A 539,448-nucleotide genomic window follows, 5' to 3' on the forward strand; every position below is an offset into this window, starting at 1 on the left:
AGCTCTTTGAGGGTAGGAATCAGTTGTTATGAACAAGTGCTCAGTAGATGTTAAGTGAGTGAGTGGACATTGGCAGTGAGATTGTAAAACTGATTCTCAAAGGGCAGATGATTCTCTTTGTGGAACTAGCCTGGGAAGAGCTGTTAGAAGCCAAGATCTCTTTCTCGATTCAGCCACGCTCTGACAGTTTGTCAGTGATAGTTGTATTGCCATGTTTGGACACCAGGGAGCTCCACTGACAACAGCCCAGATTCAAGGACTCCTAACATTTTCTGAGCCAGAGATTTCAGACTCTTATTACACATCTGCTGAAGATTCTCTCACTTTCTAAATGAAAGCTATTGGTATCTGAAACCCTGTGGTGTAAGGAAGGACAGCCAGGCTGCTGTACACACTATTCATTCATTCACTTTTATTAAGTTCCAGGTATATATCAGATAAAGTCATAGCCTGGGAGAATATAAAGATAAATAAAATGCAGTCCTTGACAAGCTCAGGGTCTAATGGGGAGACTGGATACTTATTAGATAATCATAATCCAGTTATATAAGTAGTCTAAGATATAGCAGAGACCGGGAAGGTCAGGGAAAGTGCCAAAGGAAGGAGGAGTGACTTTTGGGCTGGGTCTTTTTTAAACTAACCACAGCTTTGGGATCATGCTAGGCTGTCACCATTGGTCAAGGCATGAATACTTTTATTTCACTTGAGCTGAAACTTGAAGGATGAAGAGGAAATCCCCTAAGAGAAAGAGAGCTTGCCCTGGCTGGTGTAGCTCAGTGGATTGAGTGCAGGCCTGCGAACCACACGATAGTGGTTCGATTCCCAGTCAGGGCACATGCCTGGGCTGCAGGCCAGTTCCCAGCAGGGCACTCACGAGAGTGAGTGCCATACATTGTTATTTCTCTCCTTCCCTTTCCCTCTAAAGATAAATAAACAAAATCTTAAAAAAAAAAGAAAGAAAGAGAGCTTGATGTGGTTGCTACTTCATCTCATCAGCCTCAGTTTCCTCATCTGTAAAATGAGTATAGCCTTTGTCTTATCTCGCAGAGTTCCTGTAGGGGAGGAGATGAAATAATAGATATAAAGTTCTTGAAAATTATGAAATAGTGGCATGAGAACCACTTATCCAATTTGATTTAACCAACACCAGCAGAATATCTACTAGGAGCAAGTCTCAAAGAGTGATTTAAGGGAGACACACCTGGCACATGATAAAGGCTTGGTGTATAGGTTTTAGAGAGACAGAGAGATGAAAAATAAAAAGCTCTTCTTGCAGGGGCTATACTTTCATGAGGATCCATCATAGAGACTATTGAGATGAGTCACAGCTTCTGATGCAGGAAGAACCCGGAAGGCTCAGGATGGTCCTTTCTAATAGAATATTAAGCTGAATTAGAGCAATAATTGGGTACCTACTCATCCTGTAGTTGGGAAGACTGAGATCCAGAGGGGAAATGGCTTTTCTGTTGTCACATCATGATTTTGGAGGCAGAGAGAAGAACAGAGTGTTCCTTTTGTTGGCCATACCATGGCTTTGGCCATAAGACACTATTTATTTTAATTTTATTAATAAAATAAAACAAATATTTTGCATTAATAAAATAAATATTATTTTAACAAAATATTATTTGTATTTAATTGTGGTAAAATACATATAGCTTTAAATTTACCATCTTAACCATTTTAAGCATAGAACTCAATCATGTTAGGTACATTTACATTGTTTTGCAACCTACATCCAGAACTCTTTTCATCTTGCAGAATTGAAACTGTATCTATTAAACAATTCCCTATGCTCCCCTCCCCCCAGCTCCTGACAACCACTCTCCTATTTTCTGTCTCTGTGAATTTTACTACTCTCGGTACTTCATATAAGTGGAATCCTATAGTATTTGTCTTTTGGACTGGCTTATTTCATTTAGCATTGTGTCCTCAAGATTCATCCATATAGCAGCATGTAGAATTTCCTTCCTCTTTAAAAAAACCCTCATCCAAGAACATGCTCATTGATTTTAGAGAGAGGGGAAGGGAGGGGGAGAAAGAGGGAGACAATCGAGGTGGGAGAGAAACATTGATGGGTCGTTTGCCTTTTATCCCAACTGGGGACAGAACCCACAACCTAGGCATGTGCTCTGATGGGGAATCAAACACTCTACCTTTTGGCTTATAGGATGACATTCCAATGAGCTGAGCCACATAAGCCAAGGCCTCCTTTTTTAAAAACAATTTTATTTATTTTTGGAGAGGGGGAAAGGAGGGAGAAAGAGACTGAGAGAAACATAGATCTGTTGCTTCTCCCGGGCCCCCAACTGAGGACCTAGCCCACAGCCCAGGCATGTGCCCTGACCAGGAATCAAACCAGTGACCTTTCAGTTCACAGGCCAGTGCTTAGTCCACTGAGCCACACCAGCCAGGGTGGGCCTCCTTTTTTAATGTCTGAAAAATATGCCATTGTATGTATATACCATATTTTAAAAATCCATTCATCTGTCCATGGACACTTGGGTTGCTTCCACCTCTTGGCTATTGTGCATAGTTCATAGCTACTCTGAACATGAGTGTACAAATATTTCTATGAGACCCTGCTTTCAATTATGGGGGGTTATATGTCCAGAAGTAGAATAACTAAATCATATGGTAATTCTATTTTTAGTTTACAGATGCCATTTTAGCCTCACAGGAAATGCAACAGTCTGGCCCATAAAAGATTCATGGTCTCTGCATGAAATGGTAACAGAGCTTTACTTTCTGCCTCTCTTTGCCCATACCCCCAAAGAAATCATGTGGTAGCTAAGAGAAATAATGCAGTTGAGTTTAAAGGAAGTTGCATTAAACACGCTTTACTGTCCTTCATCCTTGTGTGTTTTTTTAAAAGATTTTATTTATTTATCCTTAGAGGGGAAGGGAAGGAGAGAGGGAGAGAAATATCAATGTATGGTTGCCTCTCATGCGTCCCCTGCTGGGAACAACCCAGGCATGTGCCCTGACTGGGCATCGAACCACGATCCTTTGGTTCACAGGCCCGCGCTCAATCCACTGAGCTACACCAGCCAGGGCTTGTGTGTTCTTTTAAACTAAGGAGGAAACAGGCAGATGAGCTGGCTTATACAGATATGACAAATTAGCCATCTGAGTGCTTAAGCTGCAGATGTGTGTTGTTGGCCTATAGGTTTTATACTTTTAAAAATTAGTTGCTAATACTAACAAAAGGTATATGTTATACAAAATTCTAGTTTTTTATATTCTCTTAAAGGTGATCCAGCAATACTGAGTCTACTTTCTTGCCTGCTCTCTTCCATGTGCCATGCTCCCCACCACTCCCTATTATTCTCACCTACTTCTCTCAATTGTATTACTGACTGCTTTTCCATTTGAATTTAAGACCCTGGCTTAGAGCATAGGTCTGCTAGAACCTAGGTCAGGCGCTCACCTTCTGCTCTGGCCAGTTTCCCAATATAGACATGTTATCTAATAAATATTTGAGTGGTCCTATGAATTAACTCATGTTTACTTACTATGTGCAGAGCCTATGAATGGATCCTTTTCTCAGAAATGAATAGGGCATAGTCCTTGACTTAGAAAACTCACAATCCCATGGGGTTGTGGGGAGCAGACATGTGTATGGTCCAGTTCTGGACTGGGGGGGGGGTTGGTAAGAGTTTGGAGTTTCTGAAAAGGGGATCTTGAATTCTGCCTAAAAGAATGAGGACCTAGCCAGGTTGCTCAGTTGGGGGGAGCAGGGGTGTCAAACTCATTTTCACTGGGGGCCATATTGGCCTCACAGTTGCCTTCAAAGGGCCAAAATAATTTTAGGACTGTATAAGTATAACTACTCCTTAACTGTTACTGAGTTGAAATGACATTTGGCTCTTTAAAGGCAACTTTGAGGCTGATGTGGCCTGGTGAAAACGAGTTTGACACCCCTGGTTAGAGCACCCTCCCGATACACCAAGGTTGTGGGTTAAATCCCAGGTCCGGGCACACACGTACAAGAATCAATCAATGAATGCATAAATAAGTGGAACAACAATTCAATGTTTCTTTCTCAAATCAGTTGTTCAAAAAAAGTATGAAAGGCCAGCTATAAGAGGAGCTGGGAGTTGGGGGTAGTGTTTCAGGCAGAAGCAACAGCAGATACAAATGACTAAGGTTCTATGTGTTTGAGGAACTTAAAGAAGGTCAGTGTGACTGGAGCTTAACAAGAATCGGGAGAGTGGTAGTAGATGACGTTAGATGTGTATTTTTATATTAACAGCCTAACCCTTAAGCCAGGCAGCTGTTGGGCAAATCCGTGTTCCCGGTCTGGAGGGTTTACTCAGAACAGGTAACTAGTTTAGCACACTGACAGTCAGAGGTGGGACTGGGCCTAATCCCTCCCCCGCCTCCGGTGCCAAGGACAGGGTAGGGCACAGAGCAGGTTTCAGTAAAGATTTGCTGACAGCATAATTGAGAACAGGAAGTGCAGGCCCTAGTAAAAAAGGCCCAGGCGCGACTCCCTCTTCATTGGGGCACTCATTCTCAGGTCGCTAACAACTCTTGCAAGTGACACAGAGCGCTGAGAGTGTGAGATGCGGGGAAGAACCAGCCACGGGCCCTACCTGCAAAAACCTCAACAGGGAAGGGAATTTGAGAGGCAGGTAGGAAAATAGGCTGTGAAAGTGAAGGGAGGGCATCCTACTTAGCTTGGATGAGTCGGGGAGCAGGAGTCTGGAAGGCAGATTGGGCCCTTTAGTCGAGACTTAAGGGATGTGTAGGGCAATTTTACCTTCAGCGATTTGGACTTTTTGTTTTCTGGCATCATTTCCTTTGAAACACTAGCAGTCCCTAATCGGCCTCCCTTGGGGCGGGTCCTCACTTCATTCCCTAACCCTCTGCAAAGGGGCAGGGCCTTCCAGGAGCTCCTCGCTGTCAGCAGCACCCCTATCTGTCCGCCAGGGGCCGCTACACACGGGTGACGATGCGCGCGGATTCCCAAACCGCAGAGAGGCGAAAGCAGACTGGTTGCGAGGCGCGGTGGGGGGCGGAGCCTAGAAAGCCGGCTCCGAGTGGGGGCTGGGAGCGCATCCCCGGCCGAACTGGCAAGGCCGTTGTCACCTGAAGGATCCCGGGGCGGCAGTCTTTGTGCCGCGGGCCTCTGTCTAGCCCGGGCCTAGAGCTGAGGAGAGTGGAGTAGCACTGAGGCCCGGAGGTCCCGGCAGGGCAGCTACTGCCGTTTTTACCGCTGCTGCCGCAGGCCTGGGATACCTGAGCAACTGCGTGTCAGGGGCCCATCCGCCTGTTTGCTGGCGGTTAGCGCTGGAGAGACTCCCGTAGGGGAAAGAGAGGCCGGGACCTGACCCTTGGCACGGGAGTAGGGCCTTGACGGAGATTAACGGGAGCCGGGGGCCTGGAGAGCCCGCCGGGGGCAGGGGGCGCCCGGCTACTGCCTCCAACAGGTTATTCCCGGACGAACCCGGCGCTGGGGCGGGCCCGGACTTCGCAGGGGGCCGGGCGGCGTGGGGCGGGCCTGTGGGAGAGCACGCCCCCGCCTGCCCCGGGCCCGCCCCAGCACCGCCCGCCCGCCGGGGAGCCGCTGTCCCGGGCCTGGCCCATGCGCGTCCGCCTGCTGAACCTGGGCACAGCCGGCTGCCTGAGCACGGGACTGGGCGGGGGCGCTGACCTCGGCCTAGGAGGCCTGGGATCCTGGAACCGTCCGCGCTCGCGGGGGCCTGCGAGTCGCACGCCCCTCCTGGGGTCTGTGCTGCTCCCCCTTCCACGGCGGGGCGAGGCCGGGTGCCCCCTTCTTCCCCTCTCTTCTCTCCCTGCTCCACTCCCCTGCTAGAGGGAGATCACGCCCGCCCGCCCCCTTTCTCAGGGGTGTAGCCGGCTGCGGAACTGACAGCGGCCCCGTAACCACCCTGTCCAAACTCTCCGGAAGCGGCCCTAGCTAACTGGCCGCTGAGGCCGCCCCAACTCCAGCCGACCCACTGTTGGACCAGAGGCGACGGCCCTCCTCCCGAGCCCAAACTTGGAGCGTTTGACCTTTGGCTGTCTGAGGAGGCAGGCCTTCGAGTGCCTGGACAGCTGCGGCGCCTCGAGGGCATCTCACCTGGGGTTCTAGGACCGACGGCTGCACTCCCGGGTTCCGGGCTTTGCCTCTGGGATTCCGAGGTGTCCACATCAGGCGCATGCTGACTGAGACCTGGAGTCATGGACGTGTGTGCCCGTCTTGCCCTGTGGCTCCTCTGGGGGCTTCTCCTGCATCATGGCAAGAGCTTCAGCCATAGCCACAGCGAGAAGGCGACCGGAGCCGGCTCGGGGGCCAATAATGAGGAGTCTACTGAAGCAGGTAAGACCTTGCTACCGGCTGGACTGGGCCGGGGATTTTGACTCAGAACCGAGGTGTCCAAATGGGCAAGTTGAATCCTAGTTTTATATATGTGCCGTTGGTGGAGGACCCACATATTGCGCTGCTTCTTCCCAGTAGTCCAAGGAGTTCTTTCCGTTCAGGAGCTACGGCTCATGTCTCTTGTCTCTCTTCAACAACTTTCCTCATTCCTCCTCAGGATCTCTTTGTTGGCAGTGAGGAGAGGTCTGCTTTTGGGGCACTTTGGCCTTTTAGATCGGCAAACCAAGACCCCTTCTCAGGACTACTTTTTGGAAAGAGTGGCCTGGGCAGATGATAAGTCTATCGCTGTTGGCCAGTTTCCGCGCTTGGCAACATAGGGAGGTTGAGGCTACTCGGGTTGGGCAGGGAAAGTAAGGGCTGGACCAGTTCTGTTGGTGTGTTAAGGTGTGCCTTTATATTTCAACAAGTGTGGGAACCCTAGTGCCTCTCTTCCGTAGGTAATCTGTGGTCTCTTGGCTGTGCCCATTTCACATACAAAGCAATTCCTTACATGGAATCTTATTTACCACAAGGGAATTAATGGTCTTTTCTCAACATGGGCATGATAAAACTTCTGGGACCACTTGTTGACTTCTTCTGTTTCTTGAGACTGATGAGGATAGGGGTTCTTTGATATTTTTGTTCTGTCCTGATTTTTCCAATGGACTCATGGAACTTGTCAGATAGCAAGAGCCCTGGTGTTCTGTTGCAGAAGAAAAGCGTTCTTTTAAAATTAAGTTGTTTTACATGAGGCTTAGAAGGAATTCTGTTTTCTTTTCCTATTTCTCTCACTATGTCACTGTGCTCTGCCCACAGCAATGGGCTGCAGAGTGGGGAGAGTTTATAGCTCAGTTCTTTCTGAGGTGGGCAAGCTCAAGTGAGGGGATGGCTCAGTGGGTACTGGTTGATACAGGAGGAAAAAGAAGCAGGTCACTATGGCTGGGAAGTTTCATGGATGCATTCAGAAACTGGCTCTGGTGGGACCAGGGGCGTTCAACCTGTGGCCCAGGATGGCTATGGGTGTGACCCAACACAAAAATCATAAATTTACTTAAAACATTATGAGATATTTTTGTGATTACATGCCACAGTGTATTTAATGTGGCCTAAGACACTTCTTCCAGTGTGGCCCAGAGACGCCAAAAGGTTGGACACCCTGTTAATTTAGACCCTTTCTTAGGAAATCCTCTTTTAACTTTCTTGACTGGTTTGTGTGTGATTCCAGGTACCCCAAAGGCTGGGTCCCAGGTGAAGTCAGGGTTGCTCTATGTACAAGCATGGCACCTAGTAAGTTGCTTTGAAGATAGGCCTTTCTTTCGTATTAATCCTGTTTCTCAGTGTTGTGCCTCTTTTGCCCCTGGAACATAACTCAAAGTTTGGTTCTCACTGGGCTGGCAAGAGAAAGGCTGGGGGGCAGATGTAGGTCAAACTATGAAATAGCTCTAAGGAACAGCTCTGCTGTTCCAGTGGCATCCCTGTTTATAACTGATATGTCCTTTTTTATCCCTAAAATATGAGTGCCTGACATAAAGTGAATATTCTTTTTTTTGGTGGGAGAGGAACTGTTTAGTTTAGACACAAGCTAAAGGGATAAAGTTTTTAATTTTAGGCATTAGCTGGCTATCAGAAATAATGGGTTTATGTGTGTGTGGGGGGGGTGGTGAAAGGTAAGAGGCATTCCAGCATCCCTCAGGACCACCCCCAGACTTGAGCTTATGGAGACAACCCTTCACACAACTTATTTCAGAGGCCTGGATGTGTTGATTATACCATTTAGGCTTCTCTTTTGGTCTTTTCTTCCTTTCAGTTCAGAAATTAGTTTCTCTTGTCACAATAATACTGAGTCCCAGGGAGGGAAGTCTCAGTGACCCTAGTTGCTGTGGTGGCTTGGCTATGGTTTATGGGAACCTGGAGGTCCCAGCACTATTGTTCCGGTAGGTTGTCCTCTTGAGCCTTTCTGGAAGTTTGTTTCTGACTCAGACAGGAACTCATTTTTGCAAAGAGGTGGCTCGTGGAATGGGCTCTGCTACAGGATTTGGGGAGAAGCTTTCTGTGCAGCCAGGAACCTAGTAATCTTTCTAGTTCCTCTGTATCTTTGAAACACACTAGTTTTACTTGCCCTTAAAAGCTGCCACTTTTCTGAGTCAGATTCAACATACGCAGTCAATTTGTATGTTCTCTAAAGTTTATATTTTATAATCACCTGGACTTTTTTTTCCCCCTGCAAAAGTCTCACAATAGCCCTATTAGAATGTGGGGCATATGGTATTATCCCCATTTTTATGGGTTAAGAAACTGAGTCCTATGCTGAGTCTTATAGGCAGGTCTTCTGATGCTTAAGTCCTAGATCACTTCCATCTTCTCATACCCTGCCACGTTAAAGGAGCACTGGGCAAGACCAAGAGAATGTTACTTTCTTCCTGGTGAATTAGTGATTCAGGTCCTGGTGGCTCTGTAGCAGAGAGCCGGGAAAAGGCCTGTCTTTTTTCTTCTGTAGGGAGTGAGAGAACTGTTTTTTTTTTCTCTTGTTGGATTTATATGGCCATCATAAAGGCCTGACTCTGCAGTGAGTGTAGGTGCTTTGGTAGAAGACCCTCTTGTTGGGCAGTGGAGAGGTCATTCCTGTCACCTCCTGGCTCTCCGATGCCTGTACACCTAGCTATGCTAAGTCACTTTCTCAGTAAAGATCTGTGCCTGGTGGTGCTACTCTGGGGCCTGCATTTCCGAAGCTGGCTTGGAACTCATGGTTGGGACCTCCCTTAGACCCTGGGCTCATTGCCTCTAGAAACTGAAAATGTTTTCTGCAAATGTGTGTGAGGGGGTCCCAGTTGAGTCTGGAGTTGTGATTGCTAGTGTTGGAGGTAGTGAGGGCCTCTAATCAGGAACCATGGTTTGACTCAGTGTGGTTAGAACAGAGCCTTGGAGGATAGACATCTAGGCTGTTGGTGCAGTGCTGGCTGGCTTCTCAATAAACCCCTGATGGAGTAGGAGGCCAGAGCCTTGCCTGCCCATCCAGCTAGTTGCTGTTGCCTCCGAGGCTATAAATGGCTTGGCCATCTTGGTGGCTATGCTAATTTTAGCTGAGGATGGCTCCCGGAACTGGACTGGGGCCAAGGGCAAGTGGGTGGGGCTTGACTGAGGCTAATACTGGGGTCTGGGGAGAGGGCCACAGTAATCCTGGGGCAGCTAGGACATCATCTGTGCCCAAGCCTCAGCTTTGACAATTACCCTTAGCTAGGTTAATTTATTTAGTAAACATTGAGCAGTGCCAGTTTGTGTGCTATTTATTCAGCAAATATTTGAGTGCCCGCTCTGCGTCAGGCAATGTGTTTGGTGTTGAGAATTTAAGGATGAACAAAAAGACAAGATCTCTGCCCTCATGAAGTTTACAGTCTAGTGGGGAGATAGGAAATAAACACATAAATAAATATATTATCTTGTGATAAGTGCTGGGGAAGGAAACATAAACAGAGTGCTGTGGTGGAAAATAGGGAGAGGACAGAGACTCAGCTAGGGTAGAACCCAGTGCCTTGTAAGACATTAATAACATCAGTGATAGCAACTAACATTTTTTAGTGCTTGCTGTTTCATGGGCACTATTCCAAACTCCATTTTATTCTCCCAGTCATCCTGTATGCTAGGTATTAGCCCCATTTTGTAGGTGAGAAAATGGAATTGTAGAGAGGTTGAGTAACTTGCCTAAGGTTATACAATATTAGGAAGGAGAGTCAGAATTTGAATCCAGGCAGTCTGACTGTGCTCCTTACTTCCCAGCCACTGCGTTATACATTCTCTCAAAACTGTGTGGTAAACGTGAAAAGGGTTATTGTATATACATATAGAAGGCTGCAGGAAGCTCAGAGGAGCAAGTGACTAACCCTGCCTGTGAGAGCTGGGGGAGGCTTTTCAGTTTCCCTCATAATTTTTCTCAGATCTTGGGGAGATAAAAATTGGTTACCTAATTCAAAAGTTAAGAGGTGGAAACACCAGTTAGTTCAACCCACTTTACATATATATATATATATATATATATATATAGATGTCCAAAGAGGCATCAAATGAAGTTCTAGGTAGAACTAGAATAAGACATTTAAGGTAGGGACCCTGACTCAATTGGTTATTCAATCCACAAGCTTATAATGAGGGCTTACTGCTTGCTTTGCACTGTGGAAAGAATTTATGGCTACCAAGGGAATCTAAGTCTGGGATTGGGATGCAGATATAGGATATATATTTAGAGACTATTAATTAGAACATAATGCATAGGCTTAATGAAGCACAAAACTAGGTACTGTAGGCAGTGTAGGCCAAGGATTAAGGGAGCTCTCTGTGGGCTGGGCTGGGTTGAGGTGACTGGAGGAGGCTTCCTGGAAGGAGGGGTAGGGTGTAGGCTGAAGAGCACCAGAAGGGAGTGGTTTGACTTGGGGAAGGTTGGAGAAAAGGGGGCATTGTAGATATCTGGGTCACCAGGGTAAGCACATGAGGTGTCACTGTTTGGTGGCTGAAAAATAACTGGGAAGAGTTTTTTCATAGTTGGCCAGCTACCTCTCATGAGGGCTCATAGACAAGAAGATTGCAGTCGAGTGTGACCTAGCATCAGGTCTCATACCTATCCTAATTTTGAAGTAATGATGAATGTAAATAATATTTTAAGATATCTCCAACAATGTAATGTGACATGAAAATCACAAATTTTTATTGGGGATGAAACCATAGATATTGCTTGTAATATTGTAGTCAGTTGCTTACAATATATAATTAAAGGGAATGCTAACTTTCAATAAGAGAATATTGACAAATAAAGATGTAATTTCTTTCCCATCCAAATTCACAGGTCCCCCAAAATTCTACCCATGGGCCCCTTAGGAATGTGGAACCTTCACAGTAAGAGCTCTGCTGTCTGGCAAGGAAGGGATGAGGTCTTGTAGAGGGGCGTGGTTTTTTAGATCTACACAGGACTTGGGTTTGAGCCCCAAGGGCTCCCTCATTTCCTGCTGAGTAGCTGACACATGTTGCTGAATGCCTTCATGGGCATGCTGTGGTACATTTTACTTCACGAGAAATGATTCTCCAGGAAACGCAGAAGCTCTGGCTGTCGGAATTTTAGGGAAAAAGGTGCCAAACTGGGCCTTCAATAGAGCTTTCTGTTTTTGTTACTATTGTTAAAAAAATGTTAAGAAATATTTAAGATATACAACAAAGTATAAAGGATAATACACTGAATACTCATGTGACTATAACAGTTTAAGAAATAAAATAATAACAATACAGAGCTTTCTTCTATTACTCTCAGGATACTTTGTATAAATTTCTAATGTAACACCCAGCACTGTATATGTTTGTTCTCTCACAAGTATAAGCTCTTTGTAAAAGAAGGGAGGAGGGTTGTACTTTATTTATCTCTTTTTACTGTCCCCAGCCTAAAAGTTTTGTTAAAATCTGTTGGAAAAGCTTGAATCCAGGGCCTGTCTGAATGGATCATATTTTCTCTCTCCATTTAAAAAAGAATTTTTTAAATCCTCACTTGAGGACATGTTTATGGAGGGGAAGGGAGAGAGCAAGGGAGAGAAACAGTGATGTGAGAAACATCAATTAGTTGCCTCTTGCACTCAGCCCTACTGGGTACCTTTCCTATGTGCACCAGTGAGGGATGAACCCACAACCTAGGCATGTGCCCTGACCAGGAATTGAATCTGTGACCTTTTGGTTTGTGGGGTGTTGCTTCAGCCAAGTGAGCCACACTGTCCAGGGCCATATTTTCTTTCTTGATTTCAAACTGTCTCATTTGTGTTGGTACACATTCTGGGCTTTTCCTTCAACCTTTGGATATGTTGCTTGCCTAGGACACTTTGTATTTTCATTCAAACTCAGATCCGTTTATCTCTTTTCAATCTATTATTTTATCCTCGACTTTGGAAGTAGGTAAGGCTGGTTTTGTTATTATACCCATTTTAAAGATGAAGTTATAGTTGAGAAATTTGTGTTCTTGGTCGTATAGCTAAAAAGTGGCAGGATCAGAACTATAACTCTGAGGATCTGTATACCAGGCCCTTGCTGTTTTTATCAGATACATTACCTGTCAATGTGTCGCTCACTGATCTGGCACTGAGAGCCTATAGCCTGGAAATATCTGTGTTTAACAAAGGTGTTTGAATAGTCAGTCCGGTTATCTATCAGAAGATTTGCTCTGGAGGGTGGTAGAGTCTATGATCTTACCCACCATACTATGTTGTTGGAGTTACCTGTATACGTGCCTGCTTTCCTTGACGTGCGGTAGCTCCTCAAAGATTAGGACAGCAAGCCCCTAGCGCAAGGCTTGGCACATAGTATACTTTATATCCTATAAAGTTTGTGGAACTAAATAGAAGGGTATTTAGTTCTGATTCTGATTCTACTATAGTTTCCCAGGTACTTGGTTAGAAGTTAAAACATTTTTCCTTGGAAGGGGTTCGGTAAAGTTGAAGAAATAAGTTTCATTTGTTTAGAGAGTTCACTATTTTAGAATTTCTCATTCTTTGTCTTTGTTAAGAAGAAACCATCCAGACCACTTTGGGTCCAACAGCCTCACTTTACTTGGAAGAAGTTTGCCCAGGATATCAAAGAAATCAGACTCATTGTCGTCACCCTTGACCAAGAGACCGCAGTGATGAGTAGCTGGGAGGTTGTCTTGATTCCACAAAGGACCTAGGTGTAGTGGGGAGGAGAGATTTGGGAAATGAGTGGGTGGGGTTGGATAAGAAGCCTATGTGTAAAGTGAGAATGGTTGGCTTTGGTTTGCAGAAGGGTCTGAGTTGGCCACAGCCATCAGACATGAATATTTGGATTTAGGGGTGCTTCAGAGGTCCAGTTCCTTTCCTCATTGGCTATGCATCTAGTGGAGGGTAAGTCATCTCATCTCTCAGCCTTAGTTTTTTCATTTGTAGAAAGGGAATAACCTTAATGAATAAATGTAATAAGGATTAAATGAGATAACTTATGTGGTGAAAGGGCTTTATGAACTCCAAAGTTCTGCACAATTAGGGTTCTTTCAACCTTTCCTTTTGTGTGCTGAACACTCAGTCAGAATCTGAGTATCTACTTATAATAGAACCTCTCTAACAGTAGTTGCTTCTCTGAACCTGCTATAGTTCCATTGTTTTACTTCAGGTATACCCACCAAATATTTAAAACTCTGGGTGTGGCCAAACTAGGCTTTTAATCAAGGCTTAACTCTACCAGGGGTGTCCAACCTGCGGCCTACTGGCAGCATGCAGCCTGTCATAGGCCATATGCAGCCCAGAACGTCTGTGAATGTGGCCCAACATAAAATTGTAAATTTACTAAAAATGTTATGAAATATTTTTGTGATTACATATTGCAGTGTATTTAATGTGTGGCCTGAGACAACTCTTCTTCCAGTGTGGCCCAGATGATGCAAAGGTTGGAAACCCCTACTAGGCTATAGGGAAACTATCGGTAAAGTCTGGGTGCTAGCATTTGGTCTTATTTCTGGCCCATACCCTCTAACTGCAAGCTTGGAATGTCTGACTAGATGAACATAGTCCCCATCTATGTTGGTGCATAATAATTATCCTGAAAGTTAAGAGGCTTGAAATAGTAAATATTTGTCAGCTCACAGTTTTCTTGGGTTAGAAATCTAGGTGCCACCTAGCTGGGTGCTTCTGGCTCAACATCTCTCATGAGATTTCAGGAAAGCTGTTGGCCTGGGGTTGAAGGCTCAAATGGGGGGAGAGTTATTTGCTTTCAAGCTAATTCATGTGGTTGTATGGGGGGCCTTGGTCTCTTGCCACATTGGCCTCTCCAGTGAGCTGCCTCATGACATGACAGTTGGCTTCCTCCAGGACAAGTGATCCAAGAGAGAGTGAGAGGGAGTGCCCAAGATGGAAGTTACAGTCTTTTTATTACCTAATTTTACAATTGATATGCCACAATTTCTGCCATATTTGCCTCTATTTGTTAGAAGCAAATCGTTAAGTCTGGTCCACACTCAAGGTGAAGGGAATACACAACGGCATGAATACCAGGAGAGAGGAGATCACTGGGGACCATCTTAGAAGATGCCTATGATATCACTGTAAAGCCATGATCTTAGGAACAATGGCTTCTAGGTGATGTGTCTTCTTAGCTTTGCTTGTCTCCTAGAGTCTTGTAGAGTCTTTCTTTATTTCCTTTGGCATTATGTCCTCTTGGTTCATGCATGACTTCATTGCTTGGACATATAGACTTGACATGGCCCCTCCCTCTATACTCTTCTCTTGTCTTAGGCACAATCCTAAATAAAACTAGCTTTTTATTTGAGGTTCTAGTCCTGCTTCCAAACTCCTTGTTTCTTGTTTCGTACCTTCAGTTTTGGAGCCCATTGTACAGTCTTGGAGCTTTTACTGCTCCAACTTGCCTTCTCAGAGCTAGACTTATATGTGGCATTGAAACACTGACAGATGAAGAACCTACTCTGACCTTTTAGGCTATTGATGTTAGGTGCTAGGACTTAACATCCTGGTATGTTAAAGCTGACAGGATTTTTAAGGACTATCTCTCCCAAAGTCATTTTACATATGAGAGGAACAAGCTAGCCCAAGTCTTAGCTAGGGCTAGAATCTAATTTTGTCTGATTTTCATTCACATGCTGTTCCCATTCTTTTGTGGATCCTCTCTACCCTGTTGCAGCCAGTTTGGGTTGTGAGGGGGTCTGAGACACATACAGAGGAGAAAGTAATTCATAATATTATTATATTTTGTTTACAGAAATTGGGCTGGGCAGAATTGGGGGTATACAAAGCCATTGTCAAGTGAGGCTTCTGAGGAGTTTCACCCAGCTAGAGAGTTTTCATAATAAGATGCAGAAAAAGAAGCTTAGTAATATTTGTGGCATATGGTGATTATTATCTGCATTCTGTACCATTCTCTTGGCAGTCTCAGCTCAGAGCAAGGAGAGATCTCTGTTCCTTTGGATGTACAGAGTAGGCTTCCTGAAGGAGGTGCGGTCAGAGTGTTTCACTGTATGTTTCACCATTGCTTGGCTCAGCTGGTTGCATTCTGTGTGGATTTGGGGCCTCCACAGGCAGAGTAAATGTATCTAAACCCCTGTGGGGTTACTTGTGGCTACCTGGAAAGTGCCAAGGGGAAGCTTTTGGGCACTAAGATTTTGACAGTGTTACCTGTGTTGGCATAACTTGCCAGGGCAGATGAAACATGAATAGGGATGGCTGTGACCTTGTCATGTTTGAGTAGAGCAGATTTTTGTGTGGGAGGCCATACAAAGAAAAACCTGAAATGAGCCAACAAAAATGCACTTTTATTTTTTTCTGGGGACTTGGAATGGAGATGGCACAGGCTCTAAAATCCCTCTATGGGTGCGAATTTTCTTCCTGACCCAGGGTTCTGGCCCCAGGCCACTTTGCTCACTTCATCTTCCTCTGTTCCCTTCTCAACGTCTTGGGTTAGCCAGGCTTTTTTATTTGTTCTGGTCTGCAGAACACATCTTATGTTGCTTTTTTTTGTCTTTACTTAAGCTGTTTTATTCTCCTCCCAGGATGTCCTCCCCTCTCCTCCTTTTTTCCTACCTAACCTTTCACTCCTCTGTTCCCTGATATTAACACTATCCATGAGTTCCTTCTCATCTCTGGTAAGACTCTGGTTCATGCGCTGTCTGCAGTACTCTGGGTATTTCACACCCTGCTTGTGCCTCTTAAAGCAAGAGACATCCCGTTGTAGAATCAAGATTACTGGGCACTGGCTTGAGTCCTTACTGACAATATGACTCAAACTATAGATTCCTCACTTGGAAAATGGGTCACAAGAGAGTTAGTTTATATGAAAGGGTTGTATATACTCTAAGTCTTTTGTGTGTGTGTGTGTGTGTGCATTTCTCTCTTTCTTGAGGGCAAGAGCCATGTTCGTTTTGTTGACTATAGTACCTGTCCTTAATATCTATCACAATGTTGATCAAAGATAAAAAAATATTTATTGAATAAGGAGAGGAGTGACAAGTTGATTTTTGGATCGAGTAAGCACAGAGGGAGAGGTATATTGACATCAGTTCCTTTGAAAAGCTTAGACAAGAGGGCCCAGAGATTAGGGATAGAATCCATGCGGAAGGTTTTCTGAGGAGTTCTGTGGGTGCTGTTTTTCTGCTGGGCAGTACTTCATCCAGTTTATCTTCTCAATGCCAGTTATCAGTCAAACTGGGGGATGGTTTGCCTTGACTCTGGCTGGCTGTTTTTGTTTGTCACAGCAGTGGCTACCCTGAGTAGGTGGCTGCAAAAGTGGAACAGGGCTATGCTCAGAGAGCTGATGTGAGTGAGACCCCCGGGTAAAGCTTCCTTGAGTCCTGCTGCTCCCTGTTTTTGGTCCCAGGGCCCACATGGGTTTACCTCAGGTCAAAGTTGAGGCAGCCAAATGAATGGAATGAGCTTTAACTGTGTTTCTTAGCCTGGCTTGTGGGATGGAGGAGGGAGCTTTCTTTCATGCGAGGCTTGTTTTGCTGCAGGAAGGTAGGCTAGTGCAGTGAAGATCACTGCCTTTTTAAATGTTATCTCTGATAACATTTGAAGAACTCCCTGAGCCTTAGAGGACTCTAGCTTGAGCAGATATCACACTAACTTTCTTTCAAGGCATTGGGGAGGGGCCTCTAAAGAGACTTTGTGGAGGGGGCAAAGATGTAAGAGAGTCAGCTGTGCTGTCACTATGATCCAGCCAGGACAAACCTGTCCTTTTCCTCTGTTATCTACATTTATGGAGCTCCTGGCTGCCTTGTGTTGAGCTCTGTCTGGCCTAGGTGATGACCAGAAATCTCACTGGCAGGCAGGCAGGCAGGCGGGCAGGCTTTCAAATCTCATGTGCCTCTAATTTCTCCAGTGTGATTCAGTAGCTCTGTTCCTGTTTGGCCTCTCTGGGTTATCTCAGGCCTCTCAGGAAGCTCTCAGAACTCTCATCACTACAGCTTATGTTAAAACAAATGTGTCCATGTTTGCCAAGTTCCCAGAGCCGGCATCTAAAATGTAGTGGCCTGAGGAGATGGGTGCTCTTCAGGTATCAGCAGTATGTTCTGTGTGTTTGTGCATGTGTATTGCTGGGTAGTCATACTTGTTTCAAGGTCTTGTTTCAAGAAACTTTCTCTGACAAGGGCAAAGTTCACCGGAACTCACACTTCATGTCTCTAAAGAGATAAATATGTGATTAAGACGACTCAACTAACTTCAGTGATGAAAATGATGATGATAGCTACTGTTTACTGAGTGCCTGTTATGTTCCAGGCACTGGGCTAGATGCTTTACATCTGCACAACACCCTTAAAGGTGGATATGTTTCTCATTTTATAGATGAGAAAACTGTAACTGTGAGAGTTTAAGTAATTTTCTCACGGTGACTAAGTCAGGATTTAAATTTAAGTTTACCTAACCCAAAGGTTAATGCTGTTTTTAGTTTAATAACTTATGGGGAGGGAAAGAAATTGCTGTACGAATTTAGATAGAGATGTGCATTTGTATTAAAAAGTGTACAGTTTGTCAGACTGTTACTGGCATATGTTCTGTTACCTACGTAGGCTGGAAGAAGGTGGGATTAGTATTTTGGGGTTGGGGGAAAGAATGAGAGGGCATTTTTCACGTATAAATCCTGAATGGGAGTATCACATTGGTGATTGTATAGTTACAGAGTGATGTGTATTCAATTTGTATCTTCCAAAAATAGCATTATGGTTGAGCTGTTCTGGTTATAAGCTTTGGGACAGAGTTTGTATCTGAGTAGTGTTCTTTACTTCTTCAGTCAACACTTACCATGTATGTTATATGTTATGTGACAACCCCTGCCCAGTAGAAGGACTGAGGAATTAAAATGTAAAACCCCATTTTTATTCATCATACATAGTAAGAACTCCTATTTATTACCTACTCAATAACAAGACTTCTACATATTTTTCCATTCATGATCTTGTTTATTACTTATTTATTTAAAAGATTTTTATTTATTTTTACAGGGGGAAGAAGGGAGGGAGAAAGAGAGGGAAAGAAACATTGATGTGTGAGAAAAAAATTGATCAGTTGCCTCTTGCAAGTGCCCCGACTGGGACCAAACCTGCAACCCAGGCATGAGCCCTGACCAGGAAATGAACTGGTGACCTTTCAGTTCATGGGACAGTGCTCAGCCCACTGAGTCACACCAATCAGGGCCATGATCTTTTTTAATCCTCACAATAAGTCTCCCATTTTGTAGCTTATTTTGCAAGACAATCTGGGTTCAATGCCCTCTGAAGAATACTGATGGTTCTGTTGGAAAATGATATCCCCTCTGCCTGGAGAGATCAGAGAAACTTTATGGAGGAGGAGGTAGCTTAGTGGAAGAAGGCAAGACCTTACTGGTCTTCAGATACTTCATGCAGAAATATAAGGCAGGTCAGAGAAAATACCATCAGTAAAGGCATGGAGTGAGAAAAAGGGGAGAGTCTGTAGCGGGTATTATTAGTCCAGAGTAACTGGAGAATGGCATTTATGAAGAAGAGTATTATAGCCCTGGCCAGTGTGCTTCAGTTGGTTGGAGCATCATCCTGTGAACCGAAATGTTGCTGGTTTGATTTCCGGCCAGGGCACATGGCTAGGTTGTGGATTCAGTCCCAGTCAGGTGCATGGTTAGAGGCAACCAATCGATGTTTCTCTTTGTCTGTCTCTCTTTCTCTTCCCCTCTCTCTAAAATCGATAAGCATGTCCTCGGGCGAGGAATAAATAAATTAATAAATAAATAAGAAGAGTAAAAACAAGGCAAAAGAGATTAATTGAGGAAAGTTCGGAAAGTTCATGGAGGAGGGCCTCAATGCCAGGCTAAAGAGTTTAGACTTTGTGAAAAAGTAAGTAGTCCTTGCCGGTTTTGAGCAGCGAAGAGACATGATCTGATTTTTAGGGAGCTTAATCTCACAGAGTGTGCATAGTGCAGTGGCGTGGGTGGGGCTGGCAACAGGGAGCCTAGACAGGAGACTGCAATTGTTCATGACCAGAGATCAGGATCTGCATTGTGGAGGAGAATTAATAGGAGTTTAAGTGCATGCAGGGAAGGAAAGAGGAATTAGAGATATGCACATGTTTTGAGTGTGGGCAATGAGGATTCTGATGGTGCCATTAATGGAAAATAAATGGCATTCTGAAGGAGAGTCAGTGCTGGAGTTGATGAGTGGAGGGGTAGTGGTTTCCTTTGAAGTGCTCTGCAAGAGAGGGCACTTCATAGTACTCCAGGAACCACAGACTTCTCTTATCTCTCCACTTGCTGCACATCATTTTACCGATGAGTTTTCTGGTGCCTAAAAAAGTGAAAAATTTGCCTAAGGTTGTATAGTAGCTCTGTAGTGGATGCCAAGTCTGAGAACCCAAGTCTTGTGTTTTAGCTGTTAAGCTTCCTAACAGAGCTGGGCCTTCACTGTAGGAAAACCAGAGAGTCTTAGAGATAGGAAAACCTGGGCTCAACTGCAGGCTTTGCCATTTTCTAGGTGAGATCTTGTTTTCTCTCTGAACCTTAGTTACCAAATTGGCAAAAAAAAAAAATCTCTACCTTATGAAGGCAATGGAAGGTAGGTACTTTGTATAATTCTAAAGTGCAATGTGAGGGTGTTATTCCAGGATTATGGTTTGGGTTGGAGCCTGTGTATATAGTGAATATTTTGGCAGATGTAAACTCATCATTTTTCATGGAAGGTCTTCCATTGTAGGCTGACTACGCATCCGCAGTTGGGGCTTTCTGTTGCGTGAACACGACAAGTTTTCCATAGTAACACATCTCCAATTTTCTAGTGGGAAATGGAGTTGCCCGAGGAATACTGTGATTGTACCCCATCATTTGATCTTGGCCTGAGAGAAGGTGATTACCATTTCTTTTCTCCAGGGTCTTCTGCCAGTCTTCAGCTGGCTCAAGGTGTAGGGGCAGAGTGATAGCTAAATTTAGGCTATCTTTTGAGGGGGGAAAGTAGAGTAGGCCCAGGCTTGGGACAGATACATAGGGTGCAGCTGCTGGTCAAAGCTAGTGCCTGGAGTCTTCTTGTGGTCATCCCTTTGATTTAGTGCACATGTTCCCGAGTCCTCTTGAGAGGGGGAGTAGACTGCTTGTGTTGCAGGTGTGTAGTTGTCAGCTGTCTCTCAAGGAAGCAGGCCTGAAACTGACCATCTTGCCTGATGTCTTGTCACACACCCTCTGAGAGAGAGGAGGGGGAAAGCAAGAAGATTTTCTGATTAATTAAATAGTTGCTTACTATTTTGTAGCTTCACTCTTAAAGAATTCCCCCTCTCCCCCCACTTATTTCCTTTGAAACCTTTTTCTTTTTCTTCTCCCTCCCTAGCTTGGTTCGTTCTTTGGCGTCTTTACAGTGTTCTTTATGAGATATCTTGTTTAATAAAAAAGACTAAGAATTAGGTAGACATAGTTTAGTTTGTGTTGTGATACTCTTGACATTTCTAGCCTCGGTTTCCCCACACTAAGTATTTTGGGGATAACAGAACCTAACCGACCTCGCAAGGTTGATGCATGCAGATCTTATGAGATAATGTGACAAGTATTTAGTCTTATACAGATGTAACTTCTTATTAGTTTTCCTCCTATGAATTGTCTGATCTATATAATTTCCTGGTTCATCCCCTCTCTTTACCTTATTTCTCCTTTGTTCTTACTTTTTCTCATAACATTGTTTTTTCACTCTCGATGACAACAGGAAAAATGTGACTCTACTGGCATTATGCCTGGCAGTTGCAACAGAGAGAAGCTGTCTTTGGGAGATCTAAAGTTGATTGGCTTTGGAGTGCAGTATCTTGTCATTAACTTGAACAAGTTGCTTTACCCCTTGGTCCCTCAAATTTTACATTTGTCTTTTGGTTTACCATATAGTTCTAATCTTTCTAGCCTTGAAGTCATTTCATTTTGGAAGATCCCTCTTTAAAACGCAAGTATTACTGGGCTTAGTTAGTAACTGAGAGTCAAAACTAGCTTTTGCTAGCTTTTCAGAGTGGATTATGTTAGCAATTTTTAACTGGTGTGCCACAAAAAATTTTTTTAAACATGCAGTACCTGATTATTTAGTCAGGGGCACTGACCTCTTTTCCCTTAGATTGTCAAATTAAAAAAATGATAACGGCTAACACAAGCTGTTAGGTGTGAACAGTAGCTGTCTGGTGTGAACAAATCAAAATTATACCTATATTCTCTTGTCAAATCAGCAAAAATATATTTTTTGATGTGCCACCGAATTTTAGGAATTAATTTATGTGTGCCATGAGAAAAAAATGTTGAAAATCTCTGGGTTAGGGCATAGTCACTGGGAGCATGGGTCACAGGAGGACATTGGGGTGGGGGACAGAGCTTGACAAAAAGTAGGGTCTTAGTTGACTGATGTAGGGAGGGTGTCAGGACCTCAGAACACTTGATGCTGCCTCTCTTGTGGTCCACACCCAACTGCTCTTCCTGAGCTGAGTGTGTGCCTGTATGCTCTGTCAGAAGTCAGAGCTTGGTGAGGTGTGATTCCCCCAAGAATTCAGTGATGAAAATTAGGGCACTTGAGCAGATCTAATTGGCTGAGCTGTGTGAAGGGCGGAAGCTTTCCCTGGGGGCTCCTTTTACTCTCTTGTGGTTATAGGCTTTTTAAGGCTGAGCTAATTAAAATGTTGACAGCTGGACTCAATATATTCCTTGCACTGGGTCCTAGTCTGGCCTCCTGGAGTATGAGTAGTTGACACAGGGCTGTCTTTCTTGGGAAGCTAAGGAGTGGGTTTCCATGACCTTATTTAAATAAATGCACAGTGATATGGTATTTGTCCAGAATGGGCTGCCACACTGGATCTCAGAGTGGAGAGATCTGGATCCAGATTTGCCTGGATTTACTATTCTCCAGAATCCTTAGGTTCTCTGTTAGGTCAGTTCTCTGACTATTAGCCCCAAAAGGCTTCACTCTGTTAGCCAGCAAGTAAATTCCATTGCCCTGGGGAATCCTTCTCTGTTGTGTGTTCCTGCTTTAACTGGAAAAAGGGAGAAAGAAAAGATAGTGACTAAGTCCCATTATGTGCCATGTTGGGGCTCATTTTTACATAGCTGCCTTTTGAGATATGCTCATACTGTTTCATGATGCCCATTTTATGGATGAGGAAATATTCATAAGGTGGTAATAATTTGCCTAATTGTCATTACAGCCTGTAAGCAACTGAACCAGAATCAAATCTGGGTCTCTCTTAAAGCCTCCGGTTACCTCTTTAGGTAGCACAAATGATTTTATATTCTCCTATTCTTCTAAGCCCAGCTAATTTCCTCCACAAAGTCTCCAATTCAGAATTATTTCCTTGACCTGCCTTTCCTGAGCACTTTGGCCCTCTCTCTAATCTGGCTGACATTTATTTATTTTATTTTTATTTTTACTTTTTCTATCCTCGCCTGAGGACAGCTTGTCATTGCTTTTAGAAAGAGGGAAAGGGAGAGAGGAAGGGGGAGAGAGAGAGAGAAACATGAATGTGAACGAGAAAACATCTATTGGTTGCCTCTAAATGTGCCTGAACTGGGATTGAACCTGCAACCCAGGTATATGCCCTGACTGGGGATTGAACCCGCAACCTCTTGGTTATGGGATAACACTCCAACCAACTATTTTATTATTTAATTTTTAATTTTAGAGAGAGGGGAAGGAAGGGAAAAGGAGAGGGAGAGAAACACTGAAACATCAATTGGATGCCTTTGTTGTGCACCCTGACTGGCCTTCAGTGTGTGCCCCTACTGTCGACCAAACCTGCAGCCCAGTCATGTGGAATCAAACTGGTTTGGGAATGAAGAAAACTCCATAAGCACAAGGAATTTTGTTTGTTGTATACACCCAAGAGAAGTACTTGGCATGTAGCAGGATCTCAATAAATATTTGTTGAAAGAAAGCTTGTTTTGGAATTAGACAGACTGGGTTTGTATTTGGGTCCTGCCATTTACCATCCCCTCTCCTAAGTTGCTTAATTTTTCTGGTGCTCAGTTTCCTCATTTATAAAATGGGACTATGATTAGCTATCATACAGGATTATTTGGAGGATTTTAAAAAGTTAAAAACCTTTTGTACAAGCCCTAGTGAGTGTTCAGTGAAAGATAGTTCCTCTCATTCTCCCTTCCTAGTTTGGGTGCAAAGGGCGATGGAAACACAGAGGAAGAAGCAGATGTGCTTAGGGGACCCTAGTCAACGGCTTCACAGGTTTGATCTGATGATGTCTTCCTAATGTAGAATTATTGGCATTATTTTCTCCTGAAAGCAATTTCCTGGGATTAATATGCTTTCCTTTTCTGCATTTCCCATGGTCTTGGTGAGAGGGCTGCCTCTTGTCTTTCAAGGCAAGGTAATATTCGCACTAGAAGTTTGTGCAGAGTCATTCCCAGAAAAAAGCTGCTTTCTCTGGAGAGTCTAGACTCATCTGATTTGGATTAGGCTTTAACAGCCAGCCATTACCCTCCTTCCCCCTCCCATTCTCCTACCTCAGTAATTGTAAGTTATAGCTTTGACAACATGTACTCAGCTTGACTTCTGTTCTGGGTCAGTTGTAAATTCTCACAGGACACGGAGCAGAGCGTGTTCCCTTGGGTTAATCAGGTATTTATGAGTTGACCTTTACTAGTGAAAACCTAATTTTTCCCTCATGCCTGAGTGAGTCCAGCAGGCTAAGGGCCTTACTGTGAGGCATTCCCAGAAGGGTTAGAAGTTGTGGCACATTTGCCTGCCCTTGTCATGTGTGCAGTGGTCAGTGGGATCTATCTGCCCCTCAAGTAAGGCTGCCCAGCACTTCTTCCTTTTACCCTACAGTTTTGAGGCACTGGAAATATGATTCTTCTTTCTTTTATCAACATTTTAGATTTCGGAGCTTTCTCTTCTGGTTTAGTGTCTTGAGAGGATGAGTAAGCAGGGAGGAATTGTCTGGTTATCAAGTTGAAAGGGCTTCTTGCTTGCAAATTGAAGCCACTTGGCAAGAAATGGATAAAGAACGTTTGTGGATGGCGGTGGTCAAGCACTGGGTAAGTTAAGAGTTAGTTTGGGGGTTAAATGGGCCTGGGCCTTCCAGAAATAGTCAGTGAGTACCTGAGCTGGGCATTACCACAAGGGAGATCTCAAAGAAGAGGGTTAAGGAAAGGAGACAGAGAGAAGAAGAGGAAACTTTGTTGAACTGTTGCTTTATGTGAGGGGCTTTGGACCAATTGTTTTCTTTAATCTTTACAACAACCTTACGAAGTTTATAGATGATAAAACTGAAGCCCAGAGGTGTTAAGCAACTTTCCCAAGGTCACAAAGCTAGTGAATGATAATAATAACAGTTATCATTTATGTTATGTTTTATTTAATGTATTTTATATAATTTGTACTTACCACAATTTTATGAACAATTACTATTACTTCTGCATTGCAAAAGAGGAACCTGGGAATCAGCTTTGGTTGCTTGATGAAGTAGGTCACCCATCTAGCAATGGCAGCACAAGGATTTGAATCCAGAATCCTGTGATTGTAAAGCTTGTTCCTTGATGTCTGTGTCACTGCAGATAGAAGAGCTAAGATTCAAAGGCAGAGTCGTGAGAGCAAGGTTCATGTCTTTATTGATCTCTGTACCCCCATAACCTATTGTAATGCGTAACACATTGTTAGTGCTCATTAAATGTTTGCTGAGAAATCTAGCTTTGCCGTCCCCCCGTGGTCACCCTTGCCAATTGCATCCTACCCTAGCTCCTTGGCTTGACTGTTTTCTCTTCATAGTCTGTACCCTGCTAGCCACTGTGGTCTCCCTGACATCCCCCCATACAGCATCTGGCCTATCACTGTTACTCTCCTGCTTCTTCACCTCTCTTTTCTGTGGCTACATACTGTTGCTGCTACTATTGCTCTCTATCTCCCTTCAATCTTGTCCATTATTTATGATGCAGTTTCTCTGACTAATTCCAGAAACTTCCCTTTCCAGACTATAATCTTCCTAGTTTGTCCCGTATAATTTGGCATCTAATTATCTACTGTTTCACCTCTTAATTGTTTCATAGACATTACTCGTCTCTCCAGCCAGCTGGTGATAGTCATATCATAATGACTCCTCAGATTAGTTTGTGCTTTGTAATCTATGAAGCACTCTCCTGTTCAAGACCTGTGTTTTTGCTCATCATACCCATAGCCAACCTGTGAGATAGGATGGGAAGGGGGTGTTATTTCCATGTTATAGCAGAGAAAACAAATACAAAAAAGGCAGGCAACTCTCCAAGGTCATAAAACTAAATAGTGGCAGAACTAAGACTAGGTCTACTGATTTAAGGCTTAGTGTTTTGTCTCCCAGGATTTCACATTTGTGTTTCTCCCCGGCATTTCCTCTCCTATCTTTAAAGGCCAACCAAGACAGAACATCTATCCTGTGGGCTTTCAGGAGGCTTGGTTGGTGGCCTGGGGAATGTGCAGTAGCTCAGATAACAATTTCAGGTACTTCTTCTCAGTGGCATCAGTGCCCTGGGTTGCTACTGCCTGAGCAAGGGGTTCTGTCCCTGTGGCTACTAGAATTAATTTGAAATTGAGAAGCATTGAGCACTCCCTCTTGGAGATCCAGGAAGCAGGGCAGCATGTGTGGTGCTGGATAGTTTTGTGTTGTGCCAAAAGCATAAGCGTTGGAAGCAGGCAGACCAGAATGCAAGATCTGGCTTTGCTGTTATTTTTTAATCTCATGCGCTGCATTGTAGCTTTTTGGCTGATAGGGCTGAGCATGAATGCTGTGCCCCAGATCTCTAGTCTCTAGGTCTCCAGTGCAATGCCCTCTCCTGAGTGCACTCTCCTGAGTGCAATGAAAACCGTTTGTGGACAGCTGGGATATGGCTTCAGTGTCAAACTTTGGGGAGTAAAGTCCTTGTTTTTCTGAAAGACTTTGGCATTACAATTTTTACCTCTGAAAAGTTAAGAACCCATTTGTTGAGAGATTTCAGTTATTTCTGAAACTCGATATTTCTCCAGTGCTGTTTGTTAAATACTTCTCTTCTTGAACCTCTGCCCTTCCCCAAAAGAAAATAAATCCGATTTAGACCATTGTGTGATTATATCTTTGATCACCCTGACATCCCAGCCTCTAGCTCCCTTCTCAGATATAGCACCACTTCAAACTGCTGCTTCAAGCAAGGTCATTCTGTGAATAAAGATGTGACACACACACACACACAATGGGGTACTACTCAGCCATAAAACAAATGAAATCTAGCCATTCACAACAACATGGATGGACCTTGAGGGTAATATGCTAAGTGAAATAAGTCAGACAGAGAAAGACAAATACCCTATTTCACTTGTACATGGATTCTAGAAAACAAAATAAATGAACAAACAAAGCAAAACCAATCTCAGAGATACAGAGAACAAACAGATTGGTGTTACCAGAGGGGACATGGGTAGGTGGGGTGGTCAGCAAAATGGGTGAAGGGGATTAAAAGGTGCAAAGTTCCAGTTATAAAATAGGTCATGGGAGCCCTAGCCAGGTAGCTCAGTTGGTGAGAACATTGTCACGATGCACCAAGGCTGCAGGTCTGATCCCCAGTCAGGGCACATTCAAGAATCAATTAATGAATGCCTAAATAAATGGAATAACAAATTGATGTCTCTCTCTCTCTCTCTCTGAGATCAATGAATTAACAAAAATTAAAATCAAATATAGTAAAAGAAGTCGTGGGGATGTAATGTACAGCATAGTGACTATGGTCAACAATATCATATTGTAAATTTGAAAGTTGCTGATACAGTAAATCTTCCTTTGGAAAAAATATTCTATTTATTTATTTTCTAGAGAGAGAGGAAGGAAAGGAGAAAGAGATGGAGAGAAACATTGATGTGCAAGAGAAACATTGATTGGTTGCCTCTCACAGGCCCCCAGTGGGGGGCCTGGCCCACAACCCAGGCATGTGCCTTGGCCAAGAATTGAACTGGTAACCTTTCAGTTCCCAGGCTGGCACTCAATCCATTGAAGCACACCAGTGAGGGCAAGAAAGTGAATCTTAAGAGTTCTCATCACAGAAAAAAATGTTTTGTTACTTTGTATGACATGGTAAATGGGCATAGTGTAGTTATCACTTCTCAATGGGTACAAATATCAAATCATTATATTGTACTCCTGAAACTAATGTTGTATGTCACTTATACATCAAGGAAAAGGAAATGTTGAGAATATTTTTTAAAAAGATATTCAAACTGAAAAAGAGGTTATTCAGCCCCTTTCCCCCTGCTCTCCATTTATGACCTGCTGTGTGCTGTATGAGAAACAGAACACATACACATGAGCCCTATTTGAAAGGTAGCTTGCTTTCCCATTGGGAACTTTAGATAGCCTGACACAGGAAATGACGAGAAATGAGGGCGAAGGAGCATGACATTGCTAAAGTGGCAGGTTCGGATGGCTGGGGGATATGAGGGCAGGCTTCCTGCAAGGGCAGGAAGGAGCAGCTGGATAGGGAAACATCAGTGGCTTTTGTGTTTTTCCTTTAGAATGTGGTGCGATGGGCCATTTCTCTCTCTTTTTTTTCCAATTTGCAGAATGCTACCCAACCAATTGAACCACACCAGACAGGTCCATTTATCTATTTTTTTTTAGTTGGAGTGAAATTCACATAACATAAAATTAACCATTCACATACACAATTCAGTGGCATTTAGTCTATTCACAAAGTTGTACATCCACCATTTCTATGTAGTTCCAAACCATTTTCATCACCACAAAGGACACTTGCCATCCATTAAGCCATTGCTTTCATTTTCCTCTCTCCCCTTCTCCTTGCAGCTGCCAGTCTGTCTTCTGTCTGTATGAATTTACCTATTCTGGGTATTTCATAGGAATGGAATCTCCAAATATGTGACCTTTTGTGTTTGGCTTCTTTCACTTAGCATAATATTTTGAAGGTTCATTCATATTATAGCATGTAGCTTGTAGAATGAAGCAGTAGTTTATTCCTTTTTATGGGTAGCTAATATTCCATACACATATCACAGTTTGTTTATCCATTCATCTGTTGATGGATAGTTGGGCTGTTTCAGCCTTTTGGCTACTGTCAATGATGCTGCTATGAACATGTGTATACATGTACTTGTTTGAGTACCTGTTTTCAAATCTTTTTTTAAAAAAATTGATTGATTTTAGAGAGAGGGAGGGAGGGAGGGAGGGAGTGGAGAGAGAGAGAAACATTGATTTGTTATTCTACTTATTTATGCATTCATTGGTTGCTTCTTGTATGTGCCCTGACGGGGGGTTGAATCTGCAACATTGGTGTATTGGGATGATGCTTTAACCACTGAGCTACATGTCTGGGGCCTTCAATTCTTTGGGGCATATACAAGGAGTAGAATTGCTGGGTCATATGGTCATTCTATGTTTAAGTTTTTGAGGAACTGCCAAACTTTTCCAGTGTGGTTGAACCATTTTTTGCTCCCACCAGTGGTATATGAAGGATCCGATTTTTTTATATTCTCAGTAACATTTTTTATTTATTTAAAAATTTTTTTGTCATAGTCATCCTAGGGGGTATGAAATGGTATCTCATTGTGGTTTCGATTTGCATTTCCCTGATGACTAATGATGTTGAGCATCTTTTTCTGTGCTTGTTGGCTATTTTTATGTCATCTATGGAGAAGTGTCTGTTCAAGTCCTTTATTTTTAAATTGGGGTTTGTCTCTCTGTTGTTGAGTTGTGTGACATTTAATTTTATGTCAACTTGACTGGGCTACAGGATGCCTAAATAGCTGGTAAAATGTTATTTCTGGGTCTGTGAGGTTGTCTTTGGAAGAGATGAGCATTTGAATTAGTAAACTAAATAAAGATTACCCTCACCAATTCTGATGGGCATCATCCAATCCACAGAGGGGCAAAAAGGTGAGGAAGGGTGAGTTTATTCTAACTTCTTGAGTTGAAACATCCATTTTTTCCCTGCTGTTCTACATGGAAGCTCCTGGTTCTCTGGCTTTTGGACTCAGACTGGGACTTAACATCATTGTAAACCCTCCCTTCTCTCACCAATACCTTTTCAGACTTTTGGACTTGATCTGAATTCACCAACAGCTTTCCTGGTTCTTGAGCTTACAAATGGCAGACTGTGGGACTCCTTGGTCTCCATAACCATGTGAACCATTCCTGTAACAAATCCACTCATATATATAATATGATATATTATATACTATATATTGTTTTTTGTATAACATATATTTTTCTATTGGTTCTGGTTCTCTGGAGAACCCTAATACAAATCGTAAGAGTTCTTTAATATTTTGGATGCTAGACATTCGTCTTTTTTAAAAATATATTTTATTGATTATGCTATTACAATTGTCCCATATTCCCTCCTTCAGTTCAATTCATTTCCACTGTAAATTCCATACAGTTCAATTTTCTGTCAGTACTCGTTTTTTTATTTCTAAATTTTTGTTGTCCTTATTTCGGTTGTGTGAGGAGGCACAGTATGTCTACCTATGCCTCCATCTTGGCTGGAAGTCTACATTCATCTTTTTTTAAAAAAATAATTTGGGGGGCAAACCTTCCTTGATTTACAAAATACTCACTAGTTTTTAAATACACCTGGATTTTTCATGTTTCTTAGCCTATGTTCATACTTTCCTTTTGTCTGGAATATCCTTCTATTCTTCTCTGGTGACTGAAATTACAATTGTTCTTCCAGGCCCAGGCCAGCCTGGATGTCACCTCTCCTGTGAAGCTCTATTAACCCTTTCCCCTATTTCACTCATTAGTGCTCCCTGCTATGACTATGTCTATAATGGCACACTGTTCTATTGTCTGCTTCAAACCACTAGGTTGTGTTTCTAGAGCTAGGCATTGCATTTGATTCATTTCTATCCTTATCATCTAGCACATGGCCTGACATATAATGAATATTAATAAATGCTGAATGAAATATGCATAGACTTCAATTTTGAGTGTAAACTGGTTTACTTGGCAGGAATAGTATAGAGGTGATCAGTTCGGGGATGCACTAGATTTAGTCATTCATGTAATAAATATTAAGGCCTTTTGTGTCCCAGGACCTCTTCTAGGCACTTGATAATGAAGTAGATAGTAAGTCTTTGTTGCATTATATTCTATTAGGAAGATAAGCAATATGCAAGTAGACATCTAATATAATTTCAGGTAATAGTAAGTTCTAGAAAACAAAATAAAGCAGGGCAGAAGGTTAGAGAGTGATGGGAGTATTATTTTAGGAAGGGGGTCAGGGAAAGCCTCTCATTGGATGGTTGTTAAAGGCAACTCCCATGGGTCTGGATCAAGAATCAGAAGACTTAGGTTCTTCTGTCTCTCTACCTTTATGAATTAGCAAGATTACTTAATATGTCAAAGTTGGCATTTTTTTGTGTGTAAGATTGCAGGAGGAATCCCTGCCCTGTGATTGTGGGGAGTGTGTAAGGATTCAGTTAGTTAATGGAGATTGAAAGTGATTTCTTAAATGATGAGTAGCATAATGCTTGGCTCTCCCTTCCTTAAGTCAAGAGGATGAATGAGCAGTGTGGTAGCCAGCTATATGTTTTCAACATCTTGAAGGCTGAAGGAATTGGTTTATAGTTGTACTAGAAACTATCATGCTACCTGGCCCAAAACACTGACTGATGCACCACTGATTCGAAGACTGAGAGTGAATTCCATGCTCCAATTGGGGCTCATAAACTGGCAAAGGGGCATAGCCTGGGGAACTTGGAGCCTGTTTTGGTCAGCCCCCAGGAAGGAAGAATGTGGAGATTATTCTTCAGAAAACTCGAGTGTTCTTATTCTCTTTCTTTCAGTTTGGCTTTATTTTTTGCTATGTCTGAATCTAATATAAGGGAGCAATAATAATCAGCAGTCCTTCAGAAACATTCAGATTGAACCACCTTGCTTTGAGTTTTGCTCTTTGCTGCATTGTGGGCTGTAGAAGAGACTGAAACAGGGTCTCTATCCCTGCCTTTGGGGAATTTAGTAATCAGATAATTTCTTAACTAGTTAGAAAGCAGCTAGATATGATATATATAAGGAGAGGATAGTGTGGACTGGAGTAATCCAAGAAGATTTCCTAAAGGAAATGGTGCTTGAGTGGACCCTGAGTACAGAATGAATAGATTTTTTATTAGGGCTTGTTTTTCATGCTTATTTAATGAAGGCTCTTCTTCCCCCCCCCCCTTGCCCCAGACATCCTCTTGTGACCTCTACTCTTTTGAAGTCCCTTAAATCTCTATCTGGACCTCATTTATGGCCTTAGCATATTTTGATTTTATTACAATTATTTGTGTGTACTATAAGTGGTTAGAAGACAGACTTTTGCAGGTCAGATCCCCAATAGGGGCACATATAGGAGACAACCAATTGATGTTTCTCTCGCCCTCCCCTTCTCTTCCTCCCTCCATCTCTCTCTAAAATCAGTAAATATATCCTTGGGTGAGGATTAAAAAAAAGAAGATAGACTTTGGAGTCAGACTTTGTGAGTTGATTTTTAAGAAAATAAAAATTTTTTTTTAAAGATTTAAAAAAGTCCTTACCTGAGTATGTTTTTACTGATATTAGAGAGAGAGGGAGAGAGAGAGAGAAACAATGAAGTCAGAGAGAAACATGGAACAGTTGCCTCCCATACACGCCCTGACCGGGGATGTAACCATTAGTCCAAGTATGTGTTCTGAACCCTCAACCTTTTGGTGTATGGGGCATCACTCCAACCAACTGGGCCACCTGGCCACGGCTAGACTTTGTGGGTTTAAATCATGACTCTTTACCAGTTGAGTGATCTGAGGCAAGTTATTTATCTTCTAAAAGCCTTGATTTTTCCATCAATAAAATGGGAGTGATACACAGAGTTGTTACAATGATTAAAAGAAATAATCCATACAAGGGTCTTGATGAGTGTCTAGCCCATTGTAATCTTTGCACTATTAGCTATAATCATTCTAATCATCTTATTCTTTTAGACCAGCACTGCTCAATAGAACTTTATGTGATGATAGGGATGTTTTATATTTGTACTGTCCAATGTAGTAGCCTCTAGCTAAAATGGTAGTCAGTGGGGTTCTGTAGGTGTGTTGGGGAGCTAATCATGGAAGGCCTTGATGGTGAGAAAGGCAGAGGAGTGACTTAAAGTGTTTTAAAAGGTAAATTGACATCAAAAGTTAAATGTGGATTTACCATTTTTAGGCATATACTCATGAGAATGGAAAATATGTTCACACAAAAACTTGTACATAAATGTTCATTATAATATTTATAATAGCCAAAAAGTAAAAAAAAATGCAAATGTTCATTAGCTGATGAATGAATAAATAAAATGTGACATATCATCCTGGGTTCGAATCCCACCGGTGCCTCAACCAAGCATCCTGGCTCAGGGCGGCGCTGTAGCTTAGTTGGTTAAAATGTGACATATCCACATAATAGAATGAAATACTGATACATACCACAACATGGATGAATCTCAAAAACATTATGCTAAGTGAAAAGGCCACATATTATATGATTTCATTTATGTGAAATGTCCAGAGACAAATTAGTAGAGGCAGACAGTAGATTAATGGTTGCCAGGGGCTGGGGGCTAGGGGTTATGATGAATGACTGCTAATGGGTGTGGAGCTTCTTTTAGGTGTAATGAAAATGTTTGGAAATTAGATTCTGGTGAATATACTGAAAACCACTGAACTGTACACTTTAGAAGGGTGAATTGTATGGTACGTGAACTGTATCCCAATGAAAACAAAGATAACTTGGGTTTGCTGAAAACTATTGGTTATAACACAGTTGTAGAAAGTTATAATTTATTTCCTTTTCTGATTGGAGGCCTTCTCCCAGGACTTCAATCTACAAAGGTGAGGATTTAGGGGCCAATCCCAGTTTTAGATGTGAACTTGAACATGATCTTAGGCATGGGCCCTACATGGGTAGGTGGAGAGTGTAGCATCGTCCTGCTTTGATTCAAGGGGACTTTTCCTCTCTTCGGCAGGGATTAGCATGGATGAGTCACTCCTTATAGTCTGAGAGATGTGGGATGTGAAGAATGAGCTGTCATCTCTGTTCTGATGACATCTTGAGTATCACACAGTTGTAGGCCAAATATAGGTGCTGAACCTTTTGGCATGAATTCTTTATGAAGAATTCCCTGGGAACCAGCTAAGGACATGAAGAAAGAGAAATAAGCTAAGTCCATAGGAGCAACTAGGTGAAACCAAGTGAGACATGACAATAACAGATACTCTTTTTATCTTTTCATAGGTGAGCAATTGAAAGCTCAAGGAAAGTTTTTTTTTCCATTTTATATATTGTTATTGATGGACTACCTTGTGGCTAGTCATGGACCATGTTCTCAAGGAGTTCCCAAACATATCCAGGAAGTGAAACAGACGCCTAGGATGCCAAACGTCCAGGGAATGTTTCAGATAGAATTGTGCATGCTTACAGGAGGGAGTAGTGTCTGTCACCTTGGTGATAAGAGAGGAAACCTGGGAAACCAGCCTGACTCTAGGGGCCAGGGTGAGGGGCGGTGTGGGAGGTACAACTCCAGGGAAAGTAAGGCAGGATACATTCTTGACCTTGCACTTCCTGCCCTGTTTCTGTGCTTGCTCACTTTTGTTCTACAATAAATAGGTCTTTGAGCATCTGCTTGAGCATGCCCCTGTGCTGGGCAAAACTGGAGTCACAGGCATTGTGAGACCTGGGCCCTACCTCTAGAAGTGCATGATGTATCTGGGGAAGACAGACCTAGACACGATGGACTCTAATGGCATGGACCAGGGTGTGTGATAGACAGGGTGGACTTGGTGTGGAAGACTACAGACTGACTGACTCTGATTTGGGATTAGGTAAGGGTAGCCTTGAATAGGCATTGAGACGGCTTTAGTAGAGGGACCTCTTAAGGTCATTCATTGTCAGAAGTGAAGCAGAGGCACAGAATACTTCTCTTTGGGGTATGGGCTGCTTTGGGGCCTTTCATTTTGCCCTCACCTTTGATGAGGGAATAAGGGTTTCTTCTTGTCACCCCTTCAAGCAGTGCTGGGCTGACTGCAGAAGGTCCTTCCCTGTTCTGCACTTGTTCCATTGCTGTTTTGGAACGATGAAGCCTGATAGGTGCCAGAGCTATGGCAGTTGCTATGGGCCCGGAAACAGGTGAGATTTCTATCCCTGCTTGAGTGAAGGAGTGAGGGGTTTGTCCTATTCAGCCAGCTTAAAGCCTGCCATTGCTATGAAACTGGATAAGTAGTCCACACAGCTCGTTTTTCATTTGGGGCTATTTTCAGCTCTGAAGCCCAGCAAGGTGGAATGATTGAGATGCTTTTGTGGGGTTCAGGCTTTTGCCAGATCCTATTTGTCAGGATATGAGCCCGGTCTTTTCCTGGGAGATCAGCTTTTCCAAATGAGCGATGCTAAAAGGAAGGAACACTTTCCTTCCCTCTCAGTCGGGAGTGTAGAAAATGTGAGAGTGGGTTTCAGTATAACATTCCAACCCAAATTTTAAGTGGAAATGCAGTATAGTTTGGAACATTGCCATATGGTCTTTAAAGCAGTTTTGAGGAACTCATGTGGATCTTTCCTGTATTTTTCTGTTCATCTTGATGGCTAGGCTCTACTATAGGAGAGATTCTATAAATGTGTAGACCGGATGCTGTTCAGGGTCTTGATCTCTTCTGGGCCTGCTTGTTTCTATGGCTAGCTGAGCTGTATTGGTAAGCAACTTATCAGTGGTCCATGCCCAGCAGTCTTCTTGGGAGATCCCTATTTACTGAACGATTACTGTGTGCCAAGCAGCTATGACGGGCATCATGTGAAATGCGGAGATTATATCAGAGATTCCCAAGACAAGATCCTAATCTTACCCCTGTAGTGAGTGTAATGTTGTGCCCATCACATACATAAATATAGATAAGGATAATAAAAAAGTACATAGTCTTGAGGAATTACCACCTAATGGAGAAGATAGGTAAACAGATATTACAGGGTTGTAGGTATTAAAGGAGTCATAAAATTATGCAAGAAGGTGCCCTTTTACTTTGTGACGGGTGCAGTGGGCAGAGACTTTTACTCTGATGCCTTCTGTACCTCAGCTCTTGTTCTTCCTTTCCATACCTGCGGCTCTTTGTAGGACTCTCTCTTATCACCTGACTGTGAGGGTTTTTTTTTTACTTTTTGTTTAAGTATAGTTGACATACAGTATTGTATTAGTTTTAGGTGTGCAATAAATGATTTAACATTTATATACCTTATGGTGTGATTGCCAACTAAGTCTTAGTGACCATCTGTCACTGTGCAAAGTTACTATAGTATTAGTGACAATATTCCCCTTCATGTTTTCCCCATCCCCTCCTGCCCTCTCCTCTGGAAACTGTAAGTTTGATCTCTTTCTATAAGTCTGTTTTTGTTTTGTTTTGTTCATTTTATTTTCTTAGATACCACATATAAGTGAAATTATGTGACATTTGTCTTTCTCTAACTGACTTATTTCACTTAGCATAATATCCATGTAGGTCCATCAGTGTTACAGATGGCAAGATTTCATTTTTTTATGGTTAGTATTCTATTGTACATATATACCACATCTTTATCCATTCATCAATCAGTGGATATCTAGGTGGCTTCCATATCTTGTCTATTGTAAAAAATGGTGCATGGAACATAGGAGTTTATGTATCTTTTCAAATTAGTGTTTTCATTTCCTTTAGATAAATACCAAGAAGTGGAATTGCTGAGTCCTATGGTAGTTTTAGTTTTTAGTTTTTTGAGGAACTCCATACTGTTTTCCATAGTTGCTACTCCAATTTACAATCCTACCAACAGCTCAGGAGGGTTCCCTTTCCTCTACATTCTGGCTGGCATTTGTTATTTGTTGATTTTTTGATAACAGCCATTTTGACAGGTGTGAGGTGGTATGTCATTGTGGTTTTGATTTGCATTTCCCTGATGATTAGTGATGTTGAGCATATTTTCATATGTCTGTTGGCCATCTGTATGTATATTCTTTATAGAAATGTCTATTCATGTCCTCTGCCCAGCTTTTGATCAGATTGTTTTTATTATTGAGTTATATGAGTTCCTTATACATTTTGGATATTTACCCCCTATCAGATATATCATTTGCAAATATATTCTCTCATTCAATAGAATATCTTTTCATCTTTTTGTTGTGTTGTTTTGACAGTTTTGTGAGTCTTACCTTGTTACTGTTTGAGACTGGAGGCTCTTTTTTTTTCTTGTCACCTCTTAGATATCTGACCTGGACCCTATCACTTACCCTTCCTGGACCTCAGTTGCATTACTTGTAAAATGAGGGTAATGATAGGTATATTACAGTCTGAAAGTAGGGGCCAATCCAGATGATGATTTATGGATATCCACCTAGTTCTCTCAATTCTGTGATTTCTGTGATTGTTCCCTTCTGGTCCTAATATAGGATGGGCATCCAGTAGGCTTTAAGTTTGTTACAGACATTGCTAAGAGCATTTTTTGGCACCTAAGATTTCTAAAATTTTTCTCCATCACCCCTGTTAAGTCTGGCAGAAGCCAGACTGACAGAAGCTCTTGACTTCTCTTGGCCAGTCTCTTGAACTGCAAGTAGCCTTTTTACTTTGGCAGTAAGGATTTGACTGAGGTTTGAGCTCAAGGGGATATTGTATTTATTTTATTATTATTTTCTAAATTATATTTTATTGATTGTACTATCATAGCTCTCCTGTTTTTTTCCCTTTGCTCCCTTCCACCCAGCATCCCCCACTGCCTCAGGCAATCTCCCCACCATTGTTCATGTCCATGGGTCATGCATGTAAGTTCTTTGGCTGCTCCACTTCCTATACTGTACTTTACATCCCCATGGCTACTCTGTAACTACCTGTTTATACTTCTTAATTCCCTCACCTCTTCACCCATTTCCCCACAGCCCTTTTCCATCTGTCAGCTATCAAAATGCTCTCTTTATTCATGTTCTTATTTGCTTAGTTTGTTTTTTAGACTCAATTACTGATATGTACTTTTTTGACATTTTATTGTTCATAGTTTTGATTTTCTTCTTCTTGAATAAGTCCCTTTAATATTTCCTATAATAATGGTTTGGTGATGATGAGCTCTTTTAGTTTTTTCTTGTCTGGGAAGATCTTTATTTGCCCTTCGATTCTAAATGATTCAAGGGTAAAGCAGTCTTGGCTGTAGGTCTGCTTTTCATGACTTTGAACATTTTTCTTGCCAATCTCTTCTGGCCTGCAGAGTTTCTTTTGAGAAATCAGCTGATAGTCTTATGGGAACTTCCCTGTAGGTAATTAACTTCTTTTTTCTTGCTGCTTTTAAGATTCTCTCTTTATCTTTAACCTTTGTCATTTTCATTATGATGTGTCTTGGGGAGTGGTTCTCTTTGCATCCATCTTGTTTGGGATTCTCAGTGCTTCCTGGATTTGCATGTCTATTTCCTTCACCAAATCAGGGAAGTTTTCTTTCCTTATTTTTTTCAATAGATTTCCAATTTCTTATTCTTTTTCTTCTCCTTCTGGTACCCCTATGAGGCAAATTTTGGACCTCTTGAAGTTATACCAGAGGCTGCTTATACTATCCTCATCTTTTTGGGATTCTTTATTTCTTTTGTTGTTTGGATTGGTTGATTTTTCTTCCTTATGTTCCCAATTATTGATTTGATTCTTGGTTTTATCCACAGTACTGTTGTTTCCCTGTAAATTGTTCTTTATTTTAATTAGTGTATCTTTTGTTTCTGACTGGATTTTTGTATGCTGCCGAGGTCCTCACTAAGTTCCTTGAGCATACTTATAACCAGTGTTTTGAACTATGCATCTGGCAGATTGCTTATCTCCATTTTGTTTAGTTTTTTTTTTCTTGAGTTTTAATCTAGTCTTTCATTTGGGCCATATTTCTTTGTCTCTTCATTTTATGGCCTCTCTGTGTTTTCTTTATATTTATTAGATAGAACTGCTTTGACTCCGTGTCTTGGTAGTGTAGCTTAATGTAGTAGGTATCCTTTAGGGTTCAGTATACAGCTTCAGAGGAATATTGTGTTTAAATGTGTTATCTAGTATAGTTTCTTTCATTATTAGCTCAGTCACCTAGAGGTAGTGGTTTCCTGATTTTGTTTCTAGAGGGCAAGGCTTAAGCAGTGGGATCAGGGCTCCACCTTTAGTAATTTCACCTTTCCAGGCATTTGGCCAGAAATCTAAAGCTTCATGAAACACCCTGTTTATGTACACTTCCTACCTGAGCTCTAAACTTGTAAAAAAAAATCTTTAGTAAGACTTGGGGTAGGAGGGTGTCCCAAGGGACCTAGCAGGAAGAAACAGGAACTCTGAGCTACAGATAAGTCTGAGTAATGAGACAGTTAATAATAGTAATAGTTATGATAAAAACAAATGCATATTAAATACTTATATGTTAGGTACAACTATGGGTTTACCTTATTTAATTCTCACAACAGCCAATGAGATAGATATTGTTTCACTCTATAAATGAGTATTATAAAGTCACAATTGGTGGAAGTGGGACTCAACCTAATTAGAAATTTTATGTTCTAATTCCAAAGCCTATGTTTTTAGCCATTGCATTGTGCTGCATCCCTAGTGACATGGATATATGCTTATATTCTGTGGGCCAGGCTCTTTGGGAGGAAGGAGATGTACTTACAGGCTGTCTCTTCCTCATCATGTGTGAGAGTTATTTATTTTTGCAATGCCTGCTGAGTGCTAGGCACTGTTCAGACTAGGGCTACAAAATTTTATTAATTAATAATTTTATTTTATTCTGTGAAAAAGGTAGAATAACATAGAGTTAAGAGCATTGGGCAAGATCCAGAATCATGACTTCATTTCTTACTCGCTTTGTGACCTTGGACAAACAGTTATTCACCTGTTCTTAAATCAATTTAGGAACAGTTCAAGAACAAAGGGAAGTTCTTACAACAGTGCCTGGTTTGGAGTGAGTGCTCAGTAATGTCAGCTATTATATTATTTCTAAATTAAGGGCTGATAAATTTATCAGGCTGTGGAAATACAGTAGTAAACAGGATCATCTCAATCCTGTTCTTTTTTTTGTCTTTTACATTTCACATATAAGTGAAATCATATGGTATTTATCTTTCCTCTGAAATATTTCACTTAGCATAATATCTTCTAGGTCCATCCATGTTGTCTCAAATGGCAAGATTTTATTCTTATCACCCAGTCATATTCCATTGTATAGGTGTCCCACATCTTCTTTCTCCACTCATCTGTTGATGAGCACTTAGGTTGCTTCTGTATCTTGGCTATTGTACATAATGCTGCAATGAACATAGGGGTGCTTGTATATTTTTGAATTAGTGCTTTGGATTTCTTCTTATTCTAGGAACTTTTTTCCTTTTTAATATATTTTATTGATTATGCCATTACATTTGTCCTATTTCCCCCCTTCATTCTCCTCCATCCTGCACACCCCTCCCCAACCATTCCCCTCCTTGATAGTTTATGTCCATGTGTCACAAGTTCTTTAGATTCTATATTTCCCCTATTATTCTTGTCCTCCCCCCTGTCTATTTTCTACCTACCATCTGTGCTACTTATTCTCTGTACCTTCTCTTCCCTTCTTCTCCTCCCACTCCCCTGTTGCTAACCCTCCATGTGATCTCCATTTCCATGGTTCTGCTCCTGATCTAGCTGTCCTCTTAGTTTGCTTTTGTTTTAGGTGTGGTTGTTAATAACTATGAGTTTGCTGTCCTTTTATGTTCATATTTTTTATCTTCTTTTTCTTAGATAAGTCCCTTTAACATTTCATATAATAAGGGCTTGGTGATGATGAACTCCTTGAATTTGATCTTATCTGAGAAGCACTTTATCTGCCCTTCCATTCTAAATGAAAGCTTTGCTGGATAGAGCAATCTTGGATGTAGGTCTTTGGATTTCATAACTTGGAATATTTCTTTCCAGCCCCTTCTTGCCTGTAAGGTCTCTTTTGAGAAATCCACTGACAGTCTGATAGGAACTCCTTTGTAGGTGACTGTCCCCTTATCTCCTGCTGCTTCTAGGATTCTCTCCTTCATTTGAATCTTGGCTAACATAATTATGATGTGCCTTGGTGTGTTCCTCCTTGGATCCACCTTCTTTGGGACTCTCTGAGCTTCCTGGATTTCCTGGAAGTCTATTTCCTTTGCCAGATTGGGGAAGTTCTCCTTTATTATTTGTTCAAATAAGTGTTCCACTTGTTGCTCTTCCTCTTCCCCTTCTGGTACCCCTATAATTCGGATGTTGGAGCATTTAAAGATGTCCTGGAGGTTCCTAAGCCTCTCCTCATTTTTTTGAATTCTTGTTTTTTCATTCTGTTCTGTTTGGTCATTTTTTTCTTTATTCTGGTTTATTCCCTTGATTTGAATCCCAGTTTCCTTTCCATCACTATTGGTTTCCTGTGCATTTCCCTTCATTTCAATTAGTTTAGCCTTCATTTGTTCCTCTAATTTATCGACCAGTTCTGTGAGCATCCTGATCACCAGTATTTTGAACTGTGCATCTGATAGGTTGGCTATCTCTTGGTCGCTTAGAAGTATTGGCTCTGGGGCTTTGAATAGTTCTTCTGCTTGAGCCATAATGTTTTGGTCTGTTTGTGCCTGTTACGTATGAGGGGCAGAGCCTTACATGTTCACCAGGGTAGGGCAATTCCGTGGCTGGGTTGTGATGCTGTATGTGGGGGCGGGGTGAGAGAGGGGCAATGGTGTTTGTTCCTCTCAAATTTCGGTCCCCTCTGCTGCTTCCTGCAAGCAAACCAGGGCCCCCTGGTGCCAGCTCCCAGGTGTGTGGGCCTGTGCACCCTCTAGGACCCTGTAGGTCTCTCCAACAAACTCTCTGTGAGCCTTGGAGCTTCTCCTGGCACCTCGACCCCGAAAGTTTTTCCAGTTGGTGCTTTTAGGCTTTAATTCCCACTGCTGGGGCCCTAGCCTACGTGGTCTGTCTCACTGTTTGCTCCTTTACCTGGTTTATCTGCGCACGAATGTGTGACTGCCCTCACTGGGTCTGCCCATTGCCACCCCATGCCTGGGATGTTCCAACCGCTGCCTGCGCTCCTGGGTCTGTCGGGCCGATTTTTCCTGCCCGACCCTGCTCTGCCAGCCGCTGACCCTGCCCCTCTTACTGGTCTGGCTGAATGGTTCATTGTTGTTGGATTACCGTACAGTTCAATTTTCTGTGTTTTGGTTGTGTTTTTCTTATTAAAACTTTGTTGTCTTTAAACTTGGTTGTGCAAGGAGGCACAGTGTTTTTACCTATGCCTCCATTTTGGGTGGAAGTCCTCTTCAATCCTGTTCTTACAGAGTTTAAAATGTTGTGAGGAAGACAGATTTTTAAACAAATGGTTAGAAATATGATGAGTACAATGAAGAAGTACAGAGTGCTGTGGGTGCCTGCAGCAGAGCTACGTAACACTGTCTGAGGGCTCAGGATTTCCTGAGTAAATGTCAAAGGGGAGGGACCTAACGTAGAAAATGAACAAGCAAACTCTGGGGCCTGACTGGATGGGTTCAAATATTGGCTTTACCACTTATTAGCTGTGCCACTTTAGGTAAGTTACTTAATTGTCCTGTGCCTTTAACTGAATAATGAGGGTAATAATAGTATGTATTTCACAAGGTAGTTATGATGATTAATAAGCTATGTTTGTAAAGTGCTTAGGGTGAGACCTGGTACATAATAAGTATTCTATATATATGTTAAGTATATAAATATATATTAAACAGATGAAGCACATTCTTTTAAAAACATAAATCTTGGCATTCCTCTTTTTAAAACCTTTTATTAACTGGTACTGTCTTGTACGCTAAAGTCCAGTTTCTTTAAAATGGCATGCAAATAGGGTGATCATATTTTCCTGGTATAGTCCTTGTTTACAATATTTTTCTCATTCTCTTTTACTCAAAGAAGTTACCCAGCTTAGACCATAAATTACATGGTGACCCTTCATATGAAGCTTTCCATGATCTGAACCCCTTTGTAGTTCTCTAGTCTCATCTTTTGACTTCTTCTATTAGTACCTTACCTAGGTGTCTCTGTGGACTAGTCGTTTCATAAAGGCACATTTTTCATTTCTGAGCCTTTGCCTATGCTATTCCCTGTGCCTGGAATAACCTCTCAGTTTCTTCTGCATCTTTCTTTACCACTGTCCTCTTGGCATATACTTATTCATTCATTTTTTTTTTTTTTAGATTTCATTTGTTTATTTTTAGAGAGAGGGGAAAGGAGGGAGAAGGAGCGGGGGAGAAACATTGATGTGTAAGAGATACATTTATCAGTTGTCTCTCACATGCCACCAGCTGGGGACCTGGCCCACAACCCAGGTGTATGATCTGACTGGGAATCGAACCACTGGCCAGCACTCAATCCACTGAGCCACATCAGCCAGCCTCACCAGCCAGGTGAGGGTCATTCTTCAAGATATATACCTCAATTATCTTTTCTATGAAGACTTGGCCTTGTATGCCTAGCCGCGTTGTTCAAATCAAAGTTCTTAGAACAGTGCCTGGTTTTCTTTTTTCGTGCCATTGCTGTAATTGGTATAGCTCTTCATTATGATTCTTATCATTATTGTACTGCAGTTGTTCATACTTTTATGTCCTCCCAATAGATTGTGACTTGCTAGAGGGAAAGGACCAAGTGCTCCTTACTTCATTTAAAAAAGTTTTCAGTTATGACATACAATAAAATGAGTGACATGCTTGATGAATTTTTGCATATGTCTGTACTCATGTAACTACCACCCAAATCAAGTTAGAGGCACATTTTTGTGTTTTTTTTAAATATATTTTATTGATTATACCATTACAGTTGTTCTATTCCCCCCTTCATTCCCCTCCACCCGCACACTCCCTCCCCCACCATTCTCCCCCCCCCTTAGTTTATAACCACGTGTCTCAAGTTCTTTAGATTCTATATTTCCCCCACTATTCTCACCCTCCCCCCTATCTATTTTCTACCTACCATCTATGCTATTTTCTGTGCCTTCTCCCCCCTTCTCCTCCTCCCACCCCCCTGTTGCTAACCCTCCATGTGTTCTTCATTTCTATGGTTCCATTCCTGATCTAGCTGTCCTCTTGGTTTGCTTTTGTTTTAGGTGTGGTTGTTAATAACTGTGTGTTTGCTGTCCTTTCACTGTTAATATTTTTCATCATCTCTTTCTTATGTAAGTCCCTTTAGCATTTCATATAATAAGGGCTTGGTGATGATGAACTCCTTGAACTTGACCTTATCTGAGAAGCACTTTATCTGTCCTTCCATTCTAAATGAAAGTTTTGCTGGATAAAGCAATCTTGGCTGTAGGTCTTTGGATTTCATGACTTGGAATACTTCTTTCCAGCCCCTTCTTGCCTGTAAGGTCTCTTTTGAGAAATCCGCTGACAGTCTGATGGGTACTCCTTTGTAGGTGACTGTCCCCTTATCCCTTGCTGCTTCTAGGATTCTCTCCTTCATTTTAGTCTTGGCTAATGTAATTATGATGTGCCTTGGTGTGTTCCTTCTTGGGTCCAACTTCTTTGGGACTCTCTGAGCTTCCTGGATTTCCTGGAAGTCTATTTCCTTTGCCAGACTGGGGAAGTTCTCCTTTATTATTTGTTCAAATACGTTTTCCACTCGTGGCTGTTTCTTTCCCCCTTCTGGTACCCCTATAATCCAGATGTTGGAACATTTAAAGATGTCCTGGAGGTTCCTAAGCCTCTCCTCATTTTTTTGAATTCTCATTTCTTCATTCCTTTCTGGTCGGATGTTTCGTTCTTCCTTCTGGTCCATTCCATTGATTTGAGTCCCAGTTTCCTTTCCATCGCTATTGGTTTCCTGGACATCTCCCTTTATTTCAATTAGTTTAGCCTTCATATGTTCCTCTAATTTGTGACTGTAATCTACCAATTCTGTGAGCATCCTGATAAATAGTGTCTTAAATTGGGCTTCTGAGAGGCTGGCAATCTGTTGGTCGCTTAGAGTTATTGGCTCTGGGACTTTGAGTTCTTCTTGCACCATCCTTTGGACTGTTCGTGCCTGTTAAGTAGCAGGATCAGAGCCCTAAAGTGTTCACCAGAGCAGGGCAACTCAGTTGCTGGGTTGTGACCTTGTATGTGGGGGCGGGGTCAAAGAGGGACAATGGCTTCCCGTCTGCCGCCTGCTGCCTTGACCCCCACTGGCACTGCAGCCACCACTGTCACCAGGCCCACGTGTTTCATTTCACTGCACGCAAGTGTGCCACCGCCGTCAGTCCTCCACCACTGGGTTCGCCCCCTGGGGCCTGCGTGGTCCATCTCACTGTGCGCGAATGTGCGACCGTGGTCAGTCTGCCCCTCACCCCTACTGGCTTTGGGCTGCCCGCGCGCCTAGCGCCTAGGTCGGGGGATCTGTCCTGCCCGACCCAGCTTCGCTGCTGGCTCCACCTCTCTTACCGTCCTCGTTGAACAGTTCGTAGCTGTCGGACTTCCGTATAATTCCGTTTTCTGGTCTCTGGGTGTGTCTTAGTTCTCCAAAACTTTTGTTGTATCCAAACTTGGTTGTGGGAGAAGGCACAGTGTTTCCACCTATGCCTCCATCTTGGCGGAAGTCCTAGAGGCACATTTTCGAATCTCCAGAATCTAGCATAGAGGTTGGTAAACATTTGCTGTAAAGATCTAGATAGTATTGGATTGGCCAGAAAGTTTGCTTTTTTCCTGTAAGATGGCTCTAGTAGCACTTTAACTTCATTCAAAACAATTTTGTTAGCTGTCATATCAGTGTGTATTAGAAAAAAACATCAAAATTGGTGAGTTTTTGTGTAGCCATTTTAATATTGAAGATGGAAGAAAATATGTAACATTTTTGGTATGTTATGCTTTATTATTTTAAGAAAGGTAAAACTGCAACTGAAATGCAGAAAACAATCTGTGCAGTGTACAAAGAAGATGCTGTGACTGATCAAATGTGTCAAAAGTGTGAAGTTTCATGCTGGAGATTTGTTGCTGGATGATGTTCAATGGTCGGGTAGATCAGTTGAAGTCGATAGTGATCAAATCAAGACGTTTTGAGAACAATCAGTGTTTACCTCATGGGAGATAGCCAACACATTCAGAATACCCAAATCAATAAAGTTATTGGTGAAAATGAAAAATGTGTCCTTTATTATACAGGAAAAACTATACGGACTTTTTGGCCAACCCGATAAACCTTTTAGGCTTGATGGGCCATATGTTTTTTGTTGAAGTGGCAGGTTGTTGTAGGAGAGGAGTCATAGACAGCATATAAGTCAACATGCATGGCTGTGTTCCAATAAAACTTTATTTGCAAAAACAGATATTGGGAGATATCGTTTGAGAGCCAGTTTGCTGATCCCTTATCTATCACAGTGCCTAAGGACAAAATAGAAATTCAGTAAATGTCTGTTGAATTGTGGACAGAGACCTTGAATCCAGAGACCCCTTTTTTGATTTGCTAGCAGTGGAGCAGCTTGTATTTCCATAACAGGGTCATGCAACTTCTACAAGCAGGTAGTCTTTTCACAAGTTGTTTGTGTTCATAAGAGAATAAAAATATCATCCCTTCCAGCACAATTTTGGTGTCCTTCCCTGTGGATCCTTAGGGATCCATGAAAGCAATAAAGTTGTGTTATTTATACGAATTTTTTGAGGCTTTGGACTGTCATTTGTTTTATCCTGAGTACCTAGATGCCATGAATTCTTAAACAGGGATGCTTAGAAAACATTTGTTTTTGAATGGTTAAATGAATTTAAGTTGCTTTTAGTATTTCAACATGCCTAGTGGAAATTGTACATTTACCACAACAAAAGTGTCTCTTTTTTTTGGTTTCAGTTATGCCAGTTCTGTGTGGTAACATGAATTTGTTCATGCTGATTGGTGCTTTGACTGGCAGTTGATGGAATCATAGGGTGTAAACCTATCTAGTTAGTGAGTGACCTTGGATATAAGTATGCCAAAATAAGCAACTGGTAGCAGGGCCCTGTGCTTGAATATCTACATGTTTACTTTCACTTTCTTGCTCCTTGGCATCAAATCTAAAATGGTTAAGTATGTGACTTCACAATATTATTACTAAGCTTTGATTATTATAGATAGTTGGTTAAAACCTGGATCAGCATTTTGCAAAGAAAAAGTAGTGATAATAAACATAGCTGAAAATGATGAATTATTCTAAGTACACTTTGTTTATAGACAGAATCATTCAAAAGATGAAGGTCTGTGAAAAGAAAATAAAGTGTTGATAAAAAGGATAGACCCCATTATTTCTGAGTCAGGAGTAGGTAGTTAAACTCTTTCATTAACCCTAAACTTCTTTTTCCTAATGGTTTGCCCAGGTCACAGGGCTTCTAATTATTTTTTTTGTTATTTGGGACTGGTAGTTTAGAGACCTAGATCCTAGGCTAAGGGTAATTTTCAGTAATCTCTAGGGTACTTTCCTATTACCTTCCCCCACTCCCACACACCTCCACATGTGCACGTGTGCACACACACACACACACACACACACACACACACTATAGCTGGCTAGGCACTTGGGGGTTGCCCACTGAGTGAATCTTAGTTCCTACTGCCTCTCTTGTCTTCATGAATATTTATATGTGTTTGTTGATGGTTGGAAGGAGTTGGCATGAAGTTTGGGGTGGAGTAGGGGTTGAGTAACTTTACTGTCAGAATAAAAGACAAATTGTCTCCTCAGTGGTTCTGATAATGATCATGTAAGATGTCTGTCTGGAAAAAGTCCAGCCATTGTTAATATAAAGAGAATGGTTTGTGCAACATAGGTGTAACCTGGCAGCCAAGAAGAGTGAAGTGGAATGAGCATGTATGAACAGTGTGACTTCACTGTACTATTAGTGGGGGCCATAGATGCATTGAGTTAGCATATGTACTGTACCTTGCATTCAAAATGACTGAGGGAGTAGAGCAATGAATGTGCATCAAATTTTGCATTAAGCTTGAATATTCCTCCACTGACACTATTAGGATGATTCAGAAGGCAGCAGCTATGGGCAACTGGTGATTGGCAGCTTCATCACAACAATGCATGCACTCATGCATCATGTCTCGTGCAGTTTTGGTGAAACATCAAATCACCCAGGTGACTTGGCCCCCCTACAGCCCAGATTTGGTGACCTGGGACTTCTGGCTTTTCCCAAAATTAAAGTCACCTTTGAAAGGGAAGAGATTTCAGACTGAAATTGATGAGATTTTGGAAAATATGATGGGATATATGATGGTGACTGGGAGAACTCTGCGAGGTCCCAAGGTGTCTACTTTGAGGGGGACTGAGGTATCATTGTCCTATGTATAATATTTCTTGTGTCTTCTTCAATAAATGTCTTTATTTTTCATAGTACATGACTGTATACTTTCTGGGAAGACTTTTAGAATATAAAAGATTTCAATCCCTTATTTTATTTGATTCATTGCTATCCTGGGTGATACCTCTATTTGGATAAGAGTAACCCTCAGAGCTGAGATTTAAAGCCAAGTTCTCTTACTCTGGTTTCTGTATTCCTTCCAGTGCAGCAGTGGTTTTCAAACTGTTTCCAGGTGTCCTAAAGTTTTCTGGAGGTGCCTCAGGAGTTGAGTCATTGGGAAGAGCTCTAGGCTTTTCTCACAGGTCTCAACTATAACTCCTCCACACTTAAGCTAATTTTTAACTAAAAAAAAAAAAGAAAAGGAAACAAGGACTCTTGTTTATTATGGAAATTTTAAAACATATTTGTAAATAGAGAGGAGGGCAATATAATGAACCCCCATGTTGATGTAAGAATGTCCAAACCTGTACAAAACTTTCATAAGATTTTATTAGAGTTTATTTGAGCCAAATAGAGGTCACTTCTGGAAGCAAGATCTCAACAGATTGAGAAAATGCTCTGGAGAATGACAGCTTTGCAGTTTCTTTTAAAGTAAGGCTGGGATTGGTTTACAAAACAGTTAAGATTATGTGTCCTCTTAATGGGTGTATGCCTTTGAGGGGTATTACTTCTGGTATTTCTGAAGACGCAGAAGAAGAACAATGCAAAGGGCTTGCTTACAGACTTGTCACTAAAGAAGTATAGATCTGGGGCATGATGACCCACCATGGCTGCCCAGTTCAGAATTTGTGACCAGATCACCCTGTGAGGTTACTTTTGGTTAGATTTATTGCAGGGCCCCTTTTTCATGCACACATATGTGCCTGTTATGCCCCATCTACAAGTATACACTCATGGACAATCTTATCAGTCTTGTTTCATCTTTACCCTTTTACCCACTTGGGTTATTTTAAAGCAAATTCCAAACATATTTCACTTATAAATATTATAGCATATAATTCTAAAGGAACTGTATTTGAAAGCATAGTGAAAATATCATTATCATGCCTAAACTAATAATCCCTTAATATTATCAGCTAACCAGTATTTAAATTTCACGTAATGACTCAGAAAAAAAAATTTTTTACCCTGAAGATTTTATTTTTTTACTTTTAGAGAGAGGGGAAGGGAGGGAGAAAGTGAGGGAGAGAAACATCAATGTGTGAGGAATATAGGTTGCCTTTCACAAGACTGCCAACCGGATACCTGGTCCGCAACCCAGGCACATGCCCTGACTAGTAAGTGAATCGGCATCCTTTCAGTTCATGGGCTGGCACTCAGCCCACTGAGCCTCACCAGCCAGGACAGAAAAGATTTTTTAAGTTGATTTTTCCATATCAATATCCAAAGAAAGTCCACACATTGATCTAAATCTTGAGTCTCTTCTAATTCATAGTGTATACTTCTTTTTTTTTTCTTGCAGTTTTATGTTGAAGAAACTGGATCATTTGTCCTGAAGAGTTTCCCAGTTTTTGGATTTGGCTAATTATCTCTGTGGTGGCACTTAACATGTTTCTATGTCATCCATATTTTTTATAAATTGGATCTAGAAGATTGATCAGATTCAAGTTCAATTTCTTTTTTGTTTCTGAGAGGATGTTGAACCATCTGATTCATATTCTCTTTCTCTCTCTCCCTGACTGGGCTGAGTGGCTTTATTAGAGAAAACCAGGATTACAAAGGATTTAAGAGTTGGCATTGGGGCCCTTCTTCTGGTGAAAGGTGGGCACAATATTAACAAAATGCAATGTACTGTACCCACTGCTTGGCCCGACCAGTTGTCTTCTTTTTCTTCTGTTTGGTCACCTTGGGGGTCTGACCTCTTACTTCCCCAGTGTGGCCATGTACTTTACCTCTAAGCATGCGACTGGCTACTTCCAGAGTGGCAGAGTGGTCAGAGTCTCCATCCCACACTGGACCTTGGTAGCCTCATCCTCTTAGGGGCATGCCTGCCTGGAATACAACTCAGTTTTCTGAAGTGATGCCCTCCAGTGAGGCTACATGAGCCTTGATCTGGGCTACTGCCTCCTGGTTGGTCACCTCATGGGTGTGTAGCTCTGGGATATGGACAAAAAGCTGTGTGTTGGTGACTGAACCTCAGCCTCTGCCCTTATTTTTTCTTTTTGTATTATTTTTTTTTCTTTATTGATTCTAGAGAGAAAGGAAGGGAGGGAGAAAGAGAGGGAGAGAAACATAGATGTAACAGAGAGACATTATTTGGTTGCCTCCTGCACGTGGCTGAACAGAGGACTGAACCTGCAACCCAGGCATGTGTCTGGACTGGGAATTGAACCCACGACCTTTAAGTTTGCAGGATGATGCCCAATCAACTGAGCCACACTGACCACACTCTTTTTGTATTTTTCAGGTTGGTGAGTGGTTCAGATATCTATCTGATCTACTCATTAAAATATTTCCCATCAGCTTTTTGCCTAATGGTTTCTAGAAGCCATTGATTTTTATTATTTCATTGGAGACCTAATTAGATATTAGAATACTAATTAGATTTGATTTGAACTACATTTGAAAAAGAGGATTACACTATTTAAAAATAAAGTTTGAAAACTGCTGGACTGTAGCTTTTCTCTAAGAGCACCAATTAGGATAGGAACCAGAAACTGTTAAGTGGAGACAGTGACTTTAATGAACATGTAAGACTTTTTAAGCCTTTACTTCCTCATGGGTGTTGCTTTTGGCCTACATTCTTTCCCAACCCAACAGTTTAAGCCCTTACAACACAAAAGGCCTATATTTTTTAACTTTTGAAAGTTGGAGATAGATAGACTTTCTTACCCAAAAGCCCAGCCACGCTTGGGGGAAGGGGCCCCAAAGGGTGCAGTGAGAGTTCTGCTTCAATCAACAGAGGAAGTGGTTAAGTTCCCTGGGGCCTATGCAGCCTGAAGAAGATTCTGCAGTGTGGCCTTTAGGAGCATCTTACACTAGATATTCTCAACTGAGAATGAGAGGACCAGTCTCTTATCCTTACCCCTTAGGGGACTCCCAGGTCTGTCCAAAGGGTCTGGCTGGTTGGGCTTCAGTTGTGTCACATCTGATATCTTCCAGGCTGAGTCTTGGGTACTGCGTTTATTGGAATGCTCCTAACCCCAGGACAGTTTGAAGGCTCCTTGTTTTGGCTCTGTTCTAACCAAGGCCCAGGGTAGTAGGAACCTCTCAGCAGTAGTTTTGGCTGATCCATGGATGGCAATACCTTATGTTACTCACTCTGGCCAAGAAAAGAGCTGCTGTGGAGCACTTGGTGTTCTCTAGCCTTTGTGGAGGTCACAGGCTGACAGGGCAGGGGAGCAAGGCCTTAATTAGCTAGGGACTGTGGAGCGAAGCCACTTGTCAGTGTCTTACCGCAGCTCCTCAGTTGTACTGGTTCCTTCTCCTAGTGACAATGCAAACACTCTGTCCTTTTATAGCTTTTAGGTCTCTGAGAGATCACTGTTTCATGAGTTTAAAGACATTTATATACAGTGTGGTTCAAGTCTGATTTTAAAAGCCAGATAAGGGAATGATAAAAATTCTTTCTGTCTGTGCAATGCTTTTTAACCACCCAAGCACATTTTATTTCGTTTGTTCTGAACCAATAGTTCTGTGAGGTGCAGATGATACTGAAGCCCAGAAAGGAGAAGTATTTAAATAGTCTGGATGACCAGACTAGTGCTTTCCCCACCAATATATGTAGCACAAGAGGAAAGGAGGAGGATGGTGAATAAAATTGAATAACTTTTATGTACCAGGCAATGCTAGGTACAAGGGTTATAAGAAAGTGTAAGATTTAGTGATTTCTGCCCTCATGACACTCATAATTCGGTGATGCTCACTGCCGTGATAGACAGAATGGGGACATAAAATAGAGAGAGAGATAGGGAGCAGTGAAAGCTCAGAGGGGCTTCCCAGAGAAGTTGATATTTTGACTAGTCTAATGATGAAGAACAAGCTCTGGGGTCAGTCATTCTGGGTCCCATCAGTGGCTAATAATACTTTGGGGAAGTTACTTAACCTCTCTGAGCCTACTTTCTTGTCTATAACCTGTAGGCTGTTGTGAAAACTAAGGTGAAATAATCCATGTTGAACCTTTAGCAGGTTGCCTGGCACATAATAAGCTCTCATTAGTTATTAACCATTATGATTATTGTTTAACCTGTGTTTCTCCCATATTCAGCTCAAGTGGGGACAAATGAAGTCACACTTTTTTTGGACCTCTAATCAATAAAGTGAGAGTTTAAGTCATTTCAAAAATATTCCTTTCAGGCCTAAGATTCTGTCAAAGTCAAAACTGCCAAATTACTTGTTTCCAGGAGGGCAGCTGTCAGGTAACTTTTTCTTTGGTAGCGACCCAACCTGGCCTGTGCTCTCTAAAGCCATCTGGAAATGCTACATCTGATAAAGACCTTTCTTTCCTCTATTTCATTGGACTGGCTGGAAGCTGCCGTGAGGGCAGAGATTACTAAACCTTTCACTTTCCTTGTATCCCTTATACCTAGCATTGCATCTGCAGCTCTGTGAATATTTTTTAGAATAACAACTGTTAAGGAATATAGTATGATGATAGAGACACAGGCTTTTAAGTCAAATAGATTTAGATCTGAATCTAGGCTAACCTTCCCCCAAACTTATTATGATGGAGAAAGAAATGTAATTTTAGTAGTCCAAGTACTTTAGGCATTCTCTCCTACTTTAGGGTTCTGTCCATTGTGGGGTAACTGGAATAAAACAGTACCTTTATACATTTGTACAGTGCAGTCTTTTAAAATAGGTGTTTGTCAGAATACCACTATCATATGAAAAGACAATAGCTATTATTCTATAAAATATCATTGAAATCAACTTTGGAAAAGCTGGGGGAGGTGGGAGGGGATAATGGGGGGAAGGGTTTTCAGGAACAACTATAAAGGACACATGGACAAAACCAAGGGTGTGGTGGAAGCAAGGGAGGGAGGTGGGTTTGGCTGGGGTAGGGGAGGAGTGGTGGGAGGTAAATGCAGACAACTGTAATTGAACAACAAGAAAATAATTTAAAAAAAAGAAAAGCTGGGAATCTCTAGTATGATAAGGATATATATGCAGGGCTTCCTATGTTTTTTTGACCGTGCAACCCCTGCTGCCCCGTTGCCGGAGAACACGTATTTACATTTTATAAGACATCACTGTTCCATGGGACATGATTAGGTAAATGAGTACAACATGGCTCTCTACTTTTCCGTTAGTAGGTCTTGGAAAAGTAATATGGCAAGCTGTCCTCTGGCTGGAAGGTACCTCCAGGCTCCCCTTTTCACAGAGTGGGTTGTTGCAGAAGGCTGCTGATCTTGATGAATCCACCAGTCCCTGGGTATGTCCCAGGCTTAGTGGTAGGAGATTTAGCTAATCATGTCTCTATAGTTGTCCTAGTCTTCTGCTTCTGGAGTGGGAGGTAAATGCCCTGCTTTGAGTGAATAACGCTCAGTTCAATTGGAGGACTCTGTCTGCACTCTTGTTAGTTGCAGCTGGTCCAGAAATGGGTGTGGGCATTTTTAGTCTCATTCAGTATTTTAGTCTTATGGAGTTCTGGGTTCTAGTCCTCATTCTGCTTTGAGTGAAGTACTTTTGCTGTCTCAACTGTGGTTTTCTCATTTAAAGATGAAGTTGGGCCCTGGCTGGTGTAGCTCGGTGGATTGAGTGTTAGTTTGTGAATCGAAAGGTTGCTGGTTCCATTCTTGGTCAGGGCACATGCCTGAGTTGCAGGCCAGGTCCCCAGTTGGGGGTGAGTGAGAGGCAACCATTTGATGTTTATTTCCCTTTCTTTCTTCCTCCCTTCCCCTCTCTAAAAAAAAAATAAATCAATAAAATCTTTAAAAAAAAAAGAACATCCTGACTGTGGTCAGACACTCTCTTTGTATTAAATGTCTCAGGGAAAAAAAAAGAAAAAAGAAAAAAAAAGATAAGTTGGGTTAGGTCGATTGCATTCAGTAAATATTTATTAAACATTTGCTGTGATCCAGTCACTGTTCTATGGTAATGGGGATGTAGTGATGGAAAAACAGACATTGCTTCATGAAACTTAATCTAGTAGAGATGATTAGATGATATGAGTGTAGAAGCGTATATTACAGATTAAGACTTTAGTAATTAAGGAAAAGCAGATACTCGTATGAGTCACTGTAGTTTGGCAGGCTTCCTGGAGATATGATTTAATTAGTCTCTAGAACTCTTTTTAAGGTTTCTGTAGTGCAAAATCTCAGGGAGGCATTTGGATAGTGAAAATGACCCGAGTGCAGGTAGGAGTGAGTATAGAGAAGAGAATGCTCAAGATAAGCACCTACGGGCACTCTGCTGAGGGGGCTGTTTCTGGGACTGCTGAAGGTAGCATTGCCAGGGAGAATTTGCAACTAAGGACAGAGGGAGGCACTGGGCAGAAGGGTATTTGGTATTGTGGGTAGAGTGAGAGAATCATAACTGATGAAGTCAGAAGTGAAAGGACTGAGCTGGTGAATTGTATAATGTGAAATGGCTCAACACAATAGTTGATATCTCAGGCTATGAATGACAGACGGACTTGAAACCTTAATATGTTTATATATAATTTACTAAGTTCTTACATGTGCCAGGCACTGTTCTTAGCATTTTTAATGCTAAACTTATTAATTCTTCTAAAAATTATTTAATTCTTCTTTTGAGCATATTTAATCTTTATACCAGTCCTAAGACAGTAGTTAAAATTATTTTCCTATTTTGCAGGGGAGAAAACCGAGGCCCAGGGAACTTAACTTGCTCATACTCACATGGTTAATAATGGTGGGATTAAGGCCTGGCTGATATGTTTCTGGAGTCCTTGCTCTTAATCCCCATGTTACTCAGTTTTAGAAGCCATCATAGATTTCTGGCTAGGGAAGCAACTTTTTGCAAGTAGTGTGGTACAGGGCAGTTTCCAAAGGCGGGGGATTGAAGGCAATGAGATGAGCCACAGGTTGTTGTAGTAATATTATCTGTTACTTTTGAAGGTATATAAAGATCTTGAAGTTATCTCACAAATTACTTCCTAAGATGAACCTAGCAGTTCCCAGCCCCTACCTATAATCACAGTCCATTTTAGAAATTACTTTGCAAAGAATTTTAATCTACAGAATGCTCTCCTGTTCCTATTGAACAGGCTGTTCCAGGCACAGGAGCCCCAGGAGTCAGGTCAGAACACCTCTTCTGGGGTCAGAGTCCATGCAGCATCTGGAAGCATTTGTAAGAGGGGAAGTTGAATTTATTAAGACTTCCTGTTGCCATTAAGAGTTTGTACTCCTGATTTGGGGTGGGGTGGGGAGGCGTAACCCCTGCCACAATTGATAGTCTGTCTGGTTGCTCATCTTGAGAGCCTGGGCGAGTGGGCAGGGGTACAGAGATGTGACAGACATGGTCCCTGGCCTGACCTTGAGCCACCCACAGATTACTGAGTAGATAAGCACACAGTCAAGTACTGCGCTAGAGGGACGCAGCAAATGTTCTGAGAGAAAAAGGAAGGAGGGTCTAAATGCTTATTACCAAGGGAGAGAGAGTCAAGGAAGGCGTCAAAGATGTTTAAGCTAGATCGTTAACAATGACCAGAAGTGTGCTAGGCAGAGAGGATCCTGGAATGCATTCTAGGTAGCCTGAGTGTGGAAGTGAGTGACGTATTCAGGGAGTGGTGAGTTGTTCCTTGTGCTGGACTGTTGGGCTGCGCAGGAGGGGTCCTGAATGGTAAAGAGCTTAAATTCTATTGGAGTTGAGCTTTACATATGTAGATAATGTGTTTAGGAGTCTTATAATGGATGGATTAAAACTAGAGGCAGGGAAGCCAGCTGAAAAACTTATGTTAGCAAATGATTAAGCTGGAACAAGGGCAGTGGTCGCGTGGGTTGATTTAAATTGTGTGACTGAAGGGTGAGTGAGGAAGTATTAGGTGGCTGGGTGTTACTGTGACTATTAACACCTGGAATACAGGCTGGAGAGCTGGTTTGAGGAGGTTGATGTTGGTTTTGAGATGCCTATGGATGACATAGTAGAAAATATTTGGTACTTGTGAGAGAAGATAAAAGTTTTGGAGCTCCTGAGAGAGGTAGGAACATGGATGTGGGGATGATGACTTCTAAGTGAGAGTGGAAACCATAGAAATAGTTGAAGTTACTTGAGTAAAATCCATAAAATGGGGAAAGAAAGGCAACTGAGAATAGAACCCAGAGGAACTCTGGTATGTGTAGACAGTAAAGTTAGGGAAGGAATCTGAGAAGGAGAAATCAGAGAGGTAGAAGAAAGTATTGTCAGGAACGATGCCAGCAATGAGAATGACAGTGTCTACTGCTTCGCAGAACAATCAGGGTAAATTCGGAAATGAAGACTACTGAGTCATTGGTGACCTGGTGATGTCAGTATTAGTGGAGGGGTGGGGACAGAAGGTAGTCTGCTGTGGCTTAGGGAGTGAATATGAGGTGAGGACAAAGATTCAGTAAATACAGACTTCTCTTCTGAGAAATACCGTGGTAAGAAAGGAAAGAGAGTGATAGTTTGAAGAGAAACCAGGGGAGGTGGGTTCAAAGATTTTGTTTTTTCAAAGTTGGGAGACAGGAGTGGTATAGGTAAAGGGAGAGAGAGAGAAATATAATTAGCTAAGGTGTTGTGCCTTTCTGAATACTTCATGTTATTGTGAAAGCCCTAAACTGTGGTGCTGTGCTGAAGCCTGCAATCACTAGGAAGAGTGTGGGGTAGATGGGAGAGACTGACAATAATAATAATTAGTGACAGCACCATAAACTGAGTAATCTGTGTATGTGAGGAGTTTTCTACGTACATCTAAACTCATTAGGCACAATTCTAATGCTCATCACAACTCCCAGAAGTCAGTATTGTCACCATTTTCCAGATGCAGAAACTGACACGTTAAGACACATACAGCTAGTTAGGGGTGGAACCAAAGTTTCAGCTCAGGTCTCTGTGAAACTACAAGGTTTTCCTTTTCTACTCTATAGTTTTGTCTTTTCCATTAGGAGCTCAATGTTGAGACTCTAAAAAAGGCTGTGGCAGCGGGTAGGAATGGATGCCCCAGAGGAATAGAAGTAGAGGTCTGGAACTGGTCCTAGTCTGGAAAGAACATGACAATCTCTGGGATGAAGGAAAAAGGTCTTGGTCTGGCTTTGCTCTTCCTTCTCTCTGCTTAGCCAGTTGCTTTGGTGACTGCAGGCTTTCACTTTATTTTTCTCCATCTTTCTGTGACTTCCTACCAGGCTTCTGGGGTCCCAGCCCCTGCCTATTACTGACTGTTTACCAAGTAAAATTAATCAACCTCTAATCCCCTTTAGGGACTTACTGTTTTTGACAAGCTACCTGTGAGGAATTGCTGGCACTCTCTTTGGCACAGGGCACATGGTAGGCTTCTCTCTGAGAAATGTTTTTATTTGAATTGAATAATTTTGGATCAGTGGCAAGAGCAAGACATTAAAATTAAAAGACATGATTTCCAAAGTAAGTGATTAACTAGGTTACCTTGGGCAAGATACTTCACTCTTGCATATTTACTTGGTATAAGGTAGGGACAGGAAATACTCATCCCTGTATTTCACGTACCTGGCAGGCATCTGGCCTGACTGAGTAGGTGTCCTGAGTAAATTTATTAATGGAGTAGGTTAACCTACTCATCAATTAAGTGAAGGAATTGGATCGTTTGATTTCTAAAAGTCAATCCAATTCTGAAAGTGTATTGTTCCGTGAGGATTTATATGCTTTAATGATGAAATAATAAGTACCGTCATTTATTTAGCACTTACTGTTTGCCAGGCACTGTGCAAGTCTCTTTGCATATTTACCTAGATGATTGTTTTTTGCAAAATTAATCCTTGTATTATGGGCTAGCAATGTTTCAAACTGTGGAGCTTCTACTGGTCTTTCAATTCCTTCAGTCTTCTGATGGCCGACTTCACTGTAATGGCAGAAGTGTGTTGTAGGTCCACGTACCACCAGCTACTGTTATCATGCAGGAACCACAGTGCCAGATCCCCACAGCTTGTTTCTTCAGCTTGGTTTTGCCACAGAAGGAGCAAGTGTACTTGGCGCACTTGGCTGATTTCAATTTTCTTCATTATTTCCTGAGGGAGGTGCCATAATAGCTCCCATGTTTATGGTGATTCTGACCTTGGTTCATTTAGCCATGTGGCTGAAAACTAGGTTGGAACTCAGAGAGGTGATGTTTTTTTAATTTTAAAATTACATATGTGTCCTTTTAAAATATTATGGTCCCTTGGGCAATAGAAGATAGTACCTGTGCCTGTTTACTGTTGTGGCAATAATGCTAAACACAGTCTTGGGTGTGTAACAGATGCTTAATAAGTATTTATTGAACAAATGCATGAATGTGTATCTTATCATTACAACTATCCAAATATAGCTAATGTTAGCCCCATTTTACAGATAAGAAAGTTGAGTTCAAAGGTCATAGAACTAGCGAGTGGCAAAGATGGAGGATTCAAACCCTATTTAACTCTAAAATTGGTACCTTTACCACTTAACACCACAATGCCTTAACTTATCTGATGTTTTAATTGAGAATTTGGGTAGAAAGAAGAGAGTTGAAAGATTGGGGATAGGGTTCAAGGCTGCACACTGAAATTTAAGTATACATGGCAAGTATACATAGTTGGCAAATATCTCTAGCACCTTAAGAAAACAAAGCAATTATTATAGCAATTACTATTCATTGGGTACTTCATTTATTCAGTATTAAATAAATTACATTTAATAGCCACTTTTATAGTTTTAATTATTATCTGTTCATTGACAACTCTGAAATTTGTGTTTCTAGCTCAAAATTCTCCGAACTTTGGAGTTGTATATCCAACCTCTTAATTTATATTTTGGGTGTCTAATTGGCATTTTAAATTTAACAAGTTCACACTTACATTCAACCTGTCAGCAAATCCTATTGGTTGTACCTTTGAAACACATCCAAAATTCAGACACTTTTCATAGCCTCTGCTCCTTACTGCTTTGATCTGAGCTATCATTTTCTCATTTTCTTAATCAGGTTTCCTGCTTTTGCCCTTGCCTACTTACAGTTTGTGCTGAACAGAGGAGCCAGAGTGAGCTTTTCAAAACATAAATCCAGTTTTATAGCTCTTCTGATCAGAATTGTTTAGTGGCTTCCCATTTCTCTCGGAGAAGAAGCTTAAGTCGTTAGAGTGACTCTGCTCCCAGTTACCTGGCTTATCCTCAGTTTCTCTCCATCTGCTCACCCTGCCCCATTGCTTCCTCACTCTTCTTTGAATAGGATGTGCTCTTGCCTCAAGGCCTTTGCATTTTTTCCCTCTTTCTCCTAACTTTCAATTATGGATCATTTTCTTACTTCAGATCTTTGGGTCAAATGTCATCCTCTCAGTGGCCCCCTTTAATCATTCTGTTTAAAAATAGTAACCCCTTTCCCTTAGCACACCTCAAGTTGTATTTTCTACTTTTTTTTCCTTCAGAGCATTTGTCACGCTCTGACATATTTACTTGTCAGGTCCTCCACCTTGCCCCCCACTCCCTGTTAGTTCTGTAAGAGCAGTGATTTTTCTTCTTTGTCGAATCCTCATTGCCTAAAATACTGACTGACACATAGCATGTGCGTAGTAAGTATTTGTTGAATGAAATATTTTGGGCCAGATCACTGCTAGAATATATATATATATAATCTCCATATATTATATAATCTAATATATATCTTTATTTATTTTTTACTTTTCTTTACAACATTATAAGATATCACTGTTATTTCATTTTACCAGTGAGGAAAATGATTTGCCCAAGATTGAATGGCTAGAAGATAATAAAGCCTAGATCTGTTTGACTTATACATTGCCAAGCAAGTCCAAATAAAATGTTATAGAATGACAGAGTCTGAACATTATTACTTTGCTGCACAATGGAGTGTGAAAACACAGGTGTAGCTATCAGAAGAAAGGCAAAACCTGAATGTCCTGAGCTGGGTATTGTTCGTTCACTCACATGGGAACACACTGTGATGCTGCTGCAGCTGGAAACCTAAAACACCTGGACAAAGGCCTTCTTTGTGTGAGATCTTCCGATGTACCACTTGACACATCCTTGGCTTGTATACACACCAAGTCAGAAGAATTTTGTGATGATTTGGAAATTTTTCTCTTCCATTCTCCAGGAAAGACTTTCTTTTCCTAGTTTGGAATATCACCGGGGTTACTTTGGGCCAATTGCTTCACATCACTTTTCTTTCCTTAGGTTTAATGCCAGGCAAGATCAGTGTACAAGCCATCTCCAGGTTATACTTAGTGTTACTTCCTCAATGGTATGGTTATCCTCAATGGGAAGGCCTAGGTCAGAAATGTTCCCAAAATAAGATGAGGTTGGAGTCAGAGATATCTTCAGGATCAAATGAGGCTGGGTTCAAATGCCATCTGAACAAGTATGCTATTCTGTTAGAAGAGAAGGTAAGGAAGAATAAGATCAGGATCCAACCTAAGTCCTAAGTCCCAGTTACCAGTATTTTTTTTCATTTTTTTATTGTGGTAAAATACATATAACATAAAATTTGCCATTGTAACCAGTTTTTAGCATACAGTTCAATAATATTAAATACATTCATAATGTTGTCCAACCATTCCACCACCATCCATTTTCATAACTCTTTTTCTTTTATAAAACTGAAACTCTATATCCATTTAAACAATAACGCCCCATTCCTGTTCCCCCGCCATCAGCCCTGGCAACCACCATGCTTTTCTGTCTCAATGATTTTGACTACTTTAAAACCAGGTATGGGCACTTTAGAAGCCCTGGGCTTATAAGAGACTCAGACAGAGGTATTCAAAGCAGATTTAATCAGGTTAAGTAATATGACAGAAGTAGAAGAGAGGAGTTGGGAAAGGTCATCCTATGTGTGATATGGTCAATGACGTATCCATGGTCCAGTCCCCAGGGTACAATGAGATGAGGATGAGAGCTGTTCCCAGGGAATAATGAAAATAGGACAAGAACTTTCCCCAGGGTAAGATAAGTCTGGGGAAAAAGTATATGGGAGTGACAACACCATTCCCAGGGTGAGAGGAAGAAAATAGCATGTTTGAGCTGTCACATGTAGCAAGGGAAACATAATGAGAGGAAAGAATTTGAGGGCAACATGTTTAGGAGGTGAGCTAGGGAAACAAGTAAATGACTGATTTTAGAGAGCCTCATATGTAATGTTAAGGATTAGAGACTTTATTCTTTGGCCAATGCAGGGCCACTGGAAAGTTTTGTGTAAGGAATAGACGTAGTGAAATTTGCTTCTGACTACCATGTCCTATGTTCCCAGGGGAGCTGATGTCAGGAAAGGCTAGAAAAAAGAGTATGGCAGTCTAGGGACTCAAGGCAAATATCTGCCAAAGCCACAAGTATCTGGCATATTAGCCTGAGCAGATGCCTGGGGATTGGGTGGAGCTTGACCTCAGTGAAATCACAGTTTTCCTGGACCTTGTCAAAAACCAAGAACCTCGGTGGTTGCCCAGCATTGTGAATGTAATAAATGCCACAGAACTTTAAAATGTTTTTTTGTTGTGTGAATTTTACCTCAATAAAACAAGCTTAAAAACAAAACCAAATAAAACTAAGACCCTCATCCTGCCTTAGTCTTTGTAGGAGTTGGCCTGAGGTTCTCTTACTGCCTTCCTTTTCTGCAAGGGCTTGGCTTATGGGTGGTAGCAATGGAGAGTCAAGGATGTCACTGGGTGTAGCAGCAGGGATGTGAGCCCAAAGCTCTCCTTTTGTCCGTCCTTTCTGTTGGCCACCAGAGTCGTCTTTCCAACAGGTCAATCTAACCATGGCCCTTACCTGCTCAGAAGTCTCTGTTGCTTTTCAAGTCCTTGATTATAAAACTGAGGCTTTTGATTGAATCTGGTGTTCGTAGCATTCCATGATCTGGCTCCCACACATTGTCTTTTCAGCAAATCTTTCTCTCTCTGATTTATTTTTTATTTTTTATTTTATTGAATATATTGGGGTGACATTGGTTCATAAAATTATATAGGTTTCAGGTGTACAGTTCTATAATCTGTGTGTGTATTGTGTGTTCACCATCCCAAGTCAGTTCTCCTTCCATCACCATTTATATCCCCTTATCCTCTCCTATTCCCCTCCACTCTCTCAGTATTTTTTAAAATTATTTTACTGTTGTTCAATTATAGTTGTCTGCATTTACCCCACCACTCCCTCCCCACCCCAGCCAAACCTCCTTCCCTCCCTCCCTTGCACCTCCTCACTTGGTTTTGTCCATGTGTCCTTTATAGTTGCTCCTGAGAACCCTTCCCCCCATTATCCCCTCTGGTTACTGTCAGATTGTTCTTATTTTCAATGTCTCTGATTATATTTTGCTTGCTTGTTTGTTTTGTTGATTAGGTTCCAGTTAAAGACGAGATAATATGGCATTTGACCCTTACCACCTGGCTTATTTCACTTAGCATAATGCTCTCTAGTTCCATCCATGCTGTTGCAAAGGGTAGGGGCTCCTTTTTTCTCTCTGTTGCAGAGTATTCCACTTTGTAAATGTACCATTGTTTTTTATCCACTCATTCACTGATGGACACTTTGGTTGCTTCTAGCACTTGGCTATTGTAAATTGTGCTGCTATGAACATTGGGGTATGTAGGTTCTTTGAATTGGTGTTTCAGGGTTCTTAGGATATAATCCTAGCAGTGGAATGCTGGGTCAAAAGGCAGTTCCATTTTTAGTTTTCTGAGGAAATTTCATACTATTTTACACAGTGGCTGCACCAGTCTGCATTCCCACCAACAGTGCACTAGGGTTCCCTTTTCTCCACACCCTCTCCAACTCTTGTTTGTTGATTTGTTTATGATGGACATTCTCACCAGTGTGAAGTGGTATCTTCATTGTGGTTTTAATTTGCATGGCTAGTGATGCTGAGCATCTTTTTATATGCCTCTTTATGTCCTCCTTGGAGAACTGTCTGTTCAAGTCTTTTGCCCATTTTTTAATTGAGTTGTCTTCCTGGAGTGGAGTTGTGTGAGTTCTTTATATATTTTGGAGATCAAACCTTTGTCCGAGTTATCATTGGCAAATATCACTCCTATTCAACATAGTATTGGAAATTCTGGCTACAGCAATCAGACAAGAAAAAGAAATAAAAGGCATCCAAATTGGAAAGGAGGAAGCAAAACTGTCATTGTTTGCAGATGACATGATAGTGTACATAGAAAATCCTATAGACTCGACCCAAAACTACTCGGCCTAATAAGTGAATTTGGCAAAACAGAGGGATACAAAGTCAATATTCAGAAATCAAGGCATTTTGTATACCAACAATGAAATATCAGAAACAAATCAGGAAAAAAATTCCATTTGATATAGTAATAAGAAAAATGAAGTGCCTAGGAATAAACCTAACCAAGGATGTAAAAGACCTGTACTCAGAAAACTACTCCCTCTTTGTATTTTTACTCATGTTTTCCATTTTACTTTCTGCCTTTTTTATCTGGCAGACCCCTCATCCTTTAATATTGAGTTCCAGTATCACCACTGTTGTTCTTCTATTGTACATTATGTTTCTTTGTTCATTATTTCACTGTTTTGTGATGGCTTTGGGTGTAATTACCACACAGATTGAATGTGTTTTTTAAAAAGTGGACCTGCTTTTTTGTTTTTTCTGTACTCCTGACCCACTATTGCAGAGACAGCTTTTTTTTTTTGAGAAACTCTCATATCTACATTATAAATACTCACCACAAAAGGCAAATAATAGGGTATTTTGGTATCAGTCAATGTAGTGAGGCTAACAGGGGCATCAATTCATAACAGTCTTGCTCTTTTCATCTTTTCTTTTCACCCTAGCTAGAAGTTCCACTGAACAATGTCTGCAAACCTCAGGATAGCTGGGCTTGGGAATAGGTTCTTTGTAAAATAAGACAAATAATTTTAAAAATAGGAAATATTTAAAGTGAGTGTAGCACAGACTGTTAGTTGTCTTTGCTGATTTGACTCTCTCATTCTTTCATTAATGATAGAACACTTCAGTTTTTGTGGGGCCCATGGCTGCCCAGCCTCCTTTGCAACCAACTATGGCCACAAATCTAAGTTCTAAACAATGGCATCTAAATGAAAGTGGTGTGTCTACCACTTTTGGGTCATAGGTTAGAAAGAGTGGATGAGTGCTTCTCTTGCCCTTTTCTCCTTCCTACTCTCTGGGAGATTGTACCAGGCACAGCATTGTTTTTGGTCTCAGAGATGGAGGCATCCTGTTGAGTGAGGATAGCAAAGCTCCACTCTCAGTCTTTGACTGCTAACTACTCAAATGTTGTTTGAGAGAGAAATACACTCTCTTTGGTTTAATCTTTTCTGGGTGGGGTTCTCATAGGTATAGCAGCTTGGCCTGTACCCTCAGCAATGCAGGGAGCTGTTGGGTTGCTGCAGCATCAAGTTGCTTTTTGCTGCTGTTCCTGGAGGTCTCTCTTAGAATGCTCACTGAGTTTCTGACCATTTCTTGCCTCGCTTCGCCTTGCCTTGCCTTGCCTTGCTGTGCTTCTCTTCTTAGCCCTAAGTCTAGCTACTCAGGCGATATCCTGAATTCTCTTGTGTACTTTGAAAAATATTTATTGAGGTAAAAATCATATAACATAAAATTAACCATTTTAAATGGAACAATTTGGTGGCATTTAGTACATTCACAATGTTGTGCAGCCTCTATCTAGTTCCAAAACATTTCCATCACTCCAAAGTAAAGCACCTTACCTATTAAGCATTTTCTTCCCATTCCCTCCACCCTGGCAGCAATGAGTCTGCATTCTGTCTCCGTAGATTTATCTGTTCTCAATATTTCATATGAATAGATTCATATAATATGTGACCTTTGGGGTATAGCTTCTTTAATTTAGCATAATATTTTATAGGTTTATCCACATTATAGAATGTCAGTACACCATTTTATTTATTTCTTTATTATTTTAAAATTTTATTGTTGGTACTATTACCGATATCCTCCATTTTCTCCCCCTTTGCCCTGCTCCACCCAGCCCCTCTGCCCCCAACCCTTTCCCACGTTGTTGTCTGTGTCCATGGGCTATGCACATGAGCATATGTGTTCTTTGGCTGGTCTCTTTCAGTTCCCCTTCCAGCTTCCCAACCCCCACACCCGAGATCTATCAGTCTGTTCCATGTATCCATCCATGTCTCTGGTCATAATTTGTCAGTTTATTTTGTTCATTAGATTCCACATATGAGTAAGATCATATGATATTTGTCTTTCTCTAACTGGCTTATCTTGCTTAGCATAATAATCTCTAGGTCTATCCGTGTCATAGCAAAGAGTAAGAATTCCTTCTTTTTTATACAGCTGTGTAGTGTTCCATTGTGTACATGTACCACATCTTTTTTTTTTAAAGATTTTATTTATTTATCTTAGAGGGGAAGGGAAGGAAAGAGAGAGAGAGAGAAAGAGAGAGAGAGAAAGAGAAATATCAATGTATGGTTGCCTCTCATGCATCCCCTGCCGGTAACTGGGAACCAGTCTGCAACCCAGGCATGTGCCCTGACTGGGAATCGAACGGCGATCGTGTGGCTCACAGGCCCGTGCTCAGTCCACTGAGCTACACCAGCCACACCACATCTTTTTTATCCACTCACCTACCAATGGGTACTTGGGCTATTTCCAGATCTTGGCTATTGTAAATAACACTGCTATTAACATAGGCCTGCATATATTCTTTCTGGTTGGTGTTTCAGGATTCTTAGGATATATTTCCAGAAGTGGGATTTCTTGGTCAAACAGCAGTTCTATTTTTAATTTTTCTTTTCCTTTTTTAAAAAGATTTTATTTATCTATTTTTAGAGAGAGGGGGAGGGAAGAAGAAAGAGGCAGAGAAATATCAATGTGTGGTCGTCTCTTGGGGACCTGGCCTGCAACCCAGGCATATGCCTCGATTGAGAATCAAACTGGCAATAGTTTGGTTCACAGCCTGCGCTCAATCCACTGAGCTGCCCTAGCCAAGGCCCATTTTTAATTTTTCCACAGTGGCCGCACAAGTTCAAATTTTCACCTTTTCTGAACGTCCTCACCAGCACTTATTCTTCATTTATTAATTGATGGTAGCCATTCTGGCAGATGTGAGGTGATACCTCATTTGCATTTCTTTGATGATTAGTGACATTTAGCATTTTTTCATATGTCTATTGGCTAGCTGTATGTCCTCTTTAGAGAAGTGTCTATTTCAGGTCCTTTGCCCACTTTTTATTGGATTGTTTGTCTTCCTGGTGTTGAGCTTTATAAGTGCTTTATATTTTTGGAAATTAAGCCCTTATCATATGTATCATTGGCGAATATGTTCCTCCATACAGTGGGTTTCCTTTTCATTTTGCTGAGTACATCACTCTTTTAAAACAGTTTTTAAAAATTGTGGTAAAATGTACAAGATAAAATTTGCCACTTTATTTTCAATTACATTTTACATTCAATATTAATTTGTGTTAGTCTCAGGTATACAGCATAGTGGTTAGACAATCATATACTTTACAAAGTGTTTCTCCAACATTTCCACTACCTACCTGATACCATACATAGTTATTACAATATTACTGACTATATTTCTTATGCTCTACTTTACATCCCATGACTATTGTTGAAATGACTATTTTGTAGCCATTTTACCCATTTTAAGAGTAGAACTCAGTGGCATTTACTACATTCACAGTGTTAGGCAACCATCACCACTATCTTATTTCCAAAACCTTTTTCAACAACCCAAATAGAAACCTGGTATCCATTAAGCAATACCTCCCATTTTCCCCTACCCCCAGTTCCTGTTAAAATCTAATCTACTTTCTGCCTCCATAAATTGCTTGTTCTAGATATTTCATATGAGTGGAATCATGCAGTATTTTTTCTTTCTCTATTTATTGATTTTATGTGACAGAGAGAGGAAGGGAGAGAGAGAGAAACATCTATTTGTTGTTCCACTTATTTATGCATTCATTTGTTGCTTCTTGTCATGTGCCTTGACTGGGGATCAAACCCGCAACTTGGCATGTCCAGATGACACTCTCACCAACTGAGCTACCCTACTAGGGCCAATATTTTTTCTTTTGTGTCTTGCTTATTTCACTTAGCATAATGTTCATAGGTTTTATCCATCTTGTAGTATGTATCAGAAAACTTCATTTCTTTTCATAGCCAGAAAATATGTACATATACAGATGTGTACTTTTGTTACACAGTAATTTTAAATTTTTTGGCAACCCAAGTATCTATTTTTTTCTTTTGTTGCTCATGCCTTTGGTGTTATGTAAGAGTCTTTCCAATCCAAGATAATGAAGATTGCCCCTATGTCTTCTTCTATGGTTTTAGCTCTTATATTTGGGTCATTGGTGCGTATATAATTTTTATATATGTTGTGAGTCTAATGTACTATTTAACCCTTGAATGTATGCTGTTGCAGTTTTCCCAATCTGTAATGATTTTTAGGTCTTCAGATCCCAGTAGATATAGAAGTTGTATTAGCTGCTGTTGGCTTGAGTGTAGTTTGTCACCACAGATACCATCACCACTATCTTAGAAGACATTTTTTCCTCCTCAAATCCTATCCACCAATGTGCATTTGATAGATCTAGGGCTACTTTGAGAGTAAGGCTACTGACTCTCAGGGCTTCCAGTCAGTTGAGTGACACACCCTTATGTATGTGTATTAGGATGCTCTGCCATGGACTTGTTTATATCTCCATGTCTGAGGAAAGGCAACAAACATTTGGGTGAGGCTTGAATGAAACAAGGCAAAGCTGCCAGGGGCAGGGAAACAATGCTGTTAGGTGACAAGTCTGTACTGAGCCCAGTCAGGTTCTCAGGCCTGTGTATGGCTTGCTGAGAACTGAAAAGCAGTAACAATTAGTGAAAAGCTATAATTTGGATGCAGAAGCCTTGATTTCAAATTGGATGACTTCAGGTTAGTTGATTCTCTCTGAGTCTCAGTGTCTTCCGATATATAATGTGAATGCTGACTTCACAGGGTATTTTGTTTTTGAAGATCTGATGATATTACCAGTGGGAAAGTGACTCGGAAATTGTAAAATGCTGTGCACATTTAGGAATATAATGAGGAGTCAAGAATACAGACCTCTAGGAGCTTTTTAAAAGATTCTTTTCCTGACTGTGATTCAAATTTATTTATTTATTTTTAATCCTCACCTGAGGATATACTTTTAAAAAAAATTGATTCTAGAGAGAAAGGAAGGGAGAGAAATAATGTGAGAAAGGAACATCAACTGGCTGCCTCCTGTACACACCCTAATCGAGGATCGAACCTACGACCTAGGTATATGCCCTGACTGAGACTGAACCTGCAGACTTTTGGGCATGGGGTGGTGCTCCAATATAAGCCACCCCGCCAGGGCTCCCTGACTGATTTATTGTAAAAGTTTGGGTTTATGGACTTGTGACTTTTTTTTTAAAAAGCTCTTTCAGTTGCAGTTTACATTCAGTATTATTTTGTATAAGTTTCAGTTGTACAGCATAGTGGTTAGACAGTGATATACTTCCCAAAATGTTCCTCTTAATATTTCCAATACCCACCTGGCACCATACGTAGTTATTACAGTATGATTGACTATATTTCCTATGCTTTGCTTTACATTCCTGTGACTGTTTTGTAACTACCAATCTGTACTTTTCAATTTTTTCACCTTTACCCAGTACCCTAGTACCTCAGGTCCCCTCCCCTCTGTTATCCATCAGTCCACTCTTTATGTCTAAGAGTCTTTTTTCACTTTTGTTTGTTTATTTTGTTCTTTAGGTTCTACATAGAAGTAAAATCATATGGTATTTGTCTTTCTCTGATTGACATATTTTACTTAGCATATCTTCTAGGTCTACCCATGCTGTTGCAAATGGTAAGATTTTGTTCTTTTTTGTGGCTGATGTGACTTTTGCAGGTGACAGAAATACAACTGAGACTACCTTAAACAAGAGAGAGGGACTTACTGACTGAAGTAACTAAAAAGCCTAGAAGTAGATACACTTTTAGACACAGCAAGATCCAGGGACTTGAATGTCATTTGGATCTAATTTCTTTCCTCTTGGCATTGCTTTTCTTTGTTTTGATTTATTCTTAGGCAGTGGCAAAGATGGATATCAGCTTTGGGTATGCATTCCACCAGGTAAGCAGCCATTATTGAAAGGTAATACCCTTTTCCTGATGGTGCTTGGGGTCCTGGTATGATTTTGGTTTGGGTCTTGTGTCTACCCTAAGTTAAATCACTGTGGCCAGAAGAACGCTGGACTTTTGTTTTGGCCAACAGAGTTCATTCTACTCACAGAGTCAGTTAGCCTCCTTGGAACCACGTGCAGAAGATCAAGGTGCATTTACTCAAAGAAGAGTTTGGAAGGTTCAGAGACAATTGAAATTAGCAAAAGTGATGAATGTCTGCTACATATGTGAGGCATTTTTTCATTAAAAAAGAGAGAAGTGTATTTCTAATGTTTTAAACCTAACAAAGATAGAGCTGCTCTATTGCCAAGGATATTGCTTAAAGAAGTAGGTATTACCAAGGAGCCTGGGCAGGAGGTTGGGGGTGACAGGAGGGGTCTACAGAGCATAATTTGAAAACTACTTAGCCAGTGTAGCCAATAAGTATTTGTGGGAGGTGTGATGACTGTTGAATTCCTTTTTTCCTATCTTCCTGGCCTTTTGTAGAAGAGATTATATTCTTCCCTCCAATCAGGGAGAGAGAAGTAAGTAGCAGAGCCAGTTATAGCCTGAGGTTGAGGATGCCAAGGACCTTGTTTAGTCCTGACTCTGAAGTGTGCTTAAAAAAAATTTGTGAGTCTTTCAGATTTAAATAGGGACTCTGAGAACAGGAAGAAGTCACTTTCAATGTATTGGTTAATGTGAGTGATAAAATGTACTTGTATCCTGCGTATTTTGCAAGGACTCAGTATGCTACAGTGTATAGAGCCCTAGCTGGATTCTGTATTGTAAGGTGAGTGAGGGTGAAAGCTGCTCTCACACACCAGGCAGCCAGCAGCCATTCAATTTTTGTTTTTGTTTTGAGATACAATTCACTTAACATACACTTTGTCATTTTAAAGTGTACAATTCAGTGGTTTTTAAACAGTTTTATGCAGCTATCAGCACTATCAAATTCCTGAACATTTTCATCATCCCCAAAAGAAACCCATTAAGTAGTCACTCCCCATTCTCTAGCTCCTGGTAACCATTAATCTACTTTCTGTCTCTGTGGATTTGCAAATTTGCATCTGCTTTATCAGTGGTTATACTTAGGTAGTTTATTTATAATACATAATACTAAAAACATTTATTATTATTTATTTATCTTTAGAAGGGAAGGGGAGAGGGAGAGAAATGTCAATGTGCCTCTCTTGCATCCCCTGCTGGGAACTGGGAACTGGCCTGCAACCCAGGCATGTGCCCTGACTGGGAATCGAACTGTGATCATCTGGTTCACAGGCCCACGCTCAATCCACTGAGCTACACCAGCCAGGGCAAAACTTTATTTTAATAAAATAAATCTTATACTGTATAGGTTATTTTTTCTTAAGTGGCTGATCCTTATAAAGGCAGTTCCTTTTGTATTTCAGCATTTAACAGAATGTAGTAAATACTTTTAACTGGCACATGAAAGAAAATGTATGACTTAGTGCATAGAAAATCTGTCATGCTCCATAATTTATAATATTTATTTTAAAAATTTTAAGAAATATTTTGTATATATTGTTCAAATAGCATTTCTTGACAAGTGAGTGCAGTTTAAAAAGTATTAATTTTCATGTACTATTTAATCCCATTTTTTACTGCAGCAAGAAGGAATTTCACCATAGCATTTCACCAATGATATGTGCCTTTTGTTTTTCACTATTAAGCAGGAAACCTATAAAAAGGCTTCTTAACTGGGTTAAATATCTCCAGACTTTAAACATCAAATAAAATTTGTAAAGGTTTAATTTTAGATTTACTCTGTAGATGTGTTTTTCATCATGATAGCTTTATTTCATCATTAGTTAATACAAGCGTCAGCAAACTACGCCTACTTCTACAAATAAAGTTTTATCACAGCTGCATTTATTTGTTTACATATTATCTGTACTATAATGTCAGAATTAGTTACAATAGGGAATGTATGTGAGCCTAAGATACTTAATATCTAGCCATTTACAAAAAATGTTTACTTAACCTTGATTTAATATATCAAGGCACAATGTAAACTAAGGACACAGTTCATTGTTAATAATAACTGTAAATCTGTATTTTAAGTAGTTTTTTTGATGATTTTGAAAAATTTTTGACAACTTATTTTTTGAACCAGTTAGATTGTCTTACTGATAGAGAGTTGATACTAGGAATAGAAGAATCAGCCTTGTCACTCTTATTACTGTTTATTTTTGTGTGTAATTTTAATACTATCTCCAATTCATGAGAATTATTTTTTGTTTTTTGCTTACTTATTTGCAAGAATCTTTAAAATCATTTATCTGTATGGTGAAGATTGGTTTAGTTGGGAAAAAATAGAAATCATAATTCATTCAGTTCATTTAATCAGGCACATATATATTACCTGCAGTATGTCATAGTTTCATGAACAGAAATGAATGACTTCAGACACCGATGTCCTTCCTCCAACACTATGGAGCTTCCACTCTACTTTCAGGACACCTTGTATGTGGTAAATGCTATGTAAATGTCCGACATAGTGACTCAGAGAGGGAACATGGTTAATCTGTACAGTTAATACAGATAAAGCACAACTTTTATAATGGGCTGGCCAAAAAGTCCATTATGTTTTTTCCTTACAACGGCTCTAATAGCACTTAGTAGTCTTTAACTTCATTTGAAACAATTTTGTTAGACTGTATTGTGACAGCTGTCATATCAGCATGCATTTTAAAAAACATCAAAATTGGTAAATTTTTGTGCAGCTATTTAATATTAAAAGTGGAAGAAAGTATGCAACATTTTTGACATATGCTTTAGTACTTCAAGAAAGGTAAAAACGCATTTGAAACTTTTTTTTTTAAAGATTTTATTTATTTATCTTTAGAGGGGAAGGGAAGGAGAGAGGGAGAGAAATTCAATGTACGGTTGCCTCTTGTGAGTCCCCCGCCGGGAACTGGCCTGCAACCCAGGCATGTGCCCTGACTGGGAATCGAACCGCGATCAGGTGGTTCGCAGGCCCGCGCTCAATCCACTGAGCTACACCAGCCAGGGCCGCATTTGAAACTTAAAAACACTTTGTGCAGTATATGGAGAAGGCGCTGTGAGTGATTGAAGGTATCAAAAGTGGTTTGCAAAATTTCTTGGTACTATTGACATTTGGATGAATAATTCTTTGCTGTGGGGCTGTTTTATGCACTAGAAGATGGCTTATGCACTGGAAGTGGGTAGCACCTCTGGCTGCTACCCACTGGAAGCCAATAGTGGGAGATAGCCAACATACTCATCCAAATCAATAAGTTAAAATGAAAAATGAAATTTTTTTTGAAAATGAAAAAGATGAAAAATGTGTCTCTTATTTTATGGAAAGAATTAAAATGGCTTTTTGGTCAACCCAATATTTTACAGGTGAAAACTAATATAAGAGTTTTAAGTTTTCTTTCTGTACTTCCATGGAAAGTCTCAAGCATTCCATTTTGGAGATGGCTGTCTTAATGTGTATTATTTTGTGTAATTTTTTTCTGAATGTAGGCATATTCTCTGAATATAAATAAAAGGTTATAACATAATAAGAATTGAGCTCCAAGTCCAGCAAAGACTACCTTGTGTGGATAGTACTGTCAGCAGCTGCAGTTAGAGGATCTGGAAGCCAAGCAAAGCCTCACTTAGATGTTTAATCTGCTCTTGTTCTGTGTGGACAGCCTTCTCTCGTCCAATAAGGTTTTAGATCTGCAGCTAATTAAATCAAAAATTTTAACCTTAGAATGGAGGACATAGGACTGTGTCTTCCTGCCATTCTGTCACTCACCAGAAACAGTGCAGTAAGACCACCACTTAACAGGCCTCATTAATGGGGATTTAATCTGGGGAGCTGACAAAAGTTTAAGTATGGTATTGCACTACCTGGGTTCAGATTCTGGACTTTTTGTTTTATTAGCTGCGTATTCTTAGGCAAGTTTACTTTAACCTTTCTGTGTCTCAGTTCCCTCTTATGTGAAGTGGGGAGAATGGTACGCAATTTGTAAGGTAGTTATGAAAAACTAAGTAATCCATAAGGAGTGCTTAGTATAGTATTTTGCACATATGAAGTGCTCAGTGAGTGAGTATTTGTATTTCATTTTGTGAATGCTTGAATTTTGTCAGCACCCTGAGAATAATTATCTCTTTAAGCAGACTTTCATAATTGAGTTTATAAGGCTGATATATAAAACTAGAATGCCAATTTTTAATTTTACCTTGAGAAATAAAACTGTCACATATACTGAAATACCTGTATTGGTATGACCAGTACATTTTCTAGCTTTGGGTACCATGGAATACCAAATCCTAGTTATAAAGGTTATGGTGTACATAAAATCTGAATTAAGGGCATGTTAGTTGAATCCTGTGTTTTGTATATAATGTCAAAGTGGCTAAAATGAATATTTATTACCCTTTCCTGAGTTTAAGGATTTCTTCACTTAAAATGCCAGACATTCACTTTCAAACTCTTTTGCAGCTTGCCATAGTTTCTTTCAGTCTCATCCACTCACTGTGGACTTTAAACCTGAAGAACTGGCGATGCAAAAAAGCAGAGACAGGAGTGCTGGTAGTGTATGTAGGAAGATCGAGTTCCTGGGGCAGCCATGGTTGTGGTGGTATAGTGGCTAGAGATTGTAGAGGTTGGCAGTGGAAGCAGAGGTGCTGACCAGACTAGTTCTGCTACCTGATTTTAGGCGTTGTTCTTGGCATACATCTCTGGTTTTCCACTTCTCCAGGTGAGTCTGAACTTCTCTTTTAGTAAGTTCACTTTCTGCTTAGATTAGCCAGAATCAGTTTTGGTTATTGAAATTGCAAGCTAAGTTATTCTTGAAGCTAAGAACCCTGGCTGATGCAGCGGCTATAAGAAGTAGCCTGATACATTTGTATGGATGGAAAGGTCATGGGAAAACAGCTGGAATGCTTGGACATTGTTGGTTCCCTCTCAGTTGGAGAATGTTAGGATCACTGTATTTCCAGGGCCTAGAATTTTGCCTGGCAGTTAGTAGGTGCTTGATAAACCTCTGAGGAATGAATGAATGATGGGTTCATTGGTAATAGTGTGTCTGTCACTATGCTTTTTTCACCTTCCATGGCTTAACTAACCTTCCTGATAAAAGACACATTTTTTTCTTTAGATATGTTAATACAGTTGTAATCTTGTATAACAAGTTAAATTTTACTGGCTTGGGAGCTATTCTGTCACTTGACTTATCTCTGTTCTGTGGAATTTTTAGTTTAGCCCTGGTATGTGTCATGTAATTCTCTGTATTTGTATGCACATATGTGTAGAAGGACACCTCACAGAGCCCCAAAGTGCTGACAAGAACTTGAATTTCTTCCTGGTGTCTCAGCTTTCTTGGCGTTCTGGAAGCCATTATTTCTTGAGTCTTTCTCATGAGGCTGTTGGTGGAATAAAGGAAAGCTTATACACCCAGAGACAGTTCCATACACACATACACACAAATACATAGAACTGTATTTAAGTCTCAGATCTGCCACCTAATAACTTTATGGCTCTTGGTAAGTTTCCTGCAGATGTCCTGCTTTGCTTTTCCTCTGATGGTGGCACTGAGATTGGGAAAGACAGGAAATACAGGCCATCTATATCTTCTTTTCTTTTTTATTTTAAAGTAGGTGGACCTCTGCTGGTCTGTCCTTTAAGGTGCTATATGGGAACTGGCAACTAGCATCCACGTTCTGATGCCATGAGGTCATTTGCTTATATTTACTGAACCCCTTCCTGGGTGCTATGAGATGATACCCTCTGAGACTGCTGGAGGTGCTAGGATTTTGAGAGGTTGGGATGGCTTGTTCCTATTTCATCTGTTCTTTACCTCTATTTCTGGTGGAGTGGCTATGGCTGGTGGCAGGGCAGTACACCTGGGACCCTTCTCTCTCCATCTCTTGAACATACTGTTTTAGACTTTGGGTTCTCATAAATCAGGGCTGGTACCTTGAGATGAAAATTTGTGAGCAAACTCATGAAGATGTAGGGATCATCTGGCCTAGCCTTCTTGAGTTTCAGATGTAGACTCAAGCCCAGAGAGTTGCGACTTGTCCGAGGTGACACAATCAGTCAGGGTAGAGTGAGTGAAGATATTTCCAGGGGCAAATTGAAGTTCCTACAGAGGCCAAGACCCATCTGAGGTCTGCTGTAACATAAAGCTAGCAGGGTTGGGGAGGGTGAGGGATTTATTCTGCAGTTTCCATCCCTGCACCTTGTGAAGAGTCAACACCTTATCTCTGGCTGCTTTAGTTTTCTCCACGTTTCGTTATTTGGAGTGGACCCCAGATTGCAATACTTGGTCTGGAACACACTCCAGCCCTAAATTGTCTGTCTTTAGCTTAGGTTATCAAGTTTACAGACAACAATCCTGTGCCTCTGTGGCCACGTGACTGGGTTATTAATAGACCTGAAGCTCTGGGTGAGCCTCAACACTTCCCCCACCTCCCTACCAGCAGGCTGCCTGCTGGTAATTTCTTCAGTGCTCAGAGAGCTAGATGGAGAATGGAAACAGGGCAATCTGCCCATCCCCTTTTAGGAGGCAATGTGGGCCCAAGTCTGTATGAGTAGCCTTTGCCTCTGGCCTCTTGTGTCTATGTGCTGTATCAGGTCAAGTGAAAGTACTTAGCATGTAGGAGGAAATAATACTCCTATGCCTTGGTTGGGATTTTAAGAAAATTTTGTGTTGGAAGCTCTTGTGTTTTTTAATGATCATGTATAGCTCAGGGGTGAACTTAAAGGGAGGGGAAGAAGGCCTACCAGTCTGGGGGCAACAAAGGGAGCTCAGTGGATGGCTATAGCAGGATGGTGTCTACCATAGGCTTCTGTGACCTTAGAGAACCCAGGTCAAATAGTGACTATCCTGCAGTCTAATAAAACATACTCCTTAGCATGGCATTCAAGGCACTCATAGGTGGGGTTTTTGTTTCATAACCCCCACTGTATCTCTCCTTCCCTCCACCATACAAACAGTTCTTTATTCTATTGTTCATCAAATCTGCTGTCATATTCCATGCATGGGCATTTGTAGGCTCTATTAAGATTCTAGTCCAAAAGTAACTATTGACAATTTAGGGCTCTACAGACCAGTTTTGAATTCCCAATTACCCCAGAGTCATTTTGGACTGGACCTCTCTCATTCATTCATTCACTTCTTCACTCACGTTTTCAGTCATTCTAACATATCGGACACTCCTATACCAGGTCCTATACTAGGCCCTGGGTATCAGTACAGTGAACAAAACAGGTATGGTTTCTGCTCGTGTAGAGCTTACAGTGTAGTAGGGAAGGCAAAAATGAACCAAATAATCCCAATGAAGTCTGATAAATGTCCTGAAGTGGAAATAAGGGATGCGATAAGAGGGTACATATTTTAGGGGAACTTAATATTGTTTAGGGTGTCACATTATCTGTGGAAATGACATTTGAGTCCTGAGAATTGAAAAAAATTTAGGTAAGTAAATAGGGTTAAGAAAGGTGGAGTACTGTAGATGCAAAAGGCTTGCATCTATAGAGGCCAGATGATAGGGATACATCCATGCCCATATTGGTTCATTTATTAAACAACCATTTATAACTGGTAGATAATATCATGCACTGTGCGAGGGTCTGAGGGCATAAAACACAATCCCTACCTGCCCTGGAAAAACTCAATTAGGAGCAGTGCCATCACTCCTTGGTAACCAGGATGCTAAGGTCACCCTAGATCTTGGACTCAGTCTCCTGGGTCCCATGTGACAGGACTTAACACCTTTGGAGAAACTGCCTGTCCTTGGGTGTTTGGCCCACCTCCCAAGTAGAGAGGACGTGGGCCTCAGCTGGAGACTTTTAGCATTTGCTTTATTCCTGGCTTCACACTCACCAAATCCTTGGTTGATGTGGTTCATCTGCAGACTTGAGGTTGTTGAAGGTCCAGAAATTGGCTTTTACCCCAGTAGGAACATTGGAGAGACTTTCTGACTGAGATAACGTTGCCTTGGTTTTCAGAGCTTTATTTTCCTGTCCTGCTGTCTTGTATGTGTTATTTCAAATTGATTGTGTGGTCTCACACCCATCCCTTGTCTTGGATACATCTCCAGTGGCATTTTAGCTCTTTTTCAGAGTCCTGGTGCTGCTTATAGACAAAAGTCTTAGTGGCTGCCTGCCCTGGACCTTGCGTCGTGTGACTCCAGGATGTGCTGTTCACACAGACTGTGTTGTGAGTGGGACTCCGCCTCCCTAATTGTGCAACAGTACATCATTGTGGCTCTGGTTAAAGGGAAGGGAAGTAAAGTTATTTAAACTGACTGCATGCCTCAGGCTAGGTGGTTTATATTCTTTACTTCATTTAATATATCTAGTAATCCTCTGAGGTAAATACTATTATTCTCGTTTACAGATGAGAAGACTAAATGTTCAGTGAAGCTAGTAAGTGGTGGCTTGGGATTAGAGCTCAGGTCTGACTCTGAAGTCCATGCCTCTCTCCCACTCCTGTCTGTTTCCCAGTGTGGTTATAGACTTCAGTTCTTGTGTGTCATCTTGTTTCCATGGCTTCTTTGGCCTTGTTTACTTTAACTTGTTTGCCTGGCCTCCCCGTGTCAATAACCCAAGGATTCTCGGCATGGCTGCGGCTCAGAAATGTGTCCTGCTAGAGTCATTTTTTTCCCATCTGAAATTTATTTTTGTTTTTAGCATGAAGCAACACTATAACCATAGCTAAAGTAATTTTTAAAGCACCAGACAGCTCTGGATTTGTTGGGCTGCCTTTCTTACTTTTGCTCCCACAGTATTTGCAGGAGGACAGAAGCTGGAGATGGCTCTCTAGAAAGGAGTTTCAGTGAAAAAGGCATTGGTTCTGGGCTTGAGGGTTGGGATGAGATTCCCTCAGCAGTTCAAAGATGCATGGCTACCGGGGTTACCTTGGAAATTAGTACTTACTGTCCCCTTTTCAGACTTAAAGTTCTCATTTCTCTATTTTATTTTATTTTATCTGATTTTTATGTATTTATTTTAAGATTTTATTTATTTATTTTAGAAAGGGGAAGGGAGGGAGAAAGAGAGGGAGAGAAGCATCAGTTGCCTCTTGCATACCCCTTACTAGGGACCTGGTCTGCAACCCAGGCATGTGCCCTAGGCTGGAAATGGAACTGGGGACCCTTTGGTTTTGCAGGCTGGCACTCAGTCCACTGAGCCACACCAGCCAGGGCTCATTTCTCTATTTTAGTAGAAGACTTTCCCCTTCAACTGGGTATTCTGGAGCTACTGGCCTTAAAGTAGGGAGAGTTTTTTTCCTTCCCAGAGCTGTCAGGGGGTGGGTGGTGTGTGTGTGTGTGTGTGTGTGTGTGTGTGTGTGTGGGTGGGTGGTATGAGAGTGATGTGTGTAAGGCAGAGTCTGGGGAAAAGGTGGGAGAGGAGGTGAGATGTGTATTGCTGTCTCACCTGCTTTTCAGCACTCTTTCTTTTCCTTTCCGTCTTCTCTGGGAGGCTTTGCAGTCCCGTATGAGAAGTACGGTTTTAAATAACACAAGGCTGCTGTGTTCACCTACCCTTGTTCCAGCTCCACCAGACTGCTTGCAGTTCCTGTAGCATGACGGTCGTTTTCCTGTCTCGGGTCCTTGTATTTTCTGTTCCCTTTGTCGGGAGTATCCTTCCCATCTTCTCTTCCCCATGTATACCTACTCATCCTTCAAGACTCACTGTAGATGCCACTTTTTCAGGACACCCCCTCTGATACCTCCTCTCTGGAGGTAGGCACACCTACTTTTGTGTATTGACAGCGCTTTGTACAGTCCTCTGTTGTACCATGATTATTCACTTAACTGTCTGTTTCCCTCTCCACATTTTTAGCCTCTCAAGAGCATGAAATAGTCACTTTCATTTATTTTTAAGCAGGCACAAGGCCTGAAGGAAACTAGAGTATCAATAACTGTTGAATTGAGCTTTACCGATGTCTGGACTAGAGGTAGACCAGTTTTATATAACTGCCTTGTGTGCCTCTGTAAACTAAAAGAGGATTCTCGCATAATTTGCTGTATTGTATATCTTTCAGGCCCCATAGACTTTCAAACATGCATTGCAGTAGCTGACTTCCAGATGTTATCTTTGCCTGCTTTGTCTTACCTTGCCCTTCACCTCACAGTACTCTTCTAAGCCTGTAGGCCTGGTCTAGGGAATGAGTTGGGAGGAAATGCCAGAAATGAGCCACTCTTGGCGTTGTGAATCCTTAATTCGCAGGTTTGGCCCTGTGGGGCAATGCGAGGTGAGAAAATGGAAATGAACCCTGTCCCTGTACTAGCAGCTGAAAGGGCTCTCCTCCAGATTGTTACTGCCATCACCGTTGCTGTGGCAGCTGCAGCAACGAGGCACTTCTCTTATTGCACCTGTGTCTAAGACAGAGTCAGTTCTTCTAAATTAGTTCATTTGGCTCACCGAGGACTCAAACAACTCCTCTTTTACTTGTTTTTTTCCACTATCCTCAGGCCACAGGCTGTAGGATTGTTTATTCTTATCCTTTCATTTTAGGAGGAAGAAACAGGTTCACAGTGGTCATGGAACAAGCTCAAGGTTATATGACTAGTAAATGTCAATTGAGGCTGGACATTGGTCTTCCAACTCCCGGCACAGTACTCTCTTCTCTATACCTTGCTATCTCTGATACCAGCCTACTTTTCTATTCATAATTTCTTTTTAAAAATTTTTTAAATTTATTTTTAATATATTTTATTGATTATACCATTACAGTTGTTCTATTGCCCCCCTTCAATCCCTTCCACCCGCACCCTTCCTCCCCCACCATTCTCCCCCCCTTAGTTTATAACCACGTGTCTCAAGTTCTTTAGATTCTATATTTCCCCCACTATTCTCACCCTCCCCCCTATCTATTTTCTACCTACCATCTATGCTATTTTCTGTGCCTTCTCCCCCCTTCTCCTCCTCTCACCCCCCTGTTGATAACCCTCCATGTGATCTTCATTTCTATGGTTCCACTCCTGATCTAGCTGTCCTCTTGGTTTGTTTTTGTTTTAGGTGTGGTTGTTAATAACTGTGTGTTTGCTGTTCTTTCACTGTTAATATTTTACATCTTCTTTTTCTTATATAAGTCCCTTTAGCATTTCATATAATAAGGGCTTGGTGATGATGAACTCCTTGAATGTGACCTTATCTGAGAAGCACTTTATCTGTCCTTCCATTCTAAATGAAAATTTTGCTGGATAAAGCAATCTTGGATGTAGGTCTTTGGATTTCATGACTTGGAAAACTTCTTTCCAGCCCCTTCTTGCCTGTAAGGTCTCTTTTGAGAAATCAGCTGACAGTCTGATGGGTACTCCTTTGTAGGTGACTGTCCCCTTATCTCCGGCTGCTTCTAGGATTCTCTCCTTCATTTTAGTCTTGGCTAATGTAATTATGATGTGCCTTGGTGTGTTCCTTCTTGGGTCCACCTTCTTTGGGACTCTCTGAGCTTCCTGGAATCCTGGAAGTCTATTTCCTTTGTCAGACTGGGGAAGTTCTCTTTTATTATTTGTTCAAATACGTTTTTCACTCGTGGCTGTTTCTTTCCCCCTTCTGGTACCTCTATAATCCGGATGTTGGAACGTTTAAAGATGTCCTGGAGGTACCTGAGCCTCTCCTCATTTTTTTGAATTCTCATTTCTTCATTCCTTTCTGGTCGGATGTTTCATTCTTCCTTCTGGTCCATTCCATTGATTTGAGTCCCAGTTTCCTTTCCATCGCTATTGGTTTCCTGGACATCTCCCTTCATTTCAATTAGTTTAGCCTTCATATGTTCCTCTAATTTGTGACTGTAATCTACCAATTCTGTGAGCATCCTGATAAATAGTGTCTTAAATTGGGCTTCTGAGAGGCTGGCAATCTATTGGTCGCTTATAGTTATTGGCTCTGGGACTTTGAGTTCTTCTTGCACCATCCTTTGGACTGTTCGTGCCTGTTAAGTAGCAGGATCAGAGCCCTAAAGTGTTCACCAGAGCAGGGCAACTCAGTTGCTGGGTTGTGACCTTGTATGTGGGGGCTGGGTCAAAGAGGGACAATGGCTTCCCGTCTGCCGCCTGCTGCCTTGACCCCCACTGGCACTGCAGCCACCACCGTCACCAGGCCCACGTGTTTCGTTTCACTGCACGCAAGTGTGCCACTGCCGTCAGTCCTCCACCACTGGGTTCGCCCCCTGGGGCCTGCGTGGTCCATCTCACTGTGCGCGAATGTGCGACTGCGGTCAGTCTGCCCCACACCCCGACTGGTTCCGGGCTGCCTGTGCGCCTAGGTCGGGGGATCTGTCCTGCCCGACCCAGCTCCGCTGCTGGCTCCGCCTCTCTTACCGTCCCCATTGATCGGTTCGTAGTTGTGGGACTTCCGTATAATTCAGTTTTCTGGTCTTTGGGTGTGTCCTTGTTCCCAAACCTTTGTTGTATTCAAACTTGGTTGTGGGAGAAGGCACAGTGTTTCCACCTATGCCTCCATCTTGGCGGAAGTCTCTATTCATAATTTCTGTAATTGGTAAAGTTGATGAGGGTGAGACAGTTAGAAAAAACTTGGTGAAGGACTGGGCACAGGAGACATTCAGGGAAAACTTGATGAATGACTGAATAAAAATTAAAGTTGATCCAGGAAGACCTCATAGTGGAAGCCAGGAGACTAAAGAAAGCTGTTCCCTCCCAGTGTCACTGGCATCTTTGGTTTTGGTGATGATTCCTGTGGTTTGGCTTTCCCAGTGTTAAACACAACCCTGCTGGCGCAGGGAAGGAGTGTGGTTTGTGAGACTGGTGTTTCATCTGGTGAAAGCCAGGTCTGTAATGAAACTTCGGGGAAAACCCCACATCTGGCCTACTACTGCCTTGGGTCTTCTGAGCCCTTCCTTGCTCCCTAGTGGCAATTCCAGGAAATAGACCTTGTGTATCTCCATTCTGTGGAATTTGCAAATAACATTTGTTGAGTGCTTATAACACTTTGTTGCGTGCTTACTATGTTGTCTGGAACTATTTTAGATATTTTACAATTCTTTCAATGATCGTCATAATGTTCCATGAGTAGATACTTTGATTTATTTTTACTTTTCACTGGACTTTATAAAATATATTTTTATATTTTACATAAAATGCACTAAGATGTACTCATTTTAAGTGTTCAAGTTTTGACATATATATGTGTGTGTGCGTGTGTGTGTGTGTGTGTATGTGTGTATGTGTGTAACCTCCCCCCACAGTAAAGGTATACAACATTTCCATCAGTACCTCACTCTGCAGAGGGAAAACCTGAGGTACAGTGATTTGTACAAGGTCTCATGGGTAGTAAGTGATAGAACCAGGATCTGAACACAGGCTCTCTGACTCCAGAGCCTCTGTTTTTAACTACTGTGCTATATTGCCTTCCATTTCTTCACTTGAGGTCCAGCCATTGCCCCTCTTGCTCTGGTGGGTAAGTGCAAAAGGAGTAAGATGACATAAGCTTAAAATATAAGCACTAAAGGGATCTTGGGGAGGAGGCCCAGAGATAGGGAGTAGGGAGGAATGAAGCAGCTGTCTCAGTACCCCTAGAATCCCAGGACCAAAGCAGGCAGAGCTATGACGCCTCCCTGGAAAAAGTCCAGCCATTGTTAATATAACGAGAGTGGTTTGTGCAACATTGATATAACCTGGCAGCCAGGGAGAGTGGACTGGAGTGTGCATGTGTGAACAATGACAACTTCACTGTATTAGTCAGGGTGGGGACTGTAGATGCCATTGAGTTGTGCATGTTTACTGTGTGGCCCTTGCATTCAAAATGACTGAGCAAGTAGAACAATAAATCTGCATCAAATTCTGTGTTAAGCTTGAACATTCCTCCACTGAAACTATTCAGATGATTCAGAAAGCCTCAGCTTATGGGCAACTGGTGATTGGCAGCTTCATCATGACAACGTGCGTGCTCATGCATCATATCTCATGCAGAATTTTTTGGTAAAACATCAAGTTACCCAGTTGACTCAGCCCTTCAACAATCCAGATTTGGCACCCTGGGACTTCATTTTTTTTCCCAAAACTAATATTACCTTTGAAAAGGAAGAGATTTTAGACCATCAGTGAGATTCAGGAAAATAGAATGGGGTAGCTGATGAAGATAGGAAGAACTGTGTGAAGTCCCAAGGTGCCTACTTTGAAGGGGACTGAGGTGTCATTGTCCTAGGTACAGTGTTTCTTGTATCTTGTATCTTCTTCCATAAGTGTCTCTATTTTTTCATATTACTTGGCTGGATACCTTCTGGACAGATGCTGTACTTGCCTTTTGCCCAGCCTTTTCCTTTCCAAACCTGCAAAGAATAGAGCCCCTAACAAGGTATAAAATAGTGTCTGAAAAGGGGACTGGCTCTTAGGCTCCCATAACTGTGATACAGAAAAAAAGAAAAGGAGAAGACACAATAGTTTCACATGGTCTCTGAGTGGTATCAGTGGTAGGCTGCATCCAGTTCTGGGTTGGGCACTATGAGGGCAACATGGACAGACCGGTGTATGTGTAAGGGAGGCAAGGTGGAGAGGGACCTTGAAATCTAACCCTTTGAAGAGGGCTTAAATGAGCCAGTTTTTGGAAGCCTTGAAGAGCAAAAGTAATCATTGTCTTCATATTCCTGAAAGGTTATTCTTTGGAAGAGCAAATCAACTTGATTTTCTGGGTGGCTTCAGAAGGCATAAATTGAACCCTGTGGGTGGATAACAATGTAGAATATTTTGGAAAAACTAAAGTACAATGGGTGTGACGGACCTGGTAAGCTTGTCATCAACTTGGAGTGCAAATAAAGTCAGATCTTTTTTCAATATTAAAATTAATCTCTTGAGTGAGTATGAAATTAGCTGGAAATTTAGTAAGACTCTCTTTGGGCCTTGGCTCTTTGCTCTTTTTCTTTCTGAAGTATTCAAGGATTTTAAGGATTTATTTAGTTCCAAGGGGTCAGGCTTAGTTTTAAATAGAGAACTATAGGATTTTACTGGTTTGCTGGTGGGCCCCAGTTTTAAGCTCTGTTGATGATACACAGTATGGCTTTTAAAAACAAAGCTCTCACTGGATGCTGTTTCCTCATTTAGTGCAGCCATGAGGACTTGGTTCTGCACAGGTTTCAGTAGTTCTTTGAGGAAGGATGATAGTGCCCCTTCATTGTCACCTTTGCCCCAGGTTCCACTATGCTTGAGTTCTCAAAGTAAATGCTTTTAAGTTCATAGATGTGTATAAGCTCACTCACTGAAGAAGGAAACCCCTATGATCTCCAGTTGGCTGGGTTTAGAAGTATTTTTAGATTTAGCCACATTCCAGTTCCAGAATAAGTCTTAAGTCTTCTTCATGATCATTTTGGTTATAGTATTGAGCTTGGAATGCTTATTTAGATTTTCTCTATCCTCAGTATGAGTACTTAGAGTAGTCTCTTAGTATCCCTTACTACTTAGTATCCCTTACTGACTTAGAATCCTAGTCTGTGAGAGAAATTCTGATAGCATTGAACCTCAAATGAAAGTGGGGTCAAGGTTTCAGTTTCCTGTCCTGGAAGGTCTTTGGACCCTGTGCATATTTGTATTCATTTCCCCCAGCTTTGCATGCTGAATGTTATTGAGAACAGTCTTTGTCAAGTCACAAAAGATCATGTATATGCACTTCCCCAAGGGTAAAGTGTGTCCACCTGTTTTATATTTATATAGTTAAAGGGGACCCCTCAAAACAATAAACTTTAAAATAGCAATTTCTCTAACCAAATATCAGTTGTTTAACCTGGTTCCCAACTGAACAAGGAAGATTTTTCTTTTTTTTAAATTATATTTTATTGATTATGCTGTTACAGTTGTTCCAATCTTCCTCCTTTACCCTCCACCAGCCAGCACTCCCCACTCCCTCAGGCAATGCCTCCACAATTGTTCATGCCCATGGGTCATGTGTATAAGTTCTTTAGCTACTCCATTTCTTATACAGTAGTGTACATCACCAGGGCTATGCTGTAACTACCTATTTGTACTTCTTAATGCCCTCACCTTTTCACCCATTCCCGTACACCCCTCCTCCCATTTGGCAACCATCAAAATGCTCTTTATATCTGTGATTCTGTCTCTGTTCTTGTTTGCTTAGTTTGTTTTTTAGATTAAATTGTTGTTAGATTTGTACTTATTGCCATTTTATTGTTCATAGTTTTGATCTTCTTTTTTGTAAATAATTCCCTGTAACATTTCCTATAATAATGGTTTGGTGATGATGAACTCCCTCGGTTTTTTCTTGTATGATAAGCTCTTTATCTGCCTTTTGATTCTAAATGACAGCTTTTCTGGGTAAAGCAGTCTTGGCTGTAGGTCCCCACTTTTCAGGACTTTGAACATTTCTTGCCAGTTCCTTCTAGCCTGCAGAGTTTCTTTTGAGAAATCAGCTGACAGTCTTATGGGAACACGCCTGTAAATAACTAACTTCTTTTCTCTTGTTGCTTTTGAGATTCTCTTCATCTTTAACTTTTGTCATTTTCATTAGGATGTGTCTTGGAATGGGCCTCTTTGCATCCATCTTGTTTGGGACTCTTGGTGCTTCTTGGACTTGCATGTCTGTTTCCTTCATCAAATCAGGGAAGTTTTCTTTCCAATAGATTTCCAATTTCTTATTCTTTCTCTTTTCCTTCTGGCACCCCTATGAGGCAAATGTTGTCCCAGCCACTACTTATACTATTCTCTTTCTTTTGGATTCTTTTTTCTTCTTGTTCTGGTTGGTTGTTTTTTTTCCCCTTACGTTCCAAATTATTGATTTGATTTTAAGCTTCATCCACTCTACTGTTGTCTCCCTGTAAATTGTTCTTTATGTTAGTTAGTTATCCTTTGTTTCTGACTGCATCTTTTTTTAATGCTGTTGAGGTCCTCACTGAGTTCCTTGAGCATCCTTATGACTAGTGTTTTGAACTCTGCATCTGATAGATTGCTCATCTCTATTTTATTTAGTTCTTTTTCTGGAGTTTTGATATGTTCTTTCATTTTGACCATCTTTTTTTGTCTCCTTGTTTTGGCAGTCTTCCTGTGTTTGTTTCTATGTATTCAGTAGAGCTGCTACGACTCCCTGTCTTGGTAGAATGGCCTAATATAGTAGGTGTCCTGTAGGGCTCAGTGGTACAGCCTCCCCTATCACCCATGCTGGGTACTTGAGGTGCACCCTTTGTGTGGGCTGAGTATATCCATCTCTTGTAGTTGAGACTTGGTTGCTATTGGCATATCAATGGGAGGAATTTACCCAGGCTAGTCAGCTGCAAGGACTGGCTATGACCACTTACCACCAACCTCTGTCCTTTGTGAAGGGTCAGCTGTGCAGGGCAGGGTGGTGGTGCTCCACTGTAATTGTCCATTGGGTGTGCAGGCCCTGGGGTTTCCCATTTGGTGCAGGCCAAGGTCAGCCCCCACCTTTGACCTGGGCCACCTTGCCTGAGCTATATAGCAATCTGAGATGGCTGCTGCTTGTGGGGTTGGAGATTCCCAGGCAAAGCCAGGCTGTGAATTGAGACTGGCTGCTTCTAGTGCCGGGTGTGGTGCCACTTAGCAAAAGGTATGTGGCACTAGGGGCTTGCTGAGGCTGGCCAGCTGTTACTTATTTGAGAGGATTTAGGAAGTGTGAAGCATGAGTCAAGGCCAGCCATTTGTATCTTGGGTGGGCCCATAAGTTGGGTGGGACAGAGTCTCAGGGGATCTTTAGGGTGGGGCAAACAGTGGTAGCCAGGTTGATGAAGTCTCAGATGTGCCACCCCGCTGCCACATCTGTGGCTCTTGGGGGGAGGGTTCAGAAAATGGACAATGGCCTTTACCCCCCTTTCTGTCTGGGAGAAAGCTGTCCTCCAGCTTTCGCTTTGATGCCAAATACTTATCCTTGCTGATTTTTCAGCCAGAAGTTATGGGGACTTATCTTCCTGGCACTGGAACCCTGAGCTGGGGGCTTGGTGTGGGGCTGGGACTCCTTGCTCATGAGGTATCCCTTCCGAATTTTTATCCACCACATGTGGATGTGGGACCAGCCCATTCTGCATCTCTACCCCTCCTACCTGTCTGGATAGATGTGTTTTTTAAATTCTGTAGTTGTCAGACTTCCATTCAACTTGATTTCTGATGGTTCTGAGTGATGGTTGTTTTGTATTTTATTTGTAATTTTGATGTGGTTGCGGAAGGAAGTGAGCCATATTTACCTATGTCACCATCTTGATTGGAAGTCAGGAAGATTCAGAACTGCTTGTCTTTGGAGTGGGCCCACCCAGAGATCTGACATCACCACTGTTAAACAGATACTAGAGCTACCTAGGCCTGGTGTAAGGAAATGCTGAATTTCTCATTGAGACCACTATCCAGAATGAGTAAGGTTAACATTATAAAATGTGAGAAAGGGAAGCTGGACTATGTAGTCTGTCTTTTAAAACATTGCTTGATTGTAGGGCTCTCAGAGGATACGTGTACACATAGGCAGTGACATCATAATTATCTGGTGATTGACTGGAAGAAAGATGAGAGACGGGTAGGGGTTAGGATGAGTTAACTGAGTTTGTGCTGTGATTTCTGAAAATCTTATAGGCCCAATAGGAGGTCAGGAAAGTAAGTGAATGTGATGAAGTTGAAGTTTCCACTGATCTCATTTCCGCATTTCTTCTGACCACTGCTCCCCCTTTAGGCCAAATACAGCTATAAAACAGTCTTTTATGTTCTGTATGTTTTACCACAATTAAAAAAATAAAGCTTTTGTAATTGAACAACAATAAAATAATTTTTAAAAATACAGCTTTATACTTTGTCCACTATGTTAATCTGTCCTTTTCTCATTTGACCCTCTCAACACCTTGCAATATGGACAATTAAGTGCTTTTTATGCCCTTTTTAGAGGTGAAGAAATTGAGGTTCAGAGAAATTAACTAACTTGCCTCTCTGGATTATATACTAGATTGAGTGGTATCCTCAGTACTATCAATAAATATTTGTTGAAAAAAATGAATGAACCAGAACTAAAGCCCAGCCCTGACTGGTGTGGCTCAGTGGGTTTGATGTTGTTCCTCAAACTGAAAGATCCCCAGTTCGCTTCCTGATCAGGGTGCATTCCTGGGTTTAGGGTCATGTCCCCAGCTGGGGGTGTGCGAGAGGCATCTAATCGATGTTTCTCTCTCACATTGATGTTTGTCTCTCTCTGTCTCCCTCCGTTCTCCTTTCTCTAAAAATAAATAAAATATTTAAAAAAAAGAAAAGAAAACAAGAAAGAACTAGAGCCCAGATTCTGTGTTTCCTTGACTCGTATTTTGCTTCCATATTTTCCTGAGCCTCCTGGAGGCTTTGTGTGAACAACTTTAGGATTTGCTGGTTTTTGCTGGCCTTCTCTTTGGGATTCCCTCATTCTATAGCTAAAGTTGTGTTTATTCGTTAGAGAACATCATCTCAATTGTGTTGCCTACAGAGAGGGAAGAGAAAAACACACTCCACCCACTGTAATTCTTTTTTTGTTACTTGTTTTCTGGAATCTTTATATCATTGCTGACAAGAATGACTCATAGACTTCGCTATGTGTTTTTCTTGGTTAAGAGAACTCTTTCCTTAGCTGTAGAAGAAATTAATTATGTACGGTTAAGGCACAGGTATTTAGCAGCTTTACCCAGAACACAGCAGTTTCTCTTCTAGCTAAGCCCGGTTGGTAAAACTCTGCAGCCACTGTGTGCTTAGCTATTTGTTAGGTGCTATAGAGAATGCTCTTCATTGAGAGACTGAGTCCAGTCAGAGAGACAAGGTACATATGAGGTCTGTCCTGAAGTTATCCAGACATATTATATGAAAAATAGAGATATTTACTGAAGAAGCTACAAGGTACAAGAAACCTTGTATATTGGATAGTGATACCTTAATACCCCTCAAAGTAGGCATCTTGGGACCTCACACAGTTCTCCTAGTCTCCATCAACTGTCTCATCATATTTTTCTCAGTCTCATCGACAGTATGAAATCTCTTTTCTTTCAAAGGTGACTTTAATTTTGGGAAAAGCCAGAAGTTGCAGGGTGCCAAATCTGGGCTGTTGGGGGTGCTGAGTCACCTGGGTAATTTGATGTTTCACCAAAAAATGCTGCATAAGACATGATGCATGAGCAGGCGCGTTGTCGTGATGAAGCTGCCAATCACCAGTTCCCCATAGCTGCAGCCATTGGATTCATCCAAATTGTTTCAGTGGAGGAATATTTAAGCTTAACATGAAATTTGATGCAGATTCATTGCTCTACTTGCTCAGTCATTTTGAATGCAAGGGTCACACAGTACACATGATCACTCAACGGTATCTACCATCCCCACTGACTAGTACAGAGAAGTTGTCATTGTTCACGTGTGCACATTCCAGTCCACTTTCCTTGGCTGCTAGTTTTACATTGATGTTGAGGAAATTGTTCTCGTTACATTAACAATGACAGGACTTTTTACAGACAGACTTCGTACCTGAACAGAATAGTTTGAGACAGCTTTTAATAAAATGGAAATTCAAATAGTAGACATATAAATATTGCAATGTGGGGAATAGGTCATAATGGGCTTAGAGGGTGTAGTTGAATGAGAGTGGGCTTTAGAACTGTGGGCCATTGACAAGTTAACTTTATGAACTACATTTTCCTTACCTGTAAAATGGGCATTATAATAGCAGCCTCACAGGTTGTGAGGATTAAATGAAGTAATGGATAAAGCCCCAGCCTCATGACTAATACATGGTAGCCATTAAACCAGCTATAATTCCCTCCCTAGAAGAGCTAAGCCTAAAAGGCGACTAGGTTTAGGGGGAGAGATAGAGGGGAAGAACAGTGATGAGAAGAAGGGGAATGGGAAGTGGCGGATCCCGTACATATGTCAGTCTGGTGGGAGTGGAGGGTATATGGTAGAAACAGTGAGAAGTAAAGCTAAAGACACAGGAATTTGGACTTTATTTTTAAAAGGTGTTATATGAGAAGTGTTTTTAAGCCCTGTATTCAGGTATTCATATTATGTGTATAAAAAGCTCTTCTTATACTCTGCAGTGTAGTGTAATAGCTAAAAGCTTGGACTCTAGAGCCTGACTGCCTATCCTGAAACTTATTTTCCTTCTATGTGCCTTAGTTTCTTTCTTTTTTTAAATTGAAAAAAAAAGAATTAAATAAATTGAGTTTATATATATATTTAAATATATTTTGATTATGCCATTACAGTTGTCCTATTTCCCCCTTCATTCCCCTCCACCCTGCACACCCCTCCCCCACCATTCCCCCCCTTTAGTTTTTGTCCATGGGTCTCAAGTTCTTTAGATCCTATATTTCCCATACTACTCTTGCCCTCCCCCTTATCTATTTTCTACCTACCATCTATGCTACTTATTCTCTGTACCTTCTTCCCCCTTCTCCTACCACTCCCCTGTTGCTAACCCTCCATGTGATCTTCATTTCTATGTTTCTGCTCCTGATCTAGCTGTCCTCTTGGTTTGCTTTTGTTTTGAAGTGGTTGTTAATAACTGTGAGTTTGCTACCCTTTCACTGTTTACATTTTTTATCTTCTTTTTCTTAGATAAGTCCCTTTAATATTTCATATAATAAGGGTTTGGTGATGATGAACTCCTTGAATTTGATCTTATCTGAGAAGCACTTTATCTGTCCTTCCATTCTAAATGAAAGCTTTGCTGGATAGAGCAATCTTGGATGTAGGTCTTTGGATTTCACGACTTGGAATACTTCTTTCCAGCCCCTTCTTGCCTGTAAGGTCTCTTTTGAGAAATCCACTGACAGTCTGATAGGAACTCCTTTGTAGGTGACTGTCCCCTTATCTCCTGCTGCTTCTAGGATTCTCTCCTTCATTTGAATCTTGGCTAATGTAATTATGATGTGCCTTGGTGTGTTCCTCCTTGGATCCACCTTCTTTGGGACTCTCTGAGCTTCCTGGATTTCCTGGAAGTCTATTTCCTTTGCCAGATTGGGGAAGTTCTCCTTTATTATTTGTTGAAATAAGTTTTCCACTTGTTGCTCTTCCTCTTCCCCTTCTGGTACCCCTATAATTCGGATGTTGGAGCATTTAAAGATGTCCTGGAGGTTCCTAAGCCTCTCCTCATTTTTTTGAATTCTTGTTTCTCCATTCTTTTCTGTTTGGATGTTTCTCTCTTCCTTCTGGTCCATTCCATTGATTTGAGTCCCAGTTTCCTTTCCATTACTATCGGTTCCCTGTGCATTTCCCTTCATTTCACTTAGTTTAGCCTTCATTTGTTCCTCTAATTTGTGACTAAAATCAACCAGTTCTGTGAGTACCCTGATTACCAGTGTTTTGAACTGCACATCTGATAGGTTGGCTATTTCTTGGTTGCTTAGAGTTATTGGCTCTGGGGCTTTGAGCTCTTTTTGAGCCATAATATTTTGGTCAGGTCGAGCCTGTTACATATGAATGGCAGAGCCCTAGGTGTTCTCCAGGGTGGGGCAACCCAATTTCTGGGTTGTGATGCTGTATGTGGGGGCAGGGTCAAAGAGGGACAATAGCGGTCCCCTCTGCTGCTTCCCACAGCTGGAGCCTGCATGGTCTGTCTCACTGCTCGCTCCTTTTGCCTGGTTTATCTGTGCGCGAATGTGTGACTGTGGTCAGCCTGCTACCTTAGGCCCTCACTGGGTCTGCCCATTGCAACCCCATGCTTGGGATCTGCCAACTGCTGCCTGTGCACCTGGGTTGGTCTGGCGGAGTTTTCCTGCGCAACCCCACTCCACCAGCCACTGGCTCTCCCCCTCTTACTGGTCTGGCTGAACGGTTCGTTGTTCGGACTTCCGTATAGTTCAATTTTCTGTGTTTTGGCTGCATTTTTGTTACTAAAACTTTGTTGTCCTTAAACTTGGTTGTGCGAGGAGGCACAGTATTTCCACCTACACATCCATCTTGGCTGGATGTCCCTAAATTGAGTTTATATTGGTTAATAACATGTAAGTTTCACACGGGCAAAATAATACTTTAACGTCTGCATATACTACATCGTGCTTACTACCAAAAGTCTAGTATCCATCCATCAACATACGCTTGACCCCCTTTTCCTGTTTTTGCTATCCACCGATTAGATGTGTTCATCTCTAAGCATTTTTTCTTTTTTTGCTGTTTAAATGTTTTGTTTTTGTTTTAATGTTACACATGTAGGTGAAATCGTATGGTATTTATTTTTTTATCTGCCTTATTTCACTTAGCATAATACTCTCAAAGTTCATCTATCTTGCAAATGGTAGGTCTCATCTTTTTATGGCTGAGTAATATCCCATTGTATTTATGCACCACATCTTTATTCATTCATCTGTCAGTAGACATTTAGGTTGTTTCTACATGTTGGCTATTGGAAACAATGCTACAGTGAATGTAGGTTTGCATATTTATATATCTTTTTGATTTAGTGTCTTTATATTTTTTGGATAAATACCCAGACGTGCAATAGGCAGATCATGTGGTAGTTCTGCTTTTAATTTTTTGAGGAATCTCCATACTATTTTTCATAGTGGCTATACTAATTTGCATTCTCACCAACAGTGTTTTGGGGTTCCCTTTTCTCTGCATCGTCTCCAATACATGAAGTCTCGTCTATTTGATAATAGCCATTCTAATGAGTGTGAGGTAATATGTCATTGTGTTTTAAAAATTTATTTATTTTTAGAGAGAGAAAAACATCCATGTGAGAGAGAAATATTAATCAGTTATCTCCTTTATGCGCCCAACCAGGGATTGAACCTGCAACCTAGATATGTGTTCTGACTGGGAATCAAATCCACAGCCTTTTGGTGTATGGGATGATGCTCCAACTAACTGAGCCACCTGGCCAGGGTGAGCCTATGTTTGTCTTTAGAGTTGAGATGAATTTCCTACAGGCAGCACATAGTTGAGTATTGTTCCTTAATCCACCACCCACTCTGTGTTTTTTGATTGGTAGTTTATTTCATTTACATTTAGTGTAATTTTTGATATATGAGGGCTTACATTGCCATTTAATCTTTTGTTTTCTATTTGCTCCATACCTCTGTTATTTCTTTTTCCTTATGTTTCTGCCTACTATTTTAGTTCGGTAGTTTTCTGTGATGTTTTTCTCAGTTTTATTTTTTTTTTATGTTTTGTGTCATTGCTCTAGATTTTTGTTTTGTGGTTACCACGTGGTTTATAAAAAATGTCTCATAGACTTCTGGCCAAGATGGAGGCATAGGTGAAAATACTGTGCCTCCTCGAGCAACCAGAATTAAGGATAACAAAGATTTAGAAACAAAAACACAACCAGAACAGACAGAAAATTTAACTGTATGGAAGTCTGACAACCATTCAACCAGACCTGTAAGAGAGGCAGAGTTGGGGGCCCGTGGAAAGGGGTTGTGGTAGGAAAAGGTGGTGTCTGCCAGACCCAGGAGTGCAGGTGGTACAGGACTAGCAGACCCCGGGCATGGGGAAGAAATGAGCAGAGCATGCAAGGTGGTTGGCTGACTGCAGTCACACATTTGCATGCAGATAAACTAGGCAAAAATGGGCAGCGAGACAGACTGTGTAACCAAGGGCCCCAGTGATGGGAAATAAAGCCTAAAAGCACCAATTGAAAAGGTGCTGGGAGAGACTCCCAGCCTCACAGGAGAGTTCACTGGAGAGACCCACAGGATCCTGTGGGTCTCTAGAATGTACACAGGCCCACCCACCCAAGAACCAGTACCAGAAGGGCCCAATTTGCTTGTGGGAAGCGGCAGAGGGGACTGAAATCCAAGAGACAGCAGAGCAAGCACCACTGTTCCCTCTCTGACCCTGCCCACACATATAGCATCACAACTCAGCAATTGGGTTGCCCCACCCTGGTGAACACCTAAGGCTCTGCCATTCATATGTAACAGGCTCGACCTGACCAAAATATTATGGCTCAAACAGAAGAACAAATCAAAGCCCCAGAGCCAATACTTTTAAGTGACCAAGAGATAGCCAACCTGTCAGATGTACAGTTCAAAACACTGGTAATCAGGGTGCTCACAGAACTGGTTGATTTTGGTTGCAAGTTAGATGAAAAAATAAAGGCTACACTAAGTGAGATGAAGGAAAATACACAGGGAACCGATAGTAATGGAAAGGAAACTGAGACTCAAATCAATGGAATGGACCAGAAGGAAGAGAGAAACATCCAAACAGAAAAGAATGGAGAAACAAGAATTCAAAAAAATGAGGAGAGGCTTATGAACCTCCAGGACATCTTTAAATGCTCCAACATCCGAATTATAGGGGTACCAGAAGGGGAAGAGGAAGAGCAACAAGTGGAAAACTTATTTCAACAAATAATAAAGGAGAACTTCCCCAATCTGGCAAAGGAAATAGACTTCCAGGAAATCCAGGAAGCTCAGAGAGTCCCAAAGAAGGTGGATCCAAGGAGGAACACACCAAGGCACATCATAATTACATTAGCCAAGATTCAAATGAAGGAGAGAATCCTAGAAGCAGCAGGAGATAAGGGGACAGTCACCTACAAAGGAGTTCCTATCAGACTGTCAGTGGATTTCTCAAAAGAGACCTTACAGGCAAGAAGGGGCTGGAAAGAAGTATTCCAAGTCGTGAAATCCAAAGACCTACATCCAAGATTGCTCTATCCAGCAAAGCTTTCATTTAGAATGGAAGGACAGATAAAGTGCTTCTCAGATAAGATCAAATTCAAGGAGTTCATCATCACCAAACCCTTATTATATGAAATATTAAAGGGACTTATCTAAGAAAAAGAAGATAAAAAATGTAAACAGTGAAAGGGTAGCAAACTCACAGTTATTAACAATCACTTCAAAACAAAAGCAAACCAAGAGGACAGCTAGATCAGGAGCAGAAACATAGAAATGAAGATCACATGGAGGGTTAGCAACAGGGGAGTGGGAGGAGGTGACGGGAAGAGAAGGTACAAAGAATAAGTAGCATAGATGGTAGGTAGAAAATAGATAAGGGGGAGGGCAGGAATACTATGGGAAATACAGAATCTAAAGAACTTGTGACACATTGACATGAATGAAAAGGGGTAATGGTGGGGGAGGGGTATGCAGGGTGGAGGGGAAGAAGGGGATAAATGGGACAACTCTAATGGCATAAGCAATAAAAGATATTATAAAAAAACCTGAGAACAATCTCATACACACAAAAAAAGTCTCATAGATAAAATAGCACTTTTTCTGATTATAGCATTTTATTTGCCTACACGGTTTCTTTCCATCTTCTTCCTCTTCCCCTTATATGTTTTTGTTGTCACATGTTGACCCTTTTTATGTTGTGAGTTCGTTACCCAATTGAAGTAGCAATAGTTATTTTTAATGTTTTTTCCTTTAACCTTTGTGCTAAATTTTAGTGATTTGAAATCACTAAACCCTGATTTGAAATAGTTTTGAAACTTTCTGATGCTATTGGTCCATTCATCATAGTACTCAAGGTTTTGTATGGTTTTGGTTTTTCATTTGTTTTTGGTAGAAGAGCTCCTTTAAACACTTCTTGTTAGGCAGGCCTAGTGGTGAAATCCCTCAGCTCTTATTTGTCAGGGAAAGCCTTTATTTTTCCTTCATATCTGGAGGAAAACTTTGCTGGATAGAGTATTTCTGTCTGGGGTTATTTATCTTTTAATATTTTTAATATGTCCTTTCACCCTCTCCTGGCCTATAGAATTTTTGCTGACAGCATGATGGGGATAGCTTTGTAGGTTACTACAAAAAAAAAGCTAGTTTTTTTCCCCTGGCTTATTTTAATATTATTTATCATTGACCTTTTCTGAAAAGATTTTATTCATTTATTTTTAGAAAGAGGGGAAGGGAAGGAGAAAGAGGGAGAGAAACAATCAGTTGCCTTTTGCATGCCCCCACCTGGGGATCTGGCCCATAACGTAGGCATGTGCCCTGACTGGAAATCAAACCAGTGACATTTGGTTTTCAGGTTGTCACTCAGTCTACTGAGCCAGACCAGCCAGGGCATATTTATCATTGACTTTTTATTAAAAAAATATTTTATTTATTTATTTTTTAGAGAAAGGGGAAGGGAGGGAGACAAATACCAATATGTGCTCGGTTCTTACATGCCCCCTACTGGGGACCTGGCCTGCAACTCAGGCATGTGCCCTGACTGGGTATCAAACTGGTGACCCTTTGATTTGCAGGCTGGCACTCAATCCAGTGAGCCACACCAGCCAGGGCTATCACTGACTTTTGAGAAGTTTAATATAATATATCTTGGAGAAGTTCTTCTTGTGTTGAAATAATTAGGTGATCCCTTAGCTTCATGGATTTGTATAAACAGTTCTTTCCCCTGGTTTGGTAAGTTCTCTGTTATTATTTCTTTAAGCTTTCTTCTTTCTTCTTCCCCTCTTTTCCTTCTAGGATACCCAATATCCAAGTGTTGCTTTCTCTAATGGATTTGAAAAGTTCTTATAGAGTGTTTTCATTTTTTTTATAATCTGAGTTCTCTCGTCTCTTCTACCATTTCTAGATTTCTTTCTTTGAGCTTGCTAGTTCTCTCTTCCATATGGTCTGCTGTATTCCCATTGCTTTCTAATGCATTCTTTATTTCATTTATTGAGTTCTTCAGCTCCAGGACTCATGCTATTTTTTCCCTCCAATCTCTCTGGTAAAGTACTTTTTCTGTTCATTAACTTATTCCTGAGCCCATTGAACCTTTCCAAAAATTTTTGAAGCTCATTGAGTTTTTAGATGACAGCTACTTTGAAGTCTCTGTCAATCAGATTACAGTCTTCTGTGAATTTAGGTTTAGTTTCTGGAGAATTGTCATTTTGTTTTTTTGTGATACTGTGTTACTGTAATCCTCTTCCAGCACATTTGAAGTGTGAACACCTTTTTGAGTTGCCCGTAGTTATGTTTGATAGCTAGTACTTTCCATCTTCCTCTCCCTTGCCAGTGGCATTGCTGGTGCGTTTGTTGCCAGTGCTTGTGCCTTCCAGGTCACTGGTGCCTTGCTGCTGTCAGTGTCACCTGGTCACAAGCACCATCACTGTTCCTGAAACCTCTGGTCTTGGGGTGCTTCTGCGGTTCCTGCAGTCTCTGGTCTCAGTCACTGCTATGTTTCCTAGAGCCTCTGGTCTTGGGAACCATGCCTAGTTTTTGATCTGAAAAAATGGTGATGATGATGGTGACAAACATGTAGGGTTATTGTGAGGATTAATGCTATGACAAATAGAAAGTGCTTAGAATAGCGCTTGGCACATAGTGCTACATAAATGGTATCTGCTATTATTAATTAAATGAAACAAAACTTTTATAAAACTGTCCTTCTTGACAGACTTTTATAATTTAAGTAAAAGCTGATCCATTAACTGAGAGATTGACACCTGCACTTTGAAAACCTCTATTATAGGTAATGAGGAATCATCAACATGATGAACAAGGTGAGGCCTGCATCAAGTGGTGGTAAACAAGATCTGATTGGGAGGCAGGATGATTGAGAGGGAGGAGAATTGGCAATGGGCTCTTGAGATTGGGTGTGTTTATGTTAATTCATTTAGAATTATGTATTTATTGCATTTGGAGGTAATTCCTGGTAGAGTTAGGCACAAGTATAGGAACTGGCCAGCTTTGGCAAAGAACTTGAGTTCAGGTGAGGGAAGTGCAGCAATACCACAGCAAACAGTGCTGCCTTAGAAAAAGCATTGCTATCCATTTTTTGAGAGGATAAACATTGCACAAATAAAATTGGGTAATTATTGAGAGCTGTAGGAGGCTCCTCAGAGGAGGTATTGCATGGATTGGGATTGAAGGTAGGGTAGGATTTGATCATTGGAAGGACGGCATGGAGGTGAGAATGGATGTAGTGTATAATTTAGCAGCCAAACTTCAACAGTTTGCTTTTCCCAGAGTAGTACTCCTTAAATGGCTATGTAATATCTAGACTACACGTGGCAGTCTCATTATGTGGGCTGCATAAGTAGTCCTCATTTCCTGAGAAGAGTGGTCTGTGGTGCTTGGGTGTCACATTGCCAGCTTCTTTGCAGATTTCCAAATCTCATGGGGTGAGGCTCAGCTGGCAGCTACTCTCTTTTATTTGGATAGAGCTTCGGGGAAGGGCCTAAGAACCTGCTCCCCTACCTTCCTTTCCAGTGCTGCTTGTGCTATATGCCTTGACTGGGCCTAGTTGAAACATGCATGATCTTGGTGATAGGTGGGTAGGGTGCCAGGGAATACTGACTGCTGATTTTGGGCTTCCACTGAATGGACTGTGGTTTGGCAGGAACTGTTTGCTTTACTGTGTTTGTACACCCTCAGAGGACTTTTGTCTTTATATTTGGCCAGCTCAAGTTTAAAATACTAAAAGTTGCCTTATAACTGGAACGTTTCTCATTTTGGCTGGCTTTAAGTATTAAGATCATTAATGATAATATCACCAGCTGAGCTCTTTGTGAGATAAGTGGTTCTGGCTGCTGTGGGAGCCAGTTTGCAAAGCAGGAAGTAGAAGTGTGTGAGGATGAAATAGAGAAGTCTCTATGATGCTCAGAGCTTTGGTCCTGTTTGAGTGCAGGATAGAGCTAAGTCTATTACAGAGTTTGATGGACTTTACCTGGAGCACGTGCTTCGGCAGGATAATATCACTTTTGAAGCAACCAGAGCCACAGTTTATTTCTTTTATCCCAAGGCAACTCTTCTGCTAGGAACCCAGCAGTCTTTAGTTTACCCTTAGAGACTTCTCCAGCCCTTTTAGTGCAGGCTCAGCATTCTAGTATTCAGTTGTTCCATATTCCCTAAGGCCAAGACAGTAGCATCTTCTCTAGGAAGGCTTTTCATGACCCTTAAGGGAGAATTAATCATGTTGCTTTCACAGAACTTGGTATACCCCTTGTTTGTAGCTCTTTCCTTATATCCTTATTACCTATCTTCCCCACTAGTAGGTTTTATTTCCCCTGCAATGCTATTGTGCTTTAATTTTAAAAGATTGTTTACTGGTGAACATAGCTTTTTCAAAAAGAGCCACATGCCACATCAAGGTTCCCCCCAAAAAATAAAAATAAAAAATCTTCTGGAATAGATGGAAAAATATACCAAAAAACAAATACAACTTCCCTTCATTCTTCCTTTCCATGTATCACCCATAGTCATAATATTAAGAGTTGAAGAAAACAAATTATGTATATGAAGTTCACATAAGCAAAAGAAAGAAATAAATTCATCAAAAAATGGCTTCATTTTTAACAATGAAGCCCAAACTAGGTAAGGTAAGTTTTTTGAAGGCAGAGGTTTGTTTTTTTAATTATGTGGCTCTAGCATGTAAATGTATACAAAATAACCATTAATAATGAAGAATGAATGAATGAATGAGTTAATGGTGGATTTTCAGTACTTTTCCCTATTAGGAGATCAAGACCCCAACTAAGACCTGGCTGGTGTAGCTCACTGGATTGAGCACGGGCTGGGAACCAAAGGGTTGCTTGCCGGTTCAATTCCCACTCAGGGCACATGCCTGGGTTGTGGGCCAGGTCCCCAGTATGGGGCATGCGAGAGGCAACCACATATTGATATTTCTCTCCCTCTTCTTCTCTTCCCCTCTCTCTAAAAATAAATTTAAAATTCTTTTTTAAAAAAGACCCCAACTGAGTTAATTTGGTGAGTAAACCTCAGGCTGGGGCCAAATTTGATGTCTTTTTGTACAAACTTAAGATATTATGAAATATTCTTCTCTCTTGGGGTGTTTTCCCCTTGCCATTCCTTTTTTAGTGTTCCTCTTTTTCCTAATTGCCATTTAAAGATTTGTATGCTGAGAATGAGTTGGTGGATGGGAATGTTTCTCTAAGGACACTGGGTCTAATGGCAGCCAAAGCTTTGTCTTTGATCACCGCACTGACTGAATCACTGGCTTTGAGGTATCAAGGGAGGGAGCATGGGTATATGTAAGTGGGGTTTAAGAACTTTGTGTACATGTGTGATGTGGGGTGGAATGGGGAGGGGGAATGGGAGTGATGGTAAGATGAAAAGAGAAATTTAGAGTTTTTAACTCTTCCTCAGTACCATGCATGTTGTAGATTTTTCCTTTTTGTGATTTAGAGTCAGTGGTCTAGTAGAAAGAGCAGAACTCAAGAGGCTTGACTTTATTCTGCCACCAGTTTACTGGACCACCTAGTACAAACCATTGCTGCTTTATTGGTCTTATTTTCTTTATTTGTTAAGTGGGATCAGTAATATCTGCCCTGTCTGATATCTTTGACTGTCTCGAGGATTGGTAAGATGCTGGAGGAAGTTCTGTAGAACAGAGGTGATGGTTCCCTGATCACAGTAGGTGAAGAGTATAGTGACTCTTGTCACCATCCTGTCTTTTCTCACTGAAGCCTTCCTGTCTCTGGAGGAAATCAACTATTGTAGCCCAGTCCTTGGTGCTCAGCTGCCTCTGACTTTTCTATTCTTTCCAGCTTCTAGATAGTCACTCTTCACTATATATAATGTGGGTGACTCTGTAAGGCCAGTTGTCCCAGTAAGACCCTCTATTACCTCTGAGTTTCCTCCATCAGAACAGGCACCGAGCTGTCTTGCCATTGTCATTTTGTAGGTAGGTATTAAGAGTATAGGCTTTCTAGTTAAGCACCTGAGTTTGAATCTTTGCTTTTTTTAAAAAAGATTTAGAAAAATTTATTTATCTTTAGAGAGGAAGGAAAGGAGAGAGAGAGAGAAATATCAATGTATGGTTGCCTCTTGTGTATCCCCTCCTGGAAACTGGCCTGCAACCCAGGCATGTACCCTGACAGGGAATCGAACCACGATCCTCTGGTTCGCAGGCTTGTGCTCAGTCCACTGAGCTATACCAGCCAGGGCTGAATCTTTACTTTTACAACTAACTGGCTATGTGCTCTTAGGCAAGTTACTTAATTCCTCTGTGCCTTATTTTCCTATCTGTAAAATGAAGGGAATAATAATTTAACTGCCTCACTGAGTTACTGTGAGAATTAAATGAGGCAATATATGTGGAAAGCTCAAAGTAGTGCCTGGCATATAGTAAACATTCAAACATGTTATGTATTATTATAATAACTATTACTTAATGGTCTCTTTCCTGATTAAAACTCATATAGGCCAGGGACTGTGCCTGTTTCCTCATTATATCTCTAGCCCTTAGTACAGGGTTAAAACAGCAGGTACTTGCTAAGAATTCCTTTTTTAAAAATTGAATTTATTGGGGTGACATTGGTTAATAAAATTATATAGGTTTCAGGTGTTCAATTCTACAATATATTAATCTATCAAGTCCAGTCTCCTTCCATCATCATTTATCCCCCCATATGCTCTTCTTCCTCCCCCCAAAACCTTGTCTTTGGCAATCACCATACTGTCTGTGTCTTTGAGGTTATTATTTTGGGGGGCTTAATCCCTTTACCTTTTTTTGCCCTGCAATGTCCCCCACTTGGAGCTATCAGTTTGTTCTCTCTCTGTGAGTCTGTTTCTATTTTGTTTTTTAGTTTATTTTGTTCACTAGATTCCACATATGAGTGAAATCATGTAGTAATTGTCTTTCGCTGATTGGCTTATTTCACTTAGCATAGTGCTATCCAGGTCCATTCATGCTATCACAATAGGTAAGATTTCTTTATTTTTTAAGGTTAAGTACTATTTAATTGTGTAAATGTATCACAGCTTTTTATCCACTCATCTAGTGATGGATCCTTGGGCTGTTTCCAAATCTTGACTATTGTAAATAATGCTTCAGTGAATAAAAAGGTACGTATATTTTTTTGAACTAGTGTTTTGGGTTTCTTCAAATGTATTCCTAGAAGTAGAATCACTGGGTCATAGGCAGTTCTATTTTTAATTTTTGAGGTATCTCCATACTGCTTTCCATAGTGGCTGCAGCAATCTGCATTTCTACCAACAGTTCACAAGGGTTCCCTTTTCTCCACATCCTCACCAACACTTGTTTGTTGATTTATTGTGACAGGTATGTGGTGATATCTCATTAGCATTTCTTTGATGATTAGTGATGTTGAATATCTTTTCATACTTCTTTTGGTCAACTATATGTCCTCTTTGGAGAAGTGTCTATTCAGGTCCTTTGCCTGTTTTTTAACTGAATTGTTTGTTTTTTTGATACTGAGTTGTGTAAGTTCTTTATAAATTTTGTATATTAATCCCTTATGGGATATATCAGTAATGAATATGTTTACTAACTCAGTGGGTTGTCTTTTCATTTTGTTGATAGGTTTATTTATTTATTTATTTTTTGCTGTGCAAAAACTTTATAGTTTGATGTAGTCCTATTTGTTTATTTTTCCCTTGCCAAGGCAATATGTCAGAAAAAATACTGCTATGTAAAATGTCTGAGATTTTACTGCCTATGTTTTCTTTTAGGATTTTTATGGTTTTGAGTCTAACTTTTAAGTATTTAATTCATTTCTAGTTTATTCTTGTGTGTGGTATAAGAAAATGGTCTAGTTTTATTTTTTCAACATTTACTGAATAGATTATCTCTACCCTGTTGTGTATGTTTTTGCCTCCTTTGTCAAATATTAATTGACCATAAAGGTGTGTGTTTATTTCTGGACTCTATTCTGTTCCGTTGGTCTGTGTGTCTGTTTTTATACCAGTACCATGCTGCTTTGATTACTGTAGCCTTGTAGTATAGTTTGATATCAGGTACTATGATTCCTCCAACTTTGTTCTTTTCTCTAAAGATTGCTGTGGCTATTTGGCATCTTTTGTGGTTCCATATAAATTTTTGAAATATTTATTCTAGTTCTGTGAAATATGCCATTGGTATCTTGATAGGAATTGCATTGAATCTATAGACTGCTTTTGGTAATATGGATATTTTAATGATGTTAAGTCTTCCTATACATGAACATAGTATATATGTACTTTTTAAAAGATTTGATTTATTTATTTTTAGAGAGAAGGGAAGGAGAGGAGAGAGGGAGAGAAATATCAATGTGTGGTTGCCCCTTGCAAGCTCCCTACTGGGGACCTGGCCTACATGTGCCCTGATTGGGAATGGAACCAGCGATCCTTTGGTTCACAGGCCTGCACTCAATCTGCTGAGCTACACCAGCCACTGAGCTATACTGGGCAGTATATATTTATCTTCTTCAATTTTTATTTGTATCAATTATTTGTATCTTCTTCAATTTTTTTCTTCAGTGTTTTATAATTTTCTGAGCATGGGCTTTTTACATCCTTGGTTAAATTTATTTCTAGGTATTTTATTTTTGATGCAAGTATAAATGGGATTGTTTTCTTAGTTTCCCTTTCTGATAGTTCATTACTGGTGCATAAAAATGCAGCTGAATTGGATATTAATTTTGTATCCTGCTACTTGACTGAATTCATTAATCAGTTCTAGTAGTTTTTGGTGGAATCTTAAGGGTTCTCTATATTTAGTATCATGTCACCTGCAAATACCAGTTTTACTTCTTTCTTTCCAATTTGAATGCCTTTTATTTCTTCTTGTCTGATTGCTGTGGCTAAGACTTCCAGTATTATGTCGAATAGGAGTGGTGAAAGTGGACATCCCTGTTTGTTCCAAGTTTTGAGGGAAACACTTGTAGTTTTTTGCCTATTGATCATGATGTTGGCTGTGGGTTAAGAATTTTTTAAATGAAATATACTGATACTAACTTTATAACTATCTATGTCCAAGAGACTTGTCTTCTCTAAGCTCTAGTTTCCATATCTGTTAAATAGGAATCATAATATTTGTCTTGCAGAACTGATGTGAGAATTGAATATATATGAAATTCTAGGTGTTGTGTGAACGTAGTTTCCCTTCATACCTGCCAGCTGTGTGTTATGTGGGGGCCCAGCAATTTGCTAATTACTGTAGTACCCCCATAGTAACCTGCTTGCTATACTCTGAGTTGCTTCTGAGGTGATGTTTTCTGGGTTTTGGGGCTTAGGACAGAAGAAGGAATTATTACTACCTTTGGATTTCCCTTAGTGTTTTCAGCCTTTCCTGTTTGCCTGCCTGGCTTGTTCTTTTTTGGATTCTAAGTTCATAGAATAGCCAGAATATTTTTTCTCACTCTTAGTTTTTCAATGTGTTTAAATCAACCAGAGCACTTTTGTTTTGACTCCTTTAAGCTTGCTCTGTTTGGTCCTTGTCTTTCTGCATTAGCTGTTAGTATATCCTGCTTATTTTTAGTTTTCCTGACCTGTTACACTTTTTCCAAGGCCAAAACAGCACCCACACCATCTGAGGTAAATCACTTTATATGGGTGACTTTAACGTGTAGGAAGCACACTGGCCTATAAGGCAAAAGATCTAAATTCCAGTGCTGGCTATGCCACTGTCTTGCTGTGTGACCTTGGGTGAGTCTCTTTCCCTCTCTGGGTCTCAGGCTTCTCAGCATTAGAATGATGTTAACTAAGTAAGTTGTTTCTAAGCGTTCTTAAATTCTTAGTGAGTTTGGACAAGTTATTTTTTGGGGAAGTGGGGTACTTAGCTTCCTCATCTTTAAAGCTAAGAAGGTTGCACTGAATAATTTATAGTCTTTTTTAGGCCTGCGTATTTTCTCCTCATTCTTTTTTTTCTTCTTCTTCTGATTTGTATTGCTTTCTGGAGCATTTCTGTGACGGTTAACAGCTGTGGACAGGAAACCCTTGAACACTTCTAACTTGGCAAAGGTTGTTGCTCCCTCTGAACCTCATCCCAGCCCATTTCCTGTGTTTACAGCATTTGGGTTTTTCACTTAGTGACAGGCCTGACAGGTCTTACTCCAGTTCTCTCTCCATGGCCTGGTGCAGGGTAGACCAAACGAGCACAAGTTTGGGAGTTGGGAGACAGGGTTTCAGCCTCTATTCAGCTATGTGATTTCAGGGATGGTGTGTGACTTCAGGCAAGGGACCTCCCTTGTAACAGTTCAATGTCCTCATCTGTAAAACCAGTGGGTCTTTCTGGCTCTGATTATTGTAAGCTATGAACATTTGCCTCCCTTTTATTCCCCCCGAAGAACTCTCTGTTTAACCTGTTTCTTCTGCATGTTCCACGCTGGAAGAGACCTAGGGGAACTCCCTTTGCATTTCCTATATGGGAAAAAATTAGGGGAAGAAAGGAAGCCAAACAGCTATCTCAGGCCTTGATTGGCAGCTGAGAGGAGTTGAAGTGGGGAGTTGGTGTAACTGAATTGCCCAACAAATCAGATGTACAGTTGGTAGCCAGGAGGACACTAATAGGCATTTATTCTTATGAAGACTCTAGAGACAGTATTCCAGTTCCAGCCCTGCTTTCACCCTATATGTGACTTGAGCAAGTCTCTTAGTGAATCTGGGCCTCAGATTCCTCCTTTTAAAGTAGGGATAATGAAAGTGCTGACATCACAAAGTCATAGAAGAGACAACACATATAAGTCCCAGCATAGTTCTTGACATGTTCATCCTGCCTTTCTTAGACAGTTACAATGTACTTAATTCTATTCTTGGGTAGATAGCAGGTGGACACTCAAGTTTCATTCCAGAGGAGCTAATAGGCCAGCTGGGGCCAGAATTCAATTGTGGTTAGAAGAAACCTTCTGAGGTAGTGTCTGGATCAGACTGAGCTCAGTGCTCTGACATCAGGGGGGAAGACTCACAGAGTCTGGAGTGGTGAATGAGGGCTTGCTGATGGAAAAGTTCCCTGGGTCTTGAAGGTCAGCAAGTCTTAAACATGAAAAGCTAGAGGGAGAATAATTCTAGATAACCATCTACCCTTGGTCAGCTCTGGTGCTTTGTATAGGTCAGTGTCACATACATCTGTTCCCTTTCTCTTCATCTAGGCAGTTATTATCCAAAGGATTTATTCTGTTCCTCTTAAATTTTTAAGAGAAAAGAATTTTAAGACAGGGGTAAACACAACATTTATGCAGAATCAACTAGTTTTATTTTAATCACTGGGCTAGGTAGTTTGCTTGTATAATCTTGAGTACTTAGAAAATTGTATTATTATGCCACATTTTCATATGAAGAAACAGTGCCTTCAAAAGGTTAAAAGGCTTTTTCAGCTCAATATTAATAAGTAATAATGGCAAATCAAAGGAGGCCTACATAATAATTGAGTACAGATTAAATCAGTTTAAAAGATATATATAATTTAGGGCCCTGGCTGGTGTAGCTCAGTGGATTGAGCTCGGGCCTGCGAACCAGACGATTGCGGTTCGATTCCCAGTCAAGGCACATACCTGGGTTGCAGGCCAGTTCCCGGCAGGGGCCAGTTCCCAGCAGGGGATTAGTGAGAAGCAACCATACATTGATGTTTCTCTTCCTCTCTCCTTCCCTTCCCCTCTGAAGATAAATAAATAAAATATTAAAAAATAAAACGTATGTATAATTTAGCAGTTCATATATATATATATATGTATACATTAAGTTCTTGATCTTTCTTTAAGAGTATGCTATTCTTATAGATTATGCTAGCATATCAACAGATTATGCTATTAAAGTTCTGATTTTTTACCCCTTTGCCCCCACTCCACCCTGCAACCCCCCACTCCCTCAGTCAATCCCCCCATTATTCATGTCCATGGACCATGTGTCTAAGTTCTTCCGCTACTCCATTTTCTATACTGTACTTTACATCTCCATGGCTATTCTGTAACTGCCTATTTGTACTTCGTAATCCCCTTACCTCTTCACTCACTCACCCCAGCCCCTTCCCATCTGGCAACCATCAAAACTTTCTCTGTATCCATGATTCTGTCTCTGTTCTTCTTGTTTGCTTAGTTTGTTTTTTAGATTCAATTGTTGTTAGATTTGTATTTATTGCCATTTTATTGTTCATAGTTTTGATCTTCTTCTTTGTTGTAAATAAGTCCCTTTAACATTTCCTATAATAATGGTTTGGTGATGATGAATTCCTTTGTTTTTTTTCTTGTCTGGGAAGCTCTTTATCTGCCCTTTGATTCTAAATGACAGCTTTTCTGGGTAAAGCAGTCTTGGATGTAGGTCCCCACTTTTCATAACTGAACATTTTTTGCCAGTCCCTTCTGGCCTGCAGTGTTTCTTTTGAGAAATCAGTTGACAGTCTTATGGGAACTCCCCTATAGATAACCAACTTCTTTTCTCTTGTTGCTTTTAAGATTCTCTCTATCTTTAACCTTTGTCATTTTCGTTATGATGTGTCTTAGAGTGGGCCTCTTTGCATCCGTCTTATTTGGGACTCTTGGTGCTTCCTGGACTTTCATGTCTGTTTCCTTCACCAAATCAGGGAAGTTTTATTTCTTTATTTTTTCCAATAGATTTCCAATTTCTTATTCTTTCTCTTTTCCTTCTGGCACCCCTATGAGGCAAATGTTGGACCTCTTGAAGTTGTCCCGGCCACTACTTATACTATTCTCTTTCTTTTGGATTCTTTTTTCTTCTTGTTCAGGTTGGTTGATTTTTTTTCCTTTTATGTTCCGAATCATTGATTTGATTCTCAGCTTCATCCACTCTACTGTTGTCTCCCTGCAAATTGTTCTTTATGTTAATTAGCATATCCTTTGTTTTTGACTGGATTTTTTAATGTTGTTGAGGTCCTCACTGAGTTTCTTGAGCATCCTTATAACCAGTGTTTTAAACTCTGTATTGCTGCTTAACTCTGTTTTTAGTTCTTTTTCTGGAGTTTTGATCTGTTCTTTTATTTGGGCCATGTTTCTTTGTCTCCTTGTTTTGGCAGCTTCCCTGTGTTTGTTTCTATGTTTTAGGTAGAGCTGCTTTGACTCCGTGTCTTGGTAGTATGGCCTAATGTAGTAGGTGTCCTGTAGGATCCAGTGGCATAGCCTCCCCTATCACCTCCCCTATCACCCATGCTGGGTACTTGAGGTGCGTCCTTTGTGTGGGCTGAATGCACCCTCTTGTAGTTGAGCCCCGTTGGCAGGTTGCTGTTGGCAGATCAGTGGGAGGGATTTACCCAGGCTAGTCAGCTGCAAGGATTGGCTGTAACCACTTAACACCAACTTTCACCCTCTGTGAAGGACCAGCTATGCAGCGGCAGAGTGGTGGTGCTCCAACATGATCTGCAGTTGTCCACTAGGTGTGCTGGCCATGGGATTTCCTGTGTGGTGCTGGCCAAGGCCAGCCCCGACCTGTTTGTTGCCTGGGGCCGCCCTTCTTGAACTAGACAGCAATGTGAGATGGCTGCTACTTGTGCTGGGGTTGGAGATTCCCAGGCAGAGACAAGCTGTGAAACTAGGCTGGCTGCTACCAGTGCTGGGCCTGGGGCTCACTGATGCCAGCTGGTGCTTATTTGAGAGGATTTAGGAAGTTGTGTAGCATGAGCCAAGGCCAGCCATTCATAGGGAAAAGCAGCTTCGGTGGTTGGCATAGAGTCTCTGGGGATCTCCAAGGAGGGTCAAACAGTGTTAGCTAGGTTGATGGAATCTCAGGTAGTGAACCAGCTTGCTGGCTTGGTGCTGGGGGGTTAGAAAATGGACAATGGTTTCTGCTCGCCTTGATGCCAGACATTTCATTTCCTCCGTTTATGCCACTGGTGCCTTTCAAGCTGCTATCTGGGTGCTGGAGCTCAGAGTGAGTATGAGTAGGCGATTTTGTGTGTGGGTTCTTTAAGAGGAACTGCTTGGGGCTCCAGAAGTTTCTTCCACCAACTCAATTCCTGCTGGTGTTTGCAGCCAGAAGTTTGGGGACCTTCCTGGCACTGGAACCCTGGGCTGGTGGGCCTGGCATGGGGCAGGGACTCCTTGCTCCTGAGCTATACCTCCTGAATTTTTATCCACCACTCTTGGGTGAGGGACCAGCCTGTTCCTCATCTATACCCCTCCTACCAGTCTGGATGGATGTGATTTCTTGAATTCTGTAGTTGTCAGACTTCCATTCAACTTGATTTCTGATGGTTCTGAATGATGGTTGTTTTATATTTTAGTTGTAATTTAGATGTATTTGTGCCAAGAGGTGAGCTATGTCTGCCTATGCTGCCATGTTGACTGGAAACCTGTGTAATAGAGTCTTTTGTGCTGAAAGTGGTGATCTTATTCCTGGCTCTTACCTATATTTACCTCTTGTTATTAGCAGTACTTCCCAATTCACTAGATCCCCATTTCTACCATTGACTTGGATTCTAGCTTCCTACTCCAAACTTAGATCTTTTCTTTTCCCCAATATTTACTGAGCACCTACTGTATGCTGGACTAGAGATGGATGCAAATATATCAGTTTCTGCTGGATCTTGCAGTGAGGTGGTTAAACAGACAATTACAACAAAAACATCTTGGTAGTCAAATACTTACTGTGTGCTGTGCTATATTTGAAATATTTTATATGTATTAACTCACTTCATTCTTACAACTCTGTGAGATAGGTACTATTTTCTTCTTGTTTTAAAGAAAATGAAACAGGAATAAAGAGGTTAAGTAATTGGTCTAAGTTGTATTAGAGAGAAACATAAGAACTATGAGAACACAGAAGAGGTGCTCTTCATTTAATTCTAGGAGTCAATGTAGAGAAGGATTTCTGGAGGAATTAGAAAAAGGCTGAGTAGAATCTTGAAACCTGAGTAAGAATTAGTCAGATGTAGAATGGGGCAAGGATACTGCAGGCAGAGGGAGCATCATGTACAAAGTCACAAAGTGAGCCTTGCTATTTATGGAGCTGAAAGTAGTTTAGTGTGGTGGGAGTGTTGGGTGTGTGTGAATGAGTGGGGTGAAGTAAGACTACAGAACTTGGCAGGTGCCACTCTCAAAAAGCCCGTCTGAGACTTTCTGAGTCTCAGACTCAATATACTATAATATATATAGTAGAGGTCTTTCCTCAGAAATCACATCAGGCTTGTTCAGATGAGGGAGCCAAGGTTAGGGAGCCTGGGCTCAAGAGGCTCAGGCACTCTTTATTCTTGATAGTCTCCAGGCACTCTTTATTCCTATAGTCTCCATAGGAGCAGACTTCACGGGAGACACTATGCTACCATAGCTGAGAATTGCATTAGGTAAGGAAGGCTGGCAACTCAGTTCTTATAACCACCATCCTGTTAGCAAGGTTTTTCAGTAGATGTTCTTGGTTATTTTCTCAAGTAAAGAAGGGGGATCAGTTATCTTCCTTGTATTGTTTGAATGTGTGGGACGGAAAGATGATGAGAAGATCTCTCCTAGTTCTGATCTCTTTTGGAGCCCAGGAATGTGTTCTCTGGTCAGCCAGCCAGCAATGGGTCTGGGACACTTGAGGATGACCTCTTGTTGCTACAGAAACTGAAATCTACATTGTTTTTACCCCATGCAGTGATGTGCCTGGCTCCTCACTGTTTATATCATCAAGGCATTTATCACTGTGCTCTTGGGACAGCCAGCCCCTCATATGAACCCAGAAGGGTATAATTCTAGAGGCCCCATTAATGGGTGCGGCACCTTCCCTGGGCACTGTGGAAAGTCCCTATCTGGGTAAGGACTTGGGTGCTTACCCCAGTACTTTTAGGAAACTTTTCCCAGCAGAAAAATTTTGAGTTGTCTGTAATTGTTTTTTGACCATCTCAGACCCTGATAAGTGCTGGTCAGGATGAAGAATATTTGGGGTAGGTGCCAGGTCAGAGAATTTGGGGTAGCTTTTGAACAAGTATGGGTTGATTTAATTTCTCTGGGCTGTCACACTTCTTGGCACAGATAGCTTTAGAATATAAAAACCTGTAGTGTATGGGGTATGCTGAGAAAGCATATCTTCAAAGTCTGTAGGCATCCTTTAGCAGATGTGTTGCCCAGCACTGAAACACCAGAAATATCAGCCTTCTCTTGCTGTAGTTGGGAAGTTAAGATTCGCAGGTAAAACAAAGAGGAGAGAAATGACAAATGAAGTACTAATGTTTTTACAGGGCCTCGCTGTTTTTCACAGGACTTCACTGATTTTCAGATGAGACAATTAACCCATAGGAGTAGTCAGGGTATAGGAAGGTTGGAATTCAAAGACCCACATCTACCACTTCTGCAATTCAGCATGTATTTTAATAGCTGGGAATTTGGGTAGAGGGGACACTGGAGGCCAGAGAAGTATGTCTTACTTTTATTTGTTTTTCCAGTCTCTTGGCTAGTTCAGCTAGCTAGTTCAATGTTCAGCAAGTAGCTGTTAGAAAGTTATAAATGAGTGTTGACATGGCATCGTGTGAACACTGAACTGGGGGTCAGATACTTTTCAGCCAGTCAGAAAGGTTATGGTACTAAAAGGGCAGGCAAATGGGCTATTAAGCAGATGGACGAGAGTCCAAAGCACTGCAGGAGGCACAGCAGGAGGCACAGAGTGTCAGAACAGCTGGAAAGCCCCTCCACCAGAAGCCCAAGTTACTGAGCTCATGGCCTGCTTGGGAGGAACTAATGTTAGGGGTTAGCCATTTTTTTTCTGGAAGAAGCCTTTTTGTGAGATGAAAGTTTGAAGACAAGAATACTGAGAGGAGGGCCCTGGCTGGTGTGGCTCAGTGGACTGAGTGCCAGCCTGTGAGCTAAAGGATCACTGGTTCGATTCCCAGTCAGGGCACATGCCTGGGCTGCAGGCCAGGTTCCTGGTTGGGGGTGTGTGAGAGGCCACATACTGATGTTTCTTTCCCTCTCTTTCTCTATCCCTTTCCCTTTCTCTAAAAATAAATAAATCAAATATTTAAAGAAAAAAGAATACTGAGAGAAGGAATAAGGTAGAAATGAGACCCAGGAGGGGGGTGGTTGATTCCCTTTACTGCCAGGGAGGGCTGGTGATTTCTTCATCTTTTCTAGCAGATGGTTAGGTTTCATATGCTTAAACAGAAGCATATTCCTCTTCTCTTTTTCTCCTCCCAGCAGAGTGTACCAGAAACTCAATATTTCTCCCCAAGCATCTTTTAAAACTTTGTTTCTTAATGAGGAAGGGGCCTTTCCATTTCTTAATGAGGAAGTCCTAATAAGGAAGGGGCCTTTGGCTAGTGTGGGATACTAAAGAAGTTATGGCAAAACCAGAAAGTTCTATTTTGTTTTAATTAATTAATATTTTTTAGAAAGTTCTGTTTTACCCTACTTGGGGAATGGCAGAATCCCAGTTAGGATTTCTGTGTTTGTGCTTAATAGACAAAAAGTGCCTGATGGAACCTGCCCGTTTGTTGGCCTTGGAGAGTAAGAATGAGTAGTTCTGAAGAGCCCTCTTACACAGGCTCATCTGGGTCTCCAACCATAGCCTTGCACAGGACATGGCATAGGAAGTTAGTGTGGCTTTTTATCCGGTTCTGCCACTGTTTTGTCAGCCAACATAGGGCAAAACAATCCCATTTCATGGCCTCGTATCCTTCTCTAGTAGTAAAGTGAACAGTGACCCTGCAAAGCCCCTCCAACTCTGCCTTTTAGAGTCTGAGTACAATGAGGGAATCCCAATATCTGTTACTCCTACTCTGTGCCCAGAGCTTTTGCAAGATTGCTAAAAAGAACCCTATGGCTTTGGGTCCTTTGATAATCAAACTGTGTGAAATGCTGTGCTTCTTGCTCTCGGGCTTGCGCTCGCTTATGCACCTACTGTCCTCTACCTGTTCAAACTGTGATATATCCTGCTATTCTGGTTTCTTGCCTTTTAACATATTTTACTGTGTCTTTATAATTCATATACTGTGCTAATTCTAGTACTTTTTAGGAGCATGAACTGGATTGTTCATCTCTGTTTGAATTTGCTCCTTCATGCAACAAGTTCTTCCAGGAATTCATTTGTTCATTCAACAAATGTTTATTGAAGCCCAGTGGTTACGGCAGGTACTTTGCTAGGTATTGGGTATTGGCTAGAAGCCAGGGTTCAGGCAAAAAGAAGACAGCCATAGTTCCTGCTGCCATGGAGCTTACAGTTTAGTGGAGAAAACAAACATTAAGTGAATTATCACACAAATATTTACAATTGTGAAAGAGTTATAAATGAAAAATATAGGTGCTTTGGAGAATGTATCATGTGGACCTAAACCAGTTTGGGAGGGATGAATCAAAGAAAATTATTTGAAGAAAAAGTATTTAAATTGAGACCAGCAGCTTCAGTCAGAGTTTGCGGGTCAAGAAGGAATGAAGAGCATTTCACATAAAAGGAATTCTAGGTGGTTCTTTACGTAGGCTGTACATTAGCATCACCAAGTAAAAGAAAGTATATGAAGCAATAGGACTGGTGCTTCATACTGGGGGTTACTGTTGGGAGTATTAAATGATACAGCTACTTTGGAAAACAGTTCAGCATTATTTAAAATGTAAACATATCCCTATCATATAACCTAGCAGTCCACTCCAAATGGACCTGAAGATAAAAATGAGAACTTGCCCTGGCCTGGTAGCTCAGTTGGTAGAACATCATCCCAATATGCCAAGGTTTCAAGTTTAAGAACCAACCAATGAATTCATAAATAAATGGAATAACAATGGAACAACAAATTGATGTTTCTCTCTCTCTCTCTCTTCCCCCTACCCTCTCTCCCTTCGTCTCTCTAAAATCAATAAATAAAAAAATGAGAACTCATTTTAACTTAAGAAAAATGACAGCCTTTTTCCACACAAAGACTTGTACATGAATCTTCATAGCACTTGATTTGTAATAGTAAAAACTGGTGAATGGATGAACAAACTGTGGTATATCCATTCAATAGGATATTACTCGGTGATAAAATGGAGCAAACTATTGATACACATGACAACATGGTTGACTCTCAAATCATACTGAGCAAAAGAAGCCAGACACATAAGAGAACATACTGATGATTATACTTATTTGAGGTTCTAGAACAGGCAAAACTAATTCATAATGATAGAAATCAGATCACTGGTTGTCTGGGGGAGAGGATGATGGCTGACAGTGAAGAGCTGAGGGGAAATGATTTGGAGTGATGAAAATGTTCTATATTTTATTAGGGAGGTGGTTATACAAGTGTGTATGTTTGTCAAACACATTGAACTGTACACTTAAAATGGGAGCACTTTATTGCATGCAGCTCTACCTTGAAAAATATACATGCTCCATTTTCATAAATATTATTGTCTTTTTAAAAAATTATTTTAATTGTTCAAGTACAGTTTTCTGTCTTTTACTCCCATCCCAGCCCACCCCCTCAATTTTCATAAATATTAAGAACAGGCAAAACTTATCTATGGTGGTAAAAGTCAAGAGTAGTGGTTACCATTGCCAGGAAAGAGGGTGGGTCATAGTGGTATTGATGGTAAAGGGGCAAGAGGGAGGGAGTCTTCTTGGAGTGTTGGTAATGTCCTGTATCTTGATTTTGATGGTGGATATATACATATGGCCCATATGTTTATTTATGTGTTTTATGTATGTTATGTCTCAAAGAAAAAAACCCCTCCCCCCTCCCCAAACCAAACCCATACCTAAGGTCCCATTGATAGAGATACTGATTAAATTTGTCTTGGATGGGGCCTGGGCATCAGCAATTTAAGATCTTCCTATACAGCCAGAGTTGAGAACCACTGGACTGGGCTGTGTGCAAAGAGGGAAAGAAACCAGGCACATCAGAGAAGGATCACACAAAACTGAAGGAGTTGTTGGATATGACACCAGCAGGTGGCAGGTGGCCTCTTGGCCTTTCAGTCACCCTATAGTTTTCATTTATAACACTTTTCATAATTGTAATTGAACTTTATCTTAAGAAGAATGAGAAAACTTTCGAGGGCTTTAAGTAGGGAGATGACTTGGACAGAGATTCAGCTGATATGCACTAACGCTACCTATATCTAGCATTCCTGCTGGCCTTTCTCAGGGCGAGGGTGGATTCTGTGTCACTGCAGTTTGCCGGTTCTGGCTGGGGAGGTGGCGGGTGAAGCAGGAGAAATTATTTTCGCAGATGAGGCCCCTGTTGGTAAAATATAGCAATTTCCAGATTCCCCTCAGGTTCCAACCAAGCGCTGAGGAACAGTCTGACCTCTGCAGTGCCCTTTCTCTACCCTAATATGTACCACCTTTCTTGATTGCTATTTCTCTCACTTCTTTCCCTTTGGACTTGTGTCTCACATGAGACAATCCACTGTGAGGCTCAACTGCAGTGGCTCTGCTTTGCATGCCTACAGGTATGTGTTCCCTAGGGGATGAGTTTCTGTTTAGTGATAAGAAATGAAAGTGGCTGGGAGAGAAGAGGCATTATTAGGTGTATGGTGGATATTGGTGGGTTGTACTCAAGAATTCTCTTGCTTTTTGGGGAAATATGGTTTGTTATGAATCCATCCTTTTGTGCCCTCATTCAGCCAGCATTTACCAATTTTGTGCTTGACAGGGCAGATGTTGTTGGTGCCATACTGGGCCCTGGAGCATAGACTGAGTCAAACTTAGTCCTTGCCCTTTTCTGGATGTGGCATGCAAACAACTCAGAGCATGAGAATGAATGTAGCAAAGTTATGTACAAAGTACTTGGGACCATTTAACAGTAAACAGTTAACTCTGGAGGAAGAAGAAAAGATTTGGACAGGAGGAAAAAGACTTTGTGGTTTTGTCTGCCAGTGGTTAACAAAGTGTGGTCTGCAGACCCTTGGGAGTCACCAAGATATTTTTGGGGGCCCAGAAGGTCAAAGCCATTTTAATTATAATGTTCAGATGCTATTTGCTTTTTTCCCCACTGTGTGTACGTTTGTGTTAATGGTGAAAAAGCAATTAGTAGGGAAAACTGCTAACACCTTAATAGGAATCAAAGCAGTGGCAAAAAGCTGTGCTAGTAATTGTTGTATTCCTCAATTTCATGGCACTCTTCAGTTTTTTTAAAAAACTTTTCTAATAACGAAGTAAAAATATATTAATTTTATTGTATTCCATGTATACATGTCTCTTTACTTTCCTGTGTGATGAAACTGGAATAGAATAATGCACTTCTGCATGTAGAAGTTTGATGTTTATCTCAAGGAAAAGTGTTTGTGTGATTGAGTTGCAAACTGAACTTACCTTTTCTTTTTTTTCAGGGAACACTATTTTTATTTTAACATATAATACATATTAGGCAGACATTTTCTTGAAAATGAATGAAGTGAGTTGCTTTAAGAAAAAACTGGTAGTATTTGTTGCCAGTGCTAAAACTTCAGCTTTTAATTGAAAATTAGAATTTCAGGAAATGTGTATCTGCCACTGAAAATTTGATAGCTTCCCCCAATTTAAAGCTTTTCTGATGAAATCAGTGGTGTTATTAATAATTGTGATTATTTTGATATTATTATAGAAATGAAATGTGTCAAATTTAAAAGTTCTGCCTAACTCATTGAATTAGTAGTTTCTGAATGATGAGTGTGTCATGTTACAAAATCGTGCATGGATCTGTTCAAAGTGCGAGATAGGCCAATGGATTTTAATGTAATAGATACAAAAAGTTCATCCATGTAGTTTCAGATTTTGCACTGCAACTAACCTTTAATAAACCTACTACTTGTTGAGTTTTGATGTAGTATCAGAGAAGAATGTCCATGATTATCTGAAAGGTTATTAAAATACTCTTGCCTTTTTCAACTGCACATCTATGTTTTGATCTTCAAATAAAACCAGACATTGAATGAGGAAACATATAATAAGACTGCAGCTGTCTTCTATTAAGCCAGACATTAAAGAGATTTGCAAAAATATAAAACAGCTCTATCCTTCTCATGATATTTTCCCCCCAAAACAATTATTTTTATAAAAATAAATTATTTATATTAACAGAGGAAATTTATTATTTTAAAATGAATTAATTGCTAAATATTAGAATTTGTGTTTTCATGACTAATATGATACACATCAAACAACTTTGGTATTAAAAATTTTTAAGTGTGTAAGTGCGTTTTAAGGTCAAAAAAATGACAAAACCTGGTTTTATGGTATTATCTCTACTTTAAATTCTTCTCTTTTCTACCTAGAAAATTCTACATATAATTGTGGAGTTGGTATTTAGTTATTCATTTAAAAAAACCAAAAAAACATTTACCAAGAATTGAGCATCTACCAAGAATTGGCTTTTGCTTGCTGCTTGGGACATGGTCCTAAGTCCTTAAGGATCTGATGGGCAAGACAAATTAAATAGGCAACTGCAACACAGTAGGAAAAATGTTACCGATGATAGATGTAACTGCTGTGGGAGTTAGAGTCACTTGCCAACTCACCTGGAGTACGAGTGATCAGTTTAATTGGACTGTACTGCCTGTATTTGATTCTCCACGCTCTGACAGGAAAAGTGGCTGAAGAGATGGGAATTGTTCACTGGCTGCTCTGGGAGGAAAGAAGGAAACTACAAATGTACTGAAGGCCATCTTTATGCAGGCCCTCTGCTAGGTGTTTGGACAAATGTGGTCTTATTTAATTCTCACAAAATCTCTATGCAGCAGGAATAATTATTCTCATTTTGCAAACGAGGTATTGGGGGCTGAGAGAAGTTAAACAACTTGTCCAAAATCCTATGGTTGTAACCGATGAAGCTGGGATTTTGACATACGTGTTCTGACTCCAGACCAGGATTTTCATTGTGGTAAAATGTGTTGCTAAATAGGTGGACCTAAATCTAAGATATTTCCAGATGGCTCTGGGAAATCTTGCCAGATTAGAATGTAAAAAATAAAGTAGAAAAGGTCTCAGAAGAGAGAGGCAGCCTAGGAAATGCTTGGTTGAAGGACTTACTTGAGAATTTTGGACAGGATTCTACAGTCGTATGGAATATCAAGACTTTATGCTCTCTCGTCTTCAGTCCCTTTAATCCTTCTCTGTGCCAGATGATGCCAGCAGCAAAGGTCACCTGTCTGTTTGATCAGGTTACAAATCAGAGCTTGTTGTTTGAAGCCTAAACTTCCTGGACTGGCTGTAGCCTTTTGGGAAAGGGCCTGGCTGATTTCAGGTGCCTAACCTAGAGACCTGCAGTCCCCTGGACTTGGTAAACTGTTTCTATTATTTTAAAAAGCCCATTAGGAGTTGTGCTTTACTTAGGATAACTAAAGCACATGTGTGTGGATGCAGGCTAATGAAAAGATTGGGATTCTTTCCTTTGGGTCAGAAATCTGTCAGTTCATTGTGGTTCAGGGGTGCTACCAATGGTTTTCCAGAACAGGTTAGCAAACTATGGCCCAGGTGCCATAGTTTCTATTCTATTATAGCTTGATTAGCACATAGCTTGATTCTATTATAGCACTTAGCACATAGTGTTTTAATGGACTATCTGCCTCTCTTTCAGCTCTTTGAGAGCAAAGATGAGATCTGATTTATCTCTTTACACCCCACCCTGATTACAGAGCCGACGTATGAACAGCACTCAATAAATGTTTAAATGGATGCATTGTATGCTGATCAAAAAACTCTGATGGGCAATTATATGTGCCTTTGAGTAATACAGAAACAAGAATAAAGGACAGATGATGTTATGTTGGTTGTGCTAATCTCAGTGCTGTGTTCTTTATGAACTAGTCATTACCTATTGCTTTATTGCAGTTTTTTTTGATGGGTAGGATAGGGGTCCATGAATGAAACCGTCATGACAAGAGCTCTTGTTGATGAGCAAGTTGAGAAACAAAGGCTTAATCTTTGGTTGTATTCTACCCTTTCCCTTAGCATCCACCACCCCTTCACGCTTGCCCACCCCACCCCCACCCTCTAGCTTAGCAAGACAGATGTAGAGGAATATAAGCATACATGGAAAAACTTCTTTTGTTTGCATACTATTTATCTTACTATTTTTTTCTTAAAATAAAGCCATTTCTTCAGTGAGCTTTTTACCAGTATTACCATTTGTGGCTTCCAGAAGATGAAATCAACCCAAAGTTATTTGGTCACCATGGCATAAAGTCAGTCAGGTGAAGTGCTGGCCTGAGAGTCAGTGGACCTGGGCTCTCACTGTGGCTCTTCAGCTGCCTTTGAATTTGGGCACATCAGTTAACACCTGTGAACTTCAATATTCAACAGATTTTTATTGAATCACATCTGAAACACTTAAATTTTTTTTTAATTATGCCCCTTCCTCATTTTAAAAAAGATTTGAGCAACTAGCAAGTGTAGTGGGCAATCTGTCTAGTCCTGTCACTGTCTGACCAGCAAACCAGTAAATGATTGAATGGATTAGAGTGTTTCAGGTCTTTGATTAGTGCCTTCTAGAAGGCTCCAGAGTAGTGGCCTCCATACCCTGTCTTTGCTTTCTCTCCTGTTACTCTAGCATCTGCCATTATCTGGGAAATCAGGGTCTTTCTTATAACATTTTTGGAGATGATCTGAAGAGTATTTTGCCTAGAAAATAGTTATCAAGATCAGGGTCAAAGGAAAGAGGAATTTTATAATCTGGGAATTGGAAAAAATACTAAAAACTGTAATTAAAATGTGTTTTTCAAATAATGAACTTGAGGCCCAGAGAAAGGAAGTCATCTCCGTAGAGTCACATGATAGAGCTCAGACTAGATTCCAGACTCTGCTGTATGCATCAGCTGGGCTGTGTGTCTTCCAGGTTCCTATGAGAGGATTAGGTGCCATGAAAGAACTAGGGTGGCCTGCCTTTTGTGCTGGTTTTACTTCTGCATGAGTGACTGTGTGTGATGGTGGACAGAGGAGGCCACACTCCAGACTTCCCAGACTGGTTTATCAGATGAGCTTAGGACTTGAGATGTATGATAGATATTTCCTGAATGTAATTGCCTGTGGGAAGGCCTATGGTGTGAAAGGTTTCCCAAGTTAGCCTGTGGCTAGCATTATATGTCTCAGTGGTGACAAAGAGAACAGAAAGGAAAACTATATATTCTGGCATTGGAATGAAGGGGAATTTTTCCTGTTTCTAGAAATATTGTATTAGTTTACATTTGCTTATTGACTGATTAAAAGTAATATTTAATTTGAATATGTATTTCTTTGATTACTAGTGAGGTTACACTTTTTCCTGTGTTCACTGGCCATTTGTCTTTTTCCTCATTTAAATATATTTTTAAATATTTTATTTATTTATTTTTTAGAGAGGGGCGGGAAGGGAGAAAGAGATGGAGAGCAACATCAGTGTGTGGCTGCCTCTTGCTCGCCCCCTACTGGGAACCTGGCCCACAACCCAGGCATGTGCCCTGACTGGGAATGGAACTGGTGACCCTTAGGTTCTCAGGCTGGCACTCAACCAGTGAGCCACACCAGCCAGGGCTAAATGTTTTTTTCTTCTGAGTTACCTGTTCATGTTTTTTGTCTAGATCCCAGTGTATTCCCAGTTCTATGCTCAACTTCCCTGCAAGGGAACTATAAAGATCATAAAGCATTGTCTCTAAATGGGGGAGCTCAGCACATCCTTGGGGAGGCAGTTAAAGGCTAGATGAAACAGTTTTCTCACTGTGCAAATAGTCGGTTAAGTGGCTTCATGAAGAGTCATGTGTTAGAAGCTTAGGAACCTGAGACAGGTGGGTAATAGAGGTTGGGTGGCAGCTCTGGTAATGTTGTCTCTTGCTTTTCCTATACAGAGTTTTGCCGGATTGACAAGCTTCTGTGCCACAGTGAGGATGAGAAGCTCAGCTTCGATGCAGTCCGCAGCATCCACAAGCTGATGGATGATGATGCCAACGGTGATGTGGACGTGGAAGAAAGTGATGAGGTGAGCCCTCTCATCCTGCTGGGGCTCTCCTCTCTTCCTGTGTGAACAGTCAGTCCCTGAAAGTTGTCTAGATTGACTGTGCCCAGAGATGTTTTGATACTGGCTTGTTCTCTAGGAACTCGTCCCTGTCAGGGGAGGTGACTCTCAGCAGAGTAGCCTGCTAGGAGCCAGCTGGTCAGAGTGCAGGCCTTATGCCTGCATCTGTGCCTGGACTGGGTCCCTTTCTTCTACCAACTAGTAGTATCACACTGACTGAGCTGTGTGAGAGGAAGAGGGAGCCCCAAGCTTGGTCTCTAAAAGTTCTCCCAAATCCTTACTGTAATCCTGCTGTAGACAGAGGGCACCAGTCTGTTCTTACTCTGTGCTCAACCCTGTGTGGGTAAGTGGGAGAGAAGGCAAAACAGATCTTGCCCTCTGGGAGCTTATACTCTATTTGGGAGAAAGAAACAAATGATCCTAGAAAGATCTTTCTGAATACCAACCTACAGTTGCTGGGAGCCAGTGGAGTGGTCCAGTTAGTAAAAGCAAGAGGAATCTCTAAATGGAAAAAGGTCTGTTATTGTTTCAACTTTTGGCATTACTACAGCTCCAATTCCACAGAGCCCAGAGTACAAAGTCATCATGTGTGAGAAGATTTAAAGGTTTCAGTTGATTTGAAGTTCAGTGTGAGCCAGCAGTTTGGTGAAGCTGCCAAGCTGTATCAAATCTTTAATAGCAATAGGGTGTGTATCATGAGGGAGGAGGTGACCCTAGTCTCTCCTCCTGCTGCTTAGCTCACTTTTATGCCAGTATTTGTAAGCATCTTTTATGTATGTGCCAGGCACTATTCTAGACATGGGATGTGGCAGTAAATGGGACAGATAGGTCTGTCCTCATATAATTTATAGTCTAGTGAAGAAACTTTAGCCTGAAAAAGAAACAACTCAGGTAATATAATTTGTATCTTCAAAAACATTAGAAGTGGAGGAATCAGGCTTACTATACAACAATGATAACAATGAAAACCAAGCACTAGCTATCATTTATTAAATGCTTATGCTATGCCAAGTATAATGCTAAGTTCTGTGCATAATTATTCTTTTAACTTTTTGATATTATTAGCAAGGACTGGAGCCTTGGAAAGGTTAAGCATTTTGTTCAAATACACACTAGGTGTGAGCACAGACCTGATTCAAAGTTTATGCTGTTAAGTACTGCTATATCGTTTCTCTCATTCTAAGGACAGAGCCAAGACCAATGAAGGGAAAGCAAAAGATAGGCATATTCTTCTAGAATAAAGAATTGCCTAGCGACACTATCTCCTCATAGAAGAGGTTTCCTTGGTGGGTTGGTAGTGAACTCCCTGTCACTAATGTGAATAAGTAGAACATAGCACTCCATTGACTGGTCGATGGAGCAAAGGGGAGCCTTGTATTGGGTTGAACTAGACAATGAGTGAGGGATTTATAAGAGGGAAAAAATAGATTTCCTGGAGGAAAAGAATAATTTGGGTAGAGTGGAAGGGGTTGGGTAGCCTGAGCAGTAGGGAACAAGTGTGAGCAAAGATGGGCACCTGGGTATGTTTGGTTAGACAGAGTGACTCTGGTAGAAAATTGCAGTACAAAAACCTGGAAAAGAAAGTGGGGCAACCAGGCTGAGCTACAGGTACTTCTTGAAGCTGGCAATTACAAATTCTTGAGGAAAGACAACCACCATGATGAAAATATCTAAACTTTTGGCCACATCTAGAAGTGTCACCGGTCCTCACAGGACCCAGTTTTGTCTCTACTGAAAATAGAGTCATATTTCTGGTGATGAATGAGGACAGAGGTGTCCTGATCTTCCTCTAGGGGCCTGGCCACAGGACTGGGCAGTGGATGGCCTAACAGTTAAGAAAGTGATGTGATCCAAGGTCCACAATTCCTGGATATTGTTGTCATCGCCTTTCCTTCTTTTTCCCCCCCGCGTTCTGCTGAATTGCTCTGTAAATGAGAGGAGGAAGAAAATGTTCTTTTTAGAGGAATGTTACCACAACAAAAAGCTCATCAGCACAAACTGTTCTAAAATAACACAAAAGCTGTCACCCTGCTCTGCGCCAGTGGCGAGCTGTTCTTTTTCAGCATAGCTTCTGCCTGCTTTGGCTTCAGATGTTCTTGCTGCAATTTCAGGCCTGTGGTGGTGAGAGTAGCCTGCTTGTCTGGGTTTTCACGATCAGTCACAAGCTACTGTATATGAAAGTGAAAGTAATGTTAGCAAAATGTGTGCTTAAGTCAGCCTAACCATATATGAGATAGCCTCAGAGTTCAAGGTCTAACTAGAAAGTTGGTGGACAGCCCAGGGCTTAGAATATTGGATAAGGGAAACCGAGGCACTAGAGAGGAAACCCTGGTTGTGCTGGCCATCAAGGACCTGAGATTTTTAGGACCCATTTAAAAGCATTGCTGATTACCCCAGGACCTTGGTAGAGATCTGAAGGGGTACTCTATTAGGTCCTCATTCATTTAGCCTCACATCAGTAAGTTTTTTCAGATAACTTGAACTGTAACCTCAGTACTAGATCTTTAAAAATTCTGACCATTTTTGAAGTAAGCCTTTCTTCTTATAGATTATTGTGAGCAGAGTGTTAACTTTCTAAGGATAATTCAAAGCATGTCTTCAGGATCTCTTGGGCTATTTACCCCAGTGCCTACATTCCTATATGCATGGCTGTGATTTTTTCTTATGGTTTTCTTGTCTCTTCTTTGATTCATTCTCATTTCTAATTGCTGTATCTACTCTGCTGTGAGCTATGATCTTAGACTTATGGTAAACTGAGACTCAGTTTACCACAAGTCATTTTATAGAAAATATAATGGAACTTGAGCAGCTGTTTTATAGAAAATATAATATCTTTTGTATATGGGGAAGCTTGTTTGGCTGCTCAAGTGCTACCTTTGCTTGCTTTTGTCCTAGATAGCAAAGGCTGTACATTGTGGGACTCTCAGATGAGCAAGATGCCACTATTGGTAATGGTGCCCTTCTTGCCAAGCTGGCAGGGAGTTCTACCAGCCTGGCAGTGTGGGAATTTATGACCTATGTTCTATTCAGAGCTTGGTGGAGACACTGCCCATGGGTGAAGCATTAGCTGGGGTGGGATGGTATTGTCAGGTTGTCCTGACATTCTGAGGTGGGCAGAAAAGGTCCTGCCTAAAATCACTGTCTTTGATTGGACCAGGCTCTTTGTGAGCAGTGCCGTTTTCTTCCCTACATGAAAAATTAAGGGCATTTATTTACCATTAAACAAATTCTGATTGAATACCTATCATTTGGTAAACCCTATTTGTGGGCTTGTGGATTCTATAGTGAACAAAACTGACAAGATCTTTACTTTTATAAAGCTTGCATTCTAGTGGTCTGTATGTCCCAGGTGACTAAGTAATGAGTAAACTTTGAAATTAGGCAGGATTGTGACCAGGTTATAATGGTTTAATGACTCCCCCTTTAATTTTCTCAGGGTAAAATGATACCTGTTCTTGCAGGGTTGTTGTCAGAATTAGGTGAGAAAAGTGCTGTTTAAAGTTCCCAGCACAAATAAGGAACTCTCAGAACTCAACAATAGAAAACAAGCAACTCAATAGAAGAATGGGGAAAAACTTGAATAGATACTTCATCAAAGAAATCATAGGGATGGCAAATAAGCATATGAAAGGGTGCTCAATATTATTAGCCATTAAGGAAGTGCAAATTAAAACCACAATGAGATAATACTACATGCCTAATACAATGGCTAAAATTAAAAGGAAAACACCAAGTGCTAGGCAAGGAGGAAGAACCACTAGAATTCTTGCTTATAGTGTCTTATAAAGTTAAATGTAACTTACTTTGTGGCCAGCAATTCTACCTCTCAGTATGTACCCCTATAGGTAAATGAAAATTTATGTTCACACGAAAGTCTGTACACATATGTTTATAGTAGGTTTGATCATAATTGCCAAAACTAGGCACAAATCAAATGTCACTCAATATGTGAGTAGATAAAAAAACTGTGCAACACTAACTCAACAATAAAAAGGAATAACTTCTGATGCTCACAGCATAGATGAGTTTCAAAGGCATTATTCAGAGTTAAGGAAACCAGTCTCAAAAAGCTACATGCTGTTTGATTTCATCTATATGACATTTTGAGAAAAGCAGTAGGGATCAGTGGTTACCAAGACTTAGGAGTATGAGAAGGGTTTGCCTGCAAAGGGGCAGCATGAGGGAATTTTGGGGGGTAATAGAATTGTCATGTGTCTGGATTGTGAGGAGCCATCCCAGAATGTAAATATGTAGTAAGATTCATAGAACTCTATTTCCTCCCCACAAAAGTTAATCATAAATTATTTAAACAAAAAATATCCCAGCATAGTACCTGACACACAATTCAAGCTCAGTGAACACTACTGTTACTTTCCCCTTTCTCTTTCCTCTGTGTTTTTAGGAAAGCTACCTGCATCCTGACAGTTGTATTTTAATGTTTGTTCAACTGTAGTGTTTCTCTCACCAAGCTGGGAGCCTTTTCAGGGCAGCAATTGACCTTACCTGTTTTGTTGTTGTTCTTTTTGGTCTTTGTTTTCCAATGCCCAGCAGAGCCTGATGCAGAATATATGCTTAATCACTGTGTGGAATGACTGATATCACCGTAGCAACATGGATTCAGGCTGAGATGGAAGTCTTGAGCAAGAGTGTGGTCACACTTTCTGTGGGGTGGGAATGAATAGGTAGCACTCTGAGCCCAGGAAGTGGCAAAAACTATTTACGCTTCCTTTGGTGCCTGTGGTGTCTTGTGTAGAAGGGTAGCACAGGGTTAAGAGTTTGTGCTCTAGAGTCACACCGACCTGCGTTTAAACCTGGCTCTGCCTTTACCAGCTCTGAAAATTTGGAGCGGTTACTCATTTTCTTTAAGCCTCATTTTCTTTAGTAGGAGTACAAATAGTAAGTACCTCATGAAGCTGTTATAAAGATTAAATGAAATAATGCATATAAAACACTTAGTACAATGCCTAGCACATAGAAGAGGCTCAGGAGAAGTTAGTTTTTGTTATTACTGCTATTATCGTTATTGCTATCATCAGAAAGAGCACACATTTTGAGGCAGATGGGCCTGTGTTCAAAACTTGACTTTGCTACTTACTGGCTATATGACAAATAGGCAAATAACTTCATCTTTTTGAACCTCATTTTATTCAGCTATTTGAGGAGGTTAACTCTTTGCAGGGTTACCTGTTGTAAGAATTTAATGTAGGCAAAGCCCTAAGTTTAATGCCTGGCACATGTAGGTGTTAAATCCATGGTTTTTTCCACCCTCAGTGTGATGGTACAGATAGTGAGGGCTGTATAGCAAAAATTCCAAATCAGCTTTCTCATCATCCCATGGCATGCCAGCACTCAGCTATGGGAGCCACCCCCAGCAGCTTGGCTGACTTGACTAAGGCCAGCACGCTGCAGGGGTAGTTTTATTTTTGTCTGAGTGGCTGATATTAAGGAGTAGGGACAAAGCAGAACCACATATTTCTAGTGGCTGCAACTTCTCAGTGGCTTACCCAGCCTCCTGCCAAGATACCTGTGTACTTTACAAAAGATCTAGGTGACCATCTGGAAAGCTAGAGGATTTTGACCAACAAAGCCATATTAAAGGACAGTTATCATGTCTACTTGTTTTTTACCTTTTTTTTTTCATTGTCCCACCAAGAAACATGTTATTTAAGTCCTGGGAGGCCATGAGAATTGGGGAAGGATGGAAGCTGGAATCAGGGCTAGAGGAACTAAACCTGGAGGGGAGCACCCAGCAGTTCTACTTGCAATGAATGTCCAAAGGGCCAGTAGGACTTGGACTTGTTGGAACGTAGTATATGGGAAGGGAGAGAGAAGCCCTGTGCTGTGGCCAGCATGGGCTAATTTGGGTGAAATTAAGTAGCTAAGTTATACTCAAAAGTTATTATCATGATTAATAACAATTGTTATTCTCTCCTTATATCCAAATAATTGTAGATACCTCTCAGTGTTCCCTTGCCTCTGGTTCGTACATGCTGCCAGTGATCTTCTTAAGCTACATTTTAGTTTTGTGTCTTTCTGCATGATTTCCTTTCCTTATTGCATTTGACTTCCTGTGCTGAACATTCCATCCCTTCAAATCTGATCTTAGTCTTTTTCTTAAAACTCTCCAAACTGGAGATTTTTAACTGGTGTGCTGCAAGAATTTTTTTTTTTACATAAAAGTTCTTAGTTTATTAATCCTCTTGTGAAAAATCTGCATAATCACCGTAGATGAAGTCACTGAAGAATCTTGACTTCTTTTTGCCAGCACCAACACTGGCCTTTGCAATCCCCTAGATTTTCTTCATTCTGTTCTTGTGTTCTCTTTTCTGTTTTCTTGAAGTCTCCTTCTTCTCATATAGGCCATGTCTGGCAAGTCTGTGTTTGTGTTCATTTTTCTTTGTGTAATTATAATTGTAATTGTAAGTAATTGTAAGCCATGCCAAAGCCAGTTGTCTTGCCACCACCAACCAGAATGGGTTCTGCATCCAAACACAAAGATGACATCTGGTGTGGTCTGACACATTTTGTCTAGTTTTTCCCCAATTTCTGTCTTGGGTACTGTTGCCTTCCCTGAGTGAAGGATGTTAATGACCATTTGTTTTCACTAAAGTTGTCTTTCAGTCATGAACTTCCTGGTCCAGATAGTTACTGTGTCTTTCATGATGGCGGTTAGTCTTTAAGCAGCCAGGGAGGAAAAAAAGCAAGAATCTTTAAAACATGCAATACCTGACTATTTAGTCAGGGGCACAGATTTCTTTTCCCTTAGGCTGTCAAATTAAAAAAATGACAACAGCCAACACAACAATAACCACCTGGTGTGAATGAACCAAAATTATACCTATTTTTTGGTCATATCAGCAAAAAAATAATATATGTTGGTCTGCCGCAGAATTTTAGTAATTAGTTTATGCTTGCCATGAGATGAAAAAGGTTGAAAATTGCTGCTGTAGACATACCTCCTACTGCTGTCTCTGGCTCACGTCTCATAGTCAGCCCATGTTTATCCCAATCCCCTTTCTTTGCTCAGGTGTCTGGATTAACTCCTTACCAGGAATTAATTTCTCATACTCCTTTCTCCAACCCCTGGTCCTGTCTGTATTAGTCTTAGGAGTCCTCTGGAATTCCTAGGAGTTCCAGCCTCATTTTTCATGAACCTTCCTTGACTTTCCTACTCACATTGACCTTTCTCATCTCAGTACTAAGTCTTGTAGCATACAGTCTGTATCACTTCATTTAGCTCTTAATTCCAATGTCTTGCTGTGTGCCCTAATCATTTTGTCTTGCCCATAAGTTTGTCTTTTTGCACTAATACTGGAATTTTTAAAAAGCACACTCTCATCCTTATTCCTACTTCATTAAGGGAATGTGGTTGAATAGGAACATTCCTACCATGTGCCAAGCCCTGTGCCAGCTGATTACATATACAGTTTCATTTAATCCTCAACCACTCTATGAGTTGGGTGTTACTAACTTTATTTTAGACGTAATGAAACTGTAAGTGGCTTACCTTGGCTTATTAAATGAGTGCAAACTTTAACCTGACTTCAGTGCTCTCATAGTCTGACTTTAGCGCACGTGTCTAGTTCACATTATGCTGCATTCCCTTGCTCTTTGTGACAGCCATCACTTGTGCTCTTTATGCACTCTCACTGTGCCTTTGCTCCGGGTAATTCCCATCCCGGCGTCTCTCTGCCTCCTGTTGACAAAAATTCCACTTGTCCACCAAGGCCTATATTAGGGTTTCTTAACCTCCTCATTATTGACATTTTGGGCCAGATAATTCTTTGTTGTGGGGCGCTGTCCTGTGCATTATAGGATGTTTAGCAGCATCCCTGGCCTCTACACACTGGATGCCAGTAGCAAATTTCTATCTTACCCCAACCCCAAGTTGTAACAACCAGAAATGTCTCTATTGCCAATCCTCAATTGCCCTGGAGGACAGAATCGCTCCTGGTTGAGTACCATTGGCCTAGATTACATGTTGTTTCCTCCAGTAAATCTTGTTTGTTTCCCTGTAGTGGGAAATGATTCTTCCTCTCTCATGTCCCAGAGTACTTGGCACGAGTCTCTCATTTGGCATGTTGCTCTGCTGGGTATTGTAATTAGTTGGGTCCATCCTTGTGTGTCCTACTAGACTGCCAGTGCCTCCAAGGGGAAGGAACCAGGTCTTACACACCATTGTTTCTCCCACTGTGTCTTGGTACAGGGCCTTAGATGTAGAGGTAATGATTAAGCTTTTGAATTTTGAATTTTAAAGCAAAGATTCTATATTATCTCCGTGTGCCCCTTAAATTATTTCCATAGGGCAGAACAAGAGTACACAGTTGGCTGGTCAGTGATATGGAGGAACAGGGTGCTTTGGACTTGTGAGTTCCTCAGGAGGTTAGTAGCAGAGTCAGTGGTGGGTTCTTATTGGAGTTACTAGGTTCTGGGCTCCAGACATGTTAGTGTATGACATGCATCACTGGTCTCCTCTGTGACCCTCTTCCCTGCCCCTCCACCCTATCACATATAGAACCTGGGTGGAGGTAAAACCACTGTGGTTAAAATAATTAAGGAAAGACCGAGAGGAAAACACACACTAGAGGTGCATAGATGAAGAAAAAAGGAAGACACTGAGGATGCTGAAAGGCTGTCTGAGCAAAAGTATGTACAGGCTTTAGAGCAAGACAGATGAGGGTTTTAGGTGTCCTTTCACCAATTATAACTAATATGGTGAAAGGCCTTGGAAAATTTCTTAAGCTCTGTGAGCTTTTGTTTCCTCACTGTCAAATGGGGATTGTGATCCCTACCTTGAAGGATTATGGCAAAGATGCAGTGGAATCCTGTGTAGAGAGTGCCCAGCCTGTGGCTTAGCTCATGGTAGTAGTATTACTCCTCCTCCTACCACCGCTGCAATGTGCTAGGCCTGTGCTGAGTGCTTTTACATACACTCTCTCAGATAGTCTTTACCAAAAACCTGTGGGGTAGATACTAGTTTTTCCATATAACCAATAAAGAAACTGAGACTGAATTAGCTCATAGTTATCTTTTTTTTTTTTTTTTTTTTGGTTTTTGCAACTCAGAGCTGCATGAGGCCAATGAAAACATTAACATGTGGTGATGGTTGCAGTCTCTGCTAATATGCTAAAAACCCTTGAGTTGTACACTAAACTGGTATGTGAATTATATCTCAATAAAGAGGTTTAAAAAAAGTGTTACTACTTTGGTCATCTCCCACTTGCCTTTCTGTAGCCCAATCCATAAAAATCCCTATGACTCTATAGAAAACACTTTGAAAATCGTGTTGATTTCTACCTCTGTTTCTCTCCTACTCCTAACTTTGGCAGATATGTAGAAGTGCTTCCGAGTCTGAAGTGCCACTGTTTGTGGAATCAGAGATTCCTGGTTAGCATACTGACTAGAGGTAATCCAACATGTGCTGTGTAGCAGAAGACACTGTCAACCAGCACTCAGGGGAGGACACCAGTTGCTGAACAGGGGGAGTATAGGCATAGTTTGCAATCTGTCCCAGTGCCTTAGCCAGATACAGGAGGAAGCAGCAGTTTCCCCAGATGGTCCCTCTCATGTTTCTAGGAAAACCCAGACGGTGGTTTGCTTTGATAGACAAGGAAATTCTTTCTAACTACACAGACTGTTGTATTTCCTTCCTCCCCATTTTGTTGGTGAATCTGCTTTGTCTTTTCTAGGTGTCAGTCCTGTTTGTGATGGGGATTAGTGATACTTGTAACGTTTCTCTCTGTGTGTGCTGACAAATGTGTATATGTCTCTCGGTGCCGTTGTGTTTGTTTCTTTGTATGTGTGTATACATCATTTTGTGCCTTTCTGTATTTATATATGCCTTAATGTATTTAGATGTGTCTGTGTATGATAAGAAATGGAGGGAAGGAAAGAATATTGAGCCAAGGAATTAGTTGCTGAGAGAAGCTTGTAAACCAAATTGAGGATTAAGAAGTTTAGGAGCAAAAGATTAGGCTGCAGTACAGTAGGTAGGAACTGGAGGTCAGAGCAGAGCCAGATGTGTACGCAGGACCTAAAAGATGCTGTTAGTCTAGCCAGGATTTGGGCCCTACAAAGTGGTAGGCTGAACACTGTGGTCATCTAGCACAGAAACTGTCAAACCCGCAAAGAGAGAAAAGTCCTGCTTCAGGTATTAGGCTTCTGACTCTTCCTAGGAAGGAGGAATCAACGGGTGACTCTGAGGGCCCCACTTGCCTTCATACCTAACTGGTATTTGTCTTTGCTTGTATGTACATTTGTGCAAGTCCCTGTGTGAGTGTCTCTATCTGCATGTGCATCACATTTAGGATACTTCATGGCACTAGAAACAGTTGGTTTCTGATGCAAAGTCTGATTCACTCAAGGATCATTGACTCTTCTCTTATTTGTTCTTGTGTTCTTCCTCCATTTTTCTCCAAACAAACCTAATGTCTGCTCTGTGCTGGGTACTAGATATGCAAAGACTAATAAGGAAGATATATATTAATGAAACCAAAACACATTTCTGTTTAATTCCAATAGGTGTTGTGAGAATAGATTGACACTGCGTGCTCTGGAAATACAGAAGAAGGCATTTAATCTGTCCTAGGATGCCAGGAAAGACTGCCCAGAAGAGGTGATGCCTGAGATGAGTTTTAGGAGAGGAGTAGGAGTTAACCTGGAAAAGGGATCAAAAGGGCATGCCAAGCGGAGAAATGTGTGTGATATCCTTAGGAAATCTGTGAGTCAATGGATCTTTTAACTTGAGCATAGAATGTAATAGTGGAGCACAGTAGATACGACTGGAAAGGCAGGCATTAGAACTTGGATTTTATCCCAAAGGTAATGAGCTAGAAGGAATGTAAATAGAGATGGGTCTAATTCTGATGAAGGTATGTCAGGAGTAGGCTGGCAGAACAGGTGAAACTGGAACTTAAAGATGAGCAGGGGGTTTGTTTTCAAAGATGAGCAGGGGTTTGTTTATTGATGAAGAAAGAAGGAGAAACATTCCAGGAAAGAACTTTATAAGTAAAGGCAGTAGGCAAAAAATGTAAGTTTGGGAGACGTCATGTAGGGAGGTGTCTAGAGAACAATTTCTTCATCTACATGATAGGGAACTAGTAACTTATACCTTCACTGGCTGATATGAGGTTCAAATAAGAAAATGGATGTAAAGAATACTTTGTAAAACATAATGCCGTGTGCAAATTTCAATAGTAGTGTTATCCATCTTCTCCTCTTTCCCCTCTGTGCCCAGCAGCATCAGGCCTCCCAGGTGTAGATCAGGTAGACATGCCCCCCCCCCGCCCCGCCCCCGGTAGTGTGGCTCTTACTGGGTGAGAACCGTGCCCTCTTTCATCTAGCCAATTGGAATTGCGAGGAGGAGGAGCTAAGATCAGAAGCTGCTGGGACTCAGAACCTCAGTGTTGGTTCATTTGGGATATATACCATTCTTCACAGTATGAACCCTCTTGCGCACGGACCTAGGTTCAGAATAGTTGAGCAGGAAGCATCTTCTACCTGCAGGCACTGTGAGGAGCTGTGCCCTAAATGATTTCATGTTACTGTGAGGTAGTCAACATTTTACAGGCTACAGACACAGCACGTATGTGGTAGTGATGGTATTCAAGTGTGTATCTGTGAGATTCTTTTTCTTATATGTCACGTCACAAGTTTTCTATTTCTGGTTTGTGAGCAAGCTCCATGACTAGTGGAGAGTGAAACAATCTGAGGGCTCAGACAGTGTGTGGTTGGGAGGGTTAGAAAGAGAGTTTCTGGGCTTTGGTTTTGGGATTGAGCCACAGTACTTCCCTCCACACAGAACACAGAATCATTCTTGCTTTCAAGGACTGACTGTCTTCTGTATGTATATCTGTCCTACTTGGGTGCTCTCCATATGTTTAATTGATCTCTGTGTCCTTGGGTCCAAGCAGCACTTACAGAGCAGTTAATATGTGACTTGTCCTGTGAGAGTGCATCCGTGGAGCTTCTCACACTGTTAAGCCAGAAGTCCACTTGAACTCATCATTTTCTTTTAAAACATCCCTACCCAGAATGCATTCTGTCTAGTGCTTTGTAGTTATCCTGTGTGGATTCATCAGTATTGACCCCAATTAAGAAGATAATCCCCTTTCTCTCTGGAAATATAAAACTAGTGATCTATTTCTATCTCTCTTTTTTAAGGAACTAAAAAGTATGGTTATTGAGGGCAAGAGGATGCGAGCAATATAAAAATCAAAAGCTTATCTGGCTTTAGTTGGCTTTTCTTTCTCTTGTCAAATGGGGATAGAATTTTATTTGTACATTTTTCTAAGGGTCTCAGTCTGTTTGTGAAATCCTTTTACAGGGGAAGCTGTGGGGAAGAGAGATTTCTTAAGTGACCTATTCAAGAAAACTCGTATCAGGGAAGGAATACTTGCTCACAGCTGCCTAATTCTTTCCCTTCTGCTTTGTGTGTACTACAAAATAGACATTGTATGTGATGGTGAGTCCAGCATTTAATGAAAAGGAGCTCTGGAAGCCCACTCCGCCATCTCGGCACTGACCTGGGTCCTTCATTATTTTGTTCACAGCCAGAGGACTTTTTTTTATCCTTACCAGAGTATATGTTCATTGATTTTAGAGAGAGAGGAAGGGAGAGGGAGACAGAGACAGAAAGAGAGAGAGAGATATGAGAGAGAAACATCTACTGGCTACCTCCTATATGTGCCCCAGCCCCAACGAGGAATCAAACCTGCAACCTTTTGGTGCATGGGATGCCAGCTCCAACCAACTGAGCCACCGGGCCAGGGCCCGAGGATCTCTTTGATTTTCTAAAAATCTAAGGAACTTCTTTCCCATGAGTATTCTCAGGTCCTCCTTTGCTAAGTAACTTTATCCTTAGCAAATTTGTGAAATGAGAACATTATAGTTTCCATGACATTTTTCATTTGAGACAGAATTTGGTGAGGTCTTCTTGATCAGAGGCAAGACAGGATCTGTAGGCTGGCTGGGACAGGTGGCAGTGAGCCGAGTGCCCTGGCTGGGCACCTTAGTAGGAGGGAGTGTGGGGGAGGTAGAAGGAGCCTGGACCTGTGTGGCCTCAGCTCCCTTCACCCTCTATCGTTTCACCTCTTCCTGTCCCACCTAAACCCCACCCCTCACCCCAAGGACTCCATGCTCACACCCTTTGCCAGCCACCTGTTCTCCTTTTATAACACAAAGATTCCTCAGCCAGTAGTCCTTGGCTAGCTGGAGTACTTTGGTCCTGATAGTTTGCAATACTAGAGATGTCAAAGTCTCTCAGTCTTTGCCATTCTGACCTGGTACCTAGCAAGCTGCAACCTCAGAGGATGCCTCTAAGATCCTGACCTACATCATGTACCCAATGTGATAGTCTGAGGACATCAGGGATGATTCCCTGACAAGGACAGATTTTATCATCAATCTTGGAGGGATTCTCTTTACCTGCATATGTACTGGGTATGGAATATATAGGGATAACAGGAATGGTGACATTGCTGCCTAAGAAGAAGTTCCTTTAGTGGTGGAAATAGCTATAAGGATACTATAGTAGGAGGAGTGAAGACTGTGATGGAGTCACAGAAGAGGAAGACCTAAGTTAGTTTTATCCATGAACAGAGTTGCTGGCATGTAGTCTGGGTCTGAAGAGATGACTAGCAGTGATTAGGAGAAAAAGGTGAGTATTTTATAGGTGAGGGAAAAGCATGTGCAAACACATCAGACTGGTGAAAAACCTGGTAGTTTCAGCCAATTTCAAGTAATTATCATTGGGGAGGAGAGGATGTGGCAGTTGGTGGGGCAAAGAAGACAGGTAGGGGCCAGCCCATAGTGGGTCTTGCATAAGGTTGTGAAATTTCTATATTTAATGGAGTTAAAGCTTTCAAAGTAAGAATCAGAGAGCAGAACAGAAAGGAACTTACCGGTCAGTGGGTTACAGTGCCTTGTTTTCACTTTATCTTAGCTAAAAGGCTGAGAAGCAATACAGTGCCTTGTCCTGATGATCTGTATTGCTGATCTCCTGGTACATGGCCTTTATATAGCAAACACTTAGGAAATATCTATCCTCTACCTCCTCTATGCGTCAGTCTCCTTTACATATGAGAGATCAGTATCACTGTAATAGTGGGCTCTAGGATTATACATTCTTAGTATTTTTATATTCCTCTATAATGTATTAATTGTGTTAATATTTGGGAAAACTTAATTTGCACATAGGAGAGGTTATTTTCTGCCAGGCACTATTCTAAGTCCTTTGGTAAATTAACTTGTTTATAATACCCTCAACATGAAGGTATTATGAAGTTCTATGCTATATACTATTATATCCATTTTACAAATGATGTGCAATATATTATTTTCAATGATATATTGAAAATAATTGGTGGAACCAGGATTCAAACCCAGGCAGCTTGGCTCTAGGATCAAACTCTGAACCATCATGCCATACTAAATCCAAGCCAGTGTAACCCTCTGGCTCTTAGCTGAATATGTTTGTTTTAGCCTGGACAAATATTTGGGGATTTTTTTTTCTTCTGTATAGTAACAGAATATGCATTGACTAGCTGTTGTAAGCCAAGCACTTTGCTAGGTGTGGTAGGAGAAACTCAAGTGAGAGACATTCATTTAGTTATTTAATTACCACATATTCTGCTCTGTGCCAGGCCCTATGCTTGGAGGTGAGTTTATGAAGCTAAATTAATTATGCATTTGGGTGTCCCAGAGAATGTTCAAGATGCTGAGTAAAGACATAAATGACAAATAAAATAGTTTCCATATTTGAGTTCCTTAGGAAAAGTAAGAGGGGTATAATTAAATTGTAGTTGTAGTATGATGGGGTAAGTATTGTCATAGATGTGTATACCCTGAGACATGAGAGGACAAATAGGTAGCAGTGGTCACTTTGCCTGGGAGAGGTCTGGAAAACTTCACAGAGGCAGTGACTTTTTCTTAAGCAGAATAAAGAGAGCGAGGAAACATTTTAAATGGAGCACCTTGTGTAAAAGTTTAGAGGTGTAAATGAGCGTGGTTTAAGAACCTGAAGTGGCTTGGTGTGTGTAGAGTAAATGTTGGCAAACTTTTTCTGTTGAGAGCCAGATAGTTAATAGTTTAGGCTTTACTGGCCATACACCCTCGGTCATAACTCAGTTCTGCCTTTGTAGCACAAAAGCAGCTATACACAGTATATAAATGAATGAGTGTTGCTGTATTCTAATAAAACTTTATTTACAAACATAAGCAGCAAGCTGGATTTGGCTCATTGCCACAGTCTCCTGACCTCTGGTCTGGAGTGTCGGTGTCTGGTAGGGAGGGAAAGTGGCCAAGAAGCTGATTGGGAAGTTAGTTTATGGACCAGATTGTAAAAGTCCTTGAATGCAAGGCCAAGAGGCTAAGGCTTTATCCTGTAGGTAATGGGGAGCCCTGAGATTTTAAGTAGTTGCTTTGGTGTAGATTTGTGCTTTACAAAGGTCGTTCTTATTATGGACAGGCAGAAGTGAGACTAGATGTTCCAAGATGAGTGAGAAATGCCTGTTACTTCCCTGTCCTCAAGCAATAGCTTCTGATCTCACTGGAGACAGATCCATCCCTGGGACATCCATGTCTCAGCACTCTCTTATTGACGGCATTCAGAGCTGTTGTAGCTAGAGTGTGGGTCCTTGCTAGATGTGCTAGGTGTTCAAGAGGTGAATGTGAGTTGGGAAGCTTCTTAGGCCTGGGGCATATGTCTTATGCGTTCTAAATACTGTGTGTATGGGGAAGTGGGAATGGAGATGGAATGGTTTGGTTTGGGAGACGTGGAAGGCGAGTAGCAGGGAACAAGGTGAGAAAGGAGAGGGAGGAGTAATTGGTTCCAAGGAAGAACCCAAGAGACCTGCCTAGATCCCTGCACCCACAGATGTGCTTCATATCAGTGAATTCTGTACTCTGAAGAAGATGGCTGGGCTTATTTTGTGGGGAATTCTAGAGATATGTCTCCCCTCTTCACTGTTCTCACCCACATTTTACTACTGCTTAACACTTGGGATGGGGTTGCATGCTTTGTACCATCACCAGGAAGATCACTTTCCTGAGCTCATAGAGCTAAATATACCTAGTGACAGCTGGTCCCTTGGCTCTTCAAAGAGCTATTAAGCTGCAGCTCTAACCAATGCTGAATTCCCCATGGTAAGGAAAGACTTTTAGGGAGCCTTCTTAGACCTCTCTGAGAGAAGAGCTGCTTGTTCTGAGTCTGAAATAGTAAATCCATGTGGAGCCAAAAATTGCCTTTGTGGGTTTTTTTTTTTAGATTTTATTTATTTATCTTTAGAGGGGAAGGGAAGGAGAGAGGGAGATAAACATCAATGTATGGTTGCCTGTCATGCGTCCCCCGCTGGGAACTGGCCTGCAACCCAGGCATGTGCCCTGACTGGGAATCGAACCACGATCATGAGGTTCGCAGGCCTGTGCTCAATCCACTGAGCTACACCAGCCAGGCCGCCTTTGTGTTTTTTGTTGTTTTGCTTCTTGTTGCCTTTAAACTTTTCTTAATCAGACTTGAGCCATTAGCTGGATGCAGGACAGTGTTCAGAGTAATACGGTGGTAATGTCGTATTTTGAACATTAGAACTCAAGCATTTTGAACATCAGAGTTCTTGTTCAGTACAACGTTCTTGAATGCTGTGTAAATGGCTGGGTAACTGGGACCTTCTGTCAGAGAGTATATAGTTTGGTAGGGGAGGTAGAGACATGATAAGACTAATAGTATACAGCCCTGGCTGGTGTAGCTCAGTGGATTGAGCTCGGGCCTGCGAACCACACGATTGTGGTTTGGTTCCCAGTCAGGGCACATGCCTGGGTTGCAGGCCAGTTCCCAGCAGGGGACTCACAAGAAGCAACCATACATTGATATTTCTCTCCTTCTCTCTTTCCCTTCCCCTCTAAAGATAAATAAATAAAATCTTAAAGAAAAACTTGGTAAAAAGAGGGGAAAATATAATAAAAAAAGACTAATAATATACAAAGGGGCTGTGAGAAGACAGAGTCACCTTTGATCAAGAAACTTTTTCTCTTACTTTTGTATCCTTATTTCACCCTTCTTACAATAAAAATCACAACTAACATTCTAGTTCTCTGTAAGCTTTAAAACTTACAGAGTGCTTTTGTGTACATGAGGAATCACAAGCCCCATGCCTCTGCGGGGCCAGGGGTTTCATAACTGAGTAATGTGGGCTGTACCTATGCACATACATAAATCTGTGAGTGGGCGGGGGGAGCTGTGGCAGACTAGAGAGCACATGTCACTTCAGGAGGGGGCAGCTGCTGCTCAGCTCTGACAGGCTGTCACCAAGTAGAAATGTGAACCCAGGAGTGGTGCCAGGGGTAGGGTCTTGAGGCCCTCTTATCTCAATACCAACTCTCCCATCTCTAAGCTGCCCCAAATTACAACATATATAATATTCTTTGATGTGGGCATTTGATTTTTCTTAATTGTAAGTAAAATGTGAATAAAAAGCTCTTCATTAAATGTTGCATCTTGAATTGAATTTGTAATGAACAATCTACATAAAAACAATGTGTTTGCCACCCTCCCTTCTAATCAAATTGCTGCCCATAAGCCTCTCCTATTTAAAATTCTATGGAACCATAGAAATGAAGAACACATGGAGGGTTAGAAACAGGGGGGTGGGAGGGGGAGAAGGGGGGAGAAGGCACAGAAAATAGCATAGATGGTAGGCAGAAAATAGATAGGGGGGAGGGCGAGAATAGTGGGGGAAACATAGAATCCAAAGAACTTGAGACACGTGGTTATAAACTAAGGTGGGGAGAATGGTGGGGGAGGGAGGGTGCGGGTGGAGGGGATTGAAGGGGGGGAATAGAATAACTGTAATGGTATAATCAATAAAATATATTTAAAAAAAATAAACAAAAATAAAATTCTAAAGTTGTCAGCAAAGCTCAGGCCTCCTAGATTTTTTTTTTTTAAAGATAGCCTGAAAAACTGGACTTCTTTTTGTAAAGATTTTGATTTTTAAACAGGTTCAATTTATAAAGTGCTCTGTGGGTCATTAAAAGAAACACACAAAGGCAGTCTATGATTCTGCACGCAGGTCTCATTGAACCCTTCTCACACTCCAGTGAGACGGATAGTTAGCCCTCATTTTGATGGGAAAACAGGTTCGGGGAGGATAAGTAGCTTTCTCAAAAGTTACACAGGAAGTAAGGAATCTGTTTCTGTAGGCTCTGAACTCCCTAGTTTTAGTACATTTGCCTTTCCTACTTGTGAGGACCGTTTCAGCTTGATCTTTGCAGCTTCACTTCTGTGTTCTCTAATGAGGTTCCACTCAGCATCAGACCCTTCCTTCGGGGAGAGGTTCCATCAGCCCATCCTATTCCCCATTTGGCACCATCTTCTTGCTGGCCTTGTTTTCTGATCCCACATTCCCTTGCATACTTCGTGGTACCAGTAGAGCCTGCGTACAGACCCCTGTGCAGATCCTCCTTGAACTTTCTTCCCATGAGCCTCTCTGCTCTCTGTATACCTCAGTGTTCAGACTTGGTTATAAACAGCAGTATGTTTCTTATTGGTTCTCTATAAGTAGCTGGTATGTCTCAGATGTTTCCTAGAGTTTAGCTGGTAATGGCAGACAATACCATTTTTTGGAGATTTTGGCATTTCTGCTCCTAAGGCCTGCATATGATATATGTTTCTCTAGTCTTAAATTAAGAGGGTCTGGGTTAGACTCTAAGACGACCAAAATAGGGTATACGTTAAAGGAACTGGTGAAGCAAAAATAAAAAATTTGGAGAATTACAGATTTTATCTCTTTGAAATATATCATAAACCCCACAACTCTTCATTACTCCCACCCTACTCTCTTGTTTCAAGCCACTGCTAGCTCATACCCACATTATTGCAATAGCCCGCTGGACTGGTTTGCCTGTGTCTGCCCTTTCACTCCTATTGTCTGCTTTTAAAAACACCATTCAGAGAAATCCTTTTAAAATGTTAATGTGATCATTTTGCACCACTATTTAAATCTGCCCGACAACTTTCATCTCAGAGTAAAAGTCAAAGTCCTTTTAATGGCCCATAGGGACCTTTGTGATCTGGACTCCTGTTGCTTTCCTGAGTTCCTCTCCTATGGTCACCACTGACTCTCATTTCTTTTCAGCCACACTGGTCTCCTGGCTATTCATTGAACATACCAAGTATCTCCTTGCCTCAGGGCCTTTGCATTTGCCATTCCTTTTCTTGGGATACTCTTCTTCCAGTTATTCTGCCTGCTTTCCTCCAACATCTCCTTCAGATATTTGCTTAAAAGTCACCTCCTTAATGAATCCTTCTTTTATTCCTCTAATTAAAATGACAAACCATTAATAATTAATAACACTACTCTGGCATTCTCTATTCTCTTTTCCTGCTTTAAAGAAATTATTGTCTCTTTCAACCAAATAGAGTATTAGTGTTACTTGTCCGAAGTTTGTGTGCCCAGTTCTTTGAAAGGCCAAAACTCAAAATGTCAGAGTTTGGAGTAAGGAAAGTTTCTGTTGATTGAGAATGCACTATTGAGAAGATGAGAGTCCTACTCCTCAAATCCATCTTAAGAAAGTTCAGCATTCAGGCTTCTTTTATGTCAAGAGAAGGGAAAATGGGAGGGACTGTTTTGTAAAAACGCAAGCCCCAAGCAGAAATCCTCTAATGATTAGTATGTCTAAACTAGGAGCAATACCAGGCTTAGATAAGTTAGAGTCAGAGAGAGAGGCAGCATTTCACTCTGTTACGTTAGCTCAATGAAGGCAAAGATATGGGTGTGCTTTTTACTACTTACTGTATTTGTAATGCCTGGAATTATGCTTGATACATAGAAATATATATTTTTGATTAAATGAATGAATTTCTGTCACCAGACTAGCTGTCTCAGACTGCATGTGACTGTGTCTTCTCTGAGGTGTTTCAATGTCTCTGTGTGAGTGATATGTTAGTGATCTTATCACTCAGGTTTCCAGAAAAGCAATTAGACTCTCAATAAAATTAGCAAAATTGAAATAAAGTCCAGGAAGCTTAGAGCGTCCCAAATAAGTTGTACCCAAAAAGTAACACACCAAACACATCGCAATTAAATTACCCAAGATTAAAGATAAGGAGAGAATCTTAAAAGCAGCAAGAGAAAAGGATACAGTTACTTACAAAGGAGTTCCCATAGAACTATTAGCTGATTTCTCAAAAGAAACCTTACATGCAAGAAGAGGCTGGAAAGGAGTATTTGAAGTCATGAAAGGCAAAGACCTACAACCAAGATTGCTCTACCCAGCAAAACTATCATTAAGAATGGAAGGGCAGATAAAGTGCTTCCCAGATGAGGTCAAGTTAAAGGAGTTCATCATCACGAAGCCCTTATTATATGAAATGTTAAAGGGACTTATCTAAGAAAAAGAAGATCAAAACTATGTATAGTAAAATGACAAATTTACAACTAGCAACAATTAAACCTAAAAAAAAAAAAACCAGACTAAGCAAACAACTAGAACAGGAACAGAATCACAGAAATGGAGATCACATGGAGGGTTATGAGCAGGGAGGAGGTAGGGGAAACAGGGGGAAAAAGTACAGGGAATAAGAAGCATAATTCATAGGCACAAAATAGACAGGGGGAGGTTAAGAATAGTATGGGAAGTGGAGAAGTGAAGAACTTATATGTACAACCCATGGACATGAACTAGGGGACTGCTGGGTGGAATGGGAGTTACTATTCTCATTTTTTTTTTTAATAGTTTGCTTTTTATTGTATTTTTTCCATTACCATTTATCCCCTTTATGCTCTCTTCCACCTCCAACCCCCCAACAATCACCGCACTGTTGTCTGTGTCCATTAGTTCTTTTTCATTTTGCTTCATCCCATGCCCCCCCCATGTGCTCTGCCCCCCAGAGCTGTCACCCTGCTCTCTACCTATGAGTCTGTCTCTATTTTACTTGTTAGTTCAGCTGGTTCTTTAGATTCCATATATAATTGAGATCATATGGTATTTGTCTTTCTCTAACTGGCTCATTCATCTAGCATAATGTACTCCAGGTCCATCCATGCTGTCACAAAAGGTAAAATTTCCTTCCTTTTTTAATTTTTAATTTTATTTATTTATCTTTAGAGGGGAAGGGAAGGAAAGAGGGAGAGAAATATCAATGTATGGTTGCCTCTCATGCATCCCCTGCTGGGAACTGGCCTTCAACCCAGGCATGTGCCCCGACTGGGAATCCAACCACGATCGTCTGGTTTGCAGGCCCACACTCAATCCACTGAGCTACACCAGCCAGGGCTGATTATTCTTTTTTAAAAAATATATTTTATTGATTATACCATTACAGTTGTTATTCTATTCCCCCCTTCATTCCCCTCTACCCTGCACACCCCTCCCCCACCATTCCCCCCTTTAGTTTATGACCACGTGTCTCAAGTTCTTTAGATTCTATATTTCCCCTACTATTCTTGCCCTCCCCCTATCTATTTTCTACCTACTGTCTATGCTATTTTCTGTACCTTCTCCCCCCTTCTCCGCCTCCCACTCCCCTGTTGCTAACCCTCCATGTGTTCTTCATTTCTATGGTTCCACTCCTGATCTAGCTGTCCTCTTAGTTTGCTTTTGTTTTAGTTGTGGTTGTTAATAACTGTGAATTTGCTGTCCTTTCACTGTTCATATTTTTTATCTTCTTTTTCTTAGATAAGTCCCTTTAGCGTTTCATATAATAAGGGCTTGGTGATGATGAACTCCTTGAATTTGATCTTATCTGAGAAGCACTTTATCTGTCCTTCCATTCTAAATGAAAGCTTTGCTGGATAGAGCAATCTTGGATGTAGGTCTTTGGATTTCATGACTTGGAAAACTTCTTTCCAGCCTCTTCTTGCATGTAAGGTTTCTTTTGAGAAATCAGCTGACAGTCTGATGGGAACTCCTTTGTAGGTGACTGTCCCCTTATCTCCTGCTGCTTCTAGGATTCTCTCCTTCATTTTAATCTTGGCTAATGTAATTATGATGTGCCTTGGTGTGTTCCTCCTTGGGTTCACCTTCTTTGGGACTCTCTGAGCTTCCTGGATTTTCTGGAAGTCTATTTCCTTTGCCAGATTGGGGAAGTTCTCCTTTATTATTTGGTCAAATAGGTTTTTCACTTGTTGCTCTTCCTCTTCCCCCTCCCCTTCCCCTTCTCCTTCTGGTACCCCCATAATTCGGATGATGGAACGTTTAAAGATGTCCTGGAGGTTCCTAAGCTTCTCCTCATTTTTTTGAATTCTTGTTTCTTCATTCTTTTCTGGTTGGATGTTTCGTTCTTCCTTCTGGTCCACTCCATTGATTTGAGCCCCAGTTTTCTTTCCATCACTATTGGTTTCCTGTGCATTTCCCTTCATTTCACTTAGTTTAGCCCTCATATGTTCCTCTAATTTGTGACTATAATCAACCAGTTCTGTGAGCATCCTGATCACCAGTATTTTGAACTGTGCATCTGAGAGGTTCACTATTTCTTGGTTGCTTAGGGTTATCAGCTCTGGGGCTTTGAGTTCTTCTTGAGCCATATTTTGGACTGTTCGTGCCTGTTATGTATGAGGAGCGGAGCCCTAGGTATTCCCAGGGTGGGGCAACTCAGTCGCTGGGTTGTGACGCTGTATGTGGGGGCGGGGCCAAAGGAAAGCAATGGCGGCCCCCTCTGCCACCTCCCGCTGCTGTTGGGGCCGCATGGTCCGTCTCACTGCTCACTCCTCTGCTGGTTTATCTGCGCGCAAATGTGTGACTGTGGTCAGCCTGCCCTGCACCCTCACTGAGTCTGCACTGCTACCCTGGCTGCCTGTGCGCCTGGGTCAGGGGATCCTTCCGGCCTGACCCCGCCCTGCTGCTGGCTCTGCCCCTCTTACCGGTCCTGGTTGAAGGGTTCATTGTTGTTGGACTTCCGTATAGTTCAATTTTCTGTTCTTTGACTGCGTCTTTGTTTACTAAACCTTTGTTGTATTCAAACTTGGTTGTGGGAAAAGGCACAGTGTTTCCACCTATGCCTCCATCTTGGCAAAAGTCAATTTCCTTCCTTTTATGGCCAAGTAGTATTCCATTGTGTAAATGTACCAAAGCTGTTTTATCCACTCATCTACTGATAGTCACTTGGGCTGGTTCCAAATCTTGGCTATTGTAAATAATACTGCAATGAATATAGGGATTCATACATTTTTTCAAATTAGTGTTTCAGGTTTCTTTGGATAAATTCCCAGAAGTGGAACCTCTGGGTCATAAGGAAATTCCATTTTTAATTTTTGAGGTAACTCTATATTGCCTTCCACAATGGCTACACCAATCTGCATTCTCACCAACAGTGTAGGAAGGTTCCCCATTCTCTGCATCCTTGCCAGCACTTGTTTATTGACTTATAATAGGTATGATAATTCATTGGTTGTTATGATTAGATGAGAGCACACTGTAGAAGTTCTTGGAATATTGCTTGTTATATAAGTAAATGCTTAAAATTATTAATTCTTCCTCTATTCTTTCTTCTTCTGGCTTATTGAATTCCAGTTAACTCTCATTTATTATCTTCTCATAATTAAAAATGAGGAAGAAATTTCATATTAATATTTACACATTTTTTGAGTGGAATATATTACAAAGAAGTAAAGGCTGTATAGTTGACAGCTATGACGTGGCACATGGAAGGATACACGAGGGATGTGATACACTTATACGCTGGGTAGAGGGGGTGTGCTATTGATAGCTCAATGACCTGTATGGAGATCTCGGTGGACTGGCTCCCAGGTATCTCTTATGACTTGTGTGCTTTTCCCTTGCAGTTCCTGAGGGAAGACCTCAATTACCATGACCCGACAGTGAAACACAGCACCTTTCATGGTGAGGATAAGCTCATCAGCGTGGAAGACCTATGGAAGGCATGGAAGTCCTCGGAAGGTAATAGGCAGCCTGGTTGTCAATCCTAGTTGCTGGCAGATTTAGAGGAGAGAAAAGAAGATGGGCAGTAACTTGGCCTTAAAAGGACATGAATATAAAATGCTTAGTAAAGAGAAAATTATTGAAATTGTTTTACATACAGTCATTGAATAAGAATGAATATAGTCACTGTGCTGGGAATGGGGGAAGGTGCTCCAGACAGAGCTGAGGTTGTTCTTCACTAGAATTATAATTGAATTCTGTCCTATCCATACCTCCCTGCTCACTAGCCCCCACCTCCAGTTTCTACTGCATCATCTCCAGAGATAAGGAGCATGCTGGCCTTTTGGGGCAGCCCCTTTCTTCTGTAGCTCCCCTTTTGATCCCAGCTCTTCTGAGTCCTGGATGATTAAAAAATTGGAAGTAAGATGACCTTTCCCTTGAGTCTTCTGTTTTCTAGGTTAAATAGCCCTAGTTCTTTGAAGAAAACAGTGTTTTCTCATCTTGGTTTCCTGTCTGTGAACATTTTTGTTAATGTCTTTCTTAGATCATGGCTTCCAGAGTTGGATGCAGTCCCCCAGGTGTGGTTTAATCAGCACAGAGTTGAGCAGGACCATCAGCCTCTCAATTCTGGACCCTGTATATCTGTTAGTACAATTTGATTAGATACTGGGTCCTTCAGCAGTTACATCATTCTGTTGACTCAAGTTGAAATTATTAAATAAAAACCTTAGATCTTTCTCATGTGTAAATCTGTTAAACCAGACAGGTAACTTGTGGGAGCAGGGAATGCACAATGGAGAGCAGGCAGCTGAAGTTGATGGATGGCATTGGGTGGCACCGAGGCACAGGGGTCACTGGAACCAGTGGGAGCCTGTGATCTCCCTTCAATCCCAACCCTGTCCCTGGCATTGTTCCTGCAGCAGGGACATCAAGTATGGGAGAAAAAGACCATTGCTGGAGTGATCATTTTCACTTGTCAATATGTGCCCTGGTTTGGGGAGAAGGTCATAATTAATTGGATGGAGAAGGCCTGAGCCTGGACTGTTGGACTTCTGATTTCAGGAGGATGATGGGGGCATAGGTAAACATGTTTCACCTCCTTGCCCAAATAGAGAAAAAAATTCCAACTAGGCCTCAAAACAAATATCAGCCAGAACCATCAGAAAATCAAGCCTATGGGAGTCTGAAAACCAAGGATTTAAAGAAACCACACTCATCTAGATGGGTGCCTTTTCTACAGTAGGCCATGTTACTAAGACAGGGAGTCAAAGCAGCTCTGCCTAACACACAGAAACAAACACAGGGAGACTGCCAAATTGAGGAGACAAAGAAATATAGGCCAAATGAAAGAACAGAACAAAACCCCAGAAAAAGAACTAAACGAAATGGAGATAAACAACCTATCAGATGCAGAGTTTAAAATACTAGTTATCAGAATATTCAAAGAACTCATTAAGTATGGCAACAGCATAAAAAAGACCCAGGCAGAAATGAAGGTTACATTAAGTGAAAAATCTGTAGGAAATTAACGGTGGAGGGGGTGAAATTGAGATTCAGATCAACTATTTGGAACATGAGGAAGAAATATGCATTCAACCAGAACAGCAAGAAGAAAAAAGAATTAAAAAAAAAAAGGATAGTATAAGTAGCCTCTGGGACATGTACCAATGTACAAATGTACCAATATCCGAATCATAGAGATGCCAGAAGGAAAAGCAGAAGAGCAAGAAATTGAAAACTTACTTGAACAAATAATGAAAGAAAACTTCCCTAATTTGGTGAAGGAAATAGACATACAAGTCCAAGAAGCACAGAGTCTCTCAAACAAGTTGGACCCAAAGAGGCCCACACTAAGACACATCATCATTAAAATGCCGAAGGTTAAAGATAAAGAGACAATCTTAAAAGCAGCAAGAGAAAAGCAGAGAGTTACCTACAAAGGAGTTTCCATAAGACTATCAGCTGATTTCTCAAAAGAAACTTTGCAGGCTAGAAGGCACTGGCAAGAAGTATTCAAAGTGATGAAAAGCAAAGACCCACAACCTAGATTACTCTATTTAGCAAAGCTGTCATTTAGAATGGAAGGGCAGGTAAAATTCTTCCCAAAGTAAAGCTAAAGGAATTCATTATCAGCAGCCATTATTATATGAAATATTAAAGGGATTTATTTAAGAAAAAGAAGATCAAAATTATGAACAGTAAAATGACAACAAAGTCACAACTATCAACAAATGAATCTAAAAAACAAAGTAAGCAAACAACCAGAACAGGAACAGAATCAGAGATGTGGAAATCATTTGGAGGATTATCAGCTGGAATAAGCGGGAGAATAGGGGATTAGGTGCAGGGTATAAGAAACACTAATTGGTAAATTCAAAATAGACAGGGGGGTGTTAAGAATAGTATAGGAAATGGAGAAGCCAAAGAACTTATTTGCACGACTCATAGACATGAGCTAAGGAGGAGGGGATTGCTGGAGGAAAGGAGGTACTGGGCGGAGGGTAACAAAGGGGGACAGTTGGGACTACTGTAATAGCATAATCAATAAAATATATTTTAAAAATAAAATGAACCTGCTAAACCAGGACTACCTTTTTTTTTCTGGAATATTTGCTTCAGAGTTCTGAGTAGAAGAGTATGTTTAATTGTGTGAGACTTAACAGGAAAGGGAAAACAGGGCTTTTGCCTTTTTTCTGTTTCTATCTGTGGCTAGAGCTTCCTTTGATACTAACAAGATTGGAAACAGTCTCTTCCCTACTGTTAGGGTAGATCTTGATGCTAAGAAGATTTAAACCTAAGTGACTACCAGGGCCCCTGGTTTTGCAGATGAGGAACCTCAGGTCTAGATTTATAAAGTTACTGTGAGTTTTTCATGCATTTTTCTTAATAGTAGAGCCAGGACTTAGACCTGGACCTTCTGTTCTCTCGGCCATTGCTTTCCCATACCATCTGGGTTGAAAGCACTCATATGCTGATAGAGAAGACCAGTTTTGAGGCAATGAGGCATAGGAATGAGGCAATTTCTATATATTTTTTTTAGTTGTTATGTAGCATTATAGAATATTAGATCTGGAGGGGATCTTCTGAAATGTAGATGGAAAGCATTGAGTTTGAAGCAGGAAGACTTAGATTCTAGTCCTGGTGTTAGGATGGGCAGGCTGATAGTTCTTGTTAATTTAGGAGAAGTGTAAATTAGCAATACAGACAGCTTTCTGGAAATCTTTAGAAGCTCAGTTCCTTGTGGGGGCTTTTGTTTAATAGCTCCTTAGCAACTCGGGCCATCTACTGATGGGAGATTCATCAGTGAAGTGACCTTTGGAATTACACTAGCAGTGCCAGGAAAAATTTTCTATTATTATCATGTAATTTTAATTTACTTATTTTCTGCACTAACATGAGGGCATTGGCGCCTGGATTTTAAGAGCGAGTTTCAGAAGTAGGAACTCAGAATGAAAGATGGCAGGGAAAGCTTTCCTGGCTCACACAGAAGGAGCTGGGAGGGGAAAGTAAGTGGTCAAGAAAGGGCAAAACAGAGGAACTAAATCATAATACTAGAAAACAGCCCAAGACAGTTTTCTGGTAAGAACTTTATTTCTGGGCTTAGCAACTATTTGGAACACTTCCAAATGTGTCCTAAACGACAGGAAAACGGAAGAGAATAAAGTGAGTTTTCATGAGTTGGTGCCCATTACTGATGAGCAGAGAAAAACATTTCAATTGTAAACCAAAATTAATCTTAGACTATAATAAAGAATTAAAAGCATTTAATTGTGCAAAAGAAGCTGCAGCCTGGGAGACACAGATTCAAGTAGCAACCTAGATTGTGTTCCCTGGAGACAAAGGGAAGATTGTGTTTTATGGTAAAAGTTCCCTCCTCCCCCAAGGTTTCCATTAGGTCCATTTTATGTAAATGAGGTATCCAAATTATGCACTTCTGATTTTGATAGGGCAGATTACAGTCCTCTGGTGGAAAGAAGAAACTCAAATATGTAAACAAGCGAGGCATAGTGTGGGAAGCTCAAGGTTCAGTCTGAGGTTCTTCCCCAGATATAGTGCATGACAAGACCCTATCAGCAAATGGCCACTTATTATTTATAAAATTTGGGCCCTCAGTTAACTATGGGGAGCCTATCTCAGTGGATAAATTTCCTCTGAGTTTATATCAAATGAATCTTTCTTCTTAGGGTCCACATAATACACAGTGATGTGGCTTACAGCTAAGCTGAGAAGTGATATATACATATCATTTTAGGATTTGCTCACCATGTGTCATGCCTGGTGGTCTGACATATGAGAATCTTCTTGTGTACTATTCTTCACAACAATTTGCTTCATTATTCAGAGCAAGGCCCCTAATCTCTCTGGAATGATGATTTCCAGAGCTACAAAAACCATGTAATATTCTGGTGCTGGCTCAAACTGGCTGGGCTGAGTTTCACTAGATAATGTAGATATCAGCAATATTGTGTTTAGAACATTCCTGGTAGTTGGCTAATGTTAGTACCATCTATGTAAGTAGTGTTGTGAAGATTTTTGACTAATGTTAGGAGCCAGTCTTCTCTCTGTGTTATTTTTGTGTTAGCAGAAAAGCCTGGTAATCTCCACACTAGTCAGCTCTGGATTTTAATAATAAAAACAACTAAAAATATTCTAATATTTATGTAGTATTTAGTATGTGCAAGACACTTTTCTGAGTGTTTTACAAACAGTAGCTCATTTATTTCTCATAAACACCTTATGAAATACAAATACTATGATTTAGTATTTGGTATACTATTTCCTCATTTTCTTTTACAGATGAGTAAAATGAGGCAGGGAGAGGGATTAAATGAAATAATGTAGTGCAATTCTGTCACTAATTACCCAGAGTTAGTGCTGACTTCACAAGTTAAGGGCACAGGCTCCAACAAGACTGCCCTTACTTTAGACACCAAACCAGCCACAAGCTCTGGATGTTCCCAGGCCACCTGCGCTCTCACCAACGAGCTACAACATCAGGGTTTTTGCACTGTCCCCTCATGTTTGATAATTTGCTAATTCAGCAATTATCAACTGGTGTGCTGCAAGTCATGTGATACTTGCGACACTGACCTCTTTTCCCTTAGATTGTCAAATAAAAAAATGGTAACAGTCAACACAACAATATACGTTTGGTGTGAATGAATCAAAATTATACCTACCAGGATATTTTGTATCAGATTGGCAAAAAAATAAATATTTTTGATGTGTTGCAGAATTTTTATAATTAGTTTATATGTTCCATGAGATGGAAAAGGTTGAAAATCACTGTGCTAAATGATTTACAGAACTCAGGAAAATGTTATATTTATGATTAAAGTTTTACTGCAGTTGATAAAAATTAGGACCAGCCAAAAGAAGAGACCAATAGAGCGAGTTCTGCTGGGTTCTCAGTATGGAACTTCTTTGTCCTCTTTTTGTGGAACAGGATGTATTATTGTCCCAGTTCATCAGTCATTAATGTGTTTGCTAGCCAGAAAACTCAAACACTTTAGCCCCAGTGTGCAGAGTTTTTACTGGGGTCCTCTTGTGTAGGCATGTTTGGTTGATTCACTGGTCACATGATGGAACTCAGTCTCCAGGCCACTCTTTCTCTCTGAAGGTTGGGCTGATATTGCCTGGCTAAAAGCCCAAATCCTCTAGTTACTGGTTGGCCTTTCTGGTGACTAGTGCCCATCCAGTTTCATCTGATTAGCGTGAACTTTACGCGTGATCCAAGGGGCCCACCAAGAATTACAAAGATATTCCCATTGCCAGGGAAATTGGCCTAAAGATAAAGACCAGCCAGATTCTTTATGTACAGAATAAAGTGATTAAATAAGGAAGAGCCGAACAAGCATGGCTGAAGGATCCAAGAGCAAGGGCAACTCAAAGGATCCCAGCAGCAGGGATCAGAGGACTGGTCCTTTCCAATTGCTACTCTCAGATGTCTCAGCTTCATTAATTTCTCATCTCTGTAAGTGTCTTTGCTCAGGAGTGAGATTCAGCAGGAGAGTCAGATCTGCATAGCTAGGATCATACACTTACATAGAGTATTTATGGGCCTGGGAGGGTGCTGCAATTTCCAATCCCCCTAAGACCCTGTGAGGTAGGGGGGGTGGCAGTTCTTTAAAAGGAGGGATGCCGCTAGATTTTATAGAATCCTTGGTAATAGAATTGTTGTTTGTATATTGAGCCAGTGGAAATAGTGACTTTTTAGTTAGGGGTTATGGGAGGCACTGACCTAAGAGGATTCTCCTCTAAAGCATGGAAACACAGACTTCTGAGTCTACCAGATATCTTACTTCCACCTTGTATTGGTTCTTCACTATGTTAGATAATATATTTTGTTTTTATTTAGCTCAGTGGTTAGATTTGAGTCTATTATCTTGCTATTTGTTTTCTGTTTTTCTCCTTTTTTTGCTTTCTTTTGGATTAGTGAGTATGTTTTATTATTCAATTTTATCTTCTCTGTTGTCTTAACTCTTTGTTTTCTTATTTTAATCATTGCTGTAGGAGATAAAATATGCATCTTTAGCTTATCACAGTCTGCTTTTAAGAGATATTATTGTACCTTGTCACATAGTGAAAGAGCTTGACAAAAGAATATTTCCATTTTCTCCCTTTCAAGTCAATTGTATGACTTGCCTCATTTGTTTACAATCTCTTAAAGATCATTGTCCATTGTAGGCTGATTCTCAGTGTCTTAAAAACCATTGTTTTATGTATTTTGTCTTTTTTTTTTAAAGTTGTTTCAGAAGGGGGAGGGTCAGTTCCATTCTCGTTACTTTATCTTGGCCTAAAGCAGAAGTCTCAACTTAATCATCTTTTGTTTGGATGTTTTCAGACTACTCTTCTTGGCCCAGTCTAGCTCTACTAGGGTCTATCCTGCAATTGGTTCCAGAGAGATCTTTCTAAAATAAATACCTGACTAGGTCTCTGCTTACATTTTTCATTGGCTACTTTTTTTTTCTTTTTAAATAGTAAAATAAGCATGCTAGGACACCAGATTTCTGGGTGGGAGAAATATTCTTAAGTGGAACCTGTACAAATAAAGATATTGTTATAGATGTTACAAGTAAATTCCAGTGTAATCACAATATGGTAATTACACGATACTTCGAGAAGATAAAGATGGCTTTCCTATTGTTCAGGTAACACTTGAGTTTGTGTAGAACTTATAGTAAGTTTAGATCCCAACTGACATCTCGTTTGGGACTCAACAAAATAAGGTACTGAAAGCTCAATAGTTGTTGACAAGGGAAATTATTATAGAAAATGCCATCTTTTTTCATGTTTATCTCTGAGATGTTAGGTGCATTGAAATTAAATGTCCATTTGTAATCTCAAAATGAATTACCTCAGTTGGGAAAAAAATATCAGTGTGTACATGTAAATAAAAATCTGGTGATGTTCTTTTATACCTTACAAGTTTCTTTATGTTTTAATGTGGTGGTTCTCCATCATTCCTTATTCACCTCTGTAATATTGGCCCCCCCCAATTTCTGTTTCTCTCCTACAATTTGTGCAAACATACTTGTGTGGAAAAAATTAACCGAGTACCTTCTATATATCAGGCATTATGCTAGATTAGTTTAGCATACGAGGTTAGCATACTGCTTATTTCTGTGATTCACTTACTTTCTTATTTTCTATCACTCTTCATCACATCTCTTTCTCTGTAGCTGCACTGATTTATCTGCAGTTACTGGAATATGTCTTTCTCTCTCATCCCTTGATGCTTTCATATATACTGTTCCCTCTGTCCTTACTCCTTTGTTGATTTGGTTAAACTTACGTGGGTATCAGGAATCAACTTAAGTACCCCCTTCTTTAGGAAATCTTTCCTGGAAACCACAGGCTAGGTTAAATGCCTCTTTCTGTGTTCCCACAGCCTCTTACTCTTATCTCATTGTGGCACTTAGCACATTAATTACAGTGATCTGTTCCCCTGCTTGTTTTCTACCACACTGCTTGAGGGCATTACCTAATATGATTCTGTATCTCCACACTTAGCTCCTGGTCTGATCCAGAGTAGGTACGTGGAAGACAGAAGTTTGTCCTTGGCTCTACCATTGTGTGATCTTATAGAAGTTGTTTGGCTTATTCAATTCCACAGCCTAGGTTCTCTTACAACTCTGCGGCTGTGTAGAACTGGTTTTTGCCAGGTAGCTTAGTGGGCCTATCACACAAGGCCTAGGCCAAGGGCCAGATTGTTTTTTTTTGTTGTTTTTTTTTTTTTGCAATGGTGATTAAGGGCTTGATGTTGACTTGATTAGTAGATGATGTGCGTTGCCAGTGCGAGCCAGAGGAAACTGTTTTTAGGGAAGGCCACTTGGTAAGATTGTATAGTTCTCTTGGAGTGCTCTATATCCAGAGTAGCCAGATAAAAAGCTAGGCTTTTTGATGGCTTTTTATTTTTTGACTCACTCTAGCAAGTCACTTCTTTCTCCCACATCACCCCATATATTCCTCTGGCCTAGCACCTATCGTACTATATTATACTCATTTATTTTCTTGTATGTCTCCTTCTCTAGAAGAGAGCCCTTCGTGATGGAGATCATGCAGATTGATTTCTGTACCCAGTAACTCACCCAGTACCTACTGAAGTAGAAGCCAGTGAAAACTGGGTGAATGAATGCATAAATAAATGGTGAAAATAATAATAATAACCAATATTTCTTTAGCTCTTACTGTATATGGGGATCTTCCATGTCTTTACTACACCCTTATGATGTAAGAACTCTGATTTTCACCGTTTTATAGGTGATGTAAAGGAAGCACAGAAATATTAACTAAGTTGCCCATGGTCTTACATCTCGTAAGTGGCAGATCCCAAATTCAAACCAAGGCACCTGGTTCCAAAGCCCACATTCATTCTCTCTCTTTAAAAATATTTTATTTATTTATTTTTAGAGAGAGAGGAAGGGAAGGATTAAGAAAGGGAGTGAAACATTAGCTTGGGGTTGCCTATTGCACCTCCTACTGGGGACCTGGCCCAAAACCTAGGCATGTGGGCTGACTGGGAATTGAGCCAGTGACCCTTTGGTTTGCAGGCCTGTGCTCAATCCACTGAGCTATACCAGCCAGGATTAAAGCCCACATTCTTAATCACTGTGTTGTATGTGACTGGCTGACCAAAAGGCTGACCAAAGGCTGACCAAATGACCAACTAACTTATAGCTATGTGGAGGAGAGGCAAAGCAAGCACTGGCAGTCTTCCTGGCAGACATAGCTGTTTTAGGATGTGGGTTTGAAACCATAAAAGTAGGTGAGGGCTTCATTTGGGGGCACCACTGGTCCATTATGGAAAAGAAATACTGATTCTGGAGCCTGTTTCCTACTGCTTATTCTTTCCCTGACAAGAGAATAGATTAGCCAAGGCCAAGGAACTGCCCTGGAATATCCCTGGAGGTATGGCTATAGCTCAGGTGCTAGGGAGTAATACTATATTCTATCTGCTTGAAAGGCCCTTCCCCCAAGTATTCACATAGCTCACATCTTTATTTAATTTTCTGCCCAAATGTCACCTCATCAGAGGCCTTTTGTGATTACATCTGATATAGCATTGCTCTTTATCATTTTACCCTGCTTTGTATTTCTTCATTGTATTTATCGCTACCCAATATTTATTGGTTTATGGTGTTCTAGTTTGTTTCTTTCCCCCAGGAATCTATGACTCTCTTTTGTATACTGTTATATCCCTAGCTGTTGCCTTCTTCCTCACTTTGGCCCAGAGAAACTTCTCATTTTCTCTTTTGCAATGAGAAAGCAGAACAAGGCTTTTAACTTTCAGGTACTTGAACCTTAGTGACAAGGGCCTCTGGTCTCTCAACTTGACTGTTATGGAGCTCTTCATGCTGGGACATGGGATTGCTAATCTGTCAAGAGTGTAGCTCATCCTGGTTTATTTTGTTCAGACTGCAGTCACGCTGGTTGGGAAACCCCATGCTGCCACACCCGACCTAGGTAACAGAATGATCTGTTGGGCACAAAAACCAAAAACCAAAACCAAGTGCTTTGAGGTTTGGCTGGACATGCTCAAGCCATTATCCTTTTTCCTTACAGCTTGGCTGTATTGGGGCTGAGTGTGTTCAGAGTCCTTCTTCACCGAATTGCAGTGATGCCATCATAGACTCTGCCTCACCTATGGTAGTGTTGAGGACAGTGGTTTTCAGTCAGGGGCAATTTTGTCCCCTAGGGAACATTTGGCATTATTTGGAGACATTTTTTATTGTCATGACTGGCAGCATGCTATTGGCACCTAGTGTGTAGATAACAGGGATGTTATTAAACATCTTAAAATGCACAGAACAGCCCCGACAACAAAGAAGTATCCTGTCCAAAATGTCAGTGGTGCAGAGACTGAGAAACCCTGGTCTAGAGTGATTCCTACCTGTCTCCACGGCAGTGTCGGGTGCAGATAGAGGAGTTCCTGTGTGCCAAAGGTCTGTGCTCTGGCTTGCAGCAAGGTGTCCTCCCAGTAGACAAAAGGCCTTTGTAGCGCTACCGGCCTCAGGCCTTTCTAGCAATAAAAAAGTGGACTTCTTTCCACTCCACGTGCCCAGCAGAAAGGCCGCTTTGTCCTGGACGAGGCTGAGCTCCCTTGGCAGCAGTGGCAGGAGCGTGTTGTTCTCTGTATCTTACAGACTAGCACTTGGCTGTCTGCCTCACGTCTGTGTGTCCCTCTGCTGCGCCTTTATTACCTGATACTCCACACCATAGTAAATGATCACATTTGTAATGTGTGTGGCTATATATCCATTTTCAGGAATGATGGCTCAGGAATACATTCTACCTTCTGTAATGCTTCTTTAATCCCTTCTTCTTTCATCTCTGTTCCCAAACCCCAAGATTTGAGCATCTCTTAGAAATTTATTACTCTCTTCTCTCTAATGTATCTTAGTCTGGGAATTAGAAATTGAACTAAGCAGTGACTAGGCACCATTCACCTAAACCTCTCAAATCTTGTCTTCTAGGATGCAATCTTAGGGCATTGTATCTGCTTCATTTTGCCCCATGACACCTTTCTCTTCTCACCTCCTGTGTCTTTGCAAACAGCCTGATCTACCTCCAAACTCTCTCGGTTTCGGGACTTTTCTCCTGAGCTCCAGTATCTTGCTTGGGAACATGAAGAGGTTGGAGTAGTTATGCTTTCAACTTGGTTTCATTCAGGCTCTCTTTCTAAGGTTTGCTTTAGACCAGTGCTGGGCTGCACTTCTCTTTCTAGGGGAAGTAGGAGAATGAAGGGACAGGGCCCAGCCTTCCAACTTCTCTATCTTATGTGAAAATGACAGAAACAACCTAGGATCTGAGGTGTGTCTACCAGAGGAATGCCTGTTTTTTGACTAGCATTTCAGAAGTTAACCATTTACACAAGCTTTGTATTAGTCTAAGGGGACCATTGTGACTGTTTGGCTCGCCTTCACAACATTTCTGGAAGTCCTCATTTAGGGTAGTTATTCTTTGAGTAAATCCTTATTAATACCACTGTATATGAAGCTCTATTTTAGGGACAGTGGACTGTGCAGGAATGAATGGGACATGGTCCATGCCTTAATGTTTCCTAATTACTAAAGGGAAATTAGATAGCATTCTGATGAAAGAAAGTTTTTGGTAAAGATATGAATTTTAAGCAAGGAGGATGATAAATCTCACCATCTCATTCTGCTTCAAACTATGTAGGGTTCTTGCTACTCACAGCGGTAGTTTTCAAACTTGAGGCATATAAAATTCCTTTTAAGGGAAATAATTTTCCCTTAAATGCTGACTTATTTTTATTATAATGTTACTTAAATATATACAAGCATAACATGAGGCTTAAGTTGCTATATAAAATTTGTATGCAAATGTAAACAAAAACGGATTTATACATTAAATAAAAACAAACTTCAAATCCAATAAAATGATACCTTTTTGCTGAAACTCAATTGCTCCCAGGCCCTTTAAGTTTGGCAGGCCTTAATTACTGGGTGCCATCTGCTGACTCAGTCCTCCCCCGATCTTTTGTTATTCAGGCTACTACAAAACTTTGATTTATGTAATATATCATGATGTCATTTGATCTTCACTTGGCTTGAACTTAATTCTTTGTGTATTAAGTTCATTTCTATTTCGTTCTTTTTGACTCCTGACAAAGTATGGAGATAAGTTTGTTATCTATGTGTCTAAATACCACACAAACATTAAAGTTATTTTAAGAGAATTATATTTATAGTAATCCATTTAAAAATCACAACATTATAATATTGACAAATGATTAGCTACAGTGGCCATGGAGGGCAATGATGTGATTTACCAAGTTGTGAGTCATCACTCAGTAATTATTTCAGTTAGAAGTGGCTCTTGTTGTGACAGAAAATCTTTTCAATCTGATATAAACAAAAGGAGAAATGTCTTTGTTGCACAAAACTAAAGACATCTGTGAATAGGGCTATGAACTGGTATGATTTGACTCAGGGCTTAAGTGACATCATGTGGATCCATCTCTCTATATAATGTCATATATATATACACGCACATACATATACAGGGGTGGGGGAAAGTTGTGAGTATGCAAAACACAGAGTTTATTCTTATATTATTATTTGGTTATTGATGTTTTTTCCCCATACAAACAACTATAAACCTCCTTTTGCTTACCTCTGTATATATAAATAAACAAAAAAGTAGGGTGTGTATTCCTTTTATACATAGGATTTTATGGGAGAGTGAGGTGTTGAACACATAAACATGTGGTAAATGTTAAGGTCAATGTGACTGTGACAGTAAGTGCAAGTAGTGCTTGGCCTTCTGGAGTCATGGCTTTCCTGTCTCTTCCCACAGTATACAACTGGACCGTGGACGAGGTGGTGCAGTGGCTGATCACATATGTGGAGCTGCCTCAGTATGAGGAGACCTTCCGGAAGCTGCAGCTCAGTGGCCATGCCATGCCCAGGTCAGGAGGAGACAGTTTCTTCACTTAGGGGTACAGAGAATGGACTGAGGTTGGCCTGCCTTCAGATTGTTCTGGTCAGTTAAATGAGGTCACATCCTTTTTAGGGCAGAATCTATAGACCTGTTCTCACATCTCCTGTGCACTTGTGCAAAGCATGATGGCTGTGTAGCACTCATTGTCTGATTTAATATTTCTATCAGTACTGGGAATAGTACTAATAATTGCCACTTATTGAGTTCTCAGTGCATGCCAAGCACTCTACTTCAACACTTTTTATACAGTGTCTCATTTAATTCTTACATTAATCTTGTAAGGTGGTATTATTGTATGATGATGATGAAACTGGCTAGTTAGAAGTGAAATTCTAGATCTGGGTAGACTTTGAAGCCTGTGGTATTTTTCTTTTCTTTTGCTGACTGCCCACTGCACCCTCCACCCCTTCCCTCTTCAATAGCTGCCTCTTTTCTTGTCCAGGAGCCTCAGGGCTCTTTTAGCTTCCTCTAAATTATCCATACACCACATACTCTAAAGAAATCATGCAGAGGTGGGGCCTGACTACCTTTAGGACCAAGCCTGTTTTCTGGAATGACTCTCCCAATAGCTCTTGTGCCCTAACTTTGCCTCCTTTACAGGAGCAATATGCTAGGGCTTGGGGTGGGAGTGGGGAGGAGATGGAATATTACTTGGACTTCTTATGTCAAACTAGTACCATATGTCATTCAGTCATTAATCCATTTACTTATTCATTCAAAAAATATTTACTGGGTACCTCTCTGTGCCAAACACTTGTCCTGGGTACTGGGGATAAAGATGACAACAACCTGCCCTTGTCCTCAAAGGGTTTACTGTCTGGTAAGTGTTGATTGTGTATTATCTGTCATCTTGTTATGTAGGAGCATCTGGTTATGAGCTTCAGCAAGGGGGGAAGGGGCAGGTGAAGCTGTTGGGATGCCCACACAGTGCAGTCTCCAGCCACAGACCTACCAGGCACTGCTGCCCAGGCCTAGCTGAGCTGGCTGTTCCCTCTCTGCTGCCTGCAGCCTTCTCTTCACAGCTTCTCCCTTCTCTGGAGAGAGTAATAATCTTGATGTTTGTACATCTCTTTATAGAGTGCTTTCCTAACTATTATTCCAGTTGATTTTCACAATTCTGGGAAGAAAAAATAACTGTCCCAGCTTTCAGGTGAACAAACTGAATTTCAAGTATGTTCTGATTTAGTCAAGCTGGTAAGTGGCAGAGCTGGGATTTCAGCCCAGGTCTGCCTGGTTCTAAGTGCCTTGCTTTTTTCACTGCATTTTCCTCTTGTCCCATGTAGTTGGAGATGGACTTCCTGGAAATAGTTTAGTTCTATTTGATAAGACTTTACCACGCACTGCACCTACCATATGCCATGCTCTGGGCCCTGAGGACAAAGACATGCATTAGACCTCACATCTGCCTTTAGGAATTCCATGTTTAATGGAAGAGACCAGCATTGAATAGATGATTGACTTTGAAGCACCAGGATTTAGGTTCTTTTCTCATTACTCATGGCAGTGGTAGTAGTGCCTTGTGGATCACGGCACCATTTCGTTGTGAAGAATGGCGATAGCTTGGATTAAAACTGTAAAGTTTAGGATAAGAAGTCAGTTCTCGGGTCGTGGGCTCACTTAGCCCTCTGGGATTGGATCTAAGACCAGATCTAGCTAAACTGGCTCAGAATAGAGGAAGCCAAGCTGTGACACCTTAGTGATGGTGGGAAGCATTGCACCTTCAGTGCCTAGAGTAGGATGGTTCTAGGCCCATCACTAGGCAGCATTGTATAATGGAAAGAATCTGGCAGATTTGAGTTTGTTTCTTGGCTTTGCCAGTTACTCACTATGTGACTTTGAACAAGTTACTCAGCTGTAAGTCTCAGTTTTCATATCTATAAAGTGGAGCTAATAATAGAACTAGGTTCTCGAAATCATGAGAACTAAATGAGGTATTGTATGTAAAGTGTCAGAACAGTAGGAGATACACAGCAGTTGCTTAGTAAGTGTTTTTCATTTCTCTCATCACTTAGAAGTAGATAGCATTGAAATTCGTGGGTTTCTTTGACAAAAAGACCATACAAAAGATAGCACTTAATATTGATCAGTCAGATGAAGTCCAGTGCACCCAATAGAAGTTCTCTGAAGAGGAGCCTCAGGATTCCCAGGCATGTAGGAAGCATCTGATTATACAGAAATTAATGCAGGAGAGGAACCCAGCAGCTTATGATTGGACAAGTGAGTCACTCAGTGATAGGGCTGAGACCAGAAACTAGATCTCCTGACCCTCCCACTTCCCACCAGTGTCTCATGCCTTTCTTGTAGGAGGACTTGATTGCTTCCCCGGGCTAGAGAAAGAACTAGCTGCTCCTGCATGCCCAGGCAGGAGTATAGACACACACTGTGGTGTTAGAAGCTTCTTTTCTACTCAGGGAAACAGGGATACACATTTGAAAAGAACACTGACCTTGTGGAGTAGTGTAGTAGTAAACACTCACTTGTGGGACCCAGACCAGCTTTTTTCAGTCTTTCATATCTTAGTCTCTTTTCCTCTTAGTGTCCACTGTGTTCCCACAGAAGAGAAACAAAGTCTAGTTTTCTGAGGTTATTTTCTTGTGTACAGGCCCACTCTTATTAGAGTTATTATTAACAATATAGTTGAAGGTCATAAAAATTACAGTAATCTGATTGGGAGCAAACGACAGTGACTCAAGTACGAGCTAACAAGATGAGTAGTGTTTGTCATCTGTAGCTTTATATTTAATGAGTATTAAATATATTCACTATTAAACATATTTAATTGGGATAGGATTAGGATAATTCAGAGGTCCCCAGAATCACTGGATCATGTAGGGTGACATTTTGAAAGGGCTGGAGAGGAGAATGCCTTTACAAATGGTGGGAGTGTGGAGGAAGGTATGTAGTAGGTAATCCGTGTAAGGGGAAGCACAACAGAAAATTTACAGTTGGGCCTGGGAATGGGCACAATGGATAATCCTCAGAGAGTAGGATTCTCAGGAGAGGTGGACACGTGGAGAGGGTGAACAAATTCTTGGTAAATGTTTTGTGTCCCGTGTAGACTCTGTGTTCTAGAGTGCAGAGGGGAGCAGTCGGCAGGAGCTAGAAGTCACAGAAGTGTTTCTGGAGGAGTTGGGCAGTTTTACCAGGATCCTTCCTGGCTTTGGTGGCAGGGAACTGAATACCTACTCTTTGTCTCAACAGGCTCGCTGTAACCAACACCACCATGACAGGGACTGTGCTAAAGATGACAGACCGGAGTCATCGGCAGAAGCTGCAGCTGAAGGCCCTGGACACAGTGCTCTTTGGGCCTCCTCTCTGTGAGTCCTGTGGAGAGAAGGGCTGCTGGTGTGCCATGGAATCCAAGGCTGTTGGGGTCTCTGGGCTGAGGTTCTGGGTCTCCTGGGCACACCTGCAAGGCAGTGCCTCCACTTTTTCTACTGCTGTTGAGACGAAATGATTTTACACTGTAGTCCATCCAGCTATCAACATCCATTCCATTAGATATGTTAATAAAATATCTGCTTTGTGCCAGCGCTGTGTTGGAACCTATGGGGAGACCTGGATGAATCATATTCTGCCCTAAAGGGAAAAAATGTTCTAGAGAGGTACACAGTGCTTCTGAGGTCCAGAGGAGGGATGGAGAAAGTATACTGTTGAAGAAGTGGCATGTGAGCTCTGTCTGTAAGGATAGGTGCAGCCTTATTCCATAGAGGTGGCTGGGGAGGGCTTTCTGGGTGAAAGAAACAACCGGAACAGGAACACAAATGCTAAAATATGAAAGTTATGCTCAGGGATAAAAGTAACCCATAGGGGATGAATGCCATTTAGCTGTTCCCTGCTTTCACTGTGCGTCTTAAGAATGTATGAATTAATTGCTAAACATCTTGTGTCCTTCTGTATCCATACAGGACTGAGTGGGCTTTCACTGCAGCAATAGAGGCACAGTCAGGCCTAAGGAAGAGCGTTTTCTTCAGCCAGGAGTTAGTTGAGAGAATTAGGTGGTTCAGCTCCTGAAGATCCTGCAAGAGCCTGACATCTTATTTCTTATTCTAAGTAAATTCAGGGGGAATAAATATTTCTCAGAAAATTAGCCTTGACCAAACAGGCTCTTAGGGTTCACTCCCTGCACTTGGAGAGAGCTATTGGCATCAGTGGAGGATGCCAGCAGCAGAATGCTAGAGAGCCAAACACCAGTCCAGAGAAGCGGCTGGCATGTCTGGTGGGAAGTGCTTAATGGAGTAGTGATAATGTTTAGAGTTAATTGTGCTGATTGTTGTGTAACCTTGTAAATACGCTAAGACCACTGAATTGATTTTGAAGGAGCGAATTTTAGAGTGTATGAATTATCTCAGTCACCATCATCATGTACATCTAGATTTGTTTGTAACTCCAGGACTTGCATATAGAGAACTTGTAAAGTTTAGAAAAGCACCTTGGTCTCTTTTCAAAATTGTCACTCACTGTGAGATCTTATTTAGGTCACTTTTCTCCGGGTGTGTTTTCTGTTTTGTATTATAAAACAATTGAGCTAATGGATCTTTAAGATTCCTTTCAGCTGCTACCTTCTATAATTTTGGGGAGAAACCCTTTGGTTGATTAAGGGCCTGTGTGGAAAGACAGGACAAATACCATATGATCTCACCTTTAACAGGAAGCCAAACAACAAAACAAACAAGCAAGCAAAATATAACCAAAGACACTGAAATACAGAACAGGCTGACAGTGACCAGAGGGCAGAGGGGAGGGAATTTCAGGAGAAATAAGGGAGGGATTTAGAGGAACCTATATAAAGGATACATGGACAACAACTGAGAAGGGTGGAAATGGGAGGGAGGGGGGAGCATGGGGGGTGGGATGGGATGGGAGTAATAGACAGAAAACTGTACTTGAAAAATAATTAAATAAAAAAATTGGAGGGGAAAAAAAAAAAGAAAAGAAAGACAGGAGGTCTGTTCCCTACTACTACTGTCTATATCCTGTACTTTTATGAATTCTGTGACCCTTGCCTTATCAAGGGATCTTTGGCCATTCAGTTCTCCCACCTACAGTTAGGTTTCCTCACCTGTAAAATGGGCTTGGTCAGTAAGGCTCTCACTGGCTCTCATCCAAGGACTTAGATAGAGCTGGGTATACTCCTGGAAGCTATGTTGGAATCCATCAGCTGTCCTCATGGTAAAAATTGTTTTTATAGTTTCCTACTGATGTTTGTTAAAGAAAAATTTTGAATATTGCCAGGTGGAATCTGAGGAAAATATCAGGAAGCTCTTTGGCAGGAGACTCCAGCAAGGGTGGGGCCATGCCTGGTGGGACCCGCAGAGAATCCCTTAATCTGTGTCCCTCTAGGCCCTGCCTGCCCATCTGAGCATGGGCGAAAACCCCTAGTTCAGTGCTGTTCCCTGTCCGACACCCACACACCACTTCCAGTGGGGGCCTGCCCTGGCTCTGACCTGTGTTCTGCACCTGGATGAGTTCCTAAGGCTATGGCTCTCACATCTCACCATAAGGCGTGTAGTAGACAAACACCCCAGCCAACCTGGGCCAGCCAGGGCTGCCTCGCCCAGGCTTAATGAAAATCCTGCCATTGGCATGAGGAGTGAGACATCTCAAAAGCAATGGTTTGTTGTGCAGCAGCCAGGAGGGTCTGCCGAGTGAGCAGGAGCCATGGGCTGGCAGCAGCTTCAGAGCTAGGGAAGAGGGAGAAGGGATCAGACTGGCTCAGCAGAGAGTCGTCTCGGGGTCCATTTTCTGACAATAGAAGACAGTTCAGTCCTCCCCTTGTGGCCACAGAGCAGCACGTGGCCTTTTGCAGACTTTTCCACTCTGCAAAGTTGGCCGTAGTCTTGGAGGCCCTTGTGGGGGCTCCCCTAACAGTGCCAGTGGTCAGGTGTTAGTTGTGCTCTAAGAAACAAAGGCCCAAAGGCAGTGTTCATTTTGAGGCCTAAGCTGATGTCTCACTCTGGCAGCCGATCATTTGTTGAGGGCCCTTTTTCTCCTCTGCAGATACTTTCTCAGAGAAAATGAGGCTCAGAGAGATGAGGTGAGTTTTTAGAGGTCATTCAGCTTTTATGCAGCAGAGCCATGATTTGAACGTAGTGCTGTTTTCTACTGTATGACCCCACCCTCTACTTCTGTTAGAGGAAACACGTTATAATATAGAGTTCCAGCTTTGAAATCAAGAAAACTGTCTCTGTCACTCAGAAGTGTGGTGACCTTGGGCGTGTTCCCAAAGTTGTCTATGTCCCTATTTCCCCTAAACAAATGGTAACTACTATTTCCAGTGGGCAGTGTACCTGCTTCGGGTGGTCTTGGGCTAGGGGCTACTGTGCCCTTGGTGCTTTCAGGAGGAGTATTGAGAAGGGGGTAGGGAGAGGCCTGCCAAGAAATTGCTAGGGTTGGGGGTAGTTGTGGAAAGGAAAAGACAAGACTACACCCAGTCTGCCTTCTTCAGTGGCTCAGATGATAGGGAAGAGTCCTTGGTAAACAGGAGTGACTGCCTCTTTGGCAGAGCTTGCTGTGGTCTCTGCCAGCTCTGTCCTTACCTTCTTTCTCTTTTCTGTTATGTTTCAACTCACCCTTCACGCCTTCCCCAGGATGCCTTTGCAGCCTCTTCCCAGGCATTTTCAACCCTTCTGTCTTGCTCTCCTCTGGGAAGCCACAGACCTTTGTACATGCTTCCTTTGTTAACATTCTTTTTCCCTGTCTGGGGAGCTCCTTGGTCAGGGAAACTGGGGCCATTTGAACTGGGAACTCCTCAAGGGCAGGAAGAGCTTTGTTCATCTGTCATCGGCACTTAGCATAGGCCCAGCAAGAAGTAGGTGCCAGGTGATATATCCTCAAAGTTCTGCAGGAGGCTGGGACTTGCCAGAGCTATGGGACTGAAGGGTGATATTAGAAGAATCCTTTCCACCTTGGTTGTCGGGGAACTGCTACCTGTGGAGCATCTTTGGGTAGGTGAGGCAGTCAGGGCACTTTGGGGGCCATATCCAAAAGGGAGGCGGGCCCAGGAATTAGTTGTTCCAGGTTAAACAGACACCTTAGCACAGAAGGCTGTGTGAATGACAAAAGAAATTTCTAGCACGTATTTTGGCAGGAAGGGATGAATATCTGCGTCTGTCAGGGGCAGGGTACTGTGGGCAGTAAAGTAGGTGCACAGAGTAGATTGGGAGTGGGGATTCCAGAAAATGAAAATGATTAGAGGCTTGCATTCTCGGTGCTAACTGGTACCTTGGAAATTCTCACCATTACCTCTGACTCTGTTAACATGTCAGCATCTCATTAGTTTACCCTCTTCTCCCCTATCTCAGGCCTGATTGTGTTAACAGTTGACCTCATTTTGCTGAAATCTATTTGCAGCACTTGGGCTAGGAATTCTGCCACCCTCTAGATTCTCAGGTCCTAGCCAGCTTCCCTGGGTTAGCTCTGTTCACTTGGCCAGCCACATCTGCTCTCATGAAACCTCCATGGTCTTTCTTCCCTGGCTATGTTCCCGGGATGTGAGGTGGATTCTGAGAGCTGAGCTTGTGTAGGGACTGTGTAAGACAGCTGGCCATGTTCTTCATGTCCCCAGGAGCTGGTATTTGCCCTTCACTTGCACTTTATATTGTAAACCTCCCCCCACCCTTTTTGGGCTAAAACCTCTCTTCCTTCTCTTTTGCCCTGCTTCCCACCTGTGGTGAGCACTTGCTTTGGTCAGACTCTCTGCTAAGTATGGGGCTACAGAGATAAATTAGTCTTGTGCCTGGCTCTGAGAAACTCACAAACTATCAGAAAAAAGGTGACTGACTGTGAAACCTGACAAACATGCAAGGCAGTCCCTGAGATAACTAGAGATAAGCCATGTTTACCTGTCTGAAGAATGGATTAATCAGGAAATCCTAGTTCAGAGGACAAGGAATGGAAGGATTCTGTGGGCATGATGGGCTGGAACAGTAGGTAGTAGGAACCGAAGAATGGGAACAGAATTATGATGGGAAGAAGTACATCATTCATTAAGCATAGACTAGACCCTTGATTTCCCTGTTTTCCCCTATTTTTCTTGTACAATAATTTATAGATTCTGTATTTAGCATTCTCCAGAGAATCAGAACCAATAGGACCTGTATATAGTTATCTATAAGAGGAGATTTATTATAGGAATTGGCTCATGTAATTAGAGGGACCAAGAGTCCCATGATCTACCATCTGCAAGCTGGAGAACCAGGAAAACCGGAGAACCAGGGGAGATGACGGTGTGAGTCCACATCCACAGGCTGGGAAATCAGAGGGTTGATGGTGAGACTGTCCCTGTCTCAGTCCGAAGACCGGAGAACCAGTACTGATGTAAGAGGGCAGGAGAAGACGATGTCTTAATTCAGGCTGAGAGGGCAAATCCACCTTTCCTCCACCTTCGGTTCCATTCAGGCCCTCAGCCGCCTGTGGATGATTGGTTGATGCCCACTCACATTAGTGAAGATGATCTTCTTTACTCAAGTCTGCTGATTCAAATCCACACCTTTCATGAACACAACCTCATAGACACCCCTAGGAATAATGTTTTTACCAGCTCTCTGGGCATCTCTTAGCCCAGTCAAGTTGACACATAAAATTAACCATCATAAATTCATTTAGGACTGTGGAGTTCAGCCCAGGGTTCCACTGAAGGGATCTAACAATTCTCACACCAGCTTCTCTAGCTCCTGTCTGTTTCTCAAACTCCATAGCAACCCATTGGATATGTTGATCTGAAATATTTCCAAAATGCCTCTAAGTGCTTTCATTTGCAACTGTGCATTTGATCTCTTTAGTAATTCTGTAATAACACATTTTACTGCCGAGGAAGCTGAGATTCAGATGGGGGAAATGAATTTTCTAACAAATTGAGGCAGAGGGCAGCATAGAACCTAGACTTCCTAATACTCAGTGTAGGATGTTTCCTTCGATGGCAGAATTTGTCTGCATGAGGCCTGTGTTTAACTGAAAGGCCTGTCCTCATGGCAGTGCCACAGTCAGCTCCTGAGATGCTGGTAGGAGGGAAAACTAGGGCCTTGGAATTCTCAGTCATGCAGGCCTTACATGTAGGGAGAGATATTGCACGTAACAAAGCAGAGTCAATACCTGCTGTGTGAGTAGTGAGTATGAAAGTTGTAATGACAAAGTGGGGCGTAGCAGAAAGGCCATGCAGTCAGGCCCAGCTCTGTCACTTTTTCTGAATTCTAACAAGGCCATGCTCCTATGAGCATCAGGGTTTTTTTGCTCTACAGAATGGGAATGCTATAATACCCATGCGGGTTAAGGAGAGGGAGATACCATACTTGAGGTTTATCAATAACAGTTCCATCCTACAGATACTTACTGAGTGCCTCTGTGTGTTAGTCGGTGCTGTGCTAGGCACTGGTGTACAGACAAGTGATTCTCAGTAGGGACTACAGAGTAAATCAGCCATGTTAGACTCATTTTCTTCCCACCAAACTTGGTCACTCATAGGATGTGACAGTGTAGCTGAACTTCAGCAATGCATTTGACAAGGCAGAGGGATGTATATATGGAGCAGATGCTTGTACGTTTAAGTGGAGTTAAAACTGGTTGAAGAGATTCAGTGGGTACTGATAAGTGAAAGTGTTACCTTAGGTCCTGTGCTTGGCTCTGGCCATTCAGAATTTGTATTCATGACTTGGATGAGAATATGAAGCTGGGAAAAAAATAGCATCTTGTTCCAAGTCCATCTGGACAAGGTTGAATATGGGACTGAATAGAATAGATAGGTGCCCAATCTGCATGCCCATCTTAAAAATTTGAAGAGTTTGAGGTAGTAGGGGGACGTGCCAGTTGCATGGTGTCTTGTTTGAACAAGAGTACCTCTGACTTTCTGTAGGAATGTGCATGGGATGTTGGAGATGAGAAACCCTGGGAAGGGAGGCAGAGTGTACCCCAGCCTTTGGTCTGGTAGAGGCTGTGTAGGAGGCTGGTGTGTTCCAGAAAGAAAGGCAGCTCACTGTGCTGCAGAGATACCCCTTCTTAGGCCCTGAAGGGAGGAGAGTGATACCTTGAGTAAGGCAGCAAGTGTAGGCTTGCCGGGTGGGGTGGGGGGTGGGGGGGTGACAGAAGGTGGCTGCTAGAGGGCCCTTAGTTTTCTCTATGAGAATCTGGCATAAATATGTGAAGGACAGGGCTCCCGCCCTGGACCTAGTAACTCCCCTCCCCAGATGGTAATAGAAGGCACTAAGCTGTCTTTGATCCCACACCATCCCCTTGTCCTGCTGTTCAGTCTTTCAATGAGGAGCTATGAATATAACCATTTTTCTCAATCTGGGCCTCATTTTCATGTGGTTTCCAGCTACATGTGTCTTTTCCTGCTGTTTAGACTCTGCCTCAACGTAGTGACTCCACCTAGGACCCTTTGGATGCCCATTAGTCCGTTGTCCTTACCAGGCACTGGGATCCTGTCAGTCCTGCTTTTCTCTCCTCAACCTGAGGCTAACCAGCTGTGCACAGGAGGCCATTCCCTCTCTTTTTCCTTCCCTGGTTCCCACATCTGGGGTCCTCTGTGCCCATAGCTACTCCATCCCAAGTTGAGTTCAGCCCACGCAACTTAAAGGACTGCTTCAGCAGCAGTCCTCTTCTCCATAGGGGTCTCTTTCTGGTCTCCCGTGCAGTGGCCCAGGGCCCACATCTGGCATCTGGCATACTAGGAACAATTTCAGGCTCCAGGGGTGCCCTGCTTCTGGTTGGCTCAATTCTCAGAACATGATTTTTGCTCTTACCTTCTACTAGTGTTCCTTGGTTAGCATTTTAGTTTTGCTCTGGGGACTGATTATTACTCTGAGTCCCAGCTGGTGGCTGGGGCCCCAGCCATTTCACCTGCTGCCAGGCATTCTCAGCAGATAGCTCTGCCCTTCTGGCATGTGGCATATCTTATCTATATCAGTCTCTTGAGGCTATTCCTGTTTTTCCTGGTCTGTAGATTGAGCCACAGCCTAGAAGTGCTCTCCATAGATGAGACTTGCAGACCTTTACCTGATCTGGGCTTTGTACCTTGTACCTACAATAGCCCAGTAGCCCAGGAGACCCAGCTCCTGTAGTAACCTCAGTTCCATAGCCAGACCTCAAGCTCTAGTCACTTTGCTTTATACCCTCACCGGCCATCTCCTTCTACCTGCTCTAGCACCCTAGCATTGCTTACCTTGTAGGATGGAAGCCAGTACATCTGGGTACATGGGCTCATTGCAGACCCGAGATGGCCAGCATGTATTGAGAAGGCATTAGTGCTTTCCTCTTCACTGCATATTAGGGAAGTAGGATTTAATAAGCCTCCTATTGCTCTAAGGCCTCTCACTGTTTCCAAACCAGGGCTTGACTTGGCAGAGAAATAGGCATAGAGCTTACTATTATAATGTGTGGCAAGTGTGCATCTAAGAACAAAAACTAGTTTCTTGTGAGTGGGAAGGCTTCATTGAGGAGGGGATATGCAGTGGACTCTGCAAGGCTAAGTGTGCAGTCGGCAGTCTGACTCACCATGCCCTTCTTCTCTGGCAGTGACTCGTCATAATCACCTCAAGGACTTCATGCTGGTGGTGTCCATTGTTATTGGTGTGGGTGGCTGCTGGTTTGCTTATATCCAGAACCGTTACTCCAAGGAGCACATGAAGAAGATGATGAAGGACCTGGAAGGGTTACACCGAGCTGAGCAGAGTCTGCATGACCTTCAGGAAAGGTAAGGCCCTGCCCCTTCCCCACAGCCCTGGTGCTGCCAGCTTTTGGGAGCCTTCTGATTCCACTTGGGTTGTGGGCTGCCTGGTCCCTGAGACCATGCTGACATGGCTGCCCAGGCTGTGCATCCTTCCAAAGCTGCATTGGGAGTCCAGGTTCCTGCCATTCTGGTTGCATGGACAAGTATTCTTCTCAGGGCAGAAACTTATTTTCCCTCTGAGCCTCAGAGGGAGAAACATGTAGCTCTCAGAAGTCTTGAGCTTCTCTGGCTGGATGGCTTGTTGGGAGTCATTCTATTGTTTGCCCTACCTTTGCTTCCTTTCCCATAGAAATAGATACAATGAACTATTTTTCACCCTTCCCCAGAGAAACCTCACAAATCTGCCTTCCTCATACCTCCTAAATCTCATAAACACTCACTTGTTGTAAGAGTTTGGGTAAATCCCTTTCCCTTCTAGGACTTATTTTCTCATGAGTGGAACTAGGAGGACATTAACGGCCCAGCTCTAATAGTCTGTGATTCTGCCTAACTAAAACATGGCTTAAAACTGTTGTAGAAGATCTAGCTGTGAAAGAAAGATGCCAGTCAGTCTATCTAAGTACTTCCTGATATCTAGTAACCAGCTCTGTCCTGGGAATTGTAAGGAATTCACTGCTCCTGGGGCAAGAGAGCTCACATATGAGGAGCAGTGAGCGCACACTTGTGCAGTGACTCAGTGTCAGCTTATGGCATGATAACTCTAAGGACAGGAAGAGCGCAGAGGCAGGAAGTGAGTGATGTGGGTGCTGAGGAGGTGGCCTTAAAAGATGGGTAGGATGGTCCTGGTAGTTAAGGTTGAATGTGGAGTGGAGCTAGACCCCTGGCGCCTTAAGACTCACGTGGAGAACTTTAGTAGGATGCAAAAGGCATCGTAGAGATATTTCAATACAGGTATTTTGTCTTTTGCTTTGTTTAATTTTTGAAAAGAGGAAAGGCCTACTTTAGGACTGTCTTTTAGAAAATTATTCTGGCAGCCTAGGGCGTCTAGTTGGGAAGTCTTTGCATAAATCTATGTAAAAGGAAATGCAGTCTGGCTCTTCCAGTTATTTTTGAATGATAGATACTATTTTCTCTGGAGGGATGAGGGAAGGATTTCTTGTGAGCTAGGTATAGTTAAGTACTTAAATGTATTATTATTTTTAATAATCACAACACAGGTTAGAGGGTACTATTATTATCCCTATTTTAGAGTTGAAATGAAGGCTCAGAGAGGCTGAGTGCTTTGCTTAGGGTATCAGTAAGTAGTGAGCTAGGAATTTTGACACCTGCAGGGTTCTACCTCAGTAAAGGCAGCCCTGTCAGATTCATACCCAAATGACCAGTCTACTGGGGGACAAAAAAAGGAGTTTTATCTCTGAGCTGATTTTTGGCTACTTTTTTGGGTCTCTTGATCCTGGGCCCTTTGCCAACTAGGGGCTAAATGCTGCTGTCTAGGCAGTCCCCATTCTTCATTTGTCTGAAAAACATGGACTGTTTTCATTCCAAAGGCAAAGAATCTAGGCAGGAGACATTCCAAGTTTGAGGATAAAACTAAGCTCCCAGCCCTGCCTGCTCCCCAAGTCCCACAGAGCTAAATGACCACTGTGGCACTTAGAGAAGCAAATGCATGCACACACCCAGAGCTGGGCTCACACTTGTGCGCACACGCATCCTCTGACGGTGTTCAGAGCTACATGCCACCTCGTTCCCCCTTACTCCAATAGGCCCGCACTGCCAGCTAGTGTAAAGCTTTTTTTTCAGGGTTCCCAATATTTGGGGTGGATAAATGTAATGAATACTACATGTACATTCCAGTTAGGATTTCATTGGGTTTCAAGATAATTCTTTGCGGCAGGCAGGAATTTTGATTCCTGTTTAAGAGTGAAGAAACCGCTCCAGTACAGGGAACAGACTTGTCTATAGTCATGACTGTTTAGAGCCAAGGCTTGCACTCACCTCGTGATTTTCTTACTTGTAATGCTAATTGATTGCTGCCTTCAGGATGCTCAGTCTTCTGTGCAGGAGACGAAGTGGGGCAAGGCTTGGTGGTACATTTATTTGCTCAATTTCTGCTCTCAATAGTATTTGTTGATTTTCATCTCATCTAGATCCTGTTAGGACTATAAAAGTGGGTCAGTTTTGATTCTTCTTTTAAAGGAGCTCCCTATCATATGAAGAAGACAGATACAGCATAGGCTTTTCTCAGGAGGCTGCCTTCAGAGAGGATAATATTTCAGGGTGTAATTTCAGGCAGTGGTATCTTGGAGGAATACAGTAAAGAAGGGTACTCAGCCAGAAAAAGAGATGGGGACAGGAAATGGCACCTCTGGTTTGTTTTAGCTGTGCTTGTAGCGCCACCTGGTGTGAACCTCGAGGAGGTTCAACTCCCTTTCTCTCCAGCAAATTGGGCAGAAGATTACAGTTTGTCAGCAGTAAGAGCAGTCTAGACATTTCTGCCTCTCCCCTTCCCGCTTGTACCAACACATCCTTTAAGGCTTCCAATTCTAATGACCAGTGTGGACTTGGGATTTGTTAGAGACTGAGTTCTGTTTCTGCCTCTTCTGTGTCACCTACTTTCACCTACTTAACTCAGTGGCCAGTGCTCTTCTGTCTGGGCCCTGCTTGTTCTGTAGCCTGTCCTTTTTTTGCTCTAGGAGAAGTCTAAGCCACATATCCCCTGTCTTCTTCATCACTGTTTCCCCTTCTATCCTGGTCCTCTGGTAACTTGGTGGTTCCTACTAAGGTAGGAAAACCTGACAGTGGCTAAGTCCTTTCCCTCTTCCAGGGGGATTAGCAAACTCTTATTCTTTCTTTGGGATCTAGCCCATGCTTTGCCTTTCCTGACTCCTTGCAGGTGGAGTTGATCACTCCATCCACTGGGCTCATCGAACACCTTGTATATCTATCTCTTGTAGAACTTGTCACATTGTATAGAATTATCTGTCTAAATTGAATTAGATAATGAACTCCTTGATGGCAGAAACAGTTTTCTCATTCATCTTCATATATCTAGGGCTTAGTCCAGGATGTGGCATTTAGTATACATCTGAAACTACTGGGTGAATGAATGAATGAGTGAGTGAGTGAATGAAATAGATAGATGTATGGAGGAAGAAGGAAGGAAGGAGGTTTATTTGGGTGGATGGAAGATTTTGTCAGCGAACAGAGGGAATGTGTATGTCCTTCCTGTTTGTCCCCTGTAATAGGGGACAAAAATGTATTTTCATTATAACTGATACCCTTGAGATCTTAGTCCCCATGGAAGATACTAAGGAAAAGAACTCAGGCCTTGGGGAAGCACGGGGCTCTCTCAAGCTCTGCCCTTTGGCATGAATTTCATTTTTATGTGTTTCTGGCAACAGGTACTGAGGAGTCCAAGAAGTATGGCTCATGATTCCTTTCTCATCTTCCTTAAATTTCCCCACTACTACCACCTCATTAATATCTCAGCTGTCAAGCTTTCTCTGGATCTTTGGTCTAGCTTGCAGGGTATTCTCCATTTATAGCAAACCTTCCAGATACCTGTATGAGGGGAATAACTATGGGATTTGAAGTCATACAGATTGGAATTCTAGTCTCGGTTCTATCAGCAGTCACTTCCCCTCTCAAAGCCTTCATACCCATACCTGTCGTAGGCTGATCATGATACAATACTGTGTCATTACATGCAAGGAGGACAAGTGTGAAATATCTAGCAAACTAGTAGTTGTCACAGCCTTTATTAGTGGCAGCAAAATGGTGGCCAGTGCACAAAGTATGGTAATGTCTGTGGTTTGTGTTGGTGCTGAGCTAACTCGGCCAGAGTCAGCAGAATAGGGAGAATATGTGCTGAGTGCTGGAGCCCTTATTTTCCTTTCCAATGCCATGACTCATGGCATGTTGGCTGGCACCCCCTTGCCTGGCCTCCTCCAGCTCCCTGCATCGCCCCCCAGGCTGCAGAAGGCCCAGGAGGAGCACCGCACAGTGGAGGTGGAGAAGGTACATCTGGAGAAGAAGTTGCGTGATGAGATCAACCTTGCCAAGCAGGAAGCCCAGCGACTGAAGGAGCTGCGGGAGGGTACTGAGAATGAGCGAAGCCGCCAAAAATATGCTGAGGAGGAGCTGGAGCAGGTAGGAGAGTCTACAAGTTCCTGGACATTCTGAGAGAGTCGGTAAAGAGCAGGGGCCATAAATCTGGCTGAAAAGTTTCATGTGTGAAGACATTGCAATATGGTTCAAAGAGCCCTGGCCAAGTGGCCTGGTTGGTTGGAGCATCATCCCATGCACCAAAACATTGCAGATTCTATCCCTGGTCGGGTTGTGTGTGGGAGATAACCAATTGGTGTTTTTCTCACACATCAATGTTTCTCTCTCTCCCATCCTTTCTCTAAAACCAATCAACATATCCTCAGGTGACGTGTAGAAAAAGGAGAAAAAGAAATATGGCTCAAAGAATATCTTCAGGTTATTAGATTCTTACTACTAAGAATAGTGGAAAAGTTGCAAAAAAACTGTCACTGTGATTTTCAAAGAACAGTGGGTAAAAGGTGTAGTTATTTTGTTCCTTTTGTACTGAGGTATTTACATCGACTAAAGTGTAGAGATTATAAGTGTACAGCTGGCAAGCTTTTACAGATCCATACACCTGTATAACCACCATCCATATCAAAATACAGAATCTTTTAAACATCCCAGAAGGCTCAATTTTGCCTCCCCCTTCCAACTGTCAGTATTCCTTCCAGGAGGTAACTATGCTTAATCTCTAAACCATATTAGTTTTACCTGATGTAGAACTTTATGTAAATGGCATTATATTGTATATATGCTTTTGTGTTTGGTTTCTTTCACTCAACATTTTGTTTGTAAAAGTTATCTATGTTATTGCATAATTTATGTAGCTAGTTTATTTCCATTGCTATTGTAATATATTGTATTACAATTGTACAATATTGTACAATATAATACAAGTACAACTGTAATACAACATATTACTCGCTATTGTATAGCAAGTGATAAGCTATTGTATACTATAAATTATTTATCCATTCTCCTCTGATAGACATTTGAGTTGTTTGCCTTTTGTGAACAACACTGCTGTGAAACTTGCACACATCTCTTGGGGAGCTTAGCACTTATTTCTGTTGGATATATAAAATGGCATAAATATTTAACTTTACTGCCAAACAGTTTTCCAAAATAGTTATAGCAATCTATACTGCCACCGGCAGTGTGTGAGAGTTCTAGTTGGGTTACAGCCTTGGTAATTTTAGGCATTTTAATTTTACATATTCTGGTATGGATATAGTGGTATCTCATTGTGATTTTAATTTTAATTTTCCTAATGACTAATACTAATATTGAACACCTTTTCTTAAATCTACTGACCATTTTATTTGGGATTCTCTAGCTTTAGTGTTCTTCAAGATGGCCTTGGTGCTTCTAGGTTCTTTGCATTTCCATATTAGCTTGTCAGTCCTGTGCCCCTCCCCACCCCGGAGAAGAAGTCTTGCTGGAATTTTTGTTGTGTTGGAATTGAGTGTATAGATTACTGTGTGTGGTGGGGGGTTGGCGTTTTAATGATTCTTCCAGTCCATGAGTGTTGTTTATCCTGTCACTTTTCAGGTCTTGAAACATTTTTCACAGCAATATTTTGTAGTTTTCAGTGTAGAAGTCTTGCCCTTAAAAAAAAAGTTTTTAAATTTGCTCTTACTTTTCTAGCTTCTTGAGGTGGAAGATTAGCTCAGTGATTTTAAACTTTTAATCTTTTCTAATATATGCATTTAGAGCTGTAAATTTCCATCTCAGCACTGCTTTAGTTACAAGTTTTGATATTTCATACTTTATCATTCAGTTAAAAAGATTTTCTAATTTTTTTGAAAAAATTTTTAAGGTTTTATTTATTTACTTTTAGAGAGAGGAGAAGGGAGGGAGAAAGAGACGGAGAGAAACATCAATGTGTGGTTGCCTCTCACGTGGCCCCCACTGGGGACCTGGCCCACAACCCAGGCATGTGCCCTGACTGGGGATTGAACTGGTGACCCTTTGGTTTGCAGCCCGTACTCAATCCACTGAGCTATACCAGCCAAGGCAAAGATTTTCTAATTTTTATTGCAATTTCTTTTTGGGCTCATGGTTATTTAGAAGTATATTGCTTAATTTTCAAGCATGGGGATGTTTCTGGTTATCTTTCTCATTGATTTCTAGTGTAATTTCACTGAAGTTAGAGAACATATGCTATATGGTTTCAGTCCTTTCAAACATGTTGAGACTCGATTTATGTAAACAGACTAAACGATGCGATTGAAAGGCAAAGAATGTCAGATTGAATAAAAAGCAAAACCCACCTGTATGCTGTTTATAAGAGATATACTGTAAATATAAGGATACAAAAAGGTTAAAAGCAAAAGGAGGAGATAAGATATGTGACACAAACACTAAGCCAAATAAAGCAGAGGTAGTTATATTAATATCAGACAAAAATGGACTTTAGTGCAAGAAGTATTACTAGAGACAAAAATGGACATCTCTTAATGATAACCATGCGAATTCAACAGTAATATATAACAATGTTTAATTTGGATACACCTAGTTATATATAAAGCAAAAGTTGAAAAACCTAGAATAACAGACAAATTCATAATCAAAATTAGAGATTTTAATCTACTTCTGTCAATAATAAGCAGCCAAAACATCAGTAAGGATATAAAATATTTAAACATAAGTAATCCATTTGACCTCATTAACAATACCAGGAGCATTTTACGTTACGATTACGGAATGCGCATTTTCTTAAGTATGCACATACTGCTTCTGCCCCATTCTCTCCGCTCCTTCTGGGAATCCAGTATTAACCTTTTAACTATATCCCACATGTGTCTTAGTCCTAATTTTGTCCTTTTTTTCTCTCTGTGCTTTAGTAGTTTGATTATTTTCTGTTGACCTATCTTTTGAGTTCTCTAATCTTGTATTCTCTGATCCCATTCAGTGGAATGTGCCTCTCAGCTAATGTATTTTTCAGTTCTAGAGTGTCCATTTTACTCTTTATAGATTCTGGTTCTCTCTTCAAAATGTCTATGTTTTTATTTATTGTGTTTGCATGTTCCTATATTTTCTTTAACATTTCAATCATATTGATTTTAAAGCCCAAGTCTGGTAACTCTAATACCTGAATCATTTATAGGACTGCTTCATCTTGATTATTGGTTACATTTCCCTGCCTCATCTCACATTCGGTAATTTATTTTATTCAATGCTGGACAGTATATACAAAAAATTAGAAGATCCTGACAATTTTTTCTGGCATCAGATATGGGGTTTCCCCTTTATTCTGTTAGGTGTGTAGGGTGAGGGCCTAATCACCTCACGCCAATCAGAGGTTGAGCTATGTTGAAACTGGGTTGTAGTTTCAGTAAGACTTGGTCTAGTGCTCATTTGTCACAGTTTCTCAGGCAAGTCCTTTCCTGATATTTTTATTGGGAGCTGGTGGATTCTTTCTCTTAGCCCTGAAAAACTGTGAGAGATTCATTTCTGCCACTTGTAGGTTTTGAATTTAGCTCTTTAGCTTCCTGCTTTTCATAGCTTCAAAATTTTACATTTGTCTTGAGAAAAAGAGTGTGTGTTTGAGGCAAGTCCCCTCCTTCTTGCAATATTTTGTTTCCTAAGTATTATGAAAGTATCGGAGATTTTGTTCCAGTCTTTGGCCCAGCTACCTATTCTCCAGCACAGCCCCAGGATTCAGTAAATGCCCAGCAGAGAAAATTGAATGTATGTTGGGAACCCTTCAATTTGCAATTTGTTACACTAGTACCATACTGTCAACAAAAGCTAGGCTAGTCTCTCTGTGTCCCGGTGGAGTCCTTCTGCCTGGCCAGATCCAGTTATCAGCGCTCTCCTGGATCTTCAAATGCCTTCAGGGAAAAATGGACAGAGCAGTTGTCAACTCCTCCTAGGAAGGCTTTTCCCTCTCTGGATTTTTACTTCTTCTAGTGAAGTGATTCTCAAACTCTTTGGCCTTTAATTAGGACCTCAAAGAATTTAATGGGGGTGAGTAAGGGAGGGTTAAAAAAAAAGAATTTAATGGGGGCAGTACGTTGCTATTTACTATGTTAGAAATTAGACCTGGGAAAAAATTTAAAAAATATTTATTAATTTAAAAGGAGTATATTAAATCTCTTACATGTTAACACAAATGCTATATTTTTATGAAAAATGACTACATTTCCAAAGTAGAACTAATGAGAAGAGTGATTTTAAAAAATAATTTTGCAAATATTTTAAATGTCTGGCTTAACACACTGCTAGATTCTTCTTTCTTTTTTTTAATCTCACCTAAAGACATGCTTATTGATTTTGGAGAGAGGAGAAGGGAGGGAGAGAGTGAGGAAAGAGAAACATCAGTGTGAGAGAAACATCATTGGTTGCCTCTCCTATGTACCCCAACAGGGGACCAAGCTTGCAACCCAGGCATGTGCCCTGACTGGGAATTGAACCACGACCTTTTGGTTTATGGGACACTGGTTGGGGTGCTGCTGGTTCTTATATTGGTGTCTATACTTAATCTGTTTTGATATCACTTATCAAGTAGCCTCTGGAGAGGCTGTTCAGTTGTGAGAGAAGAAGAATAAAAAAGATAAATAATGTTTTAGTATTATTATAAAAATAATTTGACCTTAAAGATGCTCTGAAAGGGTCTTGGAGACACTCAAGTATTCCTGGATCTCAGTTTGATAACTGCTGACCTCATCTTTATTGCTTCTACAGCTTTATTCTTTGAGAAGTTTTCATAATTATAATAATTTCTTTCAAAGTTTTCATAACTTATACAGATTTTTCCAGATGTTATATTAGATCAGAATTATTCTTTTGCCATGACCTAGTGCATTCTCTGTGGAAGCAAAATCAGGTGATAATACTTCAAAGCACATAAACATCTGTGGTTGTTAACTTTGCTGCATATTAGAATCACTTGGAGAGCATTAAAAATTGTTTGATGCTCAAGCCAAAATCCTGGATCAGTGTAATCAGAATTGGGGTACAATCCAGGTATCAGCATTTTCAGGTTCCCCAGGGGATTCCAGTGTGTGACAAAGTTGAGAACCTCAGGCATAGAATAAAAAAAATAGGACTGGTGAACTCTGACTTGCCCAGCCTTTATCTGTTTTTTTCTAAAGGCATTTATTACTCATATGTATAAGATATGTCTGCCTCTATCTCTTTGTCCCCCACCGCCCCATTCCCTGTTCTCTATTTTGTGATCATTTCTCCCAATAAACAGTTTTTTTGAGCCTGTTAGGCCACCTTTTGTGTGCCTCCACAACCGTCACTTCCTTTTCTTTGCTCTCTTCTCTCTCCATTCTCCCCTTTAGCTTATCCTATTCTTTAAACTTTTTTTAAATGTAGGACTTGATCATGTATTTTCAGACTTGGTGTACTAGAGTCTCAAGCGTCTGTTATTCTTTTTAAACATTTAAAGGTGGTAGTGGACCATTTTGTAGTTTCTTTTTCAAGGAACAAAAGCCAAGTGAAGGTTGACCCTCTTACTGGCTCTTTAAGGTATAAAGGTGTTCTGTCCTTAGTTAAGGCCTTCCTAGTTTATCTCAGCCTGTGGGGAGGACCTCAGACCTGCTATGGGATACTCGCCCCAATGGCTGAATTTGGGCACAGTGAGATGGTTCTCAGTCTCTTTTCTCTGGAATTCTGCCCAGTGGAGAGTCCGTGTCTAGATGGGGGAGTTGTGGATCACCACACAGGTAACTTCTGAGATTGCAAGGCATCCAGTGTATGTACTACTGGTGTGTATTTTCAGACCTTTCTCACTTGAGTGCTTTGTGACTGCTTCATTGTATGATGCTGCTGAGAAGTCAGTGAGGAGATTTATGCTTACACATTGGTCTTTTCATGTCTTGGCCTCTGTTGGCAATGCCTATGTTAGGTGTAAGTATACTTCTTCTCACCATGTACAGAATACCCTTCAAAGCCTGTGTGCCCTGCTTGGTGGGAGACTCATAGATAAAGTCTCTGGGCTAGAGAAGACTTTGGAGATCATTCAGGTCAATCCCTTTCTGGAATAGCAATCATGAGCTCTTCACATTACCTCTCATGATGGAGAGCTCACTCTCTATTGAGAAAAAGAATCTTACCTCACACTGAGTTGAGGTCTGCTGTAGGAAGCACAGGGCCACACAGCCAGCCAAATGACCCACCAGGGGCAGAGCCAGATTTCTGGATTCCTAATCAAGTGCTTTGTTTTTAAGTTTGCCATCTTAATTGTTCATCTTGAGGTCCAAGAACAGACCCCAACTCTGGGAAAGAAGCTGATTCACTGAGCTGAACAGTGTGCCTCAAGAGGGCAGGGAAGATTGCTGAGATTGTGAGAAAAGAGAGATCTAGTCTGACAGCAGAAAAGTCTCAGTTTGAGTTCTGGTAGATACTACAGCAGTGCCCCCCTTACCTGAGATTTTGCTTTCTACAGTTTTAGTTATCTGCTGTCAAAAGCAATCCAAATACATTAAATGGAAAATTCCAGAGGGAAACAACTCGTAAGTTTTAAATTGCACACCATTCTGAGTAGAGTGATGAAATCTCACACTGTCCTGCCCTGTTCTGCCTGAGACATGAATCATCCCTTTGTCCAATGTTTCCACACTGTATATGTTACTTGCCAGATGTCACTTAGTAGCCATGTTGTTATCAGATTACTGTTGTGGCATCATAGTACTTGTGTTCAAGAAACCTTTACTTTACTTACTAATGGCCCCAAAATGCAAGAATAGTGATTCTGGCTACTTGATATGCCAAAGAAAAGCTGTAAATTGTATGTATATTCAAGCATGCCTCAAAGATATTGTGGGTTTGGTTCCATGCCACTGCAATAAAGTGAGTATGACAATAAAGCCATTTGTAACCTTTGTCGGTAGGGTGTCTTGCCTTCATTTTGTAAAATACACAATATCTGTGAAGCACAATAAAGTCAAGTGCAATAAAACAAAGTGTGTCCATATAGGAAAAATCGTAGTGTGTATAGGGTGTGGCACTACCCATGGTTTGAGGCATCCATTGGGGGTCTTGGAACTTACTCCCCATGGATAAGGGGGATTACTGTGCTTTCTGTGTGACCTTGAGTAGGTTATTTTCCTTCTCTGAGCTTGCTTCCTTGTATATAAAATACAGAGAATAATCTTTGCCTTTTTTCCCTCTTAGGAGAATTATAAATCTCACATAAAAGAGCAGATTAGAATTTTGAATTCTGAAGTATAATGTAGAAGCATTGGAGAGGGTCATGTAGTAAATGGACTCACATCCTCTTGGCTGCACAGGTTCGAGAGGCCTTGAGAAAAGCAGAGAAGGAGCTGGAATCACACAGCTCATGGTATGCTCCCGAGGCCCTTCAGAAGTGGCTGCAGTTGACGCATGAGGTGGAGGTGCAGTACTACAACATCAAGAAGCAAAATGCTGAGAAGCAGCTGCTGGTGGCCAAGGAGGGGGTGAGACATGCCCTCCTGCTGCCCTTTCTCTCCTTGCCTCCTTCCCTTTCACCCGTCCTTCCTCCTTTCTGCCTCTGTCTGTTCTTCCTGTTGGGCAAAGAGATATCCTGGTGCTGGGTGCTATTTCTTTTCCTAATGTACAGCTCCTGATCATGTCCTCAAGCTTCTGGAGCAGGGAATGAGGGTGGGTGGGTACTTCTACCTGCCTTCTGGGAAACGTGCAGCAAATGGGAAGACTCTGCCAGCTCTATACCATCATGGGGGCAGAGTCCTCCTGGTGCGAGGGTATCGTCAGGGGAATCCCTGTGCTTCTCTTGACTCCTTTATTTTCTTTCTTCCCCTCTTTTCCCTCTTCTTGCCTCCCTTTTCCCTTTCCCATCTCCTCTTCCTTTTCCTTGTGCAGCCTAAGCTGTGCTAGGAGGAGAACCCAGCCACAGAAAGGCATTTCTCATTTTTCCACCTCCTAATCCCTGCTCTTTCTAATCTGACGGCCTCGCCTTTACAGGCTGAGAAGATAAAAAAGAAGAGAAACACACTCTTTGGCACCTTCCACGTGGCCCACAGCTCTTCCCTGGATGATGTGGACCACAAGATCCTAACGGCTAAGTAAGTAGCACCTGTTGCCCAGCTCTGGTGATGCCATCCCATCCTCAGAGTGTGAGGGTGTTTGGGGCTTCCAACCCCAGTTCTACTTCCTCACTGGTAGCAGAACAGCTCTGGTCTCCTGTCCCATCCCTTATCCAGCTCCCACCTTGCTCTTAAGTTTATGATTTAATTGTGTTTCTTACTTACACATTGCCCCTCAAATTGTTCATCTAAGAGGCCTGGTTGCTTTTGAGCCTCACACCCAGCCCAGCATGACATTCTCTTTCATCTGTCCTCAGGCAAGCACTGAGTGAGGTGACGGCAGCACTTCGGGAGCGCCTGCACCGCTGGCAGCAGATTGAGATCCTCTGTGGCTTCCAGATTGTCAATAACCCTGGCATCCACTCATTGGTGGCTGCACTCAACATAGACCCCAGCTGGATGGGCAGTACACGCCCCAACCCTGCCCACTTCATCATGACTGACGACGTGGATGACATGGATGAGGAGATTGTGTCACCCTTGTCCATGCAGTGTAGGTGACCTCTTGGGTGGGGATGAGGGATGGAGCCTTTGATGCACAGATAGGCTAAGTCATTGACCCCTGCCATGCTTAAACAGCATGTGGAGCAGATACCCAAGAAGACAGTTCAACTCATGACCTTGGTTAATAAAGCACAATTCGCATCAGAATAGTCCTTTATAGTTGTCCTTTGAGTGGTTTTCCCCTGCTTAATGTTCTGTCTGCCTTTCTGGGTCTATTGCGCTAAGTGTGTCTCCCTTCACTCTGTGTTTTTTAAGTCCCTTTATTTACCAACCCCCTCCATCTACCTTTATAAAAATAGTCTCCTTAGTGGTTAATGAGCTAAAAATGGCATTTATTTTAACTCATTTGATTTATCTTATTGCTCTTGTTTTTATTTTATGTTCCTTATTCTTAATTGCTAAAGTAGATGAATGGAATGATGTTTCTTTCTGGCTTTTGTGTGAGACCTCAGGAAGCAGCAGTCCCTTAAGGTGATAATAGCCCTAAATCCTCCAAGCCAGAAGGACATTCTTGTCCAGGAGGGGTCTCTTGTACAAGTATGTCTGGCTTTCCACCTGAACTCTTGGACCTCCCCACCCTCTGTCCTGGGTTTTTCCTTTCTCTTTTCTCTTCTGTGAGTGATAAGAGCTGAGGAGAGCAAGGTTGAAAGAGACTGCACTCTGTGGGAATTCTTTAGTAAACGAAGGAACTTACCCCTTGCTGGGATGAAGGCTTCTCTGGATCAGAGGGCATTCTACATAAATAGAATAGAGCCTCATGGAAAAGCTGTTGTTCTGGGCCCATATCTCATGGGTGCAGAAGGGATGGCAAAAAGTTGGGGCTGGGTGAGCATCTTACCTTCAGAAATCCAGACTCTAATTACACTGGATTCCAACTCCAGACAGGATTTATTTGTAAATTTCTTCAGTGATACTTTGCCTCTGACCAAGCCTCTTTGTCTCCCTGGTCTTATATCTTCTCAGGCCTTTTACTCAAAGGCAACAAGGTTAGGATCACTGGCAGGCAGAGCCTGATCCTTGAATTAAAGGCTTCTATGTGTTTTCTGGGTTGGGCGGACCCTTCATTAGCACTGAACTACTCACCCCTTGCCCCTTGGCCCTTCCCTTAGCTCATTAGTGGGAAAGCCGAAGCCCTCTGTAAATCAGATTCTCTTCTCCTTTTGGCCTGGCTATTGGACCCTAGATGCTGCCTGGCTGATGGGGCGTAGGTTCAGTGACCGCTCTCTCTGCTCAACATCCGCCGGCTCGGATGATCAGTCCCTCTGGAAATACCCGGGTTTGAGGAGCCCCTTTGGGGCTTTTGTTTTTCCAATTTTTGGAACTAAACCAACACTCCTATCCTCATGGGCCCCTTCTCCTGCCTGTTTCACTCCCCTGCCTGCTCCCTCAATTCCTTAAGCACTATCCCTACTAACTGCAAGGAGGGGTTCAGGGGTGAGAAGAATCAGCCTGCTCAGATGAGTGGAGAGAGAACACCCATGGTGATGGAAGGCTTAGGCTTCTCTTTTTAGCCCAGCTAGACAGATGTCCTGGTGGCCCTTCCTCTAGCTGGACTGGGATGGGAAGGGAAGAGGGAAGGAATGATCCTCTCCCTCTTTTCTCCTTTTCATGTTTCTCCTTCTTCCTCTCTGTTTCTCCTTCTTTCTCCCTCCCCATTCCATGCTTCCTTTTCCTCTTCCACTCCATTTCCATTCTTTGGAAGCCACCAGGCTCAGAAGCCCTGCCTCCCCATCTCTCCATCACCATGGAATTGTGCTCTCTCCCTGGTGGCCCTTCCAAGGCTTCTGCCACCCTGTAACTTGGCCTTTTTCCTATTTTTAGGGAGAAGGCAGGGAGGCCCATCTATCAGGGTAGAGGAGAAAGAACAAAGGTGTGAATTCTGTTTTCATTTGGGGCTGGGAGTAAGTCCAAGGGGAATGCTCTAGCACATTCCTGAGTTACCTGGTGCTCACACAGCCCTTCACTGGGCACAGTGGCCATCACCTTCCAAGAGCCTGAGTTGCAGTATTGATCCATGAGCTGGTTCTTTGTTGTTTACATGCTTGTTAGAGGAAATTTGGGAAGTAAAAAGAGTAAGTATGAGCATCCATAGTCCCACTATATTTGAGCACCTTTTATTTGAATCTTCTTGTGAAATTTTAATTTTTATGTGGTCAAGATAATGAAGACTGACCATTACCACTTATTGATTGCTGTAAACTGTGTCAGATACTTTAAATACATTATCTTGAAGCCTTAAGATAACCTTGTAGGGTTTTATAAGGTAGGCATTAAAATAGGGATGTCAGCTGCTCAAGATCACAGCTAGAAGTGGAAAGGCCAGGTTTCAAACTAGTCTTTTATATTCCTATAGCTCAAGGTATATTTTCTTTTACATAATATTTTGTGTCCTTTTGATTTCCCTAAGCATTTTAATAGGCATTTTTATGTGTTTAAAATCTTTTCATAGACAGCATTTTTAATGGGTATATAGCTTTCCAGCTAATACATCCAGTTGGATGTATTATCATTTTCCCATTGTTCCACCTTTGTTTGCTTTCATGCAATTATTAATAATGATGTGATGAACCATGTTTGTGTATAGATCCTTGTCTAAACCATGAATTCCTTCCTGAGGTTGGCTTTCTAAAAAGGCTGGTTCTTAGTGCTCTCCTGAACCTTGCCCCAAACCCCTACCCTGCCTTGTCCTGCCTGTGTCCTCCCACTAACTGCCTTGTCATATCCCTTTGTATTAATGTTGGCCTCCCTCCTTTAGAATTGCCACTAAAACTGACCTGGGCACCTCATTTTCAATTTCCCCTTTTAGGACCCTGGTGGGAGATTTTGGGGAAGAGGTGCCCTATTTTTCAGATTGGTCACTAGAAGCCCGGAGTGGTCGCCAGCAAGCATTTTTCCATGGGCAAACCTGCTTGCCATCCAGCCCAAAGTAATCTGGCCCTTCCTCACACTGTCTTCACTCTTCTTGCAGCCCCAAGCCTGCAGAGCAGTGTCCGGCAGCGCCTGACGGAGCCGCAGCATGGCCTGGGATCTCAGAGGTTGGTAGAGGGTGAGGCTGGCCACTTCTTGACAAGCCGGGCATCTCTGCGGCGAATGCGCAGCCTTTCATCTGGACAGTCTTTCAGTTCTGAAGGCCACGGAACCAGCTCACCATCTGCCTCTGCTTCTTCTTCCTGTTCCTCTACCACCACCACCACTACCACCACCACCACTACTTCCTCCTCCTCCTCCTCCGTCACCACCATCCATGTCCACCCTGCTTATTACCATCAAAGCACTTCCTACTTCCTCCAGATGGAGCCCTACCCTGACCCACCCACTTCTGATAGCACCGCTGTGATGCCTGGGCATTCAGAGAGCTTGGGGTATCAGCTGTCTCTCTTCTCTTTCTTCCCTTCCTTCCCTTTCTGCTGCCTGTACCTTGGCCTCTGCCCACTGGCTGCTGCTTGGTCAGCTATGGGGGTGTGTGCAGTATGGCATCTCCTCCTTGTCCTATCCTTTCCTAGCCATGGGGCTCTTTAGGGTCAGCCTAACTCCTCACACCTTTCCTTCCTACTGTGTTTGGATTTTCTGACTCTAACCCCCTCCCTTATGGTCCCATAGCACTTTTGCCGAAACTGTGCACTTTTACATCTGTTATAGCAGTGGAGGCCTCACTTCCTTTACTTCTTCATCAAAGATTTGTTGATACCTACTCTGCCAGGCTCTGATGGGCATGAGGATTCATAGATGATAAGATATAAGCCCAGCCATCAGAATTATAGTCTGACCTGGGAGAGGTACATAAATGATTATGGAACAATTTGATAAGTGCTATGGGGGTGTTGAGGAGGGAGTGACTAACAGTGTGTTCTTGGGTGGAACACTTCACAAAAGAGATGACATTTGTGCTAACATCCTGTGTACAGTCAAAAGAGAAAATGTATTCTAGGCCGAGGTAACATTGTGTGCAGAGACATGGAGATTCAAGAGAATCTGATATTTGTGGTTAGAACATTGGGTATGTGTCGGTGGGAAGGGGTAGAGAATGAGGCTAGAATAAGGAAGGGTCTCTGAGTGATGAGGGGCTTTGACCAATCCCTTTAGGAGGTGGAGAACTGCAGAAGAATTTCTACAAGGAAGTTAATTGGTCAGATTTGCATTTTAGAAATAACATGTTAGTGGTCTATATAAAGTAAAGAAGGAGACAACAGGAGTTTGAAAATCATTATAGTAGAGCACTATGGGAAGTAACAAGGTCCTGGGGTGGAAAGGAGAGGATTAATTTGGTAACTGGCTATGAGGATTGAAGGAGAGGGAGGACTCTGTGATGACACCCAGGTTTCCAGCTTGAATGACTGAGTGGATGTATGGATGTACCCTTCAGGGAATTAGGGAACAGAAGAGGGTGAACATGTTTAGGGGTTTTGAACATGAGAAGTTTGTAGGTGGGACAGGCATTAAAATAGTCACTTTCTGAGCAGGAAGTTAAGGGTCTGAAAGTTTAAGTAGTTTTCCCCGGGTCCCATTGCTAATTAACAGCAGAACATAGACCAGACATGGACTAGAACTTGGTTTTCCATTCTAGGATACTCTGTTGGATATTTTTGTCCTTCCACAAGGTCTCAGTAAGTGAACTGGATAAGAATTGGTGGAAGGCTTTCTCCCACAGCTGGGTCTGGTAGCTGCAGGGAACAGCCCTACTGATACCTCAATATGATAGGCGAGGATCAGAGATACTAGCCTTGACATTGTCTGGAATAAGCTTAAGGGATCCTCAGAAAGTCTCTCTTCTGTGGAAGAACCTCTCATCTCTGAACTTGTGACCATGGCCCAACAGGCCTGGCTACTGGGCTGTAGCCTGCTTCCCCTGTTGCTTTGTTTTGGTTCTGCTTCATTCTGGATACCAGTCTGTCTAGCTCTGCCTCTTGGACCTCTGGATAGTTATCTGTGAAGCCTGTTCCTTTTTTTTTTTCTTTTTTACAAAGGAACTGCCTTTACTAGCATTATCTCTCAGCAGAGCTGCTCATCTTCATCTCATCTTCATTTTCATCCAAAAGCCTAGGCAGGGAGACTGCCCCTCCAAAAATAGGTGGAGAGGACTGAGTTCGTGTGGGGGCACTAGGAGATGCTATGACTCTCATGCTCCAAGGCCCAAGCTGAGGCCAGTGGGGAGGTTGGGTGGGGAAGTACCTGCATCCACCTGGCCTGTTCACTACTTAATTTTCTTTTGCACCATGCACCAGAGGATCGTCTCTAAAGGCAAACAGGCTCTCTAGTAAGGTCAGTAGCTTGGGATGGGAGCCCAAAGCAGCCCAACCTTTGGGGAGGGATACCACTGGCCTGAATTGTGTCAAAGATTCAGGGAGGGAAGGTGAGCTTGTCCCAGTGGACCTTCTCCCTCCTACATCTACCCAGGCCTCTTCCCAGGTTCTTACCATGCTTTGGGAGTCCCAGCTGATGAGGAAGGCATAGAAAGATGGGAAACACAACGAAATAGGGCTGCCTGGAGGGCCCCAACCCTTAGACCTCTCTTCCTTGGCATTAGAAAGGTAGGCTCCTGGGAACCTCACCCCCTCAGCCTAGAGGGTCCCTTCCCAGTGTAATTGCTCCTCAGAACTTCCTTGGCACCATGCTTGGTGGTAGTTCATATGTGTGTGGAAAAGGCAGGAGATGGAGAGTATCACCTTAGGGCTTAGAGAAACAAGGGCACATTTAGATAGATGCAAGGGCAGCATCAGATATTATGAAACCAAATATTGGTAAACACTAGAGTATGTGGCTGAAACAGTATTTGTAGAATGGGAATTGGAGCTGGAATTGTTTTCTGCTATCCCTTATTTCTAGGAAGATACTGACTTATGAGGTGGCTACTTAGTTAATTGTTTCCTACTAAGAATTAAATCTACAGGGTGGGGAAAAAGTAGCTTTACAATGTGAAAAATAATATAATAATAAATAATAATACAAGAATAAATTCAGTGTTTCACATACTAACAACTATAAACCTATTTTTACCCATTCCTGTATAATAGCTATGAGCCAACCTCCCACTTTTGCCTATTTTAGAGGCCTGGAGATCTACTTTAGTTTTGACCCACAGGTTTCCTCTCCAGGTCCTGTGGTGCTCTCCTCTCCCACTCCAGACACTTTCCCTTCAGCTTCCTGACTTCGATGTTTGAGTATTTCCCTGGCCCTCTCCTCTGCCTCTACTGAGGGTTCTCAGGCGTCTGGGAAAGAAGAAGGAAGGTTAAGGGATGGGCAGGGACTCCCCCACCATATGTACCCTTTGGTCTGTAGAGACAGGACAGGTGGCATCCAGAATTGGTTCATGGCCTTCCTAGGAACTGCTAGCTCCTAAAAGGGTCTTGACTTTCTGGACTAGCTCCTGTATGTGCATGTCCTGTGTACAGTGCCACGTCCCCATAACTCAGCCTTGCAAAGAAGCCTCTCATCTCTGGCCCACATATGAGTCTTTCAGCTTTTTTGGACTCACTGTCTTTATTCCAAGTGCTTTGTCAGCGTATTCGATCCTCCAAACAGTTTTGCGAGGTAACTGAATTGGTATTATCTTCATTTGGCCTGAATTGAGGACCTGAAAGGTTAGATGACTTTTCCAAACCTCAGGCAGAGATGGGAACTGAGTCACACCTTACAATTTCTAGTGTGCAGCTCTTCTGAACCACTGGTCCTTAAAGGCCAACATCCTGTCTTTCTGCACCTCCCTCCATTCTCCCTGTCAGCAGAGCTTTGAAAAAGACACCACCCTTCCTGCTGCCAACTGACTTTGGTTTGAACTTTGAAACATTTCTCTTGACCCCCTTTGAAACCTGTGAGAGGGTTGGAAGAGGCAGCATTATGGCCTTTGGGGTGGGTGAGAGATTGTTTGCAAGGCTGTTCTAACCATCTCCTCCCCAGCCTGGGTCAGGTCCACTTACTGCATGTGTCCTGTTTTTTGGGGGACTTGGCCCAGACTGGATATGTCTCAGGGTGTGACAGGAATAAGTGGGGGAGGAAGGCATAAAAATGGTGACTCAGAGCAAGATGTGGGTTCTGTATTAGCTTAGGGTTGAGTCATAAGAAATCTAGCCAGCCATGGGAAAGCAGAGATGTATTGAGGAGGATGCCTGTGGCATTAAAGCCTATGGCTGCCAGTTTCGGGCCAAGCCATTCATTGGGGGTGGGCCCAGGCATTAGAAAGCTCTGTGCCCAACAGATGATGATTTAATGACATTTCTTTTTGCTTCTTGTATGTCTCTTCTTTCCCCATCACTCTTCCCTTTTGTTTTTTTCCTCCCTGTGGTCTTGCTTCTCCTGTTGCCTTTCTTCTTCCCCAATTTTATTCTCTTCTCCCTATCTCTCCCCTAATTTACCCACATTCTCTGTTCCTGCCTCCTCCCTGATCCTGTACTGTTGATCTGCTCATCTTCCGTTTCTTATTCCTCTCTCATTCCTGCATGCCTGTTCATCCTGTTACCTCCTGCCCCTCTCTTTCCCCTTATTTTCATACCCTTTCCTGTCTTTTCATGTTTTCTGTCTCTCCTCAACTTTTTCCCTTTCCCCCTTCTCCCTTCCCCCCACCCCCATCCTGTATGTATTCCTTCCTTCCTCTTTGCCTTGTCTTTCAGGGATTTGACCCATTCCGATTCGGAGTCCTCCCTCCACATGAGTGACCGCCAACGTATGGCCCCCAAGCCTCCTCAGATGGTTCGTGCTGCAGATGAGGCTCTCAATGCCATGACTTCCAATGGCAGCCACCGGCTGATTGAGGGGGTCCACTCAGGGTCTGCAGTGGAGAAACTGCCTGACAGCCCTGTCCTGGGCAAGAAGGCACTACTGGCGCTGAACCATGGGCTGGACAAGGCCCACAGCCTGATGGAGCTGAGCCCCTCAGCCCCACCTGGTGGCTCTCCGCCTCTGGATTCTTCCCATTCTCACAGCCCCAGTTCCCCAGACCCAGACACACCATCTCCAGCTGGGGACAGCCGAGCTCTGCAGGGCAGCCGAAATACACGCATTCCCCACCTGGCTGGCAAGAAAGCCATGGCTGAGGAGGATAATAGCTCCATTGGTGAGGAGGCAGACTCCAGCCCAGGTCGGAAGAAGTTTCCCCTCAAAATCTTTAAGAAGCCTCTTAAGAAGTAGGCAGGATGAGGGTGGCAGTGGCAGGGCAGCTTGTCCTTCCTTGGTCTTCTGCCTCCCCTTCTCTGCCTTCCAAGATAACTGGCCCCTAGAGTGGGGCATGGGAGGGGTTGGCCCAGGGACCTGGGCACTGTAGATACCTGCCCCCTTCCTCCTTGGGTCCTTCAACATTATTTATTAACTGACCACCATGGCCTGCCTGCCCTGTCTCCCTCCCAACCATGGGCTGCTGCTATTGCTCCCTCTCCACTTCAGTGCATGTCTTAGTTGCTGTCCCCTCAGCTACCAGCTCCACCTCTGAGGTCCAGCTTTTGTCTCTGCTGTCCCAGTTTTGAGGTTTGGTTTCTTGTTTTTCTCTGTCTTCTGCTTTCAGGTTCCTTCCTCTCACCACTCCCCAAGTTCCCCTAGCAGCTAGGGGGGAAGATAGGAGGAGTAACTTCTGACACTTGTGCCTCAGATCTATTTCACCCCACCTATGATGGTTCTTTGCCCCAAACTGGGTCCTAAGGTCTAATATTTGAGGTTTGTTTTTTGGGAGTATGGTGGGCCAAAGGAAACCTCAGCCTGGGGCTCACTTAGGTCTCCAGGAAGTGAAACCAATTCCCAAAGAACAAGTCTCTAGAGAGTTTTGAGGAGAGGCCAAGCTAAGGGATAGATACTTCTCTTAGTTGGAGGATGAGTAGATGCCAGAGTTGGGGGCTATAAGGCAGTCACCTTCTGTCTCTTTTCACCCATACCTGCCTCTCTAATCCCTGCTCTCCCGCACTGCAGGAGGGTTTGTCTACAAGAGGTGCTGCCCATATGCCCCCTAAGCATCGGTAATCCTGGTGCTCAGGACAATCCGCTCCTCTGGCCATAGGAGCCTCAGCCATGATACAGGGCTCTAATGGGCCCTGGAGCTGTTGGGCAGGATATTGTTGCATTTGAACCAAAAGACAGTTTAAAATTGAAAAAAAGAAATCTCCTGAATTTCCGAAGTGCCTGCACCACATACTCCCCTTGTCAGACCCCATTTTCATGTTACTGCATACCCTGGGCTAGAGGCTCAGAAAGGACACAGCCGATTTAGGGAAGGTTGTGGTTAAGGAAGAAGGTGTAGGTGAAGGTGGCTATGTGACCACTTCCCCCCACCCTTCCCACCCTCCAGACAACTCTCTCCCTTACCTGTTTTTGCTATGGCTGTAAAGGTATTTTCCCCTGTCCCACTCCCTGACATGCCTTTACTCTGGGATCCTATTTTGAGCCTGGGGTAGGGGCACCTGGGGCTGGTCTTAGGAGGGGGCTAGGCTGCAGACTGCCTTGTACCCCCTGGACACCCTCACATGGGTTTTTCTGTGTTATTTCATAAGATTCTTTGAAGTCCAATAAAGCATGTAGGAGATTTTAACTTCTGCCGGCTTTGACTCTCATTGTGTTCTCTGTGCTCTTTGTGGCATAGCACAAAGGATGAAGAAGAGACTATTTCTGTTCTGCCAAGGTAAAATGAAACTCTAATACACATACCCTAAAGTGCTGTGGGTAGAGTTACCAGATGAAAGACAGGATGTCCAGTTAAATTTGAGTGTCAGATAAATAATAATGTTTTTAGTATAATTATGTCCCGTGCAATATTTGGAACATACTATTTTTTATTTGCTAAATCTGGCAATCCCCTCTATGGACTTACCTTGGCCCTACCTATCCTTTAGCTTCACCTATGACCAGTGACTCTTAGAATTATGTCACAGGTCAACAAACAACAAGTGTTGAGAAGGATGTGGAGAAAAGGGAACCCTTGTACACTGTTGGTGGGAATGCAGACTGGTGCAGCCACTGTGGAAAACAGTATGGAGGGTCCTTAAAAAGTTAAAAATGGAACTGTCGTATGACCTGGAGATTCCATTTCTTGGGTATACATCTGAAGAAACCCAAATGCTAATTCAAAAGAATACACAAATCTCTATGTTCATTGAAGTGTTATTTACAATAGCCAAGATATGAACGCAATCCAAGTGTCCATCAATACACAAATGGATAAAAAAATAGCTGTACATATATACAATGGAATATTATTCAGTCATAAAAAAGAAATCTTATAGTTTGCAACAGCATGGATGGACATAGAGGGTATCATGCTAAGTGAAATAAGTTGGTCATAGAAAAACAAATACCATATGACTTCATTTATTTGTGGAATTTAGAGAACAATGTAAACGAACAAAGAAAAAGACTCATTGATGCAGAGAACAGACGGCTACAGAAGGAAGGGGGTGGGGGGCTGGGTGAAAAAGGTGAAGGGATTAGGCAGTACAAATTGGCATTTACAAAATAGTCACTGGAATGTAAAGTACAGCATAGGAAATATAGTCAATAATATTGTAATGACTATGCTGCCAGGTGGGTACTGGAAATACAGGGGTGAACACTGAAAGTATATGATTGTCTAACCACAATGCTGTACACTTGAAACTAATACAAAAAGTATTGAATGTAAACTGTAATTGAAAGATAAAATATAATAGTATTTTCACATGAAAAAATTAGGTTGGCAACCTGGAGAATACATACTGCTAAAGAATTATCTTGCAAGTTAAGGCTTCTCCCTTTACTACAGGACTATAAATTTAAAAATTTTTTTCCTTAGAAAAAGAAATCATGAAAGCTTTTAGGGAGGGGATGCCACATGAAGTTTCATAAAATTCAGTTCGTGTAGCCCAAATCACAAGCTTCTACATCAGCTTTGTGTATTATATCTCATTTATTCTCCACATTCAGTCACCAACCCATGTCTATTCTACCTCCACAATGCGTTCTTGCTGACCCTGTCTCTGCCAATACTCACTGAAGAAATCTAAAAGCAAATGAGTCTTGATCCGGCCCTTCTCAAAACCCTTCCAGGGTTCCCACCTCCGTCAGGATAACATCCAAACGCCCTTGGTCTAGGGAGGCTTTTCTCCCAATCAGACTTCAGTGCTAGGTTTTCTCCTGTCTTAAGAGCCCTGGGACTCCGGGCAGCCTCCAGCTACAGATCTCAGGCCTCAAGCCCACATCGGACGGCAGTCTCGTTATAATGGCACAGTAGTCAAGATAAGAAAAACTGTTTTGGACGATTGGCTTTTAATAGTTATTTCAAAAATACTCGAACCGTTTTAACCCCAGCAAGGACGCGCTGCCGAAAGGGGAGTGGCCAGGGATGGCTGGCCCTGCGTACAAGGTCCCGTCCTAGGCTTGGCTTTGCAGAGATCAACGTTCCCTCTAGGCGAGTCCACCTAAAGCACTGCGTGAGGTGCGGTCAGCTGGGCCCCCGCCCCCATACTTAACATGGCGGCCGCACTGCGGCCTTCCCGCCCGGCTAGCCCACATCCTCTGTCGCGGCGGGAGAGGCGCGGCTTCCGGAGCCCCGCCTACGTTCATTTCGGAGGTTAAAGGACGATGCTGACTTTCAGCTATGCTAGTACTGCCCACTGGCCGCGGGGGCTGGCAGCGTCGAGTAACGTCAGTCGAGCTACGTCGCGTCGCGTCGCGTCTGCGTCGCGGGTGGCGGGAAGGAGATACGGCTTGTCTCGCCTTTGCTCTGCGGAGGAAAGTGCTCTGTGGTCCGACTCAACTCCCTGCAGCTGAGCAGCCTCAGAGCTCGCCCGTTCGCACTCCACCAACCTTCCAGATCCTGCCGGCGCCTCAGCGCTGCAAACCCGTTTCGAATCCGTGCCGCCTCAGCCACTAGCTGCGATGCATGTGATCAAGCGAGGTGAGAGGCCAGGAAGGGGACGGTGGGTAGTGGAGAGCGGGTAAGGGGTCGCAGCTGCAGCCGCTGGAGCGGTTAGCAGCGCCCGCCCGCCTCCGCCGTTTCCCGCCATGCCTGCCGCGGCTTCCCGCCTTGTCAGGCGTGCCTGGCCTGCGGGCTTTCCTCAGTCTTCCTCCCCGCCACCGCCCGCTCCGATCTGCAGTCTGCGCCCCCTTAGCTTTGCCATCCTGTAGCATTTCCAAAGAGGAACCCCTTCACCTTGATCGAGGGGTTCCTGTGTGCTCTCAGACAGTATTTTTTTCCCTCATCACGAGCCCCTGAGGTACGAGTTCTCGGGTCCACTTAACAGATGAAAAAACTGAGGTGCAAAGAGGGGTTCGGTGACTGACTGATGGCAGAATTGGTCTTTCGTGTGGGGTGAGGTAGGGGTGCGGGTCAAAAAACCGGGTATCACACACTGACTTTCCCTGGAGTTTGCCGTGTATAGGATGCGTGTTGCCGTTTGTCCCAGGAGTAGTCAGTCCCGGAGGAATTTGGGACGGTGACTAGCTGCCTTTCCCCGTGATGGGAAGCGATACTGAATGAAAATGGGGGCGAGGGGTGGCGGGGAGGAAGACATCTGACTAGACAGGGTCCGGGACAGCCGGGCACTGGTATTCTTCCTCAACGGTCATTTCCCATTAGACTTGTTGCGTACCTCGTTTGTGCCAGCCTTTTGCTTGGCTGTGTGAAATTAGGAGAGACAGGGAAAGGGTTTCATCAGATGAGGGGGAAACAAGAGCTAAACGTACTTTTAACAGAGAACCATATGAGACAGGTAGGAACAAGTTTTGAGTTGACTCGACTTGTCTGTGTTAAAGCAATAAAGTTATTTCACACTTGTAGGCACTTTGTAAATTCTAGTGGGCTGACTGGATATTTGTTTAATCCGCTAGGCTCAGTTTCAAAGATGGGACTTTATGGCCACATTTAGCACCGGACCTCCCATGAATAAATGCTCCAAGAATGAATAAGAATAATTATTTTTAAATATAGGATATAATGAATGCTGTAGGTAGGTAGGTAGTTGATTTGGTTGTGGCCGGTGATTTAACTATAGGCAAGAGATGAAGAGGTGGACAGTGTTTGGCCCTTCATCATGTCTTTAGTATCTTGAGAACATTTTCTGAATTTCCCTAGTCTCCTATTTTAGCTGATGAGACCAAAGACCAAAATACATAGTGCACTTTTATGGTTAAGCCCTGTGATTCAGAGATGTACATCAAGTTTTTTAGACCTGTAGAAAAAGGTATGGAAGGATGAGGATGCTCTTATAAATCTGTAACAGATGAATTGCAAACGTGGATGTAGGCTACTGGAGTAGGTAACACCTTTGTGTTGAATTTTTAACCTTTTGCGTCCACTTTCAAATATACAAGTTCTAAAAGGCAGAACTTACATTATTTCTCCAGAGAACATAATATGATTCAGATGGTTTGGTAGAATCTTTCAGCGTAGTGTTGAGAAAGACTTGTTAATATACAAAATTATACTTAGATTTGTTTATTTTATTTTTAAGTTTTTATGTGCTTAGGGTTTGTTCCCCCCTTTTATTTTCCGTATGTCAGTGTAGTAGTAGTTTTTATTAATTTTAATGTAATTATTCAGGAGGGCAATTGGTAATCAACCTTTAAGCACTTATTGAATATGCTAATATCTTGCCAACCACTATGAGGGAAACACAAGAGGGAGAGGCATTTCCATCTTCAGAGATCTTAGGGTTGTTAGGGACATAGGAAAAACTCACATGAATGGAATAGTAGATACATTTTTCTCATCTGCTATCTTGAGCTGTTTTTCTTGTGGGAGAGTATCATATTGCCTAAGGAGGTCAGGTTAAAAAATGAAAGTTGAGAACCACTGGAATAAATGCAGTGAAGTTGATTGATTTGTAAAGTGTGTTTTGGAATTTAGTAGTATAGTGTTTTAGAAACTTTGGATTGTAACTTGTGGCAAAAATAACATTTTACGTAGTGACCTAGTACACATGCATGTATATGTATGTATATACATAAAGATAAAACAAAAATTTGTAAAATAACACCTTCTAAACTAAATCTAAAGCATCCATTTGCACCCTGATAATCTGTCTTCTATTCCAGATTCTTTCTCTTTTTCCCTTCCCTTCTCTTCCCCTCCCTACCTCCCTCATCTCCTTTACAGCCCACTGTATTATTTTACAAATCTGTGTGGATACTGTGCTGGGCACTGAGGTTGCAGTGGTGAGTAGGTAGACATATTTCTGCTTTCAAAGATCTTGGATTCATGTTTTCCTTTTAAAGAAGGCTCTTATACCTAACTGTACTGCTCAACCAACAGGATTTGAAATTTAAAATTACTAGGAAATGAAGCAGACATCTGTAGTGAACTACTAATCCAAGATACTGGACCAGGCCTGTATAATCTACATTTTTATTTTCCCTTTTTTTCTTCAGTTCCTTTACTTCAGCTCTTTCCTACCTCACAAATTTTCCCTATAGTTCCTTTCCTTCACTTTCTTCTTATCTCACAAATAATATGAGAGGCCAGTGCTAACTATAATACCTACTTCCTTTTGCCTTAATTTCTGTCTAGGAAGATAACTCAAACATTGGGTATCATCTTTAAGCCTATGTCACAGGTCAAAACATGCAATTGGTTATACACATAGTCGAGGATGTTCAATACCTGGCGATCTCTACCTCAGTAAAGGTACTAGATTTAGAAAAAACACCTTTTCATTGGGCAGGCATTACAGTAAATAAATACATCATCAGATAGTTTTCGAAAATCTGAGAGGGAATTGCTGGGGCTACTGCCAAAACAGGAAAAATCTTTAAGTTTCCTTGTACAGCTATTTTAGACAATAGAATTGCTCTCGACCATATTCTAGCTACACAAGGTGGGGTTTTATTGTTGTTAACATGTTTTGTTGTACTTAGAATAAAATACCTCTGGTGAAATAAAGATAGAACTACATACAGTCTACGCACAAACCAAATAATTAAATACAGAGCCCATCGACACCTCATGATTCTTTAATATTTTCATCTGACTCACCTCAGGTATTGCCTCCTGTTTCAGATCTATTCTATAAATTACACTTAGCATTTTCTTTGTTATTACAGGGATTTTTACTGTTATAAAACTTTGTTTTGCACAGCTTGATGTTATAAAGACAGCAGGCACTGTAATAATGGTCACTCAGCATTTTGAGATGATCACCAAGGCCTATGAGACTCTATAGGAGAAACCTCAAGAACTGCAGAAGATGTTGCCCTTAAACATGAAAGTAAATTCTTCCTCTGTTTTGATGCTGTTGTTGTTCAAATGCAGCCTAAAGTTCCTAAAAAAAGAAAATCTCTTTCCCTCCTGCGTGGGACGTGACATACTGGGAACGACTCTTCCTGGCGATAAGGAACCAACAATACTTTTAACTGACCAATGTTATTTTCTATTTTTGATATCGTTTTCCCATTTTTGACATTGCTCCCTGTTTTTGATGATGCTTTCAAGGAAAGATCTTGATCAAAGGGGGGAAATGTGAAATAATATATATGGAGCCAGTTTAAAATGGAGTTGGAACTGCCATCCCAGGGGAAGTGCCTTGCTTGTCTTATTCTTCAAACCTTTGGAATGTGAAAACTGGGCAGAATAACCTTTGGACTGGACCTAAATCAACATTGTATCCCTAACAACTATTAGCAAAGATAACAAGAAAGCAGCTACTATGACTACTGGACTGAAAGTTAAAAACATTCTTTAAAATTAGCATCATTATGTTAGCTTATCTGTACCTATACCTATAGAAATTCCTTTCTTCTATTTATGTAATTGTCCTTACCCTATTTATGTAATTATTCCTATCCCCTTTGTCATAAATACCTTTTGCCTTCACCTCCTAATGGGAAGACTTATTTGGGTTTCTGCCGACACCAGTGCTTTCCAGGATAGCTGCTCTTGGATTTCAAATAAATGCTTATTACCTCGCACTTTGGCTTTTTATTTTTAGATTTACAGACTAATTATGTTATGTGGGTTGCCTAAGGTTAAAGCTATTTAATGGTTGGATGTATCCATTATTTCTGGTAAGAGTAAATAGAGGTTGGGTGAACTACTAGTTGAAGTTGAACTCAGAATAATAAGATTTTTTGTTAGAAAGGACAAAGAGGAATATGATCTAAGTTCAAAATAATTAAAAGACCAGGTAGATAAGGTCTACATGTATTTGTTTCCATATCCTCAAATATTAAAGCTAAAAGGCTGCCTCTGGAAGATTGTCTTGAATTATAAATGGAAAGAATTACTTCTTTATGTGTAATAATTTCAAAATCAATAATTACTTTAGCAGAGTATCTAAGCCAACTTTATCATGAAGGTGTTGGACTAGAGATAGATTTATAAATCATTTAGCAGTCAGTAAAAGATTGAGTACCTCCTGTGTGCTAGGTCTTAGTCCTTGGTCTGGGCACTGGAGAACATATGAAAGGAAAATAAGATAAGGTATAAATAAAACATGCAAAATTTTTTTTCTTTTTTTTTAAAGATTTTATTTATTTATTTATCTTTAGAGGGGAAGGAGAGAGGGAGAGAAACATCAATGTATGGTTGCCTTTCGTGCGTCCCCTGCTGGGAGTTGGCCTGCAGGGAACCGGCCTGCAACCCAGGCATGTGCCCTGACTAGGAATCGAACCGTGATCCTCTGGTTCGCAGGCCTGCGCTGAATCCACTGAGCTACACCAGCCATGGCAAAAATTTTTTTCTTTTGGAAGTTATATTCCAGTGGATTGGTGGAGAGAATCACAAACTAATACAGTAGTCCCCTTATTTCTGGTTTTACTTTCTGTGGTTTCAGTTACCTGCAGTCACCCATGATCCAAAAATATTAAATGGGAAGTTCCAGAAATAAAAAATAAATTACAAGTTTTAAATTGTGAGCTGTTCTGAGTAGCTGTTGAAATCTTGTGCCATCTGGCTCCATCTCATTGGAGATGTGAATCATCTCTTTATCCAGCATATCCATGCTGTGTGCTCTACTTAGCTGTCTCTTATCAGCTACCTGTCGAGGTATCAGTGTGTTCATGTGACCTTTATTTTACTTAATGGTTCCAAAGCACAAGAGAATTGATGCTGGTGAGCCAGATGTGCCAAAGGGAAGCTGCAAAGTGCTTCCTTTAAGTGTGCAAGTTCTCGACTTAGAAAAACATCTACTGAGGTTGCCAAGATCTATGGTAAGAATGAACCTTCTATCTGTGAAATTGGAGAAGAAAAAAAAAATCCATGTTTTGTTGTGGAACCTGAGATTGTAAAAGTTATATTTACAATGCATGATAAGTGCTTCATTATGATGGAAAAATATAAGGGCATTTTATTTGTGGATGGAAAACATCAACAAAGAACACGTTCTGATTGATGTCAGCATGTTGCTGATCAGAAATCATCAAGCCTATATGAATATTTCAGCGAGGAATCCTGTGAAACAAGTGGCACCAAGACATTTACTGCAGTTAATGGATGGTTACACAGATTCAAGAGTAGGTTTAGACTGAAAAATATAAAAATTACTGGAAAGGCTACATTTGCTGATAAACAGACTGCTGCCACATTTCCCAGACAGTTAAAGAAGTTGATTCAGGAGAAGGGTAAGTATGTAGAAGAAAAAACATAATACATATAGGGTTCAGTAATATATGTGGTTTCAGGCATTCACTGGGGTTCTTGGAATGTATCTCTCATGGATAAGGGGGTTTTATAGACTATTGTAAACATTTTTACTTTGATACTGAAGGCGATGATCAAGAACTATTGGCAGTTTGGACAGGGTAATGATGATTTTGATTTAAGTTTTAAAGAATAATTCTGGTTGCCATATGAGACAAGGGGAGAAACATCATTTGGGAAGTTAGTGTAAAAGTTCATCTGATTTATAATGTGAAGGAAACAAAAACTTTCAGAATAGAACCCCTATTTTTTGAAGATACAAAAATAATATCTTGATGAATCTACTGGGGGGGGTCTGAATTTTTTATGTTGAAATAGCCTTTTGTATTGGGTAGTTTAAAAAGTTCATGTGTTGATTACATTTGATTCTTTGACATTGCTGTCTTAATAAGTGCTGACATGAATTGTATGGTTTGATTGTTCAGATGGCCGCCAAGAGCGGGTCATGTTCGACAAAATAACATCTCGAATCCAGAAACTTTGTTATGGACTCAACGTGGACTTTGTTGATCCTGTAAGTAAATATGATTTCTGTCTTGTGTTCCTTGCTTCATGTGTTCTTTTTGCTTGTCTCTTATCTCTGGCCTTTCTTTCACTTGATACGTAGTTTGGTTTGATATTCTGCTTATGGCCTTGAATATAAAATGTGAATTCATTGCATAGAACTTTTTCTCTAAATTTTGGCTCTACCCTGTGAATTCTGACTTTTTAGAGAACTAAAAAATGAGCAAAAAGGGAAACTTGTCATTGACATTTTATGTCAGAGACTTCCTTGAGTAAATTGTTTTATTCATAAGAGAAAAAGGCTATAGCAAAGCTTGTTCTGGAATCATGGTCATTTGGTAGAAACTGGTTTGAAATTTGCTTTCTTGTTATCTATGTAGAAAGCATACATTTAAGTAATACAAAATAGATTTCACGACAACATTTAAATTAAAGAGAACAAACTTCATAAGCAAGTCACTCTGCCTCTGTCCTTATCTTCTGTAACTCCTCCACCCCTTATCTAGACTGCTGCCTCTTGTGGTCTCTAAAGTATTCTCCTGGTCTTTCTCTAATCTTGCCCTCTTCAAATGCGTCTTCAACATGGCTTCCAAAATCATCTTCTTAAAATGGAGTATTTAAGAACCTTTTTTCCAAACCCACCCATATTGCCCCAGCATATTTAGATATTTTATCTGTACTTCTGTAGCACTTGTACTGGCCTTGTAACATTAACTACGTAATGTGGAAATTAATGACATATCTCTGTCCTTTTCTAGAATTGAGGGTGGTCTGTATCTTATTCTTGTGATATCCACAGTACTTGGCACATTTATAATTAGACACTTGATAGTGAATTTACCAAAATGGTCAAAAGAAAATAATTGTATACAACTTTAAAGTATCCTTATTATATAAATTCTCTTTTATATTTAGGAGTTCTGGACAATAATTAGAATGATAGAGTGTTACAGTTAGAATGAACTTGAGAGATCATCTTACTTCATCTTCTTTATTTTGTAGATAAGAAAGATCGAAAGAGAGAGAGGGGAGCGATTTAGACAAGTTAGTGGGGGTATAGAGGGGAGAACCAAGATTTCTTACTTTAAGACAATCTGTTGCCTCATGCAGTGCTACATTTCACAGTACAAGGGTGCTGCTATAGCAGACTCATACTTTCTAGGGGTAGATTCAACTGGAAAAGTCTGTATGTTGTTATATCTGGCACAGCACACAGATGTTATTTTATCCTAAGTTCTGATCATTTGCCATGTAGTATCAGAGACTATTTAGAAGACTTCACTACTCTTTTACTGAATGTTATTTGTATGCCAGATCTGGGAAGAAAGTGATCAAGAGTACAACTTGGTCTTGGGTAAAATATGATTAGAATAGATTGTAAACTAGTAATTATACACACTTTTTTTGAGGGGGACATGTTTTAGTCAGCTGGGTAGTACATTCATTTCCTGTTGAACTAAGCTTTTTAAAAAAAATCAGTAAACACATGTATACAACTTAGTATTTGTTCTTCTTAAAAATGTGTGGTAATAACTTGTGCATTGTGTATTTTTAAAAGGGGAACCTTTTGCCCAGACTGGAGTGGTTTAGTTGGTTGGGTGTTGTCCTGCAAAGCGAAAGGTCACCAGTTTGATTCCAGTCAGGACACATAGCCTGGATTGTGGGTTCGGTGTGAATGGAAGGCAACCGATCGATGTTTCTCTCTCACACTGATGGCTCTCTCCTTCTTTCCCTACCTTCCCCCTCTCTAAAAAAACCAATAAATAAAATCTTTAAAAGGAGAACCTTTTATAATACGGTCTTGAAAATAGTGAAATGACATGAGGTTGAGTGGGACATGAAGCCAGGAGATTTATACAGTAACCTTGAGCAAGATTGAGTAACCTGAGCCTCAGTTTAATTAATTTGCTTTTCTGTACTTGTCCTTAGGGAAATTTGGGAGGAAATGGGTAAGTATGTAGCTGGAACCCCCGTCTCATAGGAAGAAGTTGAATAAAAGATAGGGAAATACTTACAGAATCATTGGTCTGTTTTTAGCTATTTCCCTGTGAAACTGTTCATCTTTGTTAACTATAAAATATCTATACTTAGATATTTTGAAATTCATTATTTATACCCCTTGGTTGTGTATGTAGTATGCATTTTCTGGTAGTTCTGTTGGTTTATGAATTCTTATGAGGTTTCCTACTGTCGACCATTCTGAAAGATAATTATTTAGAAAAGAAAAGGAAGTTGTTTTATTTTGATATAAATTTGATTGTTTTCCTCAGTGTCATCTTAAGGAAGCTGTTGGTTTTTTGGAAAGCTCAAGTAATTCTTGATTTTATTTTTGTAGGCTCAGATCACCATGAAAGTAATCCAAGGCTTGTACAGTGGGGTCACTACTGTGGAACTGGATACTTTGGCTGCTGAAACAGCTGCAACCTTGACTACTAAGCACCCTGACTATGCCATTCTGGCAGCAAGGATTGCTGTCTCTAACTTGCACAAAGAAACAAAGAAAGTGTTCAGTGGTGAGTCTAGAGGAAAAATTAGAAAAAATTTAAAATTCTTAGAAAATTTATAAGGGTACTAGAATGAAATCTTGAATGTCAAAAAAAAGTTACATCTTGTTTTAAAAAAGCAGAATGTGCAAGTTAGTGGCAGAGTGGGGACTAGAACTTCCTAATTCTTCATGCTGCTGACTTGCTGAATGGAAAGATCAGTGGATTTTTTTGTTCTCTCACATGTATGCTTTTTTCTTTTATGCCCATCTTTTAGGTAGTTGGTGGTGATATGATTGGAAAAGTGAGTAATATATATTGACAAGTTCTATGTAAAGCAGAATGTTACAGTTAACCCTTGTCAGCATTAGCAAATACTTCATTCCATTGCTGCCATTTTATAGCTCTGGGAATGTGAGCAAGGGAAGGTTAAATAACTTGATATATAAAAAGTCAGATGTTAGACTATGACAGAAATCTTTAGCTTTTGATTCCAGATCCATTATGTGGGGCCTCAAACATTATATTTCCCTATTTAGTAGATTTATTGTAAAGATAATACTTCTCCCAAAATTGATCTATATATATGAGTTTATTCCAATTAAAATGCTAGCTTTTTATGTATGTTTGTAAGTATTACACATAAATGCAGAGTCAGTTACTGTTATGACATCATAAAGAAGAGCAAATGAGAGATCTTACTAAATGCATTTATAGATGTGAAGTGCTTGGGAAGATAGATTCTGAATTTCAAATTGAAATTTTATTTGTTAAAAATACTTTGTTTTCCTATTCTTTTTTCTTTTTTAAAAAATATATTTTATTGATTATGCTATTACAGTTGTCCCATTTTCCCCCTTTCACTTCCCTCCACCCTGCACACCTCCTCCCACCCATATTCCCCCTCTTTAATTCACGTCCATAGGTCATATGTATAAGTTCTTTGGCTTCTACATTTTCTATACTATTCTTACCCTCCCCCTTTCTATTTTCTACCTACTATCTATGCTACTTATTCTCTGTACTTTTTCTCACTCTACCCATCCCACTTCCATGTTGATAACCTTCCATGTGATCTCCATTTCTGTGGTTCTGTTTCTGTTCTAGTTGTTTGCTTAGTTTGCTTTTGTTATTGTTTTAGGTGTGGTTGTTAATAATTGTGAGTTTACTGTCATTTTACTGTTCATATTTTTGATCTCCTTTTTCTTAGTTAAATCCCTTGAACATTTTATGTAATAAGAGCTTGGTGATAATGAACTCCTTTAACTTTTAAATCCCTTGAACATTTTATGTAATAAGAGCTGGGTGATAATGAACTCCTTTAACTTGACCTTATCTGAGAAGCATTTTATCTGCCCTTCCATTCTAAATGAAAGCTTTGCTGGATAGAGCAATCTTGGATGTAGGTCCTTGCCTTTCATTACTTGGAATACTTCTTTCTAGCCCCTTCTTGCCTGTAAGGTTTTTTTTTTTTTCTTTTGAGAAATCAGCTGATAATCTTACGGGAACTCCTTTGTAGATAACTCTCCTTTTGTCTTGCTGCTTTTAAGATTCTCTTCTTATCTTTAATCTTGGGTAATGTAATTATGATGTACCTCAGTGTGTTCTTCCTCAGGTCCAACTTCTTTGGGACTCTCTGAGCTTCCTGGACTTCCTGGAAGTCTATTTCCTTTGCCATAATGGGGAAGTTCTCCTTTATTATATGTTCAGATAACTTTTCCACTTGTTGCTCTCCCTCTTCTCCTTCTGGTAACCTATCATTCAGATGTTGGAACATTTAAAGGTGTCCCGGAGGTTCCTAAGCCTCTCCTCATTTTTTTGAATTCTTGTTTTTTCATTCTGTTCTGGTTGGATGTTTCTTTCTTCCTTCTGGACCACACCATTGATTTGAGCTCGTTTCCTTCCCATCACTATTAGTTTCCTGTACATTTTCTTTTATTTCACCTAGTGTAGCCTTCATTTCTTCATCTAATTTGTGACCAAATTCAACCAATTTTACGAGCATCCTGATTAACAGTGATTTGAACTGTGCATCTGATAGGTTGGCTTCTCTTCATCACTTAGTGGTATTTTTTCTGGAGCTTTGATCTGTTCTTTTGCTTGGGCCATTTTTTTTTTTGTCTTGATGGGCCTGTTTCATAGTGAGGGGCAGAGCCTTAGGTATTCACCAGGGTGGGGTAACCCACATCGCTGTGTTGTGATGCTGTATGTGGGGAAGGTGTCCAAGAGGGAACAATGGTGCGTGCTTTGTTCTCTGCAGTTTTTCAGTCACTTCCCCCCACTTCCCACAATTAGCACTTCTGGTGCTGATTCCTGGGTGGATGGGTTGTGAACATTCTAGGACCCTGTGGGTCTCTCCAATGAACTCTTCTGTGAAGCTGGGAGTTTCTCCTGCTGCCTCAACCTCCACAGGTGTTTTCAGTCGGTGATTTGAGGCTTTATTTCCCTGTGCTGGAACCCCAGGTTGGGAGGTGTGTTGCCCTCCCTAGTTGATTCTCCTGGTTTATCTGTGCAGGACTGTGGGATTGTCTAGTCCACAATCAGCTCCTCACTGGGTCCACCAGCCATCACCTTGCACGCCAGCTGCCACTTTGCTGAGAGCCTTCTCCGCTCCAGCTGCCTGACTTTGCCCCTCCAACTGGTCTGGATGAATGAGTCTTGTTTAACTTCTTGGTTGTTGGACTTCCATTCAGTTTGATTTTCAGTCAGTTCTGGTTGTTTTTTGTTTTTAAATTGTTGTGCTTCTTTTGGTTGTGTGAGGTAGACACATGCCTCCATCTTGGCTGGAAGTCAGGATACAAATATTGATAAGAGATAATCCTTTCTGCTTTTTTTAATTTTCAACCAATAATGCTCAATGGGGTTGGATTATCAATCTCCTGAGGATCTTTTTTAAAGAACCCACATTCACTGTAATTCTGGAAGCTTGTTTTCTTAAGTGAGGCATTATCTATTTATTCAGCATGTAATGTATATGTTTATTGAGCACATTCTATGCTAAGTACTGAGGTAAGTTGGGATGAAGAAAATGGTTTTAGAAGCACTGTTTTAAACTGTTACCCAACGAATGAATTAGCTGTAAAGTGGTTTTGACCTCTTTCTTTCTTTCTTTTTTAAGATGTGATGGAAGACCTCTTTAACTATATAAATCCACAAAATGGCAAACACTCTCCCATGGTGGCCAAGTCAACACTGGATATTGTTTTGGCCAATAAAGATGTATGTATAATGCTTTTCTGATAAACATTTTTTTCTTTTAAAAAATATTTTTTATTGATTATGCTATTACAGTTGTCCCATTTCCCTCCTTTTATTCCCCTCTGACATGCACATCCCTCCCACCTGCATTCCCCCGCTTTAGTTCATGTCTGTGGGTTGTTCATGTAACTTTTTTGGCTTCTACATTTTCTGTACTGTTCTTAACCTCCCCCTGTCTATTTTCTACCTACCATTTATGCTACTTATTCTCTGTACTTTTTACCCCTCTCTCCCCTTCCCACTCCCCTGCTGATAACCCTCCATGGGATCTCCATTTCTATGATTATGTTTGTGTTTTAGTTGTTTGCTTAGTTTGTTAGTTTGTTAGGTTTTTTTAGGTTTGGTTTTTAATAACTGAGTCGGTTGTCATTTTACTGTTCATATTTTTTATTTTATTCTTAGAGAAGTCCCTTGAACATCTCATATAATAAGGGCTTGGTGATGATGAACTTCTTTAACTTGACCTTATCTGAGAAGCACTTTATCTGCCCTTCCATTCTAAATGAAAGCTTTGCTGGATAGAGCAATCTTGGATGTAGGTCCTTGCCTTTCATTACTTGGAATACTTCTTTCTAGCCCCTTCTTGCCTGTAAAGTCTCTTTTTTTTTTTTTTTTTTAAGAAATCAGCTGATAATCTTATGGGAACTCCTTTGTAGATAACTCTCCTTTTGTCTTGCTGCTTTTAAGATTCTCTTCTTATCTTTAATCTTGGGTAATGTAATTATGATGTACCTCAGTGTGTTCTTCCTCAGGTCCAACTTCTTTGGGACTCTCTGAGCTTCCTGGACTTCCTGGAAGTCTATTTTCTTTGCCAGATTAGGGAAGTTCTCCTTCATTGTTTGTTCAAATAAGTTTTCAATTTCTTGCTCTTCCTCTTCTCTTTCTGGCACCCCTGTGGTTTGGATGTTAGAACATTTAAAGATGCCCTGAGGTTCCTAAGCCTCTCCTCATATTTTTGAATTCTTGTTTCTTTATTCTCTTCTAGTTGAATGTTTCTTTCTTCCTTCTGCTCCAAACAGTTGATTTGAGTCCTGGTTCCCTTCCTGTCACTGTTGATTTTCTGTATATTTTGCTTTATTTCACTTTCGGTGGCCATAATTTGTTCCTTCATTTTGTGACGGAGCTTAATCAGTTCTGTGAGCATCCTGATTACCAAAGTTTTGAACTGTACATCTGATAGGTTGACTGTCCCTTCACCGCTTAGTTGTATTTGTTCTGCAGCTTTGATCTGTTCTTTCATTTGGGCCTTTTTTTTTTTTGGTCTCATTGTTCCTGTTGTGTAGTCAGGAGGGGAGCTTTAGGTGTTCCCAGGATGGGGCAACCCATGTTGCTTCCTTGTGATGCTGTATGTGGGGGAGGAATCTGAGAGGGAACAATGGTGCTTGCTCTGCTCTCTTCAGTCACTTTTCAGTCACTTCCCCTGGTACCCACAATCAAATTGGGTCCTTTTAGTGCTGATTCCTAGGTGGGTGGGTTTGTGTACATCCTAGGACCCTGTGGGTCTCTCCAACAAACTCTCCTGTGAGGCTGGGAGTTTCTCCCACTGCTGTCTCAACCCCCAGAGGTATTTTCAGTCAGAGGCTTTGAGGCTTTATTTCTCCATGCTGGAACCCTGAGTTGTGAGGTCTGTCTTGCTCCCTAGTTGTTCCTCTTGGTTTATCTGCACTGAATGTGGGACTGCCTAGTCCTCAAGTGCTGCCTTGCCTGCCCGGGTACTCCAGTTGCTACTTTGCCACGAGTCCTCTCGCCCAGCTGCCTGTCTCCACCCCTACTTCCAGTCTCCTGAAAGAATATTTCTTCTTTAACTCCTTGGTTGTTGGACTTCCATATAGTTTGATTTTCTGGCAGTTCTGGTTGTTTTTTGTTTTTAAACTTTGTTGTCTTTCTTTTGGTTGTGCAAGGAGGCATAGTATGTCTACCTACACCTCCATCTTGGCCAGAAGCCCTGGTAAACATTTTTTATAGGTTCTTTTTTTTAGAGTAACAAGCACATTTTGAAAAATTCAAACACTACAAAAGATACAGGTAAAAAGTAATCCTCCATTTTTCTTTGTATATTAGCTTTTCTGTCTAGAAACAATATTATAACATTTTAAAATGTATTTTCTTAGTGCTATTCTCTAATACATGTGTATTCTCTAGTATATATATATTTTTCCTCTTAGTGGCAGTCTCCTGTGCATACTGTTCTTGTTAATACTTTATCTTAGAGATAGTTCTGTATTAGCATTTATGATTATCCTGTTCTTTCTAACAGCTGTGTAGCATGGGATTATATAGATACATTGTCATTGTATGCATGTGTGTATATATATTGCTCTAGTGGTGGATATTTGTTTTTCATTTTTTGCTGTAGTAAACATCTTTATATGGTAGTGTTTTGCTGATAGAGTATATTGCTAAGATGAATCCTTTAAGTGGAATGGCTGAGCGAAAGAGTTTGTGCATTTAAAATTTTAGTAGACATTGTCAAACTAACTCCTAAAAGTGTTGCTCAGGTAAAATTTTGGAAGATCTTGCTCAACAACTTAAAAATGACCTACTTGTGTTCCAACTTCTTTCTTAACTAGATCCCAGAGGACAGAAGGGAAAAGTATCCAGCCAGCCCTGTTGTACACAAAATTAATTTACCGTGGATATCTGCACATATGGAAACCAGTTTAACTTTAGGCAATAGAATGATAAGTTGGCTCTCTCTCTGAATATGTATCTGGTGCATTGTTCATATGTATAATTTTGAGGATCCGTTAAAAACAAAAATACTATAACAGCTAAAAATTTTACCTGAAAAATAAATATCAAGCAGTTCTCCATTATTCACTCAAGGCCTCTATCTGCCTTTGGCAATAAAGATGCCCTTAATAGTTTAAGAGAAAGGACCAGATTTTTCTAGTTGTTGGACATGGATCCTTATACAGAAGCACTGATGGTATTTTGTAAAACTGACTCCATTTTTCTTATCCAGAGTGACTGTTTGTACCTAATTGCTTTTGTTTTCATCCAAATGGCTGTGTTGACTACAAATACTCTATGACAATAGACAGTTGTTTTATAATATCTTATTTTCATAACCATAGTTTTTATAAAACCTGTTAAAGGACCATGGATTTTGAAGAGGCTTAGAATTCATGTAATCCTATATGTTATTACTTATTATATATATTGTTATGTGCAGTTTTAAATGGTCTAATTTTTATTATAAAAGCATGTATTAGCAAGTATAGTAACAATACTTTGGTCACTAAAAATTTATTGAAGGCTAGCTCTGGCTGGTGTAGCTCAGTGGATTGAGTGCGGGCCTGTGAACCACACGATTGCGGTTCAATTCCCAGTCAGGGCACATGCCTGGGTTGCAGGCCAGTTCCCAGCAGGGGACACATGAGAGGCAACCACACATTGATATTTCTCTCCTTCTGTCCTTCCCTTCCCCTTTAAAGATAAATAAATAAAATCTTTATTTAAAAAAGTTATTGAAGGCTAATACATAGTTCATTTTATGCTCATGTTCTTTGTTTCCTTAATTAGATAATATAATGCAGAGTTTGAAAAGTCACATTTATATTTTAATTTATATACAATTTATATTTATATTTCCTTTTAGTCTTTTTTTAAAGGTTTTATTTATTTTATTTTTTAAAGAGGGGAAGGGAGGGAGAAAGAGAGGGAGAGAGACATTATTCAGTTGCCTCTTGTGCACTGCCTACTGGGGACCTGGCTCGCAACCCAGGTACCGGGAATCAAACTGGTGACCCTTTGATTCCCAGGCTGGCACCCAATCCACTGAGCCACACCAGCCAGGGCTTTTCTAGTCTTTTAATGTATATGTGTTTAGCCTAATTAGGATACTTTTTTAATTAAAAAAAAAATTTATATAATGTTTTTTTCCCTTCACATTAGATATGGACTTTTGTTCTACAATAATAATACTTAGTGTACCTTTTATATATCCAGTATCACTTTTAATTCTGGAGTCAAGGCTGAAATGTTGATTTTGTGAAAATAAGTCTGTCTTAATTGTGGTATCTTTTTTTACCTTCATCAGCGCCTGAATTCTGCCATTATCTATGACCGAGATTTCTTTTATAATTACTTTGGCTTTAAGGTAAATAATGGGTTTCAAATATGGAAATACTGTTTTTGTTTATGTTTAGTAACAATTATAAAGACAGAAAATGATGGGAGTTGGAAGGGACTTGGGGTTTACTGGGGTCAGGATGGGGAGTGGTTTTTTTTTTTGTGGGAGTGGTTGTTTGAATTAAGGAAAGATATCTTATCCATTTGCAATTTTCAGAGTTTCCAAATATTACTTCTGGATTACCTGAGGAGTTATGCAGATAATTTGCTATAGTGATTCCATATAGCAACTGTTTATAAAATCCCTACTGTATGCCAAATGCTTTTCTAGGTACTTTTGTGCTTATAAAAAGTGATTAAGAACATGAATGTTGGTGTCAGATCTTCTAGGTTTGAATCTCCATTCTACGGTTTGTTTGTTTTTTTCCACTTTTTAAAATTGGATTTATTGGGGTGGCACTGGTAAAGGAAATTACACAGGTTTCAGGTGTATAATTTCACAACACATCATTTGTGCACCGTGTTGTGTATTCAACGCTCCAAGTCAAATCTCTTTCCATCACTGTTTATCCCTCCATACTCTCCTTCTCTTCTCCCCTATCCCCTGCAGTCATCACACTGTTGTTCATGGCCATGATTTGCTCAGTTCCCCTCACCCCATTTCTGCTGTACTTACTAGCAAGTGACTTAATCTTTCTATGCTTCAGTTTCCTCAGATTTAGAATGGGGACAGTAATACAATTTCAACATTAAGTTCTGTTAAGGATAAGGGAGTGAGTGTTGCTTAGGTCAGTACGTAGCCTATTCTAAGTACTTTATAAGTGTTAACTGTTGTGGTGATGATGGTGAATACCATAACTTCTGCTATTAATGTTATACATGTTAATAGAGAGCTGGCTTCTCCCCGAAAATTTCATGCAGTCTTTTCCAAAACAAATAGCTAAACTGAAGCTAGTGAGAGTAAATATGTTATTCATTTAAAATTATATAAAAACTGAGAAGATTAGATTGCCTTAGTGTGAATGCTATATCTACTATGTCTTTAAAAACTGCTCTGAAAGTTTTTTGGTTACTTTGCTTTTCTAGACGCTGGAGCGGTCTTATTTGTTGAAGATCAATGGAAAAGGTGAGACATGCATGTTTGTGTGTTTTATCTTTTGTTTCTTATATATTGAATATAGAGCTTTGAGTTGTTAGCCTTAATATTTCTATCTAAACTCTAAGTAACATTTTTAACTTTAGGTCCAGTTTATGAATAACTGCCCTACTTATTGGTGTAAAGTTTTAAAAATCGTCTTTTAGTGTTTCTTTTTGACTCAAGTACATGTCTTAGCCTAGTTTGTCCAACATGTTCTAATATATGAAAACTCCTCTTTTGATTTTAGTGGCTGAAAGACCACAGCATATGTTGATGAGGGTAGCTGTGGGGATTCACAAAGAAGATATCAGTGCTGCTATTGAAACATACAACCTTCTTTCTGAGAGGTGGTTTACCCATGCCTCTCCCACTCTCTTTAATGCTGGTACTAACCGCCCACAACTTTCTAGGTATGTGTCACCTATAGTTCCTTTTAAAGTTCCGAAGTGGTTTTGATTAAAGAATTAAACATTGGCTTGAAAAAGTAGTCAGTTGATCACAGAAAATATGAATTTGATGGACATTTAATCACTCCTGCTCTGATTAAATGAGACTTAATTCTGGAAACATCTCTTCAGTGTGGTAAGTGAATTGGAGAGGGACAAATGCTGATAATGAAATTTTAGACGTGATTGTGGTGATTATTGCACAAGTCTCTGAATATACTAAAAGCCATTAGTTGTACACATTAAATGGAGAATATTATGGTATGTGAATTACACCTCAGTGAGGTTGTTTTGAACAAACTAGATAGTGACAGGTAATTAGGGACTCTTATAGTAGTATGTATTGGAGATTATGGTAGTTAGGATTAGGGTGGTGAAAGTAGAACTTGAAAGAAATAGACATATTTAAGAGATGTTTGGGAACTTACGGCAAAGATGGAGGTGTAGGTAGACACACTGTGCCTCCTTGCACAACCAAAAGAAGGACAACAGCAATTTAAAAACAAAAAACAACCAGTACTGACAGAAAATTGAACTGTCTGAAAGTCTGACAACCAAGGAATTAAAGAAGACACATTCATCCAGACCAGTAGGAGGGGCAGAGTAGTGCAGCTGGGGCGGAGAGGGCTCTCAGCAAAGTGGCAGCTGGTGTGGAAGGTGATGGTTGGTGGACCCAGTGATGAGGAGAGGGGTGTGGCTGTAGTGCGTGAAGCGGCTGGAAGACTGGGCAGTCCCACATTCTTGTGCAGACAAACCAGGCGAAAATGGGGAGGGAGGCTGACTGCACAACCCAGGGTCCCGGTGTGGGGAAATAAAGCCTCAAATCACTGATTGAAAATACCTATCGAGGTTGAGGTGCTGGGAGAACCTCCCAGCCTCATAGGAGAGTGTTGGAGAGACCCACAGGGTCCTAGAATATACACAAGCCAATCCGCCCAGGAATCAGTACCAGAAGGGCCCAATTTGCTTGTGGGAAGTGGGGGAAGTGACTGAAATCTAACAGAGAGCAGAGCAAGCACCATTGTTCCCTCTATGACCCCTCCCTCACGTACAGCATCACAAGGCGGAAACATGGGTTGCCCTGCCCTGGTGAACACCTAAGGCTCCTCCCCTCCCTATGTAACAGGCATGTCAAGACAAAAAAATGGCCCAAACAAAAGAACAGATCAAAGCTTCAGAAAAAATACAACTAAGCAATGAAGAGATAGCCAACCTATTAGACGCACAGTTCAAAACACTGGTAATCAGAATGCTAACAGAATTGGTTGAATTTGGTTGCAAATGAGATGAAAAAATGAAAGTTGAGGAGAGGCTTAGGAACCTCCAGGACATCTCTAAATGTTCCAACATCTGAATGATAGGGGTACCGGAAGGAGAAGAGGGAGGGCAACAATTGGAAAAGTTATTTGAACAAATAATAAAAGAGAACTTCCCCAATCTGGCAAAGGAAATAGACTTTCAGGAAGTCCAGAAAACTTGGAGAGTCCCAAAGAAGTTGGACCCAAGGAGGAACACACCAAGGCACATCATAATTACATTATTCAAGATTAAAGATAAGAGAATCTTAAAAGCAGCAAGACAAAACGAGAGAGTTATCTGTAATCTGTAAAGGAGTTCCCATAAGATTATCAGTTGATTTCTCAAAAGAGACCTTACAGGCAAGAAAGGGCTAGAAAGAAGTATTCAAAGTCAGGAAATGCAGGGACCTACATCCAAGATTGCTCTATCTAGCAAAGCTTTCATTTAGAATGGAAGGGCAGATAAAGTGCTTCTCAGATAAGGTCATGTTAAAGGAGTTCATTACCACCAAGCTCTTATTATCTGAAATGTTCAAGGGATTTATCTAAGAAAAAAAGATAAAAAATATGAACAGTAAAATGACAGCAAACTCACAATTATTAACAACTACACCTAAAACAAAGACAAAAACTAAGCAAATAACAGGAACAGACCACAGAAATGGAGATCACATGGAGGGTTAGCAACAGGAGAGTTGGAGGAAGGGCGAGATGGGGGAAAGGTACAGAGAATAAGTAGCATAGATGGTAGGTAGAAAATAGACAGGGGATGATAAGAAAAGTATGGGAAATGTAGAAGCCAAAGAACTTACAAGTATGATCCATGGACATGAACTAAAGGGAGGGAATGTGGGTGGGAGGGGGTGTGCGGGATCGACGGAAGTGAAGGTGGAAAATGGAATAACTGTAATAGCATAATCAATAAAATATATTAAAAATATATTGGGGAGGTAATACTGAGAGAATTTGATGATGTTTTTGGATGTGAGTCAAGGATGGTTCCTGAGTTTATGGGTAGAGTAACAGGATGAAGGTGATGTCATTATCTGAAAAGGGGAACACTGGAACAGAATGCAGTGATATTTAAACAAAATAAACCCTTAGCAAGTTGGTTTATTCTAGGAACTCAAGAATATGTGAGGATCAAAACATGTATTACTGTACTCATTAATATTTTTGTGCCCTTTAATACTCTTTTATAATAAAAATTAGCAAAATCAATGCAGAAAATAACTTCCTTAATTTGGTAAAAGATATCCACTAGAAACCTAGCTCTATTAGAGATTCTAGCAAAATATTTGGATATGTTCAATATAAATTAATCAGTTAGGTTTCTTAACTTTAGGTGTTAGAAGATTAACTTTTTTAAGATTTTATTTATTTATCTTTAGAGGGGAAGGGAAGGAGAGAGGGAGAGAAATATCAATATGCGATTGTCTCTTGTGCATCCCCTGCAGGGAACTGGCCTGCAAGCCAGGCATGTTCCCTGACTGGGAATTGAACCACGATCCTTTGGTTCTCAGGCCCATGCTCAATGCACTGAGTTACACCCGCCAGGGCAGAAGATTAATTATTAAAAAATATTATTTATAATACTGGAAGGTTACCCAGGAACAGATCTAATAAGAGACATATAAGGCTCCTAAAGGAGCACATTCTAAAACATAGTTGAAGGACATTTAAAAATAAGTGGAGAGTGATTTTATATTAAAAAGTAGATTTTGCAAAGATGTCATTTTTTTCCAAGTGAACATACAGATTCAGTGTAATTTGAGTCAAAATTTAAACATGGTAATTCTATAATTTATATGGAGGAGCAAAAGACTAAGAATAGTCTAGTAGGATGCCCTGGCTGGTGTGGGTCAGGGGATTGAGTGCTAGCCTGTGAACCAAAAAGTTGGTTTGATTCCCAGTCAGGGCACATGCCTGGGTTGTTGGCCAGGTCCCTAGTTGGGGACATGTGAGAGGCTACTGATGGTTGTCTTTCTCACGCATCCATGTGCCTCTCCCTCCCTTCATCTCTCTGTAAAAGTAAATAAAATCTTTTAAAAAATTTAAAAAAGGAATAATCTAGTAGGCTACTCAGAGGTAGCAGGCGCTAATCTCTGGAACCTGTAAATGTTATCTTACAGTGAAAAATGGTTTTTGTATGTTACTTGATTAAGAAAGATCTTGACACAGGGAGATTATTCTGAATTAGGTAGATGAGCCCTAAATCCAGTCAAAAGTATCCATAAGAGAAGAGATATGCTGAGGGAGATAATGATACAGATAGAAGAAAGAAAGGCACCTTGAAGATGGAGGCAGAAATTAGAGTTGATGTGGCTACAAGCAAAGGATTCATCAGAGCCAGAAGAGGCAAGAAATATATTCTTTACTAAATCCTCTGCAGGAAGTATTCTTTTTTTTTTCCTGAAAGATTTTATTTATTTATCTTTAGAGGGGAAGGGAAGGAGAAAGGGAGAGAAACATCACTGTATTGTTGCCTCTCATGTGTCCCCTGCTGGGAACTGGCCTGCAACCCAGGCATGTGCCCTGACTGGGAATCAAACCGTGATCCTTTGATTTGCAGGCCCACGCTCAATCCATCAAGCTACACCAGCCAGGGTTGCAGGAAGTATTCTTGATTTTGGCCTAGAGAAACTTATGTTCCAACTTCTGGCCTCCAGAACTATGAGATAATAACGTTTCTATAAGCTGCCAAGTTAGTGATAATTTGTTAGGGCAGCCACCGGAAACTGATATAAATAGCAAGATAGTTTTGAAGAAAAAGCCCAGATTTCAAGACTACTGGAAAGACATGGTAATCAAAACAGTGTGGTATTCACTCTGGAGTAGACCAAAAAACCTCTGGAGCATAACAGAGAGCTCAGAAACAGATTCAGGCTAATATCAGAACTTGAATAACTGAGGTGTCATTACATTTTATTAGCAAAGCATTGCTAGGGAAATTGGTTATCCTATGGGGAAAAATACAGTTAGTTTCTTTTTTCATGCTATATAGAGAAATACAATACAAAATCTAAATGTGAAAGTAAAATCTTTCAGAAGAGCATATAGAGAAAACTGATACCTATTTTCCTCTTCAATTTTTACTATGACTTTCAGACATTCAAGAGATTTTTTTAAAAAGGACATTGAATACCACCCATATACCTACTTCTGCTTAGATCAAAATATTACTGATATTTTGTCATATATTTATATCTTAAAATTTGTTTTTTGGCTGAGCCCTTTGAAAGTGAGTTATAGGAGACTTCTGGTCAAGATGGAGGTATGTGTAGACATGCTTCACCTCCTTGAACAATGTAGAAGATTTACAACCAGATCTCAAAAGTAGTAACACCCAGAACTGTCAGAAAATCGAGCTGTGTGGAAGTTCAACAACTGAGGATTTAAAGAAGACATGTTCATTCAGACAGGTAAGTTGGGCCAAGTCTAAGAGAATGGTGGAGAGACAGTGTGGTGCTGAAAGGTAGCAGTGGAGGAACGGATGGGAGGGATACCTTGGAAGGGGGTGATCCTAGTCCCAGGCCAAACCTAACAGCCAAGGGGTCCAGCACCAGGAGTAGAGATCCCCATTAGCTCTCCGGCTGTAAAACCAGCAGGGGTTGGGGCAGTGGAAGAAACTGCTGGGGTTTTGCCGTTTAAAGAACTAGCTTGTCTTAGAACATTTATAAACCCACCCACTCTGGGATTCACTACCTGAGCAGCAGCTAGAAGGGGAGCAGTTGCACACGGGAACGGGGTGAAGTGATTGGAACTGTGGAGAGCGACAGGTGAACTGCCAGAACCTGGGTGGCACATTGTCCCCTGTTGGGGCTTACCCCAAACAGCCACAAAGCAGTGAAGAGCGTTGCCCCATCCTAGCAATTACCTAAGGCTCTGCCCCCTAAGGCAATTACCTGTACAGCTTTTTCTACATAGGTCATGCTACTAAGGGAGTAAAAGCAACTCTGCCGAAACACAGAAACAAACACAGGGAGGCTACTAAATGGAGGAGACAAAGAAATATGGCCCACATGAAAGGATAGAACAAAATTGTAGAAAAAGAACTACCGTAGTTTTTGGACTAAAATGCACTTTCCCTCCCAAGTTTGGGAGGAAAATGGGGGTGTGTATTGTAGTCTGGATGTAGCTTTACATTGGTGAAATATTATGTTATTTATGTTCTTAACTATTTTACCACATTTTTGCTTTAAATTTTTTTTTCTATTTTCTTCCTCTAAAACCTAGGTGTGTCTTNAGAGCGACAGGTGAACTGCCAGAACCTGGGGGGCACATTGTCCCCTGTTGGGGCTTACCCCAAACAGCCACAAAGCAGTGAAGAGCATTGCCCCACCCTAGCAATTACCTAAGGCTCTGCCCCCTAAGGCAATTACCTGTACAGCTTTTTCTACATAGGTCATGCTACTAAGGGAGTAAAAGCAACTCTGCCGAATACACAGAAACAAACACAGGGAGGCTACTAAATGGAGGAGACATAGAAATATGGCCCACATGAAAGGATAGAACAAAATTGTAGAAAAAGAACTACCGTAGTTTTTGGACTAAAATGCACTTTCCCTCCCAAGTTTGGGAGGAAAATGGGGGTGTGTATTGTAGTCTGGATGTAGCTTTACATTGGTGAAATATTATGTTATTTATGTTCTTAACTATTTTACCACATTTTTTGCTTTAAATTTTTTTTTCTATTTTCCTCCTCTAAAACCTAGGTGTGTCTTATGGTCCAAAAAATACAGATAAGCGAAATGGACATAGCCAACCTATCAGATTTCCAACCTATAAATAGCCAGCCTGTGCAGAGTTCAAAAACACTGCTTATCAGGATGCTCAGAACTCTTTTGAGTATGTCAAAAAAAAAGGAAGAAATGATGGTCACATTAAATGAAATAAAGAATAATCCACAAGAAACTAACAGAAGGGGAGGAAGCTGAGATTCAAACCGACAATTTGGAACATAAGGAAGAGATAAACATTCAACCAAAATGAAAAGAAGAAACAAGAATTTTAAAAAAAACGAGCATAGGTTGAGGAACCTCTGGGACGTCTCCAAATGTGCCAGCATTCAAATCAGGGATTCCAGAAGGTTAAAGGAGGAAGGGCAAGAAATAGAAAATTTATTTGAAAAAATAATGAAAATATCTCTAAGTTGGTGAAGGAAATAAGACATACAAGTCCAGGAAGCACAGAGAATCCTAAACAAGTTGGACCCATAGAGGGCAACACCAAGACACATCATAATTAAAATGGCAAAGGTTAAAGATAAAGAGAATCTTAAAAGCAGAGAAAAGCAAAGAGTTACCTACAAAGTAGTTCACATAACACTATCACTAGATTCCTCAAAAGAAAGTTTGCAGGCAAGAAGTGACTGGCAGAATGTATTCAAAGTGATGAAAAGCAAGGACCTATACCGTAGATTACTCTATCCAGCAAAGCTATAATTTAGAATGGAAAGGCAGATAAATGCCTTCCCAGACAAGGTCAAACTTCTCAGGAAAGATAAAATTTCCCAGACAAGGTAAAACTAAAGGAATTCATCACCATCAAGCCATCATTACATGAAATATTATAGGGACTTACTTAAGAAAAAGAAGATCAAAACCATGAACATTAAAAAGGCAATGAATTCACAACTATCAACAACCGAATCTAAAAAAACAAAGTAAGCCAACAACCAGAACAGGAATAGACTCATGGATATGGAGATCATTTGGAGTGTTATCAGCTGAGATGGGGAAATAGTGCAGGGATTAAGAAGCATAACTGGTAGGAACAAAATCAATAGGGAGAAGTTAATAGCATAGGAAATGGAGAAGCCATAGAACTTACACATACCACCCATGGACATGAACTAAGTGGGAGGGATTGCTGGAGGGAAAGGGGTACTGGGTTGGAGGGGGGCAAAGGGAAAAAATTGGGACAACTGTAATAGCATGATCAATAAAATATACTTAATTTAAAAAGTGAGTTGTAGATATCATGACTCTTAATGCCTCAACCTGTGTCTTGTTAGGAGAATATATATGACCTCAGAGCAGTGAAGGATTTCTTAAAATAGGTGTAAGCAAAACAACAAAGGAAAATTGCGTTAAAATGGAAAACTGTGAATCAGAAACAGTGAAAAAAAACAAGTTTCAGACTGCAAGAAGATAATTTGCAATGTATGTTAACTGTCCAGGATTATAAGAAAGACAGAACCAGATAGAAACATGGACAAAGGATGTAAGAAATAATTCATAGATGAAGTATCTTGATTGGCTAGTAAACATGTGAGATGATAAATGTTGATAGTAATTAGGAAAATGAAAGTATCATAATGAGATACATCTTACCCATCAGTTTGATAACAATTCTGAGTCTGATAATGTCAAGTGTTGGTGAGAATGTAGAACACAGGGAGCTCTTATACATTGCTAGATAGAGTGTACTTAACCATTCACTTTGGAGATTCTTTAATAAAGTGGAACATATGCCTACCCATTGACCCTAGGAGATCCATTCTCTCCTAGGTTTATATCTGAAAGAAATACTTAGATATTAGCACAAGGAGATATGTTCAAGAATTTTCACAGAAGCATTGTTTAGATTGTCAAACAAATTGGAAATAATCCATGTGTCCATCAACAGGCAAGTGGACAAATATAATGGTAGTTGTATTCATACCATGGAATACCTTACTGCAATGAAAATAAACTAGAGTTATATGTATCAGTAGGAAAGAATCTCTAATACAATGTTGAATTAAAAACAAGTGGCAAAGGATAAATAAATTGCCAATCAAATTTTTAAAATATAGAACATATAAATGCTGAAAGGTAGAGATGCATGAGATGGTATGGAATTTTAATAAGGCTTTATCATGTTTAATTTCAGGTAGTTGGTTATAAGTACAAAGTATATTACTATTTATAGCTTTCAGAATGTCTTTTTTAAAAAAAAGATTTATTTATTTATTTACCTTTTAGAGGGGAAGGAGAGAGGGAGAGAAACATCAATGTATGGTTGCCTTTTGTGCGTCCCCTGCTGGGAGTTAGCCTGCAAGGAACCGGCCTGCAACCCAGGCATGTGCCCTGACTGGGAATCGAACCGCGATCGTCTGGTTCACAGGCCCGCGCTCAATCCACTGAGCTACGCCAGCCAGGACTCAGAATGTGTTAATATTCAGCAGAAGAAGTCAATGGATAGAATCCATTTGATTGGTTGATTATTCAAAGTAGTGAAGGGATCATTGGTAGAGTATGGTTCCCGAGTTAGGGAACAGAATGAGATCCAAAGCACAGATACAGAGTTTGTCTTCAAAAAGACTAAGGGAGCTGAATTTTGGTGCCATATCAAAGAGTTGGTTGACCATTGCATAGGTGGGTTTTTTTAAATGTTTAATTTTTCTTGAAAACACTGTTGAAAACATTGTTACGGATGTTCAGGAATTTGCATGAGAAGATGTGAAAATGGCATGTTTGCAGTCTGGTGAACATGTAAGCTAATAGTTTAGACTTATCTCTAAGACTTCTAGGCTTAATATCTAGGTTTGGCAGCAAGGTAATTTTACAGCATTATGATGATATGTTGATATGTCTTACTGCATTAAAGCTAGTGAAAGTATGTTTTTCTTCTAAGTATTGTTTTTCACCCAGGAATTTTGTAAACTTTAAATCTTCTATTTGCCTAACTTAGTATCTTTGAATATATAGTCATTTTTGTGACTCTGCTTTGCTTCATTTGCTTGCTGAGTTGTGACTTCTTTCCCTCATAGCTGTTTCCTTCTGAGTATGAAAGATGATAGTATCGAAGGCATTTATGACACTCTAAAGCAGTGTGCATTGATTTCCAAGTCTGCTGGGGGAATTGGTGTTGCTGTGAGTTGTATTCGAGCTACTGGCAGCTACATTGCTGGGGTAAGTAAGCTTCTGTTGTATGACTAAAAATGTGTAGAATTGAGGGAATCAAGTCCATAAGCAACCAGTTTTATGGTTGAGAGAGCATATGCTAGGGCATGGGAGACCTATGTCTCTGTTAATTACTGGATGGTTGTGTAACTTGTAGTGAGTAGTGAGTCATCTCACTGCTTCTAGCTTCATTTTCATCCATCTTATTAGAGGTTTAATCATCCATCATTAGATGATGATCTCTAGGATCCTTCTAATCTCAGGTTTAGATTTATTTTATATTTTGAAATTAGATTTTAGAATTCTGGTTTTATTTATAGTAATAGCAGGTATCATCTATAGATGGTTTACTATGGACTAAATCTGTTAAAAGTCGTACATAAATTACCCATTTAATCCTTACTACAACCTTATGAGATAGATATCATTACAGACACATGGTAGGAACTTTATGCCTCACAGTAACTTTGTCAGTACAGGCACTATATGCACTATTATTTTTACTTTATAAGTGAAGAAACTGAAGCTTAGAAAGTTAAATTATATACAGAGATTCGCCAATTAATATATGATAGAGCCTGGATTCAAATTTTAAATATTGACACTTTTAATGTAAATTCAAGCTCTGCTGGTTCACAATTTCTTGGGAGTCAAGAAAATGATATTAGATGAGACACTATTTTAAATCTTGTCTTAACTACTTATTAGAAATGCCTAGCACAAGTTATTTACATCTCTGTGTTTGTTTCTTCATCTGTAATGTGAAGAAAATATCTGATCCTATAGAAAAAAACTGGAGAGTCCAGTAGAAAATCATTCCATTATGTGGTGTTTTGGAGGTGCTGTGATGTATACAGAACTTTCACTTAGTAGTAGGGCGAGCCATTGCTCACGTGTCTTTCTCAACTGTTTGAAGGCTTGCCTTGGGTTAGGAGGATTACTTTTGAAATTTCATGAGGTTTATTCTAGTCTTAGGAGTCTGTATTTTCTTATCTTCATTCTAGAATCCATTTATTGATGACAATCTGTTTACCTTATTTAATGTCTGGATTTATCTATTGCATATAAATCTTACTGTATAATGCTTTGAATCTGGGGGGAATAATCTTTAGAAGGTGTGGAATTTATCCTGATTTTTTATTCTTTTGACTTGTAATTGTTATGTCTCATTGTAAATTAGAGATGCTATGAAATAACTTTGTATATAATTATAATGTATTCAACAATTTGTTTATTTTATGTTGGGCATTGTTTTAAAAGCAGAGGTAGAAATGGAGAGCAGGTAAAACTTTACAGAGTCGGAGAGAGTAATTTGTTCACTCTTGAGCTATTGTTTTCTTTTTCTTGCTGAGCTCCCCCTCTGTCACCTCCAGATGCCTTTATTCTCAGTCTCTCTTTCAGACTAATGGCAATTCCAATGGCCTTGTACCGATGCTGAGAGTATATAACAATACAGCTCGATATGTGGATCAAGGTGGAAACAAGGTATGCTCTATTATTTGAAAGTATTGGAAATCAGAACTAAAAATTATTAGTCGTCTATGCTTATCATAAGATGATTCATTGTGTATTTCTAACAACATTGCCTTTTTTTCATTTTAAAATCCATTTAATTTGTATGATTTATTGTACTTTAAAGTGCATACACTTTGATGGGTTTTGACATATGTATATACACTGTATAATTACTCTACTGATCAAAATAACAGGACATTTTCATCACCCCAAAAATGTTTCCTCATGCACCCTTTTTTTAATGATCTCCTTTTTTTAAATTGTTGTTCAGTTACAGTTGTTTAACCTTTTACCCTGTGGCTATGCCCTGCCCCTCCCCCTGATACATTATCCATGTTCATGAGTCCTTTATACATGTTCCTTGACTGGCGCCTTCCCTTTCTTTCCCCCATTATCCCCATAACCCTCCCCTCTGGACATTTTCAGTTTGTTCTTTATGTCCATGTCTCCAGTTCTATTTTGCTTATTTGTTTGTTTTGTGGATTAGGTTTCATTTTATAGGTGAGACCATATGGTATTTGTCTTTCACTGCCTGGCTTATTCGCTTAGCATAATACTCTCCAGTTCCACCCATGCTGTCAGGAAGGATAGGAGTTCTTTCTTTCTGCTGCATGGTATTCCATTGTGTAAATGTACCACAGTTTTTAGATCGGCTCATTTCCTGAAGGGCACTTAGGCTGTTTCCAGTGCTGGGATATTGTAAATTGTGCTGCTATGTGCATTGGGTGCATAGGTTCTTTTGAATTGGTGAGTCAGAATTTTTAGTGTATAATTCCAGAAGTGGGATTGATGGATCAAAAGGCAATTCCATCTTTAGTTTTCTGAGGAAATTCCATACTGTTTTCCACAGTGTCTGCACCAGTCTGAATTCCCACCAGCAGTGTAATAAGGTTCCCTTTACTCGACAAGCTTGCCAGCACTTGTCTGTTGATAGATTGATTGATTGATTGTTCAATTACAGTTGTCTGCATTTAACACCCACCACCCCCAACCTTCCTCACCTCCCTTCCCTGCTTTCACCTCCCCTTGCTTTTGTCCATGTGTCCTTTATAGTTGTTCCTGAAAACCCTTCTCCCCATTATCTCCTCCCACATCCCCTCTGGTTGCTGTCAGATTGTTCTTAATTTCAATGCCTCTGGTTATATTTGGCTTGCTTGTTTGTTTTGTTGATTAGGTTCTGGTTAAAGGTGAGGTCATATGGTATTTGTCCCTTGTCGCCTGGCTTATTTTAGTTAGCGTAATGCTTTCCAGTTCCATCCATGCTGTTGCAAAGGATAGGAGCTCCTTCTGCTGTGTGGTATTCCATTGTGTAAATGTACCATAGTTTTTTGATCCATTCATTTACTTGTGGGCACTTAGGTTGCTTCCAGTACTTGGCTATTGTAAATTCTGATGCTGTGAACATTGGGGTGCATAGGTTCTTTTGGATTGGTGCTTCAGGGCTCTTAGGGTATAGTCTCAGCAATGGAATTGCCGGGTCAAAAGGCAGTTCCACTTTTAGTTTTCTGAGGAAATTTTGTACTGTTTTCCATAGTGGCTGAACCAGTCTGCATTCCCACCAACAGTGCACTAGGGTTCCCTTCTCTCCACAACCTCTCCAAGACTTGTTTGTTGAGTTGTTTATAATGGCCATTCTGACTGGTGTGAAGTGGTATCTCATTGTGGTTGTAATTTGCATCTCTCTGATGATTAGTGATGCTGAGCATCTTTTCATATATTTCTGGCCCTCCGTATGTCCTCCTAGGAGAAGTGTCTGTTCAAGTCTTTTGCCCATTTTTTAATTGCATTGTTTGTCTTCCTGGAGTGGAGTCTTGTGTGTTCTTTATATATTTTGGAGATCAAATCCTTGTCCAAGGTATCATTGACAGATATGTTTTCCTATATATTTAGTTCTCTTTTCATTTTAATGCTCTTTTCTTTAGCCATGCAGAAGCTTTTTAATTTGATGAAATCCCATCTGTTTATTCTTTCTTTTATGTCCCTTGCTCTAGGGGACATAGTGGTGAAAATATTGCTGTGTAGAATATCTGAGATTTTCCTGTCTATGGTTTCCTCTAGGACTTTTATGGTGTCACAACTTATATTTGCTTTTATCCACCTTGAATTTATTTTTGTGTCTGGTTTAACTTGGCAATCAAGTTTCATTTTTTTGCATGTAGCTGTCCCGATCTCCCAACACCGTTTGTTGAAGAGGCTGGTTTTACTCCATTTTATGCTTCTTCCCCCTTTGTCAAATATTAATTGACCATAGAGACTTGGGCTTATTTCTGGGCTCTCTATTCTGTTCCATTGGTCTATGTGCCTGTTCTTAGGCCAGTGCCAGGCTGTTTTGATTACAGTAGTGTTATAATACAGTTTGATATCAGGTATTGTGATCCCTCCTACTTTGTTCTTCTTTCTCAAAATTGCTGCAGCTGTTTGGAGTCATTTATGGTTCCATATAAATCTTTGAAATGTTTGTTCTATGCCTGTGAAATATGTCATTGGTACTCTAATAGGGATTGCATTGAATCTATAAATTGCTTTGGGTCATATGGACATTTTGATGTTAATTCTTCCAATCCATGAGTGTCTTCCATTTGCTTCCATTTGTGTCTTCCTTGATTTCTTTCTTCAGTGTTGTGTAGTTTTTTGAATACAGGTCTTTTACATCTTTGGTTAAGTATGTTTCCTAGGTACTTTATTTTTCTTGTTGCTATATCAAATGGGATTTTTCCCTGATTTCTGTTTCTGATATTTTATTAGAAATAATAAATATTAGGGTAGGACCGCTGCCATGGGCGGGCACCAGTATATGCCTCTGAGTTAGTGGGTGTGGGTGTGGGTGTGCACCGCTGGGATGGTGGGTGTGTGGGCGAGTGGGGGCAGGTGTGTGGTAGCAGGAGACATGGGTGTGTGGCCTCCTGTGCTTTGGTGGCAGCTGGGTTGGGCATGCACTGCTGGGGCCATGGTGCAGGCAGGCGCCCTCTGCTGCTGCAGCACGGGGGAGGGGAGGGTCATATCTAGGGGAGGCAGGGGTGGCCACTGTGGGAGAATTTCCTCAAGAACCACCGAGACCTTTTTGTTTTTGAAAAATTTCTCCTGCTCAAGCTTGCTGCTCCAAACAAGCACCCAGCTTCTCACGCAGCCCAACTTTCCAACCAGACTTCAGGCTATCCCAATCAGGGTCTGTCATGGCCCAGCTATTCTCTCTTCTCTAGGCATCACCTGACTCCGCAATTTCTCTAGTAATGACCCATCCAGCATCCACAGTCTCAGCAAGTGCACATTGCCCCTGTGTGTTTGCCACTTTGTTCCCCTTATCAACTTCAAGCATCCAGGTCCATCTTGGTGCTGCTCGAACCTCCCTGTTGATCTGGCTCTCTTCCAAGAATCTTATGGCAAGCCCAGCAGGCCCCAGGCCTGGGGCTGCAGCCACCCTGATCCCTGCACTGGTCCTAGGGACCTCATCGTCCCAAAGCAGTCTCCATACTGTTTGATTTTTCCAATGTCCTCTACAGTTTTGGTCTCCAACCTTCATATATGCTGGAATACTGTTGGCTGTTCACTCTGTACCTCAAAAGATGGGCTAGGTGTTCCCCTGAGCAGCCTTACTAACATCCTTTCACACATATGGGTACAATTGGAGATCTCAGTCTGCTACGGCCGGACATTGTGCTGGGCAAGAGAAGGAAAGGGCGGGCAAGACAGAAAGCCGGACAAGGTGCCTGGCCATGGCCCATGGCGCTTCCTCAGAGCACAGTGCCCAACGTTTCACATCTGTTGGTTTATTAATGATTGCCATTTTGACCAGTGTGAAATATCTCATTGTGGTTTTAATTTGCATCTCCCTGATGGCTCATGCGTCTTTATATGAACCGCCTCATCCTTCCCACCCATACATACTGGCTGTAGGCAGTCAGTGATCTAGTCGACAGCTTTTTTTACATATTTGCAAAGAATTTCTAAAGTAGTAACACTAATATCTGATCTCGAAAAAATTGTCATATGTCTTCTAACTTTTCTTTAAAAAAATAAAACTCTGCCTGTTTTATAGAGGGAAAAGTAAAGTTGAGAGGATTGAGTTGTTTATTTAATATTATCAGTAGGCTAGCTTACAAGTTGGGCCTGCCTCATGGACATGTAGGCATACTAATCTCTTAGTTTATGACCTTCTCTCTGGAGTACTTAAAAAAATCTATGGGGACCTTGATAAGACATTTCACCTTTTGACTTTAGTAAGCACACAACCTTTTATTGTCAAAGTTCAAGTGATTTTCTTTGGGCTTTCTACATGTCGTATAGTGTAAAGTGAGCTGCGTGACAACTGAAGAAGCTCCGTCTCTAGTTCACTGTGTCACTGAACACATTATTTAATCTTTCTTTTTTCACATTTTCTTTTTGTCAAATCCTCATTTTTACTCCTAGATTTGTAAGAAAATGGTACTACTTTATATTTTTATAGTACTTTTATTTGTATTATCCCATTTAATTAATTAATTATAGAGAAGATCCAGGGAGATATTATTAAAAGTGCTTTGGAAAATGGGAGGTTTCTTTGTTTCATTCTGATTCTGAACAGAATGATGATTCTTTACTATTAGCGACCTGGAGCGTTTGCTATTTACCTGGAGCCTTGGCATTCGGACATCTTTGAGTTTCTTGATTTAAAGAAGAACACAGGAAAGGAAGAGCAGCGTGCCAGGGACCTTTTCTTTGCCCTTTGGATTCCGGATCTCTTCATGAAACGAGTGGAGACTAATCAGGTGAGAGATAGGTACCTATTAGTAATAGCAACTCGATTCACATAAGCTTTTTCTCTTCAGTCACCTTAAGTCATGCTTAGGGAAAGTCCATCTATGTGTTTTGCTATGGAGGGCATTTTGAGTAAGTTAAGAGATGCTATTCCTGCTTTTTTGATTTTTCTTCTCCCAAATAGATATTGTCTGTCATATACAAACAGGCAGAACTTGATGTTTAGGCCTGAGCCTAAAATGATTATTCCTTCAGCAGATTTCTAAGACAGTCTATGGAGGGTCCCCTGTCCCCTGGGTTGTCCAATCCATGGGCTGCATGTGGCCCAGGATGGCTATGAATGTGGCACAACACAGAACTGTAAACTTATTTAAAACTTTTGTTTTTGTTCATCAGTTTTTGTTAGTGTTTGTGTATTTAATGTGTGGCCCAAGACAACTCTTCCTCCAGTGTGGCCCAGAGATGCCAAAAGGTCGGACACCTCTGCATGGGTTATGTATGGTTGGTTATTTAAAGTTTCTCCTGAGTGGTACTATTCTTCCCTTTGTAGGACTGGTCTTTGATGTGTCCAAATGAGTGTCCTGGTCTGGACGAGGTTTGGGGAGAGGAGTTTGAGAAGCTGTATGAAAGGTATGGTAAAAGTATCAAAATAATAATGTTCTCTTATTTGGAGGATGCACATTTCAAAACTGTATCATTCATTAGTCAGTTTCTAGGAATTTTGAAGCATGTAGGAGTCAGTGTGATTAATAATTGTATTTTGGTCTGGTTTTCTTCCTGAATCTTTAACAAAAAAATTTTTTTTGTCTTTTTTCTTAAAACTTTGAGCCCTGGTTGATGTGGCTCAGTGAATTGAATGCTGGCCTGAGAACTAGAAGGTTGCTGGTTCAATTCCCAGTCAAGGCGCATGCCTTGGCTCCGGCCAGGTCCTCAGTTGGGTCATGTGAGAGGCAACTGATGGATGTATCTCTTGCACATTGACGTTTCTCTCCCTCTTTCTCCCTCCCTTTCCCTCTCTCTAAAAAAAGTAAATGAAATCTTTAAAAAAAAACAAAAACAACTTTGGGACGTGTACATTTTTTCTTGAGTTTTTGTTTTTCTTTTTATTTTTTAAAGATTTTTATTTATTTATGTTTAGAAAAAAGGGACAGGAGGGAGAGAAACATTGAGATGTGAGAGATAAATAGTTTGGTTGCCTCTCACATGCTCCCAACTGGGGACCTAGCCCACAACCTAGGCATGTACCCTGACTGGGGATTAAACCGGTGACTTTTCAGTTCACAGGCCAGCACTCAGTTCACTGAACCACACCAGCCAGGTGTGAGTTTTTCAACTGATGCTTTTAAAAATGAAGGTAAAGAGTTATCAGGGTTATTATTTTGCTTTGTCATATACTACTTTTGGTAAAATAAGTTATGCTTTAAAGAAAGGATCAAGATAAAGTAGGACAGTACATGTCAATAGTTCATTAAGTAATAGCACAACAGCACTACTCTAGCATAATAGCACAATTTGACTACTTTGGATTTTCTTCCTTTATATTGTGGAAGGTATTTTTGATTTAGTGAAATTGGGTGTATTTGAAGGGATTTGAAGCTTCTGGGTTTTCTTCTAAGGCTGAGGTGATGGAAATCTGGCTTTAGTGAGAGTAAAATTAATAATATCATATTCCTTTTTTTTCCTTAGAAAAACTTAGTAAAAAATTTGAGTTTTTATAATATTATATTGTAAGGTTTTTCCTTCATGTATTTCATGTAGTAAATGGTCTTAGGGAATATTAAAATAATATTAGCTTTGTCTTTCAGTTATGAGAAACAGGGCCGTGTCCGCAGAGTTGTAAAGGCTCAACAGCTTTGGTATGCCATCATTGAGTCTCAGACAGAGACAGGCACCCCATACATGCTTTACAAAGATTCCTGTAATCGGAAGAGTAACCAGCAGAACCTGGGAACGATCAAATGCAGCAACCTGTGCACAGAAATAGTAGAGTATACTAGCAAAGATGAGGTAGGTAGAAGAACTTCTGCCTGAATCGAGTACTGAGACGTGAATCTTAGGAAGTGAAGTTATTGTTTGTGAATCCCTCACTTGACTTCACTTGAGATGGGGAAAGGGAATTTTACTAGCTTATTGGTAAACAGAAGGGCACTGAAATAGACAAATTACAAAGGAAAGAAGGAGTATTACATGTGTCCTTGAATATCTTTTAGTCTGAGCCATGTAGAAAATTATCAGCTGTTTCTTACATAAATATTGTTGTAATAACCTTTACTTGAGAAAAATACTAGTATGTAGTCATGGTAGTTTAGGACAAATACAAAAATGTGTTAGGATGCTCATTCAGTTAAAAGTATGTAAACTTACAGAGAATCCTTTCAATAAATGGTGAGACAAATTTGTTTTTTTCTTTTTTAAGTATGTTTTATTGATTATGCTATTATAGTTGTCCCATTTTTTTCTCCCCTTTATCCCTGTCCACCCTGCACAATCCCTCCCACCAGCACTCCCCTCCCTTACTTCATGTCCATAGGTCATACATGTAAGTTCTTTGGCTTCTCCATTTTCTATACTATTCTTAACCTCCCCCTGACTATTTTGTACATACCAGTTATGCTTCTTATTCCCTATACCTTTTCCTCCATTCTCCCCTCTCCCCCTTCCCACTGGTAACCCTCCATATGATCTCCATTTCTGTGATTCTATTCCTATTCTAGTTGTTTGCTTAGTCTGTTTTTGGTTTTAGGTTCAGTTGTTGATAGTTGTGAGTTTGTTGTCATTTTACTGTTCATAGTTTTGATCATATTTTTCTTAGATAAATCCTTTGAACATTTTATATAATAAGGGCTTGGTGATGATGAACTCCTTTAACTTGACCTTATCTGGGAAACACTTTATCTGCCATTCCATTCTTGGATAAAGTAATCTTGGATGTAGGTCCTTGCCTTTCATGATTTTGAATACTTCTTTCTAGCCCCTTCTTGCCTGTAAGGCTTTTTTTTTTTTTTTTTTTTTTTTTTTTTTTTTGAGAAATCAGCTGATAATCTTATGGGAACTCCTTTGTAGATAACTCTCCTTTTGTCTTGCTGCTTTTAAGATTCTCTTATCTTTAATCTTGAGTAATGTAATTATGATGTGCCTTGGTGTGTTCCTCCTTGGGTCCAGTTTCTTTGGGACTCTCTGAGCTTCTTCCTCTTCCTTTTCTCCTTTTGGCACCCCTATGATTCAGATTTTAGAACGTTTAAAGTTGTCCGGGAGTTTCCTAAGCCTCTCCTCATTATTTTGAATTCTTGTTTTTTCATTCTGTTCTGATTGAATGTTTATTTCTTCCTTCTGTTCCAAATTGTTGATTTGAGTCCCGGTTTCCTTCGCTTCACTCTTGGTTCTTTATTTCATGTTGCATAGCCTTCACTTCTTCCTTTATTTTGTGTCTGTACTCAGTCATTTCTGTTAGCATCCTGATTACCAGTGTTTCAAACTCTGCATCTGATAGTTGGCTCTCTGTTTGTTGCTTAATTGTTTTGGGGAGTTTTGATCTGTTCTTTCATTTGGACCATATTTCTTTGTCTCAGTGCTCCTGTTATGTTGTAAGGGGCAGAGCCTTAGGTATTCACCAAGGCAGGACCACCCACATTGCTGCGTTGTGACTCTGTATGTTGGAGAGCAGTCAGAGAGGAAACAGTGCTGCTTGCTCAGCTCTCACCTTGCTTTCAGTCACTTCCCCCACAACCTACAAGAAAATTGGGCCCTTCTGGTGCTGATTCCCAGGTGGGTGGATTTATGTACATTCTGGGACCTTGTGGGTCTCTCCAGCTAACTCTCCTTTGACGATAGGAGTTTCTCCTGATGCTGCAACCCCCACAGGTTTTTTCACCAGAGATTTTGAGGCTTTATTTCCCTCTGCTGGAACCCTGGGTTGTGTGCCCTGTCTAGCTCTCCAGTTGTTCATCCCGGCTTATCTGCACGTGAATGTGGGAACACCCCATCCTCCAGCTGCCATCTTGCCTTGCCACATCCTCTCCACCCTGGCTTCTGGTCTTCACCCCCCCTACCAGTCTGGATGAATGTTTCTTCTTCAACTCCTTGGTTATTAGACTTCCATACAGTTTGATTTTTCTGGCAGTTCTGGTTGTTTTTTGTTTTTAAATTTGTTGTTGTTGGTCTTTTGGTTCTGCGAAGAAGAAACGCATATCTACCTACGCCTCCGCCTCAGCTAGAAGTGGTGAGACAAATTTCTAATCTCAAATCTTTAAGGTGGTTCACAGAAGAGGCAAGGCCAGAAATGGGATATAGATTTAGTGTCTTTTTTTTTTTTTAACTGTTTGGAAAAGCTTTAATTCAGGAAATATAGCTTGTATGACAGATCAGGGGTAGTGTTTGGTTTTATGCAGTGTCAAGTAAGTTTGTTTTCATGGAGTAAATACATTAAGGTTTGGTATAAGGCAGGGTGTCAAACTCGTTTTCACTGGGGGCCACTTCAGCCTCACTGTTGCCTTCAAAGGGCCAAAGTAATTTTAGGACTGTATAGATGTAACCACTTCTTAACAGTTAAGGAGTTGAAATTGCATTTGGCCTTTTGAAGGTAACCGTGAGGCTGATGTGGCCCCTGGTGAAAATGAATTTGACACCCTTGGTGTAGGAGAGATAGCTCTAACCAAGGGAAAGGAATTGGGTGAAAGCTAGGATGTGTCACAGGTAGGAAGCCTGTGTAGGTTTCTGAAAGGAAAATAGCATGAAAATGATAGGATGCAAAGGATAGATCTTGCTTCTATTATAACACTGTCAGAAAGTGTTAGAGACTTACGATAGTGTTATCTACCCAGGGAAGAAATAAAAATTTAGTGATTATTGACCCTTTGTCTTTTCATTCCAGGTTGCAGTTTGTAACTTGGCCTCCCTGGCCCTGAATATGTATGTCACAGCAGAACATACATACGACTTTAAGAAGTTGGCTGAAGTCACCAAAGTCGTTGTCCGAAACTTGAATAAAATTATTGATATTAATTACTACCCTGTCCCAGAGGTATGAATGGATATCTCTGCTTATTGGAAATCATTAAAATCCATGGTGGAGGGAGTTTATGACAGTCTGCTTGCCAGTCACTATTGAAATAGTTATAGTTATGGAATTGTGTGAGAAAGCTGAGATAAAAAGAGTGTGTGTCATTTGGTATAGAATGTTGCTATTTCTGTTTAGTAATGTCTCTTTCTTCTCTAAACCTATTGGCACAAAGGCATACTTATCAAATAAACGCCATCGCCCCATTGGAATTGGGGTACAAGGTCTGGCAGATGCTTTTATTCTAATGAGGTACCCCTTTGAGAGTCCAGAGGCCCAGTTATTGAATAAACAGATCTTTGAAACCATTTATTATGGAGCCTTGGAAGCCAGCTGTGATCTGGCCAAGGAACATGGCCCATATGAAACCTACGAGGGCTCTCCGGTCAGCAAAGGAGTAAGTATATGGTTAACTTTTTTCTTCCTTTTTTCATTTTGTGGGCCTCCCTCCCTGAGCACTGCTGGACATGGCCTGTGTGTTTGCCCCATCCTCCACTGGGAGTCCCCTCTGTCTGCTGAACCCTCCTCCTGCAGTTCCCTGTCCACTTACTGCCTACCCTCTGTCATGCTCCTGGCTACAAGGAGGCAAGCCAGCCACATTGGGAACCAATGGGACACGGTGGCTTCGGCTGCAGCCTGGCATGGCCTGCAAGTGTGTGTGGTATGTGAGTGCATGGCTAGAATGTGCTGGCTGTGTTGGATAAAACTTCGTTTTGCGTAAGAGTTCCTGTAGTGGGCTGAATGGTAGCCCTCCAAAAGATAAGCTTATATCCTAATTCCTAGAACCTGTGAAAGTTGGTTTAAAGGGATCTTTGTAGATATAATTAAAGATTTTGAGATGAGATTATTTTGGATTTTCTAGATAGGTCCTAAATCCAGTGACATTGTCCTTATAAGAGACACAGAGAGGAAGAGGAGGCAACATGACCTTGGATGTTGAAATTGGAGTGATACAACTATAACCCAGGGATGCTGTTAGCCACTAGAAGTTGAAAGAGGCAAAGAACATAATCTCCTCTAGAACCTCAGGGAGGAATGTGGCTCTCCCAAAATATTATTTTAGGCTTCTGGCCTCCAGAACTATGAGAAAATAAAATTTCATTTTAATCCACCAAATTGTGGTAATTTGTAAAACCAGCCATCAGAGACTAATGCAATGTTTTCCTCTTAAATAAAACAGGTATTCTGTTTTAAAACTAGTCATTGCTTAAATGACTAAAGAAAGCTATCAATATTAGTTTTCTAATTCTAAATTAAGTGAATTAAAACAACATATATTCAAGGAAGGCTATGCCTGGATCAAAATGGCAGAGTATGTAAACTGCTTGGCTCCCACCACGATCATATCAAAATTCCCACTGAATTATAGAATAACCATCACTGAGAACCACCTGAAGACTAGCTGAACAAAATTTTGATAACTAAGAACATAAAGAAGAAGACAACTCGAGACTGGTAGGAAGAGCTTACATGTGGGCTGAGCAGGTCCCATAGTCACAGTGTGGCAATTGAGAATTGGAAGGGATGTCTCATCTGCAGAGATCCTCCACTGAGTAATCCCAGTTCAACACCCAGCTCCCTGAACCAGAGTATCGGTGCCAGGAAAAGAACTACCTATAATATCTGGTTGTAAAAACCAGTGGAGATTGCCAAGAAAGACAAAGGGCCGTAAGAGGCTGAGGCCTTAAATGACACATCAGACCAGATGGATTTAATTGATATTTTTAGAATACTTCAAAGAAGCAGGATATATATTCTTTTAAGTTCACATGGAATATTTTCCAGGATAGACCACAAGTGTTAGGCCACAGAATGTATCAAAAAATTAAAAATAGAATTCATGTTAAGCATCTTTGATTACAATGATAGGAAAGAAATCAGTTACAAGAAGAAAACCGAAAAACATAACACATAGAAAAGATGCTACTAAAAATGAATAGGTTAACAATAAGATCAAGGAAGAAATGAAAAGATACCATATAACAAATGGAAATAAAAGTATGACCACCCAAAATTTATGGGATACAGCTGAAGCAGTTCTAAGAGGGAAGTTCATAGCAATACAGGCCTGCCTCAAGAAACAAGAAAAATCTCAAGTAAGTAATATAACCTTACACCTAAAGTAACTATTAAAAGGTCAAACAAATCCCAAAGCGAGTAGAAGGAAGAAAATAGAAATATATCCTAAAAAAACAATACAAAAGATCAATGAAACCAAGAGCTAGTGTGTTGAAAGGATAAATGAAATTGGTAACATTTAACAAAACTCATTCTTTTAAAAAGGAGAGAGGACCCAAATATATAAAATCAGAAATGAAAGGGAAGTGGAAACTGACACCACAGAAATGCAAAGGATTATAAAGAAATACTATGAACAATTATATTGTTGAGCAACAAATTGAACAACCTGAAAGAAATGCATATATTTCTGGAGACATACAATCTTCCAAGGCTGAATCAAGAAGAAAAAATCTCAACAGACTAATAACTTAATGAAATTGAGTCAGTGGATTAAAGACTTAAATGTAATAACTGAAACCATAAAACCTACAGAAGAAAACATAGACAGTAAACTCTGATATTGCTCTTTGCAGAAGTTTTTTGGATTTGTCTTCCCAGGCAAGGGAAACAAACAAGAATGAACAAATGGGAATATATCAGACAAACAGTTTTTGCACAGCAAAGAAAACCATCAAAACAAAAAGAAATCCTACTGAATGGCAGAAGATGTTTGCCAATGAAACATCTGGTAAGGGGGTTAATATTTAAAATATATAAGGAGCCTATACAACTTAATACCAAAAAAACCCCAAACTGTGATTTAAAAATGGACATAGGACCTGAATGTCTTTAAAATTTCTCCCAAGAGAGTATGATGGCCAACAGTCATATGAAAAGAAGCTCAACATCACTAATCATCAGAGGAAAGCAGATCAAAACCACCACGAGATCACCTCATACCACCAGTCAGAATGGTTATCATCAATAAACCAACAATTAGTGTTGGTGAGGATATGGAGAAAAGGAAGCTCTTGTGCATTTTTGGGATTATAATTTGGTGCAGACATTATGGAAAACAGTATGCAGTTTTCTCAAAAAATTAAAAATAGAACTATTATATGACCCAGCAATTCCACTTCTGGGTATTTACCTGAAGAAATCCAAAACACTTTTGAAAAGATGTGTATACCCCTGTGTTCATTACAGTGTTATTTATAATAGTAAAAATAGGGAAACAACCTCAGTGTCAATAGGTGAATGGATAAAGATGTGGTACATATATGCAATGGAATGTTACTTGGCTATGAATAAGAATAAAATTTTACCATTTGTGAAAACATGGATGGACCTAGAGAATATTATGCCAAGTGAAATAAAGAAATACCATGTGATTTCACTTACATGTAGAATCTAAAAACAAATGAACAAATGAAAAAACTAAAATATACAAAGAATATATTGATTTAAAAAATGGGCAGAGGACTAGAAGAGAACATTAGATGGGAGTGGAGTTGGGGGATTGTTGAAAAGGTGAAGGGGGTAAGAAGTTATAAAATACCAGGATATAAAGTATACCATAGGGAATATAGTCAATAATGTAATAACTATAGATGGTGTCAGGTGGGTATTAGGGTATTATTGGGGCATGAATTAATTATATAAATGTCTAGTCACTATGTCGTACATCTGAAACTAAAATAATATTCTATGTCAACTTTAATTAAAAATACATTTAAAGAAATGAAATTTAAAGACATCAGCATACATTGATTATCTCAGTTTTCATGGATCGGGTGTGTAGGCTTGGCTTCGTTGAATTGTCTTTTCTGGGTCTCACAAGGGTACAGTCAGGGTGTCAGTAGAGGCTGTGATGCTGTTTGAGGGTCAGGGTGCTGCCCCAAGTTCACTTGCTTGTTGGCAGAATTCATTTCCTTGCAGTTCTAGAACTTATGGTATCTTCGAAGCCAGTTGGAGGGAGAGTCCTTCATTTCAAGAAGGGCTTAAATTAAGCATTCTTTTGAGGGTTTTCATTTGACATGTCAGGTCCACCCAAGGATAATCTCTTTTTTAAACTCAGAATTGAGTGATTTGCACCCTTAATTGTGTGAGTGCCATCATATTTCCAGGTCCAATACACAGAATAGATTATACATGGCCTGTTTCAGGGGGTGAGAATTTGGGAGCTGTAATAGAATTCTGCCCTCTACACTGTCTTTATTATCAGTTGTGTGATTCTATTCCACGTAAAATGAGGTGTTATTTTTAGTTCTGACCTTCTTGATATTTAGGAAATCTAATGTATTATATAGAAATAGGTGTTTGTTAGCTGAGTAAATAAAGGACCAGATCATGGCAATTAAGAAAGATGAGGTTAGAGCAAAGCTTTTACTGTAGAAAGAGAATGCATCTCAGCAACACACTTTCATGAATATTAGGATTTCCTGGTTTGTAGATACACAGGTCTTCTGAGCGGGCTCAGCTGCATCATGGGGAAGAGGTAAACCTCAACCAGTTTTCTTAACCCTGCTTCTGATCAATATGACTTCATGGACACTGTCTAGGAGAAATCTCTGGACTTCGTATTCTTGACACAGTTCTAGTAAAAGACAGAGTTTTGGGATTTGTGGGGCAGTGGTGGGGGGGCAGGATATACAATTAGTCTTTGTTTGGTTTTTGCCATAGTTTTAAATTGTCATAGATTGATTTATCATTAGTTGATTTGTTTATTCCTTAGATCCTTCAGTATGATATGTGGAATATTACTCCCACAGACCTGTGGGACTGGAAACTCCTCAAGGAGAAGATTGCAAAGTAAGTAAAACATGTTAAGTGGCTTTGAAGTAAGAATTCAGGTTTTCATTCTGCTTCGTCAGTGGTTAGCTGTTATTTTAATTGCTGAAACTATTTTTTTCTTCTTTATGTGGGCCTAAAATGATCTGTCTGCAGAAATATTTTTTTAAATACTTCATAATATAATTCATGTATAGTAACCTGAAAATTGCTTGGCATAGGAAAGCATTTCAGTACATGGTAGGTATTATCAGTCAATCTTGTTTTAGAGTAAGGGTGTCAAAATCATTTTCACTGGGGGCCACATCAGCCTCACAGTTGCTTTCAAAGGGCCGAATGTAACTTCAGGATTGTGTAAATGTAACTACTCCTTAATAGTTAAGCGAGAGCTTGGCACTGCTCCCGGGTAGAAACAAGGAACTGGGCTGGATAAAACAAGGTAGAGGGCCAGATTTGGCCCACAGGCCTTGCGTTTGCCACTTGTATTTTAGAGGCTTAACTACCTAGGTTAGGTAATTCTTTTTCTCATCGAATCTTCATATTCCTATCAGTGCTTGCTTTTAAAATATGTTCACTTTTATTTATTGCTTAACTACATTAGGCACACAAATGACTTGTTGAATTGATTGTCATAGGCATAGGAGATCTTCGAAGAGCTTTTGGAGGGTAATGGATTAAACTGTGTGAAAGAAAAATGCAAAAATTGAGTCTTTATAGGTCCTTCAAACTAATTAACATAAGAGATTTGAGGGCAGGCAGAATGTTTTGCTGAGTAAATAATGAAAAAAGTTGTTATGTTCTGTTGTTATGAGTCTGTCATCTGGGTTAATACACTTGCAAAGTTTTAATTTGAAGAAAGAAGCAGTGACTTTAAAATGTTCTTTAAAAAATACCCATTTGCCTTAAAAAAATTTTTATTACTCAGTACATGTTCAAAAATTTAGAAAAGCCTATGTGTGGAAAGGGAAAAAAATGAAAATTATGCCAGTACTACCTTCCCCAAAAAACCTGTTTGCGTTTTTTTCATCCATAATCCTTTAGACTTCTGAGCATGTGTGCATGTGTGTATTTATATGCAAATACAACTTTTACAAAAATGGACCTGTCATTTGTTTTATTTTATTTTTCCCTCAGAATACTATAGTTTATGTATTTTTACATACAACTTTTAAAAATTCATTGTTAATACATGAATGCATATTCATTGTTAATAAAGTTCAAATACAGAAATAGGTATAAGCTCTTCTTTATACCTCTTCAGCCAACCATTTGTCCCATTAAACAAACAAAAAACCAACTTACTCTTTTTTCCGGAGATAACCACTGTTAATGGTATATATTTTTCTAGATTTTTTTCACTGCACTTGTAGATAGATGCACATGTACATTTTTGTTGTATAAATGTGACCAATCTTGATATTTTAGAGGTCTTATCTCTTAGTACTTGCAGTTCTGCCTAGTGTTTTTAACAGTTTGGCTATATTGTATATATGGCTTTTCAAATATTTTCCTGTCTGAGATAGTTTGTGGTTTGATCGATGTCTCACAATTAGGGAGACGGTAAGAACCTATTTGTACAGATTCCATTAGAATATGAAGCTCTGTACCAGGCACTGTATAATCCAGATGTGTGTTATGTAGGAAAGACAAACTCTTTGGGTTTGCGAAACTTAAAACTAAGTAAAGTAAGACATTTAACACAAATAGTTTAAGGATGTACAGAGGTACAGGTCATGGAATATGTTTGTAGACAAGTATTTGTATTTGACACTGAAGTGTTTTCTGCCCAGTCAGGAAAGATGTTCTAGAGTAGGTATCTCTTAGGCTGAACTTTGAAGGATGAGTTGAACTCAGGTTGAAGTTTTCTCAGGGTTCAGATACTATATTCTTCCTTGAGCACTCTCTTGGCACTGAGTCAAAAGATACTAACATGCTTCTAGGAACTGGTAATTGAAGAGGTAATAGAGGAAGTCAGGAATATACTTGGATCATAATTTTCACTCTTCATTGTCCTATTCAGGATAATGGGGACACTCCAACAGCTATTTGAGTGTTTTCTTAGGCAGGATAGTATATTAAGTACTTCGATTCTGAGTGCCACAGTGCCAGTCGCCTAAGGCATGGCATAATAGAGATCGCCAGTAATAGAATTTGTGCTAATTCTGCTTATGAGGAATTTAGGAAAGGGGTGAGCTGTACCACCCATTCTGTGGAGTTGCAGACCAGTAGGGGTTACATTTAAAAATCCCTATGTGAGTCTAATGTATGTATTATGTTATAGTAGGTACATTAACTACAATGACTTAAAATGACTGCCTTCCTGCAGAGTATAGCTTTAGGACCACCACCTTAAATCTCCTTTTCTTTAGGTATGGCATAAGAAACAGTTTACTTATTGCCCCGATGCCTACTGCTTCTACTGCTCAGATTCTGGGAAATAATGAATCCATTGAACCTTATACCAGCAACATCTACACTCGCAGAGTCTTGTCAGGAGAATTTCAGGTGAGAAGGTCACAACCAGACCTATAGGAAAATCTTCTAAAAGCCTGATGTTGGGAGTAAATGCTAACTTGTATTTAGTTTGTGCCCCTTTTTCTTAGTAACGGGGCAGAGCTTTGATAAAATGGGTCATCTTCATCCTTAATACTGTTCTAAGTAACTTTAACACATACTGGGCATAATAAATATCTGTCAGAAAATGAATGATAGCCCTGGCTGGTGTGGCTCAGTGGAGTGAGCATGGGTCTGTGAACCAGGGGTCGCCAGTTCGATTCTCAGTCGGGGCTCATGCCTGGGTTGCAAGCCAGGTCCCCAGCGGGGTCCATGTGAGAGGCAACCACACATTGATGTTTCTCTCCCTCTCTTTCTCCTACCCTCCCTCTGTCTAAAAAAAGAAATAAATAAAATATTTTTTAAAAGTCAGTGATTGAGGGTTGAGTATGAAAGTAACTTGATAATTAGAGTTTCTGTGATTATTTAACTATTAGGTAATCATAGTGATATGTACTACAACATCAGATGTTTAAGTTGGTGATACATAAGATATATGTAGTGGCATTATTTAAGACAGTGATTCTTAGCCTTGGTTACAAGTTAGAATTTTTGGTGGGCAAGACCAGTGGGGTTTTTTTGTTTTTTGTTTTTTTTTAAGTTCCCAGGTAGTTCAGATGTGTAGCTAGGATCGAGAACCACTAATTTAAAAGATTTTTATTTGGATTTGCTGATAATGTTGAATAAATTTTTGTAAGGTTTGGGGTGAATACGCAGTTTCTTTTTTTTCTTTTTTTTTTTAGGTATTTATTGTATTCTTAGGGGAAAAGGATCAAACCATGTAGATTTACCCAGTTTAGGCAGTTAGGTTTTTTTGTTTTTTTTAATATTTATTTTCAGAGAGGGGAAAGGAGGGAGAAAGAGAGGGAGAGAAACATCAATGTGTGGTTGCCTCTTGCACAGCCCCTACTAGGGATCTGGCCCACAACTCAGGCATGTGCCCTGACTAGGATTCGAACTGGCAACCCTTTGGTTCGCAGGCCAGCCCTCAATCCACTGAACCACACCAGCCAGGTTAATGTTAGTTCTTACTTTTACAAATACCAAATTACATTTGCCTGAATAAAAAAATCAATATTTTGAAGGAATGTAATTTTCATGTAATAGAATGGGACTAAGTTTTATGAAAATTAGAAATTATCAAGCTAATATTAAGTAATTCTTCAATGATGTTATTTACTTTAAGTTTTGGGCTCATAATTCTCTTTAGGCCCTGTCATTGTTATTTATTCTTTCATATCTTTTCTGCTTTTCAGATTGTAAATCCTCACTTACTGAAAGATCTTACTGAGCGGGGCTTGTGGAATGAAGAGATGAAAAATCAGATTATTGCATGCAATGGCTCTATTCAGGTACAGAATGAAAAGAAAAGTGAGCTGAGTTGAACATTGGTATCTTCTCACTTATCTCAGGCAGTGGAGGGAAAGAATGTCTGTTCACTGTGGTGATAGGTTTATTATGGTCATATAGGCTTATGTAGCTCTGTTCACCTCTGCTTGCTGTGCTAGGATCATATACATGTTCACATAGCTGTACCTGGTCTTACCCTTTTGTTTGTGCAATGATATAAAGCAGTGGTTCCCAACTTCTCTGCACATTAGAATCAACTGGGGAGCTTTTAAAATCCTGAAACTTAGGTTGCACTTCTTACCAATTAAGTAACAATGTCTGGGAATAGGAGCAAGGCATCATCTTGGGTAATTTCAGCATGCATCACAATTTGGGGACCACTGATATAAAATCTGAACTTAGAGTCAAAATTAACTTAAAAGTATGGTGGAGTTAGAGGACTGATAGTCCAAGAGACAGAGCCACAAATATTGTTTAACAATAAAATATTTGCAACTGAGAATCAAGAAATATTTAATTGTACATACAGGCTGGCTAAACATTGGTCTGATTGGCAATACAGATGAAGATTCCTGTAACTTTTTTTTTCTTTTTGGATAGTAATAGTGCCATTAGTCAGTCTATACATTTTGATACACGTTAACCCTAGATCTAAGAAAAACTTATTTCTATTGACTCCAAATGGAGTTTGTGGACTCCTGACTTATTTAAAGGATTTTGTTTCATGCTTCCCTGGATCATGTCCTTGGAATAGCCCTGATAATTTGTGTTTTCTTCAAAGCTTAATGGTAATTTATTGCTTTTCAGCAGTTTCTTTCCTTTATTAAGTGCCTCTGTCACAATGAATGTTTAGGTCATAAACTAGTTTAAAGCTGGATTTTCAATCACTACCAGCAGACTGGGATTTCACTGGACTTTCTAAGCCAGAGGTGAGCAGTTTCAGGAAATGTAATAAAGATCATACTGAATGGTAGGGTCAGATCTGACAGGAAGTAGAAGGCCAGATCCTTGGGTCATTATTCTGCTAATCATACTGCTTTCATCAACTGGAGTACAATAAACATTTGGTTTCCCTTCTTCAGAGCATACCAGAAATTCCTGATGACCTGAAGCAACTTTATAAGACTGTATGGGAAATCTCTCAGAAAACCGTTCTCAAGATGGCAGCTGACAGAGGTGCTTTCATCGATCAAAGCCAGTCTTTGAACATCCATATTGCTGAGCCTAACTATGGCAAACTCACTAGTATGCACTTCTATGGCTGGAAGCAGGTTGGTGGAGCAAATCAAGGAGGTCTTATTACCAACTTGGGATATTTTGGAATTGTAAAGTTTTATATTCTAGCTCTCTATTAAATATTGCTAACTAGAAGTTCTTTCCCTCCAGTTCTAAAATGTTAAAAACAGCCCTTAGTTTTTATACTAGATCAGTTTCTTTCTTTGTATTTTTTTTGTTTCTTTACAATTATTTCATTTCTATGTTTAAAACCTTGGAGTGACGTATGATCCTCCTTTATTCTCTATGTAGTCTCTGACCAAGTGGTATTGGTTGTTCCTTTGTATTGTTTCTTGAATATCTTTCTGTTCTACCACTATTTTTCTTAACTTCTGGTATCTTCGCTGTAGGGCGAAGGGCATTGCTACCATTCCTAAAACAAAACTTTACACGTGTCGACAAACTTCAAGCAACTGTTGTTTCCCTACTTCATCTATAGTGTAAAAGCCAATTACATAGCTAGTCATTGCCAACTGTAAAGTCCCATGATCCTGGATTTTATTCTTATTCCCTGGCACTGTGCTAGGTTTTAGAATAAAAAATTTACCCCTTTTTATTACTTGGGCTGTATGTGCCAGTACAGCCCAAACTATGTGCCAGTACCAGGGAATACAAGATGATGATCTTTATCCTTGAAGTAGTCATAATCTGTTCTTACAGAATCTAGCTCTCTAAATAGTTATAATCTAAAGCAGACATGTTGTATTAGGCAAAATTGGAAGTTGTACACAAAAAAATTTTTTTAAAGACTAGAGAAGAAAAACATTTGACATTTCCAGAAATAATAAGCTTGTTTAGGAGTAAAAAGAACAGAGTATACCATCTGACTGTCTTTAAGCATTTTTGAGAGGGCTTCCTATGGAAGATAGAATATCAAGTTTAGAAAATAATTTGACCTGGTTTATGGAAATGTCTTAAACATTGGCCTTGAATATCTAGTGTTTTCAGTTTCTCCAAAATTTGTATTTCCTTCCCATATAGGGTTTGAAGACTGGGATGTATTATTTAAGGACAAGACCAGCTGCTAATCCAATCCAATTCACTCTAAATAAAGAGAAGCTAAAAGATAAGGAAAAGGCATCAAAAGAGGAAGAAGAGAAGGAGAGGAATACAGCAGCCATGGTGTGTTCTTTGGAGAATAGAGATGAGTGTCTGATGTGTGGATCCTGAGGAAAACCTAGAGACCAGCACTTCTTCAGTAGCCATATTACCACTTCAGCATAGATAGGTGTAGTAGGTTTGCTTGGAGTGGTAAGGCTTTGACGGACCTTATTACAGCAAATGGATCAACTAATTGATTGAAAATATTATTTCTATGTAGGTTTTTTTTTTAAATTGACACATTAGGAATCCAAGTGGAAGTTTGGGGAATGCAACAGAAGTTATCTGACAAATTGGGAGAGATTGGGTAGGGTTTCATTACTTATCTGGCAGTCCATTCTCTGGTGACTTCAGTTTTGGTAAAGAGACTTGGTTTTGCCAGATTGTCTGGTGGATCCATAGAAGTAAAATTATGTCATAAACCATGAGAAGTGCTGACAGAACCTTTATCTGGACAAAGGTCATTCTGAAATAAACAATTGCAACTGATTGTGTGAGACTAATTTTGTCATTTATTTTAATAGAAAGGTCAAATTTGAAAACATTTTTCTGTTCTTGGAGAATTCAAGGAGGATATTTTAAGACAAATTACTTATACACCTTATAGATTTCTGATTTTAATATTTATGTTTTTTTAATTTTTAGAATAACATCTAGAGTTTATTTGGTTATATTGTTGGGATGTTTATGTGTTTCAGGATTGCTATGCTATCGGTGTGTGTGTCACATTATTCTTTCATATCATCTTGTTCTGGGAATGGTTATTTTTTCCATTTTTAAATCATTTTTATTATTTAATTATAATTGACATACATTATTATATTAGTTTTAGTTGTATACCCCAGTGATTAGATATTACATAACTTACTAAGTGATCATCCTGATAAAATTTGCACCCATCTGACACCATACATAGTTATTAGAATATTACTGACTGTATTCCCTATGCTGTACTTGACATCTCCATGACTCTTCTACAACACCCGATTTGTACAACTTCATCCCATTACCTTTTCCACCTATCCCCCAAACCCCTCCCATTTGGCAAGCATCAAAATGTTTTCTGTATCTTTTAGTTTGTTTCTGTTCTGCTTGATTGTTTATTTTGTTTTTTTAGATTCAGTTGTTGATAGATACATGTTTATTGCCATTTTATTCATATTTTTAATCTTTTTTTTTTCTTAAAGAAGACCCTTTCACATTTCATATAATGTTGGTTTGGTTTTGATGAACTCCTTTAACTTTTTCTTGTCTGAGAAGCTCTTTATCTGTCCTTTGATTCTAAATGATAGCTTTTTTGGGTAGAGGAATATTGGTTGTCAGTCCTTGCTTTACATCACTTGGGAGTGAATATTTCTTGCCAATCTCTATCTGGCCTACAAAGTTACTGTTGAAACATCAGCTGACAGTCTTATGTAGCTCCCTTGTAGGTAACTAACTGCTTTTCTCTTGATGCTTTTAAGTTTCTCTCTCTGTCTTTAATTATGCCCTTTGTCTTGGTGTGAACCTCTTTGGGTTCATTATGTTTTGGACATTCTGTGTTTCCAGGACTTGTATGTCTATTTCTTTTACCAAGTTAGTGAAGTTTTCTGTCACTATTTTTTCAAATAGGCCTTCAGTTTCTTCTCATTTCTCCTGTTGGCATCCCCCAGGATGCAAATGTTGGTATGCTTAAATTCCCAGATGCTTCTTACACTATCCTCATTTTTTTTTAATTCTTTTTTTTTTTTCTGTTCGGATTGGGTGTTTTTTTCTTCCTTATATTCCAAATCACTGATTGGATTCTCGGCTTCATCTAGTGTACTGTTGTTGGTTCCCTGTAAATTATTTTTTATTTCAGTTAGTTTACCCTTCATTTCTAATTACTTCTTTTTTATGGTTCCCATGTCCTTATTTATGCTGTTGAAGTTCTAAGTTCAAATACTCTTCCCCTGAGTTCTTTGAACATCCTTATACCCAGTATTTTGAACTTTGTATCTCGTAGTTTGCTTGTCTTCATTTTGTTTAGTTCTTTTTCTGTAGTTTTGTTCTGTTCTTTCATTTGGGACCTGTTTATTTGCCTTCACATTTTGGCAGCCTTCATGTGTTTGTTTCTGTGTTTTAGGTAGAGCTGCTATATCTCCCAAGCTTGGCAGAGTGGCCTAATGTAGTAGGTATTCTGTAGGGTCTAGGGGCATAGCCTCCCAAATCACCCCAGCTGGCCACTAGAGGTGTGCTCCCTGTGTGGACTGTGTACAGTCTCTTGTAGTTGAGCCTTGATTGTCACTGGCATGCCAGTGGAAATGATTTACTCCCAGGCTGATCAGCTGCAAGGACTGGCTGGGACCATGGACCTCTAACATTGTGGAGGATCCACTGTGCAGGGGCCCACTACACAGACCAGGAATTCAGCAGGGCTCTGGTATTGTGGAGGTGTTTGGGTGGTGATGCTTGGAAGTTGTCTGTAGCTGTCCATTCTGTGTGCTGGCTTCTACGGACTTCAGGAGGTGCCAGCGAGGTCAGCTGCCACGAGTGTTCTGCCTGGGGCCACCTGGCATGAGCTACAAAGAGACCTGCCTATGGCTGCTACTTGTACTGGGCTTGGAGATACCCAGGGAAGGGCATGCTGTGAATCAAGCCTGGCTGCTGCTAGTGCCAGGCCTGGGGTCACTTAGCAAGAGGTACGGGGCACACTGAGGCCAGATGCTGCTTGTTTGAGATTTTAGGAAAATCTGAAGCATGAGCCAAGATAGAGGGCATCGGTATGGAAAAGCCACTGTAAACAGCTGTGTTAGACCTGCAAGTTGGGTGTAGTGGGACCTGAGGGAATCACCAGGGTGGGGCACACTGTGAGCCAGGTTGGAGTCTCAGATATGACACTTGCCTGCTAGCACTTCTGTCAGAGAAAGCTGCTCCACCCCTAGCTCTGGCCCTTATGCTGGATGATTAATTTTCTCTCTGTATGTCTTTGGTGCCTTTCAAGCTGCTGCTCCAGTGCTTGAGCCTAGAGGGAGTAAAATCAGGTAAGTCTGAGCAGGCCCTATAAGAGGAACTGCCTGGGAGTCCAGAAGCATTCTGTCTCCCTGGACCTCAATCCCTTCCTGGTTTTACAGCTACAAGTTATGGGACCTTCTCCTTCTGGCATTGGAACCCTGGGATGGGGGTCCTGGTGTGGAGCTGGGACCCCTTACTCCTCAAGGGAGACCTCTGCTGCCGAGTTATTCCTCCCAATTTTTATTCACCACACAGGTGTAGGAGCAGCCCATTCTGTGTCTCCACCCTTCTACCAGTCTTGATGTGGCTTCTTGATGTGGCTCATTGTGCTTTTAGGACTTCATTCAGCTAGATTTCAGGTGGTTCTCAAAGATGGTTCTGTAGTTTAGTTATAATTTTGATGAGCTGAGTATTGTGATTACTTACCTATGCTACCATATTGCCCAGAAGTCCCCATTCTCCCCATTTTAAAGCAGACAGTTTCATGGCATTATAACCATCACCTATCTATTTCTAGAACTTTTTTTGTCAATTCTAAACAGAAACTATATAAAAAACCCCCGGTAACTCCCATTCCCTTCTTGGTCCCTGGTAGTCTCTATTTTGCTTTCTGTCTCAATTAACCTGGCTACCTCATATCAGTGGGATCATACAATGTGTGTTCTTTTCAATCTGGCATATTTTACTTAGCAGTTTCAAGGTTTATCCATGTGGCACGTAAGATTTCCTTTTAAAGGCTGGATAACATTTGATTATACGTATATACCACATTTTGCTCATCCATTTATCTTTTAATGGATATTTGGGTTATTTCCACCTTTTGGCTATTGTGAATAATGCTGCGAACATTGATACAGAAATATGTTTGAATTCCTGATTTTAATTCTGTTGGATTTATACTGAGAACTGAAACTACTGGAATATATGGTAATCTCTGTTTAACTTTTGAGGAATGCCAAGCTATTCTCTACAGCAGTTGTGCCATTTTAAATTTCCATCAGCAGTACATGAAACTTCCAGTTATTCCATATCTTTGCCAACACTTCTTACTTTATTGCATTTTTGCTGATAACCATCTTAATGGTTTTTGACATTTTGATTATAATATATCTTGGTATGGATCTCTGAGTTTATCCTACTGGTATTTTGTTGAACTGCTCAGATTGGTAGATTCACATCTTTTATTAAATTTGGGACATTTCCAGCCATTATTTCTTCAGATAATCTTTGTCTCTTCCTCTTTTCCTTCTTGGGCTCCCATAATGCATCTGTTGGTGTGTTGCTTGTGTTCCACAAGTGTCTTAGTCTCTGTTTGCTTTTTTCATTCTCTTTCTACTCCTCAGACTCGCTAATTTTAGTTGTTCTATCTTCAAGTTTACCGATTCTTTCTTCCTGCTAAGTCTGCTGTTGAGCCCTCTTGTGATTTTTTTCATTTCAGTTATTGTTTCTAACTGTTCTAGAATTTGGTTCCTCTTAATAATTCTATATCTGTGTTAATGTTCTGATTTTGTGTATACGCTGTTTTCCTGATTTCCTTATGTGTTCATGTTTTCCTTTTGTTATTCAAACGTTTAAATCAGTTGTTTTAATGTCTTTGTCTAGGAAGCCTGATGACTGAGCTTCACCAGAGATAGTTTCTATTTATTCATCATTAGTGTTTTTACAGATTTCATTAAGTTTCAGGAGCTTTCTTAGTCTTTGCAGATTGGCTTTGTGCTAGGGCACTCCTTCGACACCTGGCCAAGCTTGCTCTGAGTCTCGGTATCTGTGATGGTTATTTTACATGTCAGCCAGCTAGGCTATTTGTTCAAATACTAATCTAAAGCTATGAAAGTATTTTTATATAAAATTAACATTTAGATCAATAGACCAAGTAAATGAGATTATTTTCCGTAATATGGGTGGCCTCATCCAATCAGCTGAAGTTCTTAAGAGAAAAAAGACTGAGGTTTCTCGAAGAAGGACTTCTGCCTCCAAATCGCCTCTGGACCTGCAGTGTACCACAGCAAGGACAAAGAAAAGTACAGGGGAATCCCTCTTGTGCTTCACAAACCACAGGCCACAGACACTTGTTCCTTCCTCAGGCCCTGTAGACTGGCTGTGGGGCTCTCGCCTGGCTTTGTCCTCAGTGTCATGGATGACGACCTTGCTTTCCTTTCAGAATGTGAATTCCAGGACAGCAGGTGTAAAAGCATACTTCTGGTATGTTCACTGGAGTGTCAAGCACCTAGCTACCATAGGCATACAGGGCATGCTTGAGCATTGCTTGTTGGTTGTTGAGAGGGCAAATGAATAGGAAGATGGGAGGCGGATGAACTTTTTTTTTTTGAAAATTTTTTAGGGATCAACTAAAAAATTAGTTGGGGGATCAACTTTTAGTTGGGCTCTGAAAGCAGTAATTTCAAAGCTTTGGCTGGGTTTTTATATAATTAAGAGCAAATATTAAAAGAGATGTGATTTCATAATAAGTTTAAATCTTATCCAGATTCTTAGGGAGCAGGATTTGGTAGTGGTGAGTGTGATGACAAGAATTAACACAGATAAAAGTAGCTAAAACCTGTTGGACATTTCCACATATCAGGCAGTGTTCTAAATCTATTAACTTTTTAATCCTCACCCAAGGACATACTTACTGACTTTAGAGAGAGGGGGAAAGATGAAGGAAGAGAGTGAGAGAAACATTGATGTGAGGGAGAAACGTCAATTGGTTGCCTCTTGTGTACGCTCTGACGGGATCGGATGCACAACACAGGCATGTGCCCTGACTGAGAATTAAACCTGGGACCTTTTGGTTTATGAGATGATGCTCCAATCAACTGAGCCACACCAGCAGGGCTAAATGTATTAACTTCTTAAAATCTTAATTTTACCAGTGACGGAAGTGAGGCACAGAGAAGTTGAGTAAAGTCATCCTAAAGTTCAAGGTCATAACAGCTAATAAATGGCAGAGCTAGATTTGAAGCCAGCCATTCAGACTCCAGAGTGTATGGTGTTAACTTTAGGATGATGAACTTGTTTTGATTTGCCGAAAACTTTCTTGGTGTTAGCACTGAATGTCTGGTGTCCCAGAAAACCTTTCAGGTTAACCAAGCAGTTGATCACTTAACTATTACTACTAACTACATTGTAGACTAGGGGAGCCTTGTAGATCATGGAGCAGCTGGGACATGTTCTTACTTCTTAGAGGTTTAGATGTACTGTCTCTGAAAATCAATGTATATGTGGGTATTACTGTGGCCACCCTCTGAATATTCAGAAGAATAAAGTGGCACATCTGGAAATTCACAGGGACACCTCAAAAGGAGTGGATTTGGAGTGCCAGACCTACCCTAGAATGTGTTCCTGGAAATCTTTGGAGCATTATCTTAGATAGGAAAACACAGACTTTGGGAAGTATACTGTTGATTTGATTGGGTCAGGGTCAGACAGCCCTTGTGGGGAGGGGGTAAAAATGCATACAGTGGAAGTCTGTTGAAGACTTTAACAGAGGAGAGTAGAATTGAGAAGTGGAGAACAAGTGTGGTGAGACGTGGTCCATGACAGAATAAAGGGGCCAGGAGAGAAATGCCACCTGAAGGAGCAGTGGCCAAGAGGATGTTTAGAGATCCATGTTCCTCTTTCCCAAATATCAGAGGGTAGTCATCCTTTTAAAAAATAAATACATTTTATTGATTATGCTATTACAGTTATCCCAGTCTTTTCCCCTTTGCCCCCCTCTGCCTGATACCTCCCTTCACTCCAGCAGTCCTCCCCCCCTCCACCTTAGTTCTTGTCCATGGGTCATGCATATAAGAGTTTTGGCTTCTCTATTTCCTATACTGTTCTTAACATCTCTGTCTCTACCTATCAATTATGCTTCTTATTCACTGAACCTTTCCCCCCATTCTCCCTGTTTCCCCTTCCTGCTGATAATGCTCTATGTGATCTCCATTTCTGTGATCCTGTTCCTGTACTAGTTTGTTCAGTTTGTTTTTGTTTTTTTAGATTCAGTTGTAGATAGATATGAGTTTGTTGTCATTTTACTGTTCATAGTTTTGATCTTCTTTTACTTAAGTAGACCCCTTTAACATTTCATATAATAAGGACTTGGTGAAAATAAATTCCTTTAGCTTTACCTTGTCTGGAAGCACTTTATCTGCCTTTCCATTCTAAGTGATAACTTGGCTGGATAATCTTGAGTATAGGTCCTTGCTTTTCATCACTTTGAATATATCTTGCTGGTGTCTTCGTACCTGCAAAGTTTCTTTTGAGAAATCAGCTGATAGTCCTATGGGAACTCCTTTGTAGGTAACCCTTTGCTTTTCTCATGTTTTTAAGATTCTTTATATTTAACCTTTGGCATTTTAATTATGATGTGTCTTAGTGTTGCCCTTTTTGGGTCCAACTTGTTTGGGCTCTCTGTGCTTCCTGGACTTGTATGTTTACTTCTTTCACCACATTAGGGATATTTTCTTTCATTATTTTTTTTGAATAAGTATTCAATTTCTTCCTCCTCATTTTCTCCTCCTGGCATCCCTATGATTTGGATGTTGGCATGTTTGGAGATGTCCTAGAGTTTTCTTATTCTCCTCATTTTTTTCAATTCTTGTTTTTTAATTCTGTACTGGTTGTCTGTTTATTTCTTTCTTATGCTCCAAATCATTGATTTGAACCCTGCCTCCCTTCCCTTCACTGTTGGTTCCCTGTGGGGTTTTCTTTATCTCACTTAGTGTAGCCTTCATTACTTCCCTATGCATTTGCTGTACTCAATGAGATCTCTAAACATCCTTATCAGTGTTTTGAACTGTGCTTGTGACAGGTTAACAATCTCTGTCTTGCTTAGTTCTTTTTCTGGAGTTTTGATGCATTCTTTCATTTGGGCCATATTTCTTTGTCTCTTCAATTTGGTAGCCTCCCTGTGTTTGTTTCATTGTATTGGGTAGAGCTACTTTGACTCTGCCTTGGTGCACCTGTTATGTTGTGAGGGGCAGAGCCTTAGGTATTCGCTAGAGTGGGGCAAACCACTTCACCACTTAGTGACTCTGTGTGGGGGGAGGGGTTTGAGATGGAACAATGCTGCTTGCTTGGCTTTTGTCCAGTTTCCAGTCACTCCCCTACTTCCCATATGCGACTAGCACCCTTGTGCTAAATCCCAGCGTGGGTGGGTTTTTGTACTTACAGGATGATGCGGGTCCTTTAAGTGAACCCTCCTGAGAAACTGGCAGTTTCTTCTGCTGCTCCAGTGCCCACTGGTTTTTACAGCCAGAAATTATAAGGCTTTTTTTTTCCAGTGCTGGAAACTTCGCCTATGTAGTCTGGCCTGGGGCTGGGATGGCTTGCTCCCCAGGTTTCCCTCCTGGTTTTTTGTTTGTTTTTGTGTTTTTATTTATTTTTAGAGAGAGAGGGGGGAAGGAAAGGAGAAAGAGAGGGAGAGAGACATCAGTGTGTAATTGCTTCTCTCATGCTCCCCACTGGGGACCTGGCTTGCAATCCAGGCATGTGCCCTGACTAGGGATTGAACTGGCGATCCTTTGGTTCACAGGCTGGTGCTCAATCCACTGAACCACACCAGCCAGGGCTCTCCTGGTTTTTATCTGCCACAGGTGAATGTGGGACCTCCTGCTTCTGCTGGTCACCACTGCCTCCACTGCTGCTGCCACCGCCACACTGTGTCTTCTCTGCCCCAGCTCCCTGTCTCTGCCCTTCCTACCTATCTGGATGAACATCTCTTCTTTAAATCCTTGGTTATGGGACTTCCATGCAATTTGATTTTTAGGGAAGTTCTGGTTGTATTTTGTTTTGAGATTAGTTATCCTTCTTAGCGTTGTATGAGGAGGCAAAGCATGTCTATTTATGCCTCCATCTTGTCCAGAAGTCCTAGTCATCCTTTTTAAAAATTTTAATTTTTATTTATTTTATTAATTTATTAATTTTTTTGGTAGTCATCATTTTGTTAGCCCTTGGTTATAAGGCTTCTCTGCAGCTAGTCTTCACTTGGTTATTCAGGATGATTTTTGTGTAATTTAGTTGTAATTCCAGTTTGGTCCTGGGAGGACATTAGTTTTGCTTCTACACACTCCACCAGCATCTTGGATTTCCCATCTTGACGTTGGTAGTCATCCTTAAGGGGGAGAAAAGCTGTAATGGGCTGCCGATGAACCCCTTATCTTGGACAAGGTTGGCCAGTCTCTATTAAGTTAACTGTAATTTGCTTTTATCTTCTGTATTTTAGGATTACTTAGGAATTTCCTAAAGGAGCTCTGATGACACTGAGCCCCAAAGCAATCACTAAAGGAATGTAGAATAACAACCTGCTCAAGGAAAAGCAGAGGAGATAAAAAGAGACTGAAAGATGAGGAGATCAGTTAACTGGCTGAAGTGTTAAGAGAGATGAGGTGTTTGTAGAGTCAATCCAGTCAGATTTAAGAATCAGTTGAAAGTGGAGACCGGAATTAACTTCAAGATTTAAAAAAAGCTATAATGACTACATGGAAGCTGCTAAAACCTGAGAAAGGAGGAACAGGATTGGGGTACTAGGAACTAGTACTTGGATTTGCACTTTGGACGCACTTGGATTTGTGAGTACTCATAAATGAAGTGTGCCAGATCAGCAACTGGAAATAGGGTGTAGTGCTGAGATGAAGGATTAAGGCTGGAGGTGGGAATTACAGTTTGACAGAGAGCATGAGATAGAATCCGAAGGGGCAGATAGAATATCAGACATCAGTGAAGGAGACTGAGAAAATGAGGAAAGACAGGGTGAAAACCAGGAGCAAATGGAGTTCAGAGGCAGGGAAATTCTGTTGCTCTGAAGGCTCCAAGATGAAGGAATTTAGCACCTAGTAGTGGCAAAAGACCAGCACAGCTGATCACCCTATGAGGCTTAATATTCTGAGTAGCAAAGGAGTGGGACAGAGGAAATGAAGATGCCAGACATGTGCTCTCTGCCCATGAGGCATAGCTCCTCCACTGTAAAAGTTCAACAAGCTTCTTTAACATCCTCCTGTCCCTGCAAACTGGCTACTGTGCTCATCTTTCTTCAGTTCTTAGTGAGAGAGTTGTCTCTTTTGTCCTCCAGATATCTTCTACTTCTCTTTTCTTCCCCCTCAGCATACAAAAAGTTCATGTTTCTGTTACTGGAGAAAGTAAGCTGTTCCTTAACGTCACACATCACTCTAGTTTCCAGTCTTTCCCTTTGAAGCTAAGGACCTGGGCATGTCTTTATTGTGCAATAGTCGCCAATGTGCTGAGTTAGCTCTCCGCTGGGATTGAGGTACTGCTAGTGGGGAGACCATGTGTTACTTGTCTCTGTCTCAGTGCCAGACACAGAGCCTACTGCAGGACTTGTGCTCAGTTAAGTGTTGAAGGAATAAATTAATGCACAAAGGGGTTTTAAGAAACATTTTCATTTGTAGCTTAGAACAGTCCTTTGAGGTTGAATGGATGGATGAATGAAAAACTAACCCCATAAAGGCTCGGTGATTCCAAGCGATTTGCTTAATCTTACCTAGCAAGAAGAGCCAGGCTTCCAATTGAGATTTTCTGGGTCTCTTCCATCTCTACCATAGCTTTCCCTCTTCACACCCCACACATGGGGCAGCACTGGACAGCCTCCATTTATTATGTATATACTACATACTACACATGGCTCTTGGGGTTTTTGATCTAGGTATCTCTTTAGTACAGCAACCCTAAAAGATGGATACTATTTATTAACCCTTCCCAGTGCATAGATGAAGACAGGTTTAGAGAAGTTTTTTTTTTTTTCCAGGTATCATAGGTGATAAAAATAATAGAGCTAGAATGTGAACTTAGGTTTGTTAATACTGAAAGATGGTGTTCAGTTCCAATCTCAGGCTTACCTGCCTCCAAATGCCCCATAAATCTCCTATCTTCTCACCTCTAGCCCGTGTCGTGTTAGGTTGTAGTCTGCTGTGGCCTTGGTTTCACGGCTGAGAGGGTGAGGCCTGAGGCCAGTGCTCAGCTCCAAGGTACTGATCTGGGAGGCTGAGGGGGAGGAGCCTGAGGAGATTGGGGCGAGCATTTCCAGGGACTCAAAGGAGGGAACAGTGAGAAACCTACAAGTACTTATGGAGGATCTCAGGGAGTGAGACTGGCCGGAAGTGACAGTGTACTAACATTTTCATTTCTGTGGCTCTTGGTATTTTTCACAGAGTAGTGACATCTGCTGAGGGATTTGTTCCATTTTACAGATGAGCCACTGTGGGCTGAGAGAGCAAGTTCCATCCCAGGAACACTAACTGGGAGAAGCTGGGTATTATTGACTAGGGTGACCTGGGGCTCTGCGGGGGGCAAGGACTCCTCCAGTTTGGGGGTTACATGGGCACTCAGTCACCCAAATCAGGGACGACACTAAGGTAGCAGTGGAAGAGCCCAGTGGTCAAGGTGCAGACCTGATTCAGGGATGTGTGTGCGCGTGCGCATTCGTGCATGAGTGTGCGCGTTCGTGCGTGAGTGCCCACACGTGAGCTGCCATTGGTGAGTACTCACCCCCCACCCCCACCCTGCTGGGTGGCCCAGGAGCTCGGGCAGGCGGTGGCTTTGGTTGGTCTCTGCACACCACCGGTCTGTCCTCTGGAACTGGGAAACGGCAGGACTGAAAACGCTTCTGTATTTTACTCTTTCTTCCTTTTTTGGATTGAATCTTTGTTATGATTTTATTTTATCTTTGTGGGCGTATTAGCTGTGCCTCTGTCATTTTAGTGGTTGCTGCAGGATTTATAGTATGTATCTTAAGTTTTAAGTAATATGTCACTGTAATCAATAGAATGAGATCTTCACAACAGGATTCTTCCATTTTCCATCTCCCAGTGTTTGCTATATTTATGTTGTATGTTTATGTTTAATTTTTATATACATTGTAGACCCCTCAGTACATTATATAGATTTTTGGCTTTATATTGTCCATTATATCCTAAAAAATTTTGAAAACAATAAGAAAAAAATAAGCATTATGTTTGCAAAATTTATTCATGTTGTGGCAAGTTTATTTTACTTTGTTAGCATGCCAATGTATGAATGTACCATATTCTATACATTTAATTGCTAAAAGACATTTAAATTGTTTCTGGGTTTTCATAGTTAGGAATAATGCCACTGTAAATATTCTTATACATGTATTTTGCTGCTCATGTACCTGAGGAGGTTTGGGGGGTCAAAGGTATGCTCAGTTGCACTAGATGGTGGCAAATTGTCTTCCAAAGAGGCTGTTTCAGTCTACACCCTCACTAGTAGTAATGGCAGTGTTCATTGTCATCTGCTAGGGAAACTGTTGAGATTCATGTACAAATCTGCCACGTCTACATGATAGATGTTGTGAGGTTATACAGCACACAGCCACACCATTTGTATGTGAGAGGCTGGAGGTCGAATACCTTTTCATGTGCTTATTTTTTGAATTGAGTGTTCAAGTCTTTTGCCTGTTTTCTGATTAAGCCATCTACTTGTTTCTTACTGATTTGTAGTTGTTCTCTATATATTCTGGATAATAGTTCCTTGTTGGTTAAATTTATTGCAAATATCTTTCCCAAATCTCTGGCTTGCCTGTTTACTCTATTGTGGTGCCTTTCTTTTTAAATGTTTTTATCCTCACCTGAGGACATTTTTTCATTGCTTGTAGAGAGAGAGGAAGGGAGAGAGAGGAACATCAGTGTGAGAGAGAACTATCAATCGGTTGCGTCCAGCACATGCCCTAACTAGGGATTGAACCTGCAACCCGGGTATGTGCCCTGACGGAATCAAACATGGAACCCTTCAGTTACAGTATGATGCTCCAACCAACCGAGCCACATAGGCCAGGGCTCTTGTGGTATCTTTTGATTGAAACTGTGTCTAGTATGTAGGATAGCTTTGCACAAATTACAAAAAGGCTCCCTCTCTGTTGGCTTCGCAAGTGTAATGTGGGCTGAATTTCATCTTCCACTGGCTTTTGTCAGATGCCTTTGTGCAGAACCAGATGTTCTGAATCTTAATATAATCAAATTTATCACCTTTTTTCCTTTATGTAGTGAAATGTACATCATTTTTTTCTTTCTTTTGTAACACAGTTAGTGGTTCTTGTCTTTTCTTTGAAAGGACTCTCATTATCCCGATGTCATGGAGATATAGTCATTATCTTGTAAAAGCTTTATGGTTTGGACTTTAACATTGAGATGTGCCTTTCTTTAATATTTCAAATAAATAGTTAACAATGTAACACATACTATGTACCATGCATGTAGCTTCTCCTGAGGTGTGATAATATGGAGCCCTCACCGTGATTTCAGCAAGTTCTTCTGGCTTAGTACCTCACATTCACTTTGTCTTTGCTTTGCTCTCGTGTTTGCTGCTCTCTTAGATTTCTGTGTGGCTTCATGATTTGGGTAGCTTTCTCTGTGGGGGTTAGAGGGGATGGGTCCCACTATAAAATTATGCACACTTTTGCCATTTTGTATTTCTCATCTTCCTCTTGCTAGTACCTGAACATTTCCCCCACTTTCCAAAGAGAATAGTTCCGTCTACTTAACATCTTAACTTTTACTTTTGAAATAATTTCAGACTTTAAAAATGTTGCAACAGCAGTACAAAAAGAATTCCTGTGTACACTTCACCCAGATTCACCAGCGTTAGCATCTTGCATAACCATAGTCTAATTATCAAAATCAGGAAATGGATATCGACACACTGCTACTATTAAATTTACAGATGTGCATACTCAGCGTGACACCCCTTTTCCGACCTGGGATCCAGCCCAGTACTGCATGTTTGCATTTAGTTTTCACGTCTCCCTTCCTTTGGTTTGGAACAGGTCTTCGGCTTTTCCTGTCTTTCAGGATTTCAACACTTCGGAAGAGTGCCAGTGAGTTGTTTGTGGAGCACCCCGCATTTCGGGGTGGTTTCATGTTTCCTCTTGATTCAATTCAGGTTATGCAGTTTTTTTGCAAGAATACCACAGGAGGGATACTGTGCCCTCTCAGCGCATCATTTCAGAAAATGCCTGATGCCACTTTGTGCCACTTTGTGCCACTGCGGGGGATGTGATCGTCTATTGTTTGCTTGAGAAACCTCCAGGTTTCTCTGTGGTAAAGTTACTGTTTTCCCTTGGTAATTAATAGGGACCTTGCAAGGGAACGTTTTGAGATTTTTGCCCTCTAACTTCAGCATACATTGGTCGTTCTTGCTTGAAACATTTATTACTGTGATGTTTGACAAATGGCGATTTTCTACCTCTGTTATTCCTTCTACATTAATTAATTGAAGTTTTGCTATAAGGAAGAACTTTCCCTTATCATCCATCTATCTGTCTGTCTACCTATCTAAATCAGTATGCACTTTGGGATTCATATTCTAAAGGTTATCATCAATTATCTTTATTTATTTTGTTGCCCAAATTGTCCCTGACTTGGCTACTGGAAACCCCTTCACGTTGGGGGTCCTGCTGTCCTTTTGACAGGCCCCCATTATTTCTGAGCACTTCCTTACTTTTTGGTACAGTAAGATAATCCAGGATCATCTTTTATTTTTCATACCCCAGCCCTAGAATCAGCCATTTCCCTAAGAATCCCCAATTTCTTTGATTGAAGAGTGGTAGTTATTGGAATGTCACTGTCCCCTCACTTATGTTAGTACCTTCTACCTTCAAGCATTTGCCAATGTATTTTGGCAAACAGTGACTTTCCTATTAAAATAATAATGTTTTCTCACTACCTTACTCTGTCTTTAAAATAGTTTCTGTCCTTATAGAACTCATCATCAAAAAGTTAAAAAGACATCCAATATATGTTAAACCAATGTGATAAAGGAAGAAGACTTTTATTGTAGACATGCTGTGTATAAACCACTGTTGAGTCATTTTGTCCGTTACCTCTTGTCATACACTTGCTGCTTGGCAAACAGCCACAGAAACTCAATTTACATTTATTGTAAGTATTTATTGTTCACACACGTAGGGTGGTTAGCTAGGTGCCTCCGCTGACTTCTCTTGGGCTTGCTCACATATTTAAGCGTTGGCTGGCTATCAGCTTTTCTAGTTAGCGTTTGTGGGGTGACTGGGGCAGCTCAGCTCTGCTAAACGCATCCTTTGTTCTTCCAACAGGCTAGTGCAAGCGTGTTGTGATTAGAGCTGTAAGGGTACAAGTGGGAATACTGTCAAAGAAAAACTAGAGCAGAACAGTAGTTAAAGTGGTAAAAACAAATTTTATTCAGGACAGTTGTAATAAGGAAAAAGAGACCTCAGTATAGAACTTGGCTCAACTCCAAATATAGCATGGGCCAGGGGGAATTATAGCCAAGGAGGAGGGTAGGGGTCAATGGACGGAAAATTACTAAGAGGGATAAGGGGACCTGGCTAAACTAACCTCACAAGATTCATTGCTGAAGCAGGCTGGGTGACCAGGTCCACCTCAAAGCCAATGCCACTTGTTTTTTAATTTTTATTACACAGCACCCCACTCCTGGTACCAATTTCTTTATCACTTACCTATCGCCCATGCTGCTTGGCCTAGAATGCCTTTTCTTCTACCTCCTCCCTCTCCAGTAAACACGGAATCTCAGCTTTCAAAACTCAAATTCACCTTCTCTGTGAAGTGTTCTGTGGTCATGATTGTCCCTCCTCTATGTTCTCACAGAATTTGGTACGTAAAGCTATTATTGTAAAGACATTATGCATCTTTACAGCTTGTTACGTTGGGACCTCCTTCAGGATAGAGACCGTTTTCCTTTCTTTGCAATCATGGGGTCAGCATGATGTATGTATGATGTATGTATGATAAATGTTTGATGAATGGATGAGAGTAAATGAATCCATGAAAATCACAGGCACCCCTGACTGGTGTGGCTCCGTGGGTTGGGTGTCATCCACCAAACTAAAAGGTCTCTGGTTTGATTCCTGGTCAGGTCACATGCCTGGGTTTTAGCCTAGGTCCCTGGCTGGGGGCATGTGAGAAGCAACTGATTGATGTTTCTCTCCCTCTCTTTCTCTATCCCTTCCCCTCTCTCTAAAAACCAAATATACAGCCCTGGCTGGTGTAGCTCAGTGGATTGAGCGCAGGCTTCGAACCAAAGGGTCATGGTTCAATTCCCAGTCAGGGCATATGCCTGGGTTGCAGGCCGGTCCCCAGTGGGGGCCATGTGAGAGGCAACCACACATTGATGTTTCTCTCCCTCTCTTTCTCCTTCCCTTCCCCTCTCTCTAAAAAAAAGAAATAAAATATTTAAAAAATAAATATACAAATAAATAAATAAAATCTTAGAAAAAAGGAAAAGAAAATCACATGCAGAAAGAAAAGGAGAAAATTTAGAAGCCAGGGACAGAAGCTGACTTTGCAATTGGTTACTGTGTAACTCTGGGTAAGTAGCTATTTTTCAGAAAATGGATAAAAGACTCTCAAAGATGAATGTAGGCATTCAAAGACAAAATACAACAGGGATGACTCACCTGCTCATTTACCCACTTAACATTAAGAGTGACTATAGGGTCTATAAGTTCTAGAGAATTGGGCAGAAAGTTCTCTATGTGAGGACAGGGGTTGGGCCTTTTCACTGGTGACTTGCAGCTATGCCCTTTGAAACAGAACTCCCAGGTGCTGCCTAATTTCCTTGGTCCTGGCCCCATAGATGATGGGGTTGACCAAACATGGGAGCAGCAGGTAGAAGGCACTGAGCAAGTTGTGCACATCATGGGAGGCAGCGTGAGCCACACGGTAGATGATGGATGAGGACATGGCGGAAGAGTATACAGTGAAGACGACCAGTAGATGGGAGCCACAGGTGTTCAGGGCCTTGGAACGTGCTCTGCCTGATGAAATTTGAAATGCAGCACGGATGATGCGGGAGTAGGAGGCTCCAAGCAGCAGCAGGTCCAGGACTCTGTTGAAGATGCGGACCGTGAGCCCCACAGTCTTGTTTATTGAGATGTCCCCACAGGAGAGCTTCATCAAGGCCATGTGCTCACAGGCAAAGTGGTGGATCACATCTGAGCGGCAGAAGCGAACCTGGGAGGCCAGCCCTACCGCTGTAGCAACAGTGCCTGTGCTCCTGGCAACTGCCACCCCCACCAGGCCAGCCAGTAACTGGCCTGTCACTATCTCGGGGTAGCGGAGTGGGTTGCAGATGGCAACATAGCGGTCCAGGGCCATGATCAGAAGGATACTGCAGTCAAAGACAATGAGGAAATAGATGCTGAACATCTGGACCAGACAGTGAGCCAGGGAGATGCGGTTGAAATGGGTGGAGAAGCTGAACAGCATGACAGGTACCACAGTGGTGGCGGTACAGATACTGACAGCCAGGAGCAGGGCAATGAGCAGGTACATGGGCTGGTGCAGGGCCCGCTGGGCCACCACCGTGTGTATGACTAGGGCATTGGCGAAGACAATCACCAGATAGAGGCTGAGGAAGGGCAGCACCAGAAATATTCGGGTCTCCCGCAGCCCTGGGAAGCCCACCAGGAGGAAGCTGGTGTAGGACGAGTTGGAGCTGCCATTGTTCCACACTGACATCTTCCCTGGGAAGCAAGATGGCTCTGGGAGGATAAGAGGGGCAGGAGGCCTGGTTTCTGTACCTTGGCCCCTACCAGGGCCTGCCCCAGCTCTACCAGGCATTGATCTTCATGAGTCTCCAATATTCTTAGGGAGGAAAAAAATGAGAAGTTACATGTCATAATTTAATACTAGCACCAGTGACTCAGTGACAAGATTGATACAGCTTTCCTGTGCATCTACCTGTTACTCTCAAAAATGTTCATATAATTTGACCCAACAATTGTATATCCAAATCTACACTTAGGGATTTATTTGAAATACAGGCAAAGATTTATTGAAAGAAATACTTCTCATTAAATTGCCATGATTAAAAAAATAATTTTAGTAATTTGATGGTTGAAAAATATCACATTTTGATTTGCATATTCTTTTTTGTGAATTTTCTATTCATGTGCTTTGCCCAAGTGCTACTAGGGACTAAGTGTTTCAGCAATTTAAATATTAAAATCATTACCCCTTTTTTATCCGTTGAAACAGATCTCTCAAACCTTGTTACTATTTTTATTTTATGATATTATTAAGAGTAAGAGTTTTACATTTATAAAATAAATCTATTGATATTTCTTAGTGTGAGTTTTTTCTGGCTTTTAAGCTTAGCAAATCCTTCCTTATTCAAAGATCAAAAAGATAGTATACTATATTTTTTATCTTTTAAATATTTTAACTATCTGTTCACCAATGTATTTATTTATTTATTAAAGATTTTTTATTTATCTTTAGAGGGGAAGGGAAGGAGAGAAATATCAATGTATGGTTGCCTCTCGTGAGTGCCCTGCTGGGAACTGGCCTGCAACCCAGACATGTGCCCTGACTGAGAATCAAACCGCGATCCTCTGGTTCGCAGGCCCACATTCAATCCACTGAGCTACGCCAGCCAGGGCAGTTTACTATATTTTGTTCTTTGAAATATGGCCTAATTTTTAATGTTAAGTTTTGAGTGACATGAAATTCAATAACTCTTTCACAATTTGATCACAGTTTGATCACAATTTGATATTTGACATAAAGTGATCATTTAACTTGATATTTCCTCCTCCCAAGTTGCTAAGTAGTTGTTTTTATTCCATTTTCTGCACTATTTTGTGCTACTGTCTTTATTCTAGATTAAGTTCTTACATGTATGGGGTCATTTGATAGGTAGCGATGCTCTCTTAGTTCTTGGGCCAACACCTTTTTATTTTTGAAATAAAAGTTCTTCTGAGATATAATCCACATACTACACAGTGTACCCATTTAAAGTGTACAATTCAATGGTTTTTAGCAAATTCACAGAGTTGTACAACCATCATTGCAATCAACATTGTCCGCCCCCAAACAGAATTTCTGGCCCATTCGTAGGAGCTCCTCATCTCCCGAGTCTGCTCAGGGCCAGGGTACCAACCACTGATCTACTTTCTGTGTCAGTGGAGTTGCCTACTTTAGACACTTCATATAAATGGAATCATAAAATATATGGTCATTTATGGCTAGCTTCTTTCACCTAGCACATGCTATATCATGTATCAGCATGCCATTCCTTTTTAATGACTGAATACTATTCCATTGTATACATATACCACATTTTAATGATCCACTCATTAGAGGATGGATATGTGAGTTGTTTCTGCTTTTTGGCTACTATAAATAATGCTGCTCTGAACACTCATATACAAATTTTTGTATGAATATATGTTTTCATCACCTAGGATATATACAAAGGAATGAAACTGCTGGGTACATAGGAAGTCTATGTTTAACCTTTGAGAAATTATCGGGTTGTTTTCCAAAACACCTGCACCATTTGACATTCTCACCATTAATGTACGAGGGTTCCAATTTCTCTACATTCTTGCCAACTTTTCTTTTATTGTCTCTCTATTTATTCCAGCCATTCTAGTCATTTTGATTTGTATTTTTCTGAGGGCTAATGATGTTGAATATATGTTCATGTGCATATTGGCATATATAATTTTTTGAGAAATGTCTCTTCAAACCATTTGCCCATTTTTAATGGAGTTGTCTTTTATTATTGAGTTGTAAGAGAGTGCTGTTCAATTTTAATCACCATAGCATCATCATTTATTTAGATTTCTAATGACACTTAGAAATGAAATGCTTCTGTTAAATTTTTTGGTTATTCTCAAGTTTTATCCCTCTAACCATTAGAATCGTTTTGCCAAATTTCAAAAATAATCTCATTGCGCTCTTTATTTAGTAGGATTTCATTAAACCTGTGAAATAATTGGTGGAGAATTGACATCTTGACAACATTCAGTCTTTGCATCCGGTATCAGAGTATAGTGCTCTAAGTCTTGATTTCTATCTCTCAGCAGTCTCTTTATTTGTCAGGTCTGTGACAGTAGGCGCTGTGTCCACCTGGCTCACAGTCACTGCAGGAACCTAATACGGAATCTGGCACCAGGAGACACTCAGTATTCGTGGACAGTTGGCAGGCCTCCCACGTTTCTTGTTAAGTTTATCCTAGACATTTTTCTATTTATTACCATTGAGAATACAATAATTTTCTATCATATTTTTGAATTGGCAGCAATTTTATAGGGGAAAGTTATTGATTTTCTGTACTTACCATACATACTGCCACTTTAAAATTTTCCTTATTAGTGGAAAAGCTTTAATTGATTTTATTGGCTATTCAAAGGAGAATATCCTTTCTTTTTCCTTTTAAAAAATAAGAAGTGGACTTGTATTTCTGATTTGTATCTCATTTTATAAACCAGAACTTGCAAAACAATAGTAAACAGTACTAAGAAAAGGTATATTTATTTTTTGCCTTCATTTTATTAGAACTTTTGTTCCTCTATTAAGTATATGTTGCTTGTTGGTTTGTGATATTCTTTTTCATGTTACTGGAATCTCCTGTTACTAATTTTTACTAGTGAAAAATATGAGGAATTTGTGTTTAACATTTTCAAATGCTTTTTTGGCATCAGCTGTAATGAATATTTTAAAAATCTGTTATTTTAAAAATCTGATCTGTTAACAAGTAGATTTACTACATAGTGCTTATACTTTTAAATTCTGCCAAAATTGGTTTGCTTCTATTTTATTGAGAATAGATCCATGGGTTTCTCAGTCGAAATTATCTTTACAAAGCTTTGGCATCACAGCTATACCAGCTTCATAATGAATCAGCTCTATTCACTGTTAAATTCTGTTTCCCAGAATAGTTTTTATAGGACAGGACTGAGTCATCCCTTGTAAGTTTTGGAAAAAAACCCAACAATAAAACAACCTGTGCACAGACCTTGTTTGGGTGAGAATTATTTGGTAATGCTTTCTGATTTCTTTCATGGCAATTAATCTACTCAGTAGCTTTAAATCTTTAAATATTCATTACAGTAGATTTAAATCTACTGAGTAAACCTGGAAAATTACATCCTGGTAATTTTCCCATTTCATAAAGAATTTTAAATTTATTAGCATAGATTCCTACAGAGTGGCTTGCATCTCAATAGGGCAATCAAATACCTTAACCTAAAGAACGAATCTATGAATCTAACTTAGTGACATGAATCATGCTCCAACTGGCTCATTTCAACTCCCTCTCTGGAGTAAGGACTGTAGTGCTTTAGGGCGTGTGTGAAATCACATGCACACACTCACTACAGCACTCAGTGACACACACAGGGGTCCATACACACCTCCACTTCTGGACAAGTGGTTCTACCACAGACTGAGTCCCATAACAAAATATGGCACCTCTCCTCACTTCTCAGACATCAAAAACTCAGAAGATGGAGGATCGGGGCTTCGGAAACATAGGTTATCATAGAGGGAAGATTTTCTGTCTGCATACAAGATGGCGACTGCCAACTTCCCAGTATTTGGAGTGTTGGTAGCAGTCCTCCCAAACTTTCCAGGCCCAGGGCAGATGGATGCTTCCTCCCATGCCCTTCTGGACCGTTGTGATCATGCAAAGCACCAAGAAATCATGAGTTCACGACCATGGACAGCAGAGGACCACAGCGGTCGTCTTGTGCAGCATCTTCCCTGACACGAAGGCCCTCAGCCTGCACAGCTGCACAGGTTGCTCGCCAGTTCCACGAGTCCGTGGCTTTACCCGAATACCTTTTCCTCCTGAGGCCCGCCATCTCTCTTCATGTGGTCATCCCCACGGTCCCAGCTCCGTCCTCTGTTACGTCTGTGAAATAGTTGTCTCTTGAAGGTTGGTCTGATAGGAAGGAGCCAGAGGAACGCCAACACTTTTCTGAGGACCTACCATTGTCTGAGTTCTGAGAAGTATCAGTACTTTCACATATAGTTTCCTTTTTTTTAGTAGCCATAGTGTCTCTGTTCAGCAGGTATTATAACAGAGTCCAACATATGAAGTCATCCTTTATTTGTTCATTTATTTGTTTGTGCAGCATATTTTTTCAATTTATCGAATACCAGGCACTCTGCTAGGCACTGGGGCTTCAGGATGCATTAGATGTGGTTTCCGTGCCCACGGTACTTAGAGTTGGGCAGGGAGAACCGGAGTGCCGTGGGGCCATGGGGGAGGGGGGTCTCTAACTCAGCCTCTGGGATCGTGAAGGCTCCTTGGAGGGAAGGAGGTCTAGTCTGAGAGTTGAAGTTTGAGTCACCCAGAGAAAGGGAAGATGGCATGCGAGTAGTCTAATGACATAAAGCCAAGAATTGATGGGGATTGGCTTAGAAATCCAAACCCAAGATCCCTCTCACTGTTACCCCACCTCAAGGGAGACACCTGGGCTTGGTGCAAGTCCCGTGGAAGAAAATTATAAGAAAACTAAGATGAGGGAGTGGAAATGAGAGGACGAACTAAACTTTTGCTGATTCTCCACTGTTGATGAGACTTGGTTTCAAAAAGGAGGGACATAGGTTAGGCCTAGAACAGGGTTTCCTTTTCTGAGAAGACCTGTAGCAGGGAGGCGGGGTGGTTGGTGTGGATTGAGGGAGAGGGGATGATGGGCAGGGCTGGAGGCACAGTCGCCCTTCTTCCTTGTGCCTGCCCTGCTCATCCCCTACTCCCGCCATTGCCTCCTTGACAAGAGCTTCCCTCCAGCCCCCTCTGCCCTCCTGGCTGCCCCCCTCCCAGACCTCATACTCACAGTCAGGCAGGAGCAGAGAGAACAAGTGGGGCTCCCTCAGTGCATTAAATGCACCCCTCCTCCTCCCCCAGGGAGACCAGGCTCTGGATGAGCCAATGGGCAGTGTCCTGTGTCTACTCCTTGGTCCTTTAGGACATCCACAGGACAGCCTAGAGCCCAGTCTTCTGACCTCCAGACCGGGCCCTTCCTATTGGTCAGGGCTGCCCAAGGTCTCTGTTCTGGAGCTAAAGGGGAATAACTCAGCACAAATGGGAATTCCGACCTCGCATCCCAAACTCAGGCTGTAGCCCAGCCCAGGGTGGTTCTGACAAAGCGGGGTTAGGGAGGGGTTGCTGGGTGCTGGTCAGGCAGACTATAGCTGTCAGTAACAAGGACTAAAGCATTCCAGGGAAGTGAAACTTTTATTGAGCACCTATTATGGGGGGATTTTTTTAAGGATCAGTGGTACTTATATAATATTTATGGGAGAAAGGGAGAGAGGATAGAAACAGGAGAATTAGGCTGTGGGAGGGCCTGTTGGAGTGAGAATATTATCACGCCACTTTAGAGGTGGGCCATCTAGAGACTTCAGGTGACTCATCCATGGTCACTCAGCAGATCTGTAGCAATGCTGGGGTGGGTCATCTGATCCAAACCTAGCTTTCCCCACTTCACTCCTACCTCTTGTCACTGCTGTGGGCCCAGTGGAGGAGCACATGGAGATCAGGGAAGGCTTCATGGAGGAGGAGACATTTGATCCAGGCCTGAAAGTGTAGAAAGACCCACAGATGTAGGGGAAGAGGGCATGGGGTAGCTAAGGCTGATGCTTGATGTGAGGGGCAGGAACAGCAGGTGGCCAACCAGGGCTGGAGGGTCTCAGAGGCATGGGGAGCTTTCCCAACCTCGGCCCCTCCCCAGGCTCGGGTGTGAGGTGTGCCAAGATGAGGGACTTCCTCACAGTAGGCTGAGCACACCTCATGTAGCCGCTTCCTCCCTGGGCCCCGGCAGCCCTGGCAACGCAGTCCTTCTCCCTACACTCCTTGGACCCCTGGAGCTTGTTCACGGCCCTCCTTCAGGGCAGGGCCTGGGCCTGGAGGCAGAAGCACAGGCAGACAGGGTCTCTCCAGGACCCTGCTGCTCTTGCTGGACACAGCATTCGGCCCGTTCACGCTGTGGCAAACGCAGACCTCTGAGAACTGTTTGCTTGCTGTTCGGAAGTGGCCACGTTAGTTTCCTAGGACTGCTGTACAAACTACCACACACTGGGTGCCTTTAAACAACAGAAATTTATCGTCCCACTGCTCCGGATACTAGATGTGTGAAGTCCAGGTGTCAGCAGGGCTGTGCCCCCTGCAATTACCCTCGCAACTCGCAGCTTCTGGTGGTTTGTGCTGCGTAACCCCAGTTTCTGCCTCTGTCTTCACATGCCTTCTCTTCTGTCTCTTGTAAGTTCACTGGTCATTGAATTCAGGGCCCATCTGGGTAAATCTGGATGATCTCATATATTTTTTAAGATTATATTTATTTATCTTTAGAGGGGAAGGGAAGGAGAGAGGGAGAGAAAGATCAATGTATGGTTGCCTCTCATGTGTCCCCTGCTGGGAACTGGCCTGCCACCCAGGCATGTGTCCTGACTGGGAATTGAACCGTGATCCTCTGGTTTGTAGGCCCATGCTCAATCCACTGAGCTACACCAGCCAGGGTGATGATTTCATATTAAAATCCGTAATTTAATGATATCTGCAAAGACCTTTTCCCCACAGAGGTCAAATCCACAGGCTTTAGAAGTTAGTACCTAGATACACTTTTTCTGGAGCCACCATCCAACCCACTACAGCCTCCGTACACGAGGTTCAGAACAATGAGAGAGGGACAGTGAAGGTGGCCCTGGCCTAGGCAGTCTTTCATGCAGAGGGGTGAAGGGGGCATGTGAGTGAGACATCATGATGGGCGAGGCAAAAGGCTGCTCTCAGGAGCCCATCTGGTCAGGGGCATAAAGTCCTTGGCTCCAGAGTTCACTTAGAAGGGTGGAAACTCAGCCTTGCTTGTGGGGAATGGCTCAGCCAGAAAGGCTTCCTGGGGGAGGTGAGCTTCCAACCCTGCCTTAGAAAAGAGACCAGCTGACAGGAGTGGAGGGAGCAGTCCTGGCTGAGGTAGCACTGAAGGATCCTTTTCACACTTGGAGCCCCCAGCTGTGCCTTCCTCAGGCCCAGGGCTTTCCAAGGCAGGGATGGCCTCCCTCATCCCCAAGACCAGGACACCCTCCTGGAGGGGCAACATTCAGTGACAGGTTGAGATGTGTCAGCACAGAGAGGAGGGGACACCTCCGAGGGCCTGCAGACTATCACCCGGACTCCACGCGAGGGGTGACCCCGGAGGTGAGACATGAGGTGGGCAAATGCATCTCAAATGCAACACGGCCACCACTGACCACACTGCCACCCTGCCCTCCAACTACCCTGTTGGTTCCTCCTCTCGATCCCCTTTCTCTGGCAGTCCCGCCCACTGCCTGAGCCAGGTTACAGGGATGTCACCCTGTTCCTCTTCCTCATCTAGTCTGCCACCAAGTCCTGCCAATCCTACCTCCAGAAGAGTCTCCAGTCTGGCTCCTGAAGCTTTAGTCCTGGGTCACCTCTAGGCCTCATGCCGGGCACTGCCTGCCCCTCCCCTCCCTCCCTGCTTCCAGAAGGGCCGTTTGGGAAAGCAGACCTACCTTGTCAGTCCTAGTAAAACCCTGCAGAGGATCCCACTGCCAACCACGGAAGGCCCAATTCCCTCACTGGCACGCAAAGCTCTTGTCTCCCACCCCTCCCTGAGGGGCGGCACCCTCCAGCAAGGCCAGCCTGCTTGCAAATGTGCCATCCGTTCCTCTCCCTGACCTGTCCTTTCTTCCCTCAGCATCACCTGGCTGCTGTTGCTGGGGCTTGCTCACAGGGTGTCCAATCTGCTGCCCGTGGGCTGCATGTGGTACAGGATGGCTATGAATGCGACCCAACACAAAATCGTAAATTTACTTAAAACGTTATGAGATTTTTTTTGTGTGATTATATTTATGTTGCAATGTATTTAGTGTGTGAACCAAGACAACTCTTCTTCCAGTGTGGCCCAGAGACGCCAAAATGTTGGACACCCTGCCCAGGGCTTCAGGTGCCATCTGCCGGCGGAAGCCCTCCCTGGCTGTTCTTGCCCCAGCTGCTCTGAGCTGCTGCAGCAGGGGGCGTCTCCGAACCCAGGTTTTACGCTGTGCCCCACTCCGGAGGGCACTGGGGCGACCCCGCTGGCCTGGGAACACCCTGGTAGCCTCCCACCCCCACCCCAGCACTCCAGGGTGGTCCACTTGGCCAGTTTCTCCTCCCTGTCCTCCTTCTTGGCCCCCACGGCACCCCTGCCCTAAACTCTCCTTCGCGTATTTATCTCTGTTAGGGATGGTTAGGATTCCCCGTATCAAAATCTGCTGCCCCTTGAGTTCTGAATCTCCCCCACTCGAATGCGTAAAATCCTGCCTCCCCCTCAGGTACAGGGCTGACCCATAAACAAGTTATTTGGCTCTGGGGTCCCTTCAGTCTCTGAGAGAAGCTTATGGAGCAGTCTGTTCTTTCTTATCCATGTCTGGGCTGGGGCCTGACCCGGGATCTATGGGCTGACAGCTCCCTGGCTGTCACCATCCTGAGGCCTCCTGGTCAGGCGAGGTGCAGCCTGCATTGCCCAGATAAGCCACAAGGTGGCACCCAAGCACCATATCAGGCCGAGGCTTCCGCGCTCAGGAAGGGACTGCTGGAGGGGAACGGGAAGCCTGTGCTTGGCTTGGCTACTTAGTTGGAGGCTGCTCAGCTTTGGACCTTTCTCTTGTGATGACCCCAGTTCCCCTCAGCTGTAAACCTGAGTCAGTGAGAACATGCCGGTGTCAGGGTCCTGGGCAAGAGACCTGGCTCTGTGTGGGCCAGGCAAGTCACTTCCTGTCTTTGAGCCTCAGCGTGCTTTTCTGAAAAGTGGGCATAATAACACCAACCCCATCTTCATTCACTCATTCATTCAACAAGCACATTTACTGTGCACCCAGTTGGCCAGGTGTGGTATACAGCTGTGAACAAGCAAAGGCTCACAGGGATGTTGTGAGGATCCAATGAGGTGGTGTCTGTGCCTTATTTGGCAGTTACTAACATACAGTATGGACTCCATAAACATTAGACTTTCTCTCTAATCCTCACAATAATCCTATGTGGTGGGTCCTAGCCAATTTTATGGAGGACGAAACAGGTAAAGGCCACACACTTGTCCAAGACCATGCAGTCAGGAATTGGCAGAGCTGGGACTTGAACTTGGACTGTCTGATTCTGAACCCCCTTGCTGCTGTTCCCACATTTAATGTGTGTGTGTGTGTCTTTTCTGAGCTGTCTCCAAATCTTCCCCAGGGGGTCTTGGACCAACCTGGGTTACTTCGTCAGGCCCCCATCCAGATTCTCAGCCTCCTCCCTCCTCCAGTGTTCCCATCTTCTCCTGCAGGTTCGCTTACTCTGGCAGGGGAAGTGGGTGGTCACCAATGATTCAGTGGCCCTAAGAAGGTCCCAGCTTCCTTATTCCACTACCTCAGGTCACAGCCTGCCAGGGAACGGATGGCAGAGCTCTCTGGCGGTGCTGGCCCCGTAATGACTGCCCCTCACAGAGCTGGGACCACTGAGCTCAAATCTTTCCTAAGGAGCACAGAGCACCTGAGAATTTCTCCCTCAGAGTGTTTGTGGGGCCCCCTCTGATCGGAAGGGGGTTGTGGTCTTGAAGCTGTGCGTTTACAGCAAGCTCTCTGTTTCTGTGTAAGTTGTGGGTTTATTGGGGGGCAAAGTAAGGCAAAGAGAGAGAGGATTCTGGAGCTCACAGTTCACATGTCTGAGCAGGGAGAGGTGGGGAGGCATCGGATACCCCACTCCCTGCACATGCCCCCCTGGCTGTGTGTCCTTTCTGCACGATTTTGAGCATCTCCTGCTTTCTCTTTGACCCTTGGTTGTGAGTTCTCTGGGAAGAGGCAGGGCCTGCCCACCACGTCTCACCTGGCCAGGTGTCCAGCCCCAGTATGACAGTGATGCTGCAGGGCGAGACTGAAGGTGGGAGGCTGGGGAAGGCTATGGAGCATTCTCTGGGCAGAAAGGCCCTAGGGCTTGGCGAACACCAGCTGGGTGACCTTTGGCAATGACTTGCAGTCCCAGAATCTCAGCTTCCTTACCTGTGAAATATTAGGGATATTTCTTGTGGCTCTGGAATTGCAGATCTTACTTGTCTACATTGTCACATTTGGTTCTCATGGCGACCCTGTGGGCAGGTATTGCTTTAGCATTTAAAGCTGGGCTTGGAGGGCTGAAGTGACATTTTAGACTGACTGCCCTGTCCTCCCTCCCATTGCATTTATTTCCTGGTTTCATCCTGCTGACGGGAGCTTCTAACCAACACTAGAAACTCCAGGGCCTGCTACAGAACCTGGCGTGTGTTAAGGGAGCAAACATATTTTTTTGAATTGCTGTCTCCAAATCCTGTGCTTTTTAATCCTGTGCTTTTTCATTCCACAAGCTGTAAGAGTATATTAACCACAGTCATTTAATGAACGTTTATTTTTTAGTCTTTTTAAAAGATTTTATTTATTTATTTTTAGAGAGAGGAAGGGAGGAAGAAAGAGAGAGACAGAAACATCAGTGTGTGGTTGCCTCTCATGTGCCTCCTACTGGGGACCTGGACTGAAACCCAGGCATGTACCCTAGACTGGGAATCGAACTGGTGACCCTTTGGTTCGTAGGGTGGCACTTACAGAGCCACACCAGCCAGGACTAGCATAGGCACTTTAGATATACCATCTCTAACCTCAACACCTCAGGAAATAGATGTGATAACGTCGCCAATTAACAGATGAAGAAACAGACTCGGCAAAGTTAAGTAATGTGCATAATTTAACACAGCTACAGGGATTGGGGGCCAAATAAGTCTCACGTCAAAGCTGAGATTTTCTACAGGGAAAGGTTGAATGAGGTGGGAGAACTCCAGGCCTCTGAGTCTCAGTTTCCTCATCTATGAAATAGGGGTGAGAAAGCCACCTCTTGAGGCTTCTCTGAAGGTTAAATGGGCTGATGCAGAGAAGACACTCAGCTCAAAAGTAGTAACCATTTGTTTATCGTTTATTGCCATCATCATCTTTGCATCACCTCCCTCCTGTGGCCAGTGTGAGGCGGATATGGGCTAAAGAGGGGGGTCTGTGGGGGGAAGCAGCCTCTGTGAACTTCCCTGGACCGAGGCCATGGTCAGGTTGATGGCCAGGCATTTTTTCCCCTTCAGGGATGTCGTGCTTGGCCTAGGAGTGCCCAGGCCCCGTTCCTTGGGTGTGGGGGGCTGCTGTCCCACCAAGTATTGCAGGATGGGGTGGGGAGTGGGGGACAGAGCGAGGCCCCCCTCACCAGGCTGAGGGCACCTGTAGGCAAGGCACTCTGGGGAGCCTGGAGGCACCTCAGGCCACAGCCACGGCTGAGGGTTACACCAGCCCCAGTGGTGACAGCGGCATATTGCTGGTGCACCTGGGCTTGGGCAACCTGGAGAAACTTGGGCACCAGTGGAGACTTCAGTGCCCCCAGGGCTGGGAAAGTTTGGGTCACTAAGGAGAAAGTTGTGGCCGTGTGGGAGAAAGTTGTAGAGGCTCAAACTTTTCTTGCTCTGAGCTCATCGGTGGGTCTCTGAGGCTGGCTGAGGGATTTGCCACCAATTACGCCGTAATGAGCTGGACCTCAGAGGCCCGTGGGGCTCCCTGGCAGGCAAGGGCTCCGCAGGACACCTGGGGCCCAATTACAGCTGCCTGGGCCCGACACTGGGTTCAGCTGCGGCCTGAGCCCCAAGGAGATCCGCCTGCCCCCAGGTGCCCACTTTGCTCGCCTGGCCAAACTTTTAATGAGTGGAAATGGCGACTTCTCTCACTTGAGTGTAGCCCGGGAATGCCACCTGGGTCCTGCTAGCTCCCTCCTTAAAGAGCCAGAGCAATTTCTAGATTATGCCTTGTTGTAGTTTCAGTTGACCTGTCAGCGACAGACAGGTCTTGTGGGGTTTAGACGCTGACCCACTGCATGGCCCTGGGCAAGCCCCAGGCCACTGTGGGTCTTATTTTTCAGGGGTAATAATCACAGGGTGGGCGTGAGGCCCCAGTGAGATAACACAAACTGTAAAGTGATGGCTACTTGTGAACGAATGGTCATTATTGCCCTTGATTATTGTATCACACGAACCTTGACCTTGAGCCCCACTCTTAGCTGAATCCGAGCCACCTCTGACTGGGCTGCTCACAGAGGCAGCAGCGTGGCCCCTCCTGCTCCGGGGCCTCTGGCTGGCCCACCCAGCTGCCCCTCTGCTGCTTCTACGTTTCTCTTGACCCACACTCCCTGTCCTAGGTCAGCAGGCAGGCACAACCAACACTGGGAGAGCCTGCTGTTGTCGAGTACAGTCCTTACTTCACAGATGGGGAAACTGAGGCCTGGGAGGAGCAGACCCTGGACCCAAATTCTCTCCTTTCCTGGAGCTTAAGTAACAATAAACCTCTGTGCAATGGGGGGCCCTTAGCATCTTTTGGCCTCAGTAACCCTGCCAGGGTAGGTAGGCATCTGTTTACCTCATTTCTTATGGCTAAGCTTGCAGCCTCCAAAGTCAGACTGACTGGGTTCAAACCCTGTCTCCATCATTTATGAAGCTCATCTGTGTGTCTCAGTTTCCTTATAACAATAGTACTTACCTCATATACTGGTGCATTAAATGAGTTAGAATCCATGTCAAATGTTGAGAACTGGGCACAGTACACAGTGGACTCTGCATAATTAATATTAGCCATGTTTCTTGTTATAATTCTATCATCTGTTCAGCACACAATAGTTGAGCTCCCACTATGTGCTGAGCGGGATGTGATAGGCTCTGGGGATAGAGCAGCGAAGAAGACTGACCTTTGGAGCTTCATTTTCTGGGGGAGAGAGACACATAAAGTCATGATCTCAAGACCGAGGGTGTGTCTTGACCAGAGGTGGGGGATAAGCCAGGACACAGCAGCCGGGCCCTGATCTGCCTGGTAGTGGAGGGAGGCACAGTCAGGAAAGGCTTCCTGGAGGAAGTGGGGCAGGGGTAGATGTTGGTCCATTATTTGCTGAGCACTTAAGTTGGGTTGGGCCTGTGCTAGGTGCTCGATATTCATCCTCTTAGTCCATCCTCACACAAACCTGTGAGGTAGATGACACTCTCTTTTTCCTGTAGAGAAAATTAATGGTTAAATTACTTGCCTAAGATCACACAGTCAGTAAATAGTGGGGCCGGGGTCCAATACAGGGTTGTCTAACCCCCAAATCTTGTCCCCTTTCTTCTCCCATGAGGGTGCTGTGGCAGTGCTTAGGACAGGCCGAGGGGACAGTCAGGATAGTGGGAGGTGGCCCCAGATGGAGAAGGGATGCCCTCAGGGAACTCAGGCTTTGCTGCTGCAGGCCCAAATCCAGGTTTGCCCTCCACCTCGGGCCGAGAGGCAGAATGTACGCTGGGCACCAGCAGAGGCCCTGGCCCTGGGCTGCCTGGGTTCCAGTCCACTTACTATCAGTATGATCTGGATGTGATCAATCTTTCTGTACCTCAGTTTCCTCCCCTGTGAAATGGGGATAATGATTCTAGCAAGTGCTTGCAGTATTTCTAAGTGCTTTTTTTTCCTAAGAATTTTACATCTATTACTCATTTAATCATGACCTCATGTCATTTTTTTCCAGGCAGGCATGAATTAAGGTATAACTTAGTTACTATACCACAGAGTGGCCAGGAGGCCATGAGAGGGTCCATAAGAAGTTAGTGAGGAGCATGATGATGACAACAGTGGCAATAAAAAATGCCCTCATAACTCCGAAGCACCTGCAGTTTATAGGGACTTTCACACCAGTTCTTTCCCTTGAGACTAGGGAGGCAAGTGCGTCCCAAAGTGCATTTAGTAGAACAGAGTTCCATACGAATAGCAGTTTCTTTAAAAAAAGAGGTGCCCTGTTCAAGTTAGTTTGGAAAACACTGAATTAAACCCGAGTAAACAGTTTTCTTTTCTAAGAGACTCTGGCTAAAAGGCATCATCAGCCTTCACAAAGCAAAGGGCGATACGATGTCCAGTGCTTCTCCAAATTACTGGGCCACAGATGCCCCTGTTCTAAGGGATTGTGACCCCTGGAAGACACTTATGAAAACTCTTGACTAAAGAGCTTTGGCAAGTCTCTCGATACTAGGCCTCAGTTTTCCTATCTGTAAAATGGGAATAATGGTGACCATATGACAAGTCCCATCGGTGTTGTATGAGGACTAAATAAGATGACTGGTGCAATAATGCGCTCAGCATAATTCCTGGCAAATGGTAAATGGGCAATAGACGTTAGATTGTTGTCAATACAACCGTCCTATTACTACCCCCCACCCCCCATAAGCAGAGCTCAGGGAGGTGGGTGGACAGCTCCCAAGCCCAGTCAATTTTAGGAGTATTTGCAGAGCATCCTCACAGCCCCGCCTAGAGGGGGCCGATTTCTTTCCCCGGGGGTGCAGGAGCTCTGGGTCAGAGTCCCGGGCCCGCGGGCCCATGTGCACTGGAGTGGGTGGGCAGGGCAGAGACCCCTCTGACTCCAGCGCAGTTCTCCAGCGCAGCTTGGCCGCGGGACGTAGGTAGGGGGTTGTGTGTGTGTATTGGGGGGAGGGGGCTCCCTGTGAAAAGCAGGGGGAGGCTATGGACTCCGGTGGCGGCAGGCGGGAGAAAGGCGGCTCCGCCAGCCGTTCCTGTGGCGGCGGCGCGCACCTGGCGGCCGCGCCGGCCTCCGCCTCCGCCGTCCCGCGGGGCTCGTTAGCTCGGCCGGGCTGGCTGCCCCGGACACGGCCCCGGGGAGCCCGGCGCCTTCACCGACAGCGGCTCCGCCGCGCGCTGACAAGGCCTCGAGGGGGGCGGGGGAGCTGGTGGCTCCGTGGGCCGCCGGGTAGGCTGCGCGCTCGCGAGCGCAGGTCCTCGGGGGCCGGGCCCGAGGGCTCCGGAGGAAGGAGCGCTGCGTAGCCGCGGCCGCGCCGGGGCGCCCGAGTCCACGGAATGAGCGGGGCCGGCAGGGAGCGGAGCGCCCGGATCCGGCCTGGCCCGTTGCCTTGGCTCGGAGCGGCCCGCGGGGTGCGCTCCGGAGTGGCGCTGGCTCACCAGAGGCGGGGCCTGTGGGATGAGACTTCGGGGCGGAGGGCTGCTCCGTGAGGTGGGGCACCCGTCCTGCCTCTTGCTCACTCAGCTGCCTTCAGAGCGACAGCCAAGGATTAGGGCTGGTAGAGCTGTACGAGGCCTTGACTTTGAGATTTTTTGGATGCCTCATTTAAATTTTTCTACTCTATTGTCTGGCCACAGTCTGCTTTTCTCAATGACTATTTTCTATTCTAGCCTTAAGCCCGGTTTGTGCCGTGCCTCCCAACCGCCCCCCCCGCCCCCGCCCCCGCCCCAGAGGAAAAATAACAAAACCAAAAATCAATTTTGGACGTCCCAGCGCATCTTAGAGTGAGTGCTTTCACTTGTTAGCCATATCAGTGAACGCAGCCCGGGGACACAGGACACGCTGCGACTCTCCCAGCTGCCCGACCTTCTGGAAAAGCAGGAGCCAGGCTCGCAGGAGCTCGTGCCTTTGGCTAACTGGGCGAGGGCTGTGACCCTCTGTTTGGGGCCAGGCGTCCACAGTGTGGACCCAGCACTGCCCGTCTTCCCTTTTTCTTCTGTTATTATCCCCGAGGTACGGAAGCTCTATATAATGCTAACCCTATGCAAACGGCTGACTAGTCCTTACATATACCTAAGTCCTCACCTCCTCAAATCTTCAACTGCCTTGGGCTCGTCTGTTGATCTCAGTGATGATGTTTACGTGATGATGGCTTCCGAACAGTGGTGACGGGTGCGCTGCCCATTACCCGACGTGTTACTCCCCCCGTCGGTGCTCCTAGTCACAGCCATGTTTGACTCCAGCAGGATCAGGAAGATTTGGCTGCTATATAGGAAAAAGTCAAGAAGTCAGGTCTTGGCTAAAAAAATCAAATTTGGCCCAGAAGTTACTTCTTTTGGCTCTTCAAAATCCTGTATTTTATAAAGTGTTTTCTATTTCCTCTTCAAAGGTGCAGGCCATCTTAAGGTACGGGTTGCTTGGATTACAGAGGAACTTTATTTTAAAAATTAGTTATTTATTTTTAGAGCGAGGGAAAGGGAGGGAGAAAGAGAGAGAAACATCAATCTGTTGCCTCCCTGGCCTCTTGGGTGCACCAGGACTGTGCACCGAAGTTGCGACCCAGGCCTGTGCCCTGACTGGCGATTCCACTGGAGACCTTTCACTTTGTGGGCTGACTCCTAACAAACTGAGCCACACTAGTCAGGGCTACAAAGGAACTTCAATTCCTTAAAAAAAAAATACTGACATCATCATCTAAAATCAAGGTTGGTTGCTTGAGGACTTCTCTGAGTTTGTGACCAGAGTGATAACTCCGAAGGGGAGGTTCTTAGGAAAGGCCTGGCATTGGACCAGGCCGGCCATTTTGCAATCAGGGAACGACTGCAGTGTGTTAGAAAGCCGGGCGGCACTTCTGTGGCTCCCAGGCAGAGATCTGCACAGAGGACGGGGAGGCAGGTCCTTCCACACGTCCTGTTTCCCTCTACCTAACCTGGCCTACCCTTTAGGGTTACAGCCACCACTGTAACTGTTGACTGCAATGAAATTAACTCGGCCGTACTGGGTGGCAATCATGGCTACTCTGCCCCTGGAGGTGCAGAGATGGCACTGGAGCCAGGCTGCCCTCTAGAGGCTAGGGAGACCCACCGCTCTGGCATTGCCCTGACAACTCCTCCCCATCCCCACAGACAAAGCAGGTGCAGGGCAGCCCTCCAGGTAACTTGTGCCTTCGTGTCTGCCCAGATGAACCTCTCTTTAGCCTGTATTACTTTCCAAGGGTATAGGTTGGCCAAATGCTTGGAAGGAACCCGCACTTGGCAGGAGCTGAGAAGAGAGGGAAGAGGGTTCCTCCTGGGTCTGCAGAGCTATGCTCCCACCTGTGCTGCAGGGAAAACCCCACCAGACAGGAGTCAGATACCAGCTCTCCGCTCAGTCTCTAGCTCACCAGGGCCTTGGATTTGAGCCACTTCTTCATCCTTGTCAGCATCTTGGACAGAAAAATTAAAAGAGTTAATTTAGAAAGTATCATTGTGTGAGCAAATTGCATCACTTAAACTTTCTTTTGACATAAGACCCATGATGCAGAGCTGAAGCCTCTAATAAGGATTGTGCTTCCCTTGAAAGTTGGGATTTCCTTTAAGGCTGGTCAAGATTCATCTCTGTTATCTTCAGCCACAGATAGCTGAGTGGTCTTGTTTCTAAGAGTCGAACTGCATTCGTAACTGAATGCAGGTTTGGCTGCCCGCCTCCACTACAAAAGCCAATACTAGAGGCGGGTGAGGATGTAAAGGAAAGTGGTTTATTCAGGTGCCAGCCACCTGGAAGTTGGGGGACTCGTGTCTCAAAGCCCATCTCCCTGGAAAGATGAGGGACTCACATCTCAAAGCCCATCTCCACCTCTGAGCGGAGGCAGAGATTTTTGTAAGGAGGGAGAGGGGAATAGAACAGAGAGCTCAAAGGTGGGGACTGACAAGTTCTCTCCTGCAGATGAGCACAGCCCATTGGGGTAAGGCGAGTGATGGTCAGTGCGCAGCATCCCGGTGTAGTCATCCTGGTTCTTACATCATCGTGGCTCCACGGTTGAAGGTCAGCAAATCTCCCGGAGCTGGGAGGCCTGAAGGTTGGAGTCGGTATCTTTGGAAGTTAGTTCCTCGGATCCTTATACAAACAGGCTGCTTCTCTACAAGCTACATGTCGGTCAGAGTCAGCATTTACAGGAGCAATGTCACGACAATAGTGGGGTGGGTTACAATTCCCCACTGTTACAGTACCACCAGTTACTCTGTGCCGAGTGACTAGATCCACTGAGTGTGGGGGTGGGGCGAAGGGTGTTGGACACAGAGGGGTTCTTGTGAGAAGTAAGTTGATGGCAAAGAATGTACAGGCACCTATCTTAAGGGAGCCTAGTCCTATGGGAGTTTATTTCCAAGGGTGATGGTAAAAACGTTTAATAACCAGCACGGTGTGATTTGTGAGGATGCTGGCACTGATGGTAGCATGGCCTACTTCAGTTGGGCAGCATCAATTTGTGGGATCTTTCATCTTCTAAGTCTCCTCCTCCCACATCCCGGCCCAGGTGAGGCAGAAGGGAAAAGGGAAGGAGTCCTGGTTCACACTGTGTTGTCTACTTCTCAGCAGGGCCCGCTCGCTGCAGGGAGGCCGTGGGGAAGGCGAGCTGAGCAAGACCTGAGGTGGGAGAGAGCAGATCACGACGGTGGGGCCAGAAGACGGCCTCCATTCAGGTTTTCTTAAGTCTCTGCAGAGCTGAGAGCCGAGTTGTGGCTGAGTGGCCGCAGCACCCACTTCTGTGCCGGGGCTAGTTTTCCCATCGCCCAGTGCTCGTTTGGCACCAAACAGCTCTTGTTGCAAGGCTTATGTGAAACTGGCCACAGCCATATACAGCAGGATACAGTCAGTTCACCACAGAGGACTGTCCACCTTTGACGCATGTCTCTGTGTGTCCACTTGACTAGGGTGTATGTCTGGACCCCGGTGGGAAGACAACTTCCCAGGGATGGTGCTGGAATCCTCAGATGCTGCGGCGGACCCCTGAGGCTGGGCCTGCCGGATGGTGCCTGTCACTCTCATGAGGCAGTTCATGAGAACTCCTGCCTCGATTTTGAACTGTATCAGTGGCTAAATATTTTTTTAAAATATTTTATTTATTTATTTATCTTTAGAGGGGAAGGGAAGGAGAGAGGAAGAGAAATATCAATGTATGGTTGCTTCTCGTGCTTCCCCTGCTGGGAACTGGCTCCTGCCGGGAACTGGCCTGCAACCCAAGAATGTGCCCTGACTGGGAATCGAACCGCGATTGCCTGGTTCGCAGGCCCGTGCTCAATCCACTGAGCTACACCAGCCAGGGCTAGTGGCTAAATATTTGACAGTCACTCCAGGGAGGGCGAGGGGACAGTTGGGTGAGGAATTCTTCTCTGGAAGGTAGGTCTCTCCACCATGGGGGACAGAGTGGCACACCTGGCGAGCTTAATGATCTTCTTCAGCTGTGGTGAAGAGAGTGGCCAAGTGCCGAACCCAGCCCTTGGGGATTGCCCGAGGCTCTGGTACCTCCTCCCTAGGCAGGGTCATTAGTTGTCACAGCAGACCATATTACTCACTGTCCCACTTGGCTAAACCTGGCCTGACTCCTGCTGCACTCTGGGGAGCCCCATCCTGCTGGGAGCCAGTACCTGCCAAAGGCTGGGAGTGGTTTCTGCCCACACTCTGTGGGTGGTTGGCTGGCTGAGTGCCTGCTTCCCTTGGCCACTTCCTGCCACTGCTAATCTCTGCCATGCGGCCTGTTCCTGGCAATGAGCCCTGCCTGGCAGAGCAGGCTGCACTTGGGGTGTCTTTGCCAGGCGATCCTGCCTCTAGCACTGGCACTCGTCCCATTTCCCGGAATCCTTCCTGGGAGGCACCATCCCTTGCGGAATTCTCCTGGGATGCTCCAAAGTGCCTCTCTTGCTAGTCCAGCGCCTGCTCACATGTCTGGATTGTTTTTCTTAAACTCTTCTGGTGTTTGCAGGGCGCTTTACTGTTTGCAAAGCGCTTTTGTATTTTATCTCATCAGATGCTCAGAAGCCCCTGAAAGAGCAAGTGACACCCCTGAAAGCGAGGGCCCTGGAGTGGGCAGATTTGCTGAACGGTTTGCTCTGCCTCTGCCTTTGCGCCTGGGACAGGGATTGGTGGGAGGACACATTCTCGGGGTCTAGATGGGGCAGGTGTGCAGCCATGAACTAGGGGCCAGGGGTCCTCTTCTTGTGTGACAGGCCTCAGAGGGATCAGGAGTTTGGAGCTCGCTGTGGCTGCCTGTTGGGAACTGCTCTGCCTGGTTTCAGGAATTGCAAACCAACTCCCATGCCTAAGGCTGAGGGAGCGACCTCTGGAATGCAAAGCTTGTCTCTGGTAGCAAATGCTGCCTCTGCTTCATCTCCCTGCCCCCAAGGTATGGTCGGATGGTCAGAGACAGGTGAGACCCCTCAGAGGGGGGGCAACCTAGGCCAGACACAATCACTTGGGAGGCCATCACGGAAGGACTCGGGGGGGCTGCAACAAAGAGGGAGTGATGGACCCTCGCCCCCCAGCTTTGACGAAGTCCAAGTCCCCATGTCCTCTGGGAGAAGCACTTCCTGGCTCTAATCCCCTTAAGCCTGAAGACCTGTGATGGGGAAGACTATGCAACCTTTCACCAGCTAGCTGCAGGGCCTAGGTAATCTGGCAAGATAAAGAATTCCTAGCAATCCTGTGAGACCTGTTTTACTAAGAATGCTTTTAGTTAAATGATAAAGGCCTGAGCAGAAAGTAAGTTTATGTTCCCAAAGTTCTGTAGCCTTTTAGCTGACAGACCCTGACTTTGGAGAAGCCCTAATGGTTCTTTGTATACTATCTACTGTTCACTGCTTGACAATGATTAATAAGTTGTACCTGAACTCCTGTGCAAAAAACCCAATAAAAGCCTGTCTAGGCAAGGGTTGGCGCACTCTCTCTCTCCTTGAGAGAGAGTTGCCAGGCCGCTCCAAGCCACTCTTCCCTTGAGGGGGTGGCCAGGCCGCTCTGAGGCGCTCCCCTGTTGAGGGAGTAGCTGTGCCGGCCCTTTTCCTCCACAGGATTCAGTAGTCCCTGTGAATTTGTCTCATGTCTCATCCATGACGCCGCGGGCACTGCTGGCCAGTGCACGTGTCACCTCCCTGCTTGCCTGATCTGGAACCAACAGGGAGATTCTCTCATAAGAGCAACAGGTTTGGGTTTAACCTGCAGGGGCAGTGACTGAGGGTTGGTAGGTTGGGTCTCCTGCGTTACCAGGCCATATAGAGACATTCTTGGCTTAGAGTGGACACAGGAAGCTACTGATGAGGGGGGAGTTCCTGAAGGAGAAGGGTGGGTATATGGGTGGAGCTGAGATCAGCCAGCTGAACTGTAAATTAGGTCCCCATGAAACCCTGAGTGTCAAAATTTGGGCAACTGCTGATTTCTAAAAATGGAGGCAAACTCGAGTTTGCAGGAACTGAACTAGCTATTCTGTCTTGGTGGTTACAGCTGTCTGATGCCCAGGCTATTTCCGCCAGACTCCTACAACTCTGGGGTTGCCCCTGCTCCCTTACCTCGCCTGCCTGTTCCTTCAGGGGGTCTGCCTGGCCTTCAGGTTGAGGAGGGTTGTGCAGCGGGAGTCCCCCCAACCCTGGCAGCCTGGGAGCCTTGTGATGCCCTGGGCTTCCCCATGATGGCACCTGGCTTCACTTGTGGACTCTGGGAGGCGTACTGCAGGGAGATGGCCTGCCCTCCTCCCATCACCCCGCTCCTACTCAGGGCTGGGAAGAATTTCTCCTGGACAGACTGATTTTCTTCTCTACCTAGGAGAGGGGTACGGTGTTCTCGTGGCCTGAGGTTAGCTTCTGAGAGACCAAGGGCTGTGGCTCAGGCAGGTGCTGGTGTCCCGGCTGAGAGGAAGATGCCAAAGTCCAGAGGACTCTCAGGAAGGCAGCGGCGCAGTGTGTGGGTGACCGTTCAGGGAGGAACAAGGGATTCTCAGGGTGCAGTTATTTGCTGGTAGACACTTCCTTTCCATGGAGGTGGGGTTCCTGGGCAGAATCCAGGCCTTGCCCCTCGAGGAGGTCACCCGAAGGAAGACCAATCTTTCTGACCTCTGGGGGCCTCCTCCTCGTGAGGGAGCCTGAGTCTGCCCCTGCGTGGCTGTGGGACTCATTTCTTCAAAGCCGTCCTCCTGTTGACGCTGCTGCAGCCCCACAGCCACTGTGGTTGTCCCTGAGCACCAGCTCTTCCTCTCCCCATTGTGACCTCCCCTCCACACATGTGCATGTGCACACGGTGTGTGTGTGGTTTGGGGTGGGCCTGTCCCGCTTGGCTGTGGGAGCCATAAGGCTGTTGGGTTCACCTGGGCTGTGCCCGAGTGTGTCTGTGTGTACTGAAAGCCTAAAACCTTCTAGCAAAAGGTCAGATCTTTAAGGGAGAGTTGTTGGGCAAGTCAGTGAGGTGACAGAAAGGTTTGGGACCTGAACTGGGGGATGGGGACACCATGCTGTGGTCTTGGCGCAGGGAGTCTCAGCTGTTTCTGGGTCAAAGGCCTCACGAGGAAGGTGAGAGCCAAACCTGATAGAGGTGGTGATTTCTCTGGTACCAAGTACGTGCCCTGTTGCAGCTGCAAAGAGAGTGTAATGAAAACCCTGCCTTTACAGAACCTGATGTCTGTGCACAGCCTTTACTATGTGCCATAAATACACAAACACACACACGTATGCTATGCACATATACACGCATCTGTCTAGTGTAAACAGAAACACACAAATGGAATCACACACATCCATCTAGCATCCTCTTATTTCTTCTCCTATGTATCTTCGTATCTATCCATCTTAAAAACCAAGAGTTCATGTGATACCTCCAAGTCCAATTAAACAGGTAAGGTTAATTCTAACCTCCTTTCTTTCTGTATGTAATTTCCTTCTCCTGAAGTGAAAAACAAGGCTTCAATCATCTACAATATGTTTACTGGTTTGCTTAATCTTAGAATACAGGGAATACTGTTTTAGAATCGCTAACTAAGTCTTCTGTGGGAAACAAATGTACTACACAGAGTTCAGTGTTTGTTAGAAGTAGAGGGTATGGAGGCAAAATATCGTTTTGAAACTTACTTCCCCTTCACAGTGTAAGCCATTTGTTTGAAATAGAGTCAGGTTTATATGCTTCCATTTGTATTCTATGTTAGCGTTTTCCCCTTTTATCCTTGATTTCATTGATTTAAAAAAATTGAGTCTGTGAGATGTTAATGTGGTTGTAAAAGTCAGAACTGCACAAAACCAGTAACTACCAACTCTCACTCCCCTCCCCCACCCCATCACCTTAGTATTTTCACGCACTCCCTGGATGTAACTGCCCTGATTAGTTTTAAGGTTACCTTTCCTAAGTTTCTTTTTGTTTTATAGATACAAAAATATACAAAATTATACACACACATGAGGTCTGTCCTTCTCCAGAAGGTATCCAGCCATGTGATATGGAAAATAGAGACACATTTATAGAAGAAGATACAAGAAACATTGTACACAGGACAATGATGCCTCAGTCCCCTTCAAAGTAGGCACCTTGGGACCTCACCCAGTTCTCCTAATCACCATCAGCTGCCCTGTGGTTATTTTCCTGAATCCCATCAATGGTCTGAAATCTCTTCCTTTCAAAAGTGATTTTAGTTTTGGGAAAAGCTGGAGGTCACAGGTCACCAAATCTGGGCTGTAGAGGGCAGGGTGATTTGATGTTTTGCCAAAAAACTGCACAGGATGTAATGCATGAACAGTCATGTTGTTGTGATGCAGCTGCCAATCACCAGTTGCCCATAGCTGTAGCATTCTGAATCATACAAATAGTTTCAGCAGAGGAATGTTCAAGCTTAATGCAAAATCTGATGCATATTTGTTGCTCTACTTGCTCAGTCTTTCTTAATGTGATGGCCACATAGTTCACATACTCAATGGTGTCTACTGCCCCCATTGACTGCCACAGTGAGGTCATCATTGTTCATGCATGCACATTCCAGTCCACTCTCCTTGGCTGCCAGGTTACATGAATGTTGCACAAACCATTCTAGTTATATTAACAATGGCTGGTCTTTTTTCTAGACAGACTTCATATTTTCTTAATCCTCCTTTTTTTCTTTCACAAAAGGTGGCATACTCTCACATTTTGCTTTTCCATTTTACAATGTATTTTGGAAGCCATTCCATATCAGTTTATAGGTATTGTTCTCCTTTTCATAGTATTACAGTGGGTGGGTGTATGAGTACTGTTGTTCAGTCAGCCATTCTTACATGTAAATTATGTAGGCTGCTTCTAGTATTTTGCAGCTACAATGCTAAAATGAATTGTTTTGAGCATACATATTCTTGTACAGCTGGTGTGTGACCAGGGTACACTGCAATAAGTGGGAAAAGCCTGGGCCATTTTGTTAGATATTTCCCAGTTGTCCCTGATTAGCATAGTACGATTTGCATTGCATTCTGACCAGTGATGTGTAAGAGCACTGTTTTCCCTGAGGCTTGCCAACAGAATGTGTTGGCGTACTTTTTAAGTTTTGCTAATCTGATAGGCAAGAAATAGTATCTTAGTGTTATTTTAATGTGCATTTTTAATATTAGGAGGTTGAATATTTTTTCATGCATGTAAGAGCTATTTTTATTTTTTTTTGGTGAATCATCTGTTCATGTCTTTGGCTGCTCTTCTATCAGGTTTTTGCAACTTCTCTCCCTCAATTTTTAAAAGTTCTTATATATTAGAGATGTATCACATTTACCTATGTTACATGCTGCAAATTGTTTCTGTCATTTTAGACTTTTTTGTTTTCTTATAATAATTTTATTTTCATGTAAAGAAATTTATTAGTCTTTTATTGCTTTTGGATCAGTTTGCTTTTACTAAACCCAGGAACATTAAATTATAATAAACTCTTTTTGGTATGCGTAGAATATTGGAGCTTAAAATAATGTGAGTTAATAACCTACTTTTCAATTTTTAAATACTTTTCCATTTTTTAATGTTCTGGAAACAAATTAACCACTTAACAAATATATAAAAACATGTACGTAAGGGCACAGGCTCCAGTGTGGCTCAGCATGGCATGGGTCGGAGGCCCATTAGACCCTCAGCACCAGTGATGAGGTGCATCCACCGGCTCAGGAACTATGGCGGCAGCGGCAAAGCTCGGGGAAGCTTCAGCTGTCTCAGTTCTAAAGTCTCCACTAAACTTCATGGCTCCCCGTGCTGGACAGACTTACAGAGAAGAGTAGTAAGAATCCTATAGAAAATTCTACTTTTCAGTAGTTGCCTAGTGAAATCTGGTTTCATGAGACTCCCTCTGATACACTGTTGCCTTTGCCCTCACACAGCACTGAGTGTCCACTGCTGTGACACTCAGCAGCCACCTTCCTTCCTTTTCCTACCAACGGAGAACCCCACAGTTGCTTTACTTGTTATAAAAGTATCCATGCTCCTTGCACATCTTTTAGATACTCCTTCGGGTTTCCCTTGATTGTTTGTGGATGGTTCATAAGTGAAAAAAAAAAGGGAAAAATTGCCCAGCAGGTCATGCTACCAGACCTGACTTTACCTTTAAGCTTCTCACAGAAACTCAGGTTTGAACTGAGTGGGTCCATTTGTCTGTGGATTTCTTTCAGTAAGTACCCAGTTGGTGCTTTACCTCCAAGTTTTGCATTTGTGGGTTCAATCAACTGAGGAACAAAAACACTATTTTCTGTCTGTGGTTGGAATCTGCAGATGAGGAGGGCTGGCTGTATGCTCTGTTCTACACCATTTTATATAAGGGACTTTGTCCACTGGGGGGCCGTGGAAGCAATCCCCTGTGCATACCAAGGGATGATGGTAGTTATGCTTTTGGGGAGTCGAAAGTGATACTCAAGTTTTCAACTATGTGGGAGTGTTGGTGCCTCTAACACCTACGTTGTTCAAGGATCAACTGTATCGCTGATGCATGCAAACAGTCCATTAGATGAATGTACCAAGATTGATATATCTGCTTTTGAAAATATTTTTGTATTTATGTGCTACTTCCAATTTTTATATTATGAACAATGGTATGATCATCTTCTAATGTACATTTTATAACTTGTCTGGTCATCTCATGAGAATATGGTGGATTTGGATTGACTGGTGAAACGTGAGCATATGCGTTTAAGGTTTTTAAAAATCTGTAATGCTGAACTGTCAGCCAGCGAGGTTTTATTAGTTTCTAGTCCCAAGAAGAGAATGCCCATGTGTCACTTGCTCACACTCATGCCAGCACTGGGAATTAGCAAGCCTTTTCATCTTTGCTGGATCCGGTGATCCAACAAGAGACAACAGTGTTGCATTTCTGTTTGATTAGAAATTCTAGAATTACTGGTGAAGGTGAACTTTCCTTCCCTGGGACGCTGCTTTCTGGAGAGATGGGTCTCTGTCCTACAGAGGGGCCCATTTGTGAGAAGATGGGGCTTATCATTGTCATCCTCTTCCTGCTGCTCAACACCTTCCTGCTGCCCGTCCACTGGCCAAGGAGACGGAGGGGCTCCTGTGCTGATGCCGTATGGAGACAGTGCAATGAAAAATGGCTGCAGGAGAAAAGAGGGACTTGATATCATCTATAATCATACACAGTGAAGAATGGGAGATCATTCCAGAGAATCAGAAAACTTGACTAGAAAATGAAACTGAGAGGGCATCCTATCAGAAATGGACAAGGTCACAATTTGTACAGTAAAGAGACAGAAGGACAGAAACAGAGACGCAGAGCAGGATGGCGGGTGATGCGGAGGCAGCAGAGCTGAGGAAAAAAGTGTCATTCACCCAGATAGTGAGCAGCACTATCTGGGATGGTTTAACTCATCCTGCTAACCCTCGGCTTCCTGTTCTGTAAAATGGGGATTAGAGAATTAATACATCATTGCAATGTTGAGGGGTTTAAGTAAGAACTGTGTAAGCTTTTGTCTTAATATATTTAAAGACTCAGTAAAAACTGTATCCATCTCATGGTGAAAGGAGCTCCTGTTCTTTGAAAGATCATCTAGATGGTACACATTTCAACTTGGGGCTCTTTCTACAATGCAGTGCTTCCATTGCAGGCTGTGAAGATCAGTTCTAAGCTGGCCCATTTTCCCCTCCCCCTTAGTTCCTCATCTTGATAACCTTTGCAGGCACCCTGTGATGCTCCAAAAAATGGTCTGTTCCAAGTAGTCCTTTAGCCCTATGCATGTAACTGTCAATTCATCTCTGACAAAGAAGCCAATGACACACAATTGGAAAAAAACTGGATGTTCACATCTAAAAGAATGAAAGAAGACCTTCATCTTGAATCAACTGTTGACATTATTTTTTCTCACTACAAAAAGCATTTATTCCAAAAAGCAAAAAAAAAAAAAGAAAGTGAAATCCCAACACACATTTTTGTTGTTTCACTATCCTTTTGTTAAATAAAATTGCCAAAATGCACAGCAGATTTGGCAGAATGTATATTCAGATATTTTATCATGACAGAGAAATAGCAAATACACATCTGAGAAAAGGCTCACCATCAATCTTTAGAGAAATGCAATCAAACAACAGTGAGATAGCTTGACAAAGTTATAAAAAGGTTTAAATAATGAGTGGGGGGGAAAAAAGTCCTGGCTGGTGTGGCTCAGTGGATTGAGTACCAGCTTGCAAACTGAAAGGTCACCAGTTCAATTCCCAGTCAGTGCACATGCCTGGGTTGTGGGCCAGGACCCAGATGGGGGTGTGCTAGAGGCAACCATCCACGTTTCTCTCACACACTGATGATTCTTTCCCTCCCTTTTCCTCCCCTTCCACTCTAATAAAAAAAAAATCTTTAAAAAAAAAGATAGATCAAAGCAAATATTCTCTAGAAAGTAGAAGAGTTGAATCCCTCATACACTGCTCGAAAAATGCCAAAAGGTACAATTGGTTTAAGTCACAACTTCCTAATTTCTTTTTTAAATCAGAGTAAAAGTCTTAAATTATATTTTATTGATTATGCTATTTCAGTTGTCCTGATTTTTTCCCCCTTTACCCTTTTCCACCCAGCACCCCACACTCCCTCGGACAATCCTCGCACCCTTGTTCATGCCCTTGGGTCGTGTGTATAGGTTCTTTGGTTACTCCCTTTCCTATACTGTACTTTACATTCCCATGGCTATTCTGTAACTACCTATTTGTACTTCTTAATCCCTTCACCTCTCACCCATTCTCCCATGTCTTTGTAATTAACCTTTGGCATTTTAATTATGTTGTGTCTTGGGGTGGGCCTCTTTATGTTTATCTCTTTGGGGACTCTCTGTGCTTCCTGGACTTACATATTTATTTCCTTCACCAAATTAGGGATTTTTTTTTCCATTATTTTCTCAAATAGATTTTTAATTTCTTGCCTTTTCTTCTGGCACTCCTACAAGTGAATGTTGGGTTGCTTAGTTGTCCCACAGGCTTATACTATCCTCATTTATTTGAATTCTCTTTTCTTCTTGTTCTGAGTGGTTGACTTTGCTTCCTTATATTCCAAATCACTGATTTGATTCTCAGTTTCATTCACTCTACTGTTTTCCTGTAAATTATTTCAATTAGTGTATTCTTCGTTTCTGAGTGGATCTTTTTAATGCTGCTTAAGTCTTAAGTTCCGTGAGCCTCCTTATAACCAATGTTTTGAACTCTGCATTTGATAGGTTGCTTATCTCCATTTAATTTAGCTGTTTTTCTGGAGTTTTTAATCTGTTTTTTCATTTGTGCCATGTTTCTCTGTTTCCTTGTTTTGGCAGCCTCCCTGGGTTTGTTTCTATGTATTTGGTAAACAACTTTGACTCCATGTCTTGGTAGTATGGCTTAAAGTAGGTGTCCTGTTGGGCCCAGTGGTACAGCCTCCCCTACCACCCAAGCTGGGTACTTGAGGTGTACCCTCCGTGTGGGCTGAGAACACTTACCTCTTGCAGTTGAGCCTTGGTTGCTGTTGGCAGATCATTAGGAGGGATTAACCCAAGCCAGTGAGCTGCAAGGACTGGCTGTGACCACTTACCACCAACCTCCACCCTCTGTGGAGGATCATTTGTGCAGGGGCAAGGTGGTAGTGCTCCCATGTGGTCTGTACTTGTCCACTGGGTGTGCTGGACCCTGGGGTTTTCTGGGTGGTGCAGGCCAAGATCAGCCCTGACCTGTTTTGTCTGGGGCCACCTTGCCTGAGTTATAAAGCAATCTGAGATGGCTGCTACTTGTGTTGGGCTTGGAGATTTCCAGAAGTCAAGCTGTGAATCTAGGCTGCTAGTTCCTGGCCTGGGGCTCACTGAAGCCAGCTATTGTTTGTTGAGAGGATTTAGGAAGTTGTGAAGCATGAGCCAAGGCCATTCATATGAAAAAGCATATGGTTGGTCTGTAAATTGGGTGGGATGGAGTTTCTGGGGACCCCCAAGGTGGGTCAGTGTTAGCCAGGTTGACAGACTCTTAGAAATGGTGTGACATGAATAAGTATAAAGGACACATGGACAATAATTAAGGTGGGAGGAGAAAATGGGAGGGAGGTGGGGAGCACGGTGAGGGGGGTGGCAGGGCAGGGAATATAAAACAGAAAACTGTATTTGAATAAGAAATTATAAAAAAAAAAAGCCTAAAAAAAAAGAAAAAAGGAATGGTGTGAGTCTGTCAGCTCTGTGGGGATGGGGCGGGGGGAGGGACCAGAAAAGGGACAATGGCCTCCACTCACCTTGATGCCAGACACCTCCGTATCCCCCTGCACACTACTGGTGCCCCTCAGACCACCATCCCATTCTCAAAACTCAGGAGTGAGTCTGAATAGGTGAGTTCTGTGTGGATTCTTTAAGAGGAACTGCTTGGGGCTCCAGAAGTTTCTTCCATCAACTCAATCCCTGCTGGTGTTTGCAGCTGGAATTTTTGGGGACTTATCTTCCTGGCATTAGAACCCTGTTCTGGGGATCCTGGTATGGGTTTGGGGCCCCTTGCTCCCGAGGTATCTCTCCTGAATTTTTATCTACCGCATGTGGATGTGGGACTATCCTGTTCTGCATCTGCACCCCTCCTACAGCCCGGATGGATGTGGTTTCTTTAATTCTTTAGTTGTCAGACTTGTATTCAATTCCATTTCTGTTTGTTCTGAGTGATAGTTGTCCTATATTTTAGTTGTAATTTTGTTGTGGTTGTGCAAAGAGGTGAGCCTTATCTGCCTATGCCACCATCTTGACTGGAAGACTCTCCCCCTAATTTCTTTAAACACTCACCTACCCTCTGACTCGGAAACTATATTACGAGTTGTTTGACAAAGGTAAATGAAACATATATCCACATAGAGAACTATATGCAAATGTTTGCCCCAGCTTTATTTTCAATAATCAAAATTTAGAAATAACCCAATGTCCATGCATAAATGACTGGATAAACAAATGCAATGTATTTAAAGCTAGTAGTAATTCTCAGTGAAAAAAAGATGAACTACAAGTATATCATTAATGAATTTCCAAGTATTTATGCAACATAAATGAAAGCAGAAAAAATACATTTATTCACATCACATAAATTCTAGGAAATGCAGAGTTATCTATTAAAATGAGAAGTAAGTCAATGGTTACTTGAAGAGCTGTGAAGGACAGGGAGATTAGAAAAGGATGTAAAGTAAAAAGACAGTGACAGGCCCTGGCTGGTGTAGCTCAGTGGATTGAGCGCAGGCCTGCGAACCACACGATCAAGGTTCGATTCCCAGTCAGGGCACATGCCTGGGTTGCAGGCCAGTTCCCAGCAGGGGATGCACAAGAGGCAACCACACATTGATATTTCTCTCCTTCTCTTCCCCTCTAAAGATAAATAAAATCTTATTAAAAAAAAAAAAGACAGTGACAGATATGGTCAGTATTGACTGTGGTGATGGTTTCAGTTTAACAGATATGTCAAAATTCATCACATGAATTTTTGAAATATGCTGTTTACTACCAAAAACTTTTGAAAAATGGTTCAACATAAAACAAAACATGTATGTCCAATACTCTTTGGGAAATAGGTTTGGCAACTTACTCATGCCCTCTGTGCATCAGCCTTGCCTCAGTGACATCAAATATACCAAACAATGAAGGACTTTCATCCAAATCAATAGCATCACTGGCTGGACCACAAAAGCCACATCCTTGGACTACAGCTATCAATTCTCTTTATCTTTGATTTTCTGCCTGGGCACCAATGGTTTTCAAATGAACACCTGAGAGGGTACACAAGTCAACAAAACCTTTTGATTATTTTCAGTGACAATGACTTTGGCCACAGAAGATAAACATCACTGGAGATCCTCAGATCTGTGTACACAATGATCCTGTAGTCTTTTCACAGAAATAATTCTGGATGCATGTCTAGAAGAGGTACATTACACCTAGCTGGCTGCAGTCTTCTCCAGTCCTCATTATTCTGTATCAGTCATGGTTTCCTCTAACCTCTATGGTCCTACAACCAAGTGACCATCACCCATGGAATTGCAGATATTAGGACCCATGGCCCTTTGCAAGACCTTCAAAAGTACCTTGTGAACAAGGGAAAAATTCATCTGCTCTCAGAAGCACTTGAGGTGGTCACATTGGCCCCCTCTGAGTTATCTGAGTCTCCGTTTCCTAAAACTCATAGCATCCAGGCTTCACATGAGTACCAGAGAGCCCTGCAGTCTTTTCTAGGAACATGTGGGCAGCAATGTAAATTTGGCAAAAACTGGTGAGCTAATCTTGGCACCATAATGGCTCCTCAAAGGCAGAGAAGTTTGAGATCCCCATACAGTTCTTTACCTCTTCGTGCTGTAGAGCCCAAGTCTGCTGATAACCTACCCCACACGGTAAATAAAATATCCAAGGTTAAAGACTTAAACAAAAAGGCCTTCATTATTTTACAAAGCAAAGGGACATGGATCTGGCAGTTCTTGCACTGGTAACTTTGACACTGGAAATATTCATCACAGGTATCTAGGAGAACCATGTCCCTGAAAAGGCAGTCCTTCTGCAAGCCATCAGCTGAACTCAGATGGTACAATATGTTCCCTCGGGGGGTCAACACTGGGTCAGGCCCATGCCCCAACTACTCGGAGTGAAGGAAATGCAGATCTCATAGGGCTCCGGCTACTCCTAAATTCCTCCAACAAATCAGAGAACAAAGTCAGCTTTCTTGAGCACATTAGGATGGTGACTGATGCAAACTATGGACACCTGCCAGGTGGTACAGCTGAAATAGCTTCAGCCACATAAATTTGTACTGACATAAATCTGGCAAGAGCCCTGGACAGGTTAGAAAGTACAACCCAGGCACACATACTTCCCACATTAACTAAAACTTATGGAAAGTCTCCCACTGTTGACAGTTAGTTCAATGTATGAGATTACATTCAGAAAAATGGGGCCTCAGAGTTTCCTCCAGTGTTAACACTGAACAAAAAACTGTACATTTCCTACACATCTAGCAACTTCTTCCCATGTGAATTTTCATGTGCTTAGAGAGGTTATAATTTTGGTTAAAAGATTTCCCACAGTCATTGCACTCATAAGGCCTTTCTCTAGTGTGAATCCTCTGATGACAAAGCAAGTGAATGTTCCTGACAAAAGCTTTCCCACATTCAGTGCACTTATAAGGCCTTTCTCCTGTGTGAAATCGCTGATGATAACGGAGGCCACTGCTACAGGCGAAAGATTTCCCACACACATTACAGTCATAAGGCTTTTCTCCAGTGTGAAATCTCTGATGATAACGGAGGCCAGAGCTGCTGATAAAAGATTTCCCGCATTCACTGCACTCGTAAGGCCTTTCTCCAGTGTGAAATCTCTGATGACAACGAAGGTCAGAGCTCCTGATAAAAGCTTTCCCACATTCACGGCACTCATAAGGCCTTTCTCTAGTGTGAATTCTCTGATGACAACGCAAATGATGGTTCCTGATAAAAGATTTTCCACATTCACTGCACTCATAAGGCCTTTCTCCAGTGTGAACTCTCTGATGACAATAAAGGCTAGAGATTCTGGTAAAACATTTTCCACATTGACTGCACTTATATGGCTTTTCTCCAGTGTGAACTCTCTGGTGTTGAACGAGGCTGGTACTTTGGCTAAAGGATTTCCCACATTCGCCACACTTGTAAGGTTTTTCTCCAGAATGAACTCGACAGTGTTGAATAAGGCCACAGCGACCTTTAAAGCATTTCCCACATTCATTGCACTTATATGGCTTTTCCCCTGTGTGAACTTTCTGATGATAACGAAGGCCAGAGAGTCTTGTAAAACATTTTTCACATTCATGGCACATAAAACACTGTCTTCCAGCAAGGACAGTTTGATCTGGAGCAAGTGCGTGGCTGCAGCCAATGGCTTTCTTACATTCTTTCCTGGTGTAATCATTGATTTTCCCTTGAAAACTCACCCCAGACATCAACATTTCATTTGGCCTGTCCCTGGTGTGTGTAGCCTGTTCTTGGCTATGACCTGAGCTGGAAAGGATATCCTGTCCAACCTCCCCACAGGTAAAAAGCTTCTGGGACACACTGAAATTGCAGCCCTTTGCAAGTGAGACCCTGTCCACACCTCTTAGGAAAGGCTTCTCTTTCATGTGCTGGTCCTGGTGCTGGTGACACTTGGCACTGAAATAAAACTGTTTTGCACATGCGCCACACCTCAACAGTTTCTGGTTGTGCTGTGCTCCCTGCTCCTCAACCATGTGGAAAATGTCGTTCAAGACTGCTGCACAACGCTCACAGGGGTGGCTTTTCTGGGAAGACAAAGCTACATCATGATTCTCTGCCTGTGATGTTGTTACCGAAACATTCTCTTCAATGGGTGCCTTCGCATCTTTTGCTCCACAGCAGCAACCTGAAGAGGATACAAGCTCAAAATTCTCCTGCATCACTTCGAGGTAGAGGTGTTTCTGAGCCTCATTAAGGAGGCCCCATTCCATTCTGGAGAAGAACACGGCAACATCTGCAAAGGTCACATTAATCTCAGCTGAGGGCCCAAGTGTGGCCACTGCCATCACATTCTGTGGGCAGAGAGGGGCAGGAGTGGCGAGTGAGGAGGCGGCCCCGATGGTCGTCCCTGTCCTGGCCCTGGCACAGGTCATCTGGGTGATATTGTCATGTTGCTGAGCCTCAGATCTTTGTCTGTTCAGCTGGGTACCAGGACTCTTGCACCTTTTCATTGTTCTGGCACAACCCAGCACTCAGGATGCTCCAAACCAGTTAGGTGATACTGAGAGAAGAGAAAATGCCTGCCAGAGAACACCGGGAGTCAACTGTTGACTTTAAAAAGGATAAACAACTGCACTGCAAAGCTTCCTATAAGAACCTCAAAGAATTCTCATAAACAAATGTAGCTTTAAAAAAGTTCAGCTCATCCATATCCTAAAGTATACTTGTTGCCAGGGTTGTTAAGTAATTTGGATGAAATAAACAAACTTATGTGTTCAGCCACAGAAATACAGGATTGAAGTATCTACTGATTTCAGATGAAAAGCTGTAAGGAGAAGACGGACCTTCTCATGGAGGTAATTAAAATAATTGAGGGCAACATGTTTTTTTTTTAGGATAAAATTATTAAAAAAATGGAAGATAAGTAGTAATAACAACAAAGACATTTGTAACATTAAAAAAGGACTGACTAGTCTTGCCTGGTGTGGCTCAGTGGATTGAGTGCTGACCTACAAACCAAATGGTAACTGGTTCGATTCCCAATCAGAGCACATGCCTGGGCTGCAGACCAGGTCCTCAGTAGGGGGAGCTCAAGAGGCAACCACACACTGGTGTTTCTTTCCCTCTCTTTCTCCCTCCCTTCCCCTCTCTAAAAATACATAAATCTAAAATAAATAAATAAAAAGTACTGATTATAAGAAAAAACTATCAATAAAAATTAAAATTAAGCACATTCAAGGTTAGCTAATAAAGAAAAATCTGAGATAATAAGGAGTTAAACAGTGATCAGAGCTGGCAGTAAAGTTAGGTCACACCTGCCCTGAAAGGCCTTCCCTACAAGCCTGGCAGACTTCAGAAAGGCCCATGGAGCCACACGTTCCCATTTCTTTTAGCTCTTAGTGCCACATCTGTCAGCTGTCACAGCACAGGCAGACTTTAACAAGACCTTCCCTAGGCTCAGAGATAAGTGAAGAGAAACACATGGAATCATGGCATTAGAAATACTGTCTTAAAGTACAGTACTGTTTACTATCTGACTACATGAAATCCTGTCATATTTAGGCAGGATATGGGTCTGAGAAAATTCTTGCTCTAGATATTTCCTGTTTCTAGAGTCAAAAATGAAACAATCACTTATTTATAAGTTATTTTCTCATATACTCTATCGCATTTATTGTCAACAGCCCAGAATTTCCTAAATGGGAAGGGAAAGAACTTTATACATGCAGTAGTTCAGAGACTACTAACCTCAAATGTAAGAGGGTAACCAACTTGTCCAGTTTACCTGGGACCATTCAGGCATTCAAGCCTGCCTCCTGGGAAACCTTTTGGTCCTGGGCAGTTGGGGACAACTGTCATTCTAGCTGCAGAGTACAGCACTGTGAAGTCCAGGGAGAGAAAGTGACTGGATAAACTGCAGGGAAAAAAAAGTAGGGTTCAGACAATAACTCAGTCCAGGTTCCTATGAGGTGGTAATTTCCATTAAACTAGGCTGTGACATCATATAAATCCGAGAATGATGACAAGAGCCCAGCTAGGGGGAACCTAGCTTCAGGCAGGGGAAGCCTAAGCTTTGTCATGCCCAAGATGTTATTTTCTCAGGAGGGAGTTTACCCATTAGACAGGTAGGTGGGAGAGAGCATGTAAAGTAACAAACAGGGATACAGTTACTTATTCCTCTACTCAGGCCTGGTCCTTTTTCTGAGGCTATGATATGAACTATGAATTAGAATTCACCTGAGAAGTGTCTCATGAATCTTCCTAGGGAAAAAGAGCAGCTGGAGCTCAGGAAGCTGAGAGGAAGCACAGAGAAAAAAGTTAATCTGAATACTCCCCGTAAATTTAGATTTATTCTCTGCACAAAATGATAGTACTTAATACAAAAAACAAAACTCTGGAAATTTAATTTGGAAATAAAATTAATGGATTGGTATACCAGTATACCCATTGCTACATCCAATGGGGGCTGCAGAGGAGCAGACATCAGAAACCACTTCTCACCCCAGCCAGCACGGCTCAGTTGGTTGGGCATTGTCCTGCAAAGCAAAAGGTTGCTAGTTCGATTCCCAGTCAGGGCATAGGCTTGGGTTGTGGGCCTGGTCCCTGTTGGGGTGTGTGTGTTACAGGCTACTAATTGTTGTTTCTTTCCCTTCCTCCCTCTCTAAATAAAAATTTTAAAAAATTAAAAAAAGGAATCATTCCTCATGCCCTTGTGTTCTGATGAGGTGTTCATTTTTAGGACACTGGGTAGTATGGGAGAAAACTCAGGTCTTTAAGGAGGTATAAACGTTCAAAAAGAGTGAAGGGGCTTGTAGAATGATGATAAAGATGGATGGTACAGGCTCTTGGGGACAAAAGTCCCCTCCTTTCCCACACCCTCACTCCACCCCATGTTCCTGAGTACTTACTCTGGTACAAAAGGAATCCCTAACTGGACAGTATGAACCTCACTACTCCCCACCCTCTATTCTTTTCCCTTTCTGTCCTGGGCTCTGTCTTCCCTGGTTCAGGGGCTTCATAGCATCAGTAACACAGGGCAGTAGGGCTTGTTCCACCAGGAGCCTAGGAATTTCCTAAAAAGAGCTGAAGGTTCCAGGAATGACCAGAGGAGTCACTCCAGCATGAAAACTCCCATAATGAACAGGGTTCTCTAATTTGATCAAGAGGAGACAACTTGATGCCTCTTGTGAAAAATGCAGGGGAGATGGCAACAGGGAGACATTAGAGGATGTTAGCTTTTGTGGTCCGACCTAGAAAAAAGACTGTCAACTTGCTTTTAGGATCTTGGGAAAGCCATCTGCCTCCTGTCTCTCTTGTGTCTCCCGACCCTCCAGATTGCTCAGTGGCGTCCTTAGATGCCTCCACTCTGTCCTGCCTCCTGCCACCTAACCATGGGGCTACCTGACTTTCAATGACCATAAAGAGTCACTTCAGTCACATCTGGATTCATATCACATGGGGAAAAGTGGCCTCCCTCAGCCAAAGGCACATTTCAACTTATTAATCAAGCTTCACAACAGACTAAAATCTGACCCAGAAAACGCTGGGCAAGAGGACACCTAGGAACTCTGCCACGTGTGTGAAACGTGCCATGCGCTCCAGGAAAGCAGTGCTGGGGACCTCGGAGCTCTGTGGACTGTACTGCTTCTGGTGGGGAGGGGGTTTCTCACGGCTCTTGTGAAAACTCTACCACAGTCTCTAAAGTTAGCCTGCACATCTTCTTGGCCCCCCTGAGCTTCACTGTAGGGTACTGGTGGCTCACTGACTCAGAATGTACCTAGCTCCTGAACTCTGGTTTTGGGGTGTTGGGGTTCACTAGCTTTCACTTACTCCTGAGGTAAGCGTATTGAACATGTGAAAATATGACAGATTTGTCTGTTCAGGAACTACATTGTCTCCCAGAGTAGAAACAGGGCAGTTTCCCCGTCAGATAAGAAAATGAAAAGGATGGGGTGGGGGGTAGGGGGAACACACAGTCTAATAAGAAACAGGAGGAAAAATGATAGTGGGCAACTGAAGGGGAAGTGAAGGTGTGGGCAATGGGGGTGGAACTACAGAAGGATCTGAGTGTTCTAGGGTGAGAATAGTGCTTTTAAAAATGCAGGAAGAAAAGGAGAAACATAAGATGGTAGTTGTCCCTCCCTCGAATAACTTCTCCCCACACTCACCAGACTGAAGGGCCTTTCCCTTCACTTGCTCCCCAGTTTCCTCTGGGCCATCTTCCTCTGAGGCTGAGGGCCTTGTCCCAGGCCTTCACCACGTCACCCCAGGGGATCTGGGAGGACCTCTACACAGATGAGGGTCTTACAGGAGAAACCTGAATTTTTTTCCTCCTCTGTCAGCTTCTCCGGGTTCTGCAGCATCAGCTTGTGCAGACACTTGGCTTTGTCTTTCTGAGGTTGACTTTAGTTGTTAGAGTACAGATGGAACAGAAGAAAGAGTAGAATGATTTAACAGAGAAGTCACTCTCTCTATGGTCAGAGAAATGGCTCCCTGAATCAGTTCTGAGACCTTCTTCTTCTCTCTGTGCTCTCTGCCACTTTCCCTATCTCACCTGTATTAAGAGAATGGCCTCCTGACTGGTCTCCCCAAACACCATTCTTGTCCGACCACTGAATTCTAGAGTTAGAATTTTGAAACTCACATCTAATCATTTCACTTCACTTCTCAAAATCATTTAATATTTCAGGATGAGGTCCTAACTCCTCAGCATAGCTTAGTAGGCTCTGATGACCTCCCTTAGCTTACTCACCCAGCCTCATTGCCATCACCTCCCTTTCATGTTTTCATCCCCCCACACCACCAAACAGGCCTAGTAACAGGCCCTTTTTCACCTCGTCTGAAATTTCCACAGGGAAATTCCACCTTCTCAGTCCTTGATCCCTGACCTCCAACTCCCCAGCTATGTAAGACTGCTTCAGTTTTTGTACAACTTTTTACCTTCATAGCTGTTGCTTTCAGCTTGGGGCCAGGAATCTTGCCCAGGACAGGCACAGCTTAGGAACTGACAAGTACCTCAAGAGGAAACTGCACAATGAATTTCAAGCTCCTTTCTCTAAGGTTCCCTCTTCCATTTCAAGTCTTAGACTTCACTGCATCTCTGAAATCCAACTTCCTTCTTCCCAGCCCAATTGCCACATGCCGTGGCCACCTCTTTCAGCTTGGTCTCTATTCCTCCCTCTAAGACTTAGACAATGTTCCGAGGGAAAAAGCACGGGCAAGTGTGGGGCTAGACTAGATGCTCCCTCATTCTCTTCAGCAATTTTCTCTAAGTCCTGTGTGACTTGATTTTTCCCTACTACCTTCAGTTAGTTTAAGGATGTTATTCAGCTTTTACACTTTCTACGGATAGGAGGGTCAGTGTGATAGAAGCTACTCCATCATTCTCAGATATGGAGGTTGTATGTACTTTATTCTTATCACAAAAGTTCTAAAGAGGCTCCAAGGTACTGACTGGTTTAGTTTTCATTCTGTGTCACCTGGATGGCCACACCAGATTTCTAAGTGGTCTCTTACCCTTACTCATTACCTAGTTAATAAGTTAGCATGTGTTGGAAAGGGGAAGCCTGAAGGCAGATACCTCAAAATAAAACAATTTAAACATCAAAAAGAGTATATGAATGGATGTAAACCCAGGTAACATATAAAAGCCATGAGTTTATTTTGAGTTTGGGAAAAGTTACTTACCTTTGGAAATTCTAAGGGACTAATTCATTTTTCTGAAAGCAGGTAATGGGAGAACATTAAGCATGCCTCTCTTCTAAAAACTGTATTTCCAGTGCCAAACCTAAACTTCCCAAGCTTCACTGTAAGTGGGACACGAGGTACTTACAGACTGTTATTAGCCAAATCCCATAATCTCACCTGGGTCTTAGTATTCCCCAAGGTGCGATAGGAGACCTTGTCGATCAGCTCATTGGATCACCTTGTTGTCCAGAATGGAAGAACACCGTTCTAATGGAGAAATACAAATAAATAATGATCTATTTCTAGGACCTAGGGCCCAGAAAGAAGTATGTAGTAATAATAAACTCTGTGCTAAGTTCTATTAAAAAAACCCAGGGTGAAGAAAGGAAGATATGAAGCGCAGGCATCTTGTATTCAACTGCCCCACCCAGAAAGAAAAATAGCGAACATCTGCTTAGCAAAAATTCGCCGAGACCAATCACTGGGTGACAAAGACAAAGAACCTTTTTCTTCCCGAGACCCCATAGGCTAACAGAAACTCCAACCCCAGCAGAACCCCAGCAAGCCTATAAAACCTTTTTCTCTCACCTCCGCGAAACTCTCTGGTTCCGACAGCCAGGGTTTCCGCCCTCTGCAGAGATGAAATAGATCATTGTCAGTTCATTGTCAATGTCCCCGAACTAAATTCTTTTTTTTTAAAAAATATTTTATTTATTTATCTTTAGAGGGGAAGGGAAGGAGAGAGGGAGAGAAACATCAATGTATGGTTGCCTTTCGTGTTTCCCCTGCTGGGAGTTGGCCTGCAGGGAACTGGCCTGCAACCCAGGCATGTGCCCTGACTGGGAATCGAACCGCGATCGTCTGGTTCGGAACTAAATTCTTTTCTCTCAGGATACAAGAACCCAAGTGGTTCCCGTCACCTTCGGTATCAAAGGCATCTCAGCGTCATTTAACCCAGGGTACCACTGCACTCTAGCGGAGCCTCTCTCCCCTCAGTCTCCAGAATACTTTTTTCTCCCGTCCTCTATTTCTCCACCCGCTTACCCCTCAGTCTCCAATGCTGGTCAGGGGTGCTGCCTCCCTCAACCCCGCGGGCCTCACCTGCCACATTTCCCTTTGAGTCCGGAGAGGAGGAGAGGCAACCGGAGCGGCAGTGAGCGAGCCTGGAGCGAGTCGAAAGCGTTCCGTACTTGAAAAATAATTAAATCAAATTTTTAAAAAGTGAAAAAAAAAAGGGGGTTCCTAGGCTCTCTCCCACATCTGGCCCCACGAGGGATGGGACTAGCCCTACACTTCTGTGGCGTCCGCAGCGACCTCGCAGAGTGAGAAGCGTACAACCCCGAAGAAAGTGAGAAGAGGAGTGGTAGGTCCAGCGCGCACCTGGCCGGGCACGTCTCCTCTACCTGGCGGAAGGAAGGGTGGGGGGGCGGAAAGGTGGCAACCGGAAGCTTCCTCCGATCCGTCCTCGTGGGCGGGGCCACCCCGTCCAGTTTTGTTACAGGCTAAAGCAGCCCCGGTACTCTAACCTGATTCAGGCGCCCAGTGGGAACCTGGGTGACGTTAAGACCCGGAACTGAAGCACGGTCGTGGGGTCACGTCCTCGTGGGCGGTGCTACCCGATCCTACCAGGTTAAAGGCGAAGTCGCGGTGTGGTCTGTTCAGATGATGGCAGGGTTTCTGAGGGCAGTTCCTGGTTGTCCCTACGTAAGAGGTTTCTCAGCGTGGGTCCACTCAAGCGTTCACAGGAATAAGGACACAATTCTCACCCCTAGGCCACCCTTTAGTATGCGTGTCTTATATAATATAATAGCTTAGGGATTGGGTAAATAAAACGTTGCCTCTGTTCCATGCACTATAAGGGAGTTGTAATGAGAGTGAAGGGAGATCTTGGTTGCTTGAAGTCCTGATGGCAGAACTGGTGTGTGTGGGAGTGTGAGGGTGTGCAGCCAGGGGCCCACTGGCAAAGAGGGATTTGTAATGGGGCCCAGAACTCAGGGTGTCTAGGAATTATAAAATACAGGATATCCTCACCCCCCACAAGCCTGAACTGGGGGATGGGACACAAGGGGCGGGGCCATTGAGGGTTATTATTTTTTTTAATTTTATTTATTTATCTCTAGAGGGGAAGGGAAGGAGAGAAGGAGAGAAATATCAATGTGTGGTTGCCTCTTGTGCGTCCTCTGCTGGGAACTGGCCTGCAACCCGAGTTCCTGAATTCTCTGACTGGGAATCGAACTGCTATCCTCTGGTTCACAGGCCCGTGCTCAATCCACTGAGCTACACCAGCCAGGGAAAGAATGGTTATTTAACAGATCTGTTACAGCAGGTTAGTTTCATAGATATGTTAAGTAGTTGTGGCCATATTTTGGGCCAGGGAGATGGGAGTGACTTTGACACAAGACTAAACTAGGAGGCAACTTCCCCTGGTTATAGAACCTGTGTGGAAAAGCTGGAAAAAATACAGGAATGTGGGCAGGTGTGGCCAATTGTGGGAGAAGTCAGAAATGGGTTGCAGAGGAAGATTAACTCTGGGATTTAAACTGGCTATGTAGCCATGTGGTTTTGAGGGCTAACCTGTGGTTTGGGGGCTCCCTTAACCATGCAGCTTAGGAAGCAGGAAAGCAAGATGTAGCAGTCATGCAGAGCTCTCTCTTACCAGTTAGGAAGAATGCAGGGGAGATGTTTCAGGAAGGAAAGGGGTGAAAGGGCTGTTGCTGGAGAGCCATGAGAAGGTGCCCCTTGGGTTTGGATTAAGAACTGGAGATCGAGGTGACAGCTGATGGTGCTGGGAACTTCTGGGGGCTGGCTGAGCACAGACTCTGATCCCCCCCCCCCCTTGCCCCGAGATATGGTACCCCTGACTGGGCAAAGGCGGGAAGGAAGGACTGTTTGTGTCTGTGGGTGTTTTAAGGGACTTCGTGATTTTAATGAAGACATGAAGTCATTACTCTAAGTCTGTATAAATTTTGAATAAGTAGTTCCTTTTCACCAGACTCTGGCATTGAGAGCCATAATTCCTAAGGGCAATGGGCAAGGTGAATCTAGTACAGGGGGACCCCAGGAGAATGTGTGGGGTTCTGTTTACTAACAGTATCTTCAACTGCCCCGCCCCCATGGGTGTTCTGTAACAGGGGTGCTTTCTGATTGCTTTCTGATCTGACTTCAGATCTGAGGAAGGAAGGCAGGCAAAGTTAATTTTGGTAGCCTTGGGCCTCCATGGACCTAAGAAGCCAAGGTGGAATCTAGGAGACCAGGGAACTGAAAGGCTTTCTTCAGGTGCATCTGAACAGTGCTCCTGCTTATTTTGTTCTTTACCACCATGCTTTGCAGAATAGAGACCACTTTGCCTTCCACTATCTTTGGGACTGCTCCCATTTGGGGTCTCCAAACAACCAGACCTGATCTGGGTATACAAACCCCATGTCAATGGTCCAGCAGCCAGAGATGATCAGTCAGAACAATGTGAACATTCAGTGACATAAAGGTACTAGGGGTGAAAGAAGACAATTAAGGTAAAAGGTAATTTCATTAAAGAAATTCGAGGAGGGAGAGGGAAAAAACGCTTCCTGAGGCCATGACATGATTTCTCTTAAAATTAATTAAATTGATGAACCAAAGGAAGAAGTGGTCTTTCTTGAGACCCAAAACAGATTTGAAAAATAAAACAAGCAGCAAGAATATAAATAGGAATCGAGAATAACAAAGTGTAAATAACTAGAATTCTAGAACAGGGGTGTTAAACTAATTTTCACCGGGGGCTATGTCAGCCTCATGGTTGCCTTCAAAGGGCTGAAATAATTTTAGGACTGTATAAATATCATTACTCCTTAACTGTTAAAGAGTTGAAATTGCATTCAGCCCTTTGAAGGCATGTGGCCCCCAGTGAAAATGAGTTTGACACCCCTGTTCTCGATGGAGTAGAAGACATTAATGGATGAGAGACAATAATTAAGTAGATTATTTCTTGAGCTGTAATAAAAGGGTCACTGTGTTTCAGGCTGGACCAAAAATACAAAGTGTGAAGGAAAATCCTTTTCCTTCTGATATCCTTTTATATACGTTCTTCATTTACATATCTTATGCTTTCCCTTGTTCATTTTCCTTCAGAGTGTAAGTTTTAGCTTTCCCTGGAATCCTCAATTTCCTTTTCAGAGCAGATACAGAGCAAAATCCAAAGCACAGACAGAGTTCCATAAGAACAGGAAACAGGCAGAGGCATTCTCTTGTACCAGTATGTCCACTGGTGTCTCTGCAGAGTCATGCTCCTTTGCCTCAGGCTGAAACACACATCAGCCCTGAATGACCCTTCCTGGGTCCTGAATGGCAAAGGTATGCTCCCCAACCGGTTATAGGCAACCTTTCCTAGGTCTTACAGGTGGCCTTAAACAGGTCTACAGGTACAGAGGATTTCTGATCAGAAACAAAACCAATGGCAGAGACTTGCTCCTTTCCCATAAAACCAGAAAAAGAGTAGTTGAGATTTCCTTTCCTCCAGGTTTAAAACTTTCATTTGACTTTAAACTTTCATTTAAAACTTTCCTTTCCTTTCCTCCAGGTTTAAAACTTTCACAACCTTTCCTGCATAGTTTTACCCATCCAGTTTTAACCATAATTCACTTTTAATCCTTGTTCCTTTTCCACAGTGGGAAGGACTATACTTAATATCTGGCAGCTGTAAGTCCCTAGCACTATAGGCACCTTCCACTAAAAGTCCCTAGATTCATAGGGACATCCTGTAGCTTTCTGAAGCTTAGACCTTGCAAACACCCTATAAATCAGATGGTCACCCTTGGACCCCCGTTCATGTCCTTCAGAACCAGAGCCCTCCCTATCAGAACCATTTGCACAGAGAACTGACTGGTGCAGTGCCCACACAGCAGAAACACAGCCCATAATCTGAAGAGAACACATCTCACCACCTTGCCCAGTCCCAAGATGGTGGAATTCTCATGTGACCCATCATCCAACATGGCAGCACCCATGCACGTCGGGTCATCAAAGATGGCGACACACATGCATCACCCATCCTCCATGGTGGGGCACTCACGTGGCTCATCCTCCATTTTATCCAAGATGGTGGTGCACCCACATGGCTTGTTGTCCAGTCCCCAACATATATGCAGGGTCGGCTTGCAGAGCCTAGAGGTTTGCTTCCTCCCCAAACCTGAGAGCAGGTTCCCTTAGTGCCACCTGGGCTCACCAAAACTGTAAGTGAGCAGACAGGGGCAACCTGGAAGCACCGTGCTAACCAAACCGTTAACCCCAATTCCGTTACTCCAAAACATTCAGAAATAAGTTTTCAACCAAACCATTTCACTGCTTTGCTCCCTTCTCTGTTTTGTTTCCTTTTCACCTTTCTGGGCATGGTTAGGTGGCCGATGTGTTACAGAACAGACTGCCAGGATGAACGATATACTGTTACCAAAAGGACTCCCCCCTTTTCCTCTGGGGAGTTCCCTGCCTGTACTAGGTTCACTTTGCCCCCCACTAGAGGAAAGACTTTTCTCAATGCCAGAGATTGGTGAGAAGGAAAGGAATTATTTATTTAAAAGTTACACAAACTTAGAATAATGACTTAATGTCTTCATTAAAATACTAAACTTCTTTAGAATACCCACAGACACACACACTCCTTCCTTCTCCCCTTTGCCCAGTCTGGATACCATATATCTGGAAAAGAAGTAGAAGTCAGTGGTTCAGGATCTCGGCACCATTATCTGGGTTGCTTCCATGATCTCCAGTTAATCCAAAGTCATGTGGCACCTTCTCATGGCCCACCAGCAAGAGTCCTTTCACCCCTTTTCTTCCCAACAAGGTCTCTCCTGCTGCCTAAGCCATGTGGCAAAAGGGAACACCCCAGAGTCGAGTGGCCCCAACTCCCCCAAAGCTGCATGGTTCTGACCTGGTATGGCTGCCTCACCTGGGTTTAAATCCCAGCACCAATCTTCCTCTGTAGCCCCATTTCAGACTTCTCCCAAAATCAGTTACACCTGCCAGCATTTCTGTATCCTTCCAGCTTTATTGGGCTGCCATAGTGAGTCTGGGCAGGCATGGCCCCATGGTGTGGATCCAATTGTCTGGAAGCTCTCATGCGGGCACTGTAACCAGAAGGAGTTGCCTCCCAGTTGCATCCTGGCTGGAAGTCACTCCCATCCCCCTGGCTCATAGCAGGGCCATAGCTATTTAACATATCTATGCAACCAGTTAAACATTATAGATATGTTAAATGACCATGCTAGAGGTTAGCTGCAAAGCTGTTGTTGTACAAAACAGCTCTCAATGGTCCTGTTCCATGTGTTCCATCCCCCAGCTCAGAATTGTAAGGGTGAGGACATCCTATATATATTTCTCTAATATCTCCTGGACATCCTGAGTTCTGGACCTCATTACAAATCCCTCTTTGGGGCCCCCTCTTGGCTGCAAATGCAGCCTGTTACAAATGCTCTCAGGAGGAGTGCAGAGAAATCCTCAGAGACTGGGAAAACTCTGAAGTCTCACTCTCCCATACCTGAGGGGGTCAGTCTGCCACGGGCAATTATCTCCCTCCGTGGTCGCCAAAAACTGTTACAGAACAGATGGTGTGTGTGTGTGTGTGTGTGTGTGTGTGTGTGTGTGAATGATATACTATTACTTAATGGACCCACCCTTGTGCTCCAGGGTTCCCCCCCACTCCGTACTAGGTTTGCCTTGCCCACTGCCAAGGAAAAACGTCTCTCAATGCCAGAGACTGGTGAAAAGGAAAGGGATTATTTGTTTAAAAGTTATATGGACTTAGAGCAATGACTTAATGTCTTCATTAAAAATACTAAAGTCCTTTAGAATACCCACAAGTGCACAGTCCTTTCTTCTCCCCTTTTCCCAGTCTGGGGTACTGTATCTTAGGAAAAGAAGTAGAAGTTCGAGGTTCAGGCAGCCCCTCAGTTCTGGACCATCAGCTGTGTCACCACCGTGATTTCCAGTTAGTTCAAAACCATGCGGCACCTTCTCATGGCCAACCAGCAAGGACCCTTTCAGTCCTTTTACAAATCCCCATTTGGGGGCCCCCTTGGCTGCACCCTGTTACCCTTCCTCAACAGGATAACACCCTTAGAAGGCAAAAATGGTTCTTGGGATGGGAAAGTGACAAAAAGTATTACTCCTTTAATGTGTAAAGCACAGACCTAATAAATAAACAAATACAGTTTATCTGTGCTATTAAAATTTCATAGAGGCAATTAAGGAAAAAATGTCTTAAAGTTTCCATAAGTAGGTGATAATTAATAAAAAGGTTGAGAGACACTGGACTAGACTGATGAAATAAGAGAAACACCAAGGTATATGCTGGTAACAAATTTGAAGTTTAAGGAGAATAAGAAAAATCTTGCAAACTTTCAGCTAAAAAGGACATGCTGTGTACAAAAGAAGAATTATGCTAGAATTAAAATTTTTTCTTTTTAATCTCTAATGCTGGAACTGAGACAGTGGAATGGTTTAAGGACGACTGAAAGACTATACTCAGCCTATACTCAGCCAATATACAGCTGGAGGAAAGAAAGATACATAACACTTTGGAGAGCTCCCCACTGAGAAAAGTACTTAAGACTTTTCAAGCATTATCACTTAGGTGAACCAGAACAAAAATTTGGGGGGAATGCATAGAAAGAAAACAGTCAAACACTGAGTCTTGGACTAGATATTTAAATAATTTATTATTAAGTCTAATGGAAAAAGTTGAAACCAGGCAAATGAAATAGAAACATGGCTAAATTTCTAATTGCTAAGCTTATACAATTATATAGCTTTAGACATTAGAGTTGAACATTATTAATGACTCTGGAATTTGAAACTATATGAGTTTCATGTAATTTTTTTCATGAAGCATAAAACTTGAAAAGCCATGAGTTTTTATTAATTGTAAGCATTTATATTGCCATTGTAATAAAATAGGCCTGTAGCAAAGCCAGCTTAGGTGGTAGATGATTTTTGTACAGGATCCTCTGGAGGGGAGCAAAAGAGGAATGGACAGGAAGAGGTGATGGCACTGGGAAACAGTGTTAGCACACAAACCCATTAGGGATGAGGCTGGTGGAGACAGCTGTGTCCCTGGACCCCTAGTGGAAGTGCTTCCCTCAAGGGCTCTCATGAAAAGGATAAAAACAATGGAACTCCTGGAATGAAACAAGCTGAATATCATCTCTAATATATTGTCTATTTCTGAAGACTTAATCTAAGGCTGACATCTATGATTCTGGTGGCTCCAGGTTCAAGGTAACGGCTGGGCTGTTGTTATGTCCCAGACAGGCTAGAGGTGACAGGACTCTTGCAGGACATTGTTATATATGGATACAGAATGGAGAAGAACAGACACACAAATCTGGTTGGTTACAAGGGAAGTGGAGGGTGAGGTGTGGGAAAAAAAGATGATAGTACATTGGCTCTCTGATGTTACTGAAAGTATGTAAGTAAAAAGATACCATTCAAAAAATAATAGTTGCCCCAATAATTTGGGTATGAAAAAAAGAGAAGACTAAAGAAATATCTTGGAAAATACAAGAGGAGCCTTGATCATGACTGAGACCTGTGCAGGCTTCCCAAAGAAGGGTATGGTGATGCAAACCCCGGCTTGTGGGGTCTGCCACATTGTGGATGAGACTAGAGAAATTCACACAATACTGAGTTCTGTGGAAGAAAAGGGATGGCATGGTTTCTCTCTCAAGGGGAGAAAAAGCCTTGGAGTGCTTTGGCCACTCTCTCAAGGGGAGAGTGCCTTGATCCTTAACTTGACATGCTTTTATTGCTTTTTCTGGGCACATTGTGTAATGGTCCTGATTCACTATGCAGAGGTTCACTTTAGGTGGTTACCTTTTACAGAAAACAAGGGAGAGGATGCTGCTAATCACATCACAGAGGAAGGATATTTGCAAATGCAAAGGGATAAGTTGTTGAACTGGTTACACTTGTTCTTGGAAGGTTTAGCATAGATTTTAGGAAGTTACTTTAAAGATATGCAGTAAACATTTCTGCCTCAATTCATGGTGAGGGAGTTTTAGCAAAAGCAAGTCTCAAAGCAGCCTAAATACAATGCAGGCCTGATTCCCCACGGGAGAACCTATCCATGGGCATGGGTCCTGTGCATCTCTGAGTGGGAGCAGGGCCCACGCCATGCAGAATGGTCTCCTATAGTGTGGGAAGGGCTTTGAGGAGGCAGCTAGACCATCTTGGGAAATGTGAGAAGTATATAAGGGAGAAGTCATTTGAAAGGGGATTTCTAGGACGAATACGTGTTAGATCAAAACCTTTCTAACAGGAGACCAAGCAGGCAATTCCCCAACCTCTTAGCTCTCTGGCTTCAGACATGGGCTGAAATTAATAAAACATCGCTGCTGTGACCTTTCCCTAGTTACTTGGTATCGTCAGCTTCTATAATCTCTCATGTTGACCTCTTTGTTGAATTGTGTGTCCCTGACCTCTTCCTCTCACAGAGCAGCCACATGCTTTTTAGGGACAGTTCCCTTCTCAAAGCCAGTGGCAGGTCTCCCTTAATCAGTAATTCTAAAGGTGGAACAGTTTCTCCTATCACATATAGGATGGTGAGAGGAACTGCTTTTCCTCCCCAGAAAGAAGAAAACAGAGGCACCAAGAGAGAGAACCTGGAGTGGAAGAAATAATGATAATGTGCACAAGATATAGTGGCCACGGAGATACATATTTAGAGATAGCCGTTCATCAGAGGGAATTAACATTTGTCTCCAATTCTCCAAAACCACCTGTTTACAGATTTGCCTCACCCTCAAACTGTAAACCCCCCAAATTCTGGATATTTTTCATCTTTCTCTCATAGTCCCAGTTTCTAATATGGTGCTTGAAAAATGATAATGCTTAAAATATACTTGCTAAATGAGTTAATGAGTGAAAGTGCACTACCAAATATATGATATAATTTTCACCTCTAGAATAGTCTTCCAGATATCATGCTGTTGCATGCCCAGCAATAATGCCTTTCTTTTTTCCCATTTCAGTTATCTTTCTTAAGTAGAGTAATTGTTCTAAACTACTGGCTTTGAGACATCCGACGATGCTCCATGTGAAAAGGATGAAGTCTTAGTGTGAAGTTGTGAACAAGGCCCTTCACAATCAGGAAAAATCTGCCTGTGCACCTCCTCCCTGCCCTGTCCAGTGCTCCTAATGCACCCGCCACCCTGGGCTAAAGATGTTTAACAAATGCAAACATTTTCTAATGGTGATTTCCTATTTTCATTCACCCGATTTCATTCTTCACCTTATGTTAACTGCTCAATCTCAGTTCAAGTATCATCTCATTATTGTCTTCCCAGACACACACTGTGGTTTCTTCTCTATATTGATAACACTATTTTGTAGGAAAGAACATACAACAATATTTTTACTTTGATTAGTTGGAAACGTGTGTCTTTAAATGAGATTGTCACTCACTGAGGGCAGAGAACACACCATTTTCACCTCTATATGTATCTTATTATTTGCATGTACAAAGAAGATGGAAGTGTGGAATATGCCAAAATTTCATGGTGTCTTCACAAAGACAATTCCAGAAAAATCTGTGTTTTCCTCTGTGTCTGTGAATAAGAAGTGATGTGTCTGGTGGCCTCCCCAGGCATGACTACCTCAAACCACACTGGTGTTAGCCACATGGTCTTCCACTTGCTGGGCATTCCAGGCTTAAAGAATAAGCATATGTGGATTTCCATCCCCTTCTTCATCACCTATGTCATCGCCCTGCTAGAGGACAGCCTGCTCATTTTCATTATCCTCACCAAGCACAGCCTCCAGGGACCCATCTACCTTTTCCTCTGCCTGCTGGCTGGAGCAGACCTTGTCCTCTCTACATACACTGTACCTCAGGCCTTGGCCATCTTCTGGTTTGGTGCTGGGGAGATTTCTCTGAATTGCTGTGCCACTCAGGTATTCTTCCTCTCTTACACCTTCATCTCTGAGTCAGGGATCTTGCTGGTGATGGCATTTGACCGCTACATTGCCATATGCTACCCACTGAGATACACCACCATTCTTACACATGCACTGATTGGGAAAATTGATGCTATCATCTTTCTGAGAAGTTATTGTACAGTATTCCCCATGATATTTCTTCTGAAAAGACGGATATTCGGCAAAAGTAACATCCTCCCAAATATTACTTGTAAGCACATTATCTTGGCCAAAATTTCCTGTAATGACATACGAGTAAACATCTGGTATGGTTTTTTTTTGTCCTAATTTAACCTTGGTCTTAGATGTTGTGCTAATTTTTATTTAATATGTGCTTATTCTCCATGCTGTCTTTCACATCCCATTCCGAGATGCTCGCCACAAAGCTCTCAACACATGTGTCTCCCATGTCTGTGTCATCATCCTCTTTTATGGACCTGGGATCTTCTCAGTCCTCACTCAGTGGTTTGGAAAACACATCTCACTCCACATCTGTATCCTTATGGCCAATGTTGGCATTCTTGTGCCTCCTGTGCCGAATCCCATCATTTATGGCATCAAGATCAAACAGATCTGTGACCAGGTGACTCATATCTTGTTTTCAAATCACAAATGACTTTGGAATGGACACCAGATTGGTTTTCTCAACATTTGTGGCGATACATTGAGGTGAGCTTTAGAAGCCCTAGCAGGTGAGAGACAGCTGAGACTCTCTCTCTATATATGTATTCTGCAGACTACATCTCACTGAACATATGTTTCTGGAGCAAGTCCACAGGGAAGCTTTGGACATGCTTTTCAAAGTCTATGATCAATAATAGAAGATCAAGTTTTTTTGTGGCTCCATGAGTTTTCACATACAGAGTCAGAGAAATAAATCACTTAGAGTCTATACCCAAGATAGATATTTGGAAAGAGATGAATTGGTTTTTAAAAAATGTATTGTATGGGGTATGCTAGTACAGTTTTCCTGAAATTTTCCCCTTTGCTCCCCTCCACCTAGGATCTTCTACTCCCTCAGGCGATGCCCCCACCATTGTTCATGTCCATGCATCATGCATATAAGTTCTTTGGCTACCCCATTTTTATACTGTACTTTACATCTCCATGGTTATTCTATAACTACCTATTTGTACTTCTTTTTTTTAAAAAAGATTTTATTTATTTTTAGAAGGGAAGACAGAGAGAAAGAGAGGGAAAGAAACATTAAGTTGTGATTGCCTCCTGAGAGCCCCCTACTGGGAACCCGGCCTGCAAACTGGGCACATGCCCTGACTGGGAATCGAACCAGCAACATTTTGCTACACAGGCCCACATTCAGTCCACTAAGCCACACCAGCCAGGGCTACCTATTTATACTTCTTAATCTCCTCAACCTCTTCACCCATTCCCCCTCACCTTCCTGTCATCTGACAACCATCAAAACACTCTCTGTATCCACGATTCTGTCTCTGTTCTTCTTGTTTGCTTAGTTTGCTTTTGAGATTCAATTGTTGATAGACATGTATTTTTCACCATTTTATTATTTATAGTTTTGATCTTCTTTTTCTTAAACAAGTCTCTTTAACATTTTATATAAAAATGGTTTAGGGATGATGAAGTCCTTCATTGTTTTAGTTTTTAGCTGGAATGTTTTTAGTTGGAGTCTGTATCTTCTGTTGTTAGTTCCCAGGACTCTTGTATTAAGAAGCTGTTCATCTATAAGCTACAAATTAGTCAGATTCAGCATTTACAGAAATGATGTCAAATGTGTGGTGGGGTGGGTTATGTGATTACTTTAAATAAATGGAAGATAATAAAATGCATAAAGAAGCCAATTTATTACTTTGGTTAGTGTGATTTACATTCTGTTTTTTGTTTTTAAAAGTCTTTTTTAAATGTCTGAACTTTTACATAGTTTTTACAGAGATTACATATGTAATTTATGTGAATTATATTTATATATTTAAAATATCTGAAATTATTTTTACATAGATTTATAAGTTTTATTTATAGTTCAAGTATTTTAAGCATATTTTAGCTAGCTATAAAATATACTAGTTTTTAGAAGACCCATAATTTACCTAACCATTTTTATTATTATTAATATGCAGTGTATTTCAACTGTTTCAGTTGTCCAAGAATGTAATGTTTACTTCAGCATTTCCTCATTTTGCCTGTCCGTGAATTTTAGTTATACATGAATCCTTAAATAGTATGTTGTCAACTTCCTGTTTTTTGTTTCCTTTGTGTTACTCAGACAAGCTTTATGTTTTTTTATTTATTTTTTTATCGTTGTTCAAGTATAGTTCTCTCCATTTCTCCCCACCGCCTACCCATCCCCACCTTCCACCCTTGATCCTACCAGCTCTGGCTTTGTCCTGTTTTAAAATCAAACAAGAATTACATTATTTTAATGTAAAATTTTGCTTCTACTTAATATAGCACCTGAATAATTATAGTCGATATTTCAAAAAAATTTTGTTGTTTTAGAGAAATACAAAATAAGCAAAAGAAGCATTTTAATGACCAGCAATCATATCCATCAACCAAACATTTTTGCAATTACAAAATGCCTTTGTTATTTAAGCTTATTTTCACACAATTGTGCGTGCATTTTATGACTTACCATGTTTTAAACTTAATATTATATAACAAGAATTTATTTTCAGCATCAAAAGAACATTATATAAATCACTATGTGTGGTGCCAGCTGGGTACTGAAAACGTCACAGGGAAGACTTTGTCAAGTATGTGATTGTTTAACTCATTATTCGGTACACCTGAAACTAATACAAATAACATTAAACATAAACTATAATTTAAAAAACTTTAAAAGACATTATGTAAGTATTAAGTATTTTTGCAGTTCATTACTATTTAATTTTTTTAGTATATTTATCGAGTACGCTATTACAGTTGTCCCAATTTTTTCTCCCCTTTATATCTCCCCTGTACCACCCCGTACTGTCCCACCCTCTAGCATTCCCCCACCTCCTTAGTTCGTGTCCATGGGTTGTACATATAAGTTCTTTGGCTTCTCCATTTCCTATTCTATTCTTAGCCTGCCGCTGTGTATTTTATGCTTACCAATTATGCTTCTTATTCCTGTACCTTTCCCGGCTTTCTCTCACTCTGCCTTCCCACTGATAACCCTTCATGTGATCTCCATTTCTGTGATTCTGTTCCTGATCTAGCTATTTGCTTAGTTTGTTTTTGTTTTTTTTAGTTTTATTTGTTGATAGTTGTGAGTTTGTTGCCATTTTACTATTCATAGTTTTGATCATCATCTTTTTCTTAGGTAAGTCCCTTTAACATTTCATATGATAATGGCTTGGTGATGTTGAACTCCTTTAACTTGACCTTAATTGGGAAGCATTTTATCTGCCCTTTCATTTTAAATGATAGCTTTGATGAATAGAGTAATCTTGGGCGTAGGTCCTTGCCTTTCATGACTTGGAATACTTCTTTCCAGGCCCTTCTTGCCTGTAAGGCATTTCTTTTGAGAAATCAGCTGCTAGTCTTATGGGAACTCCTTTGTAGGTAACTCTCTCCTTTCCTCTTGCTGCTTTTAAGATTCTCTCCTTATCTTTAATCTTGGGTAACTTACTTATGATGTGCCTTGGTGTGTTCCTCCTTGGGTACAATTTCTTTGGGACTCTCTGGGCTTCCTGGACTTCCTGAAAGTCTATTTCCTTCACCAAATTGGGGAAGTTCTCCTTCACTATTTGTTCAAATTAGTTTTCAATTTCCTGCTCTTCCTTTTTTCCTTGTGGCACCCTATTATTTGGATGTTGGAATGTTTAAAGTTATCCTGGAGTCTCCAAAGCCTCTCCTCATTTTTTTTGAAGTCATGTTTCTTCATTCTGTTCTGATTGAATGTTTATTTCTTCCTTTTATTCCAAATCATTGATTTGAGTCCCAGTTTCCTTTCCTTCACTGGTGGTTCCCTGTGGATTTTTCTTTGTTTCACTTTGTGTAGCCTTCATTTCTCCCTTCATTTTGCAACTGAACTCAATCAGTTCTGTGAGCATCCTGATTAATAGTGTTCAGAATTGTGTGTCTATCACCTTGTTGCTTATCTCTCTTTCTGAAGGTTTTTTAAAAAATATTTTATTTATTTATTTTTAGAGAGAGGGGAAAGGAAGGAGAGAGGTAGAGAAACATCAGTGTGTGGTTGTGTCTCTCATGCCCCCTACCGGGAACCAGGCCCACAACCTAGGCAAGTGCTCTGATTGGGAATCAAACTGGTGACCCTTTGGTTCACAGGCCAGCACTCCATCCACTGAGCTACACCAGCAAGGGCTCTCTTTCTGAAGTTTCGATCTGTTCTTTCATTTGAGCCAATTTGTTTGTCTTATGTTGTAAAGGGGCAGAACCTTAGGTATTTGTCAGGGTGGGGAAACACTCTTTGCTGTTTTGTGATGCTGTATGTTAGGGAGGGCAGAGAGGGAACAGAGAGGGAACAATGCTGCTTACTCACTCTACTCTAGCCTGACTCTCCAATGAACTCTCCTGTGAGACTGGGTGTTCCTCCTGCCTTTGCAACCCCCACAGTATTTTACAGGTAGAGGATTTGACTTTAGATTCCAGTCAGCCAACCCTTTCTTGCCTATGTGGTCTGCCACCTTGCTGAGGAATCTCTCCATCAGCCCAACTGCCTGTCTCTGCATCTCCTACTGGTCTGGATGAATGTCTTTAACTCCTTGGTTGGTGGAGTTCCATGCAGTTTGATATTCTGGCAGTTCTGGTTGTTCTTTGTGTTTAAATTGGTTGTTATCCTTCTTTTGGTTGTGCAAGGAAGTGAAGTGTTTCTATCTATGCCTTCATCTTGTCTGGAGGCATTACTATAAATATTAAGTTTATCAAATGTATAATATACTATTATGTGATATACTGTGATTTAGTAAACTAGCAGATTCTCATTCAATATTTACATCCAAATAATTTACAGAATAAATAAAATTGTTATGAACATAAGCATTAATATACATTTGCTTATTTTGTGGTACAATATAGGGAAGATTCTTGAAAAATTTACTATGTATATGTGATTGGTTTGGGCCACATTGAATGTGCTATTTATGTGCAAAAAGTTTTTCAAATGTACCTCTTATAAATAAATCTTAGGATAATTTGTGTTTTGCAAAAATGGACTGGAATCCAATCACTTAATAATATGTATAGAAAACCCTAAAGACCCCAACAAACACTTTTTGGAACTAATCAACAAATTCAGTAACATTGTAGAATATAAAATTAACATATAAAATATATTGCTTTATAAACTAACAACAAAATATCAGAAAGAGCAATTAAGACAACAGTCTCATTGACTATTGCATGAAGGAGAAAAAAATCCACAGTGATACATTTAACCAAGAAGGGAAAATACCTGTACTCTGAACTAGAAGACATTAATAAAAGAAATTGAAGAAGATAGAAATAAGTGGAAAAACACAGGGTCCAGCACAAATAATGGCTCATTTTCTATTATAAAATATTTTGTTACAAAGTCATAAGTATGTAATTCTATAACATAACAATATTACACTCAAGCACACCATACAACACCTTAGATGAGGTGTTCAAATTACAACTCTAACTTTTACATCCATATTATTACCTTACCAACCACACTCAAGCAGGCTTTACTTCTGCTGGACCCTGTATAGTATGCTCATCAATTGGAAAAATTGAGATTGTTAAAATGTTTACACTACCCGAAGGGATCTACAGATTCAATGCAGTTCCACCAAACTTAGATGGCTGCTTTTCACATAAATAGGAAAAAACAATCCTAGAGTGTGTGTGAGCCACAAAAGACCCCAAATAGCCAAAGCAATCTTGAGAAAAAGAACAATCTTGGAGGTATCAGACTACCTAATTTCAAACTATGTTACAAAACTATAGTAATAAAAAAATATATTGTCCTGACATAAAAACAAATATATAGATCAATGAAATATTTATACATATTAGGTCAATTAATTTGTGATAAAGGAGCCAACAATATGCAATGAAGAAAGAATAGTTTGTTTGATTAATGGTGTTAGGAAAACTACAGCCATGTGCAAAAGAATCAGACTTTCTTACACCGTATACGAATGTTGACTGAAAGTGCATTACAGACTTGGACATAAGACACAAAACCATAAAACTCCTAGAAATACTTATGCTGTAAGATCCTTGACATAGGTCTTGGCAATAATTTTTTGATCTGACTCCAAAAACAAAGGTAAGAAAAGCAAAAATAAACAAGTTGAGCTATATTAATCTAAAAATGTCTGCACAGGAAAGGAAAATATTAGGTTAGGTTAAGGGGAGCACTGACTCCTAAGTCCAGCATATGTATTCAGAGTCTGAATCCCAATTTAAGATCTTGTGTTTATAAATGTAAAAACTTCACAGCTACTTTAAACTTTGTAGATTCTTTGATATAATGACCTTCAAAGAAGCCTATTATACTGCAGAATAATTTTTATTAGGAGTTTAATTATTTATTTTAGAGAGGGGAAGGGAAGGAAAGATAAACATCAATGTGTGGTCGCCTCTCGTGTGCCCCCTGCTGGGGACCTGGCCTGCAACCCAGGCATGTGCCCTGACTGGGAACTGAACCCCAAACCTTTGGTTTGCAGGTCCGTTCTCAATCCACTGAGCTACACTAGGCAGGGCCCTCAGAACCATTATTTTTAAAAAAATGTTTGCATATATTTTTGTTGTTAACACAATAAAATTCTGATCCAAAAGGTTTATGGTATAGGATGAGGTACATGATGGTTTATTAAAAGTATGGACTAGGCTCTCTTCTCTCAAAGGTACGATATTTTAGACAATGAAATCTTGGTTTAAAAAAGTATTTTTATTTTTCATGACCAATAAATATATATATGGGGTGGGCAAAAGTAGATTTACAATTGTTTGTATGGCAAAAGACATGCAGGTTAAATAAACAATACAAGAATAAATTCTGAGTTTTGTGCACTCACAACAGTAAGCCTACTTTTGCCAACCCCTGTATATAACTGGGATTTATTGAGTGATTAATGTGGGTGACCACTCTGCATGTATTCACTTTTCATCCTAACGACAATCCTCTGTACTAGGTTCTATATCCTAGTTTCCAGATTGGGAAACTGAAGCATAGGAAGGTTACCTAACGTAACTCTGTGGTTTGTAATGGGGAGGCTGGATGTGAACTTGAGCAGCTGACCTCTGAGGCTGCATGCTTAGACACTTCCTAAACACGGTTCACATTCAATACAGTTTTTGTTTTTCATTTTTCAAAATATAGTTTTTATATTAAGGCCATTTCCTGCCTAATGTCAAAAGTTTAAACTAGTAATTTTAGAATCAAGTGATCTTGTCAATTCAAGATTCTCTCAGTCATTTCAAGGTGCCTCCCCTCCTTTCTCTCCAAGGTCGACTCTACCTCTTGGCACTAGTGGGGCGGAGGTCCTTAATTACAGAGATAACTGCAGGACGGTGGAATTCAGGTGGCTTCTGACCATCAGCATAAGTACTTGCTGGTATCCATGAAATATGTCTTGTTCATTCTAGTCTACAGATTGTTGGTCTCTGACCTGGAGCTGTAAAATCTTTTTTCTGACCATGAGGCTTCTCCTATCCCACTCTATTTGGCTTCCTTCTGACATTGGCTTGGAAACTTATTTTATTTCTATAAAATAAACTTTTATAGAAAAGTTTATTTTACTGTGGTAAGGCACTTAACATGAGGTAGGCACTCTTAAAAGGGTTTTAAATGCACAATACAGCATTTATTGCTCTTAATAGGTATAATGTGTATAGTGTTGCATTCACCAACCGCGAGAACAAATGTCAGAGACTTTCGGGGTCCCAAAGATGTTACTTTATTGGCCAAGTTTAACCTGCGCAGGGGCGAACTCTCCAAAGTGTCCGGAGACACAGTGCCCGCAAGGGCTGCAAATGAGAGTCGCGCCAAATGCTTACCGCGGCTTAGGGTTTTAAGGAGGCGCGCAAGCAAGCTGGATACAGAAGCAGATGCGGCGGTTAGCGGTTGGCTCAGGGGCACAATAGGGTTACTGATTATTGGTGAGTTAGCTCGTGCACTGGCTCGTGCTCCTTTACTTGATTGGTCAGTTGAGCTCGTGCACAGGGGTAAAATTTCCCTCCCTAGTGACTGTCCAGATGGCTATCTGCCTGACTAACCTTGTTGCCCTTACACCACATCCTGGAACACACCCTGCTCTTCGGGTGTGTCCTGGAGCCTCTTTGCGTTAGTTAGTAAAACACCTTTTGCTTCCTTACAGCTATGTTCTGGCTAGTTCCCTTTTGCCCTCAACATATAGCAGTGTTTACATCTTGCTTATTCATTTAATATCACTGAAACTCTATACCAGTGGATTAGTTTTATATGATAATTTGTGCCACTCAGGGTTTGCAAAAGACTCATTCACATAATTATGCAAAATGTTTAGATCTGTGCCTCCAGGATATAGCTGTGCATAGTTTTCATGCACCAGCTTCAGCTGATGAGTCATCAAGTGTTCACTGGCCGCAGGACAATTACGGCTGTTAATTCAGACCTATTGATGTAGGAGACCATTCTGTGTGGAGTGGGCTCAGCTCCCACTTGGAGATGCACAGGACCCACGCATGCCCACGGATAGGTTCTCCCATGGGGAATCAGGCCTGCAATATGCCTAGGCCGCTTTGAGTCTTGCCTTTGCTAAAAACTTCTTCACCTGGATTAGTGGTAAACATTTACTGCAAAGTAACTTTCTAAAATCTATGCTAAACCCTGCAAGGATGAGTGTAACCGGTTCAACCACTTTGGCCTTTTCATTTGCAAATATCCCTCTTCTGTGATGTGATTATCAGCATTGGCTTCTTTGTTTTCTGTAAAAGGAAACCCCCTAAAGCAACCTGTGCATAGTAAATAAGGACCATCATGTAATGTGCTGAGAAACCCAATAAAAGATGGTCATGGCAAGGGCTGCGGCTTTTGCTCCCCTGGAGAGAAAAGCCATGCTGTCCCTTTTCCCCCACCAGACTTGGTAGTCTGTGTGAATGTCTCATTTCATCCATAATGATACAGACCCTGTGGGCTGGTGTCCAAATCATATTGACACTGAGAAGAAAGAGGTGGGCTTACCTTTACAAGGGAGTGCAATGCATTTCTGAGTGTTTATTGTTCATTTTGGAAATATTATAAATTGATCTTAGAATTTCTGAGAAATACAAAATTCAGCAAATATCCTCTGTTTGACTGTAAAGTCATGCACAAGGCAAAATTGTATCTCAAGACTGTCACAGCAGTGGGCTTCTCACAGAATCTGGTTACTTCTGAAGTCAGTACATGCTTCTGCCTTAACACATGCTCACTGCACTCCTTAAACATTGAGTGTGAGATGAACACATGTGCTAATTATATCCATAGTGACATGTACAAATAAATACAGTGCATCAATCTTATACAAATATTTAGTTAATACTAATTTAGTAGGATTTTTAGAAGAGCATAAAATATTGAATACTAGCTGATAATATCCTTCTATATACTTATGTTAAAACATATTATTTGTTTTTATATCTTTAAAATTATTTTAAAAGATTTTATTTACTTATTTTAGAGAGTGGGGTTGGGAGAGAGAAAGAGGGAAAGATTGATCATTGTGTGGTTGCCTCTCAGGCACCGTACCTGGGGGCCCTGACCCACAACCCAGGCGTGTGCTCTGACTGGGCATTAAGCTGGGACACTTTGGTTTCCAGGCTGGAACTCAATCCACTGAGCCACACCAGCCAGGGCAGACCATGTAGTTTTTTTCTAAAGGTGCAATTACCCTGTTCTTTCTGTCTTTATTATCTGACTTTTAAAAAATAAGGTACAATATTACTTTTGTAATCAGAATGTAAAGTTATTTTCAAGTTGAAAAAATTTCACACCATGTATTCAGGATGAGTAAAATTTAGATAAAATATTTATAAAAGAATATAAAGAATATAAAATAATTTTTTCAAGCAACCATAAATGTGGAATTTTGAAGGCCAAGCACTAAACAGAATGATACAACAGATGGGTAGATGAGATAAAAATAAGTCACAAATTCCAAGAATCATACATCTTCTACAAATTGTGCGTAGACATTTACATACCCTCAGGAAAGAACTAAAACTCATTATTTATGAGTATGAGTATGAATCTTATCAATACTCCAGGGGTGACTATAATTGCAACATTATCCTTTACAGGAAGAATTTACTAATACGTAAATTATCTTTACATATTAGTTGCATGCATTAATATTACAGATTGAAAATAACATTAATATTAAGTTAATTCAATATTGAATGCTAATGTAAGTATTGTAGCAAAGCTGGTTTGGATGGAGAGGTTTTATTTTTGTAGAAAAACATCTTAAATGTGAACACTTGGTATGAAATGGATTTCAGAACATGTGAGGCATAGCAGAAGATAAAATAGTCAGGAGGAGTTGTAGGCAAGTGAGAAACAGACTTGGGATCAAGGCCATTGGGGAAGAGGGCGAGGCTGGTGGAGACAGCTGTGTCCCTGGGGACCTGATGCAAGTGCTTCCTTCAGGGATCTCATGAATGAGAATAAATAACCAAATGCCCAGCCCTCAACAAACTGAGTTTCATCTCCAATCTCACACCTGTTCTTGAAGACTCAATAAAGGCTGGTGAGTGAATAGACATCTGTAGGTGGGGTGGTTCCAGGACTAGGGTATAAAATGAGCTGTTATGTTCAAGATGGGCCAGAGGCACAGGACTCTCGGATGTTATTGATAGATATGAACACAGACTGGCAAAGACAGGAGGCATCTGTGTGGTTGGTTACAGCAAAGTGGAGGGTAAGGTGTGGGAGAGGAGGCTGAGTGAATATGGGTAACCTTAATGAAGGTTGGCAAATAAAGAGAAGTAATCCAGTAATGACAAATGTCCTAATAATTAGAGTGGATATGAGAAAGCAAAAGATATTAAACTACAGACCCCTCTTGGAAAATCAAAGAAGAGCGCTGAGAGTGATAAGGATCAGTGTCGGGCTTCCTAAAGCAGGGCTTGGGAAGAAACCCAGGACCTCCTGGGCAGGCGTGAGAGGAGAGTGATGCAGGAGGAGAATTGAGTGGGCCTTTCAGATAAACGTGCGTCAGACCAAAGTCACTCTAACTTGGTCAGGAGACAAACTGAACAGGCAAATCCTCAGTCTCTGAGCTCCCTGGCTTCTCTCTCTGGCTCCAAGTAATAAAATGTCCTCTCTGAGGAAAGGTGCTTTCCTCAAACACACGCCTGTCACCAGCTTCCATAATCTTTCTCCTTTACAGCTCTGCATTTGTTGATTGTTGTGTGGGCTCTCCCTTCTTGCCATTTCCCCCCTTTACTTTCCCGATCAGGTATGTGGTGCACGTACCAACCTGCACGTCCCTCTGGTGCCATCCCACTTTGTTTCATGCAGCAGGTTAGCTGCTCTCACTGGAGAGAACTTTTTCATAAAGTAGCCATATGCTCTGCAGGAGACAGTGCCCTAACTTAGGCCAGCTGATTGGAGCCCTCTGACGGGTGACTGACAGCAGAACATGTTCCTCTAGCACTGGAAGATGGTAACGGGAGCTGATTTTCTTCCTCAGAAAGGAAAGTTATGGGCACCAAGTGGGTAAGTGGAAAGGAAGAAACAATGTTGATGAACATGAGATATAACTTAGTTACTGAAGTAGATATTTTAAAGTTATTCTTTTATTAGGGGGAATTAACAGTGGTCTTTATTCTTCAACTTGGGTGCTTACAAATTTGTTGTTATCTCAAACTGCAAGTTCATAGAACTCTGTCAAATTTCTCTTTTTCCTATATTTCCAGTTTTTAATATGGTGCCTAAAAAACAGTCATTGCTTCCTAAATGATGGAGTGAATGAATGAATGAATGAATGTACACTAAGAACAAAAGGATAGAATTTCCATGTGAAGAAAAAGTTTCCAAATATCATGCACATGTCTTCCCAGCAATAGTGTCTCGTCTTACAGTTTCAGTCATTTAGAAACTTAGTTCCTTAAGGTATGAGCAGGAGCAGTGCCCACCTCAGGCACACAGGCCCTGTCCACACCACCTCTTAAAATTTCCCCCACTCTTTGCAAGTGAGCACTTTGTATGGTGAAGCCAGAGAGATACCAAGTCTCACTCTCATCAATTAGATCAAGTTAGCCTGAACAATCACCTATGCCCCTTCTGCATTCCCTGTGCACAGCCACCCAGAGCAGGATAAACACTGTTTCATGAACATGCTTACACTTTGAGTTGTTTTCTTTTGTGGCTTCTCTTTCATTTTTATTCCTCTCCTTGTGATAAAGTACCCACTGTAAAGTCAAGCTCCAGTTCTCACATTCAAGGAACACTTGGTACAGCCTTCCCAGATACATAGAATAATTTCCCTTGTCTTTTCATGATCCTCCACTTGTAGAAGAATTAAGGATTCTTTTAATTAGACTACCACTCTTTGAAGCAGAGATTATATTCTATTGACCTTTTATGTTTGTTGTTATTTGCATGTTCAAAGAAGATGGAAGTGTGGAATATGCCAAAATCTCTTTGTGCCATCAGAAAGAATATTCCAGGAAATACAGTGTTTTCCGCTGTGTCTGTGAATAAGAAATGATGTCTTTGGTGGACTCTCCACACCTGACTACCTTAAACCACACTGGTGTTAGCCACATGGTCTTCCACTTGCTGGGCATCCCTGGCCTAGAGGACCAGCACATGTGGATTTCCATCCCCTTCTTCATTTCCTACGTCATCGCGCTGCTTGGGAATAGTCTGCTCATCTTCATTGTCATCACAAATAGCAGGCTCCATGAACCCATGTACTTCTTCCTTTGCATGCTGGCTGGAGCAGATGTCGTCCTCTCCACGTGCACAGTTCCTCAGGCCTTGGCCATTTTCTGGTTCCAGGCTGGGGAGATCTCCCTGGATCGCTGCATCACTCAGTTCTTCATCATCCACTTCACTTTTATCTCTGAGTCAGGGATCTTGCTGGTGATGGCATTTGACCACTACATTGCCATATGTTACCCACTGAGATACACCATCATTCTGACCCATGCACTGATTGGGAAAATTGGTGTTACCATCTTCTTGAGAAGTTACTGTACAATTTTTCCCATAATATTTCTTTTGAAGAGGTTGACTTTCTGCCAAAATAATATTATTCCACATACCTTTTGTGAACATATTGGCTTGGCCAAGTATGCTTGTAATGACATTCAAGTGAACATCTGGTATGGACTTTTCGTAATAATGTCAACAGTGGTTTTAGATGCTCTGCTAATTTTTGTTTCTTATGTGCTGATTCTTCATGCTGTGTTCCACATGACTTCCCAAGATGCTCGTCAGAAAGCTCTCAGTACATGTGGCTCCCACATCTGCATCATTGTCCTCTTTTATGGGCCCGCCATCTTCACAACTCTTACTCAGCGGTTTGGACATCGTATTCCTCCTCATATCCACATCTTGTTGGCTAATGTCTGCATTCTGGTCCCACCTGTGCTGAATCCCATCATTTATGGGATCAGGACCAAGCAAATTCAAGAGCAGGCAGTTCACATGTTTTTTCCAAAGTAGAAATAACTTTGGAAGAGGATCAGAGTTTTCAGCATCTGTAGCTGTTCATGATGTTGTCTATGGAAGTGGTGGGTAGAAACATTAGTGGTAAGCTGCAAGGGTAGGAAATAGCTCAGAAATTGTGTTTCTGGAGCAAGTTCACCAAGAATATTATAGGATAGTGTATTCAACCGTCAATACAAGAGCGAAGGAGGGAGAGAGAAAGAAAGAGAGAAAGTTGCCTGAGCAACTTTCTACAGCTTTACTAGCCTCTTCTACTGTTTTTTTCTTACTAATTGAAAAATTCTTTTAAGGACTTATTTTAAGGACAAACCATTTAAAATTTCTAAAATGCATTTCCATACCTAATATCTTTTACTGAGGACACATTGTCTTTTGTGTATTAATTAGCATTTGTAGTCCTTAAATTCCTAATTTTTACTGACAACTAATAAGTAAGCAAACATTCTTTAGATTGGCTAATTTATGAATTTATTTCATAACATCTAGAAGCGTAGCATAATGTTGGCAATTATTTATAGTTTTTCAGAAACGTGTGTTTTTTTACAATTTATTTTTTAATTTTCATTGTTGTTCAAGTACAGTTTTCTGTCTTTTACTCCCATCCCAGCCCTGCCTCAGCCCTCCTCACCTCCCTCCCATTTCCACACCTCCTAGTTTTTGTCCATGTGTCCTTTATACTTGTTCCTGTAAACCCTTCCATTTTTCCCTGAAAATTTTCCCCTTCCCTTCTGTGTTTTTAAAATAAAGTATAAGACATTTACTAACAGATCCACATTTACCTTTTAGTTTTTCTTACTATGAAGCCAAAAGTTTGTAAACTTAGACTTATCTAGCAATTAATGCTTCAGTATTTTTTGTTATTTGGTAATACTAGACATTTAATAATTTTGAGTTACTAAGTAGATTCAGAAAACCATTTAGGTACATGTAGAATATAGTTGTTGCTAATAATTTAACCTAAAAAATCTTTTACATCCCATTTACATTTTTTAATTTTACTTGATTCTAAAATTAAGTTTAAATTACTTATGAAAATTTTATTCTGAGTTATTTTAAAGTTATTATTCCAAGTTATTTAAAAATATATTTTAAAAAGATTCATTTATTTTTAGAACCAGATTCATGGAAATAAAGAATAAACTGATAGTGAACAGACAGGCGGGGGTAGGAGTATAATGGGGGGAAGAGAGAGAAGGGGCAAGTGAAGGAACATGAATAGAGGGCTCAAGGGCAGGGACAATGGAGATGGTATTGACTGTGAGAAAAGTATATGGGGCAGGGGAGAGCAAAGAGAAAAAAGGTGGGATAAATGTAATTGAATAACAATAATTTAAAATTTATTCTTAGAGGGGGAGAAGGAAGGGAGAAAGAGAGGGAGAGAAACACCAATGTGAGAGAGAAACATTGCTCAGTTGCCTCTTGTATGTGCCCCAATAGACAGGAAACTGAACCCAAAACTCAGGCATGCGCCCTCACTGAGCATGGAAACAGCAGCCTTTTGCTTTGTGGGACAATGGTCAGCCAACTGAGCCCCACTGGTCAGGGACCAAGTTGTATTTTCAATGACAAATTTTGCAACAAAGATTACACAAACCTATTTGACTAATGAACCCAAGTAGAATAAAAGTATTATTTAATGTTGGTGATTCTGAAGAAATGACAGTTTAACAAAACCAAACTCAAAACTAGCTTTAATAGCAAATATTTTATCAGATGATGTGATTCTGAAAGGATTTGGGTTAGTTTTTATTATATTTTTGAGAATTCTCATATAAGTAATTGTTTAAACCAATTTAATATTAAAAATTAGCAATACCACTTAGCAGTAGAAATATGATGTATCTGTAAGATACATACATAGACATACATAAATATGCAGACAGGCATAGACAGGGATCTCATAACTTTCATTTTAAAATGCCAACTTTTCTGTACAGATCTCCCAACACCATTTATTGAGGAAGCTATTTTTACTCCATTTTATGCTCCTGTCCACTTTGTGAAATATTACTTCACCATGGAGACATGATTTTATTTCTGGGCTTAATATTCTGTTCCATTGATCTATGTGTCTGTTCTTATGACAGTATCAGACTGTTTTGATTACAGTGGCCTTGTAATATAGTTTGATATCAGGCTTTGTGATCCCTCCAACTTTATTCTTCTTTCTCAAGACTGCTGAGGCTATTTGGGGTCATTTTTGGTTCCATATAAAGTTTTGAAATATTTGTTCTAAATCTGTGAAGTATGTCATTGGTATTTTAATAGGAATTATGTTGAATCTATTGATAACTTTAGTTCATATCGACATTTTAATGATTTTAATTCTTCCAACCCATGAGCACAGTATATCCTTCCATTTATTTGTACCTTTATAATTTCTTTCTTCAGTGTTCTGTAGTTTTCCAAGTCCAGGTAATTTACCTCTATAGTTAACTTCATTCCTAGGTACTTTATTTTTCTCATTATTGTAGTAAATGGGATTTCCCCACTAATTTCTGTTTCTGGTATTTCATTGTTTGTGTACAAAAATACCTTTGATTTCTGAATCTTGACTTTGTATCCCACTGTTTTTCCAAAATCACTTCTTAGGTCTAGTGGTTTTCGGGTGGAGCCTATGGGGTTTCTATGTACACTATCATGTCATCTGCAAATAATGACAGTTTTATTTCCTCCTTTCCAATTCAGATGCCTTTTATTTCTTTTTCTGATCACTGTGGCTAGGACTTCCAATTCTTTGTTGCATAAAATTGGTGAAAGTCAACACCCTTGTCTTGTTCCTGATCTTAGGGAGAAAGCTTTTAGCTTTTGCCCACTGAGTATGATGTTGGCTGTAGGTTTTTTTTTGTATGTGGCCTTTATTATGTTGAGGTATGCTCCATTTTGTTGAGTGTTTTTAACATAAATGGGTGCTGTATTTTATTGAATGCTTTTTCAGCATCTATTGATATGATCACATTATTTTTGTCTTTCATTTTTTTTATGTGATGCATTGTGTTTTTTGGTTTGCAAATACTATACCATCCTTGCAACCCTGGGAAAAATCTCACTTGATCATGGTGTGTGATCTTTTTAATGTACTGCTGGACCCAGACTGCCAATATTTTATTGAGTATTTCAGTACCTATGTTCTTCAGTGATATTGGCCTATAGTTTTCTTTGTTGTGTCTTTACCTGGTTTAAAAATAGGGATAATACTGGCCTCAAAAAAAAAGAGTTTGGGCCCTGGCTGATGTAGCTCAGTGGATTGAGCATGGGCCCACGAACCACATGCTTGTGGTTTGCTTCCCAGTCAGGGCACATGCCTGGGTTGCAGGCCAGTTCCCAGCGGGGGACTCACGAGAGGCAACCATACATTGATGCTTCTCTCCTTCTCTCCTTCCCTTCCCCTCTAAAGATAAATAAATAAAATCTTTAAAAAAAGAGTTTGGGAGTCTTCCCTCTTTTTAAATTTTATGGAGTGGTTTGAGGAGGGTAGAAATTAGCTCTTCTTTAAAGGTTTGGTTGAATTTGCCTGTGAAGCTATCTGGTCCAGGGCTTTTGGGTGGTCAGAGTTTTTTAATTACTGCTTCAATTCACTAGTTGTTATTGATCTGTTAAGGTTTTCTTCTTCTTCTAGAGCACCAACTTATACTATACCCCAAAATAAAGTCAAGATGGATAAAGGACTTAAATACCAGCTGTGACACCATAAAAGTCCTACAGGAAAACACAGACAGTAAAAGTTCAAATACCTCATGCAGCAATATTTTCACTGGTATATATGTGAAGGCAAGGGAAATGAAGGAAAGAATAAACAAATAGGACTACATCAAACTAAAGATCTTCTGCATAGTAAAAGAAAACATCAGCAAAATGAAAAGGGATTCAACTGCATGGGAAAACATATTTACCAATGATATCTTGGACGATGGTTTGATCTCCAAAACAGAAAAAAAATTCATATGACTCAACATCAGAAAGACAAAAACTCCAATTAAAACATGGAAAAAACAAAAACCAAACAAACAAACAAAAAACATGGGCAAGGGACCTGAACAGACACTTCTCTAAATAGGACATGCAGAGGGCCCTGAGACATGAGAGGATGCTCAACCTTACTAGCCATCAGAAAGATGCAAATGAAGACCACAATGAGACACTACCTCATACTGGTCAGAATGGCCATCATTAACAAATCAACAGACAACAAGTGCTGGTGAGGTTGTGGAGAAAATGGAACCCTAGTGCATTGTTGGTGGGAATGCAGACTGGTGCAGCCACTGTGGAAAACAGTATGGAATTTTCCTCTAAAGACTAAAAGTGTGACTGCCAGTTTGACCCAGCAATACCACTGCTGCAATTATACCCTAAGAATCCTGAAACACCAATTCAAAAGAAGCAATGCATTCCTATGTTCATAGCAGCATTATTTACTATTACCAAGTGCAGGAAACAGCCTATGTGTTTATTAGTAAATGAGTGAGTAAAAAACCTGTGGAACATTTACACAGTGGAATTTACCCAAAGAAAGAAGGACCTCCTACCTTTTGTGATAGCATGGATGGAATTGGAGAATATTATGTTAAGTGAAATAAGCCAGGCAGCAAAGATAAATACCATATGATTTCATCTATAAATGGAACCTAATGAACAAACAAAGTAGCAAACAAAATAGAACTAGAGGCAGGGAAACAACAGATTGACAGTGAATGGAGGGGAGGGTAGTGCAGGTGAAGGGAGAAAAGCAGAAGAAGTTTGTATGAATGACCCATGGACATGGACAACAGGTGGGGATTTACTGAGGGAGCAAGTGGGGGTGGTTAAGTCCTTGCAGAGCAACTGGGGAAATTTGGTACAACTGTAATAGAACAACAGTGAAAAAAGGTTAGGAGATCCTTAAAGGCACCTGGAAGTATATCTGTAGGAAGAGAAAAAGGATTTTCTTAGTCTTACTTCATGCCAAGGAATTTGCTAGTCACATTAGTGAGAAGATATAACAATATAAAAGCTGTATAATCTTTAATGTCAAAGTAGAAAACCTATAAACCCTACGTTCTTTGATGTAGTCCTGTCTAATAAAAAATGCTGATTAAAAAATGCTAACTTTTATGTCCCCTGTACAGCACAAAACTCAAAAGAGAACCTGAATCTAAATTATCTTTCTGGCAGATGGACTAAGATAAGATTTTGATCAAATGACCAAAGGTTTGCATGCTACAAGATTTTCTTTAAAACCATTTTTTAAAAATTTAATTTAAATTCATTAATTCATTACCTTTTTATATTTGTTCAGTTACAGTGGTCTTGCCTTTCCCCCCATTGCTCTCTACCACCTCCAGCTGAGGGGCATGCCCACCCATCAGCTTCCACAGTCAATCCCTCCCCTCCCATTGTCCATGCACATGAGTTCCCTGTTCACGTTCCTTGACTTGCCCCTTCCTCTTCTTTCCCCTATTATTCCTCTCTGTCATCCCATGTGGTCACTGTCATTTTAATCTTTATTTCCATGTCTTTAGAATTAATTTATAACCAGCTATGGAATACATCTGATTGTCTGGAAGAGGCCTGAGATTCACTCTTTCAAGGGTGCCCCTTAAGGTAAACTTGCAAACAAACAGAAACCACAGAAAATGGAATGCAAGAGTGCACAGTAAAGTTGGAAAACTCAACCCTGGCCTGTGTGGAACAATTGTTTGGGCATCATCCTGCCAAGTGAAAGGTTGCCAGTTCAATCCCTGGTCAGGACACATGCCTGGGTTGTGGATTCAGTCCTTGGTCAGGGTGTGTGGATGAGGCAGCTGATTGATGTTTCTCTCTCACATGGATGTTTCTCTCTCTCTCTCTTTCTCCCTCCTCTTATCCTTCTTTAGAATCAATAAAAGAAAAAAATTATTAAAGATACAGGTGGAAAGCTCAGAAGGTAAAAAGAGTGGTGTCAGAACACCTGGATTTAAAATGGCAGATATTCCTTGAGAAAGATGCTACCAGCCTGAAGCCTGAGCACAAGGGGGTAGCTGCCACATGTCTGGAGACAAAGAATATGGAGGAGGAGAAGAAACCTCAGATGCCATTTTACTTACTTCTAAGCCAATAAATGAAGTACATAAAAAACAAGATAGAATAACACACAAACAGGACAATAAATTGAGTAACTGCTTTACCAAACCTTAGATAAACAGGGGCCATTCCTTCTCTCAAAAGTAAATAAGTGGTGCCAAGAAAGTGTGGAGTGCAATGCAGTGGGTGAAGCAGGTTCCCGGCAGCTGAGCTGCTAAGCAATCAGTTCTAAGTCTCCCCTCAGGGTTGGCTGCTAGGGCCCACATCCCATTGAGGGTTACAGTGCCCTGGGGAGGTGGCCAGGAGACCATCTGCTCATAAGGAGGCAATGGTGGTACAGTGAGAAAGTTAGTCTGAGTTAATAACAGATCATCTTCTCTTTTCTTATTTTTGTTAGATTCCGGTACCATTGGTTTCTTCTTAGGCTCCTCCCATTGTACCTTTACCTAACATTTTTTTTTTTAATCACCTGCTAAAGCAGTTCAGTTCTGAAGGATGCATCCAATGGGCTACCCTGAGGTACTGAACTGTAATTTTTCATTCTTTTAGTTATAGACCAAAATTTCCAAAATGCAGACACAGAACTACAGATACAACAAATACACTTAAAACAGTGTACCCAAAACAAAGACACAATTGGGTAGAATCCAACAATCACACTCTCAGAAGGAGGCTCTTAACTAAATTCAAAATGCAGATGGGTTTGTCCCAAGGGAGGAACTTAGCCTAAACAAAGTGTAAATTTGGGTAATTGGAGGAAAGATGGTAGCCAAAGCAGAGTTGCTCAGAATACAGATGAAGGATCCTGGACTTTGTGAGTGAATGGTCAGCCATGATGAGTTAGGAAACTGGAGGACATTTTAGGTATACTGTATTAACCTGGAAGCCAGTGGAAGATAGTTTGGAAGGGAGAAAGATGACAAAAGCCGGAATGTCAGGACAATCAAATTGTTGTATTATAGACTAATATATTGATCCATTGTGATCACAGTGAAATAGATAGGATAAATTTCTTTTATCTCAATGTTAGGGACTAATATAAAAATGCTACCTACGGTACTTCACTAATGGCTTCTCACAACACAGGCAAGTAGGTGTTTTCACTAGTAATTTCTGCAAATAGTACTTTGAGGCTCACGAATCTTGCCACATCTCTAAGAACATAGCCTTGATTTGGAAATTTTAAAAGAGTAATACATATGTTTTTATCTCCTGTGAATGAATTAAGGAATAAAAGACTTTTCTGAACTGAATAAAATTGATAATGTCTTGAGACCAGGAGGTAGTGGGTCAGGGGAGGAGGAGAACAAAGGCATTTCCTGAGCAGGTAGTGATGTCCTATCCTTTTTACTACAGAGTAAACAGGGATAATATAACATAGCCTTTTAAATTGTTTATGTTTAAAACCAATATTTGATGTGTTTCCTTGTCAGTGCCTCTTTATGCAACAGTGATAAGATTCTAATAATATCTAAGACATTTGTGGACCACGTCTCCAGGCCACTGAAGGCTGAGAAATTAATAAATAGTTCTGTTATCCATCATACTAGAGAAGAAGAGGAGCTGAGTGAAAATATGGAAGGACTATTTATGGAAGGACTAGCCATCCCAAATTCTAAGAACTGATGGAGAAAATAAAAAAAAAGGTTAAGCTGTTTCAGATTCTAAAATAAATCATGTGGCTTAATGGGCCCAGGACTCATTATTCTATTGAATCATCCAGCACCAGTGTTTGTAAAAGGAAATAATTTATACTATGAAGGCCAAACTCTAGGATTTCCCCTCTTCCATGCCCACTCTATATGTTGAACTTGATTGCACAAAGAGTCTCACCACCAGAACATAAATCTCAAGGATAGGAGCACATTTGATTATCTGGCAATGTTCCCCCTATTGATTTTAAATTTTCTGAGGTCTAAGGGTTGTTTTGCTCATCTGTGCAGTACCAGGTCTGAGCACACCTAGGCATAATATAGCTCCTCAAAATGTTGAACAGCACAACCAAATAACAAATATTGGTTGGGTGTGCCAAAGGATCAGTGCCGAGTATCCATAAATAAGCCTCTTTAAGTAGTAAGGGTCTGGGGTCAATGTAGAACCTTCTTAGGAAGAGCTTGGGGATTCTTGAAATACTGAGAGCTAATGAAGGTCCTCATTCCTAGAGTCTTCCCATTTTCTTCTCTACTGGAGAAGAAATTTCTTTTTGGTTTCCATTCTACTTTATGACTGTGGTTCAGTGGTATGCTGGCAACGCAGCTCAAATGCACATCCTGTAAATACATTTGTAAATATAAAGACCTGATTGGTAGTGTTTGCCAATTTCTGCAGTGGAGTTCTCCTACCGTGGTCTCTTTCCAGGTAGCAACATGGTGCCTGTGAAGGTGGAATTTGCAAGGAATGGGCACAAATGAGCCAGTACAAGTGGCTCCACCACACAACTGCTTTTGTCTCTCCAATTCTGTCTGCTTAACTTGAGACAATGGTCCTAATATTTTCAACCACCCACCATGGGTCCTCTAACATCTAGTCTGGATAGGGCATTCTTGCCTGAAGTTTCATCCCACAGGAATAAAAAAAAAACAACCCACTCACCTGCTTTAAATGGAGTTCTCATGTGCTAGAATGGGATGAGTCACAATAGGACTGTCAGAGAGATGGGTGCCAGGGACCTGAGATTTTATGTATTTGCCTGAAAGCCTCAGAGACAGTATTATTTCAGGGAGTCCAATGTAGAGGTGTCTTTTCAAAATCTTTATCCTACACATGTAGATCAGGTCATTGTGGCTCTTCAAGCCTGACTAGCCCACTCTTTCCTCTACACATCCATTGATTAGTTGTGCTCACATACTTACTTATAATAAATTGATAGCATTACCATACAAAATATTCCTGATTTTATTTTAATGGTAATTTGTAACTATTAATCCTATTTTTAGTCAGTACAATTTGAAAATAAACATTATAACAAAAGTGTTCTTTTTTAATGCAGACAAATGAACTAAATTTATACCACATTTGTCAAGCCATTCAAACTTTGGGATTTCTAATAAAAATCTTTTAAGTAATTCCATGAAAATACTTGAATGTCTTTTGAAATGTCTACTTGGATTTCTTATGTGAATCAAGGTCAAGTATGAAAAACATTCTGTATCCTCCTTTCCTTTGGCTATCAAATGATCTACTTTAATTTTCAGTCATCTTATGCAGTAGAACTCTGCTTCTGATAAACTTAACTCTTCCTATTTATTTTATTTCTTTTTATTTAATTAATCCAAGTAACTCTATGTATAAATGTTTGTAAAGGATAAACAATTTTATGCCTAAGAAATATGTTTTTGTCTGTATATTATATTAAAACCATGGCATTCTAGTAAAAATGATACAAGGTGATTCAGAATTCTACTTCCACTTAACTTATAAAGAACCTCAATAAAATTTTTTCACTAGTATTTATTTTAAGAAAATTAAATGTACCAAAAATTTGCAAGAATATTACAGGGAAAAACCCATTTAACCTTCTTCTAGAGTTACCCACTATTATCACTTTGCCATTTTCTTTTTGCTCTCTGTTTTTCATTATCCTCGTATATATTATATGTTATTATTACCCTTTTATCTTTTTATTTATTTTGGGGGGAAGAGAGAGAGAGAGAGAGAGAGAGGACATCCATTTGTTGTCCCACTTATCTATGCATTCATTGGTTGGTTTTTATGTGTGCCCTGACCTGGGATCTAACCCACAACTTGGCTTTTCAGGATGACACTCTAACCAACTGAGCCTCCCAGCCAGGGCATTATACATTTCTCTTGGTGAACCATTTGAAATAATATGCAGATGCTATGACCTTTCACTTTCAATATTCAGCATGTGTTTGTTAAGAACAAGGAAAACCTCTTATACCTCTTACATAACCATAGATCAGTACACAATTCACAATATTTAACATTGATACAATATCATTATCTAATATTCAGTCCATATTCATAGTTACTATGGTCAGGATTTATATTCATTTATAGCAATGATTTTTCCGAATCCTTAAACATGATGGCATTTATTTGTTTTATATTTTTGTCATGGATCTTTATTCTCTTTTTCTTTTTCTTTTTTATTTCTCCCAACTTTATTGAGATATAATTGACATACAGCACTGTGTAAGTATAAAGTACACAATGGGTTGATTTGATAATTTATATATTGAAAAATGATTACCACCACAGCTTTATCAAACATATCTATTCCACCACACAATTACCATTTTTTAAATGGTGAGAACATTTGAAATCTACTCTCTTAGCAACAACCAAATATATAATGCAATACTATTGACTAATCACTGGAACTTGTTAATGTCATAACTGGAAGTTTGTACCCTTTGGTCAATATCTCCTCATTTCCTCCACCCCTCCTGGATGCTTCCATTCCAATCTGTTTCCTTGAGTTTGTCTATTTTATTTTCCGCATAAATTGATGTCATACAGTATTTATTTTTTCTATCTGAGTTATTTTGCTTAGCATAATGCCTACCAGTTTCATACATATTATTACAAACAGCAGGATTTTCTTCATTCTCATGGCTGAATAATGTTTATACACACACATATTCTCATATCTTCTTTATCCATTTATATACTGATGGCCAGTTAGCTTGTTTCCATATTTTGGCTATTGTAGGTAAGGGTGCAACAAACATGGGATTATAGATATCTCTACAAGATTCTGATTTTAATCCCTTTGGATGTGTACTCAAAAATAGTTTTGCTAGATCATACAGTAGATCTATTTTTAATTTTTTTAAGGAACATCCATACTATTTTCCATAGTGATTGTACCAATTTGCACACAACCAGTGGTGTGCAAAGATTTCCTTTCTCCACACATTCTTATGCATAGTGGTGGATTCCACCAGGGACCTAGGCTGGTGTCTTACATTTATGCAGCTTTGGAAGCTCCTATTGGTTGTAAGCATAGCCCCTGGGCTCTGTTGGGGTCTGGGTGGGACTCAAGGAGCTGGCATCGTATACGTGTGAAGCCACAGAGACCTTGGCTGGCCAGTGGTGTAGGTCCAAGCTCTGGTAGGGGCAGGAAAGGGGCAGGGAGGAGGAAGGACTCAGGTAGCTGGCAACAGTGAACACAAATACCATTGGGGAAAAAGTGGATGATCTGCAGGGTGTTCTCCATGACTGTACTGGTTGTTGGCTTCCTCAGTGGCAAAGTCTGCTGAATTTGTTCACAGAGCAGATCTCTGTTCTCCTGCTGCATGTCTGTGAATAATACCTGCTGCTTTTCCTCCCCTTTTCCATCTGGCTCCAAATGTCTCAGCTTTGCTGGTGTGTGGGGTGAAGCCAAAGTAGTGTCTTCAAGCAGTGCCATGGAAGGGTAGAGAAGCTATCACTCAGACTGCTCTTCCTTTCCCTGCAAGAGGAAATTAGTAACTGTGAAGATCTTGGCACTGATCAGTGCCGGCTGGGGGAATGGGACAACACAAGCCAAGTGAGGTTGGTTGTCTTCCTTCTCTTCCTGTGTGAATATTCTTAGTTTCTTTTGTTAGACGGTATTGCTAAAACGTTCTGAGTGGACTCTAGAGGTCTCCCCGAGCTGTTTTTGTCTAGATAGCTGTCCAATTTTTGACATTTGTGGAGGAACAGGGTAGCTGGGTTCTCCTCCATTGTCATTTTTTAATTTTCTCATAAAGTGGAACAATTTCTCAGGTTTTCATTTCACTTACAACACGGTCATTTTCAAGGAGCACAGGCCTCTTTTTGGGAGTAATGTCTCTCAGTTTGAGTCTGTCTGATCATTTCCTCAAAATTTGATGGCAGCTGTGTATTTCTTACAAAAAGGCAACATAATTGCTATCCTGTCATCCTCCATGCATCACACATGAGGCATCTGCTATTAATTTTTGTCCCTTCATAGTGAGGGCAACGTGATCTATTAAAATGGTTTCACTATGTTTCTCCCCAGAAGGATGGCTTTGTTTTTGAGACTGTTGAGATACACTATTTCACCATGGATTTATTCCAGGGATTTTTGGAGTCATTTATTATCTTGCCAGAATTAGCTATTATTATGATACTTGCAAAATAGTGTATTGTTATCTTGATGATTTCTTCTGCATGTATTATTTCATATTGTGATATAAGGAGGAGTTTTTTCTTCTCTACCTTTGCTTTGCTTGTTTGTGTTTTGAGTATGGGTGTTGACTCACTTTGTTTAAATGCAATGTGTTATGCCCCTACGATATCATATACATTTTCATAGGATGATATAATCTTTTTATGTCAGAAATTTTCTTATACATTTTTCAAATACACAGCAAAATTGAAAAAAATTTACAGTGAATATTCTTATATCCAACGCCTATATACTGCCACTAGTATTTTACTGCACTTGTTTTTTAATCACCTATTATCTAGTCTTCCCTCTATTCATCAACTTATCTTAATTTAAAAATATGTGTTTCAAGCCCTAGCTGGTGTATCTCAGTGGATTGAATGTGGTGGATCAAACCAGAGGATTGTGGTTTGATTCCCAGTCAGGGCACATGCCTGGGTTGCAGGTCAGTTCCCAGCAGGGGACGCATGAGAGGCAACCATACGTTGATATTTCTCTCCCTCTCTCCTTCCCCTCCCTTCTAAAGATAAATAAAATCTTTAAAAAAATATGTGTTTCAAAATATATCGCAGATATCAGTACACTTTTCCCCAGATAGTTGTGCAAGTATATCATTCATTGGAACTCAATGAACAGTTTTCAGTTTTTAAAAGCTGCTCTTTTAAGATATAATTCCTATACTATATTATTTATCCACTTTAAGTGTACAATTCAGTGGTGTTTCTTGGGGGGTATTTTCACAGGTATGTGTAACTATCACCACAATCAATTTTAGAACATTTTATCACCTCTAATAGAAACCCCATAACCTTGACTATCACTTTCCTACCCAGCCTGTCCACCAGAGCCCTAAGAAACCACTGATGTATTTCCTGTTTCTACATGTCCCTAAATATCTCTGGACATTTAATGTAAGTGGAAATATATAAAAGTGTTTTTTATTTAAATGACTGATTTGTTTCACTTAACATGATGTTTTCAAGGTTCATCTGTGAAGTAGTATGTACCAGTGGTTCTTTCCTTTTTATGCTAAATAATATTCTATTGTATGAATATTCTGTATTTTGTTAATGCATTTACCTGTTGATAGATATTTGGGCTGTTTCTATGTTTTGGCTGTTATGAATAATTTTGCTGTGAACATTCCTGTATAGATCTTTGTGTGGACATACTTTTTCAATTCTCTTGGATATATGGCTAGTAGGACAATTACTGAGTGTTATACACTATTGATAAACTGGTCACCTTGTCATAAAATGTGCCCTGCTATCTTGGTGGCTGTTGTAAGAATGCTTTCAAGGAGAAAGTCTATGGATCTGTCTCACATAGTACCAGTGTCTCTCATTTAAGTTTAACAAGATTATCTCTTGGCCGGGGTAGGGGTAGGGGTAGGGGGGGTGGTTCTTACCAAGTCTCTAAGGACATTTTTTGCTGCTGGGCAGAGTGTTGTTGATTTAATTTTTCAATTGAAGTTCCAACAACTGACTGCCACAGGATGTTTATCAGTGCCAGGGTCTTGTTTAGACTTAAAAAGTTATTGAGTGTAATTTAGTGTGTGGGACTTCTGGCCATGTCTGGTCTTAGTGCTAGAGAATGGTGAGCAGTGGCTAGGAACTGTTTATTTGTAAAGCTTTTATTTTTTTTAGAGCCCTTTTGTTGGGTCTTTAATGTGATCCATCTCATGAGCTCAGCAGCTATGGAGTTAGGAGCTGAAGTGAAGGACCACTGGTCTCTCTTAGAACTGAGCAGTTTTTGTGCACATTCTGCCAGCAATCCCTGAGACTCGTTGGCATGACTAGTGAAGTACGCCGCATCACTTAGCACTCTGTAAAACCCTTTGGTATTACCTCACTGGATTCTCAGTCTCTTATAAATAAAGAGTTAGCAAAAGTGCTCTGTAGGATCCTGAGGCTTTTTTGTTGTTCTAAAATAGCATTAAGACAACCTACAGAGTGAAAGATCATATTCATTGATACTTTTGATAAGAAGTTAATATCCAAAATTTATAAAGAAATCACAAAAATCAATACTAAAAAACTAAACAACCCAATGAAAAAATGAGCATAGGATTTGAATAGATGCTCCTCCAAAGAGGACATACAGATGGCAAATGGACATATGAAAATATGCTCAACATCATCAGAAAAATGCAAATTAAAACCATAATGATATATCATCTCACACCTGTCAGAATCTCTATAATCAATATGTTAACAAATAACAAGTGTTGGCAAGGATGTGGAGAAAGGAGAACACTTTTGCACTGTTTGTGGAAATGCAGGTTGGTGCAGCCGCTGCAGAAAGCAGTGTGGAGATTCCTCAAAAAAGTAAAAATGGAACTGTCTTGTGATCCAGTGATCCCACTTCTGGGAATATATCTAAAGGAAACCAAAACACTAATTCAAAATAATCTAAGTACCTCTTTAAAAAAGATTGCCTTTTAAAAAAAATATGTTCATTGCAGTGTTATTTACAATGATCAAGATATGGAAGCAGCTGAAGTGTCCATCAGTAGATGAGTGGATAAAACAACTATGGGACATTTACACAATGGACTACTACTTGGCCATAAAAAGAAGAAAGCTTTACCCTTTGCAACCATATGGATGGACCTAGTGAACATTATGCTAAGTGAAATAAGCCAGTCAAAGAAAGAGAAATACCATATGATTTCATTCATATCTGGAATCTAATGAGCAAACTGAACTAACAAGCAAAACAGAAAAACTCATAGATGGAGAGCAGATGACAGCTAGTGGGGAGGGGGAGGTTAGGAGGTGGAGGATAGAGCAAAAAAGAAAAAGGAATCACGGATATGGACGACAGTATGGTGATTGCTGGAGGAAGGGGGTATAAGGTGACTAAATATTAATGGAAAAATATAAAATAAAGATTAAATCGAAGTTAAAAAATAAAATAGCATTAAGTTCAATGGACCACCCTGCACTGAACCATGTCTCTTTCCTTGAACACATCCAGCTCTTAAACTCTACAAAATTTTAAGTATTGATATTTCATCATGTTTTCTTTCTGTGCTATAATAAATGAAATGGTTTGTAATCTTATTTTAAATTGTTTGCTACTAATATGAGGTCTTTCCAGATAGTATCCAGCCAGGTAATATGAAAAATAGAGGCATTTATTGAAGAAGATACAAGATACTAAAAACATTGTACAAAGGACGATGATACCTTAGTTCCCACCAAGTAGGCACTTTAGGACCTCACACAGTTCTCTCAATCACCATTAGCTGCCCTGTCTCATTTTCCTGAATCTCATAGATGGTCTGAAATCTCTTCTCTTTCAAAGGTGATTTGAGTTTTGAGTAAAGCCAAAAGTCACAGGGAGCCAAATCTGGGCTGTAGTGGAGCTGAGTGACCTGGTTGATTTGATGTTTTGCCAAAAAACTCTGCACCAGACTTGACACATGAGTGGGCACATTGTTTGATGAAGCTGCCAATCACCAGTTGCCCATAGCTGTGGCCTTCTGAATCATCTGAATACCTTCCATGGAGGAATGTTCAAGGTTAACACAAAGTTTGATGCAGCTTTGTTACTCTACTTGCTCAGTCATTTTGAATGTGATGGCCTCATAGTACACATGCTCATTCAACAGCGTCTACAACTCCCAATGACTACTACAGTGAAGTGATCATTGTTCATGCATGTGCATTTCAGTCCACTCTCCTTGGTTGCCAGGTTACATAGATGTTGCCCAAACTGTTCTCATTTTATTAACAATGGCTGGACTATTTCCAGATAGTCTTTTGAATATAAAATGCAATTTTTTCTTGCATTTTAAACATATATCTTGTGACCATACTACATGTATTTATTAAGTGTTATTGTATAGATTCCTAGCATTTTCCACATATACAATTATTTCATCTATTAATAATCTGCTAATAAATACAAGCTCAAGTGTCCCTGTCCAAACTGAATACCTTTTATTTAATTATTTTTCTAAAAAAGTAGTTTGCCTATTTATTTATCACATACTAAAAGACCCTTTAATCACTTCTAAGTTTTGATGATTATAAATAAAGCTGCTATAAATTTCATGTGTAGGCATTTGAGTGACTATATAATTTTAATTTGTGTAAGTAAATACCAAAGCACATGATGGCTGGAATGTGTGCTAAGAGTATGAATAGTTTTTTAAATCAGTGAAACAAAACACAGACTTCAGAAACAAACCAACATGTGTAGTAAACTTAACAAAGGTGAAAAGGCAACAATAAAGAAAGGATTGCCTTTTTAAAAAATAGTGCTTGAACACTAGCTATCCATATGCAAAATAATGAACCTCAATCCATACCTCACACTCCATGCAAAAAATAAAACTCAAAATGGGTCACAGAACTAAATGCAAAACTAAAACTATAAAACTACTAAAAGAAGACAGGAGAACATTTTTGTAACTTAGAATTATGCAAATGTATCTTGGAATACATAAAACATGTATAAAATAACATATTAAGTAAAATGTCATCAAAATTAATAATTTATCTTCTTTGAAAGGCACTATTAAGGAAATGGAAAGACAATCATAAAATGAGACATGTCTTCAAATCACATATCACATAGAAGGCCCGTATCCAGAATAAAGGACTGACAAATACTCAATAATTAGAGAAGAAACAATGAATAAGAAGGCTGAAATATTTGAACGTACATTTCTCCAAAGAAGATGTATATATGGCAAATAAGTACTTGAAAATATGCTTTATGCAACTAATTATTATGGAAATGTAAATTAAACTACAATGATGTACAGTTAACCATCTATTAGAAAGCTAAAATTTAAAAGAAAGATTGTACCGGGTTCCAGTGAGGACATAGAGCAACTGTAGCTCACAAATTGCTGGTGAGAATTCATAATGGTTGTAGGGACTTGGGAGAAATTAGGCAATTTTTAAATAAAGTCAAACATAAGCTAGCCTATGACCTGGCAATCTTAGTCTTAGATTTTCAGCCAAATGAAGTATAATTTAGTTTTCACTTCTTATGAAATATATAAAATTATGATAGCTTTATTTGTAATCACCAAAATCTGAAAAGAACCCAGATGTCCTTCAACTGGAAAATGGGTGACTCGATCTGGTATATCTATACAATAGAATGCTGCTAGCAATGAAAAGGAATGAGCTACTAATACAAGTACGATATGGATAAAACTCAAATGTATTATGCTAAATGAAACAACCCAGACTCTAAATGCTACATGCAATATGAATCAATTTGTAAGACATTTTAAGAAAAGCAAAATAGTAAGCACAGGAAACAAAAGGCTGTCAGGGCTGGTGGGAGGAGCTGACTAAAAAGTTGCACCAGGGTATTTTTTTTGGAGATCAATGGAACAATCCCACATCTTTATTGTGGTAGTGGCATGTTTATCAAAATTCACAGAAATGTAAACTAAAAAGAGTAAATATTACTCTGTTCAGTTGTATCTTTAAAACATGGAAAATATAATGATAAAAATGAGAGCTTAACTTTGCATATTGCTCTTGGATTCCATTAAACTTTTGGAAAACATGAATTTCTTAGAATTTCTAAAGACTCCATTTAAAAAACCTTTTGCACATAAATAACACATATTCAGCCTGGCTAGGATAAAGTCACTCAGAGATGCAGTAAAAAATTTTCAGGATCTTTCCTATCATGTACCACAAGGAAACAAAATACAGTGTCTTAAAGCTTATGTTCCTGACAGTTTAATTATATTGTCAATTACTTGGATGTAAATATTCAACAGCTTACTAAATATTCACTAGCTTACTAAAATAGAGCACACCATGTACTAGTATATTAAACACTTATTCATCTGAATACTTATTTAATGTTCTTGATGGCAAAGGAAAATATATGTTATGTGACATTAAGTAACCAAAAAAGTAAGGCATAAAATGGTTGCACAGTTCATAATATATGAAAATATGCTTAAGTGACAAAACATTTTGCAATTATTAAGTATTTAACTTAATGGGTATGATTAGTGATAATTAAAATGCTCTTTGATATTTTGTATTTTTAAATGAGTAGACATTGATGAAATATTGGCTATAATTATTCAAATGCTAAACTTATGAGAAGCAGAATTTTAAAGTAATGTAATTGATGTTTGATCTTAAAACAGTTCTGAATAACACAAAGATTTATAATTAGACTACCTAACATTTAGGGACTCAGGTATAACTAAAATGAATGGACATTATGTTCTTGAACAGCTGAAAAATTTGAAATATACTGCATGTTAATAATAATAAAATGGCTAGATAAATTATTTTTTCCATAAATTTGTATATTTTACAGCCAGTTAAATTATGTTAAAATTATGTTAAAAACTCAAGTTATAGGACTTCCGCCAAGATGGAGGCATATGTGGAAACACTGTGCCTTCTCCCACAACCAAGTTTGACTACAACAAAAGTTTTGGAGAACTAGAACACACCCAAAGACCAGAATACGGAATTATACGGAAGTCCGACAGCTACGAACCGTTCAACGGGGACGGTAAGAGAGGCGGAACCAGCAGCGAAGCTGGGTCGGGCAGGACAGATCCCCCCCGACCTAGGTGCTAGGCGCGCAGGCAGCCCAAAGCCAGTCGGGGTGCGGGGCAGACTGACCAAGGTCCCACATTTGCGCACAGTGAGATGGACCACGCAGGCCCCAGGGGACGAACCCAGTGGTGGAGGGCTGACAGCGGTGGCACACTCGAGTGCAGTGGAACGAAACGCGTGGGCCTGGTGACAGTGGTGACAGTGGTGGCTGCGGTGCCGGTGGGGGTCCCGGCAGCGGCTGGCAGAGGGAAGCCATTGTTCCTCTTTGACCCCGCCCCCACATACAACGTCACAACCCAGCGACTGAGTTGCCCTGCTCTGGTGAAAACCTAGGGCTCCGGATCCTGCTACTTAACAGGCATGAACAGCCCAAAAGATGCCACAAGAGGAACGAACTCAAAGTCCCAGAGCCAATAACTCTAAGCAACCAACAGATTGCCAGACTCTCAGAAGCCCAATTTAAGACACTATTTATCAGGATGCTCACAGAATTGGTAGAGTACAGTCACAAATTAGAGGAACATATGAAGGCTAAACTAATTGAAATGAAGGGAGATGTCCAGGAAACCAATAGCGATGGAAAGGAAACTGGGACTCAAATCAATGGAATGGACCAGAAGGAAGAACGAAACATCCGACCAGAAAGGAATGAAGAAATGAGAATTCAAAACAATGAGGAGAGGCTTAGGAACCTCCAGGACATCTTTAAACGTTCCAACATCCGGATTATAGGGGTACCAGAAGGGGGAAAGAAACAGCCACGAGTGGAAAACTTATTTGAACAAATAATAAAGGAGAACTTCCCCAGTCTGGCAAAGGAAATAGACTTCCAGGAAATCCAGGAAGCTCAGAGAGTGCCAAAGAAGTTGGACCCAAGAAGGAACACACCAAGGCACATCATAATTACATTAGCCAAGACTAAAATGAAGGAGAGAATCCTAGAAGCAGCAAGGGATAAGGGGACAGTCACCTACAAAGGAGTACCCATCAGACTGTCAGCGGATTTCTCAAAAGAGACCTTACAGGCAAGAAGGGGCTGGAAAGAAGTATTCCAAGTCATGAAATCCAAAGACCTACAGCCAAGATTGCTTTATCCAGCAAAACTTTCATTTAGAATGGAAGGACAGATAAAGTGCTTCTCAGATAAGGTCAAGTTCAAGGAGTTCATCATCACCAAGCCCTTATTATATGAAATGCTAAAGGGACTTATATAAGAAAAAGAAGATGAAAAATATGAACAGTGAAAGGACAGCAAACACACAGTTATTAACAACCACACCTAAAACAAAAGCAAACCAAGAGGACAGCTAGATCAGGAGTGGAACCATAGAAATGAAGAACACATGGAGGGTTAGAAACAGGGGGGTGGGAGGAGGAGAAGGGGGGAGAAGGCACAGAAAATAGCATAGATGGTAGGTAGAAAATAGATAGGGGGGAGGGCAAGAATAGTGGGGGAAATATAGAATCTACAGAACTTGAGACACGTGGTTATAAACTAAGGGGGGGAGAATGGTGGGGGAGGGAGTGTGCGGGTGGAGGAGAATGAAGGGGGGGAATAGAACAACTGTAATGGTATAATCAATAAAATATATTAAAAAAAGAAAAAAACCCTTAAGTTATAAATCTATGTGAATATATGGTTTTATATATGTACAAATACAGATTTCTCATAGAATATGTATGCAATCTACTTGAAGAATAGTTTTAGATATGAAGAATATAATTAAAAACAAAAAGGTACATCACACTAACATAAATAATAAATGTAACTTTTAAATAATTTTTGTTGTCTCTAATTATTTTAAAGTGATAATTTCATAATTTTATAGTTTATAAAGAAAAGTACTTCAAACATTTTAAATGTTTAGTGCTTACTTCTGTACCTACTCTTTTTTCTTTTTAAATTTATTTATTTTAATTATTATTCAAGTACAGTTTTCTGTCTTTTACTCCCATCCCAGCCCACCCCCCTAGTGGTCCCCACCTCCCTCCCATTTCCTGCCCCCCTTAGTTTTTGTCCATATGTCCTTTATATTAGTTCCTGTAAAACCTTCTGCTTTTCCCCTGAAATTCCCTCCCCTCTGGTCACTGTCAGCCTGTTCTCTATTTCAGTGTCTTTGGTTATATTTTGCCTGCTTCTTTGTTTTGTTGTTTAGGTTCCTATTAAAGGTGAGGTTGTATGATACTTGTCTTTCACCACCTGGCTTATTTCACTTTCCAGTTCCATCCATGCTGTTGCAAAGGGTAGAAGCTCCTTTCTTTCTGCTTCATAGAATTCCTTTGGATAATGTACCATAGTTTTTGGATCCATTCATCTACTGATGGGCACCTAGGTTGCTTACAACTCTTGGCTGTTGTAAATTGTGCTGGTATGAACATTGGGGTGCATAGGTTCTTTTGGATTGGTGTTTCAGGGTTCTTAGGATATAAGAACCCAATTCCTAGCAGTGGAATTTCTGGGTCAAAAGGCATATTCATTTTTAGTTTTCTTAGAAAATTCCATACTGTTTTCCATAGTGGTTGTACCCAGTGCCTACTCTTTCAGATAACATAATGGGCATTAGGGAAGTAAAGTATATAGAATGCCAAGCCTGTTCTCAAATGGGAAATGAAAAATAAATAAATAATTGCAGTGACATGTAAGGAATGCTTTTTATTTATTTTTAAAAAATATTTTAATTATTTTTAGAGAGAGGGGAAAGGAGGGAGAAAGAGACAGAGAGAGAGAGAGATGTGTGGTTGCCTCTTGTACATCCCCAAATGAAGGCCTGAAACCCAGGCATGTGTCTTGACTGGAAATTTAACTGGTGACTCTTTGGTTTGCAGGCTGGCTCTCAGTTCATTGAGCCACACTAGCCAGGGCAGGAATGCTTTTTAAAAGAGTGCACATCTCTGTATGAACACAGTGGAGAGCTGGTACAAATGCCTGTGGAGGTACACAGTTTTAGCAAGGGATTATGTCTGGATTAATTTGCTAAATGAGAAACATCCATTCTAGAGGAATAGATAAAATATAGTTCAATTAAAATATTTATTTACTTGCACACACATACACAGTAGAAAACAGATAGCAATCTCTTATAAAATGTTAGTAGCAAATATCTTGATTTTGAAAACATGGGGATTTGTACATATTTATTTCTAATAGACAGTCTAAAGTGAACTGAGTGAGGAGATTTTAGAATGAGAGTCTGTTTCACTATGTCAGATGGTGCTGATGTGTCATGAACCATGTAGACTGAGTACTGACCATTGGATCCTGCAGCGTGAAGGCTACTGTGTGACATGCAGTCTATGGCAAAGAAAAAGTGCCCGACTGGTGTAAAATCAAGAGAATTAGAGAAGTAATTAAAACCAGAATGTATAGGGGACTCTTTCAAGGCATTTTATTGTGATTGGGAAGGGGAAAGAAGGAGAAGATCAGGAAGAGAGGAAGAAGAAGAGGAGGAGGAAGTGGGGGAGGCAGGGGAGGAGTGAAGAGAGGGAGGAGTAGGTGGGCAGAAGAAAAGCTATAGGGGAATGTGGATGCCAGAGGTTTATCTCTCTTCCTTTGCTCCTTACCTCTCTCCCACATCAAAGCATGAAATAAACCAGGAAAGAATAGTCCAGCAATAATCCATAGTTTTTATCTTTTCAAATACTCTCTAGAGGTATAGACTTGGAATGACTGAAAAAGGTGAACTGGTTTATTTTTCAGACTCTGAGTGAGAAAGCTCACTGTGGCTCAAAGAAATTGATTGTATATTATTGATCGGAGACTTTAAAAGCATGGAGTAGCCAAATAATCTATACATGACCCATAGACATGAACAATGATGTGGGGATTACTAGAGGGAGTGGGGGCTATTGGGTGGAGGGGGAAACGGGGAAAAGTTAGGACAACTGTATAATCAAACAAAATCAACTGTATAATCAAGCATAATCAACTATATATATATAAAAGCATGTCCCCAAGCTCCCCTGTAGACTTGCTTCAGGAACATACATGCAGCGAGAAATTTATCTAGTCTTAACTGTCCCTCATCTGCTAGGGCTTCTAAAATTCATCTCATGTATGGCTAGAAATATTGAGGAAACTACTCTGGTTCCCATTTCCAACGACATATTTTTTTGGGAAACAAGACATAAGTCACCTGGTCCCAGATCTGTTTGGTCTTGATCCCATAAATGATGGGATTCAGCACAGGAGGCACAAGAACACAGATGTTGGCCAGCAGTACATGGATGTGGGGTGAGATGTGCCATCCTAACCCGTGAGTGAGGGTTGAGAAGATCCCAGGCCCATAAAAGAGGATAATGACACAGACATGGGAGCCACATGTGTTGAGGGCTTTGCGGCGAGCATCTTGGGAAGGGATGTGAAAGACAGCATGGAGAATAAGCACATATGAAACAAAAATTAGCACAATATCTAAAATCACTGTTGATATCAGGACAAAAATTCCATACCAAATATTTATTCTTATGTCACTACAGGAATATTTGGCCAACCCAGTGTGCTCACAAACAGTGTGTGGAAGAATGTTAGTTCTGCAAAAAGTTAGTCTTTTCAGAAGAAATATCATGGGGAATACTGTACAATAACTTCTCAGAAAGATGACAGCACCAATTTTCCCAATCAGTGCATGTGTAAGAATGGTGGTGTATCTCAGTGGGTAGCATATGGCAATGTAGCGGTCAAATGCCATCACCAGTAAGATCCCCGACTCAGAGATGAAGGTGGAATGGATGAAGAAGAGCTGAGTGATACAGCCGTTTAGGGAGATCTCCCCAGCATGGAACCAGAAAATGGCCAAGGCCTGAGGTACAGTGCACATGGAGAGGACGAGGTCTGTCCCCGCTAGCATGCAGAGGAAGAGGTACATGGGTTCATGGAGGCTGCGCTTGGTGAGAATAATGAAGATGAGCAGACTGTTTCCAAGCAGGGCGATGACGTAGGAAATGAAGAAGGGGATGGAAATCCACATGTGCTGGTCCTCTAGGCCAGGGATGCCCAGCAAGCGGAAGACCATGTAGCTAACACCAGTGTGGTTTAAGGTAGTCATGCCTGGAGCATATGACCTAGGACTGTTTACAGACAATCAAAATTTCAGATTGTACTCAAACTTTATGGCTCCTATCTGATTCTTTCCCATAATGAGCATTCCAAGAACATCTAGGATAAGAAAATAAAGGTTACTGTCCTTTTTTTTTAGTTAGGCAACAGTAAAATAACAGCCAACTAAAATAATATGGTAAGTGATCATATTAGAGGCACAAACTACTATGGGAATCCAACAGAATGGCTAATTCACTTTATTTGGCTGTAGTGTATCTGTGGATGGAGGTGAAATAGGTGGAGAATGGAATGAAGTCATTGGCAGTTGAAAGAAAGCCTGCTGTCATACAAATATTTAATGCATGTAAAATAGTTTGCAATCTTGTGTCATTGTGTGATTGCTTCTATTATGCGATGGTAAAAGGAGAGAAACAAAAGTATATTGGCTCTGATTACAAATTAAAGAACTTGGATGCTGTACTAGGAGAAAGATAGTCAACCACCAGGAGTTTTAAATTGAAAAGTATTAGTTATCGCTCTGCTTACTTAGCATCAGACAAGAAGTCCTAATGTTTTCAAATATTTACCTTAGGCCCCATAGTCCTTTAGTATAAATGGGATCCTCTCCTATTTACTCCCCAGGAGGTTATCTGACATCAATACGTAACTTACTCACATACTTCAAATGCAGTCTCTTCATAGCCTAGAATGTGGTGAATCAAGGTCTCTGAGTGTCGGGCACCAGGGAACAGAGATATTTATGTATTTGCCTGGAAGCTCCAAGGGAAGCCAGTTCCATAGGGAACTCACACTTTTTACAAACCACCCTTCATCGTATACAGGTGAGTCAAGATATTATGGCTCTTCACATCTGCCAACAACATCCCTTCCACGCAACTCCATCCCTGGATTGGGTTGCACATATATTACTTCCAATGAATAACTGTTAGGATTATTACACCATGTATTTATGTTTCTGTTTTCATGACAATTAGTGTATAATCCTATTTATATTACCACATATAAACTGACTATAACATATGTAGATTATTTAAAACCCCCTTATTTTTACAAGGTTTTTCTGTGATTTTGACTTATTTTGTATATTATTTTGTAATGCCTTTCAATTACTTTTTGCATTTAGGAACATAGTTTTATTTTTTAAATTAATTGCACAAATTATATTGTAGCTTTACTCTGCACAGGGAATTTAAGATAACATTTTGAATCTTTTATTTATCTTTTGAACTAGTCAGAGTATTAAAACTATATGGTTATATTAGAGGACATTTTGCATAAGCTTATTTTTCTTTTTTGACTTTGTTATATTGTTATACAATATTATATTAGTTTCAGGTGTACCATCCAGTGATTAGACATTGTAGAACTTATGGAGTGATCACTCTGATAAATCTAGTACTCTTCTGACAGCCTATTCCTGTGACTATTTGGTAATTTCAAATTTGTACGTCTTAATCTCTTTGTCTTTTTTACTCATCCACCCAAACTCCTCCCTGTAGCAACCTTCAAAATATTCTCTGTAACTGTGAGTCTGTTTCTGTTCTGTTTGTTTGTTCATTTTGGTTTTTAGATTGCACATATAGGTTAAGTCATATGGCATTTTTTTCCTCTGTCTGATTTACTTCACTCAGTACAATACCCTCTAGGTCCACCCATGTTGTTACAGATGGCAAGATTTCATTCTTTTTTTATGGCTGAGTCATATCCCATTGTTTATGTGCAATGCTTCTTTATGCATTCATCTACTGATGGACACTTGAGTTTTTCTCCATATCTTGGCTGTTGTTTATAACATGCAATGAACATATGGTTGTATGTATATATTCATTTCTGTTTTTAAAATGTTTTTTTATCTCTGTTTTTTATGTATGTTTCAACACTCTGTTTGTTGAAGTTCTCACTAATTTTAGCTATTCTCTCCCTAATTTCATTGTGCATCCTTATAACCAGTTTTTTGAACTCTGAATCTGATAGATTGCTTGTTTCCATTTTGTTTAGTTTGGAGTTGTGTTCTATTTTTCATGTAAGACATTTCTTCATCTCCTCATTTAGGCTGCCTTCCTGTTTGTTTATAGGTGCCAGGTAGGATTGATAGTGTGACCTGATATAGTAGGTGTCCTGTAGCATCCAGTGGCACATCTTCCCAATTACCCAAGAAGGACACTCCAGGTGCCCCTCCTATGTGAACCATGAAATACGCTTTTCCCAAACAAACCTATATCAAGGTTAAAACCTATATCAATGTTAAAACAACATTCATTGGTGGTTCTTGTCTGACTCAGTTTTTATTTCGATGGTTGTAAATGGTGGTTTTCCAACTCAGTATTTCTCATTACATTTATTAGTCAATATTCTATTATAAATAAGAGGCTTCCTGTTTATTATTATTTTTATTAGTATTGATTCATGGATTCTTTTTTATTCAATAATTTATAATCCAGTGCTATGATTATTCACTTTGGTAATCAAAAAATTCTCTTAGGTTTGACTATAGAGGGCCACTTCAAATTGGCTCTTGTAACCTTTGTGATTTGTCTGTATTTTTTTGAGCATTTCCTTACATTTAAGCACAAAATGTTCCAGAATCATCTTGTAATTTCCCACTTCATCCTTGGAATAACGATTTCTCTAAGATTCCTTACAGACTTTTAATGGTGAGTAATATTTAGAAAACAAGTTGAGCTCTAGATGTGCTATTTTGGTGTTATTGTTTCTAGCCTCTTTTATCTATCAGAGTCAGGAAGAACAAAAGCTTTTTTTTTTCTCTCTGAATGATTAATTCATACTGATAGCTCTAATTCTAATGCAACATAGCAAAGTTCTTATCTTCTTGAATTTCTTTCAGCAATATTTTGTAGTTTTCAGTGTACAAGTCTTATACCCCCTGGGTTAAATTTATTCATAGTTATTTTATTTTTTATGGCATTGTAAATGAAATAGTTTTTTTAAAAATTTTGATTGTTTATTGCTAGTGTAGAGTAAAACAACTTACTTTTCTGCGCTGTCTGCTTTTTGAGCATGCAGCCTGCTCTGGGTTTGAGTGAGGCTTTCTAGATTACCTGTTTGTTATGTGTAGAAGCCCTTATTCACCAAAGATCCGCCCTCCCCAAGCTTTTGGTCTATCTATTGTTTGTTTGAACTGTGCTGTTTTGTACCCGGTGGCAATGATAGCAAAATGCCCCAGTTCATTGCCTTTCTATGTTTTGAGAAACATCCTCCATATAGTTGCTTTTATGTCCTGAGAAAGGTCAAATTTAGCAAAAAAAAAAAAAATGTGAGTACCTTGTGTTAGTCCTTCAGGCAACATCCTGACAGGAAAAATAGACAAACATGTTTAAGTCATCTTTTTCTTGATTCAACATTTGCTTGGATGCTGTAAGTCTTGACTATTTTTCAGAGTTCTGAGAAAGTTGATGCTTACAGGTTTTACTCATTATTTTTTGGTGTTTCTGCAAAAACAACAACAGCAATAACAACAACACCCCCCTCAGGTCTTTGGAGTTCTCTATTCTGTCCTTTTTTGCCAAGTAGGCAACTTATTTTTGGTAAAAGTGACAAGGAGATTCTATGGGACTAGCATAATTTTTTATGCTACAAGTGGTGCTTAGACACTATGGATTATTACTATATGCCCCTCTCCTCAAAGACCTCAATTGCTATCTCACACTATATGTAAAATTTAACTCTAAAGAATCATAGACCTGCATGAAAGAATCAGAACAATAAAGCTCCCAGAATAAATCATGGAAGGAAATCTTAGTAATCTTGAATTTGTCAAAGGATTTCTTAAATATGACATAAAACTCATATAACATTTAAAAATAGTAAATACTGAACTTAATTTATTTAGATTAGGTCACAGACAAAAGAAAATATATGCTGCTTACAAAGAAATTTCTGAAGGATAGAGACACAGAAAAGTTAGAAATAAAAAGAAGGAAAAGATATACCACGTAAACACTAATCAGAAGAAAGCCCATGTTGTTGTATTAATGAAAAAGAAAGTGAATGTTAGGGGAAGAATCATAACTAGAGATGTAGGGGGAATTCATAATAATTAAGGTGTAAGTTCACTACAAAGATATGAATATTCTGAACCTATATGCACCAAGTTCTGTAATAGATACAAAATGCATAAAGTAAACATTGACAGCACTAAAAGGACAAATAAATCTAATGTCATCGTGGGAGACTTTGACACACTTCTCAAGAAATGGAAAACAAGGAGACAAAGACTAATGAGACTAATAAGGCTGTAGAAGGTAATCAACATAATTTAAATTTTTACTTATTAAATATTTATAGACCATTTCATTCAATAAAAGGATACACAATCTTTTCATATGTGCATGGAGCAGCTACCAAAATTGACTATTTAAAGCAATCTTTATCAAATTTCAGAGAAACAAAATCATTCAGAGGATGTTGTATGGCTATAGCAGAATTAAGAAAGAAATCAATTACACAAAGATTACTTAAAAATCCACAACTGTGTAAAAACATACTTCAAAATAATCAGTGGGTCAAGAAGTCACAGACATTTTGAACTAAATTAAAATGAAAAAAATCCCGAAGTATCAAAATCTGTAGGATGCAGCTAAAGAAGTGTTGTTTTGTATATTGTTTTGTTTATTTGATTGTTGTAGAATGTTTCTGTTCCAAGGGTCAACCTGAGATGTAAGCTTAAGGTCTTTGCAGGTCTTTTCTGAGCTTGCAACTTTCCCTGGGTAGGCATGGTCACTTTTTCAAAACTCCCATTATGCAGTTGCTTTCCCATGTTTTAATCTTTAATGTTTGACTCCCAAAAAGAGAAAAAGGAAAATAGAGGGGGAAAATGGATGCTATCTATTCAAACACCTAAAAGTCACTTTATTTGGAGGGAGATTTAATAACAATGGCTGCCTTCCTCTTTGCATCTCACATCAGAGGCAGCAATTGGTAATCAGAACACAAATTTCTGGTATTGGAGAAGAGGATCTCTTTTGCCCATCCTGGCTCCTGCTAGCCACATACAGGCTACTCAGGAAAACATTCACAGCTTCCTGCCATAGAGCTGAGGGGATGGGGGATGAGTAGCTGCTATTGTGCTAAGAGATGAAAGGGACCATAGTTAACCACAAGTTACTGTCCATGCCTTCCCCTGGAAGTTGGAAGCCTTCAAAGACTCCAGAGTTTCAATGCTGTTGTATCAGACAGATTCTACCATTGTGAATTTTTCTAGGTAGGGAGACAGATTCCTGGTGATTCATATTTCACCGTCTTCCCAATTTCTCAGAAGGAAATATTAGGTTAGGATGAAAGCCTCTGAGTATACAAAACCAAAAATATGTACACACAAAATTTGAAGATAGAGATCTAATAACTGGAGGCGCCCAAGGATCAGGTGTCAACAAAAGAAGGCATAATGACTTCACCCATGTGGGATTGTGGGTGAATTTGTGGGGTCAGAACCCAAGGGCAATGGGGCTGTGAAATTAAAGTGACCTCCTGAGAACTCATGAAGATAATCACTTCCGCAGTCTCATCCGTGATTCCTCCGGGTTTCCTCTGGTCACTGGTTGCATTTCTGGTCTGAAGCTGATGACTGACTTTGTCATATGTGAGGTGAGATTCTAGGAATAGGGGAGAGTAGGCCTAGATTTTAGATCTCTTCCCAGGCCCACGGTAACAGAACTCATTTGTGATGTTGGGGTAGCAGGCTTTGTTGGCAGTCTTTGAACAGATTTTGAACACATTTTAGAGGAGACCCATGGCCAATATTTGTGCTGGTAGGAAAGAAAGAGATGGTTCTCATAGTACTTGCTAAGTCTCATTTGGATTCCAGAACCTGAGTCCTCAAAGGAAACCTTGCTTTGGTCACTAATCTTAAATCTCTCTTGCCTGGCTTTCTTCCTTCCCACTCTTCGGGTTGCCTTTCCTTCTGTGCTGTGTTCTAGGTACACAGTGATGAAAGGACATGTCCAGTCCGTTAAAGAATTCAAAATTTGTTAGAGGTGCTTCATAAATAAAGACGTAGTTTCTGATGAATAAGATATGTTTTGTAATATTTAAAACATTGTAACTTAGCGGAGATGGATGCTGCAGACTCAGAACTGCTACCCTTGCTGCTTCTACGACGTTCCAGGTGAGAGGGACAGCGAAAGTGCTCAGCAGCACAAAGTAGGGGAATGTCTGGGGCAGGCTCAGGAAAACTTCCTTTGGACTGGGCATGGAGAAGAGTCTTTTAGGATAAAATTGAAATTGGACCAGGATTTTTTCTAGGCAACTGTTTCCACAGGCCATTCCCTAACTCCTTGACTTTCCTCTATATCTCCAACCCAAACACTGCCCCCACCCCCGCCACTGTTCCTTTTCTCAAAGCCTTTGTGAGCTTCTGAAGGCAGTTCTCCATTCAACGTATGATTCTATTTTATCTCTGGCTCTGTTCTTCTGGCCTTCACCTGTTCTTTTGTCATTAGGTCTATGGTGCACTACTGTGCCCTCATTGTTTTGGGTGATACTTTTTCCATTTCCTCTAGAAATATGGCATTCCTTGCAAAAGTATGTTTTTTTTTTAATAGCATGCAATTTGCAGGAGGCAATCATTCATTGCAGGAAACACTTCCACCAGACTGTCTATACCTGCTTTAATGCCAGCTTTCCTAGACTTCCCTCTTCAGAGAGGAGTCAGTTTAGTTGAGCCATTCTGTGTTCTCTAATGGGTAATCTCGTGCCCAAAGTGAACAGGAATTTTGGTTGCAAAATTTAAAATGAGGAGAGAGATAGAGATAGAGATAGAGATAGAGATAGAGATAGAGATAGAGATAGAGATAGAGATAGATAGATATATATGTATATATATATAGAGAGATAGAGATAGAGAGAGATATTGAGGTATGAGCTGCTAAAAATTTGTTTTAGGTGAAGAAGATCCAGCCAGTTAATTGCAGTAACTTGTTTTTAATTATATTTTTTGTAAATATTATGCATATACTCTATATGTATATACTCACATATGTGTAGTAAAAACTCTCTTATTTAAAGAAATAGAGATTTCCCCATCCCATTCCACTTCTGATTCCTACTCCTCAGGAAAACCACTTTAACACTTTATAGTTGTTTCTTTAGCATTTATCTCCTTATGGACAACAACATGCTTGTAGCACTCTTTCTTGTTTTATATATATATTTAATCATTAATATATGTTGCCCACTGACTTTCTTATATGAAAGATATTTGACTTGCTTACATGTAAGCCTTCTGTCCTCCCTAGCACATACATTTGGACCATGCAGACATCCCTATTCCTGATGTTTGACTTTGGAGATACATATTTATGTTTACATTATTATGATTATAATACCTGAGGTAAATAATGACATACGATAACATTTCTTTTCTTATACAACATTTTTTCTCCTCTGGAGCAAATGATTATCTATTTTTTGTTTGCCTAGTTTTTATATGCCTTATTTTATACTAGAAATATAAATTCTTTCACAAGTTTATTCTTTTTCCTTTGAGACTTTCCTTTATGTGTCCTTTATCCCTTTGATCCAATCTAGATTCACAATAACCTAGGGCTCTTCACAGTTGTCAGCCTTCCCTGTTGTTCAAGAAATTCCCTCATAGCCTATACTGTCTCCTGTATTATATCACTTTGGTTGAGCTCTTTTGTTGGAGCCTATGTTTCCCTATTTTTGATTTGTTTTCTTATTTTGGTGGTGCTTATCTTCTAGTAGCTTCCAGTGACAGGGTTAATGGGAGGTAAACCTTTTGAGGTCTTTTAAGATATTAAATACTTTTTCTACTCTTAAAATTTTTGACATATTTTGATGTAAAATTCTTCATGGGAGTAATTTGACAGGAAATGTCTCCCTAATCACATCCTATGCCCACACACAGAACCTCTAATCACCTTTTAGTGCCTCATTCTTTTTTTTTTAAGATGTTATTCATTTATCTTTAGAGAGGAAGGGAAGGAGGGAAGGAGAGAAATATAATGTATGGTTGCCTCTCATGAGTCCCCTGTTGGGAACTGGCCTGCAATCCAGGCATGTGCCCTGACTGGGAATCGAACCTCGATGGTGTGGTTCGCAGGCCCGCGCTCAATCCACTGAGCTATGCCAGCCAGGGCTAGTGCCTCATTCTTAAATCAAAATGAATTGTAAGATATGGATATAGGGTTTGTAAGCTAGCAGTGGCAGGCATACATAACAGGTTAGGTTCACTGGGGTTTCATTTTGTTCAGTATGTAGCCTTTCATTTAATCCTCTGTTCCATTTAGCATAGTACCCTTGCCCCAGCTGTGCTTAGATTTGCCAAAAATTTCCACGTTTATCTTCACCAGGGAATAAACCTCCATATTCTGCTAAGAAAAGTGGTGCCTGGATGAACAGGCTGGGAAAGAGGATCCAGTAGACTAGCTATGTTCTTTACAGATTTTCCACAAAAATCCTTAAAAAAGCCCATTTATCCCTACTTAGAGAAGTATATGATACCTTTAATTCTTGAGACCATTTGGGTTTTACTGTAAAAGTTATCTTGACTCTTGTTTTCAATTTGAAGCTATTTTATTCTATCTGTTTAATCAATAGTCATCCATCTGCTTTCAAAAAGTTGTTGCCATTTTTCTATTAGCTTCTCTTTTGCTTTTGATTTTATGATGTTACTTTACTAACATTTTAGCAGGACATTGGGAGGAAACTGTGGTAAAAGCAGGCATTTAATTTGATATATTCAATCAGAAAACTCAATGAAAATATTTACATATAATCTCTATTTCTCTTTACCTCTATTAGGTGAAGTTAAAGTTCACATTAGCTGCCTCAGGAATGGCTAGCTTCAACCACACTGGTGTTAACCATGTAGTCTTCTATCTGCTGTGCATTCCAGGTCGGGAGGACCCACACATGTGGATTTACATCCCCTTATTTATTTCTTGTGTTTTTGCCCTCCTTGGAAATGGTCTTCTCATCTTCATCATCCTCATCAGGAGCAGCCTCCATGCACTGATGTATCTTTTCCTCTGTATGCTGGCTGGAGTTGACATTGTCTTTGCCACAACAACAGAACCCAAGGCATTGGCCATATTCTGGTGCAATAGTAGGGAAATCTGTCTTAACAGCTGCATTACTCAGCTCTACTTTCAGCATTCCTCCTTCATATCTGAGTCAGGCATCTTGTTGATCATGGCATTTGATCGCTACATTGCAATACATTACCCATTGAGGTACACCATGATACTCGCCCACTCTTTGATAGGAAAAATTGGTGTGGCTGTTTGGTTGAGAGCATATGGCACAATTTTCCCCTTGACATTTCTTCTAAAGAGGCTGACTTTTTGCAGGAATAACATCCTTCCACATACATTTTGTGAACACGTCGGCTTGGCCAAGTAATCCTGTGGTGACATCCGAGTCAACATCTGGTATGGATTTTTTGTCTTGATGTCAACAGTGATCCTAGATATTGTCCTAATTTTTGTTTCTTATATTCTGATTCTTTGTGCTTTCTTCCATATCCCATCCTGAGATGCTCACCACAAAGCTCTCAACACATGTGGCTCCCATATCTGTGTCATCATCCTTTTTTACGGGCCTGGGATCTTCTCAGTCCTCACTCAGTGCTTTGGATGCCATGTCCCACTACATGTCCACATCCTGCTGGCCAATGTCAGCATGCTTGTTCCTCCTATGCTGAATCCTATCATTTATGGGGTCAAGACAAAACAGATACCAGACCAAGTAGTTCATATGTTGTTTCCAAAGCAGAAATGACTTTGGCAAGGGCAGAGGCTGGTGTCTCAGGAATTTTGGCCCTCCGTGAGTGTGCTTTGGCAGCAGTGAACAGGAGCACTACAACTGAGTCACTGGGAAAAATGACTCAAGGAGTCAGTGGCCTCTGGAACAAACTACCTGGGGCTGTGAGACTTGCTTCTCTGACTGATCTGAAAGCAGTGCCTGTGTATTGACAGATTCTTACGGCTCATTATTTGGGGAATAGACAGGTTTCTCTCTAGTAGTTTTGTCTAACTCTGTAATATTCAACTCAACCTTGAGAATAGTCAGTGTAACATTAAGAGTATCATATAAATAACAGTAATTTTTCTGTCTTGAGCTATGTCAAACCTTGAGACACCTCACCACATCCATGGACATCCATGTAAAATCTTCATTCCTTCATATATTTTCTCAAAATATCATGGGTGTTAAGAGGACATTAAGGGAGCTGTGCTCATAACTTTTGACTTTTTGGGAGTAGTTTCTCAAAGGCCATCCCCCTTAACATGGTACAGAATAAATTCAGACTTCCCAGCAACAATTTCCATACCACTTTCACACAATCTGTGCTTCAGTCTCAAGGGACTGGATATCTCTAATTTCTCCATGTTCAGGCATGTTTTTAAGTACATTTTCCCTAAGTGATACATTTGCCTGGAATGACCTCTCCTCTCCTTGACTTTTTGAAGAACTCCCATCATACTTCTTACAATGCCCATCTTGGTATCACCTACTCAGTAAAGTTATTATTAACCATCCTCTCTAGATGAAGTACTACTTCTGTTAGGTAATACCATATTGTTGATACTTCTTTTGAAACCATTTACTTCTTTTTATGTAAGAATTCCATAGAAAAATGATAAAAAGAAAGTTAAAATTGCACATGATCCACTACCCAGAAAAATTTACTATTCCATTTTTACAGGACAATACATTTAGGAATCTATAATCATTTTAATGGCTATATTATACATCTTTTAATTATTTATGAAGAAAGTATCATTTAAAAATTCTTTTTTTACACTAGTTGAAGTAGTGTTCCTCCTCTTATTTGCTAATACTTATGTTTCATTAACAATATAAATGCTGGGAATTCCGCTAAGATGGAGGCATAGGTGGAAACACTGTGCCTTCTCCCACAACCAAGTCTGAATACAACAAAGGTTTAATAAACAAAGACACAGCCAAAGAACAGAAAATTGAACTATACGGAAGTCCAACAACAACAGACCCTTCAACCGGACAGGTAAGAGGGGCGGAGCCAGCAGCGGAGCAGGGTCAGGCAGGAAAGATCCCCCGACCCTGGCACGCAGCCAGCGCGGACCCAGTTGGGGAGCAGGGCAGACTGACTGGGGTCGCACATTCGCGCACAGTGAGACTGACCACGCAGGCCCCAGGGGGCGAACCCAGTGGTGGAGGGCTGACAGCGGTGGCACATTCGTGTGCAGTGGGACGAAACGCGCGCGGGCCCCAGTGATGGTGGCAGCTGCAGCGGTAGCTGCGGGAGGCGGCAGAAGAGAGACGGAACCACCATTGATTCTCTTTGACCCCGCCCCCACGTACAGCCCAGCGACTGAGTTGCTCCGCCCTGGTGAACACCTAGGGCTCCGATCCTGATATGTAACAGTCACGAACAGTCCAAAAGATGGCTCAAGAAGAACTCAAAGCCCCAGGGCCGATAACTCTAAGAAATAGAGTTAGCCTCAAGAAATAGCCAGCCTCTCGGATGCACAGTTCAAAACACTGGTGATCAGGATGCTCACAGAACTGGTTGATTATAGTCACAAATTAGAGAAACAAATGAAGGCTAAACTAATTGAAATGAAGGGAGATGCCCAGGAAACCAATAGTGATGGAAAGGAAACGGGGACTCAAATCCAGGGAGTGGACCAGAATGAAGAAAAAATGACCAAACAGAAAAGAAGGAAGAAACAATAACTCAAAAAATGAGGAGAGGCTTAGGAACCTCCAGCACATCTTTAAACGTTCCAACATCCGAATTATAGGGGTACAAGAAGGGGAAGAGGAACAGCCACGAGTAGAACCTTATTTGAACAAATAATAAAGAAGAACTTCCCCAGTCTGGCAAAGGAAATACACTTTCAGGAAATCCAGGAAGCTTAGAGAGTCCCAAAGAAGTTGGACCCAAGAAGGAACACACCAAGGCACATCAAAATTACATTAGCCAAGATTAAAATGAAGGAGAGAATCCTAGAAGCAGCAAGAGATAAGGGGACAGCCACCTACAAAGGAGTTCCCATCAGACTGTCAGCTGATTTCTCAAAAGAGACCTTACAGGGAAGAAGGGGCTGGAAAGAAGTATTCCAAGTCATGAAATCCAAAGACCTACAGCCAAGATTGCTTTATCCAGCAGAGCTTTCATTTAGAATGGAAGGGCAGATAAAGTGCTTCTCAGATAAGGTCAAGTTCAAGGAGTTCATCATCACCAAGCCCTTATTATATGAAATGCTAAAGGGACTTATATAAGAAAAAGAAGATGAAAAATATGAACAGTGAAAGGACAGCAAACTCACAGTTATTAACAACCACACCTAAAACAAAAGCAAACCAAGAGGACAGCTAGATCAGGAGTGGAACCATAGAAATGAAGAACACATGGAGGGTTAGCAACAGGGGAGTGGGAGGAGGAGAAGGGGGGAGAAGGCACAGAAAATAGCATAGACAGTAGGTAGAAAACAGATAGGGGGGAGGGCAAGAATAGTAGGGGAAATATAGAATCTACAGAACTTGAGACACGTGGTTATAAACTAAGGGGGGAAGAATGGTGGGGGAGGGAGTGTGCGGGTGGAGGGGAATGAAGGGGGGAATAGAACAACTGTAATGGTATAATCAATAAAATATATATATTAAAAAACAATATAAATGCTATTCTAGGGACAATTTTATATATAAGATTTGTCTATTTTTTTTGTGTATTAAGCTTTGCATGATTTTTAGCCTCAAGAAGAATTGCTAGGTTAGAGGTGTGAAAACTTTAGGCTTCTCTGGTACATTGGAAAATTGTTTCTAGGAAAATTGTTATTAATTCTCATACCTAGTAGAAATACATGAAAGTGCCAAAACTTATTGCACCCTTATCAGCATTTTGTAATAGTCTATTTTTAAAAATTTGCCATGTAATTAGGTAAAATAATTTTCTCATTGTCCTTTAATTTTAACTTATTTAGTTAATAGAAACATTGAACACATTTTATTGTGTCTACTGGATATTGTATTGCTTTGTGGGTTAATAGTAACAACTATTTATCGAACCTGTGCAAATCTTATTTCATATCTGATTTTATTTAATATTTACATTAGACTTGTTATTGTTTCTATTATTTCCACTTCACAGACAGGTAATTTGAGGCTCAGAGAGAATACCTAACTTCCCCACAGTATTAATATTTATTGAAAGTGCTTTCTCAGGTTTTAATTTCTTTTTAAAAAAATATATTTTATTGATTATGCCATTACAGTGTCCTATTCCCCCCTTCATTCCCCTCCTCCCCTGCACACCCCTCCCCCACCATCCCCTCATTTCCTTTATGTCCATGTGTCACAAGTTCTTTAGCTTCTACATTTCCCATACTATTCTTGCCCTCCTCTTGTCTATTTTCTACCTAGTATTGTCTATACTACTTATTCTCTGTACCTTCTCCCCTCTTCTCCTCCTTCTACTCCCCTGTTGCTAACACTCCATGTGATCTCCATTTCTATGGTTCCGCTCCTGATCTAGCTGTCCTCTTAGTTTGCTTTTGTTTTAGGTGTGGTTGTTAATAAATGTGAGTTTGCTGTCCTTTCACTTTTCATATTTTTATCTTCTTTTTCTTAGATAAGTCCCCTTAACATTCCTATAATAAGGGCTTGGTGATGATAAAACTCTTTGAATTTGACCTTATCTGAGAAGCACTTTATCTGCCCTTCCATTCTAAATGAAAGCTCTGCTGGATAAAGCAATCTTGGCTGTAGGTCTTTGGATTTCATGACTTGGAATACTTCTTTCCAGCCCCTTCTTCCCTGTAAGGTCTCTTTTGAGAAATCAGCTGACAGTCTGATGGGAACTCCTTTGTAGGTGGCTGTCCCCTTATCTCTTGCTGCTTCTAGGATTCTCTCCTTCATTTTAATCTTGGCTAATGTAATTTTGATGTGCCTTGGTGTGTTCCTTCTTGGGTCCAACTTCTTTGGGACTCTCTAAGCTTCCTGGATTTCCTGAAAGTGTATTTCCTTTGCCAGACTGGGGAAGTTCTTCTTTATTATTTGTTCAAATAAGTGTTCTACTCGTGGCTGTTCCTCTTCCCCTTCTTATACCCCTATAATTCGGATGTTGGAACGTTTAAAGATGTGCTGGAGGTTCCTAAGCCTCTCCTCATTTTTTGAGTTATTGTTTCTTCCTTCTTTTCTGTTTGGTCATTTTTTCTTCATTCTGGTCCACTCCCTGGATTTGAGTCCCCGTTTCCTTTCCATCACTATTGGTTTCCTGGGCATCTCCCTTCATTTCAATTAGTTTAGCCTTCATTTGTTTCTCTAATTTGTGACTATAATCAACCAGTTCTGTGAGCATCCTGATCACCAGTATTTTGAACTGTGCATCTGAAAGTTTGGCTATCTCTTGGTTGCTTAGAATTATTGGCTCTGGGGCTTTGAGCTGTTCTTGAGCCATAATGTTTTGGTCTGTTCACACCTGTTACGTATGAGGGGCGGGGCCTTAGGTGCTCACCAGGGAGGGGCCACCCAGGTTGCTGGGTTGTGACGCTGTATGTGGGGGCGAGGTCAGAGAGGGGCAATGGCGTTTGTTCTACTCTCTCTCAGATTTCTGTCCCCTCTGCCACTTCCCACAAGCAAATTGGGCCCTTCTGGTGCTGGTTCCCAGGTGTGTGGGCTTCTGTACCCTCAAGAAACCTGTGGGTCTCTCCAACAAACCCTCCCAACACCTCGACCCTGAAAGTCTTTCCAATTGGTGCTTTCAGGCTCTAATTCCTGTCACTGGGGCCCTAGCCTGAGCGGTCTGTCTCACTACTGGCTCCTTTGCCTGGCTTATCTGCACGCGAATGTGTGACCACAATCAGCTAGCTGCCCTGCGCCCTCACTGGGTCCGCTCGTTGCCACCCCACGCCTGGGATCTGCCAACTGCTGCTTTCGATTCTGGGTAGGTCCAACCGATTTTTCCTGCTCGACCCCGCTGCGCCCTCTTACTGGTCTGCCTGAATGGTTTGTTGTTGTCGGACTTCTGTACAGTTCAATTTTCTGTGTTTTGGCTGAGTTTTTGTTACTAAAACTTTGTTATCTCTAAACTTGATTGTGCGAGGAGGCACAGTATTTCCACCTATGCCTCATCTTGGCTGGAAGTAGGTTATAATTTGTGTAATTTTCTCTGGTTGATATGGTTGGCTTTTGTTTTACTTAAATAGATATATAAAATATTTTCAAGTTTATCATTCTTTGAAGGTTTTATTGTTTTAGTGTTAAGTATTTTTTTATATCTGAGATTTGACTATTCTTAGATTTTTTCTTCTAGCTTTTTTATGGTACAGTTTTTAATATTTATTTTTAGCAACAATATTATTAAATAAACAAAACTAGAATAAAAATGACAAACTTCAATGTCCATTATTAGAAAAGTGAGGCATAATTGTTAAATTTTAGGATGTTGTTAGTCTTTTATCTGACTATATCTTTCTATACTTGTGATATAGTTAGCTTTTTCTGTAACATTATATACTATATTTGTTATGCAATAAAGTGGTACAGATTTCCTAATATGCAGTATAAGTTAAATACTAGATAGAATAAGCTTATTAGTCGTACTCCTCAAAGCTTCTATATACATACCAAAAATTGTTCAGCATTTCTTGAGAAAAGTGTTAAATATCTCGCAGTGATTATCATTTACCAGTTTCTTATAATTCCTATATTTTTGGTTTGGAACAGCTGGTTTCCTAAACACGACAATGTTGATATTGTTTGACATTGTTTTGATATTGTTAGTTGACTATTAATATAGCTGCAGAAGTTTTCTGTTGGTTAGTATTTTCTTAATAAACCATTTTGTATCCTTTACTCTGAAGTATTTCATGCCCATATGGTTCAGGTTAATGTCCTTTAAGTGGTCAGTGTAGCCCAGTTGTATTTCTTATGAAGTAAACATGTTCTTTCTCTAAGTTCTATCTGGTCTTTATCCTACAAGTCATTTAACCTCTCTTTGTGGTTTTGTAGCTCTGTTTTTTTGTGTCACATTGGGATATATTTTTCTAATCTATCTTCAAGCTTAATGATCTCTTAGCTCGGTCTAAATCTTATTTAATCAATCCATTGAGTTTTAATTATTTTATTTTAAGTATTGCATTTAAAAATTAGATTTTGTTTTTTAGAGCAGTTTTATGTTTACAGAAAAATTGAGTGGAAAGTACAGAGAGTTACCATGTACATCCTTCCCCCTCCTTCCTTCCTCACCTAGAGAGTTTCCCCTATTATTAGCATCTTGAACTGGCATGGCATATTTGTCACAGTTAATGAATTAATGATCAATTTTTACTAATAAAAGTGCATGGCTTACATTAGGGTATACTCTGTTGTAAAATTGTATGGATTTTGAGAACTGTATAGCATGTATCCAACATTATAGTATCATACAGGGTATTTTAAATGTCTTAAAAATCTCTTGTGTAGCTCATATTCATTCCTCCCTTGTTCTCTTCAAACTTTGAGAAATCACTGATTTTTTACTATCTCCTTAGTGCTGTCTTTTCTGAATGTGATAAGATTGGAATCATACAGTATGTAAGCTTTACAGACTGCCTTCTTTCACCTAGTTAATATCCATGTAAGATTTCTACATATCTTTTTTATGTGGCTTGATAGTCCATTTACTCATATTGCTGAATAATATTCTGTTGTATGGATGTTTCAGAGTTTTTTTTAATACACTCAGTTGTTCAAGAACATTTTGGTTGTTTGCAAGGTTTGGCAATTATGCATAAAGCTTCTATAAACATCCATGTGTAGGTTTTCATGTAGACATAAGTTTTCAGCTCCTTTGGGTAAATACTAAGGTGCATGATTGCTGAATCATATGATAAAAGTATGTTAACCTTTAAATACAACTGCCATACTATTTTCCAAAGTGGCTTTATCAGTTTGCATTCCTGTCAGCAAAAATAAGAATCCTGCTGATCGAATCCTTGCCAGCATTTAGTTTTGTCACTCTGTTGGATTTTAGCCAATGTAATAGGCATGTAGTGGCATCTCATTGTTTTTTTTTTTTAAGATTTTATTTATTTATCTTTAGGGGGGAAGGGAAGGAGAGAGGGAGAGAAATGTCAATGTATGGTTGCTTCTTGTGTGTCCTCTGCTGGGAACTGGCCTGCAACCCAGGCATGTGCCCTGACTGGGAATTGAACCATGATCCTTTGGTTTGCAGGCCCACACTCAATCCACTGAGCTATACCAGCCAGGGCTCACTGTTGTTTTAATTTGCAATTCCTTAACTAAGTACAATTACACTGAATATATTTTTTGTATGCTCATGTGCTATCTCAATGGGTTCCCCTCATTAGGACAGCTATTGGTTAATTTCTCAGTTATACAGATAGTGCAAATTTTAGCCCTAAATCATAATATTTTGCAGGTCCGTGCTTATGAATGCTCAGGCTAATGTTTCTTATCGGTGTCCAGAGAACAAATGAAGAGATGATTCTTTGACAGGAGAGACAGTTTCTTTTTTTTAAATATAATTTTTATTTAATTCTTGTTCAAGTACAGGTTTCTGTCTTATATTCCCAACCCTGCCCGTCCCCCACCCCATGCTCCCCGCCTCCCTCCCCTTTCCACCCCCCACCCTTAGTTCCCTCTCCCCTCTGGACCCTGTCAGTCTGTTCCATATTTGAGTGTCATTGGTCGTATTTTGCTTGCTTGTTTGGTTTGTTTAGATTCCTGTTAACGGTGAGATCATATGATATTTGTCTTTCACCATCTGGCTTATTTCGCTCAGCATAATGCTTTCCAGTTCCATCCATGATGTTGTAAAGGGTAGTAGTTCCTTCTTCCTTTCTGCAGCACAGAATTCCATTGTGTAAATGTACCATAGCTTTTTGATCCAGTCATTTACCGATGGGCATCTAGGTTGCTTCCAACTCTTGGCTATCGTGAATTGTGCTGCTATGAACATCGGGGTGCATAGGTTCTTTTGGATTGGTGTTTCAGGGTTCTTAGGATATACTCCCAAGAGTGGAATTGCTGGGTCAGAAGCAGATGTGGGTGGGAGAAGATACAGATATGTTTTAAATTTAGTGTCTTAAATTTGTGTGTGTTTTTTACAGATTGGTTCTGATTAAGTAGGCAAGCTCTTATGCCAGAGTCACCAGGTAGGTTCTGGAGTCAAGGCTAGAAGTGTGTCTATGATGCACATATTGAGTATTAATTAGGTGGGGTGAGCTCTCTTGAGCAAATGTGTAAGTTTGCTAGGCTCTGTAAGAGATGGTAATCATTTTAGTGGCACCATTCTGTTTTCCAGGTGGCTACACAAATATGGTTCATATTTGGTATTGATTTGGTTCATAATTATGTTGGGATGGACCAGTTAGAATGAAGGAAAAGATTTAAAGGATTTGAATATACTTAAAAGAAATTTATTATATAAAGGGCATGGAATCCAAACTTAAGTAAGAATCACACAGAGTAGATTGGTAGTTTAGAAAGAAAACTGTAGTGTTAATAGATAAGCAGTTTTTGTGAGGTTAAAAAATAGGTATAGTTAACACATACTTGGGCAAGTAATTGTGTCTAGACAGTAGGATGTTTCAATTTGTGACTTTGGAATTAGAGAAAGGATGGGATTATGGTAGAATATGACTAAAATAAGATAAAGGGAAATGCAATTGAGATGGGGGAAAATTCAATCAAGAACACAGCATGAAGAATCAGTTTTCCACATGGACTTTGAAGTCCTAGTGATACCAGTGGCAGGCTTGTATGCATTTGTTTGTGAGGAACTCTAGGAGGCCTTTAGACCCAGTGAGGAGTAGGAAAAGATAATGATTCTCAAGGCAGCACTGAGATCAACCTCAAGCAGTTGATCCTCTTCTAGCATGGACAGAGTCGACTCACCTGGCTTATTCAGAAATGGGTCACAGAACCATTCCTTCTCAGTTTGGGGGTCTTTTGTGATTGGAGGTAGTGCTAAAACTCTTTTGAAAGATGAAATAGGTAATCATGAACCAGCTGGGAGAAAGAAGGCCCTGGCTCAGTTTCTTTCAAAATTTCTGGTAATGTTTGAAACATGTCAAAAATCCCAATGTTCACTCATTGCCCCATAATTCCAGTTTGGCTTTGAATGCAGCCACTGTATCTGCCGACTTGAACACAGTTGTTCTCCCCTGAAGTGACAGATTGAGTTTGTTGAGCAAACTCAAAGGTTGAATAAGTCACACAAGTAAGCAAGCTTTGAGACCCATTCTGTGTCACTGAAATGTGCTGCTAGTGGTGACTGTTTTTCTAAAAGAAATCTCTGGAGTGGCTCTTATAACTCAAAATTATGCCCAATGATCTATATTTAAAAAGCCATCTCATACCATAAGAATCCTGAAACACCAATTCAAAAGAACATATGCACCCCAGTGTTCATAGCAGCACAATTTATAATAGCCAAGTGCTAGAAACAGCCTAAATGCCCATCAGTAAATGAGTGGATAAAAAACCAGTGGTACATTTACACAACAGAATACTATGCAGCAGAAGGAAAGAAGGAACTCTTACCATTTGCAACGGCATGGATAGAACTGAAGATTATTATGCTAAGTGAAATAAGCCAGGTGGTGAAAGACAAATACCACACTGATCTCACCTGTAAGTGGAACCGAGTCAACAAAACAAACAAGTGAGCAAAATAGAACCAGAGACATTGAAATTAAGAACAAACTGACAGTAATCACAGGGGAGGGAGGAGGGAAATAATGGAGGAAAGAAAGGGAAGGATCAACGAATATGTACAAAGGATACATGAACAAAGACAACAAGCGGGTGAGGATTTATGCAGGAGGTGGGGGGTGGACAGCGTAGGGGAAAATAATAGGGAAAAATGGGGACAACTGTAATTGAACAACAATAAAAAAAGAAAGAAAAAGAAAAAACTAGAGCACAAGGTCATGGTTAGTTTTGAGTACAAGAGTGAAAAAATAAGCTTAGCTTTAAGAAAATAAAAAGCAGTTTCAATAAAAATAAACACCACCCCCACAAACTTTGTTGGAAATAAAGAGGAGCACTAGGGAAAATAAAAGAAAGCCATCTAACTTCTGTGTATAAGAGAAGACGTGTGCTCTGTATCAATCTCCTCACAGAGCTGTGTGAACAGACGTGAATTTAGGGCATGTACTTTAGTGTGACTGATAATTTTAATCACACCTGGCAAAATGTTGTTAAGTTCAGGTGACATTTTTCAGCTAGCCATCATTTCTCTATGGATGACATGGTGTGTAGACTCACATTCAGAAGTGAGCTCTTTGACCTGGGTAGTGAAACCAGAAAGCTGTCAGTCATGGCAGCAGCTCCATCTGTGCATATACTGACACAAAATGACCAATTCAGTTTTCCTGATATATAATCAATCAAAGACTTGAAGAGTTCTGAAGCTGTGGTGTTGGTTGGCAGCAAAAGTGCACATAACGTATACTTATGCACATCCCTCTGAAAAATATATTGCGCAAAAGTGGGCAAGTCTTTTGATGTTGTTGTCAACATTGATGGACTGGTCAGCCTGGATTGCTGATGAGAGACTCATTGACTCATGGTTGACAAGTCAACTATGGCGATTCATTAATCCTCTCTAACAATTGTACCTCAGTATCCTCTGCTATTTGGTCAATTTGTGTAACTGTGGTGGTAGCCAAAAGAGGAACACATGCCACCTTTTGAATTGTAGCCTCTCCTAAAAGTTTATTACAAATGTCCTTAGCAGCAGGTAGGGTCAACTCTTTACCAATAGTAAAGGACTTCTTAGTTTCAGCAATGCCACTATTTAGCCACTAAGAATGATGATGTCAGTGCAGACACATTTGATGAAGTGGTGGCTTTCAATAATTGTTTCTGTTCTTTGTGTTCATATTTTTATTTTTGAAAAACTTCAAAGGCTTGTTTTTTTAATGCAGGGTGCTGGGTGTCTCTGTGGCAAAGCAGTTTAGAAGCTTTCATGGCTTTGTTGGATAGCCAGTTGCCACATATTATACAAAGTGGGCTTGGAGAATTTGAATCACCAGTTGCAATGAATTTATGTAGGACTCTTGGTATTTTCTTTTAAGTGTAGCTTTATTTTTGTGTATAGTCTTAGAGTGTTCTGCTTTCTCATCATTGAGACTTTCTGCCCTTTTCCCTGAAATCTACATATTCTTTAACACCTCTGTGATGTTGTTCATGTTTTTTCCTCCTCACATGATTTCCCTTGGCAAACTATTACTCATTATTCAAGGTTCAAATTAGAGTGGCACTTTTAGAAAAATCTTTTTTGAACTTCTAGGGGATTCTTCATGTTTTCACATTTCCCTGTATTTACCTTTTCCTCTATACTATCCATACTATGTAAATAGATAGTTTGTTTAATTGCCTGTCTTCCCAACTAGGTCCTCCAGGATCCATGGTTTGTGCTCAATAAGATTTGTTAAATTGATAGTCAACTCAGTTACCATTTTCCCCTTGAGAAGCACAGCACATTCAAATAGTCAAAGTGGAAACTGCAATGTTTGTTATTCACAGCTCTGAACAACCTGCTGGAACAATCTGAGACTAAGGTCTATCTCATTCTAGAGGTGGAACGACTCTCTTACAGATGAACAAATTCAACTCCCCAACTTTAGTTTTATTAAAATTAAAAATATTTTAATTACACTTGACTTACAATAGTATATTAGTTTCAAGTGTACAACCTAGTGATTAGACATTTGTATAACTTGTGAAGTGGTCATCCTAGTAAGTCCAGTACCCATCTGACACCATAAAGTTATTAAAATATTGACTTCATTTCTTGTGCTCGACTTTACATCCCTATGACTATTTTTATAACTGGTGATTTGTACTTCTTAATCTCTTCACTTATGTCACACATCCCCCTTATCCTTTGCATCTAGCAACTCTGTTTGCATTACTGAATGCAGCTTTGTTTCTGCTTTATTTATTTTGACTTTTTTTTTTTTTTACATTCTAGTTTGAGTTGTAAGAGAACAGAAGAGAGACCCAGCGCAGGGAAGTAATGTTACTGAGCTCATGTGGCGAGTGAATAGAGCAGCAAGGTATTTTAACCAACATTTCCTGACTTTCTGATGAGGACCATTTCCACTGCTCATCTGATGGAAAATGATCTGTTCACTTCTCCCCTACTCCAATCCAGTTCACTTCTTTAGGAAGAAAGAAGAGGTGATGGCCAAATCCTGTACAACAATACCCAAGTAAATTGTCTTGGGCATGGCAACCCCCAACCACACTGTTACTAGTTATTTGTTCTTCATTCTGTTGGGCATCCTTGGCCTGGAAGACCAGCACACATGAATCTTTCTCCCCGTTTTTATTTCCTACCTTGCTGCTGTCCTTGGGAATAGCTTCCTGGTCTTCATCATCATTACTGAATGCAGCTTCCACGAACCCATATACCTCTTCCTCTGCATGCTGGCTGTGGCAGATAGACCTCATCCTGTATAGTAGCACTGTGCCCAAAGCTCTGGCCATCACCTGGTTACATGCTGAGGAGATCTCCCTTGATGGCTGTTTCACCCAAATGTTCTTCATTGATGCCACCTTTGTTGCTGAGTCAAGGACTTTGTTGGACATGGTGTTAGACCATGAGGTGGTCATCTGTGACCCACTGCACTTACCACATTGCTCAGTCATTCAGTAATCCTAAGGGTTGGCCTGGCTGTGGTCCTGAGAAGCTTCCCTGTGATATACTCCATGATGTGTTCCTGCTGAGGAGACTGCCTTTCTGCCATAGTAATGTGCTACTACATACCTACTGTGAGCACACGGCTGTTGCCAAGTTTGCTTATACTGATATTTATATCAATGTCTGGTATGGTTTATCTGTTCTCTCTACTGTAGTGCTGATGCCATGCTCATTGTGGTTTCCTATACCCTTTGCCTCATTGCAGCCTTCTGTCTCCTGAGGAGCTTTGCAAAAGGTCCTGGGCACATGTGGATCTCACCTTGGGTCATTTACATGTTCTACTTGACTGGCATTTTTACTATGATTACCCAGTATGGCATCATGTTTCTCTCTGTTCACATTCTGCTGGCCAATGTCTGCATGTTAGCAGCCCCTCTTATGCTGAACCCCACCATTTATGGTGTCAAGACTGGGCAGACTCAAAAGCATGTGGTCAGTACTTTGTCTTCAGAGTGGAAACACTGCTGAGTTTGTCAGACTGATCAGGAGGTATGTTTACCAACGTAGGGTCTCACATTTTCTTTGCCTTGTTACCTTGAGAAAGGCAGTGTTTCGAAAAGAGCATGAACTTTTGGATCAGAATTAGATTTGAGTTCTGCCTCCACCAGAATTGATGTGTTTGAGCTTAGGGAAATTAGTTTATCCCTCAGAGACTCTTCTTAGCACATGCATAAGATCCCAGGAAGATAGGGACATCAAAACCAAACTAAATTATATTAAACTCATGAGAATTATTTCCTACAATGAATTTATCTAGGATATTGTAATTAAAACGTGTTGGTGAATATATATTAATTTAATCATAGTTACATGTGATATTAAAGGAAAACTTTTTGAATTAAAAAGTAGGACCAATAAAACAGAATAGAGAGCCCAGAAATAAATCCATGCATATAAGTTCAACTGATATTTGACAAGAGGAAAATACAAAATGAGAAAAGGATAGTTCCTTAAAAAATTTAAAAAACTGGATTATCAACATGCAAAACAATAAAATTGAACTCTTATTTTATACCACACATAAAAATTAACTCAAAATGGATTAAGGAGTTAAATCCACTTAACTCCTTAAATGGATTAAGGAGAAGGCCTGAAACCAGGAAACTCCTAGAAGAAAACAGAAAAGCTCCTTGACATCAGTGTTGGCAATGTTTGGATCTGACTCTAAAAGCAAAGGCAAGAAAACCAAAACTAAACAAGCAGGATGTTGAACTAAAAAGTTTCTGATAGAAAAGGAAACCATCAAAGAAATGAAAAGGCAACCTACAAAATGTGAGAAAATATCTGAAAGTCATATATCTGATAAGGGGTTAATATGAAAAAAATATAAGAAACCCATGCAATTTAATAGGAAAATAATAACCTGATTTAAGGTGGGCAAAAAACTTGAATAGACATTTTTCAAAGAAGACATAAAAATGACCAACAGGTACATGAGAAAGCTCACAACATCAGTAACTATCAGAGACATGTTAATCAAAACAACAATGATACATCACCTCATGCTTGTTAGAATTACTGTCATCAACAAGAGATAAGTGTCATCAAAAATGTGAAGAAAAAAATTCGGATCCAGCAATACATTAAACAGATCCTACACCATGATCAAATGGGATTTATCCCAGGGATGCAAGGATGGTATAACATTTGCAAATCAATAAATGTAATACATCACATAAATAAAATGAAAGACAAAAATTACACGATCATATCAATAAATGCTAAAAAAACATTTAACAAAACCCAGTCCCCATTTATGATAAAAACACTCAGCAAAGTAGGAATAGAGGAAGCATACCTCAACATAATAAAGGCCATATAAGAGAAACCTAAAGCCAACATCATGCTCAATGGTCAAAAACTAAAAGTATTTTCCTTAAGATCAGGAACAAGACAAATGTGCGCACTTTCACCACTCTTATTCAACATAGTACTGGAAGTTCTAGTCACAGCAATTAGACAAGAAAAAGAAATAAAAGGCCTCCAAATTGGAAAGGAGGAAGTAAAACTTGTTATTCGCAGATGACATGATAGTGTACCTAAAGAACCCTATAGTTTGCACAAAAAACTACTTGACCTAATTAGTGAATTTAGTAAAGTAGCAGGATACAAGTCAATATTCAAAAATTAATGACATTCTCGTACACCAACAATGAAGCATCAGAAATAGAAATGAAGAAAACACCCCATTTTTCTATAGCAACAAGAAAAATAAAGTACCTAGGAATAAATTTAACCAAGGATATAAAAGACCTGTACTTGGGAAAACTATAGAATACTGAAGAAAGACATTTTGAAGATATAAATAAACAGAAGCATATACTACATTCATGGATTGGAAGAATTAACATTAAAATGTGCATACTACCCAAAGCAACCTACAGATTCAACATAATTCCTATTAAAATGGCATATTTCACGGACCTAGAGCAAATATTCCAAAAATTTATATGGAACCAAAATTGACCTTGGATAGTCTCAGAAATCCTGAGAAAGAAGAACAAAGTTAGTGGGATCACAATACCTGATATGAAACTATACCACAAGGCCATTGTAATCAAGATAGTCTGGTACTGACATAAGAACAGACACATAGATCAATGTAACAGAATAGAGAGCTCCTAAATAAACCAATGTCTTTATGGTCAATTAGTATTTGACAAAGGGGACACAAGTATACAGTGGAGTAAAAACAGTCTCTTCAATAAATGGAGTTGAGAGAACTGGACTGGTACATGCAAAAAAAATAATAAACTTGCCCACCAACTTACACCATACACCAGAATAAACTCAAAATGGTTAAAGGACTTAAATATAAGTTATGATACCATAAAAGTCCTAACTGAAAACATAGGCAGTAAAATTTCAGACATCCCACATAGTAATATTTTTACTGATATATCTCCTAGGGCAAGGGAAATAAAGAAACAAAAAAGGGACTACATCACATTAAAAAGTTTCTGTAAGGCTAGAGAAACAATCATCAAAATGAAAATGGAACTGACTGTATGGGAGAAAATATTTGCCAATGATACATCAGACATGGGTTTAATCTCCAAAATATATAAAGAACTTGTCCAACTCAACACCAGGAAAACAAAAAACTCAGTTAAAAAATGGGCAAAGGACCTGTATAGACACTTCTCCAAGGTGGACATACAGATGGGCCATAGACATATGAAAAAATTCTCAATACCACTAGCCATCAGAGAGATGCAAATTTGAAGGACTTTGATATATCACCTCACACCTGTCAGAATGGCCATGATTAATAAATCAACAAAAAAGTGCTGGCAAGAATGTGGAAAAAAGAGAACTCTAATGCAGTGTTGGTGGGAATGTAGATTGGCGCAGCCACTGTGGAAAATACTATGAAGGGTCCTCAAAAATTAAAAATAGAACTACAATATTATCCAGAAATTCCACTTCTAAGTATCTGAAGGAAATAAAAATCACTATCTTATACTTGAAATTGGCTAAGAGAGTTGATCTTAAGTATTCTCACTACACGTGTACAAAAGGTAACAATGCGAAGTAATGAATCTTTAGTTAGCTTGGTTGTAGTAATAATTTCACAATGTATACCTACATATTTAAGTATATGCCTTAAATATATATAATTTTTATTATACCACAATAAAGATGGAAAAGTTGAGAATATGAAATGAAATACATATTTTTATAAATAAAAGCATCACATAATCTAAATTTTTTGGTTAAACTTTTATCATACAGCTGTGATAGAACTAAAAATATAAAGTATAAAATGATCTTGAATATGTATGACAGAGTAAGCAGTGCATAAATTTCAACTTCTTTCTGTATTAACATGTTTATCTTTTTAAAAAATCTTGGTTTAATAATTTCTGTCTCTTCTAATTCAAAAGGAAGTTATATAATCAAAGGAGATCACAAAATCTATAGGTCTTATTTGAATCTTAAGGTATAATATTAATCAAAATTAGAATTGGTGCCAGGAGAATTTTTGCTTGTTTTTCAAGAGAATTTTTGTGTGACATGCAGGGGTGTACTGAATTACTTGTTAATAATTATTGGTGGGGATAAAAGCTGAGATACTATAAAGTCTCTACTACTTAATCCATTTTGGTAGAGACCAAGGAGATGATAATATGTCATCTGTATAATGTCCCTGTCCAAACACCAGGGTAACCCAATATGCCAAGGTATTCAGATTTTGAGAAATGAGAATATTTAATATCATTATGGTACTCTCCTCCCACTAGTATATCAATTGAAGGGAACAAGCCATCATTTCACACTGGTACACCCCAAGGCAGAGACATAGAGAAGCAGGAAAGCTGATTATGTATAATCTATCCTTCTCAAAAAAAAATTCTCCATATTCCTGACATACAGAATCCAACCATTCCCCAGTACATCTCCATTCACACAGAACTGAGTTCTCTTCCATAATCTTCTTCCGGTTTATCAACCAAGGCACTGGTTGATTTTGCCAACTTAGATTGATTTAGCTTCTGTAAGGTTGTCATCTTTCCTGAGAATTCTATTCTTCTTATCCTTCCTCCTAAGGACCTCCTTTCTGTTCAGTGTTAAGACAGAAAAAACTTTTCTTTTTCAAAAATCAAAAAAATGACTCTTTTCAAGATCACCGACATCTTTTACAGTACCTGAATTCTTTCATGAAATGTTTAGCAGCTGCTCTGAGGGCACATCTGAGATTTTATTCTAGACAAGGAGCCAGGGTTCCTGGGAGAAAATGGCTCTCTCACAGCCTATTGTTGCTCCAGTATAGAGCTTCATTGTGCCAACCTCAAAAGTTTAAGCTCAAGAAAGTGCTGTCACTAGGTAATGCTGTACCCTCACTCCTGCCCTTCATACCAATCAGGGTTTGACTGGAGAAGCAGAAGTAGTAAGAGATAAATATTGGCATTTATTGCAAGGAATTCACTTACATAATTATGGAGACTGGCAAGACAAATTTTAAATCTGCAGGGCAGGCCATCAGGAAAGCAAGGCTAGAATGCCTGGGCATGAGCTTAAGCTGCTCTTTAGAGGTAGAATGTCTCTTTCTTCAGGGAAGGTTCAGGTCTGTTTTAAGAACTTTTACCTGATTGAGTGAGGCCCACTCAGCTTATCTAGGACAATTTCCCTTACTTAAAGTCAAATCATTATGAACTTCAGTGACACCTACCAAACTCCTTCACAACAATATCTAGATTAGTGTTTGGAAAATGGAGGGCTTAGAGCCTAGGCAAGTTGACACACACAAAAAAACCCATCATAACTTCCATTTACATTGACACACCCTTTAACCAACTCTGGTATCAACAAGATGTGGTTGGGAGGTAATGGTGGGAATGGTGATTTGCCAGTCTAAGGTATGCATAATTCAGTTGTGTAAAAAAATAAATGTGACCGTTTTCTATTGGCAGTGTGGAGTCACCTATGATCAGATAGATGTGTGCGTGTTGGAAAGACTATTCCAGATGTGGATGAAAACAAGTATTGAATGGGATAGGTTAAGATGAAATTTACTTAGGAAACACTTTTGCAAACCCTGCAAGATAAAATAGTGATCTGAGCAAAGGCCTAGACGTGGCAGGGAGAAAACAAAACTTGAGTCACATAAAGAAGGCAGAAAGATGTTTTGGTTGATCCAGATGAATTTGGACCAAATATAAGTAGTTTGTCTCATGGAGAAATCACAAGCTATCTAAGGCAGGAATACAGATATTAAAGATCATTTGACATAGATATTCAGTGACCTCTTGTCAAAGTATCCTGACACCTCTGCAGGAACAAAGGTGGTTCAGAGTTCATGGATAAATAAGGCAGGGTCAGTGGCTGAGGAGGGGATATCAACAAAGGGGGTGTCAGTGACCAGGGAGAGCCATCAACAGTCAGTGGATCCCTATCACCCCATGCTCAGAGGACAGAGGGTCAGAGGGGCTGCATTTCTTCCGCCATCATTGAAACCAGTATTGAAGAAAGGCCGCAGGGGTCCATTGAAGGTACAGTCCGAGAAGGTGTAGATGAGGGAGCCATGGTCAGTGATGTTATAGAAAGAGAGAGTGTTGGCCTCATAGTCCAGGAAGATTCCAATTTGGCGTGGAGGCACTGAAAGGTGGAGGGGAGTCTGCGGGCAGGTGCCAGCCTCATATTTCCATTTTTTCCACAGCCAGATTGTCCAGAAGCCATTCATGGTGTTGAGCAAAAAATGCCCCTTCCTCTGCACAGAGTCTCTACAAACCCCCAGGTCCCAGGCATCCTTTCCCGTCACATCTACCTCCCAGTAAAGTTTCCCAGAGTCAAAGCGCTGGGTACCCAGGACCATGGGATAAGTATCAAATCTCTCCTCATTTTCTGGCAGCTTTTTCTGGGTGTTTCCAAGCCTCACTTGTCTCTGATCCTCTGAGATGATGAGCCATGGATGGGCTGTGTGTGGATCCAGAGTGATGTGTACTGCAGAGAGAGCACCACGGTCAGAACGGGAGAGTGTGGGGAGTCACTAACCCTGTGCCTGTGGTAGGGGAATGCGAGGGTGAGCCTGAGCCTTACTGTGATGAAATGACACCCCAGCCAGCTCTAGCCCATGGCTGGGACCTTTGAGGGGGCCACTTTCCTGAGCTCTGTTCCTGCCCCACCTACTTTGACCTTCCATCCCTCCTTGACCCTGGACCTACTCTGCACCCTTGTCATCCCATTGCTGCTCAGAAGGCCAGTCCGACACTCCTGTATCTTGCCTTACCTCCACATGTCCTCAGCATCTTCTTCAGCCCTGGCACATGGCACACACTCCTCAGGTCTGGGGAGACGACATTCAGCTGTTTCAGGTTCCAGGACTCACACCTGGGGGAAACAGAGTTAGATATCCCGTCTTTGTCTCCAATTCCTACCCCACCCTCTCTGAACTCTAATGCTATAACTTCTTTTGTGGATGACTGATAATTTGATTCAATACAGATTTTAAAATGCCTGATGTGTTAGGACTCCTGGGGGTGGGATTTATTTCCTATCTGGCCTTTTGGGTCACAAGGGCCTCTGGAACATGTGGAGAGTCTGTACCTTCTCTCCATGCCTGAGGCCACCACACAGGCACATTCTGTTTCATTTTATAGGCAGGGTGTGGATATATTTGCAGAATCACTCCCTAAGGAACCTCAAGGAGTCTCGCCCACACTGTGAGTCTTACCATTTCGGACCACAGCTCTTTCTGGGAGGTTTGTAACTGGTTGGATGCTTTTTTAAAGGAGTCCCAGCAGGTTGCAGACTTAGAACTTCCCAGAATTTCCCTGTTTGTCAGGGCTTCCCTTTGTGAACATGTTACAGTCCAATTACTTTGGGCAGCTCACCAACTGAGGCACCTATTAATTAGCCTTCTGAGACTAGAAAGTATTTTATGAAGGATTGGATCTTTGAGCATAGGCAGGAGGAGGGAGAAAACTTCAGTGCATGTTTTTCTAACTCAATAATCTTTTACACAGGTAAGTACACTTCCTGCCACCCCTTTCTCTAGCAAAGAAAACCTCTCCTTACCTTTCCAGGATACTTTTCACCTCCTGAGGAAAAAGGAGACAGAGAGTAAGTTCTGGAATCACTGCATTAATGACTGAGTCTTCAGTGCTATGAGTAATGAGACAACACCCTGAGGTCACAGGCACTGCTCTGCTCAGTTCTTCTGGGCCAGGGCCTGAAAGACATTTCTTACCAACTTGGAACAGAGGGATGTGTGGATGCTTGTGGGGTCACCAGAACCCCACATGTAACCTACAGCCAAGAGAAGGGTGATCTGTTTAAGGACTCAGAAAACAAATTAGACAGACCAGATTCTTGGGGAGATTAACAGGTCCAGTAGAGTGGAAAGGAGCAAATAGCCCAGGCTGGCTGTGGCCCAGAGAAAGAACAGCCAAATCAGGATGCACAGAAATTTCTCTCTCTCATTGGTGGGCTTGAGTTGTTTGGAAGAAAAGGCTGGTCAGTTAAAGCTCTGCCCTGTGCTGTAGTTAATGTTGCTCCCCCATGTATGTGAAATCAAATTGCCTGAGAATATTTTGTGACCCAGGCTGGGTGTCCTTATCTGGAACTAGCAGGCTTCTAGGTCTCGTCAAAAGTGCATTAGAAGCTTGGCTCAATGTTGAGTCAAAGCAAGATTCAGGTAAGGGGAAGAAGAGAGCCTTCCAAGTCAACCATTCCAGTCAGCATTTTTGCCCAAACAGAAAGAAATGGCTTCATGACCACATCTGAATGAGACAGAGAAAAGGAACATAGACTCTTACAATAGAAGGGACTTTTGAGAACATCGAGTTCCTAGTTTCCCAAAGTGAATCAAACAAAACATTGGTGGATATGAGGTCATTTTAAGTAGAATATGCATTGATGAATTAAAAAAATAGTTATGTACTTATTTTAATCTTAGCTCTCTCTCTTACTATTTGGGTGAACTTGGTCAAGCTATTTAGCTTTAGTATCTCATTTGGTCTCTTAACATCTCTGTGCTTTAGTTTCTCACCGATAAAATAGGAATAATAGGAGTACCACCTTATCACATTGTCATAAGGGATTCAATGTCTGGCATGTAATATGTGCTATTTAAGAAGATGCAGTTATTATTTTTGTTATGAAATAGAAAGTATCACTAACAATATCAATATCAACATATATGACTTCTTGGTTACTATTGATTAGGGCAAATTTCCTTTTAAACTAAGTTTATTCTGCTAAAAGAATGAGACAATTTAAAAGAAAAATAACATCTTAAAAATGGGTAGTTCATTGAAGCAGCAGAAAGTGTAAAGGTGATACATTTATAACTAAAGTTCAGGAGACCTTTGTTATTTAGGCCACTCCCTCTCCCTTGTTTCACAAATGGAGAAATTAGGTCCAGGAAAGGAAAAAGACTTAACCTTAAGTTATGGAGAAAACTGGTAGCAGGGCTGAGGCTGGGCTACTCTCTCTTAATTTTCAGTTCAGTATTTTTAGTTTTTTTTTTGAAAACCTTCCCATGGCCAGACACTCATCAGAATCTTAGTGGATTCTCTCATTTAATCCTCATAAAATTCTTTGAGATATGTAATAGTATAATATCAATTTAACTATGAGAAACCTGAAACAGGGAACCAATAGTGATGGAAAGAAAACTGGGACTCAAATCAATGGAGTGGACCAGAAGAAAGATAGCAACAACCAAACAGAAAAGAATGAAGAAACAATAACTCAAAAAATGAGGAGAGGCTTAGGAACCTCCAGGACATCTTTAAACGTTCCAACATCTGAATTATAGGGGTACCAGAAGGGGAAGGGGAAAAGCAACAAGTGGAAAAGTTATTTGAATAAATAATGAAGGAGAACTTCCCCAATCTGGCAAAGGAAATAGATTTCCAGGAAGTCCAGGAAGCTCAGAGAGTCCCAAAGAAGTTGGACCCAAAGAGGAACACACCAAAGCACATCATAATTACATTAGCCAAGACCAAAATGAAGGAGAGAATCCTAGAAGCAGCAAGAGATAGGGGGACAGTCCCTTACAAAGGAGTTCCCATCAGACTGTCAGCTGATTTCTCAAAAGAGACCTGATAGGCAAGAAGGGGCTGGCAAGAAGTATTCCAAGTCATGAAATCCAAAGACCTACAGCCAAGATTGCTCTATCCAGCAAAGCTTTCATTTAGAATGGGAGAGCAGATAAAAAGCTTCTCAGATAAGGTCAAGTTCAAGGAGTTCATCATTACCAAGCCCTTATTATATAAAATGTTAAAGGGACTTATCTAAGAAAAAGAAGATAAAAAATATGAACAGTATGAACAGTAAAAAGACAGCAAACTCTCAGTTATTAACAACCACACCTAAAACAAAAGCAAACCAAGCAAACAACTAGAGCAGGAACAGAACCAGAGGAATGGAGATCACATGGAGGGTTAGCAACAGGGGAGTGGGAGGAGGAGAGAGGGGGAAAAGATACAGAGAATAAGTAGCATAAATGGTAGGGAGAAAATAGCGAGAAGGCAAGAATAGTATGGAAAATGTAGAAGCTAAAAAACTTATGACCCATGGAGATGAACTAAAGGGGGGAATGTAGTTGGGAGGGGGTGTGTAGAGGGGAGGGAAATGAAGGGGGTGGAATGGGACAACTGTAATAGCATAATCAATAAAATATATTCAATATAGGACTTCTGGACAAGATGGAGGCATGGGTAGACACACTGTGCCTCCTTGAACAACCAAAACATATTCAATAAGTAAGTAAATAAATAAATAATACCTAAAAAAAAAAAAGAAACGTGATACTCAGAAAGATTAAGGACCTTGCTCTAGGTCATGAACCTGGTACATGTTAGAGCAGGCATTTACCAGAGATGTCCGTTTTTAAAAAATTGCTGCATGGAATACTCCTTCTTAAATCTATTATCTTTCCATGCCTTGATTGCAAACTCATGGGTCTGAATTCCAATTTGTTTTATTTAAGAAAATTCCAGGGACTGGGTTTTTGTTTACTGTGATGGTAGCCCCAGAGAGCTCTGGCTTCTGCTTGGTTCCTCCTTGAGTGCAGATTGGGAGCCTCTTCCGTCTCACCTGCAGCAGCTCCAGCTCTGAGCTCCGGCTTCTCCTCTCCAGCTCTGAGATTAGCTCCTGTAGGACCTGGCTCTGCTGGGCCAGTTTGGCCTCTGTCTCTCCCAGGATTCTCAGCTCTTCCTCCTCTTCCTTCTCCAGCTTCTGCATTTGCCTCTGTTCCTCTTCAGCCAGGAAGTTTTTCTGCTGCTCAAACTCTGCATGAATTCGCAATCTGTGTGTCTCAACCTTCCCCTTTGGTGTCAATGAAAAGAGAGAGGAGGTTTTATCAGAATGTCTGAAGCTTTGGGAATGGATGTGTCCATACCCACTCCTGCTCCCTGGAGACTCCCCACTCTGGCACTGTCTGGGAACAAACACACACATATACATTTTTCTGGGGAAGTCAGTGTGAGTTCAGCTGCTCTAACCCATGGATTCAGAGACTTTCTCAACTTCTCTCAAAACCCAGTCAGCACCCAAATGTGTCATTTTGTCTTCATGTCTGTGTTACTGAGAGAGTAACAACTGTCCTCACTCAAACAACCTCACAACGACAGGCCCACAACACCATTCTTAAGTCCTGGGGAAAGAAAGTCTTGGTGATGTGCTTTGCTTGCTCTCTTGTGGTAGTGATTAGGCCACCCGACAACACAGGATGACCCCTTTGGCCATCACAGTTTTGTTCACCTCCCTTTGTCCCAAATCTTCCTGTTCTGGTACCAATTGGCCATTAGTTGCTTTCACTCCTCTTTATCCCTGACCCACCCCACATCCAAATCACCAGTGCAGAATAAGCTTTAGTTCTCCATTTTACTTTGGATCAGTGATCTGGATACAGTCAAGCAACCATCTGGTCAGACTGGTTTTCCTACCTCAGGCCTTGGTGGTTTCCTTAAGTTTGTTCCTTATAGCCCCTGTCATTTCCTGACAGGCCTAGATGTAACTCTTCTGGGATAGCTCTGTTTCAGATACCAAAGCACTGCTATGATCACCCCTAAGACTGGGCTTTTTCCGTAGCACCTTGTCCTAAGACTCTCGAGCTTTGTTTCTGATTGGGAGCTCTCTTTGAGCTCCATACTTTTTATTTCCCTCTATCAGGAGACATTGAGAACTGTTGGTTCTTGAAGAGTGAGATATGCTGACTCTACCACTCCTCAGACAGGTATAGCTATGGTTAGGGCTTTCCTGAAGCTAGGACTCTGGACCCTGTGTAGTCTTTTGATCTAAGATTCCTTTTGGGATGTGACTCTTGCCTTCCAGGCTGTTCTCTTCATTGCAACATCCACTTCCAACTTCTCAGCAAACTCTTGCTCTTTTCTCAGTTTCCTTAATGCCTCCTGGACTTTCTCCTGTAGAGAAAGATACCAGGTTAATGCCCAATCAGACCAAGAAGGCGGAGTGTGTGATGCGAGGTGGGGGAAGATCCTACAGGTTCTTAGAAAAGCCTGAGGGCAAAGAAGGAAGGAGGACTAGAGTCTCTTTCGTGAAAATTCTGTGGATGGCAATACTTTGGGGAAAAGCTCATGTTTCTTAGAAAGGAGCCACATTGTTGGGATGGCAGGGAAGGGGCACTACTCATTCCTAATTAACCAGGAAGCCACAGGGAAACATGATCCTTGCAGTGATTTCCCACAGCATCACCCGTTTCTGGGGAATGAGAAAGTTGTGATCATCCTTAAATCAGACATAGAAGGTGGGGAACACTCTTCCTTTCTCCAGTCCCTCAACTCTATGGACAACTCTCTCCTATCCCCAGCTCTGGGGAACAAAGCACTCATAGGACCCCATCTCCTTTCTACCTGTTTATGCCTCCATGCCAAGGACTCACCTGGTACTCCTGAGCAGCCTCCTCAATTGGGACCATGGGGTGGTCACGGTGTTTTCGGGACTGGGAACAAACCCAGCAAAGAGCCTTCCCATCTCTCTCGCAAAATAGGTGAAGTTTCTCTCCATGCACTTCACATTGCTCCCCCTTTGAACCCTCCTTGGCATCTTGGTTGATTTTTTTTAGGTTGTCCACCATATTGGCTAGCTGGAGATTAGGCCGGAAGTTCCTGACCATGAATTTTTCCCGGCACACAGGACAGGAACCACCTCCATTTTTCCCAACTGGAGAGATACAATTGCGGCAGAAGCTGTGGCCACAGTCAATGCTCACTGGCTCCACTGTGGGATCCAGGCAGATAGGGCATGTGACTTCCTCCCACATCATTGCCAAGGGCATTGCAGAGGCCATCGGGGAAATGTGCCTATTAAGGAGCAATATGGAGAGCTTTAGGTAACCTAGTAGAGAGGAGAGAAGAGTCAGGGAGAAGATGAGAAAGGTTGTGTGAGAAAAACAAAACAATTTAAAGGAAGAAAAAAGGGAGAGTGAACTGGAGGGTGTTAAAACTAGATTGGAACATTATCCTGAATAACAAGACCTTCTCTTCCACAGTCAGGTCAATTGATCCAGTCAAATAGAAGGGGAAACTGAGTCCCCAAAATGGACAGTGAAAACTGTTGGGAACCTCAGAGATAGGGCTGTTATTTTCATCATATCCATCTCTGTTTAAACCCTCAGTGTCCAGGCTTTTTCTGTCCGCAATAGTGACCATTTACCACGAGCTTTCCATGTGCCAGAGAAGGGGCAACATGCTTGGCACACTTCTTCATTAGTCTTCAAAAATGGTAGTTGATATATATATTCATATATATATATATGTTCATATATATAGGATATATAGGATATATAGGACACACATATATACATATAGGTATACATATGTCCTATATACACATATATAGGATATATATACCTATATGTATACATGTCCTATATATATGTATGTATATATGTATATACATATATATGTATATATAGGACATATATAGGACACACACACATATATATATGAATATATACATAAGAATATTTATTCCTCAACAACAGGGATGGATCTTGAGAGTATTAGGCCAACTGAAATAAGTCAGACGGAAGAGGACAAAAACACATGATTTCACTCATATGTGGGATTTAAATCTACATATAACTAAATTACATATAACTTTTATAACTAGAAGTATGGAACGATCAAACAAAATAAATAAAGAAATCATACACAGACAATGGTGTGGTGATTACCAGAAGGGAAGGGGGTAGGGGAGGTGAAGTGGGTAAAGGGGGCCCAATGTATGGTAATAAAAGAAAACTAGACTTTAGGTGGTAAGCATGCAAGTGTAGAATTGAAATGTTGTACACTTGAAATTTATATATTATTAATCAACATTACCCCAATAAATTTAATTAATAAATCTGTACCAAAGAATTATAAAGAACATTTATTCTTATAAGATATACAATGTGCGTATATGTATGTGCACATATATGTACATGTTTATAACACACACATACATGCATGTGTGGTCAGCACTCCCTGGGCTCTTCTCTCAGCTACTCGACCCAGACAGCTGTCTTCATTTCCTCCAGGGCATAGATCCCGTGCATTTCTAACATCCTAAACAACCCTGTTCCTCTCTCCTCCAGAGGGAGGGATGGGAGTCTCAAAGATCGCATACCTCCCCCACACCAGGCTCCTCCCGACCACCCTGAGGTTAGGTTTCAGTCCCGGTTTTTTCACCTTCTGTAGGCCTTAGTCCCAGCTCTGGTGGAAGCAACAGGGCAGCCCAGGCAGACCCGCCAGCGCGGGAAGAATTGCTGGGCCTGGGCTGAGCGAGTCCTGCTGCGGAGAAGGGGAAACTGATCCCCAAGGCTCTCTGGGTGGGGACTGATTGGAAGGGGAATCTTCAGATCTGGGCGGGGGTACCTCAGTTCAGCCTGGGTCACTCACCTTTTCAAGGGACTCATGGGATGGCAGCTGGCTTTCTATTTCACTTTCTATTTCCTATAAGTCAGGAAGGGAGGCGGGCCTAGGGAAGAGAGTGGGAGGAGTAAGGGCGGGGAGGGAGACTGAAGAGTGGGGCGGGGCAAGAGGGGAACGGGAGGCGGTACAGGGAGAGAAGGCGGAGTTGAGGCCCCGCCTGGGTCAGAGGCTGCGGGTGCCCGGGCTGGTACCTCTGGGAGGCTGGATCAGAGGGAAAGGTTTGCGCATTTGCTTCTTGCTTTGCGCCCCTTCCACGTCCCCATGATCTAATATAGTAAAATACGGTATCTATTAGATGGTGGGGCCATCTCCTACCGACGTGCTGTGCCCTCAGGGGAGGTTTAGATGGAGAAAAGAGTGCCTGGAGCGCTTTCTCACTTGCCACTGTCTGCTTCCTGCTTTCAGACACAGTTCCTTTTCAGGAGACTTAATATTCTTTTAACATCAGGGTGTAAGAAACTTATTTTGCATGACCCTAAGGTGTGCATCACACCAGTAAGTGGTAAGAAAGGAACTGAAAATTACTGAGCACCAACTGTCTTGTCACTGAGCTAGGGATCTTCTTAGGTTATTATTTATTATTTTTATTTTAAAAATTGTGCTAAAATACCCATAATATAAGATTTACCATCTTAATCGTTTTTAGGTGTATAGTTCAGTAGCATTAAATACATTCACACTGTTGTGAGACCAGCACCACTACCTACCCACAGAACTTTTTCATTTTGTCAAATTGTCACTCGGTCCCCATTAAACAATGACTGCTTATCCCCCCTCCCCTCAGTCCCCACAACCATCATTCTATTTTGTTTCTGAATTTGACTATTGTAGGTGTCTCAATAAGTGGAATCATACAGTACTTGTCCTTTTGCATGACTTATTTCACTTCACAACAATAACCTCAAGTTTCGACCATCTTGTAGCATATGACAGGATTTCCTTTTTTAAAGGCTAATTTCAATTGTATGTCTGTACATTTTCTTTATCCATTGTTTATCTGTCAACGGGCATTTGGATGGCTTCCACCTTTTGGCTATTGTGAATAGTGCTGCTCTCTCTATCCAGTTACAGTATTATAGTCACATAACAATTTCATGATTATTAGATTTATATTACAGGAGAGGCACTGGGCTGAATGGGGAGAAGTGACTTGCTTGACTAAGCACAGAAAGCATAGGTGCACTAGGTGAAAGGTCGAGAGAGGAGCCTCTTTTGGTGACATCCCAGAGATAGAACAGTCTGCCCTGTCTGTCCAAGCAGAGGCTGTGGGAAGGGTTGGTAGGGTTGTGCTCATAAGATGTAGAGAAGGATGAAGAAAAGAGGAACTGTGGGAGGCTAGAAGAATTCTCAGTTTCTTCCAACTCAGATGTGCTTTTTCCTTTTTCAGTTCCTTTATAATTTAAGTAAAAACATAAGTTCATCTTTGCTTAATATTTTCTATAGATTTAGCAAACCTAAAAGAATTTCATGCTTCTTTGAAATTGCCTATCTGTTTTTAAGAGCATTTGCTTAGTGCATTTGCATCAGGCAACACCTAATGTCCAAATTGTGCTACTGTACTCAAATTTGATTTCGGAAACAGTACCAGAAAACAAAGTAAAAAAAGAGTGAAAAAAAATTAAATGAAGAAGAGACCTGTACGTGAATTTGCAGACACTCAGAAAAGGGCTAATTCTTCACATCACTGCAGACCCTTTGTCGTTTCCTGCAGGCGTTGAGCCAGCTACTTTTAAAAGAGGTAGAAAAGCCGAGATCTCATGTTAGGGCAGACATGGATTCAGTGTTAACCCTGCTATTTACTAGCTATGTGCCATCTCTCTGGGCTTCAGTGGACTAATCTATTAAATTAGGATGTTAATACATACACCATAGGATTGCTTTGGTGCATGTTCAGTAATATACATATAAATAAGTTAACATAACACGTTCATAATTGCAACAGTCCCCACCTTGGTAATTGGCTCTAAGACCAATGTTGCCACTCATTCCAAATTCCACTCATTTACTCCCAGTACGTTGGCAATCCAGTGTTCTTTTCCTGATGATGTGACCCAAATCTTCATTCTTGAAGGATCAAGGTCCTTAACGTTCTTGTCTTTAACACATTGGCCATTGTTATCAGGCAATGATAATGAGGAATTTCTCTAGTGCAGGGCTATCAAAGCAGATAGTGGCAAGTGAGAAAGCACTCTGGGCACTCTTTTCTCCATCTAAACCTCCTTGAGAGCAAGGCCTGTGGGCTGCATGCAGCCCAGGCTGGCTATGAATGTGGCCCAACACTAAATTGTAAATTTACTTAAAACACTATGAGATTTTTTTTGTGATTATGTGTCGCAGTGTTATTTAAAATAAACATACATACACTCTTGCTATTTGTATGCATGAGTAGCTTCAGCTTTACCGTGGTGCGTGGCTTCCAGTGTGTTATCTTCCAAGCACAAACAGTAGAATTGACACCATCAGACATTACATGTGTTCGGGGTGACTTAGTGAGACAGCGCTTATCAGTAATATTTCAACCTACCACTGCAATGTTAGGTGTTTAATGTTATTTAGGACTCAGGTAAGCATTCTTATTTAATTATTAGAGGTACTTCCACACCTCATTAATGCCTCACACATCACCTGCCACGCTTTACAGCTTTGTCAGCCCTCTGCCTCACGTGTATCAGCAGCAGGGAGGGCTATGGGAGGGCCCAAACTTTGCTTTCTATTTTCCTGTCAATTAATTTTCATAAAAAAGGAAATGATGTAATCAACAAAAGAAAAAAAACAAACAAAATATAACCAAAGACATTGAAATTAAGAACAATCTGACAGTAACCAGAGAGGAGGAGGGAGGGGATAATGGGGAGAAGGGTTTCCAGGAACTACTATAAGGACACATGGACAAAACCAAGGGGCAGGGTGGAAGCAAGGGAGGGAGGTGGGTTTGGCTGTGGTTGGGGAGGGGAGTGGTCGTGGGGAAATGCAGACAACTGTAACTGAACAGCAGTAAAATAATTTTAAAAAATAAATAAAGTTCCTTATCTATTATTGTGTTTTTTTTTTTTTTATTCCAGGATGGCTTCTATAGCATCTCAAAAGAAAAAAGAACCTTGAAAAAAAATTATGGATGAAGGAAAATTGTTCAGTGAAAAGTGGACAGATAACTACTTTTTGTCAAGGCAAATATTAAGGCACTTGGCTTAATTTGCAGAAAATTTGTGCAAGTTTTCAAAGACTATAATTTGAAAAGGCATTATATGCAAAAACATGCTGCCAAATTTAATGTGTATGAAGGATTGTGTCATAAGGACAAAATGGCAGAAATGAAAAAAGTCTGTCTTCTCAACAAAAATTTTTTCAAAAAGTTACAACTCAGGTGGATTCCACTGTAAAAGCTAGTTATGTAGTAGCATATTTAATAGCAAAAAAATAAAAACCATTTACTGCTGCGAGTTTATTAAACAATGTATAGAAAGCATGGCAGAAATAATTTGCCCTGAAAGAAAGAGGGGTATTCCTAAAATCAGCTTGTCTTACCAGGTGAGTTGAAGAAAATAGAAAATTTATGGAAAGAAATTTGGAGAGTAAAGCTGCTAATTTTAAATTTTATGCTTTGGTAATGGATGATAGCACTGAGGCTACAGATATAGCTCAACTTGCCATTTTTATTAGAGGTATTGATGACTAATATAATGTCACTAAAGAAATGGCTTCTTTAGTGCCATTAAAAGACACAATTAAATCAAGAGATTTATATGAAGAAGTAAAAAATACGTTAAAGAGATTTTCTTTGGCCATTGTCAACATATCTGTTAGAGTTATTGATGATACCCCAGCAATGGCATAAAAAAGAGAGGGACTTGTAAAATTAATAGAAGATGATGCAATTGTCACATAAAACTCACATTTGATAAAATATCATTGCACAGTACATCAAGAAAATTTATCCACAAGGACCTTAAAAATGGATAACATTATGCAAATCATCATCAAGACTGTGAATTTCATAAGTGCCAAAGGATTGAATCATCACCAGTTCCAGGAATTCCTTAAAAGCATTGATGCTGATGGTGGTGCCATAATTTACTTTTGGAAGTAAGATGGCTAAGTCAGGGCCAAATGTTGAAAAGTTTTTTTGATTTGTGATATGTTATCAAGTCGTTTATGGTATCCAAAACCAAATTTGTGCCAGAACTTGATGATGTGAACTGGCTTACAGATTTAGTCTTTGTGGTGGATTTAGCCACTCATTTAAACATGCATTTCCAAGGTGAAAACCAACTTATCAATACCATGTTTCAAACCACAACAGTGTCCCAAGTGAAATTGAAATCAGGGCAAGCTCAGATTAAGGCAAACAATTTTTGTGCATTTTGACACCTTGGCTAAACACAGTCTAGTGAACAGCAAAAAATATGCAGCCTTGCTTTTCAATTTGATAAATGAGTTTGAAAACAAATTTCAAGATTTCTGGGGAAATAATATTTTGTTCTATCTGTGACTCTATTTTCAGTTGACATAAATGTTAACCTGCCAATTTTCAAATGGAATGCATAGAGTGGCAATCTGACATTCAACTTAAATAAAAATTTGATCATGTCCCCTTACTGGACTTTTATAGGTCCTATCTTCCCAGAGACAAATATCCCTTGCCTCACAATCATGCCTTATTTATGTCATCGCTATTTGGCAGCACCTACATTTGCAAGCAACTATTTTCAAGAATGAAACACATTAAGAGTAAAATTAGAACCAAAATATCTGATGAGCACCTTGAGAACTCACTGAGAGTTGCAACTACTTTTATCAAACCAGATATCGATGCACTACTTTCTCAGATACAATGTCAAACATCCAACTAGTTTTATGTTGCCCTGTTTTCTTTTGCTTTTATGATAAAAATATTGAAAAAATCAATGGTGTTTTATCACTTAGGTATGTACATTTTCTATACTAGTGATCACAAACTTAGGATCTGCTCTACAACTTTACAAGATTATTGAAGAGCCCGCTGTGTCATCTGGGTTATTACGTGAGGACTTTTATGTTTATATGTGGTGGTGGATATCATGAAGATTATGCAAGGACCTTGGTTTTGTTCATCAGTTTTCATTAGTGTTTGTGTATTTAGTGTGTGGCCCAAGACAACTCTTCTTTTTCCAGTGTGGACCATGGGTGCCAAAAGGTTGGACACCCCTGCTCTAGTGTATATTTTGGGTTTTAGGCACAGTCTCCTTGCCCCTATGCTGTGCCAGCAACCCATGTTCTCCTTGGTAATATGGAAAAGTCATTCTAGCCGGTATAGAAACCACATCCTTTGTTTATTTCTTCAGTAGTTTAAGAAGCCTGGAAGAGCCAGGGGATAGATGCAAATTCCAATTTATTAGAACCAAGTTCATTTACTTTGGTGAAAGGGCTTCTCCCTTCTTCACCAGATCCTCCAAACAGGACTGACTCCTATGTTGGGGGATGGGAAGGAAACTATCTTGTAGAGGCATAAACTACTAGAGGACAAGATTGCTGTCTGATTTAATCTTTAGATAAAGCACAGTAGATAGAAGAATCCCAGTTTTTAAAAACATTTTAAAGACTATTTGCCCTGGCTGGTGTGGTTCAGCAGATTGAGTGCTGGCCTGTGAACCAAAGGGTTGTGGGTTCAATTGATTTCCAGTCAGGGCACGTGCCTGGGTTGTGGGCCAGGTCCCCAGTAGAAGGAGAGTAAGAGTCAACCACACATTGATGTTTCTCTTCCCTCCCTTCCTTCCCCTCTCTAAAAATAAATAAATAAATAAACAAACAAACAAACAAATAAATAAATAAAATCTTAAAAAAAAGACTAGTGGATAATGTAGATTTTTGAATAAATTGAATTGAGAGTAGTCTTATGAACAAATAGATCTGGTTTTTGGTTTCATCCTTCTACTTCCATTGATCATTTTTTCTCTCTCATCCCATACTTGAGAGACAACCTGCCATGAGCCCTATTTGTTAGTTTCAAGGCAAAGAAAGCATCCAGAATGAGGCACTAGAAAGGCCAAAGAAAAGATTTCATCAAAGAGATGTCTGTATTTCAACAAAACACAGAAATCCATTAAAAGTATCTCTTTCCCTTTCAAGTTTGGATCGTGATAAGAACCTGCAAAATTTCTAAAATTTCAGTAAAATTTTAGTGAAAAAAGTGTTGTGTGATAGGTCTGAGAATGCTTATATTGGGGTGCAGACCATGGAGGACAATGATTGGTCTCTTGGTTGGAGGAACTACTTGGAAAACCTCAGGAATTGCTGCTAATGGGGTCAAGCAGCCAGAACTATCAGATGTCCCATTTCTGTCCTGCAGGACATACTGGGACTTGGGGTAGAATAAAGACTCGGGACATTCCACAGTGTAGCCTATTGCCTCTGTATTGTCCTTCTCTCCATGCTGGAGAAAAAAGGAAGAGAGGACAGCTGAAGTTGGTGAATTAAAATCTCTCATCTTCTGAAAAAAACAACAACAACTGACTAACATTCTTCAGGACTCACGAGGTTGTAAAAATCAAGGAAAGACTGAGAAACTGTCACAAGCCAGAATAGACTAAGCAGACATGGTGCGGTACCCTGCATTGGATCCTGAACTGGAAAATAGACACTAGTAGAAAAACTGGGGAAATACAAATAAAATCTGGACTGTAATTAGTAGTAATGTACTATTAGTAATTCCTCAGTTTTGACAAATGTACCATGTTTATGTTAACATTAAAGAAACTGGCTGGAGAACATACAGAAACTTTTTATAGTATCTTTGTAATTGTTCTGTAAATCTAAATTTATCCCCAGATTAAAAGTTTATTTGGCAAACCCCAAACTCTGATGATGAGTGGTGGGGAAGCATGGCCTGTGGATGGGCAATGTAGAGGAGTCCAGACAGACGACTGAAGCCTGTTCTCTGTCTCCTATTGGAGTAGAAAGGGAGTCTGTATGCAGATTCTATGATGTTTCAAATCTTTTTCTGAGTGTTTTTATATTCTAATATAATTCTAACAGTGATCTCATGAAATAGCCATTATTCTCTGTTTACAAGTGAAGCATAAAGGCTCAAGGAGTTTAAGTAATTTGCTTATTTTCACAGTTTTTTCTGCAACTTTTTAATTTTTTATTTATTTTTAAAAATATATTTTATTGATTATACCACTACAGTTGTTGTTCTATTCCCCCATTCATTTCATTCCCCTCCACCCTGCACACCTTCTCCCCTACCATTCCTCCCCTTTAGTTTATGACTACGTGTCTCAAGTTCTTTAGATTCCATATTTCCCCTACTATTCTTGCCCTCCCCCTATCTATTTTCTACCTACTGTCTATGCTATTTTCTGTACCTTCTCCCCACTTCTCCTCCTCCCACTCCCCTGTTGCTAACCCTCCATGTGATCTCCATTTCTATGGTTCTGCTCCTGATTTAGCTGTCCTCTTGGTTTGCTTTTGTTTTCGGTGTGGTTGTTAATAACTGTGAGTTTGCTGTCCTTTACTGTTCATATTTTTTATCTTCTTTTTCTTAGATAAGTCCCTTTAACATTTCATAGAATAAGGGCTTGGTGATGATGAACTCCTTGAACTTGACCTTATCTGAGAAGCACTTTATCTGTCCTTCCATTCTAAATGAAAGCTTTGCTGGATAAAGCAATCTTAGCTGTAGGTCTTTGGATTTCATGACTTGGAATACTTCTTTCCAGCCCCTTCTTGCCTGTAAGGTCTCTTTTGAGAAATCAGCTGACAGTCTGATGGGAACTCCTTTGTAGGTGACAAGGGGACATTTTTTGCTGTCCCCTTATCTCTTGCTGCTTCTAGGATTCTCTCCATTTTCATCCTGGCTAATGTAATTATGATGTGCCTTGGTGTGTTCCTTCTTGGGTCCAACTTCTTTGGGACTCTCTGAGCTTCCTGGATTTCCTGGAAGTCTATTTCCTTTGCCAGACTGGGGAAGTTCTCCTTTATTATTTGTTCAAATAAGTTTTCCACTCGTGGTTGTTTCTTTTTCCCTTCTGGTACCCCTATAATTCAGATGTTGGAACGTTTGAAGATGTCCTGGAGGTTCCTAAGCCTCTCCTCATTTTTTGAATTCTCGTTTCTTTATTCTTTTCTGGTTGGATGTTTCGTTCTTCCTTCTGGTCCACTCCATTTATTTGAGTCCCAGTTTCCTTCCCATCACTATTGGTTTCCTGTGCATTTCCCTTCATTTCAATTAGTTTAGCCTTCATATGTTCCTCTAATTTGTGACTATAATCAACCAGTTCTGTGAGCATCCTGATGACCAGTGTTTTGAACTGTGCATCTGACAGGTTCGCTATTTCTTGGTCACTTAGAGTTATCGGCTCTGGGGCTTTGAGTTCTTCTTGAGCCATATTTTGGACTGTTTGTGCCTGTTACATATCAGGATCGGAGCCCTAGGTGTTCACCAGGGCGGGGCAACTCAGTCGCTGGGTTGTGACGTTGTATGTGGGGGCGGGGTCAAGATGGAGGCATAGGTGGAAACACTGTGCCTTCTCCCACAACCAAGTTTGAATACAACAAAGGTTTAGTAAACAAAGCCAAAGAACAGAAAACTGAACTACACAGAAGTCCAACAACAATGAACCGTTCAACTAGGACCAGTAAGAGGGGCAGAGCCAGCAGTGGAGCAGGGTCGGGCAGGAAGAATCCCCCGACCCAGGTGACCCAGGCGAGTAGGCAGCTGGGGTAGCATCGTGGACCCAGTGAGGGTGTGGGGCAGGCTGAGTGCAGTCACACATTCGCACACAGATAAACCAGCAGAGGTGTGAGCAGTGAGATGGACCCCCGCAGGCCCCAGCGGCAGACTAAGCAGCCTCCAGTGATGAACCCAGTGAGGGTGCGGGGCAGGTTGACCACGGTTGCACATTCGCGAGCGCAGATAAACCGGCAGAAGAGTGAGCAGTGAGAAGGACCACTTGGCCCCGCCGGTGGGAGGAGGCAGAGGAGACCACCATTGCTTATTATCACAGTTGGTGACAGTTCTAGAGATAGATCTCAGCTTTCCTATGACATCATGCTGATGGATGATCTCCAAGGCTTAATACCAGGAGAAATGGAAATATTGCTTAATACTTATAGGTTTATTTTCAACCACCTTCCTCACCTAGGTATAGGCATGAAGTTAAAGAACTTCTCTCTGACATCTTTCCCATGTTTAAAGCATTCATATACAGCTCTTTGGCTGCTTTGCTTGGTTTCTCTTTGGCAGAATTTGGAAAGAACTTTGGCTCACTCTTTTGAGAAATGAAAATGCCTCATTGCCTCTGTTGCTTCAGAAGGGCTGAGTGTGTCCTAGTCACTAACCAACTTCTTGGTCCCCAGCTGCCTCCATCTGTCACCAGGCAATTCATGGGGCTGACTCTTTGGGAAGAGCAGGTGCTCAGTACAGGGCACTTTAGTATTCTTCTGATAATTCTGTGAAAAGTCATCAGGATGTACTTACTGCCTGAAGCTTCCTTCCAAGTCCCAGATCTGCCTAGCTCAGCTCTCAGGGGATTCAGCAAGTTCAATTCTGAAAATCTCTTGGATTTGCACTCAGATCCCAGCAGACCTTTTATTTTTCTACCTCAACCAGGAGGATTATAAAATTCCGGCCTTTATTGACACAGCAAGAGATGCTTTTTACAAACGGAGAACTAGATGTAAGGAGACAACAGCTCTGGAGCTATGGTGAGTGTTGAAACCAGAGGGTCAAGGCCGGGCCTGTGGTCTGGAGACTGAACACGGAGGCCATGCACCGGTAGTGTACATCAGTGTTTCTACATCTGGGCAGCACCAAACACCTCTCCACACATCCCCCCTTCATCCCTAGAACATAATAAAAGCTTCAAACACCAAGAAAATAGCTGGAGGTAAAAATGGTCAGCGTTGTTTCTGGGGAGCTGGAGACTCTGCAGATTGTGACTGCCAAGTTATAGGGGTCTGGCCAGGGCAGATTTATGCTAAGCTTATTTCTGATCAGAGCAGTATTAGAGCTAATGTTGACTGGTGCATAACTGCATCATGGGTTTGGGGAAAACTTGGGTTCCCAGCTCTTGACAGTTTTTGCTAGGCTAAGGCTGCTGTGCCAGGGCCTATTTCTCTGCAATTTCTCTCTTCGCTCCAGACCTGGGGCTTCTTCAGTCCCAGGACTCAGCTGGCAAATCCAGAGGCTTATAGCCTAACATTCTCTTGAGTGCTGGAGACTGATGCTTGGTTGCCATGGAAATCTTCTTGTGGGAGAAGGGTCTCTAGCCTTCTCTGAGCTGATTCATGGCTCATAGCTTGACCTCGAACCATTTGGGGACAGACTTCCCTGATTATAGAAACACACAGTTTCTTCACTATATTCAGTCTTCTAGAACCTGGATTAGTAAGATAGTAGAGGAGCAGAGAGTGTAGTTTAATTTTTCCCACACCCTTAGAAGAGTTTTTTCTACACTGATTGTCTCTGTTGCTCTCTCTCCCTCCTTCTCTATTTCTTTCTCATTTCTCTCTCAGGAGATTATTTCTCTTAAGAAAGTTCTTTTTCTTATTTTTTATCCTTACCTGAGGACACACTTATTGATTTTAGGGAGTGGGGAAGCGAGGGAGAGAGAGAAACATTGATGTGAGAGAGAAGCATTGATCGGTTGCTTGCCTCTTTCCCCCTACTTGGGACTGAACAGCAACCTACTCATATGCCCTGACTGGGAATTGAACCCTCGAACTGTTGATCTACAGGCTAATGCTCCAACTGACTGAGCCACACTGGCAGGAAAAAATTTTTCTTAAGTCATGAGTCTATAATTAAGTCATGAGTCTATAATTAAATTCAAGTACTATGCAGCAGAGGGTTGGTCAATAAGCGCATGGACCTCTTATAATCTTAGAAATTTTCTGTGGGGAAGTTCAAGGACTGATATGTAGAACAGGTCAGGGAGGAGGTAGAGGTGGTAGATGAGATTGCATAAATCTGTAATTGTGTTTCATTGTCTTTGGGAATGAAAACTGGCAGCATTAACAGCATTAATAATCATCATAGCTAGCAGAAGCTAGCAAAATAACACAGTGCTGAAGAATGTGGGCTCTGGAGTCAGACTGCTTCGATTTGGACTCTGGCTCCTCTACTTATTTCATGACTTAAAGCAAGTTATCTAACTACTTGGTACCTTCGTTTTTCCATGTGCAGAATGAAAATGATAACTGTACCCACCTCATAAAGTAGTAAATACTCAAAAAGTAGNGGAGGTAGAGGTGGTAGATGAGATTGCATAAATCTGTAATTGTGTTTTATCGTCTTTGGGAATGAAAATTGGCAGCATTAACAGCATTAATAATCATCATAGCTAGCAGAAACTAGCAACATAACACAGTGCTGAAGAATGTGGGCTCTGGAGTCAGACTGCTTCGATTTGGACTCTGGCTCCTCTACTTATTTCATGACTTTAAGCAAGTTATCTAACTACTTGGTACCTTCGTTTTTCCATGTGCAGAATGAAAATGATAACTGTACCCACCTCATAAAGTAGTAAATACTCAAAAAGTAGTAATAGCTAATATTTATTAAGTGCTTATTATATGCCAGAGTTGTCCTAAGTGCTTTGCATGCATTCTCCTTTAATCTTTATACTGATATCAAATGACATGTATTATTACTAAAGATTTTAGAGATGAGATTGCTGAGGAATGAACATACACACGAGCTTTGGAGTCAGATGGACTGTGCTTGGAGCTGGTCTTTTATGTTTTTGTTTTGTGTGTGTGTGTTTGTTTTAGAGAGAGAGAGGAAGGGAGACAGAAAAGAGAAACACCGATTTATTGTTCCACTTATTCATGTATTCATTTGTTGATTCCTGTGTGTGCCCTGACTGGGGATTGAACCTGCAACCTTGGCATATTGGGACACTTCTCCAACCAACTGAGCTATCCTGCCAGGTGAAGCTGGTCTCTTATGCTTACTTTTTTTAAAAATATTTTTTACTGTCTTATTTTTTTAAAAGATTTTATTTATTTATCTTTAGAGGTGAAGGGAAGGAGAGAGGGAGAGAAATATCAATGTATGGTTGCCTCTCGTGAGTCCCCTGCTGGGAACTGGCCTGCAACCCAGGCATGTGCCCTGACTGGGAATCGAACCGCAATGGTGTGGTTCGCAGGCCCATGCTCATTCCACTGAGCTACGCCAGTCAGGGCTTATGCTTACTTTTAATGTGGTCATTGACAGGTTTCCGCACCTCTCAGACTCTATCTCCTTGTCTCATCTATAGAAAGGAATTGATGCCACTCACAAGCTTGGGAAGCAAGCTTTGCCATGTTCATACTGTTCTGTGAGGTCAGCATTATTGCAACCCCCTTTTTTACATTACAAAAACACAAAGTTTGGGTGAACTCCGTGTCATCCCTGTAGCAGTAGACTAGCAGGGGATGGATGCAGTCTCCCTTGTATCAGACACAGCAGCGTTCCTGGGTCTTGGGTGCAGGTGAGCTGTGGAAGGTAACTGGGCCATTGTATTTGGAGGATGAGTTCCAACCTATGTGGAAAGGTTAGAAAAACTGAGAGTGATGGGGGTGGAGGCCTGGCTGGGTTGATCCAAGTACTACTCCTTTCAGCTGGAGACCTCACTCTGGTCTCAAAGCTCTGCATCTGCTTTATAGGGACACAAGGCTGGAGAAAGGGGAGAAAAACCGGCCTTCAAATAATCCTGATAGCAAAGCATTTAAGGGCCACACAGGGCCAGAATCACTGTTTCTTATATGAAGCAATTAAGCAGGTAGCCTTTGTCTATGGGCCAGCTTGGATTTAAATCCCAGATCTGCCACTTAGCTTCCTGACCTTGGGAAAGTTACTTGACTCCATGAACCCTAATTTTCTCATCTAGAAATGAAAACATTTCACAAGGTTAGTGTATTAAGTAAGCGATATATGCAGATAGCATTTATAAGAGACAAATATGTTAATTTCTGCTTCTTACTATTATTTTGTGAGAAAATAAACTTAGGACCCTGAAGAAGTGTCAGAAAGCAAAGGACACGGAAAAGAGGTTTTTTTTTTTTTTCTTTTTTAACTATGAAATTTTATTTTTTATTGTCATTGCTTACAGTTTTGCACAACTGATTATCATAATCATAACTTACCCCTGGGAGAGTCTCGTTTTTCAGGATAGATGTCTTTTTTCAATTTATCTTGAAGATACTTATACAAGTTTTCATCAATGACTTTTTTTTTCAGTAACTTCATTTTTTTTATTTTTATTTTTTGTACTTGAAAAATAATTAAATAAAAAAATTGAAAAAAAGGAAAAAAAATAAAAAGGAAAAGAGTTTTTTAAAAAAAAGATACAGAAAGTGGACTTAACTCCAGCACAGTGACGTAGGGATCTCTAACAACCATGGAGATAGGGAATGTCCAAGTGGCCAGCTGCTGGAGAAGGTATTTATTCAGGTGCAATTGTGGCATGTATTTGACATTTCAGAAACTTTGTACAAAATGCTCTTTGCTATGTGGAATGACAGTCAGTGCTCCTGGGCAGGCCCCAAGCTGTTATTTGTGTATGGACTAAGTTGTGCCCAAAGAAAAAGCCTTTCTGTTTGAGCTCCGGCCTATCAGATAGCCCATGTCTTGACTGACAGTTTGGGGAAAGTTTCATAAGCTGTTTGCTAGCACATGGCCTTGAGAATCAGTGCTGAGCTGAGATCAGGATCATTCACTTACCAAATATTTGGCCTGTAGCACATTATTCAACCTGAGACTCAGCTCCTTATTGTGAAGAGTGTAGGTAAGTGATCATTCCTACTCAGAATCTGGCACATGGTGGATAAGTGATAGGAGCTATTCTTATCATCAGTGATCAACATCAGATCCTGAGTGGAATTATGCATAGGCGTATTGGAACAAACAAGCACATTCCTTTCGGGTATTCCTGGTTTTCTTTGCTGTATGTCATTTTCTAGCACAGTGCTTGACACATAACAGAAAGTCAGTTTAGTTAGGTAGTGCTTGCAAAACAATTAAATTACATGTTCATTTCTTGAACAAACAGACATAAAGTTGAATGAAGGAAGGCAGATAGGTAAGAGTATATCCTACATGATTCTAATAAGCAAGATTAACCTGTGGTATTAGAAGTGAGGATGGTGGTTATCACTGAGAAGATGGGGCAACTGGAAGGTGTCACGGGAGGATCCTGGGGGCTGAAAATATTTTGTTTCTTGATCTGGGTGTTTGTTACATGGTTGTGTTCAACCAATTTTCTCCTTGAGGAAATTCTTCAAGCTTTACACTTGCAATATGTAGGCTTTTCTATGTATATTTTATATTTAAACAAAAATATATTTTATGAATTATCAAAAGTGGTAAATTTGGTGAGTAGAAGAATGTCTTATAAATGGTGCTTATAATGTTTAGGAGAGAAGTAACTGAGTAGGTTAGAAATGTAGGATGGACGAGGTTCTTCCTCTTATGGACCTGGTATAATGATCTCACTTAAACCTGATCCTACAGCATCAGGGGCCAGTGAGAGTCATTAAACCAAGGTGTGGTAGGAGACATCTTCCTGAAACAAATCTGATCACTGTGTTTCCTTCCTATGCATGTGTTAATTTAAATGTCCACCGTTGTCTTTTCTCAAGTATGCTGATCAAGATTCTAATGAAAATTTGGCAATGGATTAGGATACATAAAGAGGGACAGAAATGACTAAAGTAGGGCAGTTAGGTGGCTGTGAACAATATCTAGGGAAATAGTGATGATTTTGGCTGGGTTAGTTTCACTGGAATCTGAGAGGAGGGGATATTTCAAATACATTTATTTTGGGGAATATGTTACAGAGTGAAAAGAGATAGGTGTTTGCATCTTTCCCCCCCCCTGGAGATTTCATGGATAACAAGAAAGGGTGCAAAACCTGACAGGTATTGGAAGGTGAACTTTGGGGAGAAAATAGGGCAATTACAGTTTGTGGTCCTGCAGGCCATTTGATTTACAATGCAAATCCTTAGTAGACAAATAGAGATGCAGTCCTGTTGCTGAGGAGAGAACCTGGGGAGACTGTGCAGCCTAATTCTGCCATGTGAAGTTATGGAGGTAGATGAACTTACACACTACATCTGGGCTCCCTGCTTAACATTATTAACCCCAGGCTTCTGAAGCTCTTGCTTCTTTGCCTGACTCTTCAGGTGGTTTCCTCCAGTCCTGTCAGCTTTACCCTTCTGCCCACAACTGAGGAGAGCTTCAAAGTACTTGGGACTATCGCAACATCCTTTATGGTAAGAGGGATGAAAAGGAGATATTTAAGACAAAAGTGCTTCCAAACTGAGTCTATGCCCACAGGACTGTCTCAGAGGCAGAATCAGAAGAAAATGTGAAAGCTTTAAGCAGCCAAAAAGATTCAGGTGGGGTTGGGGAAGAAAGAGTTTAACAAAAAAAATGAATGCATCTGGGTTTACCAGACTTAGCTTTGAAGAACTCTTGAATACTTTTTCTAAGCCAACACATCCTCACAGGAGAGAAACTTTTGCCATTGAACACATTCAGAGAGCTTGTTTTGGGCCCCAAAATGTCCAGAAAATAAATAAAGAAAGTGTTGGTTGCATAACAGCAACTGAGTGAACACCAACCAGCCTCCACAGAGGATAGTTTTGAAGATGTGTCATTTGTTTGAGTGTGGCCTTTCTGGTATATTTGTTAACATGTATGTCAGACTGTGAAAAATTTGCCTCTAAGAATAAATAGAAATGGAATCTATACTGCTCGTTCCTAACAGCATCCTAAATTTTAGCAGAAAATTATTCTCTTTTTTTTTTCATTATTTCATCTGAGAAGACACTTTGAAGATAGGCTTTTGGGTATTGCTTAAATGGAAAAAAGGGGGTTGTTTAGGCCAATAAAAAGACAGGTACTGAGAAGCTGATGCAATAAGCAGAGATCAAGTCATCAAATTGTTTCAATGTTACTTATTCAAAGAGAATATTAAATTAGTCAGGAAATAGAGGGGAATGAAACTCCTAAAAGAAATGAAGTTTCTGTCATGGCCTAAGAAAGGGTTGTGGGGAAGCTCTTCCTTTGCAGCCCACACTTGGGGACTTCACAAGTGATGATCAAATGAATGAATGCCTCTTACTTGTAGGGTGGACAACACCTTCCTGGAATCACTATGTTCTCCTGCAACACCAGCACTTCGGGTCATTCTACCTTCCTTCTCACTGGCTTTCCAGGCCTGGAAGCTTCTCATCATTGGGTTCCCATCCCTATCAACCTCATCTGTGTGTTTTCCATCCTGGGTAACAGTATCATCCTCTTCCTGATACGCACAGACCCAGCCTTACATGAACCCATGTACATCTTCCTATCCATGTTGGCAGCCTCTGACCTGGGCCTCTGTGCCTGCACCTTCCCAACTATGGTGCGACTCTTCTGGCTGGGGGCTCGTGAGCTGCCCTTTGATCTCTGTGCAGCACAGATGTTCTTCATCCATGCCTTTACCTATGTGGAGTCTGGTGTGCTGCTGGCCATGGCCTTTGATCGTTTTGTTGCCATCCGGGACCCTCTGCACTATGGCACAATTCTTACCCACTCAGCCATGGCCAAAGTGGGAGCTGCCATCTTGATGAGGGCTGTCCTGCTCAACCTCCCAGGACCCATCCTTCTGCGGCGTCTGCTCTTTCCCCAGATCAGTGTCCTCTCTCACTGCTACTGCCTGCACTGCGATCTTGTGGGACTTGCCTGCTCAGACACCAAGATTAACAGCTTGTTTGGCCTGGTCTCCATCCTCCTCTCATTGGGCCTTGACTCCTCCCTCATTGTGCTCTCCTACGCCCTGATCCTGCGGACTGTGCTGGGCATCGCATCACCGGGGGAGCGGCTCAAGGCCCTCAACACGTGTGTTTCACACCTCTGCATTGTTCTCATCTTTTATTTGCCCAAACTGGGGCTGTCTGTGTTGCACCGAGTAGAGAAGCACAGCTACCCTGCTCTGGCAGTGCTCATGGCCAACCTGCACTTTCTGGTCCCACCCTTCATGAACCCCATTGTTTATTGCGTCAAGTCTAAACAGATCCGCCAGGGCGTCCTAAAGCGCTTCCAGGAGAAAAGGGTTGATGTTTCCTAGAACAACAGAAGAGCCTAGGGACACACGACCCTGTGGGTCAACCCAGGTCTTGGGGTGAGGGAGGATTAGTTATGAACAGTTAATTTTGGGGGGTTTAAAATGATTTTTTGTTTTTAAATGATTCATGTTTGAAAATAATTCAGCTCTGTTGTGCCCTTTGTGTGGGCAGCACTATCAGAACCTATAATTATGATTTTGGGGACTGAGACCACTGGAAAGTATATCAAAGTACCGCCTTGGTAATCTTATTATCGCTCTATCTGATTAGAGCTGAACTATTTCAGACTTATATATATTGTAATTTCTCCTTGTCAATGGGACTTAACCACACTAACTGGGAGGATGTGTGTACATATCTTTTTGTGAAGGTAACTCTCTGCCCCCCCACCCCTGAATTTTTCCCCCCATTTCATTTCTAAGCCTAAGGAAGAACAATATTCTTATTATGTATAAGTAAGAATATTATGTGTAAATAGGCTATAGTCACCTTAACACTGGCTGTATTCTTCCAAATTTAATATAAACCAGCTCACATACCAAGAAGCAGAAGAGGGGAGTGGGTGGTTGGAAATTCACAGAGACACACAGTATGTGCAGAATTTATCTAACATTTATTTGAAGTTCAGGGAGTGGTAGTTTTCTCCTGGTTCTCTTCATGTGTGCCTTTATTTGTTCTTTTGTTTTTCAATTACAGTTTACATTCAATAGTATTTTTGTATTAGTTTTAGGAGTACAGCATGGTAGTTAGACAACCATACACTTTACATAGTGTTCCCCCTGATAGTTCCAGCACTCACCTGGCATCATACATAGTTAGTATAATATTACTGACTATTCTTTGTGCTGTACTTTATATCCTTTGCTACTTTGTAACTGCTAATCTGTACTTCTCAACCCCTTTACTCTTTTCACCTGGTCCCCCAACCTGCCTTCCTGTGTCTCTATTTTGAGCTAGAGAGAAAGTTCAATACTTCCAAGCCTAGGAAAACTGTTCAGTATAACTTCTGGACAAAGCTTCAGTTGTAAGGGTGGAAGAGCCATTCACTTCCAACACAGGTTATCTGCTAGGAGGTAAGCTTTAGATCCTTGGCCCAGGATTCAGGAACTATTTTGTTCACTGCTATATCCCCAGCTCCAAAAATGACATGTACCATAAACTAGGTGCTCAACATATATTTTTAAATAAATGAGTAGAGAAGATAAAGGGGAAAAAATTCTTGACAGCTGATGCTCAGGAAGGGAGAGGCCTGGGAGATCTGAGTGTTTGAGGTCTGTGGGGATAGCGGGCAGTTGGTAAACTCCAGTGGATGAGGTGTGGTTGGATCATAGATTTCGAGGACAAGGTGTGATTTATATGGTCAGGAAGGGTTCAGCTCAGAGAGGAACTAAGTTTTTTGTGAATCATTTTCCAAAGCTACTTCCAAATTTCTAGGGGAAATTTTACCCAGAAACTGAAATGTGTCTCACTTCGTCACTAGCATTGCCCTTGGCCTGCTCAGTCCTAAAAAAAACCTGTAATATTTCTTGAAGAATTGGAATAGGGATATTCCTGGTAATATTCCTAATAGGTTCTTTTCCCTGTTAGATGTATGTATGTACATTACCCACTGTAGCATGGGTTCCAAGAACTCAGAACTCCATGTCTATTAGTAACTCTGTGGGTCTGAAGGTCATGTATGGATCCTGCCCACGGAGCCCAAGAAACAAGGACAACAGGTGATAAGTTCAGAGTTACCATTTTAGAATATTAGGTATAATAGTAGCCAAGCAAAGGTTTCAGTAAATCTGATTTGACCAGCCACTTTGAAAAGGAGGTTATTAGAAAAGACAGCGTGCACTATGTGATGTTTCTGCCTCAGGGCCATAAAGCTTGGACTGAAACAAATGACTGTCTTATCCAGGTCCTATCCACTTCGTGCATCATCCCAGTAACAAAAATGTTCTGATCAGGAGCCAGCCTGTACATCTCGCTGAGAAACATGATGATATTCAGGACCACACATAGCCTTGGGCAGCTAAAAACAAACAAACAAACAAACAAACAAACAAACAAACAAATTGAATATAGGCCCTGAGGTGGCAATTCTTCTTCAGAGTATTAGCAGAATTAAGCTTGGATTTTAGACACCTAGTACATGTTTGTGGGGGTCCTTTGGCTTTGTTGCTTTTGCCTTTTCTCAAGAGCTGCTCTGAACTTGGATCCTTCTTCCACCCATAACCCCCACCACCTTATTTTTAGTCATTCCATAGCTGCACTGATGGCAAGAGGTCAAGGGGAAAGGATCTGGGGTCTATGTTTCTACAACTTTACCTTCAGGGTGCAGGCACCTCAGCACTTGCCATAATGCCTTTCTCTGCCCCACAGACCCAATAACTAGTACCTAGGCCTAACTCAAGGGAGAGTCCTGAGATGGTTTCCAAAAAGCTTTGCTACCAGTTCAGCCAGTTAAAAGATGATCAGGTATGATAGCCAGTGGCTTTTAGATTTTGTCATTAGTTTTAAAAAAAGTCATGTACATGAATCTAAAGCTCCTTCTCTTAATCTTTAGGTTAATCAGACTGTCACCAACTCCTGTAGACAAGCTGAGATAAGAAAATCTGACCTCTGGCCTATACCAGCTGTGTGATCTTAAGTTAGCTATTTCATCTTCTTTGAACCTTCATTTCCTCAACTTTATAAAGTGGGAATAATACCTACCTCGAAGAGATGTTGTAAAGATTCAACAACATAATGAATGTAGAGCACTGAATCCAGAGAACAAGTTTCAGGCATGTTTGGGCAGTTATTAGATCAATTTCGTCTTTCTTATTCACCACAAGCACCACGAAGGCATTGCTTTTGCTGACTTGTTTAACCTTAGCACTTTGCACATGGCCTGTAATATTGTAAGTCCTTTATATATAAAAATAAATGAATGAATAATGGAAATACTAAACTCCTGGCAAATGGTAACTGCGATTAACTGTAAAATTTTATTGAGCTCAACAGATGAGAACATTTATTATTATTATCATTATGTATTAGGTAGCTTTGTATTAGGTATTAATATCAGGTAGCTCTGATTGTGGAGGGAAATAGCAAATGCTGGTTGGTTTGTTGCAAATGGAGAATTTGTGTGCAAGATCACACTGCTCAATAACCCCTTGGCTTATTAATTCATAATTTGCCTCTATAGGTTTCTAGGTTCTAAAGGGGTGGTTCTAAATATGGTATAAAAGATACACAAGAACAGTCCTCAGTTAACTGGATCACTTGCTCCAAATCTGTGATGCCCTAGAGCTGGGTGGAGCCCTTAGTGACCGTACAGTGACTAATCTCATACAGTTTTATATCAAGTAAAAAGTTTGTGAAGGTTTTTATGCTAGTCCTGGCTGCTAGCTTTCAAAGAATTGGTGGGGGATGGTTTTAGACATGAAGAGGAGGAGATGGAGAATGGAGAAAAGGCTTATAGAAACCAGAATGTATGTCTCAAATTCTTCAAAGCCATGTCTTCCCAAGCAAATCAGTCTACATTGTCCTTGGATTGGGCATGGGCAAATAATTTCCTAATAACCCTCTGTAAAGAGCTATTTTTGTCTTTTATGGAGGAGGAGAAGGAAATCTACAGAGACTGACTTAGTGTGCAATTGCTATGAATTTACTCAGAGTAATGTAAAATTATGATTAATGCAAAATTATCCATGTTGTACATTTTTGTAGATTAGAACAACATAAGGAAAATGGCCATTAAGAGATATCTTCCTGAATTCTTTCCATCTCCTCCCAGGGGCAGTGTGAGAGGATAATTTGAGGGAGATAGAAGAGAAATGGAGGTCAATGGCATATCTGAAGGAGGAAATAGCATGAAAGGGAGAGAGGACTCACAAAGAAGAGCATTGACTGCCTTCCTGGACCTCACTATCATGTAGTAGGCCTTGCTGGGGAGTTTTCTTGCTCTTATCCTTGTATTAAGAAATGCTGCTAGTTTCTGTTGTTTTGTTCTGTTTTTAGAACTGTGCCAAGGAAAATATAGCAGCAATTTTCAAACATCTAAAATGTAGTGTAGTTTTCAAATTCCAGTCTGATTCCAAGTACTCCTCCAACCTTGATGTATAAAGACTTAAAAGGCTATTGAGTGAATAAATAAACAATGTTTCTATTATGACTAGAGCACTGAGAGTTTATATTTTCTTGTGATCAAATATTTGAATTATGGTTATATTCACATTCTGAAGTTGTTCAAGTCTATATGAGGCAAAAGTCCACACTTAGTGGCAGATTTCTTCACTTTGCTTTTTAAGAAAACATCCCACCAAGGGTAGACCGAGTTTCTGTATTTCTAAAACTGTCAACTCTGTCAGGCAGGATCTGTAAAGATGTAAATATTAATATTTACATATTTATTTTGATATCAATACTTAGCATTTGATGAGTGAGCCATTTCCATGCCAAGACAATGAAAGGAATTCCTGCAGCATTAATAGCTTTCACCTTTCAGGTAATTATTATTACTTTTCTTTCTTCCTCAGGATAGTTTTTAAAATTGATCCCTTATTTAAAAAAATCATGAGATATGATTGACATACAAAAAGTTGTACATACACAATGTATAAAACTTGATGACTTTGGAGATAAGAGCTACTTAATCACATAGTGCCTGTAGTAAAAAATATTGTATTTTGTAATAAAAATTTTGCTAAGATGCAAATCTCATGTTGTGTTCATCTCTCTCTCTCTCTGTCTCTGTTTCTCTCTCTCTCTATCACTCACACACACACACACAATAATACTAAAAAGGCAGGAGGAAATTTTGGAGGTGATGCCTATGGTTTTATAGGTCCTTTTTTTGTTGGTATTGTCTACTTGGCATTTTTCAGGAAAAGTGAACCCTCTTCTGAAAGTACATTTCAGTGAAAGTAGATTTGCAGCAATGCCTACTTGAGCCTTTTGTGTCTAGAGGGCACTGCTTTGGTCATCTTTGCCCCTGGGTACACCATCATACCTCCAAATGGCTTGATTTATTGTGGCTAGAATTAGGAAATAGCAGATTCCTAATATATAACCCAACCAGTACTGTAAGAGTGGAGATACTAACATATAAAACATCAAATACAATCAGAAATGAATGGCAACATCTAGTCCATCCCCTTGCTTTCAGGCAGGATTGTACTCTGTAATTAGCAACAGCTTCATCTTCAGCCCATAAAGGAAAAGGTGTGGTGCTCACAGCCCGTCAGAGACAGAGCCTCCAATTGATCTTTCAGTCCTGATCCTTCTCCTGCTATCCCATTTTTTTGCTCACCTACAACAAAACTCATGTCCACTAGTTGTTCCCTTGATATTCTCTTGTACTTATACCAGTCAGGTTTTTGTCCTTCATCACTCTGCTGGGATGGCTTTTGTCAAAGTTCCAGTGTGCTAGCTCTCCACTGCCAACTCCACTTGTTGATATTCCATCCATTGCGCTATTGGCAGCCTTTGAAGCAATTGGTCACTCTCTTCACCTTGTAATACTTTGTCACTTTTCCTCCAAGATATACTCTTGCTTTTCTCCAATATCTCTCTGGGTCTTTTATTCTCAGACTCCTTAACTGTTCCCTCACTGAACCAAATTTAGTTTGTTCAGCCTTTATCTGTGCACTTGCCCTGATGGCTATCTGGTCAGGCAGCCAAAAGGTCCTAATAGTTGCTTGTGCTGTTCTTGAGGTTGCAGGGCCAAGTTGCTCCTGTTGCTGCTATTCCCATTTGTCCCAAGCTGCAGGGCTTGCTGCAGAGGGTGTTCCCAGTCTCTCTTGTTCCTAACACATCCTGACATCACAGCACATGGTGCTTGGTAAAACACAGCATCATGTTTTTGCTGGAATTATTGCGTGCATTTTGGGTCTGGTTGAGGCTTCCCTGTTGCTTCTGAAGATTGAATTGTCATGGAACCTGCTTAGGCATTTACACATTTGCAACCTGGACCTACAAGGGAATTAACTCACTATAGTATGACTTTAAGCAATGGAAGGTAAAGAGTAATCAGATAAATTATCTTTCTTCCCACACCTCCCATTATGGTCTGTGTGGAAATAAACCATTTAATAGAGCCATTTGGAAGACATCTAGGATACTGAGCAACCAGTTCATGACAAGGTTGGTGGCAGTTGAGTAATGCATTCCTTCCTTGCCTCACTCCTTTTCCCTCTTTCATTCCTGAAAAGCTAGTATACTCTCCAATACAGTCTGTGCATGTATAGTTTTACCTCCATTTTTAAAGAAAACTCAACCTAAGAGAGTTGATAAAAGGAATGCCCCTTAAAAGTAAATTCTCAGGGCAGTATTATGTCAGTTGATTGTATATGAGTCTGAAAATATCATGGACCACATTGTTGACAGTTAATAAGGTGATAATAACACATGTCTTACAGTGAGGTACATTTACTAAAATTTCCCATTATTAGCTGGAATGAGGTAAAGGTGAAAAGAAATGCTTGGATATAGAGAGGCTGGAGTACTTGATTGGCATGAGGACTTGGTAATTTTAAGGATTGTCATGTGGGTTGACTGATTTTTTTTAAAGATTTATTTATTTATCTTTAGAGGGGAAGGGAAGGAGAGAGGGAGAGAAACATCAATGTATGGTTGCCTTTCGTGCGTCCCCTGCCGGGAGCTGGCCTGCAGGGAACTGGCCTGCAACCCAGGCACGTGCCCTGACTGGGAATCGAACCTCGAGGTTGACTGATTTTTGATGGCATTGGTAGCCTTACAAAAATAAAATGATAGGTTTGTGCCATCCAACTAACTCAACTGACTTAAAACATAATGCGAAAGACAGAGGTCTTCCATGGTAGCTTTAAAGGAGACAGTAAATTCCTGTAGCCAGAGGACAGACTGCTGAAAATCAAGCCCTGGGTGGCAGACATATAAAGAACACTGAACCAATTCAGGATCATTAGGTCATCTACATCAAAGAAAATTCCCTGATGAAAAAATTGTGGGGCCTTAAGAGCAAGAAATGAAGCATTTTGGTGAATGTGTCTGAACTACTGGACCTTCAATATCTTCTGAATTTTTTCAGGCTGGCTGAAGCACCTTCCTTATCTTGCCAGAAGAGAATTGTTTCTCTTTGCCAGACACCAAGCAGGTACTTTACAAGAACTTCCATGTTTTCTTCAAGAACCACTCATCACTCTTTATTGCTTCCAAACCAGGTTATATCTTAGAACTGTGTTAGTGGAGAAACACAGTACATGGCTCTAGAGAGAATAACTCACATGCAAAGAAAATTGTAGAATATATAAATATGGTATATTTCTTCTTTTTTTATTTTTTAAAATATATTTTATTGATTATACCACTACAGTTGTTCTATTCCCCCCTTCATTCCCCTCCACCCGCACACTCCCTCCCCCACCATTCTCCCCCCTTAGTTTATAACCACGTGTCTCAAGTTCTGTAGATTCTATATTTCCCCCACTATTCTTGCCCTCCCCCTATCTATTTTCTACCCACCCTCTATGCTATTTTCTGTACCTTCTCCTCCTTCTCCTCCTCCCACTCCCCTGTTGCTAACTCTCCATGTGTTCTTCATTTCTATGGCTCCACTCCTGATCTAGCTGTCCTGGTTTGCTTTTGTTTTAGGTGTGGTTTTTAGTAACTGTGAGTTTGCTGTCCTTTCACTGTTCATATTTTTCATCTTCTTTTTCTTAGATAAGTCTCTTTAGCATTTCCTATAATAAGGGCTTGGTGATGATGAACTCCTTGAACTTGACCTTATCTGAGAAGCACTTTATGTGTCCTTCCATTCTAAATGAAAGTTTTGCTGGATAAAGCAATCTTGGCTGTAGGTCTTTGGATTTCATGACTTGGAATACTTCTTTCCAGCCCCTTCTTGCCTGCAAGGTCTCTTTTGAGAAATCAGCTGACAGTCTGATGGGTACTCCTTTGTAGGTGACCCCTTATCTCTTGCTGCTTCTAGGATTTTCTCCTTCATTTTAATCTTGGCTAGTGTAATTATGATGTGCCTTGGTGTGTTCCTTCTTGGGTCCAGCTTCTTTGGGACTCTCTGAGCTTCCCGGATTTCCTGGAAGTCTATTTCCTTTGCCAGATTGGGGAAGTTTTCCTTTATTATTTGTTCAAATAAGTTTTCCACTCATGGCTGTTTCTTTCCCCCTTCTGGTACCCCTATAATCCAGATGTTGGAATGTTTAAAGATGTCCTGGAGGTTCCTAAGCCTCTCCTCATTTTTTTGAATTCTCATTTCTTTATTCCTTTCTGGTTGGATGTTTCATTCTTCCTTCTGGTCCACTCCCTGGATCTGAGTCCCCGTTTCCTTTCCATCACTATTGGTTTCCTGGGCATCTCCCTTCATTTCAATTAGTTTAGCCTTCATATGTTCCTCTAATTTGTGACTATATTCAACCAGTTCTGTGAGCATCCTGATGAACAGTGTCTTGAATTGTGCTTCTGAGAGGTTCACTATTTCTTGGTTGTTTAGAGTTATCGGCTCTGGGACTTTGAGTTCTTCTTGCGCCATCTTTTGGGCTGTTTGTGCCTGTTCTGTAGCAGGATCAGAGCCCTAAGGTGTTCACCAGAGCAGGGAAACTCAGTCGCTGGGTTGTGACGTTGTATGTGGGGTCGGGGTTGAAGAGGAACAATGGCATCCCATCTGCCGCCTGCCACTGCGGCCCCCACTGGTGCCGCAGCTGCCACCATCACCGGGCCCATGCGTTTCATCCCACTGCACGTGAGTGTGCCACCGCTATCAGCCCTCGCCCCCTGGGGCCTGCGTGGTCCGTCTCACTGTGCGCGAATGTGCGACCTCGGTCAGTCTGCCCCACACCCCAACTGGTTCCAGTGTGCCTGCGCGCCTAGGTCGGGGGATCTGTCCTACCCGACCCTGCTCACTGCTGGCTCCATCCCTCTTACCGTCCCCATTGAAAGGTTAGATGTAGTCGGACTTCCGTATAATTCAGTTTTCTGTCCTTTGGCTGTGTCTTTGTTCTCCAAACCTTTGTTGTATTCAAACTTGGTTGTGGGAGAAGGCACAGTGTTTCCACCTATGCCTCTATCTTGGCGGAAGTCTTCTAAATATGGTATATTTCTTATTTTTCACCCACAGAGAAGTCCAGAGATCTTTGAACTCCAGCTGAGAAACATTGTATCAACATAATAAAATTTAATAAAATTCCTATACAATTTTTTTACTTCATGAATTCCTTCCCTTCTTTGCTTTCTTTTTCTCTTCTGACCTTGTATTCTGAGGTGGGTCAGGCTCTGTATATTACTCTTATGACTTTGGAAACTGTCTCCATTTCTTGGCAAAACTTAGTCTTAATCTATCTACTTCACAAGGACATACTTCTGATTCCAGCTACCAAGATATCTAGTATCTGTTTTCTGATTTTCAGATGGCCCAGGCAGCCATTTTACTCATTGCTACCCATTGCTTCATAGATTGCTACCCATTGATTAATAGCAATAACCTATTTAAGCCCATCTAATCACTTTTCTCAATGGGAAATAATGTTGGTCCCAGGTCTATTGGACTTACAAAATAGAGAAAAGTGGTATACTGAGGAAGCCTTAGACCCCTAATCCTACTGCTAGAATGCTTAAAGAGCAGATATCAAAAAGGACCAAAAAACCCCAAAGGGTCCTAAAACTGATCCTCAGGTGAGAACAGGTGGGCATGAGAAAAAGATAAGATAACAGAACAGAACATGTTGTAATGGATCAGCTAGACCAGAATGAAAGGAGGAGAGAATGCAGTGATCCTGGCCTCAAGGTGTAATTTGTCCTGAATCACAAGGTCAGAGACTGCAGCTGAGAAAGTCACTGAACAGTAACTTTATTTAGAATAACATCTCTGATATCAGCAATTTCCTGGTGTTAGGAAGACAGAGTTTGACATTTAAGTTTCACTAAATTGGGAGGAATTGGTAACATCTCAGTCTTTGATTAAAACTTCAGAAAGGCTGTGCCTTAATAGTACTTCTAAGTGCTAAGGGCTATGATTTCCCAGTAAGAGTAAAATGAAATAATAAAGTCTTAATAGGGCCTGAAGTTAGATCTCATAGGATCAAAACTTCACAGACCCATCAATATGTTAACTATGAATGCTAGATAAAAGTTAAAAAGTCTTCAAAAAAAGGTAAGAGAATTCTCATATTTTTCAAAGCATCATTTAGGATGTCTAGTATATATTGGAAAATTATATACTACAAAAGCATAATCAAGAGGAAAATGACAAAGAAAGATTTCTGCTAACCTACATTTTAGAAACAGTTGACAAACATGTTAACTATAAAAATAGTTTGAATAATCTATCAGAAAGGGATAAATGTGTAGATTATTTGGGGATTTAAGGAGAAAGTTAGAAATGTATTAAAAAATCAAATAAAAATTCTAGATCTGCACATACACATGAAGTAAAAAAAAATCATAGTTGGAAATAACATCAGATTGGACAATGGAAAATAAAAGATCAGTGAACTCGAAGACCAAGTTAATTGAGCAGAGAGAGAAGAGTTAAGATCTATGAACTGAGTAACATTTATTGGGTATCTAAGTAGTCTGACATTTATGTATTTAAGACCCAGAAGAAGAGTAAAAAGGACTCAGCACAAAAATTGGTGAACTAGTTGAAAACATTTTCTAAATTTGGTTGCAAAATTACAAAATTAACCCACTGACCCAGGAAATTCAGTGAGTTCCAAACAAAAGGAATACAAAGAAAATTACATTGAACCATCAAACTGATGAAAATCAAATATAAAGAGAAAAAATGTAACAAATCAGTTCAAAAATTACACATATGGGAGCAAGGATAAAATGATGACTGACTTTCATGATAAAAATGAGATAAAAAACAAAGGAACAGAATATTTAAAGTACTAGAAGGAAGAATAAACCTGTCAGTCTAGAATTCTATAGCTGGCAAAAATTTTTATAAAAAATAAGTAAAGACATTTCATGAAAAAGCTGAGAGAATTTCTTTTTAACAAACATACACTGCAAGAATATGGAAAATAAATACTACATGGAAATTTGGGTATATAAACAGAAAATGGGGGGTGCAAAGGTATTACTTGGAAGGAACACATGGAAACTTCCTATGATTATGAAAATAATTTGTATCTTGATTAAGATGGTGGCTATACTAAGGTGTATATCTGTTAGAGATCATAAAACTATGTATTTAATATATGCATTTTATTTTAGGTAAGTTATACTTCACTAAAAAAGTTTTTTTTCCTCAGAGGGTGGGCATCTCCAGATAGGAGGTGATCTTTTTCAGAACCCTTTGTTCCTGTCCTTACCTGAATCATATTGGTTAATTTGGGTTGGCTGCTTTCTGCTTGCATGTAAATAAACTTTGATTGACAATGAGCAGTCGCCTTAAGAGAGGGATGTGTGACCTAATCAGGGCCATATCCCTAGATTTTAGTAATATATTTGCTTATTCCTCTGTACAATAGATACAGCTTTCCCATGATTCTTTGTTTATTTATTTCTCCCTATAGCCCATAGCTAAGTGCTCTGACTGTCACTCTTAGTTTACAAAGTGGTCCCTGTACACAGAGGGCAGGGAGAGACCAAAGAAAGAGGCAGATCACTCCAGGTGGGTAGGTAGCAGTTTAATAGGCAAGGGAACTTACATACAGCATTTGTCTTGGGCAATTGCAAGATGAATAGTTCTCTGCACTCATCCAACAGAATCTTATATAGAGACCTTAACTAGGTTCAGTCATATGTTCAGTCCAAATAACCTCAATAATGCTTTACTTTCTCAAGGCTATGATCCTTGGAACAGCTTCCACTGTGGGAACAGTAGGCAGAGTGTATATTCCATGGATAGGGGAAGAGGCATGGAGCCTTAGATTGCCTGGGTCCAGCTCAACAATCAACCAGCAGTCACATCCTCTTGTTTACCTCCTCCAACAATCTCCTTGCTTTTCAAAAGCTCTGTCTCTCTCTCTTTCCTCTCTTACTCTGTCCCTGTCTCTCTCTCTATTTCTCCTGTCAGGCTTAAAGCTCACCAAGGAAGGTGTCCATATATCCCTGTCAAGGTAAAAACTCCTGACTGTGGGTAATAGTTATTTTTCCTTTGTCAGACCAGTAGTCATATATTTCTCATTTTACCAAGGTCTTCTGCAAGGTAGGAACAAGGTCCAAAGAGTAGATGGGGTTCCCTGGGAGGCCATCATGAGCTTGATAACCATGTTTCTCATTAGACAGGGGTCCCAGAGATTTGTAATGATATCTATAGCACAAGCAGGAAACACCTGGTGGCTCTTACCTGCTCCGATTTGTGCTAAACCTCCTTATCAAATAAGAATACCATTGAATGGAGGATTCTTTCTTCCCACCATGCTGGGAGCGACTGATCTATTGTATATCTTTCCCAAAGGCTAAGGGAAGAGAATAGATTTCTGGGCTGGGATTGAAGAGTTTATGACTGAGAAGGGCCCCTCTTCAGCAATCGGAAGGCCCCATCCCGGATCTGCTTGGTCTTCATGCCATAGATGATGGGGTTGAGCATGGGTGGTACAACGAGGTAGAGATCAGCTAGGAGGATGTGGATGTGCCGGGGCACATTCTGGCCAAAGCGCTGTGTGTAAAATGAGAAGAGTCCCGGTGTATAGAAGAGAAGGATGACACCCAGGTGAGAGCCACAAGTACCAAAGGTCTTAGTCCTTGCTTCCTTAGAGGAGAGGCTTAACACAGCCCTGAAGATGAGTGCATAGGAGACAGCAATGCAGATGGAGTCAGTGCCCACCACCAGTGTGGCAGCAGTGATGCCATAGATGTTGTTTGGCCGAGTGCCCCCACAAGCCAGCTTCACCACAGCCATGTGCTCACAGTAGGAGTGGGCAACCATTCGACTACAGTAGCTCAGCCTTGCCAGTAGGCAGGTGAGTGGGGTCATGAGCCCCAAGCCACGAAACACAGCAGCAGCCCCCAGCTTGCCCACAGCCTCTAGAGACAACAACGACCCATAGCGCAGTGGCCAGCAGATGGCCAAGTAGCGGTCAAAGGCCATTGCTAGCAGTATACCAGATTCTACAGCTGAGAAACCATGGATAAAAAACATCTGAGTAGCACAGGCTTCAAAGGCGATCTCAGCAGCGTTTGCCCAAAAGAGTGCGAGAAGCTTGGGCACCGTAGAAGTACAGAGCACCAGGTCAATGATGGACAGCATGCATAGGAACAGATACATGGGCTGGTGCAGCGCAGGCTCTGAACGCACCACCAATAGCACCACCATGTTGCCGAGCACAGCCAGGGTATACATGGAACAGAAGGGAAATGCAATCCAAAAGTGGGATTCCTCCAGGCCAGGAATTCCCATTAGCAGGAAAGAGTTTGGGTTCTGATGGCTGTGGTTTGTGAATTGCATAGCCAGGTCAAGGTTGGGTGGGTATAGAAGACCTCACTGCCTTGCTCTTAGATATGGAAAACACTGAGAGATCAAGCCATTGGGATTTACTCTCATACTGTGGCTGAAATTGAAATGGTAGCAGGAAATATTAGAATTAGGCTTCATGAAAAAACATCCACGATGAGAAGATTGTAGAGCACTAGGAAATGATTCAAGGCAGGAGGAGAAGTTTTCACTTTGAGGGTTCAAGGGAGTCTTTAGCATTTGTGTCTAATTCATTGATGTCATGGCTCTAGAATCCTGGTGAATCATGGTGAAGGTGAGGCTAGAGACATTTAGAGCTTTCTTCTCGTTGCATGTGAACCATCTTCTGCCTATACTTTGTTATTCTCCTCTGAATCACTTCCCTGTATGACAGAATAAGGGTAATGTAATAATAAAGGTCAGGCAGATTGTATGGAAGATCAAATGTGATTACTTTTCAAGATAGAAAATCAGAACTGAGGGGAAGATAAGGGAAAACAGGGAGATTCTGGATGGGTTTTTCAAGTCATTGAGCCTGTGGTTACTCATAGATGAGGCTCAGAACATGGGTTCTAACCAGAAACAGCAAAACACATGGTGAGGGGCTGAATCTTGTGTAGCTTGCTACAGCCATAACATCACTAAGCTCATTTTTTTTTTTGCTCATGTCAGTCCTAGATGCCTTGCTTGCCTTAGGTGTCTGGTATGGAGGGTGCTGGTAGAAACAAGTGAGGTCATGCAGAATTGGTCAGTGGTAGGTGTTAGGCTGATTTGGCCATAATATGTAATTTGATAAGGCTATTGAGAGATGATTACATACAAAGTGTATTTTCTTGTAGAAATCAAAGTACATGAAAGAAAGGGGGTAAAAAGTGAATTTTAATCATTGGGAACAAAATCATTCACTGTAAGCAAATATGGAAACTAACTGGTCAAATGACAGTACTGAGCTTCTACACATATCCACCCCATCTCTTTGTCTATTACCCATACTCTCTATATCCCCTCATCTTCCTCCACCTACCTGTGCCTTCTCATTTTTCCTTGCATCCACTAGACAGCCAGTGATTGAGAATTTGAAAAAGATGGGAGATTAATAAAAAACTTAAAAAGGGGACATTAGAGAGAGGGGAGATGAGGGTGAAAAGGAAAGAATAAGAAATTGACATAGGAGAGAGTAGAAAAGAGGATATATATATATATGTGTATGTGTGTGTATATGTATATATATATACACATGTGTATGTGTGTGTATATATATACATACACATATACATACACATATATATGTATATATACGTATATATACACACATATATGTATATATACACATATATATGTATATATACATATATATATACACATACACATGTATATATATACACATATACACATGTATATACATACACACACACACACACACACACACATATATATATATATATATATATAGAGAGAGAGAGAGAGAGAGAGAGAGAGAGATTCCTTTCTCACCTACTCACACTGGTTACTAATATAATGAAATGTGATGGTGTTCTGGTTGCTAGTTGGGACAGATATAGCCAACTAATTGGACCCTCTGAAGAGAGCCCATTTGTGTCCTTTACCTTAAGGTGTAATATCCTTGAAATTCCTTGCATCAGTTATTCACACTCAGAGAGAGAGAGAGAGAGAGAGAGAGAGAGAGAGAGAGAGAGAGAGAGAGAGAGACAGGAAGAAGGGAAGGAACTCTGGACCAGGATGCTTGCTTTCCCATCTCAGCACTAACTGTTGCTGTTACTGTGATATTGAACAAATTGTCTTGTCTCTCTTTGACTCATCACTCCCTCTTCCATGCGTTTCCTATTTTCTCTTCTGTGCTATCTCCCTCCCTGAGTTTCCATCATTCAGCCTTGGCCTGAGCATATTCTAGGGATTTCAGTTTAGGTGGCGACCGAAGGGTCAAGAACAGAAAAACCTGAGTTGCTGGTGGGGAATACCTTATCAAATAGTACTCGTAACACTGGCCCATTGTATGAATGAGCATGCTATGTGTTTGGCTGAGCATGTGATTGTCTACATATGCTGCTGTGCAAAATGTATGAACAAAGCTAGACTCAGAAGACAGGTATAGTTAGGTAAGAAATTGTTTTTGGAGTGTCTATGCTTCAGTGCTCTTTCTTTGGTGCAGAGAAAATGGAGAACTGAATTACCCAGTCATAAATGAGACAGCCTTCCTTACTTCTCTCCCTTTTCCTCTTCTACTCAGTCTTTTTTTAAAAAAAATTATTTATTTATCTTTAGAGGGGAAGGGAAGGAGGGAGAAAAATATCAGTGTATGTTTGCCTCTTGTGCATCCCCTGCTGTGAACTGGCCTGCAGGAATTGAACCTCAATCCTTTGGTTCACAGGCCCATGCTCAATCCACTGAGCTACACCAGCCAGGGCTTCCACCCAGCCTTTTAATAATTGAATTAACTTTCATCAGTTCCTGAGCAAGCACTCATACATCTTTTACTCAATCTTTGTAGCTACACAGCACAATGACCTCAGAACTCATTGTGCTTCGATCCCATTTGCACAGATGGGGAAAATGAGGTTGGAAAAGCATATGTCGAGCAAAAAATGCCTATGTTCTAGGAAAGAGACCAAGGTCAGTGTGAAGGCTTTGGGGTTCTTACTTCCTGGCCCTCTCACTAATATTTGATTTAGACCTCATGAAAAACGTTCAGGACTAGAAGATCATAGGGCACTGGGAAATGATGCAAAGCAGGAGGTGGGTTCTCATCACCAGGGTTCAAAGGAGCCTTTGCCACTTCTGTTTGGTTCACTGATCTCTGGCTGCAGAGATCAGTGAATCAAACAGGCTGCAGAACCTTCTCCATGGTAAAGGTGAATGGCTAGGGACAGCTTTCTTCTTGTCTGTGAACCCCCTTCTGCTATACCCTGCTGTTATTTTCTTCTGATTCATCTCCCTCTGGAGGTCAGGCAAAGAGAAACTCCCAGCCTCTTCCAGATGACTCACCCAGAATAACTACTTTTATTAACTACTTTTATAATAACTACTTCGCACTTCCCTTTGTTCTGAATTACATTAATATTGGGTATAAGAAAGGCCTTACTTAAAGTATAGGGCTGGGAAAAATTAGGTTTTCAATAATAAAACAATAATAAATAAATAAATAAATAATACTACTACAAGAATAAACTCTGTGTTTTGTGTACTTACAATAGTAAACTTAATTTTGCATACCCCTCTGTATAAGAATAGAAGCTCAAGTATGTGGAACAAGAGAAGGAGAATGTTCTTCATCAATGGAGGTACTCACAAGCTTCTGGAAGCTACCTACCAAGAACTCAGCATTCATTAGTGGAAGGCTACTGTGAGGAATTATTATGGAAGATACTTATCTGAAGATCAAAGCACTATCTAGCACAGTGTGATTCACTTGTAAGTCCCTTTTATTGACATTATCTTAGTGGCAGTCAGGTCTTTGGTCTGACTATAGTGTGCCTATTATAGGGTTGAACAGACAGACAGACTTACCAGGTCTAGGACAGGGAGAGGTAGTGCAGTGTTAGATGCCGTGGGATTTAGAGTGTGAAGATCAGAGAAATTGAAGTATTTATCCTGTGATTAAGGGCCTTAGCAGGGAGTAAAAATTCCCTGGGGATAAAAGCACTAGAAGGACCTCAGGGATGGTGGAAAGAGGTGGAAAATTGAAGTTAGGTCATTTGGGCCATGGTGGGATAGGGGGGAAAGACAGGATAGCAGAAAAAATCTATCTTGAAAGTTGTTTGGGTAAGAAGGAGGAGGGGGAGAGTGCAAATAATTCTAAAGCCTTCTTTGTACAGGAACACATTTTAGAATGTTTTGCTAATTTTGCTTTTTCTCCTGCCCCCTTCCACCTCTCCAAAATATTTGTCTTTCAGTGTTTCTTTTGGACAAGCTACTTCTCTGCATGTTATTTCTTCATCTGTAAAATGAGGAGGCAATGAATATTATTGTTATGTTAATATTATTAATATTATGTTAGTAATAATATATTATTATTGTTGTTATTGTTATAGATGTTAGGGCATAGAGCTAAAGGGTGATGCCCTTGTTCTCAGGAGGTTAGAGTCTGATTTGGAAGATGGGCAGACAGATGGAAATTAATTAAAATTAAATGATATATATGTAGACATCAAAAAAGACACAGAGGCTCATTCATAAGGGAAAGGTTTAGCTCTGTAAAAGTTAGTCAAGAATTTAGGGTTTAGAAATTTAAGGTGAGCTTGGAGAAAGGGGGCACACCAGGGAGAGAGGACAGAATGTGTGACACACAGCAAGAAGGGGATTATGGACATGTTCTGGGAACCATTCATTCTAGTCCAGAGTTGACATTTTCATGAGTCTTCTCTGATACTCCAGGTCACCATTGGGTGTTCTCTCTCTTTTCTTGTCCACAAAACATCTTTCTTGTCAGTTGCTGTTTTTCTGACTGTCCACTTCAAACCTTATGAGTACGACCGTAGGTAAGTTAAGTAATAACTCTTAGCCTCTTGTTTCCCATCCATAAAAATGGGGAGGATTGTCATGAGATATTACATATAAGATATTTAATACAGTACCTGGAACATAGCAAGTTTTCAAGAGATTTTTGTTGTTACTATGATTACACTGTCTTTCAGTTAGCTTCAACACAATGGGCTTTATAAAGGCAGAAGTCAGAGTGAATTCATCTCTCTGTCTCTGATAGTGCTTCAAATGTCATGATGATGTTAGTTTTTTGGAGAAGACTGTTGAATGAACAGATAGGGTTTTAATCAAATGTAGGTCAGGCAGAGAAGCTAAATTTCAGACAACCAGTAAGTCAAGAAACGTGTATTCTGACTTTATATGTACTGACATTGTCTTGGAGATACAAAGAATTGAAAAGATCCCTGCATTTAGGAGCTTTCAATGCATGCAGGTGGTGGAGGGAAGCATTTGTGGAGGGTAACGTGTCCCAGGTGACAGAGAGGAAGGTGGAGGCTTTGTTCTCTAAATATATAGATTCCCTGGAGAGCAAGGAGGAATGATATTTTAATAATTGAGTTTTAGGACAGCTGAGTTTTGGCCTTTCCCCATTTAGATCTTCCAGAGATACAGTTAATACTCATAGAGGGAATAAATGACAATAGCAGATAAATGAGGTGACTCTTAAATTTTTTGCTGGTACCACAGTGCTCAAAGCCAAACCTAGGATTTCTGATGTCTAGGTGGGGCTCAGGGATAAACATGACTATTAATTGTTCATTTATGATACCACTGGGCAGATTTTTATTCAACCAAAAATATTTACTTGACAGAATATTACTGAGCACCTATTATGTGCCAGCATTTCTCTGAGTACTAAGAGTGTGGTATTGAAGACAAAGTCTTAGTTCTCATGGAATTTCTATTGCTAGAGAGTCTTTAAAAATATATATATATATATAACGTAAGTAGGTATTGAAAATTCTAAGAAAATAAAAGGATAAGAAGAAAATGATAGGGGGCACAATTTTAGGCATAGTGTTTAGGGAAGGTGGTGATATTTGAGTAGGGATCTTGATGAAATGAGTGAGCAAGACAAGCAGCTGCATGTAGGACAGTGCTCCAGGCAGGGGGAGCAGCAGATGTACAGACCCTGAGGTGTGGAATGTGGCGCATTTGAGGGAGAGCATCAGGTGAGTTGCTGGAATGGAGTGACTGAGAAAAGACGGTAGGAGCTAAATTTGGAGGGGTAACCAGAGTCTAGATTGTATTTGAAGGTTGGTGGATAGCTATTGGAAAATTTTGAACAGGATTCTGTTAGGCTGTGACTTACGTTTAAAAGGTCTATTCTGGATGCTATACTAGTGCCAAGAGACAGAGGTAAAAGATGGAATCTAGTTTGAGAGTCATTGTTATAGCCAGAGAGTGAAATGGTGGTGGTTTGAACCAGAGGGGCAGCAGTAGAGGCAATGAAAAGAGACTACATAGGATATGGTTCGAAGATGTAACAGATAGCATTTGTTGATGGACTGGTATTATTATTAATGGTTAATAATTATTGAATATTAATGAATAGCAACATTGGTAACTATTCCTCCCCAAATTATGAGAGGCGAGCAGTAATGACATTATTGTCCCTACATAATAGATAGAGAAACAATCCAAGGTACAGAGAGGTTGATTGCCTCATCGAGGTCACAAACTGGGACTTGAACCCAAATCTCCCATTCAGCCTTAGCTCACAGCTCTGTTCGCAAACAAAACAACATCAGAAATCCAACCCAGTTTAGACAAATAAAAAAATGAATAGATAACCTTGACTTTGGTTGAAACTCACCTTTCAAAAGTCACAATCCAAAATGGAGTTTTCTCAAAAAATTGCAAATAGAACTACCATGAACTCAGTAATTGCACTTCTGAATATTTATCCAAAAAATACAAACACACTAATTTGAAAAGGTACATGAACCCCTATGTTCATTGCAGCATTATTTACAATAGTAAAAATATGGAAGAAACGTAGGTGTCTATCAATAGATGAATGGATAAAGAAGATGTGGTGTGTATATAAAATGGAACATCACTCAGTAGTGAAATATAAAGAAACCCTGCCATTTGCAAACACATGGATGGATCTAGAGGGTATTAGGCTAAGTAAAAAAAGTCAGAAAGAAAAAAGCAAATACAGTGCTTTTACTTATGTGTGGAATCTAAAACCCCCTCACAAAACCAACCAACAAACCAACCAACCAACCAACCAAATGGAAAAACAAATGAACAAAACAACACAAAACAGAAACAGACTCAGAGGCAGAGAACAAATTTATGGTTTCCAGAGGAGAGGAGGTTGTGGGATAGGTGAAAGGAGTAGAGGGGAGTAAGAGGTACAAATTTTCAGTTATAAAATAAGTCACAGGGATGTAATGTATAACAGAAAATATAGTCAATAATATTGTAATAACTTTGGTGACAGATGGTTACTGGACTTTCTGTGGTGTCCACATCATAAGGTACATAAAAGTCAAATCACTGTGTTTTATACCTGGAACTAATATAATATTACATGTTATATTTAGAAATAATATAATACAAAAATTAATTTACATTATTTATTATAAACAATATACTACAAACAAATCATTTATATTTATAATATAAAAAATTAATTTATAATTAGTTATAGTATTATAAATGTAATAATATAAATTATTATAAATGATAAGCTGATTATTTATGAATAATCAATTTATTATTTATAATAATTTACATGGTTATATTTATAATACAATAATTAATTTATAATGCATTAAATATAATGAATATATTTAATGCATTATAAATTAAAAACAAAAACAAAAACTCAAAACACACACAGCAGGCATCTGTTTGTATACTCTCAGGAGACTCCATTTTTCAGTAGGTTCTGCAGGGGAGGAAGGTGAGGGTGGTGAAAGGCATGGTTATTACTGAAACCAGACTATACTCTGCCTCAAGGGAGGCATGATCGAATGCCACAGAATGGTGAAGAAGTAGGGTCTGTAGGAAGGAGGGCTTGGAACCCCAAAACACTGGAGACTAGGACAGAGACGATCCCTAGAGCCACTTCCAGAGAAGACATCAGGGCCATCATGGGACCTTCTAAGGATATTCTGCAGGGAGAGAACCTGCTGTTTCTTTTTTCTTTTGGGAGAAGACAAGGTGATTTTGAGGATATAGCCAGATCTCCCCCTTCTAACACCCTTTTTCTGCACCCTGCTCTCACTGAGAGGAGAACTGTGCCGGTGTTTCCTGAAGCCTCCAGAAAATGAGCTAAGCATCACACTGAGGGGTGAGAGCACAGCGGTGGTAGGGGCAGACCAGAAGTACATGGGAATAGTAAGGGCATTGGCACGAATGGGATGAGGGGTGAGAAGACCAGGGAGGGGCACTTATGCTGAGACCAGCTGGGGTATTGGAGGGCTGGAACAGGGTCAAGGAAAGAGGCCATGTGAGCTGAGGCTGGCAATAAAACTGGAAGAGCCAGGACAGAAATAAGACTGAGGGGAATACCCAAAGACTGAGTGGAGCCCCAATAAGAGAAGAGTATGTTTAATGTCTGAGGAAAATAAGCTAGGTTGGGGGCATGAGCCTAGGATGCACAAGGCAGAGTCCATCTCTCATGTGCATCTCCAAACAATTTACCCTGATCTCAGGCATTACCTCACCTCCCGATTCTTTGTCTTCTACCGTTCTCATCCTTGGATGTCTGTACCTAAGAGAAGACCATCTTTCTATCCTTATCAAATGTTTTATCTTCTACATGCTTCAGATCCTCCTTTCCCACCATTAATACAAGAAACTCTTTTCTGCCACCCAGGCCGGTGCTCCTGTGTTGTGCCTTAGGGGCCACCTTAGGGAAAGCTTAGCTAAACAACCGAGACTGGATTAGTCACATCCCCCCATCAGTGTGGCTTGCTGCCTTCCTACTTCGCTTTCTGGCCCCACATCAGTCATAGCTTCTGTAATAGTCCAGGGGCAATAAAGAACAAACCTGAAATAAGGAGATGGAAAGGACAGGACAGCCATATTAGATAATTAATGATTTCAGCAACAGCTTTATCTTTGCAGTATAGGTGTATAGACAGAATCCTGGTGTGGGAATTAGGAGTTGTAAAATTTGTGCTAGATCTGCTACTAACTTTCTCTCTGACCATTTGAGGACTCAGTTTCCTGCATATATTATCATAAGGTCCTTTCAAGATAAAGATGTGGTCTACTGAAATAGTTTACAACACCGACTGAATACTCTCTAGGTATGGAGCCATGTGCACCTCCTTGGGAGACAAAGAAATAAATGACTCAGGCTTCCTTTTGTCATTTGTTGATATCTTGACTGTGGAGGAAGGAAACAAACATAGGACAATGACAGGTAAGGACCGGACAAGCGCCCATGCCAAACAGAGTGAAGGGAGCTGGAATAGGAGACCAGATAAGCAGAGTTGCAGTGTGAGTGGAACAAGAGGTATATTTCATTTGAACTTGGAAAGAAGGAAGGTTGATGGATTATTAAGAATTTCAAACAGAATAGGCTAGCTGTGAGTCTGAGGTGTGGGGTTAAATAAACTGAGGGCCAGGGATGTTGAGAGGAGGACACAGGAAGTAAGGGACACAAGGGCACTCAGCAAGAGAAGATACCTGTTTGGTTGGAGAAGCCCATTCACTTAGGGTAAGGTGACAGCATGTATAAGAGAATATTTGTTCATTTATTCAAGAAATATTTAGCAAATTTCTATATGGTTGCTGTGGATATTAGTGGCAGTGAATATACAAACAGTACCATTTTGTGGGGCTCCCAGGCCATCTAGCCTAAAGCTAAGTCTTAGAGAAAATGGACAGGTGCACATTATACTTGGAGGAGACATTTCTAAGATAAAGAGGGCTTTTATTCTGATTGAAGTAAATGAGCTTTCAGACTTTTATACAATTTCTGTTTGTGGAGGTGTCTAAAATTGGAAGGTATCCGTAAATCTCAGTTGAATCAGATGGTGGTAAATTATGCAACGGTAGGAGGGAAGAAAGTTTCTTTTGGAAAGGAGGCATTTAGGCATTCACTGAGTTTGTGTACCATGTTCAGTAGTCTGTGAATATAGAAATGAGTAAGTCACAGTTTTACTAAAAGCACTCACAGTCCTATAAATGGACAGACGTGTGCATTGGCAACACAGATCAAACTCTCCTTACCTAATTTAGTGGATTAACAAGTCCCCATTGAAAACATTAAGGAAATCTTCCCAGATGAGTTTGAGAAGTTTTCACCAAAATGGTGCATGATCTTGGCCAGGTATGGAGGGGACAGAGGAAAGCATTCCAAATAAATTGTATGAGTTACAAGCAAGACTGTTTTAGGAAGTGGCAAAGAATCTAATGTGGCTGAACCTAGGATAAATATTTGAGAAGATTTTAAGAAGTAAGGTCAATAATTTAGGAAGGAACAAGTTTGTAAGCATGTGGAGTGATTTTTTATTTTTCTAGTAAAGAAATCTCATAAGTGGTTTTCAATAGGGAAATAACATATGCTGTCTATCCTTGCATTGCAGTGGATGGATTGAGTAGGGGTGAAAAACTAAAGAGGAAGTCTTTATAGTGATACAGTTAAAAGATGATGTGAATTTGAGAAGACACAAACGACACCGAGAGAAGAGAGGTTTGAGAGAATTCAGGGGCAGAATCAAGGGGCATCATTAGCAACCAATACAGAGTGCTAAGAACTCTAGCATCTGGCAGAAGGCAACATTACTGGAATATAATGAAAAAAGGAGAGTCAGAAAAGGCTGAGGCTAAAAAGAGAATAGGGACCAGGCCATGCAGAGACTTGTAAACCAAGGTTAGGAGGTAGATGCCATCCTCAGTAACAGTAATTCCATGAAGGTTTTAGGCAAGGCCTACCATAGTATAATTTGCCTTTATGTATAAATGGTCTCTTTGGTTGAAGTATAGAGGATAGATTATAGAGGAGTCAAGATTTACACAATAAAGACCAGTTAGGAGGCTTTTGTAGCCTGGGTGAAAGATGATGGTGATTTAAAAAGAATGTTGGCAGGGGAGAGGAAATGAATAGGTAGTAAAACACATATTTCAGGTTGATAAGATTTGCTAATGAACTGGATAGAAGGAAGAAGGAAGCTTTTCTCTGTACTTCTGAAGTCACTTGCTACAGGATGGGTGGCAGTAATATGTACTGAGGTAGATATGTGATGGAGAGGAAATAGTGTATGAGGAGGTAAGATTTCTGTTTTGGCCATATTTAGTGTGAGACAAATGTGGAACAGCTAGGAGAAAGTGTGAAATAGGCAGCAGGATATACTAGTCTGAAACTCAGAGTAGAAGCTGTACATTGGGACCTCTTTGAATAGACATGGTAAAAAAAAAAAGCCAAGAGAACATCTAGAGAAGCATGAGAATAGAAGGGGAATAAAAAAGAAAAGGTGAGAATGAAGGAAAAAGGAGGTGATGACAAGATCAGTGTAAGGGGAATAGTGGAGATGGAAGCTACATTGGAAAGAACTGGAAATGAAATGAGAGATGAGGAAATAGAGATTGAACATGGTCAAATTTTTAAACAAGTTGTTCTATGAAAGGGAACAGAATTAAAGGGTGTTGTGTGGAGGGGGATATAAAACCAAGGAATAAAGGATCATGTTAATGTTAATCAAAATGAACATTTTAGAAAAGGGGACAGATTTGTGTAAGGGGAGGAAGATGGTAATGACAAATAGCATTTATACAATGCTTTGTAGTTTTCAAGGTCTATTTTTATGTGATTTCATCTTCTCTCACAGTAAAAGTAAGACAATCATGGGAGGTATAGTTTTAACCTATATTTATAGGCAAGGAAACTAAAGCATTAAAATATAAGTGATTAATGTCAGTTTTTGCTGGTAAAATGATGGCATAATTATCACTTAGGCCCAACTCTTTATATTCGAAAGCTTTCCCCTGTGCCATGGTAATGAGTTACAGTTTTATTTAGCTTGAACAAGCTAGATTCAAAATGATTGTGGAGCAACAAGGTGGAGGCGAAGAGTGTGGTGATTTCAGACATTGTATCTGAAGGCAGAAAACCAGAATTCTCAAAGTTCAAGTTTAATCATTGACATTTACCATCCATGACATCAGAATTAAGTAACTTTACATTTAGTTTTCTTAATTGAAAAGTGATAACATTTACTAAGCATGTTTTAATGTAGATTTGTGCTAATCAATTTTTTAATTTAAAAATTAAGAAAAATTTTTTAGTTTTATTAAGGCATAATTGACAATACCATTGTATTAGTTTAAGGTATACAACATAATGATTTGATACAGGTATATGAGTATACTGCAAAATAACCACTACATGTTTAGTTAACATCCATCACTTTCTATAGTTACAATTGTTTTTCTGGTGATGAGAACTTTTAAGATCTACTCTCTTAGCAACTTTCAAATATACAATACAATATTGTTAACTATAGTCAATGTACTGTACATAACTATTCCCCAAATTTATTTATCTTATAAATGGAAATTTGTACAATTTGACCACCTTCACTCATTTCCTTCAACCTCTGACAATCACCAATCTGTTTGCTGTTTCTATGAGTTTGGTTTTTTTAGATTCCACATGTAAGTGAGACCATATAGTATTTGTATATTTTGTATGAATTATTTCACTTAGCATAATGCCCTCAAGGTCCATTCATGCTGTTGCAACTGGCAGGATTTCCTTCTTTTTTATGACTAAACAGTATTCCATTGTGTATAGATACTACTTTTTTTTAAAAGTCCACTCATTCATTTTAAGTTTAAAAAGATCATCTAAATTAACCTTCAGGAGAGACTTCCGCCAAGATGGAGGCATAGGTGGAAACACTGTGCCTTCTCCCACAACCAAGTTTGACTACAACAAAGATGTGGAGAAACAAAGACACAACCAAAGGACAGAAAATTGAAATATACGGAAGTCCAACTACATCTAACCGTTCAACGGGATGGTAAGAGGGGCGGAGCCAGCAGCGAGCAGGGTCAGGCAGGACAGGGCCCCCGACCCAGGCGGGCAGGCAGACGGGAACCAGTTGGGGTGTGGGGCAGACCATGGGTGCATATTCGAGCACAGTGAGACAGACCACGCAGGCCCCAGGGGGCGAGGGCTGACGGCGGTGGCACACTCGCGTGCAGTGGGATGAAACGCCTGGGCCTGGTGATGGCAGCAACTGCGGCACCAGTGAGGGCCGTGGTGGCAGGCGGCGGACAGGACGCCAGAGTCCCTCTTTGATCCCGCCCCCACATACAGCGTCACAACCCAGCGACTTAGTTGCCCTGTTCTAGTGAACACTTTAGGGCTCTGATCCTGCTATGGAACAGGCATGAACAACCCGAAAGATGGCGCAAGAAGAACTCAAAGTCCCAGAGCCAATAACTCTAAGCGACCAAGAAATTGCCAGCCTCTCAGAAGCACAATTCAGGACACTATTTATCAGGATGCTCACAGAACTGGTAGATTATAGTCACAAATTAGAGGAACAAAGTCACAAATTAGAGGAACATATGAAGGCTAAACTAATTGAAATGAAGGGAGATGCCCAGGAAACCAATAGTGATGGAAAGGAAACTGGGACTCAAATCAATGGAGTGGACCAGAAGGAAGAACAAAACATCCCACCAGAAAGGAAGGAAGAAATGAGAATTCAAAAAAATGAGGAGAGGCTTAGGAACCTCCAGGACATCTTTAAACGTTCCAACATCCGAATTATAGGGGTACCAGAAGGGGGAAAGAAACAGCCACGAGTGGAAAACGTATTTGAACAAATAATAAAGGAGAACTTCCCCAGTCTGGCAAAGGAAATAGACTTCCAGGAAATCCAGGAAGCTCAGAGAGTCCCAAAGAAGTTGGACCCAAGAAGGAACACACCAAGGCACATCATAATTACATTAGCCAAGACTAAAATGAAGGAGAGAATCCTAGAAGCAGCAAGGGATAAGGGGACAGTCACCTACAAAGGAGTACCCATCAGACTGTCAGCGGATTTCTCAAAAGAGACCTTACAGGCAAGAAGGGGCTGGAAAGAAGTATTCCAAGTCATGAAATCCAAAGACCTACAGCCAAGATTGCTTTATCCAGCAAAACTTTCATTTAGAATGGAAGGACACATAAAGTGCTTCTCAGATAAGGTCAAGTTCAAGGAGTTCATCATCACCAAGCCCTTATTATAGGAAATGCTAAAGGGACTTATCTAAGAAAAAGAAGATGAAAAATATTAACAGTGAAAGGACTGCAAACACACAGTTATTAACAACCACACCTAAAACAAAAGCAAACCAAGAGGACAGCTAGATCAGGAGTGGAACCATAGAAATGAAGAACACATGGAGGGTTAGAAATAGGGGGGTGGGAGGGGGAGAAGGGGGGAGAAGGCACAGAAAATAGCATAGAGGGTAGGTAGAAAATAGATGGGGGGAGGGCGAGAATAGTGGGGGAAATACAGAATCTAAAGAACTTGAGACACGTGGTTATAAACTAAGGGGGGAGAATGGTGGCGGAGGGAGTGTGTGGGTGGAGGGGAATGAAGGGGGGGAATAGAACAACTGTAGTGGTATGATCAATAAAATATATTTAAAAAAATAAATTAATTAACCTTCAGAAGAAAATTTTAGGTAGGAATTGAAAAATCAGAGAAGAGGGCATAGGTCAAAATTTTGGGAAACAAATGATTAAGCATTTTCAAAGGAAATGGTGACCCAAGGGGGAAAAGGAGGTAGGTAAGGGATGCCAGGAAGAAAAAAAAATAGTGTGAAGTTCAGAGGTCAGTCTTACAATCAGGTGGGAGTAGGTGATTACTTTTTCTGAATGTCATGAGTGCTGTGGAGGAAAGTAGGTGAAGGTAGGAGCGTGCAGATATAAAATCTAAACTAAAGTTAGGTGAGGGAAATAACAATAGAACTCATGTTCTCCAGTTAGCTACAGGTAGGGCTTCATGGTGTGATTTCTGAGTGTCAAATAAGGACTAATGGAACCCTGCTATGGAAAATCAATAGACCTTGGAGGAAACTGAATTATTAGAAGATGCTATGCTTAATTACTTGTTATACAACCAAATTTAGCATTTTGGGACAGACACTCTCCTTTCATAACTAGAAGTGTGGCCTGAGTTTGGAGGAAATAGGAAGACAGTGAATGTTTTGAAGATTTGAATTAGGTAAGATTTGAATTAGGCAGGGATCTACATTTTCTATAAAGGTGTTCTTGACTATACAAAGACCACAGAAAGCTCTTCATCCACTCAATTGCTTAACGAAGGTTCCCTCGTGATACTAGCTCTATTGTTATTTAATGTCCTGATCATTCAATGATGCTATACCCACCTTGAGAGTAGAGATCATGCATAATGTTTGGCGATGTATATTAGAAAAATTTTCTAATTTCTGTTAAGGTCTAGAAATGGGATCAAGGGCTAATCCTTCAATGTGAAAGATCCGAGTTTGAACATGAGCACTGTAATTCAGCTGACACTTGATATACTCTAGAAGGGCCCTATAAAAGTAGAAAACAGAGAAAAAAATTTCCAGTGGCCATGTTAACCTCCAATATCACCTCAACGCATCCAGCTGCCTTCTTGTTGATGGGAATCCCAGGCCTGGAGCACCTACATATCTGGATCTCCATTCCCTTCTGCTCAGCCTATACTCTGGCTCTGCTTGGCAACTGCACTCTCCTCTTCATCATCCATGTTGATGCAGCCCTCCATGAGCCCATGTACCTGTTTCTGGCCATGTTGGCAACCATTGATCTAGTCCTTTCTTCTTCAACACTGCCTAAAATGCTGGCTATTTTTTGGTTTAGAGATCGAGCGATCAACTTCTATGCCTGTCTGGTCCAGATGTTCTTTCTCCACTCCTTCTCCATCATGGAGTCAGCAGTGCTGCTGGCCATGGCTTTTGATCGCTATGTGGCCATCTGCAAGCCACTGCACTACACCTCGGTCCTGACCCGGCCCCTTATCACCAAGATTGGCATGGCTGCTATGATTCGGGCTGTGACACTAATGACTCCACTTCCCTTTCTGCTCAGACGCTTCCACTACTGCCGTGGCCCTCAGATTGCGCACTGCTACTGTGAGCACATGGCTGTGGTAAGGCTGGCGTGTGGGGACACTCGCTTCAACAATATTTATGGCATTGCAGTGGCCATGTTTATAGTGGTGTTGGATCTACTGTTTGTTATCCTGTCTTATACCTTTATCCTTCGTGCAGTTCTACAGCTTGCCTCTCAGGAGGCCCGCTACAAGGCCTTTGGGACATGTGTGTCTCACATAGGTGCCATCTTGGCTTTCTACACACCTGTTGTCATCTCCTCAGTCATGCACCGTGTAGCCCGCCGGGCTGCCCCTCATGTCCATATACTCCTCGCCAATTTTTATCTGCTCTTCCCACCCATGGTCAATCCCATTATCTACGGGGTCAAGACCAAGCAGATTCGTGAGAAAGTCTTAGGACTATTCCTGAGAAAGAATGAATAAATGGAGAGTGAGAAGCAGGTGGAGAAAAAGTGGTGCAGGTTGAATGCTGGAGTGGGGGGTGTGAATATGTTAGGAAGTGGAGGGCTGTCAGAGTGTCTATGTTTAGTTCTTTCTTGGTGTAATGAAAAAAGTAAATGATGACTAGTATCTCTGGTCTGATCAGGACTCAAGGGTCTGAAACCTCTTGACTGAAAACGGTTGATTTTCCTATTTTCTCAGAGTCTTCACTCTTATTGTGAGCTTGACAAAGGTTTAACCCACTCTCTTTTCAGTGATACCACCTAAAGACATAAAGGTGCTTGCAAGTTTTTTACTTAAGAGAAGACTGAGAATCTGAGTTGCTGGGACTTTGGTTAATTATTCACTCAGGACCTATGTGAGGACCAACTGTTCATGTGATGCAGGAACCCTTTCTTAGTCATTCTGCCAGGTGGTGTCCAGACCCTGAGTAAACTCTCCCAGTTCAGGGAGCTTGTGCAGTTCTAAGTCAGCTGCTGCTGTAACAAATACCTAAAAATGTAGAAGTACACTTGGGAGTGGGAACTAGAGGCTGGAAAGTTTTTGAAGTATATGTGAGAAAAAGCCTAGAGTATCTCAAAGTGATTTTTGCTTAAAACTATAGAACTTAAGTCATGCTTGTTTGGGCTCAGAAATAATAGAAAAAAATTGTGGAAGCTTTTATCTTTTTAGAAAATACCTGTGTCACCGAGAACAGAATGTTGGTAGAATATGAACAATAAAGGCTCTTCTGATGAGGTTGCAGACAGAAAGAAGGACTATGCTATTAGTAACTGGATAAATCTAATTCTTATTATAAGGTGGCAAAGAACTTGACTGAATTGTGTTCTAAAGTCTGTGGAAAGTAGAACTTGTAAGTGATGAACTTAGATATTTAGCTGAGAATATTTCTAAATAAAGTCTTTAAGGTATGGCCTGATTTTACCTTGCTGTGTATAGTAAAAAGAGGGGGGAGAGAGAGAGAGAGATTAAAGAATGACTTGTTGAACAAACAAACAAACAAACAAACAAAAAACCCAGAACTTAAATGTTTGGAAAATTCCTAGCTTATTCAGATTGTAAAGAATAAAAAGTATATTCAGGAGAAAACATTTGAAGGTATGGCTGGGCCACCATTTCCTTAAAAAGATTAGGTTTATTACTTATTTATTCAAATAGCCATTTCAGCAGAAGTCAGGAATAGAGACAGTTAAACAGGAAAGACCTGTGGAAGGTCCCCATGGCTGATTGCTTGGCCCCCCATGCATTACATGTCAGGTCAACAACAGTTACGAGAATGATACACTAGAAGGTGCTGCCAGCTTGGACCGAAGGTGCTGGAGAGGAGGTGAAACGGTGGAAAGCTGTTAGAGTTCTGGGACTCTCCGTTCCAATTGAACGGATTGGCCAATGGAGCTATTTGGCTGTGAACATGAATTCGTTCTTCAAGAAAAGGGAAGAACAATACCAAGATGATTCAGAAGTTTTTAGGGCTGCCATCACCACTGCAGGCCCAAAGAGCACAGATCCATGGGTGGGGTGGTCTCTCCTCAGTTTCAAGGGGCAGGACACATCCTTCCTTTCAGGAGTTCAGGCTGCCCTGTCCAAGGACCAAGGGTTGGAAATCCCTACCCAGGGCTGAGCTGTCAGGGCTGCAGCCAGGATTAGTGGGTCAGAGCCACCACACTATTAGGCCTCTTCAGTCCTAGTAGGCAGAGCATCGAGCCAAAAATGATTATTGTAGAGCCTTAAAATCAAATGTAATTTGCTCTGCAAGGTTTCATGTTTGTGACTCATAAGACCATTGCAAACTTTTTCTCTGGTTTCTTTCTTCTTCCTTTTGGAATGGGGGTGTCTATGCTATGCCTGTGCTCCACTGTATTTTGGAAGCAGATAACACAATTGGTTTTACCAGTTCCCAGCTGAAGAGGAATTTTGCCTAAGGATGACTCATACAGCAACCAAAACGCAGGTCTGGCTGCCTGCTGCTATGAAAGCCAATACTTGAAACAGGTGCTGATGTAAAGGAAAGCAGTTTATTTTCAGATGCTGGCCATCTGGAAGATGGGGAATCCATGTCTCTCAGCCCATCTCCAGGGAGGATGGGGGACTCACTTCTCAAAGCCTATCTCCACCTCTCAATGGAGACAGAGGTTTTTATTAGGAGGAAGAGGGGAACAGAAAAAGAGGTCAAGTGAGGGATTGAAAAGTTCTTTATGTGAAGACTAGTATAATCCATTCCAATAAGGGAAGTGATGGTCTGATGTGCATTAGCCTGGTTTAGTCATCTTGGCTTTATGTCATCCTGACTTTTTTTCATCCTGGCTCCATGTCACCCCAGCTCCACGTCACCCCAGCTTCACGTCACCCCAGCTTCACGGCATCCCAGCTTCACGGCATCCCAGCTTCACGGCATCCCAGCTTCACGGCATCCTGGTTTTACAGTTGAAGGTCAGAAAATCTCCTGGAGCCAGGATGCCTGAAGGTTGGAGTCTCTGTATTTTGGAGTTAGTTCCTAGGATTCTTATACAAGCATGCTGTTTATCTATAAGCTACATACTAGTCAGAATCAGCATTTACAGAAACAATGTCAAAAGAATGGTGGGGTGGGTTACAATTCTTTACTGTCACAATTTACCAATGCCTCAAACCTCATCCATAAATGACTAAATGAGATTTAAATGAAATTTTATATTCAGGGTTGAGGATGGAATGAGTTAAGATTTTGGGAGCTATTAGGATGGTGTGAATGTGTTTTTGTGTGAAAAGGATGTGCATTATAAGAGGCCAGAAAGCAGATCTTTGTGAGCCGAATTGCATCCCAACCCCCACAGTTTATCCATTGAAGTCCTAATTCCCAGACTCTCACACAGGGTCTTTAAGGAGGTAATTAAGTTCAAATGAGGTCAATAGGATGGTTGCTACCTCAACATAAATCGTTATAGGAAGGGAAAATTTGGACACATAGAGTGGGAAGCCCCTGTGAAGACAGGGAGAAGAGTGCTAAGGAGAGAAGCTTCAGAAGAAACCAATCCTGCTGGCACCTTAACCTGGACTTGTAGGTTCCAAAATTGTGAAAAAATAAATGTCTCTCATTTAAGGCACCTAATTTGTGTTCCTTTGTTATGACAGCCTAGCAAACTAGTGCCCCCTTTTACATCATCTTTCCCCAGTGCATTCCTGTACTTTTATCTTGTGACCCCTTGGTTTCTTCAGAGACTACTGTTTAAGAATTACGTATGTCTATTTTTTTTAAAATTTAGTTTATTGGGGTGACATTGGTTAACAAAACCATACGGGTTTGTATATCTATTTCATTATCTATTGTAATCTCTCTCTCTCTGTTTTTTTTAATCCTCACCTGAGGACATGCTTATTAATTTTAGAGAGAGGGGAAGGGTGGGAGAGAGAGAAACATTGATGTGGGAGAGTAGCATCAATTGATTGCCTCTCATATGTGCCCCAGGTGGGGACTGAACACACAATCTAGGCATGTACCTTGATGAGGAATCAAATCAAACCTGCCACCTTTCAGTTTATAGGACTCTACTCTAACCAACTGAGCCACACTGGCCAGGGTTATCTCCTTATGTTTTTCAACTTTGAGAGAGGCTCTCCAAACCCATGTCAGATGGGATATGGAAGGTAGGAAGGTGTTGAAAGGGAAGGATACAGTAAGAACCTACTTGTGGTTATTCTCATCTCTGCTTTCATAATTCTCTCTATACACATACACACGACCAGCCCCCAGTGATATTTTACCTTTCTATCCCATGTGGTCATTGATTGTTTTTTCTGAGCATAGCTGAGATAGGTGAAAAGCTTAAAAATAATAGCAAATAGTAATAACACAAATAAACAGAGAATCATGTGTCTTAAAAGAAATAGCTATTTTCTAAAACAAAAGTCTGCTTCTCCTTCTGAGGGCTTACACAAGGAATGTCACCAGCCTTCAGGTTATATCCATCCCCAATGAAGAAGGAGTGGCTTTGTTTCTAAGTAGAAGTCTAATGTTATAAGGATCCCACAGCCAGGTAACATATATAACACCAGAATAACAAAGCAGTTACAAACAATAATAGGGAAGTTAACTTCTATATTTGCTCATTTGAGTGCACAGAGCATTAATAAGAAGTATAAGCAGCCTATAAGCATGTAAAAGTTATTCTTGTGTATGGGAGATGAGATTATGAAAAATAAACTTGGGGCAGTCATCTGGGCTTTGTTACAATATTTTCTATCATCTACTCACTAGGCATTTCAAAATTGCAAATGAGGGTGTATAGCTGCGTACCATCCATGCTTAGCAGGAAGAGTACTTCTGTGTAGGACCCTGTTCTGTTCAGTGATCCCTCAGCTGCTCAACCCTGAGGTCTTAGTTATGTCTGAATCTACTCTCACACAGCACATGTAACTTTAAAGGAATCTCATTGGTCGTTTTTCACAAATACATAACACAGTCTGATTACTTCTTACCACATACACAGCTACCACCTTGGTTAGGAGACAACATCTTTCTTTCTCTGGATTACTGCAATACTTTTAAAATTGTCTCTGCATTCCTCCCTGCACCTCCTATTGCTGCTCTCATCATAGACATCAGAGGAAATGTTTTAAAACGACCAAATCTTGCCAATTTTCTGCTCAAGACTCTGGCTTTGATTCTGAGAAAAATTAAACATCTTTGCATGACCTGTAGCTCCTGTGTAATCATGAAACTCCGCTAACAACAAAAAGCCCCGTGTGGGTGTGGAGAGCTCCTGGGACCGAAAGTCACCCCTACAATCTATTCAGCAAAAACAAGGGAAGGCAGAATACAATCGAATAATAGCTCTAAATGGGAGAAAGAAGAGAAAGGGCTCTAGGATTCTATTCCCAGGGAAAAATATCTTTCATGATTGAAGATGACTGAATGAGTTTGTTTTATAGACAATTCTTCTTATTCTTTTAAAATTTGTTTATTTTTATTCTTGACACTATTATAGATGTCACCCATTATATCCCTTTTGCCCTCCTCCACCCACTCCCTCCTCCCCAGCCTTCACCACACTGTTGTCTGCATCCATAGGCTATGCATACGTGTATATATGTTCTTTGGCAGATCTCTTCCAGTCCCCCGCCCTCTCCCCTCTGAGATCTGTCAGTTTGTTCCACGTGTCCATGCCTCTGGTTTTATTTTGTTTTTCAGTTTATTTTGTTCATTAGAGCTCACATATGAGTGACATATGGTATTTCTCTTTCTCTGACAGATGGAGTAAGTCACTATTAGGCCTGCACTAGAAGAAAAACTAAAAGTAGTTCCTTCAGGTGGAAGGAAAATGATCCAAATAGATATATAGAAATGTAGGAGGGAAAGAAAGACATCGAAAAGTTAAATTTGTGGATAAATATATATGGATATTGATGTACAAAATGCAGAAAGACAAAAATAGAATTGTAATGAAGTTCTAATACAAGTAGTCTAATAACTCTAAATGTTCTAATATTCCAAAATGTATCTCTAGCTCAGTTATGTAGGCCATGGTCACTGCCCACTCCATGTGCTTCTCATCCCTGGTCCTCTGACATCAGGCTTTATCCCCTCAGAATGGAGGCAGGGGCAAATTAAGGTATTTGTGCCCTCAAACTCTGCCTCCTTTTTGTGGCTATTTCCTGAATGGTCTCACTTCAAGCTGTACTCCCTCTATAAAACTTACACTATCCACCATGCTGGACATGGCCTAGATTCCTGGGTCCTAGGGGTATCACACTGTTTATGACTTAATAGTGTGTTCTCTGTTTCATCTTGAGCTTTCTTTCAACCTAAGGCTGATTTTCCTTTGTCTAGCTTTTACCCGGCAACAACTTTTGCCTCTTAACTTTTTGATGAGGTGCTCTTCACATGGCCTGTATCGTTTTGGCCTAACTGTGCTTGGTTAATTTAGGGTCAACATTAAAGCTACGATATAGAAATTACACTTAATCTTAACATCCCAGGAGATTAGATAAATCATGGGGGTGAAGGGATTGGGTGTCTCTGAATCAACTACCTCTGAAGGCTAATAAGAAAAGATAAAGTTCGGGTCAGGGTACCTCTGTGGGAAGGGAGTGGGTGTGACTGAAGTACATGGACCTCAAATTACTTACTAAAAATTATGGGAAGTTAGAGCATGCAAAATCCATGGGAACTTTGGCAAAAATCAGGGCTTCATAAAAAGCAGGAATTAAAGTGCACTGTAGGAAGAAAGATAGATGTTTATTATTCATAGATGGTTGGTCATTGTTAATAAGTAATTACATTGATAGTGGTTTTCTCAATTACACAATTAGATCTTACCTTCACCCTTTAAACTAGGAAAATGTGGGACTACCTTCACTTTAGAAACAGTGTGGCCAGAGAACTGCCATTCCAAAACCACAAGCTGGAAATCAATGTCAGTGCAGGCCAACATATATAATATGCACCTAAAATAAATCCTAAGAGATGATCTTGACGTGGTGAGGCTGGAGTTCTTGCTCTTCCATGTCATATCAGATAGGACTTGGTTACACTTTTCGTGTTGTAATGAGACTCTGTTCCTTAGGAGACACTGCAGGGAGGGGTGGGAGTCTGAAGAGGCACATCGAGGTACAAGCAGGCACTGCCTCAAGCGCTCACAGCTCTGAGAAACAAGTAATGACTCCTGGGAGGCACGACTAAGTACTACTAAACACGGAGAGGGCATGGACCTCAGAGAACCCAAGGGGTGAAGTCCTGGCTCTAGGGAGACCCCTTGTATCAACACCCAGAGAGGAGGCCAGAGTCTTCCTTGAGTCCCCAAGGGCCTCATCAGGTACACCAGTGCCTGCTTCCACATTTTTGGGGGGAGAGGAGCAGAGATTTGTGAAGATAAAGCCAGCTGCCTCCTTCCCAGCTTCTTCCTTCTCAAACTCCTCCCACTGATGTTTCTTGAAGCAGAAGGACAGGGCCAAGAATTCTACCTCAGACAAAAGGCTATGGTCAGAGCTGAACTAGCAGACACTGGAATGAAGTGACACAGGTCTTGTGAGTGGGAGATTATGGGACACTGTTAATGACCTTCCACACCCAGTCCTGGTCTTAGACATCAACTCCCTGCCTGCTCCCTATTTTGTTATTGCCTTTATTTTTGCCCCTCAATTGATGGAGCATAAGTCTTGATGGTCCAAGCCACACGCTTTGTCTACAAACTCCAGACACTCCCTCCACTACTGAGGAGTTTTGCTTTCTTTCTATGCCAAACACTGTGGTTCACCTTCAAAAAGTCTTAGCTGATTATATTCCAGCTTGAATACTGTTACTTCTCACCTATCATTCCTCCTCCCACCCCACCAGTATCCTTGTCCCATATAGAAAGTTTCTGCAGTAGTCAGGAGAGAGAAAATGAGGCCTGAACTAGGAAGATGCAGGGAGGGGTAAGGAGTACATTTCTTATAGGTTCTCCTTCCACAAGCTACATGATTGGAGGACCTTAGGTGAGTGACTATTTTCCTGTCTTTGGGTCATAATAATTCAAATAATTTTTCTGATACTCTTTTATAATATAGGTGTAGACTACAAAGTAGTGCTAGTATTAACTGAGTACTTTTTGTGCCTGGAGACTCATGTAAGCACTTTTGGAAACATCAAAGAAATAGATGAGTCCTATGATCTTGTGGGACAGTTTGGCTTCTGAAACAGAGCACAGGCAGGTTGGAACATTCACTACAAAGCAGGTTCTGGCATTCTGGATATTTGGTGAGAAAGGCTGGTTCTACCTACGCCCTTACATTCTCTGAGATCCTTATTCTGAGAAGGGTATATTTTTGATGAACTTCAACAGAAGTAAGGGCCATGCCATGTTGGACACCCTGTGTTTGGGGTAGAAGTTGGACAGAAGAGCTAACTTTTTATTTGTGTGAGAAAGGGTGGATAGGTCACAGGGTTGTCACTTATGTTCAGAAGGTGGGGAGAACAAGCCAGGAAGAGGTAGGGGCTCAGAAGCAAAATAAGATATGCTCATTTTTGTTGACAAATGAATATTTACTAAGAATGAAGCTGCAACAGCTGTGTGAGATCATTCACAGTCATTTGTAGACTATTATGTAGTGAGCACTATTCTTGGCATTGACAGTATACTTGGGAAAACAAAAACGTTCTGCTGAAACTGGAATTGTTCCCTACACAGCCAAAATGCTTGTTCCTGGCACAGATGAAGATATGTTAGTAGAACATGGGAAAAATTCTTTCCAATGATAAGATTTTATTCTGATGCAGGTAACCAAAGTGGTTGGGCTTTCTTTGAACTTCTATTTTGGTTGAATGTTAAATTGGAAGATAACAACCAGCTATTGGACCCTCTAGGGAGATCTTGTGACCACAGTGAGGAGACAATTTCCGTTCTGGTTGTTCATTCTTAATTTAGTGAAATAGTCAACATGATGTGTATGCTAGATGTTGAACGTGAATAAGGCAGTCTCTTCACTCCAAGTGCCTCAACTTCACAATATGTGGGGTGTTTGTGGTGAGGTAGAAGCTGGAGCAGCCCCTTTTAGCTGCTGAACCTAAAAAATCCGGTGCTATTTTTGACTGCCTTTTCTCTTATGATCTATATGTAATCTGTCAAAAAGAGATTCCATGGCACTTTTCTCAAATACATCTCAAATCTGATTGCTTCCACCACCTGGTACACTGCCACCACCTTGGCTCTTAACCAGTGTTCTCCCTTATTACTGTCATTGCCTCCAGAGCCTGTTTTTCTTTTCTTTTCTTTTTACCACTACGCTTTCACGTTATTCTCATGATAAGAAGTAAAGAAAACTTAAAAATTGTCAAATTTAGTTCATAAAATATCTTTGTGACATTAGCTCATAAAATATCTTTGTGGGAGAAATGAGGAAGTTTTGCAAATTTCCCACAAAAGCTTACCAGGCCCTGTGTGATCTGGCCCCGCCTTTATGAACTCTGTAAGTGTCTCATTCATTCTAATCCTATAGCCACACTGGCATCATAGCTGATTTTTGAACATAAGTGATATTACTGTCTTTGAGTATTTGTTCTGACTGTTCCATTTGCCTAGAGTTCTTCACCCAGGGGTAATTCCCTATATGCTCTATCTTTTATGCCTCTCTCACTTTTTTCTCACTCACTTTTTTGTTCTAGCCATTGCTGCGGTAACCACTTGAGTGCAAGTATAGCTTGATTGCACTAAATTCAGCTGCACCCTGCCCTTGGGTTTCTCTGTTCCATTGCATGGGCACCTATAGAGACTGTTTAGCTACTATGGAACATGTGTGAATCTGTAAGTCTGAGGAAATTAATACTTTGGGTTCACCTTTGATGGGAGGTAGGTGGGAAACCAGTAGATAAATACATCCCTCTTATATCTTGCTTGAGCAGACAATTACTGAGTTGCTTTCTGCATTATACTGTTTTTAGAATTTTTCAATTACAGTTTATATTCAATATTATTCTCTATTAGATTTACCTATACAGCATAGTGGTTAGAAAATCACTTACTTTACAGATGGTCCCCTCATCCCATTGTTTAAGTAAACACCTTGCCCCATACATAGTGATTACAATATAATTGAGTATATTCCTTATACTATAATGTAATTCACATCTTTGTGGCTATTCTGTACCTAGCAGTTTGTACTTCTTAATCACTCAGCAGTGATCACACATTATCCAGCTTGAAAAGCAGCTTTGGATGTGATTGTCTGTGTTACTGTTCCACTCTTTCATTCTACCTTATTCCCTATTATAATCTTCCCCATAAACACTTTCATGGACTCCAAGGTTCTGACTTTTAATGGAATGGAGCTAACATATTTTCTTAGCTCATTCAATCTTTGCTCTAATTTTCTACCCAACGAGGCCTACATCAATTTCTTTTTAAAAATTTCTACCTTCCCCTTCTTCTAAATCCCAGATGTCCAATTTTCATTACCCTTTTTTAAAACTATTACATAAATTATTTTATTATCCATCTCAAACATTAAGAAAATCTGTTCACTAAGGCATCAATCTATTTTGTTTGCACATTTATGTTTAATGTTTAGTAAAAGTATACCTTTTCCAATAAATATACCGAATATATTTACTAAATATTTTATGAATATAAAATTGCACAAAGTTAAAAATAGAACCCTGAAGAAATTTCATATTTAGAGGTAAGGCAGATACAGGTAACCAACATGAAAAGCTAAGGAGATAGAAAACGATAGAGTCATTTTAGCCAAGAGAAAAGGTTTCAAAAGGAGAGAACTGTGAATTCAGATACGAATTGCTGAGAAGCTGAGTTTCATGGAAGCAGGTAGATTACAATGGCACCATCATCAGAGAGGTCATTGGTGGTCCCAGTGTAAGTGGTTTCAGGGAAGTAATGGGAATAAATTCAGATTGCAATGTCCCATTATCAAAGGATACGTGAGAGAGTCAAGACTGAATATAAACATTTCTAGATGTTTTCTGTGAAGAGAAGCAGAGATTTGAAGTAATAGAAGGAGGAGAATATAAGGTAGGAGGGACAATATTAGTCAACATAATGATTTTGTTTAAAACTGTAGTTCTGTGGAAGAAGAGATATAAATGACAAATAAGGCTCTGCAAACACTGAAGAATTACACGTAATTCCTTATACATAAAAGAAGATTATACATAATCTGTCCACAGAACATCCCATAAACGTAGGGCTTTTCTCCTCCCCACTTATAGAGAAGAAAATGGTCTTGGAGATAAGTGATTGTGTAAATTCATACAACCTGTATAACTGGCAGTTGTGATTTGATCCAAGACCCTTACATTCTAAAATGTTTCTGTACCACATGGAAATAAGTCATTTTTCAATTTGGTTATGTTGACGTTGTTGCTTATAAACCATTTAGACGGAAGCAATAAAGTGTAGTTATTTAGGGCATGGAATTGCAGAAAGCTAGAATACAAACTCAGTTGCCCAGCACTATCAAATCTGACATCTTAGAGAGATTAGATTTCCAAAAACTTAATTTTCTTATATTGAAAAGAGACCCAGATTTTTCAGTACTTACTTTGCTCAGTGATAGAGTAAATGTTCTAAATACATTATTTTACATAATGCTTATAAAAACCACATTAACTGGATCTATAAGAAACAAATAGCTGTGTAAAAACCGGGCAACTTCAATGTTTAAGGACTTGAAAGAAGAGAAAAATGAACAAGAGAAAAGGAAAAGGTAAATAATTAAGAATGAAGGGCATTTATCATAAAAGGCAGACATTGGTCTTGCTGAACATGGGAGAGTTTGCCTGAAATGAAAATGAGGGAGTTGGAGGGTGGAGGGAAAGCCGCACGAATAGAGGGAGCTAAAACTGAATTTGGACGGAAGAGATCAGAGGGAGAGGCTCCTCATTTTCTCAGTGAGCTGGAGGCAGGGCTGTGTGCACAGAGATTTGTGGATAGGAAAAGGACCTGGAACATATGTCCCAGAGCAGATCTCTCTAGTAGAGCTTTCAACAGTGAATAAAACATTATGTACCTGAATGGTCTACTTGGGTATCACTGGTCACATGTGGCTATTGGGCCTTTATAAAGTGTTAGGGATACCTGACAAGTTGCATTTTTATTTTATTTCAATAAAAATAAATGGACACATGTGGCCAGTGGCAATCGTATCAGATAATGTAGTACTAGAGAAAATGTGCGATTGTGCAATGAATAAGATTACTAGAAATTGCAGGTTTTATTCAACTTATATAGTCACCCAAGCCAAAGATTCTGGGATAGAAAAGTGGCTTTTGTGGTTGTGAAATTATCTTGATTATCAGGTAGAATGGTAGCAATGGATGTTCTGAAGAAATGCATCTGTTTACACATACTTCCTCTTCTTTTAACAGGATATTCTTGACATCACCTTTGAACACAGAAAACACTACCTTGTCTTTATTTGTGTATGAAAGCTGTTGTGTGATAACAGTACTAATCATGTTTAATATTTTGTTTGGTCAATGAAATTCAAAGTTCCTTGAGAGAAGAAAATATGGATTATAATTCTCCATGTCTATGAGGCTTAATAATGAATTATTTTTAAGGTCTAACAATGAGAATAATATGAACTACTCCTCCCAATGAGGTACATACAGAAAGTAAAGGGGCCCATTAAAACTGACAAGAAAAAATTCCAGAAGCCATGTCAACCTTTAATATTACCTCAACTCATCCAGCTGCCTTCTTGTTGGTTGGAATTCCAGGTTTGGAGCACCTGCATGTCTGGATCTCCATTCCTTTCTGCTTCGCCTATACTCTGGCTCTGCTAGGCAATTGCACTCTCCTCTTCATCATTCAGGCTGATGCAGCCCTCCATGAGCCCATGTACCTGTTTCTGGCCATGTTGGCAACCATTGATCTAGTCCTTTCTTCTACAACACTGCCTAAAATGCTGGCTATTTTTTGGTTTAGAGATCGAGCGATCAACTTCTATGCCTGTCTGGTCCAGATGTTCTTTCTCCACTCCTTCTCCATCATGGAGTCAGCAGTGCTGCTGGCCATGGCTTTTGATCGCTATGTGGCCATCTGCAAGCCACTGCACTACACCTCGGTCCTGACCCGGCCTCTTATCACCAAGATTGGCATGGCTGCTATGATTCGGGCTGTGACACTAGTGACTCCACTTCCCTTTCTGCTCAGACGCTTCCACTACTGCCGCGGCCCACAGATTTCCCACTGCTACTGTGAGCACATGGCTGTGGTAAGGCTGGCGTGTGGGGACACTCGTTTTAACAATATCTATGGCATAGCTGTGGCCATATTTATAACGGTGTTGGATCTGCTGTTTGTTATCCTGTCTTATACCTTTATCCTTCGTGCAGTTCTACAGCTTGCCTCTCAGGAGGCCCGCTACAAGGCCTTTGGGACATGTGTGTCTCATATAGGTGCCATCTTGTCCACCTACACACCCGTTGTCATCTCCTCAGTCATGCACCGTGTGGCCCGCCGGGCTGCCCCTCATGTCCATATACTCCTTGCCGTTTTCTATCTTCTTTTCCCACCCATGGTCAATCCCATCATCTACGGTGTGAAGACCAAGCAGATCCGTGATCATGTGCTAAGCCTATTCTGGAAAAAGTCTGTGTAGATGCATTGTTTTTTCTTACTCACTAATCTAGTACTGAGTGAGTGCTAAGTTAAGAAATAGAGGAATGCTCTCAAGTAGGAAAATTGTAGAGTCTGTGTATTTGTTAATTCTCAAGTTTGATAAAAATAATGAAGTCCCAATCTCACTGATTCATCAATAGTCTGTCTGATAGCAGAAGTTTGTCCCATAGTCTGTGTATGTCCCATAGTGTGTCTGATAGCAGAAGTTTGACCATCCTATTTTCATAGACACATCACAAGAAACTTCCAAAGTGCTATTGTCATATCAGTGAAAAACAGTAGGAATCTTGTCTGAGACTGCTGGACTCTTCATCCAGACTATGAGTGAGAAACTGAACCCCATAATTTGTTACCCAAAGGCTAAAAACACATACAGTACTGAAATTAATTCCATATCTCCTTTGATAAGTGGTCTCCAGCTTCTGCCACTCTTTAACTTACAACATTTGTAGTGGTTCATAGTTTGTTAGACAGCTCCTTTTCTAAGGAGACTTATTTCTTCTACTAAGTCAGTTCCTTTCTGACCTATAGAATGGCCCATTTATTTATTGTACAATTAACAAGGGAGTGTTCTGATATCACTTGATAAAAATTCATATTATGTAACTGTTCACGTGCATGTGCCTTAGTCTCCAAAAAAAGATCTTAGTAATATTTGTGGAGTGAATGAATAGAAGAGCTCAACACTATCTTTGTGCTCTATACTGTGGAAATGCCTTCTCTTTTAGGGATGAGACTTCTGAAGCTAAAGAAGAAAATAGTGATGATATGCAGTTGTTTTAGGTTATTGCTGTTCACTGGCATTTACTATCTCATTCCTCTCCTACTGGAGGGGTGTTTCCTCACTGTAAGAATGGTAATTCTTCCTGTGACTTTCTTTTTTAAAAAATTACATTTGGTCAATGGAATTTGAGTCATTTTGAAATGTGCCAGAATAATCAGAAACTTTAAAATGTATGTGTGTAACTTGGCTCAGTATCTCTCACTTTTCAACTCTACTGCAAGAAGGAGCACCTACCCTTTTGGGACAGCATGGATGGAACTGGAGAGCACTATGCCAAGTAGAATAGGCCAGGTGGTGGAAGACAAATACCATATGATCTCACCTTCAAGTGGAATCTAATCAACAAAACAAAACAAACCAGCAGAATATAACAAGAGACATTGAAATTAAGAACAATCTGACAGTCACCAGAAGAGGGGAGGTGGGAGGTGATAATGAGAGGAAAGGGAAGGGTTTTCAGGAACAACTGTAAAGGACACATGAACAAAACCAAGGGGTGGGGAGAAATCAGGGGAGGGAGGTTGGGATGGCTTGAGTGGGGGGGAGTGGTGGAGGGAAAATGCATACAACTGTACTTGAACAACAATAAAATAAAAAAATGAATAAGTAAATAAATATAAAGACAAAAAAAGAATGAGAATGTTTCCAGTCAGAATTCTTTCTTCAACCTAGACCCATGATGGGTAAGATACGCAGAGCAGGTGTGAGTCTGACTGACAGCCTGGAGCACAGCCACAGCTGGCCCATAGTGTTCATAGAACAGAGCAAGGTGATTTTGTTGTGTTTGCAGTAAACCACTGAGATCTGAGAGTTGTCTGCTGGAATTGTGTGTTCTTTCTTGCACTTTATCTCAGGGCAGTTCAAGACTCTAAGTACTTAAATAAAAATAAAAGAAAATCCATTATTTCTTTTTATATCATACCCTGAAAGTGATACTGGATGTTAGGGTTTTTTTTTGGTCATTGTCTCCTTATGTGAACTCTTATGACTGAACATTATTTCAGTCCATTTTTAAAGAAGCTCTCATGCATACTTTTTTCATGAAGTCCTACTTATACAACATTGTTTTCTTTTTTTAAAAATTTGTGGCCTTTTTATTTCCTTAATACTAATTAAAAGGAGTTTTTTTAATTCTGAGAAATGAGGAGGAAAAGCTTATAGGCTCAAAAAAATCAGCTCCAGACCCTGCAGGCCTGTGTTATGGGCACATGTCATAGCTTGCCTCATAGACACATGTGGTAGATGATGGTTTCAATGGATCGCTGGTCAGTTCTCAAGTTTCTCAGTTCTTCAGATCTTGAAGTGAGTAATTGGGCAGCAAAGAAGGAAGTGGTATAAACCAAGGGCCTGTAACTCTGTTCTCTGAGCCTTTTCAAATTCTCAGTACTGATGGGTCATTCTGTGTTGTAGATTAGATTACTGTTTAAAAATGCTCACTTTCCCAGAATATGCTTACCCACATGTTGACCAACCACACCTCTTTGGTCATTGTAGTATTAGCAGATATGGTGCAATCAGAAGATTGAAATTTGCTTGTGTAGAGGAGCTTGTTGTGTTCTGTCTCCATTGCACCATGAGACTGTGCCTGGTTAATGCCTGTCTAAGGAGGATGTGGAAAAAGTGGAGACAACTTGCCGTATCAACTTGCAGCCTCAAGCAGAGCCTCACAGCCTAGCCCAGCATGGATCAGCAGATTCCCAGTCAACCTGAAGATGGAGTAACAATTCTTGTGAAGTCAGCAAAGCCATTTCAGCCAATGTATGAAATGCAGGGTATGACCCATACATTTCATTGTTGTGCACTGCTAGATTTTGTGGGTGTATTTTTCCACAATACATTCTGGAAACTGTGTTGGTTAATTAGTAAATTAAATGTAGTAAATTAGATTAAATAATTATTTCCAGACTGCAAGATCTTATTTGTCCCTACATTTGGTGTGGGAATGACCTTGTCTTTCTAGTAACATTCACACCCTCCACAGAGAGTGATTTTATCCCACAAAGAAGTCTAATAGTACACAAACTTAATTACCATGTAATAAACACTATGCACCACTGGCTTTATTCACAGATAAGAAATAACTCTCCTATAACTATCTTATGTCAACACTGTGTGCTTAGATGAAATATAGCATTCATGAGAATATTTGCATGTTGTTTCTAGATTTTTTGTTTAATCATTACCTAAATAATAAAACAAAATATGTTTGTACTAATTTAAGCTTTGTTACAACAATGCCTACCATTCTTGCATGCTAATTTTGCATTTTCTAGAGCCTAAGTAATTTCAGTTCAGCTGCCCAAACAATGTCTCTGTATATGGATTCTTGACTGACCCAGACACTTATTTTATCTAGGATAACCCTAGATCATGGATAGCTCAGAAATGGCCAGATCGCTGATTTGGAATACAGATTAACAAAACCAGAAAGGCAAGCTTCACTTTACATATTACTCCATTCAAACATTAGAAATGTCCCCAAATTCCTAAATATCATTTCACGTGGTATTTTTCTGAGGATTTTGCTCTGTCTTACTGTTGTGTCTGTTCCCACCTGCACCCCTCCCATTGCGTTGTTCATTTCAGATATTGTAATTTTTGTCTCTGAGACTTTGATTTGGGTGTTTTATATTTTGTGATACCTCTAGCTTTCAATCTTTCTTTTAGCCTCTTGAATGTATAGGATACATTTATAATAATTGTTCACTATCTTTTTACGTAACTTTTATCACCTGCACGTTTATTGATTGTGTTTGATTGGTTTTTCTTGTACATATTTTCCTGGCAATTTTGATTGAATGTCATATGTGTTGAAATTTACTTTAGGGCACTTGATACTTCTATATTTTTATATATATTCTTTGGTTAACTTTACTTATATTGTTGACACTATCACAGATGTTTTTCTTCTTCCCTTTGCTCACCTCCACCCAGCCCCCATCCTGTCTTTCTGACCATTACCATGCTGTTGTCTGTGTCTATGGGTTATGTATACATGTTCTTTGGCTAATGTCTTCACCTTTTTATTCAGTCCTCTACTCTCTCTCCCCTCTGACTTCTGTCCATCTGTCCCATGTATCCATGCCTCTAGTTCTGTTTTGTTCATCATTTTATTTTGTTCATTAGATTTCACATATAAGTGAAATTTTATGGTATATGTCTTTTTCTGACTGTCTTATTTCACTTAGCATAATAATCTCCAGACCTATCCATGCGGTTGCAAAAGGTAAGAGTTCCTTCTTTTTACGGCTGCATAGTATTCCATTGTGTAAATGTACCATAGCTTTTTATGATGTCTACTTTCATTTTTGGTAGGTGAGTTCTTGTAGTGTTGAGACCGTCTATGATAATGTGGCTTGTCCTACATTTGGGTCCCCTTCTTTAGCTCTGAAGCATTTTTCTTGTGACACTGGGGCTATAAACCACCTTGTCCCCTGCCACAAGACAAATGCTACAATTTTAAATAGAAAACGAGATGCTATAATATATGACTTCTAGAGAGTTTGTTTTTATTTTAAAAAATGATGGTGGGTATAAAATTATTTTCATAATATTAAATACATTTAAAACTTAATTGTAGCAGTTATTTAAAAATTGTCACATAATCTAGGAATTGTATATTTGAATTTATTTACTCTGATAATTCTAGATGTCTCCTTGATTTTGAAAAACCGCAAAGGAGTCACTTGCAAAAAGTTGGAGAATCTCTTTTCTGGTGTTTGATCTAAAACTTCTTGAATGGGCAGGATTTGGATGGACCTATTTTTAACTTGGTAGTACAAATCAAATACTTTTGCTTCCACTTTAGGGCTTAAGAGGGGTTTTACTTGTCTCACTCCTCGTGAGGTTAAGCACTAACTGAGGAACTAATATGATATGCATGACATAGTATCAGCTTATTAAGTACCAAAAGTACTGTGGTCCAGTGACTCTTACAGAAACGCCAACATTTTTTTTTAAAATGAGACAATAAAATGTGACTATGTGAGGTGATGAATGTACCAATGAGCTTGATTGTGACAGTTATTTCACTGTGAATGTCTATCAAAACATGAAGTTGCATACCTTAACTATATAATTTTTTGAAGATTTTACTTATTTATGTTTTAGAGAAAAGAAGGGAAGGAGAAAGAGAGGGAGAGAAACATCAATGTGTGGTTGCCTCTTGTGCATCCCTACTGGGGACCTGGTCTGCAACCCAGGCATGTGCCCTGACTGGGAATCAAACCAGTGACCCTTTGGTTTGTAGGCTGGCACTCAGTCCACTGGGCCACATCATCCAGGGCCATATACCTTAAATATATAGTTTTTATTTATCAATTTTACTTCAGTAAGGATGGGACAAAAAGAACCTCAAGTTATTACAATGAAAAAAATCCATGGAGTTTAGCCTTCCTGATATTTTTCTGGATGTGCATTTGGCTATGTCTGTGTATATCCATAACTAAAAAAATATAAAAAAAATAAGTTACTTAGAAAAAGATGAGAATCAGCTTTATTTTGGGGCCCTTGATCTCTTGTCTTTTGAACTCCCTGGGCTATGCAAGAACATTAACCATGAGACTCTTTAGCTCTCATTCCTTGGAATATATGCCTCGATTATTTACCTTGACACAAATTTGTTTCTCCTTCTCAGCTTTCTTCACGATTATGTGCACTAAACAAACAATAGAACAGACCTTAATTTGGCTAACAACACACATATTAAATTTGTAAGTAAAAAATATGCCAGTGCTTATGTAGAGAGAATGCTTGGGTGAAAGGAAAGAGGTAGCCTCACTCCACAACATCTGCTACTCAATCACATTTCCAAGCTTGTGCAGGTTGCCATGCCTGAACACATCAGAAGAGCAGACGTGAGGTGGATCAAATTAGGAATGAGGGTGCCTAAGCGCAGTAAATTTCCCAGTGTATAATGCTATCTAAAACATGATTAATTAGCAGGTAGGTTAATAATGAAGCAATTTTCTGTGGTTCTTCAGCTCTTCAAGAGAATCATTACAGAAGGTCCCTGACTAATCCCATTGCCATCAACTTTGAATATGAGAGGCAAAAGAAGCCTTTAGAACTGAGCTATCCTAGCCCTATGGGCAAAAAGACAATCATTGAAGTAAAAGGTCAAAATGAGGTTCTGCCTCCACAAAAAAAAGGTACAGAGAATAGTGCTGACTATGGATTTTCCATCCTGCCTTTAAATGAATGAAGGTGGATAGGGAAAGAAACCTGTTATACCACTTATAGTTTGATCAGGGAGTCAAAACCACTCAAAATTATATAGAATAAAAGATTTGTTACAGGGAGAGTAAAGGTAAGCAGTAAACTCCCAAGGATGAACTAGAACCTGCAAAGGAAGCCAAGAACCCACCTCTATCCATCACTGCCTCCAACCTCTACAATGCAGGTGACTGGCAGAAAGAGCTGCTTTTCCCATTGGAGCTAATCACATACCTGGCTCAGGATCTGGAGAAATGGAAAAGCTTTGTAGGAGATGAAGAAATTGTGGGCTTAGCTGTACCCCATGCCAACAAGTTAAGTCCACAGATGAGTGACAAAAAAGCAGAAGCTTTAGCAATACCTGGTGCTCTACACCAACCTTTAGGGAATAATGGTTGCTGTTCTATTCTGCATTCTAATATCACATAAATGTATCTTCAGTCCAGGCTTAACTAGAAGCCACACAGGAAAAGGAATTCTGGGAAATAGTTCCAGCTTGGCCAAGATGGCATATTACAATGACCTCACAACATTAGATGTATCTGAGACATCTAGGACAATCCAAGTTGAGAATAACATTAGCTCCTCTGAGTGAAAATATACCCATTTATTTGTCTGTTTATTTATCTACATCATGTATCTATTTGTCTATCTAATCTGCCTGCAGCATATGGTGAAATTCACATATCTCTTGGGAGATTATGTATCACTCTCAATCACTTTCATATTCACCCCACTCTAAAAAATCAGAATTCAACCAAAAAATATTCCTTGAAAAGGAGGAGCCCTTGCCAAGATCCCCAATCTACTCACAATCTACTCTACTCTGAGTAATGTCATAAGTTGTATACTTGGTTGGTGTTTGTTCGACTTGAGTGAATTGTTTTCCCTTTTTGCTCAAGACAAAAGTAAGCAGTCAGCCATATTATTCCCTAAAGGGGATAGATATTTGCATCAATCAGGCAACATTTCCAGACACATAGGTCTCTCAGATATTAGACTTTCATTTATACATCTTCTACAAAGTCATTTCTCAAACTCCATTATACAATTTTCAATTCTAGAGTTCTCAGTTCTGGAATCCATTCAGAGAAGCATATTAGGGCAGTCAGGGCCTTCTACCAGGCCCGTCTATAAAGATGCAAAATTCTTGGCATTTAAGTTCAGAAGCTTTGATCCAGAAAAAAGAAAAATATTTATAAAGGTATCTGGTCTGGAAGAACAGGTTTATCTTCCTGGTTTCAAATGACATTAGGCACAAAGGCCTTCTGTGCCTGACAGGAACAAGGGCACAGAAGGCCCTTAGTTGGGATCATATCTTGCATTCCTTAACCCGAAGCTTTCAAAGCTCCGAGTGCAGTAGGAATGCATCCTAAGTCCTCCTGAGGCACCAGAGAGATAAAGAGGTTGGCTGAGACAGAGTAAGAGTGATCACTCTGGCCAGTTAGCGCAGGCTCTTACAGCTGGGATGAAGGGATAAGCATCAGAAAGATTCAGAGTTGACTCTGTCTGCCAGGGTCACGTGGGGATGAAACTATGATCTCATTCAATCAACAGTATCAGAGAATTGAGTAGAAGGAGGTCATTTCCCACAGGTCAGAATGTGAGAAAGTAGCAGCACAAGATGTTTCTGGGGTCAGAGGCCAGCCAAGTTCTCTGATAATCCTTTAATCAAGGAGACTTGTCAAGCAGGAGACAGTCCCTTCTCATGTGACTGTCATGGTGGCAATCTTATAAGAGCGCCCCCACCCCCTACTGCAGTTTTAAACCTAAAACGAGAAAGAGGAGGTAGATGTTTCAGTCTATATCAGACTAAATTATAAATTGAAACAGACTAAGAAAAAAGCATTTAAATGGATTGGATTTGGTTAAAAGTGTTATCTTCCATAACACTTTGATTTTGTTTTCATTCTAAACCCCATTGTGAATTATACAGAGAACAAACTCCTAAATCAATGACATATTTGCACAGCCAAGTCTGTATTATAAAATTTCTACTTGTTATACAAGGAAATGCTTAGAGGTGTTTAGCCTTTTACTGTCACAAGACTACTTATGTGTCACTAATTGAAAAGCTTCATATGTATTTGAGAGGGTTCTGGGAAACCAGGGAGAATGGAAGAAAGATGACTTTGTTGATATGAGAAGCTAAGAGCAGAGTTTTCTGCAGTGGAGGATGGTATATTCCTGAGTGAAGCACAATTGCAGACACTCTGGCTTTTCCAAGAACTTTTTCCATTTACTCTTCTGCCCTATCATTCTCCCATGGGCCTTTCAGTACACAATAATATCTGGTACTTTTAAGAGGCAAGTTGTTTTTTTCTTTATGTGTCAGGCACTATGTAGATATTTTAGATTCATTATCTTATATTTTTACAACAAGCCCATAAAAATTTAGTATCATTACTTTTATTTTTAAGAACAGTAAACTGAGGCTTAGATTGTGCAGTTCATCCAAAGTCTGATTGTTATTGGTTCATATCCATCTTTGCCATTTATTGTAATTCCAATAAATTCCATTTATTGTAAAAATGATAGATTGTTCTATCATTGTTTCATGTTTTAAATATTTTATTTTAGAATTAGTTTAAATTTACAGAATTTTAAAAAAATGATACAGCTGCCCCTAATATTAACATATTACATAAACATAGTATAAATGTGAAAATCATTAAAACTAACGTTGATAGAACTGGTGCCACATGACCCTTTACAAATAACTGTAAAAATGTCTCCTCCCTTAACACTTCCCCAATCTTCACTTTTCTATGAAGACTTGCAGACTCAAAAGTGGCTGATGACAGTGTCTTTTACTCCCAGCTGGGGGTGGGTGATAAAATGGGAGCAGAGACATTTGTGTGAAGGAGAAACAAAATGTTGGCTTTAAATGAGAGAGATTTAATGATTGGACTTCTGTCACGTCCCCATACTGCATTCGCCACTGCGCATTCTCTTCCATCCTGTTCTGAGATAACCCTTTCGCCATGAAAGAACCCAGCCAGGAGTACAGTTGATGATGGCAATTAAATGCTCTACTATAAGCAAGTTCACACCCTCATGGGTGTTGTCAAGGGTGGTTGTCTCTGGATAAAGCAGGAGGATACAGACAGATGGTATTTTCTCTTCTTTACCCCCAATCATTCAATGCTGTCTGAAGAAGCTAGAGATGATTGGCATTTGGTCTTGATCTATGGTAGACCCAGCAGATTTCTAGAAAGAAACATACCTCCCTGTGAAGTTGAGGTTATTTGGCTAGAAAGTTAATTACATTCAGAAGGATTAGTGTTAAATCCATATTAAAAGCTGGATCTCCATATACACTCTCTGCTTTCACAGTATAAATGAATTTTGAGCATTATGTCAAAGAGCTATCCCATGACAAAAGTTCCTTGTCATTTCTCTCAGCATTGGTGCTACTAATGGCTTTTTCTTTATTTTTTCTAACGCCCAGGGTCATGGTCAGGAGTTAATGCTATAAAATAAGCTTCTATCTCTGGGCTTATAATTTTTAAATGAACTCCGGATAAAAATCAGAAGGTAGATTACACTTGGCACTAAAATTATGTACTTCAACATAACCTTTCCCCGATAAGTGGATTTGGGTTTGGCACTAGACTTCAGGGCCCTTGATAAAGTGAATGAGCAACTCTTACCCCCAAACAATAGAGAAACGTATATTTGATCCAGCCAACCTTAGGTTTAGGCATAGGATTATAAAAAAATAAAAATTCAAAATTAGCTGAACTTTAGAAAAGAGTTTGTGATATCCCAAGTTTTCCTATCTCTTTAACATAATATGAAGGTTGAATTTTACCTCTGGTTTAATCATTGGCTTCTTTAGATTATACTCTCAGAATACTATGATAATTTATTTTTAACCTAAGGTAAGTCACCTTAGCTTTCTTAGATTTTGTAATGGTTTGCAAACTGAGGAGGTGAGATGTGCATTTTAAAGTCTAAAACACTTTAGAACTGAAATTGAGAACAGGCTGACAGTGACCAGTGGGGACAGAGGAGGGAATTTCAGGGGAAAAGGGTGAAGGGTTTGCAAGAACAAATATAAAGGATCCGTGGACAATAACAGGGTTGGGAGTGGAAATGGAAGGAAGGTAGGGAGGGCTGGGGCTGGGGATGGGGTTGGGGGAAAAGGCAGAAAACTGTATTTGAACAACAATAAAAATAAAAAAATAAAAGAAAGAGGAAAAAGAAAAAAAACACTTTAGAACTAGAATGGACATACCTTAATTCTGAATAACTACAGTTAGGAGTGATTCATTCATTCCATTTTTCATGTATTACCAAAATTTCTGTAGGCTTCTAGCCCATAGGTTTCAATTTCATTATGAAATTGCTATGATCAATAAGTATAAAATGAGTAAAATCATATCAAAATAAAAAATATTAAACAAAAATTTACCAAAGATCTGAAGTTGTTTCAAGCTTTGTATCTGCCACTGGGTCTTTATATATTCTCATTACCTTTATTCTCTATTTAACCTCTTTCATGTCAGTAATCCCACTGTTATCTTCTCACTGTCATTCTGTTATTTCAGTGTGGCTTCTATCATTCATGTTTGTCATTTCAGGGCCTCCCAGTTGAAATCTCCTCAATGTCCTCTGTCTCCTCCTCCCTGCTTCCAGTTAACTTTATTACTAGGAGAAGGTGGGGGATATTACATTTTTATTTCTCTATTTAAATGGTGAATGTTCTGGCTTGAGGACTTCAACTTTTATGGGTAGTAAGATCCCATTAGATTAAGATTCCTAATATTCATATTGCTTTCATCTTCAGCAAAAGGCCTTTTCTGGGGAAAGCCAAAAGGATTGGATAAGCTTGCTAACATGGTTGAATTTTTCTAGGCCTTTACTAACAGAATTTGTAAATGGTCTTCAAGAAAGTGTTAAGAGTATAATTTTGCCTTCTAGAAATTGTTGAAAACATTCTCCAAAGAGAAACTATAAATCCTTTACCAGAAAAGGTCAAAAATAGAAATGATCCTACTTCTGTGGTCTGTATGCTTCTATCTATTGTGCTTAATGTGATGAAGTCAAATAGGAAAAGAGATATTGTAGTACAAAAACTTTTGCTCTGAATTCTCTCTGTGATGATATTTAAGATATTTCCCCCTCCATTTTCAGAAAGTTTGTGGTCATACAAAATATGTTCTGGATTGCTCACAGGGCTTTATCTCCAAAACTCAGGTAAGACCCAGCTGCATGGGTATTACTGCACTGGCTTCCCCAGTCAGAGCCCTTTCCTGCCATAACTAAAAATATCTACATGCCCCATAGGTGCAGAATAGTCACTTGGGTTGAGCTTCTGCTTTAAGAATGTGGAGAAGTCTCTCTCTAATCTGTTTGGTACGGACAGCATAGACAACTGGGTTGAGGATGGGTGGGATGAGGAGGTAAAAGTTGGCCAAAAGAATATGGATATGGGGAGGCACCTGATGGCCAAAGCGGTGAGTAAGGGAGGAAACAGCAATGGGGATGTAGAAGACAAGGATGGCACAAATGTGACAACTGCATGTCCCTAGGGTTTTAAGCCTAGCTTCAGGGGTGGCCAGTCCCATTACAGCCCTGAAAATCATCACATATGAGGCAGTGATGGCTAATGAATCCAGGATCAACACTAGGAAGCCAATTCCCATTCCATATAAATTATTGACTGTTGTGTCACCACATGCCAAGGTGACCACAGCCATATGCTCACAGTAGGAGTGGGCAATGATTTGGGTCCGGTAAAGGGACAGCCTCAGGCGAATTATCAAGGGCAAGGGTCCAATGTAAAGTATACCTCGAAGGAGGGCAGCCAGGCCCAAACGACCCACCACTGGGGGGGTGAGCACTGAAGTATGATGTAGTGGGTCACAGATGGCCACATAGCGATCAAAAGCCATGGCCAGGAAAATGCCTGACTCTACTGTGGCAAAGCAGTGGATGAAAAACATCTGGGTCAAGCAGGCATCTAGGTCAATGTTGTGGGCACCAAACCAGAAGATGGCGAGCAGTTTGGGCATGGTAGAAGTTGACAGGACCAAGTCAATGACAGCCAACATGCACAGGAAGAAGTACATGGGTTGATGCAGGCTGCGCTCCACCTTTACCACAGTCAGGATGATGATATTCCCCACCACAGCCACCAGGTACATGGAGCTGAAGGGGATGGAGAGCCAGATGTGCAGAGACTCCAGTCCTGGGATGCCAGTGAGCCAGAAAGAAGTAGGCACCAAGCAGGCATTATTAGACAGGAACATATCTGAGAGTGTGAAACATCCAAGAGATAGGAGCTCTAATTTTTAGATTTTTACTTCTGCGAGAGAGCTTGCCTCTGGAAACTGTAGACTGCTAGTTCTTATTTCCATCTTGGGGAACTGGTGGACCTATAATAAAGAAGAACTATAAATTTCTTCTTGAAAATTGACATTTCACATGTCTTATAAAAGAGACTAAGTATGAAAACATCCACTGGTAAATGTAGAAACAAGCATGCTCATAATTTCTACTGCTAAATTGTCCTACTCCACTGTAGAAGTTCCAAAAATTGTTCATTCCATTTGACACAGTAATTTTGCTTTGGGAAACATTTTCTAAAGGAAATGAAAAAATACAGGGAAGTTCTATGAGCAATGATTAAGTGTAAGTCCATGTGATGTGTTTAGCCCAGTGCCTGCATATACTCCTCTTATCACTGTATATATAGTAACATTATAACATCAATAACAATGACTAGTTATTTGGAATTATTGATTTTTATTATAATGAAAAGTTAGAAGAAATATATGTTCAAAAATAAAGCATTGTTTAAATTCTAGTACATCCATTCAATGAATTAGAATTATGTTTATATTATTTTAGAGCTATATATTTACATAATAAAATGTTTATATATCTCAGTAAGTGAGAGAGTAGCAAGAGGCAGATTATAAGTTCATTAAAATACATGTGTGTCATTTACAAACACACTATAATGTAAAACACACACTCTTTTTTCATTTTTTACCTTTTGTATGTATATTCTGTCTTTTAAAAATGGCTAAGAGCTTTTAAAATAATCTTATAAGTTATTAAAACCCAATAAAAAACACTTTCCTTAGTTAATTGTCACTTTACATTAGTCAAGTACAATTCCTTTTTCTCCAAAGGTTTAACACTGGTTTGATCATATTGTCAAACCTAATTGACTTCACCAACAATATTTGGCACCGGACCTAATTTCTTAAGAAAAAGATCTCTTATTTAAGATTGCCTAGATTTCATGGTTAAAAAGATGATGAAAAGGTAAAAAGTTCCTAAAGAAAGCTTTACTATAAGGACAGACCCTATTAAACTTTCTGAGAATCTGGGCATTACACATAATTTGAGTAGATAAAAGTAGAAGTGCATCTTTTTAGGAGCACATTTCACTAGATGCTTTGCCCCATTATCTGATGCTAGTGACGAAAAAGAATGGACTGACAGAGACCAGGAAGACTGTGATCAGTGAAAGGGTCATGTAGACTGTTTTCTATTCCTTGAAGAGACATAGAGGTCAGCACAAAAGCAGCGGCCAATGCTTGGCCAACTTCTTGCTTTTCTGTCTTTCAGGTACCTGTTGCTAAGGATCTAGAAATAGCTCCTATTGCTTCACATTCTTGGGGTTCAGAATCTGAGGGCCTAATTTGCTTCCTACCCTGTCTTGAGCTTGACATCCTCATGTTTTCCATCAGATTCTCAGCAGACTCAAGTCCAAGACTCCCCATGATTATACTTACCATGGTGCCTTTCTTCAAGTAGTCATGTGTTTTGCTGAGTGGTTTCACCACCTTCTTGACTTTTATCCAAGAAAATTTCCCCCATTCTCCAAGGCCCATCCAGATCACCTCTCCTCTAAAAAACCTTTTTTTTTGCATATCTCCAGCTTACACCAGAGTAAGTGACTAGTAGTCACTAAGTTCTCAATTGCCTCAAATAAGCCCATGCACATTTCAAACATTCTTCTCTAAAATACAAATAGCAATTACATTTTCACAGCAAATAAGCATAAAAAATGTCCCTGTGTAACTTCATGGATTCCTCATTCGTGCTTCAATACAATTTTAAGTTTTTATGCATTTTCCTATTTCTGGGTTAGGCTTTGACTGGCTGTTGAAAAGAAAATGAAAATTTTGTGAACTTTAAAATGGTTCACAAGTGTTCTTTTACATTAACTCTGCCTTTACAATTCTGTGAATTGGGTACTTTATATGCCAGTGAGTGATAACGTGTGTGAAGTCACTTCCTCAGGGATCAAATGGAGGTTTCCGTGGATCTGCAGGATAAGATGGGAAAGGGAAAGGGTTTCAGGGAGGCAGCACCTCAGTATCAGCTCAGGGCACCAGCTTTGCCATCTACCAAACAAGTGTTCCCATTCCAGATCTTACTCAGTGTTTGGGCAAGTTGCCTAGCTTCTTAAAGTCTAAGTCCTCTTGTTACGGAAAATGGAGAGAATATCATCTGCAAAGGATAAGTATAAGGCACAAAAAATAAATGTGAGACTCTTGGCACATAACAATAGCTTCCTTTCCTTGGATTCTACTGTTCACTATGGGGAGTAGACCAGAAATTTATATTCTGCAAATTGGAATTATTTCCTGTTTCTCTGTTTCATGGAACATCTTTAAGGATGCTTTCAAAGTCCAGGCATTATAGAGGTGAGGCAAAGATTTAAGGGGAACACTAGTTAGTATACAATTTTATCTCATAACAGGGAGAATGTCTGAAGTGTTCTCTGAAACTGTTGTGATGAACCACCATTCTAAAGCAGAAAGGAGCCTAATTGCTCAGTGTCAGGGCCGGTCAAAGTAGTGGCTACTCATCATAAAAAGATCAATGTTCATAGGATCGAGGGAAACCCAGACTTACAACTTGTATTTGTGCCAGATGCAGTTTAACCAATAAAACTGTTTTAAGCTGTGACAAAAAGAATGTGAATGTATGTATAAAAATAAATCCACCAAGCTGATAATTGGCTTTTTAAATGGGGCTTTGAAGTAAGGTGTGGCCCCTGAGTTATGTCACTTTCCTAGCACATTTCAGAGAAATCTTTTCTGTGTCAGCCCACTCAAGGGCATTCTTACCTGGACACAAGTGACGCGCCTTCAAATCCTGGAATAACTTTGTGATTGTGGGTCTAAGGCTCCTGAGAGATGTTTTCTTATGGTGAAATAAACATGAATTAGAAGCAATACCCACTAAGGTTCAAAAACTAACTTCACTGTTTCTGGCTGTGTGACTTATTGAGTGCAATCCCTCGGCCTTGGTTTTCTATCCTATTTCCCAGTCTGTGAAATGAGGGGAGTGATAGCTACCTTAGGGATGCTTCGTGTATTAAATGGATTATTTATAAGCATGTGTGTGTGTGTGTGTATGTGTAAGCAAGCACACAGAAGGTCAAATGTTAGGGTGCCTGGCCTCTGAAATAGGCATTGTATTCCCTTCCTTATTGACCCCTCCCCTCTGTTCTTCACCATCTTCCATGGAACACAGACATAGTGCTATTTCCATATGACTTTAGTGACTCAACATCTTTCTTTCCAGCTGTACTAATAGACAAACCTTTAGACGTGGATATAATCCAGTGAAGAAACCTGCTGATCCTGTAAGTGTCCACTCAGGAGAGTTTGTCTGATTGGAGGAGAAGACAAGAGCCTAATCAGGTGGGATAGTTCAATCTTTCTCCTTGTGTATGGAGAGCACTAGGCAACGAAGCACTGGGGAAGCCTTGGGGTTTCTCCTCTTACTTGATTCGTAATCCAGACCAAAGGATCATCAACTTATTTCTTCAACTTTTGACTGGAACTGTGAAGAAGGTAGCCCTGGATGAACTAAAGATGAATGTAGTTTCTGAAAATCAGAGTGTTTTCAATGACCTTGGTTCCATCTCTGGAATGTACTTACCCACTGGGCTGCTGTCCACAGAGTTTAGGCTTTGTTTCTGACAGTAGCCGCCTTTTGTCAGGACTCTTGGACGCATCCTTTTGTCAGGATGAATTTAGTTCACAGTCAAGGGGGGAGCCATGGCCCTGATATCTTCACTATTTTCTCCTTTGTCCTTCACCTCTTTATCCAGATGCTGAAAATGGCCAGTTATTTCCCAAGAGCTGTACAGAGAACCTGTGCCCTTCCCTCTGTTACCGCCCCCCGGGAGCAGTCCTCACTCCTTATCCCACTTCACCTCCCAGGACTAGATTATAAACTTTTATTTCTATTCTCCTGCTGAGGATCTTGGCTGGCCCCAGGTGTCTGTTCTCTCCAAAGGCCTGAGGTTTGCAAAGACTTCAAGAGGGACATTGGGAAAGTTCACAAGAGATGGGCAGAAAGAAAAACATCAGATACTGGTGTAACCAATATGAAATTTTTATTTTCTTTGTTAATCATTATTTATACTATCTAAAAACTGTTAATATAAAATCTAGGCTAAACAAATAAAGAAGAAAATTACTTAAATATAAACTTTATTAATATTGTAACTTTTCATTCTGCTTCTAGTTTTTTCAACTTGTGTTTACTTAAAAATAATCATAATCACAAGTTACAATAGTGTGTGTGTCCATGTCTGTGGTTACTTTAACCCATACTTCCCAGAGTAGTGGCTAGTCTAGTGTCTGTCTTCCCACTATAGAAAGTGGCACAGACATATTGGTCAATAGTCTTTTTCTGCTCAGCATTGGGGTAGAATTCCAGGGAAACTTATTGACCATTGTGCAGACCTCATTACAATTGTACTGTCAAGTTGCTTTCCAAAAGTGTTGTTCAGTTGTATTTAACTCAGCATTAAATGAGTTCATTTGCTAGATTGTCCTGCAGTAATTTTTAAAATACCTGCTGTGTACATGAGCAAAACAAAATACTGTTTTCATTTTACTGATTTCCACAAAGCATGAATATGTCAATGTTTAAATAATTTGTGTCCACTGCATTTATTTTGAATACTTTATTTTTTCATTTTTCCTACTATATACTTAATATTCTTAAAGTAGAATGATTTCAGAAAATATGGTAAAGATTTAATGTTTTCTATAGAAAAGTCCTCACATATATAAAAGGAGGTACTTTTGTAATCACTGTTGGTAATTCATAACACTCCGTCTCGATTTATGAGAATCCTCAATGACATTAATTATTCACACATTGTTTTCTACCTTCTGTGTGCTTATTACCAGGCCTTGAAATCTTATTTAACCTCCTTACTAGCCTTACTGGCTCGTGTCTGTCTTTCCTATCATTCTCCTGTCTGCTACTCAGTATACATTTTGAGAGTGTAAAATTGATTTTTTACCCTCTAAATGTTAACAAAAATGCTTTTAGTGATTGCTCTTTCTATCCAGCTCTATATTTCATTTTCTAACCATTTCTGGGAAATGCGTTAACACACATTAAGGTTCCCAAGTAATTCTAGGAGATTGTTGCTCTCTCCCTCATGCAGACTCAAGTTAAAAGAATTGTTAAAGTCTGTGGTAAAATTGGAAGGATATAGAGGTTTAGCTATAGTATAGAGGAGTTAAGTCTGATTTTAAAGCTACTCCTCCTACAACACGGTTTATTGAGATACAATGAGCATATAACACTGTGTAAGTTTAAGGTATACAATGTGATGCTTTGACACACATATGTTTCGTTAAATGATTATCACAATAAACTTAGCTGACACATCCATCACCTCATATAATTACCTTTTCTGCATGGTGAGAACTTTTAAGATCTGCTTCTTAGCATTTTTTTGAGTACAAAACACAATATTGTTAACTATTGTCACCTTGTTATACATTACATTCCCAGAACTTATTCATGTTAAAACCGGAAGTTTGTATCTGTTGACAAACTTCTAATTTCCTCCAACCCCAACCCCTGGCATCACCATTCTTCTGTTTCTACATTAACTTTTTAGATTCTGTATATAAGTGAAATCATGCAGCATTCGTCTCTCTCTCTCTGATTTCACGTAGCATAAAGCCCTCCAGGTCTATCCATGTTTTCACAATTGGCAGGAAATTTTTATGACTGAACAATATTCAGTTATGTATCTATAATACATTTTCTTTATCCATTAATCAGTTGGAGGGCATGTGGTCTGGCCAATCTGCCGTCGGTATCTCACGTTCGGGCCAGGACACCCTCTCTTTTGGAAAGTGTGAGAGTGAGCATGGGCCATGTTTCTGATTAATCTCTGCTTTCAAGGCTGTATACCTGACTTATTTAATATAAATGCAAGATAGTACCCTGTGGGGAAAGTTCATATAACATTTGTCTGCACATCTCCTGCATACCTCTCCATCAGTGAAAAAAGATTTTTTCCTGCAAGTGCTGATTTGTTTGTTTTTGTTTTTTAAAAATTTTCAACCAGTTTACATTCAATACCATTCCACACCAGTTTCAGATGTGCAACAAAGTGGCCAGAAAACCACGCACTCTCCAGAGTGGCCCCCTGCTGCCCCAAGCGCACCTGCCCCGTACCCGGTTATCTTGACACTACTGACTGTGTTCCCCAAACCACAAACCACAGGTCTGTGGCTGTTCTGCAACTCCCATTTGTACTGCTTAATCCCTTTACCTCTTTGTTCCCCTTCACCTTTTCACCTCAATTCCCTTTTCCACTGGCAACTGTCCATTTCTTCTCCGTATCTATGGGTCTGTTTCTATTTTGCTTGTTTGCTTAGTTTGTTCATTAGATTCCATATATAAGTGAAATCATATGTTACTTGTCTTTGACTGGCTTATTCCACAGTTGTCTTGAGTTGGTCAATAAAATAAAATTATTAAAGGGAGAGGCCATACTACATGAGCCTTTAACAATATAATTCAATTCAAATGCACTGATTTATTGAATACTTATAGTTTTTAACATCACACAAGACATCCAAATACCAAAAAACCTACCTTACCCATTACAGTCTAAATTTAAACTCAGAGTTCAGTTGGAGGAGGGGATTACTGAACCAAGTTTCAAAAGCTAGACACGGGCCTGTATGGAACGGCATTCCTACTTGACTTGGCTGCGAGTGTAACATGTTCACAAGCATAAAAGCAAGAAATGACCATGTATGTATGAGGGAACTCCCCAAAGCCAGAATTATCTTCTGGAGGGCAGGCCCCTTGTGGTACAGGCTCCCCCAGCCCCCAGGTGAGTGTTCTAGGAACCCATCTGTATCAGTGTATCAGCTGGCATTGCCGTGAGAAGCTGTGCTTGGCTTCAGTGAATTTTTGGAAGACTTTTTCAATGCATTTGCCCATTTCATGATGGGTAATTTAGGAGTGCACCTGCCCACACTATGCTGAGTGTCCAGCAGTTTTCGACCGAAAATGGCATGACCCCCTTGCCTCACTCTCTCTATTCACCCAGTCTCACCCCGACAACATTTTTTTTCCTGGATGAAAACTGTCCTCAAAGGGAAACATTTTGCTGATGTGGAAAAGGTGAAACAAATAAACAAACCAAAATAAATGGCAGAAGCACTAAAAGGCATCAAAATCGATTAGTTCAAAAACAGTTTTGAACAGTGGGGGAAAAGTCTCGATGGGTGTATTGCATCAGATGGAGAGAACTTTGAAAGTGACTGAAGTTTAGACATGTGAGAATAAATACACAACTTTAAAAAATAAATTCTGAGTTTTTTTGCGTCCCCTCTCATATTGCAGCAGCTATAAAGAAGTTTTACACAGACTGTAAAGTTTAAGGTTGAGGAGCAGGTAGAAAACTTCTAGACATTCCCAGCTTCTCCTGAAGTAAGAAGTTCCCAGCTTCATCAGACAAGTGAGATCCTCTGTCAGGGCTGTAGGGGTGAAAAGGACTGTACTGTTTCTGTACTGATTCTACTGCATTAGCCCCTGCCCTGGCCATGTCAGACCTTTGTCTGAAGGAGACACCTAGGATATCTCTTCCAGGGTCATGAGAGCTAACCCCTCCCAGAGACACTAAAACGACAGCAGTCATGGTAATAACAATGCTGTTTCTTAAACACCTAATATGTTTGTTTTCTTACTAGCCCCTTCATATGGTGTATCTCAATGAGCAAAACCTCAATTTCAAGAACTACCCAGAAATAGGTATTATTCCCATTTAGGCTTGAAGAAATAGAGTTAAACTATCTTATTCATGGTTATAGAGTGGGTGTGTAACTGATCTGGCTTGCAAATTCAAGTTTTTGGCACTTCAAAGGCCATGTTTTGACACATGTCCTAAAGCATGATGCTCCACCAACCCATGAGCATCCCAGGAGAAACTGCTTTCTCAGCTTGGCTTCTCCTCTTTCTGCAGAATGGAATGTGAGGTTGGGAAGGTTAGGTTAAGACGTAAGGGAGATGCTACCCTGCTCCACCCAGTCCTCGAGGCCCTTCCCTCACAACGTAAATCAAAATGGTGAAAAAGTCCGCAGTATCTAGTTTCTAGGGAATAACCATTGGTTCGTCTTAAAGTTAGTTCAAGACTCTACCATCACCTCCAAGTGGTGTAAGGATATCAGACTTCATTAGAGATTTACTGCCAGGCTGAGCTCTAGTTTCAAGGATAGTCTTTATCCCTCCTCTAGAAAAGCTCTTCTGATTTCTACTTGGTGTCCTTAGAATAGCTTCAGACTCCAGGGAGGCCAGACAGTGAGCAAGAGCAGGACTTGGACCCAAGGGACAAAGACTCAGTGGGAAGGTGTGTCTTTCTCCTTAGACCTCTCTGGACCAACTCGGACATGGCGGGGATGGCTGTGCCTAAATTTAGATTCTGTGTTCATCCCTCTGAGACAAAGCTTGCTATTTCCTTCTCCACTGAGGGCAGTGAAAAGGTTGTTAGTCCAGGTGGAATTCCCACAAGCTCTGAATAGAATGCTTATAAATGCTGGGCCTCAGAGGCATTTGCAGAGCCCCAGGCTCCTGCTCTCTGACACTACCCAGCCCAGGTAAGAGCATCTTATAAAGGGGAATTTAGGAATGAAACGAGGATCATTAGGAAGAGTTTCCAGTCTGTAGGGATGAACAGACTAAGGATACTTAGGTATCCCACTTTAGATTGCACTCTTGCATAAGTATCCAAGATAAGACTCAAAATAAAGGAATTCCCTCAAAAGGGAACTTCAGAAGGGTGGAGTCCACTGAGCCACACACAGGGAGGCTGAAGAAGCCTCTAGTCCACTAATGCTGATACAAGTCCCTCCAAAAACACCTCCAGGTTCTTTATTTTATTTGAGTTTAGTTTAGTTTCTATTCTATTTTAATAGAAGACATTTTAATTTTACTTTATTTTATTTTTTAAAGATTTTAAAATTGTCATTCAATTATAATTGTCCCAATTTTCCCCCCTTTCCCTTCTCCAGGTGCTTTAAACAGGAACAATATTTTTATTCTCATTCAAAATAGGTAGGCACTGTGCTAGCATATGCATTACACTAGAGAGCAAGATAGGCATACTTTCTGTTCTCATGGAACTTAACATTCTGTTTTTAGAAACAGGCCTGTAAGCAGGCAATTTGGAGCACTATGTGTGCCGTACAAAGACATGTGTAAAGCACAAACTAAGAATTGGAGCAGGTTATTTTAAGGTAACATCTGTTGGGGCACAGAGCCTATGTAAGGATTAGCCAGGTGAAGGAGATGAGAGTATTCCAACATCGGGACACAATTAATTCTCAGAGGCAAAAGGACATAATGCAGTTAGAAGTGGACAAAAATCCAGCCTTTTGGGGAAGCAGTGGGCAGGATGGGGAATGGTAAAAGCTGTGGTTGATGTTGGCAAATGTTTCTGGGTAGAGCTCAGGTGGGAGATTGTCCTTCTGTGATTCCTTCCACCCTCACAGTACCCCTGAACAGGAGGTGCAGCAACCTTTTCCTACTGTGTTTAAAGTTGAGGGCTGCTTCTGACTAGGGAGACGTAAATTAAGGGGTGTTAGGGCCTTAAGGGAAGAATGGGGGCCACCAACGTTCAGCTATCCCCATATAGCTGCTGAAGTGCATCTCTCCAGTTGTGCGTGCCCTTTCCAGTTTCATGATGAGGATAGGAAGAGGAAGAGATGAAATGGAGAGGAAATATCCAACAGGAAGACAGCCCTACATATGGTCCAGTATGGGGAAGGGAGGTGAGAGATAGGGGATAAAAATAAAATCCAAATTTTCCAGGGCTTAAGGCCAGTGCAGAGGATTGAATATATTTACTTTGCATCTAATAAAGTCTGTGGTGTAGCAGAGGCCTGAAGACTGCTTGCTCTCAATAGAAATCACGTGCCCATAATTCACTAAGTGTCCATTTATCCCCGTACTTAATTTGGGCAGAGAGATCCTTCTACAACATGACTTTCATGTTCAAATCTAGAAGGGAACCACTGCTTCTGGGGGGCAGGACTCAAATGGCATCAGAAGGGAAGACAGACTGTTAAAACAGCTTCCTCACCAACAGAAGGAGAGTAACGTCTATAAGGGGGATACGCATTGGGACAGAAGAAAAATTCACTTGCCAAGTCCTGCTGATTTTTCCATTTCAAGAACTCTTGGAGTAAAACAACATTTTCCACATGATTATATCTTTTCTTAGCATAATATCAAGTTATAAAAGCCAGTTTATTATAGGCAGGTGAAGTAGATAAGTTCCCTTATTGTAAATATAGAAAACATGGTAAGGATCACTTAGCTCTGACCAGCATGAAATTATAGCTCTTTTGCTTTTAGAACTTGTTGTAAAGTTGTCAGCTTTCGTATTATGTGTTCTGCTAAAGCAGCAGACAGCTTTTCAAGAGACAATACTGGCTGAGGATTGTATGCTATTGGGATCTGGTCTGACATATCCATCAGACTACAAGTGGCATGGTCTAGGGGGACGGTTGGAGGGATGTCTGCAGAGGCCTGGGCAGGGTTAAGGAAACTGACAAAGGATGGTGGGACACCAGCAATGATAACAGTGAATACCCCACCTAACTCCAGCTCGCTGGTAAGGGAAGATGTGGTTGCCACGACACTTTTCAGGAGCTGTGGCCTTTGGTAGAAAAACACAGCTTTATCAATTGTGTCTGGCAGAGGGAGCTGGGGAATAAATCCCTGATCTCTAGTCTCATCCGCTGTCTCCTACTGGTGCCTCATATTGACTAAGCTGACCTAGAAGCCAGAAGAGAAGAAAAGATGGGTAATGGAGACTGTAAACATAGCTTCTGGGAACACAGGACAGGGATTGGGAGGGACAAATGGAGAATAACCAGTACATAGGGTAAGGAAACCGGGAGGGAAGTCCCTTGCCTCACCTTACCTGGTCATTTCAATCACAGGCTGGCTCCTGGGCACTGATTTCCTCCCATCCCTGATGATTCAATCTTTAAAAAAATGTTTTTCAACTTTTTTCTTTTTATTCATTTTTTATTTTTTTAAAAATTTATTTATTGATTTTAGAGAGGGGTGAAGAGAGAGAGACAGAGAAAGAAAGGGAGAGAGAAAGAGCGGGCATGAGAGAGAGAAACATCAATTTGTTGCTCCATTTATTGATGCATTCATTGATTACCTCTTTTTTAAAATATTTTATTTATTTATCTTTAGAGGGGAAAGGAGGGAGAGAGGGAGAGAAATATCAATGTATGGTTGCCTCTTGTGAGTCCCCTGCTGGGAATTGGCCTGCAACTCAGGCATGTGCCCTGACTGGGAGTCGAACCTCGATTGTCTGGTTCGAACTTTTTTCTTTTTAAAAAATTAGATTTATTGAGGTGACCTTGGTTAATAAGATTTTATGAGTTTCAGGTGTACATTTCTATGGTACATGATCTGTACAGTGCATCACGTGACCACCACCCAAAGTCAAATCATCTTCTGTCACAATATATTTGACTCACTTTACCTTTCAGTGCCCCTACCCTCTTTCATCTGGTATCCACCATTCTATTGTCTGTGTCTATGAATTTTTATTTGCTTTTCTTGTTTGTTCATTTGTTGCATTTGGTTTTATGTCCCACACAGGAGTGAAGTCATACGGTTGTTAACTTTTTCTGACTTATTTCACTTAGCATGATATTCTCAAGTTCCACCGATGTTGTTGCAAATGACAGCATTTTACCTTTTCTTATGGGTGAGTAGTAGTCCCTTTTACTGCTACTGCCAACACTCACTCTATTTCCACTTGCGGTGATCTATAAGAACCTTGAGACGGAGGAATCACAGCCTATGGAGAGGAATTCCCTGGGATAAAGTCACCACAAAAACAGGCTTATGTAGTTGTCATCCTCCAGCATCATGCCTCCCTGCAGAGATAGACATTCCAGAGTTCTTTGAAGTTTGTTGAATACATTTTTGGTTTTACATATTAGCTCTATAGAGAGCTAGTGCTTGGTGTTATTGTGTCAGATTAAATAAGAATGCATCTCGTTTATTCCTGACTTCTCTGGGTCACAGCAGTTTAAATTTGTTGTGAAACGAAGTCAGTTGTATTTAACTAATGAGGTACACTAACTTGCCTAAGCTCCTATTGCCAGGATCTGAAACCAGATCTGAAAAATCCTAAAGCACAAACTATTGACTACTTTACTATAATCAATTCAACTAGGCTCAAAATGTGGAAGACAAACCTTCTTCTCTTCCTTGACATTCCTGTCATATGCATAGATGACAGGAATGTCATCTAAATGAATGGAATGGAATTCCATTCTGGAATTTTTTAGACCCTGGAGTGCTAAATAAACATTATCTGCCATTTGTATTTCTCAGCATGAATGTGTCTCTTCGTTTAAGCAGTCCTAACTTGGAAACCTTCAGATATGATCCTGATAGACACCTCATAGTTCTCCTAAAGAGCTAAATGACTAAATAGGTACCTGTCTGCCTTAGGTAATTTCATTCATTGATGTAAGAACTTACTCCTTGAGAGCCATATTGCAAAAAAAAATGCTCAGACATTTCATTCAAATATGTATTTTGGCTTATCCTTGGTAAATTTGTGGATATTATAACAATAATAACATGATACACTGTGACATTTTGCAATTTCTTTAGAAAAAGAAGTTTATAGCATCTTATTGATGATCCTATTCTTTACTATAGGATGTAAGAATACTCTTGTCTTTTATTTTTAGGGAAAAAAAGTTCTACCGCATGTTCGAGCACAAGTGAAAAGCCATTCGTTTATGAATGACTATGCTCACTTTTCGTAATGTCTGCTCAGTGCCCAGCTCCTTCCAGCTCACTGGCATCCCAGGGCTGGAGTCCCTGCACATCTGGCTCTCCATCCCCTTTGGCTCTATGTACCTTGTGGCTGTGGTGGGGAACGTCACCATCCTGGCTGTGATAAGGGTGGAACGTAGCCTTCACCAGCCCATGTACTTCTTCCTGAGCATGTTGGCTGTCATTGATCTGGTTCTGTCCACTTCCACGATGCCCAAACTGCTGGGAATCTTCTGGTTTGGTGCTGGTGACATTGGCCTGGATGCCTGCTTGGCCCAAATGTTTCTCATCCACTGCTTTGCCACAGTTGAGTCAGGCATCTTCCTCGCCATGGCTTTTGACCGCTACGTAGCCATCTGCAACCCACTGCATCATACCACAGTGCTCCGTCCTACTATGGTGGGACGTTTGGGGCTGGCTGCCCTCCTCCGGGGTGTACTCTACATTGGGCCTCTGCCTCTGATGATCCGATTGCGGCTGCCCCTTTACAAAGCCCGTGTCATTTTGCACTCCTACTGTGAGCACATGGCTGTTGTCACCTTGGCATGTGGTGACAGCAGGGTGAATAATGTGTATGGGCTGAGCATTGGCTTTCTGGTGCTGATCCTGGACTCAATGGCAATTGCTGCTTCCTATGTGATGATTTTTAGGGCTGTAATGGGTCTGGCCACCCCTGAGGCCAGACTTAAAACCCTGGGGACCTGTGGTTCTCACATCTGTGCAATTCTGATCTTTTATGTTCCCATTGCCGTTTCCTCCCTCATTCACCGATTTGGGCACCAAGTGCCTCCTCCAATTCATACTCTGCTGGCCAACTTCTACCTCCTCATTCCTCCAATTCTCAATCCTATCGTTTATGCTGTCCGGACCAAGCAGATCCGAGAGCGTCTCCTCCAAGTCCTGAAGATAGAAACTAAGATTAGATGACTACGACTTCCTTCTCTCTCAAATAAGCATGTAGAGAATGTGCTTAAATATGGTGAGCAGTCTCCCAAATGGGAACTTCAAGGAGTCTGAGATATTAGGCCCAATGATCTTCAGTTTTAGTAATTCCAAAGGAATGATAAGGAACAATGTCCAACTCTAAATTCTAAGAGTAAAAAAAAATGTTTGTTTAATGACTATAGGATATTTGATCTGTAGAAGGTATAAATGACAGTATCAGTAACAGAAATAGCAATTATTGTTTACTCAGCAATTACAAGTCACATAATTCTTATGAATATGCTGAAGTCTTATGAGGTACATAGTATTGTTCACATTTTACACACAAGGAAATAGGACAGGGTACTCTTGCTTTATAAACTGGAACCATAGTGTTGCCTAGGTCAAGTGTTTTGATTGGAGTTTATAATATATCGTGGTGTTATATAATAATATATATAATATATTATAAAGTAATATATACAATACTTTCTACTCTGTTTTCAATATATGCTTTAATATAAATCTTAAAAAATCTTGGGTCATTTCATTAAAGTTGCCTTAGCTACAAGAAAAACATTTTCTGATTTAAGCGTTTAACAGTTGAGATGCTATGAAAACTGCTTGCACTAATAAAGTGTGGAGTGTTCTAAAAAAAGACTGACTTGTAGGCCTGGCTGGTATGGGGAATACCACTCACAAAATAGCATGTGGCCTGGAAAAAAGTTTCAGCCCAATGAAGGAAATGAGACAAAGTGACCATCTCTCAACACTGCCCTTGTTGCATTTTCTCTGCAGGCCTCTCCTGGCGAGTGGCTTAAGGCTTGTGAGGGTCCCATGGAAAGAACACCTTCCTCTTCCCACAGAAACTCTCCTTAACCCCTGAGCCCACCTGTAGGGTCCCTGATCATAATGTGCTTTTTTTGAATGGATCACAAAGTAAAACGAAGTTTTGAGGTCTGGTATTTATAGGAACATTGGCTTCACCCTGCAGATAGAAAATGGATAATATATGTAAAGCACTTAGTTCCTTAGCTGCTATGGGTTTAAAATTACTAATGTGATTCTTAACCATACCAAAAAGGCAGAAATTACTCTCCCTAAATTTAGATAATATTGATGTTCCTAGAAGTGATAAAAGATTTGCCCAAGATCATGCTTATAAGAGGTAAAAATAAAAAATTAAGCCTTTAAAAAAACTCAAGACTCAAAGCTTGTAGTCTTGTTGCAGAAAACAACTCAGCCACTTTTGGGTGTACGGAGTGGAACTTTATTTTACGCGTGTGGACCCAGAGGAGTCAGTCTCCAAATTCTGGGCCCCAATCAGTGGGGAACAATTGCTTATATAGGGGTGGGGGGTGGTCTGCCACTCTGACCATTACTTCTGGCGAGAAAGCAAGATAGGAGTTAATAGGAATTTCTTTGTTCTTCCTTCCTAGTTACTTAGTTACTTGCTCTCCCTGATCTTGTTGACTCAGCTGCCAGCCCCCGCCCTGGGTAGGCCATTAGCCATTACATTTATCTTTTTTTTAAAGCTTTTAAAAAATATTTCATCTATTTATCTTTAGAGAGTAAGGGAAGGAGTGAAGGAGAGAAATATCAATGTATGGTTGCCTTTCGTGTGCCCCCTGCTGGGAACTGGCCTGCAACCCAGGCATGTGCCCTGACCGGGAATCGAACCGCGATCATGTGGTTCGCAGGCCCGTGCTCAATCCACTGAGCTACACCAGCCAGGGCCCACTACATTTACCTTATTGATTCACCAGCTAGCTTCCCTCCTGGGCAGGCCACTACAGTCTTTCCCTGGCCATCATTTTATTTAACTGTGGAAAAACTGAATGGCCCTTCTCCCAAGGTCTGAATGGTTGTGCATTTAACATTTCCAACTAGCAAACATTAGCTGTACCTCTCTATGCCCAGCACTGAGAGTACACAGATCAAGAAAGCAGTTTCCTCTCAGCATTGCCTTCCCAGAGGGATCACAAAGGGTGGATAGAGCTGTGTTCAGTATGAGTCTTGTTACAAACTCCATAACACATTAAACTAAACAGGTGAAAAAATGTTGAGCTTAATAGGTTTCAGGTATACAATAAACTATCACTGGGCAAAGTATAAAGGGAGGTAGTCTGATGTGGACTCCATCCAGCAGGGTCCGTATGCTGTGGATGAGACGAACAAATTCACACAGACTACAGAAGTCCTGTGGAGAAAAAGGGACAGCATGGCCACTCTCTGAGAGAGAGAGAGAGAGAGAGAGAGAGAGAGCGAGAGAGAGAGCCCCAACTCCTGCCTGGACAGGCTTTTATTGCTTTTCTGGGGGCATCACCTTAAGGAAGGTCTTCATTCATCATTGCCAGGCAGTAAGGATCAAACAGTTGGTAACATTCAGAGAACTATGAGGGCTTATTCTGAGTCAGGGTCAGTTGGCTAAAGGGCTATAAAACTTTGGGAAGCAAATTCATTTCATGCTTGGACCCTTATCAGAAATTGAGTACATTCTTAGCAAAGCAGGTTTCACAGGATTTTATGCATTCTTTCTTAGGGGGAACCACCCTTTCCAGCACAAGGCCGCACGCACCTCCCTTCCGCATTGTTTCAGGCTTAAGTCAGGCAGGAGAAGTAAGGCAGCCAAGAGATTAGGAGACTTCTCACAGACAGAATGAGGACTCAGGCTACATCAAAGCTGTGGGGTGAGGTCCATCACCCCCTTTTTCTATAGCCCCCCAAGTCCTTCCCTGAGGGCCCCTTCATGACCATGCCTATTTTAGGTCATCACTCCTTTGAGGAATCCTACCTGCTATTGGCTAACCAATCATTGGCCTGGGGTCAAGGAAGGTGAAGTAAAAGGGAGCAGAGGCAGCGCCCCTACCAGGAAGATAAGCTTTGTCTCCTTAGTGGATTGTGGTCCCAAGGTCTCTTTACTCAGCCTTAACCATGGTGGGTTACAGCTTCTGAAACCAGGCAGGGTGGTTCCCAACAGTAGTCAAGTGCAAAAGAAAGACCACTACATCACAACTGCAAAAGTGACTCCTGGTTTTGCTTTGGCTGTTCCGATAACTTTTCCCACTACCGGGAGATCTAGATGTGTGATCACCTAAGGTTCCAATTCCATTCACATTTCTGATAATACCTCTAACTTCCATCTAATGACTCCATCATGGTATTTAGTTTTCCTGAACATTATGTCTAAGTTTGGAGGAGTCAAGTATTCTTCTACCTATGGATGGAAAAGAAAATAATAAGCAAAGTCCTGTTTTACTCATGCCCACCAGAGTTGGGGACCTGAGGAAGATGTTTAGAGTTAGTACCAAGTACATGCTCATTGGTTCTTATTTGTGAGAACATGGATGAATTTAGAGGACATTATTCTAAGTGAAACAGGACAGTCACAGGACAAATACTTCACGATTCCACTCACATGAGGTATCTAAAATAGTCAAACTCATAGGTGCAGAGAATGGTATAGTCGTTGCTAAGGACTGGGGTGAGGGAGAAATGGAGAATGGGTCCTGAAATGAATATGAAGTTTCAGGTATGCAAGATAAAAAAGTTTTAGAGATTTGCTATAAAACATAGTACTCATAGATAATTAATAACAAAGTATTGTGTGCTTTAAAATGTGTTAAGAGGATAGTTCTCGTGCTAAGTGTTTTTACTGTACATATACAACCCTTCTCCCACACAAAATAATACAATTTGGACATTTTGGGAGGTGATGAATATGTTTAGTATCTTGAATGTGGTGATGGTATCACACGTGTATGCATATGTCCAAAACTCACCAAAATATATACATTAAATATGTGCTAATTTCTGTATATCAATTATACCTCAATAAAGCTTAAAATATTTAGGTTTGATGGCTTAAAATGAACACTTATTATGTCAAAGTTTATGTGGTAAAAAATATGGGCATCACTGAGCTGCATGGCTCTGACTCAGGGTCCTTCCAAGGCTGCAGACAAGGTATCATCCATGGCTATAGTCACCTCAAGGCTCAACTGAGAAGTGATCTGCCTCCAAGCTCACTCACATGGCTGGGGCAGCCTCAGGTCCTCCCTGACTCTTCACAGAGACATCAGTTTCTTGGCACATGGGCATATCTGTAGCGCTTCTCACAGCGTGGAAATCTGACTTGATTCATCAATAGTGAGGGCACTGAGAGGGAGAGAAAGTGAAAGAGAGGGAGAAAAAGACAGAAATCACAGTCTTCCTGTGACCTTATGAATGCTTTGTCACATTCTGTTTGTTAGAGATAAGTCACTAGGTCCTTCCTACCCTTAAGGAGAAGTAATTACACAGGGCAGGCGTACCAGGAGGTGAGCTCACTAGGGGTCATCTGAGAGGCTGCCTAACACACCACCCTCCTTGTACCCTAAATTCTGTGATCAGATCTAGAACCAACCCGAGTTGGTAAAGACGCTCAACCAACATTAGCTAACTTCTTAGTTAACTTGTCCTACCCCTAAAAAAGTACCTTCTAATATAGAAAAAGAAAAGGGAAGTATGTGTCACAGCCTGATAAAGACTCTACTATTTGAATTATATCCAGGACAGCGTAGACAAACGTCTTCTGGGTCCTCAGTTCTAGGCTGTCAGCTTCTAATCACAGCTGAGTCTACTTTCTAGGGCTATTCCTGCTTCCCTGTCTTAAGTCCCAGAAACAGACTCTGAGAGCTTTTTTTATACAAAAAGTTTAGCATGGAATATACTAAATATACTCAGAATGAATATCCATACAGATTTTGCAGAGAGAGAAGGTGAATTACAAGGTACTTTCATCAGAATTCCCAGCTGATCAATCTTATGGGGAACTCTGGAGCTGAGCTGATCCTGAACACTTGTCCTGAGTGGTCAAGGGCAACAAGCTTTTCTACCCAGGCTCAGCCAGTCATTGGATGCAGTCATTGCATTAGGAGGCTGCCTAACTTAGGATGAGGTAGCATCCTTTGGCTGAAGGTAATTCCTGGAGAGGAATGAAGCTGTGAGCCCCCACTGGCCAACTCTCAGTGGCTGACTGAATGGGGTCTGTGTGGCAGTGCTACATGGTCTGCTACTCAGGAACATTCATAACTGATTCGTCTTCTGTGGGGAATTCTGAGGGCAAAGGAAATATGCCCTCAGACTTTTCCAGGTTGGAGAATGGACTATTTTTGTCTCATTATTGTTCCACTTATACTTCAGTTTTACTCTGAATTGAAACCAGGAGTTTGAAGCACGATCTGCACCCTATGTCCACTGCAGCACTATTCATAATAATCAAGATGTGGAAACAACCCAAATGTCCATCAGCAGGTGACTTATTATCCTGCACATAGCATCATACTTCTTGGTTAGGAAATGGAACAGATGTAATAGAAGTCATAATTTTAAAATGTAATTAACATTAAGAATAAAGACATAAGTAAAAATGGATGAGATACAAAATGTAAACAGACATTAGAACATACATTCACTTCCCAATTTGTACTGTTGCTTTTTGTTTAAACATGCAATAAATATGAGAAGCAGATAAATTTGAAAAATAAAATTAAATGCTCACTTAAATCTTGTTTGTATTTATTGGTTAGCTTTCTAGCAATAGATAGCTCAGGGAACGGTGTGTGGAGGGAGTTGGAAGTAAATATTCTCATGAGAAAAGCCAAAGGTCATATGTAATTGATGTGTCACTATCTAAATCCTGATCTCAAGAGACTTGTTAAACTGGTACAACTCTAAGGAGAATTATTCTGCTGTGTGGGAAATTCAGCTCTTTTCCATGATAAAAAGACTTGTCTTCTTTGTGAAGAAGCAACTGAAACCTTGTAGGCTGTTTTCATTAGGTGGAATTGGGACTGGTTCCTCATGGCACAAAGTGAAATTCTTCTTTGGAAGATATGGTAGGATCCTAACGAAAAGTAGTTCAATCAAAAGGGCTGTGTGATTGAAGTGGGATTGTGTATCAATACTTAGTTGCATTATGCACTTGCAACCATACCTACACATGTAAGCCTGCCATCTGCCATTATGCCTGTGTGGCATGTCTAAATAAAGCTTTGGTCTACTAAGTTGTATATTGAATCTTTCTTATTACATTCTAAAGGGTGGGAGAATCAAAGATGGGGAAAGCTCTTGATTCTATGCGGAATACCTTTTCTTTGTATCACTACTCTGTTACCTTCAGCTTCACTCTTTTGGGAATGCTTCCTCTTCCTTTTGAAAGCCTTCTGCTCTGGTATTGGGTGTGGTGAGTTTAAGGTCACACCTTGTTCATATAGGGTGTGACCTTAACGTCAGGATCCCCTCCTGTCATTAATGCCTCAGCAGAAGTCAGGTTGAATTCCAGGGAAAAGTGGCCCATCTGTCCCCACTGTCACTGTCACAGTTTAGCTGCCTCATCTCATGCTGGGGCTACTTAGATATCACCCCTCTTGCCGTCTGCATTTGATCACCCACTTTTCCTGTCAATATTCCACACTGTTGTTTATGTTGCTTTCCATTGTGGCCTGTTCTTTGAATTATCCTATAGGCAACAGGGACCAACAGGCTTTGGAGTTCAAACATTTAAGTACAGAAGTGTTGGAGACTAGTTCTTTTACTGGTTTGAAGACTGGACCTCTTAATAGCCTAGGAAGCCTAGTAAATTAAACTTCAACCAACCCCCTCCACATTTAGGAACACGATGGGTCAGGTAAAGAAAGGCATGAAGCACTCCACACCCTGGTAAAGGAACCTAAGGCCTCTCACCACTCACATCACTAGTAACTGTGCCTCTGCTGAGGACCTGGGGCACTGGGAGCATGCACCCTCATCTTCTGATGTATTGTTTCCACATATCTCTATATCCTTTGACATTAAAAAAATAAATTTCGTATCTTGTGCCTGTTGGCTTCTTTCTCTTACATTTATTTCTGCACCATGGTGATGCCCAAGCAGAAATCATGATCTTTAAAATATGAACCATGTACCTCATTTATTTTCAATCTCTTTCAAGTATCCTGTACTCTACCTTCTCTGGTTTATTTTCTGCTTGGAGAATATTTTGTTTTTTTATATCTTTGTGCTGAGGTCCTTGCCCTTCCCCCATTTTGAAAAGCTTATTCACTTTGATTCCCTTACACTTTATTTCCCTTCTTTCTTCATACAATTCTTTATAACAGAGAATCAATATTGAAATGGGGAAGCCCACCACAGGCTCTTAGGCAGAACTTTGGAACTGAACTGAAGAGTGTAGTGAACTTTGACAGAGTAAGTATGCTATCAGTGTGAAGAGTTCTGTTACAATAAAGAAACGAATTATGATATCTGGAATTTAAATCCTGACTCTGGCTTACTAGCTTCGTGACCTTCTCTGCGTTTCAGTTTCATCTATAAAATGAAAAAGTAATAATGGCAACTACTTTAGAGGGATGAGAAAATTAAATGAGATCATCTTTGAATAGCATTTAGGCAGGGTGCTCGGCACATAGCAAGCTTTCACAAATCTGACTACTCTTGGGCCTATTGTTTTCTCTTCAGGATGCACTCTATATTCTTCTCACTCTTAGGTATCCTCTGAGGACTTGAAGAAACAAAGACTCTTTATCCACTAAGCATCTGCCCCCTTCTGCAATCTGGAAAACCCCAGGGGTCAGAGCACAGAGAAAAGCCAGTCTCTGGAGGTGTTACGGTGTTTGGCTGTTGGGCAGAGGCCAAGGGAAGCTGAGGTGTCCAGGGAAAAAGCAGGATGATAGAGTCTAAAGGGGTGGCTCCCAGTGGGAGGTCTTTGAAAGAGACAGTACTCCTAACCATGACTCTGTGCTGTTCATCTTTGATCTTACACTACTTTTCCAGCTCCTCCTGAAGGGTCCTGTATAAATCTCCAGTCTTTTGAGTGAAATCCATGTGGACACATCAGAGGAAGTCGAAATAAGAAAACCCCGGAGACGTAATTGACCTGGGGATTGGGGATTGGGCTGATGGAGTCTGAAAGCCAGGGTCACCCTAGAAAGAAGGATGTAAACCCTCCATTCCATTATAAAGGTCTGGTCAGGTCTGCTGAGTACTTCTGATGCCAAGATCACCTTCTGGAAATGATGAGAGGATGGAGGAAAGGAAGAGAGCAAGGAACCCGCGACTACTTTGGTTCAAAGCTGAGAGAAAGGGGTAAGTTCAACCACAGTGTGATGGAGAGACAGAAGAAACAGAGGAGAAGGGCTTATTGGGTGCACCTTTATTTGGATGTAGAGGGGAGGCATAAGGTTATCGTAAACAAAGGCTATATAACATGAGTTATGCATGACTGCCTTTACGTTAAATTTTTTAAAATTTGGATTGTGTATTTCCCGTCCTTTTAATAGAAATGAAAAATGCTAACATATCCTGACTTTATTTCTTGAAGTTAAGTGACTTTTCTAAGCTTTTCTTTAGTGATTGGCTCTTCAGGTCTTTATGTGAATGTCACCTCAGGGTTGATGGTGGAGGCAGACTCTGGGCTGGTAATGTCTTAAGAACTCAATGTCTTAAATTCTTGACCAGAGCTTTCTGAAGACCACCTTAATAACCAGGAAGCAACTGTGTCTGTATCTCGATCTGCATAGTGGCCATGTGAGTATGTTCATGTGTCCACTTTATAAAAACATTATCAAGCTGAATGCCCAAGATTTGTGCATTTTACAGTATGGATGTTATAGTTCAATTAAAGAGGCAGAAAATTAAGGAGTAAGCAGTTAATAATAAATGTTTGGGGTAGGTTAGGTAAAATAAATAGTGAAAATAAATCACTGGATTGACAACAGGTCATTGATGGAGATCATTGTTGATCTTAGCAAGAAAATTTTCAGTAGCAATATGTTGAAAAGTGAAATTAAAAAAAAAAACAACCAAGCCAAATGTCCCATCATTTAAAAAGACTAATAAAATATATAAACAGCTAGCATTACTAATCACGAAGAAAGAGAAATAAGGAAAATAAAAACCTCAAGGGAATGAAAAATTTGACCAGCTAGATGTTGCCAGGGTGGAGAGTGGAAGGATGTGCAGTGAACAAGTAGGACCCTCAAAAGAATGGGAAATTATACAGGGCAGCCAGCCAGGAGGAGATTCTAGATCAGAGGCAATTTGGGTTAGCAGATATTCTGGTTCCTCAGGCTCTTCTTTAGCTCCTTGAGTACTGATGCTCAATACTGAGTTTGTGGCATCCAGAAAATACACAGAAATCTTATTTCTGATAACCTGGTAGCTCTTCACTTCCATTCTCTGTCAGAAAGCTTTCCCTTGTCTTCTCATGGCCTATCACTGAAGATGTCTCCCCCACCCAGTGACCATACACAGTAAGGTTCTTTTAATCTCACCTGAAGCAGAGCTTATTATTTTATTCAGTCTGATGAATTATAAGGCATTTCTTACATTTAGGGTTTGTTGTTGGTGGTGGTGGTTTGCCTGGTTTAACAAAGACCACAGCTTGCCATCATATCTCTCCCAATTTAAAGCTTCTCTGTTGTTTGGGATGTCATGGTAGCTTATCATGGAGGGAAGTTACCCATATAAGAATCATAAAAACATATTGGGGAGTTCATCTATGAGGGAGTACCCCCTAAAAGGAATTTTTAAATAAAAAGGTGTATTCTTATATGTTTAAACTTTAGTCACCTTCAAAGTACTCTCCCTTTGAAGCACCTATTGACATTTGTTTCTGCTGCTCAAAATGGTTTTGATGCCTTTTAGTGCTTCTGTTGTTTTCTGTTTCACCTCTCCCGCATTGGCAAATGTTTCCCTTTGAGGATTTTTTTTTCATCCTGGGAAACAAACAAAAAAAGTAGCTGGGGGCGAGATCAGGTGAATAGGGAAGGTGGGGCATGGAGGTCATGCCATTTTTGGTAAAAAACTGCTGAACACAGTGTGGTTCGGGCAGGTGCACTCATAAATTAGCCATCATGAAATGGGCAAAGCGTTCATTGAAAGAGTCTTCAAAAAAATTCACTGAAGCTGAATACATCCTCTTAAAACAACACCAGCTGGCACACTGATACAGATGGATTCCTAGGACACTCACCTAGTGGGGTTAGCCTGTATGACAAGGGGCCCACCCTCCAGAAGACAAGTCTCTTTTGTTTGTTTGTTTGTTTCCCCTTGTGTAAGGAACCCTACGGTTTTATTTGCAGCTGTTTAATCTATTAATTGAAACTAGCTCAACAGCCAATCCAGGCTCAAATTTTAAAAAAAAGTAGGGGTTATAAATACTTCTAGACAGTTTACTATGAAAAATTGTAATGTTGGTCTCTAATCACCTTATTTTGGTAAATCTACTAATCCCTCTCTTCAACCAGAAGGGTGCTTCATTCATCTTTTGTCTAGCACTCTACTAGGAATGCAAAATATGAAGTGTTTAATATCAGGAAGTTCATTGTGTCACTCAACAAATACTAACTATCAGGATCTGAACATACAAAGAAAAAAACTCTTTCCTCTGATTTCATTCATTCATTCACTCACTCACTCAACTGTTTGCTATAATGAGCACACACATCTTCTTTTAATGGACTTGTGCACCACAGCTATGTGTCACAGATTTGGTAAAAGGTGTAAACTGATGACCAAGACACACACGACTGAATACAATAAAGTCATAGGTAGAATATTTGAATTGTTAATTTGGGTCCCTCAGAGGCCAGCATGAAAGATTCCATGAAAGCTCAGAAAGTACCTAATTTAGCTTTGATGTGGGTTCGGGGAGGAGGCAGAGCTGAGGACACTTCCAAAGGAGCTGTTCTCAAAAGATGATCTTTGAACAATGAATAATGAGGCAAAGAATAAGGAGGAGGATGGAAGATGGAGGACAACTGTAAGATGTCAGTTTTTTGGTCCTGACCTGAAAATATCACCAGGCTCTCCTAATACTACAGCTGGGAATTAGTCTCACAGAATTACATCCTTTTCTTACATCATTTTATGCCTTAACAGGAAAGCAATCTCATCTGCGATGCTGAGGCTACCCTACAACCACACAGTGGAAACCTCTGCCACCTTCTTCCTTGTGGGTATCCCAGGTTTGCAGTCTCCACATCTCTGGCTGGCTGTCTCATTGAGTGCCATGTATACCACAGCCCTGTTAGGAAACATCCTCATAGTGATTGTAATCTTGATGGATTCCACTCTACAAGAGCCCATGTACTGCTTCCTGTGTGTTCTGGCTGCCATGGACATTGTCATGGCATCCTCTGTAGTGCCCAAGATGGTGAGTATCTTCTCCTCAGGAGGCAGCTCCATCAGCTTTAATGCTTGTTTCACTCAGATGTATTTTGTCCATGTAGCCACAGCTATGGAGACAGGGCTCCTGCTGGTCATGGCTTTTGATCGGTATGTAGCCATTTGTAAGCCCCTACACTACAAGAGGATTCTCACACCTCAAGTGATGCTGGGAATGAGTATGACCATCATGATCAGAGCTATCATATTCATGACTCCATTAAGTTGGATGGTGAGCCATTTGCCTTTCTGTGGCTCCAACATAGTTCTCCATTCCTATTGTGAGCACATGGCTGTGGCCAGGTTGGCATGTGCAGACCCCACCCCCAGTCGTCTCTACAGTTTGATTGGTTCTTTCATTATTGTGGGCTCCGATGTGGCCTTCATTGCTACTTCTTATTATCTGATTCTCCGGGCAGTCTTTGGTCTCTCCTCAAAGAATGCCCAGTTAAAAGCACTAAGCACATGTTGCTCCCACGTGGGGGTTATGGCTCTCTACTACCTACCTGGGATGGCATCCATCTATGTGGCCTGGCTAGGGCAGGACGTGGTGCCTTTGCACACCCAAGTGCTGCTAGCTGACTTCTACCTGCTCATCCCACCTGCTTTAAACCCCATTATCTATGGTCTGAGGACCACACAGATACGGAAGCGAATATGGAGCTTGCTGATGCACTCTCTTACTGGCCTACTTTAAATATGTCTTAGATCTGTGGAGCGGTTTTGGTTCACCTGGTGCCAGTTGTTCTAAGATAAAGCTGTAAAGGATATCCTTGCATAGCTTCAATTTCTAGCAAGAATGTGTATAAAAATGGGTAATTTTCTGACATTTTAAAAATGATTTTAATCAACTAGTATCTGAATTAAAGTTTGAGCATATAGATTTGGGGCTTTTCTTTCCTTAGCTTCCGACCCATATTTCCAACTTAATATCCTACCAGTCCCTCTGCAAAAGAAACCGTTTGGCCTGCCCACACCTGGCCGATTTTATGAGAATTGTTCATTTCCTCATGTGATTATATGGAAGCAGTTATTAATATATGACTTCTAGCCCATTGATGACTCTGTTCAACTTGGGTCACGTGCTCACACTTGAACCAGAGTCCTTCTCCAGTCAAATGAATTCATTTATCTGAGATGTAAGTTTTGGATCACTGATGGTGGCCATTTCATAACACATGAACTTGGGAATGGATTAATCTTCCTAATTTATTCCATAGGAAGAGAAGATTAGTAAAATGGGATGAAGGGACCAAGTCTCTGGTTCTCTGTTTCCAATTCATTTTGGGTACTTTGACATGCCCCTATCATTAAGTTCGGTAAGATACCTCTATATCCTTTTACTGTGTTCCCTATTGTTAAGCTAGTTGGAATGTGTACTAATCACCAGCTTTTTGTTTTTAACCAAGAGGCCAGGGCAATGTGAGTTCTCTTTTGGACACCTTTCGCTTTTCTTCCTAGTCCTTTTACTTAACTATAAGACATGAAGTAGAGGAATCAAATATAACATAGATATTTTTTCTTTTGAACACCTCTAAGAAGTTGTGCGCAGGGATGAAAAGGGTAACAGAGGACAATATTGTTAATGAAGCTGAAGTATCACCAGATTCTTGTTTTTCTTATTTTTCCTCCTTTCAGAAAGTCTTAATTATCAGTATATACTAAAATAAAAAGATTTCATATGTAAGAGATACATATATTTGACTCTGGTACATTCGAAAAATCTTAATAAGTGATAATTATCCTAATAGTATTGATAACAAGTTATTGTATCTGAGCTATAATGTCCCCTCTCTACTGATGGAAGAAACAATAATAATTTATAGAGGGTATGGAAAACCAAGTAAAATAAGGAAAGCACATAATGTAAGATCAACATGTGGTATATACTTAAAGAATAAACTCGATAGATTTCTCTTTAAAACAATTTTTATTTATTGACTTTAGAGAGAGAAGAGAGGGAGGAAGTGGGGAGGGAGAGGGAGAAAGGGGGAGGCAGAAAGGGAGAGGGAGAGAATATCACTTTGTTGTTCCACTTATTTATGCATTCATTTGGTTGTTTCTTATAATTTTGTATGTGCCCTGACTGGGGATTGAACCCACAATCTTGGCATATTGGAATAATGCTCTAACCAAGAGAGCTAGCTGGCTGTGGCTACACAATTGATTTCTAATTCCATAATTTAGGAGGTAGTTTCAGGCACTATTAGAACTAGTCCTGTAATTATCATTCATGGGATAATTCTTCCAAACAGATCTGCTGCATCCATAGCTTTTGCTAACACTGGACTTGTTTATGTACTAGAATACATTCTGTTTCTGAATACCAGTGGGGCAGAAGTCAGCCTCTAAAAATCTGATAATGCACTGAGTGTCCACAGTAGTAAAAAGAAATTATCTTGCAACCCCGTAACATAAAAACAAATCAAGGTGGTTTGATGAGGTGGTTAAGCGTATTTGATAAGATTTCTCTTTTGAAAAGTCACACTACTCTTTCTTAATAAGCAAAACTAAGAACTGACCATATTTGATGGAAAGCAACAAAGGCGTAGTCCAACTTGCATCCAAACCAGAAACTTCTTCACAGCATTTTCATTAGAAGCCTGCCTTGCCAGCTTTGTTTTGTTCACGTTAGTATTCCCTGAAACTAGCTGGGACCCACTCTTCGTACTCAAATATTTAGTTCCCTTCCAGGCCAACCTCAAACAGAAAGTCGTTTTTCCCCCAATACATTCAGATACAACCCCTGCCCCACCACACGAAGCAACGTGTGCTCTCATTCAACGAGAGCCTGTGGTCCGCAGTAGGCACTCAGTGTTTGCTTCTAAGACATTAGGATCAATTCTGCTTGAAAAAAAGGCAGACGAAATTTTCTATGGGTGAAACCAAGGATTGCCTTCCATCTCTTCCTTTTGCAGGACTCAAGCATTTCACCTTTAGTAACCTACCCCTCAAGGCTCAGGCACTGCACCCCTGATTTCTCTGCTAGTGAAACAGAAATATGCAAAGCTTGTTCCTGACTCCTTCCTTGTAGTGAATAATCACATCAAGCTGGAGGTGCCCTGGTGGTCATTTCCGGAAGTGTATAGGGACCCTATCCTCCACCCTACCTGTCCCTTCCCCATGCAGTGGTCCATATGGATAGTCATCCAACAAATTAGTTTTTGAACAAGACTATAATTATTATCTAGCTTTTCACGCTCCTTTAAGGCAAGAAGAGCTTATTTTTGTTTTGATTCTAGGAATGAGGTAGAAAATTCCTTCACTCATTTACCAAGGTGTGCACACACAAATGCACAGTGCTAGACTCAGGTACAATGGCGAACCAGATGAATAAGGTCTTGTCTTCATGGGGTTCTTATAAGTATATATAAGTACCCTAAAAAGGGTTTTCATGTACTTAAGAACTTTAACCTTCTTGCCTGGTCTTAAAAATCAGAAAATATGGAATAAACAATGTGATATCATTTCACTTTGTAATTCTTCTAACAAGCTATATAGTTTCCAAATCTGCATAAAAATGGGACCCTCCCCCCAACAACCAAAGCCCCTAAATAGTACATTATAGATGAAGTCATTCCACTCCTTAATTCATTCCAGGTTTGAAGGAATTTATCACCTAATAATCTTTTCTCTGAACCTTCCAAGGATTATCCTAGGAAAACCACAGAAAAGAACAATATTGATTTGTCCCAAGCCTCTTCTGCCAGCTGTCTAAAGATAGATAATGGGAAACACTTCCTAAAGAATCTATTTCTCAAGTTCATACACAATTCCCCAGGCACTCTACCCTCCACATGGCTTGTTGGCTACCTGCCTCTTACCCACCTGGACCACTTTGTGTGTTCCTCCCACTCAGAGGCAGTCTCTCTCCTGTGGGTCAACTTAGCCCTTTGCCGAGACCAGGCCTGTGACTTACTAGTCCGTTACCCTTCTACTGCTAATGTGTAAGAAGCGTCTTGGAAGCATGGTAGTGGAATGAGTTTATTTTTCCGTTTTGGCCTGTTTTACCTCAATTTTTTTAAAATTTTCACCTGAGGATATGTTTAGAGAGAGGGAGGGGGTGGGGAGAGAAAGAGAGAAACATGGATTGCTTGCCTCCCATATACAACCCAAACGGGAATCAAACCCACAACCTAGGATGTGCCCTAACTGGGAATTGAACCGGCAATATTTTGGTGGTGTATGGGACGCTCCAACCAACTGAGTACCCAGCCAGGGCTCCTCCTTTACATGTCAATGACCAATACAATGAAACTGAAAAGGCAATTTTTGCTATTATTTATTGTAGGAATTACGTTGCTTCCATCCACACATCACCCAGTATCTCGTTGCTGCTCAATCCTACCCAGTCACTAACTTCTTGTCCAAACTACATCAGAGGTGGTGTCCAACAGTCACTGTGACAATATGTGAGGCACGTAATCTCACAACAGGCAAAGCCATCAACTCTCACATGCTGGCCTTGCACTTTGTTTCCAGACAGTTATTCCCACATCAAACTCTTAAGGCCTGCAGTGAATTATTTTTGCCACACACAGCATCACTTTTAGGTCAACAGCACATATATATGGTCTTAATTTCTCCTTCATTATAACGTATGGTTCCACAACTGGCTTCTTGTGCCTAGTCCTGTTCTTTTCTCTGCCCTTCCTTTCCCCATAGCTTTAGAGAGGACAAAGGCAGGGAGAATGTTAGGTAGTTACCAGAACCATGTGGATTCCCTTGGTGACACCAAGAGCCAAACTTTGGCTTAAATAGTTTGTGGGTGAGTAAACCTTCCCTCCTGGGTATTTTTTTCTTTTAAAAATCATCTCCACTACCCTACAGTCACGGTCTCAACTCTAATGCAAAGATAAATATACAAGAAAATAGATTCACAATATATTACTGGGACTCAGAGTATGCCCCTGGCATGGCCACATTCTGTCTAAAGGGCCCTCAGCTGTCAGGACAGGCCCTGAGACACACGGGCCCTGCTGGAAGATGCTGGCTGAGGAGGAGAGATGGGAAGGCTACACAGGCAACAACCACGGCGTGCCTTCCTCTGTCCCTGAGCAAGGAACACAAGTTTGGGATGGATCTGAGATCCTTACAACAATCCTGTGAGGTAGAGTATGCAGCCCCTCTACCCATTTCTCCATGGAGAACAAGTGGGAAGTTTCAGATCCAATGTAATGAATGAGATGCAGACATGTGACCTGAGAAGTGAGTCTGTCAATGTTTTTCATTTAAATGTGAGAAACACTTTATAATCTTTACAACCTTCTTTCAATAGCTTTGTGAGAAAAAACTTACTCTATTAAGGCCATTTGTTTTCTAACCCATAAAGTGAAGATTAAAACAAGGCTCACAGGCTTTCTGATCCTGTCACTCAAGAGAGAAGGGGCAGGACCAGGACATAGCCCTCCTCAGTGTCTGGCACACAGCGGTGTGTCCAGCTCATGCTCAGAGGGGGATGACCACTGGGGCAGTCTGGGCAATCTGCACGGTGTTTCTATGGTTCACAGGTCAGAGAGCTGGGGTCAAACACTTGCTCATTTGCAGCAAACCTCAGGTGAGGTCTCCTCCGACAGGCTTTAGCATGGCTGCCAGGTCTGGATATGAGCAGTATTCTGACTTGTTGGTAAACCCTATCCAACAGGTTTCCAGAAGGTTGGGTCTACTTCATTGTCCTTACTGACTTAATTATGGCAACAACAGGGACTAAAAAACAGGGGCCAGCGCTACGGAAAGGAGAAGTCATCATTGTTAGAGCCACTCTGACCCTACTCTGATCCTCACCATTGGCCCTGTCATGCTTCCCTCACAGGGGACAATGCTCATTTGACAAAGCCTCACCTCTTTCACATGAGTGGTTTAGCGAGAAACTCTAGCCCAGGAACAGCAGGCCCAGGGCAAGGCCCTCCAAGACCCCTGTGGCCCAGGTGAAATTCTGAGGCCTCTGGCTGGGACGGTGGCTCTCTTAGTCCTCCCTGTCCAGGGAGCAGATGGCCAGAGGAGCGGTGTTGTTGGCACCAATGCTGTAGCAAGGACTGAAATAGGGCAGAAGGCGTCCAGGGAAGGGATAGTGGGGAAAAGTAAAAATGTGGGAGCTGTTGTCAGTCACGTTGTAGAAAGAGATATCATGGGCCTCATAATCCAGGAAAACACCCACCCGTCGGGGAGGGACTGGCAAGGACAGGAGCGGGTATTCGTCAGTGCCCGCCCGGTACTCATTGCCCTTCCTCAGCCTTATCACCCAGAATCCATAGTGGGGGGACAAATAGACGACCTCTTTCCGGTCCACATCTTCCTTACATACTCCCAGGCCCCATTCAGACCTGTCTCCCACCTCTACCTCCCAGTAGTGCTGGCCTGAGGAGATGCACTGGCTGCCCAGTACGATATTATAGCGGTAGAATCTCTCAGGATTGTCGGGCAGTTTCTGCTTGGTGTCTCCATAGCGCACGCGTTTCCTGTCCTCAGACACGATGAGGCGCGAATAGGCAGTGTCTGGATCAAGGCGCACATCAGCTAGGGAAAAAGATCCTGGTTGGTGACACTGGTACAGAGTGAGGGGGCACCCAGAGGGCACTGAACCAGTTTATTTCTGTGGGAAGGGTTCCCGCACTGCCCATCACAGCTTCCACTAGTATTCATTACCTGCGTACGTCTTCAGCATCTCTCTTAGGCCTGGCACACAGCAAACTGTTTTCAGCTCCAGGGAGACTGGTTCTGGCCGCTGCAGGTTCCAAGAGTTGCTCCTAGTGGAGGAGAGTTAAGCCTTGGGACAAGAAGTCTTGGTTCTGCCATAGGGACCTCCCCTTAGTACACAGAAGAGGGGCTTGGCAGGGAGGTATCCCTCTCCTGCATCACCAGGCTAGGCAGAGATGTGATGCTATTTCAACTGAGATGAACCGTTTGTGGCACAGGGAGAACATCTGTGTCCCAGTGCTGTGAGTGGGGTTAGATGTGCACCTGATGTGGGGAGAGGAACAGGTGTGCCAGCGGAGAAAAGCTATACTGAAGAGCTTAGAACACTAATGGTTGCACCTGCAGGGTTTTTCACTCCTTGGGAGATCTACTGGAAAACATATAACTTCTCTGAAATTCTTACTGGCAATACTTGAAATGAATCTTTCCCAACGCAAAGAAGAAAAATGAAAGATGACCAAAGCTTCTTTGGCCAATGTAAGGGAAGAGGAGGAACATTACGGAGCAGCCCCTGCTTTTCTGCAGGGCTAAGTCTCTGTTACTTCTCCACTTCTGGCCAGGCCCCACTATCCCTCCCAGGTTTGCCTAGGGACCCGAGGATGGGGACATACCTGTTTAAGACTTCCTGAATACCCTGGAAGGAGAAAAAAATGAAGCACATGAGTATGTGCTGTTCTTGGGAGGGATCAGATGGACGATGAGCTCTGGAAGGGGGTTTCTCTAAAGTGGTGAACGAGGCTGGAGAGAAGGTATGCAAAGGTGGAGGATGGAATTCTACGGGAAGGGAGCAGAGCAGGCTGAGCTGCACTGGCCAACTCCAGGCTCCATGTCAACTCTCTGGCTAAAAGGGAAGGGCTGGTCTGATGCCAGAGCTACCTGGACACTGCCCCCCCCATGTGCCTCCAATGGGCCGAGTTGGACAACCAACCGAAGGTAGAAGAGCATTAGTGAGAATGGGGGTGGGTGGTCACGAGAGCCACCCACCTGTAGCATCCACCGGACAGGCCTCTGAGATCTCTCTTCCAGCTCCGCAATCAGCCTGCACAGGACCCGGCTCTGCTGGATGAGTGCGTCGTGATTCGACTCTAGTTTCTGTCTGGTCTCCCGTTCCTCCTGCTCCAGGCTGGCTACAGCTGCGGCTGCTTCTACGTCCAGCTGCCGACCTGGTGGTTTTTTCTTTAGTAATCGCTGATACTTCTCAAACTCCCACATGATACTCTGCTTTCGGGTTTCTATCTGCATCTGCATAGCCAAGATCAGAAGCACTGATATTGTTCATGTAAGAGCCACCTGGGCTGGAGGACACCTGGTTGTGCACGTGCACATGCGCACGCGCGCGCACACACACACACTGGAATGTTTTGGTACCAACTGTGTGCCAGATACTACAGAGGCCAAGACAAAGGACACTATTTTTCCTGCCTTTCTGTTCCCACATGCTGTGTGTGCTCCTGGGCCTCTATTCCTTATTCTTATCGACTCCAGTAGTGCCCACGACATTATCTTGGTACTGTATGCTCTACTTTCTATTTTTGAATAATATATCCTATTCTCAAAATAACAGTGTAATCAGAACATTACACTTAAGCCTTTAAGGCACTGTGACAGCTACAGTGTTAGACGCATTTGCTTCTTTCTGGTATTATATCAGTTCAATACGATGTTTTTGACTGGTTCAGGATATCTTCTGTTGATCTAAAGTTCTGATAGTTTGGTAGTTATGGTCCTCAAATTTATTTCAGAGGGGATTTTCCAGGATTTTAATAACTTAACTTTTAGTAAGTATGCTCTACCTGGGGAAAGTGAAACGAAATATGTTTTACTAAGCATTACACAAGTTGTACCACCATGAACTGACACATAAGTGAGGTGTGTATAAGGACATATGAGGACATTAGGCCAGAGGTTACCCCTACATCTCAAACAAGAATCTGGGATGAGAAGTACATGGCCTGCCTATGGCTGCACACATGGTAGAGAAAGCTGGTATGAACATTCCTGGCTCTCTGACCTCAAACTCCACATTCTGCTTCACCGAGATAAGGGAGCTACCATGAGCCAGCCCCAGAACAACAATGGGACCACCCAAACTCCTTCCCAGGTGGCAACCTGCCTTCCAGGTGGCAGTTCGTTTCCTCTCACCAACTTCCAGCTTCCAGGCCTCTTCTTGCTCTTTCCTCAGATGTTCCAGAGCCTCGTGGAGTTTCCACTGGAAGAGATTAAAACCTCATGAAGTCACCCCGGGCAGCTGGGTTGCTAATGAGGCTCCCTAACATTGGTAGGTAATGGGAAAAGAAGTGTCCCTCAGGGGATGAGCTGGAACGAATGCCAGGAGAAAGGGGATGCCAAAGAGGGAGTGGATTCCTGCCCACATGACATTCAAAGGAGCTTCTGATTTGAGAATCACTTCAACTCCTGGAGTCTCTAAGTTTCTGTAGAAGAAAAGGACTGTTTCCAAGCTTGCCAGATAACCACCTTACCTCCATACCTCTTTTTACCCTTAACTGCCAAGTTACCCTATGGCCTCCTAAAGCCTTCGTATACCAAGAACCCCAGGTAGACCAGACTGGTCTTCAAATTCCCAGTAAGGAAGCACCTTTGGGTAAGGCATTAACCCACTTAGGAACCGAGGATGGGGTTGAAAGTGGGAGGGAAGGAGGTCAAAGATCATAAATGGAAGGAGAGATGTGGCTCACTGTATCAGATCCCAAGATTCTATGGGCACGAGGAACAAAGGAATCAGTTTTCATTTTATCTCTAGGGCCTCTGATCAAGTCCTTAATTTAGAGATAGCCAAGTGAGGAGCAGGGGAGAGATTGGGGTAGCTAGCCTCTGTCTCCCACCTTATACTCCCAGGCGACATCCTCCATGGGCACAACACTGTGGGCCTCATGCTCAGGGGACTGGCTGCAGGTCTCACACGTGATCAGGCCATCCTCTTTGCAGAACATCTTTAGGGGCTCTCCGTGGAGATCACACACATCACCCTTCAGCCCCATTCCTGGGTGCAGCCCTAGCAGATGGACTTTTTCTACCACACTGGCCAGCTGCCAATTGGGCCTCAGGTTCCGGGGCTGGACAGGAGCCCGGCAGAGAGGACATGTGTAACCCCAGCTCTGGGATTCCCCTGGAACCTCCCAGAGTCCAGAGAGACAACTGTGGCAGAAGCTGTGGCCACAGTCAATGCTCACAGGATCCTTCAGGTAGGTCATGCATATGGGACAGGCCACTTCTTCCACCACGGCTTCTACCAACGCTGCAGGATCCATGGTTCCTTTTCACAGCCTGCTCAGAACATGAACAAAACCAGGCAGAGGTAATAAAGGCTGAGAAGAGAAGAAAAACAAATGAGGGGAAAAGGTAACAGAGGAGCAGAGGGATCAGTAAAAGGGGAAATTAATGAGTGGAAAAAACAAGTTTCTCCTTTTAATCCTTCATTGACCATGTTTAATAAGCACTGGACATCCCTACTGAGGTTCTGTCTGGGTCACATTACTCACACCACAGAGGGACATTTGGGGATGCCAAAGCAAGTTGGAAGTTCTGTTTTTATTCATTTGGTCACCTCTGACTCTCCTCTGGGTTTGCCCACTTCACCTCAATCATGCTCTCCAAATCAGCATTATTTCTCTTGAACTTGGATAAGGTCACACAAAATGTGGTGTTTCAATATCTAAACTAAGGCCAGAAATACCCCAGTTTCAGTCTGTGGTACATTTACATGTATACTTATACTCAAGAGGCAAAAAGGTAATATGCCAGAAACCCATTGCCCATCTGCTTAACTGGTTTTCTTGCATTGCTCACTAAAGTGTGAAGTAGAAGAGAACAAGCAACCCTTTCCTCACACCCTGTAAAGCCCTGCTCCTTATCCAGCACCAGCTTTCATTGAGACACTAACACTCTCAGCCTTCAGTGATATGTTGGAAGCAGAGATGAAACACCACCTGGCAGATAAAAACAAAGGTCATCTGATGTTAATCAAACCTATAGGATGAAGTCACTACCTCAGCAAGAAACCTGAGATTTCTCCAGGGCCACATGTGTGTTTGGAACTTACAACGGCAGGCTCTTGGCACAGTGGCAATGTTTACTTGTTTGCTTTGCAAGTGTGTGTTGGTAGCGGGAGTCTGTAAACAGAAGAGGCATCTTGGACTTAGTGCTATATCCACAGCACCTAAACACTGCCTGAAATGTAGTTATTGCTGAAGAAGTATTCCTCAAATAAATAAGTCATTTAGACATAAAAGTAGTTCCTAAACTCAAAATGCTTTTATAATTGGTTAAGATAACTGAGAACATATATTAATCACACCAAGTACCCCTTGAACACTTATACTACATACCAGACACTATTTTCACAGCCTTAAGTAGAAACCATTATTCTACTGTTCTCCTTTTACAGATGCTTAGTCCTGGGCCATACCATTCTATCTTGGGCAAATTACTAACCTCTCCAGCTTCCACTTATAATAAAAATTCAAGAGAGAGAGAAACTACTGTGATTTCAGGTATTCCAGTGTAAGTGTTCCTAGCGGAAATGAAGCAGCAAGTAGATTTTGCAGGACTCTGTTAAAGGCTAGCAAGAGGCCCACCTTGTCTCCTGCTTTCCCCTGTTCCCACTATCATTACCGAACTGCGGGACCCAGTATCCTAAAACTTAGCTTTATGAAATCACTAACTGACTGAAGAGCCTATCATGGCTCCTGAGCATCCAGTTCAATAGGAAGCTCTTGCTCTTCATCTTTGAAACTGTGTGTGTCCAGTTAAGCAGAGAGAGAAACTTCCACACTTCCCTGGAAACCCCACACCTGTTTATTCTATACCGCCTGGGTTCCTGCTGTTCTCCCAGCTTGAAATGACTTCTCCATGATGCCACTGTTAACATCATCTGACATGTATGCATTTATTTATTGTCTTATTTCTCACACTAGAAGTTTCATGAGAATAGTGACATCAGCAATTTTGTTCACTACTATATCTCCAAGTCCAAGAACAGTGCCTCCAATATTTTTGAATATGAGAATTAAATGTAACTGTTGAGGTCCAGCTGATTGTAGGTTGCAGGTGGAAGAAGTGTCAACATCCTCATGTTTATACAGAGCTACCACCTAAAGCTGACAGGATACAGGTTGAAATCTTTGATTGAAAGCTACAAAGATCAACCAAAGAATAAAAACGGAAATCGAAAACTGGTGGGAGTAGGGAAGTGAGATAAAGAAATCTCAAAATAATAAATCGAGAAATGCGGTGTAAGCACATTATTCAGATTAAGTAGGGCGATAAAAAGATCTGAACATGAAAATTTTAAAAGCGGTGACCTCCGCAAAACAGATTTAGGGGTGGGTAGGTATTGGTCTTAGACAAAAAACCTGTTTCATGGTGTTCTTTATTATACATAAACTACTTCGACAAAACTTTAATTAGTAAACGTTTAATTGCTCCCAAATAGCCTTTCGCAGGGTGGGGAGTGAGTCGAGGAAGGACATTTATTTGGAGGGGCGGAGCTTGTTAAAGACTCGCGAGGAGGGACCCGAGTGGGGAGAGTGGCAGTGGAAGCAGTGATCTCTGAGTTTGGGAGCAGAGGGGGATGGTAAGCCTCTGGCCACTGGGCGCGAGGCAGGGCCCCAGGACAGCGGGCGGGTGGGCGGCAGGGACGACTCGGCAGGACCTTTGACTTCCAAAAAGGCACGGTGGTCTACCCACCTCCCTCCTTAGCCCGGACTAGTGCCCACAGGCGAAAGCCGAGAGTTTAGGTACTAGGGTTCTACTGCTAAGTGTTCAAAAAAGTCAGAAGCGGCTATTCTTACCACAGCACTTACCGCCGGCCCCGCCGGAGAAGGTCCCAGCAGCAGCCCACTCCTCAGCCTCCAGCAGGGCTCTCAGGCCCCGCCCACAGGGCTAAAGCCAATGAGCGGCGGGCAGGGTTCTGCGCATCTGTGGCATCTTCATGGGAACAGCCAATTACAGACAGGGATGAGGAAAACCCTAGCCAATTGGAGGAGGAAACGGACTTGCTCACCTCTAGGCTTCCCGGTTTTTTTTTTTCCCTTCGTTATCTCGATTTTTCTGGCCCTTTTTGCAACTTAGAGTCCCTCATAGCTGTATAAGGGCCGAAGAATCAATTCCCAGACGGGGCAAAGGGTGGGGCTTCCGGGTGAGACAGCTCAGGTTCTGTTTTAGTGGAGGTCCAGCTGGCTGTGGGTCCAAGGAACCATTTACGTTTCATGCTTCCGCCCTGGCCGACCCGTGGCTCTCCTGAGCGACCCTGTTCCTTCCGGGTGAGGGCGCTTGATGTTCATTTGCCAGATTCTCTTGTTGAACTCACCAGCGTGTGAGATCAGCCGTATCTGGTTCAGTGACCAAGTTTAGCGCAGAGCTGGGCTTTCCAGTTTCCAGCAAGGTGAGGGTTCTAGGGAAAAAACCTCCTTGTGTATTTCAGAGGCACAGTCTCATCACTATTTCCACAACCTACTTTAAAGTTAGAAGCGGATACTGGGAGCTGGTGGAGTGAAACTGGGATAAAACTCTAGGCACAAACTGACATTTAAAAAAATTAAAAAAAATGTTCTTAAACAGCGCGTACTTCTTCCTCCGCCAAACACAGATAAACACATACTGCTACTTAAAAGTTGTGCTTTGGGTTTTTCTTGGACTCCTTGTAACTTCTTTTCCTGATATTTAGGTGTTTACTGAATAAACAAATGAAGGCACATCCTGTTCACGTGGAAAATAACAACTCTTCAGTCAAAGCTCACTTCCATTGTTTGGATTTAAACTCTTTGTGTCTTCAGGCCAATATCAGGGCCCAAGATACAGTTGAAATTCTGAGGAGTTAGGCCCAGAAAATTCCTGAAGCAATTGGGGCCATGATCAAAAACGATGTAACTGAGGCCTGAGCTGGACCCTTTGTCTCACCTGATCTGGAGAAATGGCTGCCTTGAGAGAACAGTGAGTGAAATTGAAACGAGTAACTTTAAACATTTATTAAGCATCAACTTTTTGCAACATTTTGTGCTGGATGCCGGGATTGTAACTATGGGTCACACAGTCTCTGCTCCTAAGGAGCTCAAGAGCAAGTTTGTTGTATTTCTCTGGAAATTCTGTAAAGTTAAAACAGTTACTGTGGAGATCTTTTTAATTTGTAGTGGGAAATTATCCACAACCATAACCATGACGCCAAAGTATCTGTTTGCTAAAAGTCCTGGCAAAACGGCATTTTAGGGTTTCCGGGGGTGGGGGGGAGAGGCTTGTGTTCATGAAGATGGAGGTGGATGCTGGACAGAGAGCTTTTGAAGACAGATGAGTCCACAGCCCAGGCACAGAAGCTCTCTTTCCCAGTCTCCCTCAGGGTGCTCATTTGCTGTGAGAGGCACACAGGCGTGTCCAGGTGATGCTCTGTCTTTGATACATTCCTTTGGCTGCAACTGCAGAGCTCAACCCTCAACCCTTCACCCTCTGCCTAAATCAAGAAAGATCAGGACAAGTTGAGTGGCTGTCAGATGATGTTTATCTGTGCTTGGAGAGGAGTGGCAGAGAGGTGGTGCAGATATGGAGGAAACCTGGCTAAGGAAAGGGTAGGAAGCTGGTACAAAACCCTGGAGCCTGTATTTGTGGAGGGAGACTAGAAACTGACCACACTGCATGTCATACAATCTGCCTTGTTGAGAGACCCAATTGGTTTCTCTCTGTCTCCCTACTTCCTGCCTTAGTATGAGCCACAGCTTAAGTTTCATACAATCTTAGGTCGGAATGTTTTCGCATTTAAAAAAATTATGTATTTATTTATCTATTTACTGCAAAAAGACATCTCTAGAGAAATTAGCTGTGAGTAATCCACATTAATATCTGAAACAGTGAACTGAACAGGTAATTGAACATATATATATAGAGAGAATTGACTCAGTCTCTTTGAGGTTTTTTTCCCCCCTGAAATCTATCCTAAACGTTGTTATAAGGTTTCTATATGCTCCCTTGTTCCTGAGTTTCTTGAAGTTTATATATTGTCTGTTTTTAAAATTTCTATTTCACACATTTTTTGCTAAATATACTAACACATTTCTCTGGTTAAACATAGATGCTTTCTTTTTTTTCCCATCTCCCCATCCACCTCCGCTTTGGCAACCATCAGCTTGTTCTTGTATCTATTGGTCTGTTTCTGTTTTGTTTTATTAGTTGGTTTTATTTTTCCTAGATTTCACATATAAGTAAAATTATACTGAATTTGTTTAACTCTGTCTGACTTGGCTTAGCATAATAATATCTTCAAATTTCATCCATGTTGTCACAAATGGCATGATTTCATTCATTTTTTGTGAGTAAATATATATATACTATCTCTCTATATAATATTAAGATATTATATATTATATAATATCTATATTCATTCCATTTATTTAGGTCTTCTTCAGTTTCTTTTAAGGATAACTTCTAGTTTTCTATGTAGAAGGTCCTTTATATCCTTTATTAGATTTAATCTTAGATACATGATTTTTTATACGATTGTAAATCTGTTTTTAAAAAATCACATCTATTTTTATTAAAAATACAGTGGAGTCTTGTACATTGGCCTTTTATTCAGCAGTATTTATATACTTACCTATTAATTCAAATTATTTCTCAATAGATTTTTTTTGCATTTTCTACATATGCAATCACTAACCCACAAATAATGATTATATAATTTTCTTTGTCTAACTCCTATATCTCATAGTTATTTTCTTGCCTTGTTACAAGTTATCAACATAAGGAATCATTTCTATCTTCAGGGAAAACTATGCTCTTTTCCTTGAGGGTATTTGAGGCTTTGTATTGACATGCCCATCAGTATCTCTTAACCAAAATCAATGACATTACTCATCTGCAAATGGAATTTGGATACCCTGGAGACAAGTGAATATTTTCTTAAAGGATAGACATCCTTGTAAAAGCAGCACCTAAAATAGAATCTAAGAATGGTTAGTTTGTATAGGAGGGGAACAAAGAGGTCGACCATTCCAGACCAAGCCAGAGTTTGAACAAATGCTTAAAAGTAGGTATGAAGAGAAAGAACTTGCATTTGAGGAACTGAAAGAATGCCATATTGAGGGACAGTTAAGGTGTCATGAGAAGGTGCTGGGGAATTATCTGCAAATTCATGTCATGCAGGGCCTCCTAGGACAACAATTTGAACAACAATTTTGTCCTCCTAGGAGGACAACTCCTAGGACAACACGGTTTTTCATTATTAGTTGGACATTTTAACATTTTGTTTATGTTGATTGATTTTCCCCTCTTTCTTGTGAAACTCTTGGAAAAAATATAGGGATATAGTATTATTTTAAAACCTACACCATGATTTACCTTAGCAAGTATCATTACTGTAACAAGTGAAAAACTGTTTGAAAAGTTCCTGTGAAAAATAGCCATTTAAAAATTGAACCTGCTTGGTACCTGATGTTAATCTGAAAAATTTAAGGGAACTTCTCATTAGATATATCTCAGGTCAAGCAATGTAAATGTGAATTACAAGTGAACATCAATGAGAGGACCAATAATCTTTGCATTGAGAGCAAATCAAAGAGGATTCTGTAAACCTCCTCTTATAAATATGCACATAAATGTTTATCCCCCTTACCAAAAAGGAGGATAAGATCCGCTCAGAAGTATGAGAAATAATTAATTTCATAATGTTAAATGCTTTAAGTTAAACAAAGAGAAAAGAGTAAAGTGGTTCCAGACTTCTCGCCAAGATGGAGGTGTAGGCAGACACACTGTGCCTCCTTGCACAACCAAAAGAAGAACAACAACAAACTTAAAATCAAAAAACAACCAGAACTGCCAGAAAATCAAACTGTATGGAAGTCCTACCACCAAGGAGTTAAAGAAGAAACATTCACTCAGACCTGTAGGAGGGGCGGAGATGGGCAGCTGGGCAGAGAGGACCCAAGGCAAGGTGGCAGCTGGAGGACCAGGGCAGTCAAGGCTGCATCTGGTGTGGCGGCTGAATTGCAGACTGGGCAGACCCACATTCGCGTGCAGTTAAACTGGGAGGAACAACTAGGGAGTGAGACAGATGGAGTTCCAGCGTGGGGGAAATAAAGCTGCAAACCTCTGATTGAAAACACCTGTGGGGATTGAGGTGCCAGTGAGAGAAACACCCAGCCTCACAGGAGAGTTTGTTGGAGAGACCCACAGGGTCCTAGAACGTATACAAACCCACCCACCTGGCAATCAGACCCAGAAGGGCCCAGTTTGATTGTGAATAGCTGGGGGAGTGACTGAAAACCAGCAGAGAGCGGAGCAAGTTGCATTATTCCCTCTCATATGCCTCCCTGACACAGAGCATCATAACACAGCCATGTGGGTTGCCCTGCCCTGGTGAACACCCAAGGCTCCACCCCTTACAATATAACAGGTGTGCCGAGACAAAAAATATGGCCCACATGAAAGAACAGATCAAAGCTCCAGAAAAAATACAACTAAGCAATGAAGAGATAGCCAGCCAGCCTATCAGATACACAGTTCAAAATACCTAAGCAGGATACTCACAGAATTGGTTGAATATGGTCGCAAATTGGATGAAGAAAATGAAGGCTATGCTAAGTGAAATAAAGGAAAATATGCAGGGAACCAACAGTGAAGGGAAGGAAACTGGGACTCATATCAATGGTGTGGACCAGAAGGAAGAAAGAAACATTCAACCAGAACAGAATGAAGAAACAAAAATTCAAAAAAAAAAAAAAAAAAAAGGAGAGGCTTAGCAACCTCCAGGACATCTTTAAACATTCCAACATCTAAATCACAAGGGTGCCAGAAAGAGAAGAGGAAGAGTAAGAAGTGGAAAATTTATTTGAACAAATACTGAAGGAGAACTTCCCCAGTCTGGCAAAGGAAATAGACTTCCAGGAAGTCTAGGAAGCTCAGAGTGTCCCAAAGAAGTTGGACCCAAGGAGGAACACACCAAGGCACATCATAATTACATTACTCAAGACTAAAGATAAGGAGAAAATTTTAAAAGCAGCAAGAGAAAAGGAGACAGTTATCTGTGAAGGATTTTCCATAAGACTAGCAGCTGATTTCTCAAAAGAAATCTCGCATGTAAGAAGGGACTGGAAAGAAGTATTCCAAGTCATGAAAGGCAAGGACCTACATCCAAGATTGCTCTATCCAGCAAAACTTTCATTTAGAATGGAAGGGCAGATGAAGTGTTTCCCAGATCAAGTTCAAGAAGTTCATTATCACCAAGCCTTTATTATTATATGAAATGTTAAAGGGACTTATCTAAGAAAAAGAAGATAAAAAATTAACACTAAAATGACAACAAACTCACAGTTACTAACAACCACACCTAGAACAAAAGTAAAAACAAACTAAGCAAACAACTAGAAAAGGAATAGAATCATGGAAATGGAGATCACATGGAGGGTTATCAGCAGGGAAGTTGGAGGGGGAGAGAGGAGGAAAAGGTACAGAGAATAAGTAGCATAAACGGTAGGTAGAAAATAGACAGGAGGAGGGTAAGAATAGTATGGGAAATGTAGAAGCCAAAGAACTTATATGTATGACCCATAGACATTAACTAAAGGGGGGGAATGTGGGTGGGAGGGGGTGTGAGGGGCAGAGGGGAATAAATGGGGGAATGGGACAACTGTAATACCATAATCAATAAAATATATTTAAAAAAGAGAAAGTGGGTCAATCAAGATTAGAAGCCAGGAAATATCTTCCTAAGCTTAAATTCCTAAGGATATTTAAACAAACACTTGAAGGTTAAGATTTAATAAGAACACTTCTTTCCAGCCCCTTCTTGTCTGCAAGATTTTTTTTTGAGAAATCAGCTAATAGTCTTATGGAAAATCCTTCATAGGTAACTCCTTTTCTTTTTCTGCTTTTAAGATTTTCTCCTTCATTTTAATCTTGGGTAGTGTAATTATGATGTGCCTTGGTGTGTTCCTCCTTGGAGCTTCCTGGACTTCCTGGGAGTCTATTTCCTTTGCCAGATTGGGGAAGTTCTCCTTCATTTGTTCAAATAAATTTTCCACTTCTTCCTCTTCCTCTTCTCTTTGTCACCCTTGTGATTTGGGTGTTGGAATGTTTAAAGTTGTCCCAGAGGTTCCTAAGCTTTTCCTGATTATTTTTTGAATTTTTATTTCTTCATTCTGTTCTGGTTGGTGTTTATTTCTTCTTTCTGCTCCAGATTGTTGATTTGAGTCCCAGTTTTCTTCCCTTCACTGTTGGTTCCCTGTATATGTTTCTATATTTCACTCTGCATAGTATTCAAGTATTCAAAGTCACAAAAGGCAAGGACCCACATCCAAGATTACTCTCCAGCAAAGCTTTCATTTAGAATGAAAGGGCAGATGAAGTGCATCCCAGATAAGGTCAAGTTAAAGGAGTTCATCATCACCAAGCCCTTATTGTGTGAAATGTTAAAGGGGCTTATCTAAGAAAAAGAAGATCAAAATTATGAACAGTGAAATGACAACAAACTCAGAACTATCAACAACTGAACCTAAAAACAAAAACAAGGACAAAAAACAAACTAAGCAAACAACTAGAAGAGGAACAGAATCACAGAAATGGAGATCACATGGAGAGGTATCAGTGTGGAGAGGGAGAGGGGAGAATGGGGGAAAAGGTACAGGGAATAAGAAACAGAAGTGGTAGGTACAAAGTAGACAGGGGGAGGTGAAGAATAGCATAGGAAATGTAGAAGCCAAAGTACTTATATTTATGACCCATGGGCATGAATCAAGGATGAAGGTTGCAGGGCAGAAGGGGGATAAAGGGGAGAAAAAATAGCACAACTGTAATAGCATAATCAATAAAATATACTTAAAAATCAATAAGAACAGGGAATAGGGTGTGTGTTTTTTCCATGTGGAAAAATATTTGAAAGCTGAAAAGTGAGATAAGGCATGGCACATTGTAGACATGGGATAATTTTCATACCTCTGGGACTTGGTATGAAAAAGGAGAGGAAGACTTGCTGGAGATGGGGGTATAGGGATACACTGAGATGGCTCATGGAAGCCTTAGGAGCTGGGTTAGGAAGTATGAACACCAACTTTTCATTCTAATGTCACTGGGAAGATACCACAGACTGATTTGTGTTTTGAAGATTATGTTGGCCACTGTGAATTGGTAAGAGAAATCTTCAATGAGTTTCAGCAGTGAAAAAATTATTCTGATGATTTAGGCAAGAGATTTTCTTGGCTTGAGCTGGAGTAAAGGCAAAGGAGATGGAAAAAATAATCGAATTCATGAGATGTCCAGGAGAAAAATAAAAAAGACTTGGTAATTTTTTTCTATTTTTCTTTTTTTAAAAATTAGTTTAGTTTATTTATTTAATTTTAAAATTATTTTATTGTTGTTCAAGTACAGTTGTCTGCATTTTACACTCCCCTAGCCATCCCCACCTCCCTCTCCTGATCCCACCCACCTTGGTTTTGTCCAAGTGTTCTTTGTAGTTGTTCCTGAAATTCCTTCACCCATGTTCCCTCATAATCTCCTCCCACCTCCCTGCTAGTTACTGTCAGATTGTTCTTAATTTAATGTCTCTGGTTATATTTTGCATCCTTATTTGTTTTGTTGATTAGGTTCCACTTAAAGGTGAGATCATATGGTGTTTGTCTTTCACTGCCTGGCTTATTTCACTTAGAATAATGCTCTCCAATTCCATCCACGCTGTTGCAAAGGGTATGAGCTCCTTCTTTCTTTGTGCTGCGTGGTATTTTTCAACTACAGTTTAATTTCAATATTATTTTGTATTGGTTTCATGTGTAGTTAGACAATCATATACTTTACCAAGTATTCCCTCAGATATTTCCAGTACCCATTTGGCAATATACACAATTATTGGAATATTATTGACTGTATTCCCCATGCTGTACTTTATATCCCCATGACTCTGTTATAGCTTCCAATTTTTACTTCTTAATCTCTTCACCTCTTTCACTCAGTTCCTCAACAGACCCTCCCCTCTGGCAACAACCAGTACTCTCTCTGTGTCTATGAGTCTGTTTCCATTTGTTTGTTTATTTTTTCTTTAGATTTCATATGTAAGCAAAATTGTATGGTATTCGTCTTTCTTTAACTGACTTATTTCACTGAGCGTGATACGCTTTGGTTCTTTCCAGGCTGTTGCAAAAAGTAAGATTTCATTTTTTATGGCCGAGTAATATTCCATTGTGTATATGTACCACAGTTTTTTTATTCACTCATCTGCTGATGGGTACTTGAGTTCATTCCATATCTTGGCTATTGTAAATAATGCTGCAATAGATATAGAGGTTCATATATTCTTTCAAATTAGTGTTTAGGGTTTTTTTGGATATCCTCAGAAGTAGAATTGTTCGGTCATGAGGTAGTTCTATTTTTAATTTTTTGAAGAGCCTTCATACTGTTTTCCATAGCGGCTGCACTAATTTGCAATCCCTTGTAGAGCACAAGCGTTCCTTTTTCTTCACATCCTCTCCGATACTTGTTTGTTGATTTATTAATGATAGCCATTCTGACAGCTGTGAGGTGATATCTCACTGTGGTTTTAATTTCATTTTTTGATGATTAGTGACATTGAGCACCTGTTCATGTGTGTATTGGCCATCTAAATGAAGAGGACTTGGTGATTGACTGTATGGATTTGGAGAAGGGGGAGAGAAAGGGAGAGAGGGAAGGCAGTGATGATAGCTTCCAGATATCTGGGTTGGGCAACATAGTTATTTCTGTGATAAGAAATAGAAAACATAGAGTGGGAGCACAGACGGGGGACCAAAGATAATGAGCTCAGTTGGAGATGCTGAGTTTGAGGTGCCCTAGGGAAAACTGAATGGTGATGTCCTATGGACATTGCCATGTCTTGAGTTCAGGATATTGGTGTGGATTGTTTGGGAGTTAGAAGCTATGGAAGCAGGTGATATTGCTCCCACTCTACTCACGGTGACCATGTAGAGGGGAAAGGATAGAGAGTTGACCAGGATCATAGCCTTAAAGAACTCCACTAGTAATATGGGAAGTAAAGGACAGAGAGACTTTCAACTAACTCCATCCTGTTGACATTTGTGTTCAATTCTCTTCTGGCATATGAAACCCATATTTAAAAACTTTTCTAGGCTCTATCAGTTCTTCACATATTGCCCATTTTATTGATTTTTGTCATGTACAAACTTATTAAAAGAGTTGTGTATATTTACTTTCTCTACTTCTTCCCTACACACTCCTGACTCTACTTCATTCAAGATTCTGTTCCCACCAGCTCACCTCAACAGTTCTTCCCAAGGTCACCAGTGAGCTTCTGTGTTTAGTCTATTTACGGTTTGATCTCTCAGCAACCTTCTGCACTGCTGTCTACCCTTCCTTCCCAATGTATTTTCTTCCTCTGGAGCTTCTAGCATTATTTCAACTAGATTTCCTTCTATGTCGGTAGCTCTTCCAGTTTAGAATATGAACACAAACATTCACTGGAGAGGTGCTAATATCTCCTTTTACTTTTCAACTCAAACTGAGGCAAAGGGTGGTCATACCATTAGTAAGGGGTTGGACTCGAATCTGGACACAAGTCTATTTCTTTACAGAGTCCTATATATAAAAACGACCACTCTACGTGGTCTCATTTGAGGGAGAGCAGAAGAACTACGATTAGTGGCTCAAGAAAGAAAAGGTGTCTTGAGAGGGAGGGAGAGCTAAGGGGCAGCATAGTGCTGTGGAATGAATTGATTCAAGGTCAGGCCTTAGGTCCTTGAAGTCATTGTCAGATCTACAGCCCAATCAGCCATGGGGTGCAACTCCCGTAGATTACCACAAGGGGGCGGTATCAAAAAGCGAGAAGCTGCCTGAACACAGCTCTGATTCCTTTGGATAGTGCATTCTGACGTGAATAGGAATATGCATATGCAGGTCTCTGTGCTTTCTCGTGTGTGCCCACACCTCCATTCCAGTAGCTCCTTTCTCCCAGCGTGGGTCATTTTTCTCCTTCTATCCACCCTAAGGTACCTGCCTTCCTTCTCATCTCTTGATCTGTCCTTGGAATAGGAACAGCACAGTCCCTTTGGGTAGGAGTCAGGGCTCAGCTTTCCTGGGGCACCAGAGCAGAGCGTTGCTCCCAGGATGCTCAGAGTAATTCACTCTTCATTATCCCTCATACTCCCCAGGGCCCCAGAAGAGCTATATATGGGCAGTGGCCTTGGACAGAGGTATTATAGGTGAGTGTGCCCGGCTCAGTCCAGGGAGGGGATGTGACGAGCGGCTTGTCACAGAGACCTGGAGGGGAGGAGGCATTGCTGAGGAAGCCTGGCCTTTGCTTAGACAGCCTGGTTGCTTGGAGAGGTCTGCCTGCTTCTACACCTCCTGGATTACGGAGACCTGGATCTCAAACCTTGTTCAGGGACCTACTTAAAATGGAATTTCTTAAAACCACTGAGACCGATTCTGAACTTCCGACTCTCCAGTTCTAGCCTCCCACCCTTCACTGAAGAAGCAAGGCAAGGGCAATTCATTTACCCAGGGGAAAATATGTGTGTGTGTGTGTGTGTGGTGGTGACTGGTAAAGAAGAAACAGAAGCTGGGTGGGAAGTTATGTTGGAGGCACACTGCCAAGGGCCTTGAATGCAGATCGGGTGGTTTCACCTCTATCTTGAAGGCTTTGGGAGTCACTTGCCAGTGGTAACCAGGAACCTGACATGTCACGTTTGCTTGTGTCGGTGGTAGTGATGCGAAAGGTGGATTGACGCAGACTGGGTGTGGAATCAGGAAGGTGAGTGAGAAAGCTCTTTTCATAATCAGAGCAGAGTGGGTGATGTAAGGAGATTAGGAGGGAGGGAGGATGTGTTAAATAAGAGAAAGGGTCATAGTAGACTAATTGGAGAAATAAAATCACATGTGTCGGTGAAAAAGCAGAGAAATTAAGATGGGATTAAATGGGACTAAATGACTTGTGTGACTGAGTGGTACCATTCTGAAGGAGTACTCTTTGGGGCAAGATGAGTATGAGGCCCATAGGCTATTAAGTAGAACTATGAAGAGGCAGAAGGTTATGTGGGTCTGGATCTCTGGACAGAGACTTAGAACAGAGTAGTCTGTGTAGAGGAAGATGAGCCTGGGGCACTATGTGACCACCAGGAAGAATAATGGAGGGAGGGGGTGTCCACAGGCACACAGATATTTTTATGTCTCAGCTGCGTCTGGTTTCCATGTCACATCCCAGTCAAACACAATCTGGGTCTGACTGTCATGTGGGCCTTGAAAGATCCTGATGAAAGATTCTGATTTTTCTTGGGGGCTAGGAATAATAGTTTTTCTTCACCCTCATCTCCCCACCTTCCAGAACACCAGACTAGCTTTTCCTCAACCTCTCAGATTAAAAAAATCATCTTAAAAGAAGAGACTGTTTTTTAAAAACAGATTTCTGAACTCCTCCCCTAAAAATTCTATTCTCTGGTCCTGGAGTAGGACCCTAGGGATAGTGTTCTCAGTAACTGCTTCCGATGAATCTGTCAGGGAATATGTCTGAGAAAGGCTGCTCAGGCCTAGACACAAACTTGTCTCTTGAAATCCAGTCCCAGACTGAACCCCTGATTACTGCCCTAAATCAGATCAGAGTGGTCTTAAAGGTAACCACAGACTGAGCCTTGAACTCTGGATCCAAACCAACCCTAACCCTACATGCACAAGAAGAGCCAGGGTCCATGTGGGAGGTTCTGTGCAAGCTCGTCTACTCTGTTGGGGAAGTGGCCAAGAGCATTCCCCTGGCCAGCTACATCTGCTCTAGAAATGAAGAGCTGTTGAACGTGTTTTCTGAGTGGGTTGTCACATGTTGAGATTAATGGGACCTCCGAGGAGGTATGCACAAGGAGACTTAGAGTAGAGAGAAGCTGGAGTTCAGAATTACTAGAAATACTCAGTCTTTCTCTTTGCTACTGTCACTACTTCAGTGCCCTTTCCTTATGTCCTTTTTCTCTTCTGAGCCACTAATTAAATGATGTTTCCCCTTTTCCCTTTCTTAGACCTTGAACTTCGATGCAAAAGCCTCAGCTATTGGGTTCTGTCATGGCCACTCCAAATGGAACTGTGGTCCACCCAGCATACTTCCTGCTAGTGGGTATCCCCGGACTGGGACCTAACATTCACTTTTGGCTGGCTTTCCCTCTGTGCTTTATGTATGCTTTGGCCACCCTGGGCAACCTGGCCATTGTCCTCATCATCCGCATAGAAAGGCGCTTGCATGAGCCCATGTATCTCTTCCTGGCCATGCTTTCCACCATTGACCTAGTCCTGTCCTCTGTCACCATGCCCAAGATGGCCAGCCTCTTCCTGACAGGCATCCAGGAAATTGAATTCAATGTTTGTCTGGCCCAGATGTTCCTTATCCATGCTCTGTCAGCCATGGAATCGGCTGTCCTGCTGGGAATGGCTTTTGACCGCTTTGTGGCCATCTGCCACCCGCTGCGGCATGCTTCTGTGCTCACAGGGCCTAATGTTGCCAAGATTGGATTAGCTGCCCTGACCAGGGGATTTGTATTCTTCTTCCCACTGCCTTTCATCCTGAAGCGATTGTCATACTGCCAAACACATACTGTCACACATTCCTTCTGTTTGCACCAAGACATCATGAAACTGTCCTGTACTGACACCACAGTCAATGTAGTGTACGGACTCTTCATCATCCTCTCAGTAATGGGTGTGGATTCCCTCTGCATTGGCTTCTCCTACATCCTCATCTTGAGAGCTGTGTTGGAGCTGTCCTCTCGGGCTGCAGCAGTCAAGGCTTTCAACACCTGCGTGTCCCATCTCTGTGCCGTGTTGGTCTTTTATGTGCCCCTCATTGGGCTCTCAGTGGTGCACAGGGTGGGTGGCCCTACTTCCCTGCTCCATGTGATGATGGCTAATATCTACCTACTACTACCACCCGTGGTCAACCCCATTGTCTACGGAGCCAAGACCAAGGAGATTCGCTCACGGGTCCTCCATATGTTCTCACAGGATGGCAGGTGAGCAGGATAACCTCCCTAGTATCCTCAGTTTCTACCAAATGTGGGAGGACAGGATCCTGTTCACTTTCCTGGTGGTTGGAGCATCAAACCTATTAGGCTGTCATAACGTTGTCGAAAGATCTCTTAAAGAGATTTCTGGTTCCAGGAATGTGCCAATGCAGAAGAAATTATGACCCAGTCTGGACAAGTCATCCTGGAGAACGATCGCCCTAGTGTCTCTGCTCTGGTGGTCTTGCCTTATTTCCCTCTTCCAACTAGAAAACACATACAGTTTTGACATGATAAGGCTGTTTATGCCACAGCTCATGATTAAGTCCTGTGTTGATGTATGATTTTAATTATTCTTGCTCCCATAAATCTATGTCAGTGAAGCTGTGTGGGCCTTAAAGATTCTTTCTTAGGCCCTGAGGTAGCTGCACAGTTATTTTTTGTGGGGGATGATAGTAATTGAAGAGAAGGGAGGGAGACAGTAACAGGAGAGGAGTCAGTTCTCATGAAATGTGTACATTTCTGTATGCGTGTGGGAGTATTTATGTGGAAACTGCCAATGTTCATCTAGGTGGCCCTACTGGAGACTGCTTCTCACAAGAGTACTACGCATTCTGATTGTGGCCGTGAGTGTGTAGGTGTATTTATGTGAGCACAAGTGATTTTCATTGTGTGTGTGTACAAAGCAAATGTACCAGTTGTGCATTTGTGTCTTGGTGAATGTGGTAGGTGTGTCTTGACATATATGTTTCTTGGATAATGGATCTGATTGCCAATTGGTTGTGTTTCTGTGGACTGTGTTAGTTGGCATGTGATATGCATCTACTGAGAATGTTGGACAGTACCTTTGTAAGTGTCTGATAAAAATGTTGCCTCTATTTTTATTCATAGCTGAAATATGGAAAGTGCAAAATACAAAATATTACACATTTGTAACAATTTATATAGAATATCTAATATGTATGAGTATGTGGAATGTGTGGAATTTGGATGGCTATAGCTTTCAGCATGTGTGGTCTTTGTGTTTGGGCATATGTCTGTTGTGCATAGTATTTGTGGTATGAAATCATTTTGTGTGATACAAGTGTCTTCAGTCATACACAGATGGAATTGAATGTCTGAAGGACATGTGTGTATGTGGGTATGTGTGTGTATGCAGTGTTTGTGAATATTGCATGTTAGGGCATATGTCTGGTGCATGTGTTTTAGGGCATATTTTCTTTGTGTGGTAGCTGATGATTATATGGCTCAAGAGTGAAGACAGCATCTGTGTTCCTGGGCACTGACTATAGAATTGGGCCTCTATGTATTAGGGTAGAGGTAGGAAATTAAGGTGGTCCTGGTTGTGGAAGTAATTTCCAAATCTGAGAGGCACCTCTGGGGCCCAGTTCTTGGACGGGGCTCCATATGGGTATGGCTCAGCCTCTGGGAGTGATTGGAAAGCAGAGTGCTTCCTTTTTACGTCTTCTCCGAGGCCAGATCACACCTCCTTTATCCTGACCAGAGCACTATAGGTGCTCCTGTCACCTCTTCCCATCTTTCCTCCCATACTCCTCACCCATCCTGAGGTATTGATCTTCCTAAATCTCTGGCCTCCTGTGTCACTATCAGGTTCCAGTATCTTCTTTCTCCTCTCCCTTCCCTTTCTTTCTGGTGTACCAAACATGTTTAAATGTGCTTGGTTGCAGGGAATTTCTCTTAATCCCTTTGGGGAAGCAGTGAACAAGGAAGAGGAGTGGGGCAGGGAACCAATATGAGACACTGCAAAGGCTCTGGCATCTTCTGTGAGTCTCTCGCTGTAGGTGTAACCACATAACTTCCAGCTCATGGAATCTGTTACATCAACAATGTTCACATTGATAGAAAAATAAAACATAAAAATAAATACATACGGTTTTTCCACATTGAAGAAAACAATGCAGGTTCATATGAGACAGAGGAAAGAATCCTGAAGTAGATAGAACTTACAAGGTTAAAATCCTGGAATCATCATAAAGTGGCACACCACATAATGTCTCTGGATCTCATTTCCTCCTTTGTGTAATGAGAAATCACAATAGTAATGATGTTGTAAGGCTCAAATACTGTGCAAATCCTTTGTAAATTGCAAAGTGTTGTACAAATGCAAGAAACAATCATATTCATGTTTGCTTAATTGTATTGCTTTTGGAAACATCCTTCACATCACGGTCTAAGTGAATGGTGCTCTGAGAATTGTGCAGTGCATCACTGGTTTGGCCTGAATTATGGTAATTAATTAAAGCATCATTTTTATTTCTTAATAAATTGTTTTCATGAAGCTTCAGAGAAGTTAAAATTCATTTTCCTGTGAAATTCGAGTCTACCAATGAAATTCAATGAAAGCATAACTTTGGTAAGAAATTCTTTTAAATGTGGTTGATATCTCTATCAGGAAAAGAGGTATTGTGGGATTGAAATTAAATATCATCTATGTTAGGATCACTAACTTTGATATTTGGGCATGGTACTTGGCCTACTGAACCTCAGTACTTTCGGAAACTGTAAATACTGTAAAACAGAAATATATTGTAGCTCTTGTTCGGTGGTTGTGGGATTAAAGGGGATAATAGATGTGAAAGCACATAGAAAGTAGAAAGTGATCAATAAATGTTGATGGCAATAGAGTCAGTCCTCACTTGAAGTCATTGATAGGCCCTGTGATTTTAAGTGGAATGACTTAGAACAAAATCAGTTCCACTACAGGCTAATTGATATAAGCAGGAGTTAAAGTTCCTCATAATGTTATAACAAAATGACATTGTATAATGAGACTGATAACGTGAAGTATATTTATTCCACTATGGGGGATGATATTCAAAAACACATTGTCTTTGTCTATCATAACCACATTCTGCGAAAAGGCCAGAATCTAATCCCTTGTGTCATTGAAGTGCTACTGGTTTTAGACTAACTCGTGGCCTTCTTTCTCAGTAGATCTTGGGACATCTCTGAGTCCTCTAGAATCTCCTTACTTGATGGTGACCAGGATAATTTGCTTGTTGGAAAACCTGGCTAATGCTAATCAGATTAAGCACTTCCTCCAGGCTTCCACAGTCTCTGTGCTTCCTTCTATCATAAAGCTTAACCTCTATACTTCAACTGGATGATTGCCACTCTGTCACAGAGCTTTAATAGTTACATGATAAGTGTTTGTTTATCCTCCATTATAGAACTTAAATAGCCATATGATCACTGTCTGTCTCCCTTGAAGACAAGAACTAAGTTTCTTATACGCACAGCCTGGCATATAAGGTGCTTAATGGCTGTCTGGCTGGGGCCTCTCTGAGAGAGAAAGAAGTTGAGTGGCTTCTTTACTTTAGATAAACAAATTTACTCTTATTTCCCCATCCATTCTCATATCTTATTCCTTTATCTATAAATTATAGTCCTTAATTTGACCTGTGCTATTTTATGAAGTCCACAAAGTAGTATATTTTGCTGTGCATAGTGTACATGGTTTTGCCCACATTTTTGAGGGAAAAATAAGGATGTTCATTATACATTGGTAGTATCTGAAATACCATGTATCTGTTCTTGTGTTTTGTAATTATTTGCTACATAATTTTTTTGTACCATAATACATTGAAAAATAAATGCTAAAATTTCTTTATAATACAAAAACAAGCATCTAAATATAAATAAATACAAAATTAAATTAAAGATTCAAAAGAAAGTTTTTTTCTCGAAAGCTTGGGTTGAAAACATGGGTGGATATTAGACACAGCAAAATATGGTATTGTACTTTCCACTGCTATTAATGATCAATTATGATCCAAACATTATACTGTGGACAAAGTTTGATTAAATATTCTCACTACTGAGGCAAGATTCTTCTGCATTCTCTACTCATTATCCTGTGATTCTTAAAGTTTTCTAGTCTGGCTGTTGAGAACAATCATTGTGTCTGACCCTAAGTGAGCACGGGACATGCTAAGTCTAATATTATCTGGTGGAACTTTCCCCAGCTTTAGGTAGCTTGCTCACACACATGTGCTGATCAGTACTCAGCTGAATTTTTGAAGAGGACCCTCTACATATTTCTGGAGTTCTCTTTCTCTATGTAGAGCTCTCATCTCTAATACCCTGCCTTCAAATTCTAGCTAGCGTGGTCTTCCTGAACTCTCAGTTCCATATCCTCAAATTAAGGTGTGCTCTAGACTCCAGGATCTCCATTGCTGCGCCACCGCATGGAAACTCTCTCAAGGCTTCACATCACGTGTTTCCCATGTCTCAGGGCTCACAGTCTTTCATTACCTGTATAGTATCTCGCAAACCACTGTTTTATATTTATTGTTCATTTTGGGTCTTTTGGGGTGAATGTTACCTCCTGTTACTCCAACAAGGTCAGAAATAGAAGTTCCTGGGAATATTTTCTTTAAGTCTTCACATGGTGTAAGTCTACAGAGGAGGTTGGGGAAGTGGTTCAAAGGTGATGACAGCAAGTGTCAGGCTGCAGGTTTGAAGGTGCCTGGAGCTCTTGTGATCAGGAGTTTTGATGTGGTCTGAGTTGAAATGGCCTGATTTGACATTGTCTATTTTTGCACAGCTGAAGTAAGCACCCCTTGTGCTGTGAATTTAAAAGTTACAGCTGTGAAATTAATCAGTAAAAAGTAAGGAGAAACCAAGTAAAATTCACTTTGCTTTATTTATAGACGTGTGTTTTTAAACTTATTTAAATATGTAAGGTATTTATTTTCACATTCAAATTGCTCTCTAACTCTTTAAATGTTCTCTTGCTATTTTTGCCTTTAAAAGAGAACTCAGACATCCTTGGTCTTATATGGCTGGTGTTGGGGTTAGGGGAGGATTAAGGAAACCACGCCCTTCTTTCTCAGCCAGAAGTTCAGAACCCAAGGCCAAAGAGAAAGGCAGAGGCATGGTCCCTGGGGAGCCCTGGTATGCGTTAGCTAGACACAAGACACAAGGCCTGGGGACAAAGATGTAGCCCTGGAGCTTTGGAGACAGGCAGATGGGTCTGTTAGGATCCAGACTCAGTAAGAATCCAAGCAGGCACCACCAACCGAAAGAAGGTGGAGAGAAAGAAAGCTTTGGGAAGGCTGTGAGCTAGCGCTTAATCATGGGGGTTTCCCTGGAAGCTTATGCTACTTTTCCTTTGGCTGAGTTTGATGAGTCTGAGAAGAAACTTGGAGAAAAGCCCTTTACACAAAAGACCATGGACACACAAATTTGTTTCCGATAGCTTTTCCCCACTCATTCCTTGTGCCTAACTTCATGTTGGGAACTGGCACAGGGCTCATCTGGGGAGGACTCTAGGGATCCCCTCTCTTTACTGCTCCTCCTTCCCTATCCCTCCAGGCACACCTTCCCAGGACACAGGTAAGACAGAGAATAAATAAATAACTCTGACCAGGGAGGTCCAAGGGAGAGGGTAGAAGACAGAGAGAGCTACACTGCCAGACCTGTTCAGAAGGAGTACCTGTGAAAAGGGCACACATTCCTGCAATGCAGCTGAGGTGAGTGCAGGAACGCAGGGGTATGTCCAGGCATGAGGGTTGCTTGTAGCTAGGAGTCTCCCATTAGGCCTGCTGAGTGAATGAGAAACCAGGCTGTGAAATCATAAATACAAGGATGGACCAGGGATATGAAAGTGGCCCCTGACTCAGAACAGATGGCCTCATCAACAATTTCTATGTCTGTGTGGTGAAAGGAAGCACAGATGGTATTAGATGCTCTTGTGGGGAGTTTTCACGCAATTTTCACTCTACTAGGTGCCCATCTAGAGCCTGGCAGGAGTTGGTTTAAATGAAGGTGAAGAGGGACAGAAAACAGATGGGGTTGGAACTGACCTGGAATTAGATAGGGGTTTGTGTGAACAGGGCCAGTCCCAGGCTGGTAGTGTGGTCCAAGCTCAGCTGTGATTAGGGGTCACACTATATATAAGTCTCTTTGGGGTCTGAATGGGGTCCAGGCCGATTGGATGCTCTGCTTCAGGAGTCAGGCTGTGGCTGACTTAGGATTGGGATTTAGCACTCTTCCCAGGCTTCTGTGTCTCAGATCAGGTTTAGTGTCCATTTAAAAAGTGAATTAGGGTCTACACTGCAATGTCCCCTGCCTTGTATTCTTTCCAGCCACATTGAACTACTTACAACTTTCCAAACAAGGTATGTTCTGTTTAACAAGGTATTGGTGTGTCCTCTTTCTCTCTGGGTCTCTGTATTTATGAGAGTGCACTTTTAAAAACAAATTAAATCAGGTCTGTTGCTTACATTCTTCCAGATCACTCAGAATCAAAGCTCCTTGCCTTGTCCTGAAAGCCACTACATGATCTATTCCCTACCCCTTTCCTGCCCTCATCGTCTAAAACTGTCCTGTGCTCTCGATACTCCAGCCACATTGACTTTCTTTCTGTTCTGAAAACCTCCAAACTCACTCTTGACTCAAGGCCTTTTCTTTTTGCTGTCTCCTCTGGCTGAAACCATCTCTCTCTAGATCTTAGAATGGTTGGCATATTTCATCACACAGCTCTCAGCTTATACGTCACCTTCTCAGAGAGGCAGCACTGATTTCCATCGCAAATATGGGTGCCCTGTCCCTGCCCTTTGTTTCCTGTTACTCTGTCTTGTCTTCAGTGCACATATGTTTGTCTGAAATATTCTTGCTTATTTATTTGTTATTTTTTGTTGTCACCTTCCTAATGCATGAGCTGCATAAGAATACTGATTTTTTTCCTGTTTTATCTCCATTTGGGGGCAAATAGTAGATGCTATATGTTTTTGTTGTCTAACTGAATGTTGCTGTCTCCATGCCCCCAAGCCTACCAGTTTAACTACTACTGGCCCCACAAGTCTTGGCTCAGATGTCACCTCCTCAAGGAAGCTCTCTGAGCATGACAACTTGGTGAGTTAGTATCTGTTTGCTCCCAAGGCTCTTGCACTTACCCTTGTCCTAGCATTTTTCACAAAATGCTGTGATGGCCACATATTTGTCTCAATTAATCCCCACTGCTGGAGGGCTGACCTATGACTTGCCCACAAGATACAGATATCTTAATATCTCCAGTGCTTAGCACTGAGTCTGGTCCATAGTAGATATCCAACCAATAATTGTTGAAGAAATCAGTATTTCTTCAGCTATTTCCTATGTGCAGGCAGCAGCCAGAGTAGCTGTGTTGGACACTGACAACTAAGTCAAACTGTCCAGGTCTCTGGGACTCATTGGCTCTGGTCTTTCTTGAGAAGTAGAGGGGCAGGAACCAGAGTCCCTGGGCTCTGCATAGGAGTGGTTTTGGAGGGCCAGGCTGACTTGAATGTATAGAGTGGAGCTGGGAGCCTCACTTTTTTATCTAGTTAGAAATTGCACTCTCTTATCTTTCCATTATTGTCTAAAAAGAATGGCCAGGGCCCTTCAGGGGTTCATTTGCTTTATTAAATACAAGCAAGGTATGGGGAACAGAGGATGTGATAATTTGGAGTGGATGTGATTCTAGGGCTACCACCCTGATAGTGTATTAAGAAAAGGGGCTTCTCCTTTGTGAATTGAATAATGAGCTCTAGCCATCCTTGTTCAGTTCATCACAGCATTGCTCCTGAGGTTGGCCTTCCCTCTCTGGGCCTGGGACCAGAAGCTAGAGTTTCCTAGGTGTTTCTGGGCTTCCCTCTAAGACATTCTGTGCCAGGTGTCCCCACAGAGGCCAGCAGTGGTACACGAGATATGTACCCAATGTTGCAGGCATGGGACATTCTGTGTGCTTAGCCCAGATATGGAAGTGACCACAAATCCCCTCTCCCATCCCCTCCTTATTCCCTTTCCCCACTGAACCTGGTCCAATGTCCTGAGTTCTCGAGAGGCCCTCTAGACTCATGGGTCCTCAGATTTTGAATTCCTTGTAAGTTAACATTGAAACAGTCCTTAAAAAGCATTGACCCATTCTTAAGGAGTCTGGTAAAGAGGAAGGGCAGTAAGTAGCCTGGCCTATTGGAAAGCACATGGATTTGGCAATGAGAAAACTAACTAACCCTCAACGTCCTTATCTGTCAAGTGGAATTAACAATATCTGCCAGGCAGGTTGATGACAGACTCTAATATGTGAAGGAAGTACTGGGTAGTGGATTGGGTAGTGTAGTGGGTAAAGCTTTTTAATTTGTACTGTGGGGACTGCCCATGCCACAGTCAAAGGAGTTGGGGCTGAAAGGAAGAGAGTGCCCGCATCTCTGTCAGGAGGGTCTTTTTACTTCCCTCTTGGGTTCCCTTCCCAGGGTCTAACTGGGCCAGGTGCTCTATTTAGCACACCCTCATCTACCCTCCCTCTTGGGAAGAATTTATTAGCTTTCAGAAGGTGCACAAAATTAAAAGCATCCTAGAATAGGGGAAAATGTAAGGCCTTGGAGTTAGCCAATGTAGGTTAAATTTCTGCTTCACCAGTAAACTGTTAAGCCCTGGCAACATTATTTTCCCCCCTGGGACACCAGTTTTCTCACATACAACATTTAGAGAAGATCCATAGAATTTTTGTCGTAAGCTTTATGCAGTATCCATAGTTTTGTTGGCACTCAGTGACTTCTGCTATCACCATAAAAACAATAAAATCTGTTTTGGGAGTGACCTTGTTGTTCTGTTGGGTCAGAAGAGATAGAGCTGATAGCTCTGGCCTCTCTCCCTGACTGCTTTTACTTGGGTCTCGGAGAAGGCAGGAGCTGAGAAAGTTCTGGGGAAGAGTGTGAGCAAGGGCTGGTCATAGGGTCTGAACTGGCACTGGGAGACAGAGTGTTAGAGGCCAGGGGGAAGGAATGAAGAGGACTAAAAACCTCATAGTGGATGTCTACTCTTTGAAGCTGGGGCTCCTGCTCCCTCATCCTTGAGAAAAGGCCAGTATGTCCTTCACAGTTCTCCAAGGAACATTCCTGGGACTTGCCAAGACAGTGCATCTTTTTCAGAGAGAAATTTTAAGCACAGGATTAGTCCCTGGAGGTGAGAGCAGTGTAGGTGGCCTTTCTAAAAAAAAAAAAAAAAGAAAAGAGGAAAGTTCCTGTGTTTGTTTTTCCTTGATTGTGCTTTATTTTTAAATTAGAGTGATTTAGTTCCAATTTCCTGCAGAACTCCAAATGGTCTATCTCAGAGTATGTGCCAGTGGTTCCGGTTACCAGTAGTTGTTCAGGCTGCAAGTCCTTTGGTCCCTCTGCCTGCCTCCTGGTGGGACTGTGGGAGATTGGGATTCCTCAGGGGTGGGCAGTCTGAGGGGGGATTCTTGAGCCCTCTGGCTGGCTCCCTCTCCCAGTCCTTTCTTTTTGTCCTGCTGCAGTCTTCTGAAGTCCAGTCTAATATTTTACCTCCAGCAATAGCCTGCCCATTTCATGCTGCTGAGACACTGCCCTTCCAGTGCAGGTGAATCTTCCTCTCTGATTTCTCCATATCAGTGCTCAGTCTTCGCCATCATGAGAGATGGACTGCTTGTCACTGTGTCCATGTGTATTAGTATGTGCTTGAGGTAGAGTGGCAGTGAGGTGAAAAATAAGAGGGAAATGCATAGTTTTTAGAAACTTCATACCATTTCAGAGATCTTGTCTCCTATTTTTATAGAAACAAAGAAAAAGTGCTTTGCACACTGTGATGCAGTTTTTACAATGCCTTTTGATATACCTTATCTCGTATAATTTTGCAGCAGTACTGTGAGTTATTATGTCCTCTGCATTGGTTTATGGCTGAGACTTGTATTGCTAGCCTCAGGACTCTGCTTATTATATCATTTACCCTTGGAGGTTATAGGATCGAATATGGCAATCCATGATTCTTTCCCAACACGTCTTCTAAGACAGCCCATATTAATCCTGGTATTTGCCCTGCACTATCATTTCTGTTCATGTGAAATTTCTGGATGGTATGGAGATCTGGCTCTCTGGGGAACCAGAGCCTTCCTGCTAATGTCTCCAGGGGAGGAATCCTAGGTCACCTCCTCTCTTGGGCACAGACTATGTGTATGTCCACTTTGCATTTATTTAGAGCTGAGGCTTTCCACCTACTCTGTTCTCCATGTGTGCTCACATGCTCCCCAGCTCCCTGGGTAAGAAAGGCCTTTTCCGTTTGGCCCTAAAGATTCTTGTCCTGCAGTTAAGACCACCCCACCCTCAGCTTCTAAGTATTCTCTTATTCTTTTCAAAAGTCTCTAAAGTTCAGAGAACTGTCAATCCTTCCCGCACTCTTGACTGTGTTTTACTCATTAGATGCCCACTGAGGGAGTCTTCCTTTAATAAAACTCATTTTTGTTTTCAATGCACATTAACTAAACACTAATAAATATGGTAGGGTTTCTGTCGTAATTCAGGGGAAAGCAAAAATGCAATAATTTATAATTCAAGGGAAAGCAATTATGCAATAATTATAGTTCAGGAGGTTAAATTCATAAAATGAGACCTAAATAAATTTCTCTGGGAGCATAGAGCAGGAAATATTTAATTATCCCCAGGGGAAAGAGGTTTAGGAAAATAGCATAGGAGAGAGAGACAGTTAACCAGGATGTGAAAGATGAGTAAGCTTTTGCTCAGTGGAAAGCTGAGGAGGGAGGCCTGGGAGGATCTTGACAATGGGACAAGAAGTAAAAAAAGATGAAAAGACACAGAGGTATGGGGATCAATGCTCCTTTATGAAACACTATGTAGTCTAAGAAGGCCGAATCATAGGGGCCACGCTGGGGAGTAGTAAGGGAGAAACCTAGGGCCAGATACTGAAATACAGACCTTTTACCCCAGCCTGGCAGTTCAGTCTTTATTTTAGAATCAATTTGCAGATTTCAAAGGAATTTTTGAAAACAATTTTTAGTGACCTGGTTTCTTTTGGTTAGACAATTATTGGGATTGTACAGACGGAAAAGTTTGCAAGAGAGTCATAGCAATCAGAGTCAGAGTGTCTAGCTTGTTTGACAGTTTTGGCCACCATAACAGGAAAAGGAAACACTGGAGGCTAAACAGTTAACAAGAATAGATAGGGTTTTCTGCAGGCTCACTATGTGCCTGGCATTGTGTTTTACGCTTCACACTCAACATCTCATTTGATCCTCACATCGACCTCTATTAGGCAGTGACTGTTGTCTTCATTTGAAAGGTGATAAAACTGAGGCTTAAAAAGGTTAACTGATTTGCCCTAGATTACACACCTAAGGAAGTCCTTGACTGGGATTTGAAGGGTTGACTTCATAACTCACATTCTTAACAGCTATATAACACTGCCTCTGGGAGATTTGTTTTTGGACAGGGAGAGTTGGATGTCCTTGAGAGACAGACAGGCAAGTACTTTGGTAAGACTTTGGGATTAGGAATTTGGATCACAAATGATAATTCAGGGCTTGCCAAATAGATTTGGGAATCAACAGTTTATGCATAAAATGGCTTTACTCAAGGGAATGAGATGGCCTAAGAAGAGGGATACAGAACAAGAACAGTGAGGATAAAATTCTGAGAGCATTGTTATTTAGGAGTATGTTTAATGGTCAAGCAGAGGAGGCTGAAGGTCCAGAAAGGAGACCAAGAACTAGTGATCAGAGAGAGATGAGGAGAAGCAGAAGGAAGAGGGTGACATTTCAAGGAGGGAACTGCTCACAGTGTCATATGCTACGGAGAGGTCAGTACAGAAGACTTAAGTGACTTTGATGGCTTTGGCCTATTGCCTGAAATTCTAGGTTAAATATGACTCCTTATACCTTCTTTTTCCAGTAGTTTGAATTAAATTCGGTCACTGTGCTTTAAATCCCATGCTCCTAGTGATTTCCCCTTTGTATCTGGTCTGAGAGAACCTGTAGGTGACAACTTAATGGTAGAATAAAGTGTATTGACACATCCTGAACCCCAGTGACTGGTGCAAGCCCTTCCAGCTGGTGGCCATGAACACTCGGTTCTTCTCTGGTTCCCCAGGCAGAAAGGCCCTACCCCATGGCCAAAGGCCCTATCTTATAAATCTACCTTTGCTTTTTAATTCCCAAGATAAAATCATCTTGAATACACCCTAAAGTAAATGGTACTCTTTCCATAGCCTGCTCCCAAAGTATAGCTGAATGTATATGTGTAATGCATGCATGTATGTATACACACATATTAAATCTATACAATTTGCATAAACTAATAAAAATGAGCAACATGTGAATATTTGTGGATGCTAGAAAGGAGGAAGTTAGCTAACTCTGTAACTCAGGTGTCCCCAACCCCCGGGGCCAGGGACTGGTACCAGTCAGTGGCCTGTTAGGAGCAAGGCAGCCCAGCAGGAAGTGAGCAGTGGGCAAGTGAGCAAAGCTTTGCATTACTGCCTGAGCTCTGCCTTCTGTCTCCTCTCCTTCTGCCCCCTCCCCTGCTCCTCCCACTGCTCTCTGTGGAAAAATTGTCTTCCACGAAGCCCGGTCCCTGGTGCCAAACAGGTTGGGGACCGCTGCTTTGTTTCAACTGAGAGATGATCTAAGCAAACTCAAACCTGACATTTTTCACCTCAGCAATCTCTAGTTTCATCCATCACTTTGTAGCCAGGGGTGGGATTAGTAAGTAGGGCTGGTAAATTTTTATCTGGGGCTTGAGTTTTGAAGGATGGTTAGGTTGAATTTAGAATAGAATCAGGGTTTGGATAGACAATGAAGTTAGAATTTGAGTCAGAGAATAGGGCATCAGCATGGAGGGGAAGAAGTATGGTGTTGTGATTCTGAAGGATCTGACAATGGCTCATCTTTGCATTCCAGCCTTCCCTGGCCTGGCATTGGTTGGTTCGTTGCAGCTTAGCTTCTTCACTATGGTGGGCCCTGATGGCAATGAATCCAGTGCCACATATTTTGTTCTAATAGGACTCCCTGGCTTGGAAAAAGCTCAGTTCTGGTTGGCCTTCCCATTGTGCTTCCTTTATCTCATTGCTGTGCTAGGTAACTTGACAATCATCTACATTGTGTGGATGGAGCACAGACTCCATGAACCCATGTATATTTTCCTTTGCATGCTTTCTGGCCTTGATGTCCTCACCTCCACTTCATCCATGCCCAAAATGCTGGCTATCTTCTGGTTCAATTCTACTATCATCCAATTTGATGCTTGTCTGCTGCAGATGTTTGCTATCCACTCCTTATCTGGCATGGAGTCCACGGTATTGCTGGCCATGGCCTTTGACCGCTATGTGGCAATCTGCCACCCACTACGTCATGCAACTGTGCTAACATTGCCACGTGTTACCAAGATTGGTGTGGCTGCTGTGCTACGTGGTGCTGCACTTATGGCACCCCTGCCTGTCTTTATCAAACTGCTGCCTTTCTGCCGCTCCAATACCCTTTCCCATTCCTACTGCCTACACCAAGATGTCATGAAACTGGCCTGTGCTGACATCCGTGTTGATGTCATCTATGGCCTCATCGTCATCATCTCTGCCATTGGCCTGGATTCACTTCTCATCTCCTTGTCATATCTGCTTATTCTCAAGACTGTGTTGGGCTTGACACGAGAAGCCCAGAAAAAGGCTTTTGGCACCTGTGTGTCTCATGTGTGTGCTGTTTTCATATTCTATGTGCCATTCATTGGATTGTCTATGGTGCACCGCTTTGGCAAGCGGCATAGTTCGCTCCTGCCGGTCATCATGGCCAACGTGTACCTGCTTATCCCTCCTGTGCTCAACCCTATTGTCTATGGAGTGAAGACAAAGGAGATCCGGCAGCGCATCCTTCATTTTTTCCATGTGATGACCCACACTGTAGATACCTAGGTATCAGTGATCAAACTTCTTATTCATTTGAAGTCTTTTAATTTAGATTTTTGGTATGAACATTTTGGGAGACAGCATTAGGGAAAATTTTTTTTCTTGATAAAAGCACAACAGATCCTCCAAAGATGAAACTGGTTGGAGCATGTCTATGTGGATGGGGCAGCAGAGCCGTGTACTCCCAACCCCCATTTTTGAAAATAACTTTTCCCTTTAGGCCTGGAGTGCCACTGGGATTGAGAGAAATAGAATGAAAGACAGGGAAAGACAGATCTTTTATTCCTATTAGGGAAGCAATGAAATTACTGTAAACAAAAATCTTAGACACTCTGAAAATATAAAAAAAGTAACGATATAGTGAGACTCCAATAAACTTGTCACCTGAAAAAAAATATTGTTAGTATTTTGGTGTTTATTTTTTCAGATTTTTATTAAGTGTTTTTTTGTACATGCTTCTGTATGGGCATATGATAAATGTATGTGTGTGTTTTATATTTGAAATTCTATTTGAGACATAGGCAGAATAATAATAAACAGATAAATCAGGGCTTCTGGCCAAGATGGAGGTATAGGTAGACACAACGTGCCTCCTTGCATAACCAAAATAAGGAGAACAATAATATAGAAACAAAAAACAACTAGTACTGACAGAAAATTGAATTGTATGGAAGTTGAACAACCACGGAGTTAAAGTAGACGTATTCATCCATACTGGTAGGAGGGGCAGAGTCAGGCGGCCAAGTGGAGAGGGGTTGGGCAAAGCAGCGGCTGGTGGGCCCTGGCACACAAGACAACGGGCGGAGGATCCAGAGAGGCTGTGGATTGTGGAGAGGCATGGTGGGCAAGGTGGCTGGTGGACTGGGTGGTCCCACAAGTACATAAACCAGGCAAAACTGGGGAGACAGACCATGCAACCCAGGGTCCCAGTGAGGAAAAATAAAACCTCAAATCATCAATTGAAAACACCTGTGGGGACTGAGGTGCCGGGAGAAACTCCCAGCCTCACAGGAGATTTCATTGGAGAGACCCACAGGGCCCTAGAATGTACACAAACCACCCACAGGTGAATCAGTACCAGAAGGGCCCAGTTTACTTGTGGAAAGTTGGGGAAGTGACTGAAATCTGGCAGAGAGTGGAGCAAGTGCCATTGTTCCCTCTCAAATCCCTGCCCCACATACAGGGTCACCACACAGTGAGGTGGGTTGCCCCTGCCCTTCATGAACACCTAAGCCTCCACCCAGCTCTATGTAACAGACATGTCAAGACAAAAAAAAAGGCCCAAATGAAAGAACAGATCAAAACTCCAGAACAAATACAACTAAGTGATGAAGATGTAGCAAACCTATCAGATGTGCAGTTTGAAACACTGGTAATCAGGATGCTAACAGAATTGGTTGAATTTGGTTGCAAATTAGATGAAAAATGAAGGCTATGCTAAGTGAAATAAAGGAAAATGTACAGGGAACCAATAGTGATGGGAAGGAAACTGGCACTCAGATCAATGAAGTGGACCAGAAGGAAGAAAGAAATATCCAATCAGAAAAGAATAAAGAAACAAGAATTCAAAAAAATAAGGAGAGGCTTAGGAACCTCCAGGACATCTTTAAACGTTATAACATCTGAGTTATAGGGGTACCAGAAGGAGAAGAGGAAGAGCAACAAGTGGAAAAGTTATTTGAACAAATAATAAAGGAGAACTTCTCCAATCTGGCAAAGGAAATAGACTTCCAGAAAATCCAGGAAGCTCAGAGAGTCCCAAAGAAGTTGGACCCAAGAAGGAATACACCAAGGCATATCATAATTACATTCATTACCCAAGATTAAAATGAAGGTGAGAATCTTAAGAGCAGCAAGACAAAAGGAGAGAGTTGCCTACAAAGGAGTTCCCATCAGACTGTCAGTGGATTTCTCAAAAGAGACCTTACAGGAAACTGTAAGGTCTGGAAGGGGCTGGAAAGAAGTATTCAAAGTCATGAAAGGCAAGGACCTACGTCCAAGATTGCTCTTTCCAGCAAAGCTTTCATTTAGAATGGAAGGGCAGATGAAGTGCTTTCCAGATAAGGTCAAGTTAAAAAAGTTCATCATCACCAAGCCCTTATTATATGAGATGTTAAAGGGACTTATCTAAGAAAAAGAAGATAAAAAACTCATACAGTAAAATGACGGCAAACTCACAGTTATTAACAACCACATCTAAAACAAAAACGAAAACAAACTGAGCAAACAATGAAAACAGGAACAAAATCACAGAAATGAAGATCACATGGAGGGTCAACAACAGGGGAGTGGACGGCAGAGAGAGGGGCAAAAGGTACATAAGTAGCATAGATGGTAAGTAGAAAATAGACAGGGGGAGGGTAAGAGTAGTATGGGAAATGTAGAAGCTAAAGAACTTATAAGTATGACACATGGACATGAACTAAAGCTGGGAAATGTAAGTGGGAGGGGGTATGCAGGGTAGAGGGGAGTAAAGGGGGAAAATGGGACAACTGTAATAGCATAATCAATAAAATACATTAAAAATAAAAAATAATAGTTGAACAACAATAAAAATAAAAAATAAAATAAAGAAAAAGAAAATGTTGAAATGAGAAAAAAATTATTTTGGCACCCAGTAGGAATTTATTTTGGATTTTCATATATTTCTACAACATTGAATGGCTGAATCACTGACTTTTATGAGTCACCACAAAAAGCAAATATATAAAAAAGCTATCACTCATATAAAAATATGCTACATAGGTCCGGATAATTAATCTCAATTCCACTTGTGAAAAGAAAAAAGATAAATATTTCATGGTTAAAAAAATAATAAACAGACAGACATGTTTTACATCTTGTTTTCTAAAGATGCAGCCATTATTCTAGATTTTTAGAAGGAATTCCAGGTTCAAGGTAGTTAATAATGCTCAGGATAAAGTTTCATAGGTTTGATACTAAATGACTTAAACATTTTGTGAGTATAAGTGCACACACACACACACACACACACACACTGAGTCTGCTGGAAGGGCTTGAAGTGGAGGACCAGAATGAGAGGGAGAGACTACCTCTTTTAAGAAATTTGGCTGGAAGCTAGGGTAGGTTCAGGGCAAACACCTTCATCATATGCCTTTTACACAAGCATCCTTCTACCTTTCTTTCTTTCTTTCTTTTTTTAACCATTCAGCAGGTATTTATTTTTTTTAAATTTTTTAAAATTTAATTCTTGTTCAAGTAGTTTTCTGTCTTGTATTCCCAGCCCTGCCCCCCCCACCCCAGTACTCCCCACCTCTCTCCCATTTCCACCCCCCACCTTAGTTATTGCCCATGTGTCCTTAATACTTGTTCATGTGAGTCCTTCCCCTGTGATTCTCTCCCCTCTGGACCCTGTCAGCACCTTTCTCATTTCCTTTTTATATTCCTGTCTCTGGTCATACTATCTCAGCCTTCAACCTTTTTTGAGTTCTGAGGAAGTACGAATAATATTAAATCTGTATAGGAGCCACTTGTTCATTTTTGTAGGTTCTATCTAGAAATGCTTTGTAAACATGTCTCATGTTCTCCATTCTAACTATTAATGCTCTAGTCCAGACGCTCACATTTTGCTTGCATACCCTCCACACTGGTCTCCTTGCATTTCAACATCATTTATATCAGTCACAAATCCCTTTCAACATCATTCATATCTGTCCTAAATCCTATATAACCTTGAAGGAGTTTTTCAAAACACAGCTGATTATCTAACCTTCCTGTTTAAAATCCATTAAATATTTTTTTATTGCCTTGTATAGAGAGTCCAACCCTCTTAGAATGTGAGTAGGCTCCTCTTCTCTTCTATACCTATTTCCATCTTACTTTTCCAGTAAATATTTTGAATGTTTCCATATACTATGTTATTCAGCTACTGTGTAATACTTGCTATTTCTTAATGATTTTATATCATTGATTATATATTAAAATCATTATATCTTAATGATTTTAACAGAGGCTTCTAAGGCCTCTGTTTTCCTTGCCTAAGTTGCCTTTTGCCATTTTATTTTAATAATATCTCATAAAGTGAAGATAATCATATATTTCTTTATGATTTGCCAAAGGCAAAGCTAAATACAAACAAACAAAATAAAACACACAATTCCCCAAACAAAACTCTCCTCAGTGTTCCCAGACCTCTTGGCATACTTAAAAAAAAAAAACAAACACGAACCATTTCAAGTTCAGAAAAGTTTGTGAGACTTTTGAGCTATATCTATTCAAGTTAGTGAGGTAAATTACATCACTGCTTTAACTGAGATAAGACTCCTATGGACACAGTCAATAGACATGCATGTGGAGTGTCATCCCCTTCTACTATGTCTGCCATTCTTCAGCTAGGCAGAACTTGAGTTTGGGAAAGGACCATATTACACCACTGGCTTACAATTTCAGAGTTGATGTTCATTGTTTGTGTTTTAAAAGAGGTACTCTCAAACTTTTTCTTGTCCGTTCTCCTGGCATCTCCTAACTTTTTCTATTACTCTTGACCTAGGAAATGAAGCTGATACAGAATCAGATTACAGTCTTCCCTTTCCACTCCTAAGGAAGTCAACAGTGATGAAGGACTTTTAACTCAAAGAAAGTCGAAGAATAATGGTATGGAGAACCTGGAGGATACCTAAAATAGGGACATAGAAGAGGATGCAATTTTTAATATCATACTTCACCATGGAAACCAACAAGCAAAGGACATGCCTTAGTAAACTTACAAGAAGAGCTGAGGCAGATGGCACCATATTACTGTGTCACTATCAGCATCGCCTGATGAGCACATTTGTTTAGCCACCATTTAACAAACATTTATGGAAAGTTATAATAAGATGAGACATTGTGTTGGAGGAGGCTAGGGTTACAGAGAAGAATAAGACAAAAACCCCAACCTTAGGGAACTTTAAGTCACTACATATTATTCTCCAGCACAACGGTTTTCAATGGGTGTGCTGCGAACGGCACACTGGCGTGCCACAAGGGTTTTTAAATATGCGACACCTGACTGTTTAGTCAGAGGTACTGACCTCTTTTCCCTGAGATTGTCAAACTAAAAATATGAAAACAGCTAACACAACAATAACCATTGGGTGGGAATGAATCAAAATTATGGTTTTTTGGCGTGCTGCAGAATTTTAGCCATTAGTTTATTTGTGCCATGAGATGAAAAAGGTTGAAAATTGCTGTTCTAGCGTATAACCATTAGAGCTTAAATCCTGACCCCAAAGCATCCTTTCTTTATTTCTGCTACTGAAGTAGTAGGTTGGAATTGGGGTAGATGGGAGAAGGTCCACTTTAGACCACCAGTGCCAGGGTAGCTTGTATAAGAAGTAGAGCTGTTTTTCCTCTAAGGTCTCCTTCACAGACATTTTTAGAGCCCTGATGTAGTCTTTCCACACCTCCTTCCTTTCCATTCTCCTATTCTTTCTTTTCATATTTCTTACTATCATAATTGACAGGAAATCTATTCCTTTCCTTTATTTTTAAGATCTTCTTATTGGTCATTGTTCTGTATTAAAATATAGGTATAACACTGGAAGGATGCCACACCAGTGGTGTAGGGAATATAAAATTTGGAAGATAGAAATTACTTCTTGTGAAAACCATGCAAAGAAAATGTCTGTAGAAAACAAAGGTAATGGGAAGAAAGACACTAAGAAGAACTGAAAGATGTATCACCCTTTCTTGGTTCATACTTGGAAGGTTTTATGTCTTTCAAGGCATTTTCTATCTTAAGTTATCAAATTTACTGGCATAAAGGTATTTACAATATTCTCCTATAATACTTTTAATATTTGTAGCATCTGTAATGAGGTCACTTCTCTCATTCCTCATATTGATGTCTCTCTCTCTCTTTCTCCCACCCCCGACCTCTCTTCTTGTTGAATCTGGATAGAGCTTTATGTATCTTATTGCTTTTCTCAATGAAACAGATTTCAATTTCATTGATTTTCTCTTTTTTGTTTTGTTGATTTCTTCTCTTTATCATTTTCTTTTTCTGCTTAAATAGGATTTAATTTTCTCTTATTTTTCTAGGTTCTTAAGGTGTAAGCTGAGGCTATTGGGATCTTTTTTTTTTCTTGTATAGGTGCCGTAATGCTTAACATTTCCCTTTTAAGTACTGCTTAACACCTACATCCCACAAACTTGATATATTTCCTTTTCATTCAGTTTAAAATAACTAATAATTTCCCTGTTAATTTCTTCTTTGACCTATAGTTTATTTAAAGTGCATTGTTTAGTTTTCAAAGGTTTGAGGAGTTTCCCAGAGCTTTTTATGCTATTGTTTTCTAATTCGATTTCCTTGTGATCAGAGAACATACTTTACATTATTTGAATCTTAAAATTTATTGAGAATTATCTTAGGGCACAAAAGATGTTTGGAATAATGCTTCTTACATGGTGCTGATGCATGGACAAATGCTCTCCAACTGTACAAGAGACCCACCTGGAGAACTTTTGGGAAGTGCAAATTTCTAGGTCTACTGTTATTAGAGATTCTAACTCCAGAGGTCTTGCATAGGGCTCAGCAAACTACATTGAAAAGGCTTCATAGGTGACTCTGAAAGGTAGCAAGGGTTGGGAAGCACTGGCTAAGATGGGATAAGAGGAGTGGTAGATGTAGATAACATTGGTCATTTGAGGGTGGCTGCTAGCTGGTAGGAGAGGGACTTTTTCAGAACCATGCTTTACTTGTAGCCACATTGGGTATGGAACAGAAGAAAATCTTGCTCTTTACAAGCATAGCAACCAGGAAGCTCTGCTTTTAGGGACACCACCCACTCCCTCAGGCAATACCCCCACCTTTGTTCATGTCCATGGGTCATGCATATAAGTCCTTTGGCTACTCCATTTCCTATACAGTGCTTTACATCCCCATGGCTATTCTATAACTACCTATTTGTACTCAATCCCCTCACCTCTCACCCACTCTCCCACACCCTTTCCCATCTGGCAACCATCAAAATGCTCTCCATATCCATGATTCTGTCTCTGTTCTTGTTGCTTAGTTTGCTTTATAGACTCAATTGTTGATAGATATGTATTTTTTGCCATTTTATTGTTTGTAGTTTTGATCCTCTTCTTTTTCTTAAATAAGTCCCTTAAACATTTTCTATAGTAATGATTTGGTGATAATGAACTCCTTTAGCTTTTTCTTGTCTGGGAAGATCTTTATCTGCTCTTTGATTCTGAATGATAGCTTCTCTGGGTAGAGCAATGTTGGCTGTAGGTCCCTGCTTTTCATCCCTCTCGGGGAATTCCAGGGTGGGGTGAACAGTGTTAGGTTGATGGAAACTCAGAAATGGTGTCCACCTGCCAGCTATACAGGGGGAGGGGTCATCCAATAAACAATGGCCTCTGCCAGCACTTCTGTCTGGGAGAAAGCTGCTCCTCTAGCCATTGCTAGACAACCCAGTTTCTCCCACTATGTCCCTTGCACCTTTTGAACTGCAGCCCCAGTGCTGGAGCTCAGAGCAAGTGAGTCCAAGTAATCAGTGCATGAGCCCTTTAAAAGGAATGCCTGGGACTATAGGAACCCTCTGTCTTGCTTATCTACAATCTCTGCTAGTATTTATACCCAGAAATTATGGGGACTTGTAAACCCAGCTGTGGAACCCTGGACTGAGGGTTCTGGTTTGGGACTGGGACTCCTGGCTCCTCAGGGGGGACCTCCCCATCTGAGATAATCTCTCCCAGTGTTTAACTACCCACATGGGTGTGGGATCATCCCATTCCTGGTTTCCACTTTTCCTACCGGTCTTGATGTGGCTTCTTTATATCCTTAGTTATAGGGTTTCTGTTCAGCTAGATTTAAGGTGGTTCTGAATGATTGTTGTTCTGTAGTTTTGTTATAATTTTGATGTGATTGTGGGAGGTTTCGGGGACCTTATATTCCTATGCCATCATCTTGACCAGAAGTCCCATCTGTTTCTTTCTATGTATAGGTCTACTCCCCTTGACTATTTCAATAGCCTTCTAACTGGTAAATTTGCATACATTATAGCTTTAATTTAATCTGTTCCCTATCACACAGTATGAAATAATTTTTCTACAATCAATATTATCGTATCAAAACCACCCTCATCCTTCCTTACGGCCCTAATCATTTCCCATATTTCTGATTGGTCCTCATTTCCATTTTCAGGCACATCTTGAGCTATGGGTTCCTTACTCTTTGACCTCCAGTCACCCTGCCTTTCCTTCCTTTCCTTGACCAGACCAGGCTTTTCCTCCTACAAGCTGTTTAGAGACATGTTTTTCTTTTCCTAAAATACCTTTGCGCAAACACCCACTCTTCCCTTTTTCTAGTTAATTTATCTTCCATAATTAGACATTAATTGCCACTTCTTGAGAAAAGCCATTCTTGACCCCTTAGAACAGGTTAGATAGTCTTATTATTTGCTTTCACAGAAACATCTATTAATTAATCCATTTATTTAGTCACTGTAGTAGGCAGAATTCTAAAATGCCCCACATAAATGTCCTGTTTGAGTTTCCATAACCTTCGAATATGGTGAAATATCACTCCCATCATTGTGTTATGTTATATGACACAGTTGACCTTATGATAGGTGTGGGTGGAAGTCTGGCCCACAGAATTCTCCCATCCTCCATCATGGTAAATAAGTCATCCCAGACACAATCTTGCTGTTCTGGTGGGAAAGGGGGTGGCAATTTCCTCCAGTGGAGAATGCCCTGAGCCCTTCTCCCAAATGGCTTTTATTGGGAATGGTATGTGTAGGTGTACACAGCATACATGCATAGTTCATCAATCAATGTCAAAAAGGCTATAGCCATACAAAGACAGGTATTATCCATAGGTAATAATTGAAGGAACACGGAGATCTGTCATAGATCAGGGTCTGTTTGTCATGCTGATGCCAGAGGGTCTTTAAGATGGATTTCATGAGATAAGGAGTTTATTCCTTGTGCCTTGAACTGAAGCATCAGGTTTATATTACCAGGGCTATACAAAGCAAAGCAGAACAAGCTTCAAAGGATACAATGTACATTTCAGGCCTGATTCCCAGAGGGATGGACCCTCAGTGTTAGAGTTGGGTTTGCTTGCCATCTGTGATCTTACCTGGTTTTCCAGGAGACTTACTGGCCCCTTTCAGGACTTGTTCCGGTGGGGCTACAGTCTCAGAAACCACATAGAGTGGTCCCCAACAGATAGGTAGTTTATATCTTGATAGGCCTGATCTAATTACAAGCCCTTAAAAGAAGAGGGATCTACATCTGGTGATAAAGGAAATTAGAGAGATTTAATTCATCTGTATTTCTTACATAAGAATAAAGTTGGTTTTGGTACCACTGTATTCTCATCACCTAGCAGGGTACTTGGCACATAGGGGTCAGTAATAAAGCCAAACAAACAACAATAACAAAACCCCCATTTGTCAATACATAAATGGTGAAATGCTCCAAGTTTGATACTTGGTAAGTATAACAGATATGTTTGATAGAATTTAAGATTTGTTTCCCTGACTCTAAAGTTTGTGTTCTTAACCACTGCGACATAGCATATTACTTACCCAGTGCAGACACGATGTAGTAAGATCTTGTAATATTGAACCTCACCCTTTCAGGAGGAGTGTTGATGGGGGAGGTATGAAGAAAGACAAACATGCCCTCACAGCTTCACTTTGTAAGAAGTTATACTCAAACAGAAATATATTGACTTATCTTAGTATAGTAATTTTTTTCCTATAAAAATTCATGAAGCCAGAGTATTCCACTGAGGTATGAAGGGCATCAGTTTTGGGCAGATGGCAGGAGAGTTCCCCTAAAGTGAAAAAGTTGGAAACCTTCACTAGGTGAGAGGGCTTAGTTCAGTCAGTCACTTGTGTTTCACTTCTCACACCTTCAGATCAGCTATCCAATTTCATCAAGAAAACTTCTCCCAGACTTTTGTTTACTTATATATATTCTTTTTTTCTGAAGTGCCAGAGGCTGCCTGGAAGTAAAATCTCCAACTTGCCCCTTAAATGAATTAATCCATTGGGGATTCAAATTCACTTCCACTTTCAAAAGAATATTGGACTACTATTATTCCACAAACACCACTAGGCACTGAGTTTACTTTGGCACCTTTGGAGTTACAGTATTGTTGAGTGACAGATTATTGCTTATGTGCAGGAGGCAAACACAGTCCAATGTATAATGTGAAAAAGAAAATTAGTTAGGATTTTCTGAGAAATTAGGCTTATGCTTGACAGATGAGAAGGTAGGTAGAAATGCCATGCCAGTCAGTGGGGTGATGAGAATGTTGTCGGCAGAGTAAATGGTGTCTGGCAAGACCCTGAGACCAGATAAACACTGATAGTGTGTTAGGCTCCAGTCTTGTTCATACATCCAACACACTTCCAATCTGCAAGTCACACTCCTAACTCATTTTATTATAAAAAATTTTAACAAATGATTTGTATGCATTCGATACAAACCAAACTACTTAGTCTGCAGTATGTGCAGTCCTGGGTAGTCTACCTTCCTGACTTCATCCCATGCCTCTCCCTTTTCAGACCCTCTGCCACAGTCACACTGGTGAAGATAGAACAAGCGGTAGGGATGTGAAAAAGTACAGAGATGCTCATCTTTCCACAAACACTTTTACTTCTTCAAAATGTGGAGTCTTGTTACTATGTTGCTCTTTTTTACTCAATTTCTATGTTGTCTAGAACTCGCCTCCCCTGAATCCCCACATTTTTTAAAAAGATGAAATAAAAAGGATCCTCTTCCTTTTTGGGGTTTGTCCAATTTTTCTAAGCAAGTTCTGGCAGCTATCAATTTGCAGTGTCTAGTAATCTCTTGCAAATGACTTTATTATGATACTTATGAGTTTACAAGTTTATATACTAGTTGTATCTATACATGCCTTTATCTTGGCCTAAAATTGTATTTCTGGAAAGGACCACGTTTTATATATTTCCCAGTCTTTAATCCTCAGCACTGCTTCCACTACAAAGCAAATGATGAACTAAATTTGTAACAGAAATAAGACACATGATCTTTCCACTGTTAACATAGACACCATTTTTCCGTGGTTTCTGGAGGTAGCAGGTTTCTGTGAGCCTACAGCAAGTCTCTCTCATGGTACCTAGGCTGTGCTACATTTCATAGTTTCGTCAGCCTTGGCCCTTCCTCCCCAGCACTCTAAGCATGGCCTCCCTGATGGGCTTGGATTTCACACTGTAGATGATGGGGTTGAGCACAGGAGGCACCACCAGGTACACATAGGCAACCAGGGCATGTACAATGGGGGGCAGGTGCCTCCCAAAACGGTGAATCATGGACATGGTAATGACTGGAATGAAGAAGACAAAGACTGCTAAGATGTGGGAGACACATGTGTTGAGGGCCCGGACACGCTCCTGGGGAGAAGCCAACCCCAGGACTGTGTGCAGGATGAGACAGTAGGACAGGACAACGAGCAAGGAGTCTACGCCTCCTGTGGACAGAACCACATAGAGTCCATAGAAGATGTTTATGGTGATATCAGCACAAGCTCTTCTCATTACATCAGGATGGAAACAGAATGAATGGGACAAGATGATCTTGTCAGGGCAGAAGTTGAGACGTTTAAGCAGGAATGGCAGTGGGAAGAGAGATAGTACAGCACGGGCCACAATCGCCAGTGCAATCCTGATGATGATAGTATTTGTGAGGATAGCTGCATAGTGCAGGGGCTTGGAGATGGCCACAAAGCGGTCATATGACATGGCCAGGAGCACCGAGGACTCCACCACAGAGAAGGAGTGGAGGAAGAACACTTGGGCCAGGCAGGCATTGAAAGCGATGAGACTATGGTCAAACCAGAGCACAGCCAGGGTGGTGGGCAGTGTGGACAAGGTGAGGCCCACATCAGTGAGGGCCAGCATGGACAGGAAGTAGTACATGGGCTGGTGCAGGCTGGGAGTCCTCCTCACAGCCAGGAGGATGAGGCAGTTTCCGGTGAGGGCTGCAGTGTACATGCAGGAGAAAAGAATGGAGATCCAGCCATGAAAGGCCTCCAGCCCTGGGATGCCAACCATCAGGAAAGCAGGTGGCTGGAAAAAGGAGATGTTGACATAGGGCTGGGAAGGAAGCATCTTTGGAAGGCAGAAAAAAGTCTCCAGAAGGATGTGACCTCTTCAACTGGGGCAGACAAAAGACACTAACAGGACACCTGTCATTGGGAAAACATTTGTTTATGCTGTATAGGATTTTAAATGAATTACTTCTTGTTTCTCAGTTCTTACTTTGTATTATTAATAGTTCTAGGAATGTACATACATTAGCTAATAAGTTCTCAAAACAAATGCAGAATGTAGGAGATAGTTTAATTTCTTTATGATTACCAGAAAATAAATGACTGAAATGGGTTTAAAATTTAGTTGTTTCTAAATGTAAGTTCTATGCTCTTTCCAGACTCCTCGTTAAGTGAAGTGATGTTTTTAATACACTTGATTTGTAAAGCATTCTCTAAGTGATAATCATCACCATCACCATCACCATCCTCTTGGTCCTGGTCATTAGTGTTATTCCACTGATACAGCATTTTGCAACATTTCTAAGTTCTTCCATACAATTGTTTCATAATTACCTTGCTGACAGACAGAGAAGGGAAATATTTTACCTAACGTGAAAGAAGAGAAATTCTTAAGCCCACCTCAGGAAGATAGCAGTTTTACCCTGGACCAGTTATTAGAATTGAATAATAAGTTATAAATTTATTAGCGTTTGTGGGTTTTTTTGTGTTTGAGGGGTTCGAGTACACATCCTAGGACATTCTCTTTTAGTTAAGTCCAAGTAATAATAAATTCTCAGCCTGAAAATGAAAAGCAATACTAGGAAACTTTTGGTAAATGAAGAGACAGTTGATCCTCACCAGGTCACTGAGGATGCTTAAATATATGGGGTCCATCTACACCTTGCCCAGAGAACATCAGCGAGGGTCCGTGGGTGCCAGTGGGTGCCTGTAACAGGCTACACTTTGCTTTTTGGGACTCATCCTTTCACTCCATTCATTAACGTTCCCCACATACTTTAGAATACCAGCTGAACATTTTGTTCAGCCCCTTAGCACACCCATCTGGAGGCCTTGATTTGCCCTTGAATGTGGCTCCCAGTAAATCATTTAGCACTGACATCTGCTCTAGCTGGGAAGGCCACAGATGCAGGGGTCAAGGACCCAAAGTTAGAATTTCTATAGACACTAACTGAAAACATGTATCAGAGATATAAATTTAGATTCTCTTAGTGTTCAGTGGAGTCTGTTCTAATTTTGGTGTTTGATGCTGGGCAACTAAATTTACTAACTTATCAATCATTGAATATCTCTTATGTTCTGGACATGAGATTTCTCACTGTTTTGTTTGTTTGAAAATTCAAAATTCAAATTCAGGTCTATTTGGCTTAAACAGTTTGAGCAGTCTTGAATTTGACCAGCTGTATTGACCAATGGGCAGTGCTAGGTGCTGGAGATTTGGGAAGTGTGGGGCTATTTGGGTCAGATCATCTGGGAGGAATTGTTTTCTTCTGATGTTCCATGGTGATGTGATTTGGGGCCCTGCAGATAAAAACCCCTTCCTATTTTTCCAAAACCTCTTCTGTTTACCCCTCAGCATGAACTCTTGGGCTCTTCTTACAGAGCCGTTCATTGTGCTAATTATTTCCCCATTCTTACTTTTCATTTTACTAATCCAAATGACGTTTCACCAGAAACCACATTCAAATTTATTCTTCTGATTGTGATGATTTCAAAATTTCTGCCCTGTGTTTTTTTTTTTTCAGGTAAAATCAATGAGAGAACAAGCAAATGAGTTATTGACTGAAAACTCCTTAATTTTTAATCAATGCCTTTGCACCTCAGCCCTTAATACAGCACCTCCTAGGTGTATGTTTGTTCACAATCTATGCTGTATAGTTTGTACATAGTAAAGACAAGTGGCTCTTTCAGATTAAGACAATTGAAATTTATTTTCATCCAGTCTTATTTGGATTTCTTAGAATCAATCCAAGAACTATTCCTTGTTATTGGTAGTTTAAGTCAGAATGGAGGGTGAATTCTGGCTTGTCTATATAACTTGCAGGAATTTAAGGACTAATTTTTACCTGGGATGAGTGTCACAGTTCTTTTTATTCTATCTTGCATTGATTTATCTATTGTTGAGTAATTAACAAATCCTCAGTCCCTTATGTTAGAACTTAACCTTTGTCTCCTATTTGATATGTAGGTCCTGTGCACCTCTGAATGTTTGTGTGATCTGCTGCTCCTTCCTGGCTGTGGTTTTAGGATCTCATTGCTAAACTAAGCTGAATATTATAAAAATCTTAGAGCTCACGGGGTAAAATACAAGGATAAAATTATAGGGTACCATTTAAGATAAATATCTAAAAGTTTGGGGCAGCTCTTACAGGATCAAGCCAATTTCTTCCTTGTATCTGGATAATGCTTTTCCCATTTTTATGATTTGTGACTCTGATGGTGTTGTGAGGGTTCTGACATTGGGAACGTATTCTGTGTGGTGAAAGGACAGTTTGTGTATGTGTGTGTGTGTGTGTGTGTATTCACTAAAATGCCCATTTTAGTAGAACAGTTGGATTGCCATATTTTCTGATTCCCATGAAGTCCAAAAGCAGTCACTTAAACCTGGAAATCCAATCAGGTTTGGTCCTCTATTATTCTCTCCAGGACATAAAAGGGTCAAAGATATTTAAAAATTGTAGCTTTCCCCCGAGGGATTCAATCATTTCTATTTTAGCACTCCAGGATTCTGTTAACTTGTGACTGGGTGCGTCTGGGAAAGTCAAGTTGCCTAGAAACAAATGGTGGAATCCACCATGCTTTCTTTACCCTAAAGTCAAGCACTTTTATTTTTCCTTTTTTCCATGAAAAGGAAATGCTAAATTATGTGATGTGATGAGGTGTTATCTAATGCTATGGTGGTAATCATTTTTAATACACGTGTAAGCCAAATGCTTTTCTAAAAGAACCCTTCTTAATGAAAAGATGTGAAGACAATCTTAGTTTAGACATCAAGTGTTCAGGTCACTGGCAGGGTACTATCTGGGATGGAATCTTAACATACCTTTGTACTATGACCCTTCTTAGAGGAACAAAAGGGCAGTAATCTGATTGGACACAAAGTCTGGCTTTCCCAATAGTTATCTGATTTGGGAAACCTCTGTGCTTCAGGAAAGCAACCCCCTTAACTTCCTACCCCTTCTTTAATGTCATAGGCCTGCCATCTACGGATGCAGGCTTCCTTACTTTTCTCCCTGCTTTTGACACTTGCTCATCCTCCACCCCATTAGCTCCTCCACCTGGTAGCAGCTGGCAGAGAGGGGATGTCAGACTCACCAGTTAGGCCCTCATCCTTTTAAGTAGTGTAGGTGGGACTGTCTGGGACCCAAGTTACTCACTCTGCTCGTTGTCACAACCTTCTCTATCTCTTCTTATCCTGAATGAGCCCAGAAAAACTCTGCAGCTAAGATGTTACCTTTATGCCCCTGGCTGGATGCCTTAGTGTGTTGCTGCTCCCCAGGGATGTCCAGGCCACAGGTCACAAAGGAGACTTTGCTTATTTTTTTCTGCACAGTGGGAAAATTGGAACCCCTGTGCACTCTTGGTAGTGATGTAAACTGCTCTAGCCACTGTGGAAGATACTATGAAGGTTCCTCAGAAATTTAAGAATAGAACTATATTAATGATTAATCAATCCCACTTCTGGATACATACCCAATAGAAATGATATCAGGATCTTGAAGAGAGATCTGCAGAAACATCTTAAGTCAATATTTATGTTTCTAGATATTGGCCTTTAAATCCTGCTTTGAACTTACTCATTCCCCACCCCGGATTTTTGCCAGTGTCACTGATATTGAGCAAAGTGCCTCCCTGAGTGTCCCCCTTGGGATAACTGGAATGAGGGAGTCCCTCCCCCAGGGACACTGAATTTTAAAAGGTGAGGTAGAAGAGAGTGATGTATAACTCAAGTCTAGAGTTGCTAATGTTATATTTTAGGCCACAGTGGGTGGCCAGAGAAAGGCTTCTTGAAGGAGGCTTTTTGGACCAAGGGATGCCCATTTGCACCATAGATGTGACAGGGTATACCTACAGCTACGATTGCTTGAAATGTAGAGTAAACTTAGTAAGTAATTGTTAAATAAGTGAATAAATAAACTTTAGGCTATTTATTTGTGATTATGATTCATAAATAGTTTTAATAAAGTAATGTTTCAGAAGCCATCTCTGGGCCATTCCCTTAGCCAGGGTCTGAAGGCATTCATTGCGAATCAGGAATCAATGCTGTTTTTAAGGAACTAAGATCAGTACAAAGGGTAATTTCAATAGCAGCTCGTAAGTGCTCTAAAAAAGGTGTATGCAGTCAACAAAGGGAACAGAAAGAGAAGATCAAGGAGCAGGACACAGAGCACAGAACATTTGATACCTCCTGGAAAAGATGAGAGTCTTCTACTTTAGAGGGAAAAAGTTGCAGGGAGTACTATAGCAGCCAAGAATGCTGGGGGATTCACTCCCCAGCCTTGAGTGGTGATGGATCCATCACTCTGCTGCCACCACATGCTACATTCTTTCACCATTTTCACTCTTTCATCCATTAAAACATCACTTACTGAGTGGTGAGCTCTTATGTGCCAGGCCCATGTTAACTAACATATAGTCCCTGATCCTTAGCCTCAAGAATTTTACCATCTCATATACAATTATATATAATTACAATATAGTGGGTTAAAAACTACAATTGAAAGAAGCACAGAGTGCTCAGGGATCACTGTTGAAACCCCTGACACAGCTTGGGGTGAGAATGAACGAAATTCCGATTCTGGAGCCTGAATGGAAATTACATTTTAGTAGAAAGAAACTATAATTATTTTGCTTCCTTGCCTCCTGTGCATTTTAATTCTGTACTTTGAATACCAATGAATCAGCTTATTCAAGCTCTTTCCTGTCTGTCTTAAAACAGAGGAGTACCTTGCACAGATAATAATTGTGTGTTGTATACAAATGCTCCTTGACTTCTGGAATTATCTTCTGATGCACTCATTGTGCTTTGAAAATGCAGTGTATATATGTATATGTGCACATATAAATACACATATACACATATATTTTGAAATATGCATATGTATTTTCTCACACTTTTTAGTTTTATAAAATTCAAACTATGGAAAATTAAAAGACTATATAATAAACACTTGTTTTCCCATCACCTAAATTGATAACATCTTTTTATATTGTTTTGTCTCCCTATCTATCCATCTCTTTTTCCTACTCTTTCTACACTCATATATTCACACACACGCACATGCACACATGGACACTTGTAACTTTCACTGATTTCCTTGAAAATAAATTGTAGATGTTATAATCTTTCTCAATAAATATTAAGTATGTGTATCCTAAAACTAGATTCTCCTATACAACCTCAGCACCATTTTCAAAACTGAACAAATTATACTAACCTAATAATATCATAAATATATGATATATATCTAAAGTTCACAACTCTTCTAGTAATGAATTGCTAATTCTAGCATTTGGTTATGGTCAAGCCCCTTTAATCTCTTTTAATTTAGATTAATTTCCCTGGCATGTTTTTTATAACATTACATTTTAAATAAATTTCAGGATAGGGGTTTGTGTGTGTGTGTGTGTGTGTGTGTGTGTGTGTGTGTGTGTGTTGCTTCCCATATGCAAGATTTTTCTAATGATTTCCTCATGGTTAGGTTCAGGTTGAATATCTTTGGTAGGGATTTTGCATATGCAATGTCCTTAACATTCATAACAGTAGGGTAAAGCCAAGTTACCCCATTATGGGTTAAGTTTTATCACTTGCTTAAGGTAGTTATTGTCAATCTCTTTATTGTAAAGGTACATTTATTCTTTTGTAGTTTATTACTAAACTTTGCAGTGATACTTTGAGACTGTGTAAATATTCTGTTTTTCAATATTCTTGAAGTATTTTTAATTACTTTAAATTACATTAAAAACTGCAAAAAGGTAATTTTCTCAATCTGTCCATACCTTTGCACTTATTACGTGTCATTCTTTTATGAAGGAGAATTTTCTTCTTACTTTTCTTTCTTCCCCGTTTGTTTATTTTCAATGTTCTAGTTGATCTACCTTTGGCCACTGGTAGCTCCTCCAAATGGGTTTCTGTATTTGTTCATATTTTTTACATTATCCTATTGTTTTTGTGTTCTTTATTGCTTTCAGGCATGTATCACCTTTTGTTCTCAGTGTTTCATACCTGGAATTAGCAATTCCTCCATGGATTCCAGGGTTCTGTAGTGGGAAATGGCATTTAGAAATAGTAAGGGGTGCTAGCTCTGCTTCTCACTTCTGGTGTCATTGCTTCTGAGGACTTCCAGAGGCCCGAGGAGGAAACATAGAGATAAAAGTTTTAAAAAATATGTCTACAGTTTTTCCCATTACTGGTGACACAGATTTAATTTCAACTCCCCTTTTCTTTTTTCCAGACTCTTCCAACAACTTCCTACATGCAGCCTTTTTCTCCTCCACTCTTACCTATTCAATCTGATATATACAGGTAAGCCAGTGCAAATTTTACAGTGCAATAGCCTTTCCATGGCGGCCTTTTAGACAAAGAGCAAAGGCCAAATATTTTAATCAGACCTGAAACACCCCAAGAAGTCTCACCATTGCTCATTGTCTCTAGTTCATCTCCTGTCCTTCTTCCTTCAAGACCTACAGAAATTCTGAGTTACATATGGCAACTGGCCTTTCTGGAAGCAGACCAAATAATTACACAACTCAGTATTCTTACATTGTTTCCTTTATTAGGTGTGCCTTCCCCTTGCCCACCTTTTCTGCCTGACTGACTTCCCCTCACCTTTCATCCTCCTTCTTACCCAAATACTTTCCAATTTCCTCTCAACAAGGCTATAAACTCTCTTCTAGATTCCTAAGC

General features: G+C 41.1%; 19 protein-coding genes, 1 long non-coding RNA gene and 4 pseudogenes across 36 annotated transcripts; 12 read left to right on the top strand and 12 right to left on the bottom strand.

Moving 5' to 3' along the window:
* The first annotated feature begins 5,541 nt into the window (after window positions 1–5,541).
* Window positions 5,542–190,816, top strand: STIM1 (stromal interaction molecule 1). Of its 6 annotated transcripts, XM_037068647.1 has the most exons (14): window positions 5,543–6,328; window positions 120,008–120,138; window positions 143,952–144,066; window positions 156,871–156,982; window positions 160,216–160,331; window positions 168,526–168,703; window positions 172,651–172,828; window positions 180,013–180,180; window positions 180,686–180,786; window positions 181,065–181,300; window positions 182,495–182,587; window positions 184,280–184,346; window positions 186,534–186,570; window positions 188,916–189,055. In XM_037068647.1, the coding sequence occupies exons 1-14, from the start codon at window positions 6,190–6,192 to the stop codon at window positions 188,958–188,960; spliced, it is 1,716 nt and encodes a 571-aa protein (XP_036924542.1). In that variant the 5' UTR covers window positions 5,543–6,189; the 3' UTR covers window positions 188,961–189,055. The 6 variants fall into 6 exon arrangements, with proteins under 6 accessions (XP_036924537.1, XP_036924538.1, XP_036924542.1 ...); XM_037068642.1 differs by lacking the exon at window positions 186,534–186,570 and having other exon boundaries at window positions 5,542–6,328; window positions 184,280–184,673; window positions 188,916–190,816; XM_037068645.1 differs by lacking the exon at window positions 186,534–186,570 and having other exon boundaries at window positions 5,544–6,328; window positions 188,916–190,816.
* LOC119002631 (ubiquitin-like protein FUBI) lies at window positions 49,312–81,129 on the bottom strand (annotated as a pseudogene).
* LOC119002662 (40S ribosomal protein S24-like) lies at window positions 126,366–126,844 on the bottom strand (annotated as a pseudogene).
* On the bottom strand, window positions 132,583–133,310 carry LOC119002663 (protein S100-A10-like; annotated as a pseudogene).
* A 2,031-nt stretch (window positions 190,817–192,847) lies between the features above and the next one.
* On the top strand, window positions 192,848–242,847 carry RRM1 (ribonucleotide reductase catalytic subunit M1). The gene is made up of 19 exons (XM_037068606.1): window positions 192,848–193,156; window positions 199,318–199,406; window positions 201,732–201,909; window positions 204,998–205,098; window positions 209,180–209,239; window positions 210,298–210,337; window positions 210,597–210,759; window positions 219,850–219,991; window positions 221,384–221,467; window positions 226,081–226,242; window positions 226,782–226,861; window positions 228,037–228,238; window positions 231,102–231,251; window positions 231,463–231,684; window positions 236,023–236,099; window positions 238,448–238,583; window positions 239,888–239,983; window positions 241,064–241,252; window positions 242,238–242,847. Exons 1-19 carry the CDS (start codon window positions 193,138–193,140, stop codon window positions 242,424–242,426), a joined length of 2,379 nt encoding a protein of 792 aa, XP_036924501.1. The 5' UTR covers window positions 192,848–193,137; the 3' UTR covers window positions 242,427–242,847.
* Window positions 242,848–258,571: 15,724 nt separating this feature from the next.
* LOC119002641 (olfactory receptor 52K1-like) lies at window positions 258,572–259,960 on the bottom strand. Its single transcript, XM_037068641.1, has one exon. It carries the CDS (start codon window positions 259,907–259,909, stop codon window positions 258,863–258,865), a length of 1,047 nt encoding a protein of 348 aa, XP_036924536.1. The 5' UTR covers window positions 259,910–259,960; the 3' UTR covers window positions 258,572–258,862.
* An 18,955-nt stretch (window positions 259,961–278,915) lies between these two features.
* LOC119002629 (uncharacterized) lies at window positions 278,916–290,259 on the bottom strand. Its single transcript, XR_005069789.1, has 3 exons — window positions 290,016–290,259; window positions 287,558–287,560; window positions 278,916–278,952 (listed from the first exon to the last, which is right to left on the bottom strand). It is a non-coding gene; the product is annotated as an uncharacterized LOC119002629 (long non-coding RNA).
* Window positions 290,260–290,766: 507 nt separating this feature from the next.
* Window positions 290,767–300,365, bottom strand: LOC119002627 (zinc finger protein 883-like). Of its 6 annotated transcripts, XM_037068615.1 has the most exons (9): window positions 300,248–300,365; window positions 300,058–300,145; window positions 299,545–299,587; window positions 299,134–299,223; window positions 297,438–297,672; window positions 295,706–295,805; window positions 295,507–295,562; window positions 295,018–295,183; window positions 290,767–293,849 (listed from the first exon to the last, which is right to left on the bottom strand). In XM_037068615.1, the coding sequence occupies exon 9, from the start codon at window positions 293,778–293,780 to the stop codon at window positions 292,056–292,058; it is 1,725 nt and encodes a 574-aa protein (XP_036924510.1). In that variant the 5' UTR covers window positions 293,781–293,849; window positions 295,018–295,183; window positions 295,507–295,562; window positions 295,706–295,805; window positions 297,438–297,672; window positions 299,134–299,223; window positions 299,545–299,587; window positions 300,058–300,145; window positions 300,248–300,365; the 3' UTR covers window positions 290,767–292,055. The 6 variants fall into 6 exon arrangements, with proteins under 6 accessions (XP_036924510.1, XP_036924509.1, XP_036924511.1 ...); XM_037068614.1 differs by lacking the exon at window positions 295,706–295,805; XM_037068616.1 differs by lacking the exons at window positions 295,706–295,805; window positions 299,545–299,587.
* A 9,181-nt stretch (window positions 300,366–309,546) lies between these two features.
* On the top strand, window positions 309,547–310,516 carry LOC119002676 (olfactory receptor 52B4-like). Its single transcript, XM_037068696.1, is given in 2 exon segments — window positions 309,547–310,185; window positions 310,187–310,516. Coding segments are annotated over 2 exon segments (969 nt in total).
* Window positions 310,517–322,525: 12,009 nt separating this feature from the next.
* LOC119002659 (olfactory receptor 52B4-like) lies at window positions 322,526–323,488 on the top strand. The gene has a single exon (XM_037068682.1). It carries the CDS (start codon window positions 322,526–322,528, stop codon window positions 323,486–323,488), a length of 963 nt encoding a protein of 320 aa, XP_036924577.1.
* Window positions 323,489–346,287: 22,799 nt separating this feature from the next.
* Window positions 346,288–347,259, bottom strand: LOC119002667 (olfactory receptor 52B4-like). The gene has a single exon (XM_037068688.1). The coding sequence runs from the start codon at window positions 347,254–347,256 to the stop codon at window positions 346,288–346,290; it is 969 nt and encodes a 322-aa protein (XP_036924583.1). The 5' UTR covers window positions 347,257–347,259.
* Window positions 347,260–356,072: 8,813 nt separating this feature from the next.
* On the top strand, window positions 356,073–357,029 carry LOC119002675 (olfactory receptor 52B4-like; annotated as a pseudogene).
* Window positions 357,030–375,564: 18,535 nt separating this feature from the next.
* TRIM21 (tripartite motif containing 21) lies at window positions 375,565–384,369 on the bottom strand. 2 transcript variants are annotated; one of them, XM_037068639.1, is made up of 7 exons: window positions 384,309–384,369; window positions 382,307–382,761; window positions 381,732–381,827; window positions 380,500–380,730; window positions 377,473–377,495; window positions 376,685–376,785; window positions 375,565–376,398 (listed from the first exon to the last, which is right to left on the bottom strand). In XM_037068639.1, exons 2-7 carry the CDS (start codon window positions 382,712–382,714, stop codon window positions 375,851–375,853), a joined length of 1,407 nt encoding a protein of 468 aa, XP_036924534.1. In that variant the 5' UTR covers window positions 382,715–382,761; window positions 384,309–384,369; the 3' UTR covers window positions 375,565–375,850. The 2 variants fall into 2 exon arrangements, with proteins under 2 accessions (XP_036924534.1, XP_036924535.1); XM_037068640.1 differs by lacking the exon at window positions 381,732–381,827.
* Window positions 384,370–400,462: 16,093 nt separating this feature from the next.
* On the top strand, window positions 400,463–401,416 carry LOC119002623 (olfactory receptor 51G2-like). The gene has a single exon (XM_037068605.1). It carries the CDS (start codon window positions 400,463–400,465, stop codon window positions 401,414–401,416), a length of 954 nt encoding a protein of 317 aa, XP_036924500.1.
* Window positions 401,417–413,832: 12,416 nt separating this feature from the next.
* Window positions 413,833–414,780, bottom strand: LOC119002677 (putative olfactory receptor 52P1). Its single transcript, XM_037068697.1, has one exon. The coding sequence runs from the start codon at window positions 414,778–414,780 to the stop codon at window positions 413,833–413,835; it is 948 nt and encodes a 315-aa protein (XP_036924592.1).
* A 15,074-nt stretch (window positions 414,781–429,854) lies between these two features.
* On the top strand, window positions 429,855–430,799 carry LOC119002669 (olfactory receptor 52K1-like). Its single transcript, XM_037068689.1, has one exon. It carries the CDS (start codon window positions 429,855–429,857, stop codon window positions 430,797–430,799), a length of 945 nt encoding a protein of 314 aa, XP_036924584.1.
* Window positions 430,800–442,908: 12,109 nt separating this feature from the next.
* Window positions 442,909–443,888, top strand: LOC119002648 (olfactory receptor 52K1). The gene has a single exon (XM_037068658.1). It carries the CDS (start codon window positions 442,944–442,946, stop codon window positions 443,886–443,888), a length of 945 nt encoding a protein of 314 aa, XP_036924553.1. The 5' UTR covers window positions 442,909–442,943.
* An 11,321-nt stretch (window positions 443,889–455,209) lies between these two features.
* Window positions 455,210–456,163, bottom strand: LOC119002680 (olfactory receptor 52M1-like). Its single transcript, XM_037068703.1, has one exon. It carries the CDS (start codon window positions 456,161–456,163, stop codon window positions 455,210–455,212), a length of 954 nt encoding a protein of 317 aa, XP_036924598.1.
* Window positions 456,164–469,007: 12,844 nt separating this feature from the next.
* LOC119002651 (olfactory receptor 52M1) lies at window positions 469,008–470,166 on the top strand. The gene has a single exon (XM_037068668.1). The coding sequence runs from the start codon at window positions 469,011–469,013 to the stop codon at window positions 469,962–469,964; it is 954 nt and encodes a 317-aa protein (XP_036924563.1). The 5' UTR covers window positions 469,008–469,010; the 3' UTR covers window positions 469,965–470,166.
* A 10,707-nt stretch (window positions 470,167–480,873) lies between these two features.
* LOC119002646 (olfactory receptor 52I2-like) lies at window positions 480,874–481,875 on the top strand. Its single transcript, XM_037068656.1, has one exon. The coding sequence runs from the start codon at window positions 480,901–480,903 to the stop codon at window positions 481,861–481,863; it is 963 nt and encodes a 320-aa protein (XP_036924551.1). The 5' UTR covers window positions 480,874–480,900; the 3' UTR covers window positions 481,864–481,875.
* Window positions 481,876–485,441: 3,566 nt separating this feature from the next.
* Window positions 485,442–493,775, bottom strand: TRIM68 (tripartite motif containing 68). Of its 6 annotated transcripts, none has more exons than XM_037068625.1 (7): window positions 493,685–493,775; window positions 491,054–491,188; window positions 489,976–490,071; window positions 488,847–489,104; window positions 488,474–488,496; window positions 487,812–487,912; window positions 485,442–487,682 (listed from the first exon to the last, which is right to left on the bottom strand). In XM_037068625.1, the coding sequence occupies exons 2-7, from the start codon at window positions 491,129–491,131 to the stop codon at window positions 487,132–487,134; spliced, it is 1,107 nt and encodes a 368-aa protein (XP_036924520.1). In that variant the 5' UTR covers window positions 491,132–491,188; window positions 493,685–493,775; the 3' UTR covers window positions 485,442–487,131. The 6 variants fall into 6 exon arrangements, with proteins under 6 accessions (XP_036924520.1, XP_036924516.1, XP_036924519.1 ...); XM_037068621.1 differs by having other exon boundaries at window positions 490,706–491,188; XM_037068624.1 differs by having other exon boundaries at window positions 490,706–491,147; window positions 493,685–493,751.
* Window positions 493,776–505,856: 12,081 nt separating this feature from the next.
* Window positions 505,857–506,831, top strand: LOC119002647 (olfactory receptor 51D1). Its single transcript, XM_037068657.1, has one exon. The coding sequence runs from the start codon at window positions 505,857–505,859 to the stop codon at window positions 506,829–506,831; it is 975 nt and encodes a 324-aa protein (XP_036924552.1).
* Window positions 506,832–519,559: 12,728 nt separating this feature from the next.
* Window positions 519,560–520,513, top strand: LOC119002670 (olfactory receptor 51E1). Its single transcript, XM_037068690.1, has one exon. The coding sequence runs from the start codon at window positions 519,560–519,562 to the stop codon at window positions 520,511–520,513; it is 954 nt and encodes a 317-aa protein (XP_036924585.1).
* An 11,126-nt stretch (window positions 520,514–531,639) lies between these two features.
* Window positions 531,640–532,602, bottom strand: LOC119002653 (olfactory receptor 51I2-like). Its single transcript, XM_037068670.1, has one exon. The coding sequence runs from the start codon at window positions 532,600–532,602 to the stop codon at window positions 531,640–531,642; it is 963 nt and encodes a 320-aa protein (XP_036924565.1).
* Between the last annotated feature and the right edge of the window lie 6,846 nt (window positions 532,603–539,448).

The sequence above is a fragment of the Sturnira hondurensis genome, unplaced genomic scaffold, assembly GCF_014824575.4.
Source record: "Sturnira hondurensis isolate 20B ecotype Veracruz unplaced genomic scaffold, ASM1482457v3 Scaffold0017746, whole genome shotgun sequence".
Taxonomy (NCBI): domain Eukaryota; kingdom Metazoa; phylum Chordata; class Mammalia; order Chiroptera; family Phyllostomidae; genus Sturnira; species Sturnira hondurensis.

Excerpts from the sequence above, each read along its gene's own strand:
- LOC119002641 (XM_037068641.1), bottom strand. The coding sequence starts at position 259,909 with ATGCCTGGTAGAGCTGGGGCAGGCCCTGGTAGGGGCCAAGGTACAGAA.
- LOC119002677 (XM_037068697.1), bottom strand. The coding sequence starts at position 414,780 with ATGCAATTCACAAACCACAGCCATCAGAACCCAAACTCTTTCCTGCTA.
- LOC119002648 (XM_037068658.1), top strand. The coding sequence starts at position 442,944 with ATGTCAACCTTTAATATTACCTCAACTCATCCAGCTGCCTTCTTGTTG.
- LOC119002680 (XM_037068703.1), bottom strand. The coding sequence starts at position 456,163 with ATGTTCCTGTCTAATAATGCCTGCTTGGTGCCTACTTCTTTCTGGCTC.
- LOC119002623 (XM_037068605.1), top strand. The coding sequence starts at position 400,463 with ATGTTCTCCTGCAACACCAGCACTTCGGGTCATTCTACCTTCCTTCTC.
- LOC119002627 (XM_037068616.1), bottom strand. The coding sequence starts at position 293,780 with ATGAAAAGGTGCAAGAGTCCTGGTACCCAGCTGAACAGACAAAGATCT.
- LOC119002653 (XM_037068670.1), bottom strand. The coding sequence starts at position 532,602 with ATGCTTCCTTCCCAGCCCTATGTCAACATCTCCTTTTTCCAGCCACCT.
- LOC119002669 (XM_037068689.1), top strand. The coding sequence starts at position 429,855 with ATGTTAACCTCCAATATCACCTCAACGCATCCAGCTGCCTTCTTGTTG.
- STIM1 (XM_037068642.1), top strand. The coding sequence starts at position 6,190 with ATGGACGTGTGTGCCCGTCTTGCCCTGTGGCTCCTCTGGGGGCTTCTC. Across the intron at positions 160,332-168,525 it reads GCTCTTTGGGCCTCCTCTCT|TGACTCGTCATAATCACCTC; the intron begins GTGAGTCCTGTG and ends CTTCTCTGGCAG. Across the intron at positions 181,301-182,494 it reads GTCACCCTTGTCCATGCAGT|ATGCTGCCTGGCTGATGGGG; the intron begins GTAGGTGACCTC and ends ATTGGACCCTAG.
- LOC119002670 (XM_037068690.1), top strand. The coding sequence starts at position 519,560 with ATGGTGGGCCCTGATGGCAATGAATCCAGTGCCACATATTTTGTTCTA.
- LOC119002659 (XM_037068682.1), top strand. The coding sequence starts at position 322,526 with ATGTCTTTGGTGGACTCTCCACACCTGACTACCTTAAACCACACTGGT.
- LOC119002651 (XM_037068668.1), top strand. The coding sequence starts at position 469,011 with ATGCTCACTTTTCGTAATGTCTGCTCAGTGCCCAGCTCCTTCCAGCTC.
- LOC119002667 (XM_037068688.1), bottom strand. The coding sequence starts at position 347,256 with ATGACTACCTTAAACCACACTGGTGTTAGCTACATGGTCTTCCGCTTG.
- LOC119002646 (XM_037068656.1), top strand. The coding sequence starts at position 480,901 with ATGCTGAGGCTACCCTACAACCACACAGTGGAAACCTCTGCCACCTTC.
- TRIM68 (XM_037068621.1), bottom strand. The coding sequence starts at position 491,131 with ATGGATCCTGCAGCGTTGGTAGAAGCCGTGGTGGAAGAAGTGGCCTGT. Across the intron at positions 488,497-488,846 it reads CTGTCCGGTGGATGCTACAG|GGTATTCAGGAAGTCTTAAA; the intron begins GTGGGTGGCTCT and ends TTCTCCTTCCAG. Across the intron at positions 487,683-487,811 it reads GATGCTGAAGACGTACGCAG|CTGATGTGCGCCTTGATCCA; the intron begins GTAATGAATACT and ends CTTTTTCCCTAG.
- RRM1 (XM_037068606.1), top strand. Across the intron at positions 219,992-221,383 it reads CTGGCAGCTACATTGCTGGG|ACTAATGGCAATTCCAATGG; the intron begins GTAAGTAAGCTT and ends TCTCTCTTTCAG. Across the intron at positions 221,468-226,080 it reads TGGATCAAGGTGGAAACAAG|CGACCTGGAGCGTTTGCTAT; the intron begins GTATGCTCTATT and ends CTTTACTATTAG.
- TRIM21 (XM_037068639.1), bottom strand. The coding sequence starts at position 382,714 with ATGGCCTCTGCAATGCCCTTGGCAATGATGTGGGAGGAAGTCACATGC. Across the intron at positions 381,828-382,306 it reads AGGCTGCTCAGGAGTACCAG|GAGAAAGTCCAGGAGGCATT; the intron begins GTGAGTCCTTGG and ends CTTTCTCTACAG. Across the intron at positions 380,731-381,731 it reads TGAAGAGAACAGCCTGGAAG|GGGAAGGTTGAGACACACAG; the intron begins GCAAGAGTCACA and ends TTGACACCAAAG.
- LOC119002647 (XM_037068657.1), top strand. The coding sequence starts at position 505,857 with ATGCAAAAGCCTCAGCTATTGGGTTCTGTCATGGCCACTCCAAATGGA.